Here is a 496,375-nt window from a genome sequence, read left to right on the forward strand (position 1 = left end):
TCAGAGAAGTGTTCACATGCCTGTGGCAGGGACAACTGGTAAGGTCACCCCAGGGGAAGGGTGGGAGTCCCTCAGAGACCTCCGGAAGGCAGAGACGTGTCTTGTTCACTACTGTATCCCCAAGTCCCCAAGACAAGGCCTCGCTTAGTAAACACTGGTTAAATGGGCACCGGCATGGAAGAGCGTAAACATAATGTTAACAGTCGTACTCTTTGGCGGAATTAAAATCCATATTTTCTCCTTTGTGATATTCTGTGCTTTCCACGATGACTGTATTGAGCAGTTACTAATTCTGTAATTAGTAAAAATAATAATAATAATAACCTTTTTTTTTTTTTTAAAGAGCCTACGGACACCAATGCTTGGCCAGCCCTGAGGGCCAGCCAGGGTGGGGTCGGGGGGTGTTCAGCTGGGGGAGGGGGTTACCTCTCTGCTTCCTGGGATAAGGACTCCACTTTGCGTGAGAGCAGCTGTTCACTCTGCATGAGCTGGTACACCCCAACATCTACGTCGTTGACAGGGGAGACCTTGGCATGCGGCCCGCGGGCAAACTTCACAATCTGAGGGACAGGGACAAATTACTGCTGCCCCTGCCACAAGTGCTGAGACATCCCCAGGCAGGCATGCTGGCAGGCACGTCAGGAAATGCTTAGTGAGTCATCAGGGAGTCGGGGAGTGAAGGGCTGGATGCGTGTACCTTCTCCCCATTCTGCTCGAGGACTGTGACTCTCTTCTCCTTCTGTAGCTGCAGCAACACCAAGTAGAAGGTCCTCTCGTCTGGACAGGAGCCCGCACAGAGGGTGCTCAGCTCCGACAGGGCCACCACAGGGTGGGAGGACAGAGGGGAGTTCTGATACAGACGATACACCTCCTCAGCCTTCTCCTGCAGGGAAGGCAAAACATGCTCACAGGCCCTGACTGCCGCACACGGATCCAGTGCCCTGACCCCGTGCTTCCAAACCATCGTCACACCCGGCAGGAACAGGGGGCACCGACCATGTTTTCCCTAAAGTGGCAGCTTTGGAAAAGAAAAAGGATTTGTGGTTTTGAAAGCTTGGAGGACAGCGTGATGAACGTGGATGAAAGGATGTGCCTGATATACTGGGAGCCAGCTCTGTGCCTGCACTTCCATCTGGGATTTTACTACGATGTTTACGGCTCTCCCTGGCCCAGGGCTCCCCAAGGGAAGAACGAGGCGGTGTGCTGTGTGGAATGGTCACGGACGAGAGCTGGAGCAGGTTTTCTGCCCAGCATGTGCGACCCTGGACCAGTCAGTCTTACTGGTGCTCAGCATCCCACAAACTGAAGGTGGATGAAATAACATCGAAATTCCCTTCCATTCCAGGTCTCTCCATTTTTTATGCCAAATGGCAATACTGCAAACGAGAACATTCCTAAGTCTATAAAGCATCTGAGGAGAAAAGTATGTGACGAACAGGTAGAATAGGGTTTTGTGAGAAGTCTAAGACGTAAAGGTTCCAAGGAACAAAGCCTCTGTGTTCCTCCTACATGGAAATTATTCTCTCAGTCTTCTGCAAATAAATACTTACAGAGGTCGGCACAGAACACTACGAAAATACAGGGAAGGGATACCCAGGAGGTCAGAGCTTGTCTGGAAAAAAACAGTTTCCAGAGCAGAATTCTGAAGAGTAAGTTTCTAGGTGAAGCAGGTGGGAAGGGCATCTCAGGAAGAGCGGCAATCGTGAGCCATGGCATGGAGTATGACGGATGCGGACGGAAGGGAGGGAGAAGCACTTCTCTCTTGTACCTAGTGGACTATCTTCTATGCTGGCCTTCATTCGGCAGATGGTGGGAAGTCACTGAAGGGAAACGGTTAGATGAACAGATATCTAGCTGACAACTGGGAAAGGATGGATTGTAGGTTAGGCTTAGAGGCAGGGAGACCATTTATGCAAGAGGATATGAGGGTGTGAACAGGGCAATGGTCATAGGGACGGCTTCACACAGCTAAGGGATGGATTCACATGCACTTAGAAGATAACGCTGGCAGTAACTGGGTTGGTGGTGGAAAGAGAACATAAATAGGCAATTCATAGAAGGAGACGTGTATGTGGCCAGTGGATGCTCTGAAAGCAAACAGGAAATATCATTTTTGTTCATCAAATTGTCAAAACTGAAAAGACTGATTTTATCCAGTGCTGACAAGGCTGGACTCCTCAATGTAGTCTTGACGAAAGCGTAAATTAGTATAAACTTCTGAAAAGTCATTTTGGTAATTTGGTAAAAGTCATTTGGTAATAGTCATTTGGCAAAATGAACATATGCGTTTCTAGAAATCAATTCCATAAAAATAAAAGTAGAAGTACATAGAAGTACACACAAGGCTATCAGAGAAGTATTTTTTTGTAACAAGAGTAATTGGAATGACTTATCTGTCCATCTGAGTGCTAACTATTGCATATACTGTGCTGTATCTATAGATTATTATGCAGCTATCCAAAAGAATGAAGTAGATAGACCTATATTGTGTAGGGACTTGGAAACATGCTCATGATATATTAAAGTAGAGTGTATATGTATACATATATATGTATACATGTATATTCCTTTATTTATTCAACAAATATTTATTGATCTACTCTGTACCAGGCACTGTTCCCAGGGTTCCAAGACCCGTGGGACTTCTCCCTTCTGGTAGAAGAGAGAGATAATAAATAAGTAAACAAGTAAATAAGATTTTAAAGAAGTACTGAATGTTAACAAGAAAATAAATAAATTGGAATAGTATAATAGTGTGGGACAGGGTCAAAAGAAATGTCTGTAAACACATACACACACACACACACACACACACACACGCACGCACGCACACAAATGGGAAGGGAAGATACCTGAAGAGATGAAAATGGGATGAACAGAAAGAAAACTTTCATTTTGTTGTATAATTGTTTTAAATAGCAAAATCTATGGGCAATTTTTCCTTTTCTGTATTTTTTCAAATAGAATATAAAGTTACTGGCTGCTTTCTGTGTCTAGACTTGGGAAAATCAATTTACCTTAGAAGTAGGCTTTCTCTGTTTTATAAGATATCCAGATAAGACCTGTTAGTCTCACACATGTAAACAAGTCTCTATCCCAGGAGAAAACAGTGAAGTCACCATATATTTGAAAGCAGATGTCACTGAATGAAATTAAGTGTTACATGTTCTGGTTAGTGATGTAAACTGAGTACGTATTTAACAGTACCATGCCCCTGCAAAGCTAGAAGATTTATCTTTCTACCTAAATAGGGTTAGACTACATTGCTGCCAAATATTACGTACTGTTGGTTCTTGGAAGATCTATGTAATTCCACTCCTACCCTCATCTCTGCCGTTGCTCTCAAAAGACTGTGAGTCCAAAACCACATCTGTGGAGATAAATATATCGGCCCCCCTTTTGCTCCAGGTTAGAGAACACATGAGGTAAAAGACGGCACAGAGAAATGAGGTTTGGCCCAGAACCACCCAGACTATCCTGTAGTTTCTGTGGAGACTTGGCTGAGCCCTAGAGGTCAGGGCACTGAGTGGGGGGATAACCATCTAGGTAGGGAGGAGGTGGAGAGGGGTGTTCCCCTGAAGCAAACATATACTCCTCAGTCAAAAATCCTGGGAGGCTGGAGAGGTGGGAGATTCTGGAGACCTCCTTCTCAGTCTGAGGCAGAGGGGGTTGGGGGTCTGTTGAGGTGAGGAGAAACTGGAGCCTCTCTTGGGGTGGGGGATGGGGATTCTGAGCTGGCTCTAGCTGTGTGGAAGCCTCCAGGGCCATGCAAGGGCCCTGAGGTTGGCTTTGGTCTGGAAATTTCAAAAACAACTACTGCCTGCAGTACACTTCCACTACCTCGTATTCAGTCAACTTCTCTCTCTCTCTCTCTCTCTCTCTCTCTCTCTCTCTCTCTCTCTCATTACTATAACCTTGACCACAGAAGTTTTGAAGCAGGTTTGAACTGAGTTAAAGAGAGGGTGGGAGATGAGAAAATGGTGACAACAAAGCTTGGTTGAGGACAGAGACAGAGCAGAAACTAGGCAAGAGCCCAAGGCCCACACAGGAGCTGAGTGGGTTTAGAAGTTGAAGCAGGAGAGCACCAAAAGAGGGAGATGGAAAATACAGATCAAGAAGCTAATTGATGGGACAAGGGGACAAGAAGGGTAAGGAACAGACTCAAGAGGACATGTGGAAGAGGAGAAAGACATTTCATCCTCTGAGCTTGGCAGGAAGAAGGGCTCAGAGGAGGTTTAACTGAGGGTAGAAAAACGGAAAACTGAAGGTGCTGACTCAGGAGATTTCCATCTTCTCCATGAAGTGTCTGCAGACAGTAGAGAGGGCAGCAAATGGAAGGGGTGTGTGGAGGGCTGGGAGACGACAGGAAAACGGGGCTGTGGAGTGGCTCTGAGGGCCCTCCTCCAGCTGGGGGCTGTGAAAGGGGCCCCAGTCTTGGTGATAGGGCAACTTTCTCCGGCAAGGATGGAGACAGTGGGGTTGACCTACGGTGGTATATTTGCTGGTGTCTCTGGTGTAGGGAGAGCTGAAAAGACGCTGAGAGTACTGAGGAGGGAAGCAGTCGGGCATCGGTTACACACTCTAGGCTGAGTGGGAAAGGCATGCCAGGAGGAAGCTGAGTGACCAGAAAAGCACGAAGGGATAAAGGGCCTGGTGGCTTTCTGATGGACGTAAGGCCGTCAGTAAGCTGGAATTGGAAAGGATGATAGCCAGAGAGGAGGAACTCTGATCCTAGTTTGCTGATATAGGGGACGGCAAAGCTGAAAGTCACAAGGTCCTCAGGAATCCCGAAAAATTCATGTCAGTGAACTACAGAAGGCAGAGCATTTTATAAACATTACCTTATCATGAATCCCTACAAATAAGGAAAATAAGCAACGGTCAATTCCTAGGCAAAAGATCACCTTTGAAATGTAAACGTCCAACTAATAAGTAAATACTGCTACAAAGTACAGAGTAAGGGAGGTCAGGTAAACTCAGGTATCATGTCACCATGTAAAAAGATACACCCTTTTACTAACAATACACAAGGAAGGTGGAGGAGCCTATCGTCACACCAGATGACACCAGACCTGTCTCTCTTCTGATCACCCACCTTTAGCAGCTCCACAGCCACAAGCACCTCCTCGGCCGGAACCTTATTATCCCCTAGCATGTTGGAAAGAGTCCACTTGAGAGGCTTCAGCAGGAAGACTCCGACCCCCCAGGAGATCCAGCTGCTGTCTACACTGGCCATGAAGTCTGACTCCCGCTGCAGCTCCCCTCGACTGCAAAGAAAGAAAAGGGCATACAGTAGGCATAATACAATGTCCCATTCGAGTCCCCACACCCCGTTACCCCAAAAGAGGATTCTGATCAGCAGCAGCAAAAACATTCATTAGGCACCTACTCTGTGCCGGTTATTATGAGCAGCACTGTTTACGCTCCAGCTGTATGCCTCACAACTCTGCAAGATAGATGGTGTTACTTGGCATTTTAGTTAATGAGAAAACTGAGGGACTGAGAAGGTAAAAGAGGCCAAATCTAAATTATAATTTGGCTCCAAAACACCAGGTCACCACTAGGACTTCAGAGGCACAGGGGGCTGCAGGGTCTATGATGAGACTTCCTTGACAAATGGACCTCAAAACGATAAAATGAAAAGAACAAGAACGGATCGTTGTCAAGTGCAAGGCATGAGGAAGACTACCAAGAATTCAGAGGAAGGATTTTCTGCTATGCCCAAGCCAGGGTGCAGAGAAGGAAGGCATTTCATGGCACTGGTAATAAGCAGCTACCTTTACATAGGCTAATCCCTACGTTACACGCTATGCGAGGAATAGCTCTTCAAATCCCCACCATAAACCTAGGCACAATTATCATCACCAGTTTATAATTGGTCAAACTGAGGCTAAAAGAGGGCACATAATTTGTCCACAGTCACAGAATTTAGCCAGTCACACAGGTAGCACCTACAGGACTTTCTCGGGGCACCAAGATACTCAGTAAAGCCCTCACCCTCCTTCATATCCTCTGCTTCCAACAGCCTGGCAGAGCCAGGATTTGAGCCCAGGCCATTTGGCCCTCAAGCAAAGATGTTCATTATTATGCTATGCTGCTTCCATGGACCATATCTTCCTCAGAAATTCTTCCGGTGCCAGATGCCATCAAACACCAGGCAGCGTCAGGAGAGTGCCAGCAAACAGGAGAGCAGAAATTGAGGTACAGGCGTACCTCCGAGATAGGGGTTTGGCTCCAGAACACCACACCAGAGTGAATATTATAATAAAGTGAGTCGCACAAATGTTGTAGTTTCCCAGTGCATATAAAAGTTATGTTTACACTACACTGTAGTCTGTTAAGCTTGCAATACTATTATGTCTAAAAAAACAATGTACGTTCCTTAATTACAAAATACTTCATTGCTAAAAAATGCTAATTGTCATCTGAACCTGTTGGGGAAATGGTGCTGATCAACTTGCTTGACACAAGGTTGTCACAAATCTTCAATTTGTAAAAAATGCAGTATCTGTGAAGCATGATAAAATGAGGTCGGTCTGTAATGGGAGGTCTCTGGATCAGGAGTCATAGAGGATGGGCCTGCTGCAATGAGGAAGCCCAGACTCTTCCTGTCCCTTACGGACCTCTTCAGCTACTGTCTCCCCTGAGTCCCACTTCACGCATGAACTAAAACTTTGTCCACAGGACACTTGCTCAGAAAAGAGAAGTTTCAGAAATGGGCCTGTCTCATCAATGTCAGCCAGTGGAAAGGTACTAGGGAGAAGGGAGAATTTCTAATCCAGAAGAGCAGCAAGCTAAAGCAATATATCCAAGTTGACGTTCTCTTTCATTCACTGAGGGAGGCACAGGCGAACTAGGCTGCTCTTGGTACGATACATACAATGCGAAGGGCAACTGACTTCGACTCAGAAGACCATGGTCCAGTCCCGGCATTACCTCTAACCAGCTGTGTCACACCAAGTAAGTCATTTCATCTCTCTGAGGCTCAGTTTCCTCTCCTGTCTGCTGAGGATAATTCTACATCTGGACTGCTGAGGGGATCAGATGAAATGGTGTGGGCAAAGTATCTGCACACAGTAAAGTTCTGTAAATCTATTAGCTATCCATGTGATTACTGCCTCAGGTACCCCCAAAACACTGCACCTGTCGCACAGGTAGCACCTACAGGACCTTCTCAAGGCATCAATATACTCAGGAAAGCCCTCACCCTCCTTCACATCCTGGGCTCCAAACAGTCTGTCAAGGACAAGCCAGATAGGCCAGACACATGACCTGTGCTGGGGGCTGTAGGCAAGAGTCAGGGGACTTGGCCTCTTCTCCATGACTGCCATCTTCTTAGCTCTGACTCTCCTTAGTTCAACAAATCTTATCTCGTACACCTTCTGTTCCAGGGTAATTCAAATGTGGAAGGCCCTATGAAATAGCACCGTAACAGGATTCCAGTCCATTCATACAAATGACTGTCACCTCTGCTAGGCTGGCTTCTCTTCCCATCTGGATCCCATCTGATCGGCCTGTTCTCGCCCTCCAGTTTCCCCCATACCCCGTCGCCTTCTCCCTCCACACACCCTTACCCCAGCCTCCTCCGTCGCCCACTGAACACACACAGAGGCCACTCGGGGCCAAACCCTGGGCTGGGCGCGGTGCGCAGTCAAAGAACCCAAGGGGTCCCTGCCCGCAGGGAGCCCCCCCGCCCCGGCCGGGCCCGCCCTCACCGCAGCAGGTCCTGCAGCACCGTGGCCAGCCCCAGCGGGACGCTGCCCTTGCGCTGAAAGGCCTCCTGCAAGTCCCGCAGACGAAGGCGCACCACCCCCTGCCGGCGGCTGTGGCTCAGCACCAACGGCGCCCAGAAGCCCATCTTGCTGTCCCAGTCGGTGCTGTTCACCTCGCGACTCCTTTTGAAGGCAGAGAACAGGAAGGACATGCGCTCCTCATCCTCCTCCCACTCGGGGGGCAGAAGGCCCGCCGAGTCTCCCCCGGCCGGGGCCTCGGCCTCCCGCTCTGGGGACCACATCAGAACCCCAGCCCCGCCAAGGATCCGAACACAAGCCTGGCCCTGGTCCCCCTTCCGCCCTAGTTCCTTCCCGGCTTCCGTTCCTTGACCACCGCCTCCTCTGTCCTTACGTCACCGCCACCCCTAGCGTGAAATAAGTCCCGCCCGTCCTCACGGCGTTTGCGCCGATCTCTCTCTTTCGCCGTCTTTGTGCGTAAAGAAGCGCTTCGCGCGTGCGCGCCGGCCCGCCGCGCCCTCCAGCGCCCTGTCAGGAATGACTGGCGAGAGCGAAGCAAAGGATTGTGTCTCCAACGTGTGGTTTCAGATCGTTCACGCTAGGGGGCGCCAGAGGCGCTAGGATCGCCCGCCTGGATCACCGTTTACCGCTGCTCGACAAGCCGTTCTGACTTCGGACATTTAAACTTCCTAGATAGCTTCCTTCTACGATTATGGTAACGGATAAATACAGCTGTCGGTCCCTCAAGCTCCCTGACAGTGTATACACTGATTTTTGAAAGTTACTACTCATACGCCCCTCCATCTGCCCTGGAATGTCCGTCTGTTCCTTCTCAGTATGACTTTGTGTCCTTTTCCCTAGTTCCCTGAGGGCAGGTGCAATGACTTAAATATCTTGCTATGATATAGTGATGCTAAAGAAATACTTCATAATCTGAAAGGTGCATAACTTGACCCTCGCCCTTCTAAATAGCTTAGAATCTTGTTAGAATGAGAGCTCATATATGATTCTCATTAAAATTTTTATGAACACGTCCAGTGTTTTACGGATAAATTGTTTTGTTTTTTTCTTCTTAAGTGTGTTTTTCCTGGAGCTCGGCGCCCTAACCAACTGAGCTAAGTCGCCACCCCTGGTATTCTTTTCAATTGATCGACTTACAAGATGAAAGGATTTTCTTGTTTATTGGAACCAGGTAACAGTCATCAGAGGTGAATATGAATCTGGCTTCTGCCACTCACTGGCTGTGCGACCTTAGCCAATAATTACCTATTGTTTCTGAGAAATGTTATGATGTCTGTAAAGTATCTAGTACATAGTATAGTAGGTGTTACCATTGAGTGGCAGAAGTGGGAACTCAGTGTAAGGAAGAATTTTAATAAGCATTTTAAAGGAGGGGAAGGGATATGATTGGTTTTATATGAATGACTGTTGTGGGGACAGAACCAGGAGTGCAGTTTCCAAGCTCTCACCCTCACGTGGAAAGGTGCTGGCTCAGGTAGTAAATGGCCATCAACTGTGATCAAATGGCCATCAGCTGTAACCAGTGAGCCATTGGCCACTAATATAACCGCCGCAGCTACCGAGGAGAGTTGAGGAGAGTCGGTAGGTTGGCAGCAAAGTGGACAGCAGGTCGCATGTCGTGTGAACCCAGCCTCCAGTGAGACCATAATGGTATGACTTCCCTGCCTATGGCTCCGTGGTGTTCCTTTTTGGCCTCATCATATCCTGCGTTCTTATGTGGGGAGCGGGAGCAGAGACCCCGCAGGCTGCCCTGCACCACACCTGTGTTCTTGTGCAGGGAGCGGGAGCAGAGACCCTGCAGGCCGCCCCGCACAACAGTAACATAGTTTCTAACAGCTCAAGGCCTCATCCCTAGTATTACCCTAGCACCCCTTAAAGCGCCTGTTCCAGCCAACATCTGAAGATAGGGCCCCTGTCTCTTATATTAATTTTTGCTCCAAAAGACGCATTAGAGTTGATTGCCGGGCTAGGTCTTATTTTCAGGGAAACAGGGTAGCATCTGTGGGAGGGTTGGAATCTAACTTAGATAAATGCCAGTTAGCAAACCTAGATGGGTTTCACAGGGACAAACCATCCCTTCCCGCTTTTTGTAATTTTTTCACTTCCCTGACTTTACTGAGACCTCCTCACCCTCTCTATTACCTTATTTTCCCTTTAAAAGTCCTAGTTACCTCTGCAGAAATGGAACTTGAGTTCAGTTCACCCTGAACTCTTTTCTATTGTGGTATTATATTACTGATTAAAATCTGTCTTTCCTTCTTTAACTAGTGTCCGGCTTTGTAAACAAAGATAAATCTTTGCCTATGAGATAAGTTTAGATATTTTCTCTATTTTACAGAAGAGGAAGTTGAACTACAACTCTATGTTAAGTATAGTGAACATTTTGGAGAATAATAGTATTTGAGCAATTAAGTTTTACCCTAAGAAGCACATTTCTGCCATGTCATCATGCCCAATAAAATGGCTGGTGGGTTTGTGTCATGACACAGAGCAGATTGCTTTCTCACCAAGGTCTCTGAATCTAAGTCAAAATAGTCCCACTCCTAAGTATTTTCAGGAGATCAAAGTTCCGTATATGGGGCCATTTGCACCTGAAAATGTCTCTGGGTTCCTGACACCTCTGGGAGAGGGTTCTCAGCTTTCGCCTTTTGGAGATTGGAAAAGCTCTGCTGATCCTGAAAGGGGCGATTGGGAATATGGCAAGCTCTTTCTCACCTCAGGGCTTCTACCTGCTGCGTTCTTCTTGTACTCTGCATGAGTGGCTCTTTTTCATCCTTTAGGCCACAGCTTGAAACTCACTTCCTCGGAAAGGCGTTGTCTGAACACCCTATCACACCTAGCATGCTTGGTGTTTCAAAATGGGTGGATGAGTCAGCTAGACAACACCTGCTGATTAATCTTAACGTCACAAAAAGAAAGACAACCAGACATTACGTGCTTCCTAAAGTAATGTGATAGGAAGTACACAGAGTCACCTGTGAAGTATTTTTGTCAAAAAATTGAACCTGAATCTGATCAAGCCCCTACTAGGTCTAAGTACTAGTTTTTGGAGGAAATCAATCAATCAATCAATCAATCAGAGGTAGGGGAATATGTTAAGTGAAACCTGAGATTGCAACCAGCAAAACCCAGACTGGGGAATTCTAGATAATTACCTTGTTTCCTCAACAAATAATGGCAACAAAGAGACTTTTTTTTGTTAGTTTCAGGTATACAAAACAACATAGTGATTAGATATTTATACCTCTCACAAATTGATAACCCTACCAAGTTACCCATCTGACACCGTACGTACCTATTACAATACCATCGACTATGTTTCCTATTCTGTACATTACATCCTGCAACTATATGTGTGTATGTATTTAATTATAGTTGACATTCAATATTATTTTATAATATCAGGTATACAGTGCAGTGGTTAGGCATTTATATAATCTATGACATGATCCCCGATAAGTCCAGTACCCATCTGACACCCTATATAGTCTTTACCACATTATTGATTATATTTCCCATACTGTATTTCACATCCCCGTAACAATTTTGTGACTACCAATTTGTACTTCCTAATCCCTTCATCTTTCTCACCTATCCCGCACCCCCCTCCCATCTAGCAATTATCAGTTTGTTCTCTGTATCTATGAGTCTATTTCTATTTTGTTTGCTCATTTATTCTTTTCTTTAGATTCCACATATAAGTGAGGTCATATGGTATTTGTCTTTCTCAGTCTGACTTATTTCACTTCGCATAATATCCTCTAGGTCCATCCATGTTATTGCAAATGGTAAGATTTCATTTTTTTTATGGCAGAATAATAGTCCATTGTACAAATGTACCACACTTTCTTTATTCAGTCTCTATTGATGGGCATTTTGGTTGTTTCCATATCTTGGCTGTTGTGAATAGTGCTGCAGTAAACATAGGGGTGCATCTATTTTTTCGAATTAGTGTTCTTGATTTCTTTGGATAAATACCCAGGAGTAGAATTGCTGGGTCATAAGGTAGTTCTATGTTCAGTTTTTTGAGGAACTTCCATACTGTTTTCCATAGTGGCTGCACCAATCTGCAATCCCACCAACAGTGCACGAGGGTTCCCTTTTCTCCACATCCGCGCCAGCACTTGTTCTTTGTTGATTTATTGATGATAGCCATTCTGACAGGAGTGAGGTGTTTTCTCATTGTGGTTTTTATTTGCATTTTTCTGATGATTAGTGATATTGAGCATTTTTTCATATGTCTATTGGCCATCTGTATGTCCTGAATAGAAATGTCTATTCAGGTCCTCTGCCCATTTTTTAATTGTATTGTTTGGTTTTTTTGGATGAGTTGTATGAGTTTTTTAATAAATTTTGGATACTAACCCCTTATCAGATGTATCATTGGCAAATACATTCTCCCATTCAGTAGGATGTCTTTTTGCAACAAAGAGACTTTTAATGGGCAATTGTTATTGCATCCAATTTGGATCTAATTTGCATAGTCATGAAAATTCATCTATGATAATTAAATATTTTCAATATCAACTAGCTATTTGATGATATTAGTAAATTATGTTGAGCACAATGATATGGTAGTTATGTTTTATTTTAGTATATTTTGAAGATGCATCTAGAGTGCTTTTTCATAAAACTGTATGATGTTTGTGGCCGGCAGTTGTGTGGGGGACAGTGAGGCATCAATGAGTACAAATTTCATACTCTGTAGCCAGAACATAGCCTCTCACTTAGATATCATTCAGTTTTTTTTAATGAGTAAGTAAATGATCTAGAACTGCATTCTGGTTTCACCTCGCTTGTTAAATAGTTGCATGACCTCAGGCAGGCAGATTTTCTCTCAGATTCCTCCTCTGTGAATTAAAAGTTTCCATGCTATGATCTTGAGGTTTTGTCCTAGCGCCCACATTCTGATTCTAAATGTAATCCCTACTGTAGATGTGTGATTGATTACAGAATCTCTTTAGTTCTGGAGAGTCTGAAGAACAAAATGTCACCTAAAATCATCTTGTGGCAGGGATATTTATTTGCTGACGCTCCAATATGTTTTTGTCAGACACCTAAGCAGCCTCACTCCAGCCATAATGCACAGACATCACAGAGGTTTCAAACACTGCAACACCTCTGTCATGCTGCACGATAGATACTCCATGTCATCTCTCCGACTTGCTGGGGACACCTCAGCATTTTTATAGAAATATGCATTCCCTGTGACATTACCCAGTTATTCCTAGTTCTTACCTCTGAGATTCACAGCCTTGAAGAGTTGGCTAAAAGAAGAAACAAACAACCAAAAACACATTCATTGTCTATGAGATTTATAGGGGAAGAAGCCAGACTTGTTAATATTCTGTTCAAGCGCCACTATGTTCTGGAAGCCTTTCCTGATCTCTGTCATTCCTCTTTCTGCTCCAGGTTGGATTGGGTGTCCCTCCTTATCTTTCTGTAGTCTTGTCTACCTCACGATCATTTTATGTGCCACCTTATTTTCTAAGTTTCCATTTACGTGCCTATCTCTCTGACTAACTTGCTGGCTTGAAAGAGTGTCCTTAATTTTGTTTCTAGCATCGCACCTGGCACATCCTAGGGACTCAGTTTGTTAAACGAATAAATGAATGAATTTAATCAATCAGACCATGAGTAAAGAAGCAATTCCATCAAGACCTATCCTGTCTCATAAGAATATTTATCCAAATATAGTGTACTAACACTAGAGTCAAACCTTTTATTTATTTGAATTTCTTGTTTCTTAGCCTCTACATTTTCCATTGTCTACTGAGTGGTTGAACTGAAATGACTCTAAATTTTCCTTTGTCTGCTGAGTGGTTAGAGCAATCATAGATGTGGTAAAACCTCTTGTTTCTTGCTAAAAAGTGTTTAAACCACAGTGTTGCAATCTATCCATTCATGACCATGATCTGTTTAGAATGCCTCAGAGGCTGTTTGTGAATTGTCTGATTCCACTCCCAAAGAATTGACCCCTTTTTAATCTCACTGTCTTCTCTTCTGTTCTTCCCTTTTCAATTGCTCAATATTTTCAGTCCAACATATAAGTAGCTTGGAAGTCATCACTCTGTCGTCACAGCAAGTAAAAAGTTGAGCAAACTAAAAATCAATAACACTTTTTAGATCCATCAGAGAATTGAGGTCAAAGTGCAGATTGCTTCCACAAACATCAGAGAGACAGACAGACAGGCAGAGTTGAGGTCAAAGGGCAGATTGCTTCCACAAACATTGGAGAGACAGACAGGCAGATTCAACTTAGTGGAGCAGGGCCCTACAAGCAGAAACCTCCTGGAGAACCAGTACCAAAATAGGACATTTGAGTACAGTTGCTCTTCTCTTCTATTGCTCTCTGAAGTACTTCTTTCTCAGCAAGCTGTTTCAAGACCTCAGCCTCAGAGGATTTGTGTCTTTCTACTGCAGTTTCTAAATTCTGAATTTCCTCCAGGTAAAGTTGCTTCTTCTTCAGAGGAAAAGGGAAATTCTGGGATAAATTATTTTGATTGAGGACTGAGAACCAGCTCAAAAGCCTGACCTGAGGCACACTTCTTCAATACTTTCACCTGGGTATCAGAAGTCATGGTGAATAGAAGAGCCTGGTAGTTAGTGTATTCTACACAATCCACTGGCAAGGAAATCCCCCTGCTTTGTCTTTGTCTACCATGGTAGAAAACAAAATGCCCAAGCAATAATGCTGAACTGCATGCAAGAAGAGAGTAGAGTAAAAAATTTAACATTTTAAGAGGAAAAAACCTACCAATTCTATATCTAACAAAATTATCCTGTAAAAGTGAAAGAGAATAAAGACTTTCTCAGATAAGCAAATATTGAGAGAATTTGTTGCTAGTAGACCTGCCTTGTAAGAAATGTTAAAAGAAGTTCTTCAGAAGGAAGGAAAATGACAGAGGTCAAAAACTCAGATCTACATAAAGAAAGGAAAATTATTAGAGAAGTAATAAGTGAAGGTAAAATAAAACTTCTATTTTTTTCTTATTTTTAACTGATCTAACAGGTAAAGATTTGTTCAAAATTTTTTTCAAAGAATGGGTCCAAAGAATTTATGGACATACGGTTTTTCATAGTAGTCACTTATTATGTAAATGGCACTGTGTTTTTCATTTCAAAATCCATTTGTTCATTACTGATATATATGAAAGCAATTGACTCATATTAACCTTTGTATCTTGCAAACTTGCTATAGTTGCTCATTAGTCTCAGGAGGTTTGGTTTGTTTTTGGGTTTTTTTTCCCCAAATCTTTTGGATTTTCTACACAATCGTGTATCTACAAACAAAGACTGCTTTATTTCTTTCTTTCCAAACTACATATCTTTTATCTCATGTTGCATTAGCTATGACTTCCAGCCTGATGTTGGAAAAGAGTGGCGAGAGGGGAGGTGCTTGTCTTGTTTCTGGTCTTAGGGCGAAAGCTTCTAGTTTCTCACCATTAAGTATGATGTCAACGGTAGGTTGTTGGTTGCTATTCTTTATCAAGTTGAGGACGTTCCTCTCTATTCTTAGTTTGCTGAGATTTTATCATGAATGTGTGCTGGATCCTGTCAAATGTTTTTTCTGAATCTTTTGATATGATTATATGATTTTTCTTCTTTAGTTTGCTGAGGTAGTAAATTACATTGAGTGATTTTAAAATACTGAACCAGGCTTGTATCCTGGGATAAATCCCATATGGTCTTAGTGTACAATTCTTTTTATGTATTGTTTGATTAGATTTGCCAACTTTATGTTAAGCATATTTGCATTTATGTTTGAGAGAGATTGGTCTGTAATTGTGTTCTTTCTTGTAATGTCTTTGTTTGGTTTTGATATTAAGGTAATGATAGCCTCATAGCATGTGTTAGGAAGTATTTTTTCTGCTTCTATCTTCTGAAGGCTATTGTAGAGAATTGGTGTAATTTCTTCCTTTAATGTTTCAGAACTCAGCAGTGAAGCTTTCTGTGCTTGGTGTTTTTTACTTTGGGAGGTTATTAATTACTAATAAAATTATTTAATAGATGTAGGCCTATTCAGATTGTCTATTTTATGTCTTTGGCACCACATATGTATGCGCGCGCACAAAGTGACAATTAAGTTTGCGAACTTATTGCAATGATGTTGCTAACTATTTTTGATATCAGAGGGATTATTCATTATGAATTTGTACCAACTGGACAAACAGTTAACCAAGTTTACTGTTTCAAAGTGCTGAAAAGGTTGCGTGAAAAAGTTAGACGACCTGAACTTTTCGCCAACAATTCATGGCTCTTGCATCACGACAATGCACCAGCTCACACGGCACTGTCTGTGAGGGAGTTTTTAGCCAGTAAACAAATAACTATATTGGAACACCCTCCATACTCACCTGATCTGGCCCCCAATGACTTCTTTCTTTACCCGAAGATAAAGGAAATATTGAAAGAAACACATTTTGATGACATTCAGGACATCAAGGGTAATATGACGATGGCTCTGATGGCCATTCCAGAAAACGAGTTCCAAAATTGCTTTGAAGGGTGGTCTAGGCACTGGTGTCAGTGCATAGCTTCTCAAGAGGAGTACTTTGAAGATGATATTCAGCAATGAGGTATGTAGCACTTTGTCTAGGATGAGTTCGCAAACTTAATTGTCCAACCTCATATAGCTGTTACAATACCATTGACTATATTTCCTATGCTAAAGTCCACATCATACACACACACACACACACACACACACACACACACACACACATATAATTATAGTTGACATTCAATATTATTCAACTTCAGCTTCAGGTGTATAGCACAGTGGTGAGGCATCTATACAGTCTATGACGTGATCTCCCTGATAAGTCCATTGCCCATCTGACACCCTACATAATCTTTACAACACTATTGATTATATTCCTCAAACTGTATTTCATACCCCCGTGACTATATTGTGACTACTAATTTGTACTTTCTAATCCTTTTGCCTTCTCCCCCATCCCCACCCCTCTCCCATCTAGCAACCATCAGGTTTCTTTCCCCCTGTATCTCTGAGTCCATTTCTGTTTTGTACGTTTGTTTCTTTAGAGTCCACATATAAGTGAGATCATAATTTAAGAGGATTGAAATTGGACCATGTTCTTTGGTTGCAACAGAATTTAATTAGAAACCAATAACACTAAGATATAAAGAAAAGATTTACATATTTGGAATTTAAAGAGCATACTTCTAAATAATGCATGGGCCAGAGAAGAAACTACATGGAACTTAGAAAATATTTCAAACTGAATGATAATGCAACATATCAAGTTTATGGGAAGCAGCTGGAGTAAAACTTATTAGTAATGAAGAAACAGTGAAAAATCAATGATCTAGTTTGCTACTTAAGAAGCTAGAAAAAGAAGAGCAAATAGACCCAAAATAACTAGAAGAAGAGTAATAATAAAGAAGAAATCTATGAAATAGATGACAGAATAAAACTGAAAAACAAAGAGATTTAACATAGCATAGCTATTTGAAAAGAGCAAAATTCACCAAGAAAAAGAGAGAAAACACAAAGTACCAAAACCAGAATAAAAGAGATCACTATGATCATTAAGGATAATAAGGGAATAGTGTGAGCAACTCTACACCAGTGTATTTTACAGCTTAGATAAAAGAGAAAAATGCCTTACCAAAACAAACACACAAAGAAATAGGAAATCTCAATAAGCACCATGTCTATTAAAGGGTTTGAATTTGTTACCAATAACCCTCACACACACCACCATCACCACCACCACCACCAACAACAACAACAACAACAAATAATAATACTATTTGGGTCCAGATGGTGTTATTAATGAATGCTATCAAATATTTGAGGAAGAAATAAGACCAATTTTATACAACTCTCAAGAAAATTGAGCTTATTTTACGAGGCCAGCATAACCCTCATCCCTAAGCCATACAAAGACATTACAGAAAGAGAAAAATCATAGACCAATATCCCTAATGAATACAGACACAAAAAATCCAGAAGAAAATGTTAGCAAACCAAATCTAGCAATATGTAAAAAAGATAATACAACATGACAAGTGAAATTCAGCCCAGGAATTCAAGGTTTAACATGGTAAAGTCCATCAATTTGACTCATTTTAATAAAGGAGAAAAGCCATATTATCATCTCAATAGACGCAGAAAAATGTTATTTGACAAAATTCAACACTCATCCCTGATAAAAAAAAAAAAATCATACCAAACTTGGAATAGAAAGAAACTTAATCTCATAAATCTAAGAAAAAAGTACAACTTCATATCTAATAGTGATATATTGGATACTTGCCCTCTAAGATTGAAAGTAACACAAACATGTCTGCTTTCACCATTTCTATTTAACACTGTACTGGAAATCCCAGCCAGGGTGATTAAGCAAAAAATAAATAAATAAATAAATAAAATAAAGAGTGGAAAAGAAGTAAGACTGCTTTTAGTTACAGACAATATGATTGCTTATGTAGAAAATTCTAAGTTATGTACAAAATAGCAACTAGAAATACATAAATTTAACAATATCATTGGATACAAGATCAATGCACAAAAATCAATTGTGTTTCCATATAGCAGCAACAAACAATTTGAAAATAAAATTATCTAAACCAATTCCACTGACAATAGCATCAAAAATATTTGGGAATGCATTTACAAAAGATGTGTACAACCTGTACACAGAAAGCTTACAAACTATTGTCAAGATGAAATAAGGAAGAGCTAAAATAAAACCATCTCATGTATTGGAAGACTCATTTTGTTATGATGTCAATTCTTCTCATTGATCTCTACATTCAATGCAATGCCAATTAAAATCCCAGCAGAATTTTTTAATTGAAAATTTTATTTTATAAAAAATTCATATGTAAATACAAACAGTTTTTTTAGGGAAGAAAAAAAGAACTGTTGAAGGACCTAAAATACCTGATTTCAAGACTGGCTATAAAGCTACAGTAATCAAAACAAGGTATGAGAGTAGACAAATAATAGATCAATGGAACAGAATATAGAGCCCAGAAGTGGACCATATATAGGGTCAATGGAATTTCACCAAAGGTATTAACACTATTCAAAGGGAAAAGAAAGTCTTTTCAATAAATGATGTTGGAACAACTGGATAAATGTATGGAGAAAAATGGAAAATTGCCAAACTGATACAAGTGTGGAGCTGGAAGCTCACTCAGGTGTCCTTCTCTCCTACCTACTCTCCAGCCCAGGGGTGTCCAAACTTTTTTCAACGGTTTTCACCAAGGGCCATATGTGGTAAAATATACAAACAGCCAGGCCACTCACTCGAGGTGAAGTACATATTGCCTCACCTGGTTTATTTAAGTAAACTGAATATATTTTTGGAATTTGCTGCGGGCCAATTAACAATGGATTGCGGGCCACAGTTGGCCCGTGGGCCGCAGTTTGGACACCCCTGCTCCAACCCTTAAAATCACCCTGTAAGCACTGCAAAAGCAGGCCATAGTTGTATGAGGCGAGCTGCTCCCAGCCTTGCTGTAAAACCTCAATAAGGCCCATGTCCGCAGGCTTTTAACATAATTTACATTTAAAAGGATTACAGTAAATAGACTTATTAGGGTGATCATTTTGCAGTATATACAAATATTGAACAGTTATGCTGTACACATGAAACTAATATAATGTTCTATGTCATTTATACTTCAATAAAAAAATGAAAGACTGAAAAGATTACATCAGATGTAAGCCGAATACTACCCTTCAACTGAAGGCTTTAGCTCAGGCTGCTAACTGTCCCTCTGGTGAGCACCTTGCACAGGTGCATTTGCAGATGGCTGGTCACCCCAGCCTCCCCCTGACCCCCGCCCCCAAGAAGGTCTCACTCCCTGTTCTCTGCACTACCTCATCTGCTGTTAATCCTATTCAGTGTATTTTTTATTTTCGCTATTGTATTTTGTGTGTTTTTTCCCAATTTCTAGAAGTTCTTTTTGGATCTCTAGTATCTTCCATCTCTTCACTCACATTCGTATTTTCTTTTACACCTCTGAGAATTTTTATAAGATGTGTAACAGTTGTTTAAGGTCTTTGTTTATTCATTTCATTCTTGGTCACTTCCTACCCTGTTTCCTTTGATTGGATTTCCTCCGGTGGTGGAGATATTTTTCTTCTTCTTTTCATGCCAAGTCATTTACTACTGTTGCAAGATAGACATTGTGAATTTTACTTTCATTGTCGTCATGGTCCCTCGCTAGTGGGTTGTGAAAGATTCATGAGGTGCAATGAAAAGAAGTTACAAAGTTTATTTAAGAAAAGACACAGGGCAGAGGTGTTCCCCTGGGGCAGGGAAAGGAAGGTGCCATTAAACTTGTTGTCACAGCCTTTGTATACGTTATGTAAATTTAAGTTGGAGCCATCCACCCCAGTCAAATGGTTTTCTCCCTCTGAGGCTCCTTTCTGTTTATCCATAGCTGTCATCATTTGGTACTGGATTATGTTGTGGTTTTCTAAAGAGTGTTGGCTATTGTTCCAGTCACATTTAAGAAAATTAATATTCAGTTTGCTCCTCTACGTCTAACTTTTAACTTTATGTATTATCTACATTCACCTTATTTGGGGGCTAAACCGATTAACTACCAAGAGTTTAGTAATTCACTTCTGATAACTAGCCAGCACCGCTTTTATGCAGTCAGCCCGCGAGGGTGAAAGGGAACATGAACGATTCCCAGCCCTGGAGGTCCTCCATCCTTGTCCAGCCTGCTGATTTCCCACGGTCTCTTCTCAGCCTGGGCTGGCCCCTCTCACGTACACAGACCAGCACTCATCCAGACACTGGATGGGGCCTCTGTACATCTCCAGAGTGCCCTCCAGTGTGTGCAGTGCCTTCTTCTCCAGTCCTCTGTCCTGCATTCGGCCTCTGGGAACTCCGATGTGTGTCTGCTCAACAAAGGCCAGCAGCCTCCCTGGGTCCCTTCCCAGAACTGCAGCCTGTAGCCGCCCTTAGGCATCTACTGAGGCCCTCCCTAGGCTCACCTCCTTTGGGTCCTGGGGAAGGGAGCCCTTAACCACTAAGCAGTTGATGAGCCCTTCATTCTGAGAAAGTCTGGGCCCTGGGGGGAGAGAAACAAATGGCCCCGAGTTTATCCTGCTCCTGGGAGCTCACAGTCTGGTGGAGATGAGACCAGGAACTCAAATAACAGAAAACTCCATGAGATCCCACCACTCTGGATTCAACCAGAGAGGCTGTGATGGCAGCAGTGAATGTCATTCTTGTCATTTTGTCTGACAAAGATGAGGCCATGCAGTTGTAAGACCCCAGGTTATGTTATTTTTGGCCTGGAGGATGTGGTTTTAAGTAAAATCAGCATTGTTGGTAAAGATTTTACTAACTACTGCTTTTGCTCAAATACAGTGCTAACCATTTACCAAGCTCTCTTCAAAGCACTGTATGTGCATATTAACTCATTTTATTTTCACAACAACCAGGCTGTGTGGGAACCTTTATTGTCCTTATTTCCGGATGAGCTGTTTGAAACCTGAAAAAATCACTTGGTAGAGGGGCTGGTCAGGGGTGACGAGCAGCCTCTCTGAGTCTTCTGCTGTTGAATTATCAGGTAAGAGCTCTACCAAGAGGCCTGCACCCACCTCACACAGGGTCACCGCTGGAGGGATTCCCCCTGTGAGATCATCTAATACAACCTCCTTATTGCAAGAATGAGAAACATGTTTAGAGAGGAAGAGCAGTGGCTTGCTCAGAATCACAAAGCTAGTTGACGGCTGGTCTGAACCAGAAGCCAGGTGGCTTAATGGTAACTAGCTATCTTTGTACACCTAAAAACAACAACAAACCACCCCCCAAATTCACAAACCTGGGCTGCCATGAGCTGCTGTGTGCTGCCGCGGGATATCATGTGCTGCCAGGAGCAACCGGTGGCCAGCATGAGTGGCCAGCAACCATCGTGAGCGGCTGGCAGCCAGAGAGAGGGGCTGTGAGTATAAGAGACTGTTAGCATGAGAACTGCTACTTTAAGGTTAAAGTAGGGTTAACAGCCCTGAGCTTAAAATAACCTAATGGCCTAATTGAGTTAAACTCAAAGATCATTACTTAACGTTTGATCCTGTATCCTACTTTTTTAAAAGTTTGCTCATTGTGCAATTCTTATTTGTAAAAGTGTGAGAGAGAGAGCGTGTGTGTATGTATGTGTATGAACATTCCACCCAATAGAAGAATACACATTTTACTCAGGGGCACATGAAACATTCTCTAGAATGTACCGTATGTTAGGTCACAAAACAAGTCTTAATAATTTTTAAAAGACCAAAATCACAGAAAGTATCCTTTCCAATCACAGTGAAATGAAACTAGAAATCAGTAACAGAAGGAAAACTGGAAAACGTGGAAATCAAACACTGCACCCTAGCATGTAGCTATCGGTCGCTGGTGCCCCAGGACAATTTGTTGAGAAGACTATTCTCTCCCATGGGATGGTCTCCGTACAATTGTTGAAAAATCAATTGAATATAAATGTATAAGTTTATTATCTGACTCTCAATTCTAATCCATTGATCGGTGTTTGTCCTTTTGCCAATGCCACACTGTCACAAATACCGTTTGTTGCTTGTAGCAAGGTTTGAAATCAAGAAGTCTGACTCTTCTTACTTTGTTTCTTATTCTAGGATTATTTGGGTTATACTTGGCCCCTTACAATTCCACATGAATTTTAGAATTAATTTGTTAATTTCTACAAAGAAGTCAGCTGGGATTCTGATAGGGATTGTATTGAATCTGAAGATCAGTTTGAGGAGTATTCTTCACAATGTTAAGACTTCTGATCCATGAACATGGAATGTTTTTCCTATTATTTAGATCATCTTTGATTTCTTTCAACAAAGTTTTGAGTTTAGAGATTAAGTTTTGCCCTTATTTTTGTAAAGTTTTTTCCTATATATTTAATAATTTTTTTAATGCTATTGTGAATGAAATTGTTTTCTTAATTTTATTTTTGGATTGTTCATTGCAAGTGTATAAAAATACAATTGATTTTTGTGTGTTGATCTTGTAGCCTACAGCCTTCCTATACTTGTTTATTATTTTTAATGCCTTTCAGCAAATTCCTTAGGATTTTCTATGTATAAGATCATGTCATTTGCAGATAGAGGTAGTTTTATTTTTTCCTTTCCAATATGGATTTTTTTTTTTTTTTTTTGGACTAATTGCCCTGGCTAGAACTTCCAGTACAATGTTGAATTGTTGGGAACAGACATCATTAAGTATGATGTTAGTTGTGGTTTTTGTAGATGCCCTTAATCAGGTAGAGTAAATTAATTTCTATTATTTGTTTGGTCAGTGACTTTATCATGAAAGGATGTTGGATTTGGTCAAATGTTTTCTCTGCATCATTTGAGATGATCATGTGACTTTTGGACATGATTTGTTATAGTAAGTTATTTTGGGAGTTATACCAACGATGAATTCCTAGGATAAAACTCACTTGGTCATGGTGTATAATTCTTTTTATATGTTGCTAAATTCTATTTTGTGGATTTTTGTACCGTATTTGTAAGAATTATTGGTCCGTAGTTTTCTTCTGATGTCCTTTTCTGGTTTTAAAATTAGATTAACACTGGCCTCATAAAATGAATTGGGAAATGTTCCCTTCTCTGCTATTTTTTAGAAGAATTTGTAAATAAGTAGTATTAATTCTTCTTGAAATGTTTGGTACAATTCAATGGTGAAGCCACTTGGGCCTAGTCTTTTCTCTGAGGATAGTTTTTTTTTTATTATTACTAGTTCAATCTGTTTACTTGTTTCAGGTTTATTCAGGTTGTCTATTTCATCTTGAGTCAGTTTCAGTAATTTGTGTCTTTTACGAATTTTTTCATTTCATCTAAGTTTTCTAATTTGTTGGCATACAGAAGTACATAGCATTCTTTTATAATCCTTTTTACTTCTGTGAAGTGGGTACTAATAATCCCCTCTCATTTCTGACTCTAATAATTGGAGTCTTCTCTTTTTCATAGTCAGTAAGCTGTTGTCAATTTTGCTGATCTTCTCAAAGAATCAGCTTTGGATTTCATTGATTTTCTCTGTTGTTTTTCTAGTTTTCATTTCTGCTCTAATCTCGTGTTTTCTAGGTCTAGTTGGTTTATAGTGTTGTTCAAGTCTACTATTTCCTTGATCATTTTTCTAGTTTATCATGAATTCTTATAGATTAAGGAAATTATACTTTTAAGTGTGATATGTGGTCCAAGTATTTTCTTCTTGTTTGTTTTTATCTTTGTCGTAATTTCTTCCATGCAGAGTTCTCTTTTTGATTTTTATATAGTTGATTTTATTCAAGATTTATAGGTTCTTGTCACACTGAAGAAGTCTACACTGGTAAGAAAATTTTCTCATATTTTCGTAGTACTTTTATGGTTTCATATATTACAATTAACTCATTGATCTACCTAGTCTTAATTTTCTATTAAGAGCATAAGGAAGAAACTATATTATTTTCCAGGGGTCATCTTAGTTGCTCCAGCACTGTTATTGAATAGTCATATTTTTATCACTGACAGGAGTCTCTATTGATCTTGACTCCCCCACAGTGCCATGGGTGTAGGTGAGACCCAGACAGGGGTGGCCCACTGCACTTTTGATTGGAAGCAGGTAAGGGCGCAGAGACACAGGTTACCAGCAGGGGGCGCTGGGTTCTAGGCCTGATTGAGGATCCTGTGCCCTTTCTAAAGAGTTTCCCACCTCGCCTGTCTCTGTGGCTTTCCCCCACCTAGGCCTGAGGCTGTTCTTTGATTACTTCACAAATATCGTGCCCTTCAATTCCTGGAACCCGCTCATGAGGCTGTAGGCCTCAAGACCATGATATCTGTGTGGCTAGAGCTCAGGTCACGAACCCCAGGGGCTTTGTATGAAATGCTAGTGACCTGGCTCAGCCACAAGGGGCAGGCTGCCTCAGTCAACACCCTGCTGGACGCCTTGGAAACACTTGTGGAAAGACATGCAAAGGAGTCGATTCAGGACCACCTGGTGGGCTCTGGGAAGTGTGTCTATGAAGAGGGTGGGGCAGGCTCTGCTCTGTCCTGAGTGAAAAGAATCTCTTTAGGAAACCAGAGCTTTCCTAGTTACCTTTTCTCCTGGAAGAAGAAGCACAATTGGACACCAGTCTGGAAGACGCAGCCGGTACTTGAAGATACCCTACCATCAAAAAGCCTACAACTCTTGGAATGTTCTAGAACTTTTTCAATGCACTTAAAGTAATTTTTATTCATAGAAATGTTTGTTGGTATAAAGAAACTCTGGAAATGTGTATAAGAATCAATGAGGAGTATAGTTTTATGTTGATGTGTGTACTGACAGTTGTTTTAGGATGTTATCTTTTCAGTTCATGGCAGTTTTTCATCTAATAGACTTGCACTGTTACCTGTATTTATTATATTGTAAGATCCATCCATGTTGCTAGATGTCCATTTACTTCTGTCTAACTTTGTGATCTGAATCTTTCTATTTTTATATTTTTGTGTTTATACGAGCATAGAAATTTTGTGGAAATGTATTTAGTTTTTACATGGATTATCATGGTAGAAATATGCAAAAATGTAAAAGTGGAAGATAGGAGGAAAAAGTCCCCCCTGTAGGCACTGGTGATTCCCAGTTCTCCTTCACATGTAGTTTGAGCTTGTCCAGGATTAGATGACCGGCACATTCCACGGGGCCCACTCTTTCCCACTTGATACTTGTATAGGTGCATGAATATAATATCTATAGACAAAAGTTTACAACTGACCAGAGACGTGGTATCCACGTGCAGCCCTGTGTCCCTGGGTGTCCCTGACACCCAGTTGTGCCTAAGCCTCATTCGCATCTATGGACATGGGTGAGGAGTGTGGGAATTGGGTGAGATCTAAGGTACTAAATGCATTCTATGTCCTGTGCCATTCGGGACATGTTAATGAATCTTCAGCCTCATTTGGGCTCAGAGGAGACAGGACAGGGATCTGGTCTCAGGGAGGAAGAGTGGACGGTGCTCATGATTTGTGTTAAATGTTTACTAACTCAGTATTAAATGGACCCTCTTTCTTCTGGTGGTTTGTGAATCTGAGCCCCAGAACTGCCTTTTTGGGTCCAGATTGGCTATTTAAGGATGTAAGCACCTGCCTTCTGCATACACAACTCAACACATAATACCAATTCTTAAATACTGTGAGTTATAGGCCTAGTTTGACTGAGATCTTAAGGTTTGCCCTTGTATCATTTTTTTTTTTTTTTAAATCCTCAGAAACTCTCTCAGTCCTTCTTTCCCAAAACCCTTCTCCATCGTATTCCAGACTCATGAGGATAATTTTATGGGGGAAGCAATTCTCAGGGCTTTTGTTCTTTTCCATCTCAAGACTGTGTGTGGTCTTATTCCAGGCCTGGTGTGACTGGGCCAAAACTGGAATTGGTTAAACGTTTGGGCGTGTTCAGGAAATGGTGTCCATGGAGGTTTCAGGAAAGGGTGACTTTGTGGCCTTGGTACTTATATTCCTATTACTTTCTGATGTCACTCCCTGGCCCCTCCCTTTCCTGAAAGACACAGGTATTTGCTGCTTTTGCTGTTCCTTCTGTGCAAGAGGCTCTGCCTTTGTACATTCAGATGGAGATGTGAAGGAATTTTTGTCAGTCAGGTTTCAGGCTCAGCTGTCCCTTTCTCAGAGAACTTGAGTGTGCCTCTAAAGTGTTACTCTTGTCAGTGTTTGTCAGCTTTATTCATTTGTTCACATGTCTATTGTGTGTCTTCACCAGAAAGAAGTTTCATGAGCCCATGAAATTGTCTTCTTTATAGCTGTATACCCAGTGCAAATATGATACTTTTAAAATTGTATTTAATGGTTGGGTATCCTTTTATGCTTCTCTCTAGTGGAAGGGCCCACTTTTGAAGAGTTTGTTGAAATATCACCATATATAAGGAAGGCCATTATGTATAAAATACTCCTGTACTTATGGATTCATGACCAAATTAATATGGATCCTTATATAAAAAGAGGTGTGGATTGTTTTTTCCTTCCCCATCATCTCCTTCTTCGATGAGTAAATGAAGAGTGCAAGGCTGTGTCTTGCTGTGAGGCTCCCTCCTTCCTTTCCCCCTTGTTGCCTTCAGCTTGCCCTGCGTGGATGGGTCTCCTGCCCTGACTCTGGATTTCTAGGTGCGGTTCTTGGGGAACTGGAATTTCAGCCCTTCCTCCCTCCCTTTCTTTCCCCCAGGGAGAGGGACCCCAGCAATGACTGGCTCCCCCACAGCCTCCCCAGCTGGTGTCTGGGTTGCACCTGGGCCTGTGGGGCTCCTGCATGGTGTGGACCAGCTCTGACAGAGCAGCTAGGAAGGGGCCTTGGGTCCATGAGGGGTGAGCTGGCCCTGGTTGCTGGGGTTGATTGGCCCCTCTCCTGTGGGCTTCCCGCACCTCCTGGCCCACCTTCACTCTCTCTCCCTACAGGCCTTTCTGCATGCTCATCAGTGGGCAGATGTCTCAGGCCTGCAAGCTCATGGACACACATTTCCCCTTCCTTGGACTTTAGGCCTCTGCTCTCCCTCTCAGCTAGAGTTCCTGAGAGACCCCATGGTCCCACCCGTGTCTCTGTCATTTTCCCGTGTCTCTACACACACACACACACACACACACACACACACACAGTTTCGGTTTGAACCAATAGTTCAATAGTTTTGATTTGACATCACCACTGTTTTTTCATTTTTACTAACTGGAAGAAAAATTACGTGGCCATTTCTCTGTTTTATTCTCATAATCATTTCTGTTTACTGACTTGTGTTTCACACGTTTTATTTGTTTGAATCTAGTCAAATGAACTTTTTATGATTTTTGTCTTGTTTGTGAAGACATGTCATTCATTTTCTCAAATGAGGACAACAGATTCCTAGTATGTTTCCATTTTTATTTCCATAAGTTTAAATTTTTAAGGAGTTAAATCTATACTTTTTTTTTTTCATTGATCATAAGCTTAGAAAGTCTTCCATCCAACATTAGAGAGATGAACTTCTCTAATTTCCTAGGAGGCCTCTAAAATGATTTGGTTTATGGCATATAGCTATATATCCACTTAGAAAATGTGTTTGTTGTGATATGAAGTGTGGATTTACTCTGATTGTGCTGAGTCAGCCTCCTTTAACTCCATGTAGCAACTGATTCTCCCACTTCCCTCTGCTTTTAGTCCCTTTGTCACGGTCAAATATTTGTGTGGACCTCGGTCTCTATCCACCCAGACTATTGTGTTTCCTTCCTTTCTTGCATCAACACCACATGTTTGTTTGTTTTTTTAAAGTAAAGAGAAGGTATAAAACCAAAAGGAAGTATCCAATAATTTCCCCCATCGGGGTTAACCACTGTTGATCTTTATAAAAGACATTAAAACATTAAATAAGAGAAAATTGAAACAATACAGAATGATTGCAGTGAGTAGTGAAAACTTCCTCGGGCTCCTCTCCCCTTCCTTCTGTCACAGCCCCCCCACCCACAACTGCCCACACAGAGTGAGGTGCTGCCTGCCATCTGTGGGGACTCTGCTTGGCAGTTCGTTCCAGACTAGGAGAGCCTGTGTGCTTTTCAGGGGCAGGAAAGTTTGCAGAGGCCACTTCTGCCATCAGGAATAAGAACGACAGATGAGAGCCCATATCACCCAGGCTCACCTACCGTGTTTCCCAGAAAATAAGACCTAACCAGACCATCAGCTTTAATGCATCTTTTGGAGCAAAAATTAATATAAGACCCCGTCTTATTTTACTGTAAGATCTGGTCTTATCTAACATAATATGAGACCAGGTCTTATATTAATTTTTGCTCCAAAAGACACATTAGAGTTGCTTGTCTGCTTCGGTCTTATTTTCGGGGAAACACGATAGTTAGAACATCAGCTGTCCCTCACTCGGCTCTCCTCCACGCTTCCCACTAGAGTCTTAACCCAGGGCTTGATAAGTCTCGGAATCGTCCACCCCTCAGACAGACAGAGGACACACACACGATAATGCAAGTCACACAGCGAGGTTTATTTCCGGCTAGCTGGGGTCCCTGTCTCTGCCCGACGCAGCGGGTTTTAACAAGGACCCCCAGCCCTTAAAGCTAAGGATTTTATATCGTTTCTAAGGCACTCAGTAATTTTCCATAGTTTTAGGGAGTACAAGTTAAACTACAATTTTCACATAGCTAAGGCATTTAGTAATTTTTTATAGTTTTAGGGAGTACAGGTTGAGCTATGTTTAGGGAGTACAAGTTGAGCTATGCTTCAGAGTTTACAGATAAGCTACAAAAACCTCCATAGCTTCAGAGAGCAGGAGATAAGCTACTAAACATCTGGTCTCTATGCCCACTTCCTGGAATTAACAATTAGGCCATTAGGTTATTTTAACCTCAGGGCTGTTAGCCCTATCTTAACCTTAAAGTAGCAGTTCTTATGCTAACAGTCTCTTACAGGCTAACGCAGGAAATCTGTGCAATTTGTTAAACATTGTGAGGGAGATTTCAAAGGACATGTATGGAAAAATATTCAAGATATATTGTTAAGTGAAAAAGCAAAGACTTAAAGAAAAGGTTGGAAGAGAGTTGAAGCCATTCTTTTTTGTATATTCCTTCCTGGAAGTTCACGTTCTCGCACATCCATGGAAGCTGGTTAGGGAGGACATGGTGGGGCAGCATCGGAGTTGGCACAAGGCTGTAGTCAGACGACAGGAGGGTATTTCAATGTTTAAGAACAGAATGGGCATCTGCCCGGGAAAGGGGACAGGACCTGGGAGCTTTCAAACGCCTCCCTTCCTATTGGTGCTGGCAGGCTCCTGCATGAATCACACCTCCAGGGTAGCCGCCTCCGGGAAGTTTGGGTCGCAGTCTTTCTGCCTTCCCGTGAAATCATGAAGTTCTTCTTCTGAGCCAGAAGTTGATTTCACTAGAGAAATAAATAATTACATAGACCTGAGAAAGTCTACCCTGCCTCACATTCGCCGCGGACTGAAGTTCAGCGGTGCCAGGGTGTAACAGTGGAGCAGGGCTGGGGGCGTATAGACGCCGGGCATCCGTGCATCCGCAGGCTGCGGGGTCTTCCGCGCCCCACGAAATACACAGACGACTCCTGATGAAGACTCTATCCGGACCAGGAGCGCCCCGCAACAGCACGGGGCAGCGGGGACACAGAGCACTGGCCGCCTCCGGAGCCCCGGCACCGCGGTCTCCAGCCCCCGTGCGGGCGCGGGGAGCAAGGCTTCCGCTTTGGGACCCCGGGACCCTGATTTTCGTCGTGTTCGCTCTCCTGTGGCCGGTAAGTCTCCCCGCCGGCGTTCCTGGCTCGGGGAGGCGCGCATGGTGACTGAGAGGGGACTGGGGAGTGGGGACGGTGGGTGCCTGCTCCGGAGACCGTGTGCCCGGGGCTCTCCGGGCAGAGTCAGAAGAGCGGGTTCCCATCGCCCCTCAGGACCCAGCCCGCCCGACCACTCCGGGTCCTTCGCGCACAAGCCTCAGAGAATGACAGACGGATTCATTTTTCTTTCTTTTCTCTCTCGCTCCCCTTCCTATCTCTCTCACTCTCTTTATTTGCCGCGTATTTAAATTCTAAAGCCTGTTACAAATGGGTTAAACCTGCCGTCATCGTTACGGTATATTCTATGGATGTTTAGCATGTGCTGAGAAAATACTCCGAAAGGGTTAAGTTGTGCTGGGAGTGAGATTATGGGCACTCAACAGCCGTGTTCTGTGTTATTAAAGAAGTTTATAGCAAACACGTACACATTTATGAACGGAATACTCTATGGTAAGAAAAACGGCTCAACCAGATCCCCGGCGTTATCCTCACCCTCCCAGGCACTGGCTCTTGGGGCCCGAAAGCGCGTCGCCCTGACCTAAGTGGGATGACCTGACCGTCGATCCCGCCATCGACACCGTGCCAGGCAGGGCTCGCTGGGCTTTGCAACCAAGTGTGATCTCATTCCCTGGGGTTCACGGTCTCTCACTTCCCTTCCGGTGCTTGGCCCTGGTCAGGAAGAAAGGGGTGGGACCGGAGCTGAGAGCTTGACCAAAGGAAGTAACCAGGAGGAACGGAAATCAGTGAACTAGAATACTCTGACAGTAACTACCCACAGGTTAAGGGTTCAGTCGGAAATCAGTGAACTAGAATACTCTGACAGTAACTACCCACAGGTTAAGGGTTCAGTCCCACAACACTGCCCCCACTTCAGACATAAGTCCCAAGCAGTGGGCTCCCACGTTGCCCACACTTTTGTCAGGCTTGCCTATAACTCAAGGGTTCCCACCACCCTGTCCTCATGTTTGATAACTTGCTGTAACAGCTCACAGAACTCAGGGAAACACGTTTATAGATTTATTATGAAAGATACAGATGAACAGCCACGTGAAGAGGTACATAGGGTGAGGTGTGAGAGGATCTCAAGTGCAGGAGCTTCTGTTTCTGTGGAGTTGGGGTACAGCACCCTCCTAGCACCAACATGTGTTCACCAACCTGGACTCTCTCTGAACCCCATAATTTAGGGATTTTCATGGAGGCTTTATCACATAGGCATCATCAATTATTAACTCAATCCCCACCTCCTTTCCCTTCTTGAAGGATGGGGGTGGGCTGAACAAGCCAAGCTTGGTCTTTCTGGTGACCAGTCCAGACCCTGAAACTGTTAAGGAGACCACCTGGAGCAGTCTCATTAGGACTAAAGATGCTCCTATCGCCTGCATGGATGAGGAATTAGAGGGATTTAGGAGCTGTTTCAAGAACTGGGGGCAGAGACTAAATATACATACATATATATGTCTTGTTATGTCACAAATACAAAAAATAAAAAGAGAATGGTTTTGTGAAAGGGTCAACAAAATTAATAAACCTCTAACTAGACTAACAAAGAAAAAAAGATAGAATGTAAAATCCCAGTGTCAGGAACTAATGATGGATGTCAGAACAAAGTCTGCATCCAATAAAAGCATATAAAGTGGATCTTATGAATAGCTTTATGACAATAAATTAAACAACTTGGGTGAAATGGACAGTTCCTTGAAAACTACTACCTACAAAATGGACACGAAATGAAAATATAACTCGATTACCCTGTACCTATTTATGAATTGGAATTCATTATCTAGAAGCTTACCACAAAGAAAACCGTAGGCCTGAGTTGTTTCAATGGTAAATTCTAGAAATATTTATGGAAGCAATAACACCAATCTTAGTCAAACTCTATCAGAAAACATAGTTCTTCAGTGGTTTATGAGGCTAGCGTAACTTAAACCCAAAACCTGACAAAAACATTTCAAAAGAAGGAAAATACTGATCAATGACCTTTTTAAAAATAGATGCAACAATCCTTAAAAAATAGTGAACCAAATTCAGCAATATTTAAATATGATAAATATCATGACATAGTGAGATTAATTTCCGGAATAAGTGTTGGATTAACATAAGAACATTAATCATTGTTTTTCACTATATTAACAGTGTTTAGGAGAAAAACTATGAACAGCCGAATAGATGCAGAAAAGGCATGTGAGAACACTTACCCCTCTTTCAAAATCAAAGCTCTGACTATATTAGGACAGAGAAGAACTTCCTGCATCTGTTAAAGGCCATTTCCCCTTGGGGGGCTGATGCAGACAAGAATTACCTGAGCAGGGGCATGATGGAAATCTCTGGGATAATGCTAATGTTCCATGATCTAGATGGAGGATTTGAGTTATACAAGTGTATGCAGTTTTCAAAACTCTTGAGTGGTACCCTTAAGAATTGTGCAGTTCATTCTTTGCATATTTTACCATTTTAAAAAAAACTGTAAACAATATTGAATGCTTGTTAATGAAATACATGCTGAAGTATTAAGAGAAATGTACCAAATCTGCAACAGAATTTCATCATTAAAATAAAACAGATGAATGGACAGAGGATGGATAGAGAAAGAAATAGGTGATAAAGCAAATATAGCAAAATATTAGTTATAGAGTTCAGGAGGTGAGTATATGGGAGTTCATTGTACAGGTCTTTAAACTTATTAAGTGCTTGAACATGGTGATAATTAAATGTTGAGGCAAAGAATCCATGAGAGGAGAACCAGGGACGACAGGAGGGAACAGCACTGTGCGAGCAGAGAAAAGAGACACAGACATTGCCTGACCACTGAGGCCCAGCCTGGAAAAGGGAGGACTCAGGGAAACGGAGCTTAGCTGCCACCAAATACTGGACAGGTTTTTATGTGGGAGAGGACTGCTTTTATCTTGTATCCATTCTCTCAGCTGGACTGGGCTCAGTGTAGACTGTTTTTGTTTTGACTTTTTCTTTTTCGCTTACTTTCACTTTCTACACTCTCTGTTAAAGTTGCAAAAGCTAAACAAAATACCAGTCACGCAGGTAGAGGAAATACCTTTTATTCTGAACCAGTTGAAAAATCAGTGCTGACATGATAAATAATATGCCTGAATACTTCAGTGTTTATTTTCTGCAAATGAGGACATTCACGCCCGTAAACAACAGTACCTTCAAAATCAGAACATAACCACATTAATGTCCTCAGACCCCACTCAATTTCATGTCATTTTTAACACAGAGATCCTGACCCAAATCCCTATGTAGCTATTCCCTCTACCTGTGTGACTGGTATTTTGTGGTATGTTGACAGCCTCATTTTGGAGACAGCGTGTCAGGTTAAAACCAGAGTTTATTTTGTAATGTGTGATATTGTATCCTGATTTTTTAAAAATGTGCACCTAGTATTAACCCTCATTACTAAAAATACTTGTGTGAGAGAGAGAAAATAAAAGAACTAAAAGACACAAAATAATGGATGCTATCTCTAAATGAAGGGGTGACACATAGTTTTTGTATTCTTATAAAAACTTCCCTTGCCCATATTTTCTGGAATAAATATATTGTTTTACTGTAAGAGAAATATATGTTTTTGTTTTAGTGTAAGAGAAAAGAATACCGAAAACTTTTTCAAGTGTAAGTTACTTGCTATCAAAGACCAAGGGACAAACATGAAAGCAAAAGAAGGAGAGTTTAGAGCTAGAGGAAAGGTGCCAGTTCTGTTTGCTTTTGGCAGGTGAACGTGAGAGGGAACCTGGGAGGGAGGAGAGTCTGGAAGCCACTCATGCCCATCCCTGCTTTGTCTGAACAGGTTCCCACTGCCTCAGCCATGACCACAGGGGAGGACAGAGTTCACCAGCAACGAGCTGCCCCACAGGAAGGGAAGCACAGCCTCTCGGACAGGGAGTGTTCTCCAGGTACATTCTAAGTGTGATCTCCAACGCTTGCCCCTCCCTTGTCTCCAGGTCCTCCAGCTCTCTGACTGCTCCAGTTCCTGGTTCTGTACCCATAGTTATTAGATGCCTTCTGTGTCCCAGGCACTGTGCTAGTGGAGGGCACGAGGCCCATGCCCTATTGGAGGTCTCCTTCTAGGATGGCATCCAGTGAGGCTGATGATTGTGACAGAGAGATGAGATTGGAACTGTGAAGATACTTCTGTGGTGGGAGGAACAGAGGCCAGGTTGGTGAGGCTTCTGGGGATGCTGACTTTGGTGCAGACAGCCACTGTCTTTGGTGCTGAGAGTCAGGTAGAATGGTCCTGAGAGAGCCTCCCAGCAACCATGGCCACAGGGGGCAAGGGGTAGGCTTGATTAGGCAAACCGATGGGGCAACTGGGGTGAGTGGGGGGGTGAAGGGGTGTCGTGCAGGGAGGCCTGTGGGGTCTCATCTCCTGCTCCCCACATAAGAACACAGGATACAGTGAGGCCAAAAAGGAACACCCACGGAGCCATAGGTAGGGGAGTCATACCACTATATTCTCCCTGGCGGCACTATAGTCTCACTGGAGGCTGAATCCACACCGTCCACAATCCACCATCCTAACTGCAATCCGCGCTTGCCAGCCCAGCCGCCATCTTCTTGCTAGCCCCCATTCTCTTCTCTCTCTGCTAGCATAGCCACAGCAGTTATATTAGTGGCCAATGGCTCACTGGTTACAGCTGACGGCCAACTAGCCACAGCTGATGGCCATGCAATCACAGCCGATGGCCAACTACTACCTGAGCCAGCACCTGTCTATGTGAGGCCGAGAGCCTGGAAACTACTTTCTGGGGCTCTGCCCCCACAAGGGGTCACAAGGACAGGTGGAAGCAAATCTCACACCCTCAATACTGTGGAGGGAGCATGGGTTTCATTTTTTGAGTAAGGTATTAAAGTAAAATATCTCAATGTTTTATATTAATTACATGTTGAAATTATATTATCTTAGGTATTTTAGGTTAAAAATACATAGTTCAAATTAATTGGACCTTTTTCATCTTACTCTTTTAACATGGCAACTATGAATATGTGTGGTAATACATTTCTGTTGGCAGTGCTGGTCTAAGGTATGTGGTAGATATACAAATGGAGAAAAAACTAAGGACAGGTAGAGTGGATTTTTCTGTTCTGATACCTTTGATGGCCGAAAATGGTTTCCACTAGCCACCACTGCCAGCCTCTGGTAGTCCTGTGGGGGTTCACTCACCAGCTTTCCTCTCTGTTCCCAGGATTCTATCTATCAGAATTCAGTGGAGACTGTACACCATGCACACATGGGATGGATTTCACCAGTTATTCAAACAAACTCCCTTCTTGCCAAGTCTGTTCCAGTTGCCGTCCAGGTAGAGACCCTGTCGACCCCATGGGTCCAGTTAGGGTGCCAGGTGATGTGATGGGAATTGTATCGAATGGGGAGTCAGCAACCTGATTTCCAGCCCTACTTGGTCTTCACCATCCCCATTTTCATGATATGTCTTAGGTCAAGAAAATCAAATGGAAACAGAAATTATTTTTATAACGCATGGCTCACAGTAGGGAACTCTTTTAGACCATCAGTTGGAAGCAGGATGATATTCTGTCCCTTGATGGGGGGACTCTAGTTACAGCATAGAAGGTGTGGCTGAGATGAAAAGTGCTGGTTAGAGCTGGCACATGGCTCTTAGCCCTGAGCTCCGTGCTCCAGGCCAGTGCTCCACCTCCCTCAGCCTTCCCGGCCCAAGGCTCCTCAGCCTCTCCAGCAGAGCTAGGTTTTGGGAAGTCGCCCACGGGTTCCTCTCCACCCAGAGTCTCTCAGATTATACCCCGCCCTGCTTAATGAAACATGAGCTAAATATATTTCTTCCCAATCTGGATGTAATAAATAATGAATCATGGTCCATGCCTCTATTGGTGACAGGCGGAGGGTGGCTATCCTTTGTGTGCAGGAAATGGCCCCCCACATTACTTGGTTAACAGTGAATGGGAATGTGGGTGGTGAAAAAGGATAGAGGGACATGTGAGGGAAACATATCCCCCAAATATTATCCTTTATCTCCAGGTGAAGAGGAGATAAGTTCATGCACCCTGACCAAAGACAGGGAGTGTCAATGCAAACCTGGCACATACCTCGAAGAAAATTCCCCTGAGTTATGCCAGCCGTGCAGCACTCGGTGAGACATGGGAGACAAAGGGTCCCCCAAGAACTCAAGGGAACCACCAGAGAGATGCCCCCACACCCCCTCATGGCTTCCCTGTTCCTTTGGTGTCTTCTGAGCCTATAGTGGCCCCTCTTCTGCCATCTGCACGTCCTCACACTGCCCCCTGCAGCGCTCCCTTCCCACACCTCCTCAGCACATTTCCCCTTTGCAGGTTGAGTTTTCCATTTGCACAGTAGGCTGCTTCTTAGGGCCCATGGTACTTTTAGGAGCCCTCAGAAATGATTGAATTGTTTGTTTTGGAAATCTGAAGGAAATAACATGGACCAACCTGGGTTATATCAACCTTTATTCCAATTAAGTCAGAAAATGTATTCTTAAATACTTCGTTATTCAGGGAAGGTCCATGCAGAGAAAAGTGCCCACAACCTACAAAGTCAGAACAAGACTGACCTTGTATGTCCTTCAAGATTCCCTAATCCTAGGCCCCTACGATCTCAATGAGATGCATCATTTCCCTAGTTTTTGGATTTAGGGGCCAGTAGTGATTCACTCTCCCCTGACCTCCAGTTTGGCTGTGATTGGTAGGGGCAGTCAACAGGTGGAGGACGAGAGGTTCCTTGTATTAAAGGCGGACTGGAGGGTGAGGCTCAGCTTGTGCCCACAGGGCTCCTGACTGTTGACCTAGAGTGAGGTATGTCCTCCTGGGGGCTCCCCCTGCAGCCCGGGCAGCTCAGTGCAGGCCTCACAGAGAAGGCCCAGCTCCTGTAGAAGGTGCAGCTCTGAACACTTAGCAGGAGCCCTACGGGCTAAAGGGCCATGCTCAGCTCGGTCTTCAACCCAGCAAGGGGGTGAGGGGACTCATAGTGCAGACAGAAGACTGTTCTTCCTCCACTCTCTGGTCAGGGGATACTGGGTGGGAGGCTGCTCCCTCTTTCTCTTTCTCTTTCCTCACAGAACCCCTGCACAACCTCCCTATGTCTGTGCCTAGGTGCCCTGATGGCATGGTTGAAGCTGAGCCCTGTACCCCCTGGAGCGACCTCAAGTGTGACAAACAAGAATCAGGTACCCAGGCCATTGGGGAGGCACCGATTCCTGGAGAGTCAGTGACCAGCCCGGGGCCGCCAACCACACCCTCTCCCTCCTCAGGCAGTTCAGAGCTGGTGCTTAGAATTGTACCGGGGACGGTGTGTGCCGTGCTGCTGCTGCTGAGTGCATGTGCATGTTATCACCGGAAATGCATCTTTCGAGGTGAGGTTGGCGGGATGACGGGGAGGCGCTGCCACTCTCTGCTGCCCCCCTCACTTCCCGCTGTTTCTCAGACAGAAAGACCCTCCCTCCATATGTCAAATCCCTGTTGTTCTCTGGCCTGGCTTTAGTCTCCTTCTCTGGGACCACCCTCCACCTCTCCCCTCACCTGCACCTCTTCAGGGTCGGGATCATCAGTCCCCCTGTTTCAGGGCTGACAGTCACTTCATCTCCCTGGCCACGTCTGGGAAGGCAGGACCCGTTCTTCAGGGCCCCCAGCAGGGCAGACAGGTGTCAATTGGATGACAAAAGTCAGGAGGAGAGAGTCAGGTGCGTTTATACAGCTTTGGTCAGAGCAGAACCCAGCAGATATTAGATTCATGTTTAATTTTACCTCTTTCCCCTCTCTCCCCCTCCTGAGAGTGTTCCAGAGTTGGACGGTCCCTTCCTTGTCACCAGGCCCCAGAGCTGCTCGTTCAGTGTCTGAGCCCCCAGCCCACGCCCTGTCCCCAGCACTGTCCTTATGGAGGGAGGTGCTGCTGAGAGGGCCCTCCCCACTGCTAACGCAGACACCCCTTCTCTTCCAGCTTGTGGAGTGGACCCCGAGTGCGTGAACACAGTGAGTTGGTTTCTCCAGGACCTGGTGGCATCAGCCCTCAGGAACTGCTTCCTGCCCACAGCAAGGCCCTGGGTGGGCATGGTCCCAGTTTGCCCTGTACTGCTGCCCCTGGCTGTCTCAAGTGACCGGGGGGCCTGGGCTGACTGTAAGAGGGCAACTGGTCCTTTGGGAGCGGCCCACGGGTCTGGGGCAAGCCAAGCGCTGTCCTTCCTGCTGCTTGTGACACCCTCACCCATAGCCCTGCACCCTGGGGTGTGAGGGTGTCAGGCAGAGGTGCTGAATCCTCTTAGCACAGCACCAGGGTTCTGGTGCCAGCAGCAGAGTTCTGGATGTGCTGAGCCTGTGCCATCCTGAGGGGACAGCCTTGGGAGGGCGTGGGGCAGCAGAACCCACGGTGTCCCCTGAGACCCTGCATGGAACCTGGGTGTAGACTCCTGAGTCAGCTCTTTGCCTTCCCAAGGTCATTTTCCGGCGCTCGTGTCCCCCAAGAGGGCCTGGGGCTGTGGACAATTCCCGCAACGAGATCATCAGCAACAGAAACTCACTGTCCACGCTGGCCTCTGAGCAGGAACTGGGACACCAGGAGCCTGCAGAGCTGGAAGGTGTCCTCATACAGTCCCCAGTGGAAGCCGAGCATCTGCTGGTGAGTGGGTGACAGCCATGAGGGGCCCTGGCCTTCTGCTTGTCCAGGACTGTGGTAGTAACAGGGGAAGGCCGATGCTGGTCTGGTCCCCTGTCTCCTGGGGACGTGGTGATGGAGGGAGACCAGGCCCTGCAGGGGGAGGGGCTGCATGCACAGGGAGCCCGCCACCCGATATGTGGACTGTCAGCTCTACAGATTGTTCTGTTTATTATCTGTAGTGTGTTACTCATATCCCTAGAGTATAGAACAGGCAGCCACAGAGTGAGCTATTCCCATGAAGGTTGAATGATGGCATTAGAGCTACATAACATTCCACTGTGTGATTGTCACATAATGTTAAGCCATTCCTTATAATGTTCAGAATTTCAAATTTATTTCAAAATTAAGTTGAATCAATTTAAAAATAAATATTTGTCCCTATTTCTGACCATGCTTGTAGATTCACTTCCTGAAAGAAGTAAAATTTCTTTGTCAGTAGCTTGAACTACTTTTTACTGTATACACACATAAACACACTCACACACACACACACACACACACACACACATAGACACACACAGTCTGGGATCATATCAGTTCAACAGGTTTAATATGACATTAGTTGTCATCTTTTTTGGTAACTAGAAAAAAATTGACTAATGCTTGCTTTTCTGTAAGTATTTTGCAAGTCATTGGTGTCTTGTCTGTGAAAGTTTTTCTACGACAAGCTCTCGTGAGCTTCCATTCATGAAGGTTTATTCTTTCATTTGGTCTAAAATTTTAATTTTAGTATGCAGTATTTTGTATGTTAAGTAATTAATCTATTGGTATATTTATGTTTTCATTGCTCACAAGCTTTGAAAGTTCTTCATGCAGCAAAAGATAAGATAAATTTCTCTGATCTTAGGTAGGCTTTTAAAAATGATTTGACTCGCAGTAGATAGCTATATAATATGAATGAAATTTATTTTGTGATACAACATGTCATGAGGTGTTCCCTGACTTGTTCTGAGTCCCTGTCTCATTCCAGATACTTCAGTTAAGGTCTGACTCTCCCATATTCATCTGCCTATCTCCTCCCTCCTTTATTGCCTGTGAATGGCTATCTGGCAGTTATCTCTTTTCACCTCCACATTTCTTTTCTGTTCTTTTCTTGTATTGATACACCTCACCTAAAAATCATAAAAAGAGCTATAAACAGGAAACCAACCAACAAAAATGGTCAATAATCTCTCCATCTAATTTAATCACTTTGACACATTTTCAAAGTAGTTAATACATATCCACGATAAGAAAATTTACTTAGTACAGAAAGGTTCTCAGTGAGTAGCGAAACTTGGCACACTCTTCTCCAGTCTCTGGCTTTTTTATTTCAGTTAACAACAAGAGACAATTTCTTGTGATTCTTTCCCAATATCTTTGTATATATGCCGTCTGAGTGTGTGTGTGTGTGTGTGTGTGTGTGTGTTCATACATATGTACACCAGCATATTTTATTTACACAAAAGGGATTCTATTATTTATAATATTCTGCCATGAAACTTTCTAATATGTTTTACTATCTGATAGAAAAAATTTCACGTCCCTGTTTTCAAAATTGATTCTTTTTACCCAAATGAAATTTAGAATTATACATCAGCTTTCCTCTTATTTCTAAACATTCATTGACATTATGTTATGTTACGTTAAATTCATAATCTACGAGGAATCTTTTCAATATTCTATATTTTTCTTACGAAGGGAGATAACCTGTCAAATCAAGTGTTTGCTAACAGCTCAACTAGGTATGTGTTTTTCTTTAGATGAAGTCCTTCTATTTCTTGTCGAGGCTGTGGCTTTGTATTTCCTCTGTTCTATAACCTTATGAGCTGGATAGTCTTGTGATTCTCTTTTCTCCTTTATTGTCGCCTGCAATTTTAACATTCATCCATATATATGTTCATATTTAAGTATTGTTGTTTAATCCTTAGAGTTTTATAAGAACACTATCATACAGAAACAATGACTATTTTCTCCACTCCCCTCAGAGCTCCCACCTCGTGCTTTTGTTCTGTTTCTTGCTGTAAGGGTCGGAATGCCCAGAACAATGTTCAGGGATGCTGACAGCAGGCAGGTGTTTTAGTCTCGATTGAACTTTGCTGGGGAGGCCTCCATTGTCACTGCTGAGAAGGACATTGGTCTTTGTTTAATACGGGAAATCTCATCATTGTGGATGCAGCCCTTATTTCTGAGGTCTTTTTTAAAACACAAAATTGGAGTTTAAATTTACCAAATGCTTTTTCAGTGTCCTGGAAAATATATAAGGCTTTCATTTCCCTTAGACTATTATTTTGGACCATTATTATTGATCAAGGCACATTCACTATCGTGGAATAAACACTTATTTAGATTTGCCCAAATGCCCCATTATGTATTCATTTGAGTCATATAAGTGCCTGTGAGGGAGTGACTGTCTCCTGCCCCTGTGAACTGGGGCACCTACCTCCCCTCCCGGTCTCTATGGAGACAGAGAGGAACCTCCTACCCTGCACCTCTGACAGGCTGTGGCTTGTGTGACTGATGGGGTGATGGGAATGGACCAGAAGGGGCAGAAGGGAGCGTGTGGGGTGGTGGGGATGTTTCATGTCTTGACTGGGTGATGGTTACTCAGCTGTGTACAGCTGTCGGAGCTTGAACAGACACTTAAGGAGTGAGCATTACCACGAAGAATGTGGGCCTCCATGGGCACACAAGCCACAGCCTGTCAGAGGTGCAGGGTAGGAGGTTCCTCTCCGTCTCCATAGAGACCAGGGAAGGGAGGTAGGTGCCCCAGTTCACACAGCTGGCTGATTGTCAGGCTCACTTCTGGAATCCAGGACTCCTTTCTGGGACCAATGGAACTCTCCGCTGTTTTTTACAGGAACCAGCAGGAGCTGAAGGGTCTCAGATGAGAAAGGAGCCGTCGGTTCCAGCAAACGATGCAGACCTCATTGAAGTGAGTGTTTTATTGGGTGGAATGGAGCAAGAGTGGAGGGAAGAGGGATATATCCTAACTGCCATCCCCATAGCTGTTAGAGCAGTACAGCTGCGGATGCTGGAAGCAGGGGGCCCTTGCTGATTGTCACTGGGACGCTGGGACCTAAATCCTCCCATCTCCCCACTTCTCCCTCACTACACCCCATCCCATCCCTTCATCACATCAGTGTTCTGTACCTCCCTGTCCTTCTCTCCTCCCTTGTGGTTCAGGGCCAGGTTTACCCACAATGAGGGCACCTAAGGGGCTGTGCTGTCCAGCAGGGCACCCACTGGCCCCGGGAGGCTACCGAGCACCTGACCTGTGATTAGACAAATCTGAAGAGTTGACAGTATACTAGATACAATATTTCAAAGAATTTTAGAAAAAAGAATGTAAAATGTCTCATTAATAACTTTGTGTATATTGATTACGTGTTGAATTGTTAATATTTAGGATACACTGAGTTAGTCCCATATAGTATTACAATTAATATCACCTGTTTCTTTTAATTTTCTTCAATGCAGCTATTGGAAAAATACGAATGAGTATTCCTGACTTTCCTTATATTTCTCTGGGTCAATAGTGTGCAGTGCATTCCACACACATCTCATGTAATCCCCAGTGAGATGAGTGGGGTTTGTACCATTGTAGCTTACATTCTTGCCCAGCGTTGTCCCCATCCAGCCCTGCCAGTTTGTGGGTGAGGCTGCACTGGGTGTGAAGCTAGAGATCTTGCCATGTCCAGGCCCTTGTTCTGTGCACAGGTACAGGTGTGGCAGCCCTGGGACCTTACTCTCAGGACAAGCTCAGGTTCCCTCCTCTGAGGGACCATTGCACCACAGTCTGTCCCAGCCTCTGTCTCCTATCTCACACTGCTCTCATTCTCCATGATATCCGTCTACCCTCCCAGGTGGGCTAATCACCCTCCATTAGGGCAGGAGTCTTTATTGATCTTGACTCCCCACAGTGCCATGGGTGTAGGTGAGACCCAGACAGGGGTGGCCCAATGCACTTTTGATTGGAAGCAGGTAAGGGGCGCAGAGACACAGGTTACCGGCAGGGGGCGCTCGGTTCTAGGCCTGATTGAGGAACCTGTGCCCTTTCTAAAGGGTGTCCCACCTCGCCTGACTGTCTCTGTGGTTTTCCCTCACCTAGGCCTGAGGCTGTTCTTTGATTACTTCACAAATATCGTGCCCTTCAATTCCTGGAACCCGCTCATGAGACTGTTGGGCCTCAAGACCATGATATCTGTGTGGCTAGAGCTCAGGTCACGAACCCCAAGGGCTTTGTATGAAACGCTAGTGACCTGGCTCAGCCACAAGGGGCAGGCTGCCTCAGTCAACACCCTGCTGGACGCCTTGGAAACACTTGTGGAAAGACAAGCAAAGGAGTTGATTCAGGACCACATGGTGGGCTCTGGGAAGTGTGTCTATGAAGAAGGTGGGGCAGGCTCTGCTCTGTCCTGAGTGAAAGGAATCTCTTTAGGAAACCAGAGCTTTCCTAGTTACCTTTTCTCCTGGAAGAAGAAGCACAATTGGACACCAGTCTGGAAGACGCAGCCGGTACTTGAAGATACACTACCATTGAAAAGCCTACAGCTCTTGGAATGTTCTAGAACTTTTTCAATGCACTTAAAGTAACTTTTATTCATAGAAATGTTTGTTGGTATAAAGAAACTCTGGAAATGTGTATAAGAATCAATGAGGAGTATAGTTTTATGTTGATGTGTGTACTGACAGTTGTTTTAGGATGTTATTCTTTTCAGTTCATGGCAGTTTTTCATCTAATAGACTTGCATTGCTACCTGTATTTAGTATATTGTAAGATCCATCAATGTTGCTAGATGTCCATTTACTTCTGTCTAACTTTGTGATCTGAATCTTTCTATTTTTATATTTTTGTGTTTATACGAGCATAGAAATTTTGTGGAAATGTATTTATTTTTTACATGGATTATCATGGTAGAAATATGCAAAAATATAAAAGTGGAAGATAGGAGGAAAAAGTCCCCCCTGTAGGCACTGGTGATTCCCAGTTCTCCTTCACATGTAGTTTGAGCTTGTCCAGGATTAGATGACCGGCACATTCCACGGGGACCACTCTTTCCCACTTGATGCTTGTATAGGTGCATGAATATAATATCTATAGACAAAAGTTTAAAACTGACCAGAGATGTGGTATCCACGTGCAGCCCTGTGTCCCTGGGTGTCTCTGACCTGGAAAGTTGTGCATAAGCCTCATTCGCATCTATGGACGTGGGTGAGGAGTGTGGGAATTGGGTGAGATCTAAGGTACTAAATGCATTCTATGTCCTGTGCCATTCGGGACATGTTAATGAATCTTCAGCCTCATTTGGGCTCAGAGGAGACAGGACAGGGATCTGGTCTCAGGGAGGAAGAGTGGACGGTGCTCATGATTTGTGTTAAATGTTTACTAACTCAGCATTAAATGGACCCTCTTTCTTCTGGTGGTTTGTGAATCTGAGCCCCAGAACTGCCTTTTTGGGTCCAGATTGGCTATTTAAGGATGTAAGCACCTGCCTTCTGCATACACAACTCAACGCATAATACCAATTCTTAAATACTGTGAGTTATAGGCCTAGTATGACTGAGATCTTAAGGTTTGCCCTTGTATCATTTTTTTTTTTTTAAATCCTCAGAAACTCTCTCAGCCTTTCTTTCCCAAAACCCTTCTCCATTGTATTCCAGACTCATGAGGATAATTTTAAGGAGGAAGCAATTCTCAGGGCTTTTGTTCTTTTCCATCTCAAGACTGTGCGTGGTCTTGTTCCAGGCCTGGTGTGACTGGGCCAAAACTGGAATTGGTTAAACATTTGGGCGTGTTCAGGAAATGGTGTCCATGGAGGTTTTAGGAAAGGGTGACTCTGTGGCCTTGGTACTTACATTCCTATTACTTTCTGATGTCACTCCCTGGCCCCTTCCTTTCCTGAAAGACACAGGTGTCTCCTGCTTTTGCTGTTCCTTCTGTGCAAGAGGCTCTGCCTTTGTACATTCAGATGGAGATGTGAAGGAATTTTTGTCAGTCAGGTTTCAGCTCAGCTGTCCCTTTCTCAGAGAACTTGAGTGTGCCTCTAAAGTGTTACTCTTGTCAGTGTTTGTCAGCTTTATTCATTTGTTCACATGTCTATTGTGTGTCTTCACCAGAAAGAAGTTTCATGAGCCCATGAAATTGTCTTCTTTATAGCTGTATACCCAGTGCAAATGTGATACTTTTAAAATTGTATTTAATGGTTGGGTATCCTTTTATGCTTCTCTCTAGTGGAGGGGCCCACTTTTGAAGAGTTTGTTGGAAATATTAAACCATATAAAGAAGGGCATTATGTATAAAACACTCATCATGTACTTATGGTTTCGTGACCAAATTAAATAAGGAACCTTATATAAAAAGAGGTGTGGAGTTTTTTTCCTTCCCCATCATCGCCTTCTCCGCTGAGTAAATGAAGAGTGCGAGGCTGTATCTTGCTGTGAGGCTCCCTCCTTCCTTTCCCCCTTGTTGCCTTCAGCTTGCCACGCGTTGGTGGGTCTCCTGCCCTGACTCTGGATTTCAGGGGAGGTTCATGGGGGACTGGTTTTTCAGCTCCTCCTCCCTCCCTCTCTTTCCCCCAGGGAGAGGGACCCCAGCCCTGGCTGGCTCCCCCACAGCCTCCTCAGCTGGTGTCTGGGTTGCACCTGGGCCTGTGGGGCTCCTGCATGGTGCGGACCAGCTCTGACAGAGCCGTTGGGAAGGGGCCTTGGGTCCATGAGGGGTGAGCTGGCCCTGGTTGCTGGGGTCGATCTGTGACCCCTCTGTCCCAATCCTCCACAACCCTGTTTGCCATCCTTCCTCATCTCAGGCCTAACCTTTCTTTGTTCCTGCTCACTTGTTCCCCTTTCTCCTCCCTTTTTCCTATACCAGCAGTAGGTGGGGTACATTGCAGAGGATTCCTCTTCTCCAGCTCCAAGTCTTTTATCTTGACCTTTGATCCCTATCTTATCCTTCCAACACACACACAAACCTTCTGTGGGTCCCTTGTGAACATGAGGAGGACAATCTGCATTTTCAGGACGGACCGAGTCAGCAGCCCAATGCCGTGTTGGAGCCCTGGGACCACCTTCCTGAGAAAGCTCAATACCAGCAGATTGATAACTATATAATCAAAATGGAATTTTTTTAAAAGGATTTTATTGGGGAAGGGGAACAGGACTTTATTGGGGAACAGTGTGTACTTCCAGGCCTTTTTTATCCAAGTCAAGTTGTTGTCCTTCAATCTTAGTTGTGGAGGATGCCGTTCAGCTTCAAGTTGTTGTCCTTTCAGTCTTAGTGGTAGAGGGTGCAGCTCAGCTCCAGGTCCAGTTGCCATTGCTAGTTGCAGGGGGCACAGCCCACCATCCCTTGGAGCCATCCGGGAGCTCAGCAGCAGCTCAGCTCAAGGTGCTGTGTTCAATCTTAGTTGCAGGGGGTGCTGCCCACCATCCCTTGCGGGACTCAAGGAATTGAACTGGCAGCCTTGTGGTTGAGAGCCCACTGGCCCATGTGGGAATCAAACCGGCAGCCTTTGGAGTTAGGAGCATGGAGCTTTAACCGCCTGAGCCACCGGGCCAGCCCCCAAAATGGAATTTTTTCGGGACATCATATGACATGGGGAGCTTCTGAATTGTTCTGAGTCGCTGTCTCATTCCTCCAACTCCACTTAGCAACTGAATCTCCCATTGCCCTCTACTCTTGGTCCCTCCTTTATCGCTTGATAATGTGTAACTGGAAGGTTCTTTCCTCTACCCTCAAGGTTCTTTTGACTGGTCTAATAATCAAATCAACATGAGACAGATTAAAAAGAGAGAATAACTAAATTTAGTTATATACATACATATGGGAACCCCGCATGAGGGAGGAAGGGGAGGGACCCCACATACATGAGAGGTTCAGAGACAGAAAGTGAAAATGAGGTATGTGTGTGGCATTCTGAGCTAAGGATCACCTTGGGGCTTCAAAGGTGAAGGCAGGAGTATAAGAAGAGCAGATGTTCAGTAATTAGTAGTTTGCCCTGTAGATAGGTCAAAAAGGTTATCTCTGGTCATCTCTTATGGACACAGCCCCAAATTTAAATTCTAGTCTGCAGGGTCTCAGTTGCCTTTGGCTCAAAATAATCCACATACCACAGAGGCACATATTGGGGTCACTTATTCTGAACCCCTACAGTGTTCACATAGGCAAAGATTTCTTTCCACCTAGATGATTCATTACCATTATATTTCTTGCATCATTCACACCATGGACTGAATTGTGTCCTCCCACCCCAAATTTATATGTTGAAGCTCTAACCACCAGTGTAATGGTATTTGGAAGTGGGACCTTAAATGTACATTCTTGAAAAGGCAAAACTGTGAAGACGGTAAAAAGATGGGTGGTCATCAGGGTTTAGGGGAGAAGTAAAAATGAATAAGTAACAATAGATGAAAATCACAGAGGATTTTTAGGGCAATGAAAGTATTGTGCAGTATAGTGTAATTAAATATGTATAAATAAGTATATAAATATATACTTGTAAGTATATAAGTATATAAATATAGTGTAATTAATAACATGTCATTTTACATTTGTCCAGACTCATACTAGGTATTACACCAAGAGTGAACTCTAATGTAATGTGTGGACTCTGGGCAATAAAAACATTCATTATTTTACAATAGTTTGTATAGTTTAACTTAGGTTAAACTATAATACTTAAAAGTGAATGTATGCTTGGATGAATGTTTTCAACAGAGCAAAAACAATAAATTAGAAAATGAAATTACAAGAGATCCAATGCATCATGATTACAAAACACATCAAATACAATGAAACACTCCTGACAAGAAACAGGAATAATTTATCTGAAGAAAAAACAACTTTTTACTGGGTTATAAAATATTTTTTTCTTTTAAATGAACTCTATAGAGCAATTTCAGTTTCACAGTAAAATGAACAGAAAGGACAGAGGTTTCCCATATACTCTCTGCCCCCACAAATGCACAGCCTCCCTCATTGTCAACATCCGTACCAGACCGGCACGTTTCTTACAATTGATGAGCCTACGTTGACTCATCATAATTACCCAGAGTCCATACATTACATTAGAGTTTGCTCTTGGTGTTGTACATAGTATGGGTTTTGGACAAATGTAGAATGACATTTATCTTTAATCACACTATACTACAGAATCGTTTCATTGCCCTAATAATCCTCTGTGATATTCATCTATTTTCACCTATTCATCTTTATCTCTCTCCTAAACCCTGGAGACCACTCATCTTTTTTTTTTTTTTTTTAATTTTTTTTTTTTTTTTTTTTTATGGGGTAAATGTGTTTTTTCCAGGATCCATCAGCTTCAAGTCAAGTCATTGTCCTGCAATCTAGTTGTGGAGGGTGCAGCTCAGCTCCAAGTCCAGTCCCCATTTTCAATCTTAGTTGCAGGGGGCGCAGCCCACTATCCCATGCTGGAATCGAACTGGCAACCTTGTTGTTAAGAGCTCATGCTCTAAACAACTGAGCTGTCTGGCCGCCCCCACTCATCTTTTTACTGTGTTTGTAGTTTGCCTTTCTAAGATTTTAATTTAAGTTTCCTCCATGTCTTTTCATGATTTGATAGCTCATTTCTTTTTACGGCTGAATAATATTCCATTGTCTGGATATACAACAGTTTATTAATCCATTCACCTACTGAAGGACAGGACATCTTGGTTGCAAGTTTTGTAATTGTAAATAAAGTTGCTATAAACATACACGTACAGGTTTTTATGTGGGCATAAGTTTTCAACTCATTTGGGTAAATACCAAGAAATGATTATAATATCTCTGATAATAATAGCTCCTCTTGAACTCTCTTTTGGCTACTAGTTACATAGAATATCTTTGTTCATTCTCTGATTTTACCTCCTTGAGTCTTTGTATCACTACAGGGGTTCAACTTCAGATGAGATGGGAGAAGAAAGAATTAGTAACATGAAGGTTAGGATATTGAAGTTAGCAAGTCTGAGGAACTGAAGAAAAAAGGGAATGAAGAAAAATAAACAGAACCTCAGGGAGCTGTGGGACACAAACATGTGTATTAAATACTGATGATGGGACTCCCAGAAGAAGAAAAGAGAAAGGGTCAGAAAACAATTATTTGAAGAAACTTCCCAAATTTGATAACAGCCATGTCTACACACTCAGGAAACTAAAAAAACTCAAGATAAACTCAAGATAAACTCAAGATAAACTCAAGAAGCTCCATACTGAGACAGATTATAGTAAAACTGACAGACAGAAAAGATTGAAAATAAGAAACAAGAAGATGGCCACAAATTTGCCGCCTCTTTACATGGTCACCCCTCTTTGCAAGTGTGCCACTGGTGTCTCTCTGTGTGTCCAAATTTCTTCCTGTTATAAAAACACCAATCGCATCGGAACAGGGCCTACTCTCATGGCCTTATTTTCGCTTAATCATCTCTTTTAAAGCCCTATATTCAAACACTGTCACATTCTAAGGAATTAGGTGTTAAGACTTCAACATATAGGCCGGCCCGGTGGCTCAGGCGGTTAGAGCTCCGTGCTCCTAACTCCGAAGGCTGTGGTTCGATTCCCACATGGGCCAGTGGGCTCTCAACCACAAGGTTGCCAGTTCAATTCTTCGAGTCCCCTGCAACTAAGATTGAACACGGCACCTTGAGTTGAGCTGCCGCTGAGCTCCCGGATGGCTCAGTTGGTTGGAGCGCGTCCTCTCAACCACAAGGTTGCCGGTTCGACCCCCGCAAGGGATGGTGGGCTGTGCCCCCTGCAGCTAGAAAACGGCAACTGGACCTGGAGCTGAGCTGCGCCCTCCACAACTAAGACTGAAAGGACAACAACTTGAAGCTGTACGGCACCCTCCACAACTAAGACTGAAAGAACAACAACTTGACTTGGAAAAAAGAAATCCTGGAAGTGCACACTGTTCCCCAATAAAGTCCTGTTCCCCTTCCCCAATAAAATCTTTAAAAAAAAAGACTTCAACATATAAAGTTAGAGTAAGGGGCAAAATTCAGTCCATAATAGTTCCTATCTCGTCTCTCTGGCTGTCGCGTTTATCTGTCTGTCTGGATACCATCTCCAAGATGACAGGGGCCTTGTGCCCTTCACTAGCATAATGCCTGGCACGCAGAAGGCATCAAATAAATACCTGTGGATAAAGAACCAGGAATTGTGGGAATCAGAGGACTGAAAGGACCTGGAGACACAGGAGAAGTAAGGGCTGGAAATCACTCTTAGAACGTACCTGCTGGATAGCACTTGTCCACGAGGCAGCAATTCCATCCCTGTGGGGCAGCTCTTTGCTGGTGAACTCTGTCCTGCCCTGTGGTCACGGCTGAGGCAGTGGGAACCCTTGCAGACAAAGCAGGGATGGGCATGAGTGGCTTCCAGATTCTTACCTTTCCTAGGATTTTTCCACTTCATCTAGGTTATCTAATTTGTTGCTATATAATATTTCATAGTATCCTCTTACTTTTATTTCTGTAAAATTGTTCATCATCTACTCTCTTTCATTTCAGATTTTAGTTATTTGAGTCCTTTTTAGTTTTTAAATTTTACCTAGGAGGTTTGCCAGTTTTGTTTCATCTTTTTGAGGAATGAATTCTTAGTTTCATTGATTTTCACTATTATTTTTCTATTCCTTTATTTGTTCATCTCTGCTCTAATCTCCATTATTTCCTTTCTTTTGCTAGATTTGGGTTTTGTTTATTGTTCTCGTTATAGTTCCGTTAGGTGTAAATTTAGGTTGTTGATTTGCAATCTTTCTTCTGTTCTAAAATAAGCATTGAAAGCTATAAATATCCCTCCTAGCACTGTGTTTACTACATTCCACAGGTTAATATGCTGTGTTTTCATGTTTCACTGTCTCAAGATATTATCTGATTTTCTGTGAAGTTTCTTCTCTGAACCATTTTCATGTTTCACTGTATCAAGATATTATCTGATTTTCTATGAGGTTTCTTCTTTGAACCATTTTCATGTTTCACTGTCTCAAGATATTATCTGATTTTCTGTGAGGTTTCTTCTTTGAACCATTGTTTGGAGTTGTTTATTTCCACACATTTGTGGATTTCTCAGTTTTCTTTCTGTTACATTTTCTAATCACCTCCCAAAGGCCCCACCTCCTAATACCATCTCCTTAGGTTTTAGGATTTCAACATATGAGTTTGGGGGGACACAAACATTCAGTCCATTGCATGATTAGTGTGTTGGAACTTTCAGCCCCACACAGGTACCTCCAGGGAGGAGAAAGGGGTAAGAGATTGAGTTTAGTCACCAATGGCCAGTGATTTAGTCAACCATGCGCATCATCCTCCTCATGGGTAGGATCTAGTAATTAAAGGGGATGATGCTTAGAAAGTAACCAAGCAGCCTGAGGCCTTGGTGGGGGGAAAGCCACAGAGACAGTCAGGTGAGGTGGGATACCCTTCAGAAAGGGCACAGGATCTTCAAGCAGGCCTAGACTCCAAGGTGGGACCTACTGAGCACTCCCCTGGTGACCTTTGGCTTTGTGTCCCTTAACTGCTTCCCATCCGCACAGCATCAGGCCACCCTTCCTGGGCCTGACCTGTGGGGAGTCAAGGTCAACAGAGAATCCTGCCCTAATGGAGGGCTGATAGCCCACCGGGGAGGGAAGACGGTCATCATGGAGAACGAGAACAGTGTGTGGTAGGAGACAGAGGCTGGGACAGACTGTGTACAATGGGCCCTCAGAGGAGGGAACCTGAGCTTGTCCTGAGAGTGAAATCCCAGGGCTGCCACATCTGTTCCTGTGCACAGAACAAGGGCCTGGAGGTGGCAAGATCTCTGGCTTTACACTCAGCTCGGCCTCACCCACCAAACTGGCCAAACTGGCAGAGCGAGATGTGGACAGACACTGAGTAAAATTTTACCCTATAAAATGGGGCAAACCCGACTCATCTCATGGGGCTGTACCGGAGATGAAATGAGACGTGTATGGAATGCACTGCACACCACTATTCATAAAAATATAAGGAGAGCCAGGAATACAAGTTTATATTTTCTAAAGGCCATATTGCTTTAAAAAGTAAAAGGAGACCAGTGACAATTTTAATTTATTCATTCTTCTCATCTGAGACGCTTCCCCTTTTGCCTGTTCCTGTAAAACATAGTGGAGGAGGTCTTTGGGTCTGAAGCACGTTTCTGGATTCCAATACGATTAATCATCAACTAGCTGTGTGAACCAAGGCAGCCAACTCCCTTCCTCTGTCGCTTTGGAACTGGGCAAAGGTTGCACTTGCTGCATAACTTATTGTCGTGTGGGGCGGCCTGCGGGGTCTCTGGTCCCACTCCCCACATAAGAATGCAGGATACGGCGAGGCCAAAAAGGAACACCCACGGAACCATAGGTAGGGGAGTCATACCACTGTGTGACAAATACTTGTGCACATACATAGTTACTTTACGTACAATAAAGAATAGGGGAGGAAAAATGAAATATACTGTAGTGGTCAGCATGTGGTGGTACCAAATGCAGTTTTCTACCGGAGAATGTCTTCTTGGTCTGGATGAACTTAGTTCTGGGTAAAGCGGCCCATTCCCCTATTTACTAGATACTTTCTGTCGGCTGGTGGAACACATCAATTGTATCTTCAGCCTCCGTTTCCAACTGTGCAGGTGCGTCTGTTTCATTGACTGGCTGCCTGTCAAGCTGGATTCTGATCTGCCTGATTGACAAACCCTGTCATTCACAACAGGCTTTTCCTAGTTTGATAAGTTTAATAACTAGTTTAATATATGCCTCTTAATCTTAAACTGCACCACAGAACCATGCTGCCCCACCATATTCAAATTCATATGTCTATTGTTCTCAGTCTTGACTCTTTCTTTGGGCTTTTTATGGGCCATAACGAGCACCACAGTCTCCTCAGCTGCAGCTTCACAAAAGAGGTAGCAGGTCCACATCCATTGAGCACACAAGCAGTACCAAGAGTGGCAGAAGAAGGAGGCGGCAGCCTCTGTTTTCATTCTTAAAACAGATCAGGATAGGAGGATGCACACATAATGATAAGAATTTCTATAGGAAAACAAGAGCCAAGGTCATTAGCAAAGGTGAAGTCCTTTGAAATCAAATCAAGACCAAAATGCCTATGTTCTCTAACCATCACTGAACATTGTACTGAAAGTTCTGGCCTATGCAATAAGTCAAGAGACGAAAATAAAAGGCAAGGCTCTTGGAAGGGGGAAGGAAAAATAATCACTATTTTAGACATGACTGTATAGGTTTAAAACCCTAAGGTTTAAATGACAATAGATAAAATAAATTTATATCCAGATGGATGTTTAAAAAAAAAAAACTTAGCAGAAACAGCCAGTTAAAAAATGTATTTACAAGAGGATCCAATTCATAAGGGTTAAAAAATATATAAAATACAAAGAAATAGCCTCAATAAGAAAAGGAATAATTTACCTGAAGACAATCACAATTTTTAATTGAATTATAATAAAATATTTGAAGCATCTTCTTTGATAAGAAAAATATTGAGGGACAACTGGATGGCGCAGGTGGTTAGAGCACGAGCTCTGAACAACAGGGTTGCCGGTTCGGTTCCCACATGGGCCAGTGAGCTGCGCCCTCCACAACTAGATAGAAGAGAATGACTTGGAGCTGATGGGCCCTAGAGAAACACACTGTTCCCCAATATTCCCCAATAAAAAATAAAATAATAATGATAATAATAATAGCAGGTGGAACTGGTCGCTGCCTATAAAGAAAAATATTGAAAAAAATCTCAATTCTTCCTATCTGTTTGATGGTAATGAAACTGTTCCTCATTAGTACGACAGTGCAAATGACCTTTGCTCTCATTAATTTGAATTTAAGATGATCTTTGAGATCCTCCTAGAACCATAGCAGGCAGAGCCTGGTGGGAGAGGGATCTTGCTAGGAGTGTGCAGGAAGTGGAGAATGGACAAAAGGGATGAACTTTTATTCTCTTGTCTGTTCTGAATGACAGAGCTCATCTGGTCCTTCTTTCATTCATTCACTTGTACAGCCAACGTTTACCAAACATCTGCTTTAAGCCAGGCACCGGGTGAGGTTATGTTGGCAAATAAGGCAATGAAACAAGATGGGGCACTTCCCACACAGAGGAGACAGTGCCTTATGTAAATGTGTGTAGTGTAAATCACATCCTCTGGGCAAACTTTTCAGAGAATCACCACAGTGGAGAAGAAAAGCAGAATTTGGAAGAAGACCTGAGAGGTTTACATTGCAGCTCCATTATTTAAAGGGAGGAACCTTGCCTGAGCAAGTGTCATTGTCTTTCAGAGCCTCAACTTTCCTCATCTGCAATAATGGGCCGCTAATACCTCCTCACAAGAACTGTTAGAAGAATCAAATAAGACAATGAATGTAAAGCATCTAAATCAGTGTCAGGTAAATATTAGGCACCCAACAAAAACTGGATTTCTTAAATTTATGGCAAGTATTGTTTGCTATCATACCTTTAGGCATGGGCATTTTGAACATGCTTAAGAAACACGTGCACAGTGCCACAGAGGGTCCTCGACACTCCGCACTGTCACTGAGACCACTGAGAACTCTCTTTGCCTATGAGCACAGAGCTGTCTTGCTTCATCCAGATGCCCTGACAGCAAGTCCTCAGGCTGTGGCCCTCCATGGAAGGTAGCTGATCAGGAAAGTGGCAATAACAAAGCCAACTCTAGATATTCCAAATCTCTCAATTCTTATCTGTGGCAATGCCATTGTCATTTCCATGTATAAGACAAAGGGGAATGGATTTCCACCAGATACATGTCAGATGTGCCACGAGGGCAAGGCTCTGGGCAACCAGGTTACCAGGAAAGAGGTGGAAAGAGGTAGCTCAACATCAGTCATAAAATGATCCAAGACTTAAACAGGTAGAGAAAAGTTGGGGGACTGAATATAAGAAATGTGAAATGTCTCACTTTGCTCATGGCTAATATTGAAATATAAATGGCCTAAAACGGGAAGCAGAGGAAGAAAGCAGATTGGAGAGTATGACAGATAGGAAGTTGACAGTTCTGGCAACCTAGCAGCTGCCTATCCCCTCCCTCCTATTTGCACCCCCTCACTCTGGCCACCTTCATCGAGGACCATAATAATTAGAAATAATGGCCACGTGGAAAGCTTAAATGGTTCCAGTAAAGAAAAAATGCATTGGGTCAAGCTTATGTCCCCATAAGATCCAGAGCTATACATTATTTAATAAACTCTGTGTTAGAAAACAAAAAGACATTTAAAGTAAAAAATAAGATGGGAGGGGATTAAGATATTATGTTAATAGAATGTCTAGTCAGAACATATGCAGGTTGCAAAAAGAAAAGTGAAAATACAAAGTAATACATACTTGTATCAAATGAGTAGTATACGTCTAAGAAAGGAGAAATCTCTTGGGATGAGATGGAACAAAGGATGAATTCTCAGGTAATTGCAAAAAGGATGGTTGAGAAAATAAAAGAGGACACACCCTTCAAGCATGAGGCCTGGGACACAAGGAATGCGCCCAAAACAGCAGCAACTGGCTTGATTAGAGATTGGGGAGAAAGTCTTCATGTAGAAAAAGTAAAAGATAAGGATGGAGAGGCTGGTAGAAGTCAGGCCATAGGCAGTGAAGACCAGGAAGTGAAGGCTTTACTCTGCCATAATATGAACAATAATGTGTTAGAAATGTGTAATGTGCTATATAGTTTTAAACTCTCTTTCCATATGTTGCCACTTTTTATCAGATAATCATTCCCGTGCTTCTCCTGAAACTTTTCTCCAACAGGTAGAGAAAAGTTGAGGGACTTTGCATATAAGAAATGTGAAATGTCTCACTTTGCTCATGGCTAATATTGAAATATAAATAGCCTAAAATAGGAAGCAGAGGAAGAAAGCAGATTGGAGAGTAAGACACAAACAGGAAGCTGGCAATTCTGGCAACCTGAATTGTCACAATCACTGGGGAAGAATTTGCTACAGAATGGTAAAGGTGATTGACAAGTTTTTGGAGGCCCTTGACTGTATTTATGATTATTCTATTTTATTTTTAAGGTGAAATTATGACGGCAATAAAGTCAACTGTATGATTTTCTGTAGTTTTTGGTATGTCTAAAAAAATTCCACAATTTAAAAAAGGACAGGAAAGAAGGGCGGGAGGGAGGAGGGAAACAAGGAAGGAAGGAAGGAAGGGAGAGGGTACACTTACCTTATCACTGCAGACAGTTGACAAGATGTCTCAGATTTCACCCTTCATACCAACAGGGATTTGGACCTGTGTGGTTACTGTCTTAGTGGGCTTCTTGGTACCCAGCAAGAAATCAGTCTGAAGGAAAAGGTGAGGCTCTGGGATGGCCATCAAGACTCCTTCTGGAAATGTGGGCATAGCACTCAGAGAAGACAGCTAGAACTGGTGACAGCCCAGTGTTCCATCTATGCCAGCACCTACGCCTACTCGAACACTGAAACAAAGTGCGCAGCTGAAAGTTGTGAACATGTCCATTCATAAAAGGAAAACAGAGTCAGAGAGACCAAAAATTAGTCCCTGGAAGAAAAAAACATAGGGTCCACACCACTTCCCAGCTTGGATGTAAAATGCCCACTATAAGGAATTTTATTAAACGGTTTACACATTTTTTTTTAGTTTTATTGACAACCCATAGTATCTTGAGATTGGACAAGTAATGGTATTTCTAGCACATTTTGTGAATTGATTACTACAATAGCAGTTATGATTTTCAACCGCCCCCTCCTTTCCTGAGGCCCAAGTTGTCTTTGTCCTTTGTCTCTGACTGGTCATATTCAGGTTTTACTGTCTCTTATAACTTGCCCGCTGTTTCTCACGGTTGCTCTTTCTTCTCCATCCTTGTGGGCACACCTCCTCCTCTCTCTGCTGAACTACTGTAAAATGGTCTGCCATCTGACAGCTGTCCCTCTCCTCCACATGTTGAACCCAGGACACTGGAACTGCCCATTTAGTGTGTGTCACAGCTGAGGACCACAACCAGAAAACAACCAACCCTCTGAACCAGGCTCCCCCACGGGCACATTTTTCCTTTCAAGGGAGGAGGGTTTTATAATAAGTGTCCTTTTCTTTTTCTTTTTCTTTTGTATCATCAAATTCGAAATGTACTGTAATAGACTTTCTTTTTTTTTCTCCCAGTTTTTTTGTTTTGTTTTGTTTATTTATTTATTTATTTATTTTTTATTTTTTATTAAATTTATTGGGGTGACAATTGTTAGTAAAATTACATAGATTTCAGGTGTACAATTCTGTATTACATCATCTATATATCCCATTGTGTGTTCATCACCCAGAGTCAGTTCTCCTTCCATCACCATATATTCGATCCCCCTTACCCTCATCTCCCACCCCCCACCCCCCGCCCCCGTTACCCTCTGGCAACCACTAAACTATTGTCTGTGTCTATGAGTTTCTGTTTCTCATTTGTTTGTCTTGTTCTTTTGTTGTTTTTGGTTTATATACCACATATCAGTGAAATCACATGGTTCTCTGCTTTTTCTCTCTGACTTGTTTTGCTCAGCATTACTCTCTCAAGATCCATCCATGTTGTCACAAATGTTCCTATATCATCTTTTCTTACTGCCGAATAGTATTCCACACTGTTGGTGGGAATGCAGACTGGTGCAGCCGTTATGGAAGGCAGTGTGGAGGTTCCTCAAAGAATTACGAATAGAATTGCCATATGACCCAGCAATCCCTCTCCTGGGTATCTACCCAAAAAATCTGAAAACATTTAGAGATAAAGACACATGTGCTCCAATGTTCATTGCCGCTTTGTTTACGGTGGCCAAGACATGTAATAGACTTTCAACAGTGTTTTTTTTCTTTCTGTACGTGCATCGTGTCACCAAATGCTCAGCCAGAGTGGAGTGATTCACCTGGAGCTGGAATGAGCCTAAGGTTGGGAGGGAATGCCTTTGCTGACCTTTGTCTTCCTTTCTGACAAAGGAAACAGCTTGGGAGGGCATGTCAGCCACTAACAAGTGGTTTTTAGTACATTCTTGGCTTTGCGGTGTCTAGTGCCTGATTTATGTTTTTTTTCTTCCCCTCTACCACTTCCCCCACTTTCCTTCTGTCCTTTTTTCTTCTTGCTCCTTGTTTCCTTCCAGCATACGACTCTCTCTAGAGAGGGCCAAAGGCAGCCGCCATACGGGAGCTCTTTGGATTGAGGTGTTGCTTCATCTTTTTCCTTTGCTTTCTCTTTTCACGTCAGACACGTCATTCCTTTGATTATCTCAGCGCTTCTCTTCTGACTTGCATGTTGAGTTCCTCACCTACTTCGGTGACTAACAGCGAAAAAGTACACGCCCAGATATCCGCTACGTAAGAGCAATTACTTCAGTCCCTCACCCCGCCGCCAGTGAGCAGCACCTTAGTCACATAAGCCCAGAGCGCAGCCCTCAGGAAGGACAGAAGCAAGAAGACCTCCGCGCCCCACGAAATCGCAAACGACTCCCCATGATGACTCTGCCGAGACCAGGAGCGCCCCCCAACAGCACGGGACAGCGGGGACACAGAGCACATGCCGCCTCCGGAGCCCCGGCACCGCGGTCTCCAGCCCCCGTGCGGGCGCGGGGAGCCAGGCTTCCGCTTTGGGACCCCGGGACCCTGATTTTCGTCGTCTTCGCTGTCCTGTGGCCGGTAAGTCTCCCCGCCGGCGTTCCTGGCTCGGGGAGGCGCGCATGGTGACTGAGAGGGGACTGGGGAGTGGAGACGGTGGGTGCCTGCTCCGGGGCTTTCCGGGCAGAGTCAGGAGAAGAGCGGGTTTCCAGGACCCAGCCCGCCCGAAAGGGAGGAGGAGCCCGCGCTCCCGCTTCCTCTCCCAGTCCTTGGATCACGTGACTATGAGCAATCCAAGGGGGAAATCCAGGATTAAGGGAATAAGCATCAAGTTGGAAACTCCCCCAGGAAGCGACAGAGACATTGGCATTCCATTCTTTCTTTTTATTTTTTACACTTGTGTTTAAGTTGTAATACATACCCATTGGAAAGTGGATTAGACAGCAGGCAGCTAAGTGTCACTTTCCCTTAGCTGCCTACCACGCGTCTTTCCTTGTCGCCCCGAGCGTCCATCTTCCTTCCATTCACTTTCCCCGCACAGCAACACTTAAAGGATTGTGTGCAAACGACCTTTAAGTCGCAGGGGCCGGGAGCTTCATAACAGGAAAGGGATGTAAAAACAGGAAAACAACACATGCTGAACAAACTACACGTGGGAAACTAGGGACTTCCAGTTCTCTTCCAAGCTGATGAGCTTCCTTCCACCCCTTGGCACTTTAAAGTTTTCTTATGTTTATAAAAAAAAAAAGTTAAATGCCAAACCAACATTACAGGTATCATGAAGCTTCAAATGTTTTCACTTCACAAATCAATTCAAAATTCAGAGAAGCAATATTTATAATCACAAAATAATTACAGAATTTATTGTTAAAATAGGAGTCAATATTAGGTGGGAACCATGTTTAACCCTGTTTCCTGAATGGCTCGCTTGAGTCATTTAGCCAGTGTGTTTCCAGGTGAATGTAAAGATACCTATGCAGATAAGGTAAAAAAATCTGAATTTGATGGTTTGGGGAATGTGAGACCTAGAGCTAGTAACAAATTCCATTAGATGTTTTATGTCTCTCCATGCAGACTTCTCTTATTCTTTTCAAGAGCATAGTATTCTATTGTGTGGGTAAAGCAGACATGAGTGTATTTTACTCTTGCCTCTTATGAATATCTTTTTAGATTACATCCTGGTTTTGATTTTGCTAATTCTAACAGCATTGCAGTATATACTTGTATGTGTCATGTGTCCATGTGCACCTTGCATTGCATAATTCCTTAAAGTGAAATTGCTGTGTCAGTTAATTTTATACTTATGTTTAGATAATGACAAATTATCCTCCAGAAGAAGGCTGTACCATTTTTCCACTCATCTGTTTCCTTACACCCTTCCTACACTGAACTTTAATTCTTTGTAGTCTAAGAGGTTGAAAATGGGGCACCATATTGTTGTGGTTTTGATTTCTCGGTGCTAGTAGAGATTTTCAAGGATCCAGGAGATTTCTGAGGCTGGGAATGAGGATCAGGAGACCCAGATTAGGCAGCAGGGGAGGCAGGGGGACTGGAATCCCAGCGTGGCACTTGAACTGTGTCACATGGAGCCAGTTACTCCCCAGCCCTACCTGAAGTGAGATGAGTTCATGTCCTGGGACTGTTGGAAGGATTACAGTAGTTGAGGCCCAGTGCTGAGTTCTTTCCTGAGTCCTGGTCCTTCCCCTGCATTGCTGGGATTGGCCCCAATTCTCTTCTAGTGCCTTCTGCCCAGCACCCTTTCTCTGTCAGGGCAGGAACTGTGAGGTTCAGAGGCTCAGAAGCTCATTCAGGCTGTGTGAGTCCTGATATTGGATCTGGGGACAGCGGCCCTGCTCCGCTCCTTTCCAGCTTTGGGACCCTGGAGTGGCCCTGCTTACTCATGTGTCAAATGAGAAGGAGATAAAAGTCTGTGGGGCCCTTTGTAAACCCTGAGAGCTGTCTGGGCACCTGTGGGAGGCTGTTTGGGAGGCCAAACCAAAACCTCAGGGCTGATGTGGCTCACTGTGGTGACAGGAGAGCCACAGGGCCTCATATGGTCGTATAGTTGAAACCCCTATTTCAAGAAAGGTTAACATGAGATTTAGAGCGACAGGGAAAGGACTTTCCCAGACTCCTGTGGCTTAGTGGCTGGCCCTGGACTAGAAGCCAGATGACTTGACTTTCAATTCAGAGTTTTACTACAATTAAAAAACAGAAACAAACAAACAAAACCCCCCAATAAACAATGTCAGCATGAAGACCTTGAGGCCAGATCTGACGCTATTAGCCTGTGAATTACTGCTCTGTTTAAGATAAACAGGGTAGGTTTTAGGGTTTGTTGCCCTAGAAGAGTAAAAAGGAGATTTCTTGTGTTATTTTTTATTAGGAAATAGTGTGAGGTTGACACTTGGCAGAGAATAAAACTCTTGCATCACATTGCATCATGTGCAGGGGAGGAACAAATGAAGAAAATCCCCCAGCTAATGATCTCTCTCTCTCTCTCTCTCTCTCTCTCTCTCTCTCTCTCTCACATCCATGGATTGACACAGCTTCTCAACTACACCCTAGGTCCCTCAAGCAGAGTCAACCAAACACTACAAAGCCTCCTTCCCCCATCCTCACTTGATTTTGCAGCACCCCCCCCCCACACACACACACACAGTTGCCTTCACTTCATACCTGACTGTGATCCTGTCCTTGTGGAATTTTCCTCTCTGTCCACCAGTGTCCTTGCCACCCATGACCTTGTCACCTCTGCCTGAGCAGCCCTTCCGGGCTCTTTGCACCTTCGTCTCTGCCTCAGTTCCCTGTGACCCACAAGTCTCCTAAGGAAAGGAAGGGCCATGTCAGGTCCCTGACACTTCCCAGGCCCTGTACAGTGTCACTCACCAGGCTCCAGACCTGCCTTCCTGAATGAGTGGATAATGTGGGTACTAAGATGCCTGCACTAACGCTGGCATGATTTCCTCTTCCTGTTCCTGGGTGTATTTAAGGTGGATGGTGGGAAATATGACAGGCAGCTTGAAAACAGAACAGAGGTGACTGAATATAATCCTGAGGAATTGCCCAGGTCCATAGGTTTCCAAAGCTAGGTCGACATTGATCAAACCAGCACTTTTAAAGATAATTGTTTGCCCAGGAGAAAGTGGACTAGACGAGTCAGACAGACATGGCCTGAGCAGCATTTGAACGTGTTAGGTTGAACGGTTAGGTTGCATCAGCCTAAACGGAAAGTGGAGGCAGATGTGGATCTGAGGGAGAGGATCATGGTAACACACGAGAGACGGGTGTGGTGGTCTGAGGAGGGAAAGGGATTCAAGGTGAAGTCTAGGTTTCCTAACCTGAGAGTTGGCATTAACAAAATCAAAGGGTAAATCGGGAGAAAAGGGCTTAAGATTTAGGAATATGAATGTGATTTTGGAAACAGTGTTGATACTGTATTGCCAGTAGACCTGAACTACTCAAAATGCTAAGTGAAGATTTCAGGATGAAGACAGATAAAATCAAATGGAAACATGAATCTTAAGGAAGAAAATATCATCAGAAACAAACAAACAAAAAAACCATGGCCAAATGTAAAGGATTATTTCCCCTTAATTTCATGAAATTATATACCATCAAAAATTATACATTGTTTATGAGGTTTATAAAGTATATAGCAAAAAGAATGGAGGCAGTATTGAATGGATTTATGTTGTTACAAGTCTCCAATATTTTATATTAATATTACACTATTAATTCAGTAACACAACTCAGTAACAAAAAAGAATGAAGTATGGATGCACATGACATGGATGAATTTCCAAATAATTATCTTGACTAAAAAAAGCCAGACAGAAAAGAGTACATACGATCTGATTCCATTTTGTGAAATTCTATAAAGCGCAAACTAATCTCTAGTGTCAGAAAGCAGATCAGTAGTTGCCTGGGGCCAGAAGGATCAGAGCAGGAGGGACAAAAGAAAGCGATTGCGGTGATGACGTGGTTTTTACGTATCTTGATGGTGGTGAAGTTTTCACTGGTGAATACATATGTCAAATTTTATCAATTTTATTCCTTAATTATATGATGTTTATTGTGTGTCAATTGTACCTCAATAAATCTGTTTTTTAAAACTTTAAATAGACTAAATAGTTAAAAGGATGTAATGTAATTCATATAGGAACCACTAAAAAGTAACGCAAACATGTATAGAAAAAAAGCCAACACACAATTAAATGGAATTGTAAAAAATATTTGGTTAATATTAGGGAAGGAGCAACAAGAAAAAAAAAATAGATTGGACAAACAGGAAATAAATGGTGAGATTCAACCTGGTTGGTAATCTGATTAACTCCAAATTAGTATAATTCAAAAGTATAAATAGTTAGAATTAATGAAAAAGCAAGAGCCAACTATATACTGTCTCTTAGAGATGCAATTTAAAAGCCAGACAGACGTACTGAAAATAAATGGATGGAAAAATATATAACATCTATATAACACCTAAGAAAACTTCTGCGGCTATCTTAGTATCAGATGAAATTGACTTAGGACAAAGGATATTGCCAGAGATAAACAGAGATCTTTTGTAGTGTTAAAGGATTAATTCATCAGGAAGTCACAACAATCGTCAATATGTACACGCCCAATAATACAACTTCCAAATACATGAAGCAACAATCTACAGGATTAGGTGGAGATTACAGCACACCTTTCTCAGTAATTGATAGAAACGATTAGATGAATACAGCTCAGTGAAGTCATAAGAGATCTGAACACTATCAACCACCTTGACTTAACTGATATTCATAGAGCAGACACAACATCTACTGAAGACTCGTTCCATATTGGAAAAAATAATTGCCTCTTTGGATGGTGTTGCAAATCAGGATTACCAAAGAAGAGGCACAGGGCATAATGTTTTGTGGTGATGCTGTTCCATGGTCTAGATAGAGGATTTGGGCTACACAGGTGTATGAATTGATAAGCTCATTCAATGCTACACGTAAGAAATACACATTTCATTGTTTCTGGGTGTTCATTGTACAAGTCTGTAAATTTTACTGAGTCTGTAAAAATTTTCATAATAAAATGTTGAGGGAAAGAATCAATGAGACAGAGAGTCAGTAAATAAAGGAGGGAAGAGCACTGTGAGAGCAAAGAAAGGAGAATGTACCTTGAAGGGACTCAGAGGAGGCCCAGCCTGGAAAAGGGAGGATGGAGGGATACACATGAACTTAGCTGTCACCAAATACTTACCAGGCTTTTATGTGGAAGGTGGCTGCATTTTATCTTATTTAGATACCAGTCAGTTGAACTGAGCTCAACAAAATGTTTTTATCCTGACTGTTTTTTCTTAATTTATCTTATTTTAAAACACTCTGAGAATTACAGAAAAGCCACAAAAACTATACAAAAACTTTTCCTGAGCCATCTGAAAACCAGATGCTGGCACGATGAACAGCATTCCTAAACACTTTAGTGTATTCTCCCTGCAAAGGAGAACTTTCTCCCCCATAACACAATAGAGCCCTCACATCAGAACATTAACATGAATACATTACTACTAATTCTCAAACCCCATTCAAATTTCTCCTGTTGTTCTTATGTCATTTATAGCTCAGAAGTCACCATGCAAATCACTGTAGTGTCACTTTTCTACGACTTTGGTATTTAGTGGGACATTGACAGGTTCCATTAGGGACAGCTTGGCAGGCACCTTTAAAAATTTGGGGTTTTTTAGATCTTTTTTTAATTTATTTTTTGCAATTTATTTTATTTTGTTTTGACATTCAATATTATTTTATATTAATTTCAGGTGTACAGCATAGTAGTTAGAAATTTATATAATTTACAAAGTGATCTTCCTGACTAGTATCCTCTTGGCACTATACATAGTTTTTACCATATTATTGATTATATTCTTTATACTTTACATCTTCATCACTGTTTTGTGACTATCAATTTGTATTTCTTAATGCCTTCACCTTTTCACCCTGTGCCCCAACCCCCCTCCCATCTATCACCATGTTACATCTAGTACCCATCTGACACCATACATAGTTATTACAATATTATCGACTATATTCCTAATGCTGGTACCCTATGTCCCCATGATTACTGTGTAACAACCAATTTGTACTTCTTAATCCTTTCCCCCTTTTCACCCACCCTCAACCCCCATCCATCTGGCAACCATCAAAATGTTCTCTGTATCTATGAGTTCATTTCTGTTTCATTTGTTTATTTTGTTCTTTAGATTCCACTTATAAGTGAAATCTTATGACATTTGTCTTTCATTATCTGACTTAACTACACTCAGCGCAATACTCTATAGGTCCATCCATGTTGTCGCATATGGAAAGATTTCATTCTTTTTTGTGGCTGAGTAATATTCCATTGTATACATGTACCACCTTTTCTTTATCCACTCATCCATTCAGGACACAAAGATTGCCTTCATATCTTGGCTATTGTAAATAATGTTGCATATGGATGAGCATGTCCCCTTGAAGTAGCATTTTGGGCATAAATACCCAGAAGTGGGATTACTGGGTCCTTCTTTGTCTCTTGTTGTAGTCTTTGTTTTAAAGTCTATTTTGTCTGGTATAAGTATTGCTATCCCAACTTTTTTGTTTGTTTGCTTGTTTCAATTTTCATGAAATATCTTTTTCCATCCCTTTACTTTCAGTCTGTGTGTGTCTTTTGATCTGAAGTGATTTTCTTGTAGGCAGCATATGTAGAGTCTTAATTTCTTACCATTCCTCCCCCCGCCATCTTTTTATTGAAACTTTGAATCCATTTACATTGAAAGTAACTGTTTATAGGTATGTGGTTATTGCATTTTATTATTCATATTTTTAATTTTTTTTTCCATCTTAAAGAAGTCCCTCTAAGATTCCTTGTAATACTGGTTTGGTGGTGATTAACTCCTTTAGCTTTTTCTTGTCTGGGAAGCTCTTTATCCATCCTTCGATTCTAAATGATAGCTTTGCTGGTAGAGTAATCTTGGCTGTAGATCATTGTTTTGCATCACTTTGAATATTTCCTGCCACTCCATTATGGGAGCTCCCTTTTAGGTAACTAACTACTTTTCTCTTGCTGCTTTTAAGATTTTCTCTTTTTCTTTAACCTTTGCCATTTTAATTATGATGTGTCTTGGTGTTGGCTTCTTTGGGTTCATCTTGTTTGGGACTTTGCCCTTCCTGGGCTTGTATGTCCATTTCCTTCTCCAGGTTATGGAAGTTTTCAGTCATTATTTCTTCAAATGGATTTTCAATTTCTTGTTCTCTCTTTTCTCTTAAAGGTATTCCTATAAAGTGAGTCTTGGTATGCTTGGTGTTGTCCCAGAGACCCCTTGAAGTCTCCTTATTTTTTTGGATTCTTTTTTCTCTTTGCTGTTCTGGTTGGGTATTTTCTGCTACCTTATCTTCTAAATCACTGATTTGATCCTCTGCTTGATCTAATCTATTGTTGATTCCCTGTAATGTATTCTTCATTTCCATTACTATAGTCTTTATTTCTGACTGGTTCTTTTTTATGTTTTCTATTTCCATTTTTATGTTTCCTGTCTCTTTGTTGATGTTCTCCCTGAGATCATTGAGCATCTTTATACAAGTGTTTGGAACTCTGCATCTGGTAGATTGCTGGTCTCCATTTTGTTTAGTTCTTTTGCTGGAGCTTTGTTCTGTTCTTTCATTTGGGACATATTTCTTTGTCTCCTCATTTTGACTGCTTCCCTGTACTTTTTTCTATGTATTACATAGGGCTACTATGTCTCCAATCTTAATAGAGTGGCCTAATGTAGTAGGTGTGCTGTGGAACTCGTTGGCACAATCTTCCTGGTCACCTGAGCTGTATGCACTCCAGGTGTGTCTTTTGTGTGGGTTGTATTCTCCTCCTGTATTTGAGCCTTGGTTGCTGTTTGCATGTCAGTGAGAGCGACTGACCATAGGGCTGATTGGTTGTGAGTACTGGCCATGACTACAGTGGAGCAGTTGGGCAGGGGCTGACTCTTCAGAGCAGGATTGCCTCAGCAGGGCTCTGGTGCCTACGCAATCCACCCCATGATTGTGTAGTCCTTGGAGGCATCTGGGTGATACTCCAGCTCATTTTGAAGCTGGCCACTGGGTGCCCCAGCCACAGGACCACCTGAGAGGGGACTCACTGAATTCAGTCTCAGGCTGTGCCCTACTTGGGGCCCCCTGGCAGGAGCCACAAAGCAATCCACAGATGGCTGCCACCTGCACTGTGCTTGGAAGTGTCTTGAGAGACCAAGCTGCGAACCAAGGCTGGCTGCCACTAGTGCCAGGCTTAGGGCTGCTCAGCCAGAGGAATGTGACATGTTCAAGCTAGATGCTGCATGTCTGGGTTCCACAAACCTTTGAGAGGCCCTAGGAAAGTCTGTAGCATGAACCAAGGCAGGAGGTTTATACAAAAAAGCCACTGGAAGAGTCTTTGGTATGCCTGAAAGTTGGGCGTGGTGGGGTCTCAGAATCACCAAGGCATTGCAAACGAATGGTGTCAGCCCACTTGATGGAGACTCAGATATGGCTCCCACCTGTGTCTGCGCACTGGGAAGGGGGTCACTCAACAAAGAAGCAATGACTTCCACCAGCTCCTCTGTCCAGGAGAAAGCTGCCCTTCCAGCCCTCGTCCTGAAGCCAGACAACTCAGTTCCCCTTTGTATATTCCTGTCATCTCTCCAGCTGCTGCCTGAGTGCTGGAGTTCAGAGCCAGAAATTCCAGCAGTGAGTAAGTCTGTGCATGGGCCCTATATAAGGAACACCTGGGACTTCAGCCACCCTCCATCTCACTCAGCCACAATCTCCACTGGTTTTCATAACGAGAAATTATGGGGCCTTCCTCCCTGGTACTGGAACCCTGGGCTGGGAAGCCTGCTGTGTCTCTGGGACCCCTTCCTTCTTTGGAGGAATCTCTGCAGCCAAGATATCCCTCCTGACTTTTAATGGTCACACACAGGTGTGGGACCAGCCAGTTCCATGTCTCTGCCCCTCCTACCAGTCTCAAGGTCGTTTCTTTTGTATATCCTTCATTGTAGGGCTTCAGTTCAGCAAGATTTCAGGTGATTTTCCATGATGGTTGTTTTGTAGTTCAGTTGTAATTTTGATGTGGTCATGAGAGAAGGTAAGCACAGCATTTACCTACGTGGCCATCTTGACTGGAACTCCCCTAAAAAATTTTTTTTTCAATTGTGGTAAAATATACAGCACATAAAGTTTACCATTTTAACCATTTTTATAGTACAATTAAGTAGTATTTACATTCACATTGTTGTACAACCGACCTCTAGAATTATTTTCATTTTGCAAAATTGAAACTCTATATCCTTTAAACAACAACTTCTAAGTGCCTCCTCTCAACCCAACCCAATCTCAACCCAACTACTTTCTGTCTGTATGAATTTGACTACTCCATGAACCTCTCATGTGTAGAATCATACAGTATTTGTCTTTTTAGTGATTGGCTTATTTTATTTAGCATAATGTCCTTGAGGTTCATCCATGTTGTAACATGTGTCAGAATTTCCTTCCTTTTTAATGTTGGTTAATAGTCCACTGTATGTGTATACCAGATTTTGTTTATTCATTCATCTATTCATGGATACTTCAGTCGCTTCCATCTTTTGGCTGTTGTGAATAATCCTGCTGTGAACAGGGATGTGCAGATATCTCTTTCAGTCCATGCTTTCAATTATTTTGTTTATATACCCAGACATGGAATCGCTGGATCATATGGTAATCCTATTTTTAATTTTTTGTGAAAACCATACTGTTTTCCGTAGCAGCTGCATCATTTTATATTTCCATCAACAGTGCACAAAACTTCTAATTTCTCCACATTCTTGCCAACACTTGTTTTCTTTCTTTACTTTTTTCTTTTTTGATAGTAGCCATCCTAATGTGTGTGAGATAGTATTTCTTGTGGTTTTAATTGCATTGGAGGTCTTTCTAGATCCTGTTATTAATTTCCAATTTAATACCATTGAGATCAGAGAATACACTTGATGTAACTTCACTCCTTTTAAATATATTTGGGCATGTTTCATAGCCCAGACCATAGTTGTTGGTCAGAAGAGGATGAGTCTTCAGTAGATGTTGCACATCTGTTCTATGAATGTCAATTAAGTTAAGGTGGTTAATAGTGTTCAAATCGATTGTGACTTTACTGATGTTTTCATCTAATCATTCTATTAATTACAGAGAAAAGGGTGTTATAATTTCATTTTAATTCTTCTAATTTTTGTTTCATGTGTTTTGAAGCTTTATTGTTTGGCACATATACATTTATAATTATTATAACTGATGAATTAACCCTTTTAACACAACAAAAGGTCCCTCTTTATCTGTGGTAATACTATTTATCTTAAACCAACTTCATCTAATATTAAGATAGTCACAGCAGTTTTCTTAGGCTTACTGTTTGCATGATATATCTTTTTCCATCCCTTTGCATTCAGTATATCTGTGTTTTGCTTTTAAATTGCATCTCTAATCGACAGTATGCAGTTGGGTCTTGTTCTCCATCCATTCTAAGCATTTCTACCATTGAATTAAAGTGTTTAGTGGATTTACATTTAATATAATTACTGATATGGTTGCAATGGTTCATACAATTTTATGATTTATTTTGTTTGTCCAGTCTATTTTTTCCTGATTCTCCTTCCCTACATACTTTAATGTTAATTGAGTACTTGTCTGAATTTCATTTAATTGTGTATTGGCTTTTTATTTGTAATATTTATATTATTTATATGCAGTTGCTACAGGGATTACAATAAACACTTAATTTTTTTTTAATTTCATAAAATTTAATTCTTTAAGTATAGAGTTCATTAGCATTAAGTACATTCACATTGCTGTGCAATCATAGCTACTACCTACCATCAGAAATTATTTCTTCTTAAACTAAAGCTCTGTACCCATTATACAATAACTCTCCATTTCTCTCTCCCCAACCCCACCTCTGCCCCTAGCAACCAACATTCTACTTTTTATTTTTATGAACTTGACTACTCTATGTATTTCATATAAGTGGAATCCTACATATTTGTCTTTTTATGACTGACTTATTTCACGGTATAATTGTCTTTAAAGTTCATCTATGTGTTGGAATTTTTTTCCTTTTTTAAGGTTGAATATTCCATTGTCCGTATTTATATTTTGTTTATTCATTCATCTACTGATGGATATTTGGGTCACTTCCAACTTTTGGCTATTGTAAATAATGCTGCAATGAATGTGGCTGTGGCTGTACAAATACGTCTTTGAGACCCTGCTTTCAATGCTTTTGGATATGTACTCAGATATGGAATTCCTAAATCATATGGTAACTCTATGTTTAATTTTTGGAGAAACCCCCGAATTTTATGGAAACTGTTCTTCCATAGGGGCTGCATCATTTAACATTATCACCAACAGTGCACAGCCTTCCAATTTCTCCACATCATCACCAACACTTGTATTTTCTGTTTTTTGTTTTTTTCTGAATCGTGGCCATCCTAATGGGTATGTGGTGTTATCTCATTGTGATTTTGATTTTCATTTCCCTAATGATTAGTGAAGTTGAGCATCTTTTCACGTGCTTGTTTGCCATTTGTATATCTTTTTTGGAAAAACTCTCTTCAAATCTTTTGCCCATTTAAAAATCAGCTTATTTATTGTTGTTGTTGTCACTGTTTTGTAGGAGTTCTTTATGTATTCTGGATATTAATCCCTTATTAGATATATAATCTGCAAATATTTCTCCCATTCTGTGGGTTGTTCTTTCACTCTGTTGATTGTGTTCTTTGATGCACAGAAGTGCTAAAATTTGATGTAGCCCAATTTACCTATTTTCTTTTTATGTTGCCTGCGCTTTGGGTTTCATATCCAAGAAATCATCACCGAATTCAAGATCATGAAGAACTGCCCCTATGTTTTCTTCTTAGAGTTTTTTAGTTTTCACTCTTATGTTTAGATCCTTGATCCATTTTGAGTTAATTTTTGTGTATGGTGTAAAGAAAGGGTCCAAGTTCTTCTTCTTCATTTTTTTTTTTTTGCATATGGAAATCCAGTTTTCCCAAGATTATTTGTTGAAAAATTTGTCCTTTCCCCATTAAATGGTTTTGGGACTCTTTGTCAAAAACCATTTGACCATATATGTATCAGTTTATTTTGGGGCTGTCTGTTCTATTCCATTTGTCTAGGTGTCTGAGGCACCTTTTTTAAATAAAAAATTCACTATTTAATGTTTGATCCTGTATCCCGATCTTCTCAAAGTTTGCATATTGTATAACACTTATTTGTAAAAATGTGGAGGATGGGGAGACAGAGAGTGAGAGAGAGAGAGAGAGAGAGAGAGAGAGAGAGAGAGTTCACACATAGGGTGAAATAGAAAAACTAAATGAAACAGTATTAATGGATGCTATTACTAATTGAGGGAGGGTCACTTGGTTTTTGCATTTTTATAAAAACTTTCCTTGCCCATGTGGAAAAAATATATTTTGTTTTAGTATAAGAGAAAAGAATGCTGGAAACTTTTTCAAGTGTAAGTTACTTGCTACCGTGTTTCCATGAAAATAAGACCTAGCTGGACCATCAGTTCTAATGCGTCTTTTGGAGCAAAAATTAATATAAGATCCGGTCTTATTTTAATATAATATAAGACCGAATCTTAAATAATATAATATAATGTAATATAATATAATACCAGTCTTATAAAATATAGTATAATGTAAGACCGGGTCTTATATTAATTTTTGCTCCAAAGCTGATTGTCCGGCTAGGTCTTATTTTTGGGGAAACACAGTAGCACCAAAGGCCAAGGGACAAACATGAATAAAAAGAATGAGAGTTTAGAGCTAGAGGGAAGGTCCCAGTTCTGTTTGCTTTTGGTAGCTGGGGTGCAGGGAATGGGAGAGGGATCCTGGGAGGGAGGAGAGTCTGGAAGCCACTTAAGCCCATCTCTGCTTTGTCTCCACAGGTCCTCAATGCCTCAGCCATGACCACAGGGCAGGACAGAGATCATGAGCAATTAGCTGCCCCACAGAAAAGGAAGCACAGCCTCTCGGACAGGGGGTGTCCTCCAGGTACGTTCTAAGACTGGTTTCCAACCCTTACCCCACCCTTGTCTCCAGCTCCTCCAGCTCTCTGATTCCCACAGTTCCTGGTTCTTTATTCACAGGTATTAGATGCCTTCTGTGTGCCAGACACTGTGCTAGTAGAGGGCGTGAAGCCCCTGCCCTCCTGGAACTCTCCTTCTGGGATGGTATCTAGTAAGGCAGATGAACAAGACAGTGAGAGAGATGAGATAGGAACTGTGAAGATACCTGACTGATGGGTGGGACAGAAACGGTGTTGGTGAGGCCTCTCAGGGATGGTGACTTTTGATGCAGACAGCCACTGTCTTTGGTGCTGAGAGCCAGGTAGAGTGGTCCTGAGAGAGCCCCCTGGGAACCATGGCCCCAGCGGGCACTGACAAGGCTTGTTTAAGCAAAGGTAAGGGGCCCCTGGGTGGGGGCTGAAGAGTCACAAAGACAGGTGGGAGCAGATCACACGGGACCTTGAATACCATGGAGGGAGCATGGGTTTTATTTTGTGAGTGAAGAGCAAGTTTTAGGCAGAAGACTGATAGGATCATATTTGTATTTTTAGTTCACACTCTTGGATTGAAAGGGGACAAGACTGGAGCAGGTGGAGGGCCCTCCAGGGCATGTCTGTGAAGCGTGGTCCTTGGTCTTCTACCTAATGAGGTGTTTGTGTTCTATATGGTTCTATGGGAAAGGCAGCAGGAACTACGCCTGGCTGGTAGCTGACTGGGGGTTTTGCCTTGCACATGTTTCCTTTTCTCCCCACTTGTGTGTGTTAGGAATCTATCTTCTCCTGCACAAGGGCGTTGAGAACTGGCAAGAGTAGCACCTAGGGGTGTTTAAAATCCCTTTAAGAATTTGCATTTCATCTTTACTCTGTGCATCTTCCATTAGGGCGAGCCCACATTGCACACATGGGCTTATCAAGGTGTCAGGATATGGAGAGGGAAGAACCTAGCCCCAACAAATACACAAATGCAACTGTAAACACAGGAGAGCTTCTGCCACTTATTGCTATGGTCCGGAGATGAGATGGATATTAATTTTGGATGGTAGTTTTGATAGAAGCATTGCATGTAAGGCAGGTTAATCCATATCCAGAGTGTCTATTCCAGTAGGAACAAAAGTATTGCTCTGTTCCATGATAGACGTGGTTCAGTGTAATCAACCTGCCACCAAGTAGCTAGCTGACTGATCACCATGGGGAATGATGCCATTTCACAATCTCAGTGTTTGTCTCTGCTGCTGGCTTATTGGGCACTTAGCAGTGGTTATAGACAGATGGACCTTTTTGTGTGGAAGTCTGTGTTGTTGGCGCATGAATAATCTCCATCCCAGCCACCATGGCCACTTTGTTCATGAGCCCATTGGGTGATGATGGGGTGACTTGAGAAAGGGGTTGACTGGTAGCAGCAGAACAAGGCATCCTATCCTCTTGTTTATCAAAATCCTTTTCTGCTGAGGTCACCCTTTGGTGAACATTTACGTGGGACACAAATATCTTCACAGTTTCCACCAGTTCAGAGAGATCCATCCATATATATCTTCCCCAGATTTCCTTGTAACCACCAGTCATTTTCCTTCCAAGTCTCCGACCATCCAGCCAAACCATTTTCCAATCATTTTCCTTCCAAGTCTCCGACCATCCAGCCAAACCATTGGTCACAGCCCATGAATAGGTATACAATTAAGTTCACGAACTTGTTGCAATGATGTTGCTAACCTTTTTTGATATCAGAGGGATTATTCATTATGAACTTATACCAACTGGACAAACAGTTAACCAAGTTTACTATTTAGAAGTGCTGAAAGGCTGCGTGAAAAAGACGGAAACGACCTGAACTTTTTGCCAACAATTCATGGCTCTTGCATCACGACAATGCACAAGCTCACACAGCACTGTCTGTGAGGGAGTTTTTAGCCAGTAAACAAATAACTGTATTGGAACACCCTCCCTACTCACCTGATCTGCCCTCAATGACTTCTTTCTTTACCCAAAGATAAAGGAAATATTGAAAGGAAGACATTTTGATGACATTCAGGACATCAAGGGTAATACGATGACAGCTCTGATGACCATTCCAGAAAAAGAGTTCCAAAATTGCTTTGAAGGGTGGACTAGGCAGTGGTGTCGGTGCATAGCTTCCCAAGGGGAGTACTTTGAAGGTGACTGTAGTGATATTCAGCAATGAGGTATGTAGCACTTTTTCTGGGATGAGTTCGCAAACTTAATTGTCTGACCTCGTACCCCCCGCAGTTAACAATAGAGTGCTGCTTTGCATGCCCAACTTTATGGTTTGGTGGGTCAGATAACAGTACATGACGGGAAGCTCAGGTCACATGGTAACTTGGTGGCCTATGATTAACGATTCAGTATCTGCTCAGGCCCAGTAGCAGGCCAAAATCTGTTTATGAAAAGGAGAGTAGTTATCCACAGAGGATGGCAAGGTTTTGTTGCAAAATCCTAGGAACCTGCACTGAAATTCACCTATAGGGGCTGCCAAAGTCTCCAACAGTATCCCTATCTGCCACTGACAGCCATCATTGGACCTGCTAAATCACTTGACCCAAATGGCAGAGTAGCTTATACAGCAGCCTGGACCTGTTGTGCAGCCTTCTCTTTTTCTGGGCACCGCTCAAATTTAGTAGCTTTTTGGGTCTCTTAGTAAATTGGCTGGAATAACACATTAAAATGAGGAATAGGTTACCTCTAAAACCCAAAGAGCCCCAATAGGTGTGGTGCCGCTTTCTAGGTGGTGAGTGGAACCAGATTCAACAACTTATCCTTTACCTTAGAAAGGCTATCTTGACATGGCCACACCATTAGTCACCTAGGCATTTCAATGAGAGAGAAGGCCTCTGAACTTTCATCACATTTATTTCCTTTCCTCTGACATGCAAATGTCTTTTTTTATTATTAGTTTCAGGTGTACAAAACAATGTAATAGTTAGACATTTACACCCCTCACAAAGTCATAACCCCTCTCCCCCAATCTACTACCCCTCTGACATCGTATATAGCTGTTACAATTCCATTGACTATTTATTATGCTGTACTCAACATCCCAGTGACTATATATACTGCGGGTACCAAAAAAAAAAAAATGTGTACACATGATTTGTATTCATCTTTTGTTATCGGTATATATTGTTACAATTTTCATACAGTTTTTACCTTTCTTAAAATAAGCAATACATTTTTTTGGCACCCTCTGTATTTATATTTAATTATAGTTGACATTCCATATTATTCAGCTTCAGCTTCAGGTGCTCAGCGCAGTGGTCAGACATCTACACAGTCCATGGAGTGGTCCCCTTAATAAGACAAGTGCCCATCTGACCCCTTACATAATCTTTACAACATTATTGATTATATTCCCCACACTGTATTTTATATCCTGATGGCTATATTGTGATTACTAATTTGTCCTTTCTAATCTCTTTATTTTCTCCCCATCCCCACTTCCCTCCCACCTAGCAATCCTCAGTTTTTTTCTCCCCTATATCTCTGAATCTATTTCTGTTTTGTTGTTCGTTTATTCTGTTCTTTAGATTTCACACATAAGTGAGATCATATGGTATTTGTCTTTCTCTGTCTGACTTATTTCACTTAGCACAATATTCTCTAGGTCTGTCCATGTCGTTGCAAATGGTAGTATTTCATTCTTCTTTATGGCTGAGTAATACTCCATTATATAAATGTACCACAGTTTCTTTATCTAATCATCTACCAATGGGCATTTCGATTGTTTCCATATCTTGGCTATTGTGAATAGTGCTGCAACAAACATAGGGGTGCATATGAGTATATTTTTTCAAATTAGTGTTTTGGATTTCTTTGGATAGATACCCAGGAGTGGAATTGCTGGGTCATAAGATAGTTCCATTTTCAATTTTTTGAGGTACCTCCATACAGTTTTCCATAGTAGCTGCACCAATCTGCAATCCTACCAACTGTGTACGACAATTCCCTTTTCTCCACATCCTCGTCAGCACTTGTTGTTTGTTGATTTATTGATGACAGCCATTCTGACCAGAGTGAGGTGGTTTCTCATTGTGGTTTTTATTTGCATTTCTCTAGTGATTAGTGATATTAAGCATTTTTGTTCATATGTCTGTTGGCCATCTGTATGTCCTCTTTAGAGAAACTCTCTTCATGTCCTCTGACCATTTTTTAATTGGGTTGTTTGTGTTTCTGGTGTTGAATTGTATGAGTTTTTCTTTATGAATTTTGGATATTAACCCCTATCAGATGTATCATCGATAAATATCTTCTCCCATTCAATAGGGTGCCTTTTTGTTTTATTGATGGTTTCCTTTGCTGTGAAAAAACTTTTTAGTTTGATGTAATCCCACATGTTTATTTTTTTCTTTTGCTTCCCTTGCCCAAGGGGATATTATCAGTAAAAATATTACTAAGGGTAATGTCTGCAAATTTGCTTCCTAGATTTTCTTCTAGGAGTTTTATGGTTTCAGATCTTATATTTAAGTCTTTGATCCATTTTGAATTTATTCTTATATATGGCATAAGAAGGTGGTCCAGATTCATTTTTTTGCATGTGTCTGTCCAATTTTGACATGCAAATGTCTTACCAATAAGTCTAAAGTACTTACTACTCAATACTCAGTAGATCCAGTCAACACAATGTCATCAATGCAATGGACCAGTGTGATCTCTTGTGAAAGGGAAAGGCAATCAAGGTTCCTGCAAACTAAATTATGACATGAAACTTGAAAGTTGATGTATTCCTGAGGTTAGGACAATGAAGGTGTATGGCTGGCCGTGTGGGCTGGTTGGCTTTACTAATAGATATGGAGGAAAAAAGCATTTACCAGATCAATACTAGGTACCAGAGGATGTGTTAATTTGCTCAAGCAATGAAACCACATCTGGTGTTGCAGCTGTAATGGTTAAGCTTATAATAATCCTGTCATTCTCCAGGATCCATCTGTCTTCTGCACAGGCCAGACAGGCAAGTTGAATGGGGATGTGGTGAGAATCTCCACCCCTGCATCCTTCAAATCCTTGATGGTGGCCCTATGTCTGCAGTCCCTCCAGGAATGCAGTATTGCTTTTGGGTCATGATTTTTCTAGATAGAGGTAGTTCTAGAAAAGAACTTGGTTTTTACCACCTAATAACCCTCATTCTATATCTCAGGGAACTAATGTGGGGATTTACTGTTCATCTGACCTTCATAAGCCCCTATTCTGACTCATGGACCATCGTGATATTGTGGGTCTCCTGGAATTAGTGTCAGTTTAGAGCCAGTGTCCAGTAATCTCTGAAAGGTCTTATTATTTCCTTTTCCCCAGTGCATAGTTTTGGTAAAAGGCTACACATTCCTTTGGTGAAGGTTGGGAGAATGATTAACAGTATAAACTTTAGGCAGTGTACCAGGGTTTTTCCTCAAGTGGACTCAGATTCCCCTTCATTCAGTGGGTTCTGGGTCTGTAAACTGGCTCAAGTATGGGAATTGGTTGAGAGGCTATGATTTTCTGTTTTTATGATTCAAGGTAGACTTTTGCTCACTTGACCTAGAACTTTTCTGCTTATCGTATCAAGTACGAATTTAGTAGACTTTCCATCTATTTCAGTTATAGGAACACCATGGTCGACTCACCAATGCCCTAGTTCTCTGTTAGTCAGACTATTGTGATTGCTATTTTGATTCTGCTGTCCATTCAATAATCACCTTGCCTTTGCCAAATAAGTACCGCCACTTGGCCCCTGCCACCTTGGGATCCCATTACATTTAGGTTTCCCAATTCAGTGGTAGCAGTTCCCATGGTATTTTCTGGCCTACAGAGAAGAGTGATCACAGAGCTCTTCAAGGATGCTGAGCATCCTTTACAAATTTGTTTCCACTCACAAATTTATTTCCTGGAGTCATAGTGAAAAGCGTGTCCTCTGGACTATCCCAGGGTGGGTAAGCAGGTCAAACTCACTCTAACATGCCAATCTCGCTAAGCCTTTGAATCCCTTCCTCTATAATATACTAAGACAGGCCTGGCATTCCACATTCATTTGTTGTGAGCCACCTTTTAGTTTCAGGCCATGTTTCAAGTTACCAACCAACCAAATAATTAGAGCCTTTTATAATTCCCCAAGCTGTAACTTTAAATCTAAATCCAGAATCTCTGCTTAGTGGACCCATATCAATGAATTTGACCTGATTCAATTTTATGTTCCTTTTACCATTATTCCACAACCTTAATTTCCATTTCCATACGTATCTCCAGATTCTGTTTAAAGTGGAAAAATCAAGTAGTTCTTTTGGAGTGTAGTATACAGTGTGCGTTATAATTCAGCCACTAAATATTGGCTTTGGTTTTCAGCAACCTCAGCTCTGCAGCTATAGGATATAAGGTTCTCTTTCAGGACAGCCATAAATGTTTTCACTTGTTTTATGCACTGTTGAGCTGTGGATTCGAATTACTGAGCTCATCATTTTCTATTCCCATTTTGTCCAGCAAAATTAGGAGCAGGCAGCCAATCTCATTTTGTTTATTTTGTTTTACAAAAATGTTCAAAGGTACTAGGCAACAAAAGGAAAAATAGACAAAAGGGACTACATCAAACTCTAAAATTGTGCATCAAAGGAAACACTCAACAGAGTGAAAATGAAAGAAAATATTTACAAATTACATATTTGATAAGAGGTTAACATCCAGAGTATATAAGAAACTTCTACAACTCAACAAGCATAAAAATAACCCAATTAAAAAAATGGCCAAAGGACTTGAATAGGCAATTCTGCAAAAAGATATGCAAGTGACCAAAACAAACATGAAAAGATGCTCAACATCACTAATCATTAAGAAAGTGCAAATCAAAACCACAATGAGATACCGAGATACAAACTCACACTGATTAAGATGGCTACTACCAAAAGTGTTGGCACGTATGTGGAAAGATTGGAATCCTTGTATACTGTTGGTGAGGATGTACAATGATGCAGCCATTATGGAAAAAAGTATGGAGGTTCTTCAAAAAAATTAAAATAGAATTTCCATATGATCCAACCATTCTTACTTCTGGATATATCTCAAAATAACTGAATGCAGGATCTCAAAGAGATAGTTGCACACTCATGTTCATAGCAGCATTATTCACAGTAGCCAAGAGGCGGGAACCACCCAAATGCTCATTGACATATGAATGGATAAAGGAAATGTGTTATATACACACAATGAATATTACGCAGCTTTAGCAAAGAAGGAAATCCTGTCACATCTGCAACATATAGCTGAATCTCAAAGACATTATGCTAAGTGAAATAGGCCAGTCACAAAAGGGCAAATACTATATGATTCGACTCATATAAAGTATTTAAAGCACTCAAAATCATAGAAACAGAAAAGTAGAAAGATGATTGCCAAGGGCTGGGGGTAATAGGGAAGGAGATTAGTCCTAATGGATAACGAGTTTTAGTTTTGTAAGATGAAAAGTTCTACAGATTCGTTGTACAATATGTGAATATACTTAGCACTGCTGAAATGTACACTTTAAAATGGTGAAGATGGCAAATTGAAAGTTATATATTTTTTGCCACATTTTTTTAAAAGTTCAAAAGTATCATATAAATAGTAGACTCAAATTGTGCTTCTTTTTTTATTTTTTTAATCTTTTTAAAAATTTATTGGGGTGACAATTGTTAGTAAAATTACATAGATTTCAGGTGTACAATTCTGTATTACATCATCTATAAATCCCATTGTGTGTTCACCCCCCAGAGTCAGTTCTCCTTCCATCACCATATTGATTCAAATAGTGCTTCTTATAAGTATCTGATAAGGTGTTTCCAGTGGTGGTTATTTGCACATCTCTATTGCCACATCAATCCAGGGACTACCTGTGCACTGTTTACTATAGTACATAGAGTCATTGGTGCCTTTAAGCCTAACCAGATTAAAGAACCAATTCCAGAAACCCCAGAAAAGTCATCCTTCAGATTCTTTTCCTCCAAAATCACTCTTAGTACCAAAACCTTTTTTAGTAAACATTCTCCAGAGAAATAGAAATTGTATCTATAGGGAGGCAGAGATTTATTTTCAAGAATTACTCATGCAGTTGTAGAAGCTGGCAAGTCCAAAATCCAGAAGTAGGCCTGCAGGCTGGAGACTCAGGGAAAAATTGATGTTTTAATCTATTTGGGCTACTATAACAAAATACCATGATTGGATGGCTTAAACAACAGACATTTATTTTTTACAGTCCTGGAGGCTGGGAAGTCCAACATCGAGGTGTTAGCAAGGTAAATTTTATTCTGAGACCTCTTCTTTTAGCTTGTAGGCTGCCACCATTTTGTTGTGTGCTCACATGACCTTTTCTTTGTGTGTGTGCAGTTTGAGTCCAAAGACAGTTTGCTAGTAGAATTCCCTCTTCCAGGAAGGTCAGTCTTTTCTGTTAAGGCCCTCAACTGATTGGATAAGTCCCACTTACATTATTTGGTATAAACTGACTTAGTCAAAGTCTACTGATTTAAATATTAATCTTATCTAAAAAACATCTTCACAGCAACGTCCAAATATGTTTGGCCAAATATCTGGGTACCATGGCCTAGCTGAATTGACACATAAAATGAAACATCATAGTTACCTTGGAGATTACAATTACCATCTTAAACGTAAATGGCCTAGTTTAAATAATGCTAACATAATTTTAATGGTATCCAAACACTACCCTCATACATATTTCCATCTCTCTTCCTTTATATTGTTATCATTGATCATGTCTTTGTACATTGTGTGCCCATTGAAATAGATCTATTATTATTGTTTTATGCCTTTTTCCACTAAATAATATATGAAAAAAGATGTGACAAAGCAAAAGTACTATAAAATTATGATATGGACTGAATTATGTTTCCCTTAAATGCATATATTGAAGCCCTAACCCGCACTGTGATGGTATTTGGAAATGGAGATTTAGGAAATAATTAGATTTAGATGAGGTATAAAGGTCGAGTGCTCATGATGGGATTAGTGCCCTTATAAGAAGAGGCCAGAGAACTTGCTTGTTCTCCCTCCCTCCCTCCCTCCCTCCCTCCCTCCCTTCCTCCCTTCCTCCACGCACACAAAGAAGAGGTTGTGTGAACGCACAGCAAGATGGTGGCCGCCTACAAGCTAAGAGAAGAGCTCTTAGAATAAAACCTACCTTGCTGACACCTTGATCTTGGACTTCCCAGCCTCCAGAGCTGTGAAACTGTGAAAAATAAATGTTTGTTGTTTACACCACACAGTCTATGGTATTTTGTTATAGCAGCCCAAATAGACTAAGACATACTGGCATTTTTATTTATCTATGTAGTTACCTCTTTCAGTATTTTATTTCTACTTTCCAGTATATTTGTTTCTTCATATGGCTTTGAACTATGGTATAATATCATCTTATATCAACCTGAAGGACTCCTTTTACTATTTCTTATAGGGATGCTCTACTAGTAATGTGCTCCATTAGCTTTTGTTTATCTGGGAATGTCTTAAATTCTTCTTCATTCTTAAGATAGTTTTACTGGATATAGAAATTCTTGATTGACAGGTTTGTCTCTCTCAGCACTTTAAATATATAATCCACTGCCTTTTGGCCTCCATGGTTTCTAAAGAGAAATTAACTAATAACTAATTGTCGCGTCCAATGCAACACGGGCAGTGAGGGTGCGAGAAGGGGCGGTTTGGGTTAAGTTTTTAAGAAAGAAACAAACAGAGACTTAATGCAGTTAAATCTCTCCGAAGGCCAGGGGTCTCTCAGTCTCAGAGGACTGGAGCCCAGATTTGAGCCAACTGGAGGTTTTTATTGATAAGTATACAAGGGAGTAGCAGTGTTTTTGGCACCTCTGTGACACTCACTTATCACGTTATAGAAACAACCCAAACCAATTATGTTGATCTTCAAACAGCCGAAGCAGAAAGTCCTTGAGGTGAGGTATGTAACTCTTTTAAGGGACATATATCACATGTTGAAATTGTTTCACAGAGCTGAGCAGAGAGAGTCCAATCTTATCACTCTCAAGACTTTTCTCACAATTAGGTGAGAGGGAAAAGTCAGAGCCAGCAGCCACTTTTCCCAGACGGGGAAGGAGAGGCAAGGCTCCTTCCCATATTCTTCTAAGGCAGCTCATTGGGGGTCCCCACTCGGTTCCGCCTGGCTGAGGTTGTATCTCCCGTGAGATATCTTACCCGTCTTTGGCTGCAAACCATCTTTTGGGAACCAGACAGAGAGACATAAGGTGTAAACACAAGGATGGAACAGAGTCCCAGAAAGGCACAGTCTCACAGACTCTTCTTTCCTTAAGGAAAGACATGGGGGAGACAGTTGGCTAGGCTGTTGTGTGACTATAACTAATAATAATAATAACTAATAATAATAACTAACTTATAAAGCTAATAACTTTATTAAGGATCCCATGTATGTGATGAGTTGTGTCTCACTTGCTGCTTTTAAGATTCTCTGTTTGTATATGGCTTTTGTCCATTTGACTATGTATCTCTGGGTAGATTTCTTTAAATTTATCCTGCTTGGAGTTCATTTAGCTTCTTGGAAATATAGATTAGTGTTTTATCAAATTTGGGTAACTTTTGTTCATTATTTCTTCATTATTCCCCCCCCTTCTCTCTTTTTCTTCCTCTGGGACTCTCATGATGTTGGTGCATTTGATAGTATCCCATAGGTCCCTCAGGTTCTGCTCATTTTTTAAATTTTTTTTTTGTTTCTCTTCCCCAGTATGAATAATTTCAATAGCTTATCTTCATGTTCACTGATTTTTTAAATTCTGCTGGTTCAAATTTGCCACTTAACCTTTCTAGTGATATAAAACACAAAGAGATTGAAAGTAAAAGGATGGAGAAAGATATTGTTTGCAAGTAGTAACTAAGAGAGAGCTCGAGTGGTTATATTATTAATAAACAAATAGATTTGAAGTCACAAGAGTTTTAAAAGGGACGTAAGAACATGCTTTGATAAAAGTTTTGAACCATCAAGATAATATAATAATTATAAACATACATGTTCCTAACAAGAAAGCCCCCCAAATATGAAGCAAAATGGACTGAACAATAATGGTAATGGGAGACTATAAAAGCCCTTTTCAGAAATGCCTAGAATATTCAGACAGAAAGATCAAAAGGAAATAGAAGACTTGAACAACACGATGAATCCATTAGACTTAAAAGATAACTACAGGACATTCTCACTAACAACATCACAATACACATTCTTCTTAGGTGAACATGGAACATTCTCCAAGATAGACCATATGTTAGGCCACAAAACAACCTTCAGTTCATTTTTAAAAATTAAAACCATACAAAGTTTCTTCATTGATAAAAATGGAATGAGGTTTGAAATCAATAACAGAAAGAACACTGGAAAACTCACAGTGTGTGGAAATGAAACAATACTCTTAAGCAAACAATAGGTCAAAGAAAATCACAAGGGAAATTATAAAAAAGAAAACAAGAATATAACATACATATGGGACACGGTGAAAGCAGTACTCAGGGAAATTTATAATTGTAAAGGCCTAAATTTTAAAAAGAGAAAAAGTCCCAAATAAATAACCTAAGCGTACACTTTAAGGAAATAGAAAAAGAAGAGAAAACTAAGAAGAAAGCTAGCAGAGGCATGAAAATAATAAAAATTAGGATAGAGACAAATGATAATAGCAAATAGAAAGACAATCGAGAAAATCAGCAAAACTAAAAGCTGATTCTTTCAAAAGACCAATAAAATTGACAAACTTGAACTATATTGACTAAAAATATTCAAATTAAAAAGGAAAGAGGGGACATTACTACTGACTATACAGAGATAAAAAGGGGTGTGTCTAGAATAGGCTAATCCATAAATACAGAAACTAGATGAGTGGTTACCAGGGGCTGAGGAGGAAGAGGAAATGAGGAGTTGCTGCTTAATGAACACAGAGTTTCTGTTTGGGGTGAAAAGTATTTTTGCAAATAGATGGTGGTGATGGTCGCACAACAGTGTGAATGTAATTAATGCCACTGAAGTATACATTTAAAAGTGGTAAAATGGCAAATTTTATGTTATACATGTTTTACTACAACAAAAATGAATGAAGAGAGTGGGAGAGGTTGATCCTGCAGGGGAGAGTAAGGTCACCTAACGGAGTAGTCCTAGAGGTGACAGCTGTCTAGCCTCAGACATGGGCTCCTGGCTAGTGAGAGCTCCTGCACAGTCTCAGCTCCGTGCCTGGAGAATGCCTCCATTCCAGGGCACAAAGGCGTTAATGTTTGACTCTATATACAGGATTCATTTTTCCTATCATTTTCCTGCCATGGCAGATGACGTGAACTTCAGCGGAAGGCTTGTCCCTGATTGTCTTATTATTTCTCATCCTGTTTATGTCCTCCACTGACCTGGAGCTCACTGAGGAGAGAGATTAGGATTTTCTTTTGTGACTTTCCAGGAACCTGGGTGGTGCTGTCCAGTATGGCAGTCAATAGGCCCTTGTGACTTATGAGCACTTGAAATATGGCTGATGTAAGGGGAAAATGTTCCCTGGATTCTAACTCATACTTTGAAAAAAATTTGGTAAAATATCTGAATTTTTTATATTTATTACATCTTTAAATGGTTTATTATTTTGAATATGTTGATTAAAATTAATTTGACCCATTTCCTTCTATCAATGTGGCTCCTATAATATTTGAATTTTATGTTGGCTTCTAATGTATTTCTTTTGCAGTGCTGGTCAAGGGTGTATAGTTGTATAGTAGGTGCAGAATTAATACACTGGCCAGCACCAGGTAGAGTGGAGTCCACTAATGACTGAAAGGAGTCCCCCGGCCACCAATGCCAGCTTCTAGTAATCCTGTGTGGATTCACTCACCAGATTTTCTCTCCCTTCCCAGGATCCCATGTCAGTGAAGATGGTGAAAAATGCATAACTTGTGTAAATGGAGTGGATTACACCATTGACTGGAATGAGCTCTTTTCCTGCTTACCGTGTACAATCTGTAAATCAGGTACTAAAATGGGGACCCCATGCCAAGTGTAGGAGTGATGAGGTGGAAATTGTATCCAGCATGGAATCAGGACACCTAGATTCTAGTTCTTGGTCTCTGTCAGACCCTTTTTCATGATTATGTCTTAGGTCAGTAAAATGAAAACAGAAATTATTTTTATAATGCATGCCTAACAGTAGGGAAATCTATTAGACCATCAGTTGGAAGGAGGGTGATAGTCTGTCCCTTGATGGGTGGACTCTAGTTACAGCATAGAAGGTGTGGCCGAGTACAAATTCAGTGCTGGTTCGAGCTGGGAGATGGGTCTGCTCCTGGGCCAGGTCCCGCTTAGCCCGGTGCTCTGTGCTCCGGGCCGGTGCTCTGTGCTCCGGGCCGGTGCTCTGTAATCCGGGCCGGTGCTCCACCTCCCTCAGCCTTTCCAGCCCAAGGCCCCTCCGCCTCTCCAGCAGAGCTAGGTTTTGGGAAGTCGCCCACGGGTTCCTGTCCACCCAGGGTCTCTCAGATTATGCCCCACCCTTCTTAATGGCCTTGTGAGCTAATAGGTATTTCCTCCCAATCCTGATGTAATAAATAATGAATCGTGGTCTTTTTTATACACCTCTGAGTAGGGGGGACAGGAGAACAGTGATTGTCTGTTATATGCCACACCCATGTTACTGCAGAAACTGACCCTCAAGTCTACGGTGAACTGAATGAAGCTGAGTGGGACAGGGGTTTGGGTGGTGAAAAAGGGTTGAGGGACACTTGAGGGAAACATATCCCCAAAACCTTATCCTTTGTGTTCAGGTCAGGAAGAAACAGTTCCATGCACCAGGACTAAAAATACACAGTGTCAGTGCAAACTTGGCACTTTTCTCGGAGAAGATTCTCCTGAGTTCTGCCAGAAGTGCAGCACTGGGTAAGACACTAGAGCCAAGGGGGCTCCCAAACACAGAAGACCCGTTTCCTGAATGCCTTTCTCTCTCCGGCTTCCATGCAGCCCGGCCACCCCATCAGGGCTTCCCTGTGCCTGTGGGAGCTTCGGAGCCTTCAGTGGCCCATCCCTGTCCACGTCCTCACACTGCCCCCTGCAGGGTCCCCTTCCCAAACCTCCTCAGCACAGTTTTCCTATGGCCAGGCTGATCGTTCCCTTGGGCACAGTAGACCACTCATTAGGGCCCAGAAGCCTGTCAGTGGCCCAAGAAAAGGTTTAATTTCTTTTGACATAATAAGGAACGAATCAAGTAAAATGCAGCCATATTTATATTCATCTTTATAACAATTCAATCATAAAATGTACTTTTTAATATTTTTTGTGTGCAGGCATGGGCCATGAACACAAAAGTGCCCATAGCCAACTCATAACAAGGCCGATCCTGTAGCTCCTTCAAGGTTCCCATAAAATGCTGGTCCAACTCAGCCTGCCTTCCCCCAGGCCCCTGTTCCCTCAATAGGATTCTGTTTGCCCTGTTATTGGGATTTAGGGGCCAGTAGTGATTCACTCTCCCCTGACCTCCAGTTTGGCTGTGATTGGTAGGGGAAGTCAACAGGTGGAGGACGAGAGGTTCCTTGTATTAAAGGCGGACTGGAGGGTGAGGCTCAGCTTTTGCCCACAAGGCTCCTGACTGTTGACCTAGAGTGAGGTACGTCCTCCTGGGGGCTCCCCCTGCAGCCCGGGCAGCTCAGTGCAGGCCTCACAGAGAAGGCCCAGCTCCTGTAGAAGGTGCAGCTCTGAACACTTAGCAGGAGCCCTACGGGCTAAAGTGCCATGCTCAGCTCGGTCTTCAACCCAGCAAGGGGGTGAGGGGACTCATAGTGCAGACAGAAGACTGTTCTTCCTCCACTCTCTGGTCAGGGGATACTGGGTGGGAGGTTGCTCCCTCTTTCTCTTTCTCTTTCCTCACAGAACCCCTTCACAACCTCCCTATGTCTGTGCCTAGGTGCCCTGATGGCATGGTTGAAGCTGAGCCCTGTACCCCCTGGAGTGACCTCAAGTGTGACAAACAAGAATCAGGTACCCAGGCCATTGGGGAGGCACCGATTCCTGGAGAGTCAGCGACCAGCCCGGGGCCGCCCACCACACCCTCTCCCTCCTCAGGCAGTTCAGAGCTGGTGCTTAGAATTGTACCGGGGACGGTGTGTGCCGTGCTGCTGCTGCTGAGTGCATGTGCATGTTATCACTGGAGACGCATCTGTCAAGGTGAGGTTGGCTGCCTCCCTCACTTCCGGCTGTTTCTCAAACAGAAACACTTTCCCCTCCGTCTCCCAAATTCTCTTGGTCTTTCTACCTGACTCTGATCTCTTTGCCTATGATCACCCCTCCATCTCCCACCTTACCTCCCAAGGGTCAGGATCATATCATTCCCTCCATCTTGGGGCTCACCATCACCTCATTTCCCTGGCCATGTCCAGGAGGGCAGGCCAGTGTTTCAGGGCCCCCAGCCAGGGCAGAAAGGTAGTCAGTGCTTCAACTGGGTGACAAGAGTCAGGAGAAGAGGGTCAGGGGTTTATACAGCTTTGGTCAAAGCAGAACCTAACAGAAACTGAATACACGTTTATTTTTACTTCTTTCCCCTTCTCTCCCCATCCTGAGAGTGTTCCAGAGTTGGATGGTCCCTTCCCTGTCACCAGGCCCCGGGGACTGTTTGTTCAGTGTCTGAGCCCCCAGCCCACGCCCTGTCCCCAGCACTGTCCTTATGGAGGGAGGTGCTGCTGAGAGGGCCCTCCCCACTGCTAAGGCAGACACCCCTTCTCTTCCAGCTTGTGGAGTGGACCCCGAGTGCGTGAACACAGTGAGTTGGTTTCTCCAGGACCTGGTGGCATCAGCCCTCAGGAACTGCTTCCTGCCCACAGCAAGGCCCTGGGTGGGCATGGTCCCAGTTTGCCCTGTACTTCTGCCCCTGGCTGTCTCAAGTGGCCGGGGGGCCTGGGCTGACTGTAAGAGGGCAACTGGTCCTTTGGGAGCGGCCCACGGGTCTGGGGGCAAGCCAAGCGCTGTCCTTCCTGCTGCTTGTGACACCCTCACCCATAGCCCTGCACCCTGGGGGATGAGGGTGTCAGGCAGAGGTGCTGAACCCTCTTAGCACAGCACCAGGGTTCTGGTGCCAGCAGCAGAGTTCTGGATGTGCTGAGCCTGTGCCATCCTGAGGGGACAGCCTTGGGAGGGCGTGGGGCAGCAGAACCCACGGTGTCCCCTGAGACCCTGCATGGAACCTGGGTGTGGACTCCTGAGTCAGCTCTTTGCCTTCCCAAGGTCATTTTCCGGCGCTCGTGTCCCCCAAGAGGGCCTGGGGCTGTGGACAATTCCCGCAACGAGATCATCAGCAACAGAAACTCACTGTCCACGCTGGCCTCTGAGCAGGAACTGGGACACCAGGAGCCTGCAGAGCTGGAAGGTGTCCTCATACAGTCCCCAGTGGAAACCGAGCATCTGCTGGTGAGTGGGTGACAGCCATGAGGGGCCCTGGCCTTCTGCTTCTCCAGGACTGTGGTAGTAACAGGGGAAGGCCGATGCTGGTCTGGTCCCCTGTCTCCTGGGGACGTGGTGATGGAGGGAGACCAGGCCCTGCAGGGGGAGGGGCTGCATGCACAGGGAGCCCGCCACCCGATATGTGGACTGTCAGCTCTACAGAATATGTGGGTCTTCCTGTCTGCCCAGTACTCACTATATCCCCAGAGCCTGGAACAGGCAGGCACAGAATGGGTGCTCCCATGTTTGTTGTAGGGTTGAATGAGGGCTGCATAATAGTTCATTGTGTGGTAGTAAAATATTGTAGTAACTCATGCCTCATAACAATAGGTATATCAAATTTATTACAAAATTATTATTACATTGAACCTATGTGAAAATAAATCTTAGTCTAGATATCTGATCATATTTATATGGTGGCTTTTAGAAGTAGAATTTCTAAGTAAATGTGTAGAAGTGCTTTTTAACTGTATGTGTGCACATACACACACAGTTTTGGTTCATATTAATTCATCAGTTTTAATATGACATTGAGTGGTAAATCTGTAGAAACATTTAATTGTTTTTCCTCATAAGCTTAGAAACTCAGTCCCCTTAACATAAGATGAAATTCTCTAATTTCTTAAGAGTTCTTTTAATGTAATGATGAGTTTTAGCATATAGCAATATTATCTAAACAGAATTGATTTTATGACATGATATGACATAAGGGGTCTCTGAATTGTTCTGAGTCACTGTCTCATTCCTCCAACCCCATTTAGCAACTGACTCTCCCACCTCCTTCTGTTTTTGGCCCCTCCTGTATCATATGTGAAATATTTACATAGACACTGATCTCTTTCCACCTCGCGTGACCTTTTCTGTTTTCTCCCTGCATCCATAGTACATTCTTTTTAAATAAAGAGAAAATGTAAAAGGAAACAAACCAAAAAGGCCAATAATCTTTCTCTCCGAATTAATCACTTTTCATATATTTTTAAGAGCAGTTAGTACCTATTCACAGTGAGAAAAAGTAAATATTACAGAAAGGTTCTCTGTGAGTGGCAAAAGCTTTCTGCATTATTTCTGCAGCCCACTCTTTTAATTTCAGGTAACTACGAGGATAATTTTTTCATGATTCTTCTGAAATCTTTATGCATATGCCATCTATATGCAGTACTCTACCAAGTGAAACTTTCTGATATGTTTTAATATTTGAGAAAGCACATACCTCTTTTTCACTTTTTCAAAATTTATTATTTTTACCCAGACAAAATTTAGAATTAGTTTATAATTTCCTCCACCCCCAAAAATCATCGGAATTTTGTTTTTTTATTACCTTAAATTAATCCAGGAAGAATTGAGATCTTTCAATATTCAATATTTTCTTATCAACGAAGACAGCATTTCAGGTGAGAGGTTTTATTATGACTCAATTAGGATTTGTGTTTTTCTTCAGATAAATGATTCCTATTTCTTGTCAAAGCTGTTTCTTTGTATTTGGTGTGTTTTATTACCCTTACCGGTTGGATCCTTTTGCAAATCTATTTTCTAATTTATTATTTCTGCTGTGTTTATTAACATTCATCAAGACATGCATTCATTTTTAAGTACTGTAGCTTATACCTTAGGGTTTTAAAAATATACAATTGTATCTAAAATAATGATTATCGTTTCTGCCCCCTTCCACTAGTCCTGCCTGCGTTTCGTTTCACGTCTTGCTGTGTAGTGCAGACCTTATAGAGCAATGTTCAAAGGTGCTTAGAGAAGGCACATGTTTTGGTCTTGATTTGATTTCCTTGGGGAGGCCTTCAATATTTCACCCAAAAGAATGATGTTGATTCTTGTTATCATTATGGATGCAGCCCCTAGTTTTTGTTGTGTTTTTTAAAAGTCAGAATTCATGTTTAAGTTCAAAATGCCTTTTCAAGTCTCTACAGAGATGATCTGATGCTTTCATTCCCTTATTTAGATTATTGATATGGTACATTCTTACTGACCAAGCACCTTCACATTCATGGAGAAAACCCTTCCTTAGATTTTCTGAAGTTCCATATATATATATATATATATATATATATATTCTTTTTTTTTTTTTTTTTTTTTTTCATTTAAATCACATAAGTGCCTGTGAGGGAGTGACTGTCTCCTGATGGGGTGATGGGAAAGGACCAGAAGGGGCAGAAGGGGGTTGTGTGGGGTGGTGGGTGTGTTTTATGTCTTGACTGGGTGATGGTTACTCAGGTGTATACAGTTGTCAGAGCTGGAACAGACACTTAAGGAGTGAGCATTACCACAAAGAACGTGGGCCTCCATGGGCACACAAGCACACAGCCAGTGAGGGGGGCAGGGTAGGAGGTTCCTCTCTATCTGTATAGAGACCTGGGAAGGGAGGTGGGTGCCTCAGGTCACACAGTTGGCTGGTTGTCAGGCTCACTTCTAGAATCCAGGACTCCTGACTGGGACCAACGGAACTCTCCACTGTTTTTTACAGGGACCAGGAGATGCTGAAGGGTCTCAGGCGAGAAGGAGGCTGCTGATTCCAGCAAATGACACAGACCCAAATGAAAGTGAGTGTTTTGTTGGGGGGTAATGGAGCAGGAGTAGAGGGAAGAGGGCTATATCCTAACTGCCATCCCTGTAAGCTGTTAGAGCAGTACAGAGCTGGGGATGCTGGAAAGAGGGGGGCCTATGCTAATTGTCACTGGAAAAATTGGGACCTAAATCTTTTCTCCCACCTCTTCTTCTCCCCCCACTGCACTCCTTTTCCCCCCACCAATGTCTCCTCACACCTGCTTTTCCTCCACCAATTTCCCTCCTCCTTTGTTCAAGGCCAGGTTCACCAATAATGAGGGCACCTAAGGGGCTGTGCTGTCCAGCAGGGCACTCACTGGCCCCAGGAGGCCGCCGAGCACATGACCTGTGATTAGGCCAAATTTGAAGAGCTGTTATTTTAAACTACAAACCAGATTTCAAATTTTAATACAAAAGAGAAAAATAAAAAATCCCTTTCATAATTTTTTGTTTATTGATTGCATGTAAAAATGACAATATTTTGTATGTATTGAGTTAGTACCATATACAGAGAGTGCCAAAAAAATGTATACACATTTTAAGAAAGGAAAACTATTAAAATTGTAATACTCATATGTAATACTCAATAACAAAAGATGAATACGAGTCATGTTTGACTTCTGCAATTACCAGAGGTGCTCAAAGTGGTTCCCATCAGTGTCCAGATACTTCTGATTACAGCGAAATACTGCTTGAGCAACGTTGACCAAAATCTCCACTTGTGTACATGTTTTTGGCAGCCCTGGTATTTATTGTTAACATTAGTATCAACTATTTTTTTTTATTTTCTTCAATGCAGCTATTAGAAAAATACAAGTATTCCTGACTCACCTTATATTTCTCTGGTGTGCAGTGCATTCCACACACATCTCATGTAATCCCCAGTGAGATAAAATGGGGCAAACTCCATTCATCTTATGACATCACCAGTAAGATGAGTGGAGTTTGCCCCATTTTATCTCAAATTCTTGCTCAGAGTGTGTCCCCATCCAGCCCTGCCACAGTTTGTGGGTGAGGCTGCACTGGGTGTGAAGCTAGAGATCTTGCCATGTCCAGGTCCTTGCTCTGTGCACAGGTACAGATGTGGCAGCCCTGGGACCTTACTCTCAGGACAAGCTCAGTTTCCCTCCTCTGAGGGCCCGTTGTACCACAATCTGTCCCAGCCTCTGTCTCCTGCCTCACACTCTTCACTCTCTCCATGGCGTCCGTCTGCCCTCCCATGTGGACTATCCATTAGGGCAGGATTCTCTGTTAACCTTGACTCTCTGTAGTGCCATAGGTACAGGTGAAACCTAGGCAGGGGTGGCCTGGTGCTGCTGACTGGAAGCAGGTAAGGGGCGCAGACACAGGTTACCAGCAGGGGGCGCTCGGTTATAGGCCTGATTGAGGATCCTGTGCCCTTTCTAAAGGATATCCAACCTCACCTGACTGTCTCTGTGGCTTTCCCCCACCTAGGCCTGAGGCTGTTCTTTGATTACTTCACAAAAGTCGTGCCCTACGTGTCCTGGAACCCGCTCATGAGGCTGTTGGGCCTCGACGACAATGATATCTGTGTGGCCAGAGCTCAGTTCTCGAACCCCAGGGAAGCCATGTACGAAATGCTAGTGACCTGGCTCAGCCACAAGGGGCGGGCTGCCTCAGTCAACACCCTGCTGGACGCCTTGGAAACACTTGAGGAAAGACGTGCAAAGGAGTCGATTCAGGACCACCTGGTGGACTCTGGGAAGTATGTCTATGAAGAAGATGGGGCAGGCTCTGCTCTGTCCTGAGTGAAAAGAATCTCTTTAGGAAACCAGAGCTTTCCTAGTTACCTTTTCTCCTGGAAGACGAAGCATGATTGGACACCAGACTGGAAGACGCAACGGGTACTTGAGCAATACTTGAAGAAACTCTACCATCCAAAAGCCTATATAGCTTTTGGAATGTGCTAATTTTTTTTTAACGTACTGAAAGTAATTTTTATAAAGTGTTTGTTGTTATCAACAATTGTGGGGCCGGCATGGTGGCTCAGTTGGTTGGAGCCCCGAGCACTTAACGCCGAGGGCGCCTGTTCGATTCCCACATGGGCCAGTAAGCTGTGCCCTCCACAGCTAAAATTGTGAATACTGGCTCAGGCTGGTGTGAGCTGCTGTGAGCGGCCGACCTACGACCAGCGACTGCCCCAGCCAGGGGGAGCACAAGCCTCATAACACCCACATGGGCCAGGGAGCTGTGTCCTACACAACTAGACTGAGAAACAACAATTTGAACTGGAGTTGGGGGGCGGGGGAATGGTGAGGCAGAAGAAGGGGGAAAAAAAAAAAAAACTCTGGAAGTGTGTATAATAACATCCTATGAGAAGTGCAGTTTTTGTTTTGTTTTTTAAAAGACTTTTTTTATTGGGGAATAGGAATAGGACTTTATTGAGGAACAGTGTGTACTTCCAGGCCTTTTTTTCCAAGTCAAGTTGTTGTCCTTTCAATCTTAGTTGTGGAGGGTGCTGTTCAGCTTCAAGTTGTTGTCCTTTCAGTCTTAGTGGTGGAGGGTGCAGCTCAGCTCCAGGTCCAGTTGCCATTTTTCTAGTTGCAGGGGGCGGAGCCCACCATCCCTTGGGGGACTCAAGGAATTGAACTGGCAACCTTGTGGTTGAGAGCCCACTGGCCCATGTGGGAATCGAACTGGCAGCCTTTGGAGTTAGGAGCATGGAGCTCTAACCGCCTGAGCCACGGGGCCAGCCCATTAGTGTAGTTTTATATGTTCATATGTGTAGTGAGAATTGTTTTAGAATGTCATTCTTTTCAATTCATGGTGTTTTTTCATCTAATAGATGTGAACTTCTTACTTGTATTTATTATACTGTAATGTATTACATGTTATACACCATGTTGGCAGGTGTCCATTTACTTATGTCTAACTGTGATACACATTTTTCTATTTTTGTGTTTATATGAGCCATGGAAATCTTGTGGAAATGTACTTATTAGGTTTTTAGATGGATTATCAAGGTGAGAATATGCCAAAAAAAAAAAAGGTAGAGGAAAGGAGGGAAAAACTACACCTCTGGGTAGGCACTGGTGAGCCCCAGTTCTCCCTCATATGTAGTTTGTGCTTGTCCAGGATTAGATGACTGGCAAATTCCACAGGGACCACTTTTTTCCACTTGGTAATTTTATACATGCATGTATATTTATGATATTTATAGACAAACGTTTACAAGTGACCAGAGACGTGGTATCCACGTGCAGCCCTGTGGCTGGGTGTCCCTGACCTGGGAAGTTGTGGGTGGGCCACGGACGTGGGTGGGGAGGGTGGGAGATTCGTTAGCTCTAAGATGCCAAGTACATTCCATGTCATGTGCCATTCGGGTCATGTTAATGAACCTTCAGCCCCATCTGGGCTCAGGGGAGACAGGACAGGGATCTGATCCCACTGTCTGCCATGGTCTCAGGGAGGAAGAGTGCTCATGGATTATGTCAAACATTTGCTAACTTAGCACTGAATAGGCCCTCTCACTTTTTTTTCCCTTTCATTTGCTTATTTATTTCAAGACTTTATTAGTTGTTGTCCTTTCAGTCTTAGTTATGGAGGGCACAGCTCAGCTCCAGGTCCAGTTGCCGTTGCTAGTTGCAGGGGGCGCAGCCCACCATCCCCTGCAGGATTTGAACTGGCAACCTTGTGGTTGAGAGGATGCGCTCCAACCAACTGAGCCACCCGAGAGCTAAGCAGCAGCTCAAGCTCAAGGTGCCGTGTTCAATTTTAGTTGCAGGGGGCGCTGCCCACCATCCCTTGCGGGACTGGAGGAATTGAACTGGCAACTTTGTGGTTGAGAGCCCACTGGCCCATGTGGGAACCGAACCGGCAGCCTTCGGAGTTAGGATCATGGAGCTCTAACCGCCTGAGCCACCGGGCCGGCCCCCCAGTATAACTTTTATAGTTTTGATTTTATATTGAAGGCAACGAGTGATTGTGAGTAAATGTATGTGTGAGGTGCTAAGTTTGTATCTGTGTTAATTTATTTCCTTATGGTCATCCATTTGTTCCTTCATCATTTGTTGATGATGACTAAAGACTAAAAGACTATCTTTTTTGTGTGGAAATGCCTTTATTCCTTTGACCATGGTGTCTCGATTTGCACAGGTCTATTCATGGGCTCTTTATTCTGCTCCATTTGTCTATGTGTCTATTTATTTTAAAATATCACTCTTTTTTTTCTGTTTCAATTTTTGTGCATGTTTTTATTTTTTAGAGATTTTTATTTAAAAAATATAGCTAACATACAACAATTACATCAGTTTTAGGAATACACCATAGGTGTTCAACATTTATATACCTAAAGAAGTGATCACCAGATAAGTCCAGCAACCATCTGACACCGTACCACGCTGTCACAATATTATTGACTATATTTTCCATGCTGTGTGTTACATCCCCATGACTTGTTTTATACCTGGAAATTTGGACCACTTATTGCCCTTCACCTTCTGCCCCCCCTTTTTTAAATTTTCAATTACTGTTGACATTCAATATTATTTTATATTAATTTCAGGTGTACAGCATAGTGGTTGGACATTTGGATAATTTAAGAAGTGATCCCCCTCTTTAGTCTCGTACTCACCTGGCACTACACATAGTTATTACCATATTATTGACTACATTCCCTGTGCTTTACTTAACATCCCCATGACTATTTTGTAACTACCAATCTGTACTTCTTAAGTTGGGTGAGGCAAGGTCTCAATGAATCAGCAGGGAGGAGTAGGCCAATCAGATTCAGATTTGGCCTCTGAGGGCGGGCTCAACACAGGAATGATGGCGCCTGCCTGCTGGCTGCATGGGAGAAGGGCCACACAGGGAAGATGGGGACTGTACCTCCAGTCCTTGCCTCAAATTTACACAACTCAGTCTCTCCCCATATGTCTCTGATGCCCCCAGAGTGACCGTCCCTCCACTGGAGCCCAGACCAGGGTGAGTACTTGCGCAGGCCGTTCAAAAGGACACCTGGGTTTCCGGCAGCCCTCTGTCCCACCCAGGCAGTCAAAATCCCCACTGCTTTTCATAGCCAGAAGTTGTGGGGGTTCTTCTTAGCTTCAGTGCTCCGGGCTGGGGAGCCTGGTGTGGGGGCTGGGGTCCCTCGTTACTTCGTGGGGAACTTGTGGCCAAGATGTGAGTATGGGAACAGCTCATTTCATGTGTCTGCCCCTCCTACCAGTCTTGATAAGGTTTCAAGACTTCTTTATACCTTAATTATAAAACTTAATTATAAAACTTCTGTTCAGCGAGACTTCAGATGGTTCTCCAGATTAATTTTTCTATAATTTAGTTGAAACTTTGACGTGTCCACGGGATGAGGCAAGAAATTTGTCTACTCCGCCATCTTGGAACTTAGGTGTGGTTTGTTTGTTTTTTACATAATAGCCATTCTAACAGATGTGAAGTGATATCTCATTGTGGTTTTGATGTGTATTTACCTGATTAGTAATTTTGAGCATGTACCTGTTGGCCATCTGTATGTCTTTTTTGGAAAAATGTTTATTCAGATTTCTGCCCGTTTCTTAATTAGAACATTTTTGTTTTTGTTTTTGCTATTGAGTTGTATGAGTTCTTGTTTATTTTGGATATTAGCGCCTTTCAGATATATAATATGCAATTATTTTCTTCCATTTAGTAAGTTTCCTTTACATTTTGTTGATGACTTTTTTTTTTTTCTCCCAAGACCTATGCAAGGAGCTTACTCCCTGTGTTTTCTTCTAGGAGTTTCATGATTTTAGATTCTTACGTTCAAGTCTTTAATCCATTTTGAGTTCATGTTTGTGTATGGTGTAAGATGATGGTACAATTTCATTTTTTTGCATGTGGTTGTCCAGTTTTCCATTTATCGAAGAGACAGTCTTTTCTCCATTATATATTCTTGGTTCCTTTGTCATAAATTAATTGACCATATATGTGTGGGTTATTTCTGGGCTTTCTACTCTGCTCCATTGATCTATGTATCTGTTTTATGCCAATACCTTGCTGTTTGAATTACTATAGCTTTGTAATATATTTTTAAATCAGGGAGCATGCTGCCTCCAGCTTTGTTCTTTCTTAAGAATGCTTTTGCTATCTGGGGTCTGTGGGGACAGAGCCAGGAGTGCAGTTTCCAGGCTCTCGCCCTCACGTGGAAAGGTGCTCACTCAGGTAGTAAATGGCCATCAACTGTGATTGGATGGCCATCAGCTGTGGCTAGTTGGCCATCAGCTTTAACCAGTGAGTCATTGGCCACTAACATAACTGCCATGGCTACACTAGCAGCAAATGGGGGCTAGCAAGAAGCTGGTGGCTGAGCTAGTATGCGCGGATTCCAGTTAGCACAGCTGATTCCAGTTAGCACAGCGGACATGGACGGTTCCCCAACCAGCATAGGCTGGAGAAAGCAAAGGTGGTTGCAGCCCTGTGGGCTGGGAAGTGCTTGCTGAGGCAGGCCAGATGCCGGACTTGTCCCAGGAAGAAAGGCTTGCTGAGTCCTCTGTGGGAGATGAGGGTGAGGTCAAGGTCATCCCTCACCCCCAGGACAGCCCTGGCGAATGACTATGGACTATGGGGAATGGGCTCCATCCCTAATTTAATGGACCGCTTGACTGTTTGCTTGGGAACACACCACCATGGAAGATGGGGACTGTACCTCCAGTCCTTGCCTCAAATTTACACAACTCAGTCTCTCCCCATATGTCTCTGATGCCCCCAGAGTGACCGTCCCTCCACTGGAGCCCAGACCAGGGTGAGTACTTGCGCAGGCCGTTTAAAAGGACACCTGGGTTTCCGGCAGCCCTCTGTCCCACCCAGGCAGTCAAAATCCCCACTGCTTTTCATAGCCAGAAGTTGTGGGGGTTCTTCTTAGCTTCAGTGCTCCGGGCTGGGGAGCCTGGTGTGGGGGCTGGGGTCCCTCGTTACTTCGTGGGGAACTTGTGGCCAAGATGTGAGTATGGGAACAGCTCATTTCATGTGTCTGCCCCTCCTACCAGTCTTGATAAGGTTTCAAGACTTCCTTATATCTTAATTATAAAACTTAATTATAAAACTTCTGTTCAGCGAGACTTCAGATGGTTCTCCAGATTAATTTTTCTATAATTTAGTTGAAACTTTGACGTGTCCACAGGATGAGGCAAGAAATTTGTCTACTCCGCCATCTTGGAACTTAGGTGTGGTTTGTTTGTTTTTTACATAATAGCCATTCTAACAGATGTGAAGTGATATCTCATTGTGGTTTTGATGTGTATTTACCTGATTAGTAATTTTGAGCATGTACCTGTTGGCCATCTGTATGTCTTTTTTGGAAAAATGTTTATTCAGATTTCTGCCCGTTTCTTAATTAGAACATTTTTGTTTTTGTTTTTGCTATTGAGTTGTATGAGTTCTTGTTTATTTTGGATATTAGCGCCTTTCAGATATATAATATGCAATTATTTTCTTCCATTTAGTAAGTTTCCTTTACATTTTGTTGATGACTTTTTTTTTTTCTCCCAAGACCTATGCAAGGAGCTTACTCCCTGTGTTTTCTTCTAGGAGTTTCATGATTTTAGATTCTTACGTTCAAGTCTTTAATCCATTTTGAGTTCATGTTTGTGTATGGTGTAAGATGATGGTAGAATTTCATTTTTTTGCATGTGGTTGTCCAGTTTTCCATTTATCGAAGAGACAGTCTTTTCTCCATTATATATTCTTGGTTCCTTTGTCATAAATTAATTGACCATATATGTGTGGGTTATTTCTGGGCTTTCTACTCTGCTCCATTGATCTATGTATCTGTTTTATGCCAATACCTTGCTGTTTGAATTACTATAGCTTTGTAATATATTTTTAAATCAGGGAGCATGCTGCCTCCAGCTTTGTTCTTTCTTAAGAATGCTTTTGCTATCTGGGGTCTGTGGGGACAGAGCCAGGAGTGCAGTTTCCAGGCTCTCGGCCTCACATAGACAGGTGCTGGCTCAGGTAGTAAGTGGCCATCAACTGTGATTGGATGGCCATCAGCTGTGGCTAGTTGGCCGTCAGCTGTAACCAGTGAGCCATTGGCCACTAAAATAACTGCTGTGGCTACGCTAGCAGGAAAATGGGGGCTAGCAAGAAGAGGGTGGCTGGCAAGTGCGGATTGCAGTTAGCATGGCAGAGTGCGGGTCGCAGATTGCAGAGAAGTGGATGGTAGGTTGCGGATCGTGTGGATCCTGTTTCCTGTGTCTCCAACCCAGCCACCAGCGAGAATATAGTGATATGACTCGCCTACCTATGGCTCCGTGGGTGTTCCTTTTTGGCCTCACCATGTCCTGCGTTCTTATGTGGGGAGCGGGACCAGAGACCACGTATGACACCCTGCATGACAGGGTCTTTTGTTGTTTCATACAGATTTTAGGATTATTTGTTCTATTTCTGTGGAAAATACTATTGGAATTTCAGTAGTGATTGCACTGAGTCTATATATTGTTTCGTGTAGTATGGACATTTTAACAATATTTTTCCAACCCATGGACATGGAATATCTTTTCATTTCTATGTGTCTTCTTCAATTTCTTCCATTAACATCTTGTCGTTTTCAATATACAGGTCTTTCACCTGCTTGGTTAGTGTGTTCCTAGCTATTTTATTCTTCCTGATGGCATTGAAAGTGGGATATTTTCTTACTGTCTTTATGCTAGTTCATTATTAATGTATTTTTGTATACTGATTTTGTGTCCTGCAGCTTTACTGAATTCATTTATTAGTTCTATTTGTTTTTTGATGGAGTCTTTAGTGTTTTCTGTATATAATATGTCTCCTGCAAATTGTGATTGTTTTATTTCTTCCTTTCCAGTTTGGATGTCTTTTCTTTCTTTTTCCCCCCTAATCACTCTGGGTAGGATTTCCAATATTATATTGAGTAAAAATGATGAGAGTTGGTATCCTTGTCTTGTTCTTGATCTTAAAGGAAAAGCTCTCACCTTTTCATGTTGAGTATGATGTTAGCTGTGGGCTTGTCACATATGGCGTTTTTTGTGTGGAGGTGTGTTCCCCTATATGCACTTGGTTGAGAGTTTTTATCATAAATGGATATTAAATTTTGCCAAGTGTTTTTCTGCACCTATTGAGATGATACATGATTGTTACCCTCCATTCTGTTAATGTGTCATCTCACATCTACTGCCTTGGATGTGTTGAGCCATCTTTGAAACCCTGGAATAAATCCCTTGTGATCATGGTGTATGATCCTTTAAATGTATTCTTGTTTTCTGTTTACTAATATTTTTTTTGGGGGGGGGTTGAATTTATGTTCATCAGAGATATTGGTCTGTAATTTTTGGCCCTCTCACTTCTGGTGGTCTGTGGATCTGAGCCACTGAACTTGCCTTTTGGAATATGTATTTCCTGTATGAGGAGCTAAGTGTCTGTAAGCATCTGATTTCTGCATGAAATACATACCAATTCTTAAATGCTGTGACAATTGAATGGCTGATAACTTTAGTTTGTTCTTGTATCACTTTGTTTTTTAAATACTTTGTAACCACTTTAGTCCTCCTTCCACCATAGCTATCTTAGTATTCCAGTCATGTCAGGATAATATCATGGAGGTAGTAATTCTCAGGGGTTTTGGTCTTTTCTATCTCAAAGCTTTATGTGTTGTCTTGTTCCAAGACTGGTGTGGCTGGGACCAAACTAGAATTGCCTGAACATTTAGGCATGTTCTGGGTATTGATCTTCTGGTAGAGTTTGATGGAGGGGTCACGACCTCCATGGCCTTGGTTACACCCCTTCCAACTTCCTTTTGAGGTCCCACCCAGGCCCCTCTCTTTCCTGACACAGGTGTTTCCTGCCTTTGTTGTGCCTTATGAGCAGGATTCTTTCCTCGTATCTTCAGATGGAGATGTGAATACATTTTACTCAATCAGGTTTCAGCTCAGTGGTCTCTTCCTCAGAGACTGTCAGTGTCCACCTAAAGTATTAGCCTTATCAGTATTTGTCATATTTATTAATTTAAAAGGTAAGCTTCATGAGAGCATCAAGTTGTCTTTTTGGTTTGTTTTATATCCAGTCCAAATAGCACCTGGCACACGATAGGCCCTTTAATGTTTCATTAGTGATTATCTTTTCATGCTTCTCTCCAGTGGAAGGTCCCACTTTTGAAGAGCTTGTTGGAAATTTCAAACACTACAAGGAAGGCCATTAGGTACAAAATACTCATGTATTTATGAATTCATGACCAAATTAAATATGAAACCTTATATAAAAAGAGGTGGTTTTTTTTTTGTTTTTTTTTTTATCCCCTCCCCATCCTCCCCGTCTCCTCTGGAGCAGCTCTGAGTGACATGAGTACAGGTCTGTGGGACTCCCTCCTTCCTTTCCCCCTGGTTGCCTTCAGCTTGCCACACATTGTGGGTCTCCCACCCTGACTCTGGATTTCCAGGTGAGGTTCTTGGGGAACTGGAATTTCAGCCCTTCCTCCCTCCCTTTCCTTCCCCAGGGAGAGGGACCCCAGCAATGACTGGCTCCCCCACAGCCTCCCCAGCTGGTGTCTGGGTTGCATCTGGGCCTGTGGGGCTCCTGCATGGTGCGGACCAGCTCTGACAGGGCAGCTGGGAAGGGGCTGTGGGTCCCTGAGGGGTGAGCTGGCCCTGGTTGCTGGGGTCGATCTGTGGCCCGTCTCCTGTGGGCTTCCCGCACCTCCTGGGTCACCTTCATTCTCTCTCCCCCATGAAATTTCTCCATCCTTATCTGTGGGCCAGATGGCTCAGCCCTGCAAGCTCATGGACACACATTTCCCCTCACTTTGGACGTTGGGCCCCTGCTCTCCCTTACATAGAGTTCCTGAGAGGCCCCATGGCTCCCCTGCCTCCTTCCCCAGAGCAAAGGTGCTGGCGACAGAGCTGCTCCCCGCTTTGGGGCTCCCCTCCTGCCCAGCCCATTGTTCCCTAGCCTCCCTCCCCTGAAGCCAGAGACTGAGCTCAGTACAGGGAGGCCGACCAGCCAGTAGAGGGCAGCACACATCTGACTCCTGAGTAGCCACGCAGAGGACTTGGGAGACAGCCACAGCCTTGGAGAAGTCTGGGCTCAGACAACGTAGGTCACAGCCACTCGACCTTCCACCTCCTGCTCCTTCTCTTGGTGAGGACTTCCTCTCAACTCTCTAGGTCTTGGCACCACTAAGTTGTTACAGAGGTTTCCTTTGTTTCTGGGTTTGTGCTCTCCCAGACCCAAAACCTGACTCGGTGGTGAAATCCACCCCAGGGACCTGGAACCTAAAGCATCTTTCTGGGTCAGGTGACTCCCCAGCTCTGAGCCCAGGTGCTCAGGATCTCCACCCTCATCAGAGGGACTCTGTCTTTTAAGTCTAAAAAGGGTACGGGGATAAAATATGATCCAGATTAGAAAATGGGGAGAGGGTCCAGTGTGGCCCAGCTTTTCCCCTTGGAGCTGCAAGCTGCTGTCCTCATCCTCGTCTCATCCCGCCTCTCCTCTGGACTGAGCTTAGCGCTGCTCCTGCTCAATTCTCTTTTCTCCCAAACCAGCACTAAGTAAGGTCCTCCCCTGTGATCCCTCATTACTGAGATTCCTATTCCCAAGTCAGCAAGCACACTTTTTCCTGACTCTTGACCCCTGCCCCACCCCTCCCTCTAAAACATTCACATCCTGGGGGGGTCACCTCTAAAGCTAAGGATAACCTGATTGTCATTATGGGCAAAAGCGTCTCATGTCATGTTTGAACCTTGAAGCCACCCCCCTCCTCCCCATGCAACCCCAAAACCTCAATCCCAGCATGCTGAAGGCATGGGACTTATGCTGCCCCCTCAGAGGCAGCCAGCAAGCCAAGGCATCCTCAGTCACAGCAGGTGACAACATCCTTTCCTGACAGGCACTGGAATCCATGTTACAACCTAAACTTTGGGGGCTTTCAACATGGGGGCCCCTGTTTTGTTTTATAGAAATGTAAGCCATACACAGTCTTTTTTCCGTTCTTTGAGGGGATAGAGGCTAGGGTGTTTTTGTTGGTGGTGATTTTGTTGCTCTTGTTTGTGTGTTTGTTTTTTTGCTAATTTTGTCCCACCCCATAAGAAGCTGTGCTAACTAGAGGCTGGGGGGAGCCCAGAGGAGCTCGGCATTGCTGCGCCCAGATCCCCATCACCCGCTTCCTTCTCTCCATCCCCCGCTTTCAGCTGTTTTCTCTAGTCTCCATCTCAGAGTGGTGAAGGAGGGCGGAGGGAGAAGCTTCTCACTGCACCAAGAGGCACTGCTTCTGGCCTGGAGCTCTGCACAAACTCCACCACCCTTTACCATGCCCTGGGAGGCACGCCAGCCCAGTGCAAGCCTCCACATGTGTGGCCTCTGGCGGCTGCACCCAGGATGTGGAAGCCTTGAGCTGGGCTCTGAAGGCTTAATGTCTACCCTGACTTCTCCAGTGAGGATGTGAGTAAGCTCTATATGGAAATGCCCACAACACATCTGCAACCCTCAAGTCCACTGGTGGAAAACACGGCCAGTAGAGGCAGGAACCTCCCTAAGTACTGCTACTCGCTGGGAGGGGGCTGCCTCCACAGACCACAACTCTCTCATCGCTGGAAGAGTTTTCCCTTTGATTCTACGGTTCTCCAACCCAGAGACAAGATGCCAGCACTCTCAGCTCCTTCCTGTTCCCCACCTCCCAGCACCTGTCCCCTGCCCTGCTTCAGAATGGGAGACCTCTCAAGGGGTCCCTGTTCTGATCCACAAGGCCCAGCGCCTCTCGCTGAGAGCTACACTGGCTGGTGAGAACAGCTCCGCCCTTACGGTCCTGGTTACGTGGGTCCCCTGGTCCCTGGAAGGTGGAGGGGGCGATGCAGAGAGCAGAGGGGCAAGGACAGGTGGGCACAATAGCAGCAGGGTCAGACGAGGGTGGCAGCATCTCAGACCACAGCCGAGGAGGAAGAGGGGGAAGACGAGGAGGCGGCGGGAGCGGCCGGCGAGGAGGGGCTGTTCCAGAACAGCCAGCGCCGCTTGGGCTGCCGCTTCAGGTGCAGGTAGTCCTCCTTCTCGCGCTCCTTCCGGGCCCGCTGGTAGTGATCTTCCTCCTTCAGGTACCACACAGGGGGCCACCGGTGCTTCTCAAAATAGTCCTGGTTTTCTGGAGCGGAACCCAGGAGGGCTGGATTAGAAGGCAGGCAGCAGGGGCGAGAGGAGCGCGGGGACCTGGCGGTGTCCAGGGACACCCCCCTCCCCCTACACACACGCCATGGGGACCTGGAGCGGGGCTCCCGGGTGTCCAGGGACATCCCCCCCCTCACACACACACACCACGGGGACCTGGGGCGGGCCTCCAGTCCCTGGGGCCAGAAGTGCAAGCCCCAGGGACCACAGAGACCACAGTCTAGCTACGGAGCTCCCTCAAGAAAGTTAAATGGGAAGGCCTCAATGGGGGCTGACTCTGTACTGGGCATAAAATAGGCTGAGATAAAGAGTGATGGAGGAGGAGGTGCGGCATGGCTGGGATGAGAGGTATCCGGCAGAACCGAGGTCCTGAGGGGAAGGGGCTGCGGAACAAGAGGCTCAGACAAGAGCAGGCTGGGCTGAAGGGTTTGGACTGATTTTGGAAGGTGTGGGGAGCCAAGGAAGGTTTGGAACCAGGTGATTGATGCCACTGGAGGTGTGCTTTAGAAAGAAAGCACTAGAAGAGTGAAAAGGAGAGAATGGGGTGGGAGAATTGGTAGGACAGAGCGACAACCTGGTAGCAGGAAGGTCTCCGCAGAGAGGAGGGTGACCTCAAGGACCCTGAGTGGCAGGAACTCAGGGAGGTCAGCACCCCTCTCCCTGGTGCCCCGGATCTGACACATTCATTCAGCAGAGCCACAGGGACCTCCGCGACTATCTGGACTTCTGTGGTCCAAGCTGTGACTTGTGCCCATTCCTAGGTTGTAAAACCTGTGTGGCATGTCATGAGCAGCATTAAAAACAATTTATGTATTTTTCTATATGTGTACTGGGTCACAATATAACATGTCGTTCTTATTGTGGAGTCCTGCCCAAAAAGTCTGAAACATACTAACTCTAGTCCAACCCCTTCTTTGTACCTGTGAGAGACAGAAGCCCAGACAGGCGGAGGGAGTTGCCAGAGGTCCCTAGCTGCCCTGCCCTCCAGGCCAGTGCTTTTCCTGGGCCTCCTCTGCCTGGCTGGACACACCTTTGCAGGCTACTTTCCACCTGCAAGGTCAAGTTAGGCAGCTTCCAGGTACCCTGGGGTCAGGTCAGAGATTTGGACCCATGTTGAGGCCCCTCCAGCATGAAGGGGGGAGCAGCAGGTCCTGCCGGGGATGCTCACCTGGGGACATGGCCTTCATGTCTCGGGGGAACTTGCGGCACACATTGTTGTAGTTGGTGCAGATGTGGTGGAGACACCAGTCCGCCAACTGGTACGCACAGTGGAACTGGGAAAACACAGAAGACCCCAGGGTGAGGTCAGCACAGGGAGCTACCGTTGCTGTCAGAGCTGAAGCATCAGCGCAGGTGGGCAAAGGCTCTGCAATGGGGCAGAGCCCCCCTCGAGAGGCACACCCACACAACACTGTGAGGACATCACGTTTGATTGGCTCTTGGTGGCACCATCACCTCGCCCCTGTCCTGTCCCAGCATCCATGGAAATCTCTAGTCCTATATGGTAGCTCCCTACTGTGTCCAGCCTCCTCAGATCTCACCCCAGAGGATGTCCTCCTCAGGGGCCAAAGCAGTCTGCACTGAGGTGTTCACAACTTGGCTGAGAGCTGACTTTCCCAGGTGTGTCTGCGAGCCTGAAATCCGCCGTGCTTTCACTTCATAAACTCATCTTTAGCAGTAGACTTTCTGACGTGCTCAGGGCCCGTGTGGGAGATTTTGCTGTTATAGTTTGTATGGGAATAAGGAGGTGGGCAGTGAATTTTCGAGGGAAAGTGCTCAAGGTCCCTTCAATGTCCTAAGGCAGGTAGCAGCCATGCGTCTACACATGAGACGGGGGTTCCCTCCCCTGCCCTATGGTTGCCTAAAGTCTCAGTCCCATCCCCCACAGCCAGCCTCTCTTCTTGGTGTGTCACGATGTATCCTCCGGCTTGGAGGATGAGATAGGCTCTGCCCAGTCAGGGAACTGACTCTGACAATGGGTTCCCATCCCATCCACCACCTCCACCTCTCAGCCTCGCCCCATTCGCTGTCAATGGGCAGACAGAGCCCAGAACTGAGGCTGTTGGAGAGATTCCGTCGCTGCCATCATACCTGAGCCAGTTCCAGGAACACAAGGACGTCCCCATCGATGTCCACCATCATCTGAGTTGCTTCCATCAGCCCGGTCACTGTGTACTGCTCTGTGACACACACAGCCGGAAATCAGCTAAAGAACCACATGAGGGAATATGCACTCACGTACACCCCCAAACAGGGGCCCACTGCAGGGCAAAGAGAGATCAAGGCCAAGGGCAAGTCTCAGCAGGCCAGGAAAGGCCACAGGCGATTTAAGTCCATTCCCACCAGTGAAGAAACTGGGATTAGGGCAAGACCTTCCCAGTGGAGTGGTGTGGGAAGTGAAGGAGGATATTAGAATCAGCTAAGAGGACTGGTCAAACTCCCTATGTTGCACCAAACAGTCTGACATACGTAAGGGGAAAGCCGCCCGTGGCCTCAGCCATTGACGCTGTTGAGAACTACAAGTTAGAACTACAGATAAACCTCATTGTTTGTATTAGTTTCAATTTTATAATAAATTGTGTACTAAACTTTCATTTTAAGTTAAAACATTTAAAGAAGTAAATGCTCTCCATCCTGAATTCTAACTGTAGCAGGTTAAAGTCCTGGTATTTAATCTTTAAAAATATAACTGTATTTCCCAGCTCAGTCCACAGGAAAGACCTAGCAACAACAGCCATCACAGTAGCAACAAGCATCCCTAGCGGACAGGCTGTAGCCTTGAAATACTGTGTCCAACTGTCAGAAACCAGGACTTCATAGGGAAATGGCTGGTTCCAGGTCTGGGGCAGGAAGCAAATGAGATAAACCTGGAACGTCCTGGCATTCCACATAACCAGCAGCTCAGAGACTCTGGAGCTAAGGTGAAGAGACTTCTACTGGCTAAGGGTTCAGTACAGTATTTGAGCTTCAATAAGGATCCTTGCAGTTATTTGAACACATTTGAGTACGTTCAAATCTAAGAGTTCATAATAATATTTAAAAATTAAAAAAACGAATCGTTCACCTCAAAGGATGATACGAAACCAATTTATCTTGAAAACTGGTAAATGAAAGAATCAAGCATTCACCTGCCTTTCCTATATGAACTGTACCTCTGGGTAACCAAAGAGTAGGTGTGGGAAGTTTCTCTCTTTTTAGACATATTCTAACAGATAAACAAAGAAGGAATGATTGAATTGGAATATTACCATTTCACAACACCTAATAAATTAATGGACCCAGGCAACAATACTCAACGGCTGACAACATCACAAGAGAGAAAAGTAGACAATCTATGCCATGAAGTAGTCTGACCAAAAGAAAATTGAATGTGAATCTGATGTAGCCTCTAGATTCAACGACCAGTTTACAGGAGGAAGTTTGGTGCACTAGAGAAATACAGTCAGTGAAAATCTAGATTTTCTAGAAGCGCAGAAGGGTTTTTCCAATAGGTAAATTGCAAGGGGAAAAAAATTTAATGAACAAAATACCTATAATTTAAAAGAAATGTCATAGGTACATAAAAAAATAAAGCCATGCTACAGTGTTTAAGGTTGCACGCTTGGATGATAAAACTAGGAAGAAGAGTAAGGAAGTGAGGCCATAAAAAATACCCCTCAAAAGAAGAACAGGTAGAGTGGTAACTCCTGGGAAGGAAGGAAGGTCTGTGACTGGGACAGACAGGTGGAGGGCTCCTGGGGTGGCCAGAAGGTTCTAGCTCCTAATATGGGTCATTTTGCTTTACAGTAATTCCTTAAGCTAAAATATCTTTCATGGATTTGTGTTATATTTAGCAAAAAAGTTTTAAGACTGAATTAATAACTTCAGAGAAAGCATGTCTCACAAAACATAAGGCATCACCTATTATATCATACACGGTATTTTCCACTGATGCTTGACAAGGTACATACACAACACGCTTTTGTTCATGTTTTCTAGCCTGGACTATTTCACGGGAAAAGTCACTCAATGTTATTTTGTATGAGCCTTTCTGTGCAGCAGTGCTATTTAACATGTTTAATGGCCACCTTGTGAAAATTACCCATGTGTGCTTAATCAGTGGTGCCTATTTGATTTGTCTCTGATTGCCCGCCATGATGAAACAAACTTATAGAAGCATCTATACACATTTATTTTTTCCCTTTCGGTCATTTCTTTGGCAATAGTCTTTCTAAAGAATTACTTGGTCTAAGAGTTTGAACAGTTTCATGTGCTTTGGAAAGACCACGCCACTTATGGACAGCGTGAATGACATACTATTACAGCTGTGATCTTCAGAAGCCTCTGTCTTGCTCCCTGCCCTAACACCCTCTGTGTCCCCAACTGTGGCTCTTGGACTCCCTCTGCAGGCTCAGCTCTTAACATTCGGTTCTGTTCAATGATTTCTGCCTTCTTCCTATGACCAAGCCCCATTTTATAACCATTTCTCATCATAAGGTTGATGTTTCCTTCATACCTGAGTCCCAAACTTGGGTACTATCTGCCCAGGGCCCCAGCAGCTCTGACACTGGATCCTTCCCTGACCTGAATATCAGAGGCCCTGTTCTCTGCCCCACAACCCGCCCGAGAATATAACCCTGATATCAACACCAGGACAGGTCCCAACCCCAGCAACCAACACCAGGCAAATGCCAATTCTCACATCAACAGGAGCTGTCTGCCTGCATCACGGGCCCCAGACACCCTTCATCTGGGCGGCACCATTTCTCTCTCCAGCCCCTTGAGCCCCACTGCCTGCCGCTTCACCTCCCTCCTGCCTCAGTCCCTGCTCTACCCCAAGGGCTTCTGGGTTTGGTTCCTTCTAAAAGCTGAGCTCCCGCTCTCACAATAGTGTCCAGGAATTAGGAGTGGCAGGTCAATATTTGTTGTCTGTTTCTGGGAGAAGAAAGAGAAAGTGAAGGTGGGTGATAAGGAGAAAGAAGAGAAAGAGGAGGAAAAGGAGGAAGAAAAAGGAAAGGAGGAAGGATGAGGAGAAGGAGAAGGGCCAAAGGATTGAAATGTGGAATTGCGTTATATTCTTTTGACTTGTGAGGCTTGCCTGAGGGAAGCCAAGCTGACAGGAACATCGGGCGCTACCATCCTATGGAGACCACTTTGTTGGGACAAAACCACTTTTGGAAACAGCCTACAGGTGACCCCTTTGGAGCATCTTTGTCACACATACTTCTTCACATCTGTGTCTTCACCCAACCCCCAGTACGCATCAACAGGCTTCACTTTATGTCCGTGGGTCCCTTGGTGCTGTCCCCAGCGGCCTGTCCCCAAGGAGGACACAGGTGAGAGAAGAAGTAACCACTCCTGAGGGGTTCCCTGACCTCTCCCCCTGGAAGGCCTGAGTGCTCGGGTGTGTTACCTGTGAGGGCAACCAGGTGCGGCAGGCAGAGGCGGTTGGCCAGGATGATGAGCTTCATGTCGTCCAGGTCAGGGCTGGAGGTGAACATGCCTGTGTACAGGTACTCCAGCACTGCCCGCATGCAGCTCTTACTAGTGTAAGGAAACACAACCTGCAAGGGGAGGAAAAGAGCAGCCCGCAGTGAGATCTGGCCGTAGGTAGGCGTCACTCAATTCTGAGCGACTCAAGGCCCTGGCCCTCACAGCCAGTCTTCCCCAGACAGGCAGCCATCCCTGTGCTGCCCTTGTGCCTGCTCAGAAGGCCCCCAAAGGCCTATCTCCCAGAGCTACAACTTTGCTGAGCCCATCTGGCAGCACCAATAAGCACAGCTCTAACAGCTTTTACAAGCACCTGGATTCTCACTGCCATCCTTCCAAAGCCGTTTTGGCCTGGAGGACGCTGGAAAGAGTCTTTCCCATCACCTAAACCTATACCCAGCCCCTCCTCGCCCTACAGTGCAAGTGGGATACAGAATCAGCAAGCAAACACCAACTGGCTTCTCTCTGGCTGCTCTAAGCGGTTGCTTTGGGCCTCCGGGATCTCCTTGGAGCAGCGCTGCTGCAAAAACTGCTTTCTCATCAGAGGCAAGTCTCTCAGGCTGCGTTGGGAACTGGCTAGAGCTTTGAAGCTGTTTCTATGGTACTGACAAGTGCCCAGGGCTGCTGGCCCCTAGGGCTTCAGAGAGTTCCTCATCTCTCACTTCACATATCCCAATCCTGTTCCGCTTCCAGGAGCAGAAACTGACTCAAATCTCAAGCCTCCCCTCAGCCTTCCTTCCATAGGACTTCCTTCCCAGATATCCTAGGAAATGCCTATCCTGTGTCCCTGGACATAGTCCTGCATTGTCTTAGTTCAGTTTTTCATTCAGGTACTTGGTGAGCACTTACTAAGGGGCCAGCGCTGGTGGAGGGAGTACTTGCACAAGTGAAGACCTAGTCACTGCACTCAAAAGACCTCACCGACCAAACTGCATGCGGACACTCAGCACTCGAAGCAGCTGCACAAAGTAGGACCTTGTTAAGTGCAAAGCTGAGTGCTGGACAGTTAATGCTACAGGAGTTCAGAGCAGATGAATAACACCAAGGGCCACGGCCTGGGTTACCCTGCGTGCTGGGAGAATGCAAAGGGGAGAAGAGATTTAAGAAAATATTGCTAAGGACACACTGAGAGGCCCCTTCTAGTTCTGTTCCTACTCTCTGTGCCTAAGAAAGTAGCAGTTATCAGTGAGAGAGCAGGTGAGAGTGGCCCTGATTAAAGGGAAAGGTGATTCTCTAAAGTGTTTCTTTTTAGTTTCTGTATTTTGATGCTTTGACATCTGGGGCCTTGCAGACCATGGAAGGACTGGCCCTCCCAGGGCAAGCAGACTCCTAGAGATAGTAACTGAGTCCCCTGCAAGCTGTGCACACCAAGCAATCCAGAACCCACACCCCCACCACCTTCTTTATCAGCTCTCACACTCCTGGCCACTGCCCACCTGCCCCCGTCACCTCAGGGCCAGGTACCGGATGACTAGACAGCCCCTGCGCCCCACAGCCCATGAAATTATTCAAACCAGCCAATCCTAAAACTTACCCTGCCTCGCCCTCCTGTTCCTTCCCATGGAAACCACAATAAAGGCTGTTGCCCACAGTTCTCCATGCTCCCTCTGTCTCCTGACCAACCTGGTGCCTCGCCCTATACCCCACCACCACTGTGCATGCCCCCTCTTATTAGATTGGAGTATAACAATCTATCTTTTCAATGGGAATTTTCTCCTGATCTTATGGCTTTGCGATGCCTCAGTCATAAAACCTACATTTTAAAACAGTGATAGATTTAGTCTGGGACATGCTGGATTTTTTTCCAGCTGTTTCACATGTGTCAGGAAGAAGCCGAGGTACAATACATAGAGCCAAGGAATCAGAGGTCTTGAGTTCAAGTCCTAGCCTCTCCTTTCTACTTACACAACTTTGCACAAGCCATTAACTTCTCGAGGCCTCACTTTCCTTCGGTATAAAGTGGGAACACTACATATATGAGTCATGTGAGAGACGATCTGTGATAAGGTATTGAAAGTGCTTTCTAAACTACAGCATTAAGATGTTACTAAAATTCCCTGTTCTGGTATACTGTAAAATCTTGGCTATGGGAACCATCTCACAAACTTTACTCACTGGTTAGCACATAGTTAACGCCAAAGAAAGCACCATTAAATGACAGATACCTCAGAGGCAAAGGGTGTAGGTCTCCCCTCTCCCCCACCATGCCAGCCTTACCTCCCTGGTGGAACTCTCCACAAACGGCCCCCCAAACATGGCAGCCATCCAGTCACAGCTGGAAATCAACAGGGGCTTGTGGGCACTGATGGTGCCATCATCCAGGATGAAGGTCACATCTGTCCGGGAGAAGAGGCATCACATGACGATGTGGTGAAAGAATGCAGGACAACCAACCCCAAGAGTTGACACTGTACCCAGACAACCCATTTCCTTCTGCAGCTGCAAGCTGGAGAGAGCTGTAAGACCATGCTCTAAGGCTCGGGGAACCGGCTGCAGGAGCACAGCCACCGTATCTCCAGGACATTAGCAGCTGAGATGACCAAAATGCTCATCGGACCAACCCGGACTCCTCAGAAGGCTGCTGGGAGAGCAGTCCCCTACCTTCCGGCTGTCAGTTCCTAAGCATGTTCCCTACCTGAGAAGGTGCCCTTTGCCAAGCACTCCTTAACCCGGTTGGTCCGGCGGACGTGGAAGGCCTTGGTGATCTCCTGGTTCATGAAGGCCTCGTTGTTGAGAATATTGGCTACCATCATGCGCAGATCAAAGACCTCGAGCAGCTCAGCAATGTGGGCAATGTGCATGAGGTCCCGCTCATTCTCGTCCAGCTCCCCTGTGTACAGGTACTTGAGAACAGCCCGGAAGGGCCCCGGCTGGATGGAGTTGTCCATTTTGACCACCACCATCAGTCTGGATTTGTAGGTCAGTGGATCTTCTGCCATCTCTTCCTGGATGCTCACAAAAGCTCGGCTCCAGGAAGACAGCACGCGACCCCGCCCAGGCAGGTACCCTGTTCCATTGCCCCGCAAGATCCCGTCGCTGGTTGAGGCCCGGAGCCCAGCGGGACCGGAGCCCCCGCCCTCCTCCACGCTCTCACACACGTCAAAGCTGGCGGCCCGAAGCAGGAAGTCCCGGCCGTGGTGGTGATGGTGGTGATGGTGGTGGTGATCAGGGTGAGCCCGGTGGTCCTCTGGGCGGGGGACCCCTGTCCCCGAGGGGCCCCCCAGCTCCCCCTCACTCAGGTCCATGAGGAACAGGTCGTAGAACTTGGAGGAGGAGGTGGAGAGGTAGATTTTGTGGGCAAAGATGCGCACCCGCTCCTGCAGCACCAGGATGACATCCGCGCACAGCGGGTCCTCCAGGAGGTGGGCGGGGCACTCCTCACTGCTAGAGGGGGGGTCGGGCACCACGATGATGGGGGGAGGGGGCTTGGGGGGCAGGAAGGGCGCCTGCAGCAGAGGCCGCTGCACGTTGCGGAGGTGGGACTTCCAGAACTGCAGGTGGCGGCGGGAGATGAGCGCTGCGCGGATGGCGTTGTCAAAGACGTCCTTGATGCCGAACTGGGCCACCACACTGGTCTCATAGTAGGGGATGCCCAGCTCCTTGGCCACCTCCCGACCCTTCTCCGGGGGAAGGATCTCATTGGGCTTAATGGGCCTGGTAGGTTCGAGAAGGGAAAGCAAAGTCATGGTGGTGGAGGATGGGGGTGGGAGAGGCAGCTCTCCAGAGCCTGACTGTTCTTCACCAGGCTGGGGGGGTCTCTGCTCAGGATCTGTATCCCTGCCCCACTCCTGCCTTGCTCACTTCCACTGATCTCTGCCCTTTCTCCTTTGTCTGACCAAATCCTGCCAGTCCTTCAAAGCCTACCTCCAATCCCCTCTTCTGCCAGGAAACGCCATATCTATCAGGCCCCGGTGAGCTCCCCAGCTCAGAGTCATGGTAACACTAACTTACCTCTCTGGCAATTAGCATGCAATTTGGTTTTTAGCCTGTTCACATATTAACTTCACCCCCCAGCAAGATTATAAACCCCTTTCACACAAAGACTGTCTGTCTCCTTCTCTCCTTATGGTGCTTAGCTCAGTATTGCCCACACTGTGTATAACAGATGAACAGATGGATGGATGGATGGATGGATGGATGGATGGATGGATTGAAGGAATGAGCACTCTTGTTGGCTCCCTATGTGAGCTTGTTTGAAATGGAGGGAGAGATATAAGGCTCAGTGGACTCCCTCAGGGCTAAGCAGGGAGTCATGGAGACATGCCCCTCACTCTGTCTCCCTCTTTACCCTTCCCTAGGCACCAGCACCCCTACCTAGCCAAGGGCCGCCTGGCCCTATTGACAGCCTCCAGGTCAGCATAGCGCAGGTCCAGCTGGCAGCCCACCAAGATGACAGGTGCTCGGGGGCAGAAGTGCTTGATCTCTGGGTACCACATGGTCTTGACATGGTGGAGGGAATTAGGGTTGGCAATGGAGAAGCACAGAACCACCACATCGGACCTGGGGTTGAAGAGTGAGGTTAGGGGCAGAGAAAGCTAGCGGTAGGTTATCTGCCCCTGGAACAAGGAAGAACATGCTTACCCGCCCCACTTGTACACAGTGGCCCCACATCTGTCATATCTGTTCATATGATCTCACACAAAACACAGAATAATAGTTCCTCTAGTTTATGTACCTCTTATTTAGCATTTTAGAGCTTTCAAAGATTCTTATTTTGTCCTAATGGCTATGTTGTTAGAATTTACCATTTTTACCACCTCGAGGCTAAGAGAAATCATCTCAGAATTAGGTTTCCCTAATTACCCCAAATCCCAGAGCTAGTCGTCAGCCAGGCTAGGACTCAGACCAGGCGTCCTGACTCCAAACCCGCTCCTCTCACTGCCCGGCTGCCTCTCCTGTGAGGACCCGCCAGTGCTGTCTGCTCCACTGCCTCCTCTCAGTTGTATGTCTCAGGGTTGCTCCATTCCTTGGGAAAGCAAGGAAAGCCCACTCCTTGGCTCCCTGCAGGCAGCAGAGGCTTCCCTACCTCCCATAAGCAAAGCGACGGTCTTTGTGGTGGTCTCCAAAAGTGTCCCAGAGGCGGAGGGAGACGCTGACATCATCTACCACATCCCTCGAGCGTTCCAACACCTGTAGGGGTGGACAGAGCAGGGTGGGGCCCAGGGGCAGCAGTTCTTGGGGTCCCTGAGTGTCAGCTCCGGATGGTGCCAGCTCACCCCTGATGATCCCAGGCATCATAGGGGGTGCAGTGACAGAGAGAGCACCTCCCGCTGTGTGCCCTGCACAGCACTTCTATCCAGGTGCCTCCTCTGTAGGCTCAATAACAAGGGCAGTATCCAAGCTGGCCAGGAGGGAAGAGACTCTACTCCCAGCTTTACCTGCAAATTGTCTGGCGTCTCTGACCTTTTGCTATCAGCCAGCAGCTTCTTTCCTTCTCTCAGTTCTCATCTCTCCAAGGGCCTCCCCCCCCACTCCCTAGTGCTCCCCATTACTAGGCTGTGATGGTACAAGATGCTGTAACCCAGGCACCGGCTCAGCCACGCAAAATACAAATGTGGGAGGAACCTCCCCACCTCCTTCCGGGGTGGGTTCCCCTCAGCCCTCTCTCCAGGGGCGCCTTCCTCTTCAGCTGCCCCACCCATCCCCACGGGACTTCCATGAGCCCAGCACAGTCCAGGGTTGGAGACCCCAAGTTATGGCTTGGGAAGAAGCCCAGATACATGGTGTAGGCCCCCTGCTGAGTGGCTTTGCAGCCTTACCTCCTGGCACACCCGATACTGGTCGATGGCCCAAACTGTGGGCACGTGAGTGGCGAGCAGCTGATATTGAGTGAGGGTGGCATTGCAGGCCCGGGCACAGATGAGCCTGGTCTTGCCCACGGCGTTGTCCCCCACCACAACGCACTTGATGGTCTCTACGTTTGGCCTTTCATAATCCATGTCAGAATCCATTAATTGGGACCTGAGGGAGAGGAGAGAAGCGGTCAGGATGGCTTCGCATACCAGCTTCTGGAGGGCCAGGGCCAGCAGCTCTCCTCGGCCAGAGCCGCCCCCTCTGCCAGCATTTGAGCCGAGAGGAGAAAGGAAAGGGCAGCTTTCTGAGCAGTCGCTCCACAGGGGCCCGAGAGCTGGGAGCCCATTCAGGCTGTGCGGAGGCTTTCCACTGGAGGGACCACTTGTCGCCTTCTTCTTGCCACCATCCTCCAATTGGGCTTCTGGATGGGGGATGCCTGTGAGAGAACCCCAGGCGGAGCCTGTCCAGGGCCTGTCCCCTCTCTCTCCAAAGGAGAGTCTGCCCGGGAAGCTCACTCATCATCTGCTCTCTGGCCAGCAGGGCTGTGGCAGCAGAACAACAAACAGCTGAGAGAAGCACAGTCGGGGCCAGGTCCCCACCCTTTCCCAGCATGCCTGAGGGCAGGACCACTTTAAAATTTAATGGACTTGTCAGAGCTGGGTGCGGCTCTCCTGGCCTATACCTTCCACCTCTCTCCTCCCATAGTGGATTTCCAAGCCCCCAGCCTCCTTTATGGAAACACCAGAGTTTTTCCTCCCAGCTTTTCTAGGCAGAGAGGCTTCTGGATGCACCTGAGCAGCCCCTGGGCCTCTCCTCTCTCCTCTGGGTCTGTCACATGGCCTGTGTGGCTCACTCAGCTGCAGGCCCTGTTTTGAGATGGAGGTAGGGGTAACCACAGGCCTGTAACAATATACTCCATGGCCAGTGGGCTTTGCCATCCACTACCCAGGAATGCCCTCCAAGCATCCTGCATCCAGCCTCAGGTGAGCTACGCCCCTTCTGCACCTAGGGAGGGGGATGCTCGAGCTGGAAGCCCCCAGACAGCTGACTTTCTTAGAAGGACACTTATAAATTGGTTGCACAGGTGATGGGGTTGCTGCGGGGAGCACAGTCAGGAACAAGCCTGAAATTCTGGACAAATGCTTGCCTCAGTTTCCTTCTGTGTTGGGCAGAGAGGAAGTGGTTTGTTCACCCTCAGAGAGGGATGGCTCAAATTAACAAACAGGACCTTCTGTAGTCAAAATGTCATGTCAGTGTTTAAAAAGCTGTCACCAGGGGAGGGCCCTTGCCTAGAGAAGGCTTTCACTGGTGGTCTCCCTGCTGGCATCCATCCTCTCGGAAGGTAGGGCAAGGTAGACATTAGTAGGAGGCATTATTATTAGGCCTTGGTTTGGCTGGGGTCATTGGCCTGCCCCTGCTCACATGTCCTGTGTGCATGAAGTCTGCTGGGGGCTGGAGCAACCTGGAGGAATCCTTCCTAGACTAAGGAAGGCTGAGCTCAGAGGAGTCCTGGAGGCTGCCCAGGTGCCCTCACTGCTGAGCCATCCAGCCTGAGAGCAAGGCCACCAGCAGCAACAGAGCAGCTCCATTCCTGCCAGGCTGTAACTGGATGCCAGCATGCAGGAATGCGGAGCTGAAATATCCAAGTAACGATGGCAACTGAGATTTGCGCAAGTGGATGCATCTTAGCAACCTAAGCAAAAAGTGCAGCAAGGACTTCTCAATGAGACAAGCACCTCCTACTTCTTGGAATTTTACAGGAGTGGGACCTCAACAAGGGTCTCCACAGCAGGCCCCTCCCCAGTTTCCAGGGTAACGGTCTACATCATCATTCCTCTCCCTCTTCTAGCCCTCCTCACCCTCCCCGGCAGACAACCGTTATTCTAACCACCATGCTGCCTCCTCGTCACTCTCTCTCCTGAGCTGAGGACTGGGAACCCCATCTTGACAGTTCCTGGTCTCAAGTCAGGCTGCTGGGAGGATGTATTGGCGCTGGGAGGAATCACCTGAGTTGTGGTTTCTGTTTTATTGACCGAAGAACAAAACAGATAGAACCCAGAATACGAACATGTACAGTTATAAGAGAAAAAGAAAAGCCCACTAGCTAACAGAACTCCTTCCTCAAATTTAGATTGCATGTAGGTGTGCAGGAAGGGGGGATGAGGAGCACAGAGAAGGAGCATCTTGATGGCGGGGAGGATGCCACAAGAGCAGAGCAGTGCTGGTCTAAGATCAGTGAGTTTATGACTAACACGCTCATGCACAAGTGCATAAGCAAGGGGATATGGTTCCGTAGGAGGTGGTGCTGATGCTGTGGTTCCCAGCACGCCTCCCAGCAGGTCCTCTACCGACTTTCTGTCCAAACTTTCTATCAATCCCCTAGAGCCTTGGTTTCCCTTTTCAGACCACCATGACCATAAAAAGCCTCACCACTTGTGACGGAAAGATAGTATACTCTTTACAGATTATGGAACTGAGAGTCAGAAACACTTGAATTCAAATTGCCTTATGCACCTCTAGCATTAAGGAGGGGACAGCCACCCAAGCAGAAGAGCAACACACACTGTGCTGTGAGTTTAGACACCAGAAGTGCTGCTGGGTGCTGCTCAGGCGGGACAGCCCCTCCCATCCTTCCCCTGCTCATCCTTCCACTTCCTCCCTATTTTCACCCCTCCACCCCTGTCCCAAATGCTTGACTGGTAAACTCCATTGTCATATGTAGGAAAGGGCAAATCACTTCACTTCTCTTGGCATCAGTCTGCCCTTCTGGAAAATGGGTGTGAGGGCTTTGGAAGAAAGTCTCCTGACTCTTGATGAATTCGTGCCAAGAGAGGCTGGGCTGAAAGGAGGTCCTTGCTTTCTTATGTAATGTGGAATTATATAATGCTAGATTACATATCTATATGTGTAATTATATCGCTCTTTAAGATACAGACTGGCCCAATTAAGCCAACAGAACTCTTAGTCTAATCAGGCCTGTCTTAAACAAGGATCCTATACTGGAGATAGTGTGCCAACCCAACAGTAATGTAATTTTTGCTCTAAAATATTGCTACTTTACTGTTTCATTGCTGATGTATAATGATACATCCCACTCACTGAGCTTCTCAACTTCCCCTTCTGGAACTCTCTCCTTCAATGACTCTAGATGTTTCTGCACAAGTGCCTCATCCCCATGCTTCTGTGACTCCTGAGGACTCTCCGTAAACTATTGCTTCCTTGCCACCCTGCCCTGGGCATCACAACCCCCAATTCATTCTGCTCCCTCGGTGATCCCAGAGTCACCTAGATGCTCCTTCCCCACACTGCCCCAGGATCCCTGTTCCCTCTCCAAAAACAAGCTCTTGCCCACTGCTCTCCCAGCTCTTTGTACTCAGGCCAGACCAAAAGGCAAGGTGTGCTCAGATTAGCTACAACCCTCACTGGCTCCCAGTCCCACCCCCACACCCCTACACACACTCTTTGCAGAGCCCAGAAAAGCCCCTTTCCCTCCCACAGCTGATACAAGCTTCTTCATCTGTGGCTGCCCTAGTCTGGTTGTCAAGGAAACGACAGAATCTCCCTCGTAGCCTGGCTTGTTTCCTAGCAACCAATATCCCACATCCCGCATCTTACAAAATGCGAAAGGGAGAAATATCCTGAAAATGAAGGTAAAAATCAAGGAGGATGGATAGGAAGGGAGAATCTGAAAGAGATGAACGGAGAAGGTGGCCTTCGAATTAAAGGAGGCTCCCACCAGAGTCGCTGACATTGTAATATGAAGGAAGATGGAGTGATGAATCCCCCCCACAGATCCAATGGATAGCAAGGCCCAAAGGGATCTTGAGTGGTCATATTAACAAAAATGCAAGCCTAACAAGAATAAGCCTTCTCAAACACCAACAAGCGATGCTAAGGATTTCTCCCAGTAGTTTGCCAGAACTCAGATACACAGACTGCAATGGAGTTGACTTGAAAGAAACATCTCTGGAACGAAGAGCAAAGCACCCAAATTCCATTTTTAACGGAAACATTTCCACCACTCTGGACCTGTTTCCTGACACGCTGCTCTACACACACACACACACACACACACACACACACACACACAATAAAAAATTTAAAAGGGGAAGGCCTCGACAAGCCAAGGTAATAAAGTCATCTTCCTTTCCCTAGAAAAACCCGGAAAAGGTTAGTACCCCGCCCCCTGAGACCCCAGCAGCCGAAGCTGTAGCCCAGGGAAGAGCAGGAGCGAGGGGACGTCGGGAGGGGCAGTTAGGAGGGGCGCAGACAGAGCCAGGAGAGCGCAGGAAGGTGAAGCGCCGCGTTTCCAGAGGCTGCTTGCAACCCAGCCATAATAGAAATTAATCATTTACTTACACCACTACATGTGACGGGGTGATTTCTAGTGTAAGGAACACATCTCTTCCTGCTAAGCACGCTCATTTTAGTGAAATGTCTGGGGTCACTCCGCGCGTGCAAGTTAGGACAATGCCGGCGCCGCCGTGCTGCTGCTACTGCTGCCGCCGCCGCTGCTGCTGCTGTTGCTGCCGCTATAGGCTCCCGGGTCGGGTGCGTTAGATCAGAAACTCCGACAGAGCAGCCCAGGCCGGACGGCGGGCCGGGAGCGGCCGCGCGCGCGCCACTGCAGCCATCGCCTCTTCCGGATCAGCATCTCCCCGTGCCCCGGGCGCCCAATGTCATGGAGGCGCGCCGGAGCCGGGCTGCGCGCGGCCGCCCCGACCTCAGGCGCCTGGGCCGCGCCGCCGCCGGGGGTCCTCTGCCTGCGCAGGCAGGAGCGGAGACGGGGGCGAGGCCGCTGCTGCTACGCGCGGCCCGCTTCGAGGACGCGGCCGCCAAGACGCCTAGTGCAGCAGTCCTGGGGACTGCACACGACCTCTTTCTTTCATTCACAAAAAAAATGAAAGGAGGAATCAAAAAAAAAAGAAAAGGGAGAAAAAAGAAGAGGGGTAGTCGCACACTGACGGCTGCCGTGGCAGGCACCGCCCACCGCGGCGCTCCGTTGGTGGAAAGGGGCCGGGGGGCGGGAAAGGGGCGGGGAAAGAAGGGGATTGGGCGCCCCTGCTGTCCCGCTCCCTGCCCCGCCCCGTGGGGGCAGCTCCCTCCCTCCTTTCCCTCCCTTCCTCTCCCTCCCGGAGGGATGCGGAGGGTACGTGGGGTCTCGGCTTGTCACCTGTGCGGGCTCGCGTCCCTCTACCTGGTGAAGCGCAAAACCTCGCTGGACTCCCACGGGGTTTGCCCCTTCCCTCCGGGAAGCAGAGAAAGAATTCCGAGAGGCACCCTAGTCAGCCCTAGAAAGGATGAGAATTAGGGGACGGGAACTGGACGTTTTTTCCTTGTCCCTTAAACCCGAGCCTCCACTGTTGCCCACGGGGAGAGAGAGACAGCGTTTCTATACACGCCCTCTGCCGGCGTGGGAGTTTTCCTGGCGCGGAGGGCCTTCCTCTCTCCATCAGCACCCCTGCAGCCGCAGCCTATGCTTCCGACTGCCATGGCCCTTCGTGAATTTTAGGTTGGGAACCTGTACCACCTGCATCTGGTTCCCATCTAAACCTTCTCTCCCTCCCTCGTCTCCAGCAGTTTCCACCTCCATCCCACCCCATCCTATTGCCACCTTGAGTTCACCAGTATCGTTTGGCCTCTGAAAGAAATACCATGAAGGCTCTAGTAGCCCTGGAGATACCTCTGGGTCTCTGTCTCAATTTACTCTTCTGTAAAATACAGAAGTCACATGAAATGACATCTGTAATATGAGTGGCTAGTTTGGTTATAATGATGTTGACTGCTAGTAACTACAGTAGTCAGTCTGGTTTTATCCATCTTGCCGATTACTTCTGGACAATTTTTAAAGCCCAGACTGAAATGCCTTTCACTTAAACCCCTCCATCACACCTCCAGCTGGTGCTCTAAGAATGCAAATCCACTCTAATACCAGTTTATGCAAAATATGATTAGGAAGAGAAATCTTTTGCCAAAAAAAGCCAAATAAAAAAATGACTTTTACATAGTCTGAAGCATGCGCCCCATCTATGAATGCATATGATTGGAAGTTGCCCATGAGGATGTTCATGTTAAGCATACTTTCGGGCCTGGTTCACATTCTATAAGTGTCTGAATGGTGGAGGATGCCTCCCCCACCTCCTCAATCTAGAGAAGAGCTGGAGAAGAGGTTGGGGATGAATAAGGGTGCTACTTCACCTTTCTAGCTAGGACTCCCTCTCTATAAAACAGAAAATACTGGTTTGAATACATAGTTAGGAAATAAGTTCAACCATGTGCAGATGTGTTCTCCCCACATGTTTGGCATTGAAGAGTCTCACTACATCCTCTGTGTGCCAGAAATCACTGCAGGTGCCACCAGGCCAGGGGTCCAGAGCCTCTTCCACGTGCACCTGTTCCCCCCACCCAGCTCCAGAGTGCCAGCTTGTTGGCTTCACTTTTCATACATCCAGGCAGCAGGCACAGCCCCAGTACAGCAGAGAGCAGGAAAACAGAAGGCCCTCTACCCAAACAAAGCCATGGGGCTACTGGGCCTGCAGCTATGGAGCCAAGGCCCTTTCTGTCTTTTAGGAAAGAGCCAGCTCAGCCTGGGAAACTCACTGCTCAACCAAGCTGGACTGTGAGTCATCAACGGTGTAAGGTTGGCCAAATAAAGTTGTACCTCCTGCTCACGTTCTGTACACTGTCTCAGGCAGAGCTAGATGTTCTGCTGGGGGTGGGAGGGGTGAGGGGAAGGGGAATCACCTTGATTCCCAGCCCTGCTTTCTGCCCACAATCCTCTTTCAGCTTTTCTTCAAACCAAAGTCCTTCCTGACTTTCTCACCCCTCAGACATTCCCAGTTACAGCCCCACTCAGCCTCTCCTGTTGTCATAGTTCCTCAAAGTCCCCTCCTCCTCTAAAACCAAATTTCTCCCCCCCCCCCCCACTTGGTCCATTATCACTGTTGAACAATCCCATCCACCTTGGGCTGGGGGCCTCCACAGATCTCTCCCTCAGGCCAGCCTACGAGGACCTCCCATGGTTTCTTCTTCCAGCTCAATGACCAGGATCTCCAGGCACCAGCTCCCAGCTTTTTCCCCACATCAGGGCAAAGATTCTTGATGTGAGAGGCAGATCACCACTAAGCTTCAGCTCTCAGCCTCTGCCTCAGTTGTGGCTGATGCCAGGCCTTCTCTTCACCCAGTCCTGGCCTTCAACTCACCCCTCCCAGTTACTCAAGACAGCCACAGAATCTTGACTCCTGGGCCAAAGATCTGGCTACCACATTTGCTTCATCTTTGCCCGGCCTTCCAATGCCAGAATCCTGGAAAACAGTCATTCCCGTAGGCTGGGTCCCTTGCCAGTAACCCAAGAGTTGTCAGCACCCACTCTGAGCCTTGTCCCTGTCCCCAGCTCTCAGCCTTCAGCAATGTCTCATAACACAAGCAGCTCCCTCACTCTCCCTCCCCTTGCCCCCCTCCCACCCCAGCCCTAGGGAGTCTATTTTCCTTGCTCCAGATTACTTCTCAAATCAGGCCTGGTGGGATATTTTTCCAGAAAGTCTTCTGGCCTCTTTCTTTCTCTGCCTCCTCCTTTCTTCTGTCACACACACACACACACACACACACACACACACACACACACCATTTTGTCCATTTCTTTGTAGCACTTCAGAATCAGCTATTTATTCTCCCACGGTTAGTTGGGCTTCCACACGGTCCTTCCACTGGTTGGCCTGGGAAATGCCCTGCCACAGCCTGGCTTACTCACCCCAGGAGAGGGTGGAGGGTGAGGGGGGCAATGCCTGGCTATGCCTGAGGGGCACCTGGCATCTTGAACTGGGATCCAGTCTCTGACTTCCCCTGATATCTCTTCCCTCACCAAAGCCCTCTTGTGACATCTACTTCCCAGTGACATAAACCCCTTGAACTGGACCCCAAAAGGCAATCCCTCTCCATAACCATCCTCCTCGAGGATGTTTCATACATGGTTGCTGTTTTCCCAAAGCCTGTGGCCAGGAGGCCTAGTCTGGGGAAAGAACTCTCCATCCTGGTTTTCAGGAAGGCACCCACACAGCAGGCTCTCAGCCAGTGCCAGCAAGCCCTCCTCTCCCTGTGGCTCTGCAGGTCCTTTCCCAGTGCCAGCCAAGCTTGTGGTGCCCTCCTCCAACCTGCCGGTCCCATTTGTTTCACAGGCAACTCCAGACTGTCAGCTATTCACGGGCTCCTTACCTCTTTTCTCTCCACCCCTTTCCTGGAAAACTGAGCCGCTGTGAAGCCCACCCCACCAACCTTGTGATGTGAGCTCTGCTCCCCAGCCCCGAGTGTGCAGGAGCACGTGGTACTGCCACCCTGTGCTTGGAACAAAGTTCAGAACGAACCAACCGAGAGCAAGCAGTTGCCCTCAGCCTGAACACTCTTCTTCTTCCCAACCCCTGCACCTGGGTAATGCTTACTCATCTTTCAAGTCTTAGCCTAGATGTCACTTCCTCCAGGAAGCCTTCCATGAATACCCCCCACAAAGTCTGGATTTCCTGCCCTTCCTCTGAGCTCCCCTAATAATACCAGTCACACTACTCTACACTGGGTCTCTCTCGCTCCCTCACAGTACTGAGAACTCTTTAGAGAAGGGATTACGCTTATTCAAAAGAGTATCCTTTGTGCTGGTCTGGCAACAAGCACTCAATAAATGCTTGATGGATGAATGAATGTTTGGGGTGGGGAACTTGATGGGAAAGAGGAGACAACACTCACTGGCTACTCACATGTTGTCCAGAGACATCTTGCACAGGCTGTACCGGCCTTTTCATCTGGTTGCCATTGCTCCCAGCTCCCTCTAATCTCCGGGTTGGGCTGGACTAAAGAGAATGGGGCAAGGCAGGGGAAGATAGTGGGAGAAAGAATGCGCACACTGTGATTACACAAAGAGGAAGCGCCAGGACGGCCAACCCAAATGGAGGGTCTTACTCGGGGCAAGACCTTGGTTGCCGTTGTCCAGGCTCAATAGGCTGAGATACCCTGCCTGGAGGCCAGGACAGAGGTCGCCCAGGGAGGCAAGGGGCTATGCAACGGCAAGAGCTGGGGTCATGGCCCATCCCATGCTGCGGACATCTGCACATTCTGAACTGGCTTGGAAATTTGGAAAGAGCAGTTCATTGTCTGTCCGGAGGCCTGGATTCTGTCCTTGCTGAGCTGTGTGATGTTGGACAATTCCATCTCCTCTCTGGGCCTCAACTTTCTCATGTACAAGGTCAGGTGACTTCCAAGGTTCATTCCAGCACTGACATCTAATATGAGTTCCTAGCACGGAAGGCCTGTATTTTCATTTGAGCAGCTCCTGACCCAAATTGGGACTCAGCAAAATATCAGCTGATGGCTGCCAGGGCCGAGAATGCAAGAAGGAAGTATTTTGGGGGAAGGGCGTAGTGTTAGACGTGTAGTAAGAGGCAGAGAGAGAATCTAATTTTGCATTTATCCCCACTTTCATTTTCCTTAAATGGTCAGTCACAACCTTGGGATGAGTTTGGCCAAAGAAAATTCTAGAATTTCAGGAGAGATAGGGAATGATCAAGGACAGGCTTGGAGAAGCCAGACACCTCTGGAAGCAGTTGGCACTGGGTGATTAAAGGGTAATGGAAGGGCATCTCTGTGACAACCCCCAAGGAGCAGGGTGGTGACAAGCCAGAAAGAAAACCAAGGGAAGGGGAAGCCCCCAAGCCTGGTGGTGTAGGCAGGGATGTGAGCAACAGCAGCCTTCCTCGTCTTCTCTCCACCAAGAACTGGCTGTGTGACTTTGGGAAAGAAACTTAACCTCTCTGGTCTTTCATTGAGGATAACAATATTACTTGCCCAAAGACAGGGCTTGGCTATATGATCTCATGGCTCCTCCCAGGGCTGAGATCAGGGATTGTGTGATCCCTCTAACTCTTCCTTCACTTCTGCCTACTCCCCTTCATAGACCTATGCTGAACACCCCTGTGTAAAGGGGGACCCAACTCTCATTTGAGTGTATGCCACCTGGGTTGCCTATGAAGACCAGATGGCACAGAGGGTATGGGCAAGACTGGGAAGGGGGGCGGAATTCTGACAGTCTGACCTACCAGGGTTGGAACATTTGATGCTCATTTTGGCCCTGGTGTCCAGTGGGTCTCCTGAGGAAATGAACAAACTGGATGAGGCTGTGAAAGGAACACAAGTTAGAATTCTGCTTGGGATCCTCAAAGCCCAGTTGGCCCCTTTCAGCCTTGCGTATAGCCACACTGTGTGCTGGCAGGGCTGCTGCTGGCAGGGCTGCTCCAGGCAGTAACTAGACCTGAAGAATCTACTCCCAGGTTGGTCTGACAAGGCTGCCACCAGCCCCTGCTGCCTGAGGTCTGCATGCAGACTCCTTTTGTCACTCTACCCTGGCCCTGCATCCTGGAATCCACAGCTGGCTGGGGCTTCCATATGCTGCATCTAGAGCAGCTTTGAAGCAGCTCTTCATTCAGCAAAAACAAAACAAACAAACAAAAAGCCCCCAAAACAAAAACGTGAGCCCTTGTTGGTTTACATCTTTAAAGAGCTGCAAGTTCCACCTCTAATGCCATGGAGGGAAATGCATCGTCCACCCCTAGTCTCTGGGGATATTAATTTCTTAGGACAGGCACCAGAAACCACCACCAGGCAAGCCTGCAGCACCAAGAAGCTAGACGGTGTTACTTCTGCCTTGTGTGATAGGCAGACAAGTTACAAGTGCACCCTCTAGCCAGTGCGTCCAGGCCTAAGATCCTCCATTTCAAGCAAGCTGCAGACCTGAGAGAGGGCAGGCTTGGTCCTGGAGCCCTGCGAAGCTGCAAGAGAGAAGCTCTGAGGAGGCTGAGCACCCCAAAATAGACTTGTATTTTTTCACATCTTTTTCATGAGGCATGGGCATCTCTTGCAGCACGGAAAAAAAATAGCTTTGAAGTGTTAACAAATAAAGATTATAAAAAGCCCCAACTGTTCCCCATGTGGCTGCAGTGCCATAGAGGGGGTAGGGAAGAGGCTGGGAGAGGGGGCAGGGGAGCTGTGTGGTTTAGGAGCGCCCAGTCTCCTCTCTTCTGGCCCATTTTCTCCCTCGGCAGCTGGTTCCATTACAGCGTGATGTTAAGGATGGGAGAGTTTTTTGTTGACCCTCAGAAGTGGTCTCTTGTGAGTGTGGATTACTTCCTGTTGACTGCTCCCAGGTAAAGGAATGCATGGCACAGAATGGGGAATCTTAAAAATAAATTGAGTTGCAATGAGGCTGCTTTAAATCAGGCAGCCCTACTGGGCGGAGAGTTTGTTTAGGAAATCCTCAGAGGGCTCATTGTTCTCGTCAAGGTCAGTTCAAGGTGGTCCTGAACTTGGACCACCCCCACCCCATGGACATTGCTGTGGGTCAGTAACCAAAGACGAGTTTAAGGTTGTAGCTGCTTTTGACGCAGGTTGAAGGATTGTGTGGAGGGTCATCCAGCAAGGGACCTGGTCCTCGTCTGTGCCCTGAACTCCCCTTGCCCGGCTCCAGGCGAGACCCATCCCTACACCCTTTGCCCTAGCCCTGGAGCCTTCTTGGTACTGGGACGCCAACAACCCAAGAAAGAGAATGGTGTAAGAGGTGCTGCAGGGGAGTCCAGAACTGGGGGTTCTCAGTAAAATCAGGAGGTTGACCTGGCTGGTATCTGAGGAGACTCTGGCCCTGACTTTTTATCACCAGGGGAGAATACCCCCAGTTCCCCAAAGCTCTGTGTTCCCCATGAAGTCTGGGATTGGTCCAGGACCCACTCCATCCGCTTTTACAGGCCTCCGTTCTTGTCTCCTATCAATCCTCCTTACTTCTCCTTCTCCCTTCGCTTTGTCTCCTCTATTCTTTCCTTTCCCTTCCTTCACCTCCTGGGCAGAAATTTCTATAAAAATATATGCACGTGGCTCTGGCTTGGTTAAAAAGAGGAAGATGGCAGGCAGGTGGACAGCCAGGATGCTAAGGACTCTTATTATGAATAATGGGCATGATTCAACCCTGGATGGGCAAGTGGTCAGGGAATGCTGGCCAGAAGTTTCCTGAAGTAGAGACAGTGGTGAGGGACCAACAGGGCAGCTGCATTGTCCCTGGCCTTCACTGACCGAAAAGTCCTCTCTCGGGCTCCAACCAGCCAGAGTGAGCAGACAGCTACCTTGGGAAATTGCAGCTACCTCCCAGGGTCATGGCTGAGAAGGGGGAGGGCTGTATGGAGGGTCCAACGCACCTTGTCCCAGCCAAAGCATTGTTCTGAGGGGTGTGGTCATTTCAGCTTACCAGACCCCGGGGCAAGGCATCAAATGAGATGGGGAGAAGCCAGGCAGACCAGACCCCTGGGGTGCTGACACAGGAGCAGAGGGCAAGGGAGCTGGTAACGATCATGATGCCATCCCAGTCATCCAGGAGCTTCAGATTATTATTATTATTATTATTAATTGAGAGTCTCTTACATGCTCAGCATTGGACTATATGTACTATTTAAACTTGCAAACAATCCTATGAGGGGGTACTATTACTATCCCCACTTGGTAGCTGAGGACATTAAAACGTCAAGAAGTGATGTGACTTGCCAGGGTCTCAAAGCCGGCGGCCACAGGGTGAGGTTTCTCATCTGGCAACCGGCTCAGAGCCTCTCAGAGGAGATGGCACAGCCTGAGCCCCTTCCAACCTCGTGCATTAACACGTTGCTCTTAATTCATATTAAAACAACCCTCTCTATCTTACTGGAGAGAGAACTGAGGCCCAGAGCAGAAAATAGCCCATGCAAAGTCACTTAGGGAGTTTGTAACTGCGTCAGACCCAGAGTGATAGCCCCACCCCCACCCAATGCCAAACTTTATCTTTGGGTTTCAGTTTCCTCATGCATGAAACTAGGGGGTTCTATGGTGATCTCCCCTGGTTTTGAAGTTCTGACTGTGTGATGTTATCATATAATGTCTTTTTTTTAAAAAACGTCAGATGGGTAATGTGCTGATGTTGTAACAAGGTTTGAGGGAGGCACATCTCACACAAGAGCGTGAACACCCAATCATCATACTTCCATATGATGTTTTACTCTGTCTTCAGGGAGGATCAACAAAGTGCTTCATGGCCTTAGGGAGATAGAAAGCAGAGAATCAGGAATGGACCAGCTGAGACTCGCCTCAAAGCCCCGCTCCAGCCCACACCCACCACAATCCTGGCCCCACAGGGAGTCAAGAATGTGGAAATGTTTTCATGCCTCAGGCATGGGCTTCTAACTCAGCTGATGGGATATGTAATATGCAAATAAATAAATCCCTATCTCCAACAGAGGAACTGACAAATCTTAAGAGCTGGAGATGAGAACATACCATATGCCCTAGAGATGGGAGTACAGGGAGAAGACCTAAAATGACTGTCACTTAGAGCCCAGGCAAAGGTTAACTGTAAACATGGTCAGCCTATCCTTAAATGGTCCCCTCACACAGCCCCTCTCAGCCAGGCTGACACTTAGGCAAGGGCTGTACCCTTCTCTTTCTTTGCTGAGGCCCATGGCTGCCCACCGCTCAGCGCGGCCCCTGGTCTGACTTATAGCAGCCTAGCAGGAATATGGTACCCTCAGGTCCCAAGAAGTCTTGGTCTAGATCTTGTCCCTTCCCAAAAGACAAAAAGAGCTGCCTCACTTAGCTACTCTTTCCAAGGCTAGGCGGGATCTCTGATGCCTTGGAAGGAATTCCTACAGCAAGCCTGATGGTATTTGACCAGGAGGAACAAAGAGGAATAAAGCTGAGCAGCTGGAGGCAAGAGAGGGTGAGAACTGGGTTAGAGATGCTACTCAGTGTCTTTTTGGAGGAATGGATCCAACGGCCTAAAGGAGCTGAGTGATCCTGGAGTGGGGAGGGGCTATCAAGGGACCCGCACAGGGCCCAGGGGTGAGCGGTAGGGAAAGTTCAGGTGCAGGGCAACTGGCAGAGAGGGGGCGTCCCTGTATTGGCAGCAGCACTTCAGGTTGTGGAGGGCCAGAAGGCAGCGTGGGCGTGAGGGTCAAGGTGGCCCCCGAATCACAGGCTGTTACTGTGCTCCATCCTGGACAGTGGCCGTTGGATGGATCGGGGTGAAACGGAGAGACTGGCTGCTTGCTCCCCTTTCTCCCGGCCAGGTTCAGAAGGAAAGAATGGAAGCCAGACCTGCCTGTGGTGCATGATGCCTTATCTCTTATCTCCCTTCCACTGCCCAGGGCTCAGGACTCACAGCCCACTTTGCCCCTATAGACAGACGCCCTTGATAGTCCCACTGCAGGTGGAACCTCCTCCCTGCCCTGGAACTGGCTCCTTCCCATTGCTGGGCCACGATTGAGGGGCCACTGCCCCTTAGTAGCTAAGACACCTGATTCCTTCACCTACCCACCCCATGTCCCGCGTTCACATCTCCCTCTTTCGGAGGAGATCACATTCTGAAAACTGCACATCGTATTGAGTGCTGAAGGGACCAGGTGAGGACCAGTGGAGCAGCCAGGGCTCGGTGCGCTCTCTTTACCTTGGGCACAGAAAAGGGCCCCGGGGTGATCTCAGGATTGGTGGGGAGTGAGTCCTTCATTTTCCTGCTGCCTGTCCTCTGGGACCAGCTGGCCTGTCACCATTCCCTGTCTAGAAGCAGTGTCCTGGGCCAGGTCAGTGGGAGTGAATGTGTAAGGAAACAATACATGACTTTTAGGGTCTGGGGTCCAAAACCCAGCCTATAGGGAGCCAGGTGAGGGACATGGTTACTACATCCAGGGGTGGGATCCGCAGGCCAGCCTCCTGGTCAGTTCCCTCCCTATCCAGGGCTGTGCAAAGCCCAGAGGTAAGCCACCTGGAGGCCATATTCCCATCTTTGGACAGATGAACATTCTTGGAATTGTCCAGCCTCTGATCGGCAGGGCCACGCTTTGGTCCGCACTTAGGCTAGCGTACTGACTCCTATCCTGGCCTCTCCTCCTGCCTCTGGTGACTCAGTGCTTTGGAATTTCACTCACGGCACTTCTGACACATAACCTGGGAACCTGGCCACGAGCCAAGGAATAGTACTGTTGCTTCAACCTCAGCAGTGATTAATTTTGGCCTCCTGAGCTAGGTAGGGGCTATATAGAGTTGTGGAGAGGGAAGGCAGGCTGAACAAGCAAGATTGGGGTGGTGGGGCTGCTGCTGGACAGAAAGGCTTTCTTCCTGCTTCTGCTCACCTGCACACAGGTAGAAAACAAAGTTGGGACGCTATTGGCTTGGAGTGGTCAGACATACCTGGCTGGCCAAGCAAATTGAGCGACTGAGTTCAAAACCTAGGCTGGCCACTATGCTTCTTGGAATGGCCTTCTGAACCTCAGTTTACCATTTTGTGAGTCTGAAAGGTTTGCTAGCCCCTCGTTTTGAATGTTAAGAATGACAGCCTCATTGCCGGATTGATGGACCTTCCATATCAATCCTAATGGCTTGAACTGTTATCTCCCCATTTTGAATTTTATGTGAGGGGCTGGCCCCAGGTGGGATTGTGGAGAAGGAAAGGGAGGGCTGTCATGACAGTGTACTGGGGAATTGAAGACCTGGATTCATTTCCAGGTCTGCCCTCACCCCAACTTCTCCCTATCAGGTACCTCAACAGTGAAAAGGCAGCAGATCCCCACGGCCCCAACAGCCCTCACTTCCCACAGGTGTCTCCTGTGCTTCACTAGCTTGAAGTGGCCCACTGTTCTGTGTGGCCCTCCTTCCTCCACTCCTCCTGAAGGCAATTGCTCTTCCCACCCCATCACCAGACTGTCCTTGATCTCTTATCTCCCCTCCACTGCCCAAGGCTCAGGACTCACAGCCCTCTTTGCCCCTATAGGCTGCCCTGCCAAGAAGTAAAGGGCTTTGTGCCAGTTGGCTAGGGTGACCCCTGGGAGTGCACAAATGGAGGCAGCGGAGATCCTCAGTGGATTCTGGAAACAAAGCCCTCCCACCATTGTCCAGCCCCAGACAGTGGCTTCAGTGAGAGGATCCATTGGCCAGGTCAGGGACTTGGCGTGTCAGTGAAGATGCCGCCCAGAGGTCTGGCCGCTATCCTACTCTCCGGGAGGGTAGATCTAGTCTGTAGGGGGCACTAGAGAAGCATGCTTTCAGCACTCACCTTCTCCCTCTTAGCAACACTCAGGGACCATGATCATTTGGGAAGATGGAGAGGAGTAAAGGGTGGGGGTAAGGAAATAAATCTGTGCCTGCATACCTGCACCAATGATTATACTCAGGATTTTTTTTGTTCAAATTAAATAAGACAACAGTACATCATGACCAGATAGGTTTAGGAGTTTGGAATCCTGAGTCAGACTGTCTGAGTTCAAGTCAAAGGAGTTCCAAGTACAGGTTGTGGATATGCTACGTTTCCTCCTGTTGTCATTTACATTTTCTAACGATATATATGGTACATTAAAATATCACATATATCTAAGTTATAAGACATAATAAGGACCCAAATAAATTACGAACCCCTTACTCAACTTAAAAGGTGCAATATGACGAATGTTGAAGCTATCACATGTGTGTAACTCTCCATCCCCACCTTCCACCTCTCCAACAGAGGGACCCCTATTCTGCATTCTGTGTTTGTCATTCCTTGATGATTTAATATATTTTTAAATCTCTATCTCTAATTGATTTGTATCAATTGATTTTGTAAGGAAAAACAGTATTTTATTTTTAAAATATTTTCCTGGTTCTATAATGAACAGATGCTCATTAATAAATATTATTAATAATTGCAGCAAAGTTGGAAACTATGAAAAAAAATTAAAACCACTACAGTTTTCACCACCAATAGATATGAATATCTAAAATACATAATTGGTATAACACTATGCATACAGCACTAGTATATAGTATTATATTCTTTTTTATATCTTTTGCTTATCATACAGGATCATTGTAGAACATTCAGACAGTAGAAAAAGAAACGGAGAAAAACTTGTGTGTGTTTCATGTTGCTCTGTCCGTGTTTGATGTGCTTCCCAACATTCTAACTGGTTATTCAGGAGCAAAGTTCTCCACAGGTGAGAAGATTCCAGATCATGGCGATCACCCTGGCTAGTGCAAAGGCTTTCTAGACATATCCTTGGTCAGGAAGAAACTTGGGTACACCCCCTGGGAAAAGCATATCATAGCGAGGAACTCAGATTCCAGAAAAAAAAATTATTGTACTATTGAATATTTAACCGAACCATCCAAGATATGTGAAATCAGTTATTTAAATGATAAATAAATCTTGCCTCTACCGAAAACCTTTTGTCCTTAAGGTAGAAAATAAAAATAGAGGTTATGATCACTATCACCAAACCAAATTGTTTTCCCCCCACATTTTACTCAAGTTTTTCTATGGCCTATCAACCTCAGAGTGTCAGCCCCTTTTAGCAAAACTATTTGATCTCTGTTTCACTGGATGGGTGTAAAAGTAGTCTACACATTGATGCAAACATGTCTACGAGGTCTGCCAATTAAGTTCGCGAACTCATCCTAGAAAAAGTGTTACATACCTCATTGCTGAATATCACTATGGTCACCTTTGAAGTACTCCCCTTTGGAAGCTATGCACCAATGCCAGCACCTAGTCCACATTTCAAAGCAATTTTGGAACTCTTTTTCTGGAATAGCCAGCCATCAGAGCTGTCATCGTATTACCCTTGATGTCCTGAATGTCATCAAAATGTCTTCCTTTCAATATTTCCTTTACTTTGGGTAAAGAAAGAAGTCATTGGGGATCAGATCAGGTGAGTACGGAAGGTATTCCCATACAGTTAGTTGTTTACTGGCTAAAAACTCCCTCACAGACAGTGCTGTGTGAGCTGGTGCACTGTTGTGATGCGAGAGACATGAATTGTTGGCAAAAAGTTTAGGCCGTCTAACTTTTTCACGCAGCCTTTTCAGCACTTCCAAATAGTAAACTTGGTTAACTGTTTGCCCAGTTGGTACAAATTCATAATGAATAATCCCTCTGATATAAAAAAGGGTTAGCAACATCATTGCAACAAAGTTTGCAAACTTAATCGTCTGACCTCATATGTGCTGTTTATATTCCCACCCATACATGTGGCAGGCAGAGCCAGTCAATCTATGATGGTACCCACTGTTTCTAAACTGAGACCAGAAGGCGCTTGCTTCACAGTCCACAAGACAGTGCCTGTGCCAATGGATCGGAGTTTGAACAAAATCTAAAGTCTAGTTTGTTAGGTGGTTCCACCTTGAAGAAAGACTTGGTAATGAGGGAGTGGCAGGAGAGGCAGTGGCCAGGAGATAGGGGAGAGGTTCCAAAACAGACACTGTCATCTTGCCCAGGGCTTCCCTTGGCCTGCAAGATGAAAGCAGAGATGATGGGCCCAAGCCAGTGGCCACTGAGTTTCTTGCACTTGGGTTAGATGGCATCGTGAGAGGACAGGGCCAGAGATCACTGGGAGCCATGGAAGGTTCTCTCTTCAGTTCTGCTGAAGAGATACCTGAGCAGGTCACTGCTTAGCCTCTCCAGAGACACACATCACCATTTGTAGATTGGAGCCTTTGATCCCAGTGGGGAGGCCTGGGGTTGGGGGAGTGAGGAGTTGGCAGAGGGGCCCACTGTACCTTGCAGAAAGTGGTTTAGCTATAGGCTGCTGGGGCTGAGCAGCATGGAGCCGCTGCAGCTGGAACTCAGCTGACTGGGCTTAGGGCCAAGCTTAGGCCCTAGACTCCTCTGGAGAAGCCAGCACTTTCCTGTAAGAGCATGCCAGCCGGAGTGGGCCTGCTGCTCATTCTGCAACCTCTGAAGAGCAGACAGAGTTGCTTCAGGGGCAGGTAGGAGGAGGAGGGAGCTGTCCCTTTATATCCTCACCCCCACCCCTCCAAACCCAGAAGGGGGAGCCTGCACCAGCTGCAGGTGTGAATTCTGGCAGGGGCAACATGGTGGCTTATTCAAGTGAATCTGGTTGACAGAAGACTCAGCTCTCAAAACCAACTTACTTGGAACAATCTCCAGGGTCCTGTCCTAGTGAGGAGAGCATCCCATGGTTCCATCAAAGCAGAGTGAGGGAAGGGGATGGGGAGGTCACTGCAACCTGGGAGGCTCCACCAATCTTGCCCAGAGCTGTCTTTCAGTCAGCTCAGTCAGCAATAAAACTCAGCACAGGTTTAAAAATAATTGTCACCACAACCAGAGTTAGAGAAGCATTTTACTTCCAGTAGTGGTTGAATCAACTCCAGTCAATAGACCTTTATTAAACTAGTTAGGACAGGCATTGTGCCAGAGACAGACAGTTTGCTTTTACAATAGGAAATGAGATTGCAAGGAAAAAATATATTCTGACAAGCAGCCCTCTTATATATCCTGCAGTGGAATTTTGGGAAATACATTTATAAATCTCAGAGGAAAATCAGTAGGAGGTTGAGAATTGGAAAAGTGAACAAATTATTTTGCTTTAGTCTCCACAAACAGGTAATGTATCATACTTGAAAGAAAGAGCAGCTTAAAGCAATTTAATGTTTTCTTTTGATTGGCTATGGCTAAAAGGGAAAGTTAACATATGGGAGATTTGAGCAAACTAAAAAATGTTGTTTTGGGGTCATTGCTATGGAGTGAGGTGCACTTAATGTAATCAAGTTGAAATATAAAATTGACATTTGGGATTTTCTAAAATATTTGGGATGTCACACAGAATTGTTAAAAGATTAGGTTTCTTGGAATTTAGAGCTCTAATTTTAAATATCCACAGAGTTTGTTTTTAAAGAAAACTTGGTGTTGGACATTAGTTGAAACTTTCACTTTGAAGATAGCTAGGATAACAATCAAAATTGTCCTGATTAAATGAACTGACCCTTCTGTTTTTCAGTATTAAGGAATTTGACGATTAAATGATTTCTTATTTCTCTTCTCACTGGTAAGATAAATACACATTTTTTTCACTGTCCTCATAAATATTCTAATGTAAGAATTGAGCATTTAAAATCTGAAAGATTTTAATTTACTAGTAATTTTTTTTACCAAATAAAAATAGGCAATGAACACGCAAATATAATTCACTTTCAAAAAGAAAATAAATAGGGAAACAAGCATTTTTAAAAATTTATTTTTTAATGACAGTTGACATATAATATTATGTTAGTTTCAGGTATACTAATAGTGATTACACATTTATATACATTATGAAGTGATCACCCCAATAAATCTAGTACCCGTCTGACACCACACATAGTTACAATATATTGACTATATTCCCTATGCTATACCCCACATCCCCATGACTATTTTTATTACTGGCAATTTGTACTTCTTAATCCCTTTCACCTTTTTTGCCCAGCCCGCCAATCTCCCTCCCATCTGATGACCATCAGTTTGTTTTCTGTATCTATGAGTTCATTTGTTTTGTTTATTTTGGTTTTTAGATTCCACATATAAGTGAGATCATATGGTATTTGTCTTTCTCTGACTTATTTCACTTAGCATAATAACCTCCAGGTCCATCCATATTGTTGCAAATGGCAAGATTTCATTCTTTTTTATGACTGAGTAATATTCCATTGTATAAATGTATCATTTCTTTATTCATTCATCTACTCATGGACCCTTACTATGTTGCTTCCATATTTTGGCTTTTGTGAATAGCACTGCAGTAAACATAGGGGTGTATATATCCTTTCGAATGAATGTTTTGGATTTTTTTGGATAAATACCTAGAAGTGGAATTGCTGGGTCATATGGTAGTTCTGTTTTTAATGTTTTGAGGAACCTCCAGTTTTCCATAGTGGCTGCATTAATTTACATTCCCACCAACAGTGCATGAAGGTTCCCTTTTCTCTGCATCCTCACTAACACTTGTTTGTTGATTTATTGATGATGGCCATTCCGACAGGTGTGAGGTGATGTCTCACTGTGGTTTTAATTTGCATTTCCCTGATAATTACTGATGTTGAGCATCTTTTCATGTCTATTGTCCATCTGTATGTCTTCTCTGGAGAAATATATATTCATGTCCTTTGCCCATTTTAAATTGGATTTTTAAAAATTTTAAGTTGTATGTGTTTCTTATATATTTTAGATATTAACCCCTTATTGGACATATCATTGACAAATTTCTTCTCCCATTTAGTAGATTGTCTTTTCATTTTGTTGTACAAATACTTTTTAGTTTGATGTAATCCCATTTGTTTATTTTTTCTTTTTTTCCCTTGTCTGAGAAGATATATATATATATATATATATATATATATATATACACACACACACACACAAATATTACTAAGAGCAATGTCAGAGAGTTTACTGCCTATGTTGTCTTCTAGAAGCTTTATGGTTTCAGATCTTACACATAAGTTTTTAATCATTTTGAGTTTTTGGGTTTTTAGAAGGGCAAGAAAGTGGTCTAGTGTCTTTTTTTTTTTTTTGCATGTAACTGTCCAGTTTTCCCAACACTATTTATTGAAGAGACTGTCTTTACTCCATTGTGTATTCATGCTTCCTTTGTCATAGATTAGTTGACCATATAGGTGTGGGTTTTTCCTGGTTCTCTATTCTGTTCCGTTGATCTGTGTGTCTGCTTTTATGCCAGTATCATGCTGTTTTGATTACTCTAAAGACATGTCTATCATAATTAAACTAACAAACTAGCTTTTATTTATTAAAGATTATCTTAGATCATGTGAACTTGAAAAAATATTTGTTTAGTCTCTATCTTTCTGATAGTTTAGAATGTCTAATCCTTACAAGTGCTTTCCTTCAAACTAATTAATTTTAATTTACTAAATTAATTTTTACAATACCAACTGGAGGTAGAAAAATATCTCACATTTACAACACATAGACACACACAAAGACAGATGCAGAGATCTTTTAGCCATGAGACAGGTACAACAGTGCAAAACTCACTAGTTGAAAAAAGAACAGTTGGATCCAAACTGTGTTTCTGGCAGATGGAATAAATTAAGATTACCAGCTTCGATAGCTAAAGCTTTTTTATTCATATTTACAGAGAAGACAATCTTATAGAAACTATAGATAGATTTTGGGTAAGGATGCTTCTATAGCCATTTTTACTTTTTTGGAAAAAAAAAACTTCTCTCTCTTTTTTTTTCCTTCAGTCTAGGAGTTAAGGATGGTAAAGACAGGTGGGCTTTGAATTGCTTCTAGAGCTGCATTTCTGGTTTCACAAAGATTTGTAAGAAAAGGACAATTGCTCTCAATTTCTTAAATGATATCAAAGGTTAATCTACCAGTCCAACTATTTCATCCCTAATTTACTTTCTTCCCCTCTGGGTACATAGTTTTATTTTAGCTTAGGGGAGGAGGCCTTAAAAAAATCCTCTCAGGCTCTTGAATCTTCAGCTTCTAATTATGCCAAATTTTTGAACAAAATTTTTTTAAATCCTTTAAATATTTTGTCAGGTTTCAGCTGGGACAAACAGTGAAACATTCAGGTAAAGATAACATAACTTTTTCAACATAAACCCTGTTTAAATATTCAAATTTTCATAACATTATCAGTCCTTACATTTCCATGTTGTTGTAATCTAATTACAGCCTGACTCAGGGATGGCCAGGACTTGTTAGGCTGCAGAGAGTGGGAAGAGACAAGAGATAAGAGGAAGGAAAGGGGCCCCCCGGCTGGAAACACATGTTTGAATTCAAGCCTCCTCACCTTCTTCTCCTAACCTGCCCTTTGCTATGTTCTCAGAACATCCCACATACACTGTGTGATGGACAGGTGGCGCCTACCCACCTCTGCTCCTTCTCAGGGCTGTGTCCCTGCCTAGAATGTGCTACCCACTCTCTTCTCCATCCTCGGTTTTGCCACCTCTTGAGGCCAGACTCAAGTTTTTAAATTTCCTCTTACTTCTCCACTTTGCTCGCATCCCTTGTCCAGCACTCCTCAGCGTCTGCAGCCCCCACCTCTGTGTTCCTCCTTCTCCTCACCAACACCAGCCACCAACTCTCCTAGGGATGTCACCTCCCCACTTCTTCAGGTGCTTCCAGCCAGCTTTGGTGGGAGTCACATGGTCACTGTGGTGTGCATGACAAGGTCAGCATCTTGAGGAGAACCTTCCATCAACTCGATTACAGGGGTGGCAGCAGAAACCCTGCTATCTGTTGCACAGCACAAAGCCAGGACTCTCCCAGCAATGCTAAGGAGATGCGACATCAGCATCTCCCCAGCGGGCTAGAGAAGTCCTCGCCAGGGTCCATTCTGCCCTAAGGTAGAAATAGTGTGGGGTGCGTGGAAGGGCTGGCTGACAGCAGCATCCCAGGGGAGGAGCTAATTTGAGTGTAAAGGAGGTAAGCAGCTCTGATTTGAAATTTTTGCAGGTGCTGTATCAGTGGGACAGTTGTTTGGAGACAGAGGCTTGACACTCGGGAGAGAAGAGACACTGGAGATGTAGGTTTTGGGGTCAGCAGCTTGAGGCAGAGGTTTAGACCTCTACTTCCTGGGAGACAATAGGAAGAGGCTCAAAGGAGAAAACGGTACTCCAGGAGACACCCCCACTGAAGAAGGGCAAGTGGGGTGCTTAGTAGAGTGACTCATTTCTGCTTTCATTTTACCCACGGGCCCTCAAAGTGGTGGGAACTCTGAGTAGTATCTGTCTGTGCCCAGATGGCTCCCAGCAGCCCTCTCTCCTCCTGCTGGTCATGTGATTTAATTATTAACTCAGGCAGGAGAATTCCCTGTGGAGGGGCTGATGGCCAATTACAACTCAACTGTCTTTCACAGGACTCATCCCCACCTGTCCTAGTAGACTCTAGGCCTACAGGGAACCTAAATTTCTCCCAGACCAGTGCTGCAGCGACCTCAGGCAGAGGCAAATCAGAATTTGAAATAGGAAGGCGGCAGGGGGCTGCACTAGCACAGGTAGACCATCTAAGCCTAGTGCTTTCTGTAGCTTAAAGCCCTGGTGAGGTCCCTGGGCCACTTGAGTCTCAGTTCTCAAGCTGTGGGCGCCAACTTGTCTGGTTTTCTCACCCGTGACACTAGAAAAGCATAAAGAGCAAGCAGGCCACCCTGCACCCTGCGACTTGCCTCTGCCTTGTGACTGCTTAATATAGGTCAAATGAAAACAGCTCCCAAAATAGACCTTCTCTCAGAAGCAGCTGCGCTTGCGAAATGCTCCACAGAAGAGGGAAAAGGTGTGGGTGACAGGGGAGTGCAGCTCTCCTCGGGTGTTACGTAACGTGAGCTTGTAAATTGGGGCCAAATGTCTGCAGAGAAAACGTGAGTCTGCCCTTGCCCTGCCTCCTCACCTCCACCCGCACCCCATGCCTGGGAAGCAGCCCAACCACACACATCGCAAACTTGCAAAGAGCCGGTTCTGTCCTGGGAAGCAAGGTCACCCCTCCAAGCATCACTCCGACGAGCTTGTCATACACAGCAAAGGGATCACATGACTCCCCCTAGAGATGGCTGGAAGCCCCAGAGTGGGGAGGTGGCTCTCCTGGGAGAGCTAGTGCATGGCGTGGGTTTCATCTGACCCCAGTGGTAGTGTGTGGAAGGAATGGTGGAGAGAAGGGGTGGGCTGAGGGGCTAAGGAGAGCAGGACAGTCAGATACTGTCAGCCGGAAGAGGCCACCACTGTTGTCTGTCTGGGCATCATGCAGCAGAAGGGAGCAGGAAAAAACCTGCCATGTGCCCCTCCTCCTGCAGATGTGGCCTCTCCCCACTGTCCTCCCAGGAGCCACCAGTGGGCTGGCACTCCCCACAGTGGCCTCTTCTTTTGCCTTTTCCAGCTTTGCCTCAGCCAGGAGGAGGGGGAGTTTCTATAACTAAAAAGAGTTGCCTCCCCCAATATTCATTTGTCCACTCACTCTGTGATAACTTAGTAGGGCTGCCCGTGAAAGGAGGCAGGTAGAGAGGATCAAGGCTTCCCTGAAGAAGTGATTTGAGAAGAGACAGGAAACTGAGAAAGGGCTTGCCAGGCAGGGGAAAGAAGATAGGGGTGTTGAGGAAGTACAGACAGAGTGAACAAAATATGCCCAAAGGCCCAGAGGTGAGAGGGAGAGCTTATCCCAATGAGAAACCACAGCCACTGCGGAGGGACTCACCAGACTCAGAAAGGCACGAGAGAGACAAGACGGATAGGGTCAACAGGGAAGGGCCTTGTGAGGAGGTGTGGACCTCATCCTGACAGAATAGGGTGGTGGGGGGCTGCTGAAGCAGGGGGTTCTCTGCCATGGGAGCGTGTTTGGAAAAGCAGACTGTTGTGCTCAACTCTGATCTACTGACTCGGACTCTGGAGGTGAGTCCTTCTGTCTGCGTTTTCACAAGCCCTCCACATGCTTCTCTTCACACTGAAGTTTGAGAACAGCTGATCAAAGGGTGTGGCTTCAACCTGCAGAAGTGAGGTTGTGAGTAGCGGTTGCTGTTCCAAGAAGTTTCGCTGTGAAGGAAAGAAGAGAGATGCATGGTGGTTAGTGTGGTGGTGAGGAGAGAGTCTTAAGTCCATTCTCCGGGAAACAGACACTTGGTGGAGGTTTGCAGGCAGGAAGTTTTTGGGGGGCATGCTCCCAAGAGTGGGGCAGCATGATGGAGGAGAGGGAGAAGTTGGACTGTTGATGTAGAATATTTTCTTTGTGCTGGGATCGTGTCTCGTGAAACTGAAGAATGGAAGCATGAACCAAGGAGAGGTGAGGAGTTGTAAAAGAGGATAGTTTATTAAACGTAAAGAGTAAAGAGTCGCAGCTCTCAGAAAGAGAGGGGGTCCTGACCGGGTTGCCCAGTGACTGAGGCAAAAGCTCTTACTTTTATACCTTCCCTTGCCTGCTTGGGGAAGGGGGCTGGCGCCTTCTAATGGAATTTGTCTATCAGGTGTGTCCTGTTTGCCCACCCTAAAGGGATTAACGAACCCATCCCTATCTACCAGATCTGCTCCTTTGTAGGTCTAAAGGGATTTATGGAGATAATTTATTAACCTCAAGGCGCGTTGTCATATCTCTGTCCCGGAGTGAAGGAGACATTTCAGAACCTGGAGTTTCAGGATATGGCTGCCTTTTGTTTATTCCACCAGGAACCTCCCTATTAACCTAACAACATGCTAACTAACCTGTGTCACTGTGACATGGTGATACACAGGCCTCCACAGCACTCTGGGAGCTATGGAGCTAGGAAGGCCCTTGTTGATCCTAGAGAGACTGCCCTCCCAGGCCTAGACAGTTCCTAGAGACAGAAAATGACTCCCCCTGCGCGCACAACTTGCATATGCAAACCAACCAGTCCAGAGTGCGTACCCCCCACACTTAAGGGACTCTTACGCTCAGAGCCACTGTCCACCTGCCCTAATCACCCCAAGGTCAGGCACCAGACAACTAAGGACAGTCCCTATACCCTGGAGCCCATCAAATTATTTAAACTAGCCGCTCCTAAACCTGCTTACTCTGTCTTGCCTTGCCCTGCCCATGGAAACCATAATAATGCCTCTTGCCCACATTTCCCCGTTTTCCCCTCCCCTGCCTCCTGACGGAATCACCTCGTCTCTGTGTCTGCGTATCTTACTTTATCTGTTTAAAACAAATCTTGAGTCCTCTTAAAACACTCAAGCACCAGCCAGTCACAGGATGTGGCCTGCCTTAGAGAATGGGTGTCACTGATATAGGAATCCGGTGTGTGGTGTGTTCCCGGGATCGTGATCTCACAGTCACCGAAGAATGGGAACACAGATCGGAGAGTCAAGGTTTAAACAGTACAGTTTTATTGTAAAGCGCAAGAGAACAGCTCTCCAAAGAGAGGGGTATCCGGAAGTGGAATGCCCCATGAGCGGGCTACACCGGGAACTATTAATGCCTCTGAGTCAGAGCTGATTGGTCTCCGGTACCTGGACAGTTCATCTTGGCGGGCTCTGCAGTTTGGAATAGTTTGTTACGAGCTGATTGGCCCCCTGCACCTGGGCTGATTATTCTGGTGAGCCCTGCAGTTTGAAATTATTAGCTATTTTAAAGTCATTTCCTTTGGCGTTTGTTATGCTCTCGGCCTTAATCCCCTCCACCTTGGCCATGACCCTGACTGCCTATGGTTTTGCTATCTCATCACCTTGGGCAAGGCAGCTCCCTTTGGCAATTCCCAGAGCAGGACTGAGCTGTGAGCTGAGAGCACCTGACACTCCTAGCAGCTGGGAGAACGAATGCCTTAGTTTAGAAGGGGGCATGAGGTTAGGCATCAGCATCCATTAAGAGGGATATTTTAAAGATGGAAGAGATTTAAGTATGTTTAAGTGCTGGTAGAAAGAATCAATTTGGGAGGGAGAGATTAAAGACACAGAAAAGGATAAAAACAACTGATGGGGTGAGTGAGGGTGAGAGGGAGAGGATTAAAGTAGAGTCATGCACTAAACGATGGGGATACATTCTGAGACATGCATCCTTAGGCAATTTCGTGGGAACATCAGAGTGTACTTTATACAAACCTGAATGGTATTACCTACTCACACCTCCGCTATATGAGTATGACCTCAGTCATCGTAATATCTGCTTTCTTGTTATCTTTGCAAACAGTTTTTTGGGAAACAAGGTTGCCGAGAGCCAGTCCAAAGGCTATTTTGTTCTGTTTTAACATTTCGAGGTCTGAGGTATACGACGTGCAAGGCCGTTCCTCTGGCGTGGTAGCTCCAGCTCCATTTCAAAGTGGTTCCATTTGTATTATTGTTCACAAGCCTATTGCTTTTAGGCTACAAGCCTGTGCAGTGTGTTATTGTACAAAACAACACGAGATTAAATTAAGCACAAGAGGAAAGGATGCAATCATGAGATTGTAGACGTTGGTTTAGAACCTGCTGCTTTTGCTTCACTTTTTGTTTTCTACTGGATGTCTCTCGGAGACAGCTCTACCTTTCTTTGCCCTGCTGTCTGCCTGCCCTGGAGGGGAGGGTGGCTCTGGCTTCCAGATGGGTCTGGTGAGAAGCCCTGCAGGAGATAAGAGAATAGAGCAGTGAGAACACGGTGTTTATGTCAGGCAGCCTCCCTGTGGGGTCACCTTGAGCTACCTGTGGTCCCCCATTAAAGATCATTCTCTAGGCAGACTTCTCTGCAGGATTCTTCTTTTTTTTATTTTTTTATTGGGGGAATATTGGAGAACATTATGTTTTTCCAGGACCCATCAGCTCCATGACAAGTCATTGTTTTCAATCTAGTTGTGTGGGGCGCTGCACAGCTCAGCTCCAGGGAGAGCTGTTGTTCACAATCTTAGCTGTAGAGGGCGCAGCTCACTGGCCCATGTGGAAATCAAACTGGAGAGCTCGGCATTAGAAGCACTGCGCTCCAACCACCTGAGCCACCGGTCCGGCCCAAGCGTCCTAATTTAAGTTGACTTAGATGTGATTTTTTTTTTAATTAAAAAATTATTTATTTAAATTGTGATAAAATATGTAATCATAAAATTGATCATTTTCACCATTTTTAGGTGTACAGTTCAGTGGTGTTAAACACACTCACATTGTTGGGCAACCATCACCACCATTCACCTGCAGAACATTTTTCATCTTGCAAAACTGAAACTCTGTACCCATTAAACACTAAGTCCCCATCCTCCCTCCTCCTCAATCCCTGATACCAACCGTTCTACTTTCCTGTCTCGTTGTATTTAACTGCTTACTCTAAGTACCTCTATATGAGTGGAATCATACAGTTTTTGTCCTTTTGTGACTGGCTTATTTCACTTAGCATCATGTCTTTAAGGTTCATCCTCTTTGTATCATGTGTCAGAATTTCTTTCCTTTTTAAGGCTCAATGTGTGATAGATTATATATACAAATTTGGACAATTAAGTTCACGAACTCATCCTAGAAAAAGTGCTACATACCTCATTGCTGAATATCACTATGGTCACCTTCTAAGTACTTCCCTTGGGAAGCTGTGCACTGATGCCAGCACCTAGTCTACCCTTCAAAGCAATTTTGGAACTTTGAAGGGGCAGCCAATTCCTTTTTCTGGAATGGCCATCAGAGCTATCCTCGTATTGCCCTTGATGTCCTGAATGTCATCAAAATGTCTTCCTTTCAATATTTCCTTTATCTTCGGGTAAAGAAAGAAGTCACTGAGGGGCCAGATCAGGTGAGTAGGGAGGGTGTTCCAGTACAGTTATTTGTTTACTGGCTAAAAACTCCCTCACAGACAGTGCCATGTGAGCTGGTGCATTGTCGTGATGCAAGAGCCATAAATTGTTGGCGGAAAGTTCAGGTCATCTAACTTTGTCATGCAACCTTTTCAGCACTTCCAAATAGTAAATTGGTTAACTGTTTGTCCAGTTGGTACAAATTCATAATGAATAGTTCCTCTGATATCAAAAAGGTTAGCAACATAATTGCAACAATTTTGCGAACTTAATTGACCTTCTATATGAAAGAATAATATTTGTATGTGTGTGTGTATGTAGTATACATATAAAATATTTTGTCCATCCATCCATCTATTGATGGACACTTGGGTTGTTTCTACCTTTTGACTATTGTGAATAATGCAGTTATGAACATAGATATGCAAACATCTCTTCAAAATCTGCTTTCAATGTTTTTGGGTATATACCCAGAAGTGGCATTGTTGGATCATATAATAATTAATTTTTTGAAGAACCCTCATACTGTTTTCCATAGGGCTGCACCATTTTACATTCCTACCTCATTGTGCTAGAGTTCCAGTTTCTTCTCATCCTCACCAACACTTGTTATTTTCTGTTTTGTTTTTGTTTTTTTATAGTAGCCATCTTAATTGGTATCTATCTCATTGTAGTCTTGATTTTCATTTCTCTAGTGAATTAGTGATGTTGAACATCTTTTCATGTGTTTATTGACCATTTATGAGTGTATATCTTCTTTGGAGAAATGTCTATTCAAGTCCTTTGCTCATTTTTGGGTTCTTTGTTGTTTTGTTTCTATTTGTTTCAGCAGTTTTTTATATTTTCTGGATTTTAATCCCTTATCAGATATGTAATTTGCAAATATTTTCTCCTATTCTGTGAGTTGTATTTTTATTCTGTTGATAGTGTTTCTTGATGCACAAAAGTTTCTTTAGTCTTCAGGAAGTCTAATGTGTCTATTTTTTCTTTAGGTGCTTGTGTCTTTGGTGTCATATCTAAGAAATCATTAACAAATCCAATGTCAGGAAGAGTTGCCCCAATGTTATCTTCTAAGAGTTTTATAGTTTTAGCTCTTACATTTAGGTCTTTGATCCATTTTGAGTTAATTTTTGTTTCTGGTGTTAGGTAAGAGTCCAATTTCATTCTTTTGCTCACTCTTGTGTATATTCAGATTTCCCAGCACCATTTCTTGAAAAAAATTTTCCTTCCCCCATTCATTGGTCTTAGCACCACCCTTGTTGAAAATTATTTGACCATATTTGCAAGAGTTTCTTTCTGGGCTCTATATTCCATTCCTTTGATCTATATATATATCTGACTTTATACCGTACCACACTGTTCTGGTTACCATAGCTTTGTAGTAACTTTTGAAATCAGGAAGCATGAGTACTCCAACTTCATTCTTCTTTTTCAAGATTGTTTTAGCTATTTGGGATCCCTTGAAATTCCGTATGAATTTATGATAGATTTTTCTATTTTTGCAAAAATCATTATTGGGATTTTGATAGCAATTGGATTGAAGCTATAGATCGCTTTGGGGGGTGTTGACACCTTAGCAATATTGTCTTCCAATCCATGAACAAGGGATGTTTTTCCATTATGATGTGTTTTCGATATTAAGAATGTATACTGGAAATTATCAAATAATTTTTTGGCATTGGGATGATCATTTTTGAAGGGATAATTACATTAATAGATATATTAATATTCAACCATCCCTACATTCCTTGGATAAAGCCAGTTTGATCATGATCACCTACTCATTTGTCATGTTGCTGGATTTGACTTGCTGGGATATTTAAGATTTTTCTTTGGTATTCCTAAGAAAGGTTGGTAATTACACTCTTTTGGACTTCATTAGGTTTTGCTATCACACTTGTGTTAGCTTTGTAAAATGTGTTGGGAAAATTCCTATATCTCTAATGGTGAATTTTTTTATAGCATGGGAAATATCTACACCCATTAAGTTTCATAGCAGGTCTGAATTTCACACAGGTTCAGAGATACAAATATGTAATTGTCTTCATTTCTCTGTAACACACTTAGTTCAAGAAGTCTATTTCTGCTAATGAAAGAAAACTTACTCTTACAGATTTCGCCACTTTTGTACTAAAATGTGTCAATTCAGAGTACAAACTGAAATCAATTACACCTTCTCCCCTTCTTCCTCTTTCTTCTCCATGGTGATCTGAATTCTGGGAGGTTTACTCACCTTTCTAGCATGAGGTGAGTTTTTGGTCTTTTTGCCACGTCCTGCTTCTGATTCCTGTTGCCATGTGCTGGCAGCCGCTGCTGATGTGCCCAGCCCAGTTCTAGCCCATGAACACTGTAGACCTGTGTCCCAGTTGATGACAGGACTCTACAGGTTTGTCTGCCTGCCTACTCACTACTTCTCTCTGCCCCTAGGACTTGGCTGCTTTCCCTCAACTGCCCAGAGTGTAGGAACAATTAAGGCTACATTCACCCAGATGATCCACTCGATCATTTTGATTTCACCATCCTTGTTCCACGTCCTTGAAGGCTTGCTGGGCCATAGAGAGCCAGTCTATGCATCTTGCTGCTCTGGGACTCCTTTAAAATGACATACCCAGGGTTTCTCTCACCCTGGCCCTTGGTGTCCACTGGGAGAGCCAGGGTGCCCAGCACTCTTCAGAGACTCTTCATTTGATTTCTGTTAATATCACCTTCAAGTCTCCTTCCTTTCTGTCAGTTGGTTATGCTCATTCATTTTGGGGTGAGAAAACTGTTCTTTTGTGATCATAAACTATGTTTTCATCAGTTTTATCAATAGCCATTGATTTGTAAAGTCAAGTCTTTTAAAATACAAAACAAAATAAAAACTTCTTTCTCCAAAATCTGACTCTTGAATATCAAATGGGTTGTTTTTTTTGTTTTTGTTTTTTTTGGGGGGGGGGTATTTAGGCTCTGTTTCCCCAACAAGGTAAAATCTGCTTTGAAATTCAAAGCTGAGCAATGACTTTCTTGTTCTACTCTCCATATCCATAAAGCTGTGAATGCCTTTGAGTTAAGTGTGGATGATGAGCTGCTGGGCAAATAGAAGAAACCAGGAGTTACTTTTAATGAAAAAAATGCGTCAGTTAATGTTCAATGAAATATCCTGCTATTTTAGGAATCATTTTCTTGTAAAATCACCTGGGTCTAGTACATATCCGGAGGGTAATTCTTCAATAACGTTTTCAAAGTTTCCATTGTTATTTGTCTCTTTGTGTTTTTTATTTTTTGTAAATTTGAATACCTTATGTATTCTGAAAAGCCATCTTTTTTATCAATATTTTCAAATTGATTAGCATAGTGTTATATATGTTATACATAATTTTAAAAAGTACTTTTGTATCTGTAATTATCTCCCGTTTCTTACATTCCTGGTCATTTCTCTCTTTGACCCGCATCTGTCAGTGATTAGCTGCAGAAAATAATATCCTTCTAAATGGGGTAAGCAGAAAGGAAACCATGTCAGTGTGGAAAATAACTTACAGAATTGCTGAGAAGACTGAAGAAACAGATTTAAGCTTGAGCTCGCAAAGACAGCTTCCCAAGGCACATGTGGACACTCAGAGAGTCCTGTTACAGACCCACTCCCCCCCACCCCCCAAGACAGGGCAAAAACAAAGACCATTGAGTCCATGGTCTCCATGGCCACAAACAGGCCAAAAGGACCAGGACCTGACATTATTTTTTAAGTGCAAGGTAACCATGAGTCAAAGTAGAGTTGGTATGAGCCATTAGGTTTTGATGACCATTATAGGTAAGTACCTAAGACCCTCTTCCAAGAAACTGCAATTGTTAACATCTTTGGGTCAGTCTGGTGTCCTGAGGAATCTGTGCATGGAGCCAGATTGGGACACAACTGGTTTTGAGGGAATGTCTGGGCTCTACTCTCTCTGGCTCCTTTGAATGGTTGAGGTGTTGGTGCTCATCTGAAAGACACTGGAGGGGCAGCTGGAGTTAACTCCTGAGAAACTTGTACTCCAAGTCTTTTCCTGTAGTTTTCCCTTCCTTTCTCATAGCTTGTTGGTCTTTTACTGATTTGATTTGCAAGAGCTCCTTATGGGTTCTGGATGTGGTGACATTATTGGCAATATACAATGCAGTATTTTACATCTCTGGTCTCTCTCTTTTTTTTTTCCCCCCACACATAGTATATAGGTCATTTATTTCCCTTCTAGCCCTGGGTTCAGTACATAGATGGCTTCTCTTCACCTTTTGGGTTGACAGTTTTCTCTGGGTTGCTGCTGCTGATATGATAAAGCTCAGCATGAAGGCCCTCAGGTCCAGCACCATGGCTCTGAGCTCCCCATAGGCCGCCTCATCTTGCTCATGCACTAGGACCCAGTCATTCATTACATGGGTCTCCTTGCAGGACTTGGCCACAGCATCCCGGTGTTCTGAGAAGTTGTCTGCAAGGCTTTTACTTTGCAGTAAAAGTTGTCTGCAAGGCTTTTACTTTGCAGGTCTTGACTGCATTCAGCCTCTTCAGTCCCTTCTCTGGACTGCCACCCCAAAGTCATTTCCATTCTCAATCTTGGGGATCAGGTGCTCGCTCCATGTGATCACCGGAATGCATTTTCCTTTGAGAGTCCAGACTTCTGGCTTACCCAGGGCAAGCAGGGCCAGGACCTTCTCATTCCCAGGGAGAAAGGGGGTCTAGAATAGGGAAGTCCAGTGGGGCCTGGAGAGAGGTCAGGTCAGCCACGTTGAGGGAGTCCTCTTGCAAGTGCTGATTCAGATGTATGATTCTCTGTGGCAGGAATCTGTAGAGGAATTCTTCAGCTTCCTGGAAAAGGTTTTGCTGGAAGACATCCACCTGTTTGTGGGTTTCCCTGCTTAGGCGCACCCACAAGGCTTGGCTGCTCCAATTGTTGGACCTTTGGTCTCCTATATCTGTGGGCTCGTGATGAGAAAAAGACTTTTTGTTTTAAATATAGTCAGATCTATAAATCTGTTTTTGTACAGTTTGTGTCTTTTCTGTCATATTTCCTTCCCTACCCTAACATCATAAAGCTACTCTCCTGTATTTTCTTCTAAAGGTTTAAAATTTTCTATTTTAATATTTTTTAATTCACCTAAAATTTATTCTGTGTAACATATGGAGTTATAACCTAATTTTATTTTTACATATGGAAATTCAGTTGTCCCAGCACCATTTAGTGGATAGTCTGTCCCTTCTCCATTGACTTTAAATGTCACTGCTGTCACATAAGGAAGTTTGTAACAAGCAAACAAGATTAGCACACATCTTGTTGTGCTCTGCAATGAAAAACTGCTTAGCACACATTCTTCCAACTTCCCTGATTCTGTGTCTGTCATTGACTTGAGCAATTTTTCCAACTCCATAAAGTGTAGATAACTAAAAGCAATACAGAATAATTCTTGTCTCTAGACATGTACGATAAATTCTGTCTTGTTCAACTGACTTCCCTTTCCCACTGTGGAGGAAGCCAGTTTTGCCCATTCCTTTCAGTATTCCTGACCTATTAGTGTGTCCATGTTTTGGATTGCCTTTTGAACTTGTAAGATCTTACCAGTTCTCTCATTGATAATGCGTTGAATGAAAATTTTAACATGTGTTCACTTCATAGCCGTAGGAGCATTGATGAGTTTACCTCTTTTGAATATCATACTTTAGCAGTCACATATCAATGACATAGAGCTTTAAGCAACACAAAAGGAAACAATTGTTAGGTAGTGGTTATTCACTTATAGAAGCTCTCCGCACATGAGCAGTTATAACAGGATCCAATTCACAGGTGTCTAGACTTTTTTCAGGAGCACAGCCCTGAGTACAGAGCGTACTTGTACCTATGATGGTGCTCTGACTGGCTGGGGGGGCGGGCAATAAACAGGATACATAGTCTGATATGTGTCATCAGTATTACAAGGGACCTTTCCAACATTGTGATGATGGTATCGTCAACACTGAGCATATAGAATGAAGGCGCCTGACTCAACAGAGTAAACAACATGAGATTTCCAGAAGCTCCCATTCGTCCATTCATTCCTCAACAAATATTTAATGAGCACCAGCAAAGTGCAGCACCAAGTGCTGAAACACAGTGGAGACATAAAAAGTGAAAGTCTCTTTGGTCTAGTTGAAACTAACTTCCTACATGCACACATGGAGTTAACCCCATGGTCCCTGCATAGAGAGATCGGATAGGATAGGATATCACGAAATGATATAGTATGAGAGATGTGATATGCTCATTAGATATGAGCAGGTCAAAAAGCAAGTTTTAAAACCAGGTCGGGAGAAGGGAGGAGTCCAGCCTGGAGGAGAGTGAGAAGTTCCACTTCTCTCCATCACAGGCAGGGACACATTGTCACTGCTGGCAGAGAGGGGCTGGCATCTGTCCTGCCACTCCATGCTCTCGAGGTGGTCATCTGTGAGGGCTCCAGTGGGTGCGGTGAGTAGATGTCCTGCAGAGAAGAATCTCCTTCAAGGGATGCTGGGGGAAGCCATGGCGACACCTGCTTATAATTCAAGGTCTGTAGAATCTACTAATTTGGTAGAAAATTTAATGGCTAAAGAAAGAGTCTCATTATCAAGTGGCATTTGCCTGGGAATCCCAAGCCCCTCAAAGGAAGGATTTCCCAAGAACCCCTGCCAATACAAAAACAGTAGCTGCTGTCAAGGAATTTACCATTTACTGGAGAAGGCAAAACTTATGTAGGTAGAAAGTCCAATGATGACCTGTCAGCTTAAGTGTTGTAGGTCCAGAATACCCCTTGAGGAAAGCTTGAAGAAGGAAATGGGCATGAGGTGGGCATTGGAGAGAGGTCAGCTTTGGAAGCAGAGTAAAGGAGCGTGGAGAGCATCCCAGGGCAGGGGAGAGTGGAGTGTCCGGGACAGAGTGGGGAGTTAACCAGAGGGGTCCCAGAGGCAGTGCAGTGGGGGGAACTTGATTGTGGAGGAATGTTATTTCTCAGCCATGAGAATGGCACTGGATGGTTGTTCCCACAGTGATACTTGCTCTGAGAAGGGGTAGTCAGGGTTAGCCCCCACGTGAGCAGTGCTCCTTCATAGCCGACCAGTACAGGAATTCCCCCTAAAGCCTCCTCCTCTCACCTCTGTTAAAAAATACCCAGATTGTACATGCAGATGGGCTGGGCCCCTGCTGGCCTTTCAGGAAGGCCCTGTTCCTCCCATCAGATTGCTTTCCTCTCCCACAGGATCAACTGGCGAGGTCCCTGGTGGCCTGGAGGGAACCCTGAAAGTGGGACACAGGGCTTGTCAGAGGGAAGGTAGTCAGTGAAGTCCAATTCAGCTGTATTCATGATGCTGGCTAGGGTCATCTGAGAAACACTGAAATACCAAGTCCCTGTCCTCCGAGGATGGGTCAGGAGCACATGGAGAGAAAGAGCAAAGGCCTAGAGTCTCTGCCTTCAGATCCAGCCTGCCATTTAGGAGTGGTGTGTCTTGGGCAAGATTCTCATACTCTCTGTGCCTCAGTTTCCTCATCTGAAAATGGAGCTATAACTCCATACTTCATGAAGTATTTGTGAGGATAAAGAGAGGTAACACGTGTAGAGAACATAGAAGAGCAGATAGCAAAGACTCAAAAGAGGTAAGGTAATGCCAATTCATCCAGTGGGTTTTTGAATATTTACTAGCAGAATCGTTTAATATATATAAAATAATTTAATATATATAATCATTTAATACACACAAATTACACACACACACACACACACACACACACACACACACACACATCTCCTAAGCAGAACGCTAATGTAGAAAACAGAGCGAGGCTCCTGGTTGGAGCTTTCCCTCCCACACCCCCAAAAGTTGTTGAAGCAACTCCATAGAGTACAGATTGAAGACACTGCTTCAAATCCACCCCTGACCCGAAAGTGGAATTCCTTCTGCCATGGCCTTGGCACAGCACCACAGGACCTGTGCCTAAACATTTTGCTGATGAACCTGTATGGTTCCCCAGGTGGCCCAGCAGGGGACGAGCCATCCCATCCCTGGGAGCCACCCTGACGCTGGGCAGAAAGCTGTGTCTGGGGCACTTAGTCCATCTCCCCGCCAGAGCCACAGAGGGTGTGGCTCCCCCAGCCCCTCCACCCGCAGCCACCTGGGGTTGCTCTGGGAAATAATTACACCTGTAGATGCCTCATATAAAATAAGACAGTCTACCTGAGTTCCCAAGAGGATCCACCTTGTTCCTAGCAGGTGCTTTCCTTACAAAGCCCCCTGCCCAGGTAGGTGTCCCAGACAAGACCCAGAAAAGAGGAAGGAGAGAAGACCCAGGAAGACCACCCTCACATTTTTCCTCTTATGCCTCAAATGCCTTTCCCTGTGATGAGCAAGAACCTGGCCTCGTCCCAGGCTGGCTCTGCATTCCTTGCCTGAAGTCTGCAAATGCTCTGAAACATGGGCCAGGCGTCTGGCAGCTCCCAGCCTGCACTTGCTATCAGTGGTTTTGGGCCTAATGACTTGGCTGCCTTCATTCCTCCACGGGGCAGCACTGAGCAATCAGCCCTCAAACCAAACGATGCTCAGAGGGATTGATCGGGCAAGGACTTGTTGGAGAGGCGCTTTGCAGGCCCAGCCATGAGCACGGAGCCAGGGGCAGGTATGAGGTGTGGGGCGGTGGAGAGGAAGGCTGATCTAATGAGACTCTGCAGGGACACAATCAGATGTCAGAGCTGGGGGCTCAGGCCGGCTGGAGGATTTGATGCATGAGTTCCAGACCCGGATGAGCTCATAGTAAGCAGCCTCAGAGACACATTGCAAATCCCTCCTCCCTGTGAAATCTTCCTCAATTCTGGTCTCATTTCCCTCCAGTGTCCCCACTATTGGGTCTATTTTATTATAGCTTTTATCACAGGCTGCCTGATTTCACTGTTGGTTAAGTAAACATCCATTTTTCCCATTAAACTGTGGAGGCAAACATTGTGTTGTATTTATCCTGGAGGAAATCCCTAGACCTTAGAATACTTTGCACGTGGTTGGGCCCAGTGGGTGTCTAAATTGAATTGGCACCTATTCAAATCACCTTTCCCAAAAAGGACCAGCTAAAGCCGTCCCCAGGCCCATGTTAGACCCCTTGTTTTTTTCTAATTGCACACTGACATAGTGGCAAAGGGTGATGCATCCTCAGAGGTACACAGTACCTGGCCCAATGACTGTCTGAGGACCGCAGTGACTGTCTGTCAGCTGAATGAATTAAGGACTAGGATGAGACATGGAGAAAAGTGTCGAAAAGGAAGGATGCAAAATGTCCTGTGGACATTGCAGTTTGGGTGAATTTTGAATCACCCAAAGATTCAAAGAGATAGAGCTTGTTGCAACAAAAGAAGTACGTGTTGACAGGCCTTCGGATTGAAGCTGGGAAAGGTAGGTGGCCCAGAATATTCTAGTGAGAGAGTAAGAACACAGGCTTTAGCTTCAGGGAGATTTGGGTTGGGATCTAGCTAACTATGTGACTTCTAACTTCAGCTGCAAAATGGGGATAATTGTGCCCACATCATAGGGCTATGGGGAGGATTAAACGAGATAATGCTGGTTACATGCCCTCACACTGCTTGGCACATGATCAGTGCTCAGTCACTGGAAGCTGTCATTGTCACCTGGACAGCTGAGGTGGCCCAAGGAAGCCAAGAGGAGCAGAGCACCCAGAGGCAGAGAACACAGGTGGAAAAGACTGTCCTTCTCCAGTCTTTCTTCAGAGAGCTTAGGAGATAGTATGAGCATCTGAACCCCTATAACCTGGTACAATGTCTGTTGGCCCTGTAGCCTCCTCTTGAGGCTCTCCTGGGATGAGGGTCCAGGAAAGTTCCAAAGCCTCGATTTAGTGCAGCAAGATGATGGCAGCTGACACTGGCTAAGCCAAGCAGACCTCATGGCCCCTCTGCAGACCTACAGCCCAAGGACCCGCATATGGGGATTATCTGGAAGAGACAATCTTACTAAACTGTCTGTCACCTGTTGGCATCTCATGAGCTGCTGCCTTGCAGTTTTGATGGAACATGTCTCTTTTTATTCTCATCAGATTCAGAATGTTTCCTGGTTGAAGGATGAATAGATAGAACAAATACACCATGTGTCAAGCGCTGTGCTCTACCTTCCCTCCTCCTTTAGATGACAACCCCATGACCTGTGTGTTAGTATGCCCACACTAAACATGCGGAAATAGCCTAGAGAGAGGAAGGAGCTTGGCCAAGATGGCAGGTCCATGATTCAGACCCAAAGCACATGCTCTACCTCAGAAGGAGGCTCCTCTCTGCCTGACTCTGCAGTCTGTTCTCTCTTCCCATAGGCCTCTTGGACCAGGAGGGTTGGTGCCAGTGTAAAGGGTCTCACCATGACCTTAACCACACAGAAGGCCAAACTGAGAAATGGGTTAGCTATGAGGGCTTGTTGGAGAGAAGGTAAGTGCATATGTCACCTCTTTTTTCTTTTTTTTTTTAAAGCGAGGCATGGCTTTTTAAAAAAGAAATAATTTTTTGTGTGGTAACATTGGTTAATAACATTAAATAAATTTCAGGTGTACAACATTATAATTCTACATCTGTATACTCCAGTGTGTGTTCACTACTCAAAGTCTACTCTTCTGTTACCATATATTTTACCCCCTTTTCCCTCCATCCTTCCCCTACCTTCCATCCCCTCTGGTAACCACCATTCTGTTGTCTCTGAGTTTGTTTTGTTTTGTCCATTTTTTACTTTTTGTTTGAAATTCCATATATGAGTGAAATCATATGGTTTTTGTCCCTTTCCATCAGACTTATTTCACTTAGCAATAATACTCTCAAGGTTCATTCATGTTGTCCCAAACGGCAATATTTCATTGTCTTTTTATGGCTGACTAGTATTCTATTGTATATATACACTACATCTTCTTTATCCATTCATCAGTGGACTCTTATATTGTTTCCATGTCTTGGCTATTGTGAATAATGCTGAAATGAACATAGGAGTACATATATCTTTATGAATTATTGTTTTCATATTTTTCAGGTAAATACCCAAAAGAGGAATTGCTAGGTCATATGATAGTTCTATTCTTAACTTTTTAAGGACTCTCTTATTTAAGGAACAACCAACTCCACACCATGTCATAGTTTCTCTACCTGTAGAATATTCTCTGACCTTCTGTCCAGTGCTTGAAGATGTAAAGCTGTGTAACAGAGCCAAAGGCGGCATCCCATGCTGCTCCTGAGATTCTCTGATCCAACCAAAGACCCGCATGCTGTCCGCACCCTTACTCTACTTGGTCACTTGTGCTCAGTGCTCCAGCAATTCCATTGTGCTTTTGTCCACCAGCCCCTGGGGCCCTTCTAGACCTCAGGGCCTCTGCGCATGGGATAGCCTTCTCCTGTTCCTCCCTCAAAGACTTCCCTGTTCATCACTCCTGTAAGATAACCATAGCCTCTGTCTTGATTGTACCCACAGGATTTTAATTTATAAAGGTGACCGAGTGATGACAGAGAGGTCAATGCCATTGACAGAAGAATTTATTACTTACAGTTTCCAAGAGAAAGGAGCATATCATACCAGGTGGGGAAGCACGGGGGTCTATCAGGAGGCAGAGGAACGAGGGATGCATGTCCCAGAGCCTTTTTTGTGTTTTCCATGGGAAGGAAGGGGTGAGGCAGGTTAAGCAGCTGAGCATGCTTAGGATTGGGTAGTCTGAATAATATTAGCAAGTTGTGGGCTATAGGGTTGGCCTCTAGTTATTTGGTACCTGGCCCTGGGGTAACTAGGGAAGAGGGTGGCTTGGTGGGTGAGAGTTAGGTAGAGGAGGTGGTAGAGGGAACAGACTCAAGACTGATTGGTTTGTATATGAAAGGTGTGTCCCAAGGCAGCTTGTTCAGTATCTCTAGGAATCAGCTAATCTTGGAGGAGCAGTCGCTCCTCAGCCAGCAAAGCCCCAAGACTCAAACCAAGACAAAATATATAAAATAAAACACAGGATTAATACACCTTCCTCTTTACCCTAGGGCTGCTTCTGTGGGTGAACTCAGCAGACTTGTTGGCAGTTCTGTTGTAGTTATTGGTTTTGGTGCTAATCTTCCTTGCTCAGCTGTGAGCGCAAGAGGAGGGGCTGAATCTTTTTTGTCTTTGTACCTTGAGCATCTGGGATGTGTCTGCCATCGATCTATGTTAAATACAGTGATTCTCAGGCCTGGCTGCTCCTTAGAATCCCATGAGAAGCACTTAAAAAATACTAATCATTTTGTGAGGGGTGTAAATGTCTAACTATTACATCGTTTTGTACACCTGACACTAATAAAGATTCTCAGTCAATTCATCCAGAGTGTACGAATTTCCACTGGCTCCTTGAATTTCCTGGGAGGAATTTTCCAGAAGGAAACCAAAGTTGTGGTCCCAGATGTGGTCATTAAAAACACAGCAGGAAACCCAGGTCCTGAAAGCCAGAGACTTGCCCTGGGCTTGGTCACCTGTTACAGGAGTATTGACAGCCCATTCTGGTAGAACATTACCTGCTGAGTCTTGGCAGGCCTGGCAGGCCCTGAGCTTGAACCAGGGCTGTCCTGAGCTCTCCTGAGACTCCAGGTCACACTCAGTAGGGAAGGAGCTCTTGAGCTACTCCGAGTCTGGTTCCTAATCCCATCCTCCTGCTGGTGTCCATGTGCCTTTTGCTCTACATGGCCAAACGCTGTACGTCTTTCTCCTGGATTCTGGTCTAAATGGTTTCTCTCTCTAGCCCTCTGCAGCATTCTCTCTGTGTCTCTCTAGTACCCCTTCTGACTGCCTCACAGTGTATCTTGAAAGGTGGGAGAAAAGGTAAGAGAATCATCTCTGTGGTTTCTACTCTTTTCCTTAGAATCTTTGAAAGAAGGAATGCCGAAAACCCACCCATTTTTCTTTTCCTGTTTTCTCCCACCCTACATATTAGCTCCTCCCTAGAACTTTCTGGAACTTTCTCCAACTGCCTCCCCCAACGACCAACTGCTACAACCTCCTCTCCTGCCACTCCAGGAACTTTCCCCGACACTCTCGCACCCTTAATACTGCCAGACCCTGATTGCTGTACTGGCCCAAATTGCTGGGGCAAACTGGAGAAACTTGATCCCCTCACTTTCTCCAGCCCAGAAACGTGCCAAGATTTCTCACTCCCCTGCTGTCTCCACCCAACAGCTCCCACACTGCTCCGGGTAAGTGACAGGGGCTCTTTCCCATTGCTGTGAGGCAAGGACTTTCCATAAGGACCAGCCAGAGTGCCAGAGAAACAGAGAAAATGGACCCATCTTGGGGATGGAACTGTGGCCTAGAGAATAAGGGAGTTAGTGTTTAGGGTGGCATTTTGGGTTCCTTCACCCTGATGATTCGAGGCTCCTTGTGGCCTTTCTATACACTTGTCTCTGAGCATCTACCTTTCCCAGAAAGGGCGCTTTGGCACATTTCTTTCTGCTAGAACTCTGGATTGGGGTGAGCATTACTGATTTCAGTTCAGACAGGCCTTACTTCCAATAGACTTAGGAAGTTTCCATCTGTTCTGGGGTCCTGATGTCCCCTTCCATGGGAGAAGAATCCCTATTTCCTCCCATCCTTAGACCTGTGGGGAGAACCAGAGATTGGATCTGTTCATGAAAGGAGAGGGTAAATACACAGCTCTGGTAGGCTCTAAGTTCAATTCTTACCTCCATGAGGACAGACAAAATGATCAGTCTTCTGAGGATGACATGTCAGACAATGAACCTGAAAACTGCCACCATTTCATAGTGTATCTGGGGCCTTCCATTCTGTGGATGGAGTGATTTCAGTAACACATACCATTTGTGGCTGAAGAAATGGGCTTATTAGTCAATGGTTGGTTGCTGAAAACAACAAGCGAAGGCTCCCAGAAAGGAAAATGTATGTCCCTGGAGAGAAGGGGCCAGGCCCCGAGCTTCCTGCCAGAGTCCAGCAGAACCCTTGGATAATACAGTGGTTGAGACAGGGATCGGGGCTGGGCTGATCTCATAGACACTCACCCAGTCTCCTTACTCTTGGGGAAGGTAAGTGCTGGAAAACGGGGCTCTGAAGCTCTCTCGGCCACTGTTCCCACACCCCACCCCCGATCACCACCACCAATTCCTGTATCTTCTGTTTGGTAAGTTAAAGATCTACAATTCAAAATGTGACAGAAGGAAAGCAAGCATTTCTTAAAATAACAAAAAAAAAAAAATTAAATTTTGATACTTTTACATTCCCAGACAATGTCCATTTTAGTCATCTGATATACAAGGTACACAAAAGGCAACAAATAGTAGTTGGTAACAAAAGGATGGCCCAAAGTGCGTTTTGGGAGATTTGGGGGATTCTTTCCTGTTCTTTAAATATGAAGGACAACAAAAGGTCATAATACGAGGTCGGACAATTAAGTTCACGAACTCATCCTAGAAAAACTGCCACATACCTCTTTGCTGAATATCACTATGGTCACCTTCGAAGTACCTCCCTTTGGGAAGCTATGCACTGACACCAGCCCTTCAAAGCAATTTTGGAACTCTTTTTCTGGAATGGCCATCAGAGCTGTCATCGCATTACCTTGATGTCCTGAATATCATAAAAATGTCTACCTTTCAATATTTCCTTCATCTTTGGGTAGAGAAAGAAGTCATTGGGGGCCAGATCAGGTGAGTAGGGAGGGTGTTCCAATATCGTTATTTGTTTACTGCCTAAAAACTCCCTCACAGACAGTGCCATGTGAGCTGGTGCATTGTCGTGATGCAAGAGCCGTCAATTGTCGGCAAAAAGTCTGGGTCATCTAACTTTTTCATGCAGCTTTTTCACTACTTGCAATTAGTAAACTTGGTAAACTGTTTGTCCAGTTGGTAATGAATAATCCTTCTGATATCAAAAAAATGTTAGCAACATCGTTGCAACAAGTTCGTGAACTTAATGGTCAGACCTCATGTGAGGGTTCCGATTTCTTCACATCCACTACACTTGTTATTTTCTGTGTGTGTGTGTGTGTGTGTGTGTGTGTGTGTGTTTAGTAATAGCCATCCTAATGGATGTGAAGTTGTATCTCACTGGTTTTGATTTACATTTCCCTAATGACCAGTGATGTTGAGTATTTTCTCATGTGCTTGTTAGCCATTTGTATACCTTCTTTGGAGAAATGTCTGGTCAAGTATTGTGCACAATTTTTATTGGTTTGTGTGTTTTGTTGTTTAGTTGTAAGAGTTATTTATATATTCCAGATATTAATCCTTCTCAGACATATGATTTGCAAACATTTATCTCATTCTGCAGTTGTCTTTTCAATGTCTTGATAGATTTCTTTGATGTTAAAAGTCTAATTTTGATGAAGTTCAACTTATCTTTTATTTTGTTGTCTCTGTTTTTGGTGTCATATCCAAGAAATCATGGACAAATCCAATGTTATGAAGCTTTTCCCTTAATTTTCTTCTAAGAATTTTATATTTTTAGCTCTTACATTTAGGTCTTTGATCCATTTTGAGTTAATTTTTATAGATGGTGTAAGGTAAGGTTTTAATGTGATTCTTTTGCATTCAATTATCCCAGTATCATTTGTCGAAAAGACTGTCCTTTCCCCATTCAATGGTCTTGGCACCCTGATTGAAAATCATTTAACTATGATTTTAATGATGCAAGGATTTATTTCTGGGCCCTCTGTTCTACGGATCCATATATCTATCTTTATGCCAGTGCCACACTGTTCTGATTACCACAGCTTTGTAGTAATTTTGAAATCAGGAAGTGTGTTGCCTCCAACTTCATTCTTCTTTTCAAAATTATTTTAATTATTTGGGGGTCCCTTGAGATTCCAGATGAATTTTAGGATGGATTTTTCTATTCCTGTGAAAACCATCACTGGTATTTTGACAGAGATTGCATTGAATCTATAGATTGCTTTGGGTAGTATTGATATCTTAACAATATTAAGTCTTCCAATCCATGAATGCAGGATTTCTTTCCATTTATATGTATCTTCTTTAATTTCTTTCAGTAATGTTTTGTAGTTTTCAGTGTACAAGTTTTTATCTTCCTTAGTTAATTCCTAAGTATTTTATTCTCTTTGATGCAATTGTAAATGGAATTGTTTTCCTATTTTCTGTTCAAATTCTTTGTTGTTAATGTATGAAAATGCAACTGGTTTTTGTGCATTGAGTTTGTATTCTGCAACTTTGCTGAATTGACTTCTTAGCTCTGTTTGAATTATTAGAGTTTTCTACATATAAAATCATGTCCTCTGCAAACAGAGATAATTGTACTTCTTCTTTCCCAATTTGCTTTTTCTTTGTTTTTCTTGTCTAATTGCTCTGGCTAGAACTTCCAAAAGTGTGTTGAATGGGAGTAGTGAAAGTGGGTACCCTTTCTGCCATGGGCAGAGTTGTGTCCTCCCAAAATTCATATGTTGAAGCCCTAACTCTAGTATCTTGTGACAATATTTGGAGATAGAGCCTTTAAAAAAGTAATTAAGTTAGAATGAGACCACTAGGATAGGCCCTAATTCAATCTGACTGGCATCCTTATAAGAAGTGGAAATTTGGACACACAAAGAGACAGCAGATATACATGTGCACAGAGGAAAGGCTCTGTGAGGACACAGTGAGAAGGCAGCCCTTTGCGCGCCAAAAAGTGAGGACTCAGGAGACACCAATCCTGTTGACAACATATATGAAATACACATAGTTAACACCATCCTCAATGGTGAAAGACTGAACAATTTTTCCTGAAGCTCAGGAACAAGCCAAGTGTATTCATTTGCCAGGGCTTCCATAGAAAAATACCAGACTGGATGGCTTAAACAACAGAAATTTATTTTCCCATAGTTCTTGGAACAACTGGATAGCTACATGCAAAAGAATGAAATTGAACCTTCTGACAATATTTACCTGGAAATAGCATCAGATCCCACAAGACTGCCCCCCTTTCAGATGCCAATCTCAAATTCACATTGTCACCTGGGCTTCTGACGTACTGGCTGTAGGTTAGAGCTTCCAAGAGCCCCCTCCTTGGGTTTAATTAATTTGCTAGGCCAGCTCACAGCACTTAGAGAAACCTTTTACTTACTAGATCACCAGTTTATTACAAAAGGATATAGCTCAGGAAGAGCCCGATGGATGAGATGCATAGGGCAAGGTATGGGGAAGGGGCACGGACCTTTCATGCTGAGTGTGCCAGAGAGCGTGTCTCCATGTGTTCACCAACCTAGAAGCTCTCCAAACCCCATCATTTTGTGTTTTTATGGAGGTTTTAATACATAGGTATGATTGATTAAATCATTGGCCACTGGTTATTGATTTGACTTCCAGCCCATCCCCACTCCATGGACGTGGTTGGGGTGAGAGGGACTGAAAGTCCCAACCCTCCAATCACATGGTTGGTTCCGCTGGCATCCAGGGGAATTTGGTCACTGCAGTTCAGAAATTCCAGAGGGCATACGTGGGAAGGTTTAGGAGGAAGAAAAAGCGTGGTCTGTGTCCGGAGAGAGAATGGAGGTGACACCTGAGCAGTGATAGATGGGGGGTGTCAGTCACAGGAGGCCTGCAGTGATGAGAGGGATGTCAAAAGTTCCAGGAGCACTGGCTCAGCAGGTCCCAGGGGTCTGCAGGGTCTGAGGCACCTCAGGAAGACAATAGCTTTTGCCTGGTTGATAGCGTTGGGAGTTGGTCGCAGCCCAGGTAACTGAAGGAAGAGGAGGCGGCTTCAGGGGAGGCCACCAAGGGATCTGTTGGTGGGAGTTTCCAGAAGTGAAGCAATTGAGCAAAACAGGCTGGTGATGGGAAGGGGCAGCTGTGCCTCCCCCAGCTGGAATGTGGCTTCTAGATCTGGGACTCTGAGTATGAAGCAAAGGCCTATGAATCCCCCAGAGAAAGATGATTAGAAAATACCAAGAACCACTGCATCCTGTCAGATCTCTCTGTACAAAAACAAGCCAGAGAAGCTTAGATAAATAAGCAAAAGGGATCCAGGGCCAGACGCCAACCTGAATGGTTCGTTTCCTACTGATGTTTATAGAGAGCTAGGAGCTATTAAGTGAAAATAAGGACTATCAGAAACATAAGTGGCAAGTTTGTCAGGCATTCAATCAAGAATTTATTCAGCATCGAGACACACAAGGGACTATACTTAGAATGCTAGTGGCAGACTTGGCTCTGTCTGGGACTATAAGTAAATCACGAAGCCAATAATTACAAAAGAATTTGTAGAAGAACATGAGAAAAGGAGTAAAGTGCTCTGATCCTGATAACTGGAATCTGACGGAGCCTGGGGATGAGAGTAAATATCTCGGAGAAAGTGACACGTAAGCTGTCCACCAGAAGGGAGTGGAAAGTGGGATGGGGCACAGGAAGGCCCTGGGGCAGGAAGCAGCTTGAGAGACTAACTGGAGTTAACACTTGAATAGCAGAGAGTAGAGAGACATGGCTAGAGAGGCAGGAAGGGCCAGATAGATCATGCAGAGCATTGTGGGCTACATGGAAGATTCTGGGCCTTATTCCAAGAGCAAAGGGAATAGGGTGGGGAGCAAATGTAGGGACAGCAGAGCCACAGAGGGAGCAGAGTGGTTAAGGAACATGGAGACCGGAACTAGACAGTGTGCGCTCAAATCCCAGGTCAGCCACTTACTACCCATGTGACCAAGGTCCAGGTGAGCTAACCTCTCCGTGCCTCAGTCTCCCGTACTTTAGAGGGTCATCATGAGGATTCAACAATAAAAGCCTAGCACATACTGCGTGAGGAAGAATTGCTCAGGTGGGTGGGCTCACTAGAGGCAACGCTGTGCTAAGGACACTCCCCCACCCTCAGACAGCCATTCATTGCTGGTGCTAAGGGCTCTTGGAACCCAGGAAAGTTTTGGCTTCTCTAATGGCCACCACTTTGAAGACAAGGTTCTCTTGGCCTTGGAAAACCGTTCTGGAGGCATTGTCCTCCGGTTCTGGCTGTCCTGTGAGCTCCATGAGGACAGGGGCCCTATACCCCAGAAGGAGAGGGGAGTAGGGCCCAGCACATGAGAGGTACTCGGTACCTGTTGGTGAAATGGATGGCTAACAAAGGAACGAATGAATGGGTGAATGAATGAGTGACTGTATGGAAGAATACTTACACCATCCATACATTATTGAGCATCCCCTTGGTGCCAGGGACCGGACTAAGTGCCTTGTATAATTCATGTCACTTCACTCTTGCAACCATCTTGTGAGGAGGCTACCAGGAGACCTTTCTAGTTGGAGAGATCTTGAGGATGAGTTCTCTGTGGGGGAGCCCTCATCATACGCCAGGGAGTCTCATTGTTGAGAAACGTGTTTAATTTGTAGCCCCAAGGAAGGGCTTTTTGCGAGAAGTTGGAATTCTGGAAACAGGAATTCAATTGGAAAGATCTAGTCGCATGTGCTTTATAACTCTGATCTCATGTTCCTTGGTAAGGCACAGGGGCCACAGAATCATATTACTTATTTTTGAAAGGGAGAAGTAGTACATAGTGCCTCCCTCCCCCCCGCTCCCCCCCCCACACACACACACACACCAGCAGCCTGAAGGATCTCAGAGCAGACCCCAGGAGTCCTCAGTTCCCTGCTGGTGGACCTTCCCCCTGCACTCCCCCACACCCCTGACTCAGAGAGGACAGAGATGAGATCATTTGGGAAGGCTGTGGGAGAACCGCCTTTGATCTTCCCCTGCCCACTCTGGGTCCAGTCCGAGCCCCACACTCCTTCCACAGGCCCGTTTCCCTGAGGAGTTCAGTATGGCTCAGCCCCAGGCCCCGCCTTCATCCCAGCGTGGCACTGGTGCAAGCTTCCCCCTTCCCTGGCAGCTCTGCTGGCCTTCTTCTCCAGAGACTGATTTCGGGAGAGTGCTGAGTTCAGCACTGCTGCAAGGTGCAGTCGGACGTGCCCTTCTGTCCTCAGCTGGCCCTTCAGAGCTGGCCTCAGGGCTGGGGAGGCCCTACCCCACATGCAGCAGCCCCTCCTGCACAAGATCGCTGTGTCCAAGCACATCTACCATCAGACCGCCTAGAGGCTGTCAAGACAGGTGGCAGAGGAGCTGTGGGCAGCAGAAACAGAGCTGTCCAAGGGGCACGGCCCAGCCAAACCTCTGCTCCTGGAAAAACAACCAAGGTCAGGCTCTTGCAAGCACCCCAGAACCTGCCCCCAGCCTGAAGCCTGGGGTCACCAGCTTTCCAGGGTTTGCCTTAAAGACAAAAGAGCAAGCTGGCCCTTGGCCAACCAACCACACACGGGGCGAGTGGTGGGGGCAGGATGAGAGGCTGTGCTGACAGGCTTATATAAGCACGTCTGCTTTGCAAACCGCTCTTAGTTCTGGCAGCCAGGACTAGAGTGACAGCAGAGCCTTGCTCTGACAGAGGTGGGGCCTCAACTGGAACTGCAAATTGAGTCCAACTTGAAGTAGGCCCAGGTCCTCCTAAGGCACTTGTGTCCGGGTGGCAGATTAGCTGCTGGCACCCAGGCAGCTGCTTGCTCCTCTCCCTGCGCTCATCAGAAGTCTCTGTCATACCAGGTGGGCTCCTAGAGTGGGGGTGTGCAGGGTGGAAAGGACGCCCCCCACAGAGGGCCTGGCAGCTCTAACGTCTCCTTCTGTTCCAGGTGCGCATGGGCTGGACCATGAGGCTGGCCACGGCTGCCCTGATTCTGAGCCTTACAGTGATGGTCACCACCGACGAGGAGGAAAATGACCGGTGTGTGTACGAGGCCCTGACTGACACTGACGCTGTTATCTGCAAGTAAGGCTGGTGGGACCTCAGAAAGCCGTTGGGCAGAGGTCTCAGGGAAGGGTGTTTCCAGAACCAAGAAGCACATGTCCTAAGGCAGTCTTTGCAGACAAGCAGAGAATGAGGAGCCGTGCAGTGTGGGGGACAGGGCAGATGAGCCCGCTGTAGTCATTCTCTATTGCTGCACAACAAAGTACCCTGAAACTTACAGCTGCACATTCCCATTGTCTCACATTTTCTCTGGGCTCATATGAGCATCTCTGGCTGCAGGTCCCTCAGGAGGTTGCAGTGAAGCTATTGGCTGGGGCTGCGGTCTCATCTGAAGGATGGACTGGTCAGGGTGGGGTCTTCTGCTTCCGAGCTTGCTCATGTGACTGTGACAGGCCTCAGTCACAGGGCATGTGGCCTCTCCATGGGGCTGTTTACAACACAGCAGCCAGCTTCCCCCCAGAGCAAGGATTGGAGAAGGAGAGCGGATGAGAGAGGGTAGATGCCACCATCTTCTCTTGGGAGAGACATCCCATCACTTCTGTTTTATTCTCTCTGTTAAAGTAAGTCACTAAATCCAGCCCCCACTCAAGGGGAGGGGATAACACAAGGGAAACAGGGACCAATAGAAGTATATTGGACCCTGCCGGCCACATCCAGGTCCATTTCCCCCATCTCAGTTCAGCAACCAGACTCTGCTAGTTCCTTAGCTTTCTCTGGGCCTCAGTTTACTCATCTGGGAGATGAGAAAAATGATAATGGCTGCTTCAAGGTATTGTTGTATGAAATGGAATAATATCTGGTGCACCTGATCTATTGGGGTGACCCCGTAGATGCCATTTCCTCCCCACTCTAGCCCCTTATGTAATGTCACATAACCCCGAAGCTGGGACTAGGGTCCACTTCCCACACTCTCTCCGATGCCTCCTTGTCTCGTCAGGAGATCAAGAGATGCCCCAAATCTGGGGATGGAGATCAGAACATGTCCCACGTAAGGCACACCATGAACAAGAAGGGCACTCACTGCAGAAAGATGGCACCTTTGAGGTTTTTGAACTTGAATGCAAGTTTTAAAATGTATTCTTACTAAATTTAATTTTTTATTCAGTTCATCTTGGGCTTGTCCAGACCTGTTAAGCCAATTTGATCATCGGAATTGGAAATTATCAACTTGGTGCCGTTTGCAAATCTAATAAATTTTCTTTCTTTGCCCTGATCCCAGCCTTTGGCAAAACTGTTAGACAGCACAGAGGCCCATTCATGCTTCTTGGCCCATCCTGATCCTGCTATACGGAGCAACCTGAGGACTTCCCAGGCTGGGCTGGCAGCACCCATGGGTGTGACGGGCTGGCGAGCACAGCCCTAACCTCTATCCCCCGGTATAGACCCTGCCAGGTCACTCTCTGTGGCTTTAGGACCACTCACCAAATTTCAACTTGCTGATTTTGCTTAATGATTTTAGCATTTGCAGCTAAAATTTGTCCCCCAAGGAAGGTCCCTCTGGTCCTCAGTTTCCCTCCTTCCTGCCCCTTGGCCTTTTCCAGTCCCATGCCATGTGCTAAATCTCCATCTTTTTGCCAGTGAGGGTACCCTCACTAGCTTCAGTGCAGGGAGTTGTGGCAGAAACAAACCACATGGTCCTTGAAAGGCTGATGTGAAGATAAGTGAAAACCTATCCTCTAAAAGTTCTTCAAAAGCTATTAAAACCATGACATCCAAGAGGAATGACTATAAACTTGGGAAGAAACAAGTTTGCTCAGCAAGCAGTGAATTGTCCTGCCTCAGTCAGCCTGAATCTGGGTTTTGGGGTGCTGGCCCAAGGAAGAATCTTGCATTTGCCGGGCATTGTGGGCTCCGGCTACCTTTTCCTAAGGTGGGACTTCAGAAGCCTCTGGAAGGGTGAGGGTGGGAGAGGAAATGTGGGGCTCCCCCATCAGGAAGCTGTCCTTGCCTTTTTCTCAGGTTCAGACCTTGGGAGGTCCCCCTTCAGACCTACTCCCCCAAATTACATTCTCACTGGGTCCCCTTTAGGCATCACCCCCAGCAGGGAACTGTGGCGAGCTCTGGGTGACCACTGGTGGGTTGTGGAAATGCTCAGCCATGCTGGGCTATTTAGAAAGGCTCAGGACCTACCCCTTCTCTCTCAGTGAATCATCTTAAGCAAATGAACCTGTTGACCTCAAGAATGAATGTACCTGTTGGGAAGGGCTCCTGGTGGCTAACTGGGCTCGAATTTATAAACAGAGCCTAGCAGCTGTTGGTAAACAGGGGCCTCTCACACAAGCCTGAAAGCTGCACTTCAGGAAGAAGTCTGCACTGAATTGCCTGCCTCCACTGACATGCCTTATAAAGGAGTTCCTGGCATCGTATTTCAACCAATAGGACTGTGACTTTACCCTTCAACAGGAGACGCACAGCTATAGCTTTATTAGCATCTGTACTGACCAATCAGAGCAGCACCATTCTGACCAGCCAGAACAGTGCTGTTTGGACCAAACTGTGAGGATTTGGAGTCCTAATATGCATGAGAACAAACCAATCAGGGACCAGGGGTGGGGATTTCCCTCCATATAAGTCAGCTTTCCTGTGGCTTGGAGAGTATCTTTTCCCTTTCCACTGAAGGCTGTGTTCTCCTTGCTGGAGCTGAAGATATGGCTTACTTGGGCAGAGCAGTCTAGCTGGAGAGGGGCCATGCCACCCCACACCGACCCAGGACCTCCTCAGAGCCATGCTGTTTTTTAATTGAGCTGTGACACTATTAAGCTGTTCCACAGCCGTGCTGTATCACAATTGAGCTGGTTGTACTAAGTAAAGTCTCCTCTTTCACCGGAGCCCAAACCGGGGATTCCTGTTGGCGTTGAATTGGCACCGACAACCATCGGTTGACAAACCCTACAGAGACCCTGGGTCTTCATGATAAAAAGTGACGGAAGAGCAGGGAGGAAAGAGAAGTAAAGAAAAAAAGTTGACACAAGATATTTTTAAGCACCTGTTTGAAAGCTTGGCTTACATCCCTGAGTTTCAAATACAGGTGAGCCCTCAAGGCTAAGGCTGCTGGCATTGTGGGATCAGCCGTCCCACGAAGCCGGATTCTCTGAGCACTTACGCTGTTCAGGCCCTTCTTCTCAAGAAGGAAGTAGACAAATAGGTTCCTACTATAGTCTTAGTGACTAGGTTTTACCCCCTGAGAGATATTTGCAGTTTGAAAGTGTAATAGTAGGTCAAGAGCCTAGGATCTGGGCCATACTTAACCCAAAGAAGTGGATTATTTTAAACATTGAGAGGATCTTAATTGTGTAGGGCAGAGAACATTCTGTGCCCAGGATGAAGGCTGTGTTAACTTGCTAAACCCTTCTTTACGTAATACGAACATTTCTGAAAAGGAATGTGTAAATGTTATTCTTATAAACCCAATCCTATTTTAAAGACACTGATCAAGTTTGCCTATGGATGTATGTTCTTTTTGAGAAGTAAACACTCACAATAGTTAACACTTCCTCGCTGCTGACAACAGGCCAGGCTCTGCTATAAACATTGATCACTTATCTAACTCCTCACACCAACCCTGTAAGTAGGTACGATTAGTGTTCCCATTTTACAGCTGAATAAACTGAGACACCAAGAGGTCAAGTCCTCTTAGGCCACACAACTAGTTAGTGGGCAGGTCTAGGATTCAATCCCACTTGACTTTACATTCCCAACAGTGCGAGACTGAAGCCTTGTGAATCCCAGGCTCCCCTAAAACCCTGACATGGGCCAACAACTTTCTTCTTTCCACAGGGGCCTTGAAGTTTTCTACCCAGAGTTGGGGAATATCGGCTGCATGTTTGTTCCTGACTGCAATAACTACAGGCTAAAGATTACCCACTGGCCCGCGCCAACAGTCAAGTTCCCTCGGGCCTTAGAGGTGAGTGAGCAGGTCTGGGCTGGGGTGGACAGGGAGAGTTGTGGGTCTCAGTTTGCCTCTGAGTTTGTTCATCTGAGTAACTAGAAGCTCGGTGCACAGCCATCTGGGTTGGGTCTGGTGGTACCAGATGGCTGTTGACATAAGCATGTGCCTTCCTTCGAGCAGCCCCATGGCCTTGGAGGAGGTTGGGGTGAGTGGGAGGGTTGCAGACTGGGGGTTTTTTCAAGGCGCAGGGGCCACTCTGCATGGGCCTTTCCCTGCTCCTGCAGCCCCTGAGCCCCTGAGCCTGGCCCCTCAGTAATTGTGGAGACCAGCTTATGCGTGCTTTGGAATCTAAAGAGAAAAGGAAGAGAGACGGGGTTCTGGGGACTCCTTGCTGAAGGTGCAAGGTGGCTGGGCTTTAAGAATGACCTTCTGAAAGGGGAGGAGCTGGATTGTAATGGGCAGTACTTCTCACGTAGGCTAAATAAGCAGAGGTCAGTGCGTTTTGAGTCTTGGTCATTGCAATATGAAATATGCTCAAAAGTTTGCCCAAAGTTGTCTGAAATAGAAGATTGAAGCACTACAGGTATTGGAAATTGATAGGTTGACCAATAAAGGAACGCACACCATCAGGCAAGAAAGTTTATTAAGAGAAGGTCTATTTTATTAAGAGAAAGTCTATGGGGCTGAGCAAAGATGGCTACAGCCCGGGCTGTACGTCTAAATGAGACTTGCAGCCCCAAGGGAAGGGGTGAGGAGGGTTTGATAGGGGCTGTGCTGACAGGGTAGCATTGTTTGAACAGAAAATGCTGACTGCCTGTAAGCCAGTAGCTGCTTTGTGGCGTTTTCTGTTACCTCAAGTTTGGCTCTGTCTGCAGGTGCAGGCCAACAGACATTTTGTTGTTTTCTTGCAGACATGGCTCTGTCTGGAAGTCAAGGTCTCAGAGACCTAACATTCAGAGACCTAACAGAAAGAACTATTCCTTTTACTGGGAAATGATTCATACCGTCTTGTTCTGGAAGCTTCCCTTGGTTTGGGGATGCAGTAAACCTGGGGAAGGGCCATGGATGTGGGAAGTAGGGCTGCGGCTGCTGTTCCCAGCAGCCATGCCATGTCCTGGGGGAGCTGCTGCAGTGTTCTGGTCGCTGCTTCTTTCTTGCTTGACTCCCAGGCCAGACTGAGCTCCCAAAGCGTCATGGGTGGAAGACGATCCTCACTTTCTGCTTTGTCTTAGTTGGAGGTGCCAGTATCAACCCAGGATGTGTCCAAGACTCAGGCTGAGTGGGTAGAGACAGAGGGTGATGGTCAGAATATGACCACAGGCACACCGAAGCCAGCCTTCTGGTCCCCTCTGTGCAGGGGGGCAGGGGCAGCCACAGCTGGCTCTTCCCCTCTGTTGGTCCAGCCCAGTGGCAGTCAGCGCAGACAGAGCAAGACAGTCAGTTCAGGGGCAGGGGGTCGTAAAGATTACTTGGAGGTAGAGGGATAGATTTTCCTTTCTTTCGTGAACTGTTTTTCATTCTCAGGGAACAAAGAGATTGTGATATGTCTCACAATTTATGAGGCTGAAAACAAAAAGCTTTGACAGGCTATGTGTTTGTAACCATGACAAGCATCCTTTCTTTTGGGAGACCGAGCAAGCAAGTAATGAGGACATCTTCTGGGTCTCCTTTCCCTCCACCCTCCCCAGCTTCCCACGCAGGCACACACATGCACGCGCATGCACAGATGCCAGCCCTCCTCCCTGGAGACCCTTGGCCTGAGTCACACATGGATGGGTGGGATAAGCCGAGGAAATGAAGGCCTCATTGATTCTAACTCGTGGGACGGGAGGTGGAAGGCTGCAGAAGCAGGGCAGGAGCCCAGTGGGACAGGACCCTTAACTCACCATTAGTTCACTTGTCCTCGGTTTGTCACTTAAGGAGTGAGGAGGTTGGACCAGATGGTTTCACGGCCCTAGTTACTGTCTCAAGAGGAAATTCTCATCCGAGGGCTCCGTTCTGCGCTGCGTGGTATTGCGGCAGATGTCCACTAGATGGCAGTGTAGACTTTTCTGATTACCTGGTGCCCGTGGGACGCACAAGTTTGAAGCAAGTTTGGATTTGGTTTAGTTGATATTTTGCAATTCATTCTGTTTAGTTGATACCGATTGTCCTGGGGGTATGGGCATGTAATGCAGAGAAGACATCGCCTTCTCCAGATCCTGAAATCGCCCACCCTGTCTCAGCCCTGAGGTGGGGTGGGGGAGAAAAACAGAAATTTAGGAAGGACACAGAGTTGTGGTTAAGAAAGCCAAAGAGGGCAGATTTCACAACAGATGGTTTGGTCAAAGTGGTGGTAGAAAGACAGAAAGAAAAAGTAGTATTTCTACTACTAGAACTATACTTTATGGAAATCTGGCCTTTGAGAAGGCAGATTCACTTAGTTATCAAAAGCCACCATTCATTCGGTGGTACCCCACTTTATGCTGGGTACTAGTCATGCCATTTCATTGAATGCTCTCATCACATCTGCAAGTTAAGTTTTTCTTTAGTCTAGGCTGTTTAGGGGCAAGTGACAAAAGCCAACTCAAACTGTCTTGTGCCAAAAAAGAGGGACGGCATTACTGGTTCACAAACTGAAACTTCCTGGGATGCCTTCAGGCATGACTGGATCCAGGTGCTCAAACAACGTCACCAGGAATCTATATCTCTCCCTTTTCTCTACTGGTTTATAGTGTAAACAGACTCTTGGCATATGATGACAAAAAACATTGGCTTCAGATTTGTTTGGCTAGTTTATCAATCCCAGTGGGAATAGATTGATCCTTTCTAACCATTGAAAGTCCCAAGATTCATCCTGCTTGGATAACAGGCCTATCCCTGAGCCCAACAGTGACCCTGAGCCACCCCACTTAATCTATAAGAGCTGAGGGCAGCAGAGGATGGCTGCCCTGAAGCAGAAGCAAGGTGCTGGTTATCAGAAGGGGAAAGGTGTAGGAAAAACAAGAGAAATTCCTACAGACAGATAGACGGAAAGACAGGAGGGAGGGGGAGAGGAAGGGAGGGAGGAAGGAAGGAAAGAAGGAAGGAAGGAAGGAAGGAAGGAAGGAAGGAAGGAAGGAAGGATGGATGGAAGGAATCGGGCCAAGTGCAGAGCTGGAAAGTGGCAGAGCCAGGGTTTAAATCCAGGTCTGCCCCACTGCAGAGGCTTGACCCCTGGACCACTGGCAAGGGCTCTCAGGGAGACACTGAGGTGCTGGCAGAGTAGGGGAGGGCTTGCTGAGAGGATGCTTTCCTAGGACAGGAAGAGCAGTGGTTGCTAAGAAAGGTAGTGGCAAGGAGGTAGAGACAGGCCAGGGACAGTGAGAAGTGAGCTGGTGGCTGGAGCTTCCTTGAGGGGTAGAGGGAATATGCACCTCTAGAGAGAGTGGCTAGGAAAGTTGGAGGGGAAGTCGCTGCTATCATGAACCGGGTCCCTCAAAAGTGGGGGTGGGGGAGCCTCAGTCCTAGTGACAGAGAAGAGGATGAAGGCATTTCCTAAGCTCAGGGCCTGATGGAAAAGGGCAAGAGGTTGGTGACTGCCTGTATGGGGACAATGCCGTCTTTCAAAGGTGATTAAGGCAATGCCACCAAAGCAGTGGACATGCCCAGAGAGCCCCAAGGCCCTGGAAGGAGGGGAGCAGTGAGCATAGGACAGAGAACTTCCTTTATCCACACCTTTGCTCAAGCTACTTCCCCATATTTGGGCCCTGAACTCTAGGGTACCCTGCCCCCACCAAAATGCTTTCTCCTCCAAGAAGCCTTACCCGACTGCCTCCCTTTTGGACCCAACCCCATCCCTAGCTAATTGCTTCTTTTTCTGAAACTTTTTAATGTCTCCCACCCTCCATACCCAAAGTTTACTTCCTTCTGTTTTACATTGTGGTTGGGTATTCATAGCTTCAGCCAGTTTATAAGACCATGAGTTGTATTTCTTTGAACAACCCACAGCCCCTCCCAGCATCACAGACCCATGTTGGTGGACAGGGTGAACAAGTGGGTGTTTGACTGGCTGAATGAATAAATGAGTGAATGAATGAATGAATGAATGAATGACAGGTGGAAGGACACCTCATGGAGTGTGAGCTATGAGATATGGGAGTCCAGTGGTTTGCCCTTTAAGCAGCTGGGTGTCCTGAAGGAAAGCCTCGTGGGCCCTGGGCGAGCTCTAGTGTCTCCTCCATTCAGGCTGGGTGTGGGCTGGGGCTGGGTTGGGTGGGAAGGGGGAAGCAGGGAGAGAGCAAGGAAGTCAGTTGGGTTCCTGAGAAGGCAAAGTAATGCAGGAAAATATGTAGCGTCCCTGTGCCAACAGCCGCTGAGCGCTGAGAGAGGTGTTGAAGTAAGAGGAAGCTTTCTCCCCTGGCATTCTGACAGACATTAAGAGGCAAAAACATCTTAAAATGCATCCCTTCTCAAGCCAATGAAAATTGAAAGGCCCCTGAGAAACTTCTTGACTGGGCTGATTCTTCACCTTGAATTTAAGCAGCTGGAATCCTTTTGAAGTGAAGAAATTGCCTTTAAGTGGGGAATGTGCATTGCATTTGAGGAAAGGAACAAAGACCACAGCAGACGGTCCTGTGGTCCCTCAGCTTTCCAATCAGGCTCAGCTGGCCTTATGTCTCCTCCCCGCAAAGCAGGTGACTCAGTGTGCCCTTTTACCCGGCTGGACAGGCACCTCCTTATGTCACCCTGGACCTGTGGCATCTGTGTCGCTGTCTCCTGGGGGCCACTTCCTTGCCCTGTGGGCCCCAGGTAGAGACACAAGTTTCGACACAAATTGTATGAGACTTGGAAATCTGGAGACAAGTGCATGTGGTGGAGTCACAAACTCTCCTCAAAGACAGAAAGAGCCCGCGGTGCTCATCAGCCACCCACACCCTTCTCACACACAGAGAAAAATCGGGGTGCTGTGGTCACAGATGCTAATGCTGGTTAGAGCAGCCCCAGTGCATGTGCAGAGTCGCTCATTCAGGAAAGATGGGGCCAGAAGCGACACTGAGGCTGGGAGGGGGGTGCGTGCTTGTGGGGGCGGCCAGTGCAGGCCCATTTGTTCCAGGGACAGTGCAGCTTTGGTATCTGGGATGTGAAATGATTCACTTAACAGATGTTTACTGAACACACAAGCACCATGTTAAGGCTAGAAATTCAAAGATAAAAGGCACCATCACAGAGCTCCCAGGCTAAGTGGGGAGACAGACAGGTAGATGGCAAAGTTCCCCGCTGGTATCAGTGGTGCAGTAGAGGAACCATGGGTACCACCAGGGCAGCCAAGCCGAGCTGGAATCAGGAGAGGCCTCCAGGAGGAGGTGAGCCCAAGCCTAATTGTGGACAATGAATGGGTAGGGCATAGACGGGGAGTCTGCATGGCCTGGTGAGGACTGAGGCTCTGGAGGGGCAGGGCCACACTGGGAGGGGCCATGGAAGCTTGTGGTCCCTGGAGTGGAGTCTGCATTTTATCCAGAAGCCAAGCTGGGAAGGACAGTGTCACCATTTGAGTTTTAGATTGGTGAATGTGATCAATCTAAAGGTTACAATTCAGGAAGGTTACCCTGGCTGCACAGGTGGAGAATGAAAGAAAGGTGAGACTGAAAACAGGAGAGCACCCTGCTGACGCCATATAGGTGAGGGCGTGAACCGTGGCTTGGGTGTGAGAGATATAAAGGAGATTGAATCCACAGGGCTTAGTGACTGTAGAGGAACGGAGAGCACAGGGGAGGGAAAATGCCATATGACCTTCAGGCTTCTGTGATGGGCAGATGGGTAGGTAAGAATAAAGCTGAGCCTATAGTTTATCCTAAAACACAGGACGCTTTGGAGCGTGCAGGGGGTGCTGTTAATAATTATCAGGATGACAGGTGTGATTGGGCCCTGTCTCTAATAATGACGCTTTCACCAAGTAAGGGACACAAGAGAAGTACTAGGTCTACAGGGAAGACAGACAGGGGCCATGACTTCTGCATACACTGAATTTAAGGACCCTGCATGCAACCAGAGGCAGCTGCCCAATAAGCAGGTCTAGGGGCTGATGCTGAGAAGTCAGGACTAGAGGCCTAGATTTGGGTCCTCAGTGACCAGGGGTGGGAGTTGGAGTCTTCCAGATGGCCAGGCTTGCTGGGGTGAGGATATGGGATGGTCAAGAGCAGCCAGCCTGCAGGGGTCAGGTCAGACAGGCAATGGGGAGGCTGCTCCTGAGCGATGGGGACAGGACTTCCGGGACAGTGAGCTGTGGGCAGAAAGTAAAGTCAGATCAGGGTGAGGCATCTAGTGGGGGGTCCACCAATGCATCAGTGATTGTTTAAGGAAGAAGTAATGAGATGCGACTGTAACCAAGTGTCTAGCATGGGATAGGAACGCAATAAATGGCATCAGTGGTCATTATGACAAGAGATTGGCTTGCAGTCTGAAGAGTAGAAGGTGCAGGAAAAGGGTTTGGGCTGCAGGAAACTCTGGGAGGCCTGTGTGAGTCTCTGACCCAGACGCAGGAGCCTGCGAGGTTGTAACAGGAGGGGTGACAGGTGGAGCCAAGACTGGTAAGGCGGTGTCCAGCATCCCGACGAGGGTGCACGCGTGCATGGATAACCTGCTCACATGTCATTTGATCCTTTGTCCCAGGCCAGTCTGCTGAAATCACCCAGCTGCGTCCCACCCCAGCCCAGGCCACTCAGCCTTCTGTTATAGGGGTGCTTCTGGCCACAATGCGACCAGGTGAAAGAGAAGCTCATCACTTCTAACCCTGCCAGTCCTATGTTTAGGTTGTGAAGAAACTTGCTGTGCAGGATTTCACAGGATCCTTCCAGCAGTGTTGGGAGCTGTGCAGAGCAGGGATGATCCCCACAATTGCAGACGGAGCGCTGTCCAAGGTCACACTCGCCAAAGCTGGGAAGTGGAGGAACCAGCCTGAGATGGCAGGTTTCTCTCCTTCCTGTTTCCTGCTCTTTCCACCTATGTCATTTTGCCTCTTGTACCCACCCTGATTACTGGAAAATAGCCCCCAAGGTCCATGCTGGACTTTGGGGTGTCATTCATGCATCCATTCGCTAGAGGAGATCCTGTTGGAGCTTTCCTCTCTGCCCCTCTGCTGGACATGTACCAGGGACACAAAGAGAAACAAGCCCCCGCCCTGCCCACCTTGCGCATCTCGGAATGGTGAGAATGAGAACTCTTGTCGCTGTGAACAGAACGGGCTCGGAAGCACTTGCGTGACTGATGCATTGCTCCCCCCGGTGGCTTCGCTAGGAGCTGCTTGGCCTTGATCGTTGCGCCTTCCTCTTTATCCCTCATCGCCGCTCCTGTCGTGACACTGACTGCTCCAGGGTTTGCAGAACCTCTGGCCAGGCCTGGTCCCAGCCCTCCAGGAACTTTTCCCAGTCCACAGAGATGCTTTTGCAAGTTGCAGGCACACAGGATGTTTTGTTCCGTAAGTGAGCATCTGATGTCGGCCGAAAGTTTCTAGGCAGTGCTGGGGAAGTGGGTTCCAGATGTTTTTCAGGTCAAATCATGTTTCTTTGGAAAAAAAAACCCCACAAAACTGTGTGGGCTTCTCCACCGAGGGGGCAGATGGGACTTGAAAGCAGAGTTCCGTGCGTTTGCATCCTGGCTTAAAAAAAAAAAAGTTTACTCAGCAAGCGTCTGTGTGGGACTCGTCACACGTTTGGGATCTATTTACAGCGGTCAATTAGGAGTGTGAGCAGAGGCTTCGTGGATTTTAAAATAGCTGCCCGGCCTTTGTTGGAGCCATGTAGAGGGACAAACGCAAATGTTGAGGGCTACAGTGACTTGTTTCCTGCTTTCACTGGGGAGAGAAGGTGGCCGCCTACAGAGGAGTTCAGAGAAAGTTTTTCAGGACTTTTTAAATGAGTAATAATGTCCTTTATTATTTGTTCAAGCTTGTAGACTTGGAGGTCCTCTGCTGGGCGGAGTAGCTGCTAGGTGCTCACTGTAGTCTGACAGCCTCCTGGGGGGCAAGGACCTGAGAACAGGGTGGGGGGCTGTTGAGGGCTGGGAGCTGGGGGCGGTTGCCGTGCCATCTGGACATTGAGGATACCTGTCTCTCACGAGGGCACCCCCGACACCTGCCAGCACGGTGTTCTATTTTAGAGGGCTTCTGGCCCTACCCACAGCTGGGTCGGGCAGGCAGAGCGGGTATTGGTGTCCCTTTTACAGATGAGGAAATAGCAACAATAGCGAGGGAAGTGATGTATTTATTTCATTTGTCATAGATTTTATTTTTAAGGGCAGTTTTAGATTCACAGCAAAATTGAGCAGAAAGTATAGAAATTTCCATATGCGCTTTGCCCCCCACAAAGCCTGCCTCCCTATCAGCATCCCCAGCAGAGTGGGACATTTGTTACCATCCATGAGCCGCAGTATCGCCCAGAGTCCATAGTTTACCTGTCACTCTTGGTGTTGGACAGTCTGTGAGTTTGGATGGATGTATGACACATACCTGCCATTAGAGTATTATACAGAGTAGTTTCGCTGCCCTAAAAATCCTCTGAGCTCCACCGTCTCACCTTTCCCTCCCTGCTAACCCCTGGCAACTACAGATCTGTTTACTGTCTACCTAGGTTTGCCTTTCCAGAGCGTCATATCATTGTAAGCCTTTTCAGGTGAATAGCATAGACTCCCAGCCGGGTCTCCTGACTCCAGTTCCAGCACCTTCTTCACCGTAGGGTTTGGTAATGCTGACCATGTTTGACTAAGCCAGTGGCCAGTTGTCCTGTGGCTTCGCTTCCCTTCTGGAAACTGGACTTTTAGCAAGACTTTGGAGCACACAGGATCCACCCACTCCTGCCCCTGGTGTCAACACCGGTGTTGAAGGCAGAGACCTTGGCATGCTGGGGAGAGGGTCAAGAAAGTAGGCGGTTCTCACGCAGGAAGATTCCTGTTACCCTACGGAGCTAAGTGCAGGATGCTGGGGGAGGGGGAGGGGTTGTCTCTTGGTAAGAAGAGTGTAAGCGTTGCAATGTTCAAACCGTTTTCCCTGTCAGGACAGTCCTTATCTCCCGTCAATCCTGAGAGGCGGGCCAGGCGGGTGTCTCTTCCCCACGGTGATGGGGAATCTGAGGCCCAATGTCAGCAGAGGAAGATGGATGCTCGGCCTCAGAGCCCACGCCTGTCCGCTTGTTGCCTTAACACATCCTTTCCGTCTCCTCAAAACCTTGTGGACGTCAGTTTGCTCAGACGCACAGATACGTTAAGTGAGGTGATGAGACTAGCATTTGCACCTGTACCCTTGCTCTTTTCCGCGCCCCATCGCCCCTGAGTGTTTAGTCCATGGTGACATTTACTGACTGTTTTCCACGTGGCCAGGCTCTACAAACATTGTTGTGCTTAAGCCTTACGGCCACCTAGCACAGTAGTGGGATTGCCTCCGTTTTACAGATCAGGAAACTGAGGCACAGAAAGTTTCCAGAGCTCAGAAGCCCCTATCAGGATTTAAACCGAGATCTGTGTGGGCTCCAGAGCTCGTACCCCTAACCGCACCGCAGCACTGCCACAGGCAGAGGGCACCCCGTGCTGTATGCCAGACGGCCCAAGCTTGCTCCGGACTGCAACTTCCGCCACCAGCTGCAGGTCCAGGGAGGAAGCCAGCTCCTAAGCCAACACTGGGAAAGAGTGGGGTTCCCCTTGTTCCGTCATCTCCCTTAATAACGGGCCTGGCAAAAATAAATAAATAAATAAGTAAATAAATGGGCCTGGCAATAGCAAATGATTTAGCAAAGGGAAATATGGGGGAGAGGGCTGGGAGGGGGAGCTGCGTGCAGGGGTGGGGTGCAGGGCCTGCAGGGGTGTACACAGATCAAAGACCCTTGGTTTCTTCTGCTCCACTAAGATGAGGTAGAGTCAGGGTAAGTCACTAGACGTTCTAATTCCCAGGCCTGAGTTCTTCGTAGGAATGCAGAGGGCCAGTGCCCATGGGTAGAGAGCCAGACCAGCCTGTGTGGAGACAGCCTGTCTGGCCCAGAGGGGCCAGAAGGGAGGAGTGTCAGGCGGGCCCTAGGAGCGGCTCTGCAGGCCCTCCCTGCTTGTAGATGGCCTCTTGCTATCTCCTGGGGCTGCAATTGGAAGAGCTGACACCAGGGGGCGATAGGTGACCGTCATCCTGCCCTGAGTGATACCAGCAGTGCAGGCGGCAGGGCCTCCAGTGCGAGAAGGCATTGCCCAGGGAAGTCGGGGAGAGACCTACCTGGTAATGGAAAAATGGAGGTCCCTGATTTGGGTTGAGTGTGCACACCTCTGCACCCCTCACCCCATTGCTCCCTTTTGCCAGTCGGTTGCGAAAATGCCCCTCTATTCAAATACTACAAATATCCCTAGACTGGAATTCCTTAAGCCAGGGGCCACTAAATCGAAATGCCCTCAGGCACCAGGCCCTGAATGTGTTGGAGGACGCGGCCTGGTAGGAAGGAAAGAAGTGCTCCGCAGACCCCTTGCACTGGGAATGTCCCTCGCATCCTACCCGGTATTAAAAAGAGTTTTTAAATTGTGCAGGTGGTTCTCTGTTCCTCCCCATTTTCCCTGACCTGCAGACTACCTGAGTATGAATAGCCTCGCAGGAATGAGAAGTGCGGTAGCAGAGCTGACTGCCTTGGTTTAACAGAGCGCTCAAAGCCTAAGGGGTTGGTATGAGACACAGCGGGGACCCGGTTTTGCACAGCCCTTGTTTTACATCCTAGCTCTGTTGCTCATAAATCTGTGTCCGAGGGCAAGTTACTTCTCCATAAGAGTCCTTTTCCTCACCTTAAAATGGGTATACTATCCATTTCTGGGTAAGATTCAGTGGTCAGTTCTCAATCCTAATCTTTTCTGCCCCATCAGCAGCATGTGACCCAGTTGGTCACTTCTGCCTCCTAGATGCATTTTCTTTGCCTAGCTTCCGGGACCCACACTCTCTGGATTTTCCTGCTTCACTTCCCTGTCTCCTTTGCTGTTTTCTCCTCCTCTTCACAACCTCTTCACCTAGGATGTCCCAGGCTTCAGTGCTCAGTGTTCTTCTCATCTTTATCTGCACTTTCTCCCTTGGTGGTCTCATCCAGTGTCTTGACTTTAAATGTCATCTACATGACGTCCTACTCAGAGGGCCACTGGGGTGTCTGATAGACACCCCCTCAGAGGCAACATGTCCAACCCAAAGTATCCAGTCTCCACGCTCCCTCCAAACCTGTTCCATCTACCGTCTCCCCATCGCGGCAAAGAGCAGCTCGAGCCTTCCAGCTGTGCCGACTCAACATCCTGGAGTCATCAACTGCTCTTTGCCTCCTACCATCCATCCAAGCCACCAGGAAACGCTCTTGACTTCACTTTCAAAACGTCTCCAGAAGCTGACTACTTCTCTTCTCCTCCACTATTAACACTCTGGCCAGGGCCACCCCACTCTCCACCGGGATTATTGCAGCAACCTCCTTAGCTGGTCTCCCGGCTACCAGACCTGCCCCAGAATGTCCGGTGTATTCTCACTTCAGCAGCCAGAGTGAGCCTTTATATCTGCAGGTCAGATCAGTTCACTCCTCTGCTCAGCAGCCTTTCATTTCTCCCCAGTTCACCAGAATAAGAGCCAAAGTACTCACAATTGCTCACCAGGACCCTGTATAACCTGGTCCACCGTCACCTCTCTGACCTCACCTCCTACCATGTTTTGCCTTGCTCACCTGGCTCCAGGCCTCCTGGCATTCTTCCTGTTTCTTGACCACACCCGCCATGCTTTCAGATCCTGGCACTAGCGGTTCCTCTGCCTGAATCACTCTTCCCCCTCCTATCTTCATGGCATACATCTACACCTCCTTCAAATCTCTGCTTAAATGTCATCTTCTCAAGGAGGCCTTCCCATCGCCCTGCCCTGGCTCTCCTAAATCCCTGTATCCTCTCTACGTCTTTCCATTGTATTTATCACCTTCTAACCTACATATAATTTTTTCACTTGCTTGCTTTGTCTTTTTCCACCTGGACCCCACAGCTAGGATATGAGCTCCCTGAGGGCAGGGATCTCTGGTTTATGCACCCAAGCCCTAGAACAGTCTCTGCCGCATACTGGGCACTCAATAAATATTTGTTGGATGAAGATTATGAGAGCTCATGTATGTGAAGTGCTGACATAGGGAGCACTCAGGAAATGAACATGGTGGTGGTGGCGGGCTCATCTCAGGTGACCAGTGCAGCCTGCAACATGACAGCCGAGGCAAGGCAAAGGCTAGAGGACATGGGATTCAAGACAGAGGGTTGTGGAGGGTTTTTTCTAGGAGTTTAAGGAGAGATCATGGAGACAGGGAGATGGAAGGGAAGTATTTTATCCCTGGTTGAAAAGGAATAATAAATTGACAAGACAGGACACAGGGCTATGCAGATAGCAGACACTCGGTTAACCTGCAGAAAGACGAACAAATCCATTGCCTTGTCAATATAGGCAGAGCTGACTTTGGAAACTGGGCAAGCAGCCTTGGCAAAAGGTTTTGCGGGTCTGGATTGAAAAAAGGACAACGAAAGGCAGTACTCTCCTGAGGCAGGACAGTGGAGGCAGTCTGCAGGGGCGGCGTGTCCCCAGACGGTGGCTGGAGGTAACCACCCTCCGCTCAGGGTCACACCATTTCACCCGGTACTTACGGACTGTTGGGGGCCCCTTGGGGGGTTGGACTGGAGAGAAGATGGATATCCCTGAGGAGCTGAAGTCCCAGTTTTCCTGTTGCCCCAGTGCCTCTTGAAAAATGGGTTATTTGGTGACATGCAATGCCAGCAAAACTGCCTCTGGCTCTTCATCTTGTCCATAGAGTGACGGTTAATTTCGGGTTTGGAATCCAATCCCTTGATTTCGAATGTGCTAAGACGGAAGCTGCTCATCAACTCTCCGTACATCTGGCACTCCCCAGTCTCCACCTTCCCCATCTCAGGTGGGAAACACAGCCACGTGTGGTGCACCTTTTCCAGTGTGCAATTGTGGAACAGCTATTTCTTCCTCCCTGTTCATTTCTTCGTTTAAGTAGCAAAAACCCAGGGTCCCATAGAAAGGTAACTGCCAGGTTGAGATTAGCATCAGGCTAATTCCTTAATCTCCCAGGTGACCACCTCTGGACCTGGCCCAGTGCACTCCAGCCTCAGGACTATTAGACAAGCCAACGCAGGACCCACCTCTACATGAAATGCAGACAGTTAGTTTAAAGCAGCCAGCATAAAACCAAAACCACAAAGCCATAAAATGACTAGAAAAGCCACACACAGGTAACTGTTTATCTGGTCTCAGGGTGGAGAAGGTCTGCCTAGGCATAAAAATCAAAGGACAAAGTCATAAAGTAAAAGAAGGATGGATGTGAGTTACAATAATATTTGAAACTTCTGCACTTTAAAAAATGCCATAAAGAAAATAAAAATCCAGCGACAAACTGAAAGAACATATGTGCCACAAATATGGCAAAGGATGATTATCTTTATGCATAAAGAGCTCTTATAAATCAATAAAGAAAACAGGACAAAGAATGGAAATAGGTGATTATAGACAGAAGGAAGTTCATTAAAAATGTGGGGGGAAAGCTCAATTCCAATTATAACTCAAAAAATGTAATTTTAAAAACAGTATATTGGGGGCCGGCCGGGTGGCTTAGGTGGTTGGAGCTCCGTGCTCCTAACTCCGAAGGCTGCCGGTTGGATTCCCACATGGTCCAGTGGGCTCTCAACCACAAGGTTGCCAGTTCAATTCCTCGAGTCCCACAAGGGATGGTGGGCAGCGCCCCCTGCAACTAAGATTGAACACGGCACCTTGAGCTGAGCTGCCTCCTGGATGGCTCAGTTGGTTGGAGCGCGTGCTCTCAACCACAAGGTTGCCGGTTCGACTCCCTCAAGGGATAGTGGGCTGCACCCCCTGCAACTAGCAACGGCAACTGGACCTGGAGGTGAGCTGCGCCCTCCACAACTAAGATTGAAAGGACAACATTTTGACTTGGAAAAAAGTCCTGGAAGTACACACTGTTCCCCAGTAAAAGTCCTGTTACCCTTCCCCCCCCCGAAAAAAAACAAAAACAGTATTGACTATTTAAAACCAATCAAATTTGCATTTTGGGTTTTTTGTTTTGTTTTGTGTTTTAAGAAGTATACATTACCAGTAGAAGTACAAATTGCTTCAACCGTTCCAGAGGGCAGTTTGATAATGTGTATTAAAATCATTAGCATGCTCATTGTGTTTGAATAGTAATTTTAGTTTCTATGAATTTATTCTAATCTGATTACTTCATCAGAGATATACATGCAAATTTATGTAAAAGGATGTTCATTGTAGTGTTATTTAAAATAGCGAAAGAAAAAAGAAAACTCATCTGAACACTCAACAATAGGTTAGTTAAATAAAATATGTTCTATCCATACGAAAAAGTACTGTGTAGCCATTAAAAATCATGTTCTCAAGGAATGTGTAAGGCTACTGGAAAGCCTTATAATATATTTTTAAGTGAAAGAAACCAAGTGATAAAACAGTAATTTCAATATAGTCCCAATTTTCAAAAATTGCATCTTTTTATGCATGCAGGAAAAAAAAAAACGCTAGACGGATAGAGAATAAATACATCAAAACGTTAACATTGGATCTCCTCGAGTAGTGGGATTAAGGGTGATTTTTATTTTCTCCTTTACACTTGTCTGTAATTTCCATATGTTCTCCAATGAATGTGTATTACTTTAATAACAAGGAAAAAAAATGCTATTTGGGGAGGAAAAAATAGTGAATGCTAAGAGGAAAAGGCTTCAGCTACCCAAATGGTCTGAGTGCTGGTTGCTGTGGAAACTACCTATAACTTTGAATTGTCCAACTTTTTGTGAATTACCTCCCTGCTCTGCTGGGTCAGTGCTGGGCTGGTTTCAGGATTATCTGGGCGTGGCCAGTGACTGGGGGGTGGTAAAAACTGAGGGGCCCTGCCTCAGGCAAAGGTCCACAGGAGGGCCCTGGGTTTCCTGTTGCAGGTACAGACAGGCCTGGTGTCCCGCAGGGGATCCTGGGGCACAAGCTTCCCTGTACCCTGATCAACCAGCAGGGAGGCCGGGAAGAAACCCACTACTGCTCTGAATAGGGGTCCCCCAGAGCCTGGGTGGAGTGTTTCATGGTTCCTATTAATCAATCTTGCCCCACTCCTAGCCTGGCATCTAAAGAAGAGGTCCCAGCAGTGGTGTGGGGAGGAAGGGCAAGCAGCTTTATTTCGCTTTTTGAGTCAATGATAAAGATGGGGACACAACTGAGTCACAGGGACACTCTTAAGTGAGGCGTCTAAACAAAGTCCCAATCCCAGCTTGAGCCTTGACTGTTTGCTCTGTCTTGCTCCCTTCTCTTTGCCACCTAGGGAACAATCACAGCCCTGAAGTCGTGATGCAGCCCCAGCCCCGGGCCCTTAGGGAAGCTGGGGGCTGGGCACCCTGAGTGCAAAGGCACTTCCACAGGCCTATTCTCGGCAGGCGAATGTCTTGCTGCCATTTGTGAATCCTGCTCGAGCTCTGGGTGTGGAGAACTGGTTGATTTATAGATCGAGGCAGCCACAAGTTGGAATTTTAAAAAGCAATGTGTCCTTTGAGCAGGAGCCCGGGCTGGGGGCTTTGCAGGCTGTCGCTTTGTCCCAGGGACCAGATGGAACTTGTTTTTCTGCTCACTTGGGGGTTTAACCCTTCGTGCACTCCCTCCCCTGCAGCCCCATTCAGGAATCGCTGCCTTTGGGGTGAGGAGTCAGCCCTGACAGGGAATCCATGCATTTAAGCCTCAATGACATTTACAGGAAATGCCTCATTTTTTCAATCCCCTGCGTTTGCTGGATTATTTTGTTTTATTTAGCACATGTTGACATGTGCCAGGCACTCTTTCTAAGCGCTTTAGAAATATTAACCCATTTTCTCTTTGCGATTATTATTATCCCCGTTTTACAGATGAGTATACTGAGGCAAGGTCAGTTAAGCAAATTACCTAAGGTAACACAGCTGGTGAGTGATGAAGCTGGGATTTGAAGCCCAGTTGTCTTGTTCCCAAATTTGAATGTTTAATCACAAAATCATGGCTGCTTCTCAGAAAGCAGGTAAATGAATCCTGCTCTTAACAATTCAGAGCTCCTTGCCTTATTCTTCCCACCATCAGAGTGAGATAGAACCCACATTCCAGGCATTTGCACCTGAAACATCACTGCCATCCTGGGCTGGTCTCACCTGAGACCCCAGTGTCTCCTTCAGGCCCATCAGGCTGCGAAAGCCCTATTTATAAGGTTTGTGCAATGGAATGGAAAAGGTTCAGGGTTCAGTACTTCATCACAGCACCTGTGAGCCCAGGCCCACCCAGTGGGATCCAAAGTCCCTGAGTTTGGAACTTCTGTTGTACTGGAAAACTTTGTGTCACATATAGCTTCCCTCCAGCAGGGTCCTAGGGTCTGCCTTTTGCAAACTCTCTTGCCTATTTATGCAGCAGAAACCACAGGGCTCTCTGTATCTTTGTGAAATATTGGAACCCTACACTTCCCAGGCAGAAGGAGCTGCTGCTTATCCTAGGGAAGTCAGCGTGGTTCTTTGTCCCCCTTCTATAGAGGTAGGAGCTGGGCAGAGACCTGAGCTCGGCACTCACAGGGCCCAGGGCTGGCGCAGAGCTTTGGTTAGGTTCCGCTGTCCAGGGCCCTATGTATATCCAGGCTATACAGGAGGAGGCCATTGCCTAGAGGGAAACTAATAAGGCACCAGACCCTAAAGGAAGCAGCGTGGGATTTGTCACATCCCCACCAGGGTCACAAGTGCAAAAGGGAACACGCTGTGGCCTCGTGCCTGAGGTCACGGGAACTTAAGGTCGTCTATTAAGGAAGTAACATAGGGCTTGGAGTCAGGAAATAGGTTTTTGATTAAAATGGCAATAGAGTAGTACCACGCTTGAGTGTGAGCTGTTCTTTGTAAGCTCAGCGTCTGGATAATTGAACCTGGCTCATTCACATACTCAAACTTCTTGTTTTAACCATGTTTTGTAGGGCAGTTTTTCTCTCTGTGGTGTTTTCTCCCACAACACATCTGACACCAAATGTGTGAGATTTTTCCACATCAACACCAGCTCTCTAACTCTTGGTCCACCAACGTGGAGTCCTACAATTCAGTTCAGTTGTCACACTAACGACCCGGGCTTACTATCAGACCCCACAAGTGAAGCGCTCAGTCCCACAAGACCATCTCCCACTTCAGATGCCGGCCACAAGTACTGGGTACCCAGGGTAGCCACACTTCTCTCTGACTTGGCTAAAACATCAGGGGTCCCCACTACTCCCCGCCACTTCAGGTTCAATAATTGGCTAGGACAGCTCACAAAACTGAGGAAAACAATTGACTTATGATTACGAGTTTATGATTAAGGCTACATCTCAAGGAACAGCCAAATGGAAGAGATGTGTAGGACGAGGTATGAGGGGGGTTGCACGGAGCTTCCATGCCCTGTCTGGGCACGCCACCCTCCCAGCACCAGGTTTTATTCACCAACCTGGAAGCTCTCTGAGCCCCGCCCATTGTTTAGGGGTTTTGATGGCAGTTTTATTACGAAGGCACAGTTGATTAAATCATAGGCCACTGGCGATTGACTCATAATCTCCAGCCCCTCTCTCCGCTCTGGAGTCCTGGAGGTGGGGCTGAAAGTACCAACTCTCTAATTATGCCATGGACCAATTCCCATCCTGACAGGATGAGGGGATCCCCAGCCACCAGTCATCTCATTAGCATACAAAAGACACTCTTACCACTCTGGAGATTCCCAGGGTTTTAGGAGCTGTGTGCCAGAAACCAGGGACCAAATATATATTCCGTATTAAGCCACGGTGTAGAGAGTGGGTTGGTGGTATAGCAGAAGACTTTAGCTACATGAAAGCAGGCAGAACCATGACAGATGCCTGACAAGGACGTAGGTAGCTCCCACAGGGCCGAGAGGGCTGGTGGATTTCACAACTGAAAGCCCTGGGCCTGGGACTGTGCTGGCACGTGGCAGGCGCTTAATCAATATTTACTGATTATGTAATTAAGGGTTATTTGCTTCCACACAAAACCTTCCAACACGGCTAAAATTACTTAAAAATTTTGTTTTCCTCCTGTCATGTCTTGCTAGTGTCAAAGATGATTAGTATCTTTATGTCCCTTCTAATCTGTGGCAGAATGGGAAAGCTGATCACCGAGTATGTCAGAATTATTTTTAAACTAAGAGTCAATAGGCTTGAAATGAGGATGTAAGTCAAGTGCTTGAGTTTCTGCCTGTGAGCCCTATGACATATATATGATGCCTGTGTGTGCCTGTTTCAGAGGTGGGGGACCGGAAAAGCAGCAAAGTTAGAGCATGAGCTATCAGAGGTCTAGAAAGACAGGTCTGAGTTTAGATTCCAGGTCTGTAACCAGCTTAGCTAGTTTCTCAACCTCTTAGCCTCACTTCCCTCATCTCTGAAAGCAGATAATATCTACCTTGAGAGAATTAAAGAGAAAACGTACTCAAAGGAACCTACCTTTTCTGACGCTCAGCTGTGTTCAGGACAGTTGCGGTTGTGGGAGAAGTGACCTCCAGACAGCTCATGTGTATTATGTCTTATATTTAGAGAGCCTGTTATGTTTCGTATCACTTATCCTTGTTTTATAATGGTCCCGTGGGGTTGGTGCAATGGGTTTCATGATCTGCAATTTGCAAACGAGAAAGCTGAAACAAAGAGAAGTTAAAAGCCCAAACTAGAAGCCAGGTCTCCTTCTCAGGCTTTCTCTGTGCCCTGCTCCTCCCATTGTCACTCACCTGACAGCCACAGGTGAGGTTAACCTTTTCATGTTCTTGATTTCTTCATGCGTCACCCCTGCTGTCCCAGGGTCATTAGGTAGTTCAGGAGATGTGAAAGCCCTTCGAAAAATTAAAAGCAGTACACGTGTGAATTCTGCCATTTCTCTGCGATATTTTAATCCCTTTCTAAAAACACTGCGTAGATGGGATACCTGACAACCCTCCTCCCTCCATCCCGACCCCTGCTAGAGAAAAAGCAACCGGGATCAGAGCAGCTTTTCCCAGACAGGAGGCGCCATCACCCCAGGTGCTGTTCAGCAGATATCAAGTAATGGGGTGAACTGCAGGTGCCAGGAGCTCAGCATCAGGCCTTAACCAGCAGGGCACCCAAAAAACCTTCCAGATAGAAAGCTCATAAACATGTGTTGCCACCTGCAAAAGCGAGTTCCTCGTCATGCTTGGGCTTTTCAGAATTAATGATTTTGAAGGTCCAGCTAGCCACCTCATGTAAGCACTTCAGGCCCGTCAGACAGAGAAACGGGCTCCCCACTCTCTTTGCCATTCCAGGGCCAAGGCTCCACAGAGGACAGCTGGCACTTGCCCGAAGGACCTTGGGTTGGGAAGGGTCAGGAAGGAGTGATGGTGGCTGGATGCCCAGTCTCTCAGTCTGTGTCCAGCTTGCTTAGGGCAGCTTTTCCACTTCCAGAGAGCAGGTTGTGATAAGAGCTAACAACGTGTGGGGTGCCGTCCTAAGTTCTTTATGCATTGTCATCCTTTAATCTTTCCAATAGTGCTATGAGGTGTTAGCTTGCTCTAGCTAGTGAATTCAGAGGTAGACTTCAAACCCAGGTGATCTGGCTTTAGAGACTATGTATTAACGACCATGCTATCTTCTTGTCCAGGACAATGGACTTTAATTTACCAAGCCACATTTCCTTGGAAACATCCTTAGTAGGGACCAGCCAAGGGAGCTAGGAGCTCACTTTCCCTGTCTAGTCTAGTTTCCATGGTGAGGCCCTTCGCTCTCTGCCTTCCTGAGTGCTTCCCCTCTGGGGTGCATGGGAACCTTCTCAGGATCGGCCCCTCAAAATTCAACACTTCATATTCTATAGGGCTCTCTAGCCTCTGTCCTGCCCTCCTTCCTGGCAGGCATCTTTCAACCACAAATTTTCTCTTAAGAGCAGTGTCTCTTATACCCTAGACTCATGAGAAAGACTAAGAAACTAACATCCCGGGGGCCGCTCTAGCTTCCTCCTGGGAGGCACAGAGCATGAGGGAATATACCTAGTGACCCTGAGTAAGGACAACTATGACTGTCTTTCAAAACTTACCCTAAACCAGAGGGTGGAGCATGTTGGTTGAGATCCTTCATATTAGATTGGGTTGTTCGACTGGGAAGGATAGAGTTACTATTTTATGAAATGGAATCTGTGTCAGCTCAGGCTGCCATAACAAAATATCACAGACTGGGTGGCTTAAACAACAGAAATTTATTCTCACAGCTCTGGAGGCTGAGAAGTCCAAGATCAAGGTGCAAGCCAATTCAGTTTCTGGTGAGAGCTCTCTTCTTGCCTTCTCTTGCCGACAGCTGACTTTTCTGTGTCCTCACGCGGAAGAGAGAGAAAGAGCACAGTCTCTGGTGTCTCTTCTTATAAGGGCGCTAATCCCATCATGAGAGCCTCACCCTCATGACCTTGTCTAACCCTGGTTATCTCCCAAAGGCCCCACTTCCTAATACCACCATATTAGGGGTCAGGACTTCAATATATGAATTTAAAGTAGATGCAAACATTTAGTCCAAACAAATGGGAAAGACTGAAGGGAAGAGAAGTTTAGGGGATAGGTGCAAGAACTTGGGTGATCTGATCTGGACATGGTGAGTTTGCACTGTTATCAAATGTTGCCCGTCGGGGGCAAAATTCCAGGAAGAAATGTTGAATGAGTTTTTGTATATGAGTTTGATGTTCAAAGGAGAAGTCCAGTCTGGAGATAGAAATGGAATTGAAACTTAACCTCTCAAAGTGATAGTTTCCTCAACTATAAAATAGGTTCATAATACCCATCCCATAGGATTGTTATAAGGTTTGAATAAGAAAAATTAAATGCTTGGTGGTATTTTTATGCATACTAAAATTAGAGTGCTAATTCTTGAGAGTTTAATGGCTGAGACAAGCCTGGCTAAAAACGTGACATGGACAGCTTCCCTTTGGTACCTCGACCCTCCACATATCCTGTCCTCTCCCACATCTCTTTCTCCCTAGACATGGCAGCATCCTCTTTCTTTCCCATCTCCCACCCCCCATGTATGTCTGTTCTTTTCAAACACATCAAATCACAGTGTGGTGACTGATAGCAGCTTAAAATGTTATCTGCCTCAAGGGACGTTGCATGCTAAGAGACTGAATAGTCTTAAATTAAAAGAAGGAGAAGGAAAACGGGAGGGGGAGGAGCAGGAGGAGAAAGAGGAGGAGGAGGGAAAAGGGCCGTATTTTTTCAATTAGCAGAAAAAATATAGAATTTACTCAATTTTAAGTTTTCTTCCCATACTTTTCTTAAGTTTCCTTTCCATATCAATGTCTACATTAAGCTTTATATATTTATTTGGTATATATTAGTACATTTAGTATATTTAGATATTTAGATATACATATGCATTATATATGTATATGTGTGTGTACATATACATATATGTGTGTGTGTGTATATATATATATATATATATATGAGAGAGAGAGAGAAAAAGAGGGAGAGAGCGTGAACCATCATATACTATGCGTAAATATAAGTATAGAAATACTGTGCTAAAGAAAACAGACACTAATTGTGGATTCTGAGGCATCATATATCAGATGGTGAGATGATTGAGGCATCTTACACCTCTGAAATCCTACCCCATTATAAATTGTCACCTCCTAACCTCTGTGTAATGCTGGTTCAACCAATAAGCAAATTAGTTGCTGAGTCTCAGCTCGGACAATCGGAGAGGCCAAGGACAGGTGGGGGGAATGAGAAACGAAATAGGTGGTGTAATTTTCTAGGTATCCAGAACTAGACAAATCTTACTGGACAGATGTCAGGAAAGCTGGTGTAGGAGCATACCTGAGCCAGACCCAAGAACCCACGGGGAGAGTGGGAAAGAATGAGGTACTCTCAGCAAGGAGGATGGAACTCTAATAAATCCCCACTGAACTTGCAGCCATCAGGTAAATAAACCAGTGGGGTGAGAAATGATAAGCAAGCAGGAGCAGAACTCCAAAAGCAGGGGCAAAATTTCTGATAATTAATGGGTGTCACCCCTGACACACAAATTGCTCTAGTTCGGACCTCCATGAAACCACACTTGGGCTGTTACAATGGTTTTCTAAAATCAACTCCCTGTCTCTTCTCCCAGATTATTATATCTTCCTCCTCTGGGCACCTGTATGACTCTACATTCTAAGGACATTCATCTTTCCAACTACATTATTAAGCAACTTTAAGACGGTATCTTACTCCACACATCCGTTACAATGGTTTTCTAAAATCAACTCCCTGTCTCTTCTCCCAGATTATTATATCTTCCTCCTCTGGGCACCTGTATTACTCTACATTCTAAGGACATTCATCTTTCCAACTACATTATTAAGCAACTTTAAGGCGGTATCTTACTCCACACATCCGACGTACCCCAAGGCAAAGGGAGAACTAGGTAGGCAGTAATTGGAAACTTAGGCAAGCTGGATGGCATGAAGAAATCTGCCTATGGGAAGAAGGGCCCATGCCACTAGGCTGGGCTCAGGGTTAGGTCTCATCCCCTCAAAAGCAATCCCATTAAAAAAACACAGAACCTCCATCAAAGAAAATTAGACAGTTACTGAATTGAAACTAAAGATGAGCTTGTCTGCAAATTAGACGTTGCAGAAGAAAAAATCCATGAACTTGAAGTAGATCAATAGAAATTATATAAACACACATAAAGAGAGAAAAGAAGGATATAGGGGACAGGACAGAGTATAAAATGGTTTAACATACATATAGTTGGGGTCCCAAAAAGAGAAAAAAAGAGAACAGGCAGATGAATTATTTGAAGAGATAATGGCCAAGAAAGCCAACAAACCATAGATCCAAGAAGCTCGGAGAGCCATAATCAGAATTTAAAAAAATAAAACTTAGACATATCATGATAGAACTGTTGAAAACCAAAAATGAAAGAGAAACTCTGAAGACAACCAAAGGAAAAAAAAAAAAGCAAGCATTCTCCTCACCAAACTATTTCTAAATAGTCGTGAAGAAAATACATTCTCAGGGCACAGAGCTAGGCAATATACGAGTGGGCCAAATGTGTTAACCTACCCAAACATTTCTACAGTTCTCCAGCTATTTAGATTCTTTCTTTTATATTATATCAAGGAATTTCTGTCACCTGTTTCATTTAGTATAGGAGAGTGTTGAGTTCAGATGTCATCAGATAACCCACTGAGCAAACAGAACCACACCCAGATGGTCTAGCTTGCACTTGGGATCTAGAATCCATTTTGATCAATTGGACCCAATCTAAGATTATCTTCTTTCCTCTATGATCTATTATAGCACCTTACTCTATATTCCCACATACATTTCTCAGCTTTCTGCCAATAAATATAAGAAAATAAATTGAAGTTACTTTGGTGTGGAAGCCCACCGTTTCAGGATCAGATTTTGTACTTGTCTCCATGGGGCATGCTGAAATTTGACTCTAGAATAGGCCAAGCGCAATGAGGGGTAGTCAATGTGGGCATCAAGAGCAGGAGATACTCTCTTGCAGGGCAAGATCAGCCTTACCAGACAGGGAGAAGGGGCAGCTTCTGCTGGAAAGGGAGGCTCAGTAGGGTCTGAGTTTCAACCATTAGAATCATGCATCCCAATTCACAGGGTCCTAATCTTTCCCAGTTAATGTTCTTTCCCATAAGAGGCCTGAGAAATCTGTAAACTTAATTTAGGTCATAATTCAGCAACCTGCAGAATCAGGTTTCATTTCTGATTTCAGTTTTATTGCCCCTGAAGCTATAGTCTACTCGAAGATATCCACAGCTCACTGATATACCATATTCTATTCTTTTTCTCCCCAGAGGTTTTCTTCAGGATAGTCATGTTCCCTGGTTTTCTGATTGTGCCTTGCATCAAGAATTTAAACCCCAAGTTTGTAATGTTTTTCTTTAATCTTTTCACTTCAGGCAGAAGAAGTCATCCTATTCCACTGTCTTTGCATTCACCAGCCCAACATAATCAGCTATCATGCAACTCTGTCAATCCAACGCTTATATTTAATAGGCACTTCATTCTAGTCTGGGCTACCGCTGTCAGATTTTATAACGTAACCTGTTCCCCCATCTTCATCACTGATTTTAAGCAATTTGATGTGATGTGCTTTGGTGTCATTTTCTTCATGTTTCTTTCGCTTGGTACTTCTCTTGTTGGGCTTCTTGGATCTGTGGGTTTATAGTTTACATCAAATTTGGACATTTTTCAACCGTTATTTCTTCTAATATATTATCTGCCTCCCCCTTTCTGGGACTCCAATAACATCTATATTTAGCTACTTGAAGATATAAGAGACTTGAGTGTTCTTAGATTTTGGTTTCCTTGGGTGGGGGTGTCCTGGGATCGGCCCACTGATGTGTCATTCCGGGTGTTTCCCTGTCTTTTTTCTCTCTGTGTTTCATTTTAGATAGTGTCTATTGCTGTGTCTTCAAGTTCACTAATATGTTATTCTGTGTGGCTAATCTGTTAATCTCAGCCAGTATATTTTTCATCTCAGGCATTTAATTTTGGGAGGAGCTCTTCAAATTCACTTCGGAGTTTCAAAGTATATGTTCTATCTCTCTTGGGATATTTAAGCATCTCTACCTTCTTGAACATATGAATTATAGTTATAATTACTGTTTTACTGTCTTTTTCTACTACATACTTGCATCATCTGTTTGATTTCTGGATCTGTTTCTACTGATTGATTTTTGTCTTCATTATGGTTTCTATTTCTTTGCTTCTTTGCATACCTGGTAATTTTTTTGGGTGCCAGACATTGTGAATTTTTACTGTGTCGGGTGTGAGATATGTTTATATTCTTGAGCTTGGTTCTGGGATGTAGTTAGGTTCATTAAAAATGGTCCGATCCTTTCGAAGCTTGCTTCTAAACTTTGTTAGGTGGGACCAAAGTGGCCTTTTTATAAGGTTACTTTTGCTCCACTGCTGAATACAGCCATCCATCAGTATCTGCAGGGGATTGGTTCAAGGACCCCCACCCCCCGCAAGGATACCAAAATCTGAGAGTCAAGTCTTTTATATAAAATGGTTTAATATTTTCATATAACCTATGCACATCCTCCTATATACTTGAAATCATCTTTAGGTTATTTATAATATGTAATGCAATGTACATGCTATATAAATAGTTGTTATTCTGTATTGTTCAGAGAATAATGACAAGAAAAAAGGTTTGTACATGTTCAGTACAGATACAACCATTGTAGACCAAACTGCTTAGTACACGTCAGCAACAACATAATTTATTTTCTCTCAAACATTTTCAATACGCAGTTGGTTGAGTCCTTGGACATGGAACTCGCTGATATGGAGGGATGACTGTATTTTACAAGCTGCCCCATGAATTAGGAGGTGTTTTTGTTTGTTTGTTTGTTTGTTTGTGTGTTTGTTTACTATAGCTGATGGGAACACAACCTGCTCTTAGCTCTGTGTGAGCCTTGAAGATGTTTCCCTGTGTTTCTTTCAGAAGTTCTTTTGAAAGGAACAGAGGGAACTATCTGGACTCAGATAATTTCCTCATAGGCATGTGCTGAACAGTCCTCAACTGATGACTCAAGAAGGGCGCTCTGCAGTTTCCAGAGGTCTCTCTCTGCACAGTGCTCTCTCTCTGCCCTGTGAACTCTGGGCCCCTTGATCCCCTTGGATCTCCAGCTAGACCTCAGCGAAGAATGACTGTCAGGCCCCACCCGGGTTCCCTCGCTCTGCACTCTGTCCAGGCAGAAGCTGTGGTAATTAAGAGTCTCCTCATTTTCTCCCTTCACTTGCTGGTCAATGTCCTGCACTGCCTGCTCTTCAAAGTCTGAAAACCATTATTTCCCCTATTTGTTCAGTTTTTAAGTTGTCTCAGGTGGTGGGGTAAATCTGGTCCCTGTTACTGCATCTTGGCTGGAAGAAGAAGACTTTTACCTGTCTTCAAACTGGACCAGGCAGATAACCCACCCCAAATATGAGCGTCTACTGCCTGTAAACTCTTCTAGTTTCAAAACACTGTGTCAGTCAGTGTTTAGTCGCAAAAAAACGGAAATCATACACTTGCTATTTTAAGCAGAAAATTACTGCGTACAGAAAATTGGGTGCTTACAAAATTGTTAGATGGGCTGAGGAGCAGTCTCTAGCTTCAACCTCTAGGAATGACTCCACTGGGAATAAAACCACCAAACTGTCCTACAAGAGGAGCTGATTTTCTGCCCATGAGGAAGCCGGGGAACAATAAACTGTCCCTGGAACCATTGACTTCCAAAACACACCACAGCCACTACATCCAGGGATAAGGCAGCTGCCACCACCTCTCAAGAGCCTCCTGGTTCCCATGAAGTCAGTGGCTAGATGAAAACAGTGATTCTGGATTTATCTATTGCTGCATCTCTCTCCCAACTCCCATGAAACTGCCACCCAACACGAGTTTTGCTGCAGAGAAACCCAACCATCGCTATAGCTGCATCAGCTCAGGAAGTAGGAGGTGGGCTCTGCCTCACCTTGTTGAGTGAGTGCCATCTCATTGGTGAAATCAAATTTGCATCCATCCAGAACCCTAACTGCAAGGGAGTCTGGGAAATGTAGTTTTTAGCTTCCAGCCTCTTCAGTTCAGGATGGTACCCTTACAGGAGATTGAAGAGGATTCCTAGTGACAATCACCATGTAGTAAAGAGACTGATTCAGGAATGGGATGCATGTGGGAGGTTGGACCAACATGCACAAAACCATGATTTACTGGGACAAAGCTGGATTCCATTTTTTTTTTTTTTAACCTTGTATCCATTAATAGTTTCCTTGTATGGAGTTAATAATCTGATACATCCTCACTGTGGTGGTGAGGAAGTAGGAGTAGGACTCCTGGCTAGAGAGAGTAGGAGTCTCCATGAATGTGAGGAGATGACATATAGAGGAGCCTGTGGGCCCTGGGCCTTCACCATGGGGTGGTTCCCAAGTCCTCAGCTGGCAATAGCACAGACAGGGGCTACCGTATACAGCCACATCCATCAGCAAAAGGAATTAGGGTGACAGTTTTATTGATAATTTCTTTGTCTCATTTCCAAGCAGTGACATTGGGAGTCAGCAACCTGATATAAATACTGTACCAAGCTTGACTAAATAGGGCTTGGAAAGGAAGAAAAGCAACCCCTGAGGCAGGAGGAACATACAGCAGGTGTTTTATTGCTGATATGCTCAGTTGTACAGAGGTTCTTGAGTAGTTTGAAGACTCAGGATAGGCTTTGGGGAAGCCACAAACCCTCAAAATTATTTGTAAATTGACTTCTCTAAAGTGTATTCTGCAGTCCATACCTGATTTTTAAAATTCTCTTTAGGGCTCTATGATTTTTCAAAAGCTAAGAATCCCTGAGGAGATCACCATTTAGAATTCTTTCTCTATTTCTCATTTTCTTTTCTTTTGCCTTTGCAAAGCATATTCTCCCAGTGGTTTGTTTGTTTGTTTGTTTGTTTGTTTGTATTTGTTTTAAATTTTATTGGGTAACAGTGCGTTTTTCCCAGGACCCATCAGCTCCAAGTCAAGTCATTGTCCTTCAATCTAGTTGTGGAGGGCGCAGCTCAGCTCCAAGTCCAGTCACCGTTTTCAATCTAGTTGCAGGGGGCGCAGCCCACCATCCCACATGGGAATCGAACTGGCAACCTTGTTGTTAAGAGCACACGCTCTAACCAACTGAGCCATCTGGCTGCCCCTGTCACAGTGGTTTTTGAAACTATCATTTTTATTAATGTCACAATGGTGTATTATCATGCCCATTTTCAAGCTATGAAAAGCGAAGCTCAAGAAATTTGAATTTGTTCTAATTCCAAATTAAATTGGCACTTGAGCCATCACTTAACCCGGAATTTTCTGGGTTCCTCAGCCTTCACTTAATCCGCCGAATCATGCTACCTATCAGCGTGCAATCTCTAATTTGATCGCTGCCTGTCAAGACTAATTTTAGAAGTGGAACACAGGCTTCCTCTTCCAATTCTGCTTGCCACAAATCAGGGAACACAGAAGGGACACCTTTATGTGTCAAGGTCATACAAAGGAAGGAAAGACTAGAATGATTAGCCTGAGTCAAGGAAGTCTTCTTGGTAGAAATGATGAGCCTTTAAGCCACTTGATGTGTACTTGGTACTGTCATGAAACAGAAAGAGCAGAATGTTCAAGGTGAAGATGTGGAGCAGAGCTCAGAGGCTGAAGAGACAGAAGGAAACTAACGTTACTTGAGCCACATACTCTACACCTGAATCTCATGTAATCGTCACAGTCTTAGGAGGCTGACATATTATCTCCAGTTCATTTATCAGGAAAATGAGGTTCAGAGTAGTAAGTAGCTTGTCCAAGATGATACATTTGTGGATCATGATTAAAAACAAACAAAAAAACCTGCCTGAAATGGAGGGGAAAAAACATACAAAGCCAGAAATGTAATCCATGGAATGTAAACCTGTTTCCACATACCTATTTTATTCTTGTTTATGTTCTTGTCACTCTTTGGCAAAAATGTTACCTCCCAAATTTTGAAATTTAAGATTGATATTTTGTTGCTATAGTCATAATGATCTTAAAGACAATGTGAAAAAAATCTGCATTAAAATATAACCTAGGACCCTTACCTCATGTCATATATAAAAATTAACTCAAAATGGATCAGAGACCTAAACATAAAAGCTAAAACTACAAAACTGAAGAAAACATATGGGAAACACTTCATGACATTGGATTTGGCAATGATGTCTTGTATATGACACCAATAGCACAGGCAACAAAAGAAAAAAATAGATAGACTATATCAAAATGTTTAAATTGCGTCAAACAATACAATCAACAGGGTAAAAAGACAACCTGTAGAATGAGAAAATATTTTCAATCATATATCTGATAAGAATTTAATATTCAGAATATATAAAGAATTCCTACAACTCAACAACAACAAAAAACACAATTTAAACAAATGGATAAAGGACTTGAATAGACATTTCTCCAAGGATATACAAATGGTCAACAAGCACATGAAAAGATGTTCAATATCACTAATCATTAGGTAAAAGCAAATCAAAACCACAATGAGATATCACCACATACCCAATAGGGGGCAACTATAGAAGAAGGAGGAGGGGAAGGGAGAGGGGGAGGAAGAGAAGGAGGAAGAGGAGAAGGAGAAGAGGAAGAAGAAGAGGAAGAAGAACAAAAGTGTTGGCAAAGATGTAGAAAAACTGGAACTTTTGAGCACTGTTGGTGGGCATGAGAAATGGTGCAGCCACTATGGAAAACAGCATGGTGGTTCCTCAAAAAATTAAACATAGAGATACCGTATGATCTAGCAATTCCACTTCTGGGTATATATCCAAAATAATTGAAAGCAGGGTATTGAAGAGATATTTGTTCACCCATGTGAGCAGTATTATTCACAATAGCCAAAAGGTAGAAATGACCCAAGTATCCACTGACAGCTGAATGGATAAACAAAATGTGATATAGATATAGATATAGATATATAGATATAATGGAATATTTCTCAGCCTTAAAAAGGAAGGAAACTCTGACACATGCTACAACATGGATGAACCTTGAGAACATTATCCTAAGTGAAATAAGCCAGTCACAAAAAGACAAATACTGTATAATTCCACTTACATAAGGTACCTAGAGTAGTCAGATTCACAGAGACAGAAAATAGAATGGTGGTTTCCAGGAGCTAGGTGATGGGAGAACTCATTGTTTAAAGAGTATGGTGTTTCAGTTTTGCAAAATGAGAAGAGTTCTGGAAACTGGTTGCACAACAATGTGAATGTACCAACACTACTGAATTGTACACTTAAAAATGGTTAGAATGGTACATTTTATGACAGATGATTTTACTACAATTTAAAAACCCATAACCTATACATGTCACTTAAAAATAATTCATAAAAGATGTTACTCAGAAAATTATTTCAAATATTTTGTCACGAAATAGGCTGACTACTAAATTTTCATTTCTCATAAGTTGGTTTAATTAAGTATGACTCTTAGTCCCTCTACTTTCTCTTTTCTTGGTTTCTTAACATATGAAAGAGGCTGTGAGGTATGGTGGAAAGACAGTGGATCAGAGTCAAAAGACCCAGTTATAATACTAGCCTCCCTCTCCTCAGATGTGTGAGACAGGTCCCCCTCACTGAACTTTACTAAAGGACCTTAGTTATCTCTCTGAGACTGCTCTCTAAATACCTCTAACATTTGCTTTTGTAACTCTGAACTCGACATAAGGAACATCCCACCGTACACTAGGGCAATGCCACACCTACCCATGTTATCATCCCCACACCCAGACTCATTGTCCCCCAAACAGCTTTGGGTGGTAAATGATTTGTGACAGACCAAGAGGCCAAAATGGGCACTTCATGCATTTATCACCTGGGTTTCATTAGAGGGAGGTAAAGATGTGGGAGAAAGCAGATGGGGTGTCATGGAAAGCAGGAGAAGCCAGGCTCCATTCCTCTCACCCAGCTTTCCTCTTTGGTTCTTTTCTACTTTATGAGCTAGTATGGGCCACTTATACTTTGTCTCAGCTGCCTCACAAGTATTCATTCATTCATTTATTTGGCAAATGCACATGGAATAAATCCAAAAGGGAGCTGACCCTTTTTGGATGTCTGGTTGTGTCAAGCTCTCTCTATATGTTATCCCATTAAATAAGATGGGTAGATTTTGAGGGAAGAACTTTATTCCCCAGTCACCAGCGACGAGGCTGGAGGTCAAAGAGGTAGAGTAACTTGCCTAAGATGAAGCATGCTTGTCAGCCAGTGGAATCGTAATTCAAACCTATATTCTCTTAATTCCAAACTGCGCCCTTTCCACCGCACAGCACTGCTTCCTGTCGCCTGCCAGGCAGTCTCCAAACATGAGTGGTCTCTAGGCAATCACCGCCCAGTGGATGGTGCACTGTGAGGTGTGAGTGGAACCAAAGAGGTGTGCCCATAGTGTGCGGAAGTACAAAGGAGGGAAGCAGGGCGTTGGAAAGGGAGAGCCTAGTGATACCTTCCCTGTGTGAACGTGGGGGAATGGACCAGATTAGTTCTTGGGTTTGGTTTTTGTCTTCTTTTAACCCATCTGTGAGACTTATGACTCTTTCTCAAGGATGTTCATGGTCTGGAATATTGCTACCCAAAGAGTGGCCCGTGCACGAGCAGCATCGGCACCTCTGGGAGCTTATGAGAAAGGCACGGTCTCAGGCTTCACCAGACCTATGGAATCAGTATCTACGTCTTAGCAAACTTCCCGGGCTCTAGAGAGCTCCTGGCTGCAGCTTCTCTGCTGGATGTTCTCTCACCCTACCCTTTAGCCCCTGGATGCTCTAGAGCACAATCATTGCTGGGTACCCAGGCCAGCAGCTACCTCTTCTCCAACATCATGTACTTCCAGGGCCTTCTGGCTCCCTGCCTGCTGATGGTGTGTGCCAGCTTCCCTCCTCCCGAGGGGCGTGAGGTCTTCAGGTAACATCTGGTAGTGCTCACGGCTGGCTCAGAGACCTCAATATTGCTTGGCTCAACCAAAAATAAATTGGAAAAGAAAATTGAACATTGCATCAATTTGGAGCAAGTTTATAAATTCTGCAGCTAAGCAATACCAATAGAAAATGATAGATCACTGCGGAGCAGGGCGTCCCTGCAGTGATGTATAGTCACATTAGCTGAAATACCGTATTACATGATTCTGCTTTATTACCAGTGTTGGTGGCAGACAGAAAAACAGATTACACTTGAGTTCAAATCGATAGGAACTTTATTTACTGGCCTTTTAAAAACATATTTCTGCACTTTATAAAAACATACGGTAGATGCTATTGATAGAGCTTGTCTGCTTGTTAAAAAGCAATTTGCCCAAAACGAGGCTTTTAAGCTGTAATTTACGGCATTACCTTTTACCTCCTTTTTTCCAGGTTCTGTTCGCCTAGCTGTGCTTTGACGACTTCCTTAGATTTCTCTTGCCTTTAATTTTCTCTCCCACTTATCATCTCCCTGAACTCTGAGCTCCCCAGGGCCTTAGAGCAGGAAGTAGGAAGGAGGAGCATCTTCTCTCAATGGAGGCTGGCATGTCTCCCCAAAGCCCACCCTTTTATCCTCAGCCCCTTTCTGTTCTGGTTTTGCAGGGAGCTCCTGTGGGTTCAGGTGGCTCAGATGCTCCCTTCTGCCGTTTCTCCCTGCCGTGGATCTCTTTTGCTCTCCCTCCACCCACTGAGGGAGGCACTTCTCTCCTCCAAGTCCTGATTTCAACCATCCTGTGAGGCAGGAATACTACCCCCACTTTATAGCTGTGCAAACTCAGGCTCAAAGAGGTCAAACCCAGATCTTCTGACTCCAAGTCAAATCAAGTCATTTTTGAGACTGGAAGTTGTGTGGGACAATAAGTGGTTGCTGTGGGAGTACCAAAGGCTAACTCAAGAGCTGGGCTGTGCAGGAGACGGTGATCCAGTTGGGAAGACAAAGCAAAGGAACTTTTCAATGACCTATGGGAGGCACTTATCAATGGTGAAATTGCAGAGTGACTGACACTGGTGGGAGTCTGAGGAAGAGCACTGCAGGTGGGCAGAAGTCGGGAAGCTTCCTGGAGCAGTGCTCTTGGCCCTGAGGGATGGCTGGGGTCGGCCCAGGTCAGCCAGGAGAGGGGACAGTCCTCTTGGCAGGGTGAAGGGATATATGCCATCAAGGCTGAGCCCCGCACATTCCTGACAGGGAGAATGGTAGGTGGGGCTGTGTGCTGGAGGGAAGTGAGAAATTAGCCAGCCGGGCACGAAGGGCGTGGTGGTGGAGGTCTCTGACACCTGGCAGAGAGTTGAGAGTAGATGGGAATAGCATGGACATCACGGTTTAGAAAGATGTATTCCTGATTGGAAGTATGGAGGTGCAGAGAAAGTGGCTGCCGCTGTGCCAGAGACCCTATGCAAGCCAGCATGGCCCCGGTGGGGAGGGCTCCCGGGGGCCGGCTGGAGGGGGGCAGCCCTGGGCAGCCGCCTCTGTTGCAAGCCCCAGCCTCAGAGCAGGGAGCCAAGCCTGTCAGTTCTTCATAGCTCGTCCTGTTAGAAGTGCTGGTTGAAGACATACTACATGAGAAAGACAAGTAAATGTAAACAAGTAGAAAGCAATTAAGCTCAGAGCACTAACTCTCTTTTTATTGTTGTCATTGTCCCTATTGCATTTGTTGTGTACAAAGGTCATAGTGAAAAGTTCATCTCACACTCGTTTCACCTCTGAAGCAACCACTGTTAGCAGTCTGTGTGTGTGTGCGTCCTCCCGAGATATTTTAGAGTTTTCTTTTAAAGAAAATGAGACATAAAGTGTTTTAGTCAGAGAACATCATAAAACTTCATTTTGTAAAATATTATAAAAATATATTAGAAGTTTTCTTATGGCCCAGCAACTTGGGAGGACTAAAACCATAAAGAAATGTAAGTCACACGAAGTAAAATGAGGAAAGATGAGTCACAGACTGACAATCTCCTTCCCAACTTTGCTCTCCTTGACTTGAGCAGCACCCGCTTTGGGGGCATCCCTGTCCCTCCACCCCCTCTACTGGTCCCACAAGACCGCTGCCCCTGCTGCTGACAGCTCTGCTAATGGCATCCTTCACCTCTGACCTCTGCGTGTGCTTGAGGGGATCCAATCTGCTTCTGTGTGACCAGTGCTGTGGCTGAGGCCCCGAGCACCCCCTCCCCCAGGGTCTCAGCCAGGTGGCCCCCCATCTCAGATGCTGTCACTCTCCCTGTTGCTGCCAGGTGAGGAGCTGGGTATTTGGGCCACTACACAGAGTGGCCAGTGGCCCCACCCACTGCTCTGGGGCCAGCAGGCTGGTTGGGGGCTATAGCCTTACCATAGGGCTGCCAAATGGCAGGGCCCTGCATGGCTCGGGATACAAAGTGCTCCTGCCTCTCTCTGCCCCTGCGACTTGGCCTTGACCTGAAATCCCAGACTTCAGAAGCGCTGAATGCTTTGTACACATGATTCCTTCTAACCCTTACCGCTCCATAAAGCAGGCATTCTTTCCAGCTGCATTTTAAAGAGGAGAAGAAATTTTAAGAAACATTCAAGGTCCCCCATCTGACCCATCAGGGTGATCAGATGCTACGAAACCGAGGGTCAGATTCAAATAGCTACAGGCTGCGTTAAGTGGCTTCCTGATAACCCGCCTGGATTTAGGAGTGTCTTCCGTAATCCAGAAATGTGGCAACGTGCAGGCAGGAAAGGGGGAACTGTAGCCAGATTGTTAACCAGGAACCCCTGAGGAGTCACACCCTGGCAGCCGGGCGCCGAGTTGAAGCCCACTGAGGGTGGCTGCTGCTGGTCATCTCTGTCTGGTCTACCTGTAAAGTGCAGCAGTACACAGTGTGGGCACCTGACCAAGGGCTAATCAGCAGAGTATTTGTCTAGTAAGGGTTTTATTATTGAAGAAATTATTGATAAATGCATGAGTGGGCGAGTGAGTGGGCGAGTGAGTTGACAAATAAATGTGACTGCCCTCCTTGACCTGTAATTCCATGTGAATGATGCTCAAAGATAACAGGAGAGAAGCGAGGCTGACTCCTAAGGCGGGATGGATGGATCAAGTCTTTACACAGTATGTGTCTAGGAAGTCATGAGGCAGATTTCTGGAGGGACCTATAAGCGGACAACAGAGGCGATTTCTAGACACCGGTGCCCCTGTGCCTGGGACTCAGGCTGGCTTCCCCAGAGGACCCCGGTGAACACCACTGAGGAGTGTTCATTTGGATGCATGAGTCCTGGCTTCATTCAGAAACTCACTGGCGGCCTTTGCCAGAGTAGCTTCAATAGCAGCAATATGGTAGAGGCCATAAACTGGAGCTAATGCCTGTGGACGGCCCTTCTATGTCCTTCTAACCCGGGCATCTTGAGAACACTTTTTTTTTTTAACCCTGAATGACATTAGAGAGTTCATTCAGCTCCTTTGCTTCATCAAAAAAGCAAGTGTCAGCTTCCTGGAAGAATAGAGAGGGATCACAGTTGGGCTGTGTTCTTGGGGCTGGTGGGGCAGGCGTGGACAAATGGGGACTGGCTGTTGGCATAACTGAGCTAAGTGCTCAGCTCATGGAAAAGACCAACGCAGGCCCCATTTTGTGTTTGATCTCAGAGGAAAAGGGAGGATACTGGAGTCAGCAAGACCTGGGTGGGAATTCTGATTCAGCCCTGTCCTGTGTGGTGACCTGAGCAAGACACCTAAATTCACTAGCCTCAATTTTCTTGTCTGTAAAAGTGAGAAAGAAGAGAAATGGCCTTATGGGATTGTTGAAAAGATTAAATTAGATGACTCATGTAAAGTACTCAGCATTCATAAACTCTTGATCAGTAAAAGCTATCTTGTTGACTAGCATCAAGCAAGAATGGTACGCACATCCTAGGGCCAGGTAGTATCTGCTTTCACTATTATCTCAATCTTGAATTCACCACTATATACAAAGGGATATAATATTCTATTCTCACTTTCAAGAGTGTATACTTCATTTGGGAGAGTGCATTGGACTCCGTTAGATGTAACCTAACAGTAAATTTCTAACAGTAAATGCCATTGTGACTCCGGAGACAGTAGCGCTGCAGGGTGGGGGCTTCCTGGAAAAAGTAAGCCCGGCTACACCTTGAAGGGTAGATAGGACTTCCATGAGCAGAGAGAAAAAAGAAAAAGGGGAAGGCTTTTCAGGCAGGACAGGGGAATAGGATGAGCCAAAACATGGAGGCACAAATTCACATTGGAGGGTACAGCAAAATTAAAGAGAGGACACTGGGTAAATATGGCAGTGGTATGAGATTGAACTGGCCATGTGAAGGCGGGGGGCAAATGAGAAACATGCTCAGAGGAGAAAAAAGGAAGTCAGAAGTCACCCGGAGCTTGGGGGGACGTCCAAGCCAAGAGGATGGAACGCATGCTGACCTCCTCCCTTTTCCCTCTTCTGGCATCCTCAATTGTCCTGAATTTAGTGAATCTTATCAACTGGCTCTTCTCTGATTAACCTCCCTCCTGGAGCCTTCGTCATGATCTGTACTTTCTTTTACCTAATAGCCAGTGTGCTCCCCCGTCCCACTGGGATCGGAGAATGTGCGTCCTGACATTATAATAGGCTCAGGAGAGAAGGAAATGCTATCATTCGTGGTGGTGACAGCGGGCTCCAAGCCCTGCCAGGTAGCTTTAGCAACTTTCTAGTCTTCCTTGTCTTATTAATTAGGAGGAGAGCCTATCTCACAGATTTGGGCTACGAGTCTCTGATAGCAGCTCTTCAACCTTCATAACTGCTTCTAACTAGGTGGTAGAACCAAGGTGCATTTCACCGTCAGTGTAAGGAGGCCCTGGCATTTGAAATCTGCGTGTGAGCCCTCTCAGCAGTGTGGGAGCAAGAGGGCTGCCAGTGATGGGAAACAGAGGGACAGTTTCTACATGCCTTTTTAACTGCCTCCACCCTTACCAGCTCCTCAGCCCTTGAGCCGAGATATGTCCACTCAATCCCCATCCCCAGCTCCCTTCTCAGAACCAAGGACATGTGCCCAGGCGTCGGGGAGCCCTTTGCACTTCAACACAAGTATTTGTGAACACCAGAGCTGAGAACTGGTGAAATCAGCTGATGGTGGAGTGTTCCCCTCCTCTTTCTGTATTCCCCATAAATAGTATACAGTAATCAGAGTTTAAGCTGCCTGAGATGAAATAATTGCTTAACAATCATATAAGACGAAATGATTCAACAAATGACAATGAGGCTCCGTGATATACACAGAACAGATGCATTCAGTGTACCATATTATAATGTGCTAATACAAGATTGACAGCACAATAATAGGAGTGAGCAGCAATTCAGCCTATAATTCCAAACCAAATGTGAGGCTGTCCACAGAACTCAAATCCTAGCAGGCTGCAAAATTAGAGGTAACACCGTGCAAGGTTCAAGACGACTCATTAGCAAGTTGGCAGAGTGTTTCAGGAGCAAATTTGTCTGTCGAAGGAACTAATTTTGTGCCATCTTCAGCTCAACATTTTTTTTTTTAAAGTGTGCAGCTCAACCTTCCCTGGAGAGGAAGGCAGGGGTGGGAGTTTGAGATCTGGTCATAGTCCCTTGGGACATCGTGTGGTCACTGGTGTCAGCTTTTGAGTGGTCAGTGTTGGGCGAGTGATCTGTGTGTGTTAAGGGGTGTGTCACGGAACAGACTGTGGTGACGGTGAAAAACTATTCAAGACAAATCTCAACGTGAAAGAGTGAAGAATCTCCCCTCTGGCTCTTAGGGCTGTTCCCACATCAGAAAGAGTTTGAATCAAGGTTATAATTAAGGGTGCGATAAAGATCATTCCAGGGCCTGAATTTCTGAACCTCTAAATGTGCGTCATAATCCCTACTTTGTACAGGTGCTCCCATTATTTTAAGGGTGCCTGAGATTCGTTGGAATCAGGTCTGATAAGACACACAGACATGAAAATGACTGTCATGAAGGAAGAAGTTTATACTCACAGGTCCATAGAAAGAGTAAGCACAAAGCCTCCCCATGCCCACACAGGGAAGCACCAGGGTTAGTCAGGAGGCAGAGGGAGCAAGGGGAAAACAGGGCAAGAGTCTTCATTGTGGTTTCCTTAGGAAAGAATGAGCAAGGCAGGGTGGATAGGCTGAGGATTGGATGGTTTGAATAATTTCAGTAGGCTTTGGGTCATAGGGGCTTCCCCTAGCTGTCTGGTACCTGATCCTGGGGTGGTTAGGGCAGGTGATAGTAGCCGAGAGTGTGAGAGCTGGATAAAGGAGATGCTTGAGTGGTAAGGCCTCTGGATTGGTTGGTTTACTTAGGAAGGATATGCTGTGCTTGCAGGAATTAACTAGCCCTGAAAGGGACAGACCCTAGTGTCAGTGAGACCCCAAGATGTCAAAGTATACAAAATACAAAATAAAAAGACATGATTAACACACTTTCCTAGCCCTACACCATCAGCTGCCTTCGCTTTCCTGCCAGTTGGAGCATCCCCAGTCCAGAACCCCGATGAAAACAGGGCATGGTGACATCACCATCTGCACACATGATGAAAAGCTACCCCAATCCTGAATCTGTGGGGTCAGGAAGGGAAGACTTCTATCACACTTCAACCAGCAGAGCTGTGGCAAAGCTTTTCCCCATCTCTTTTCCTCAGGGCTGCCTGGGTGTGGACAGCAGCAGCCATGTCCCTGAGGCTGTCTTGGAGTGTGACTCAGAAATCCTACGCCTCTCAATTCCACCACTAACAGGCCACGTGACCGTGGCAAGGCTGCTTCACATTTTTGGGTTTCAGTTTCTTCTCTTTCAAAGAAATAAGATTGATCCCAGTTCTAAATGCTTTGTTTCTCTGAAAAATTAGGGAAAAGGATGGGGAGAGAAGCCGTAGAAAAGCTAAGGAGATTTGGGGGGGAGGTCTCTAATCCTCACATAAAACCAGTGATGGTCACAAAACAAGAAAAGCCACCCATGTCCCCTCAACCCATCTCTTGGGTCCATCCTGTGGAGCTGAGACCTTCCCAGTGGTGGTGATGATGATGGTGGTGGTGGTGGTGGTGATGGTGGTGGTGGTGGTGATGGTGGTGGTGGTGTTGTTGTTGGTGGTGGTGGTGATGGTGGTGGTGGTGGTGATGGTGGTGGTGGTGGTGGTGGTGGTGGTGGTGGTGGTGGTGGTGGTGGTGATGGTGGTGGTGGTGGTGGTGATGGTGGTGGTGGTGATGGTGGTGGTGGTGATGGTGGTGGTGGTGGTGGTGGTGGAGGTGATGATCAGAATAACAGGAATTCAGCACCAGGGGGTGGCCAGGCTTTTACATATATTACCTTGCTTAATTCTTACAACAACTCTAGATGGAGCAGCCACTCTTAGCACCATTTTATAGCAGATCCAGGTCTGAAGCCCAAAGACTCATCCTTACTCGTTATGCTCTGCTGCCTCCTCTGTCACGGGCAGGATTGCCAAAAACCGATTTGATGGACTTTATCCCAAGGAGCAATAGATATTAATTCCAGGATGGGTAACCCCAAAGAGGGAGAATGAACTCATGAGGAGAACTCTAGAACTTAGGGGTTTCACTATTCCTTCTTTTAACAAATATTTTGTGACCTTTAGATGCCTGGCATGGCTCTGGGCACTGAGGATGCACAACCTTGAATGAGACAATCAAAGCCCCTGCACTCAGAGTGCTGAGCCAGGTGGAGGGGGACAGACAGGAGAACAGTGAATGAGTAATTGCAATAGCTCTATGAGCGCCAGTCTAATGGGCTGGGGCCGTCCCTGTGTCAGGGTCTGCAGGTTGGAAAACTCTGGACACCGGAGAAGTCCTCCCTCCGTCAGAGGCCAGAGGGCTGCCACAGCCCTTGGTGACCAGGTCGGCCTCCCTCAGAACGCAGGGGGCCACCAACAGGGTCTAAACAGGTAAACCGAAAACCACTGTTAGTACTGAAAACAGAGGGGATTTAACGCAAGGAGTTGGTTATGCAGGTGATAGGAGGTCTGAAAAGCCAGAGAAAAGACGGGAGGCAACCCCCAAATTAGCAACAGGAGGAGGCCACTACCACCCCCAGGATAGGGGGCAAAGGGAGGATGTAGAGTTACCAGACTCCAGGATTGGCTTGTCCTTGGGGATGCTGGAGCCCCCAGAGGCCTAGGAGACACAGCCAAGGCCATAGCCACTGTCCAGGGCCAAGAAGGAGAGGTAGAAATATCCTGGCTTCTCCCTCCCTTTTGCCCTCTAATCTCCTGCCAATGCCTCTTCATAACCCAACCCAGACTAAATCCAACTGATAGGGCAAGTCTGAGAAACTCAGACACCAGCCTGCAGTAGCACTGGAGACCCCAAGAGTTTCCTTCCTCAGGGGCACGTGGGAGGAGATTGGGGGGGCTGGGGACAGAGATCAAACATGAGGCCCTTTGATTATATTGCTGTCTTCCCTGCCTCTCAGTTACTGCTGAGCCGGTGACAGATCCTGTGCGTGCACACAATGCATGCATGGATGGATGGATGGATGGATGGATGGATGGATGGATGGATGGATGGATGGGTGGATGGGTGGATGGGTGGATGGATGGGTGAATAAACATTCAGCCTAGCCTCTGTAGTGTGCTGAGGGAGCTGTGTCTTTCTGCCTTCCCCCACTCTGTGTGTCCCACATTGCAGGTGTCTCTGAGACAGCGTTTACATAAGTAAACTCATATTCTGAGGAGCTACATCAAGAAGCTATTGTCAATTGCAGGAAAGCCCCTGGGGCTGCCCACATGTGTAATTGTCCCTGCCAGGTTTCCTAACAGGACTGGGGGTGGGTGGCTCCCCCGACTTCAGCGTGCTGAGCTGCACTGGGCTGTGCCGGGCTGAGGAGCCTCCGGCTGCCACCCACCCACTGCGTGTCTGCAGGCATCCACCTCAGTTTCAGGGGCACCCCTCTTAGAGCCTGTGCTTCTCCTTTCTTCCCAGTCCCGCCGTGGGGCAGTTTGGCCGTGGGGACTGTCATAAAGGCAAAGAAAGCTCATCTCTCGAGAGCCTGAAATCCCCAAGGATCACCAATCAGGGGCTCAGATGACCTTGAAATTGTCTCTGGGGTTTGATTCTTAGGAAAAGCAGGTCTTTAATTTTATGCTCGCGTACTCTAATAGCTCCTTTATTCCAAAGTCCCCTGACCTCATCCATATATCCAAAGATAAGGAGGGAGTGAAAAAGGTTTGGGAACCACCAAAACTGTTGAAATGGCTCAGAGACCGTATCCCTGAGGCTGAGGGGCTCAGACTAAGGAAACTGCCCAGCATGGAGATATCCCAGAGACTTGTCACTGCTAGGCTGTCATTCTTATTGGTAAGAGAGCCTGGTTCAGGGAGGAAAAAAGTCTAAAACATGATATCCATTTGAGAAATATATACATATATAGAGAGAATAAAATACCTGAAACCCAAACCATAATTAAAATAGCTAATGTTTATGGAGGGCTTCTCTGTTTCAGATACATGCTACCAGTATGGGATTAACAGATCCTCACAAGGGCTGTATGAAGGAGGTACTATTATTATCCCCGTTTTTAAAATAAGAGAGGGTAAGTGACTAGCACAGGGTCACATGGCAGCTGAAGGAGAGAACCCATCAAAAGTCGTGGTCTTCCTTTCTACCCTTAATGTCACAGAAGTTTGCTTATATTTTCTTACTGACGGAACCAGGTTTTGGCTTTGCTCCATAAACGCTAATGTCCCACCAAGAAGTAGCTGTATTTAAATAGTGGAGCAAACAGTTCCTAGCTTATTCATTCATTTCTCATTTATATACTGCAGTACTGCTTACTGACACAATTCAGCCCTGCAAACATACACTGTTATCAGTAAAGTGTGTTTGTGGAGTTGTGCCTGGGCTGTGAGCTGAGCTAGAGATGCGACTGGTCACCACGGCATGGACACCTCATCCCTCATCCCCGGACAGTGACCTCCTTCCTGAGTTTCTACTGGCTCTTTAAGTGCTCCTAAGTAATCTCATGCAAATCCTTTCCTGGAAGGGGTCCAAAAGACAAATCCTCTGAGAAGCTAGAGAATGAGCTGGATACCTCTGTTCCAGCTAATTCATTCGTTCAATCTTTCAACAAACACTGGCTGAACTTCACAGTGGATACTATGTACCAGTGATGCAGAATGTCATCAGATACACCTCTGCCCTAGAGGCACTTGACAGTTAGTAGACACATCATACAGTACATATAGAATGCATAAGCAGCTGCTTAATAATCAGAGAAGTGGTTACAGAAGACAAGGCATTTGAGCTGAATCTTCAAAGCCAAGTCTAGAAAGGTTGGAAGGAGTGTTCCAGGTGGAGGAGAGAGTAAAGGCCGTGACAAGAAGATCTGGGAAGCCGGGATGTGTTTTGAAGCACAGCAGGAGACTTTGCCTGGTCTCAGGACCTTGTAAACTGAAGATGAGCAGGAAAGGTAGGCGGGACTGGCCTGCCAGGGCCTTAGGGGCTGGAGCTGGACAACCCAGCCCCTCATCCTCGCCAGCTTCCGCCCTCTCAGACACCAAGGAGCAAGTCAAGACTGTGAGCAGAGCTCCAAGTATTGTGGTACAGACAAGAAAGTGCCAAAGTTAGTAAACCATTTCCTCTTCTAGAATGAATGAATGAATGAAAATAAATGAACGAATGAATGAATGCCTCATATTTAAGATTATTACCAAAATAATATCCTATGTAATTTCCTGACTAGGGAGAGAAAAAGGGGTGGAGTTACCATTTGGGGGCAGGGAATTATCCATAACACCCAGGGCACTCGCCCATGGCTTGAGAATCATCTCGTGCATGAGTCTCATTGGTGAGAAGGCTGGCACAGCTGCTCCCATGGATAAATTCATTATTTCGCTAACAAGGTTGACATCGTGGGTATATACTATATATGGCCTGAATGGGGAAGCAGGGAAGCAGCCAGAGGCCCCACCGAGAAAACGAAATGGGGAGGTGGACCACCACAAACCTCCATTTCTTCAAGCCCTGATGAACAGCTGAAAATGACTTGCCCCTGGAAAAAAATAATAATAAATTCCGCATTATCATTTCAATGGCTCCTCACATAAATACCAAAGAATCAGAAAAGCTGGTGCCTCATGTTGCTCCCAGAACCCAAGAAATGGTATCTTTCAGTTATCGGATTTTATTTCTCTGCAGTGTTACATTTTATACATATTTATTCATGCAGAACAGAAGCGCAGCGTTATTGAGGCTGCCATGGGAGCGGAAGGAAAAGCTGTTATACATAAGAATACACTGCATTTACATTGTCGCACTTTGCAACAATTGAACTATATGCAACTGTGTTTTTTTTTTAATAATAAAAAACTCTGGTTTGCATTGAATTTGCTGATTTTTTTTTCTTTCTCACTCTTGAATTTTCATATGCCATAGAAATGTGAAAGGGGGATGGGTCAAGATCCTTGAAGATACAGAGGGTTGGGGGCTAGCACGAGGCAGCTTTTCATGGGGAGGGGTCGTGGATCCAGAGCAAATTTATAACTAGTATTTTTTTTTTATAACGGATACAGTTAACTGAACTGCAAAACATTCATCTTCCGATTTAATACCTCATTCTCCCTGCCTGGAGACAGGGGTATTATAGTGCTGGATATTGCTTTTCAGGCTTTTGAGTGTCAATGATGAATCCCCATCTTCTAATAAAATACATTTTCATAGTAATTGAAATAATAATTTTTTGCCTCTTCATTTTCCCAGGTACTTAAAAAGGGGCTTTTGACTTCTTTCCCTTTCCCCTGTCCTGACTTTATTTTCTTTTCATTGAAATTCTTTCAGTTCCTGAAATGCACAGAGTCTGCTTCTGGCATCTGTGTTCCAGTGGCCCGCACACTTTCCCCACAGTTGCAGCAGCCACAGGACGGGCTCCAAATGCACACAGCTACTCAGGGGGACTGAGACATCAAGACCTGGAATTGTTGGCTGGGTTTGGCTTTTCACCTCCATTTGCTCAGCAAGCTGAGCTGTTTCTAGGGAGGGACAAATGTCATAACCAGGCAGCTGCGGGGAGCCCAGACAGGAGTAGGCAAGGACCCCAACCCCACAAATCCTGAAGCTGGCCCCTAAGTCTCCCCTAACAGTCCCAAGGTCAAGATAGGGACTGCCTTTCCCCATTCCACATGCAACCCTCAGGCTGCAGGTGACCTACTCCCTGGGAATTAAAATAAATATCGGTGTATGAAGGACAGTATTACTTTCTCAGGATTAAAACTTGGGAGGGGGTGACGTGGGCAATGCTGTGTTGTTGCTCTGAGTGTAGTGTATTTAGTCTGCAGCTCTGTTAATGAGCAGGATTACTTTAAATGCTATATGGTGAACTTGAACAGAAAAATGTAATAGTTGTCTCCTAAGATACCTTTTCCTCTCATCCATATATATATATATATATATATATATATATATATATATATATATATATGATGAAGATTATAATGGCCTTAAAAAGAACAATTGAGGTGCGGCCTCTCTGGTAACTGTACCAGCTTTGGAAGAATTTCCTGGCCCTTTCTCTTCCCACCCACCCAGGGAAGGGTGATTTTGGTGAAATCTTGGTGTTTAAGCTGTAATTTAACTTTGTCTACAGGGACCCTCCCCTTCCTGTATCTAATCTTTCCTAATCTAGCAGAAAGCACTTGCAAGTCAGGAGTCAGGATTTGGAAACAGTCCTGTCGGGGAAAACAAAGTAGCTGCTCCAGCAAACGTTCGGGGAGACTGAAAGCTTTTGCAGGCCGTGTCTTCCTTCATAGTAATGGAAATGATACTTGTCTGCCTCTTCATTTTCCAAGGTGCTTACAGAAAGGCTTTTGACTTCTTTCCTTTTCCCCTGTCCTACCGGAAAACTCACTCGTGGCCCTGGCTTCACCTGCTCCCTGCACTTATGCAGGTTGCAGCCAGCAGACTCAGCACCTTTGTGCAAACTACAGAGGAGAATCTTGGCTATCGGCCTGATAATGTCCCTCGGCCAGGAGGTATGGTTTGGCAAGGGGAGTAGGGCAGGTTTGAGACCCCAGTCATGCCTTTGCCTGGGGGCCTTTGTGCAGTTGCATGCATTGCTTAACCTACTAGCAGTAGCTAGTAGCTTTCGAGTTAGAAAGACCCAGGTTGGAATCCTGACTGAACCATGTTCTTTCTGGTTATGTTACCTTGGGCAAGTGGCTTTATTTCATACATAATAGTACCTGTGCTGTAAGGACTAATTGAGATAATATATATAAATCTCTTAGTGCTAAATCTGTAGTGACCATTATTATTCCAGAGAGGCCTTTTGGGGTCTTTAAGTGCCCATGAGAGAGGCAGGAGTGAAAATATGCTTCCTACAACAGGGATTGGGAAGATGTGGGCCCAAGCCTGGATGTGAATTGCCTTTAGGACAGAAGTGAATTGTCTTTAGGACAGAAGTGTTGGGCTAGGAGGTCTGATCTGCTAAATACCAGAGCGGGCAAGAAAGGAGAGAAAACCAGTGACCTGTTTGACCTTGGCTTCTAAATAGAGAGGCTAGACTCCTGCTCCTGCTTCTGGGATCATCTATCCCAGCTGTTCTGCTTCTCTATTTCTCCACCCCTCACCCCCAGGGTCCATGTCAGTAGATTAAAGGGTCCTGCTTTGCCTTGGACTTTGGAATTGGGGTGGGGTGGGGGGGGTGGGCAGCAACAGGAAGTCTTTCTTTTATGTCCCTGCCCTCATTCTCTAGTTGAGGACCAGTTCAGGGCATCTACAGAGCATCCACTGGGATGTTCCCCCTACATCCCCACCTGGGGCCATCCTTGATGCTGAGATTTTTGACATGAGGCTTGTTCCAGAACAAAGCCCCTTCTCTGACAGAGGCCAGGGGCTTCTTTGGATAGGTGAGAAGTAGCTAATCAGAGCCTGCAAATCTACTGCTGAGAAAGACCTGTGGCCCATTCTTTTTTCTTTCTTTCTTTTTTTCCTTTTTAGTAGACTGTTTTTCAGAGTTTTAGGTTCACAGGAAAATTGAGTGGAAAGTACAGAAAGTTCCCATGTACGCCCCTCAGCCCCCGCACATGCAGAGTTTCCCCCACTCTCAGCACCAGAATGTTGCATTAATTACAATCAGTGAATTTTCAGAGGGGTCATTGCCACCCAGAGTCCATAGTTTACATTGGGGTTTATTCTTGGTGTTGTGCATTCTATGAGTTTGGACAGATGCACAATGACAAATATCCATCATCATAGTCATACAGAGTATTTTCAACTGGCCTACAAATCCTCTGTGTTCCACCTATTCGTCTCTCCTCCCTCCAGTCACTGGCAATCACTCATCTTTCTACTGTCTCCTTAGTTCTGCCTTTTCCTAAATGTCATGTAGATGGAATTATACAGTAAGCAGCCTTTTCAGATTGGCTTCTTTCACTTAGAAATACACATTTAAGGTTTCTCCACGTCTTTTCATGGTTTAATCGCTTGTTTCTTTTTAGCCCTGAATAATATTCCAGTATCTGGGTGTACCTCAGTTTATTTATCTATTCACCTACTGAAGGGCATCTTGGTTGCTTCCAAGTTTTGACAGTTATGGATAAAGCCGCTATAAACATCTGTGCGCAGGTTTTTGTGTGGATATAAGTTTTCAACTTCTTTGGGTAAATACCAAGGAGCACGATTGTTGGAGTGTGTGGTAAGAGCATGTTTAGTTTCATAAGAAACCCCAAAACTGTCTTCCAAAGTGGCTGGACCATTTTGCACTCCCACCTGCAATGAGTGAGAGTTCCTGTTGCTCCACTTCCTCACCAGCATTTGGTGGTGTCGGTGCTCTGGATTTTGGCCGTTCTAACATGTATGTGGTAGTAGCTCACGGTTATTTTAATTTGCAGTTCCGTAATGATATGATGTTGAACATCTTTTAATATGCTTACTCGCTGTGTGCATATCTTCTTTGGTGAGGTGTTTTTTCAGGTCTTTTGTCAATTTTTTAATCGGGCTGTTTGTTTTCCTATGGTTGAATTTTAAGAGTTCTTTGTATATTTTGGACACCAGTCATTCATCAGCTATGTCTTTTGCAAAGATTTTTCTCCCAGTCTTTGACTTGTCTTATTCTCTTGACCCCATTCAATTTTGTTCCCTCTTCCTGTATGTCCAGCAGACCCATAGCTCCTTATCTCCAGATTAGCTGTGGCGGGGGCATGGCTTCCCAGGGAAATGTGTGGGTTTGTGACCACCACTCATTTCAAACCCATGTTTATTCATTCCTTAAACACTTATATTGTGCCCGGCACTAAGTCCTGGAGATGCATGGGTGAACAAAACAGGCAAAGCTCTGAGTCTTGTGGAGTTCACTTTCTGGTAGGAATGACATATACTAAAAAATAAGCATAGAGACATATGCTGAAAACCATACATAAGCACATTATACTGCTTTCTAGAAGTAAGTCCAATGTAAAAAAAAAAAAAAAAAAAAAAAAGAGCAGAACAAAGGAGATTGGAGGTGCTGTCATGGGAGAGATTTGCCAACTAAGTAGGGTTGCAGGGTGGGCTTCATTGAGAAAGGGACATTTAAGCAAAGAGGATGCCAAGAAGACAGACAGACCAAGCAGTGCAAAGGCCATGTGGGCAGGAGTGTTCGAGGAATTGCAAGGAGGCCGATAGGGCTGGAATGCAGTAGAGGGGTGATCAGGAGAGGATTTTCCAATGGACTCAATGGGGGGGGGGGGTGAAAGGAAGGAGAATCACCCATGACACCAAGATTTTTGACCTAAGCCATTGAAAGGGTATCATTAACTGTGATGGGAAAGAGGAGCAGCTTTCCCGGTGGTGATAGGTGCATGCAGAGGTCAGTTCTGTTTTTGACACGCTAAGTTGGCGCTCTTAGACATGTTTGTGGAGACACCAGGTAGGCTGTGGGATAAGTGGGTTTGGAGTTCAGTGGAATTTGTGTCTAAGGCTGAGTGTCGTGGGGAATAGAATGAAGAGTGAAACCCAATTCCTCCACCCCTACCTCTGTCCAGAAATCACTGGGCAGTTGGAGGGAGTGCAGGAGGGCAACACATAAAACAGGCACAGCCGCCAGTAGGTAGGTGAACAAATCCAAGCTACAACAGATTACGCCAAAGAGACAATCAGGCGAAAGACAAACCCCAGACACCTTGACTGCTCATTACTAAGAAGTCAGCAAGAGGGGGAAACCAGGGTAGCATTTTCCTTCTTCAGCCTCAAATAGACACCTCAGATTTTTGAAGATTATCACAAAGGCTCCTCATGGTCTGTCTGCCTTCCCATTCACCTATGAGGCAGGATGAGAGGAAGGTTGAGAGGGGACAGTCACTTCAGCTCTCCGTGCAGCCTTGGTTCTGCTCCCAGCCACCCATCAAGCAGCCAGGTCAACCCCAAATTGAGTCAGGCTGGGCTGGGTCCTGCTGTCTGTGGTCACTGCATGCAGAGCTAGCTGTTTAAAGGGAGGAGAGCTATGAAGATGAGGTCACCACTTATTAGACCAGCATTAGGCCAAATTCCTAAACTTGGTAACCCAGGTCCCAGGGTTAATATGCCAGCTGTGGTCTTTACCCTGAAACACAGTCAATTGCCCAAAGCAAGAGCCGTGTTTTCACATACAACGTTTCTGAGTCTCTCTTGCTCAAGTGGCAGATGGTGAATTTCATGCAATGACGTGAGCAAAGGCCCCTCTATTTCCATCCTGGAACTCGGAATCTGTGGAGAAATTGCATCTCTGCCTCCTGTGCACTGAGCACTGCAGCTCTTGGAGGGCGTGGGGGGTGAGGTGGGGTCAGAAAGTCAGGAATGTGTCTGCAAGGGCTGGGGCCAGGAGTGGGGAGAGCAGTGAACTGGCCTTTGTCCTGGGTTCTCCAGCAGGGAAAGGGGGAGCCAGGCCACTTTGGGACACCTATGCTGGATGTGGAGGATAAGACCTGCCATCCACAACCTGAAAATCTAGTGCTTTAATAAGCTGAGGCTGATATTAGAACAGGTGCGCCCAGGGAACTCAGAGAGATGGGCAGCATGGCGCCAGTGATGGACTGTCTTTGCAGGCTCAGTTCTGAGTGAAAGCAAAACTGAGTTATGAAACAGGGCCAGATTAATGAAAATGTGCATGGTCACAGCCCTTCCTCAGTGATTTCCACCCAGCACTCTGGCACCTTCTGACCCAAATCTATCGACGGCATATTGTGTCCTACACTCGGTCTTTACACCTCCAAAGAGAGAAAAAGATTTATAACACAATAATGACCTTCAAGAATCCCAGCCCACTCCTGGACTGCTCTGTCTTATAGCCCTAAGGAAACTAACCCCTCAGGGAAGGTTTTAGTATAATACTGGGGGTTTGGAATTCTCTACTTGACTATTGGCCGGGCTTCCCAAGAAACGTCATTGAGGCTTCATGCCTTATACACTTTCCCCTCTTCACTCCTGTCACACAGACAAGATTTCATTGCACTTTCTTCAACTGGCCTCTGTCCTGCTATGACTTTCCAGCCCTGGGGTACCCAGTTCTGGGGCTTGGGGGAGCCTTTCCCAGCCTTCCCACTTGACTAACTCCAGGAAAAACTCAAACTTCACCATGTTGTGGAGGCTTTGCATTCAAGCTGTACTTTAATAACATTTGTTGTCTTTTATTCTTATTATCAAATTCACGTTCAGTGCAGAAAATGTGGAGTTTATAAAAAAAGAAGAAAAACAAAAATCACCCATCATTTGACACGTATTCTTCTGGTCTTTTCTCCTGTGCTTATATGTATTCTAATTGGGAGCATACTGTACATATTGTTTTGTGATCAACTTTTTTCCCTCCCACTTAAGGCTATTATAGAGTGAAACAAAAAAAGGGTGGGGGGAGGATGGTCACTGTAGTGTAGTGGTCGTGTGTGGGTGGGCTCTGGAGTCAGACTGTCTGGGTTCAAATCCTGACAGCCCCACTGAGGTCCTGAGACCAGAGCAAGTTACTGAATCCGTTTCTATGTTTAGAACAGTGTGGTTTATGCCGAATTTTAATCTACAATTTTGTTTTCTCTCTTTCTCACTCAACTGTGAGTTCCTTGAGGTCAGAGAGTGACTCTTTGTTCACCTGTCTGTCCTCAGCATCTCACTGGTACATAACAGACATCCCAAGATGTTAAATGCGGTAAAGATCCCAAAGAATAAGGCCTGGGAATCAGACAAAAGTTCCTGAAATAGAGGACAAAGATTTGTGCTCACGGCCTCGTTTCTTAGTTGTTAGTTAAAACGGGCCCATAAACTGAGTTGTCTGCGGCTCTCATTTCAACCTCTGTGAAATGGAGATGCCCGGGTGATTGTGAGAGGAGCGAGACGACTTCGCGTGGGCCTGCTCTGTAGAACTTTGTAAGCAAACTTGTTCTTTCCGAAATTCTCGTGGCTCCGCCCGGCTCGGAATGGGGACAGGCTGGGGACGGCGCCCTCATTTCCGGAGAGGAGTGAGTGGGCCTACCCCGCAGACGTCGGGACAGCCCGGGGTGCCTGTGCCGAAGCGGAGGGGTAGGCGTTGGGGCGCCCGAGACTGGAAAGCCAGGGTGCCCCCTCCATGTCCCGGCCTGGGTGCCAGCCCAGAAGCCCCTCAGCGCGCTGCCGCCGCCGTTCGTGCCCCCTGATCAGACGCCCCTCCCCTTCCCCGGGGCCATCCTTCTGCCCACCAGATCCGGCGGGGGATCCTGTCCCCTCTTCTCTGATGCCGGCGGGGCACGGGGGGTGGTGTTGGGGGTGGGGGGGGCTCTCGAACTTAGTCTTCCTTTGCCTCCCACTCTCCGGCAAAAGCTGCTGCTCCTCTGCGCAGGACAGGGAGAGGGTGGGGGCCGTGCCTGGCGGAGGGGATTCCTTCCCTTCGCGCCCGCGGCAGCGCCGGCCTATTTTAGCTTTTCCCGGAGGCTCCTAGCCGCGGCGCTGCCGGGGGTGGCGGCGCGCTCCCCCTCGCGGTGGGGACCGTCGCCTGGTGCTGCCGTGCGCGAGGACGCGGGAGGTATAAAAGACAGCGAGGCTAGGGTCCCTCGCCGCCGCCGCCCCGGGTGGGGGGTGGCAGCCGGGAGACTGGCTGGAGGGAGACCCAGGGTGCTTCCCACCCGGCCGAAGCTCTGCCAGGGCTGCCCTGAGCAAGGAGTGGTTTTGTCATTTTGAACCCAGCCGCCCACCCACCCCACCCCCCTTCCCGGCTGTTTCAGAAGTGGCATTGAGTCAGACCTGAGTCACAGGAGAACCTGGCCCCCCCTCCCCGCCCCCTGCGGTTCTTCCTCGTCCGGATCGCAGCCCAGTTCTCGACTCCCACCCCCTGCGGGGCCGCTGCCTTACGACCCACTCCCAGTAACTTGTCCTCAGACACCGCCGAACCCTGGCCGCCTCCTCTGTCTCTGTGATACCTGCCCATCCGCCCGTAGCGCGACCCCCCCCCCCCCGCGGGCTGTAAAGACAGCTCATTTGGGGACAGCCATCCTGTCCTTAGACCCTGAAAAGGCCACAGTCTGTCCCCTGCCTACGGGCACGACAGGCCACCTGCCCCTGACCTTCCCAAACAGATGGTGCGTGCTGGGGGCCTGGTTGAGCAGGGCGCTCAGTGGAGGCCACAGCGTCTCCGGTGGTGGTTTACTGTAGTGCGTACTACCCTCGAGGACTTGGTCAGCTTCTTCCACCTCTGGCTACCTCTTTTCTCACCCCTTCTACCCTTTCCTGAGCTCTCTGTCGAGAAGGTGCTACACAACTCTATTTTTAGTCCTAACAAGCTGCCTGCCGGAGCAGCTTCCATCTGCAGCTCGCGGAGCCCTTTACAAATGCTAATGAATGGAAGCTGCTGCCTCCATTGTAACTCAGATTCATCTTTCCCTCCTCCCCATCCCTCATGCTTTCCCCGTGGGGAAACTGAGGCATGGAGTTAGGGCATGGAGATGTGATCAAGTCCGGGTCAAGTTCCCTAGTTTTCTATGGCCTGTCGGTGGTTCTGCCTTCTCCAGCTCCTTCTGACCGTCTCCTCCTAAGCAGTGAGTACCAGGTCCTAGATTAAGTGCAGAGGACAGACAGCCTCTTTTCCTCGGTAGGCTGAGGTCCAGTGGGAGAGGTGAGCATAGAAACCCATCACTGCGATACCAATAGGTGGCCCCACAGACATGTTTCTGCACAGCAGGCTCCCCTAGGATGGCATGGATGGAGGGGCAGAGTTAGTGCTGTTACTGTCCTATTTTATAATCAGGTAAGGCTTCCTGAAGGAGATGACATCTGAACTGAATCTAATTGAGAATTGTAGTTAATCAAGAGAGAGGCAGGGGCATTCTGTGAACAAAACACAGGGTTGAGAAAGAAGAAGTCTGGGGTTGCTAGAGGTAAAAACGTTCCCCATGCTGAGGTGGGAGGTGAGGTGGAATGAAAGCAGGGAAAGGACCTGCTCAGATTGGAGATTTAAATATCTCATTCTGGTGGTAGGGAGGAGCGTGAGTTTCATAGCGTAAGAGTGGAAGCCGGGAGACCAATTAGAGATGATAAAGGCCTCATTCAGGTGCCATGGAGAAGTGCCATGGAGAGCACAGAGTGCATCTGAGAAAAACGTTTGACAGTTACTTAACTGGAAATCCAGGGTGACACAATCTTTTTTTTCCTGTGGCCCACTGTTAGGCTGGCAGGGCAAACATCACCCAGGTGGCACACTTCCCTTTAGCCTGGATGCCCGGAACTTCTGGAGGGCAGGCCCTGCCTGCTGTCTCTGCCATGGCAACTAGTAGCAATGCAGGCAGTCTGCATTTAGGAATGCTGGTTGAATAAATGAATGGAAATACTCTCAGCAACTGCAGGTAGAAGGACGTAGACACGCAGGGCCCTAACCACTCTTCATCCTCAAAGTTAAAGCACCATTCAGTAGGAAGCCAACCCTCCTTCCTTAGCCTTCACCGTGAACCAGAAAATGCTGCCAACTGCAATGAATGCAGCTTCAGGAGCTGTAGGAAGCCTCCTTAGCAGTTTCAGGGCCCTGCTTTCCAACCAAAAAATCACAAAATCGTTCGTAGAATACCTGAAATGTGTTCCAATTGGAGCAAGCTGTGCAAAACACGGGCGTGAATAATGGGCTTTGGGATGCCCAGAGAGGAGGGTAGCACAGAGGGACTCACCCACATTTGGCAGTTTTGTATATTGGGTGGCAGGAATGCCGGGAATTTGTTCATTTAATTTTCTGTGTTGTACCAGGAGATCCCCACTGCTGCCTTTCACTGCAAATTGCTTCCTCTGGTCATCTTCCCAATATTAAATTCCAGTAGGTCTGTGTGGCAATAAAAAGTCAGCATAATAGTTATAAGAGGGTGGGCTCTAGTCTAGGCTCAAACGCCATCTCCTCCACTCCTACTAGCTGTATGACTGTAGAAAAGCTAAATGACTCATTCAGCCTTCAGTTTCCTCATCTGTAGATTGGGTATACATGAGAGTCATTGTGAAGTTTGAATTAGTGCCGGTTTAAACACTTAGAACAGTCATTGTCTGGTACGTAGTAAGCCCCCAATAAATATTAGTTATCAATAATATTGCCAGAGTCCTCTAGCCTATATTTAGTATGGCTGCATTTCCAGCTCCTCTACCAGCTGATCAACCTACACTGCTGTTTTGGGATCCCATAAAGTCGTCCCTTGGTCCTTTCCTTTACGTCGTGGATACTTAGGAAGAGAACCATTGACCCTGTGTAATCACTGAATCGCTCTTCTGGGGGTAAGAAAATATTCTTCATTTAGAAGAAAAGTACCATTTTTTATTGAAGATGAGATACTTTTATAGAGAATTGACTAGGATAGAGAATTATAGAGGGTGGGAGCTGGAAGACATCATGGAGGTACTAATTCAAGCTGGCATTTTTCAGAGACCCAGAGAGACTGAGTTACCTGTGTAGTTAAGTAGAAGATGGAGGGCCGGAGCCCAGGTCTCCTGATTATCCCTGCTTGGCTTCCTGGGCAATGCTCTCCTCCCACATCTTCAGGCCATCCCAAGCCCTTTGGTCTTTGCTCTCCCTTCTCCCATCTCTACCTCTGGTCAAGCCTCCTTTTGCCTAGCCCCACACCATGCTAGTGGTCTGTCCTTGTATCAGTCGGGATTCAACCAGAGAGAACCAGTAGGGGATTTACTGCAAGGAATTGACTTATGAGATTGTGGAGGGCCGGCAAGGCAAACCCACAATTCGTAATGCAGGCCATCAAGAAGGGCCTGCCGGAAACGCGTGGGCAGGAGCTGACACTGCAGTCCACAGGTGGAACTTCTTCCAGGAAAATCCAACTGATTGAATTAGGCCCACTCAGATTATCGCCTTTACTTGAGGTCAACTGATTATGGACATTAATCAAAACTATAAAATACCTTCTGAGCAGCACCAATGTTTGATTGAATAACTGGATTCTGTAGCCTAGCCAAGTTGACACAAAACCATCCACCACAGTCCCCTGACGGTCTCGCTGTCTGTCCTTCCAGCCTGTCTGACATACCACATTAATCTTCCAAAAACTCTGTTTCGCCCTTCTTTCCAGTTTGCCACCGTGGTCTATGGGTTAGAAGAGAAAGCTCAGCTTGCCTTCCCGTGTCTCCTACTTCTCTCCCACTCCAACCCTCCATTCGAGTCAAACCAGTCTGCTTGCTCTCTGAACAGTCACAAACTCTATAGATTTTCCTCATCCTGTCACTTTCCACTGCCCAAGCCCCACCTTGCCTTTCAAGGCCATTCCGTTTGGATCCTGCCTCAAAGTCCCCACCCCAGCCAAGCCCCTCATAACCACTACAGTTCCCTGAGTTCCATCCCTCCTTCCTGCTCCCCTGGCATCCACTATCTGCCCTCCTAACTTGCTGCTTAGCCAAATAAGCAGAAGAATTACTTCAGAATTGGGGGGGTGGGGGTGGGGTGAGAAGCACTATTAGTGCCCCTCCTTCCTCCCAAACCCTAACAAATTGCTCCTAAGATCTTATTACGAAAGTAAAAGATTGGGTCTAGGTTATTACAAATGGCAACTGAAACAATTTTCTCTCCTTTCTTTTCATTTCCACTGCCCACCACTTCCACCCCACACTTTTCTCTCAGGAGAAGTTTTTAGTTCTTGTTATCTCTTTTAAATCAACTTGACATCCCTTGGACCTAAGGACATTTGGCATCCAGATGGGATGCAAGACACAAAGGAGCCAAAACAGAAAACAGATCTCTGACATCAGACAGTTCCCCTTTTAATGTTTTAAAGAGATCTTCCAGTGGGTTCTGCTGAATGGAATCTACATCAGATATGGCCAAAGCGAGATGTGTGCACCAGACCAGCATAATATGAAGAGTCTGCCTGCCTGGGTTTGCAGGCAAATTTCTGGCAAATCTGGTATCACTGAATTTACTTTATAGACGTAGGGTAAGGTACTTAGCCTCTCTGTGCCTCTACTTCACCATTTGTAAAATGGGGATAATAGTAGATATTTATTTATCCTAGATAAAACCTACCTATCTCTTAGGTTTGTTGTAAGGATTTAATTAATCTATGGAAAGCACTTAGAACGCCTGGCAGAGAGAGCCCACTATGTCTTCGCTACTATTATTATTAGCGACAACAGGGCAAATTGAACCTCCACACCTCCCTCTGCGCATGCTGACAGCAGTAGGCTAAGGTCAGACACTTTTGTAAAGGTGCCTGCCCCACCTTTGGGGGCTCTGCCCCTGGAGCAGGAAACAGCTCTGGCCGTGAGGAAACAGCTCTAGCTTGTGGGGGTCACTGGTCAGTCCCTTAGAAATCAAGAAGCCCACGGTCTAACGGTTGCATATTTAACTCTATTGGAAGAAACAGTTATGGATCGTTTCTCATGTTCACTATATTGTGCTGGGTACTGGGGAGACTGAGGTAAGACGTGGCCCAGGTCCTTGGGAGCTTACGAGGGAGACAACTAATGTGGAAGTCGCCAAGTGGACCTCAAGGCAGCATGGTGCGTCATGACCATGGACATTCAGGGCTGTCGTGGAGTCATTCCCTGAGTAATATGCCGGGAAGCTGGGCTTGGACGGACCATGAGGCAGAGAGGTGTCTGCTCACCTCTGTGTCCTGTGGCCTGGTACAGAACACACGCTCAAAGGATCTATGTGAATAGCTGGCTATAACTGAGGGTCTGAGGAAAGCTTCATGAAGTAGGTACCCTGGGTTTTAAGATTTGAGGACAGAGTCAGATTTTGAGAGGGCAGAAAGATAGGAATGGATAACCAACATGTGCTATAGACACACAATGGAATATTCCTCCATGGTGTAATATTAAAACGGAATTCAAAAGGAAGTGCTGACCTGTGCTATGACATTAAGGACATTATGCCAGTCTCACACACACACACACACACACACACACAGAAAGACAAATAGTGCATGATTCCACTGAGAAGAGCTACCCAGAGTTATCAAAGTCTTAGAGACAGAAAGCACAATGGTGATTGCCAGGGGCCTGGAGAGGGAAGGAGGGAACGAGGTGTTGTTGTTTAATGGGTACAGAGTTTCAGTTTTGCAAGATGAAAAAGTTCTGGAGATCAGTTACACATTGATGTGAATGCACTTTTAATACTACCGAACTGTGCAGGGAAACGGTTACGACGGCACTTTTTATGTTATGAGTATGCTAGCATAATTTAAAAAAAAAAAAAAAAGATGGAGAAGGAACCTGCAAGAACAAAAGTTTCAGGGGAGGTAAAGAGGCAGAGTGTGTAGGATGTGTGCAAGGAAAGGATGACTGACTGATGAGGTCAGAACTTAAAGGACAAAAGGAGGGAGGTACATCGTGGGAGACGAGGCCAGATGGAGGCTGAATGGGCTTGGAGTGCCGTGCCCAGGATATGCAGTATAAAATTTTGGCTTTGAGTTCATGCGTGGCTGAAGTGGGCCTTCTAGTAATGTCTTCAACCTCGGCTGCCCTCCAGTCATCGTAGGTACTCCGAGGGCCAGTATGCCAAGCTCTCATCCCAGGCCTATTCCCGCCCAACCTCTTGGGCTAAACAGACCTCAAGGCTCACCTCTCCGGGCCAGAGAGGTCCCACTGCACCTGGGTGCCTCTGGGGGCTTCCTCTGCTGCCTTTGATTGGAACTGATTCCCCCCTGGGGTGTTCAAGCTCCGGCTGCACTAATGGAAACTAATGAGATCTCAGCCTGAGTAGCATGACTTCTTTCTTATTGAATACTCCTAAGCAACCTGGGTCTGCAAGCTCATACTTGACAAATTACTGCTTTGACTCCCCCACCCCCATCAGGCCCCACGGGGGGTGTGATGGCCACGTGATAGGGTCCCTGGAAGGTGCTGCCTTCGTAGGTGTTGCTTCATAGGCTGGGCTCTCCTCAGTGTAAGACACAAGGCTTACTTGTTGAAAGTAGAAATGAATTGGCCTGTGACATTTTGAGGTTTCTTTTTTAGGGGTTTAGGTGTCATGAGGACACCCATGCAAGGCTGACTTCTAGATGGAGCTCTGAACTAGGGGACCACAAGACAGACTTTTCCATGCAGCTCTGTTATTTATTTAACACGAAATTTTAAAGCTTTAGTTATCATCTGTAAGTCTCAGTTTTCTCATTTCTACAATGAGTATAATAATCCCTTTCTTGCTTTCTAAGGATATCAAAAAGATGAACGGAGTAGAGAAGATGACATACTTTGAAATCTAATTAACAGGAAGTATACAAAATACTATGCATTCTCCAAGGATTCTGGAACTAAACATTTGCCGAGGAGGGTATATTTTGTATGCCCCTATCTCTACATTTATCAAAATGAAAACAGAATTCTTGTGAGATTGACAATAAGACCTAACCTGAATGTTCATTCATGAAAGCCAGGCTAGTTTCCTTCTCGGGCCACAGTGCTAAAAGCAGTTAAACGCCTTTGATGCCCTAACTCTTCTGCTGCCCACCGCTGAGAAGGGAACTTGATAAGAAGAAATGCAGGAATCTGGGCTATTCCTTTCACCATTTCCACACCCACATCCTGCTTTGACGAGCTATGTCTGTCAGTACAGCTGAAGCTGTGCCTTCTCACTGGGACATGGAGAGGACCTCCCCCCCCCCCGCTTAATTATAAGAGCAGCAAGAACAAAATGCCTCAACCTGTTCACCTCAAAGACTTCTACCACATGAAATCTATAAAATGGTGGAGGAGATGGTTGGGATAACAACAAAGAGTTTGCGTCATCTGTGGTCCATTAAACATGGACTCTGCACCATGTACCATTCACCAGGGGTGTCTAAAAGTCAGGGCATGGACAACCCCTACTCCAGGTTGTTCTCACGGATAGCTCTCCTCTTGCACCCTACCCCTCACTTCCTGTTTATCTCCATGGCTCACTGGCCCCTGAATCAATACCCTGCCTTAACCGTGTATAAAATGAGACAAATGGAAAGAGAAGCTCACTAGGAATACTTCAGTGTTTGATATCAGTTACTGGCTTTTCCGTTTAGTAACCCACTTTCACCTCCCTCTTTGGTTTTGGACTCTGCATCCCACTAAAGTAACTCTACAAGCTCCCCAACTTAGCGTTCTCCTGTGGCTTCAGATGAAAGACTGATCCCATCAGTCCTGGGGTCACCGACCCTACCGAACAGGCCAGCTCCTGGCCCACCATCTTGGCTTCTAATTCTGGTTCTGCTGTCTACTTGCTGTGAATCTTACTCACTGCCTGGAGGCCAGAATACAGTAGGCATCTGCCCTTCCACTCCTGGTGGTCCTTCAAGAACTTGGCCCTGGCCATGAATGTTTCTGGGATGAGTGATTGAGAGTAAGAGGCAGAGAGAAGGGTGTGGTATGCTGTGGGAGCCCCACGTGGTATGGCGGCTTTGTCTATAAATTGGGAATTCTTTCTGGCCGCATCAGGAAGTGAAACCAAAGTGTGTGTGTGTGTGTGTGTGTGTGTGTGTGTGTGTGTGTGTACATGCATGCATGCATGCATACATACACCACTCAGTGTACTCTAAAAGTAGCCAAAATGTTTAATATAAGATTTTGGATGACTCAGATTTTTTAAAAAAGAAGGAAGGAAGGAAGGAAGGAAGGAAGGAAGGAAGGAAGGAAGGAAGGAAGGAAGGAAGGACCCTTACTCCCACACTAAAAGATGACTAGTAGTAAAAATATCTTAGTGTAAATTCCTCCAAACTTTTGTATCTATAAATTGCATCTTTATATACTGGTTTATAATTTTTTCACATAATTGTTCATCCACTCATGTCACCAAAAACTTACCTATCATTTCTAATGGCTGAATGATATTCCATGGGATTATGATTCTACAGCTTTCTTTCACCAACCCCCCTTTGGTGGATATTGGGTTGTTTCTGGGGATTGTTATCTTCCTTCACTATTATAAATAAATTGGTGTCAGGGAAACTTAGAACTAAATCTTTAACTATAAGTTTAATTCCTTAGGATAAAATCCTAGAAGAGGAATTAATGGGTCAAAGGGTATGCATGCACCCTTTCAAGGTTTTTATATTCATTGCCAGATCAGCCTCTAACAAAGTTAAACTAATGTCTACTCTCATACCTTCAACCTTTTACCAACACTGGGTATTATATTATAATTTGTTAAAATAATAACCAATTTGATAGGCAAAAAACAGTATCTCCCTCTTTGATTACAAATTAGGTTGGATTTTTTTTCCTATGTATTTCGGTCATTTGCATTTATTTTGTGATTTTTCTGTCCCTTGTTGCCCAGTTTTTCTATTCAGATTTTTTTCTTATAGATTCTCAGAGCTTTTTACTACATTAAGGATATGATCCCCTCTGTCATCCCTGTTGCAGATATTTCCTTGGTCTTTGGCTGCTTTTTATGGTGGGTTTTTGTTTTTTGGTTTTGTTTTTTGAGGGAGGCGTTGATATAGAGGAAGTGTGCATTTTTGCATGGTCTAATCTATCACTCTTTTTCTTTTATGATTTCTATTTTGATATCATGATTCGGAAGGCTTTCCCCTCTCGTTAGAGCATTCTTTCTCATTTAATTTAACTCTGAATTCTAGGAACATAATACTTCAAGCTATTTTATCTCCAGAATCCTGGACGTTAGGGGAAGCACTGCCTCCAAAAACCCACAGGGCAAAAGAGAAGGATATGGAAAATATAGATCTGAGCCTAGACCCGCACATCCCAGAGACTCTCTGAGGTCTGGGAAAGGAGTTAAAACCTGTCCTAGGCTCCCAGGGACTGTCGGACGAGTCTGTGCTCTGCTTGAACATCCCTAATTATCTCACCCGGGATTTTCCTTTTTGTTAGAATCTTTAGAAAAGTCCCCTTGGTTCAGAATAATGTCAACATCTTACCAAGCATCAGTCTCCCAGGAGCTCTCCGTGCTACCAAACCATGTCCATCCTGCAGGGCCAGAGGTCACCCCAGGCAATTACAGGTGGGAGAAGTGCAGAGAGAGGAGAGGGGCTGACCTCTCCTCCACGATGAGAGCCGTGCTCCACCATCGACAAGGGAACACTGACTTCTGGCTCTGTGCTCTCCACACCTGGGCCCTGGCACTTCTGCTGGGGTTTGAAAATGCATTTCTTTCCTGTGCATGCGTGCATGTGTGTGTGTGTAAGCACACATGTACACACTGACTTGCACATACACTTTCTAACCTCACTCTTCTGATACTTAATCCTAAATGGGAGAAAATGTCTCTGTAATTTTGAAGAAGGGGAGAGGGAGGGGGAGTCGAGCAAAGAAAACCTTCAGTAGTAATAGTAAGAAAAAGATGAGTATTGAGAATGTGTAGCGTAATTTTCCTTCTGCATGCTTTATTAAAGAATTATATGACATAATTACACGTTATAATGTCTTTACACATATTTATGGTAATTACGTCAATGCACATTTGATGTTCTGTAATTACAGTAAATACACAACAGTCCCGACAAATCACTTGATCAAGAATTCAAATTCCCTAAGCGAAGATGGGAGAAAAGACGTTAACTCTTCTGCTTCCTGATTGCCCAATGCGTGATTATTCCTCTGCCTTTTCCTGGCAGTTTTGGAGATGACTTTATGTCGGTGTCATCGAGGCACAATGACATTCATTTACACCAGGGGTTGTTCCTGAGACTGGTCCCGAGAGCAACACCCCTTTTTTTTTTTTTTTTTTTTATGATGGTTTCCCCTGTGATGCTGTTGTGTGTGTGCTGATTGTGTTAGGGGCAGTAGGTGCAGGGTCCTGATAGAGTCCCCAAGGCAGGTAAGTAGTGAACATGCATTTGATGCCCTCAGTGAATACCACTGTCCTGGGAGATGTGGGGAAATACAAAGAAAGTGGAAATCGGAGCCTCATGGAGGGAAAGTGCAGGGAGAGTGGATCCCTCAGAAGCCGTTTCCTTACTTGTAGGCTGCTGTGCCTCTCCAAGCCACTTTGTAATGCAGTAAATTCCTAAAGGCAGGACCACATCCAATTTTCTAGCCCCTGGATTCACGCCCTGGGTTTTGTCACAGGGAGGCTCTGATACCACCTGTCTGTGGTTGGCACTTCATGCATTAGTTATGCTAGATGGGTCATTTTCTGTGTTTGTATGAATATGTTTCATCTTCTTGTTGTCTCTGGATTCTGATGTTGGGGGTGGGAGGCGGTTGTTCTTGCCCAGTAGGACCCTGGCCAGTTTATCAGAAACAATCCGCAATCGGTGTAATTGTTATCCCAACCAAGATGCCTCTCCTGTGATCTGTTCATCTGTGGGACCCCAGCCCTCCTGAGGTCCAGAGGGACTGTTTCTCTATTTTCTCCCTGACAAGATAAGAACCATCGCGATAAGAACCATCCATGGATCCAGGCCGGCACTCATTTAGCCCAGAGGGTGGCTGAGCCTCCAGGGGCAAATAGAGGAACCGAGCCCAGAGGCATATTGGGTCTCCTCCTATGGAAGGAATTTATTGTGAGGCAAGTTGTACAATTGAAAGAACACAGGACTGGAGGTGGGCAGCCCTCTCTCTGGGGAGAAGGGTACCTGCCTACCTATGTCAAGGACCTTGAGCTAATAGAAGTTAAGGGACTTGAAAAGTTAAAAGCTGTAAATAAATGTAAGGAATTTGCAATCGACCCCATGTCTAGCACCGACCCCCTTTAGGGTGGTAGCAGGAATAACACTCCCTCTTAGCACCCACCGGTTTCATCCCAGATTTCATCTCTGTGACCCAGAGAGACTAATTAGCCCTGAACAGGTGGTCTGGAAGGGGCAGTTCACTGATCCCCATAGGTGCAAAGAAGAAATCTGTTGCACTGGCTCAGACCAGTGTGAGACAGGACTGAAATGAGAGCTGACTGGTGATTCATCAAAGTAGCAAACCTATTGACTAATATAATTCTTAGTCATGAAGTCCCTCCATGTTCCACACATACCGAAATCAAAGCAATTACAGACTTAAATGAAGCTGGAATCCTGACTGTGGAAAATGCTTGTTTTAGTCCAAGATGGGGGCTAGAGGTGAGCAACCCGTTACTCCACGCTATTCCCCTGGTAATGAAAGCACCTCGCAGCCTACAGGCTTCTCAGGATGTAATTGCTGTGGGCTGAGACAGGGATCTCACTGCACTAATGATGCCCTGTGCCTTCTTCTGAGGCCTCACTCCACTATTCACCTAAGCGTAAGCGTAAGCGATTGCCAAGGAAGGCAGCACAGTAGAAATTAACACATTAACTGGCACATCTTAGCCTTTTGCATTTTTCAAAAACGTTGCCATCATCTCTTAGTCTCTTTAGTTTTTTTTTTTTAATTGTTAATTGCTTAGGACCTGGTAAATTTAGACGGATGCCTCATCGATGTATTTAAACATGTGAGCAAGTGAAATGGAAACAGATGTAGCATTTTCTTTCTTTCTTTCTTCTTCCTTTTTTTTTTTCTTTTTAGTGAGGACTTTGCATGGCCAGGAACCATAATTCATATTTTCTTCACACTCACAAAAGACTCTGCTGGAACCAAGTTTGTGTTGGGAAACAGATTTTTCTAGGCTCTTTCTGGTTGGGCGTTGTTGTGCTGTGTTTTTAACTGCTGTTCATTTACCAACTACTAGAAAGTGTGGGCTCGGACAGAAAGTAGCCCACCACTTGCTCCTTTTTACATGGGTTCCGAGAAGAAATTGGGAGGTTTGTGCTCCTTTGAAGGAGGGAACCCACAAGATCCGTTCCTTTAATCAGAGCAGGTCATTTCACAAAAGCAATTTCTTGCCTCAGAGCAACAGGTAGGGGGAAAAAAGAAGAAAGAAACGACTCTTTTACTTTCTAAGGGTTGCTGCTTTGGAGGTGGAGGGCAGGAGTTTGAAATTAAACATGTGGAAGAGAAATCAGTAAGTGGCAAAACCTCCAGCCAGAGATGTCCATTACGTGTCAGTGATGGGATTGTCAGTAAGGTCTGTTGCAGCACCTCCTGTCCCCCCCCCCCCCGCCCACCCCCCGCCTCTTCTCATCTCCACCAGTGGCTTTTGGGAGTTCAATAACTCGCCCAGTGGGACTGTGCTCTATTGTCTCCAAATCTGTGTAATCCTTGGCTGCTGAGCTACCAACTGTGGTCCCTGGGGAGTGAACATTAATTTCTTTCCCTGCCCCACACGGCTGATCCCAGCTGACCTGTGGCCCAGCTGGGAGCTGGGGTCAGATGCACGGGACCACCAGGCTCTTGGAGTAAATGACCAGAGCCTTGGATCGAGAAGGCTTCTAACAACACGGAAATGGCATTTTCCACTTAACTCAATTGCGGTGTGCCCAGCTGTCTCTCTGCACCAAGATTCAATTATCAGAGATGATGTGTGTTGTACCTTCCCCCCAACCCTCGCTTGTGCTTTCTGGGGAGCTGTGTAGTATCCTCTTTTTCTGACAGCTATGACTGATGAAATTCCACCAAGCGAGAAAGAGAGGAGTTTTCAAGAAAAGAGAGGATGTTTCAGCTTGTTGTCGGCTTCGGAACTAAGTCTGATGTGCAGTGGGTGACGCCTGGGGAGAGCATTGGAGTGTCCTAGCTGTGTGGCCTTGGGCAAGTCATTTAACCTTCCTGAGCCTGTTTTCTCTTCTGGACAGTATACCAGCTGATTTTCGGTCTCAGCATCTACTTCTAAACTCCCCGGGAGTCTATCTTAGTGCATTTCACTAAGGATCCCAAAGCACTTCCTTGAAGAGAATGTTCAGTCTAAAAAGTTAATTCAGAAGAAACTAGAAAACAAAGTCATGAATAAAGGGCATTTGTTAACCCAGTAACCAGTGTGGCTGGAACTCAGGCCAGATGCTCGGGCTCCCAGCCTGGGCGCTACTGCATCAGAAAGCCCAGTGCTCTTGGTGGATGGAGTCCCTCATGTTAAACTTAGAGGCACCTTGCAGACCAGATGGGGATGGCAGGGAGGAAGTAGAGACTGTGACACAGGGCAAGATGCATTTGGCATTGTCCCCCCAGAGTTGCCTTCCCAGGCCTCCAGCCTCTCGCTCTTCCGCTTGTGAAGCTATCAGTGGAAACCGGGTCCAAGTGTTGCTGATTCAGTGATGCTTGCCCAAATGCCGTTTCCTAAGAACTGTTGGATGCCCAAGATGCCTTCTGAGTCTGTTTTCTTTTTCCAACACACCCGTTTCTTTTCCTGGAAGTGGGACATGGCATGAAGCCGGTGGAATCTGAACCCGAGTCTATTCCAACTCCTTTTTAAACTTGGATCCCCATTACAAGGAGAGGAACCCCACAGAGGCCCCTTCCTGTTACCCCTCCCCAGAGGTCCCTGTGGCTGTTAGTAGGCACTGAATGCGTGCAGCAATTTTGTGCCTATGCGCTTGGCATTGCTCCATACATCCCTGTTTCATGTCATCTTCAAAACACATGGGGAGGAAGGTATTAGTACCTCTATTATACACATGAAGAGCTTGTAAGACTACATGTCATCAATGTCAGACTCCACATTCAGATCTGGGCCCATAGCCCTTGCTCTTTCTAACGTCACACACACACACACACACACACACACACACACACTTGCAATGAAAATGTGCTCTTTTTCAGACCAAGGAGAGCCCCTCCTAAGTGGCATACCTTTGAGTCACTTTGTTAGAAAGGCAGCCCCAAGCCCACGGCCAAATCATAGCTTTTGACTCACCTTGCGCATCTTCCTGGCTATTTGAACACAACTTTCTTCCCCGTCTTCATAGTTCTCCCAGCAGACAGGCTCACTCCAATCAGGAGGCCCTGGCTTGGTTCCTGTCCCAATTCCGGCTTCAGCCCCTTCCCACTGCGGGGCAGTCTCTTCTGTCTTGTTTGTCTCATTGGGAATGCTGGCCAGTACGTACTAGCCCCTTCGCTCCCACCTGTCTACAACCGCTGTCTATAGCTCCTGGAGTAAGAAGCTTTCTATAGCTTTGGAGTAAGAAGAGCAATAACCCCAGCTCACTGGCCCATGTCCTTGCAGTCACCACTTATCCTTTCTGAGCCATAGATCTCTCTTTCTTAAAAAGGGGGTCATAATAATAATACCTTCTTCTCTCATAGGGTTTCTGGGGGATCCAATGAGTCAATACCTGTGGATGTACTTGGTGAAATGCAAAGCACCAGGTCAGACCAAGTGCCTCTGTGCCCACTACCCCCACCCTAATCCACTCGCTATTGCTTTCCATCCAGCATTTATCAGTTGGCCACATGTTCCATCTCCTTCTCAGAGGATGCTCAGGTTCCCTTTCCCAGCCCCACCCACAAACTGGTTACATCCCATGGCAACAGAAGACAGACTAAAGCCACGGACACAAGGCTCCATGTGAAAGGAACCAGAAGCACTAGATTTTGACATCTTTAAAAAGTGTATTTTTTTGCATAAAAAGTCGATGTGAAGAGTGAAGACTTGTAGTAACACCTCAGGCCAAGTAGTACGTTCCAGACAGCATGGCAGGTGACACACAGGATGTCAGAGAGCATGACAGCAGCACCGGGGACATGAATAGCATAATGCCACATATCAGTGTTGCTGACAGAGCCAGTATAACTTGGCAGTGGGCATGGAAACACCGTCTGGGTCAGAAGACGCCAAGCAGAGCTGGTGTGTTACCGTCAGCACGAGCACCACCCACGTGTCACCACGGCTGCGGATGGCAAGAGGCACGTCTCCCACCCCATCTCGCTGCCCTCTGATCGACCTCAGGTTGGTAGCTTGTCTTCCTCCTGCCCACACAGTGGCATTTCCACCTTCACATCTACACGGTAAAGGGCCTTAAGAGCAAGGACCATGTCTTCAATGCCTGTGGTCTCCACAGGGCCAGAAATATACCTTAAAGGTACAAGACCATATCTATTAACCAACCAATAGCTATACCTGTTTTTACTCAGTGTCTCAGCTTCTCCAAGTGCAACATGGGAGAATAATTCCAATCTTCTTCTAAACGATGGACAAGAAACAATGTAATATATATGTAGAGAATGTTGAAGCCACCGGTTAGCACTGCCTTGTGTGCCCCTCTTTATTTCTGATGCTAATCTTCCCCATCCATTCTTGCCTGAAGTCCATCTGGTCCTAAGCCCTGGCCGGGAATTAAGGTACTTTCCAGATCTCTGGCAGTGGATTCTATGAAGATGAAGGGGCGGTGAAATGTTTCTGACAGCTTCTAAAAGAGATCAGAGACCAGACAGAGCACTTTTGCCTTCCAAAGGGAAGCTATTCCACTCCCCCACCAGTCCCACCTTTTCAGCCAAACCCCTTTGCTTCTTGGTGACGCTCATCTTTTCTTCCCTGAATGCACAGCTGAGGAAAAGACACTGCACCTTCCTTTCTCCCTGCCATGACTACTACCAAACATTCAGTGTCACTGTGTTTGGGACCCCATCTCCTCCTTTCCATTTGCCTCTTTTTCTCTGGCTACCAGGCGTTCAAGATTGATCTGTTTCTCATGGCTCCACGTGGAATTTGACTACATGCATAGAAACAGCCAGGCAGAGCTGACAGCGCTGTCAGACAGTAAGCACAGCTCCTGACATACGTGCATGGGAGTGAGTGCACAGACACACACACACACACACAGACACACACACACGCACACACACGCACAGTTCCCCTTCTCTGAGTCCCCACAGGATTCCCTCTCCATTCCCCAGGCTGATCCCACCTGCTCACCCTCTCCTGGTCCAGCCCCCGCCACCATCCCTCGGCCCATTCTCTACTGCAGGCAGGCAGACAGCCCGCCCCTGCCTTCCCACTCCTCACAGACCCAGGACGGGGTGGGGGCCGGGAAAGCTGTACTTCGTTGGATAATGAGTTGAGAACTTACTGCCTCTCGTCTCTCTCTAGCTGGTGACTGACACAAATGGAATTCATCTTTAATCATCTGTTAACTCGTTGTCTATTATAGCTCTTTAATAGCACCATAGATATTCTTAATGAAGCATGATTTAAGGTATTTACAGCACATGGACCGACAGACATCACTCACAGTGTGCAGGTAATGAGGCATAAAACGGCTTTTGAATTCCCCCCAAAAGAGAAAGCAACAGAGAGAGAGAGAGAGAGAGAGAGAGAGAGAGAGAGAGAGAGAGAGAGCTTTGCTTTAGCACTGGGGAAAAAAAAATTCAAAGCCTGTGTTGTACAGTTTGTTTTAAAATGTTTAGGCATTTAAAGTTATTTTAGCTCTTTTGAGGTGTTTGGATCAGAGTTCAGCAATTACTCCTGTGAGAGTGGCAGTGTCAGGTCCCCGTGTTCTCTACAGCCACCTCCGACCCCGGCATCTCTCCTGGTGCATTTTCGGGGTCTGGGGTTGGTACAGAGCAGGGTGCTCGGGGCCCCTGAGTGTTCTTCCACGTAGAATGCAGGCCTTCATCTGGTTTCCTTCTCTCTCACAGTGTTCCCGGGTGGTGTTCTGGGGGGTGTCTCCATGTCGGAAGGACAGTGGTGGAGGTAGCCTTCCCCACGAGGAAAGGGCCAGGGGCGGGGAGTTGCCTTCCCTCAGACATGCTTTCTGGGGCTGGTGCCTCTGCTCTTGCACCCACTTAAAGGGGAAGCCTGAGAGAAGCAGAGAGGTCCTGGCCTATCGCCTTATCCGATCCCTCCTTTCTCCAGTGAGGAGACCAAAAGTTATCCAGCTAGTTAGTGACCAAACCAGAGCTAGAACTGGGTCCCATCTCCCTCAGGGAAGGAGGCTTCTCTTACCACACAGCAGTTTTCTGTTGCTCCTGCCAGACAGGCCCTGTAAAACCTCTAGAACAATGAGGATTTAGAGGGACCAGAGAGGTGGGGAAGGAAGGACTCTTTTCCAAAGATATGCTTAAAATGTAGAGATCTCCAAAGCAGAAGAACTGCCGCCACCCCTCCACCCCCCCCCCATACCCTAGCTCTGAGCCTTGTTTCCCTAGGGTAGGCCTTTGAACAGACTTTCTTTCTCTCTGCCTCACAGGGATGGGCCCAACCTGCCTTTCCCGTAGTCAAGGAATGTTGTAAAGAAAATTCCATGACTTGAGTCATAGGGAATGGAGATGGCCACCACTCGTGGGGATAAAAACCATGCTGCTTAGATCTTGAGGCTGAGTTCACCGAGACACCCTTCTATATGTTGCCTCTGCTACTTTCCATCGCAGCCCACTGGCACGGTCTGTACTCGGCCTGAGCCCAAAGCTAAAGCTGAGTAAACACTCTGTATGTTAATGGGTCCTTTCCTTCAAATCTCCTTTCTGCAACTACCTGGTGTAGACCACTCACAAGTCTCGGTCGAGATGGGCAGGGAACAGGAACCCCCCAGGAGCAGAGTTGGGATGTTTTAGGACTGGTGCCATGCCCCTTGTCTGGCCTTGGTGGCTGTAGACCTGGGCACTCTGCCATTCCAGGCTCTCCTGTCCCAGAGAAAGAGGGCTGTGAGAATGGCACCGAGGTGACTTCAGGTACCACTGCTTTAATGGTCAAATCAGGTGGGCTTGGGTGGGGTGGAGGGCAAGACAGGATTTCTCAGGATGGGGTGATGAGGACACTCATGTTTGTGTGACTAAGGTGACCAGATTCACCTCCTGCTAAACCCATCTGCTTCTACGTATGCTGCCTCTTCCTGTGCTTCTGAGGGGCTAGTGGCTGTGGGAGGGAGCCAGACACCTTGATCTGTGAGTGTGTGCGTGTGCAGGGATTGGGGGGATGACATTCTGAGGACACGGAGAGGAAAACGGTGTCCCTAGTACCCACCCAAGGGTGGAGGTCTGTGTAGGAGAAGGCCATCGAACTCAACTCAAAGGACATTCCTCCCGGTGTTTTTACCCTTTTCTACGTGCTCCTCCCTCTTCCAACCTCTGTGGCCCAAGTCATCCCCCAGGGAAAGCCCAACCCAGACAAGCAGGAAGAGAGGCTCAGGGAGCCCATACGTCCCAGGCCTTGCTGACCACATCACTCATTCATGTGTCTATTCATGCGTTCATTCCATGCCTGACCAGACATTGCGCTAGGTCCAGAGGATAACTGAGCAGCTTGCCCAGAGGAGCCCGTGGGCTGGTCAGAAGACAGACTCCTAAAGAAATGATGCCTGATGAGGGGTTAGGGTGGGGTCGGGGGAGTGAGAGGTGCCTTACGGGGCATGAGGGCAGGATGAATATGGTGGGAATAACTGTAATAATTAGCATGGATTCTTAAACTTAAGGATGGCAAAGCATTTTCCCCAATAGACCACAGAGCCAGATACAGAAGAGACCAACCTTCCAATACACATAGACTTGTAGGATAGCAGGATGTTGGGGGCCCATTGTCTCCCTCACAACACCCCCACCATGTGGTGGTGAACTTACTCTCCTCCTCCACCCCACCCCCACCCCCACTCCCAAGCAGCTCGTTCTGTGTCTGCCCAGTGCTGACTCTTAGAAAGTCCTCCTTCAGGCCACGTCCCTTCCACCGAAGAGCCTTTTTCTACCCTTCAAGAAAAAGAAGGCTTATGGGGGACATTTGTGAGGACCAGACAAGGATTGGAAGGCCGACAGGTCCCAGGTTGTGCTGGGGACAGAATTCCCTCTGTGCTGCTGTCCTCACCCTTGGACTCTGGTCATTCTGGCTCCTATGAGGGAAGAGAAAATTTGCCCTTTCTCTTCTTAGTTCTCTGGCTGGTAGAATAATTCAAATGACAGAAGACAGGTTAACAGGAGAAAAATAATCAAATTCAATTACATACAGGAGTTCCATACAAACATGGGGCCCCAGGACAACTCTGGGCAGTTGAGACTTACATGCCACCTTGAGCTAGTGGTTTGGACTTCAGAGAGCAGGAAGGCAATGCACATGGAGATGGAAAAATAAAGGTTTGGTAAACAAATGTTTGCTGGGCCATCTTTAACAATGGGACACAAAGAGGACTTTGACCAAATGGATCTTGCCAGGTTCCTCCCTATCTATCACACCTAGTTCATATTAAACTATAGTTATCTATGATAATACCTCTCTTGCTGGAGCAGGTCTTCCATGTAAATTCTTTTAGGCATTTAGGGGGAAGATCAAAGTTTCTTCCTGGGTCTTTGGTTTCTTAAAATAACTAGCTCAAAATAATAACTATCCCAAAGAGACATATTTTGGGGTGGCAAACTCTGCTCCCCCTCATTCCTCATGAGTCTCACCCACACATGACTTTGACTAGCTGGAACCCTGACTTCGACCACCCCCTACTAATGGGCCTGGTTCAAAGTGCTGAGGGCGAAAGAGGATGGGTCCAGCCCAGCTTTTCTTGTGCCAGGGCATACACTGGCTTGTTTGTGGATGGCCTGCCCTACGTCAAGTATCTACCACGGTCCAATCAACTAAGGACCCAAGTTGAGAGCAGAGATGGAATCAGGGTCTGGTTTCAGATACACTGGCCTCCTGCTGAGGGCAAGGCAGCTCCCCTGTGAGTGGGTTGGGGGCCTACCTTTAAAACCCTTTGGCTAGAAAGGACTCTCTCTCTCTCTCTCTCTCTCTCTCTCTCTCAACACCCAGATGCCCCATTATCCCCATCAGTGTTAATTTTCTAAATGGAAAAGAAAAAAGAAAGTAGAATAAGTTACATGAAAATGGAGGGGGAAGTATGTGAAACTTTATTTGGGATACTTGACATTTTCTAACCAGGAAAAGCCTTATGATTTGGGATTTCCTTGTGGCATGACCTCATCATAATTTACAGCACCTTCCTTTTCTCTCAGCTGAAAAATGTCAGTCTTTAGATGCATAAATGTCTGTGGAGAATCTGGGACCTTGTCATGGTTTTTCTTCTCTTATTATTTCTGAGACAACATGAACACAAAAGTTAACGATTTCTGTAGTATATTTTTTCTTGCTCAACCACATTTCTGCCAAGAATCAGCACCTTTGTACTTTCTAAGGAGGATTTGAGGTTACTTGTTCTTACGATGGAGAAGCCAGGGCTCCCGGGAGTGAAGTGATTGTTGGAAATATCGTTTCAATCTGGCGATGGGAGAAATGAGAGGAGTGGAGAGGCACAGCCTAGCCTAGGGCACACACGAGTGTCTCTTTCTTTTCTTTCATAATAGCATCCTCACCTCTGATTCAGAATCTAGGCTCTTCCAGCTCCCCAGAGAGCTCAGGACCCTTATTATAAGCTAAAGTCATTACTTAAGAATGTTTCTAAAAAACATGTATGTCTGGGGGTGAGGCCAGGAAAATGAGAAGGCTGACATTCAATCCCAAAACACTCACTTGAGACCAGGCCCATGAAGACCTATGTTTTTCTCTTTTCTGGATGATTCTGTTCATGGATTGGTCATACAGCAAGTCATTGAACAACATCAGGTATGCCCCCAGGTTCTCCTGGACCTAATTGCTCTTGTTTTATTCCCTGCCAGTAAGAAATGCTTTTAGCAAAGCATTTGTGTGACACTTAGATCGAGCAACTAGTTGCCTAGGAAACTGTCCATTCTACACATGTTCCACTTCCTGGTATCATTTGGATCCAGCTGCCTCGATTGTTCTTCTTTGGCCTTCTTTTGATACCTCCCCCATTATTATGTAAGCCAAGTAGCTCCCAACGAGGTCCAGCTTCATAATTCATGGGGCCCAGTCAAAAATAAAAATGCAGAACCCCTGGTTGAAACATTATCAAGAATGTCAAGATGGAAACAGCAGAGCATTACACCAAGCATTGCCCTTCTAAGTGCCACACAGGTCACATGCCCATGAAGCCGGCCCTGCTCCTCATGGCAATAGGAATGACCCTGCACACACTTCCTGTGGCTCTGGAGGGCTATTGGGGTCCTGGCCTGGTGATAGACCCATGCTCCTTCCACTTTGTTATAATAGTTTCAAAGGCTCCACATAATGAACCCTCAGATTTTTCAGCTTCTCCCTCTTGACCCCGAAAGGCAGAGCTCATATAATTACAGGAACCAGGAATTCCTTTTTATAAACCATATTCACTCTCAGAATATATGTGTAGTATTTTTTACCTCCTTCAGCCCAAGAAGAATATCAGAACTGGCATCCTGAGTCAAAACGGACCTTAGTTTGGCTCAAAACCAACCAGTGCTGCCTCTGGCCACTGCACCCAGGGACTTTTAATGGCCTCAATTCTCCTTACTGCTACGTATCAGGCCTTCAGGGTCACCTCCTAAAAGTCACAGTCTAGCGCAGAAGCCATTGTGCAATCAATACCCCACAGGTTTCTCAAAAACTTTTAAAGAGCAATTTGTATTTTCAACCTGGCTCACCTCTTGGGTAATGAAGTAGACGTGTTAACCACCCACTGTGTATGTTAGCACTTCCTTTTGTCTGTACTAACTGCTTCCTTTTCAAGTGCCAAGAGCTCCCTCTAGTTCCACCTTCCAGGATTTGATGACTAACACTGTGTTTGAACATCTGGACTCAGGGATTTGAAAGACTTTGATAATTCTTTATGTCCTCCTCCCGTCCTCATCTGGCCTCTCCCTCGCTTTCTCCCTTTCCTTGTATTTGACCATTTTAGCGGCCCCTCTACAGCTCTCTAAACTGAGAACAGTGCCTCCATGTAAGCATATGACGGTTGTACGCAAGTGCAGCACGCTCATTCATGGGTGTTTCCTTCCAGTTAGGCCCAACCTCTGTTGTCCTTCTGGGTCACAGGGACCCCTGGGACAGGTATCCTTAGGGGACATTCTGTAGAGACCGTGATATCCTTGCCCGAGTTGTCCTCTCAGAAGTACTCAGGATTCTTTCTGCCAGGGCCTGGCCTGGCACAGGCCTGCCCAGGAGCTCATGTGCCCACCTCTGTGCTCTCACACAGCCTCTCAGAGTCAGCCTGGATTTCTCCCCGTCAGGGAACATTTCCACCTGCCAAAGGATCTCTCCATCATCTGATTACCTGGGGTTTCCTTGTACACTTCCTCTCCCATATAATCTATATAAAGGGCTAGAATGAAAGACCTAAAATGGAGCCCCAAAAGAATTTGATTTAGAAGTGAACAGAGAAAGAGATCCTTTTGTGGCTTTGTTTGTTGCTATCTCTAATCTGTTCCCTATCAATGACAAAATATTTGGCACCGAAAGTCCTTAATTTTGAAAGTAACCTTGTCAAAAGCTTTTGAAAGCCTAAATACAATTTTCCTTCCAACTAATTTATTTACCCCCTCAAAGAACTGTCACAGATTAAGGAGGCATGATTGCACTTTACAGAAATCCTACTTCCTCCCCCTCAAAGGGCAACAGAACAGAGGGCCTAAGAGCTCCGGCTTCAGAAGTGTCTTCTTCCTTGACCATTCCTCTGTGTGTGTGTGTGGGGGGGGCAAAGCCACCATTTTCAGTTTCATAGGATGAGATGTGACACTCAGAATTGGGCCCCTCACATGGACAAGCTGGGTAACGGGAAGGAAGGCCCCAAAACAAAGACCCATCAGGTCATTATAATTATGCCTTGTTCAGCACCCCATGAAAAGATGGAAACCACACACCCTATGCTTACAGATCAGAGCGCGTCAGATCCACAGGCATTTGTATTGTGCTTTTAATAGTTATTGTATTTCACATACCAAGTCTTAATTGTCCTTATCATTCTCTTCACCCTCCATCAGAAGAATTGTTAATATTTTGTTGGAACCCATTCGTTTTCCTAATAGCCTTTCAAGACAGAAGGTCACTGAGGTGATCCCCTCCCATCCTGTGTGTGTGGAGAATCAGAAGCCCAGACAGAACCAGTCATTTAGCTCAAAGCTCCACCTACCCCCAGGCCTTCTCGCTTCCCCAGCGTTTCCTCCAGGCCTTGTTACCATCTAGCTCCTTCCAGCAGGATGTACCATGCCACGTAAAATGCCTCTGTCTCTTCCGAAGGGCCCCATCCTTCTCAGCATCTCTGTGTTGGATAGCTCGATCATGGGTCCACCCAACTCATCTGGGGCCAAAAACCTCGGTGACCAACACCAGCTCCATAGGCTGAGCCACCGCCCAACCATTCACCCCCATCTGGCTGAGCTTGGTCACCCCAAACAAGTGTGAAAACGCCACCTTTACAGGCCGGAATCCGAAAGAAATTGGAAACCTGCTGTTAGCTTCATTCCCACTCTCTTCTCATGTTTGCTGTTATTTTTTAACACTTTTTTTTTTCTCATAAAAGCACTATCCTCTTCCCCAGAGCTTGCCTGTAGCGAAGGCATGGTCTGTACAACTGCAATTATTTCAGAGAACAGATGGAGTGAGGAGCAGAAAGTCTGTTAATAGTAATAGAAATGCTACATGTTAACCTGGACAGCACATGATGACGGTCCCATGACTACCCGTTCTGTTCCCACCAGCTGGGCAACCAAAGTAGGAATGAGATATTCACAAACACAGCCATCAGCCACGTAGCCACCTAAAGTTAGAACTCAAATTCCTTCACACTAGGGGCCTTGGCGACTGCTGCGGCTCAGGCCAAGAGCAGAGGAGGCCAAGCCACAGGCCTAGCAGAATTGCCTGAGCTCTGGTTCAAACGCCAAGCTTCCTGGGCTGGCTGAGGCCCAGATTTAGCTTCCAGGCAAACGCTGGCCCTAGACAGCAGCCAACCCAACAGTGCTTTACATCCGTGCTCTGGGGAGGAAGCCTGAGGTCCAGCTGGGCTGGTTTTGACTTCCTGGGAGGCAGTGGAGAGTGAGAGGCCTGGCTCAGAAGCCAGAGGCTTCAGTTCCCCAAAGGACAAAGGCAAGGCTCCATGGCAAGTGACAGCACTGGGGGCCAGCAATACACAGGGCCAGTCCAGCTCTGGGACCAGAAGTCTCTTCCGCCTTCCAGAACACAAAATGAAAACCATGTCTTATCCTGACAGAGGTGATGGGTACATTTACTTCAACAAATATTTCTTAAGCACCTACTGTGTGCAAGAAAATATGCCAGGCACTTCAGGAACAACAAAGAAATAATAGTCCCCACCTTCCAGAAAATTATTGTCTAATAAGAAGGAACAAGAGAAGCCCATGTCTAACCAGATACATGGCAGACCATGATAAGTAGCCCAGCGAAGGTACAAATGAAACGCTACTGGGGTTCCAAAAGCAAGGACAGCTGATCTGGTTCAAGGAGCTCAGCAAAAGCCTTCGTAGAGGAGGTGGGTGGCATTTGAGATGTGTCTTGAAGAATGGGATGGATTTGCCAGTGGGCACAAAGGTGGGGAAACAAGAATCACACTGGAGGTCGTCGGAGTTGTCCCCAGTCTGCATGGATGCATGTGGGGCTGTGGGGGGATCCGCGGGTGGGCTGACTGACAGTGAGCGACACAAGGCCTCCAACGCCAGGGTACGAAGCTTATGTTAAGTCCTAAGTCTGCGGCGGGCTGTTCCCTGGGAAGATTATTGGGCAGTCGTGTGCTTGCTAGAGCCAATTCTGTGCTTCTCTTTTCAGCTCCAATTCTGTGACCTCGTGTTGGTAGCTTGGCTGTGAAATTCACCCATGGAAATGAGCAAGTGCTGTAGATCAGGGCTTCTGTCCTTCCTTCCTTGCTTCCTTCCTTCCTTCCTCCCTCCCTTCCTTCCCTCTCCTTTCTTTGTTTTCTGAAGAATTGGTTTACCAAGACCCCACTAGGTGACTCTAACAGAAGCCAGCAAAATGAATAGGGAGGTTGTTGAGAGGTCAGAAGGCAAGTTGGGAGGCTGTTGAAATAGTAGAGGCAAGAACCAGTTGAGACCTCACCCAAGGGAGTCAGAGAGAATGAGGAAAGGTGAGGATGGATTCTAGAGAGACCCTACCCTTGGAAATCATCTTTTGACTGATTTCGTGTTTTGAAGTTGATAGCTGACAAAACGTTCATGCCGTTCACAGAAACGGATGAGTCAAAGAAAGAACTGGCGAGTGAAGTGGACACGAACGTAGCTTTTAGAGCGAGTTAGTTATTTGTCTGATAACTAATTGGGTTAAAGAAAAGATCCACACGCTATGTTGCTATGAGCTCTCCTTTTCCTTTCCCTCCCTCCACGTTCCTCTTCTCCCCACTCCCATGCAGAACGGATAATATCTCCATGTCTCCCCTGACATGCAATGATTTCTGCTGCCTGCTTGGTTGTGTACGAGGCTTTGAAATTTAGACAAGTCCCTCAGCTTTATTAAGACAGAAAAGTTGCCGTGGGCCAGAGGGGCGGGATGTGGGCTTTGGGACGTGGATAGAGTATAAAGAACTCAGCAGGATTTGAACTCACCGCTCATTGCCCACCTGCGTCCGCTTGGCGCACAGCCAGAGCCCGCTGAGCCAGGCAAGAGCATTCCTTCCCCCAGGCATCTTGAGCGGGCAGATGCTGTGGAGGGACTATCATCCCCAGAGGACTGGGCAGCACAGTGGCAGAAGGCACTTTGGACTCAGAGATGCTGGAACATGTTGCCAATAAGTGCATCTTTGTAGTATGTATGTTTTAAATTACACAAGTGTCCAGAGACCTAGGTGTGGAGGAATTTGCAACACGAAACCAATACCACCCTACTGCTGTAAAGGAAAGTCAAGCCCAGGTCTGTCCCTCTGCCTCCTGACCTGTGTCTGACCTTCTGTGCAGGGAGAAGAGGGTGGAATTGGAAGACAAAGGATGTGGTTTTAAATCCCAGAGAAGCCTTTCACTTGCTCACCATGACTGGCATTTATTGATCACTTATCATGTGCCGGGCACTATTCTGAGCCATGTATTAACTCACGTAGGCGGCACAGCAATCTAAGAGAAAAGCCTGGTGACGATTATAATCTCTGTTTTCATAGATAATGAATCTGAGGCCCAGAGAGCTCAGGCAACTTGCCCAAGGCTGCACAGTGATTGGGTAGTGTATTGCCTCAGACAGATTCTCTGATCCTTCAGAGCCATGATTTTTCCATCAGAATAATCTCTGTTTAGAGGATGTTCCCCTACAGTGGCCCCTTGTTCCCAGCAATGTGATTCTGGCCCCATCAAATTATGGCCTTAACTGACTCAGACCCATATCACCTGCCCCCTCCGACAACCACATCTGGCTCTTGCCGAATCATCCTTTATTTTTCCTCATTGACTACCGCCTTCCCTCTGAGGACCTAACCCTCCCACCGCCACCCCCACTCTGCGCAGACGTATTTTGTTCTTCACCTGTGACCCTATAGCCCTTTGTGTGTCACACTGTACTGGCGCCGTTTATGTATTTGTCTTCCTCACTGGTTTGGGAACCACGCAAGGACATCTGTGTATAGGCAAGAGTGTAAGATGTTGCCCCACGTAGCTGAACTAGTCGACGAAATGGGGACCTTTAGCCTGAACAAATGGTAACTGTGAGGCTATGATAACTGCTTCCCAGTGTCTGAGAGACTGTCACGTGCAAGAAGAACAGGACTTGTTCTATGCAGTTCTCGAAGAAAGAACAGGAACAAGTGTAAGTCTCCAGGGGCAGTTTCTGGTTCCCAGGAGACATCGCCCTTTCGAACTGAGCTGTGCTTGAAGGCATTGCATCTCGAGGAAGGGAGGGACGCTTTGCTGTCTTGTTTCATGCAACCGCAAGTCTAGGGGCTGGCCATCCTGGGCAGATTCAGCAGCTCGAGGACCCGGGTTCTTTCCATCTTTCTACTTCATTATACTTAGCTCACAGGCCTTCAACCTCATGCTTGTCCCCTCTTGGCCCCAAGATGGCTGCTACACATCCAACATCACAGCCATATTCCAGGCAGGAAGAAGGAGAATGGGTGAAGAGACAAAAGGCAGCAAGTGTTTTCTCCTAGCAAGCCTTTGTCTTTAATTCAGGAGGAGATCCCTTCCTAGGGACTTTCTCCGGTATCTTCTTGGCCAGAACATGGCCTCCCCTTGGTTCAGGAGAGGCTGGTACATCCAGTCTTGTAGCTTTCCAGCCTCTATAGTAGAGGAAGGCGAGAAGGAAGGATACCAGACCCACAGTGTCTACACAACACCTCTTCCCAAATGTGTCAAAGTGGGACCTGAGCCCCAGACCCCGGGTCGAGGGGCCTCTGTCCACACAGCCCAGGAAGTGTCTTGTTCAGCAGCTACGGAGAGAAAGGCTGTCCTGGATGCCAGCCTGAAATATGAGTTGGTCCTCGGGGAGGAAAGGCTTTAGGCTCAAGGGGCAACACCAGACTGCATCCTGGCGGGACCATCAGCCCTGGTGAGGAACAGCTGTTATACTCAACCTCCCCCAGGAAGAAAGCTCTTAACTAGATTTCCCATGCAGAACTTTGTGGGGGAGGTTCAAACACAACCAACCCACTATAGACTAAATTTGTATTCCAACCAATATCATAATGAATAGTGGGAACAGAGGGCGACTTGTGTTTGTGACTTCAGCTTCTTGATTTGGTGCCTGAGCCCCTTAATCTTCAGGGCCCCAGGCATAAGAGGTGAGGGGAAGCCTGTCCCTTGTGTGTAGAGGACACACATTATTTCCTAAGAGTGCATTAAGCAGGACGAAAGAAACCTGGGTGTCAATCAGTGGTGGATTTGTCAAGGACTTCGGGGAACCAGACTTTAGGACTATAGTTCTGACCCACAGATCTACACTAGTGTCAGCTGGGAAACTTCCAAATCAGACCAATGCCTGGGCCCCACTCCAGACCCTTTAGGTCAAGGGTCCAGCCTTGGTAGCTCTGAAAACCTCCCCTGGTGATTCCAATATTGAGGCAGGGGTGAGAACTACTGCCTGGACGATGGCTCTCCACTCAACTTGACCATGAACCTCAACCTTGTCAGGTCATCTCAATCTCCCATTCCAGGACAAGTGCGTGTGGTCGGCAGCAAGCCTTTCTCATAATCGTATCAGAAAATGAGAGAGATGCAATGCCAGACCCTCTCCGGCTTCCTGTGGTCTTCAAATGGGCTGCATGGATATCTGAGTTATAAGAAGTCGAGGGCCCAGTTCTGAAATGTACCTCGGGTTGGTTTTCATTGGATATGGTAAGACACGCAGAAGGAAATGATAGTCATGAAGGAAGAAGTGTCTACTCACAGGTCCCTAGGAACAGGAGTCACAGCAGGCCCTGTAGGCTACACGGGGAAGCACTGGGGTTGGTCAGGAGGCAGAGGGAGGGAGGGGAAAGCCTAGGTGATGGTCTTTATTGTGATTTTTTGTGGGAAGTCATGGGCAAGGCAGGATCAACTGGGTAGACAGGTTTAGGATTGGCTGGTTTGAATAATTCTGGTGGCTCTGGGGCATAGGGGCTGCCCCTAGTTGTCTGGTACCGGGCCCTGGGATGATTGTGTCAGGGGGATACTGGCTCAGCCTGATACCAGGGGTGGTATAGGGTGTAGGCTCCAGATTGGTAGGTTTGAATTTGAAGAGTGCACTCTTGGGTGAGTGTTAGGTATCTCTAGGAATTGGCAGTCTCTCCAAGAGTCAGCAAGTCCCAAATGTCAAAAAGCATCAAAAAACAAAAGACCCGATTAACACAGGTCTCACCTTCTCATGACACTATGCTCAGTACTACTGAGGACTCGAGACGGTCCACTGACATCCTGTCATATTCTATCCAAGGAATACTTCCAATCCTCCTCTCTGGTAAAGGCAGGCACACACAGATGCCTCAAGAAAATATTGACAAGACCTACAAAAAAGGGTTAATATCCTTAGTATATAAAGTACTTTTTAAATCAATAAGACAAAGACTAATAACCCGATGGAAAAATAGACAAGTAACATGTGGAGGGAGAGGGTCTCAGAGCATCTAGAGTTCATCTTTACGTCACGAAAGTCCCTCTGCCCGGCACCTCTGAGTTACAGTGGGGGTGGATGCTGGTCTGCCTCTGGGAACGAGCCTCTGTGCCATGCTGACCCAGCCCTTGCACAAATTGGCTGCATGATGCACATTTTTGGTCTTCTCGTCTAGTTAGCAAAGACAGTAAGATTGTATGTTATGCAAGATTTGGTAACGTACCCATTGTTTCTACATACCTTAAAAACTCCAGGGATAAACATAAAAAATATCTCTGTCAGTTTTATAGCCCAAAATGAGATTTTATTTTATAATTTGCATATCTTTCATTACTAAGGAAACTGGACATTTGTTCATACGTTTATTGATCATTTTGTATTTCTTATTTTATGAACTGTCTGTTCATGATACTTGCCTATTTTTCCATCGGGTTATTAGTCGTTTTCTTATTGATTTAAAAAGTACTTTATATATTAAGAATATTAACCCTTTTTCGTAGGTCTTGTCAATATTTTCTCCCAGCTCGTCGTTTTGAATCTTATTTTGCTTTTTTTGTCATAGACAAGTTACACAATTATATCTAGTTAAATATATCAATCTTTTCCTTCATGCCATTTACTGTTAACAGTTTGGTGTGTACTTTTCCAGACATTTTCTATACATATGCAAATGAATCTGTAGATATATATGTATATACAGTTAGATATATAAAGTTTTCCTGCACATTTAAGATAATATCATACAAACTATTCTACAACTTACTTCACTTACTAGTATATTGTGGGTATTTTTCCATATTAAAATATAAAGATCTAACTCTGACAGAGTATTCTATTATATTAATCTACTATAATTTTATTAAATCAGTTTTTAAAAATTTTTTCATTTTCATATGTAAATATGGAAGTTTTTTGGTGTATGAGAGAAATAGAGACTAAAATTTATTTCACATGGTGAGTCAATTGTCTCAATAGCACCTATATTATTGTATTTAAAATAATCCATCCTTTCCTCACTGATTTGAAATAACTGTATATTAAATATCATACCTTTAATGATCATTTGATCACATACTAAATACACCTGAGAGTATATTAAGAACGTGGGTTTCTCTCTAGATTTTCTATTTTGCTTCCTTTACTTATTTATGCCTTAGTTAATACCACATTGTTATAATAATTATAGTTTTATAATATGTTTTAATATCTACAAAAATCAATATTATCCCCCATTTCATCTTCTTTAATATTGCCTTGGCTAATTTTTTTTTTAATTTTTTATATTCTGAGCTTTAGAATAATTCCAGGAAGTTCCCAAACCAAATCTATTTAGAGTTTTGATTGGAATTGTTTTAAATAAACTAATTAATTAAAGGATTATTGACATATTTGCAAATGATTTTTTCAGTTTAAAAGCATAGTATGTCTTTCTTCATCTATTCAAGTTTTCTTTTTATGTACATCAGTAATGTTTTTATTTTCTTTGTACAAGTCTTGTATGTTTCATCAAGTTTATTTCTATATATTTTATATAATTTTATTACAATTTTAAATGGTATTTTTAAAGTATATATTTTAACCGACCATTATTAGTTTGTAGGAAAGTACTCGGTTTGTGTGCATTTTGTAACAACTCACTTTACTGAATATTAGTCTAATTGTTTCTAGCTGCTTCTTTAGAATTTCTCACAAGCAATCATGTCATTTGCAAAAAAATTAATTAAAAGACAGAAGGTAGATGGTCTTATTTCATCTTTTACAGTATTTACACTTAGTTTCTTTTTACTTTCTTATTGCTTTGGCTAGAATCAATTCCTGGATGTATCAATTAGATAATTTTTTTCTCTCTGGGATTGCAAACACACACACACACACACACACACACACTCACACGCTCACACACACACCCACAGATGGGCATTTTATGATTTAATCCTACTTTCCCCCTAATATTTTCATCTCTTTATCCTTTTCTTCTGAGTTCTTGGAGATTTTCTTGGGCTTATCTTCATATTCTCTGATTTAATTTCCCATAGCACCTAATATGTGGTTCACTGCTTCTTTTGGATTTCAACATCAACATTCAACAATCAGTATCTTCCTCTAAAATACTCTTCTCTGGAGAGTTGCCAGTGACGCCCCAGTTGCTAAAGCCAATGGTCCTTATTCTTTGATGGCTCTGTTATACTGACCCCATCCACGCTCCTTCCTGGAACCTTTTTTTCACTTGGTGTCCAGGACACTACACTCCCTGGTTCTCCCACTAACTCTCTTCTCCTCAGTGTCTCCCCTTCCTTCTGCTCTGAGTTCCTGAGTTCCACCCAAGTCGTTCTTCTGGTCTCACTATAAGTTCTCCCTGACAATCTCATTAAGCCTCATGCCCAGGACTCTTCTCTATTTTTCTCATTCACTTCTTACTCTCACGCCCTTCTCCTCCATCATACTCAGCAGTCTAAGTCCCTATTCAACTTAAGCCCAACTGCCACTCATTCCATGCCTGCACCTGAGCAGTTAAAAAATGCAAAACTGTGGAATGCAATACTACCCAGTAACCTTTCTACATACCTATGGCTTATTCAGTTTCTCACTTTCCAAAATGACTGTTTCACACCTTCTTCTCTGTCCCCAAACATCCTATAATCCCTGTTCCACTGATAACCTTGCTTCTAATTCACTGAGAACATAGAAGCAACCAGAAGACAATCTCCTCATTCCTCACCACCACATCTTCCAATTCCCTTGCATCTGAGCCTGTACCCTCTGTGCCTACCAAAGTCCGGGCCATCAACTTTTGCTCTGCATCCTGTCCCCTCCCACTTCTTAGAGTCTTGGCTCTTGCAATGATCCCTCTTTTCCTCTCTTCCATTTATATCTCCTTTTCTACTAGATCATTTCCATTGGCTATGAACATCCATCTCTTAAAAAATAAGAATAAAAATAAAAATTGACTCTTCCTTCCCCTCTAGTAACAACCACTCCATGTCTTAGCTGTCCTTCACACCAAAACTTTTAAAAACTCATCTGTAATAACTATCTCCAATTCCTCATCTCTACCTGTTTCAATCAAACCTCAGTCCTTTTTACTCCATGGAAACTGGTCTTGCCAAGATAACAGTGATCTCCAAGTTGTCAGATGACATTGCCACATATATGTCTACCTTATGGCTGCATTCAACACGGCTGACCACTTCCTCCTCCTTGAGACTCTTCCTGTCCTGGCTTTCATGATACCTACTCTTCAGGTGTTCCCCTTACCTTCCTGGCTTCACAGTCTCCATTGCTAGATTCTCCTCTTTTCTCAATGTCAGCATGTTCTAGAGTTCAGTCATGAGAACGCTTTTATTCTCCATGTCTAACCTCTCCATGAATAATCTCATTATTCTATGGATGTAGGGCCAACTATATGTAAATTAGTCTCAAATTTATATAATCAGTCATATAGTAGGTGTCCAGTAAATTCTTATTGAAAAGATGAGTGAATGCTAGCATTCCTTGCAATTGGTACCGTTCCTGACCCAGAGCAGGCTCTCCTGTATTTGCTGAATTAATGGCTAAGTCACTCCAACTATACTGTGATGCTCTTTAGAGCAGAAGCCCTGTTTTAGGTTTCTTTGTTTCTTCCACAGAACCTCGCATGGTGCTGGGACTTCCAGTGCTTAGCAAATATGCTTGTTTGATTTATTCCTCTTCATAAAGAGAAAGCCAAATGATTTAGCTGTCTTTTCAATAGCCTACATTTCTCTGAGAATAAACATGTGACACAAGAAGAATGTCATGAGAACCAGGATGAACTGGGTAGGAAGCTATAGGGGTTGGTCAGCCATTCTCCGCTGAAATACAGGTAACAGGAGGGTCTGCACCCGGTAGTTTTCCTATCGGAAGTCTAGCCGTGATGCTACATTTCTTTTTGGTGAATGTGTTACAGGATGCAACCTACATCCTGGTGATGGTGGACCCAGACGCCCCTAGCAGATCTAATCCCCAAGCTCAGTTCTGGAGACATTGGCTGGTGACAGATATCAAGGTAAGCATGCCAGGAGGCACTTTCTGATGAATTTGGGCTTACAGCTGGAAGGTGATCTTTCTGTGTGGTTCTCAGCTCTCATTCACAAGGGCTGAGGACTCTGACGAGCAAGGACTTCTGTGCCAGGTGGCCCTCAGCACCCGGCTGTCACAGCCCCTCCCAAGTTTTCTAACAATTTCAAAAAATGTCCCCGGATCAGTGGTGCACAGATAAATGGGCTCTCAGGATAACAGGGAGAGGAGTCCTCATTTGTAGTGTTTTCTGGGTTCTGCAGTATAAATACTCCCACTATGGCCAATTTCAAGCTACTGATGATTTAACGACTGACTCACAGGATTTCTGAAAATTTAACAATTGGCTCCGGAACACCACTGCCAGGGGGGTTCTGTGCAGTCCAGGAGGCACCAGGGTGATTCTGCGCTGTTCAAGTGGCAGAACTGGCTGATGTGGCCGGAGGGGGGGGGGGGGACGGGCAGGGGGGGGGCAGATCCTGCAGGAGTTCGTCCTCCTGATGGGCGAAGGGGCATGGAGTAGACATGGCCATTTCCTTTCTTTGTGTGGAAATAAATGGCCTCCCCTCCTCTTTGTCCCTTTATAGTCATATTTGTGAAGGAGCCTGGCTCACACTTTCTGGAGTAAGTTCGAGGCACACAAATCTGGCAGAGTGTCACTGGGTGTTATGTGGGGGTATAGGGGCGTGGAAAGGTAGGTTCTTTTGCTAGTCAAGTTATGGGTTAAATTGACTTAACCCCATTCCTCACGGAAGGGTGTTTTAGAGCTTTCAATGTCCTAATATGCACTGTATAATATGCATTTATTTTCCAATCTCATTTGACTGTGGAATCTTTTGTTCACGAGCACCTGGCAGTGCACTTTGGGAAAATCCACACTAGCTTCCAGCATTTGCTCATCTCTGCCTGGAAAGCCCACGGATGACCTTTGCGTAGTGTGCAAAGGCATCAACCCCGCAAGACAGTGGGAACCCAGAACTAGAAACAGGAAGTTTGGACTCAGGCTTGGCTGGTTCCCAACTCAGTCACCTCCCTCAAGTCACCGGGAGCCTCTCTGGACATTTCATCTTTGTAAGATGAGAACCATGTAACCCCCTCTAGGTGACTGTCCGGGTGACCTCATGAGCGAGCACGCTGAGAGCACTTTAGAAAACATGGAGGATGTTTTCTAGAGATGAGGTGCTTGTGTTCCTCCTAAAACTATGGGGCAGAGGAGGGGGGATCATCTGAACTAGCTATCGATGCCCCCCAAGAAAGGCAGGCGCTCTCATGGCCACTGGGGTGGGGGCGTAAGGGAGTTACCCTGGCAGCCAACCCTGCCCAGTGACCACAGGCCCTTCACAGGATGCGCAAGTGGACAGCCTGTCCTGAGGCAGCCCTGGCCCCGGCCTTGGACACAGCCTGAACAGGCTCCTGGGGGAAGGCAGGGGCACTGCTCCCCACACTGCCTGGGCCTGGAGAAGAGCCTTGGAAACGCCATACTAATGTGAAGGGGCAGAGCTGGGGGAGGCTTGTGCCATCAGGGCCAGGAGGGGAGCTGAGGGCACAAAAGGGAAAGATGCTGGATCCTGTCCCAATCCAGAGTGTTGCCATTTTCTGTGCTTGGGGCTCCCTGGCAGTCACAAGGGGCAGAAACTCAAGAAAAGAATGTTGCTTTGGACGTCACATTTACAGTTCACCCCCCCCACCCCCCCACCCCCCCGCCCCATACCAGGCTGTCTGCAAGAGGGTTCTACTGGGCAGTTCTGAGGCCGGAGATCAGAAGCTGTTGTGGATGAAATAATGTCAGCATTGAGGGGGCCCTGGGGGCCATGAGGCTTCCTCTCTTCCAATCCCGAAGTCCCCCACCCACTCCCCTCACCCCAATACTCAGTCAAGACAGTTCTCTCACACAAGCCTTGTGGTGCAGACATAGGTTATGCTGCAGGAGCCCAGCTCAGAAGCAGAGCAGGTGGCAGGTGACAGGTGGCAGCTGTCCGGCAGGGCTACTAAGCTGAAGAGCTTACCAGGGCCACCTGCCCGGGTACAGCCCTTGGCCTTAACGCTCAGGCCGGAGGAGGCTTGGGTTTCAGTCGCATTTTCACCCACTTTCCCTGATCTGAGGGGCCAGCAGGAAGCAGCAGCTCTCAGCTATAACCACTTGGCCTGCCCACCAGCCCCCAAATTCCGCCAGCCATAAAGCCCATATAAACCAGGCCCATTTGGTTCTCAGGCTATGGACCTCAGTCAAAGGAAGACAGGACTCTAATCACACCCAGAAGCATTTCCTTTGTGTTGGTGTTAGCTGCTGCTGAATGGTCTCAAATATTAGAGCATATTTGAATCAGCTTGTTAAAATGCAGACTCCTGGGCACCGCTTTAGTCAGTCTGGAGAAAACGCAGCATCTGAGTTTAACAAGCATCCAGGAGTAGTTTAGCAGCTTGCAGAAAGTCTGAAGAGTTCTGTGTTGGAATGCCTTGGTCGTTGTTAATATCACCCATTTGTGGAGCAATTTTCAACTAAAAAGCACTTTGAAATCTTTTGATCCTCACAATGACTTTGTGAGTTGGGCATTATCCCCATTTTACAGATGGATAAAGCGAAGCCTGGACAGATTGAATGATGCAGTCTCTCAGCTAGTTGGTTGTAGAGGTGGGTCTTTAATCCCAACTCCAAACTGCACACCCCTCCTGCCATAGTATGTGGTCTGGGTTCACAGTACACCTCTCCCAACAGCTCTACTGTGGCAGGGGTGTGCCACTGTGTCCTCTTTGTAAGATAGGAAACATGAATTCTGTGCTTCCCCCTCCATCCTAGGGCCCTATCTCTGGTTACCTCTTATGGGTAGATGTGTCTAGGCAACCTCTCCAGGAGACACAATCTTGATAAATAAAATACACCTGACAAGCATTTTGAACTCCTAACAGTAAACCCCACATATTATCATTACCCTCAGCAGCAAGTGGACTCAGCAATAAGGCGTGCCATAAAATCACTGCAGACATGCAGTAACCAATGGCCCTGTGATTTACAATGGCAACAGAGGCAAACCTGGTGGAACCTCAGCTGGCCTAGATACGAGCATTAGGGGCCCAGGCCTAATCTGGTGATGGACTGGGCCATGGCTGGGGGAGCCTCTCATTAGGGACAATTTTTGGATTGTCCAGGTTACAACAGGACAGCAACCAGTTCTTAGGCATCCAGGAAGCATCTGCAGCCCCCCACAGAGAGGCTGGTGGGGTGTAGGACAGAGTAGTCCTTAAATAAAAGTAGGAACTACAGAGAAGTGCATCAGTTGGAACCAGACGTTTGTGGTACCCTTGGTTCCTTTAACTCCCCAAACACAGGTTGACCATTATTTGCTATGGTGTAAGTGTGTAAGAGCAAGCGGATATCGCTGAGAGCTGGAGCCAGACTGCTGCGGCTCCAATCCTAATCCGCCAGTATTACCTATGTGATTTCAGGGGGCAAGATGCTCAACCTGTGTCTCAATATGCTGACTTGTGAAGTAGGGGTACAGGTAGTCCCTACCCAGCGCTGTTGTTAGGCAGCGTCAATGAATTACTTTAAGTCAAGCACTAAAAACAGTACCCAGAACACATAATAAGGTCTCCATAAGTGTTTGCTGTGATGTTATCATTGTTGCTTGAAATCGGATGCGGTGCTATAGCACTGGCGTTACAGACGCAAACCAACGTAGGGGATGTGTCTGCCCTTTAAGGGCTTCTGTTCCCCTTCTGAGGCAGAGAAAGGCGGCTGCCGCGCGGGGTGGGGTTGCTCAGGGCAGAACTTCTTCCACCAGTGGGTGTTCAGCCATTAGCTCAGTGATAGGACGAGGCTTCAATCCCCAAACCTGGCCAGACTGGGGCAGCAGGGACAGATACGTAAAGTGTGTGTCTTTCTCGGCCCCCTTTTTGAAAATCTCTCCTGATCAACAGAGCACTGACGCCGGTAATGTCTTTCTGGCCCCCCACCCCCAAGTGCCACATCCTCAGCCTTTCCTTTAAGATGCTTTTCAGTTCTGATTCAATCTAACTAGTAATCTTCATGTGGAAAGCCTAATTAAGACATCAATTAATTTGCATCATTCATTTCAGAAGAGACGCTTATTGGTTCATCTTCTATTTGTCCCTGAAATTAGTGCTCCGAGCTTTTCCTGCAGATATTTTCATTAGACTTTTTATTGTTAATGGGAATATTGAACACAGGAAGATGGTATATTAATACTTTCCACAAAGAATATCATAATTGGTGACAAAGAACACTAAGAACAATTAAGGAGACAAGAGTACCTTTTTTTCTTCCAAAAAAAGAAAATCTTCCTAGAAACCGTCAATGATTCTAAAATTCGTCCTGAATATCTTTTTTGCTTTAAAAAAGGAAAGGAAATGGCAAGTTCACGTTTCCCTTTCATTCAGTGCCCTCCACCTTTGGCAGCTGTAAGTGCAACCAATTCTGGGTTGAATTAAAAGGACCTCTAAGGCTTCATTATTCTGTCTACAATTTTCTGTAGGGTTGGATTTTTCCATAATGAGAGGGTTTTCTGTGGGTTTTTTTTTTTTTAAAGGACTTCTAAGTATGAATGAGATAAGTGGGAAATCCAATAAACAGGGCTAGGATCATAGCCTCGTGCTTTCCAGTTATGTGATTCGCACGTGTCAGGACTCTTGTGTTTGAATTACAACCCCCACTACTGAGCGATCTCAGGCAAATTACTTGACCTCTCTGAGACTGTGACTTCTTTGTAAAACTGACACACATCCTGACTCTTCAAGACTGAGACAAGGGAAAATGGAAATTACAAATGCAAAGGGAAGAAGCCTCCCTAGAGAGAGGCACTATAGAAAGTGGCAAAATTAAAAAAAAAAAAAAAAGAAAGAATGTGGCAAATTATCCTCTCCCTAATCAATCGAGTAGCAGATCTATAGAAATTTAAATATATGTATTTACATAATCCGATGTTCTACATGCTCAGAAGCAAGCTATATGATAATAAACAGAAGAAGAAGAAACCGTCTTTATCAGGACCACAAGTTCAGACAAAGAAGTCAAGCCAAGGACTAGAATTAATTCATTAATTTCTTTATTTAAACCTATATTTTTAGTTTTGCTGCTAATATTTGTGCACTTGTCTATGCATGATTTGCCCTGTACTGTGAGGGTCCATTTTAAGTAACAACCTCCTGCAAGGCATGGCTTATGTTCCCGAAGGACAGATAAATTTAGATCTATGGGCCCTAATGAGCATTTAATGATGGGGAGGGACAATGCAGAGGGGCCCGTTATAAACCAGACTTGTGCTGGCCACCTGAAGGGGAGGGGAAAGAGCCTTCCTTTGGGGTCAGGTGAACCAGGAGAGGCTCCAGGCTCCACTACTTCCAGATGGGAATCTCTGAGACTCAGTGTCTTCATCATTAAAATGGGTATGATAAGAATATCTCTTTCCCAGGGTTCAATGAGATTAAAGCTCCTGAAGCAGAATGGAATACTAGTAGGACCTCATTAAATGAGATTCTCCCTCCCACCACCCCAACTTTGAGATCTGACCCCAGTAGCTCCTTATGATTTAGAGACTTCCCTTTGGCTATTGGACTCATATTTTGCCAAGTAAGAATTCTAGACAATGCCCCAACATACAAACCCTGCGGGTTAAAATAAATAAATAAATAAATAAATAAATAAATAAATAAGCTTCTTCTTTTGACTTTTGAGGCTAGATGGATTCAGACCCAGCCTGGAGAATCTGATCTGACCCAGACTTATTCTGGTGGAAGTAGTAGTTGGGAGAGTGGGGCTCTGTCCCCCCATGCAGCCTCTGGGAATTGCCCTGGGACTCCCTAGACCGGACCAGGGTCCCCTGGAGGCATCCCAGATCACAGCCAGGGCAAGGGGCTGGGCTGCAAGTGATGGTCAGGCCTACGGTGTGCTCCCCATGACCAGGGCTGCACTTAGTCCCCAACATGTTCCACTGTTATTTCTAATCCAACCCCGCCCCCTCGCCATCCCTTCATCACGCACAGTCCCCACAAAGCTGTTACCGTCCCACCCAGAGATGCCTTCACTCCCATTCAAATTAATTTAAATAAAATGTTGCTCCAAAGTGGAATATTATCTTTTGATGAATGTTTCTAAAGCCCTTTAGGTTTTCATGGTAATTTGTGGTGTAAAATTATTTGGAGATAAGAGCCAAATTAGCTGTCGTATGCTGAGGTCGCCGTGTCCTGTTATACATGTGAGCAGTGTTTAAATATAATCAGCCCTTAGACTAATGCAGCATAATTGTTCATTTGAAATAGCTTTTTTCTACTCCATTCAATGAGTCATTAAAATATTCAAAGGATAATGCAGTGAATTGGAAATGAATTTATCATATTATCCCATACATACTATAGTGCTTCAGGTAACTAAGGAGAAAGGGTGGAGGGGGTGGGGGGAGAGAGAGAGAGAGAGAGAGAGAGAGAGAGAGAGAGAGAATAGGAATATAATTGGTACAGGCAGAAAGGGGCCAGTATATACAGGAATATGGTAAACAAAGCTTTTTAGTTGATTTATGGAAAGTATGTATAGAGAGGCTGACTGGGAGGGGTGGAAAAGAAAAAAGGAAAATGCTGTTCTTCGAAGAGCTCAATCTCTCTCTCTCTCTCTCTCTCTCTCTCTCTGTCAGCACTCTGAGATTCTGCGCTCTCCGCTGTTAACTTATTTTTATCAAATATGTTTATATCAGAAAGTCGTTATGGAAACCAATTCTGCCATCCAGGAGAATTCCTGGATCAGGCAGAAAACTCTCTCTCTCTCTCTCTCTCTCTCTCTCTCACACACACACACACACACACACACACACACACACACACACACACGCGCGCGCGCGCACACACCCATAGACACCCCAAAGGGAACAGCACAGTCTTGCTCACCTAAGTCTAAGCTCAGCTCTGCCTGGGACAGAGGGTGACACCCTGGCTCCCCTCCGTGGGCAAAGCTGTGAAATGGATAAGACCGAGACCAGCAGTCCAAGCCCCCTTGCCCTAACGTAAGGACCTGGGCCCATCACTGTCCATGAGCCTCCACCCGAAGCACATGCACTTAGGAAGAGACAAAGGGGGTCCAGGCAGCACATTCGAAACAGTGATTCTTCCTTGATCCCAGGAAAGTTCTATTAGTGTGCATTGTTTATGCCACCCTGGGAATAACATCTTCTGTTCTGGCCACCCTATTGTAAGAAAAATAGTGAGCAGCATGAGAAAAGCGACCACAACGGTGGCGCTCTGAGAAATCATATCAGGTAAGCAGGAACAGAAAGAGGGAGGGAGGACATGAGAACTGCCTTTAGAGATTCTTTACAGATTTCCCGAAAAATCTGAAGAAATCAAATCGGAAAACAGCGGCAATCCTGCTGTACTCCACTGGGCAAACTGAGATCCAATGGATGGCATTTACATAGAAGTGAATTTTGGCTCCACATAACAAAGGACTTTCTAAGAATTTGAACTGCCTGAGCCCTGAGCACATACTGTGCTGGGGAGGGAACTTGTTATCACTGAAAGGACTTGTTCCTGGGTGACCCAGGAATGTCCCCTCTGCGTAGCAGGCTAGGTCAGTGACCTGTAGGAGGGGCCCCTTGCATCTACAAGCAATGTTTCCACCTGCTCCATTTCCTCTCCTGGCTAGAGACACTCTTCTTACAGCTTATCGCCATATGACATCTTAACAACCATAATAATCAAAGAAGAATAAAAAGGAGAAAAGGGGAAGGGAAAAGGAAGAAAGGGGAAGCATGTGGTGCTGAGTTCTGCGCTTTCATGAATATCTCATTTAATCCTCATAAAAGCCTGAAGAGGAAGGTAATATAGACGAGGAAATTCAGGGCCTAGAAGGACTAAACCACTTGCCCAAGATGTCACAACTAGCGAGTGGCTGATTGGGATTTGACTCCAGAGTCTACACGCGTAATCAGGACACCATATCACCTCTCCAGAGTTCAGGTAGATTTCACCACCACTTCCCCAGGCCCGGCCCACAAGATAGCTTGTGTCAGGGCCAGGAGTGGCTGCTGGCAGCAGTGGTGCTGGTGTGAGTGGTGCAGTGTGAGGTACCTGGCCCTCTGCCCTTGGCCTCTGTTCTTGGCTACACCCTCATTAGCCATAGTGTAGCCCTGACCTTGGGCCTTGGGGTGCAGCATGGACCCAGGGAGGGAGATTCTCTGTCTTACTCCAAGCAAATTATTTACCTCCCTGAGTATGTTCCCTTATCTGTAAAAGGAACACTAGCATCGACCTCACAGAATGTTGTGAGGGCTCAATGAGTGAAATGTGTAAAACACCCAGCATCCAGCACTCCATAAGTGCTATGTATTTGCTAGTTCCCTACTCCTTCCATCTGCTGTTGTCCTACATCCCCCCTAGGTAGCTTAGGAAGGTGAGTCTTTGAGGGTGAGGAGGGTGTGTCGCCCCCCAGAGGTAGAACAGGGCCTGGCAGGGAGAATGAGCTGCCCACGCGGTTACAAAAAGACCTTGAGGGGAAAAGCATGGTGGGCTTAGGACTTAACAGGCAGGAGTTGGGATCCACTATTTAACCCGCATTGTGCTCAGCACTGTGGCTATTAAAAAATAGTGATAGATAGATAGACAGACAGATAGGTGATAGATAGAAAGGAGGTAATTTGATACATAAATGTTAGATGAATTTAAAGTGTGTTTTTTCTGCTCCCCAGTTGGAAAGATAAGGCCAACGTATAGGAAATAGAGAGAGAGGAGCTCACGAAGCGTAGAGTCAACCCAAACTGGACTCTAGATTCAAATGGCTGTGAGAGTTCAGAGCACTCTCCCCTGTCTAGTGACACAACTAGTCTTCTTTCCTTGCTCAGTTCAAATGTCACCTCCACTAAAAGACTCCTTCTGATGCCCCCAGACTGAGTTAATCAGCTCCTCTCCCCCCCCCCGCCCCGTGCTCCTACTACATTAGTCAAACCTCTGTTAGTACCCCCATCGCATGGGTTTGTTATTAGTTATGAGTGTCTTTTCCTGATTAGACCATGAATTCCTGGAAAGCAGAATTATGTCTTATTCTTACTATATCCCCAGCACTTAGCATGGTGCCCAGAACATAGAAAGCCCTCGGTAAATGTCGAGGGCATCAGTGAATGAAGGCATGAAAGAAAGAATGGATAAAAAAAATGAAGGAACTTCGAATGGAAAGATGGGCGATGGATGGACAGATGGGGTGACATTACTCTGTGATGACTTCACAGTGGAGATAGGAGCTGAGCTGGGGCTTGAAATCAGAGCAGACTTGGAAAAGTCCAAAGAAACAAGAGACTGCATTCCAGGAAGGGAACAGAATAACTAAAAGCTTAAACATTTGATTGGGGTAGAAAAAAGAAACATAAACATAGAATTAAAAGCCAGGATCACTGAGTTAATCAAGAGGCCCTTACCACCTCTCTCTAGATTGTTATTGCAAAAGGCCACTAACTGGTCCCTCTCCTGTAATCTCACCAACCTGTAAAAGTATCTATCTTTCCTTCAAGTGGTGATTTTCTTCTCAAATTGAAATACGATCAGGTTACTTCCGTAGTCGAAGGCCCTCAGCAACTTCTCGGTGTTTCAGGACAGAATCCTCTCTGGTCAGCATATTATTCAAGACCTTTGTGGCTCTGGCCCCCGCCTGCCCCACCAGTCCCCACGGTTCTCCTGCTGAACTGCTCGTGGTGTCTCAAACATCTGTGTGTCTCCGGCCTCTGTGGACCATTATTTGCTCTGTTCCTTTCCCTGGGAAGCCCTTCTGTAATCTGCAAACATTTAGTGGCTTTACATGAGTTAAAATCTCTAGATGAATTACACCTTCAAAGTCCAGCAAGAGCTTAGATTTACAACGACAAAGTCACTTCCAGAAACAGTTGCAGAAAATGTGGATTCCCAAATTTAGGTTGGTGAGTGTACTATCAATCCACATCAAAATTCAATTAAATGTAATGATCTGAGACAATATAGAAAACAGTGAACACTGGGAGTTAGCAAGAATTCACTAAAAACAAGTCATACCCGACCACTTAGATGGCTTTGTTGATAAATGATCCAGTGGACCAGCAAAGTATTATATAAGTAAGCAGAGCACAACTCGACTGGCCAAGGCATTAGACCAAGTTAGTCATGGTAACCTTGTGTGCAAGGGGGAGAAATATGGCTTCAGTGACTCTTGTGTAAGGTGGGCTTTATGGCTTGTTAACAAATCCTTCCTAAAGAGTGTTGGTTAGTTAATGAATCAGTGTCAGCCTTAAGGGTGGCCCCAAGTGACATGCCACAGAATTCTGTCATAGGCCCCACCTCGTTCAGTATCTTTAGAGACAGCATGCTCACCAACTTTGCAGGGCACACGAAGTTTCAAGGAACTGCTAATATGATGGGTGACACAAAACAGTTACTTTTGGCAAATTGGACGGATGGACGCATACTGAAAAAATTACATATAGCGGGGATTAATCTAAAGTTCTATATTGAGGTTCCAAATCAATTGCACAAGTGCAGAATGAGAAAGATCAGGCATGGCAAGAGTTCATGAAATATCACAGGGGAACATATCACAGGAGTTTCAGTTAATTTTTAAGCTTAATTTTAAGCTAATAATAGAATGTCAAATCATAATGCAGGAGTTAAGGAAGTTAATATAGTCTTAGATCACATCAATAGATGTAGAGGCTTTTAGATCATTGAAGACGATAATTCCCCTTTTTCTGCATCAGTCAGATGTCTGTGGTCATTCATTCATTCAGCATGTGTTCAGCACATCTTTGGCAATAGTTTCATCCACGCAGTGTAGATTGAAAGTTTTTAAAGTCAAATCCCTTCCATTGTCTGGTGAGGGGAGCAGAGAAGTAAATCAATGACTATAGTACAGTACAGAGTGGGGATTGTTAGGATGGCGTTAATTCCCAAAAGAGAAGAGGAGAAGGTGGGCAAGGTGGAAGGCTCCACAGAGAAGGTGACCCTTGAGCAGGTAGAAATTCACCAGGTGAACAAGTGAGGAAAGGGTATCTAGGCAGAGGAAACAGCAGGAGCAAAGGCCCTGTGGTAGGAACAGGCTGGGCTGGGTGTGTTCTAGGGACAGAAAGAAAGCCGGTGCAGTTGGAACAGAGTGTTCGATAGGAAATGAAATGTACAGAAGACGAGCTCAGTGAGGGCAGCGGGGGAGCTTGAGAAGCACAGAGGCTCCGAACCCTCACTGCACGCTCGGCAGAATCACCTGGGAGGCCACACCCAGACCAGCTCAATTGGAATCTCTGGGAGCAGAGCCCAGACATGGTTATTTTTAAGACTCCCTCGGGGATACAAATGTGCATCTGGATGGAGGGAAGGGAAATGAGAGTTGCTCTTCAGTGAGCATAAAGTTTCGGTTATGCAAGATGATTGCATCCTAGAGATCTACTGTACAGCATCAATAATGTATTGTACACTTAAAAATGTGTTAAGAGGGTTAAGTCTCATGTTAAGTTTTGTTCTTGCCACAATTAAAAAGAAAGAAAGGAAAAGAAAAACAATGCACATCTGGGATTGAGAATTGCTGTGGTTGGGCCTTGTACCCAAACCTGGGCAAGGAGTTTGGCACGTGGGCTATTGGAGGGTGCTAAACAGTAAAGAGGGGGATGTAAACTGCTTCGTGTTTTTAAAAGACCACTCTGTGTAGGGTGGCAGCAGGCGGCCACAAGAGGCCATTTTCCTCCTTCGGGGAGGGTTGAGGGCAGCTTGCACCAAGGTGAGAGCAATAGACGTGGAGAGGACGGCTTTGGGGTCTATTCGGAGGTTAAGAGACAACCAGGACCTGCCAATGGATTAGATGTGGAGGGTAAAAGGTGATCCAAGGATGGCTTCTAGATTTGGGGCCTGAGTGAACAGCAATGCCATTTCCTGAGATGGGGCACACTGGAGGACGGGCAGGTTTGGGTTCAAAGGGGGAAATCTAAAATTCCGTCTTAGACATATTGATGCTGAGATGCTCTTCTGATCTCCACTGAGGATTTCAAGTAGGAGATTGGAATGAGTCTGGAAGTCAGGAGAGACGCTGAGAGAGAAGGCCTGACACTGGGCTACACTGGGGGTACTTACCGCCGTGGGCTGAGCAGTAGCTGTTTAAGGCTGTCTCTTGAGGAGGGGGGCGCGTAAGTTGTTGTGAGGGCAGATCCCGAGAGAGCAGTTTCCAGGCTCTCAGCCTCATGTGGAAAGGTGCTGGCTCGGGTAGTAGATGGCCGTCAGCTGTGGCTAGTTGGCCATCAGCTGTGGCCCTTGAGCCATTGGCCACTAATACAACTGCCGCGGCTGCGTTAGGGAGGGAAGTTGAGGAGAGAGTCGGTCGGTTGGCAGAAAGCGGACAGCAGGTCACACATCGTGTGAATCCAGCCTCCAGTGAGACTATAGTAGTATGACTCCCCTACCTATGGCTCCGTGGGTGTTTCTTTTTGGCCTAGACACATCCTGCGTTCTTGTGTGGGGAGCGGGACCAGAGGCCCCGCAGGCCGCCTCGCACGGCAGTTGTCTTTGGAGATGTTTGAGAAGAAGCCATCTGCCAGGGTCTGGGCAAAAGGTTGGGCGCGATTGGCTCTAAGCAGCTCCCTCCAGCTCCCAGCTGCTGTGTTTTATAAACCAGCCTGACACAGCCTGCCATGCCAGAGCACCATACTGGGAGAAGAGTGGAGTCCATTCCGTTTAGTGGGAGACTGGGTGATCCTCTGGAAAGAGCTTGGGACCCGGAGGCGGACGACTGGTGTGCTAGGCCACTTGCTCAAGGGATGGCACTGCTCTAGAGGCTGCCCTCTCTGGGTCTCCGCTATGTTGCCGGCACAAGGAGACAGTTAGGTAGATTTGGGTGATAACGACCAGCTCTGAGGGTCTATGATTCTAAACTTGATCCTCTGATCATCAGTCCCCAATCTCTCTTTCTCCCCAACTGTCATTCACATGCACACCACACTCCCCTGGGTCCCTGCACATGTAGCACCAGCTCCACAGTCTGGGAGGTTCCCTGAGTGCTTGAACTCCCAGCCAACAAAGGGTTTCGGAGCTCCAGAGAGAGCGGCATTATGAGAGGGAGAACATGGAAGCTGTTCCCATGTATCTTAAAAGGTAAATCACTTGCTGGAGCTTTATTATGAGCAACACCCACCTTTGAACCTATTTCCCCAGTGATTTGCGACCCATGATTGAGACTAGTGTCGGGTGGGTGTTGCAAACCTCATCTACAGCCCTTAGCAGACTAGACTGGGCCATTGAGCAGGTCAAGGCCCGAAGAGCTCTGGTTTAGGAGAGTCAGCCGGCAGCCTGCTGCATCAAACGGAGGACAGCACCATGGCAGGGGGCGTCTTGGGGGCGGCTGGGTTCCTGCAGCCATGCCAGGGTGAGTGACAGGCCTTGAGTGAAGATGGGGTGCAGGATGGGGAGGAGGGCTCGGGTGCTTCCCAGCCAGCCTCAGCCCAAGCAGACAAGGCAGTCGGTGTGGAGACATCAGAGGCCGCCTAGGGGCAGGAGAAAGCAGCCCCTGTCCCGGAAGTGGGCCATGCTGTGTACTTCCCAGCGGGGAGGAGGAGGAAGCCACAGTCCAGCAGAGGCTCAGGAAGAATCTAGGACTCTGCCTGGGTGTGGCAGAGGGGCCGTGGAGAGGGGCTTAAATAAGGTGGAAGGACAGCTGCCCAGAGCTCCTTGGGCTGCTGGCCTGTCGAGCCCTTGGCTAAGAATTAGCTTTTTCCTTTCAAAGAGGGTGGAAGTCACTGTTTTCTTGTCTCCGTTGATGAACAGATTCTGGGTGGCAGGAGTCACCATAGAAACAGGTGCTATCTTAAGCAAATGAGCCTTATTAACCTTAAGAGTGGTGGAGTTTTCACAAGATTGCACATATAGGGTAGGAGGGAGAGCTGGGTTTGGCGGGGGGGAGGGCCACAGTGGCTAGGAGCTATGCTCCCCAGGGTTCTTGGGGGTGCATGGGGGTGCATATATGTGTGTGTGCATACATGTGTGTGGATGGATGTCTGTGTGTGCTTTTTTGTAAAAGCATTCCCCAGGGAGTAAACTCATCTACTGCCTTTTTTCCCTAAGAAATTCACACGTTCTCCCCCAAAAAACCTCCATCTCCTTAGAAACAGGCCTCCAGGTGGCAGAGGTCAACAGCCCTGCCTCCACCCCTAACTCTTTGTCTCACTGCTGTTTCCAGTCCCAGCATCTACTGTACATCAGAATCAGGTGCCTCCCTGAGGACCCGGCCACCAGTTATCGGGGCCCTTTGCTCCAGGAGGCAGTGCGGTGCCTTGGTAGAAGTAAGAATGCTGATACCAGATGGGCCTGGGTCCATACGGTTGCTCTGGGATTCTAAACCAATAACCTGCCTCCGTGAGCCCCAACCTGTAAAAGATACCCCTCCCAGGACTGACACAAAGCTCAAATGAAATGATGTATGTTGATGTGGAGTGTGTTCCCCCGCCCTCCCCCTGGGACCAGCCTCCTTTCTGGCGTGAGGAAGTGGGATCTTTCCTCTCAGGTACAGCTGTGACCTCACAAAGATTTTCCCAAACCCGCGGTTAATCTTTCCCCAGCATTATCTCTTCAGGTTTCCACTGGTACCTGCTGTGCAAGGTTCTGGGGGATGTTAGAACACAGAGCCTACCCTCAGGGAGGTTACGGTCATTGGGTGGGGCGTGAGGGGGCAGGAGGAAGACTTTAAAACTAAGGAATTCCACCAGGAAGAACTGAAATAGAAAGAGAGGAGAGCCACAGCAGCTCAAAGGGAGTGGGCAGGCAGGGAGGGAAGGGGAGGAAGGGAGGGGGGCGGTGGGGGCTTTGAAGGCAAGGTAGGACTGGGGTAGGCAGGGAGGAGATCTCCAAGAAAAGGGGCGTATATTCATTTCTTGAATCAAAATGAGCGAACTGTTTCTATGTTTTGAAAGGTAAATAAGAAATTGGCACTCTCCCACAGGATCTGGGAGTTGTGCATATTGGCTCCAAGAAGCAAGTCTGCTGCCCTCTGCAGCCCCACCTTGGGCAGGACACTCAACCCTCCCCAGTCCAGCTCCGATTCCAGAGAATAGAGCACAGCTGTCATCCCAGGGGCTCTGAGAAAGAGTCCCATGGGTCCTGCTGGGTATACCCTGTAGCCTGAGGTGCCATTTGCCCCAGGGAGACAAAATGGAGCCAGTCTAGCCAGAGACTATGCCCTGAGAAGGCACAGCATGATGGGAGACCTTTATTTACCTTTGCTGTGAGGAGGAAAAGGTCCCCACATATGCCGGAAGGTGGGATGGCGTTGGCAGCATGGCTAAGGGACTGTTCCCTGCTTCATAGATTTCTAGATCTCCAGAGCTAGAAGGGCCCTCAGATTTGTCTGATCCTACTCCCCCATTTTACAGATGAAGAAACAGAGGTCCAAGGTCATCTAAACTTATCAGTGTAGAGTGTGGACCAGAATTGAGGTGTCCCAACTCTCAGTTCTACAGCTCTCTTCTGTCACTGCCCCAAGCTTGTTGAGTGAGAGAAGCCACCAACTGGCATGTACCTGCAGGCTTGGATCAATCACTGGGTGATTAACCCTGTCCCCAGTGAAGAGAGAAAGGACCATTCACCCTGGGTCGCTCAGCTGTCACTTCCCCTCCCTTTCAAAATCAAAATTTGGCACTGTGTGAGTTTCACCTGGCCTCAGCCAAAGACTGCAATTTCAGTAGTTCTAGTAAAGTTCTCCCAATCCACCCATCCCTGCCTCCCACATTCTCTTCCCCATTGGCTTTAGAGAGGCCTAAAATTTCTTCACAGCGGATAAAGCATCATGGCACAATTGAAGGTGAGACTAAGAGGTCTGCTTACTGGGGGCAGGTCACAGACTGACTGAAGCCCCAAATTCAAAGGAGCAGTAAGCAATATTGGAATTTTTGCTGGGCCACTCAGAGGAAAACAGAGCAGGAGGCCACTGAGTGAAGGAAAGTGAGAGATGGGGGAGACAGAGCAGGAGGGGAGAGTCAAAGGAAAGGAGGGGGATCTGAACCTAGCTGTGTCTCCCTACAAAGTGTATGCTCTTTCCTCAAAATACCATGGCTCTTACACCAAAATACCGTGGCTGTTCCCTTCCTCGTGTTTTGGTTGTACCCAGAATTTAATTTATAGAAGTGACTCAGTGACAACACAGAGAGATCAATGTCACTGAAAAAAGTTTTATTACTCACAGTTCCCAAGAGAAGGGGCCATGCCATGACTTGAGCCATGCCACCCCACTCAAGGCCACAGGGGAAGCACCGGGGTTGGTTCAGAGGCAGAAGGAGGAAGAGGAGAGCATGGCCCAGGGGCCTTTCCTGTGGTTTCTGCAGGAAGGCAAGGACAGGCAGGGCAGGCAAGCTTAGGACTGGAGAGTTTGAATAATGTCAGCAGGCTCTGGGTTACACGGGTGCTCTCTAGTTGCCTGGTACCTGGCCCTGGGGTGGTTAGGGCAGGGGGATACTGGTTTGGTGGGTGAGAGATACAGGAGGTGGTCAGGGATATGGGCTTTGCATTGGTTGTTTTGTATATGAAAGGTGTGCTCCCCATTGAGTTGTTTGCTATCTCTAGGAAGTAGGTAAGCCAGGGCAGTCTCTCCAGGGTTAGCCAGCCGGCTCGGGATGTCACAGCATCTTAAAATACGGAACGTAAAAAACATGATTGATACACCTGGAATCCCCTTCCCTCTGAAAGCTGGTCTTTTTGAAAAGTTGTGCTCAAAATCCACCTGGTTCAGCATGCTTGCCTATGACTCCAGGACCCCTCCCCTTCCCTGGCCTCCCACTTAGCACTTAGTCTGTGCCGCACAATTGAGCACTGGATTCCACGCTGTCTTGTTTCCTAGTTGTCCCAGGGCACTTGCCCTAGTTTCCCAGCCCCTTGGGAAGACTCTGCTCACCTTCTTCCTGTCCAGGTGCAAATCCAGCCCTCTAACCACAGGGTGACCATTCTTCTCGGCCAGCATCAGCCCTTGCCAGCCATTACCCCAGCCAGGCTTGTCACCCTGACCACCTCGCCTTTTACGCTTTCATCTCCTGGCCATGCTGTCACAGTATAACTACAGCATTTCACCCACAGAAAGCAGCGAGGCTGTCTCCCCCACTTCTGACTGCATGGACCCCTCAGCAGTCCGCCGACGGTCTCCTCTAGCAAACATACCCCCTCCACCGACCACGCACCCACCACGGACCGTCCCTTCTGCTCACAACCCATAACATACATACTCCCACCTCCAAACTCCTCCTCTTGTCATACCCCTAACCTGCAGTGTCCTCTCTCTTCTTCTCTCCCACATCAAGGTTGGGATTGCTTTGGGGGGAGCAAGGTTAAGATTGAGGAGACAAGCTCTACCACCTTTTATCACCTATCTTCAGAAGTCTGTGCAGTGTCACTTCTGCCACATTCTATTTGGTAAGGCAGTCACAACGTCCTGCTCAGATGCAAGTAGAAGACAATAATCTTTAGTTCTTGATGGGGAGGGGCGATGTACTAGAAGCATGTAAAATATTGGCCTGGAAATTCCATTGTGGCCATCCATGTTTTTGAAAAATTCAGGCTGCCACAGACCTGGACGGGGACATTAGAGATCAGCTGGTCCAGTTCCCTCATTTTACAGATGAGGATACTAGGCTGAGAAGAGGTAGGTAACGTGGACAGAGTCATGTTCTGTGGTTGGGGTCCGACTGGGGCTGGAATTTAGCTCTCTGACTCTAGGCGAGGGTCTTTCCTACTCCCCCACTTCATCCCCCTTTCCAAATCCATATATATGATAATTCACTCAAGACACATGTGTTCCCCCCCCACCCCTCAGAGTTTGCAATTTCCAAACACTGCTTAGAGCCCATCACATGCCTTTAGAATCACACTGAACTCCTGTCAGCTAAGTCACTGACTGTGAGTTGAATCTCCCTGGGCCTCGGTGCCTCCCAGGTAAAGTGTTGGCCTGCAGGGTCCCTTAGGCTCCTTTCAGCTCTAACCATTTGGGGAGCTGACATTCTCTAGAGAGCTGCTCCTTGGTGTGGGGCAAGTGTTTCTTCTTAGGCAGCATGTGGGCAAAGAATAGGGCTCTTATGCCTGGTGTGTCCTCTCCACAGAGCCAGTGCACCATGCGGCCCAGAAGCAGCCCCCTCAGCTGCTTAGTATTGACTAAACTGTCGCGATTTATGATAGCAAGAGAGAATTCCATTCAACCCAACCAATTCTGGGTTCTGCTCTCTGCTGGGCATTTAGGGGCTCTAAAAGGAGAGGATTAAATTCCTGCCCTTAAGGAATGCAAAACTCAATGGGAAAAAAGGTTACACATGCACACACATGTAGTTGTCCCTCCGTGTCCACTGGGGATTGGTTCCAGGACCCCAAGGATACCCAAATCTGAGGATGCTCAACTCCCTTATATAAAATGGCACATTATTTGCGTATAACCTATGTACATTCCCCATATAATTTAAATCATCTCTAGATCACTCATAATAGCTAATGCTATGTAAATTCTATGCAAATAGTTGTTGTATTGTCGAGGAAATAATGACAAGGAAAAAAAGTCTGTACATGTTCAGTGCACACCCAACCGTGGTCGGCCTCAACACATAGCACATGTCAGCAACAGCGTAACATTTGTTTTTAGAATATTTTCAGTCTGCAGTTGGTTGAGTCCTTGGATGCAGAGCCCATGGGTACAGAGGGCTGACTGTATATATGTACCATTTGAGAACTGCCAAGGGAACAGGGTGAATCTATAGGTTGAAGAGCCAACTAGAGTCTCTGCTTTTAATCCTTACTTTGGATTTGCCAACGCTCAACTCTATGTATCTGACACCGTGCCATTGGGCAGCCCCCCAGAAATACCGATGTCCACAATGGTGCCGGCACTGCACTGGGCGCGCTGGGCTTGGAGAGCAGACCTTCGGGATGTGGCCAGGACTCTTCCAATTTTAAATATCCCCACTTAAGAGTTTAAATTTAAAATTCCCAATTTTAAATATTGTCCTCTTAACCATAGAAATGCTCAGAAATTAACACATTCCAACATACAAACTGCATCTCCTAACATGTACTTAGAAGCACACAAAAAACATCAATGGGTGTACTGATTTGGGGTTCAGAAGATATGATACATCCATGTATATTTTATACTAATAAACAATATAAAATATCGATAAACGACCCAATAAATGTGAAGAGTTTCAATAAAAATAATTCTCATGGAGAGTATGAAAGATTTTCATATATAGCCTTATTTAATATATATGAGTATATATCATATATTTACATTTAGCGTATTAAATACATCAATATATTTAATATGTAAATATATAATATATAAAGTCTTTATTTTATATATGTATATATATATATATATATATATCAATAGTTCCAAAATTAATTTTCACATGTGCTCCTTGTTAATAAGAAAGGGATTTTTATTGGAACATGACAAAATGATTTTTATTGCAATTTAAGGTAACTTCTAGATATTAATACATGTTCTAAAACTACAATTATTAAAAAGTGTGGTACTAGTAAGAGGATGCACACACATATCATTGAAACCGAAGAGAAAGATCTCAAACAGATTAAAACACCCAGCATCTGAAAAAGTCATTTCAAAACCGAAGAGAAAGGATTGATTATTCCATAAGTGCAAACGATTGGCTAATCATTTGGGGAGAAAAATAATGTTGAGGCTCTTTCTCATTCCATAATCAAAATAAATTCTAAATGGACTAAATAATTAAATGTTAAAAATTAGACCGTAAAAGAACCAAAAGAAAATATGCATTAATATTTCTCTGATCTCAAGATAGGAAAAGACCTTTAACATATATTTACAAAGTCAGAAGTGAAATGATTGATGATTTGACCTCATAAAACCTTCAAGCTTCCATGGATCGGAAGCTCCTACGACAAAATTAAAGACAATCAACACATTGAAAAAAATGTGATATATAGGAGAAAGAGTTAGTCTCCTTAACATATAAGGCACGTACAAATCAATAAGGCAATAATTGTATGTAAAGGTTGGTGCAAATGTAATTGCAGTTTTTGCAATTCTTTTTAGGCTTTTAAACCACAATCACTTTTGCACCAACCTAATAACTCATGGGGTTGTCGGAAGGGATAAAGGAAAGAAAGCAGTATATAAAGTGCTTAGGGCAATGCCTGACATAGAGTAGGCGCTCAATGTTAGCTGTTATTTATTTATTTTTTAATAAATAGAAAAATTGGCAAAAGACATAAATAGGAAATTCTTTAAAAGGAAATAGAACATAAACATATAAAAAATAAAAAGCGACATAGTCAGAAATGCAGATGAAGACAGAAATCATCACTACTCCCTCCCCACACCAACTGTAGCCATTAAATTGGCAGTGTCTGAGTTTTGTTTCTTAAAATAACAAGAATAATAATAATAACATCCTCTCAGTGTCCTCTTATATAGTGCTAATGGGAGTATAAATAGTTAAAAACCCTTGTGCAGGGTTATTTGGCAGCATGTATCAAATATCAAATGCCTTTAAAATGTATATAGCTCTTGACCCAACAATCTCCTTCTAGAAATTTATACTAAGGAAATTGTAATAGATTTGAGCAGCAATTTATCCACAACATCACACTGTTACTTATAATAGTGAAAAATTAGAAACAGCCTATTTGTCCAACAAGAGATGATTGGCAAATAAATTATGGTCTATGGAATATTATGCAGCTATTAAAATGACTGAAGATGACTATTTAAGGATATCAATACAACATTTGTGCCATATCATTACGAGAAAAGAAAAACAAATTTAAAACAGTTGTATAGAACACAACCCATATTTGTTGCACGAGAAAATACGCACGGGGAAAAGAAACTGGAAAGTGTGTCCACCAAAATATTCGTAATACTACTTAGGTCTGGGTTGTAGGTGATTTTTATATACTTTTTAGGGCTTAGCTATTTTTCCAAGTTTTCTATAATATGTATTGTTTTATAATCAGACTTTAAAATGCTATTTAAAAATTAAACTGCAGGGAAAGAAAATATAATCGTCACACCATGGGGAATATAAAGAGAATTAGGTAAGGTCCCTGTTCTCAGGAGTCTGTGGTTTCTTTTGGGAGCATTTAAGCATCTCCTTGGCTGCGGAGCCCTGAGAGCTGCGCCACCCCTCTGCCCTGCCCCCAGAGCACCCGATGCACATCTGGCTCTCGTCATTACAGTTTGGCTTGCTTGTCCCCTGACTGGGCTGGGAGTTCCTTATGGACAGAGCCAGGGTCTTTATCTGTTTGTCCCCTGAGCACAGGGCTAGACACTGAGTAGAAACCCCTCACCTTCTAAAGTGTCCTTTGAAAGAGCAACATAAGCTCAGAACAAAAAACGGTGCCTATCAACATAAGGCAAACGTGTTAAGTGTTTGAGGAGTTACACAGAGTAGGTAGGATAAGCTCGTAGGAGGGAGAGTTGGTTATGACTAGGATAAGCAAGGAAGGCTTTAAGGAGGAGGAAGATGTTGCAAAGCACCTGGAAGCATGGATAGGACAATGCCACTCCCACCCCGCCCCCCACCTCCGGCTCTTTCATCTCCCTTAAAACTTAAAAGCACCCGGAAGTAGTCTACAGGGCATGGTCCTGCAGCCCTGAGATGTCGTCTATGCAGGGAACCCCAGTGCCACCCTTTTTTGCTGCTGTTTCACCCAAATAGGCCATCTCTCCTGTATTAAGGGAATGCTGGTCTATTAACATATCCTACTAGCTCACTGGATGACTGTCAATACAGATTTCTGCACATGAGTTGGAAACCTTGTGTTAAGACTCCAGTGGAATTCAATGTCAGCCTCCTAAGGCAGGGTCTTTCTCTCACTTGTTCACACCTTTATCCCCAGGACCAAGGACAGTGTTTATGGAATAGGAAGTGCCAATTAAATGTTTGTTGAATAAATTAAATATGATAACTTAAGTATTGGTTTCCAGGAGTCTGTGCTATATTACACATATATGTGATGGATTTGATATATATGTGATATATATATATATATATATATATATATATATATATATATATATATACATACACTTCTGTAGCTGCCTTGTGAATATGCATTATATGTTTCTACATAAGTAGAGATCCCTAAAACTAATGTGCATGCATGAGCCACATGCATGCACACACACACACACACACACACACACACACACACACACACACACAGAGTTTGGGAAGATATCAAAAGGAGAAGCCCGCAGCTTTTTCAGCAGTCAGTTGCATTCTTTGAGAATAGGATTCCAATAAAATAGAATTTGGATGGTGTCACAGATAAATTTGCCTTTCTAAAAGCTCCCAAATTAAAATTTGAGCAAAGTCTGAGCATGAAAACAGGATGGCAATGACTAGATATGAGTTTGCTTTATTTGTGTGGCTCAGAAATCCTCTCCATACCATATGGGTTGAGGAAAGGAGACAAGATATGAAGTGCAGAGGCTCACCTGTACATGACAGCCTCCAGCCTCCTTGTCTGCCCCACAGCCGCAGGTTCTCCAAGAGCCCATGGGTGGTGCAGCTTCTTTCCCTTCTACCTGCCAACACCCCCCACCCCAGAGGCCCATGGAATTCAGCTTTTTCCCAGGGCAGGAGAGAGGGGAGGAGGTTGTCTGCATGAAGGCAGCACTTTAGGTTAATGGTGCCTGTGAAATTACCCAGCTTAGCTGTCGATTCTTCTGGGCCTCTGACCAATCAAAGGGCACTGGCTGCACCCTTCTCCACCTCCCCCCAGTAAAAAAAGTTACTGCTATCATATCGTTCCAGCATCTTAAGCCCTGGGGGCTCATTGCATGTCTCAGTCCTAGAACCTCATGCTCAAGACTGTACTTAAGGATAATATAAACAGTTTGATCTTTAAAGTACCCTGGATGCATAATATCTATACATAGTTCTTGAATTTTTATTCTAAAAACAATTAGTCAAAAAGCCCTTTTTATATGATATTTGCAACTACACTGACAGTAACAGCAATTAAACCCCGTCTGTTTGCTGAGAAAGGAGCCAAGTCTCTGTTTCTCCAGAAGCCTGTAAAATGTACAAATTCAGAACAAGAAAACTAAGCCTTCAAAGTTAGCCACCTGACCTTTCAAGGTCAGGCCCCAGCCCAGCTTTTATATCCGCCCCCACCCCCAACTCCACATGAGCCCATCTTTCCAACCAGCCACAACAACCCCGAAATATTCTTAGTGTTTTTCTCATGGCTAAGCATCTGCCAGGTGTGCTTGTCCGGACATCTTCTTTCCTCTTCCCTCTCTTACCTGCCCATACTTCAAGGACCGGTCACACTCCATTGACTGAGGAAGGCTCCCTGTCTACTGTCCCTTACAAGGTGCTTCCATGTGCCTTGTAGGGCAGTCAGTTCTGTAGGTCTCTACTCCCCTACAGACTGTGATGGCCTAAGGGCAAAACTGCAGCTGGCTCTGTGCCTTCATATATGATGAATAAATGAGTGAGTGAGTGAGTGAGTGAGTGAGTGAGTGAGTGAGTGAGTGAATCATCAAACAGCCCACACCATTGAAGGCTGGTTTGCAGGCTAACAGAAGGAGGCTTCCAGGTATGTGGAATGAAGACTGTGGTTCCTGGGCAAAGAGTTAGAGCTGGGAGTGTAGGGCAGGCAAACTTTAATGTAGACTTAAACCACAGTTCTTACCCCTAAAAGTCAAGCTCATTGAGAGCTCTCTTAAATTCCCTCTGCATGCTTTCCTGATAGGGGAAATGTTTCTGAAATTCTCAACTTTTACCCATGTTTTGCTTTCATTCAACAAATACGTTTTGAGTGGCTACTCTGTGCCTTTCTATCCCAGGCACTTTGGATGCATGAGTGCACAAAGCAAAGATCCCTCCCCTCATGGAACTTATTTTCTAGAGGAAGGAAACAAACAGGCCATAATGAGTAAATAATCTGGTGGCCTGAAGGAGTTAAGTACCATGGAGGGAAATGCAGAACAGGACAGCGGGTTTAAGGGGTTATGTGCAGTTTGCAGGATTAAAAGTGTGCTCAGGGTGGGACTCACCGAGAAGGTGGGATTCAAATGAAGACTTGGAGGAGATGAGGGAGCAAGGTGCAGAAATCTGGGAGGATCGCCCTCCTCGGGGAGGGACCAATCAGTGCAAATCCCCCGGGGCAGGTGCACGCTTGCTGCATCCAAGGAAGAGCTGGGAGAGCAGTGTGGCTGTGGGGAGGGTGGGGGGGATTGAGGAAGTCTAGGAGAGCAGGTCTGGGAGGTGAGGGCACCAGATGATGCTGGGCTCAGGCTTGCTCTGTGTGTATCAGGAGATCCTAGGGCATGTGAGCAGAGGAGGGGCGTGTTTCACTTGGGTTCTAGTAGGATCCCTTTGGCTGCTCCAGGCGAGAGAGGTAGGAGCAGGGAGGCCTGTCAGAAGGCTGCTGCAGCTGTCCAGACAAGAGATGATGGAGTGGCCGTGGTGATTAGCAGGCCATGGGGCCAGAGAAGAGGCTAGGCCCAACACCCTGTCTCCTGCATTAGGAAAAGGGCTGCCAGATTACTGTGCCAGCATGATAGCGGGACATTGTGTCTCCCTCCCCAAAGTTCAGCTGGGTGAAAATGAAGTGTGCAGTAGGCCCGGGAACGGTCCTGCAGCCTAGAGCAGCCCTGAACTCTACAGGCCCCCAGGGCTTGAAGAGAAGGGAGGAGCCCGCTACCCAACTTCACTGCTTAGTGTGCAGTCGCCTTGTAAATATCAGAGGGTCTCGGCCGGTGTGTTGGCGTTAACTGGAGGTTGTTCTAGGCCTGACGTCCCAACCCCATCCCCGACTAGTAATTGTCCCAGACTTCCCCCTTAAGCTTGAATTTCTTCATCTGAAAAGTGAGGAGTTTGGGCCTCATGATCTCTAGGGTGAATTCCACTTCTAAAGTTCTATCATTTCAGAATTTCTCCACTTCCTTGACTCAATGACAGCCTACTTTCCATCCTAATGACTTGAGAAGTCACATGAACACACTTAGTGTAAAACTCTGTCTTTCTGTCTAGGTTTTTAGTTACATTATTCCAGATAATACTGTACTTGCTCGCCAAGAGAAGGGAAAAAATGACATTAATTAAAGATTTGGTCTGTGTCCTAATCAAAAAATTTTAAAATGCATGTATCATACTGTACATTCTGTAATGTAGCCTGCTTTTTTTCCTTAGCAATATATCATTAACATTTTCCATGTCAACACATATTCTTCTAAACTATGATTTTTAGTGCAGAAGTAGTTTACCATATGGATGTACTATAATTTACTCAGCAGATCCCTTCCTATTGGACATTAGGTTGTATCTATTTTTTCATATTATTACCAATGCTACAATGAACAAAGTTGTGAATACCCACTCTTCATTCACTTCTGTAGTGCCATTCTTAGGACAAATTTTCAGAGGTCAAAGGTTTCATGCCTTTGCAGTCTTTTTGTAGGATAGTACTGAAATGCCATCCAGAATTTAGAATTCTGTCAACTTAGAATCCTACCAATAGCATACAAAGAACCATCAGGACAATTCAATTTTAGAGGTGCAAGAGGACCTAGAAATGCTGTGATCCAGTCCCTTCTTCTTCTAGATGAGGAAACTGAGGCACAGGGAGGTGTGGGACTAGAAATGTGTGATGGGTACTCCCCACAAGCATGTGTAAGACTTTGACCACAGCCAGGAAGCACCCAGCACTGTTTGTGCCCCCACCCGGCCCTGCCAACCTCAGTCTCCACTGACAGAATGCAGAGGCTCCCAGAGCCCCCCAACTCCAGCCATGGCCACCCCCCTTCACACCTGCCTGCCCCAGTGAAGCTGCTTCTCAGAGCAGACTGCACGTGCAACTTCTCCTCCTTCACGTCCCGTTCTTCTCCCCCACGCTGAGGCTGTTCCTCCTTTGACCCTCTTCGTGCCACAACTGATAGAGACTTGTCAGTTCTCATCCCAGTGGCATCTCTGTGACTCTTAGATGACATCTCCCATTTTGAAACACGCTTCTCCTGGGCTACCCTGATCTTCCTCCCAGCTTCCTTCCACCTGAATTCCAGTGGCTGTTGCGCCAGGTCCTCCCAGCATCCCTTTCCTGTTAAGTCTTTCCCAGGATGAGCTCATCCATCCCCACAGCTTCCAGCTCACCCTATTTCCCCTTCCTGAGCTCCAGACCTGGGTGCCTATTGCCCGTGTGTCTCTCTGGATGCTCTCCGAACCCATTCTCAGTGCATCCAAGATGAAAGGGATTATCTCCCCCTCCGTTAGGCTACCCGGTCCCCACACCTCCTCCTCTACAGCATCGCAGCCACCCCGAGAGGAAACCTGCCACTCACCCTGGAGCCTCCCTTCTCCCCTGCTTCTCCCATTCTCCCATCCAGCCTCTGCCTCGTGCCTCCTGCAGCTCTTGGCCAACCCTCTCCTTTGCAGACCCTCACCCAACTCTGGTCTGGAACAAGGCAACTGCTTACTAACTGGTCACCTGCTGCTTGTCTCCGTGCTCCCCAGCCTGTTCTCCACCCCATCACTGGAGACTCTTCCTAAGAGCAGCTGCTCTCATCAGACCCTCCCCTGCTTAACCCCTCAACAGCTCCCCACGCTGAGTTAAACCCACACACCTTGGTGTGGCATGTAGGACCCTCCCTGACCTACCTGGCCTCCTCACCAGCTTCATTAGGTCCCCCCCCAGTTGCCTCCCATTCCCACCCCAGCAATAACAGACTTCCTGGGCTCCTCCTTAGCATATCATCAGTGAAGCTCTTCCCTTCCCAGCCCTCACCTCAACTGATCTTCCCTGGTGGACATTCTCCCGGTCTGGGAGTTGGCAGAGTGGAAGAAGAAGGGATGCCGGTACTTTGTCAGGTCATTTTATTTCCAAAGTACTGATACCCTCTTCTTTCAGTCAAAGATTACTCTTTGAACAGATTCCCAGTTGGCCAATGATGGCAAAGAGAAAAGAGGCATTAACTAGTAACAACAATATCACTTTTTTCTATCACTGCTAGTCAGTCAACAAACACACATTGGGGATACCATGATTCCCTGAAAATAAGACCTAGCCGGACAATCAGCTCCAATGTGTCCTGTCTTTTAAGTACGAGCTGAGACATCACACCCTTCATAAGGCCTTCTTGTGGCCTACCTTCTTTTAGGCAGCATTGAGCCCCTCTCCTCTAGCAAATCACTGAGGTTCATACTTCCTCCATCATGGACCTTATTAGCCAGGAGTGTGAATAGTAGTCCCAATAGTAGTAGCAGCAGAGTAGAGCCATGTTTAATCCTTCTTACCGTGATTCCCCAAAAATAAGACCTAGGCAGACAATCAGCTCCAATGCATCTCCAAAAGACTAGGTCTTATTTTTGGGGAATCACGGTATCCCCAATGTGTGTTTGTTGACTGACTAGCAGTGATAGAAAAAAGTGATGTTGTTGTTACTAGTTAATGCCTCTTTTCTCTTTGCCATCACCGGCCAACTGGGAATCTGTTCAAAGAGCAATCTTTGACTGAAAGAAGAGGGTATCAGTACTATGGAAATAAAATGACCTGACAAAGTACTGGCATCCCTTCTTCTTCCACTCTGCCAACTCCCAGACCCAGAGAATGTCCACCAGGCAAGATCAGTTTGAGGTTTTTAAGACCCTGTGTAATTCTTACCCTACCGACCGCATCTCCAGTACAAATCCTTCACGTTAACTTAACTGACGTGTAAAGACAGACCCCAGCTCTTCATCTCCACTCACTGTATTCCATTCTTCTAGAATGCTGCCCCTCTCCCCACCTGTGCAAATCCTCCTACCACCCAGCCAAGATAGGTGTCTGGGGGGTGTTCCTGGAGGAACCCACCCTGAATTAGAGGGGACTAGCCCTCTTCCCTTTGTATGGTTCCTGGGCAGTAATCATCCACCTCCCCCATCAGCTCTCTTTCCCACGACCACAGAGCTTTATAAGGAGTGAGTTCTCTGGTGAATAACCTTTGCTCAGTTGGTTGAAGATCCAACTATTAGAGGGACTGAGAAGAAAGAGACTGTTTCCTCTCTGTACCCTCACACTGCTGTGGCAACTTTTAAAAGGCCATGAATGGTGGGTTTTCAAGTGCAGAGGTATAGCTAATCTCTTCCTCTAGGTCCCATCCTAATTCTAGGGACAGCATGCCCCAGAATACTATCAAGTATTAGAGTATGCTTTCCCAAATATCGCTAATCCAGCACCCTCCAGAATGGATGGTCTGGCAGTTCTCCTGTCGGAGACAAAAAGATAGATGAAGGGGGTAGTAAGGAGAAAGGGATCAAAAGCCGGGCTTTATTCAGCTACTGCTCTGTGCTAGGCACTTTCTAAACATACATGATCCCATTTCATCCTCACCACAGCCCTGTGAGGTCAGCAGGGACACTGGCTGCCAGATGAGGAGACTGGGGTGCAGAGAGGTTAATTACCGCATCCGGGGTCACGTGGCTAGTGAGGAGCAGAGGCAAAATTTGAACTCAGCCCCAGGACCGACTTTGGGCAGCAGCGAGTCCAGGAAACTCGGCTCCACATTTGCCTGTCTGTCCTGTCACTGCATCCTCTGCTAGCACTCAGTAATGACTTACTCCATGCCAGAGAGAATTTGTGCACATTACTCATTGGCTCTTCACAGGACCCTGTACAGTAGCTATTGTTCCCATTTCAAATGAGAAAGCAGGCTCAGAGAGGATCCATACCTTGCCCAGGTTACACCGCTAACAAGTGACAGAGCTGGGTCCATCTGAGTCTTGAGCTCTGCTGATCAGCCCTGCCTCCCTAACAGCTTTCCTCTCAATTCCCCTGCCCACCTCAAGTCAGAGGAGCAGCATACGGGGGGCGGAGGTGGAGGGGTGCATCAGACTTGTCCCAACCACAGCAGACTTGTCCCAAACCAGCCTGCACCTTGACATTCCTGAGCGCATGTCTTTGTGCTTTATAGTGTTACCCCACCCCAGAGACACGGCCTTCTCCCAAACGCCACGTTGGAGGATGCTCAGGGTTTGATAAGGACATGGTCTGTCCCGGGTGCTGGGCAGGAGGTGCCAAGGAGAGGTCTGGGCAGGTTCCCTCAAGTGCCCCAGAAGGACAGGGAGGGTAACGTGACAATGCGGCAGGTCCCAATTCTATTGCCTCAGGCCTTGTGTCCTGAAGGACACTTGAGAACCAATGGCTTTGTTCTCAAAACAGGAGGGTTGACAAGATATGACTGAATGGGGCCTTGGGTCGTATCTTCCCACAGTGTGGAGGAAATGAGGAGAGACACTCCCTGGGTAAAGCCAACACCACGGGGAAGCCAGGCTCCGTGGGTCTATGCTAAGCTGTTCTGTGGTTCAAAAGCACAGCCAAGCAGGGTGACAAAGTGTTCTGGGCACACTGGGGTCCTGAGAAAGTAGGTCTAGCCACAGCTCGCAAGCCTGCAGGGCCTGTTTGTGTCATGGCCCACCTCTGACTCCTTGCCCAGGCTGTGTCTCCAGCACCCCAAAAGGTGGCAGAGCCCCAGATGGAGCTCAGAGTATGTCTGGTGGTCCTCCCCTCCTGCTCCCTGCCTTTCTACTGGTGTCATCGCTGTTGACAGATTATGTAACCTCCAAGGAAGGGAGGCTTGGAGTTCTCCCCAAAGCTGCGAGTGGATGGGTTCTGGTTGCTGTCATTTTCTCAGCAGGAATCCGCTTTATGCTGACTGGATTTAGGGCTTTCTCCTGGATGCTTCTGTTTCATTTAACATGCAAAGGCTAATAACTTGTCACAATTCAATAAGGCGGTGGTTACAAACACCCAGGCGGCTGCTTATTTAAATGCAGGTTTGTTAATTAGCTTCTCTTAACAAGGCATGCACTAAATCAGGCACCCGGCTGGCAGCACCCAAGCCTGGCATGTCTCCCAGGACCGGAGGTTGGCTCTGGGGTCACTGTCCAGTGGCTGGCAGCAGGGCCGGAATTCAAGGCTAGGAGGCCTGTCCCATCCACCCCATTGCCTCAGTTTCTTTAAAAACAGGCATTGATGAGAAATCTTAGGCATACTGCAAGATAGCCACAGTCTATCTCTTCCTGCCTGTCCTGGTCCTTTCTTCTGCCTTTGTGTATTTGTGTTTATTGTGGTTGCTGCTCTGCCTGGTCCCCACCTTTTCCACTGAGCCTTCCTTCATATGTTCCTTTAGCCCTCTCTGGCACCGTCTCCCTTACATGTCGCCATGTACTCAGTTTGGGTAGTAGGGGGTCCAGTGATGAGGGCAGAAGAAAACTAACAAAGATGGAGCACGCGCTGCAGGCAGGACACTAACATGAGTGATCTCTGTGAGCCTCACAGCAGCCTAGAGCTGTGGTGTCTTTGGCCCCCTGGGGCCCAGAGCGCTTACAGAGCCTTCCCTAGGTCACTAGACAGTGAGAGTGGCTCTAGCCTCGCCCTCCGGGCCTAGCTCTGAGACCTGGGCCTTCCCCACTGCTGGTATACAAGAAGCGCTTGAACAACAGGCACGTTAAGTGGTGCTATTCATTCCTGTCATCGTAATGATTGCTGCTCTGAGATCTCATGGAGCACAATAACGCTGGGTGAATCCTAGTGGAATCCTAGAATCTGATTTCACCCAGAGCTCGCAGGCCTCTCCCGGGCACGTGAGCACCGACCACAGGAAAGCCACTGAGACCCCAAGGGAGCAGCCAGGCAGCTGCTCTTGGAGGGCCTGGCCCCTCGCGAGTCCCTCCAGTCTAGCAAGGAAGCGGGGCTAAGCCCAGAGGGAAAGGGCCATGCTGAACCCCTTGGAGGCGAGCTTCTGCAGACTCCTGCCCCTCCCGATTGGATGGCCACGCCCGTCTCTCCTTATAGGAAAGAGGATTGGAAACACAAAGAGAATTGCTGGGCATCATTCGCTTATGCTCAAGGAAAAAAAACTGAGAAGAGGTCTAAATATAGCAAGGAAATCAAAGTGAGGTTGGAATAGAGGAGACAGGCCTGACAAGCCCCACGTTGCCCAGCCCTATCCCAGAGAAACAAGAAACCCACCCCTGGACCCACACCTCCACGAGCCCTGCTCAGCAAGCGGGGAGGCCAGGTGCGCCTGTCCCAGTGGCTATGACTGAGGTGGGACCTGGGGCCTGAGCCAGGAAGGCTGAGGGAGCCGGAAACTCTTCCTGCGACCCTGGCAGAGGTGAGCACTAGGGTCCTGGGAAGTGGATCACTGGGTCACTGCAACGCTGACCCCACAGCGTGCTGCATGTGTGGACTCTCACTCAGGAGCGCCCTAAGACAGCTGCTCCCCAAGCCGGCCAGCCTCTGATATCAGGAAGGGTCCTTATCCCTCAAAGGATCACAGACCCCAATCGGATGAAAATAATGGACCTCTCCCTAGAGAAATGCACATGCAAGCATACCCCAATATATACAGTTTTGCGATTTCTGGTCATTTACAGACCCCCTTGAAGCTTGTTCATGAATCCTTGGGCTAAGAACTCCAAGTTGAAGACGCAATATGAGACTTTTCTCTTAATTAGAACTCCTGTGTGTCCGGATACAATTTTTGATACGTGGTCCATGGACCCTGCCTAAAAATTGAAGTTCTCTAAAAGCTGGTGGATGATTTGGGCATTTTCATGCCCTGAAGGCAGAGGTCTGGACCTCCTAGTTTTTCAAGGACTTGCACAATCCTTAGCACATAGTGGGGTCTCTACAGGTTCGTACTGAATGAATGAATGAAAGGTTCCCACATGCTCTGTGATTTTATGCCACGCTGTTTCCATAGCTCACATGATAGCCTTTAATTAGTGGTATTACACCTACTGGTCAGCACTTTGTAGCATCACGATCGATGTTAGGGTCTCTGAAACAAAGAACACGTCATCCCAAATCACACACCCCACCAGAAGACATTGAGAGAATAAGTAGGGGACACAGGCCCACAGGCCCTGTTTTTAGGGTGTGGTGGCAGCAGGGACAGCTCCAGACCCAGGTTTCCTGGGCACCTTGTTGAGATAGGTCCAGCTCTACCACTGCCCCCAAAAGAGCAGTGAGGAGAGCCTGCTATGTCTAAAGTCCAACATGGGCACCTCCAGACATGAGCTGGGAGCCCTGAGCCTGAGCCACACCACTCCAGGCCCCAAAATATGAGGGTCTAGAATGGGGGCTAATGCTAGGGAGGGCATTAGCCCAGTATCCCAGATTTCTCCGGGTGGCTGAGCCACATGACATTGCCCACTGAGGCGGGGAGGGGCTGTGTGGGAGGCTGGGTACAGGGGGAGGGAACTCCTACCCCCGCCCAGGCCTTGGATCATTTGGAAGGCAAATGTGCTGGGTTGCCTAGGGAACGGAAGGAAAGGGACTTCCCTAGCACCGGTGACTAGTAAGGGATGGAGACAGGAGCTGTGATGCTGAGAAAATTGTTTCCAAAAAAAAAGTAAAAAGCGGTGACTAAGCAGCCCTGGTTATGTAAAGCAATCCCTAAGGAAGTGTGGGGAAAAGCCTAGAACCCACCCCCGTGTCCCTCCTCCCCACTCCCAGCCCAGTTCCTGCTGCCTCGGGGAGTTTCCACCAGCTCTCCCCACCCTTCTCCCCGGAACTCCCTTCTCCTCCATGGGACTGGCCCTCGCCCCAGGGGGCTCTCACTGCCAAGGGCACCTAAAGGTAGTGGGCGGGGTAGGGAAGAGGGGATGCCTTCCCTGTCCCAAAGGGGACCCCTTATGACAGTTCTGGGACCTCTGCTCTAAACAGGACACCCACGGTCAGCCCAACAAGGGTCAAATGGTCATTTGCCACCCCAGAACCCAGGGCTGTGCTACTCCCAGGACAAAGAGTTCCAGATTCAAACCCTGACACAACCGATCCCTAATGGTGAGCTTGGGCAAGTTACCAAACCTCTTTGAGCTAGTTTCCTGAGCTGTAGATGGGAGATAGTGTCTACCCCACAAGGCTGTGGGGGTAATGAACTAAGACAACGTGTGCAGTTCCAGGCACAGTGCTGACACTTGGCAGACATTTGACACCTGTTAGTTTCCTTCCCTCGTAGCCAGAGGAACGCTAGAGACCCCCCCATCCTTTCATGGAAGGGAAAGCATGAGGCTGATCATGAGAGTCACTCGGGATGCAAGGAGTCTAACGATCACTTCAGTGCTTCTGTCCCCGTACTTCCAGCTGACAACGGGCCGCTAATCCAGGCACCTTATCAGTCTGGAGGGTACGTGGCAGGGTGAGCCAGTGCCTTCAGGCCTCATATTCCCCACCTCAGGTATTTTCCCTGTTCCCAGGACCTAAAGGGCATCCTCTCGCAGGCAGCCCAGGAGAGCAGCATCAACAAGATGTTGTCACCCCCAAACTCCCATTTACGGTTTAGGCAGAAATACAAATGCCTCTGGCTCCTCCCTTCGCCAGACGGTGCCACCTCAGGGAGGGAGGAAGACCTGGTTACTCTGAACAAATGGATTTCGAGGCATCAGCTACGCTGGACCTCACAAAGCTAGAGAAAGGGTCTGGGAAATGAGGGCCTCTGTCACCAATGAAAGTGACCAGGCCCTGAGTGAGGGGGAAACTGATCCGTCACCTGCCACAGGATACCTGGGAAGCGACCCCACTGGTACTACCTGCAGCAGACCACTCGGCCCCGATGTCCTCTCTCTCAGAAGGTTTGCCCTCGCAATTGAAATCCCCCAGGGTATTGCTTAAGCCCTGTATCCTCTCATTTGTCTTCCTTGGAAAGTATAAATAGCTAATCACCTTCTGTATGCTTATATTTCATAAGCCCAACATACAAAGAAAAACATCATGTAAAGATAGAGGCCTGAAACCTAACATTTCCTGGAAGTCCAAGGGGTTGGGAAAGTTCTTTGTTCTTTTTCAAGCACTGTCCCCAGCACTTCTCCTGGGTTGACCGTTCAAAGGGCTTCCTGGGTCACGGGGACAGACTTGCCATGCCCCTGGAGCAGCTGGGCTGACTCCGCAACAGAGGCATTGGGAGAAGAGGGGAGACCCCCCATCCCACCCCCACCTCCCGCACAGGCATGGCCACCTCGAACCCCTTGCCATCCTCCCTCCGCACTGCCCCCTAACAGATCCTGTTTCACGCTGTGCTCATACCCTCGACTTGGGTTCAAATCCACCTTCTCCCAGGCCCAGCGAGGCAGACTTAGGTTTTTCTGAGTTCTTCTGTAGCTCTTCCTATTGCTGTTGAATTTGAGCTGGACCTCTCCTCTAGGAGACGGGCCTTCCTCGCCCTTTCCAGTGCTAACCGAGCACAGTGCTGGGCCTGCAGAAAATGATCAGTAAGTGTCCGCTGGGCCAATGGCCGTTCCCAGTGGAGACACTGCCCAGCCTCCAGAAGAAGAACTCTTCCTCTGGCTGGAGACCGTGCGGGGGCCAGGGTGTAGCCTCAGCCCCAGGGATTTTCAGCCCCCTCATATAATGAGCGGGGGGCACTCGTGACTGGTGCCCTCGATGATCTGCTAAGACCCTTCGAGCTCTTCACCCAGCACCTCTGAGACACCGTGAAAAACACATGAGCCTTGAAATCAGGGACATATATGCATCCAGCCTGGTCACCTCTTAGCTGGGTGACCTCTGGCAAGACACTTACCTCTCTGTGTCTCAGATTCTTCATCTGTATATAGAGGCCAGTCCCAGCGACCTCGGGGTTGTAGGGAGAGCAAGTGCCTGGGACATCCCAGGTTCCCCGAAAAACAGTAGGCAACTCCAAATGGGGGGCACCTTAGACCCCCATGGGGTGTGGAGTTCTCCTGTGAGGTGTCTGGGTCCACAGAGATTTCCTTTCTTGGGATCTCAGACTCTTCTCTGGCCCAAGCAGCCTGCACAGGGAGCCAGGCAGCTGACTAGGTGAGGAAACCCCGGCTCCCGCCTCCCCTACCTCCCACCACCTTCCCACCATCTCCTCCCTGGAGTCCCATCACTGGAGCTGCGAGGATTAGTCACCGTGCCAGCACAGGCCTGCCTCCCCCACATCCCGGGCCCCCCACACAGGCAGGCAGACTGAATGGTTCATTGGAGCTCCTCACACCTCCCCGGACAGCCTCTGACAAGACGATAAGCAACTTAAGCCCCCAAGCTGCAGGGGTGCTAACCATGGGCCAGGTGCTTGGCTTTCTCCAAAAAAAGCACCCTCCAGGCGGCCTCAGCAGAGCAGGGAGGGAAGGCTGGGAACCTGTCTCAGTGCCCAGCACTCCAACAAGACGGGACTTCCAGACCTTCTCCTAAGAGGCTTACTGGAAAGATCTCCACTCAGTCCTGAGTGGAGGGGAAAGGGTGGCCCCAGCCTAGCTTCGTTGGCAGAGACCTCTTTCCCCACCCAGGAAATGGGGACAGCCAGAAAGCCAGGGAGAAGTCACTTGGGTAGAGCAGCTCCTACTATGTGCGGGGCACTGGGTGAGGGCTAGAGGACGCCATGGACGTGTGTGGGCTGTGCCCACCCTCCAATACACATGTGCCCATGTGCCCCATGACTGCCTCTAAAGAAGACTGAGACAGACATCTTAGAGGCAACAGGACCCTTGGCTCCCTGATTTGGCGGCCTGGGGCTGTTGGGTGTCATGAGGTCACTTGTCACCTTACCAATCAATGCTGAGCTGGGTGAGATGGACACTCAATACAGAGCTCAAATGAACTCAAAACAAGCGGGAGAAACCAGGCTCAAAGGGACACTCAGCTCGGGATGCAGGAAGCAGCCCTCCCACCCCCACCCCCCATTCCAGAACCAGAAAGAGGAGGAGAACATGGGGGCTGCTGCCCTAGGAGCACTGCTGTCGGGGGGGGGGGGTCTGCCACTATGGGACTCTGCCCCCCCATGGGAGGACAGTTCCCCCCACCCCCCACGTTAGAGGGAGATGAGTGATGGGAGGAATCAGATAGTGAAGATGACCTTGGGAAGGGCAGTTAGGGCTAGAATGAGGGAGCCAGGCTATAACTTCTCATTTAGGGCCCTGGGAAGCCAGAAAGCAAACGGAAACTTTCTCCCACTCCAGCTTGCCCTAACTGGATCCCTCAGCCTCCTGCATGGTCCTCTTTAGCTCCAGGATGCCTCATGGTTGCATTCTCTTCCCTCCCAAACTCAGAGCAGCTCTGCCACTGACAACATTTCCCTGTCACCTCCCCGAGCTCTGGGAGTGACAGGAGTGTCATGCAGGGTGAGCGGGAGAGGAGCCTGGCCACCCAGGGCAGGACAGAGCAGGGCAGGGCAGGCCAGTTGCCAGGGGCTGAGCTATTACCCAGAGACCGTGACAAACAGTTCCCGCTGAAGCCTGCCTAGTCCTTTAGGGGCTTGCCTCTCCCCTGAGGGTCCAAGGGCTGCATCCCCACTCTCCTTGCTGCCCCTCTTACATCTCAAGCCAAGCCCACCCAGGCTCAGGTAGCTCTCACAGCCTAGAGGGGGGAATCCTCATCCTCCCCAATCCAATATACATCCCACCCGTCCCTCAGAGCTCCCTCCTTCCACAATCCACGAAGCCATGACCACAGCTGTCTGGATTGAGTTTCCTGCAGCAACTTAGCACCCAGCTATTCTCTAACTGCTGCGTGTGGCCCTCCAGCTGGAGCGTTCCTCCTGAGGACAGGGCCACATCTGTTCTCCACTTCCCTCGGATCCCTTATGAGGCTGGGCTCAGGGAGACACATTAGTGATTGGTTGCACAAACTATTCTGGACCCAAGGCCCAGACTTCTGCCCAAAGGGCCTGCTCAACCCCTGTCTCAGGGAGCAGCAGCAGAGAAGCATTTTCTCTCATCTGTGATGCTATGTGGGAGCCACAGAACATCTGACTTCACGTGTACCACAGGGACTCAGCAAACGGAAGTGAGGCCTTCAGAAAGTGCGATAGCACTGCCCCTCCACCCCATGGTCTGTACAGTGTCACTGATGTCACTGAGGACAGCCAACTTCAGCCAAGCCTCTGCCACACGTGCCTGTCCTGGATATAGCCCAGTGCTCTGTCTCCACTAACCCCAGATGACCTAGTGGGCTCAGCAAGGAGCAGACCCGAATGTTTTCTGAAAACATGATTTGCAGTCCCAGGTCCTGAGAAAAAAAGGGTCGGGAGGAGGTGCCGGCCACTCCCCAAGCCATGCCACACTCCCCTGTCCCAGCACTGCCACCACCTGGCTGTGTGACTTGGGCGATGCACTCACACGTCTGAGCCTCCGGTGCTTTCAAGATTCCATCAGCATCAAAAGATTGTATTTATCCCATGGAAACTGACAAATGCCCTGTGGGCAAAGTTCCCACATACTTTGGTCTTGTCTCTCCTTGCCCTACACCCACTTTAAGGACACACACACACACACACACACACAAATGGCCGGATTTTAACACTCCCAGTGCAAACATTCCCTCCCCTTATTCTCTCTTCTTTTTCCTCCTCCTCTGCCCCCTCACCTCTCTGCCTCCCCCTCTGCCTCTAGTCCTTTCCTCTAAGCCACTCTGTCTGTCCCACTGTCTGTCCAGGGAGGTGAGGCAGAGGAGGTGGGTGAGGGACTGCAGCGGCTAGTGCAGGAGCCCACCTGTCATCCTCAGCAAACCCAAGTCCTCTTCTTTTCGGAGCGGGATAGGGAAAGAGCATCGTCGTCGGAACGTAGGGCAGCAGGTCTTGTCCCCTCCATCCCCAGAAGTGATGTGTGTCCTCGAGTGGTCAAACCCCTTTTTCAGTTCTGAAAGTGAGAGATGATACAGCCAGGAGAAGTGGGAGAGGAAGGAGGGTGAACCAAGGGGAAGGGAAGGAATGAAGAAAATCAGGGAGACTAAGGAAGGAGGGGTGCCTGCCCACAGAACTTCTTTCTCAGCTTTTCCCTAATTTTCTCTGGTCCACGCTGCTTGTCTGCACAGTTGCCTCCTTTGCAATCCCCTCCCCTCCAGACCTTAGCGGGTGCTGCCCACTCCCCTTCCCCTGTGTCCACCCAAGCCTGTCCTCTCTGGGACCCATCACAAGCCATCCCAGTGTCCCCCACCCTACCCTCCTATGAGTTAAAAGAGGGATGAAGGAACGGCAAAAGGTTTGCAAGGACTTCTGGAGACCCACGTACCCCCAAAACTCTTTAGCATGACCCTCCCATCCAAAGTGTGAGCCCCCACCACCAGCCTTTCAGGATCCTGTTCTTCAGAGAAACTGCTCCCCTAACTGAGGTTTTCTAAGTACCACTCTGGCATGGGGTGGAAGGTGAGGAGGAGAGGGTCCAAGTGGTCCCCGGGCCCTGCAGAAGTGATGGTGTCTGCCCTGGGAAGCCTCAGCTACAGACCCCACATGTCACCCCAGTTGGAGATGCCCCTGCACAGTGCATACAGACCCCTGTTGTTTCAGGGGTGAGCCCAGATGACCCTGGCGGTCGCTGGTGGGGACAGATGGGCTAGGGACGCTTGCTGCCAGCGCCTCCAGAATGGGAAACCCCCCAAGAGCCAAGGAGTCAGGCAATCCTTCCTGCCCACTCAGAGATTCCGGAAGCCCTTCGAGTCTGGAGAACCCGCCTCCCCAACCTCTCTCTTGCTTCCTCTGTCTGTCTCCTTCTCGAGACTCCTGTGAGTGCACAGGAGGGCTGAGGGAAGCCCCGTGTTCCTGTGATGAACAGAGCTAATTTCTGGTTTGCTGGTATGCCGCAGAGACGCTGCCTCCGTTCCCCTCCTTCCCAGCAAACCCTCTCCCACACACAGACAAATAGGCTGCATATTTAATTGGAATTCCTCACACCTACAGGGTAAAGCCTTGTCAGTAGAAATAGAGCCCACAGCCAGCTGGCTTCCCCCATTCCACCCACCTTGTCTCTTAAAAAGAAATCCCCCCCCCAATACGTGAACACCCACCCACGGGCCCTCGCACGTCCCTCCCAGTATGGTTGTAAAGGAGAGATTCATTGGCAGTGACGTTCCTTTCCTGGGCTGCTACAGCTGGGCCCACCCAGCAGAGACCACCCAGCAGCTTTTCCCTGGCAGATGGGCCCTGATTGCCTCCTCATCGCCTATCTCAGGAACCCCCACCCCCACCCCGCCGGGCATCAGATGTCAGGTGATGTGGAGATGGAAGGAGAGACAGTCGTAGTCTAGGAGATCTCTGGAAGCCCAACTCTCACGGTGCAGGTGAGGAACATGTCACACAGAGCTGGGCCCAACCTGGTTCACCGTTCCTCTTACCCTGTGGCATCTCTCCCCACACTGGCAGGGGGAGGCCTGCAGAGGCTGCAGGACCCAGGAAGGGGGTTGCTGCTGGGGTGGGGAGCAGGTGAGAGACTGGAGAGCACAGAGGGCAGGGATCAAAAAGACAGGTGAAGTACACAGAGGAGTTCTTATGGAGGGAAGCCCACTTGGTTTATTTCCCGTGTGACAACAGAGAAGGAGGTCTGGGCCAACAGCCTGGGGCAACAAAAGGTCAAGGCGGTGGCTGGCCTGGAGAGGCTACACTCCTTAGGACTGCCTCAGGGATGCCCACTGGAGCTGTGCCCAGGAACCACGTCCTGGTGAGGACAGAAGGGCCAGAGAAGCTCACTGCCAGCACCTCCAGAACGGGAAACCCCCCAAGCCTCATGTCATGACCTCGGCATTCAGGGTCAGCAGCCTCAGCTAGTCCCCCCATGGATGATTTTTTTCTGGCCACCCTCTCCTATGGTAGGGGGAGCGGCTCCTCTGCCTAGCGCTTTCGTCACATTGAGCCTGGTGCCACACCAAACCTGTGTGTCAGGGAGTAGACAGCTGCCTGTGGGACTCCGAGGGCTGCTGTGACATCCTCGTTCTCCCCCACAAAATATCATCTCAGTTTGCCTGAAAGTTCACCATTAGTGACTCATTTCTTTGGGTTAAACATAGCCCTCCCTTTTTCAACTGCAACTGCTCTAGGAAAGGGTAACTCATTGAGTTCTTAACACCCTGGCGTGAATGGGGATAGAGATGAGATCTAGGAGGCCGAGAGGGAAGGAGGAAGTGGAAGTGGAGAAGGAGACAAAGAGGAGGAAAGGAAGCTACTGAAAGAGAAGAGACCAAAGAAAGGAACAGGTAGCAGCAGCTCTGTCCTGCCTCCAGTGCTGCCTTGCACAAGTCATCACTGTTCCACGGTGAATCAAAGAAAAACCCTTCATTTGGTACAGCTCTCTATGATTTACAAAACACTTTCACATCCATCCTCATAGCTCTGTGAAGCCAGAACAAGGGAGGTTCATGTGCCCATTTTATAGCTGAAGAGATTGAGGCTCTTGGAATTTGGAGGACTTGCCAGCGAGCTGTTGAGCAGGAGAGCCAGGACATTCTACCTCTTTTGTACAGAACCTCACCGAGTTCACCTTCTCCCCAACTCATCCACAACTTCTGGTCAGATCAGGAAAAGTCCCACTAGAGGAACAAGAATGAAACAGTGCCAGGAAGGGTGCAGGAGGATAGAGGGGAGAAATGCAAGGCCTTCCACAGTGGGGGCAGCAAACACACTCCATGTCCTAAGCCCCCAGCTGAGACTGACATGGACAGGAGATGCAGATGGAGGGCGGGCCCCCACCACTCACTGGTAACAAGTCTGATGCCAACAGCTGGAACATCCCAGGGGTCCTTCTGTGGCAGCCACAGTCCTGCAACACCCACAAAGGAGCCAGGAAGGCCTGCAGAGGGCTTTGCTGGCCTTGGGTATGAGGAGGAGGCCAGTTCTGGACAGAATGGGGCAGACTAGACTCAGGGAGGTTCCCAGGGAGACAGTAAGCATAGCAGGAGGGGACCCCAGGACCCCTGCTAAGAAATCCCTCAGGCTTCCAAACCCAACTTTTCCCACTTCCTTCCTATCCCTTTTTCTGTTCTTCCTTCTTTCTTCCCTCGAGTCACAGTTCTGTCTTCAAGCTTTCCACCCTGCAGGAAGTGGTCTGTCCACCATATTGAAACTGTCCCCTGTGTCTTCCTCTTAACGAGCCAGGTTAAATATGCTATAATCAGAGTAATAATACACCTGGGCTGGTTCTCGAGCGCACTGCCTTTTGTACTGCAATAGGACATTAATAGTAATTATTCTGCTTTGTAATTGGAGCTTTAAATACTAATTCAAACAGCCAGAGGAAAACCAATTAGTGCTAATTTATCTCTATGTGTTTTCCAGAGCTGGTGTCTGTCACACTGTGAAGAAATAGGTCGGTAATTAGTACAGTTGGGAGGTAGATAGAAGTAATTATCAGATTCTTTCATTTTTCTTTGGAAAAAAAAAATGGGTAAGGGGTGGGAAAGGCCAAGATAGGTTCTGTAAGTCTTTGTTCTCTTGAAGTTTAAAGGAAGGGTCCACATTAGCTTTGAGATCCCAGCCCTCAGCACCTGAACGGTACAGATATTTCTGAGAGACAGGTGGGCTTAGGTGGAGGCTGCCTTGAAAGCCTTAACGAGGACTCTCTAGCTGACAGGCTCACAGAACCACAGCCAGCAACGTTACAGTAAGCAGAGTATTCCAATTCATCTGGGGAAAGGTTTGTGAGCCCCAAATAAATGAGCACAGGGTGAAGGGACACTGGGGCCGGGTTCCCAGGCCAGCCTCTCAGCCTCCAGCTCTGTCAGGCCAGGTGGAGGCTGTACATGTCTCTGAACATCAGTTTCCCCATTTGTAAGGTGGACAGAATGATACCTAAGGTTGTTATAAGGATTGAACCAAATAAAATCATGTTTATAATGGGTCTAGGACCTATGAACAAAAGGTATGGGTTGCTGAGTGCTTACAATGTGCCTACGACTCTTCTAGATGATTTTGTATTATTATTTCTAACTCTCCAAAGCCACAACTGATTCACTGTGTTAGTTTAATGTCCGTGTTTTCTCTCCTGTCTACGCCTTTCACCAGCTGTACAACTCGGGAGGCGTTATTAATTTCACTATGCCTCAGTTTCCTCACCTATGTCATGAGGGTAATAACAGCACCTTCCTTAAAGAGTTATTGTGACGATTGAAGGAGACAATGGTCATAAAAGCTCATAGAACAGGGGCAAGTATGGAGCAGAGGTTCTGTCATCATTATCAATATTATTGCAGTATGATTTCATTGCACATAGTTTTCTTGTAATCTATACAAATCCTCTATGGAAACAGGTATATGTGCCGCTGTAAATACAGTGTATTAACTAATCCACAGGATTTATTGAATGCCCAAGTTGTCTGCACTATTGTAGGGAGGCTGCGTTCACCGTTCAGAGACATGAGGCTAGCACACCCAAAACAAGAGAAGATGGGCTGACAATGGCATTTCACGGAGCTTCTCAGTTTACAAAACGCTTTCACGTGTATGGTTTCAGTGCCTGTTCACAAGTGAGTGGGTTGACAATTCTTTAAATCCCCATTTTGCAGGTGGGAAAATGAGGCTTGGAGAATTTAAGTGACTTGCTCAAGGGAGTGGTGGAATCGGAACCCAAACCCAGGCTTTTTGCCTGCAAAACCTGCATGGGGCACTCACTAAACGCTTGTTGAATGGATGAGTAAGTGCGCTTTCCACGAAACCATATCACCTAAGCTGCCGATGGGCATGTGGTACTCCTGGGTGAGGAGCAGGACGGATGAAGGACAGGCAGGATGCAGGCATGGAAATCTTCAGAGGAGTAGTAACGGGCGGTGGCAGGGCTGGACAGCTCTGCTCAGCCCCGGCAAGGTCTAGTAATGTGTTGAATTAGTAAGCAACACTGAGAATTGGGAGACTGCATTTAATAATCTGGGTGAAAATCTGGCAACCCAGGCCATCTCCTGTTCTCGCAGACCCACCCACATAGGGGACCTGACTGGACCCTGTAGGCACGTGAGGTGTGACCCCCTGGGCCAGGCCTTCAAGGAAGAGCAGTATGAAAATAGGGAAGGGGATGAGGGTGTAGAGGGTGTGGCTTCATCAAAGACCCAGTGGAAGGGCCTGAACACATGGTGTTTGCCAAGCAAGAAATAGGCGGCTCTGGAGGGTAAGTGCTGGGGAAGGGAGGGATCCCATGTAATTAAGTGGCTTTGGCAACCACACGGCACAGGGCAGGCTTGACCAGGGCCACCTCCTACAGTTACTTACTGGGCCCCACAGAAGGGGCGGCCTGCCCTCTGCCCACCAGCCACTCACCCAGTCCAGGAGCTGCCTCCACCTTGGGGAAGGGGAGCCTTCTTTCTAATCACACAGAGATACCTGCCATATGCTTGCTAAGCTGTGGGCTTCTACCCAGAAGGACACCTATTTCCTGTGGGCTAGTGGCTAACCGTTATTCAACATGTTTCAAAGCAGTGTTTGAGAAGGTCAGACTGGCCAAGGTGGCAAGGTGGACAGAGGGGAGTCTGAAAGACTGAGGGGAGGAGAGTGTAGACAAGGTGTACTGACAAGAATGGGGAGCCATGGAAAGAAAGAAAAGGGTGTAGGTGTGAATCATGGACAAGGGACTAACTGGCCATGTATCAAAATAATGATAATAATAGTTAGCTATGGCAGGAGGAATTATGGGTAATTTTAGTTTTTTGTTTTTTTCTCTTTGGTATTTTCTAAATTTTCTACACTGAGCGTATTTTTTTCTTATACTAAGAAAAACAATGAAACTTAGTTTTAAAAACGGAAGGGACATATGCTAGCGACATTTTGAAGGAAGAACTGACAGAATTTGATAAGTGACTAGATAAGGGTGATAAAGGAGAAAGATGCATCAAAAATAACTCCGAGGTTTCAAGACTGGGTGATAGGGGAACTGACAGAGAAAAGGAAGTTAGGTGGGGGAGTCAGAGAGCGGGGGGAATGATCCATTCGGCTTCAGACTGTGAAGCCCAAGCTGCCAGCAAGATGTTGGAGGTTGGAGGGTATTCACAGAGCAGGAGAGGAAGGAGAACTGAGGCACAGAAGGAGAGGAACCGTGCTCACCAGGCTGTAGAACAGCCTGGGGCCAAGCACAGAGCTCCGGATAGCCTCACTGAAGAGCTCAGTCCAGAGCTGCACACTTGCCTGTCTCAGTGGGGCCTTTAAAAGTAAGGCCCCAACACCAGGCCCTGAGGTCGCCCCGGCTGGCAGATCAGCCAGCCTTCCAGGCTTTGGAAGTGGCTGCTGGGCTGTGCAAGGAGCATGGGCCTGAGGAGGCCAGGCCAGGAGGACAGGATGGGCTTTAATGCTGACGGAGAGCCAGGTCAGGAGTGGAGGTTGTTAGGCCTGAGGCCCTGTAGGCCGAGGCTGCAGAGGATAGAACACACTGGCTGGGAGGTCCTAGGGGGTCCCCGTATCATTAGTGATGGCAAGGTAGAGATAGAAAGCTAGGGAATTCATCTCTGGAGGGTGCAGTAGCCATTTCTCACACTGAGAAGGATTCCCCTGAATCCTAGTGCCCAGCCAACCCCCTAATGCCCAATTGCCCACAAATGCACTGTCAGTGCCCAGGAATACATTATGCCTACTCCTGACTTGATGGTCTGCAGAGGCTTTGGACCTGCTGGAACCTTGGAGACCAAGTCACACAAATACCCTCTGACCTCTGGAACCATCGTCTTGTCTCTGCTGGGGCATGGCCAACGGTGGGTTTCCTGAGGCTCTGAGAGAAAAGTTCCATCCTGACTAGGATGACACCTCTCCCCAGGTCACCACTCTCTAGGTCTCCATGGCTCTGCCGTACCACCACCACCCCTCCCCCCGCCCGCCAGCCCTCGGGCACCTCACTGAACCACCATTGCCTTAGAAGACTCCGCATAGACTGAGCCTGAGGCCCCACCCGAGGCTGCGTCACTGTTTCCTTGGCAACTGAAGGGGTGGGTGAAAAGTAACTCACAAAGCAAACAACATGAGCTCCTCATGGGTGACTGGGAAAGTCACCTCAGCATTGTGGGGGGCCACAGGTTGGCAGGGGTCTGCCCAGCTCCTCTCATTGAGGCTGCTCTGGGGGGGCTCCCGTGAGCCCCCCAAACCCCAGGCAAGGAGCACTTCACAACACGTGGCAGTAGCATGCATCCTCTCACTCTGCTAGGAGCTATCTTGCCAGGAGAAATGAGATTATCACCATTATCTCCTCGTGAGGGTCCCGCCTCTGCAGGCACTGGGCGCTAATGAGGCTGAGATGTCAGCCCCAAAAAGTTGTCAGCCAGAAAGAGCAGAGCCACCAAGGAGAGCTCGTGACCAGTCACTGCCGGTCACTGCCTGCGAGAAATGGCCTGATGCGACCCCAGCTACCAGGGCTCCTACACTAACTGCCCCCCCAAGGCCCTAGCACATTTGGGGGATTGCCAGTGGGTGCTATAGTAAAACCCTGACAAGTGTGCCTGTGATTCCAAAGTGCTTTTCAAAAAAAATTTTTTTTTATTATGTTATGAATAGATACATCAAGTACACAGATCTCAAGTGTAAAAACTTCATGGTTTTTACCCATTATCTTACTCAGTTCTGGCTGCTGTAACAGATACCATAAACTGGGTGGCTTATAAACAACTGACGTTTATGTCCAGCCTCCAGGAATTCTGGTTGGATGTCTGGGACCGGGGTTTTGCGTGGCCAGGCTGTATATTGTGGACAGCCGACTTCTTGCTGAGCGTTCACGTGGAGGAGAGCAGGGAAGAAGGAAGCAAGCTCTCTCGTGATTCCCACAGGGACGCTATCCCAGTCACGAGGGTATCACCCTTATAATCTAATCCTAATTATCACCCAAAGGCCCCACTTCCTAATACATTGAAGGATTAGGGTTTTCACATATTTTGTGGGGACACAAACATTCAATCCCTAATACATATACCCACCACCAACATCAAAACATGGGGTATGTCCAATGCCCCGAAAGGCTCCCACATGCCTCGTCCAGTCAACACTCCCCCTCCCCGGCAAGGTGACACTATCTTGACGGCTGTCACATCAATTAGCCTGTTGTTGAGCTCATGTAAATGGAACCACAGAGGGGCTGCTCCTTGCACAGTCTGCTGTCGTGAGGGTCAGCCACGGGGTTGCAGAAGCCAGTGGTTGGTTCTTCGTTTCCAACATGCGGTGTATCTGGTGCTTCTAAATTTCTCAAGGGCTTTTCCATTTGTGTCTTCTCCAAATCAGTGACTTGCCACGGGTAACCTCCCGCAGGCCGTGTGTGACGCGGCCCTCCATGTTCAGGTTGTGGGCCGTTCCAGGACGCACCCTTTTCTATCCCACTCAAGAAACCGCACAGGAATGCCAGTGGGTATGATACTATCACCAGGATAACCTTGAATTCCCTCTAATTTAAAAAAAAAAAAAAAAATGGGGGGAGATTATTCGAAAACTGTGGCACTTTATTATTAGCAACATGTTTGTTTGTGATACATCTCACACTTGCTGGTACCATACTGCTAGTCTAAGAGGTGTGACTTCAGGTAAAGGAGGGCCATTTCCTGCCCCCAAAATATCTCTTTTCTCTACCCCACTGCTTCCCCTGAAGTTTCTCTCCAGTGGATGTATTGTGCTTTGTCAAACAGCCCCAGGGTCCTCTTTTAAAATGCAAGAACTCCTGAGGGAAGCAAATCCACGAAACCCCTGAGACCTTAGTGTGAATTAAAGGGGAACTGGAAACTCCTAGTACCGTGCAGGACACTTTTCCCACACTTCCTCTCTCCATCCCCATAATTAGGTCATGAGGATGGTATTATTTTCCCCATCTTACAAATGAGGACACTGAGACTTGGAGAGATGAACAAAGGCTACACAACTATTTGGTTGCAGGAGAAATCATTCAAACCCAGTACAGTCTCCTCTGGAGCCATCAGGAGGCCCTCAGAACAGAGCCTGGCACAGAGAGGCCATACGTGAGCCGGAAGCAGATGCGGCATCTTGCGGAAGGGAACACCTTCTGCAGGAGAGCAAGGAAGTCGAGTTTATTTTCTATTGTGTTAACTCTGGCAGCGTCAGTGATGGGAGGGATGGACTTACAGGGTGGGCAGTGGGACCATCAGCTAACTTAGTGTGTTCTAGAGGATTCACATATCATTAGCCAGCAGCCTAGCCTATCAAGTAATACCTCCTCAGAGAATCACCTGGGCTTGAGGCGAGACCACGGTAGAAGGTGGGAGTCAGCACTGGAGCAGAAGGTGTGTCCTGTAGAAGTAGACGGGTAGGAAGGCAGGGTGGAGGGGCTGTGGGTGTGCAATTTGTGTGTGTGTGTGTCTGTGTGTGAACATGCACACACAGAGATGCAGCCACAGGCAAACACATATATTAGATTCAAGAATGAGGAGCTTTTAAAAAAAGAAAACCCATATGTGGGCCCCCAGCACCCAGTAGAATCCCAATCTCGTGTAAGGAGCACAGTAGGCTATGTTTGGGTAACGGACACAAGGTGTGCCCTGGACTGAAGCACAGATTTGCTGCCATTTTTCTGTCATCCCTGGTATATTTCTTTGAATGATTTCACATAAGGAAAATGGGCCAGAAAAAGTCAAGTGAGGAGCATGCAAAGAAACTGATGAGCCCTTCCCCCAGGGAAGAGAAGCTCTGAAGACAAACTGTAAGTTCTTCTGGAGTGTTAGTTAACTCCTTGAGACCAGGGAGCAGGTCTTTTTCACGTCTCTCTCCTCTCCTAGTACTCTGTACCCGGCACGCAGTGGTCATCTAGTGAAAGCTGAGCAATGAATGAACGAAACAGTTGAAAGTAGTCATGTAGGAGAAAAATTAATCTTGTTCTGTGGGGTCCCAGGCAGGACTACAACGATGGTAGTTATTCTGGAGAAATAGATGGACTTCCTAAGAATAATAATAGCTAACCCTAGCTTCGTAGGTTGGGTGCTGTTTGACATGTGTCACCTCCTCTGATCTGTAAGGCAGGCACAAATGATTCCCATTTTACAGACGAGAAGGAAATAAATGGAAACAAAGAACTATGAAGCCACCAATCCAAGATCATATAACTGGGACATGGCAGGCAGGATTTGAACCCAGGCACTCTGGATCCAACGTGCACTGCTCTGAAACACTTACTTCTAACTATGAGAGCCCCATGATGGTCTGACTGCTATGGGAGGGGTCACCAACCTATCCGTCCCCAGAGGACCCAGAGCCAAAAATGGATAAGTCTTGGTTAGAAATATGGTGAAGAGTATTTAAGCAGCCACCAGAGGGCTGGACTATATGACTTCCCAGACTTCTCCCAGCTCTCAGAAAAGATAACTCCTTGCCTCGTTCCATTCTAGCTGCTATAATACCGGCCAGACTGTGTGGCTTAAAAAACAAACGTTCGTTTCTCATAGTTTGGGAGGCTGGGAAGTCCAGGATCAAGGCGTGGGCAGATCCAGTGTCCGGTGACAGCCGCCTTCTCCGTGTATCCTCACAGCGGCTGAGAGAGCAGGGGAAACAAGCTCTCGTTTTGCTTCTAGAAGGGCACTAATCCCATCAGGAGGGCTACACCCTTGTGACCTCATCACCTCCCAAAGGTCCCACCTCCAAATCCCATCAAACCAGAGGTTAGGGTTGTAGGGAGGGACACACGCATTCAATCCATCGCACTCTGTCCTTTTATTCCATCGCCCTTGGTCATTTTAACAAGGGAAGAGTTGCTCTTAGTTACTCTGAAGTGGAAAGAATTGTGGCCTTAGTTACTCTGAAGTGGAAAGAAATGGAAGGACTCCAGGTTCCAGCCTGAACTGCAGGCAGCTCTATGATATTAGGTGAATTAAAAGCCCCCTTGGCCGAGGTTCCTCAGCATAAAACAAAGAGGATAGGAAATCTCAAATCCCTTTAACTCCAAGATCCCACAGTTGTTTGATTTGGTGTGGGGGAGGAAAAGGAAGATTATAACAGGGAGACGGGGCCTCACTTTATTACACACAAGTAACTCTAAATCTCTGGGACCCTGCAGTCCCTTATATCTTTAGAGGCACAATAATTGGAGGTCTGAAGGAGAAAAAAAACAGTCGGGTCAATATCAGGCCATCCATCCCCATGGAACCTGGCCTTTTCCTCCCTTCAGGGCTAAGAACCTGACATTCTAGGGCATCTCAAAATTGATCGTGCTTTTTCTCAACCACGGGCAATGGCTGATGTCAGGAATACCCAGAAAAACCGATGGAACAGAATCCTGGCTACCTCTGTAGATAGGCATTCTGAAGGAGCACCCAGCATTTTTGCTGGAACACTCCCTGCCACATGGTTTTCCACCCCTCTGTTGCTTTTATAGATATATATTTATATACATATAAATATCTCTTTCCCTGAGGGACAATGCAGCTCAGCCAAGTGGGAATTCAGTGTGATCCAGAGGAATTGGTTACGAAGGAATTTCACTGGGGTGGGGAGCAGAGATTATGTATTCAGGACATCATCTGGTTAATAAAAAATTGCACAGCTCCCAAGAACACATAAGATTCCCTTTCTTTTTTCTTTTTTTTTTTTTTAATTTTTCCTTTAAATAAGGAAGGAAGTATTGTTTCTCCCATTTTTGTCAATTTAAATTGAGATTTTTTTTTTTGAGACAATAAGCAAACTCATAGTAGAGGTGAAATAATTTGTCAAAGGGTGGAAGCTGGAGAAAAGTTGGGGTTGGAAAAGGGGGCTAGGGGGACTGGAGTCTGCCAGTAGCAGGAATAAATGCAGAGTTATGCCTCAGGCATAATATATCAAAGAAAATATAATGCATCCAGCTTAAAACTAATGATTGCCATATAATTAGATGAGAAGCATTGTGCTATAAATGTGTATTCTTTAGCGTGCTGTGATTTTACTGTAAAAAAAATAGAGCGAGAAAGAAGGAGACAGAAAAACACAGAGCCCAGCAACATACTATAAAAAGAACCTTCTGTTGACTTCTCTACTGTTTAGTATTCCTTGGCTGTTCTCCCTTGGGAGTGTGTAATTAGTACTTTATGAAGAGTACATTTAAAGCAGTTTAATATTCACCTCATTCAATCTGAAACAATGTGATCCATGCTTAGACAAATCAGTGCTCCTTGCTGACATAATCTGTCAGAACATTACCTCTGAAAAGACCTTTCAAGAGGTTTGGATGTTAATTAGTTGTCTATCATGTATAAACAGAGCAGTGAGCAGAAGGGGCTCCGACAGGCCAGAGGGATACGTTGGGAAATGCATTTTGTATGCACACGGCTTGCAGGGGGGTCTCCTTGCTCTTCCCGCCTCCCCCACCCCTGCCTCTCCTGTGCCAGCAGCCACATGCGCTTTGGACCTCTTCCGGGCCAGAAAAGAGCTTTCCGGTTGGCTACAGGGGGCACCACCAGCTCCCAAAGGGGACTGTAAACAGTAACAGTAACGGGATTTCCCCACACACCACACCATCTACCCCTGCCCCAAAGCCTGGCACCTCCCCAGGACAGGGCCACCTGCAAGGTGTGACGGGAAGTATGACCTCACAGGCCCAGCTGGGCTCACTGGGAGGCTCCAGGCTTTGGGGCCCACCTGGGTCCCACCTCCTGCGGGTGGAGAGGGCCCTGAGGAGATGGAGAAGACAGGCGTCCTGAGGTACATCTTCACGCTCACCTGAGAGCTGTCCTCCTCCAGTCCACTGAAAACAGAACTGCATAGGGCGAGAGAGAGAGAGACTCCTCGTACACAAGGACCTTCTCACACATGCAACATACTTTTTGCCCCGGACACACAGAATGCATGCCAAGTTTCGAATCTGTGGGCACATAGTCCAGACCCTGCCTCCAGGGTGAACCTTTGCCAAAGCGCATCCTGCAAGGCCCGGGGTTCAGGCTCTGCCCATGTGAGCTGTCTAGGGATTTAAACTGGCCCTCCTTCACTCTGGACTTAGAATGGCTGCGTATGAAGCACTTCCTAGCATATTAGACATGCTTACTAAGAAGTGGGTCACCACATATTTTGTTGTTCTTCCTACGCTTGTGATTCCAAGATGGCGTGGCAAGAACTTCCTTCCCCCACAAGGGTCAAGTGCCTCCCCCACTGGCCCCACAGCTGTCTCCCCCACTGTCTCCTCTTTTCCCCACTCCCAGACACCCCAACTTCCTTTAGTGGTCTCAACCCCCCACAATCTCTTTATTCAACGTTCATTCCGTAGGCATCCACTAAGCACCTACTGTGTGCATTGCATTGTGTTACCTTCTAGGGCACCAAAGATGAGTAAGTCGTGGTCTCAGCTCATGAGGCATTTACAGACCCATAAACCAATCATTACCGTTTGGGCTAATTATAAGCAGTGTAAGGGAGGCAATGTAATTTAGTGGTTAGAAGGGAGGGCACTGGAGTCAAACCGCCTGAATTCAGATCCCAGCCTTACCACTTAACAGCCAGGTGACCTTGGGCAGGTTATTTAGCTGCTCTGAGCCTCAGTTTCCTTGTCTGCAAAATGGGAGTAAGACTATCTACCTCATAGTTTTGTTTGTTTGTTTGTTTTCATGGACAATCACATAGCCCATAATTTCTTCAGTTTTTGAATGTTAAATGAGATAATTCAGAAAAGCATCTAGTGCAAGGCTTGAAGTATAGTAACTGCTCAACTAATGTTTGCCCCCAAAAAAAGTATTGCAACAATAAGAGCTCAATCAAAATGCCTGAAGGTAGAGGACAGAGATACTTACTATGCCTAGGTAGTCTTGGAAGGCTTCCTAGAGGAGGTTACATTTGAGCTGTGTTTTAAAAGGACTAAGTAAGTTTACTAGGTAAAGAAGTGACCAAGAGCTTTCAAGACAGGAACAGTACAGGTGGAAGGGGTGCAGAAATGAGCAGGATGTTTGGGATATGAAGATATAGGCCCTCTGCTCCGTGTCACACTGCTGGGAGTCACTGTCACAGCCTGGGAGGCTAGACCCAGGTGAGCCCTTCAGAAACAGCCATGAGATGGCACAGGTGTACAGAAAGGAGGGATCCAGGTTTCATGGCTTAGTGACAATGGGGTTCTTCTAACAGCCAGTCACTTGACCCTGTATTTCCCAAATAGAAGAGTTAAGATCTCAAACACCCCTGGCCTGGGTATCCACCCAAAGTTGAAGCTGCGGGCAGAGCTTGTCTCACAGCAAGGCAGGGGGACATCAGAGACGGCAGGACGACTGGCTCTGGTCCATTCTCACCTCGCTCCAGCCCCTGCAGCCCTGAGCCCTAACCCCTCTGCATTGCCCAGGCCTGATGAGGACGGCATGCAGCCTCCAGCACAGCCCTGGGATGCAAAAGGCGCTCAGTACTTGGTCACTTTTATTATTATTAAAAAGATCTGGCTCTGGTCCACACCTTTTTTTAGAACTGCTGTACTTCTCTGGTTTTTCACTTGACAAGAAGCCAGAACTCAAGAGCACCGAGTTGTCCCCAGTGTCCTCTTGACAAAGCCCTGGGCCTCCCTGGCCCTCGGTCTACTCAGGGTCTCTTCTAGCCCTGCAGATCCCCACGCCTCACTCTTGCCCAAGACAGAGCTGATGGGGGGCCCAGGTCTCCACCCTCTACAACCTCCACACAACCTCAGCTCTTCCTTTCCTCGTGAAACCCCAGGCCTTGCCCCTCTGAGATAAGGCTTTGGTCTCTATAAAATATCCCAGAAACTGGGAGGGTGCCATCCACCCTACCACACCAAGAACGAGATGGGCCAGCCCTGGGTCCTGCTTTCCCTCCCTCTCTCATCAAACAGTAACGATGATATCGGCTCCCATCTATCGGGGAGGTACTTTATATGTAGTACTCTTGCGACAGCCCTCTAAAGTGGGCATTATTACAGTCATACGGCAGACAATTAAACTAAGTCCAAGAGAGGTTAAAGGAGTGGTCCAAAGGCAAACAGCCAGGCTAGTGGCAAACTGGGCTTCTAGGTCTTTTCTATTTCCAACTTCTACCCACCTTTACACTAGACCAGCGGCAGCCAACTATAACCCGCAGGCCAAAGCAGCCTGTTTTGGTAGGACCTGTGAGCTAAGAATGGTTTTTGCATTTTTAAAGAATTGTAAGAAGAGAAACAAAGAGCATGTGACCAAAATCGTATGTGGTCCACAAGCCTCAAATGTTTACTGCCTGGGCCTTTGCAGGAAGTTTGCCAACATTCAATTTGGTGCCAGACATTGGGGACTAGAGACACCAGTGAAAAGGCCACAGCAGACTGACATTTGACCAGGACAATCCCACTGTGTGACCCTTAGCGCCAAAACCATTTTTAAAAAGATCTTTAGTAGAGATGAAATTGGGCTAAAGGGCACACCCGTAGTTTCTCTCTGTGCAGGCTTTCTAGTTTATGATGGCATATTTCACACACCATGTCTATTTCATGTAGTTAGTCTCCCCACTTTTTGAGTGAAAAATGGAAAAGCTGAGAGGTTTCGGAATGACTAATTTAGGGGTCCCTGGTGGATATCCTCCCCAGGTCCCATGACCCCAAGGCCAATGTTCTTTCCATCGCACCAGGGCTGCCTCTGAGCCCCAGGGCGTCTGGGAGGGGAAGCTGGGATGCAGCGAGAAATGCGGGAGACTGGCCATGAGGGGAGCAATTGTGGTGACTGTTAGTCCCAGCTGCCTCCCTCTTTTCATACAGATTGAATTTATACGCATTTCAGATTTCCTTTTTCAACACAAGCCCAAGTGTCTTGGAGCTGTTTCAGCCACTGAGTCACCCCTCAAGAAGAGCACCCCAATTTGCTGTATCACGGGGGTGATTCTAGTTCATATCCATCAAGCTAAATAACAGTCCCACCTCTCCCACCAGCTGGCTGTGTGACCTAGGGCAGGCCACTGTCCCTCTCTGTGCCTCCCTTTCCTCCCCAGGAAATGGTCAATGGTCCCCCCGCCCCCTTAGCCCACATGGACTCTGTGAGAGTGAATGACATCATGTCTGTGTTCTGCTTGGCAGAAGGAAGCCGCAAGAGGAGTCCAAGGTATTATTTTCTGGGCCTTGTTGGGCAGCTGCCATGAAGTTGCTGAGATGTATAAGCATTTCAAAGGCCCTGGGAACCAGTCTCAGGAATGCCATGGGCAGGCAGTGTGTCTGAACCAGCGTGGGCTTCCTAGTCTCAGAGGTGTGAGTTCAGAGCCCAGCTCAGCCACTTCCCAGCTTCCACAAACCACCCAATCGCTTTTAGGCTCAGTTTCCTCACTGGTAAATGGGAATCATCCCAGCCCCAGAGGACTGTTTGGCTAAGGATTAAATAAATAATCCCTGGTGCTCATAATGATGAGTGCTGAGTGCTATGGGCCCTGTCGGCACTCCTCTTTGGGGTTCTCTATGAACAATCTCCACCTCTGTGCAAACGCCCTCCCCCCCATGACTCCCTCAGGCAGTCCTCTGCGGTAGGGATGGGCTGCCTTACCAAGCACCTCCTTCTGGAAAAGAAAAGTGAGAGCTGAGGCAGTGAGCACAGCCCTCTGCCAGCATTGCCCAGGTGGCCTGCAAGCCACGGGGCCAGGGCTCCGAGGCCAGGGATCTGGGTGAGGCCAGATGTTCCCGGGAGCCCTTTCCCCTCGGGGAGTGGTGGAGAGAGGCCCCTGAGTTCTGAAGCCAACAGCCCCCAACTTCAGCAAGCTGAAACGCCCAGCCTGGTCGTTGTCCAAGGGCAGCAGGTCATAGCTCTCTTCTCCCTCATCCGGTGCAAAATGAAGGACCCTGGGCAGATGGCTCTTGGGGACAGACATAAATGAACCCTCTCCCTGGCCTCTTTTTGTAGGACAGGAAGTGATAGAAAGGTGGGGACTGGATGTACATGGAAAAAGTCTAAGTGGGGCGGGGTGGTGATGGAGCTGTGCTTGAGGTTGACGGAGGCGAGGCCAGCGAGGAAGCTGAGAGATCCATCCAGCAGAGGGGGTGAGAAGCAGCCACAAACTGGCCCAGGCCTCGTGCAGCTCACAGCAAAGCTGCGGAGCCAATCTGGCCCAGGCGGTCCGAATTAGTCACCAGTTTTGACAAGGAGTTAAATGAGTTACATAACAGCCTCCCTCGCTCTCCATTTGCTCTCCTGAGCTGGGCTCTCAGGGTGAAGGGTCTGGGATAAGGAGGGTCATGATCTGGGAGCCCAGGGGCTAAGGTGCCTGCACAAGCCCTCCCCAGGCCTGCTCCAGCCCTACAGGGCCAGAAGGAGGCGCCAGCTGTTCACCTCCTGTCTGAGTCTGTGCTACCCAGCCATCCAAACAATCCCACGCTAGTCTTACAACTGAGGACGCTAGGTGTTAGCAGGGGAAATGCCCCAGACAAGGAGTTAATATGTTTCTCAGCTCATGGCAGCTTAGTAACACTCTGAGCACTCCTGGCCCACTTTTTCTACTGAATTTATTATATGGTATCATTGTAATAATTATTAGTAGTAAGCGTTTAGTGAGCACCTTTGGTTGTGCTGCTGTTCAAGGCACTGTCAGGGCTACAGAGATGAATAAGACACAGATGTACAGCAGAAGAAGGGGCTTGGGATTCGAATGCCTTTCCTCCAGAGAGGAGAGCACTGTCTCACAGAGGAACTCTACGCCACTGGGCCCACTCCCTCCTGAGGGTCAAACTCAAATCCCTCTGTGAGGGTTGGAGTAACTAGCCTTGACCTGAGGTATGCCCCACAGTGCAGGCTTCTTGTGACCAGATTTTCTTGCTGGTTTACTCATCCACTGCACGTGACTAAATGAAGCACAATAATGTTTAACGATATTAATAATTGGTGACAGTGATGATGAGGATAATGATGGTGATGACAATGAAAAAAATAATGTTTGAGATGAGAATAAGTGTCCCATTTTGGCCCTTGGGACTTCAGTCCTTCCTTCCTCCCCACTGGCACTTCTCACTAGATAATAGAAAACAGGAGTAGAAGCTTGAAAAACATTTAAGAATCATTTATACAGACCTTCAGACTCCAAGCAGGACTCAACTGACTCATGCAGGAAGAGTCACCATTGTAGCGAGAGGGTGAGCAGAGGAGTCAGTGAGGAAGGAAAGGGGCTTCTTTGGCCCCTCCTTCCTTTAAAGTCCCCAGCCCAGGCTCTCAGGGAACAATGACAATATCAAGGGCCACATTCCCTACTCATCATCCTACCAGATTTGTGACAATTAAGATCTGAAAGAGCTCTCAAAGGTTATCTATTCCAGCCTTCCCATTGTACAGATGAGAACAATGAGGCCCAGAGAGGAGAAATGACTCATCCAGAGCTGGGACTCAAACTCCCATTTCCTTTCATTACACTGTGAAACACAGACAGAGAGAGGTGAAAGGGGCATGGATACGGGGGAAATACCGGCCCTCCATTCTTCCCGAGGTCCACATGATCCATAATTCCTGCCTCTCTGGCTTTATACCAGGCAGGTAATAGCTTTGCACAGAGGGAGGAACAACTGTCCCAACAAGGTCATGCAAATGGCCATGATGCCAAGTCAGTGTGTACAATTTCTAAAACAATGAGCCTTCCCTCTCTGCTCAGCTCCCTAGAAAAGAGCTAACAGGAATTTGCCCTCAGGCTGGCAGGCAAATTCCTGAGGAGAAGTCCATCCAGCTTCTATCTCCCAAAGATCTCTCTGGGTGTCTTCTTGGGATAAACTTTCCCAGCAATATTGAAAGCCAGTCAGAGGAAATTAAGGGATTAAATAGAAAACCTTGGGTCCATTTAGGCCACAAAAATCATTCACTCGTTCAACAAACTTCTACAGAGTGTCTTCTCTGTGAGGATTGGATGATGAAGGAGATACAGCCTCTGACCTTAGGACGCCTGCAGTCTAGTAGGTGAGACAGAAAAAGGAGGCGTTACCTCAGGGAGTTGGAGCATTACCTTCCGGAGCCCCAGAAGGGAAGACTATGCATTTACTGGGGAGCAAGTGGTGGGCAGCTTCACAGAGGAGGAGACACCAGACCGTGAGCATTCTGGAGCCATGACAAGCCAGAAGCCCATCCTGAGCAGATGCAATGCGATCCATTTGCTTCTATTTTTCACTTTTGCCCTTTGTCCCTCTGCTCCCCCCAGAGCTCAGCAACATTCTTTTTTTTTTTTTTTTTTCATGTGAATATACCCCCTCAGCAACCCCTCATCCCATCATTTTCCCCATTTGGGACCCAAACCCAGTCCACACCCCATCCATGAGCAGGTACACTAGGCTTGGAGATTGTGGGGAAGGACCCACCAGAGTCACTGTTCCCTGCACAGCTGTCCTTACAGCCCATCTGGGCTCACTTCCTGCCTCCCTGTTCCAGCCCCTCACACCTCCCACGCAGGGCCGGGGAAGTCTGGCCCAAAAGCCAATGTTGAGAGGCCAGCAGAGCACAGCAATGCCAGGACCCTGGGTGCTGCCCTCCACAAGGAGCAGTGGCCTGGGCAGGACTGCAGCAAGGTGGCCTCTCCAGAGGGCTCTGCCTCGGAGTTCACCCTCAGCCTCCTGGCAGCGGAGGGAGCTGCCCAGCTCTCACGTTCTCCCAACACTCTTTGCCCACGTGAGATACACGAGCAATATCACCAATCTGGTGTCATTATTTTGTCAAGACTAAGAAGTTTGCTTTGCTCTGGTTAGGTGTCTCCCAGGGAAGAAATAAATATTTTCCAAAAAAAGTTGGATACAAAACGATGTCCCCGCTAACAGTCCATCCAGAAGCCCTTAAATCGTTGACTCCTTGTCGAAATGCACGTGGCTTCCCCAGTTTCAATGCTGGGAGGTGGGAGGAAATGGGAAATCACCTGAGGAGGTGATTTCTCTAGAAACCTGCACGTGTCTGGGATGCTCACAGCTTTTTCCTGGCTCCTGAGCAGGGCGTCTGTTCCCTGGGTCTGTAGGGATGGTGCGGGCAGCTCATGGGCTGCACACTCCTTAAGGGCAGAAACTGTAGCCCCCAGCTCCGGCTCTGTACATAGTAGGCAGCTCAGTAAGAGAGTGGTGAACTAGGCTGCCAGGCTACTCCCAGCGACAGGCCTGTCTCAAGACAAGTTTGCTCTCGGGACACTCAAACTTGGGCAATCAGGAAAAGGAGAGACCTAACAGTGATACGTCTCCATGATGGAGAATAGGATGGCAAGTGTTGGAGGAATGGGAAATTTAAGTGTAAAATTAACAGGTATGCCCTCCTCAACCCAGAACTTGTTTTTCAATAATGTGTCCTAATGTGTTGGGAGTTAGGCAGAGAGTTGATCAATTGTTCCCTTTTGCTGGAAATAGAAATGTCTTAGGAGTGAGCGTGTGCAAACCCCAGAATCCTACATCCTCTGAGCAGTGGGATGGCAGGGTGGGAGCAGGCTTCTCCGGGCAGAAATGAGCCCCCAGAACAAGGGCTAGTGCCCAGAACAAGAGCAAGGAGCTCACCCAAATTTTCCAGGTACAAGAAGGGCTTACCTTCCTTGACCACCCTTTTTAAATGAGGGGAAATTCCAATTCACTTTGCTCTTCCCCCCACATCCACAGGCACACACAGCCTTTAGATATGACTTTAGGTGAGTGGGGGGCAGTGTTGGTCTTTCTGTCGGGCTGCAAACCCATTAACCATGGACATTGATTCGGGTGTTTTTAAATTGCTGTCTCCGAGGAAACATACAACCATAGACTTAGGTTACTTTATTTTCAAAGTGTTTTGCTAAGTATCTAAGACAGAAAATTTCTTTCACAAAGACAGTCGTGTCACCATTTTTCCACTTTACAAATCTGGCCACTGTAACTGTGACGGAATCCCTGAGATTCAGGTCCCAACCTGAAAACTCTGATTGCCCGATAAGTCTGAGCCTAATGTAACAGAAAAAGAAGACGGGGTGAGTAGATGGCTGATGACGAGAGGAAAGGATGACAGCTGGGCAGGAAGGCAGGCTGATCCGCCAGTAGCAGGCAAAGGGTCTTTGTGGCAGGTTGCTTGGCAAAAGGAGGTGTTCCTTTATTTTAAGAATAGTAATTTATGCTCAGTGTATAACCTGTGTTTCAAACAAGTGCAACCCCAAGTTTTCTTTAAATATAAATACACACACACACACCCTCCTCCTCCTCTTCCAAGGCAAGGCTCCTTTCCACCAGCCCACCAATGATTGGGGGGCCCTATCTTCCTATTACAGATTTAAGAGAAAGGAAAAATCTGTATTCACATACTCATCTGGATTCTTCCAGGAGTTCCTCGTGACAGGGAAGCCCTAGGCTCGCACACATGTTCCTGAGTATCAGACCCAAGTTCCCCAAGGCAACGGAGCCTCAGAGGGAAGGGGCAGGGCTTCATTCTGGATTATCCCCCAAGAGTCACAAATTGTCTGGTGACCTCCTTGGGCCCTCAGAGATCCCCAGCCGTGCCTCTCCTAATCTTCGGATCCCAGTCGGGGTTGGCCACCCTCGCCCACCTCAACCCTATCTGGAAGCAAGAGGCTTGACTTTGGAACCCCTGCAGCATGGATCCCCTGGAATACATTTCACAACCCAGTGCTGAGTTTTACTACAAGTTTCAGACAAAGAAGGTGTGTCGGAGCCGAGAGCATGCTTCTGCCCGCTGTGTGGGCGTCAAGTTCAATACCTTCTTGTCAACACTTGACTGTGTTGAACATCACTCACAAGGGCATTCTTTAAGAAACCTATTAACTTAATTACCCAGGCACTTTTTTTCTCTCTCTCCCCTGTCCATGCATCTCACATAAAAATTTGGCTTTCTTCCTTTCTGAGATACTTTTGATGTTAACTCCTCTCCCCTGGCACAATACCATCTTGTTTATTTCTCTACAGTTAGTCAGGGTGGCTGCCCCTGTATAGACTGACTCCTTTGCTCAGGTCTCAGCCCTGAAGGAAGCGATGAGAGAGCAAAGTGGGACCCTCGGGATGGGGGACTGTGTGGTCTGGCATCCTCCTCCCTAACTACCCAGCAGGAGTGGAAATCTAGAGGAAGAGAGCAGTGAAGGGGCAAACCAAGCTCCTACAGAAGGTGAGAGAGGAGTCACCAGAGATGCAGATCAATCAACGAGCATTTATTCAACACCAGCCATGTGCCCAGAGCCAGTCACCTGGAGTTTGGAAGAAGAGAAACTTCTGCCCAGATGAGTTTTTCCAAATTCCAGCCCCACTGCACATCCGAGCTCCTGAAAAAAGAGAAAGAGTTAATTTGCTATAAATTATCTCATACTGGGAATTAGGAGAATGAGGTTCTAGACCTATAAATGGTCCTTGATGCTGGGACCCTGAATTGGTTCCTCAGTAAAATAAGAGGGTAGACCTCAGCAAGGGATTTCGAAACCCCCTTTAGATCTCAACATCCTTGGCTCACCTGTGCTTCCACAGCTGTCTGCAGCTACCCACCTATATGGGAAATCTGATCAAAGGAAGGGAAGGCGTGGCCATCTTCAGACAGAGGCAAATGGGGACCATCTCAGAGAGTTGATCCATGTGCTGTATTTGGTGGCCATGCCCTGGATGGTGACACCCCGGTCCAAGGAGAGAGCAGACAGGTAGAGGAAGGGTCTGGTGAAGGCCTGGCTTCCAGCTCTAACAGGGTAGAGGCAAATCGTGAGCCCAGGAAGGTGGCTGTGCTCCTAGGGCTGACATTACACAGAGGGGACTTTTACCCACATATTTAAGCAAAAAGAGCTACACAGAGGCCTCCAGAGACATATGGGGGAGTACCAACCAGCCAGACCTCAGGCTCCCGTTCACTGTACTGTGGGCAATCCGGGTGACCAGCTATGATAAAGGAGGAACACACCCCACGGCTTTCTTGCCAAGACCATGCGTAACCAAAGAGCAACTTGCAGATCTTTCCATCTATCTCCACTCTCTTTCCTACTTCTGGGGAAGTGAAAACATGGGAGCAAATTCAGAAACTCCAACAGAGTTCTGTGGGGTACACCCTTCTGTACACACATCCGACAGTGAGATCCCCCAAACTCTCAGTGGACCAGTGTGGGTCTGCCAAGCTGAGAGGCGCGATGTGGTGAGTGCTATGTGTGGACTTACAGAGTTAGAAGGGACCCAACGGGTCCTCTGGTCCAACTCCCCGCCTCCAGGCTAGTCTGCTTCTACATTATTGGTTTGTAGTGTCCTCTCTGTTCTCCTGCAGAGTACAGTGATGGCAGAGAAAGACCTAGTGTGCAGTCAGAGCCGCATAGCTTCCAGTCAGACTTTTCCCGGGAAGCTCTTGCTTGTGGGGAACCCCAAGACTACCTGAAGTTGTTCCCACTCACCTCTCTGACTCAGAGCTGACTAGAGCCTGGTGACCTCAGATTAATACCCCCCCCCCTCATTCTTCACTCACCCCTGCGACCACCTACATCTGTGTACATTCTAGTCCAGAAGAACGGTGGGGAAGGGCAGAGCTGCTGGAGGCCTGGGATTTGGCCCTCAGCACCTAAGGATGGAAACTTAAGACCACATGCCCTCAGTGCCCTCTCCCCCAAGGCATCTAGCATGCAGTTTCGCTCTGACGCAACTCTCCGCCGGGCGGGTTCTGTGACCCAGGATCCCCGAGGCTTGGGCACTTTCTGGGGCAGAAGAAAAGGCAGCCTCTTCTTTCCACACTGTGGTTGTGTCCCATTACAGACTGGCTGGTGGGCTTCTCTCCCCTCCCCCAGAGGGCTCCTCTCAGGGCCCCTTGGACACCAGCCACAGGCTTGGAGCCACATCATGCCAAGGAGACTAAGAAAAGCCCACTCTCAGGGGACCCCCCTTTCTTTCCAGAAGTGGGGGTAGAGCTGCTACAGCAGACGCTTCGGTAGGGGCAAAGCAGTGCAAGGCTAATTTATATCCCTTCCATACACCTCCCTATAGTGCACACACGTGTGTGTCTGTGTGTGTGCACGCAGCATGTGCGTGCATGTCCACGTTAAGTTGACTAAGAGTCGAAGCATTGCATAAGCCAGGGCCCAGGTCCAGGCAACACCCCTCCTCCTCCCTCCGCCCAAGCCGGGACAGACATCCCTCCAATGCCAGGGCCCACAGCTCCACGGGGAGCGTGCACGGCCTGGGCTCCTGTCCCACAGTGTGCGCACTCACACACAAACACACATTCCCTGAGAAAGCCCCCAGGGCCTCTGTGGGAAGGCTTTCCGGGAGACTTTTATGGCAAAAGAGGAAGTCTGGGGCATCGCTGGAACAGCTCTGGGCAGGGAACAGCCAACACTGCCTGCGGTGCCATCAGGCTGCAACCTTCCCCTAGTCACAGACCCTTTAACCTCTTTCCTAGTCCCAGGACAATCAGTCAGGCAGGTCAGACTGGTAAGTAGGATCCCCTAGGGTCTCATTGCTGCCCTTCATAATCCCCTCCCCACATGTACACACACATACATGCATGCATGCACACACGTGCGTGCGCACACACACACACACACACACACACACACACACCACCTGCCCTGCTGCTCACACTGACTCACCCAAATATGATCAGAGCAGGCTTCAGCCCAAAGAAGCACGCCACTTAGAGCTGGAAGGAAACCTGAGGCTTGCAAGAAATTATCCTCATTATTTTACAGAAGAGGCCACTGAGGCTCGCAGATCCACTGCCCAAGGTCACCCAGCTCCAAGCCCAGGATGCAGGCTTCTGGGGCCTCTCATGGGTCAAAGATCTGGACGCTGAGCATAAAGGAACTTAGGGGAGGGGTCAGCGCCCGGACAGGGATAGGGGTGCCTCCAGGGACCTCCTGGGAGTCCAGCACTTGGTGTCACTTAGGGCTCTGGCGTCCAGTTCAATAGTCACTAGCCACATGTGCCTACTTAAATTAAAACCACTTAACACGTAATGAAATGTTTGAAAACGCAGTTTCTCAGTGGCTCTAGCTACACTGAAGCGTTTGATAGCAGCTGCTGTACAGGACAGCCCAGAGCTAGAACATTTCCATCGTCGCAGAACGTTGTGTGGGACAGGAAGAGGCAGGGGTCAGATGGTCTGAAGGAACTGTTTCCTGATGGAGGGTTGGGGTCCCCTGTGAGGGAGGGAGAGAAGAAAGGAGAGGAGGAGAGAGGAGTGAAGGGAAAGGCCCTGGAGAGAGGACAGAGGAGGAGGAGGCTGGAATAAGACAGAAGGGGAAGGAAGGGAAGGGATATCCTGTGGCTTTCCCCTGTGGCGGGCTTGGACCAACTGCTCCTAGTCCTGGGGGTCTGACACTGTCTCCCCACCCTACTCCAGAAGGGCCAGAAAACAGAATCACAGACCCACAGCCAGGGGCCACGATATACAGCATCTGGTCGTTTTCCGGACCTAAAGAGCTGAACCTGTCCCCAAACAGAGCAGCCCTTGTGCCCAGGGCTTCTCCATCGCCCTGGGCAGCTCCACAGCTGAGCTTCTGGATTCACAGAGAGGGGGCCCTGCTCTCTCCACTGGGAGGGCATAGCTAACAGGGATGGCCCTGCAGCCCCTTCACAGTTCACTGCAGCAAAAATGTTTCTTGGGAAAGAAGGAAGGAAGGGAGGCAGGGAGGGAGGGTGGGAGCTGACTCTAGTGAAATGAGAATGCTTCTCCTGCCACAAGTGGGGTGCATTTTTCAAGCCAGGGGACAACACCTTCAATTCCACAGGAGCAGAACCCATTTTGTCACTTTCTCCCACATTCTTCTAAGTGAACATTTGACAGACAGCATTGAGCTGGGCAAAGGGCATCATGTCTGAAATCAGAATGCCTGGGTTTACTTCCAGTTCTGCCACCCAATGACCTGGGCGAGTCACTGCCCCCACCCCAGCCTCAGTTTCCTGCCTTGCGGGGCATTGTGATGACCAAGGGGACTGATGGATGTGGGTCCATCCCAGGCACCGGGTGTGTGGCAGTCCCTCCCCTCTGCCCCAGGCACTTACAGCGTGTCTTCCCCCTGCCGCAGGAGCAGGAGATGCAGAAATATGGGGACAAGATGCCGCGGGGGGTGCTGCCAGACAGAGGAGAGAAGAACCAGCGGCTGCAGGTCTAGGCTCAGTGGGGTCCACACCACGATAGTGCCCAGCAGAGTCTGAGGGAGGAAGCAGTGGGAGAAGGGTAATTGAGGAAGGCGGCATACATAGCGGAAGAGATGTGTGAACTGGACCGGAAAGATAGAGAATCAGAGGAGGGCATTTGAGACCGAGAAAATACACAGCCGAGCTTATAAGGAACCTCAGCTCTTATTGGTCATGCTGACGAGGGCCCTGAGAGAGCCCTCAGTCTCAGACAGCAAAACTTCTAGCCAGAGGGCCCCAGGACTTCCCGTGTCACCTGGCCACTCCAGGTCCCTCCAGGTCCCACTTCCCTGGTCAGGTTGCCCGTGCCTCTGCGGGACCCCAGGCTGGGGAAGTGTTGACCCATCACAGCCTACACCTCTCTCAGTCCCCACCACAGTGGCACGCAGGTTCCCCTCCGTCAGGAGGGCGTGGGAGAAAGTGGCCTGTCCCTGTCAGAAAATCTTCCTGCCCACAGGCCTGGCACGATCCAGGAGAGAACTTAGGAAGATGTAGGATGGTCTTTTAGCCCCATTTGAACACATCCAGGGACACCCGAGAAATTCCACCAAAGGGGAAAGAAGTCACCTTTTCTTTTCAGAACACATTTCCTTAACACAGCCCCCTTTGTTTACGAGGTGTAGGCCAAAGAACATTGCGCTGTGAGTCAGGGCGCTTAGATCGTGGGCCAGGACACCTGCATTCCATTCCCAGATCTGCCGTCTTCGGTTGGGACTACAATCTCCAACGAGTCACTTAACCTCTCCAGGGCTGTGTCCCCACCTGCAAATTGGGGTGATCGTCTCTGCTCTTCCTGCCTCCTTGTAAAGGAGGATTGACTGACATAGTGGCACTAATGTGCCTGAAACACCTCAAGAGTGGAGAGTGTCTGACACGCATCGAGGACGGTGGTTGTCACTCTCTAACATCCAAGACACCACCGCAGAGTGACTCACCTTACCTGTTGCTTCCCACTCTCCCAAACGGAGGATTTGAACCTGTGCCTCTCTGAGTGTTGCCCACTGTGGTGCCCCAGTGGAGAGGCTATGTGGGACCAGTGCTTTTTCTGCCCTACATTATAAGGGGCTACTTGTCTCCCAGGGGAAGAAGCAGGGAGATTGGTTAGGGGCACAGGAACCTGCCTTCTTGGGATCCTCTGCCCTCCACGGACCCCAGTTATCTACTGATGGCCTGGAGACAGGGCTGGGCCAGTGCCCACACGAGAACACTGAGGCTACCGACAGACTCTGTCATGGGGGCCCATGGCTCCTGCCTAGGCTCTAACCGGAAGACCACAGTTAGGCCGTTCCAGAACTCTGGGGAAAGCAGATCAGGCTGTCTCTCCATCCTCAGCGGGGATTGGGGACTCTAATTCTGCCCATCCCACCTCCCTTGGATGCTACTGATCACCATGACCCCTTTCCAACCCCCTCCACCCCCTCCCGGGTCTTATCCATGTACGTGGATTGTTTATTTCCACTATATATTTTTATCCCAAGTGATTTCATGTTCCCCTGACCAATTTCTACATTCAAATGTAAGAGAAAAGGGGGTGCTCAAAGAACAACTTGAGTCTCTCACTGAACTAATCCTGGGAACACAAGGGCAAGTATCTCTTTAAAAATCCTCCCTTCGTACTAGCAGGTCACCCTGGCCTGCAGCCACAACACCCCCGGGCTGTGATCTCACCAGGTTCCAAGAAGCCAAACAGGGTCAGGCTTGGCTAGTCCCTGCGCGGGAGACCTCCCAAGCAAAACACAGGTGCTGCTGGTGATTCAGTAGGAGAGCCCCTCCCTCCTTGAGTCCAGGGCTTCTCAGGTGTTGGAGTCTAGGCTGGGATGATTCTGTGGGCTCCTATCAGTACCTGGGCAGAGGAAGGGGGCGTGGTACCTCCAGCGGTGCTAAATGCTCTTTCTCTGCCACAGCCACCACCTGTTACAAGTGTCGACACAGTTATTCAGAATCAGGCTGAGTGTGCTTCCTTCCTCCCTATCCTTTGCCTACTTCTAAGGCTGGTCAGCCATCGACCCAAATTCCTTGGGCTGATTCAAACAGATAAATGATGGAGGAGGAAAAGGCAGCCTCCAGGGGGGCCTCAGGCTCGGGAACCAACTGGCCCCCACCCCGAATAGCTGGGGTGTGTGGCTGCCACCAGGCTGTGGGCCTCAGCCCCCAGAAGGGTCCCTTCTGATTTGGGAACGGGTGAGGATGAAAGGGGTCTAGTAAATGAGGGCAGTCATTAGCCTGTTTTATGAGTACATAGATATTCATTACACCCAACCCAGTCATTAGAGGCTGCAGGGAGAGCTCGGGCCCCTTCTTTATTGCAGTAGAAACTGAGGGGTTTCTCCCCCAAAGGGAGTTCTGCTTCTCTTCCCGGTAGGGGGCCCTGCCCAGGAAAAGGTCAGCAGACTCCACTCTAGGCCAGATTCTCACCCCCTTTCCTGCTTCTCCACTGACCCCCCCCCCCCCAATCCTCCCTTCCCCAGCAGCCAGTCAGGCCAAGGGGAGGGTCAGGCAGCTCAAGGAGGAGTCTTGATAATGGCCTGGGGCTTCTTGGGGATGCGAAGACCCTGAAAGCCCAGGCCTGGTAGATGGAGTCTGGAAATAGGGGCCTTCTCATCCCAGCACAAAGCTTTTCATCCCCTTGTTCCATCAAACACCACTCTCAGGTAGAGAGCCTATTCATGCCTCCTCCAGGAAGTCCTCCCTGCCCTCCAGACTAGGCCCTCTGTAAATCTGCTTCTTAACATTCATCACACCTGTAATTACCTCTTTACTCTCGTGTCCCCACAGACTTTAAGCCACCCCGACACAGTACAGTGCTTGGTACTTAGCAGGAGCTCAATAAAAGTGGGTTGTGTTGACAGTAGCCAGGAGCCAGGGCAGGTGAATTAGGATAGAAAGAGGCACAATCTCCTAGTCCCAGTTCTCTCTCTGCCTTTTCCCATGGTGTGAATGATCTGATGGTCTGGCTGCTTTATCAAGGCCACCGTTAGTGAGTTAACTAGAAAACAAAGCATCTGCCATTGTCTAGACAGTGCCCCCACTTACCTCCAAAATATAATCCCTTCACACAAATCTTATTGAGCAGCTAGTTGGATCTCTCCTTGCAATCGGCCCCTTCCTGTAGGGAAACACCCAGTGACATTGTGGTGGGGTGAGGGGCAAGTCTACTCCTCCATGGCCAGCCCCTCATGCATGACAGGACCAAAGGCTCAGGGGGCAGAGGAGGGGCGGGGGCTTGCCCTCTTCCCCATTAGAGCTAGAATCTAAGTAGCAATAGGCTAGAGCCCACCCCGCTGGTGCAGGCCATTGAGGCTGAATGGAGCGTGGCCAGACCCCACAGAGAGGAACAGGGCTCCCGAGCTGGCAGATTAATCAGCTGTCGTTTGCATTCATTAAAGGCCCCTTGCCTGTGCACTGCAGCCCAGGACATCAGGGACATTCACTGCTCACAACAAAAAGTTCTGGGGAGAAGTTTATGTCAGCTCCCTAGGGCATAGGCTAGGGATGGACTTGCAGCCTAGAATCCCAGACCCCTTGGGCGGAAGGCCTCGGAGGGCCAGCCACCTGGGTGGGGACTGAAGGAGGCAGGCTGAACCCCAGACCTGGAAGCCTGGGGAGCCAGCAGCTGTGGAGCCCAAAGCCACGGGCCCTTGACATCTTTGGGCTTCTTCCCTTGCTGTCACCCCATCCCCTTTCCTCCCATCTCCTTGTGGCCCTGGGCGCTGTCACCTGGAACTGCAGGGCCCTCCTCATGGTTGTGCAAAAGCTCATTTCAACACACTCTGAGATGATGCACCCCGTAGGGCTGGAAGCCAAGCACTGCTACAGTCTCCAGCCCGGCCCTCACCTGCCAGGAGGAAGGCGGGAGCTGGCTCCAGGGGCAGCCAGGGTCCTTGGCACACAATCCTTCCCATTGGCCTATGGGGCTCAGCTGAGTGGCCCTGAACAGATGACCGCTCACTAAAGGGGCAGTGTAGTGACCCTGCTTCAGCTGGCCTTGCCAGAGAAGGCTGTAGATCTCCCTTCCTCTCCTTGGGGTTATGTCAGTCCCCAAGCATTCCGGAGATGGATGGGACCAACTGTGAGGTCAGGGTGGAGTTTATTGAGCGCAGTCTCGGTTGTTTTTTCATTGTAATTGCCAAGCTCCCCAGATTGGCATTTGCCTGCCAGGCACTGTAAAAGGTGACACAACAGAATGAGAGCACGCCCTAGTTCCGGCTGACGTCTATGTGGCCCTGGACCCCAGCAGGCCACTGGTGGGCCACGTCCACTTTTCTCTTGGCCCAGACAAATAAGCCTGGCTTGACACAGGCAGGCAGGGGCACGAAGGCCCACCACACAGGCCCTGGCATGGCCAAGGACCCTGAGGGCAGACTGGCAGCTGGTCAGGAAGGCAGCTTTACTGGGGCATCTCCGAGGAGAGAACACTGTGGGAGTCCCTGGGCTGCAGGCCTCCGAGCCCTAGAGCAGACCCTGACCCGCAAACCTAGGCCACCTCACACACCCTCCTCCGGCCTGCAGGCTACAAGGGGGAGCCATGCTCTCTTGCTTCCTCCTTCCCCGAGGTCCCAGAACACCTGGGGAATAATCATTCCCTTCCTCAAATATGATTGGGAGCGGGGAGTGTGATGGGGGAAGGTAGCACCAGTGGATGTCAGACACCCCTGGGAGCTCCTATCAACAGTGTACCCAGCTATAGCCACACAGCCACCACCCCCTGCCCAGCAGGAAGGGCTGCCTTACCCAACTCCAGAAACTCAGAGGCTCAGATGCCGAGAGTCACTGACCTGAGAGTGCTATTCCCAGCTCCAAGAGGGGGTGCAGGAAAGAAGAGGTGCACCCCAGGCCTAGTGTCTCCCAGTCCTGGCTGAGACCCAACCTCTCTAGTCTACCCACGTCCTCGGCTCACCCAGGTGCCTGACCAGTCCAAATACTCCGACTTGAGAGCTGGGGCCACCTGAGGCCCTAAAGGTCAGCCAGGTCCTGCCCTGGGAAGGGTGATACCAAGGGCACCCCAGAGCCTGGAAGAGGCTTAAAAGGGGAAATGGTCAGGGACAGCTTAGATGGTCCCACCACTGCTGCCACCACAGGTCTGACAAGGAGCCTTCTGTCCAGTCCCGAGACCCCAGGGACTAGGGAGCAGGGCCCAGGACTCTGGGACAGTGCTTCTCAGACTTAAATGTGCAGACAAATCACCTCAGGTTCTGATTAAAAGGAAGATTCCGATTCACCAGGTCTGGGGTGGAGCTCGCGATTCTGAATTTCTAAAGAGCTCCTACTAGCTGCTGCTGCTGCTCTGAGTAGCAAGGGGCTAGGAGACTAGGGCCCAGGTCACGCTCCGTCCCTCGGAAAAGAGCAAGATGTGATTTGAATGAGACTTAGACTGTTTCTCCTTACTGTCATATTTTCTAATGAGCACGGGGCCTCACGGAGCCTACACATCTTGCCACCACCATCTTTTCTAGCTCAAAATTCTTGATCCCCAAGCTTTCTCCCAGAAATTCTCTCTCCTTCCTTCTTTCCTCCCTCCATCCCTCCCTCCCATCCTCCTTTCCTTCTTTTTTCCTTTTCACATGACCTGGGCTCTTTGGTGAAGAAAGAGAGAGGAGGCCCCAAAGTATGGATTATGCTTTATTTTCCCACTGGAGCAGAGTATAGGAACCTAAAATAGGGCAGAGGAGGGAAACAAAGCAGAGAACGGGGCCCAGGAGCTTGGCTCCCACCACTACTCCCAGCTTCCCCCAAGGAGGCCAGAGGGGCTCACAATTGCTGGGCTCCCCTCCCTGCTCCATCCTCCTCCCAGCTCCATCCCCCTCCCACCCTTACCCCTCCCCCAGCCTTTGTGACCTGGGTCCTCCAGGACTCCCCGCATCTCATAGATGGTTCACAGGAGGGCAGAGTAGCCCAGAGATGGTTGACTATTTCCTGGTTGGCAGTAAACAGCAGGGTGGGACAGGGTAGGGGACTGAGGGGCACCTCTTAAGCAAAAAGAGAGAAGATGAAGGACTAGTAGGGCAGGAACCAAGAGAGATTGCTGAGCCAGGTGCTCTGAGAAGCAGTCGGTGAAGCTTGTCCCTACTCCATATAATCGGGGGGGGGGGGGGTATGGGGGTATGTGCCCATGTAGCTGTCACTTCTACCTCAGCAAACAGTCCAGACATCAGTGTTCCCGGACTCTTCACAAGCCCTGGGATACAAATCCCTAGGCAAGGTAGATGCTAGGGGTTGCTGGGCCCCTCTGTCCAGCTGGAGTTGGGAAGCCAAGGTCTGGTCAGGTTGTCTCCTCCCAGCGTATGGGTCCTCCCCTCCTGGGGTTGCAGCCACCCAGCCAGAAAGACTGGATGCTGGAGATGAGAGATGGCGGTGATAAGAGCCAGGCCTGAGGAGGCAACCCTGTAGCTCCCTCCCCTCCACTGGGTTGTTTGGATCGAAGTTTCTCAAGCCCTGTTTGTTTGGGGTACCAGCTGCACCCACTTCCTAATTGTTCTGCTGCAGCACTGAGAGGGGAGCAGGCCAACCCGCAGCCTCCTGCTATGGCACAGGAAGGAGGGTGACAGGAGGGCATGGTCTGGCTGCTCCTGGATGACTCCAGCTCCCACGGAGGCTCCCCCTTTCTCCTACCTCCCTGCTGTTGGCGCTCAGACTCCAGGAGGGTAACAGACCAGCTCAGTTCTTACTCACAGACCTCAGCCCTAATCAGTCATCTCCGTCCTGGTCTCCTGCCAGGGGCCCGGAGATTCCTTCCCACACCCGCTCTTCCTAATCCCGTGGTCCAAGCTTTAGCCTTGCCAAAGGCTCTTTCCCAAATGTCCCCTCACCCTGGTTCTCCCCTCATGTTCAGCCCCTGACATACCCAACAGTGAAAGGTGCCTGGCAGAGGGAGTGTATTTCACTATGTGTGTGTGTATATATATGTGAGTGTGTGTGGTTGTGTGTGACTATGTGCATGTGTGTGTGTGACTGCATGTGAGTGTGTGTGGGAGCATGTGCATGTAGATGAGTGTCTGTGAGTGTGCATATGTGAGGGTCTGTGTGAGTGTTGCGAATGTGTGTAAGTGTATATATGTGAGGGTGTGTGTATGTGAGGATGTGTATGTGAGTGCATATGGTGTGAGTATGTATGTGAGTGTCTATGTGTGTATATGTGTGTGACAGCATGTGTGCGTGTGAGTATTGTGGGAGCTGTGTATGTGTGTGAATGTGTGTGAGTGTGTATGTGAGTAAGCTTGTTATAAGTGTGTATGAGCACGTGTGTGCGGCTATGTGGACATGGGGACATGTGAGCATGTATGAGTGTGCAGGAGCATGTGTGTGTACGTGTGTGAGCGTGGGGGCGGTGTGTAAGTGTGTATTTGTGAACACATGTGAGTACACGTGTTATAAGTGTGTACAGGTGACCATGAGTGTGAACATGATTGAATGTTGTGTGAGTGTGTGAACGTGTGTCTAGATGAGCGTGTGTGAGTGGAATGAGTGTGACTCACTGCTCTCCCCTTCTCTGCCTCTCATCCCTGCTGCCCCGGCCTCTCAGACCCAGAGGCCAGGGAGCTGCCGGCCTCTGTCTCCTTCCTGTCCTCTCCCTACAAGGAGCCCAGCTGGTCCTATCTCACCCCCTGCCACTCCCCAGCCTTCCCCCAAGTTTTGGAAAAGTCTTGCCACTGTTTTGCTTCTCTTGCTCCCATCACCAGGCAGTTTCTAGCCAAGTTTCCACGTGACTGCAGAACCAGCAACTTCCTACCTCCTCCCTCTCCCAGGACCCTCAGTCTGACCTTTCTGGCTGGACCCCACCCAATCCCCCCCTCCTCAGACAGCTCTCTCTCCTGACCCTCCTCTGGGCCACCAGCGTCTGTCAATCTCAGCTGGGAGAGTATCTCCGTGGGGTGGGAGGTGGAGAAAGGAGCAAGGAGCGAGAGGAGGAAGGAGGCCAGGCTCAGATGGTGTCATTAGGAGATATTAATGCCCCTCATCAAAGCATATTAATATACATTATGTGCCACACTCCACACACGCCGGGTGAGTGCAGACCCAGCGGGACGGGCCCCACATTCACAGCTGAGTAACCTCTGAGCCCACGGCACAGCCATTAGCCTCATGAGGTTGACCCTGCCAGGAGATTCCTTAGGCCCATCACAGCAACAGAGAGCTCACAGGATGAGTCCTGGCTGCTGTGCCCCTCCTTCCTCTGCTGAGCCCAGGGAAGGGGAGCCATCGTGACCTGTATGCTTGGACGGCACTGCGGGACTTTAGAATATTTCATTTCCTAATTTCATCTTCCCAACAACTGTGTGAGGAAACCAGGGCAGGTATCATTATCATTGCTGCTTGATAGGTATGGAAACTGAGACACTGGGAAATTGTCTTGCTCAAGGTCATGTAGCTAATCGGTAATGACACTGGACTGGAGCCCAGGTGGCCCTTAAGGATGGCTGTGTCAACAACTTAGTCCCTAATCAAGTGGGGCTGCTTTTAACGGGATTTCCCTAGCTCTCGCAGCTGCCAGAAATCAGACCAAAGCACAACTCCTTCCTCAGGGCAGGCCTCTGCCCTCCCCGGGTGGGGGGCTCTTGAGGGCCACTCAGCATAGTAGCAAAGGTTCTGGAAGGCGGGGTATCAGAGTGAACTACTTGTGTGAAGAGGCTGGCGGAATGCCCGCCGCATTTTAGGCAACCACAAGAGGTGGATCCCCTTTCTTGGTATACTGACCACTACTACATAAATCTTAAATTATTGGCTCCTAAGGAAGTTGAGCAGGCGGAAGGCTGAATGACCTGTTTGTCAGCCTTCAGCCTGGTGCTACAGCAGGGTGCAAAATGGGTTCTCCACTGTGTTTAAAATTACATAAGGTTTGCTCCGTTGTGTGTTTAAGAAGACAAGAACTAGTGTTTTAATAAGATCGTTATCCAAAATTGTTGAGATAAAAGGAGTTGGGGGAGCTAAAAATATAAGATTCGAGAGATCAGGGAAGTGTGCTTATGAAGAATACCCAATTCTCTGCAGGATTCCAGATAAATGAGGCATTCCAGCAAACTGTAGTTGATTCCAACTTTGGCTTTTGTTCTGTGTATCCAGAAATGGCAGTCTTTAGTCTAAACTGACATTGAAGCATAATAATTATACTTAGCTATCAACTCATGATACTTGCTCTCAACCTACCTTAACATTTCTTGTCCAGTTCTAAGTGGGACAGATTTAATAAGACCATACACTGTGTTCTTTATCCCTCTTTTCCTGCCCACCCTCCTCCTAAACCTACTTTGGAACCACAATCAGAGAATGGGTGACCTGTGACGGGAAAGGGTGAAAGAGGCGTGGGTCCACCATCTCCCGAGGTCCGAATCAGTCTCTGAGCTTCAGACACTGAAAGTAACTTGGGCAAGTTTCCCCAGGCAGGAGGTGAGATGGGAGTCCAGCCAGCGCAGGCCCCAGAGGGCACCAGGGGCTTGAAGCTGGCACCTGTGTGATGAGAAACTTTGGGACCCAAATGCAAAGAAGGGAGTCATGTGTTCTCAAGACAGTTATCTGTACGTGGACTGGCCCAGGGGATTCTTTTTCTTGATAGTTTTTTTTTCTTCTGTATTTTAATTTTGTTGTTGTTGTTGTTTACAATGAACACATGGTACTTTAATGACCTATAACAAAAAGTTATAGTTTGTAAAAGGGAGGCATTTGGGATCCCAGATTGACCTGCTCTGAGTGAGGCTATGGTGATGGGGTTCAGCTCCATCCAGCTCTGACTTCCCAAAGCCTAGCCCCACCCAGAACCTTTCCTGACCAGAGAGGCAGCTTCACCAGCCCCCTCTGATAACCCTCCTGGGACACAGTTGCTGAGAATTTGGAAAACAGAAAAAGTTCTTACCCAGGGTCTATAAGACCCTCAGTTTAGGTTGCTGATAGCTTTGATTCTCAGATATCAGAAGCATCGCCTACCGTTCAAGCCTAACCCCAGCCCTCATTTCCAACCTTATCTTGAGTTTCTTCCAAACCCACCTGTTCCTTTCAGATCTTGTTTACATATCTATATATTGTTTATTCCGTTTCCTCAACATAAGCTGCCCTTCCTCTCCCCTATCTTGTCCACTGGAAAACTGAAAAGCTCCAACGCATCCTTTCAAGCCCCAGAGAGAGTAGATAGCCTCCTTTCACAGCTTTCCCTGACCAGTCTCCCGAAGCAGTTACAACTTCCTACGCGCCTCTACATTTCCTATAGTCTTCAATGATTTAGGCCTATGGTAGAGTTATTTCTTTGTTGACTTATCTGTCCCACTAGACCATGAGCTCCTCAATACCATAAAGTATGTCTCATTCATATTTCTTTCTCCAACACAAGGCTTCTCATTCATTGGTTCATTTATCTATCCATCTCTTCAGCCGCCGTTCCTCGGGGCCAAGTCTCTGCTAGATGCTATCACATACACACAGGTGCAAGACAGCGTGACTTACTTGGGAACTGCATGCACTTCCATATGGCCTGCACAAAGGGCCTGGACAGCTTGTACTTTTAAAGCCACAGACAACCTTGGCCTTGGGGCATCTTGCCTCTTAACCCAGTGTCATGGAGAGCGGTGAAGCCCTGACTGAAGCCCCTCCCATCTGGGTAAGGATTATACTTACTCCAGGAAGCAGATCATTCCTCCTCAGCCACGCCCCACCCCACCCCATTTTGACATCTGGAGACCCAGGGAAGTAACTGACTCTAAATCTGAAGCCAAACTGGGAATCACAACCCATGGGTCTTACAGCCAGGCGGTGCCAAGATACCAGAATCTGCCAATCATCGACGGTGTATTCTAAACACAATATTCACATGCAGCCCCCAACGAAGGTGCCAGGAAGAGGCTTATCAGGTCTTTGATGTTGACACTTCTTGAGGGAAACTGGCACACGAATTAATTGACCATCCTACATCCTGGAGTCTAGAAGCTCCCAGGAGGGCTCAGGTCTGTGCCTCCTTCTCAGCACTTCCCACGACTCCATTCCACCCACCACAGTGGCCAGCCCTCCTTTCCCTGGCCCTCGGGCAAAAAAGCAGGCCATAGGATTAATTGATCACAGCCTTTTCCCATGGAGCAGGCACCAGTCTGGGGGCTGGGTCCTCTCCAGGCTGCTGTTAGGCCCCTGGGGCTCTCCAAGCCCAGGAGCTGTCAGTGCCTTCCATTCACCTAGCCCTTGTTAATTGCAGAACACACAGACTGCTGGGTAGCACTTTCCAATCTTGTGCCTTTTCCTGGCTCCTTTGCCACTTGGCAGCTTGCAGGCAGCTGTGCAAAACAGCAAGGAGCTTTCTCATTTTGGTGCCAGTGTCACAGAGCCTGGAACTGTTTCTATTTTTCCCTGTTTTTCCGTTCCTCCCCCCACCCCCACCCAAGTGCTCTGTTTTGCTCACTTCTCCCGCCTCTCTCCCGTATTTCCATGACATCTTTCTGTACCTCATCTTTCAAGTTCAGGATTCTTCTGATGCCCCCCACCCCAGAGATCAAAAAGTAAAACTGCTCACTCTGGGATTTGCAGCCAGGCAGGAGAAATGATTGAATCCTCCTGTCCAGATGGGAAGAGGTGGGTGAAGGGATTAAATCATCTCCCGCACGCTCCAGGAAATGTGCCGCTGACCCTCTACTTCAGGGGTCAGCAAGCCTGAGTACCTGGGGCCTTCAGGTGGGCGGCCAGTTGCCTGTGGGTAATTGAAGGGGGATGAGGAAACTGGGCCGGCCTCCCTGCTGGGACCAGCACTGAACCAGGCCCCTTCCCTACCCACCAGACCTCACATATCTGGCCCCTATGTCTCAAAGAGCCCTTACGTAAAGTAGTCCCCAGGTTTGGGGAGAGCAGAGGAGGGGTGTCTCTGGACCCTCTATTCCAGGGGTGTCCAAACTGCGGCCCGCGGGCCAACTGCGGCCCGCAATCCATTTTTTATTGGCCCGCAGCAAATTCCAAAAATATATTTAGTTTACTTAAATAAACCAGGTGAGGCAATAGGTACTTCACCTCGAGTGAGTGGCCCGGCTATTTGTGTATTTTACCGCATATGGCCCTTGGTGGAAAAGCGTTGAAAAAAGTTTGGACACCCCTGCTCTATTCTCAGATAACGTAGCTTTCTGGTTGTTCCCAAGGGGACAAGAAACAAAGGATAGAGGTGACTTCTATCTAGTTGGTTCATGTTTGTGGTTCTCCCAGGGCTTAATATATCAGGGACCAATTCTGTCAGGGAACTCGGGGACCTGGTCCTGGAGGACGGAAGAATCCAGATCTAGATGGCAGTAGTTTGGTCCTATCAGATGAGATCAGGAAACAGAGTCAGGAGGACAGACTTCTCCCCGTGGCGCTGAGGCCGGCTACCCATGACATTTTAGACATTTAGATGAGCTTCACTCATCTCCCCATTCATTCCATAAATGTCTATTGGACCCTCACTGTCTTAGCTTGGATTTCCCTAGAAGCAGAGCCTGAGACCTGAATTCCCACGCAAGTAGTTTATTTTCAAGGGGACACAAGGGAACACCAGTAAAGGAGTGGGTAAGACAGGATAAGGAAGGCATCCAGTCAAGGTTCATGTACAAATAAGTGCCACCCTGGGTACCTGGAGCCGGCGTGACATATACGGCTCAGTCATTCCCCTCAAAAGGCAAGGAGCTGAAGTAGTGATGCACCAGTTCTTAATCAGCCATTGGTTCAGAGCTGTTGCCAAGGGCTGTTAACACCTAGCACACGTGCCCTACTGCACAGGTGGTGGAGAGGCCAAGAGAAACAGGAAGTGGAGCCGGGGAGCACTGACGTGGCAAGGGTCAGAGGATAGGCTCGGGCACCGACCATGCCTACTTCCCCTTCTGTGTGCAAGGTATCTTATGGGCTACAGAGATAGGCAGGATGCAGTCACTGTCCTTGAGAAGCTTCTCTGGGTTTCTTTCAGTCAAATGGGGAGACCGATCTCTGCCCTTCCCATGCATGGGCTGCTGTGACATCCACCGGTTGAATAGTGCCCTGGAGAATAAACACTGAAAGCTCATTACCAGTGTAAGCTAATGATGGCAGGGCAGGTGCCCAGCTTCTAGCACTGTGCTCTTTACTTGACCTAAGACAAGTCAGTCAGAACAAGTCTGGTAAGACTGTCTGCATCGCCCTGGTCCAAGAATGGAGTTGCTTGACTGTCAGTCGAGCCCCAACCTTTCCTAAGCATCTCACGTGCCAGTTCCAAACTAGCTTGACAGAGAAGCAGGGGGTTCTGGGGTGAGAGAGAGCTGGAGAAGAAATCTCATGTTCTATAAACCCAGAAATTCCTCCAAAGTGTCCATCGAGTCGAGATCCTTCTCCGCAGTTGGAATAATTTGTGCCCATTCCTATGCCAGGCACTCATGCACATACCCCACATGCACACACACACACATTGGGGACCAACTTCTAAGGAAAAAAGAAGAGACTATTCTTATTAATCCTGGGCATTTAAGAGTCCTACTGATGAATGTTCTATGCGCTCTTCCCCTCTCCTGCTAGGAGGGTGATGGGTATCAGGCTCCCCATTTCCAAAGGATCCTGATAAGAAAAAAAGCTACCTTCCCAAGGTCCTCCAATCCCTGACACTTAGAAGGGCCGAGGATGTCGTCCCAAGCCCAGACACCTGGGGTGCTCCTGTCCTGATAGCCTGAAAAACCCACGCCGGTCTTCTCAATGTTCTTGAGGATCAGAAAGCAGACTATTTCTGTGCTGTTTGTAATTTCTATAATTATGTCCTTTTTTTAACGTTAGCATTTAGACAAGTTCCTTTTGAAAATGTCAATCTGTTTTACCTGTAGTAAGGGAAAGGAGGATATTTCTGTGCCCTGGGCCCATCTTAAAGTGGAGCCGCCTACCTGGGGGCTGGGGACAGGGGCTCCAGGTGAGACAGCAAGGTTTGGGGGTGCTCCCCGCAGCCCTTCCCCTCCTGCAGGCTCCCTTTCCAAAGCTCCTCTCTGCTCAGACTTGATAGGTGTGGGGTCTGTCCCTCAAATGTTGGGTTCATCACCTACCATCAGGGCACTTCCCTCAGTCCAGTCTCCATGGGAAGTACTAGAATGATAGATTCCCCCCCCTCCCCTCTAGAAACATCCCTGAATCTCATCCAGCCCCAGAGATGTCCAGCTTTCTAAGGTGATCTCAGGCTAAATGTGATACTGCAGCCCACAAAGATTCTTTAGGAGAGCTCATGTTTTCATACAGGGGGATGGGTGCTAACCATTTCCACCATGGCCCCAGCCCTCCAGGTAGTATCTGTGTATTTTAATAATGGTTTTTGAAAGAGAGAGAGAGAGAGAGAGAGAGAGAGAGAGAGAGAGGAAGGAAGGAAGGAAGGAAGGAAGGAAGGAAGGAAGGAAGGAAGGAAGGAAGGAAGGAAGGAAGAGAAAGAAGCCTCCTAGAGAAGTGAAGGGATTGTTACAATGTCATAGAAAAAGCACAGGACAGCTCTGAGAGTCCAAAGCCATAGTGGGTCTCAGAGGTCAAAGGGTCTGAGGCCTGTTTCTCCTAGAAGATTCTGGGTTTCTCCCTCTTGCTCCTGTGGCTCTGGACGAGTAGTATGACCTCTTTGGGGGCTCAACTTTCTCACCCTTTGAATTTGGTTTCCTAAGGCCCCTCCCAAGTATTGATTCTATGGTAGAAATTTTAGGCTCCCTAGGACAGACCAATGAGGGGAGGTTTATGGCCAAAGGGAGCTTAGCCAATGCTCAACCCGATGAGAGTAAATACCAGCCACCCTGACCACATGCCAGTGGGGGCCCCTTTACCCCCGGTCCTTCCTCCGAAGCCTTCCTTCCCTGCTCTTCCAGCAAAGACCAGTGCCTGTCCATATGACAAGCTCCAGAGAGATCCAAAAGCCTCTGAAGGCCAGGGATGCCCTCTGCTCACAGCCCCCCAGCAGCTGCCTGGGCGGAGCTCAGGGGCAGCGGGCCCAGGGAAGGCCACAGGAAAGGCCATTGGCTTCACACAATGAATCCCAGGGTCTGCCTGTGTCTTTGCCAAGCTGGCCCCAGCTGATGAGAAAAGACTCCCCAGAGGGAAAGGGAGGGGAAGAGAGCCTTCCCACCCTGATCAAGGCTACAGATCAGACTTTCCACACTGCTCTGCACACACCAACTCCCTGACCTTAGGGGCCCAGCCTCCACCCTCACCCCCTCCCACACCACACAGAGGAGGGAGGCCTGTTTATCACTCTGGGTGGGACCCAAGCCTGTGGGGAATTGAAAAGAAACAGCCAGTTTAGGTTGCTATTGTTTTGTTTAAACAAACCGCTGGCTGGGCTGACTGGGAAAGGAATGAGGGGGAGGCTGGGAGTTCAGAGCTGGCTGGGCCGGGCCAGGCTTCCCTGGGCTCAACCACCTTCTCTCAATCTTGTTAGGGTGGCCAGAGAGCTACTTTGGGAGAGTGGCAGCTAGTCCTTCAGGCTCTCAGCAACTCTCCTTGGGGAGATGGGGATCGAGGAGCCCCAACCCCTTCCCTTCATCCTGGCATCCCAGCATCTCAGCCCCTGGCCACACCTAAGCACCTATGCCTCATGCCAGCACTTGATAAGGCAAAGCTGCTAATGGGGGAGTGGGGGCCCTGAGCTGAGAGAGGGCCAAAGCAGAGCCGGAGTGTGTTCTGCTGTGTCTGAGGGATTGAATTTGAAGGCTGCCTGAATGCCCCTGAGCAGACAGGACCCAGTGAGAGAGGGTGGAAGGATGTCAAAAGACAGAGATCTCACTTGTGTGGGGTAAAGAAAGCAAAGTAGGAAGGGGCCCAAGGTGGAAGGGTCCCTCCCTCTATAGTCTCGGCTCCTTACCCTAACCAGACCCAAAGGAGGCCCAAAGTGAGAGTAGTTGGTGGGCAAGTTGCAGCCTTAAAGGGGAGGAGGTGGCAGGGAGGGATTTCTAGAATGGGAGGTGGGGCTTTAGTTTTGTTAAAAAGTAAACCGTAGGAGGGGTTGGGTTACCCAACTGACTTTGAGATTTTTCCAGAGAACTGAGATGAAATCTCACGCTTCCCCTCAATACCCCTACCACTCTACCCTGTTCCCTCATCACCACCCCAGCACCCCCACCCCCCACCATCCTGAGCACCCCCATACTCCCCACCACCCTGAGCACCCCCATTCCCCCACCACCTCCTGGAGTACCTCTGCGAGGGGACGAGCAAGGGCTGTACCAGGAAGGGCCTGGTGGAAAGGTGGCCAGGGCACAGTTAGGTGTTGGCAGAATCAATGAAGAGCCACTCTAATCACCATCATTAAGGCTATAAAACCCCACTCCTAGGGGCCACAGGGCTAACTAGCATGGCCTGGGGCCCCAAGCTGTGGCACGGACTCAGGGGCCCAGCTCCAGTCCCTTTCATCTAAGCATCTCCCAGTCCTGCGCAAACATTAATTAGCACCCGCCCCCACGATCGCCTCATTATCCCCCAGACACTGAGTGGAGGGGAGAAGGGAGGGGAAGGAAGAGAAGGAGGAAAACTGAGGCTGTCCCAGCAGCCAAAGAATCTTCCCCAGTGGGTGGGGCAGGGGGTCGGGGGCTGAGGCTGGGGAAGAAGCTGCCTCAGAATCAGGCTTCCTTCTCCCTTTCCTGGCCTTTCTGGCTGTTCAGACGGCCATTGGCCTAATGTTCCGAAGGCCCCAATGAGCCTGAGAGGAAGGGCTGGCTGAGCAATCCTCTGAGGATTGTCAGCCCCTGCCTCAGATCTGACCGGACCCCACAGGCTGAGAGTTGTGCCCTGTGCCTAGTCTGGGGGCTTGGATGGCGGAAGTGGGGCAGCCTCTCAGGAAGAGTCCTCTCAGGCCTCTCCAGAGTTCAGGAGTCTACCCCTTGCCACCAGGCCACTCTCAGCAATGTCTGTGTCCTCTCTCCCTGGGTCCCGAGGCACCATTCCAAACCCCAAGGCCCGTTCTGGGAGCATCTGCCAGGAGCAGCCATGCATCTTCCTCCCTCCCCAATACCCCTCACTCAGAGAGAGTTAGAACTCAGCAGAGCCCGCGGGTGATGGTGTGGCCTTCTGCTGCTGACCCAGCAGTGACCCTCTCCCGTCTCTTGTTTCAGGGCATTGACTTGAAGAAAGGGAAGATACTGGGCCGGGAGTTATCAGGTGAGTAAGACCCTGCAGCGCCCCCCAGCCAGAATGATAACAATACAATTTCATGTTGCCGTTTCACAGTATGCAAAGCACTGATCCAAGAGTTTACGGTCTGCTCTGATTTAATCTTCTCAACTGCCTTTTAAGATCGCTGCCATCAATATCTCTATTTTAAAGAGAATGAAATGGAGGTGCAGACCCCCCTGCCCTGTGTCACACAGCTCGTAAGGGACGGAGCCAGCATGAATGCAGGAGTCTGCAGGAGAGAACCCGTGTCCCCTCTCCTGGCGGGGATGGGTGGTGTCATTCCCTTCCCCCTGCCCACCTCTCTCCATTTCCGCTCCCAGTTCCAGGATGTGGTTGCATGTGGCTACATAGACCTCCCTCTTCTCTGATGCTCTCTTCTTCCCACCTCATCCTTGCCACCAGCACCCCCTCTCTCCCTCCCGGATCCCAGCAGCAGAGCAGGCTTTCCACTCAACTTACAGGGGATGTTCAGGGGGTGAGCTGGCCTCTGGCACAGGGCTGAGCAAAATCGCCAACCTAACCTCATGGTTCCATAAATCACCGCAGGTGAGGCACCTGATAGGCCTGGATTCAAACCCCAGCTGTACCATCTACTGTCCGCCTGGCTTAATCTCTCAGAGCCACAGTTTCCTCATCCAAAAAGTGGCAATAGCCCCACCTTATTGCCAAGTTGTGAAGACGATTAAGATGTCACAAGGGAAGCAGTCCGCCGGGGCCTGGCCCCAAGCAGTGGCCCAACCTGTGTCTCCTCTTTTCCTCCTTACGCCTGTGGTCCCTACTTTCCGAGGGGGGATTCTTCAGGAAAGCTTGCTAGTGAAAGGGATTCAGCCTCCATCTCCCCTGAGGATAATTCCCAGCTGCACAAAACCAGTGATTTCCAACTCCAGCCTTATCCACATAGAACCACGGTCACCAGTGTCTGGCAGCACAGGATACACCCACCCGCAAGTGCACTCGCCACCTCCACACCCACCAACCTTGCTGAAAGCTGGCCCGGCCATATATGCCCTCTACACACCACGCACACAAAGAGACCCTCCGGCGCACACCTATGGTCAGAAGGCTTTCTCAGTGCTGGCCGTGTTTGTGGAAAAAAAACGCTGATTTACACACATACTGACAGAGAACCTCCAAGAAAGCCTCCGAGCACATGCATACCAACGCTTCCAACACCTGTGCCTGCCCCCTTGGAGACCCCAAGTCACACAAACTCACGTGGCTCTTGGCACCCCCTGTGCTGTTCTCACTCTGAACATACGCACACACGCACACACACACACACACACACACACACACACATATCTGGATGCAATCCAAACACTCGGGGAGAGAATCGTCAGGAATCCCCTGGCTGTAGGCACACTGGAGGCCCCGGGGCCGGAAGTGCACCATGAGGCACACGCCCAAAGCTCCAGGCAGCAAGTGGCTCTTGTCTAGTGATCAGAAGAGGAAGGCGACTATAAAGTACCAATACTCCCTCCCACTAGCATCCTCATTGCACACATTCCGTCCACCCCCAGGAAGGTTCTTGGCTCCCTGGAGAGGGAGATGAAGAGAGGGAGGCGAGGTGAGAGAGGCAGAGCACTCCTGGAGGGAGGCCCAGCTGGAATGGCCCAGACTGGCCTGCAAAACCCCAGGGCCCTGCATAGACTGGGGGAAGAATAGGGAGGTCTCCACCCCGCTTTTCCCCCAGTAAAGATCTGCCTCCTGCGCAGACAGCACAAGGGAGGGAGATGGGCCTTCTCCTCCGGAAGAGCCTGAGTTGGATCCCGTTGCCCCAAGCACCCAGGTCCTGCCGCTTCCATGATCAAACCTTTGAACCGAGTCCCACCCACCCCCGTAACCACTTCCAGATCCTCCGGATTCAGCCAAGAAATTGGCTTCTTTGGGAATTGAGTTCATAAGGAAATGCTGAAAAAATAAATAAAAATCCACTGCCAAACGCACTCAGAGGAAGATGGGTTTCTCTTGAGGCAGGAAATCCATCAGGATAGACTAATGCAAAAGGACGACAACACCCACTGGCCCAGAAAGGCCCGGGTGCCTGCCAGCACCCGAGAGCTTCAACCAGACCACATCTCTTCCTCCTCTCTATCCCCAAAATGTGCTCCTTAAATGAGGTTACTGAGGATGAGATCCTGCCAAAGACACATCCTAATGGTTTGCAATGGATGAGCCCCCACCTGGGACCCCAGCAGGGTTAGCAGGGACCATGAAAGGCACAAATGATTCTTTTTCCCTTCTGCCCAGAGCAGCAAAGAGCTCCTGGGTCATGTGGCATGTGGAGCTCACCCTCTCTCCCTTTTCTTCCCATAGCCTACCAGCCTCCCAAACCTCCATCACAAACTGGCTTCCATCGCTACCAGTTCTTCGTCTATCTTCAGGGAGGGAAGAGCATCTCTCTCCTTCCGGAAGAAAACAGAACTCGAGGTAAGGCTTTCCCATGCTTCAAAGCCAGGGTGAATTCTGGATGGATCCGATGCTTCATGCACTCATGAGGAAGTCAGGACCTCTTACCCATGAGCCTTGAAGGCGAAGGTCAAAGAGTGGTGTTTCTTTAGGACACTCATTCCAGTTTACTCTGGAGTAAACTGGAATGAGTGTCCTAAAGGAGATGTTGGCATAAGATATGGTCTCTCCACAGAAGACCAAGATGCTGATTTAGCTGGGTGGGGGGTCTACACCTTAGGGTCCCAAAAGGAGAACCTGGAGCCAAGGAGAGAAGCCTGTCCCCCTGCAGCCTCGAATGGCATGTGCGGGCAGCTACCTCACAGCACTTCTGCAGATAATTGTACCCTGTAATTGAGTATGATCTGGGCAAGAGGGCCCTGGAATGCCACCCTGCCGGTCTGTCTTCATTGGTCGTTAATTGGTCTGTTTGCCCGGTGCCATCTCAGTGGTGGGGCAAAGACTTCCCCAGCCGTAGCCCCTCCACCAGCTTCTCTGAGCAGCCCTCCTGGCACTCTGGAGAGGGCCCACCCCTCCATAGCTTCCTAATGGGTAACTCAGCCTGTTTGTCCTCAGCCCTCCTCCTGCTAGAGCTGGGGGTGCGGGAAGAGCCATGGGCACCTGACCACTGCAATGCCACCTGACCCTGTGTGAGCCACAGCCCCTCTCTGACCCTTCCGTTTCTCTTCAGGGAAATGGGAAATAAAATCATTCCTGTACACTCTACCACCACCCCCATTTTAGGGAACAGCACATAATGTGGAACACACAAATGCCAACTTGAGAGCACAAAGAGTACATCCCCCAGGCTGGCAGGAGAGTGAGTGGGTGGGTGAGTGTCGTCAGCCGTTTTCTCTCACCCAGTGACCCTGACTAACCTCCACCCACTGGGAAGCCAGCAAAGGCATTGTTACAATCCTGCCGCCCAAGGCTCCAGAGGAGAGGAGCGAGGAGCCCAGAAAGGCCCGTGGTTGAGTGATGGAGCCTTTCAGATGTGCTGAGCAGAGGCCACCAATCAGAGACGGCTCCAGCTGCCCTGGGAGCAGAGTTGGTGCAACCTTTCCACTGGTGAACCTTCCCCAGGTACCTTTAGCACCTTGCCAATCTGTAAATCTGTTTCAAGGGCTTTGCCAAAGACACACTTTCAAGTTTGGATGCAAAGACAGAAGAGAAAGAAACAGGCACCTTGCCCAGGCCAAGATCAATTTCTCCAGGTCCCCGCATCCCTGTCTCACTGAAGACGTCATGAAGCCCCTTCCACCAGTGTAAGCACAGCGATTTCTGGGGCTGGAAACTAGCACCTGAGCATACCATGCTCCCCACACACATGGGAGTCTCATGAAGTAAAGCAGTGCCTCTGAGTCCCACCTTAGACATGAAGAGCCCAGTGCCGTGCCCTGGGCAGGATAAGGCTCAGACAGTTCCCTGAGGGCACCTCTGGCGGTTCGAGTGCTTTCTGAGAGCAGGACGGAGGGAAAAGGAGAGAACATCAGGTGATGACAGGAGGAGCAATGAAGAGGGCCAAAGAGGAAGGGGGAGGCATGTGTACCAATGATACCCCCACCCCTGCCATGGCTGGGGCCTGAGGTTTGATCCCTGCCCACCCTCCAGAAAACACAGTGGCCTGTGTGCCCTTCTGATGATACTGGCAGCAAGCAAGGAAGCTGGAACCCTATCGTGCCTGAAACCCATTATTAGTCCCTTTGGATCTTTGTCAAAACCAGGGTTTCTTGTTGGACCTCCAGTGCCACCCACCTTTCATCTGTATGAACACTTAGGAACTGGAGTTGCATCTGGGAAGAGTCCCTTTCTCTTCTGTGCCATTTCGTTTGCCTCCAGAAATGGAGGCAGGAAAATTATCCTCCCAAATATAGCCCTGTGCAGGGTACTGGTCCCACTGTGCGATGCCTTCCATGAGCCTGGCACTGTACGAGAGGCTTTGGAGAGGACATGAGAGGGCACTGGGAATGTTCCCTGCCCTCAAGGGGCTTACAATCTACTTTGGAAACACTTAAATAACAATGCAGAGCAGCTTATAATTAAGCACTTAATTATGTGTTTCTGGCTGTAAGGATACCTGGAGCTCATTGGGATTTAGGGATAGTCCCAACTCTTCCTAGGATCCCCTTCCCTGCAGGACACATACCCTCAGCCAAGAAAGGTACAAAGGTAACTTACCGCAAGGTGGGGAAATCTGTATTCCAGTCTCTAGGTAGTGATTTGACTTTTGGGCTTATCAACTAACCTCTCTGAGCCTCAGTTGCCTCATCTAGAAAATAAGGGGTTGGACCTAGATAATCTACGAATCTATATATATGGCCAGGCCTGAGGCTACGACAAGCAGGTGGGGGATGGGCTGGGCCCTGGAGAAGGAGGAGATTTGAATCCTTGGGTGAAGGAGAGAGGGAGCTCTGGGCTGGGAAACCACAGATGCAAAGATGTAAAAGGAAAAAAAAAAGTGAGAAGCACCCCTTGCGAAGTGATAGTGATGAAAGGAGAAAACAGTGGAAGGCTGTGGCGGTGACCTTGATGCGTACCATGGACAGCTGTTAACTATTGCCCATGGAAGAAGTAATGCACAAAAGCACTCCTGAGAGCTGACTAACCTGCAGCCATGGGCAGAACTGACCAAAGTAAGAGGACGGAGGCACCAGAGGCATGGAGACCTGTGGCGTGGATAAGCCCAGGGGCGACTGCAAAAGCAGAAGCGGCCCCTGCACAACGTCGCAACTCCAAAGGCCTGGTGCTCTCTAAGCACCTGCATGGAGCTTGGGGGACTTGTGGGGCCCTGGGCTGGACCAGCCCTCAGGAGGCAGGGCCAGGATGCCCTACCAATGAGCACAGGCCCTGGGGCTTGCCTTGCTTTAGTTTTCTTTCCATGGGAAGGTATCTGTGGAGAGAGTGGGATGTCCTGGGGTATGAGTGGTACAACCAGCCACTGTGTCCTCTGGATGAGCAGGCAGGAACAGCTTCTAGAGATTGGAGGGGAAAGGTCAGTATGCAGCGGCCAGGAAGAGAGGATATCCCCTGGAGGATGGTTAACTGGACCGAGTCCTGTTGGGTTGCCTCCCTCCCTGGGACTGAGGTGTGAATGACAGGTTTAGGATGAGAAGGGAGTGTGAGATTATTCTAGTTGAACTTGTATGACTGGGGGGATGGCGGCATTGCTCAGATGCTGGGGCTGACACGCTCTGTAGGATTCCTCTTTGTTCTGTGACCCTAGGACAACATACATGGGGTCAGCAAATGAGAGATGTTGAGATGTTGACACCCACACTCTCGTGTGAACTTGGACAAGCCACCTCTCATCACTGGGCCTCAATTTCCACATCAAGATAAGGGGTTGGATGAATTGGTCTACCACTGAGTGACCCTGAACACATTTGCTCCCAGCTTACCGAGCTCTCTCCCCATCCAAGTTCTGCCAGACGGATGCAGAGAGCAGGTGGTCAGGCTTGACTCGCCCAGCCACCCCCACACGCTTCTGAGTGGAGGACTTCGATCAGATACTGGGCCTCCAGGACCACAGCAAGGGCCCTGGAAGGGGATTCGGAATAACCTTGCTTCCGGTTGCTGACATCCTGCCTTCCCACCCCACTCCTCCTGCCTGTACACAACTCCTGCCTGTCCCCACCATTTTCCCCACCGGGCTTGGCACGAATGTCCTCCGTGTTCATCCCAACAACGCTAGGAGCTGTGTGTTCAAGGCACTGTGGTTGGAGCTGTGGGCACAGAAGTGAGACACATGGACCGAGTCCCTGCTCCTACAGATGTGTGTCACCTGGGATAGCTCACAAAGAGAGAAGAGGGGGATATTCATGCAGCTCAAGCATGACCACATCCCAAATGGAGGAGAACGCTGACGCTAACAAAGCCTGAACTGGTGCCCTCTGACAAGCGCTGGACCCGTTTCACGGATGTTTGTCCCAAAAGCCACAGTTCACCTTCCCACATTTGGAGCTGGCATTACCTCGGGCCTGGAATGTACTGGAGTTGCCCCCTCTGCTTCTAAGTTAACTTCCCTCCCCCAGCTCTAATCTCCACCCTCCCATCGCCCCACCCAAAGCCCTGAATCTGCTCTCTGGCCTCCTCCAGGAGTCACGTCGGTTTCTGGTTTCTGAACGCATCTTCCTCACAGCAGCCTTGGATCTGGAATCTGTACTTCTAGATTCTAGGGGAGCCAACTGGATGCACGGAAGGGGATATGTCTGAAGAGGGTCCATACACACAGCTTTCCTTCGAACCTCACACGGCGCATACTCCCGTACCACATGCTGCAAGAACGTCCATTAACTCCTGCTTTTTTTTTTATTGCCAACAAACTGCCCATCACTCTCACCCAACAACTGATTTGCCTCCACCTGCCAACCTGGGCGTACCATTTCTCCCCCTCCCCAAACCTGGAGCCCCTCGTCCAACTTCAGGACATCAATCCTGCTTATCACCTCCATGACGCCCCTCCCAATGACCCCAGCAGGCCACCTTCTCTCAGTCTACAGCTCTCAGACGCTCACACAACATTGTGTTGTACTTCTTTAGTCATCGGCTTTTATCGCTTTTGTGTTACTCCATCATTTTTCACTTGGATGGGCCCCGCTTTCACCTCAAGACTGTAAATTCCTCAAGGAAAGAGATCACCTCTGTCTTATGTTTCCTTTCTACTGCCTGTCCCTGTGCTCAGCCCACTTTGGACGTTCAGTCAATGAGTGTGTTTGTGTATGGGACACACCCACGTAGGCACATTCACGAGGCCCCACACACGGCTCATTCTCACACCCCCACGTTCACAAACACACCTCACCGTCAACTTCCTTTAACACCCAAAAAGACAGCCACCTCTGTGAGTACCATGCCCACAAAGGACAATTTCAGCATCCACGTCCTCCCTGTTCCAATGGTGGGCAGGCAGGGCCACTTACACACCCAGCCTCCCGACCCCGGACTGCATGGGGTGGTCATCCTCGCCCTTGGGTGAATGAGGAAACTGAAACCCAGGACGGTGCGTGGCTTGGTTGATCAAGGATCCTCCGTTAACCGCAAATGAATTTTCTTCATGTGACAGGCTCTCTGAACCTGTCACCAACTCGCTCACATCCCCTCTTCCCCCACCCAGACCACCAGACTTCTGAGCCCTGGTGTGGAGACAGAGTGGGGGCAAGTCCATCCCGCTTCCCCGGGCACCCTTGACAAGCAGCAGCAACCACCCAAGGCAGTGCACCCACACGTCCCTTCCCCATGGCCTGAGTGCTGTGTGGAACTGTGGTCTGCACTGTGCCACACCTCAGCCACCTCGCCCAGAGGTGTCACGAGCCGGCCTCACGCTGCTCTGACGAGTAAGCCAGGGAAATCCCCTCTCTGCCGGGACAGATGACATGCCACAGCTTGCTCCAGAAGCCTGTCCAAGGCAATGAGCCCAGGACAGTGCCAGTGCCAGGGGACCTAACGGGCCATGCCAGGCGCGGGTCACAGGGGTGGCCTCAGAGGCCCGCGGAGAGACTGCTCCTTGCAAAATGGGATAGGAGGGGCAGAGAAGAGTCCTGAGGCTCTCGACTAGGCAGCCCATAACCTGCAGCCCATCACCATAGGAAGCTGAATTGAGCAACTCCTGGGAGCCACCCACCCACCAGGGTCAGAGAGAAGGGGTGGACAGAGACTTGCCTCCCAGTGGGGTTTAAGTCTTGCTTGTGGCGTCTGAAGGCCTGCAGGGCACTGCGACTGATTGAGACAAGGGGCTCTATGTGGAAATGTTTGAAAGTGCAGGCCAACGGGCATGAAGGCAACAGAGCTCCAAACAACACCAGCAGGAGAAGGCCTTGGTCTGGAGGGACGAGGGCTGGGAAGAAATCCACCCAGCCTGGTGGCAGTGAGGGAAAAGCAGGAGGGGTAGGCAAAGGTGTAGGGAAGGGAACGCTGACTGGAGACCAGCCCCAAACACACACACATAGACAGACACAAACACCACAGCCCACTGCAAAACAGCCCCTACTCCCCGCCATGACCTCCCATGGTGGTTCACCTGGCCAAGCCCCAGGACCCCCCAGAGCCCAGCCCCTGAGTCACCGTGTGGACTTGTGTCAGGCAGCCCTCTTCTGCCTCTGAAGGGCCCCACCCACCTGGCAGAGCGGGTAGAACTGGGGGCTTGGCAGCCGTCCAGAAGGGGCCGTCCTGGGCAACTCTCAGGCAGGTGCCCAAGCTGGGAACTGCCTGCACCCTCCACAGGCCCCAGGCATCCCTCTTCAGGAAGCAGGCCCCAGTCAAGCCAAACATCCACCGTCCAACGCAATATGGAACACCACATTGGGAAACCACAGATATTCCCCAAATTTCACCCCAACCTCCAGCCAGCCCACACCGCCACCAAATACTGGAATTGATCACTGGGAGATCAACTGACAGCTTCGAGCCTCCCCTCCTCTCACTCCCTTCCCCACCCCCACCCCAGCCACAGGACTGAGGGAGGAGGGTGATCCACTTACTGGGTCATTAGGAACGACACTTCTACTCTCCACTTCTCCTAGGGTCTCCTCTCCTCACCTCGAGAACCCTCCAGAATCCCCACCCTCTCATTCCCCCAAAATCAAAGTGGTCCCCTCTGTCCCCAGCCTCTCAAGCCTGCGGGATCAGACATTCAGCAAATATTCTTCGGGAGTAATTGGAAGAGAAGGAACAAGGGCTTTTCAGCTCCTGAGTGGAAGTCTCTGGATGTCATTTAATGGCACACAAAAATGAAAGGCTCCGGCCTCCCGCCCACCAGCACCAGGAGATCATTAATCTCAGGAGAAAGGCATCAGCGCTTCTATCACTGCAGCCAGCCCCGCAAAGAGCCAGACAAATTACAGACCCGAGCTGGCGCTCATGGGAGGGGGGGGTCACTTATTAGACTGGCGTTCAATTTTTGTTTGCTATTCAGGGCCACTGTCCCCTGACAAGCAGCAGTGGTGCCCCTGCCTAGGGGGAGAGTCAGGGCAGGCCAGGGAAGAGGGTGACCACTTTGGTTAGACACAGCTCACCTTCCTGGGGTGACAGGGCGGCTCCAAGCCAGGTACCCCTGGGTCCCAGCAGAGGCTCAGGCAGCTCACATGGCCGCACGAAGGAGGTCACCCCAAAGCTCAGCATCCCACCCTGTTTTCTAGACCACCAGACTAGGGGGCTGACTCCCAGTGGAGGCTTCGGACCCCCACTTCCTGGGCTGAGAGGGGAACACGTTAAAGCCTACTGAGGACGAAATGACAGATCAGGTGGGGAATGTCCCTTGGCTAGAGCAAAGACTCAGGGAACACTCTCCTGTGCTATCAGGAAGTCTTAAAAGTGGGCCTGCTGGAGAGACTCTGGGGGTGCTGCCAGGGGAGGACCTCATCTGTGGCGTTCGGAGGGTACGCTGTGCTGCTGGCCAAGGCCACCCTGCGAAGGCCTAGCTCCTAATTAGTCCAGTGTTAACTGTCTTATTACATATTCATTGAGGTCTGGAGTGGGGCCTGGATAAAGTAGCTCCCCCCGAGGAGGCAGCTGTCAGTGCTGGGGAGCCTGGACCCCAGGGTCTGAGATTCTCTTCAGCTCAGAGCTTCCATATGCTAGCCCAGGAGCTGTCTACACCATTCTCCCAAGTCCTACAATGGAGGGGGCTGCCAGACTAGGTGTAGCATCACTTTCAGTGTCTCTTGGGTACCTGTGTAACGCTAATAGGCCCAGCAGGGCTGTCCACCCCACGTGACGAACCACTCCCACACAGAGGTAAGCCCGGCAGATCTGGGAAGCTGGGAGTGGAGAGAGTGACTGTCAAGACCTGCCCCAGGGCCATTCCCAAACATTCCAGCCATTGGAGGCCCTGGAACTCAAACTCAAACCATGAGTCTCTGAAAGTTTGGAGCCCCTCTCCCAGCTCTTGAAGACAGGGCTCAGTCACCTCTCCACCCCCAGGGTCTAGTAGAGATCAGGCACACAGTGGTGCCTCAGAAGCCCGATGCCTTTAGATAAGGTTCCCTAACTCTCCCCTTGGCCCACTTCTGAAACACCTCTGACATCTAACATCTCTCACTGCTAACATCTTCCTTATCAGCCGGACCAGTAGGTGAGAGGGTGCCTCTCGGCACAGCCTGAAGCTGGTTTTGCGGGATGGGACCGGTGCCCCCTAGAGTGGTGTAGGGACAGACCTGCGCGTCACATGCAGCACGCCACCCTGAGGAGACCAGACCTCTAGGTTCCCATCACTGGGTGCCTCGGGGGATAGGCCTCAGACACCCTGCTCCTTTCTCCCTCCAGCTGGAGCTCTTTGAAGTGCACTCACCACCCTGCCCTGTCCCAGGAAGGGCCCATCCTGGGTGGGCCCAAGGTACAAGGGGAGTGGCCAGAGCTCAGACAGCAGCACTGCCTTTTTCCTGCATGGCAGTGGCCTCCCCACAGCTTAGGGAACGAGCAGTGTCATACAGGATGGGGCTTTCCTCCACGTGGTGACCACGAAAGCCACAGCCTCCAAGCTCCCCATCTCTCCCCACACACCCCTGAGGGCCTGAGTCACACCCCCCCTTCCTTCTAGAACATACACAGGGTCAGTTCCTCTTGCCCTGTGTGGCAGGAAACGGGGGTGTAAGGAGACTCAGCCAAGCCAGGGGAGGAGGCCGCGGGAGGCGAGGGGCTGGCGGCATTGTCCCTGCTCTCCTGAGGGACACAGAGGCTGGTCGAGGAGCTGCCCAAGAAGCCCAAGAACCACAGGGTTGTCGGAAATGGGACCAGGAAGGAGCTGTGAGGGCCCCAAGGCCCTCCAAGCTTCATCAAGAGAAGTCATCTGAGCTCGGGGAAGGCACACCGCTGGAGAGGGGAGCGAGGTCTCCCTCAGGGCGCAGGGGATTTCTTTCCACCACTTGCTCTGATCTTGTGATGAGTTTCAATTCCTTCCTTGCCACCGGGTTCCTTCCTGCCCCCCTCAGTGGGGAAGGCCCCCTTGTCCCCATGCCTGCCACACACCAGTTCACTCAGAGCCCTTCCTCTGGTGTGTACATGCACACACACGCGCGTGCACACGTACAAGCACCCACACATGCACACACGTGTGCATGCATATCCACCCACTTTCCCAGAGTCGTGAAAGCACAATTCTTTGCCCACCAGCCAGCCTCCCTGAGTGCAGAGGACAAGGCCAGGCCTCCTAGTGGGAGACCCCACAGCATCAATCACATACCTGTCAGCCCAGCAGCCACCTAGCAGACAGGAGAGGCTTTCTCAGCCCAGCTACTCTTCCTCCAAGAGAATGCCTGAAACCCCTGTTTTCCATCCCAATCTGAGCGTGCAGTCACCGAGCCAGTTAGGATTTGAGGGAACCTGCAGAGGCCTTTTCCCCAGCACTTAACCTAAGAAGCAAACTCACCAGAGCCCCATCTGTGCACTGGGGATAAAAATAGTCTCACTCTGTGAAGACGAACTGAATGTATATGTGTGGAGTTCCTAGAACTATGCCTGGCACACAGGAAGCATTATATTAGTGTGTTACTGCTATTATTATTTTTTGCGTTGTCATTATTATTTTGTTTCTTTGGATTAAAAATTGTCCTCCCTTTGAGAACATCTTTGGCATGCAGACAGCCCCTGGGAGGAGGGGTGGTAAGTGGAGAAGAAGGCACTCAATGGACCTGCTTTCTTCCTTGTTAAAAGGGTGGTGGGTGTAGACAGAGGACCATAGGTGGGTAAATTGGCAGCTCTGAGAAGACTTCCAGGCTGCCAGCCACTCACCCTGTTTTCTCTGTAGATTACTGTCCTCCATCGGTCCATGCCGTAGGGCCACTGCCTATCTCTGCTCCAGGCAAGGTCTTCCTGGAGCACTCCCTCCAGCCAAGGACAGTTAGATTTAGCTAAAAAAAAGAGAAAGGGGAGAGGGAGTGGGGGAGAGAGAGAGAGAGAGAGAGAGAGAGAGAGAGAGAGAGAGAGAGAGAACAGGATGCCCAGTTAAATTTGAATTTCAGATAAACAAGGAATCATTTTTTAGTATAAGTATGCTCCATGAAATATGTAGAACATGCTTACACTAACAAATTATTTGTTGTTTATATGAAATTCCTATTGAACTGAGCGTCCTGTGTTTTATCTGGCAACCATCCACCAAGGGTGCCTGAAGCCCAAGGTTTGGGAAACAAGAGCGTGGGAATACGCCTCTGACCACTTCCCTCAGCTTCTCCCCAGTGCCTGGGGCTGTGCCCTCCTTGCCCTGCTAACTGGGCCTGTCCACACTTGCCCCAGAAGATGCAACTCCCTCGATGCCCCGGTGTTTTCTCCCCTTAAGGAGGCTCCTTTGACCTGGACACCAGCTGGAATTCTCCACGCCCCAGCCTGGGGATATCTTACCCACAACTGGCTCCCTTTTAGGATTCAGGTGCTCAAGGGCGGGGGAAGGGGCCCTGGCCATATGCCTTGCCCCATGACCTCTGCCACCAGGGTCTCTCAGGTGTTGGTTGGAGTTCTGGGAAGGAGATTGAATGAATGGCACAGACACTTCTGCCAATCTCAGCCCCAGCAGCTGGGGTGACCAGGTGTGAAGAAAGGAAACGTTCAGGCCTCAGTCATGGGGTCAGGAGAGCCTGCAGGAAAAGAGGGGTGGGTGGAGGAAGTGGGCAGACCACCTGATTGGGCATTTCCTTTCTGCATGTGAATGAGAAGGGAGAGTTATGCTCAATATGGGCACTGGAGAAGCAGACCAAAGGCCAATCTTGACTCAGTCCGGACTCTTAGTCGCCATTGTCTTCTGGGGAGCAGCCCCTTCCCAGGTGCTCGGCTGACATCTAGGGGTGTCCCTGCAGCTAGGAGCCAGAGGCACCCCCAGGGACTCTGTCCCCTTCAGCCCAATGGTGAAGGTCATCACCTGCTGCCCTCACTTCCCCAGAGCTGGCAGCTTTCATCCCTGCCAGCTCTCAAGTCCATGGTTCTCTCTCACTGCCTCCCTGTGGTCTGTTTATCCTTCCAGCTTCTTGGAAAATGGACAGATTTCTGAACCGCTATGACCTGAATGAACCTGAAGCAAGCACCCAGTTCATGACCGAAAATTACCAGGACTCTCCAAATTTCCAGGCTCCGGGAGGAAGAAGCAGTGAGCCCAAGGAGAGACCCAAGCAAAAATAACTGCCTGCCCGACCTCAGGCTTGGCCTTGCAGGTTGTGTGCCCTGTTGACAGTCTGAGTATGGAACCCCCTCTGCGTATGGAATCCCTTTTCTTCCAAATTAAAAAAGAAAAAATCATCCAGCACTCGCTAGTTGAATGTTTTACTTCCTTGCCTGTCCTCCTTCAAATACCAATGAGAGTTAATCAATCGACGTCTAGAACTGCGGACTGTAAATGCAACTTGGGAGGGAGGGTTTGCGGAATGGGATAGATGGACAGGCAGGAGGTGGAGATCCCTGGTCATGAACTTTAAGTGAGGCGCTGTGTGACCTTGAGCAAATCACTCACACTCTAAAGTTCTGCTTCCCCAGTTGTGAAATTGAAGTAGGAAGAAAAGGTGTAGAGGCAGCTGGTTTATCACCGTGGGGCTTTCCAGCTGTGCCATTCAATGCCATTCATTCAATTATTGTCATCACCTACTATGTGCCTGACCTGCTGCTCGGTGCTGGTCATCCATGTATGAACAGGGAGGACAAAACAGGAGGCTTGCTTCACGGAGCTTCCAGTCCAGTAGAGGAGGGGAAGATTCATCAGATGACCACAAGCAAATTACAGCAAATGTGACAAGTGCTCTAAGGGTGCAAAGAAGACCTGCTTTATGATGGATTGTGGTAAGGGGGTGGGGGGTGGGGGTTCGGGGGGGCGGTTGGCCGGTAGGCTAGACCTGTCAGAGGAAGTGATGCTTAACTTCAGGGCTGCAAAGCACTGTGAATGGGACCAGGGGTGGAGAGCATGCCAAAAACAGGGAACACGTCCAAGCTCCCGTGGCTAGCAGAGGCATGAGTGGCATTTTCCAGGAAATGAAAGGCCAGACGTAGGGCTACCTGGACAGGGGTGCAAAGACCAGAACATGCCAGGCTTTGCAACTGTACTAAAGTTTTGGATTACACCCTGAAAGCAATGAGAAATCAGGAAATGGTAAGCAGATTGAAGGGAGAGAAGGAGCATAATCTGATCGATGCTTGCAGAAAGCTATAAAGAAATTCCTTGGTGTCTGCAAGGAAAGGAGTTTCGGTGTCTACCTCCCCCTGAATATCCTCTGAATGTCTCTTGGCTTTCCCACCAAGGACTCCTTGGAGGCACCTCTTTGCTACGGTCTCATGCACAGCCTAAACCCTGGTTCCTTAATTCCCCCACCCCCAACTCCAGTCCTCTCAGCACCCCCCAACCTCCACTCAGTTTCCCTCCAAGAGTTAATGACCCCTCTCTCCTTGGCTAGAATACAGCAATGCTTGGTGACTCATGTGTGCAAAGTGCCTTGAGATCCCCAGATGAAAGGGGCAGGCTGCAGCCGGGCACCACGTTATTACCTCCTTAGAGCCAGGCCCCACATTAGCTGGAAGCCAGAGGGGCCCTGGCCAACCCCTCAGCCCAGCTGTGCACACTCTTAACCAGTTGGAAGATTTTCGTGGGGGGATCTCAAGAGCGCACTGAGCTGGGAGACTGTCCGTTGGAATAGGGAGGAAATTGGACGATGCTTCCCCTGTCCACTGATAGATTTGGCTCCCCGCCTACGTGATAGACTCCAAGTTCTTGTTCCGGAGAAGGGCCTTTGACGCCAGCCCAGGTAGTAGTAGGAACTCCCCACTCCCTTCTACCCCACCAGACAAGCTTGCCAACAGCACTAAAAGAAGAAACAAAAGGAAGTAAGTGTCCATGTGCAGTGTCATGCAAGGCAGCCTCGGAAGGGACTTTCTGGGTGTATGTGAACCTCACAGTCCCCACAGCCCCCACCCCACCAGGCCCAGAGTGTAATTGGCAGCTCCGGTTGGAGCCCAAGGCTGGGATAAATAGCAGGTCAGCTTCCTAGAGCAGCCCCAGATCGAGACACATCCTCCCCTCTTCTGCTTTTAATTCCTTGTGGCTAGCATGTTTATTTTGGGTGAGGAAAAAAAAAATCGGATGTTTATCCTTCGAGGAAATTATCGGCTTGCTTTCCTTCCTTTTTTTCCCCCCTCCTTTCTTTTCCCGTGGTGTTTTGGGCTTTTAGTTCAGCTACAGGAGAGACCCCCACCCTCCTGGCCCCAAAATGTGAAAAAAGAACAAAGCTGGCCCAGGCTCTAGGCTAAAGCTAGCCCTGCCAGACAGCCCCTGAAAGCCACAGAGAAGGAGGTCCCAATGGCAGGGAGGGGAAACCTGGAGGCCCAGAGACCTTGGGAAACCCACCCGTGACTCAGCTGTCTGTCTGCACAACACTTTGGGGGCTATTGTCCTTTTTCTTTTCACTGCCTCCTCCAAGAAGACACAAAATGAGCATTTAGATCTCTAGTGAAGCAGCTAAGAAATATAAGAGACCATTAGTGACCCCTCTGCAAGGATGAGAAATAATTCTATCATCATCATCATCATCATCATCATCATTGGATACCATTTGTTGAGCACCTTTTGCAGACCAGGCACTTTGCCAAAGGCCTAACATGTGGCATCTCCTGTGATGCATTCCTGCATGGTTTCACAGCCCACCGGAGCCTTCATACATATTCTCTCACTCAATTGTCGCAATCTAATAATGTAGGTGTTGTTATTCTCATTTTATAGATGAGGAAACTGACATTCCGATAAGTTAAGGAACCTACTCCCTGTTCTGCAACTAGTAATGATGGCATCTGGTATTGACTCAAGCTTTGTCACTCAGGAGTCCGAAGCCAACAGTACTCTAATTTTACACTCTGGGCTACATAAAATAAAGGCCAGATCTTCCATTATTCAGAAGCTGTGTGGGCCAAAAGGGGAGGCTGGCAATTCCAGGAGAATTTAAGGGGGGTCTCCCCAAGTGTCTTCCCTTCCCCCAGCTTCAGCTATTCTCAACCAAGTATGACTTGTGGGGAGGGCCAGCACCTGGACACTCACCACAATGGCCTGGCCCAGTGCAAGGTTATTACCAACCCCCCACCCCACCTGCCCAGGGCAACTAACCCAACAGCTTACTACCCTCAATGCACTGAATCACCCCCTCCCTCCTGAAACTGCCTGTGTGATAACTGCTCTTAGGGAAGGAAGAGAGGTGGAAAAGGAAGGGAGCCATATAAGAAGACTTCCTGATGGTGGCGATGAAGATGATGGTGATGATGGAGGTGGTGGGTCCAGGTGACGGGCTGAGCAGCCCTGGCATAGGAAGAAAGCCTGGTATATGTATTAGGTGGTGTAGTTTTAAAAGTACAACTTTTCTTAGCTAGAAGACCTAAATTCACATAGTCTCCATCACTTGATAGCCCTGACACCTCGAGCAACCTACTCACCAGTTCTGGACCTGTGTTTCAACTGCAAAGATACCGTGTTGCTCCAAAAATAAGACGTAGCCAGACCATCAGCTCTAATGTGTCTTTTGGAGCAAAAATTAATATAAGACCTGGTCTTATTTTACTGTAATATAAAACCAGGTCTTTATAATATAATATAATATAATATAATATAATATAATATAATATAATATAATATAATATAATGTAATATAGTATATACCAGGTTTCATATTAATTTTTGCTCCAAAAGACGCATTAGAGCTGATGGTCCGGCTATGTTTTATTTTCGGGGAAACACAGTAGTAAAACAAAAAACAATGGAAGTCAGTGCCTTCCTTAAAGATCTGTTGCAATGGTTAAATGAGATAGCACAGAAGGCACCCAGGCACAATTGTGCCTGGCGTGCAGGCAGCTCAGTAAATGCAGGTTTTCCTCTCCTTTCCTGCCTCTATCTCATCTGCTCTGCTCCCCAGCTCCGTAATGGGAAAGAGTCACTTTCCCCAGATGAGAGTCCTTCCCAGGAGATCCATCAAACAACCAACTTGGAGGAGCCTCAAGCCCCAGCCCAGCATCCCCCTCCCAAGCTGAGCAAAACATTGGGTGGCTTGGATCAGGAGAGACAACCCAGTTCCTTAGCAACTAACAAGCATTTCCCTGTAAAGACAAAGAACCCTTCACTCAGAATGTTTCCTCCCCCACCCCCCCTTGCCTCTCCAGGTGTCTGATCACTGTGCTGGAGTGGGGCTAGAGGCTGCCCACCCCCCAGAGATCTAGGGGCCTCTTGCCCCACCCTCCCAGAAGTCCTGATATTACCTGTAATTATCCCACAGCACCTTTCATCCTGGTGCTAATTACCTTTCCCATTTACCCCCAGGGGCTGCTGGGACACGTGAGGTATACATACACACTCACACAATTGCCCATATTTCCCCTTCTGAGACCCCCCCCCCCCGCTCCATTTTACAGATCAGGAAACTAAGGTTAAACACAGGAGCAATTCTTTGAGGGTTCACACTGAGAAATAGGAGCTGAAGAGGCTGGTTTAGGGAGAGGGGAGGACAAGGCCCCTGAGTATCCTGGGGGGTGAGAGACCAGGAAGGAAAAGAACCTTTTGTGGAAAGCCTTGCCAGGACGTGTGTCTTGGCTCTGAACGCTGCCTTGGTGCCACCAGATAGATAGATGCAAGCCATCCTGCTTAACACAGAGAGGACATTTCAAAGGGAAAAGGGGAAATATTCTAATAGAAAAGGAAAGGAAGAGAAAGAGTCTGAAAGAGGAGGAAATAGAAAAGAGGGACATGGCCATCTCTTCTGATGTAGCTGAAAGAACCACTGACCAGGAGTCGAGATCTGATTTACTACCAATGCTACCATTCACTGCTGTGTGAGCCTGAGCAAGTCAGCTGCCCTCTCTGGGCCTCAATTTCCTCGTCTATAAATAGTTTGTTATGGGTATTCTCTGAGGCCCCATTCTAGCTGAATGTCCTGCAATTCTGTGTGGTTATTTGGGGGAAGGGTAGAGAAAGCCACTATCATTGTCCCTTTGGCTGTGAGGTGAATGGAAGCCACCAGAACAGGGTAGAATGAGCATTCTTGGGATTAAGAATGAAAAAGAGTCAAGTGCATTTGGCTGCAAGAGCCAGAAGACCCTAGTAGGAGGCCCAAGTTAAAGAGGAGTTTACAGATGTGGGAGCTGGCGAACCTGGGATTTCAGAGGGACATCTTCCCAGAAGCAGCAGCCAGAGAGAGAGAGAGCTCATCCTCCCCAGATCCAGGAAACCCATTCACGGAACCCAGGGGAGGGAGATTGTAGGAGCACACTCAGCCCTGGGTCTGCACTCAGGGACAGAGGGTAGAAATGCGACTCAGAAGCGGGCAGAGCACAGAAGTGCCCCCTTTTTCCCTCATGAGCTGGAATCCACCCCACTGGCATTAGTCAGCCAGGCAGCGAGCAGAGGGTTCAAAGGAAAGAGGCTGAGCCTTTCAGAAAGGCAGACGCAGCAGGCCCTACGTTCCAACTTTCATTTCCATTTTCGTGAAGAAAGCAGACAACGGGCTGAGTGGGTTTCCCTTAGGGCCTGGGCCGAAGGGTGAGCATGGGAGGTGTCCTAAAGGAGTCCAGATACCCTCCACCCGCCCCCACCCGCCAACACACACACACACACACACACACACTCACACTCACACACAGCCACATGCCCGCATATACACACACAGAGAGAAACAAATGGATATGCACAGCCAAGACACTACAATGCAACGGATCCCTTATACACGTGCTGTGTGACGCCAGCGTGCAGTCAGCCATTCTCCAATATTGGTGGAGGCTCGGCTGTGTGCTAAGAACTGAAGGGACTACAAGAGAAACCTAGAAGGTCTCTGCTCACCAAAAGCTCTTCCTGTGTGGTGGGAGAGAATATGGACAGACACACAGACTATCAAGAATAGTGGGATTGTGAGGCCTGTAAGAGTCCAGCACCAGAAGAAAACGGTAGGAGGACAGGTTAACAAGTAAGAGGAGGGAGGCATTCCAGCCAGAGGGATGGAGCAGCCTGTGGAGGGGAAGGGGCTGGAGGAGAGCAGCTTGACTGGGGTGGTGAGGGTCCTGAAGGAACTGGGGCGGCGGGATGGCTCAGCTGGTTAGTGTGCAAGCTCTTAACAACAGGGTTGCTGGGTCGATTCCCACATGGGCCAGTGGCCTGCGCCCTCCACAACTAGATTGAAAACAATGGCTTGAGCTTGGAGCTGAGCCTCCAATGGGAGGCCGGTTTGCCCAGTGGTTAGAGCGAGGTGCTCATAACACCAAGGTCGCCAGTTCGAGTCCCACACCAGTGAGCTGCATCCTCCACAATTAGATTGAAAACAAAGACTTGACTTGGAGCTGAGCTGCACCCCCCACAACTAGCTTGAAAATGACTTGACGTGGAGCTGATGGGTCCTGGAAAAACACACTATTTCCTAATATTCCACAATTAAAGAAGAAAAAACTGGCTGGTCCTAGTCAGTGCTCCCGCAGGTCCACACTCATGCTTTCAGTTCACTAGCCTGCCCTCAAACCCTGACCCACAGATGGCACCTGGATCTGCCCACAAGGACACTGGTCAACACTGTCCGGAGTTCACCTGTCTTCCTCTCACCATGCCCTGAAGACCAGGCCCTGCCCATCAACACATATACAAACGTGCATGCACACACTTACACACACCTCTACTATATGCATCCTGCACACACACACACACACACACACACACACACACACTGTAAATACACCAGCCCACACAAAATCACATGGTATACGCACCCGCTAGACACTCCAAGGTTTCAACTCTGCCAAACTCTTTCTAGACATCCATGCAAGCTGTGTGTATGTGCATTGTTCAGCCTGGGCAGTCGCCAACGTAGGATTTGCACGCACATGCAGTCTACATATATGCATGCCACTTCATTCACAACCTGCATACACACCAGCCCACTACTGACACAGACACACCATCGGTTGGACTGCACAGAGGACCAGACAAGGCCTTGCCCCAACTCTCACTTTGAAGTCTCCCAATGCAGCAAGTGGAGGACTTGAGTGTGTGAGTGGTTTGGGGTGTTTGGGAGGGCAAGGGGAGGTTCTGGCAGAGGAGAGGAACCGGGCCCTCCCCCTGAGGTCCACAAGGAAGGCACCCAGACACACGCCCAGCACCCGACCTCTGGGCCCCTGCCGGCTGCCAAGCCAGGGAAAGGAGAAGCTAAAAGTGGCCAGTCTGAATTGCTAAATTGGTCCTCAGTGGAGAAGGGGAAACGCGTCAGTTCCCTGGGGAAGTGGCCGAGCCCAGGGTGGCCACAGGCCCCTGGGCTTCTACTCCGATGGAAAAAAAAGTTGCTCAAATAGATCTGACGCTTTGTTTTCGAACCCAAAATACCCTGTGGTGGCAGCCGGAAGTATGACCGCGGGAGGGAAGTGGGGCAAGAGGGGAGGGTTAGTTCGAGTTTCCATTGTGGCAACTTTTTCTTTCGTTTGGGGTCTAGAAGAAGCTCCCCTGCCGATCCGAGAAAAGCATTTGTGTGAGAGGGGAGTGTGTCTCTGAGATTGGGGCAGGGGTACCCACAGCCACAGTTACCCTTGGTCTGCTGCCCGCCCTTCCCTGAGGCCTTGGAAAACGACCCTGTCCTTCAATACTGTCAGAACTTTCTCTCAGGCCACCTGGTGGCAGGTGGGAAAGCCTATGGGGAAGAGCGGCTGATGCCAGTGACAAAGGGCCAAGTCTCAGGTAACTTTACCTTCAGAGACCTGACTCTCCTTAATGAATTTTGATGTAATTTTTAAACAAAGATCTTATTCACACAAAATTTCCCAAAGACCATCCAATATATTAGCTGGACTACATACAGCACAGACCCACATATTCCGATTCAGGATTTTAAATGTCAGTGGCACTCACACTAGCTCCAAAATACAAGATTTGGGGAAGCGTCACTACAGTGGGGAGGCAGGATCTCAAAGTGCACTCCCCTCACTCTCTCTCCTTGTGCTGACTTATTTTTCCTCATATCACTTAGCTCCACCTTATATTGTTTACTTATTGCCCATCTCCACCTTGAACACTCATCAGACCTTGAGTCTCCACAGAAGGACTCAGGCTGTTTTCCTCACTGCTGTGGTCCCAATGCCTGACACACAGTAGGCACACAACAAGTAAGTGTCCACTGTTGACAACAACCAGGAGGGCAAAGAAGGTTGTTAAGCAAGTGTGTGGCCTCATGGGGTCTTGTTAATTTAAAAATCCTGAGGCTGCTACACACCACAAACTCTGGGCTACGTGGAGGTGGACTGGGCTAAGAGGTACAATGGGAATAAAACACAAAATCGGAAGTGGTTCCAGACCTTCTGGAAGGTTCAGGGCAGGAGGATGGCAGGCAAACATTTATCAAAGCATTACACAAATAAATGTAAAAAACGTCAGTAGGATTAAAGCTACCTAGGAGTAGTGTTTGGTGTGTCACTGGGAATGATGTATCAGAGGAAAGGCTTTTCTGAGTAAGTGGGGACTGAACTGCAGGATGAACGCCCTCACAGACATCACAGTCCAAGAGAAAACACCCCCGGGGTGCAGGCATGGGGCTCCTGGGTCCTGGCACTCTGGCATCGGATTCGAACTGGTGGCCCAGGATCTGTGAACCCGGCTGCAGTTCAGAGGCAGCCGCGCGCCCTGGGTCCCTGGGTGATATTTACCGGCTTTTAATGATGGCAAGCTAATCACCCTAATGAAGAACTCCCTCCGGGCTCGGGGCAGCCAGACTGCGATGAGGAAAGCCGCCTGTGACTCACGCTGACTGCGCCTGGAGCCGGCTGCCACATGGCGCGAAGGGCGCCGGGGCCCCTTCCCTGCTCCGTGTGCCCCTCCAGCGCAGCCCAGGAGTGCAGGGCCAAGGCCTGCAAACCCGCCCCTCCACACCCTCCTGGGCTGGGCTGGCAAACCCGATGGCACCTACTGCCACCCTTGGCCAGGCCTAAACTGAGACTTCTTGCTCTGCCCCGGCGGGGGGTGGGGAGGGGTCTCCGACATCCCCTCCCCCACGCAGGACCTCAGCTCCGCAGCTGGCTGCATTTGAGAGGGGGCCTGTTCTGCTGTGCCCAGGCACCGCTGAAGATCCCGGGCTCTGCTGGGCTTTGCATCCACTCTCCCAACCACACTTTCTCCGCCGGTGCCTCAGTTTCCCTGAGCAGTAACTCAAGATTCTCCACACCACCCCCCACCCTGCCCCCGGGTGGCAGGAGCATTAATTACAGTTTGTTCCCGGCTTTGAAGATGAAAAATGCCAAGGATCATTACCACTCAATTAACGGGGCTATTACGACTTGAGTTTATGTCTGATTAATCCTGCCCCACCCCCACCCTGGGAGCCATGTTGCCTTGAACTCCTCTAGCTCCATCTTTCTCCTGGATTTCACACCCAGAGTGACCCTCCTTCCTGTTCCTGCTAATAACATCAGGAATGGGGCCTGGTGTAATGTCTGGCACATTCATTCTTCAACAAGTACTTATGGAGCATTCGCATAAGCCGGGTTCTAGCTGGGGATACAACAGTAAAGGGCACAGATCCAAGCCCCTGCCTTCCTGGAACTCACATTCTAGTAGATGCCCAGATGTCTGATGGGATCTAGCACATCCCTTCTACCCCTCTAGAATTTCTCACTCATCCACACAACAAACCATAGACAGGCCTAGGCCAGGCACCAAGGGAGAGGTCCTGAAAGGACAATGCTAATGGGCTCTAGTTTCAGAGATGAAAAAAATAAACATGAAAATGCGGGGGGGGGGGGGGGGGGGAAGCAAATCTCCTTGCACAGAATACCCCCTGCCCTTCTCTCCTCTCCCCTCCCCTTCTCACTCCTCACTTGTGGTTCTTAGTCCCTCCCTCTTAAGGCCTTGATCAAGCCCCCCCACACCCCGAAGTCAGGCCTTCCCCTGTCCTGAGTAAGTCCCTCCTGCCAGTCTAAAGTGGTCCTTCCCCTTCTGAGCTCCCTGTCTGTACCTCCTTTATGACATGATGTCCTGTGTATGATCGCTTCCACCAAAGCCTCATTCCTCACTTCCCTTTAAACTGTCTGCTCCTGCTGGGACAGGCAGCAGGCTCCTAGTCTCATGTCTGTTCCTTCCACAAAGAGTGCACAAGAAGTGCTCCCTACCTGTTTGTCTCATTGATATGAGAGAGCTGAGTCCCAGACCTAGGTGCCCACCCCCATGAAATGGAATTTGGGTGGACAAATTCCTGTGGGGGGGGGGTAGTCAGTGCTGGGGCAATAAAAAACGAAAGGGCCAAGTGGGAAGGGCCAAGTGGATATAGCTGCTCCTGAAATTGACCGTGTTTCAGAATTACCAACGTGGACACTCGAATTGGGTCAACAGACTCTGATGGAGGACCTGCCGGGGAAAGGCACAGGGTTGGGGGGTCATGCTGGGGAGACAAAGAAGAATAAGGCTCAGTCCCTGCCCTTGGGGAGCTTGATACCATCTCGTCTTCCAGTAACTTCCTGGCTGATCTTGGACCAAATAATTCTGCAGTATCAGAGGGGGTGGGGGGAGATCATGCCCCTTCTCCTGTGCCCACCTGCCCTGAGCTCTGGCAGGGAAGCTCATGCTGACTGGCAGACTTAACTGCTTTGTTCCCCCAGCCCTCAAGGTGACGGGGTGGGGCCGGGGGCAGTATCAGCCTTTACCCTGGTGGCTATAAAAATGTTTCATTTTCTAGGAGAGCTATGGCATGACAAAGGTGGGAAAGCCCTGCCTAAGCCATCTGGTGAAAGAGGATGCTAATATAACTAAGGAGCTCAAATTCTGGGCCCCAAAGAGTCATTAGCTGCTTTTCCCTGGATCCCAGACTTCTAACTGCGCAGCACGACATAGAACCCTAAAGTCCGCCCGACTCCTCAACCTGATGGATGAGGCAAAGGGCTTGCTTGTTTGAGGCTGAAGAGGGTCTGGAGGCTGAGCGATGATAAGAGACAAGGGTCCAAAGACCACAGCTCCCTCTGGTTCCCCAAAGATTTTTCTTACAGGGAGAGGAGGAGAGGAACCTGCCAGCCTCTTGGATCCAGCCCCTGTCCTATGGGTGAAGCCTGTCCCCAGCAAGAGGCTGGTTATGGGACGGCACCTTCTCTTATAATTTTTCTCTCATCTCTCTCCCTCCTTTTCTCTCTCACTCCCTCTTTGCTTCCCCCTGACTGCCTCCCCCTCTGTCCCCCCATATTCACACTGTTTCTGATTCATTTCAGATGATAAAGTTCCTCTTTGCAAAAAGCCCCATCCCCCAAGCATCCTTTCTACAGAGACACCATCCTTTCCCAGCTGAGTAGGGGGCTGTCCCACAGTGGCCCCCAGGGGCAATGACAGGCCCTCTGAGCACATGACTCCACTTACTCTCTGTGAACCCCTGAGCTAAGACAGAAAAGTTCCCTTATAAGCCTTCATCCCCTGACCCATTCCTCCCTCCCCCCAGGTTCCCAACCCAAGCCCTACATAACCCCAAACTTGGTTAGGAACACTAAGACATGTCTCCTTCCAACCTTCTCTGCAATAGAATCCAAAACGCATGGGTTAACAGAGCTGGGAGGAATTTAGAGGGAGATTATCCAGTCTTGCCCTTACCAGAAGCTGGGGAACAAGAGGGCCTGGGCTCAAGGTCACATAGATAATTTATGGCAGAATCCAGAACTCCTGATTCCCAGATCAGGGCTTATACTTTTATTAGTTTTTCCAAGTCTCACCTTCTGCCTGAGACCTCTCTTCCCTCCCTGCCCCAGCCCAGCCTGGCCCTGAACTCTCATCCTCTAGACAACCACCCCCACCCTCCCACGCGATGGCCCGTTACTCACTGCCTTGGACTTATGTCTGAGGAGGCATCTCCAGGACCACTCCAACCCCAGCAAATGTACTTTGTAACAAGACTTTCTCCCTTTAGTCACCAGACTCTCCTGAAATTGCTTAAAGTGTGGTCAAAAACACCCCAATTCAATATTATTATAATGAGTTAGCTTGAATTTAGGCACAAGACGGACATTTAAAGTAAAAGCATGTGATTGGCTGGGAGAGGGTCCTCTGGCCCCTGACACAACCTAGGACAGTGGGACCAGAGCTCAAAGTGGCGCGGTTATCATCCCACTTACTGGGAGCCCTGGCAGAAGCACTGCTCCCGCTGACCTCCCTGAGTGCTGTACCTCTTTACTCTCCCGGGGACAGGGGCTCCTTCCCTACCCCGTGCTGGGTCCCAGGAGTGCTGGGAGGCAGCCCTGCAGCTAGCCCTTCTTCTGCTCATTGCCTTCACAGATTTTATACCTAGCCCTCCTCTGAGCCACATCTGCCATTTCATTTCTTTCCCCTGACAGCCATTATGGGGAGAAAGCGCCGGATTAAGAACAGCAGCTTTGGGGGTGGCCGGATGGCTCAGTTGGTTGGAGAGAAAGCTCTGAACAACAGGGTTGCCGGTTCGATTCCCACATGGGCCACTGAGCTGCGCCCTCCACAACTATATTGAAGACAATGAGCTGCCGCTGAGCCTCTGAAGGGGCAGACGGATGGCTCAGTGGTTATAGTGGGAGCTCTCAATAACAAGGTTGCCAGTCCAATTCCGGCATGGGATGGTGGGCTGCGCCCCCTGCAACTAAAGATTGAAAGCGGCCACTGGACTTGGGGCTCCACAACTAAATTAACAGCCAGCTACTTGGAGCTTATAGGCCCAGGGGAGACACGCTGTCCCCCAGTATTCCCCAATAAAGATTTATTTAAATTAAAAAAAACAGTAGCTTGGGAGTCACAAGGCCCTGAGTTCAAATCTCAGCTCAGCCAGGTATCCTCCAACTAACTACTCAGACTCTTTCCAATGCTTTACATCCTTCATTAAAAAAAAAAAAAATGTTGAGGGTGCAGCCTTAAAAGCTTTCTCATCAGATTGTTGTAAAGAATGAAGAAAATGTCCCCAAGGCCTCCATCATCCCATCTCACGCTTCTCCAAGTGTGAAGCCTCCCAAAGCCCCCACATGACACTCAGCTCCAGCTCTGAGCCAGGAGCCCCACCCTCAAAAGTCACCAGGGCTGCCAACAATGTCCCTTTCACAAGCTTCTAGGCAAAACCCACCTAGCCTCAGAGTTGTCATTACCAAAAAAAAAAAAAAAAAAAAAAATTGGCAGTGACCTCTAGAGCTCTAGGGAGGGCTGGACAGGGAGATTCCACTAATGACCTCCCCATCTCCTCTATGGCACCCCAAAATGGAAAGCAACTGAAGACCCTTGGGAGAACTGTCAGGAGCAATCCCCCCAGGTATCTGGTGTGAGGAACCCCAGACACTCTCTGTGCTCCAAACCTCTCATTCATTGTCACTGGGCCTGATAGCCCACAACCAGACCTCATTGCACCAGCACTTGTGATCACCTACCATTTTCCAGACATCCTGCTAAGTATTGGGCTTAATTCCTTTGGATTACATATTACCCTCTCTAAGCATTTTCTTTTAAAATGCCTGTGAGAAGGGCAATGCATTAATTAAACCACTAATACCCCTGAATTAATTGGTGGTTTCTTTCCTGTAAGACAGCAGAGAAGGCCTGGACATCTTTAGCTAAAACGGGAGCTGAAGTTCAGAGGACAGAAGTATGTGCAGAATTAAGGAGCAAGACAGATGGGCAAGCTGGCCTTTTTCTGTGGTGCATGTCTGGGGCCACATCTCCTCCTTCCTTTATCCTTTTGCCAAGACAAACACACCCACTGCCCCCACAAGCAGTCGCAGTGGTCATAAGTACAGCTGGATTCAAGCGAGAGAGCAACCAGTGGGGCTGGGTAGCCTTGGCCCTGTTACAGAGTTGCTGGTCCTCCCCTTCACTGTCTCCAGGATGAGGACACCCTGAATCAGTGCCTACTCACTCCCCAACAAGTCCGGAGCTTGGAGTTTAAGTAATTAGGCCCTTGGCAATCTCACCTGAGCTGGCCAATAAAACAGACAATCACCCTCAGTCCCTGTCCAAGGAAGGAGAGAGGAAAGAAGGAGGGAGGGAAGGAGAGGAACTTTTTTTCTATGCTGAATTCAAAACTAGGCAATGAGAAGGGAGAACGCTATTAGTCTAAAGCAGCTACTTCAAACACCCCACCCCCACTCCATATTCAGGGTTGTCCCCTCCTGCCACAGAACCCTGGCCCCCATCTGCCACCATCATCCAGGATGCCAGGGGAAACCTGTGTGGGCTGCAACCTGAACAGAGCCAGGCAGTGAGGACCTATGCTTGCAGAGGCAGGCTTTCCCCCGCTCGGCTCCTTCTGTGGCAGAGGACGGAAGGAAGGACTCCAGAATGCCCTGTCCCACCCCAAAAACCACAGCTACCCTCCAAAAAACTCCGGAAGGATGCTCCAGAGTGTTGGAGAGCAACTCAATGACTCCTTTGTACCCTGCCTTATGTCACCACCAGCTATTGAGGGTTCAGTCCTCGCCTGGGCTCTTGCAGAATGAAGACCATTCCTTAATCACCTCTATGTCGGTGCAGGTGCTGGGTAAATTGGACTTTCATTTGCCCCCTAAATAACAAACATTAGTACTTCTAGTATATGATCACACTGATATGAGATGGAGTTCCATACCTGGCCCTTTTTACTCCCTATGTCACTTGCACTCGCTCCTAAGACATGTAAGGGGAAAGAGCTTTTCTGGTACATGGTAGGGTGGGGGAGAATACAGTTTAACAGTAATAATTGCCTTTTATTGAGCGCTTGCTAGGGGTCTAACTTAAGGACTCTACGGGGATTACCTGAGTTAATTCTTCCTAAGGGATAGGTACTATTATTAGCCCAATTTACAGACAGGGAAACAGCAGCTAAAAAAGAAATGTGTCCCAGTTCATATTGAAGTTTTAATGAATACTAATTTAATTGCATTGAAGGCTCCCATTTTATGTCAAGAACTAGTAGGAAGGAGGGGGAAGGCATTTGCCCTTCAAAAAAAACCCCATCCAATCTCACCAATATGTAAGCAGGCAGTGGAACAAGACCAAGACGGCAAGCCCTACTTGGAGCTTCGCCTCGCGTGCAACAAGTCCAGCTAGCCTAAAAGTGTTTGGGGACCCTTTCTAGAGGGGCTACACCCCTCCACCGTCTCTGGGGCCCTGAAAGCTCTCAAGGATCCCGAACGCTCCCACTGCCTCCGCCTTTCCTAACACCGGCCCCTATCGAACAAAACTGGGGGTTCTAACTTCTCACTCTCCTCCTCTCCTGGGGAGCGGTCTCAACAGGTGGGGACTGAGTGCATCCTGGTAGAGTCCTCCGGAGTTGAACTGGTCGGTTTGGAAGTCTTGCTTCCTTCCCGCCACCCCCGCAGGCTGAGCTGTGTGCCTCACGCGGGGAAACATAGGCACTGCAGTCAATATGGGGGCCTGCCGCTTGCCCAAGGCTGCGGACCTCATGGCGTCTCGCCGGCCTGGTCAAGAACCTGTGGAGACCCTCTTCACCTCCGGGTGCACGCGCAGCAGGGGGCGACGCAGAGGGGGCAGAACGGAGACTGGCGGGGCCGAACCTGGCTGGTCACCGCCGCTCTGCGCCTCTCTCCTACTGCCATGCTCAAGGGCCAGCGGCCAGAGCCGCTGGCTATTTCACGCCCCCCAAGACCGCCTCCCTAGGTGACGATACAGCCTGTGCGGTTCCTTTAAAGGCTGTGGGTTCCGTTCTTCTTTCCTTTTCCACTGGATGCCAAAATATGCAAATCCGGGGACCGGAATCTGCAGCCAAATCGAGAAGGAGAAGGGGCGCGGCCGGCGCGTCACCGGATCCGCTCCTTGTATGGCTCTTCCCGGCTTGGCCCGCCGCCCCGCGACCCTCCCAGCAGCCGCTAGGGCCCCTCCCGCGCCCAGCCGGGCTCACACTGCCGCCCACGCCCCCGGGCCGGCCACTCGCCCCCCCTCAGGGAGGGAGCCGGGGGCGGGAGACGCTGCTCGCCCTGATTCCGGCCGGAGCTGGGACCGCTGCAGAGCTCTCGCTCTCCGCGCCGCGCAGGCGGAGGAGAGCCCGGGGTCGCAGTGCCTCCCCGGTATAGGTGTGGGGAGCCAGGCGGGAGAGGCGGCAGGGGCGGGGGAGAAGGGGCTCGCGGGCGGCGGGAATCCCTCCTTTGCTGAGCACCAGAGAAGATCCGGGGGAGACTGGGCCCTCCCACCCCCAGTTCAACACCGAGTGGAGAGGAGGAGAGTGAGGTTGTCATCCACCCCCACCGCGATGTGCAGCTCGGGAGTTCCTCCCACGCCTCCCCGGCCCGCGTGGCCCTCCCACGGCTTGAGGCCCGGGGATCCTCTTTTCCTCCTTGTCAACACTCTCACTCCCCCTGAAAAATACACGTTCCCCCAACCCGATTCCCCAGCGGGGGACGCGGGATTCACCGCGCCCACACGGCCACTGAGGAGGGAATCCTCCCACGCCAAGCCAGTGTGATTCGGGGTCGCTCCCCCGCGCTCCCTTCCTCTCCTCCCCCTCTCCCGGGCCCAGCCGCGCGAGCTCCAGGAGCAGGCCTCGGGGAACATATCAGCCGCCCCCAGAATCTGCTGCTGCTCCGGGAGGTGACAGCGCCCCGGGTCGGCAAACAGGCGGCCGTTGACTGCAGGGTGCCGGCAGGCAGCGATGGGGACAGCCCTGTAGAAGGCGAGGGGGAGGGTAGAAACTAGGGGAGGCCGCCGTGGTGTCAGAGACTGTGGGTTCGACATGCTCCTGCTGCAACTTAGTGGCGGGCCCTTCGCAGGCAGCAATAGACCGCGGCTGCGATTGGGCCTGCTGGGCCCTCCTGCCATCCCGGGGCCAAAAGAGGTGCTTTGCAACCGTTAGGGGATTTATCGGGGATTTGGTGCACGTGTTTCCTATCTGCTCAACTTCATGCTTTCTTCTTTACCAACAAAACCATCCAGAACACCAAATGTGCGGGGTTCTCGCCTCCCGCGCAGCGGTTCTGCAGCTGCGAATTTCCCCGCCACTGCGCTCAACCTGGAGTCAGCACAGGGTCAGGGGCCCAGGGAGCCGCACCGGTGTGGGCGGCGAGTCAGAGTGAGGGAAGAACAAAAGTTCTCGAGATACTGGACCAGGGATCCCTGACACGCAGAATCCTCCTCGAAGGGACGCGTTCCCTTTCTCCCAGTCTCAGGCAGGGTCCAGGACACTAGAAGAGCGGCGGGAGCAGGGTCGGAGCTCGCGCCTTCCGGGTTCCCCCGAAGTTCCCAGGCTGCAAAAGGACGTCGCCCGGTGTTTTAATTTCTTTCTTCCTGCTAGGGGTGTTGGAGGCCACTTGCAAACAACTCTACTCACCCACCCACCCCCGCTAGCCCCATGCTCTCCCAGAGCGTCCTCCTAGTGCACGACCCAAAATAAACACAGCGGCGGTTACGGCTTTTTCAAACTCGCGCTGCGCGCTTTACGCTTTGCGTTTAGTTGCATCCCTCTTTCCACTCTCCTCTCGAATTGTTCGTCTTTCTTCTCTTCTATTTCTCTTTCTCTTTTTTCGAGATTCGCGAGCGGTGCGGACGTCGCTCGCTGGCTGCGGCCCGCTTCCTGCTTTCTAATGTTCCATTGTGAGGAGCTTCCATTGTGACGTCGCGCCCCTTCGGCTAGGCTTTGTCTGTCCATATATGGGCAGCTACGTCACGGAGCTTTCCCGGGGCTCAGATAAATAGGCTGGTGGAGTTCCCTGGCTGGGAGCTTTTGGGCAGCAGTGAGCTTGCTAGGAAGCAGCGGGGCTGGCGGTTGTTGTAGCAGCGGCAGCAGCAGCGGCTGAGGCAGCGGCGGCAGTGGCGGCGGTGGCGGTGGCGGTGGCGGATCGGGGGGCGGGGGGGCCGCCGGCGCGCGTCTGTTTGTGAGATCAATACTGAGGCCGCGTCCGACCCCCTCGGGCCGCGACCCCCCAGCCCAGCCCCCAGCCCACCCCCAGCACACGCCCCCCCCCCCGACCCAGCCTCTTACGGAACCGGCGGAGGCAACCAAGAGGATTACCCCCTTTACCCTCTCTCCCACCCACCCCTCAAAAAGAGAAGATCCCCTCCCCTAACCCACCCCTTCCCCTCTTTCCTCCCTCCTCCCCCCGAACTTTCCCTCTCGCATGCTTTTCCCCTGCACCACGGATCGCCTCTCTGATGCCGCTCGCCTGGAAGCTGCGTTAGGAGCCAGCGGCGGCGGCGGCGGCGGCAGCTCGGGAGTGCTATGACCGGCAAACTCGCCGAGAAGCTGCCGGTGACCATGAGCAGTTTGCTAAACCAACTGCCTGACAATCTGTATCCCGAGGAGATTCCCAGCGCGCTCAACCTCTTCTCCGGCAGCAGCGATTCCGTAGCCCATTACAATCAGATGGCTACAGGTAAGGGCGGCCGGGAGGCGGCGAGGCGGCGACGAAGGAAAGAGAGGAAGAGGAGGAGGGAACGAGCTAGCGATCGATGGATGGATGGATGGATGGATGGATGGATGGATGGATGGATGGATGGGGACGCGTTGGGAATTTTCCGGGGGGCGAGTTGCTTTTCCCACCCACTCCCCCCGCCCTTCCCGATCGGGAAGGCTCGGTTGGCGACGCCACGGTTGAGGCTTCTGTTCTCCCGGGTGGGGGCAGCCGCCAACCGGAGGGAGGTAGGTGCCAGCGGCTCTGGGGTTCTCCACTCAGGGGGCGCGATCGCCGGGCTGCGCGCAAGGCGTGGTGCCGTCGCCCCCTTTCCCGGGAGGAGCCGAGCTTTCCTTTCACCCGCGCTCTCCCCCTTACTCCCTCAGCCCCCCACCCGGGATGGAGCCGTGTGCGGCGTGGAGTCCCCGCGGTGGGAGAGGTACTGCGACGCTGCCTTTCCGGGGCGTTCAGCAAACCCGTGGGGGTGTGGGGACGGCGGGGAGCGGGAGGGAGTCCACCCGCGCGGGGGCTGACATGGGGGGCGATCCCTGGGCCAAGGAGCTTGGGAAGAGCGGCCACTCCCGCCGTGGAGACACGGGCCGGTTTTCCGCCGCCCTCCACCCTTGCTAGCAGAGGCTGAGCTTTCCCCCTCCAGCAAAAGCCGAAAGCTTCTTCAGGCCGGGAGGAGGCTGGGCCGGGGGGAGGCAGCGGGAGAGCTCCCTTTGCGGGCAGCACCCCTCTACACGCCGAGGACAAAGCGTCGGAGCGCTAGGGGTCATCGACCCGGGCGCAGTGCACAAGGAGGGCTTCGTCGCGGCAGGAAAGGCGCGGCGTCCCGGCGCGGACAGGGCTAGGGGAAGAGGCCGAGTTACGTGCGCTAGAGAGCGAGAGCCCGGCGCGCTCCGGGTCTAAAACTACCTGTAGCTGCAGCTACCTGCCCGCCCCACCTCGGAAACAACAATGCTTCTCACGCGCGCGCGCGCGCGTGTGTGTGTGTGGTACGTGAGTGTGTGCGCGGCGTGTGCGGTGTGTGTGCAGCAGCCACTCCACACCCCGATCCGTAGTATTTTGCTGTATCCAGGTTGCGCCCGGGAGCTCGGCACCGCCCGCTTTGCGCCGCGCGCAGCTTTCCTTTTACCCCATGCGCTGTGCACTCCAGCAGGCCTCACCCTTCACACCTGGGCCAGGACCTGGGCGCCCCGTCCCTGGAGCCCTCTTGGCTTCACTCACCCCTCCCCTCTCTCCCCCGCTCTCCGCAGAGAATGTGATGGACATCGGTCTGACCAACGAGAAGCCCAACCCGGAACTCTCTTATTCCGGCTCCTTCCAGCCAGCCCCCGGCAACAAGACTGTGACCTACTTGGGAAAGTTCGCCTTCGATTCCCCTTCCAACTGGTGCCAGGACAACATCATTAGCCTCATGAGCGCCGGTATCTTGGGGGTGCCCCCGGCCTCAGGGGCACTCAGCACCCAGACCTCTACGGCCAGCATGGTGCAGCCGCCACAGGGCGACGTCGAGGCCATGTATCCGGCGCTGCCTCCCTATTCTAACTGCAGTGATCTCTACTCGGAGCCTGTGTCTTTCCACGACCCCCAGGGCAACCCCGGGCTCGCCTATTCCCCCCAGGATTATCAATCGGCCAAACCGGCTTTGGACAGCAATCTCTTCCCCATGATTCCTGACTACAACTTATACCACCACCCCAACGACATGGGCTCAATTCCGGAGCACAAGCCCTTCCAGGCCATGGACCCCATCCGGGTCAACCCGCCCCCTATTACGCCCCTGGAGACCATCAAGGCATTCAAAGACAAGCAGATCCACCCAGGCTTCAGTAGCCTGCCCCAGCCGCCGCTCACGCTAAAGCCCATCCGGCCCCGCAAGTACCCCAACCGACCCAGCAAGACCCCGCTCCATGAGCGGCCCCACGCGTGCCCAGCGGAGGGCTGCGACCGCCGTTTCAGCCGTTCGGACGAGCTGACCCGGCACCTGCGCATCCACACGGGCCACAAGCCCTTCCAGTGCCGGATCTGCATGCGGAGCTTCAGCCGTAGCGACCACCTTACCACTCACATCCGCACGCATACGGGCGAGAAGCCCTTTGCCTGCGAGTTCTGCGGGCGCAAGTTTGCGCGCAGCGACGAGCGCAAGCGCCACGCCAAGATCCACCTCAAGCAAAAGGAGAAGAAAGCGGAGAAGGGGAGTGCGCCTTCTGCGTCCTCAGCGCCCCCAGTGTCCCTGGCCCCTGTGGTCACTACCTGTGCCTGAGGCTTGTGCCCCAGATCACCACTTTTCCCCTCCAGTGTCTCCCTGCTGCTTAGCCTGAAAGCAGCGGGAAAGCTAGCCACGGAGGCGCAGGGGCCGCACCCTGGTCTCTCCATGGACGTAAGGTCCCTTATTCCCCTTCGATGCCCCCTGTTTCCACCCTTTCACACCGGCCAACGGTCGGGGGCCAGGGCAGAAGGCGCCTTCCCCTCACTGCCCCCCCACACTCCTTTAGCCAAGGTGTGGGGGCGGAAAAGGTGGCGTCTAGCCCACTTTGTTCAGTTCGGATCGTCTTGATCCAGGGGCCTCTGGGCCGCGCCAAGGACCTGCGGGGGACTGAACGCGGGGCCCGCCCAAGCCTTGCCCAACCCAAGCACCTCACGGGTCCCCCCACGTTTCCCTTTGTCCCCCCTCCAAGATTCGAAAGGGGGAGAGGGTAAGGAGCGCACCAAAGCGCAGAGCTTGCTGCCCGCCGCACGCACGCGCCTGCGTGCGGGGTTGCGCGCGAGTGTGCGTGCTCGCGTGTGTGTGTGTGTGTGTGTGTGTGTGTGTGTGTGCGCGCGCTCACACACACACGCGCGCGGGCACACGAGTGTGTGTGTGAGACTCGAGCTGAACTGGGCTGTGTCCACCCCAAACTCTTCCCCACATCGGGTCTCCAGGCCGCTAGGGGACTGTCCTAGGCTGGGGGTCTGCACGTGGCCAGACGAGACGGGTCTTCCATCTGCTCGGAAATAATGTTTCTTACAGAAATGCTTCGGATGCCACTGCGGCGGTGCAGATACCGCCGCTTAGGGTTTAGCCCCTCAGAACCCCTCCTTTTCCGAGCGCTTCCCTGTTAGGCCTCAGGGCAGTTTGATTTGCTGGGAGAAGGAGCAGCCATCACTGAACTTGCCTTTTAAAAAATATATTTCCCACTTTCTAAAATCTATGTCCTGAGTTTGCCCTTTGCCCTACCCCTACCCCGCTCTTCTCCCTTCTCCGTTCTAAGCCTTCTCCCATCTGTTTCAAAATCTTTTCCCAGAAAGGCAGGCCTCAACCAGCCACCCCATTTCACCATCTTTTTGTTTTTTCATTCACATACCCATTTCTCCTTCCCACCATTGGTGGAAAAGCAGGCTCTTTTTTTGCCTTTGGTCATTAAGAATTTAAATCTATGTATATGGTGTATGTGTATGTGTGTGTGTGTGTATGTGTACACACACATACATATATATGTATAACATATACACACTATGTATTCCTAGCAAAATAAAATCTGTAAGGTACTTGGCTATCCAGTGCAGTGCACAGGAATAAAGATAATTTGTTAGCATTTACAGCTTTAAATGGTTTATTTTTTATGAAAATTTGAACTGATGAGATTATTATCTACATATATGTGTATGTATATGAGTGTATATAGCTCTATATATGTATATATACATACATACATACACATATACCCATCCCTGTCCAAATTTTCCTCAATGATATGGGGATTTTTTTTTCTTTAATCCATGTTAATGAATGAGGCATCTTCTCCACACCCCAGTCCAACCCACCCTACCTCACCTCTTCTCAGGCACCCCCTCCTCCCCAGCCCTTCTCCACACAGGGGTAACTCTTGAAATGGAGTAGTAGGGAAGGTTGCTCTCTGACACAGCTTCCAGCACAGTCCTGACTGAATGTATTGCTTCCTATTCGAGTAATTTCTCCTGTGGTCAGTAAGCTGCCCAGAGAGAAGGAACAAAGATCTGGAGTTTACAGAATGTCTGTTTTTAGTCACTTTATGCGTTTCCCACTTTTTTTTTTTTTAAGAGAAAAAGCACTGTTTTTGTTTTTGTTTCTTTGGTGGTGGATAAATAATACTAAAAGGAGTCTAGTGAAAGGGAAAAAAATCAAAGAGCAGGGGGATTGTGGATTTCCAGGTACTTGGACTTTTTGTAGAAGGAGAGAGAAAAGCATGAAGTTTGCCAGGAAGGCCCATATTTTTTCAGCTGAAGGGTAAAATCTTTCTTTGCAGAGACAGTATTTTGCTGAATACTTTTTATAATGTGATGATTATTAAAAACAAAAATTTTGGTCACTTCAAAGCTGGAAGGAGGAATCAGATATCCTTTAATATTTTTTCCTTGCTCCTTCTGGCTTATGCATGTCACTGCATGATAACTCTGAGTTTTCCTTTGTTTTAATAAAACTGTTCTCAGACATTTAAGCTAAACTAAGAGAAAAATAACTTTGTTGCCAAAAGGTTGTGCTCTCCAGATTTTTTTATATGTCTGCATGTTTGAAAAAAAACAACAAAAGAAAATGCACTCTAACTTATGTGAACTGAGAGAAAAAAAAATCAGGTTTTAAACAGGAAAACCTATGGGGAATGATATTTTTTGAAAGACTTTTGTATAAAGTTGAGTACTCAGAAAAAGACAAACCAGATGTAATATATTTTGTGGATGTTTTTATTTCTTGGATTTATAGTACCTTATACTAAGGTTAAAAAAATATGCTTGATATTGTGAAAAGGTGAAATTCTTCACCAACATTTCATCTGCTCCTTTGTCACATTGTTATGCCAATATAATATAGTTAATGAAAACAGCATTTTTAAAAACCGAAATATTGAACTGGTGTAATGTTGTACCATTTGCACTGTGAGCAAATGCTAATACAGTAAATATATTGTGTTTGCTGACAATCAGCTGGCCTATAAATCTCATTATTTTATTTCTTGTTTTCATAGCATAAAGTTTTGGTTTGGCCTGTTCTTTGTCTTGCTGTGTTTTTGACTGGTGGTCTGTTTGATAGGTTCTCATGCCTGGTTTTGCCGTTATTGCTCTGAAAACTGTGTGGAAACCTGGAATTTGTTGTTATTGGAAGTTGGTCAGAATTTTGTGTGGGTTCTGGTGTTTCCAATCCAGTATTGAGTGTTCGCTGTGGTTCTAAGAGCATAAGATTTTCCTCCCCCCTTTTGGGTGCCTCAAACTGCTGGAGAGGTTAGGTGAACAGATTAGGTAAACTCACAGAATTCAGGGCTAGTGACTGGCACCTTCTAGATCCCTTCTCTCTGGTTTGCAATGGGTATCTGAGGGTAGGAAGGAGGGGATCTACTGGTTTATGAGCTATTTCTCTGACAGTTGCAGGGAGCACCGGAACAGGACTCTCGTGGGTTTCTGTGAGTGGTGTTCTTGCTAAAGCTTTTGAAGCTTGAAAAACAGGTGGAGACTTGAGAGGGGTTCTTCAGGGTTGGCGAGATAACCAGAGAGATTGGAAGCTCTTTTGTGGTCAGATAATTGGGGAAAATCAGGTTTAAATTTCTATAACTGCAATCGCACTTGGACAGGATTCTCCAGGGCTCACTATCTGTAGCTGCCTGGGAAAGGTGGTTCTGGTTGAAAAACTGCTTTTATGAACTACCCAGGGATCTGATGCTTTTAAGAGAAGAAAGACCATTTGGGTTGGGAGAACATTCAAGGAATGTTTTATACAACATTAACCCCTCGTATTGAACAACTTTTGTCTCCTGTGAAAGTAATGCTTCCCCTCCCTGAGCTTTCTTCCCCAGAACCTCCCCTGTCCCTAACTGAGTTTTATTTGCCAGTCCTAGAGCTTTCTCTTGAAGAGATATATACCTTCCATGTCCTTCCTGTCTCCATCTTATCCCCTCACCTTATTTCCTGTAGTCTTTAGAATCCTTTATCCCTGTGAGGCTTGTCCTAGAGCAATCTTTGGACAAGTCAGCCCTGCCCCTCTCCCTTTCTACCTGTCTCCCCTCTAAAACACTTATCTGGGTTTCTCTTCCATGCGTTTCTGCATATTATCTGCCTTAGCAAAGTTGAGGGACTCGGTGTATGATACTGAGTTACGTAAACGTAGTGCCATACATGACTGGGGGATGTTGGCTCCATGCCTGTGATGCTGACCAGGCCATACGGGGACAGAAATGTCTAGCATCCCTATTCAGAGACTGCTCTTGCTGCCCCAATCAATGCAAGCCTATCATTGAAAAATGTGGGCAGTATTTCTGGTTGGCTGTAGTTATCAAGAAGTTGAGGGCAGACTTGGGTGGAGGAGGTGGGCTGTGGCCTTAGGAAAGAATGTTTTTGAAGTGAGAGGTCAATACGGAGAATGCAGTATGGAATCTTAAAGTTTCTCACCCACACAATTCTAGGTCACAGGCTGCCATCTTGAATTCTCTTCTCTCACCTCAGGAAACTTGAAAAATTCCAAACTACAACTTCATGTACAACCACAAGGAGGTAGCTTTCTTTTTAACAAAGGGACTCGAAAGATGGCTGGAAAGTCCTAATGACTGAGCATATAATCCATCTCGTTGCTAAACTAGATGGTTCTTTCCAAATCTCTCTGTGTTTTCAAGTGAATATTATCAGCGGAAAATAGTGTCACTGGGTGTCTTCTTAGTTAGCATCCAGCCCCACCTGCACCTTCTCCAATCAAACCAGGCCTTCAGAATTGCACTTTCGTCAACAGTGTACTATGCTGCATGATTAATAAACTCACTTCCCATTGGTGCATATTACTCAACCCAACCTGGTTCAACCACTGGGTTACTTGGCAATATGGCAGCCCGCCTAGCTGGCACCAGCCCTGTGTGGTGTAATCTCTGATTCACACTTTGTAGTTAGATAAGGTTGTCTCAGATAGCATCATACCAGCAACCCAACCTGCCTGGGTTTGTAAATATGGGGAGAGGAAACTCAACCCTGAAACTTAGGGATGAAGTGAGGAGATGGTGGAGGAAAGGCCTAGCTAGGACTATCATGAGAAGGAATCTATGGAGGCTTTGCAAGGAAAGGCCCAGGAGCAAAATCAGGTATAAAAATGTGAAAGAGGTAGAGGCCTCGCTCCTTCCAAGCAATCCCTAAGGTGTTTGGGGATGAATGAAAGGGTGCCTTCCACCTACCCACCAACCCCCCCCCAACCTCCCCCCACACACACACACACCTCGGGAGTGGCATACTGAAAGGTATGACTCTTTGCAAAATTGTACTCAGTGAACCGTGGTTAGGTACAAATGAGGAGATACTTTGTGAGAACTGGGGGGCAAAAAAGTGACATATGTTTTTATGTGGTGGTGGTGAGTGTGTTTAAGTGTGTATCTCTGTATTATTCACAAACACATGAAAAGGAATAGCAAGGTGGATTCTGGTGAATGAAGCCAGTAGCTTATGACCAGTCACTCCTGATCCCCTTTTGCTAGTCCAGAATTTGCCTGCTATAGAAGAGGGGGTTGTAAGCTGCCTTTTCCTGGCTTTGATTGGATCCCCTGGTGTCCTGGAATAATAAACATAGGGAATGTAGGAGGCCTCTGTGTGTACCAAAGACTAGAAATCATACTGGCAAAATCTTAACAACTAGGAGAAAATGACTTTCTAAAAGGTGCCATGGGGTTTTAAAAATAGGTCGTAATCCTAAATCTATTCCAAGAGGTTCCTTTTAGAAAACCTACTCTGTGTGCAGAGAGGAGTGAGGTCTCCAGAGGAAGAGGAACGATCCAAGTGAATCTCAGAGCCCCTCGGTCACACCAATTCCTGGGACAGCCCTGAGGACATAATTAATCACTCCCCCGTCAGTCATTCAGAGACCAGGAATAGGTCTGGCCTCATCAGCTTCTCCCTACATCCCAGCTCTTGAAACTTCACCACTCTCTTTTCGTCAAGGTTCCCATCTACTCCATCTTTACTATTTTCAACGACTGGTCATTTTCACAGCCCTCCACAAGAAGAGAGGTGGGCCAGGGTTGGGGGCAGTGTGATGAGGCTTTCTCTGACCTGCACTTAAGTCTCTGACATGGCCATGCCCAAGCACAAAGAGGCCAGCCTCTAGTCTTTGGCCTGGAATCCTCATTCCCTATCTTGATCAGGGCTGCTTGGGTATCTGGAATGGGGGCAATCCCTGTCACCACCCCTGCTGGCCACCAGGGGCACAGTGCTCCTGTGCCCTCGACCTCCGTGTGAAAATACTCCTTATTCCCTTCCGGGGAAACATGCAGATGGCTAGAAGAAGGGCTTTTGAGCAATCTTACTAAGGAGCGAATGGAAACAGTACATGACCACAAAGCTGCAAACAAGAAGAATTAGAGAATATGAGGTTTTAGATGGTGGTGGCTACTCAACAAAAATCTAGGTTGGGTGGGAGTTGGACGACCATGGGTTACCCACTGAGTTCCTAGTTATGTTCTCAGGAACGCTTCTGCCTCTCAGCTCCTTGGAGGAAAAGAAAAATCTGATGCCTTCAAGGCTAGGGACATGCCACCTTTCCATTGGGAAAATTACCCTTGTCCATGGACTTGTATTCTCTGGGGTGGCTCACCCCAGGGGGTGGCCCTTACCCAGAATGCATCAGGCCCCTGTCTCGAGCAAAGGGAGAGAGATTAATGACCAAAACAGAACTGGGCCTCTAGGACCATTGCCTTCTTCTCAAAGACAGGTTGCAAAAGCTCTGGCACTTTCTACTAGTTAGCGTTTTGCCTCTCCAGGTTGTCCAGGTGCCTAAAGGTCTTTCGTTCCTCCTTGTTGTCTTCTCCCCACTGCTTATGAAGGTTAGGCCATCCGAGCAGGAAGGCAGAAATCTTCCGGTGTCTGTGCGACCCCAGGGTACTAAAGAAAGCCTCCTTTAGGGCACTTATTACTTACTCAGGTCTCTGTCCTGGAAATCGAGAGGCAGTTTGATAACCCAGCAGCTACTCCGGCTTTTCCCTTGGGGGTCCTTAACTAGCTTTGAAAGCGTCCCCTCCATCCTAGATCTGAATCTCAACTCGGCCACTTTCTTGCAGTGTGCCCGTCAACAAGTTTCTTAGTCTCTCTGAACCTCAGTTTCCTCCTGTCTTATTGCTGTTGTGGGGTTCCAATGTGGTCATATATATGGTGCCTGGCTTATTGTGGGTGCTCCATAAATGTGACTTATCTTCCTTCTCCCTTGGCTCTGTCCCCTTTCTCCATCCTCCAAGCTAAGGTGAGAAAGAGGGCTCTGCTTCTACCAGGGCTCAGGACGCTGATGGCAACACAGCCAGAGGATCTTGAGTCCTCACCACCACTCCCAACTCCAGCCATCCACTGGACATCTGTATTCTGAAAGGGGATCTTCTCCGCCCCACCTCCCAATCCATCCAGACAGACATGAGTCCTTACCCGGCTTGGCTATAGCTCCTGTCATTGTTGCCATTTCCTGGCCTAGTTCCTGACCCCTTCCCAGGTCCTTTTGTCTCTTTCACTTAGATGGGTGGATGTAACACCTTCCTGATCCAGTATCATCTGCAAAGTTAATTAATGTGTCATTGGGCTGTTGCCTGCTTCCTGATCCTTATCTGGGATTTAAATAAAACGCAGCAACCCCAGTTCCTCCCCCATCCATCCCTCTCCGTGAGTCTAAGGCTGCTTCTTAGTCATCAGTTCTTGACCTCAGCCTTCTGGCCAGTTCTCGGTTTGTAACCTCAAGCCTGGTGGCCCTGCCCCTGCCCAGACCTAGGTTGGGGACAGAAGCGCCATTCAGGGTTTAATGAAAGTGATGTTCTGTGAGAGAATCATGGACGTCAGGGTCCTTACCTCATCCTACCCCCATGGGTGGGTTCCCCTAAATTTGTAGTCACAAGGGACCTCAAGAGGCCATTTAGCACTCTTTTTCAGGTAAGGAAATTGAGACCTCCAGAGATCCCGTGACCTGTCCAAGGTCACACATCCAGTAAAGGCAGAGCCAACATTTCAGATCCAAACTGGAGGATCTCATGGAAAGGTGCTGATGGCAGCATTTCTTTAATAAATATTGATTGAGGGCCTGCTGTGTACAACATAGTCTTCTAAGCACTGAGGTAGCAGTGAACAAAAAAGTCCTCCATTCTCAAAGCTTCCTGTCTCCAGGGCAGAAACAGATAAAAAAATAAATACATATTGTGTCAGATTATGATATGTGTTATGGAGAAAAACACAGCAGAGTGAGAACGGGCAGTGCTGGGGGAGGGGTTACAATTATATATGGGGTGGCCCCGGATGGCCTCACGGGAAGGGGTCTTTGTGCACAGACACAGGAAGTGATGGAGCGAGCCATGTGGCCATCTGGCCAAGAGCACTCCCAGCAGAGGGGACAGCGAGTGTTAAGGCTCTGGTGACGGGGTTCTTGGACTGTTCAAGAAACCACGTGGAGTCAGAGTGGCTGGAAAGAAGTGAGGAAGGGGGTCAGCCATAAGAAGAAGTCAAAGAGGCATGTGGGGTCAGATCCAGGAGAAAGCAAAAAATCCCTGAAGGCTGACAGTCAGGAAGAGGCCCCCAACCCTAGGGAGAGCCATGACCTGTGCCTGGGCTGCCAGGCCATGAGATGGGTACCCTCTCCCTCTGCCCAGGCTGCCTCTTCTTTCATCCTTTCATCCCTCGAAGCCTCCCTTCCTCTGCTTGGCTTCCTAATCCCCCTGATGCAGTCTTCTTAACCTTTTTTCATGTCCTCCCAGAGGCCACTAATGATTCCTAAACTCCAGCTTGGTCTACGAGAGGCAGAACAGCCTCCTTCAAGAACCACAGCCTGAGAACCCTTTGTCTTCCTGTTGACATTCACCTTGGTGCCAAGTTCCTAATAAGATGGATGACTCTTCCTGCTGCCCAGCCTGAGTGGGAATCTCCCTTGGCCTCATCTCTCAAAAATTGCTCCTGCAAAGCCAACACCCTCCAGTCTATGGCTGGATTGGCCATATTTCCTGCCTTAGCAAAAAGCTGGTGGATAGCCAGGTCCTCCAATATGGTCATATTCTCACCCCTACACCAGGCCCTGAATATGCAAGATGGGACATTCCTAAAACCACTTGATCCATAATATCTCTGCCACAAGCTCCATTTCCCTGGATTCTTGCAAATCTTAGTCTTATAGCATCATTTCTGTAGACTTATCTAAGTAGTTTCATGCTAGAGAAGAAACATTTCTTCCCGCTGCCTTTTCTTTGATCTGCCACTTCATGTCTTTCCAAAAGCTCCCCTCAGTCTCTGCCTTTCCCTGGCAACTTGGCATCATCCAGAGCTTCTTCCCATTTCATTCATTCATCTATTAATTTAGCAAAACTGTATTAAACCAGGCACAGTGCCTCCTTGGGGGGGGGGGGCCGGCGGGGGCATGGCCAGCGTACCAAGATAAACATGAACAAGACAGTCCCAGGATCTTCCGTTAAGTCAGGGAGACACACAAATAGATGATTTTAATACATTAGACTTGGTGTCATATGGTGGTGGTCCCCGATAGAAAGAACCTAAATCAGAGTCTGGTGGGAGGTGGGGAGGTGGAGGAGGTAAGGGAGATGGGGGTGAGGGTGAGGGAAACTTCCTGGAGGGTCTCAGAAAAGTCCTCTCCTAGGTCCTGCAATAATAATGAAACCACTAAGGAACTGAGAACTTACTATGCGTCAAGTGCTGTGCTATGGTCTCTTTGTGAATTATCCCATCAGACCCCAGGTAGAATGGATCTACCTCAAGATGCTCACCTGGTAGCCTGTGGAGCTGCTCATTCTCACATCCTTCCCCCCAAGGAGGAAAAGAAAATCCCAGTGGCCCACAGGCCCCGGGAAACAACATAGCAGCTTGGCATCTCCGGAGCCTGCCCAGCTGGCATGGTGGAGGTTGTCCAACCCAGATGACATTTCCCTGTGTTACATTCTGGTTGCTTCTTCTTGCTACAGGGCAGGCTTTTCCGTGGCTGGGGAAGGGGTTAGGATGGAAATTCTATCTTCTGATTCTCCATGGTCCTTGCAGAATATCCCTCCGGCTGACCTCCCTGCCTTCTCCTCAGCCCAGACCAGAGATGGTGAGCTAAGAAGAAAGGCCACCCCATCTCCTCTTCCCTTTGGACACTTAGAGTTCTGCTTCTATAATTCCAAACATGGACAAACCTCTCCCTTTCCCCCCTCAGCCCACCCACCTGCTTCTCTTTTGCTACTGGTTGAAGAGCTCAGGCCTCTCAGCCAAAAGACCAATGCTGTAGCTTCAGTCCCAACATTGCCTTTCTCTTTGTGTTAGACCTAAGTCAGTCTCGTAATTTGGCTGAGCCTCTGTTTTCCCATCTGTACAATGGGGTTAATACCCTACTCCACAGGGCTGTCAAGAGGATCTGTTGCAATATAAAATTATGAAAAAGAGCTCTCCTGTCCCAAAAGCCTGAAAAAGACTATTGGGGGATGCTTTTTTCCTTCTATGGGTGAATCTTCTGGACAGATGTTTTAGGCAGATCTAGGCGCCAGGTCTGAACTCTTCTTACTAGGTCAGGTGAGAAAACCAGGACCAGATGGCTCAGTGGTGACAAGCCCAGGAATGATCCCTGCTTCACTGTTGGAAACTGTACTTTCTGGGTACTGCATCCTGTGATAATACATGTTGTCAAACAGCGAGCTGTACACCTCTGGGCTTCACTACATCAGCAGTTAGGAGACCTGGCTTCTGGTCTTGCCTCTGACATGAGGACAAAGCTGTTATGTTTGCAAAGTCACAGTCCCCACTCTGGGTCTTAAAGCTCCTATCAGAGAAGTGAGTGGTGCTAGTGGTTGATACACACAGCACCTCCGGCTCCAATGGGCTGAGGTTTCAGGACCATCATCCTGTGCGCACAATATCCACCCTCCACCTCCCAGTTCCAGGGCTAAGCCAGGGCCCAGCAGGGGCAGGATGAGGAAGAGGTCTCTGGTCTTGTCCTCCTGGGCCCAAACTGAAAGATCCTGCTTCCTGCTGCTCAGAGGGCCGGCCTCTCTCCATCCCCACTGGCTCCCTGGGGCCTCTGTTCCCTGACTCTTCTGACCTGAGTCCTTGGGGGGAATGTTCTGTGGCTGGGTTTGTTTCTCAGAGGGTATTTTTTAACCCCTTTTTCTTTCATATTTGCATGAAAAGTACATAGAAACTGACATTTAGTGAGGTCCCCTGGTTTGGGGTCCCATTCAACCCAGATGTTCTCAAAAGCAGCCTGAGGTGCACAGATAGCTCAGCCTGACACCCACGGACTGGAAAGCCCCAGAGGGTAGCTGACTCCTGGAGGGCTCAGAAGCTCTGCCTTTGGGTCTCCACCCTGAGAATTCCTACTGCTAGGAGTCCTCCATTTTGGGATTGAACCCCAAACCCACCACCTGAGTCTCTGCCTCTCCTTCCGGGCCTTTGTCTCCGGAGAGGCCTCTCAGGAGGTCTTGGAACCTCATTCCTCCTTCCCAACCCAAAGCCCAAGCGTGCTCCTCCCCACCTCCTCCCAACAGGCTGCCAGGAACCAGCAGCCCCTCCCTGCCGGCACACCCTCTCTTTCTTATCGCCAACCAACATCACCCATTTATTCCACCCCTCACTCCACCGGAGCGTCTGCTGGGTTACCCAACCCCCCCTGGGTCAAGTCTGTGTCGGATGGCTTGAGTCATTACCCTCACCTCCTCCCAACCCTCCCAGGTCCCCAGGCTCGGTCTGGTTTAGCAGGCTGGGAGGGAGGGCTCCTTCCCTTCCATGTACCTAGCCTTGAAGACCCCACAGGCCTCCTGGACCAGGATTTTCCTGATAGTCAGCCTGACTCTGTCTTCCCTGGAATAATACATGGGGGCCCTCCTCTCTCCTCAGCACTATAGACCCCACAATCACCAACCAGACCACCCAGCAGGTCATGTGAGTGTGCTCGCTGCCCATCTCTCCACCCCGGCTCCCGCTCTGACTACTCATGGAAGCTGGCATGCAGCAGCTAACCTCACTGGGCCTCAGATGACACATCTGTAAAATGGGGATAATAATACCTCTCCTGCCTCCGGCAGGACACTGAGCCAGCTGATTTCCCAAGGTCCCTTCCAGTTCTCTGGTATCTGCCCATTCTCAGCTCCTGCTCGCCCTTCCTTATAGAATACCTCCTCTGCCACCACTGCAGATTCTTAGTTCACTGTGTCCCTCTTCTACACGCACCAGCTCTCTCCCATCCTTGTCCTCCTACCCCTGGGTCTCTGCAGGCTTTCCTGGAACAGTCTCCAAACAAGTCCAGTAAAATCCCTGAAACCAGGCCTCCAGACAACAGCCACCACCACCACCACCGAGGTTCAGCTCACCATTTCCCTCCACACTCCCCCACATTGTCCAGGGAAACCCAGGGGTTAGACAGCAAAGCCCAGTTTCCCCCTAGGGACAGAAGACAGGCCCTGTCCTCTGTTCACACAGCCTTCTGGAGCCAGCAATGGGCCCTCAGCAGTCCCTTCTGCATGCAGCCAAGGTTGCTTGGCTCCTGTCTTTGTGTGCCCTACACACACATGCACACAGCAGCCCTACTCAGTTCTCCCACAAGCACAGTCTCTCCTGCCTTCCCTCCCCCTCTCCAGTTCTTTCTGCACCATGCTTCTAGAACACACCCTCCCAACCCACCAATCCTACACATACCACTGCGCTTTACAAGCATCAGCTCCAGAATTTCCCAGTTCTCCACTTGCTTCTCCACCCCACCCCTCCAACTCCTCCACCCCCAAAGGGTGGGACCCTGTCTGCACACAAGACAAAGATGCCTCAGCTTCTCCCATCCTGCCTTGGTAGGTAGGGTCTTCGAGGCTCCTCCCTAAGGCCTTTACCTCCCTTTCCCTGTGAGGAAAAGCAGCCCAGGCCCCCACCAGCGCAGGCACCCTTCACCAGCATCTGGTGAGAAGACAAGAAGAAGCAAGAACTGTAGGTTCTTTTCCCCAAAGACTCCTAGATTTTGTACCAAAATGCAGGGTGTGCTCCTGTTTGCATTTTTTTTTTTTTGTTTCCTTTCTGAAAATAACCATGAAACTATCATTTCCTCCCACTGCCTTTTCCCTATCTTATTTGGATTAGCAGAGTTGCTGGAGAGGTGGTTTGGAGCCACTGACAGCCTCCTTCTCTGGCCTGGGTCCGGAGAACTCCGGTGGCTTTCAAACAGGCGCTGCCACATGAGTACTGGGTCCCACGGGGTGGAAGAGAGGAACACAGATGCTGGCCACGGTGTGTCCAGGTGACACCCCCCCCCCCAACCAGAGACTTCTGGGACACCAGATTTCTGCACAGCCTTGTCCTAAAGTGGGCAAATATTGGTAACAACTCTGCCTTGGTTGTCCCTCAGCTGTAGCATCTGGGTGTTGGTGAGAGACCAGCAGCTCAGCCCCCTCCCATGGCTGACAGGAGGGGAAGCGGCACTGGTTGCAGACTCTCCAAGTGAGGTGGGGGATCCACACAGAGGAATCTGTACTTAACACAAGAAGGAAAATGGGGTGCCTGCGGAGGGGTATATTTCTCTTTTTCCATTTTGTGTTCATCTAATACCTCCTCCCATTCTGGGCACTAGTGCTGGACCACCCAAAAGCACTTCTCTACAGATGCCAGATCCAGCATTTGGGGTGGTGGATCAGAGAGGTCCCCCGAGGGAACCTGCTGCTCACTTCACCCAAGTGCCTTCAGGGTCTAGCCCACTGAACCCCATGACTTGCTTGACAAACTGGGTTCTCCCCACGTCTCCTGGCCCTCGCTGTGGAGGTGCTGGCCAGTAGTTCTCAAGCCTTCTCAGAGAGGTCCAGAGGCAGCACACTTTGGCAGAGGGGAGGGCAGTTAGAAATGGAGGGGCAAGAAGCTGTGCCTCCTTGTCCTGACCATGCTTTCATAAGGCACTCACCCCAAGTCTGTGGCCCCAGCTATAGACTTGTCTCTGAAGCCTGCAGCTGCCTGCAATGGTCTGGTGGAAAAGACCCTGAGGGAGGTCACTGGGGCCCAGGAAGTTGAAGCCCTGAGCAAAGTGAGGGGTAGCTGAGGCCTGGATGGTGTCCAGACCCTGCCCTGGCAAATCCCTCTGGGGCAGGGGGATTTGTGCCCTACTTCATGCTTGCTTGGCCTCTCCCCTACTCCAATCCCTCCAATGTGTACTTTCTTTGGGGATTCTTTCCTGATCAGGCCAGAGGTACAGCGGGCCATGACTGGATGGGGACAGCTGTCCTGGCCTCAGTGGCATCAGTGGTTCCTCCTATACAGCAGGGAGACCCTTTCTACATGCCCCTCCTGCTGGGTGCCACCTTCTCAAGGTGACCAGGTTTACCCTCAGGGTGGCTGGAGCCTTGACATGAATTCCTCCCCCACCTCCACTGTCCTTCCAAGCATATCCACCCCACGCACTCCCTCACTCCAGCCCCTTCCTCCCCAGCAGGACCCTTCTCCTCCGCTACTCCCTGTGCCAGGCTGAGCTCCTGGGCTATTTGGGGCTCTGGCCAGCCCTGTGGTGTAATCAGTGCCCAGGGATAATTGCCACCTGCCCTGCCGGTGTCTGAGGGCTGTCTCGGCCACAGCAGCAGGGGGCGGACACCGAGCAGCCAGGCCTGGAACGAGGTCAGGCTAGGGCAGTCCTCCCACTCCCCAGATTCGCTTCTCACCACGCGTGGGACCTGCAAGGATTCCCTAGGAAAGCCACGCTCTGCTTGAGGCTGTGTTCACCTGGGTGACCCTATGGCTTCAGCTGAGGGCAGATGGCTATCCCAGCCAGGACAAAAGTCCTGAGGCTACTCTATCACCCATGATCAGCTCAAAACCTGACCTCCCTTATAGCTCTCTGATAGTAGTAGGTACCCTCCTGGCTGCAAGTTGACCTCTGGGGAGCGCCATGCCTGGGGCATGGGCTTTGCAGCTAGAAGGACTTTCATCACAGGCTTTCCTGGGGTCAAGACCACCAAGCCTCATTGTCGTCCTTCAGGGAAGCAGCAAGTGTTAGTGAGATGCCATGTGAGAGTGAATCTTCCATGAACGCTAGCTCCCTCTAGCATGTATGCCCCCTTTTGCTACTTTCTTTTCTACTCCAAGGTAGTTTAGACAGCCTGGGTTTAAACGCCTGTCGTTCTCACTTGGCCAACTCTATGACCTTGGGCAATAGGTTCAGCCTCGGTTTCCCCATCTATAAAAAGGAAATGATCAGAGGAGCTACTTCATAATGTTACTGTGAAGAATATATCATCTAATACATGTAAAATGCCGGTAAGACTCTGCAGGCGTAGTTACTATAGGGAACTGCAAAGGGCAGAGAAGGCGGGGTGGGGAGCCCCCAAGACCTGCCGCAGGACGCTCAGGAGAGCGAAGTCTGAAGAGACACACCAGGACTGATGGGACAAACCACACAGCAACCTCAGCACCTGGATATCCTCTATGGCAGCTATGGCCATGGGTACTAAGGGTGACTTCTCCCAGGCTGCTCCCTCTGGGAGCATTCATTCCAACCTCTTTCAACCCCATTTGCTCTAAACTTTTTTTAACCCCATTTGCCATGTAAACTTTTTGAAGTCAGAGAACAGAATACACACCTGTAAATATTTTATTTTTAAAAGAGGCCCAGCAACAACAAAATCAAGATGAAGTATTTTGATCTTGGGAGATATAGAAATAACATTGTTTCTTTTTCTTTCCTGTTATAGTCCAAAGGTAATTTGTCCTAATCCTTGGGATTCTTCAGACACTTATCCACCAGTGACCTACCAGTTGAAGGCCGGGGTGGAGCAACACTGTGGGGGGAATGGACTGAAGGGCTGGGCCCAAAGAACAGGATTCACAGGGTTGGCCTGTCCCTGAGGCAGCCCAGCTCCATCCCTCCCTGTTAGTGCCGCCTTCCCCAAAAAGGCACAGAGCTCCCACCTCTGGCACCCTGGCCAACAGGCCAGACCGGGAGAGTGCCCTAGCTCTCCTGCCCCACCAACACCATGCATGGCAGGAGGAAAGGTCACTTTGGGTAGACAGGTATGCCCGAAGTACCAGATACTGCCCCCTTGGGGATGGAGAGGAAGGAGAACGCTGCAGTGTGGGGCATGGAAAGTGGGTGCATCCCCACCTGCAGAAACTTCTCAACCCCAGTCCACCCTGAGGCCCCAGCCCAAGGCAGCAGTTCTTAGCCACCACTACCACCCCCCCACGGCCTGGGCACCAGCCCCACATGACAGCTATCATGGCTTCCGTGTGCTCCCCCTCATCCTTTTCAGCCACCAATGCCCCACCTCAGGAGTCACATCTTCAGTGACTTCCTCTGATTTCTCCTTTCCCAGGTGTACCCTGAAGGAACAGTCCCCGTAGAATCAACTCCGAGCCCAGGAGCAGTGGGCTCAGTGCTTCTACTGCCAGTTCTCTTTCCAGTGGATGTCTCCTCCTGGGAGTCGAGCTGTCAGGAGGCTGTCCAGCCTTGACTGAGCAGCTCCGATGGATGCCTGGGACACATGTCCTCCAGAGAGGATTGTTTTCCCTCCTGACTGCACTCTCTGTCACTCGCATCCCCTCCCTGGCTTCTGTGAGCTAATCAGGGAGAAGGAGGGGGAGGAGGAGGGTGCTGCTCGCCTTCCCCGTTATCTGCAGCAATCCACGGTGACTAATGCTCCCAGTTGGTAAAAAGGCAGTGTAATCAAAACATTTTTTTTTTAGTCCTTAAAGTTAGTCATTCTCCCAGAGTGGAGGAAAAAAAAGCCCACAGCAGACACCATGAAATGCAAGCTGAGAGGTTCATGCTGCCGGTGGAAGTAAAGCATTGGCCAGGGCAGCTCCCTATGGGTCTGAGGCTCAAGCCCTCCTCCTTGAACCCTTGGCTGCCCTTTTTACACACCTTCATTGGTTCTTGCTTTCCTCCACACCTGGGCTGTCTGATCCCCGAAGGACTTGGCATGTCAAGTGGGGATCTGCCCTTTCCTTTCACCCTGCCAGGTGCTGCCACCTGCTGGTTCTGGGTTCTCCAAACTGGAGGAAGCATATAAAAGTTCTCAGGATGAGGCCAACCATCAGATTCCTTGTTGGGTGCCTGGTCATGTGCTGGCCTGCCCTCCACCCCCAACCTGGCCATTCAGTGCTGTGCTTCCCCTGGCTCCATCTGTCGGCTGGCTTCTGACCCCGCTTGGCCCTCACATAACTATAAATTGTCAGGAACCTCAGGTACATCAACGAGAGGTGGTATACCACAGTGGTGAAAAGCAAGAGGATCAGGGCCAGGTTGCACAGATTGGAATCTCCATTCCACCACTTAGTGGCTGTGCTTCAGTTCCTCCATGCTGATAATAAGAGTATCTGCCTCATAGGGCTGTTGTAAAGATTAAATGTGAACTGCTTAGAATAGTGCCTGGCACATTGTGAGTGCTCAGTTATTAACTCGTAATAAAAATAACAACAAAATACTAAAGTAAAATGTATACCATCACAGCCCCATTACTCATCCAAGGCAGACATGGCTAATCAATCATAGAACTTTCCCACCAATGGCAGATTCCTCAGAATCCTCAACTCAGCATTCCAGGCAGCCAGTAACAAGCAATCTGAGTGGGCACATGGGACTCTTAATATTACAGTGAAGGAAGATGAGGCGCCGAGGAAGGAAGAGATTCCCTCGAGCTACTTGGAGGCACAACCAGAGTCCAGACAGCTATTCCTGGCCCTGACTGCTGCTTGCCAGCCCAGCTTCTGATTTGCTGCTTTACCCTGACCTTTGAGCCATCCATGTGGGCTTCCTACCACTGGAAAATCTAATGCTGATATCTTCCATCTTCTCCCACCCTTGCTCCTTTCCCATGTCCTTGGCCTGTGGCTGCCCAGGAAACTGTTGTTCTGAATCTTGCCAAGCAGGTGCAGGGCAGAGAGAAGTGCAGAATGAAAACACATTGGAACCTGAGAGTCTAGGTCTTCATTTATGTTGCAGGAGCCTCCCTGAGGCACAGGCCTTCAGGGCTGCAAGGGAGCTCAGCCCATCGATTTGGCCCCTTCACATGCAGTCCCTTCAGTCTCAGCCCTCATGCTCTAATGAAGCCCCTCATGGCTCAGGTCCAGTCCTGGAATCCTTACTCTAAGGCGATTAGAACTGGCATAGAAAGAATTGGAGGGTAAGCCTCTGTGTGGGGATGGCTGCAGGAAGGCCCATATGATGAGCCCAGAGATGAGGACAGTGGGGAGCAGCTGCTTACCAAACTCGGAGTGGAAAGCTCCAAGGAGAAGTCAGGGATCTGGTGGCAGAGCTGGTTCTTTGACTGCTTTCCCTGTGGTCAACAGCTTTGTGCCCTGAAGTTGCTCTCAGCCGCCTGAAAACTCTTTAATTGAGGATCAAACTTTTGGGGAGGAAGCAGTATTCACCAGGCCCGAAGCCAGGAGCATCCACCTCTACCCAAAGCTCTTCCACTCTCAGCTTCCACTTAGGAACTGCATTTGCTCCTTTTCCCCCCTACCCTGAAGGGGCAGGATCAAACTGTACGGTGCCATCCTCTGGTTCTAAAAAAAGAAAGACATAGCTTCCAGCCCTGGGTCTGCAGACCCTGCAGTTGAGTTTTCCACGACAGTGGGAGGTGGGTTGTGCTTCCTTGTGTTCAGCATCAATGCTACATGGGATGTTGTGCTCATGGAGGGAAAATATGGGTCCACAGGACAACAGGATACCTGACCATCATCCATCCTCAACCCAGTACACCTTAAGCAAGCAAATGAGTCTCAGATAAGGAGACAGAGCTCAGCTCAGAGCAGGCACTTTCCAGACACACTCTTGGGAGGCCAGCACTCTTCCCAGTACCTCAAAGGTCCTGCTGGCTACATTAAAGATTCAGGGTTGGAGGTAAGCAGCACAGCTGCAGTGGGCCTCAGGCTAAATCCTTCCCTCCCAGAAGGTTTATGTTTGGCTTCATCCCCAGACATCACTGACCTCAAATCGGCTCTCTCAGCTTGCCTCTCTTTTCAGGCCCCACCCTACATGCTTCCCCATTCCCCTGTTTCTCAAAAGCCTCTGGAGTCAACAAGACTGTCAACTTAGAACATCAAAATGTTGGCAACTTTGGCGACGTTATCCAACAACTCATCCTCTAGATAATGGGACCAAGACCGAGAGAGGGATGTGACTTGTCTTGGGTCAGTTGTAGGATCAAAGATGGAACTAGAGCCCAGGACCCCTCTAGACTCTTAGTCTAGAATTCATCATTCTTACCTTGTGGGATATGTCTACCAAATCCTGAAACAGACTTCCTCTGGGATGTGGCGGCTGCCTAGGCTAATACTTTTGGAAATGCTTTAGTACTGTGGGTAACCAAGGGAGACAGAGTATGGAAAAAGGAAGACGCAGGTGGGGAAGCCCTCCACAAATGCTAAAGAGCCAGGAGGTTCATAAAAACTCAGCACCCACCCCTTTTCCATCCATCACACTGTGTGCAATGGACTGTCCTCCCCTTTGCTCAAAATCTCGGCCCCGGCTGCCCTTCACCCTCTTTATCTTTACTCTTCAAGGTTGCTCTAGTGCTCATTTTGGCCTGTTTACTGAAGATTAACATGGTGATGAGCTGATCTGTGTGATATGTTTGGAGGCCCACCCTCTATTGGAAAAACTTTAGTGAGTCAAACTCTATAGAAAACACAAATGAGAGACTACCTCCTGTGGATGGTCCTCGGAGCTCCCCTAATCCTCTTGGCCAAGCCCTCTCCCCTGCCCTGGGAGGTCAGAACAAATTATAACCATCCTCTGCTCTAGTTCATTGGCTTAGCTCCTCTCCAAGCAGCCCCTAAAACGCTACAGTCCACCTGAAGGAGGAGAATTCCTAGAGAGAAGACCCCTGGAGGCCCAGCAGTTACCCACACAAACCTCATTGTCTGCTCCTCTCTCTTCTAAGGCAGGGAGTTTCGTGGAGGTGAGGAGGCCAACATGAACCAGAACCCTAGGAAGCTTTTGATGGACCAAGGCTCTGAATTCTGACTTTGTAAGACCTGAGGCAAGTGAGCTGCTTGCCTGGAACTCAGTCCTCTTCTCAGCCAAGATAAGTTCCCTCTGCCTGGACCCTCCCCAGCTCTCACCTCAGGTTCACCTGGCTAGCATGATTCACCTTCAAAACTTGGTTTACACAGTGTCCTCCTGGACGCCCTCAATAAAACCCCATGTGCAGCTTACAGGGGCCCCTTACAGGCTGCCACAGCCCCTGTTCTTTCCCATCATCTATTATTACTTAGTTACCTGTTTACCTCGCCCTCCAGGTAAGTAAGTCTGGGAGGGCATAAGGGCAGGATCCGTACTTCTTTTTTCCAGTTGTATCCTTGAGGTTGGCACAGTGCCTGGCACATTAGAGGAGCTCAAATAGTGTTTGAAAATGAATGAGTAGAAAGAATGGGACCATTCACATCACTTGGGCTCTGTAGAGGTGGGCGTTTTGTCCTCTTGTGTTGAGTAAATCCACAGAACAATCCAACCTGAAAAGCACCTATTCTATTTATATTCAGAGCCAGCCCTGTGCCATCTTGGAGGGGAAAGATCCATGTATTTGTAACAGGTCACGCGTGTACAGGGTACAAAATGTAAAAGAGACAAAAGAGCATACAGGGAATATAAGTATCCCTCAGACTCCCTCCCCATTGTCTCCTTCCCCCCTAGACAATTACTGCTACTTGTCTCTGGCTTAAAAACCTCTTTCCAGACAGAAAAACCAGGCAATCACCCGGTTAAGCGACACGTGTCGTCAGCGGAAGAGAATTTACAAGTTAGTCCTGAAAGGTGAAAACGCGCCCAGGGGTCCTCATGCCCCGCCACAGGCTGAGTCCCCAAGGCTGAGTCCGGAGTCCCCAAGCCAGCGCCTGACGGTCGCGGGCCAGGGCACCTCCGCGGGAAGCCCGCGGCGGCGGAAGGGTTAACACGCCGGGCCGCACCTTTCCAGCCGCCTCTTCCGGGCAGAGGGGGCGGGGTCCACGTCACTTCCTGGAGACTGGCTGAATCCGGAAGTGATCCCCGAGGACCGAGTTGCGGTGGAGGACCCCAGCGACGGGGCCAGGTTCGGGACCATGAGCTGGTGAGTGAGGCCCCGGCGGCAGGACCGCTGGAGCCGCAGGCCCGCGATGCGCCTCGCCCTGCGTCCCTCTGAGTCCCCTCGCCCGCGCTGCCCGCACAGACCCTCCGCGCAGGGCCGGGCCCGGCTGGCCCCGGTTCGAGGGGCCTTCCCCGGTGCTCTGCCGGAGTCTCCATCCCTCGGCAAGGCTCACCGGGAGGTAGGCCCGGGGGTCCCGCGTCTGTCTCGTTTCCTGACTCTTAATGTTTCAAGGAGCCGGTCCCGTTTTCTCCCAGTTGCTTGAAGTGAGGGACTTCCTTGTTTCCTTCTCTTTGAAATACCCGTTGAGGTGCAGTGTCTTCTCTCTTTTCTGTGGACATCACTCCACCGCTCCCGCCAGCCCCAGCGCTGTGGCCCTCCCTCTGCCAGGCTGGGCCCCCGTTCACTGATCAAAACCCACTTGCTTTCAGATGACTAACCTTTGCACCATTTAACAGTCTTCAAAAGGCAAACCATGCTTCTCGTTTGGAAGGGGCCAGAATTAAACACCCACACCCACACTCCCACAATGGGATTGGATTAGTTTTAATTATTTCCAGGGCCATTACCCCACTCGCTGCTCTACAGCTGAAATAGACATAAGTAAGCTTAAACCTCATGGGAACTGTCAGGCTTGGAGAAAAGAAGCCAGGGAGGCTTTGTTTCTAACAGAATCACAATTCCAGAGCTACAGAACTCTGATACTTGCTTGGCTCTAGTAGACACTTCATAATGTTTAATGGTTGATCTATTTTGTAAGACTCTGTTTGCCCAAAGGACCTTCCCGTCAGGCCCCAGCACCTATATATCCACACACCCAAACCTAGGGGGACCCTGACTGTGCTTGTATGACCCCGGAGGCGTACAAGATGAATCAACTCTTGGAATCCAGGTTCCATTGGCATAGGGAACATGTTTGTCATGCTGTCCTCAGAGTGTAGCCTGTCTCTTTACAGAAATTAAGTGCGCAATAACTAGTTATGGTGAATGAAGATAGTAGACTATTCTTTGGGAAATCTTTTACAGGCTCACATTTGGCCATCAGTGGAGACTAAGTTCTGGCCACAAGCCACTGATGTCCGTCAGTGTCATGGACAGCTCTCTAATGTAAAATTTAAACCATGTCTGTCCCCTTCCCCCCTGCTTCTTAGAGGAAGATTGATGGACAAATGTCAGACATTGGGCGCCCACACGTGGAGGGAAGCCCCAAGCAATGCCCTAATAAGCCCCAGCAGGAGCTGCTCCTTTCCCTCCACCTTTGCTTCAGGAGGCCAATAGGGGGCTGGAGCCTTAAAAAGCTAACTTTCCCATCTTGTTATAACCTAGTTAGTGATGGGCAAAGTGGCAGTCCTTCCATTCCCTTCCCTAGAGGAATTACTTCGTTAAAGTGTCAGCCTGGGTCCCCGACCTTGTGATGTACATGTCCTCTTGCCTGCAGTGTCTTGAGGATGCAGTTTTCTCCCCTAGTTTTCAAGGTAAAAAGCAGAACGAAAGCACAGGTGCTTCATATTGCTTACATTGGCATTTACAATCTGAAAAAATAAATCGATATTTTCTTCACAAATCAGGAGAAGAGTAGAGCAGAGACCACTAAAGGGAAAGGCTTCTCTGGGTGATCTGAGACATGCTGTTTCCACCTGTCTTGCAGAAAGTTTTGGGATTTTTTCCTGAAAAACTAGTAGTAGCCTATTTCCTAAAGACTGTCAGGTTGGAGAGAATTGAAACCGACAACTAGCTGTAGAGCAAAAGCTGAGATTTTTTTTATCCAGTAGAATTAGTTTTCCAGTACATGCACATCTTGGCACCTCCTCGGACTAAGGGTCACAACCAAAAGGGCAGCTTTGTCCCTCAAAGCTGAGATTCCTTTCTCTTCTTCCTTAGAGGGCTTCTACATCATCTCGTGCGTGGACGCTGACCCCCTCTCCATGAGAGGGGAACAGCACCGGCGCCTGGGCACACAATTACACTCAGTTTCTGCCTCAATGGCTGGCAAAGGGACTGGGGCGGGGCCCTTCTGATTCACTCCTGGAGTGGTTTTTCTGCTCCCAGAATGAATCCGGCCATTCATCCTAGACTGGAATTCTCAGTGGGGAAAGAGACCAGAGTGACGTAGAGCTATGATGGGAGGCTGATGCCCAAGGTCAAGTTCACCAAGCATATGGGATATGCCAGCCATCATTGAATAAGGCCTAGGGGCACACAGCCCATAGTTCCAGAGGGTAACCATTGTTCTGGGCTTTCAAAATGTCATAGTGAGAAATGTCCAATATTGATGCCCTTTGTACACTGTGGATTTTGCATGAAGAGTGAGAGGTCTTTGTTCTCTGCTTCCTCTGTGCATGCAGCCCGCCCACCCCCTGTTTGTTTAGTGGGTACCAACCCCCTTCCTGTACCATCTACCCATCCACTCATCCACCCATCCGCCTATCTGCCTTTCAGCAAGGTGGCCCAGTGGTGTGTCTGCCAGGAAGACAGCATTTGAGGTTCACATCTCAGGTTACTGATCCACCTGTGGGCTCCAAGCCAAGTGCTTCTCGCTCTCCCTTCCACCTCCCTGTTTTCCCTCTGTCTTTGTGTGTGTGTGTGTGTCTGTCTGTCTGTGTTTATTATGGTATGAAAGGAGAATTAAGTAGAATTAAGAATAGTGATATTGAAAAAAAAAAAAATAGTGATATTAGTCTGGCTTACCTATCTCCAGGGATTGTAGCCTTCCCTGGAACCACACACCTTGATGCTTTTAGGTTTCAATGACAAGGAAAAGGAGTCCTGGAGGAAATCTTCCTATACTTAGAGGTCTAGGAGTTTGACTCAGAATGAAGAAATTAGAGTCAGTGCAGACAAGTATAGGTACTGAGTTCAGGTTCTGTTTCCCTCATTCACAGTGTGGCCTGATCAAGCATTTAACCTTTCGCAGTCCTGTTTTCTCCAACTATAACAGGGAATGGATAATCCCAGCTGACACTTATCATCCAATTCTGTTGTGAAAAGAATGGAGACTGTGTAGATATGACTCTTTTCCGACTCTTCTGGGCTCTTCTATCTCTGTCTGCTAAATATGGGTATTTCTCGGGTCCGTCCTTTTTTTCTTCTTCCTGTTCTCACCCTGTATATCCATCCTCCCCAATATCTTCAGGATAAAGGCCTAACTTTGGGTCATGGCTTATAAGTCCCTTCTGGATGTGGCTGTCCCTCTTTGCTCCTTTGTCCAAGCCTTTTCTGGTTTCTCATGCCCCTGCTCCTCTGTGTGTGCAGTTCCCTCTGCCTGAAATGGCTTTACTCCCCACCTCCACTGTCCACCGCCCACCAGGTCAGTGTCCACTCATCCTTCAAGAGTCACAGCAGGCCTCACCTCCTTTCGCTGAGGGTCTTCCCTGAATGGCCCCCCACACCCTCCCAAGCTGAGTTGGTTTCCTAGTGTTGGAACCCACTAGTCTATCTATGAGCTGTTGAAAACAGGGACTATCTCTTGGTCACCACTGTCTTCGTAGCACTCTTCCCGACAGTCGGTAAATGTGTATTGAATGTATGAATGAGGACTTTTTCCCAATTTACTGACTTGCCTTAGCTCAGGAAAAATTGTAAGGTAAAAACCTATAAGCTACAAGCCACTTGCTGAAATGAAGAGCCTCTAAGAGTGCTATTGTTAAACTGACTGATGGAAGACGTGGCTCCTGAGACTCTCTAAGGCTGTCTGTGATGGTTCTCTTCCCTCCTCGCTCCCCAGCTCCTTTCTCCTCTGCTTCTCCTGTAGGACTTCCCCAGTCTCCCGCACATCGCAAATGTGCACCCTCTCCCACGTAAACTCCACGAGAGCAGGGTCTACAACTTTTTCATCTTTGTGTGCACATACTATCTTGCACATAGTAGGTACCTAACTAGTATTGTGAAATGAAATGAATGGAACATCAAGAAAGGACGACAAATTGCCGGGTCAGACAGAACCATCCATTCCGCTTCAAACATTTTCTCAGTGGAGTCTCTTTTCCCTCTAGCAGTGCCATTGATATCTGACATTTGTATAGTGCTTCTAACTTTTCAAATTGCTTTCCCAGCCATTATCTGATTCCAGCTTCACATTTACCCTTGGAAGTATGCATTCCAGGTCTCGTTATCTCCCTTTGACAACTTCTCAGAATTCACTCAGACAGTACCTGGCAGAACTGGAACCAAAACCTGCGTCTCCTGAGTGTTCTCCCCGGTTGAGCAGGAACAGTAGCAAACTGGAAGACTAGTCTCAAGCTGATAGGATCCTAGAGGAAGGTATTTGACTTTGCTAGCATGTATGGACACTGTCAGGTTGGTAGTGAATCACAGGAAGTTACCAGTTGTCACACAGGTGATAGAGGAAGTCCTGTGTCCTGCAGACCTGCAGGTATCCTGGACCATCTCAGCTGCTTCCTACTCTGGGGCCTCCCCGCCTGGGGCTGCCTCTCTACTCACTCCTTCTGTGGCTTTGGACAGGCCAAGCTCTTCCTCCGCTAGAGCGCGTGGTAATGCCCAGAAGATGGGGACCCCAGAGGAGGCTCTGAGATTCTGTTTTCCACATTGCTTTGGTCACAAATGTAAAACACCTCTCTCTTATTTCAGCTGCTTGTAATGAGGAGGGAAGGGAGTTTTTCCAGATTTTGGAGTAGAGTTAAGTATCTTGAGTTCCACAGCATCTTAGACAAGGGTGTTTTCTTATGTATCACACTCTTTAAGTAAATCTGTTGAGGTAGCTTTCGAGTTGGCCATTAAGCTATTAGAAGTGTTTTCCCAAACCCATTATGTTGATGGCTCATCCACTAACTACGGCCCAGTCTAGTGTGTTGCTCACAGATAATGCTTAGTAAATACTTGGTTTAATGAACATTGAACATTTTTATAATACTAGGGCCTGTGCTAAATGTTGGGGGACATTCAAAAGCTTATAAAAATCGATCCCTGTCTTTGGCCAGTGTGTGGAAAGTGTCAGGGGTTCACAGGGGTGAAAGTGGCTCGCTAAATGTCCATGTGGCATCGTCAAGAGAGACTTCGAGTAGAGGATGGGATTGTAACTGAACCTTGACCTCCCAAGTGTGTACTGTTTCAGTGGTGAATGAGAAGAATAGCTTGAAAAAGGTGTGTGGAGACAATGCATCAAGAGTATTTGGGGCAAACAGTCAGGAGGCCAGTTTTTGGGTAGAGGCTTCGTTGATTCGAGTCGACGCTCTAGGTGGGGCCACATCGTAAGTCCTTTTTCAGTGCTACGCTGAGGAGTTGAAATTGAACCTAAGTTTTTGAAAATTGAAGGTTTTTGAGCAGGGAAGTGGAATGCCAAAAGCAATGCTTTGGTCAGGTTAATTTGCAGTGGTCTATAGGGGAACTCAGAAAAGAGAATGGAGCCAGGGAAATAAACCTGGACAATGGCTTCCAAAATAGTTTGACCACAACTTGCAGTCAGAAATACATTTGATATCACAACACATACACACACATTTATACTTGAAATAAGTTTCACTCAATATATGTGTGATGCACTCTGATATTTTCTATTATGTTCTATTTCATTTTTTATAGAATGACCCACTTCAGTTGACTTCATGACTGATTTTGATATGTTTACAGTGGACTAATGTGTAACAGTTTACATGATTGAGGAGTAGGTATTCTACGTAGACCCCAGTTTGAAAAACACTTATCTAGAAGTCTGTTACAAATATTCAGACTATAAGCTAACACCTGTAACTTCAGCAAGGTAGAGGTAGTATTGTTTGTTTATTTGGTTGTTTCTCATGGGTGATAATAAGAAATACAGAGGGGACAACTGTAGAGAACACTGGCCATGTTCTTTGTAAGAACTTAAACCATAGATTTGAAAACTGTCAATCACTTTGTAGAAAAGAAAACCCAAGTAGACAAAAAGCCTACACTAAGATGTTTGGTTTGTTAGTCATCAGGGAAGAGCACATTAAACCAACAACAAGATGCCATTTCACAGCCATCAGACTGGCAAAAATGTTAAGAACTGGCAATGCCAAGTATCTGAGGATGAGGAGCGATGGGACCCTGCATCCACTTCTGGGGGCAGGGGCGTGGGGGGTATAAAATGATACGACCACTGGAGATTTTGCACTACCTCCCACAGTTAGAGACAGACCTACCTCTCCCCCAGAGAAACTCCGGCACCTGTGCAGCAGGAGACACGCACAGGATGTCAGATGCTTCACTGTTTGTAGCTGTCCAGCCGCTGAAGCGAAAGAGCTGGGCTGCTGCCTCTCAGAGTCTGTCTGCACCTAAGCCACTGTCAGCTCCTCAGAGTGGCAATCAGAGGCATCTCTCTGGCGTGTTGAGTAAGCAGGACACACCTTTCACCTTGGAATGCCTTGTGTTTCCCTTTTATAAAACGGGGAAACCCACTTTCTACCCCTCCCTGTCTTAACGGTGTGAAAATAGGTGATAACTTGACTGTCAAATATTAGGAGTTTCTTAAAGAGCTGCCAGAAAAAGGAAATCCAGACTCCCTCTCTGAATTGCTTGCCTTCCTCTCTTTTCTTGACTTTTAGATGCTTCGTCAGCCTCCAGACTTCTTTCACAAATCCTTGTACTTCTCAAGACAAAGTCACCACTTAATTTTAAGCAAATATGTGGGGTGTGATCGAAAAATATGGTGAATGTTTAAATTTTTAAAAAATTTATTCCAGTAAAAGACACATTGCCATTAATCCCCCTCAGAATACTCCCCCTCACTTCGAACACACTTATCCCATCATTCTTGCCAGTTTCTGAAGCAGTTCTGGACATCCTCTTTCGTGAGTGTCTTTACTTCATCCTCCATCATGACAACACTCCATGTCACACATCGCTTCTGGTACAGCAATTTCTGTCAAATACAAACATTACAGTGTGTCCTCATCCACCTTATTCGCTGGATCTTGCACCGTGCGACTTCTGGCTCTTCCCCAAAGTCAAAATGACCATGAAAAGAAAACGTTTTGAATCAATTCAGGACATCGAGGCAGGCACGACAGCGCAATTAAAAACACTCACAAAGGAGGACTTCCAGAACTGCTTCAGAAAGTGGCAAGAACAATGGGATAAGTGTATTCAAAATGACAGGAAGTATTTTGAGGGGGATTAATGGCAGTGTGTCTTTTACTGTAATAAATTTTTTTTAATTTAAATGTTCACTGTATGTTTCGATCAGACCTCGTATTAACTTGGGGCTGGTAGTGGTGCATTATGGTATGGGACTACGGCTTGCCCCAACAGTGAAAAAATCATTCCAGGTTTCCTAACCGTACTTACCGCTATGGAACTTTGGGCAGGTCACCCCCTCTGGGCCTCAGTTCGACCATCATCATCAAAATATCCCCACCACCATCTTTACAATAAATACTTACAGAGGCTACTTACTATGTCTTAGGAACAGTTTTATCGTTAAACTCATTAAGCTCATTTAGCCTTCACAGTGACCCGAGAAGATAGGTATTGTTATCCTGTTTTATAGACAAGGAAACTGAGACCCAGGAAAGTCAGATAACTTGTCCAAAGTCTCTCAGCTGGCAATTGGCAGAGCCAGGACTTGAACCCAAGTGGTCTGGCCCCAGGGTCCCTCCCCGTATCCAGTGCGCCGTCTCTTGTGTGAGGTGCAGGAGTGCACCACTTGCAATGAACTGACGGATCAGAAGCACCGAGCACAGAAACCCGCACTAGCATATACTCAATACGTGGTCACTTTGGCTAGATGATCTCATTCAACATTCTGTAATTCATTCTGGCTTTACTATTTAGAGGTCAGCCTGGGGAGCACTGGGGCAGGAGGGATCTTAGCTGAGCTAGGCGACTGTTCTGGTCCAAGTCACAGAGGCGTGCCTTTTATTTTTAAACACGCACATACTTCCTCGGCCTGGTGGCAAGGCAGGATAGCGTTCTGTGTGCTTTTGTTTCAGATCCAGCTAAATTAAGGGAAGGACTGAGGTGGGCTGGACGACAGACTGTGGACATAGGCACCAGAAATGGATCCTTGACAACTCAGTTCGTTTCCCCTTAGATGGGGTCCCTCATGTCCTTGCTTCGGCTGAACTTTCTTTGGCCCGTTGGCACTGTGGCCAGCTGGCCCTTCAGAGAGGATGGCATCCAACAGCAGCTGCTCTGCCGGAGCCAGCTGACTCTCTGTAAGCCCTGCCCTGGCCCTAGCCCTGCGTTTTCTCTCATTGTCAAGGTGGTGGTAGCCGTGGTGGGGCCTCGGACCAGAGATGGCAATGGCCCAGGGATCAAGTAACAGAAGGATGGGGGGAGGAGGGCTTGTCCTTCCAGCCTGCAGAAGCTGCTCCCTTTCGCCCACCTTCCTGCTCTTGCCGAGACGGTGACTCAGGCCCAGACCACTCCCCCAGGAGCCAGGATTTCAGCCACTATCAACTGCCGCCTACTCTTTGCACAGCCCTCCCTTCATTCTCACCTCCCTCACCGCCCTTCGGCCCCCAAAACGGAGATGTTTGCCCAGCTAAAGATATCAGAAAGATATAGGTGGGGTAGACTGAATCATTTCCAGGCTCTTTCCAACCCCAAGCCAGGCCTGGGCTCATTCACATTCAGTAGAAACAAATTCAGGAGGCTAAGTGAAGACCAGGGAACAATGTGTGGGTTTTAGCGTCTTGACACTTTTCTTTGTAATGGAAGTGGAGGACTCTCCAAAGTAGGCAGGGCTGGAGGGATCTGCTGGGGTGACCCCCAACTGCCATCTGGGCTTGCCTCTTGTCTCTGCCTCTGCAGTAGAAGGGGGTGGGGAAACAAAAGATTGAGAAACCTAGCACATTGAAAATGCAAAAGAGCTGTTTTTGTAAGTAGACATTACACAAGAGCAGGAGTTTTTTGGGAAAGGTTTCACTGAGACAGACAGAATTAGCCAACTGGCATCATGCTGCTAATAGAGATATTTACTGTTTGAAAAAGTATATTTGTAGCTTTGGAGAACATCCTGTTGACTTTTGTGTATTGTGAAGGAAAATAGAACCTTTTCCCCTCTTTTCCCTCTGTACACACACAACTTTTTTTTCTTTTCTGAGGTGGGGCATGTTGGGGGTTGGAGAAGGGTAGTGTTGAGAAAAATGTTTTCTTCATTTTGCTGCTGAGACCAAAATATCCCTTCTTCTGCCCTCTGGTGCTCATATTTATGGAATGGGAAGTAGAACCAAGGAAGGACTCCTGCTTCAGAGGCTGGGAGCTCAGAGTCCTCTTGATTTCTTCTGGAACATAGAGATTCTCTGGGGAGCAAGCCCTGTCTTCTCCCTAGACCTCTGCTGACCCACCCAATTCTGAAGGGAGAGCGAGGAAAGCTGGAAGGAGGGGGAACCAAACTCCTGAAGCCCTGGGAGCCTGTCCGTGGCCTGGAGGACTGCCAGCCTCGGCCCCATAACCCCAGCTATGCCAGGACAGCGCTGCTCTGGCAGATGCTGTGATGCTGTCAGTCTGCCACATGCTTTCCAAAGCAGCTGTTTCTCCTGCGGAAGTCCCCGCGTTCCAGCAGGGGACTGGGACCCCAGGGATGGAATCGGGACCTCCGTGAGAAGAAGAGGCAGAAATGTGGGCTGAAGTGCAGTTGTTGCTCTTTCCTCTCACTTTCCCCTCACCACCACTTCAGAGCAGAGAATTGGATCCTTCCTTCAGGGCGCCTGGCCTAATGTTCTGGCTGTTTCTCTGGCAGAGTGGAGCATATCTGCCATTTGGCAGCCTTGGAATAAACCCAGGAGACGCTTCTCCCTTTGTATTTCCCCTTAGGCTTTTTAAAATGTTTTCCCTTGACCCATACTCTGATAACTTCACCAGGCTTTCCTGCCAGTGCCAAAGACGGGCTCCGTTTCCTGGATCTCCACTGAATGTACTTTCCCTTGACCCCAGCTGGTACTTGTGGCTGGTGTTACCCTTTTTAGTCTTTGTCGTAGTAAGCTAGGATAGGGAGACCGAAGCCCATGATATTACCCTTCTTTGTTCTTTATGGCCTTATCTGAGAGTAGCTTTTCTCAGGACCCTTAGCGTGTGGTATGTTACAGGGCCCTGGGGGCAATGTACTTATTTTACTCATTCATTTGATCATTCATTCAGTTCTTACTATGTGCATAAAACTAGACTATAAGCTCCATGAGATCATAGAATGAGTCTTTCTTGTTCATCCTGATGGCCATAGAACCCAGGCATAAAGGAGGTCCCTGTTTACTGAATATTCATTCAGTGGAAGGTTCAAAATAGCACTGTGCGTAGTGCAGTAGGTACAGGAGTTACAAAGAAGCGTAATATCCCATCCCTGCCTTTGAGGTGCTTAATGTGTCATAATCAGAAAGCCAGATGTATACACATCAAAGTTAATCAACCTGTACCCTTTACCAAGCGGAGTTTACTTCAGTAACAAAAGGATGGCTCTGTCTTAGGAAATGTATTTGATAGTTCTTCACAATACTAGTTCGTAGGAGAACAAACTGGTCATCTAAAGGCATGCTGAAAAGGCATTGATATAATTCAAAATTCCAATCTTTGTATCTTTTCATAAACTAGGAACAGGAAGATATTTGAAAAATCATTTTATTTTTTAAATCATGTCAAAACAACTGGCTAGCTATACACTCAAACTCTAAATGGAGTAAAGATTTAAATATAAAAAATAAACCACTAAAATTCACATGGAATTGCAAGGGATGCAGGATAGCCAGAACAATCTCAATAAAGAACAAAGTTGGAGGACTCATACTTCCCAATCTCAAAACTTACTGTAGATCTACAGTAATTAAGACAGTACCGGCATGAAGATAGACCTGTAGATCAATGGAGTAGAATTGAGAGTCCAGAAATAATTTTTTATTTTTATGGTCAGTTGATTTTTAACAAGGATGCCAGGACAGTTCAACAGAGAAGAAATAGTCTTTTCAACAAACAGTTCTGGGACAACTGGATGTCCACATGCAAAAGAATTGAAGGTGGACCCTTACCTCACACCATAACAAAAATTAACTCAAAATGGACCGAAGATCTAAATGTAAGAGCTGAAATTATAGAACTCTAAGAAGAAAACATAGAGATGAATCTTCATGACCTTGGATTTGGCAAAGAATTCTTAGATATGATACCAAAAGCATAAACAACAAAAGAAAAAAATAGATTATAGACTTATTCAAAATCTAAAGTTCTTGTGCTTCAAAGGACATCATTAAGAAAGTGAGAAACTCACAAAAGGGAAAAAATATTTGCAAATGATATATCTGATTAGGGACTGGTACCCAGAAATATAAAGAACTTTTTATAAGTTAACAATAAAAAATAAAACACCCATTTTAAAAATAGGCAAAGGACTTGAATAAATGTTTCTCCAAAGAAGATATACACATGACCAATAGGTACATAAAAAGATGCTCAGCATCATTAGTTATTAGAGAAATGCAAATCAAAGCCACAGTACAATAGCCCTCATACCAATAGAATGGATAAAATTGTAAAAGACAGACAATGACCAGTGTTGGTGAGGAGATGGAGAGATTGGAATCCTCATACGCTGCTGGTAGGAATGTAAAATGGTGCAACCACTTTAGAAAACAGTGTGGCAGTTCCTCAGAATGTTAGACATAGACTTACCATGTGGCCCAGCAATTCATTCCTACAAACATACCCAAGCGAAATGAAAATATGTCTACACAAAAATCTGTAAACGAATGTCCATAGCAGCATTATTCATAATAGCCCCAAAGCGGAAACAACCCAGATGTCCATCACCTTATGAATGGATAAACAAAATGTGGTGTAGCCATACAATAGAATATTATTCAGTGATAAAAAAGGAATGAAGTACTAACACATGCTACAACAGGCATAATCCTTAAAAACATTTGCTAAGTGAAAGAAGTCAACACAAAAGGCTACATATTATATAATTCCATTTATACGAAGTGTCCAGAAGGGGCAAATCCACAGAGACAGAAAGTAGATTAATGGTAGCCTCGGGGGCTGTGGGGATAGGGGAAATGAGGGGTGATAGCTACTAGAAACCAGATTCTTTTTGGGGTGATGAAAATTTCCTGAAATTCGATAGTGGTGATTAGTTGCACAACTCTCCAAATATACTTTAAAAGGATGAATGTAATGGTATGTGAATTATATCTCAATAAAGCTGCTATTTAAAAATTAATTACTCAGGTTCTGAGTAAAGGTGACAGATCAAATACATACATCTAATTTATCTCCCTCACAAATCCCACACAAAGCACAGTAAAGCAATTTTTTAAAGGCATAAATCTACAAATTCAGGGAGAACAGAAGCGACATGAACAACATTTGGTAACTGGAATACAATTACATGAGGTGACTGACTTAGCAGTTCCACAAAAGCCTAAACTGACATTTAGGAAAATCAAGAGCCATCCAATTTACATCACAGAATCCTCAAAGGTTCAGGAATTGGTGGCACTAGGTACTTCTAGAAGTGGAGTGAAGCTGAGCCCTGAGATCAGGAGGTTGGTTGAAAACTGTTCATGATTAAGTTGAGAGCCCTACCATCTCCTCGACTCACTAAGACTGTCCCTGCCTCACCAAGACTGTCCCTGCCTCACCCTACCAAAAGAATGAAGGGACCCCACTCCTGGAGAGTGTGAAGCGGAGTTTCTATCCTAGGGCACACAAAGTGGATTTACTGTGACACTAATAAAGCTTAACCTTCAGGGCCCTTTGCTTGCATGGACCAAGGCCCTTAGAAGGAGCCCTAGGCATGTGTTCATATGATCCTGTGTTTTATAAACTTTGGAATGTATTTATGCTGCTCTCAGTTAAGAAAACCTCTGCCTTCCTCCTTTTTCTTCTTAGGCAGCTTTGGAGTAGCCTACGCCTTTTGGGGGATAGGACAGGGGGTAGAGGTTGAATTGGGAATATGCTGTTTTAGCTGCAGTTTGTAAAGACATTTTTGGAAACCGTTAATAAAACAAGTGAGAAATTACAGCTTCCTGAGTTGGAAATATACAAAGTATTGTGGGGTTTTTTGTTCTTTTTTTTTTTTGCTTGTTTTTTGTTTTTGGTCATTTTAAAATTTATTTTAAAACTAAGGAGAAAATTGAATAAAAAATAGAACACAAAAGTGACAAAGGTGAGCAATTAAATCAGTATATTCTGAAATCAAGTAAAGTGTAACAAAATATTTTAAAATTGTACCAAAAGGTAGTGATTAAGAGAACGAGATCAATTTTAAATAGGAGTGATGATTGTTTGATAATCCAAAATGAAGAGGAAAAGCAAATCATAGAACACATTGATAAAACATGTCAATTCCTGGTGGACATAACATGAAAGGCATAAGGAAGATAGCATAGAACTCATGATACGCCCTCCAACAAGGATACCAGTGACAAATCAGTTAATCTCATTAACGCAGACAGCGTTAAAATTAGTCACCGTACAAGAAAGCTTGAAATGTGCCCTGAAATCATAGTTTATTTATGAAAGAAACATGAAATTTTCCTAAATTTTACAACAATCCTAAAATTTATATATTACAAGTAAGTTGGGAAAAAAGCTTTTCTGAACTGTCAGTAATAGAAAACAAATTTCAATCAACCATACTAGAGGAAAGGCTGAATTATCTTTCTTTTTTCTCAAACAGTGTTACCAAATCTGTGTCACATGAAGAGTCAATCATAGACTATGCAGCCAAAAAGTGCAGGCAAATAAATATAGAGGTGTATCAGACAGATGATTGATAAAAACAGTAGGTTATTCTTGATTTTCTGGTGTTCATGTTATTTGTAAGCTTTTATAACTTGTTATTTATTATGCTCTTTTCTCCGTCTCAATAAATACTCACTTTCACGCCTATTTTTATATGTGTAATTTTTGTATTCTTTTTCTTTAAGAGGCCATGCAAAATTGTGTAAGCTTCAGGCCCACAAAACCCAGACCCACTTCAAGCAGAGTTGAGGGCAGGCCTACCATACTGAAGGCAGGAGGATGAAGTGAATGAATGCATGCAGAGTGCACACACACACACACACACACACACACACGCCTCTTCTACTGACTGAGCTCCCAGAATGCCAAGCTGGACCTTTATTCCCAAGGCAAGAGAGTGGAAGAGTCTTCTTTAGGGAATTTTACCTGCTTAGAAGAAAAGACTAGATACTGACATCGGGGTTCCCCACAAAACTGCTCAGCCAGACCACCGTACACAATAGACCAGGGGTGTCCAAACTTTTTTCAACGGTTTTCACCAAGGGCCATATGCAGTAAAATACACAAACAGCCGGGCCACTCACTCGAAGTGAAGTACGTATTGCCTCACCTGGTTTATTTAAGTAAACAAAGTATATTTTTGGAATTTGCTGCAGATCAATTAAAAATGGATTGCGGGGCACAGTTGGCCCACGGGCCACAGTTTGGACACCCCTGCAATAGACAGACATTATCCATATACTTACATCTTCCAGTCAGCTTTTTTTTTTTGTCCCTAGTCATATATATGAGTAGATAACTAAGAATTACCACACATCCAAGGGAAGTATCTAGTATGAAAAAAGGAGACTAAAACAAACAAACAAACAAAAAAAGCAAGTCGAAGGGAAACAGAGTGTAAAAGAAACTTTTCTAAAGTTATTAAGATCTTCAGATAAGGCATCCATGAAATAAAAACAGAATACAATGAAATAGGACATCCTGAAAATTAAAATGAGCTGTTGGAAATTAAAAATATGATAGCAGACCTGAAAAACTCTTTAGAAGTATTAGAAGATAAGGAAATATTGAAAAATAGAGGACAAATCAAGGAAGGTCAGCATCAGAATTATAAAAATTTCAAAATAAGAAACAGAAAATGGGGGGGGGGGTTAAATCAACAACAAGAACATTTTTTAAAATCCCAGAACTGAAGATTATAAATCGCTAAATTGAAAGAGTCCTGTTGAGTACCCCAGCAAAATGGATGAAATTAACCCTCAGGGTACATCGTGAAATTTTATACGAACATATGAATCGACAAGCTTGCATAAAGAAAAAAAGCAGGTCACATACAAAGGATGGAAATCAGAGTGGCTTTAGACTTCACCACCACAGCAGTACTGGGAAATGAGATACCAATGAAGCAGTGCCTTTGAGATTCTGAAAGAAATTATGTCCAGTCTGTAATTCTATACCCAGTCAAACTAACTAATGTGACAGTAGAATAAAAAGCGTTTTGGATGCAAAGTCTCAAAGATTACCTCCCACACACTTTCTCCACCAAAATGAGTTGTAAAGCAAGAAAGAGGAAGACACAGAATCCAGGTGTCAAAATTCTTGGGAGAAAGGTGAAAGAAATTCTTGAGAAGAAGGTGAAAGGGAGCCCAGAATGCCCTCTGTACACCCAGGTGGAGGTGACCCATACAGACTGGAGCAGGCCAAAGTGGAAATGATAGAATACCTGATGGGGATGAATGTATTGAGAGTAGATTAGACAACTGAAAAAGAATTAGGAATAAACAGATAGAAAATTAAGCATGTGAAAGAAAAGTGACAGTTATTAATTGTAGGAAAAGCAAAAACTTAGGCATTGTCATTAGTTACGCATTGCTGTATAACAAATTATCCCACAACTTAGTGTCTCAAAAGAACAATGCCAGTTTCCATTGGTGAGGAATTGGGGAGTGGTTTAGCTGGAGAGTCTGGCTTGGGAACTCTGAAGATTACGAGTCAGTGCATCTGCCAGAACTGCAGTTTTCTGAAAGCTTGGCTGAGGCTGAACAATCTGCTGGCTGCCCTGTGTAAGAAGGAGAATACATCCCATTATGCTCCTAATAGTTTACTTAATATTGACCTAACCAAATCACAATATAACTCTGTTGAGAAGGGGAGTTGCAGTTGTACCTTTGTGCTATAGGGGTGGAGACCCAAAAGAGGTTTGTTTTTTTAGTTAAATCTTCCCCTTCCAAAATAAAAAGTCAACAGCTAGTGCCTAAAACCTAACACTCAAGAAGTAACAAATACAAGCATTTATGCGGAGATGCAAAGGTGCAGACCAGATACCCAGCGGAGTTAAAGTACTTGTGTTGGCAAATGAGAGGGTGCCTAGAGCCTAATATTAATATTTTATTCAACAAACCTTGGTGTCTTATTCAACTATGCACATGTATAACTTTGATAAAAATAAACCTTAGGTTAATACAAGGAAATCAGAAAAGTAATACAGTAAATATAGGTGAAGTTTTATATTAGGGTGAGGGTCTTTCTCTCAGTGTGATGACACCAAAAAAAGAAATCATAAAGGAAGAAGAGACATTTGCTAGATTTGACTTCAGACTAATCAGAATTTCTGTACCTTACACACACACATTCAAAAGGGAAAGGCAAACCGCAAGCCAGGAAAAAATCCTGATAAACAGGCCAAAGGGCTGCTGGTAAGATGTAAACTATTCCAGTCTTTAAAAAAACATTAATTGTTTTCAATCTGTCTCTAGGGCAATTGGCAAATGTTTCAAAGCATTGAACATGTATATGTCCTTTGACCCAGCAATTCCAATTCTAAGAATTTATCCTATGTGACTAATCCTTGATGTGCACAAAGATTTAGCTATTAGAATTTTTGTTTATAATAGAAGAAAAATTTGAAATAGTTGAAGTGACCACCAATAAGTGATGTGGGTTACAAAAATAAAACTAGTAGTACAGGTATATGAATACTAGGTAGCTCTTAAAAGTCAGGCCGATGAAAAGTATATATTGACATATAAAAACATTCATGATGGGGGCTGGCCGGTTAGCTCAGTTGGTTAGTGTATGATGCTCGTAACATCGGGATTGCTGGTTCGATCCCCGCATGAGCCAGTGTGAGCTGCGCCCTCCACAACGAGGTTGAAACAACTACCTGACTTGGAGCTGATGGGTCCTCGAAAAACACACTTAAAGTTTAAAAAAAAAAACATGATGTTCCCTCTATTTTAAAATTTTATGTAAATTTGCACATATACACACATGTATGTACACACTTGAAATTCAGGGTATTAGTGTTTATTTTTCTTTGGGATGGTGTGTGTGTTTGTCCTTCGTGTTTTCCAAGTTTTTGACACTAATCAGGTGTTATTTTTGTAGTCAAGAAAACAAACAAGGGATTTTTTCAGTTTATTTCAAAAATATGAAAAGTGCAAAGAAAAAAACAGTAATCATATTCTCACCTCCTAGAATTAACCACTACTAACCTTTCACATGTTTGCTTCAGTTTTTCTTTTCTTTCTGTAACTTTTTAAAATTAACACTAAAACAATAACCTTGGTTATGTTTTAGATAGGAGACTGTGGGGTGCTTTGGATTTTTTTCCTTCTTTTCGCTCCCCTCCCCCCCGCCCCATTCTGTCTTTTATACTTTTCTGTATTTCTCAAGTTTTCTCTGATGATCATGTTTTTACTTTTTAAAGGGATTAGCTGTTCTTTAAAATACATACAGTTCTTTAAAATATATACAGTCGGCCCTGTCTAGCCTCAGGTTTCGCATCCCAGGATTCAGTCAACTGCGTGTTGAAAACTGTATCCACGGATGCGGAGGGCCGACTGTCCGTTGTTCCCTGCCATTTGTACGAGGGACTTGAGCATCAGCAGGTTTGGGTATCTGCAGGGTTCGTTCCTGGTGCTGCTGTGGACAGAATGACCCTGGGTCAGTCACTGAAGCTCTCCAGATCTGCTTTCTCGTCTGAAATGAGGGGGTTGAACTGGAAACATTTCTATGGTAACTTACAGTTCTAAAAATACTGTGATTCTAAATTAAGATTTTGAGAGAAGCTGTGGCACCACAAATAATGGACTCTTAAGTTTCTAATTTCTTGGTACCTAGTCTATAGCACTAGATTCCAAGTTAGAATCATTTTGAAGACCACTCAGAATCCTTGAGCATTCTCATCCTACTCCCCATATTCTTGGAACAGAGATTCCATTTAGAACTGAAGTTTTAGATAAACTGAAGGGACCGTCTATTCTAACTCCTTTGTTGTTGTTTTTGTTATTATGAAATTTATTGCAGTGACGTTGGTTAGTAAAATTATGTAAGTTTCAAGTGTACATTTCTATACTACATCATCTGTATATCACAGTGTGTGCTCACCACCCAGAGTCAGTTCTGTCACCATATATTTGACCCCCTTTTCCCCCTTCAACCATCCCCAACTCCTTTATTTTGTAGTGTAAGAAACTGAGCTCCAGAGAGATGGTAATTTGTCCAAATCACAAAAGTAGTCAGAGGCAGAGACCAGGTTCCCTGATTCCTGATCTGGAGCTTTTTATACCACAACGTGCTTCGTGCAGAACAGGATCGATCTTTTCACAATGCCACCAGGACCTCATTTGCACTGTCACCAAAATGGTCCTTGCGGGCAATTGTTCACATCCAAAACCATTGTGTCAGTCAACTGCAGTCCGATTTGGGGGAAAGTAACTGGGGGCCCAGGGAGGGGACTGAGGAGCTCATCTCCCCTTAACCTTTCCTCTTTAGGTCCAAGAAAGGGAAATGGCAATTTCATTTTTTCTTGCCTTTTCAGTTCGATAGCTTACCTTTCCCCCTGGTAATTATATAGCCAGAGATTATTTGTTTACAGAAGCCATGTGAAATCAGCCATCTCCCAAAGGGTTAACGCTCCCAAATTACGGGGTGGGTTAACAATAAACAGGATGTCCTCCAGAAATTAAATTTAAACCACTGTGACTCAGGCTGGCCCATCCTCTAACCAGATCACTGTCTGGGGTTATTATCGGTGGTTAATTATACCGTTGGGTTTAGCAACAGCGTTGGTCAGTTTGGGCCAAGAGAAGCCAGGCTCTGGGAGAAGGGGGTGTGGAGGGAAGGGGTCTGGTGGAGGGGGTGGGTGCAGAGTGGAAGCGGGAAGTTTGAATGAAAGAGAGAAAGTAGTGGAGTGGTGGTCTAACCTGTGCCCCCAGGGCTCCTGCTGTGGCCCTCTTCCCTGAGCTGGTGCCCAGCCTGCTTGCCTCACTCCTCCCTGGGGGGCTGAAGCCGAGCTGTCTGTAACTGCTGGGGTGCACTGTGTGCTTTCTAGCCTGGCCGCACTGCTTTTCTCAGAATTGTAGAATCACAATTTTCAGTGCCTTAAGGAAGCTCCTAGATTATCTAGTTTAACCCTCTTGCTTCACGGATTAGGAAATGAAGGCACAGGCCAGTGGTTACCTGCTGAAAGAGCAGCGTGTGCAGGGGAGGTGGAGGCAGGGCTGGTGCTCAAGCTGAGATACCTAAGCAGTGACTATCCTCCCGTTAAGCCAAGCTGTCTTCCATTTCCAAGTGGGGAATGTGAGGTGCAGAGCTTCCTAGCAAGTTCAAGGCAGGCTTGGGCTGGGTTTTAGATTCTTCCCGGAGTTAGCTGCACTTAGATTTTGTCAGTTCTCATGGGAAATAACCCAGCCTGGCTGGTCCTTGATGCTCCTACAAGTTAAGTCGTCATCGCTCCCCAGCCATAGAAGCTCTTCAGATGCAGTTTGTCCCTCTGTAGAGAAGGAGTGAAGCACCTAATATAGATGATACGTGGCTTTTATGGTGTTTTTAATGTTATGTTTTCAAGGATGATAGCGATCCAAGTGAGCCTGTAATTTCTGACTTTGCAGCTCCTCAAGACACAAGGTTTATGGTGACTGTTACTTGTCCAGTATCTCCCCTTTCCTGCCTTGACCTTGGCAGGGGATTTAAACAATGGCCTGTTAGTAGGAAAGATGCCGTGGGGCAAAAGGCGGTGCCCAGGACATCTGTGTGACACAGTCCGCCGGAGGCTGACTGTCCCAGAGCCCTCCGGGCTGCTCCACATCCTAGACCCACAGGGACGTGGTTCGAGCGGCGGGGAGCAAGCCGCGGCCACTGGTCTTTACCCTCCTGGAGGGCAAGTGGCCTGTACTTCATCAGTTCTTTGCAGCTACATCCTTCCCCGTTTCTCCTAATATCCCCCTGTGTCTCTTTCTCTTACAGGATTCCTTTCAAGATTGGGCAGCCCAAGAAACAGATTGTCCCCAAAACAGTGAGTAACCCGATTCTTTTATTCTGAGAGTCCCTTCTGTCTCACGCGGCCTTCGCATAGAAGCAGGGCATTGACTCAACAATCCTGGGGCTCAGAAGAAGGCAGAACCTAGGTCTTACCATTGGAGCTCCACAACCTCGCATAGACCGGGGCTTGCAGGGACCTCTGGTCCTGGGACATTCTGCCCATCTCTGGGATTGGTTGCACAGTTGGCGCGTTCCTAAGAGGGCACCTGAAACAGACCGCTGCCAAGGACACATCCCAGGAGGCCTTTATCCCGGGCCTCTTCAGGCCGTGTGAAAGACCAGGAAGCTTCTCCCGGGCCCCAGGCCCCGGGTCCCTTTCTCTGCACTGTTAACTGCATTCCTAGCCAGGACCCAGAGTCACTCAGTCACTCAGCATGGGGGGGAATAATTGAATCCAACCCCCCTTGTAAGCCCACAGTTTCTATCCCTATTTTCTCTCTAGAAAGGGATGGGGAAAAAATCATAGCTTCTTAGAAAGTTGCAGCTGGAAGCCCTTAAGAGATCATTTAGTCCAACCTCCTGATTTTTCCTGATGAGGAAACCAAGACTATGGCATTTCAGTGACTTGTTAAGGTTAGAGAAAGCTAATGCTGACAGAGCTGGAATTAGAACTCACGTCTGAGCCTCCGTTCAATATCCCTTCCATTGCTTTGTGCTGCCTCCCTCAGGCAGCATAGGTTTGGGGGTTCTAGTAAAGAATGGCCGCTTCAGCCCCCTCACCCACACCTCTGAGCGAGGCTCTTGGTGTTAACGTGGGAGATTGTAACTATAGGGCATCTCCCGTGACCGCTCCAGGAAGCCTGTCATCCCAGCCCCAGGCGGTTCTCCTTGTCTGAATAACCTCATCCCTCCTTGGCTCAGGACTCAGAACTACAGGAAAGATGTTGCTTCCATTGGCGGGAAGGGGAACTCAGCACACATCTGACCAATGGCTCTATCTTTGGGGAGTCCAAAGTGAGGTCACTTAAAAGGAAATGGGCCCGTGTTAAAAGCGCCCTCCTGTTTGCAAGCAAAGGCAGGCCGAGGACAGACTGAGAGTTGACCTCCCATGCAGAGGCTGACCATCTGTGGAGGCTCTCGGCTGAAGCACAGAGGATCTGGGCGTACAAAACGCTGAGCTCTGGCCGGCTCCAGGAAGTGGGAAGGTGTGGCTTTGAGTCTCCAGAGTTTAATCCAGGGCAGATCTGAAAGGGAAGTGGTTTGGAGAAGGGTCTTCTTTTCCCAACACTCACTACCAAAAAACAATAAAGCAAAACAAACAAACAAAAAAAGCAACTCCCCAACCTTGATCAAGGTGGCCTGTCCTCCACAGAAAAGTAGGAGCTACAATGCAGTGTCTAGCTTCTTTGCCAGAGTTTGTTGATGGAAAGATCTGTGGGTGTTTTAGTCTGAGGAGTGGCAGGGACTCCCCAGGGGGAGGGCAGATGCACAGCCTGAGAAAACCCTCGCCTGTGTGGCCCTCCATGGGCTGTGGCTCCCTCTCCCCTTCCTAGCATCAGTCTCTCTCGCTCGCTCGGGATGGAACTGTGGTCCTTAACTGTGGCATCACCCCGCCCCTCGCCCCCCAGCACACTGGGCCTCAAGTATTGGGTGAGAAACGGAAGGCTCCCTGCTTAGATTCCCATCCTGGCTCTGGTGTTTTCTGTGTGACCTTAGGCAAGTTCCTCACCCTCTCTGAGCCTCACTTTTCTTCTTTATGAAGGGAGGGGATGCTGGGACCTGTGGCCTTGATGTCTGATGAGTCTCACGTGAGGTGACGTATAGGCAGCAGTTCACACAGTGCCTGGCACTAGTAAGACCTCAATAAATCCTGACTACATCGCAGAAAGACAGTCAGTTTGACTCTTTATAAACCACCAAGGACTCTGCTGGTCCCAGCAGCTAGATTCCCCAGTGCGTGAATTGCAGGCTGGGACAGAGTTATTGGCTTCCTCAACTCCCAGGCGGCACGGAAGTATCTGCAGCAAGACCTGCCTCTTCAGCGTCTTGCCCTCCACCCACAGGCGCCCCCCCACCCCCACCCCCAACCAGTCTGGGGCTGTCTCAGCATCTCCACAGCTGTCCCCAACAGTGGTGACACACTCTGTTGTTCGTATCCAGGCACTTCCAGGGAGGGGAGCAGATGGGGCTGACTGGGTTATTGGAAGTCACGGCTCCCCTGTCATGGGAAGAAATGCTCATGTTATCTTCAGGGAGTTTCGGGAGGTTTTTGGCTCAAGGCACCTAACTGTCAGACACAAAGAAAGCATTGTGTGTCTGCCCTCACCGTTCTCCTGTGCCCAGGTTATTAACGCAGATTCCATTATCGTCACGGCCGTGGCTGGAATGGCAGGTTCTCTGCAGGCGCTGACCAGTGGCACTGAAATGGACGAACAGAAGCCCCCCACCTCCCCACCTCATTCCCCTCTGCCCCCCTCCCCGCCCCGGTCCCATAAAGTAGCTGGAGCAGCTTAGTGTGGCTAAAAGAAGTTGTGCTTCCCTCTGTAGCCTGGGAGGCTGGGAGAGCCCTCTGAAGTGAGGGTTGCCCTGGGTCTTGCACACAAAGGAAAGCGCACACCTAGACTCCTAGCTAGGTGTGTGCTGGGAAGTCAGGCAGAAGAGAGCCCCACCACATGGAGCCTTCACTTGAGAAAGATTTCCAGGTGCAAAGTGGAGGGGCCCTCAGCCCCACTCCTGTCCTATTGTAACGTGCCAGAGGGAGGCTGCTTTCTTCCCCCCACCAGCAACCTTACAGAAGGGCGCCTCAGCTGGCCTCGTTTTCCGCTTCACCGGGAGTGTAGGTTTGGGTGGGAACTCAGCCCATTCATTCAGTGAACAAGTCCTGAGCTCCTGTCACATGCCGGCCTGGCTCGAAACTGGGGAGAGCGGTGCGCTGTCCATTCCCTCCCTTCCACCCTGAGCTTTCTAGATTGCAGGCAGTGGGGAGCTGCTGAGGCGGTTGTCCTGTGCTTGATTCTCCCTGCGCTAACCCCATCCCCCCCAGCCCCCCCCACCCGCCCGCTGTGACCTGCTGACAGCCCCGCACATGTGTTTACGCTTGCATTGTTGACTGGGGTCCAGCTGCTTTTTTGGCAGAGGCATCAAGCATTCAAAGATGTTCAGATCTTTTGTGTTTGGCTCTTTCCCTCAGGATGGATAGACCTTGGAATGAGACCCCGGTGTGTCCCTGTTTTCCCCTCTGAGGGGCTAGAATCCTGGTGGTATCCCTCGGGATCTTTCCCCAGTGAAGGAGAGAGATCTCAGGACTGTGAGCCATAGAAACAGCCCACACCTGCCTACCAGAAGCAGAGGAGGTGAAACGTTCATGACCTTCTCTTAGGCCGTTGGGTGGCCTTGAGCGGCATGAAGTCCAAGGACCAAGCTCCCACCCCGACACGTCCTAGCTTCTAGTGTGAGAACTCAAGTTTCTCATCAACCAGAATGATCCAAGCCCTTAGGAAACCTGCAGTCCTTCTCTGTGCAAGTCCAAGCAGTCCCAGCCAGGGAGACCAGGTGTGCTCTGACATCCCACACACATCAGCACACTCAGGGATTGCAACAGAGCGCCGGGAGCCAGGGCTGCAGTTCGGGCGGGCTGGCAGGCGCCCGCCTCCCCTCTCGGAGCACCTAGTCTGTGTTCTTAATCTTCAGGAGAGCTGCATTCTAGCCAACACATCTTTCATTTTAATTTTTAATTTCATCTTTTTTGGGGTGAAAAAACCACTTTTACTATGTAAAGACTATGCTCAGCTGTCACATCCTACGAAGCAGGAAAGGAGAAGCGTTCCGGAAGGGAGGCCCCAGCACAGCCCCCAGGCACAGGACTTCAGGCTTAGCCCAAATCGGGGGTATCCTCACTATCCGTGGGCCACGTGCTTTGTGCTGCTTCTCCTCTCCACCAGAGGGTCGCAGACCAGTCTGCACCCACACTGCAATGGTCCTCTCACCGCCCCAGTGTGGAGGAGGAGCAAGGCAGCGCCATCCATCGTGGGCCGGGCTCCCTGCTCTGCGCCCCACACCGACTGCTGCAATCCCCCCATCAGGCCTGGGAGGCTGATGCTGTTACCCCGTTTCCTTGTCAGCCCCTGAAATTTATGTGGGGTGAGGCCAGATGCAATATCCCGTTTTATTAGACAAGAAGCTGAGACTCAGAAATGTTAGGAAATGTTTTTAATGCTGCACAGTTATTAGGTTGGTGCAGAAGTAATTGCGGTTTAAAAGGTTAAGAATAGTTGCAAAAGCCACAATTAACTTTCGCACCAACCTAATAGTCTCAGTTCATGTCTTATCTGTCTCTGTCTGTTCCTCTCCCCACCTTCCTCCCAGCGCTGTTGGAAAAAGGACTTGACTTGACCAACCTCAGTGTAGACACTGAAGGGCCCCAGGAGGCCCCTTTGCTCCAGAACAAATCTCCCACCTGAAGTCGCACCAGAGACATTTAGCTATGACTGAATCCTGTCCAATTATAAATCCCTTGCAGTAGGCAACACTTTCAACTCTTAGCGGGCATATATACAGAGGGTGCCAGAAAAAATGTATACACATGTTAAGAAAGGAAAAAAGTGTATGAAAATTGTAATAACATATACCGATAACAAAAGATGAATACAGGTCGTGTGTATACAATTTTTTGGCAGCCCCAGTATATGCTTTCAGTAGGAGTGAATTGTGACCTTTTTGTTAAGAGCAGCTTTTGATGGGTCATCAGGAAGGCGATGATGAAAATGTTGGGTTCCTGGATAGAGAAAGAGTGGGTCTGCTGAAAAGAGGGGGAAAGACTGTAGGGTAGGAGGCTGGGGCACCATGCGAGGTTTTTTGGGTTTTTTTTATTTGTTTTGGTATTACAGTCTTGCTTTAATTTTTCAGTTGCAGTTGACATTCAATATTATTTTTATACTAGTTTCAGGTATACAGCATAGTGGTTAAGACATTTATATGATTTATGCAGTGATCTTCCCAATAAGTCTAGTACCCACCTGGCACCGTACATAGTTATTACAAGGTGAAAGCATTAAGAACTACAAGTTGGTAGTTACAAGATAGTCACGGGGATGTAAAGAACAGCATGGGGAATATAGTCAATAGTATTGTAATAACCAATGGCGAGTTCTACCTCACAGCTTGGTGTAAGGATCTAGACGCTAGGATCATAAAGTAAGGAAAAGACCATGGGTTCCTGCTTCTAAATTTTCCAGTTCAGAAGGTGACACGTTGTCGTGCCATGAGGACCTCAGCTGAGTCGGCTCCGTGTCATTCTCTCCCTGCACCCGCCTACGCCCTCCACAGGGCTTCCCACCGCTGCAGTTGTGTGTGTGTGTGTGTGTCAGAGAGAGAGAGAGAGAGAGGTCTCCTCCACCAGGGCCTATGTCTGTGTTAGACACCAGGGTATCCCTAGCACCTGGCAGAATGCATTGCGTTTAATAGGTGCTCATTAAATGTTTGTGGGATGAATGGATGTAGTTTTTTTAAAAAAGACCTTAACTAGGAGTCTGAATTCTAGCCTTGCTTTGCCACTCAGTAGCCCTGCGTCCTTATATATCAGTCACATCCTCTCTCTGGGCTTCATTCTCCTCACGTGTAACATGAAATAGTTGGCCTGAATAATGTCCTGCTCTTCTGTGACTTCATCAAGTTTACCGAGATCCAAACGTGGAGTGTGACGTTGATAGGATTTAGAGTACTCTTTCCCTGGGGCACCGTTGATGGAAGGGCCTGCTGGTGAAGAGCAGCGGGGCTTTGACAGTTTCTGGAAATTTGTACTCCCTGACCTTCAACCTGGAACGAGAGTGAAAGTCAGGATGTGGGACTCTCACTGGCAGGGGTCTCAGGGGAGCAGCCAAGAAACCATCTTTCTTAGGTCATGGCTTTAATTCCTCAGCAAACGCCTTTCTCCCTTTTGGTGGCATGACGGTTAAGAGCACAGGCCTGGGAGCTCGGCCCCTCATAGTGGCTGACCCTGCACAGGTAACTTCACCTCTGCCCCCGTGGCCACCTCAGCGCAGGGAGGGCCGTAAGTACCCCTGCCTCCTGGCTGACTTGTGGAGGAGAAGGCCTGGCTCGTGGAAGCTCGCAGGGAGCACTCGGTGAATGCAGCTGGTTTTACTTCTCCAGCAGCCTCAGCCCAGAGGCTCCACAGGCGGCCAGGGAGTGGTACTGCCTCTGCGGAAGAGAAGGAAGGAGAAACATCTCCTCGTCCCCTCCTTTAGGCTCTAAGATGTCACTTACTTCACAGCCCACCCCCCTGAGAGCCATTGCCGAGGCCCGTCTTACAGAGGGGGAAATTCAGGCAGGGACGTACAAGTCACTTTCTTGACTTCACCTGATATGTAGGTGGCAGAATTGGGTCCAGGACTCACACCCATTTGGTTTAAATATTGCTGGCATTGGGCAAATCCGATAACTAATGAGGAACGTAGAGAGCCTTGCAGGAGCCAGGAGTAATAGTATTTGTGTTTGGTCCATCCCAGTGCCCAGAGAGCAGGTATATGATCGTTCTGGGTCTACCCTGATCCTAGCAGGTGGAAGGACCTGTGAGGAAACCGGTGACAGGGAGGTGACCTTCTGGGGCCTCAGACCTGCCCGTTTCCTCTGTGCCCTGGGGCCTCCCTGGCTGAGGGTCTGTCACATTCGGAGCAGCTCACCTGCCACAGGAGGGGAGGGTGAGAAGAGGGACCACAGCTTCGCACCTCACTGCCTGTGGTGGAAGAACGGAGCCACAAACCGCTGATACGTGCCTGGCTGGCGCATCTAGGAGGGGAGTCTCTCGCCCTAAATCAAGCACTTAATTAATTTGGGAACACAGGCGTACTGTGTCATTACTGCCCTGTTGCTGCCTGTATGAACTGGACGGTATTGTTTCCACAGAAGGGGGAGGGCGTGGAGGGAGTGTCGGGAGGCTGGCAGATTTTTTCCAGCGTGTTGTCATTTCTCCAGTGATTGAGTTATCTATCTCGTTACAGGTGGAGAGAGACTTTGAAAGGGAGTATGGAAAACTCCAGCAGTGAGTGTCAAACCCCAGAAGGCTGGGGTGGGGGAGGGTCAGAGAAGGGCAGGCGCCTTCTGCCAGGTCTCACTTCCAGAACGGTTTTGTCTGCTCACCACCCGTTAGTGGGCTGGTCCCTGGCAGCCCCGGGCAGCTCAGTTCACCACCTGCCAGAAATCCCCCCCAAGTGATGGCTGTATGACCGTCGTTAATTCGTCGCCTGTGGGCGCTTGGCCTCATGCAGAGCTTGTAGTGGCCCTTCAGTTGATGGGGGGAAAGCCCCACAGAGAAGGGGCTGTTCTCCCCCTGACAGACATTCCAGAGTGTCAGGTTGGGCTTCCCTCAGGTAGATGGGAAGGGGGCCAAGAGCCAGTTGGCAATGCCAGGTGCCAGGCCTGTGCCCCTGCCTTGCAGGCTGGAAGAGCAGACCAGGAGGCTGCAAAAGGACATGAAGAAGAGCACCGATGCTGACCTGGGTAGGTGGCACATCCCCCGATTCTGGCCAGGACAGGGTGGGACCCAGGTGGACGCCCTCCTCCCTCAGTCACCTTAGGGCTGGCTTTGAAATAAGTGCACTTACTAGATACCCAACAGATGTCCTGTGGCTTGAAGTCACTCTTCACTTGCAGACCCGACTCACCCCTCTTCCCGGGCACAGCAGCAGCCACCACAGCTGGGTGGAGTGCTGGCTTCTGTGGTCTGTGCCACAGAGCCTCAGGCCAGGCCCGTCCAGAGGACATGGGCACGTCTGGACATGACCGCCCTCGCTCCTGGCCCGCAGTATCTCTGAACTATGTGTGTCGCAAGCCAAGGGTCTGCTTGTGGAGTCTGTCTTGCTGTTTTGAAGTCAGTTCTGAGTTAGCTGAATGGCATCTTTCTTTATCATTCCCCACTGCCTTTCCAGTAAGGGCGATGCTCTGACCTAGTGCTTCTTTTCCTTCTCATTACTGTGTGTCATTGAAACCAGGGCTTGCGTCGCTATACCAAATCTGGCTTTGTTTTGTCAATAAAGTTTTATTGGGACACAGCCACACCTACTCTTTAGGTATTGTTTGTGGCAGAGTTGAAGGGTGGCAACAGCCACCATGTGACCCGCCAAGCCTCAAATCTGGACTGTCTAGCTCTTTACAGTAGGTTTGCCACTCTGGGGTAGCGTACTGTGTTCCTCTGTCCCCCAAACAGTGCTGCCCTCCCAACCACCTGGAGAGGTGTTTTGTTTTTTTTAGTGCCTCCAGACTTACTGAATTAGAATGTTTGGAGCTACAAGTCTGCATTTCTTGCAGCTTCCCACCCAGACAACTCTGTTATAACCCAGAGTTTGGCACAATGTCATTGCAACAGATAAAGCTGCCCCAAAGAGCTACCCAGAACAGTGTCAGATGGTCAGGAATGAACGTTGTGCAATAAGGACTAGTGTCTTGCGGCTCTGTAGTACTTGGTGGTTTGGATGGCCTGCGGCCATGGGTGGAGGTCACCTGGGGGCAGGCCTCTGGACTGAGGGAGGACAGGGAGTCCTGAGGACAAAGCCTGGAAGCCTGTCTCTTCACAAGTTCACCGAGCTTTGACTTCTTACAGCCATGTCCAAATCTGCTGTAAAGATATCCTTGGACTTGCTATCCAATCCCCTCTGCGAGCAAGACCAGGATTTTCTGAACATGGTGACAGCGCTGGACACGGCCATGAAACGGATGGACGCCTTCAACCAAGAAAAGGTGACTGGGGTCTGAACCTCCCTCCCCCTTCTCGTGGCTTCTGTCTGGAGGAGCTCCTGCATGGAGTCCTCCTCTCTGGACGCCTTGTGCCCAAGCCCTGTGAGCTCTTTCCCAGCCCTGTGACCTGCTTCCCCGGGTTCCCATGAGCTCACATCACACACTGAGGCCACGCGGGAGACGCAGGTCAGCTCTGCCCACCCGGTCTCCTTCCTGAGCCAGGCCAGTCTCGGCCTCGGCAGACAGCTGGTAGGACAAGAACTGACCAAGGGCAAGGACCAGGTGCTGCTATGGCCCTTCAGGCTTCCCGGCTGCCATCTCTGCCCCACTCCAGCTGTAGTCAGGGCTGCCCGCCTCGCGTGTCCTGCTCTGGCCCCCTCCCTGCAGCGCTCTCCATGTACCCCTGACAGGAGCCTCTTCTCAGGAATGAGGAGCCTCTCCCTTTAGGAAAAATCTGGCTTCCCCCCAGTTTTGATGTCATTGGGCTTTTCTTTTGACAGGTGAACCAGATTCAAAAGACTGTGATTGAACCCTTAAAAAAGTGAGTAAAGGTCATCTGGGGACCATGGGCCTCAGGGGACTAGGCTCAGGGCGCTTATTAGGGAGGCAGGTCAACAGGTCACTTGGGGACGGAACATCGTTTCTAGTAGCCTGTCTCCAGCCTCATGTGGGGATGACAAGCTCAACAGAAACCCTGGCTCCGTGCTCGGTGGCCCGCCATCACCCCGACGCGCTCAGGGACGGATGGCAGGGCACTTGTGGTCCCCTCAGCAGCCGGCCGTTGCTCCAGGGGTCATTTTGCCATTTCCCCTTTGTTCCTCGTGAGGACCAGTGGGAGCAGAGCTTGCTGAATTAAGCTAGCAGAGATCTTGGCCAGCCCTCCGCGGAGATGAGCAAGGTCTTTCATCTCTCTCTGGCGGATTGGGAGAGCAGCTGCCTGCAGCACTCGGCTTTTGAAATGTGGGGGTGGCCGCCCCTGGGGAAGGGCGCAGCAGCGAGGTCCCGCCTGGGAAGGTCCCCTGATTCATGACCTGTGAGGGTCAGAATTCTTCTGTGAGACTCCTGTTCTGTCAGGCAGGCTCTGGTCAGTGATCAGACAGGCCTATTCCCCGGGTCCCCTAAGGGGCTGGGCCTTGCCTTGAAGCTCCCGAATCACTTCATCTTCTTCCCTGGCCTCTCCCAGGCAGCCTCTGACCTAGAAGGGCTCCGCTCCAGCCCGGCAGCTGCACTTTATTACCTCTCTGTGGTGGTCCCTGGCAGTTGCCTCACCAGGGCCGGGGTAATGAGGCTCCGCTAATTACCATTAGCCTGGATCAGAGCCCAGAGGGAGATGACAGAGCAGGTTTTGATCCTCCGGCCTCTAGTGCTGAGGTTGTTGAGCTCCTCAGTCCCTGTTCAGGGGTTAAGGGCTGGGGCTGGGGAAAGCTCTTTCTAAGCCAGGGGCTGTCTGGAAGCTCCGCCGCTGGGGGGATGCTGAGCCTGGTGCAAGAAGGGCTTTCTCCCCTCACCCCTGCACCACTGCTCCTTCCCCGGGCCACTGGCCTGTAACCTTTGCTCATCCCCAGGTCACAGGGTCATGTGAGCAACTGGGTGGGAAGGACCATAGGCAGAGTAGAACTTGCCCACGGGAGTCCAGGGGCTGCCACACAGGCTGCCATGGGCACCCACGGCTGGCAGAGCTCGGCAGGGGACACCAGCTCAGAGAACTGGGGGACTGACTCCTGTCTCGATTTCACAACCAACGAGGCGGCCTTGAAATCTGATGCCTGGCTTCTGGAGCCAAGTGGAGAGAAATCCCGGCTGCTTCCCACCACCCTAGCAGCCCACCACCTGCCAGGAAGGTGGGTGAGTGGCAGAGGGGGCGGGCACCATCTCCGCAGCAGATCCGCTGACCTCTGTGTGAGCCCCGGGCCTGCCTGGCTGCCCTGGCTGGCTTCTGTGCATCCCAGAGCCGACATGCGATCTCCCCCGACCACATAAAACCGGCACTGCCTGTTGCCTCCTCTTGCCAGGAGAGCAGCTCCCAGGGACCCCAGCACCGGAAACAGGAAACTGCAGCTTTCCTGTCCTCTGATGAAGAACATTGCCACATGGCCACCCCACCGCCCCCAGCCTCCCCCCAGGGGGCTCGGCCTCTAATCCCAAAGTCTCTGGGCCATGTTCACATGGTCGGATGGGGATGCTTTCAATTTCCCTTTCCTGGTGGGTGGAAGATCCCGGCTGTGTGGGCACAGATTGAAGAATGGCAGGCATTCCCCACCAGGGCCGGCTGCTCCCAGCCCACCTCCCAGCCGGCCTCTTTCTGCCTCCCCCTTCCCCTCCTCCCTCTCTCACTGCCTCTTCACCCCACGCTTACCCAGGGGAGGCAGTTTGCTGTTGAACCTGAACACAGGCGAGAAACGGGCAGTCACCGACTCCCTAGTGTAGGCCTGGCCCCATTCTCCCATCTTTGAGGATAGACAGAGCTTAGGAACGTATGGTGTGGTGTAGAAGCCATGCCGGCATTGTCAAGGAAATGGACCTGGTATAATACCTGCCAGGGTGGTGGTGTGCCATAGATCCGGGAAAGTGCTAGACAGGCAGTGCCAGCCTGCCCCGACCGGGCCTGTGGCCATGGCCAGGTCCCTGCTTCTCTGAGCCTGTTTCCCCACCTGGCGCAAGGGAGCGCTACACCCAAGTCTTGGAATGGTGGTGTCAGTACTCAGGAGGGAGCAGGAGTGTCAGTGGCTGAAGTGGTGAGTTGAGCTGTGTGTGGAAGGCAGAGAATCTGTTGGGGCCCTGGCCCGAGGCCTTCCTATTCCACCTGCCTACTGATGGGTGGGGAGCTGGGCACAGAGGGTCTGACTGCCTAGCCTTGGTTCTTTGTGGCAGCCCGGTACAAGTGCAGACTTCATAGCTCAGGGAGAGCAGGGTCCCCCCATCCTTGCCAAGTAAAGTCATCGGTACCTCTGTAGGGCCGCAGGGGCATGTCTGGGAGGGTCCAGGCACGGGACCAGCCTGTGCTCAACTTCACCTCCCTGCAGCTTCCCTCCCCGACCTCAAAGTGGAGGAAAGCAGTAAAGCACCCACATGGGGGGTCGGGAGGAACCCTGCTGCGGGATGAGTTCCTCTCCTCGCGCACAGCGCCCTGCTATTTATTTATATGTCCGACACATGGAGCTGGCAGTTTTTTCTGTTGCTTCTAAGTAATAAATGAGCGGTGCGGCCTCAGCAGGCAGTAAGCTGAGGCCAGGGATTACCGAGCCCTGGTCCCCCAGGCTCTCGTCAACCACTCACAGTTCACTCGGATCTCCCCTGCCCAACCTTAGTTTCCCCACCTTAACGTCAGAAGGGCATGGCCCCTGCCCTTATCCCACGGGAGTCCCGAAGCCAGGGCCCAAAGCCCCTGGGTGCTAAGTGATTGGTGATCCATGTACAGTGAACTAAGCCAGCTGAGCCTTCCATGGCCTCCAGGTCTGACTGACGGGTGCCACTGTGGGAGGCAGGAGTCATGGTGAAGAAAGGGTTTTCCTAGAGGGTCCAACAGGAACGGGGGCCCGTTCCCACTGCAGCCACTTCCTCCTCACAGAGGGCAGGTGCTCTTGCTTCTAGAAGGCTGAAGGGAGCATCCTGCAGACACAGCTGCTCTTACACCACCCATCCCCTGAGGGTTGCCTGGCACTGCATGGAATTCAGGAACCCGGGATCCATGCCTCACGCACCCCTCTGGGCTCAGGACTCGGCCCTGAGGTTCGGTGTCTGTTTCCTGTGTGGACTGATCCAGTCCCTGCCTTTAGTCAGCTTTCCTGGTATAGCAGACCCTGGCCCTGGAAGTTACCCCTGGCTGACACCTGAGGGAAGTGGGTTATGAGGACGGGCCAACACACAAGTGCTCAGGGGTCAGAGGGTTCGAGAGCTGCTTGACCAGCCAGCATGGTGATAATCCCGCCTTGCATCTAGGGGTGCTCCACACGCACAGGGCTTCCTTCGGGGTGGTGCCCTTTCTCCTGAGGACATGCACTCACAGGGCTGGGCTTGTGGCAGGGCCGGGGACCGCTCCTGCGGCTTCCTGCCTGCCTTATTCTTCTCCCGTCTCTGTGCTCATACCTGCCCTGCATCCGACAGCCCGCAGGTGGACGGCAGAAGCCCAGGCACTGGGGCCACCCAGGCAGCGGTTGCTTCTAATGAGAGACTCAAGCTAGCTGCTGGTGGCCCCTTGTCCAGTTGGGGTAGACGGGGTGGTGGCGTCTCAGGCCCAACTGCACCTGCACCCTTGAGCCCCGTGCCTCTCAGCTGCTGGTAACACTCCTCCCAGGAGGGGTAGGGGCTCTCCTAGCAACTGAGACCCTGTCCTAGCAGCTGCTCCTCCCTGTGGTCTCAGCTGTTCGGACCTACGAGGGGGAGGGGGAGGTTCGTCCTGGAGCTGCTGGTCCCCACAGCCAGTTTGCTCAGCGCCGAGTAGGCCTACATCTTCTGCCTGGCAAATCAGTCATTAAAAAATATTGACTTGGTTACTGGATGAAGGGGCATGTGACTGAGGCTTCGGAGACGTTTGCATGGTCTTGCCCACTTTTGCATTTCCAGTTAGGGCATGAGCCCATTACAGAGACACCTATTAAGTTAGAATTCATTTTAAGTTGCCTTTCTCGGATAAGCCCTTGGTTTCATCAAAATCTGCCTGGACCTAAAGCTTTGTTTGGGCATTTAATGCCTTGGTGAAGTTTCTATTCTGTATTATTTGGCGAAAGTATTCATTATTCTTTTTTTTTTTTTTTCAATTGTGGAATATTGGGGAACAGTGTGTTTCTCCAGAGCCCATCAGTTCCAAGTCATTGTCCTTCAATCTAGATGTGGGGGGCGCAGCTCAGCTCCAAGTCCAGTCACCGTTTTCAATCTTTAGTTGCAGGGGGCACAGCCCACCATCCCATGCGGGAATTGAACCGGCAATCTTGTTGTTGAGAGCTCGCGCTCTAACCGACTGAGCCATCCGGCAGCCCCAAAAGTATTCATTACTCTTACATCATGTGTACCCTTGACTTGTTGAGGCTTTTAAAAACCAAATTCATGGTCATGTCTCTCTGAGAGCCAGACTCGGAAATCACTACATGGTGTCTGAACAACCCACAGGTGACCCATGAGCTCAGACGCACTCCTGGCTCTGAGCTCGGTGCAAAGCTGAAATCAGCAATGCCCCATCCCCATCTTTCATCTTCTCTGGGGTGCTCCTGGAGGAACTGACTTTTCTGGTCCTGGGTCGCCCACTCCGGGCTTCGCAACCCCAGATAACCACTGCACTGTCATTTTCCTCCGTTGTGGGGCCGGGTCTCCACCAGCTGCATGGTAGACACATGGTAGACCCCCGTGGCCTCCAGCAGCTGACAGCACTGTCTGCCCCATCTCCTCCTGTCCTGTTCCAGAAAACCTGCGTGCAGGCTTTTGTTTGTTTGGGTTTGGTTTCTTTGTTTGTTTTTTTAGGGGTTTTTTTTTTTTGCTTGTTAGAAACCTCTATTAGAAGTGTTGTTTTTTATTATTAAAGGATACTTGATACAATATTATACTAGTTTCAAGTGTATAACATAGTGATACGACATTTATATACCTTACAAAGTGATCACCACCGGAGTAGGTTTTGATTGCAGTTCTGTCATCTGCTGGTGGTGTCTGAGGTGTTGGGGAGGTACCAGGCAGAACAGGACACTTGAGTTCTCTGCTGAGCCATCACTACCTCATTGTGACCTTAGACATGTCATCGCTCTGGCCTCAGTTTCTTTCATCCTTTAAAGGAAGGGAGTCTTCAGCTCTGCCGTGCTCCACTGCAGGTCTCTGTAGTGTGGGGCGGGTCCTATGAGGTGGCCGGGGAGGGACAGTGGCAGCATAAGTGGCATCATGCATTCCTGACCCACTGTGTCTTACTCGGGCCAGTGGCATGACCCTTAGCCCTGTGTTCTTTCCCTGGCCTGACCCCAAGACAGCATGAGCTCCATGGGGGCCAGGGCCCCACCTTTCTTGTTCACAGTGAAACCCCAAGACCTAGAACAGGGTCTGGCACTTAGTAGGCGCTCAGCATGTACTTTTGAGTGAACGATGAGCTGCCAGCCCATCACCCAACCCGGCCGTGTCGGCAGGTTCGGCAGTGTGTTCCCGAGTCTCAACATGGCGGTGAAGCGGCGGGAGCAGGCCTTGCAGGACTACAGGCGGCTACAGGCCAAGGTGGAGAAGTACGAGGAGAAGGAGAAGACGGGGCCAGTGCTGGCCAAACTCCACCAGGTACTGAGGAGGGTGGGGCATGGCAGTGGGCCACGTGTCCTGCGTGGCAAGTGCCTCCTCCACCGGGGACCAGGACACCAGCTGCCCTGATACTCCCCCTCAATCCACACACCCAGTGCCCTCACCAGGGATACCAGGTCAGCCAGTGACAGTTGTGACAGCCAGGGTCTTGCTCCCCAGGCCCGAGAAGAGCTCCGGCCGGTACGGGAAGACTTCGAGGCCAAGAACAAGCAGCTCCTGGATGAGATGCCGCGGTTCCACAACAGCCGCCTCGACTACTTCCAGCCCAGCTTTGAGTCCCTGATCCGTGCGCAGGTAAAGCCGCTCCCACCTGCCCGGACACTGGCCCAGCAGCACTTTCCCTCAGGACACAGTCATGGGCATCTCTCATGCCAGCCCCCACTTCCCACACTGGAAGGGGACTTAGCCGTTCTCTGCCAAGACAGCCAGACCCCACCCCTGCCCTGCCCGGGCACCACCCCAGTGGAAGCCAGGGGCCTCTGGTCGTTCGCTGGGATTTCTGTCTTTGGTTCCTACATGGCTCTTTGGTTAATGCCAGCCTAGGACAGAGTTCTTTGTTGTTGAACAGTTCTTCTCTCAAATTCTCTCTCTCTCATATTTTACCATGAGCAGCAAGAAGGAACCACCTCACCTCACTGTGATTGGCTGATTCTATGCTTGGTGTGCTCAGGCAGTCAGGACAGAGGCTACGGGGTGAAGGCCCTTTTCTGAGCACCCTGCACCCACCCCACATCCCCACCCTCGTTCCTCCTCTTCCTTTGGCGGGAGACCACGAGGTGTCTTGACTTTCAGCAACCCTTGGACCCTGGGGAGAGCCTTGCTCAGGGCCCCTTCAGGTGCCTGGTGCACCTCCCTTCCATTGGGAAAGGCAGGCCGGGCGTGGGTGGGCATGCACAGCGGTAACACTGGGACCAGGCAGCTGGAGGGTCAGACAGGCCAGCCGTGTGTCTCCCGCTACTCAAGGGTGTAAGGACACAGAGTGTGACGGGTGTAGCCTTTGCCCGTCTCATCCCCAGCACCCTGCTGTCTTTCAGGCATTAGCAGGGATTAGTCCCCATTTGTAAAAGAGAAAAGGTTGAGGTGCCAAAGCCAAGAGGTGTCCTCCACGTGGGACCCGCCAGCTGAGTGCAGGTGCTCCGCTCCCACCAGGTCACAAAGCTACAGGCTCAGGGCCTCCCGGTGCCCCTCCAGCCCACGTCTGCTCTTGGCCTTGGCCTGGGTATTTGGCGCCCTCCAGTGGACACTGTCAGTCCTTGTAGCGTCCACAATCACAGGCGCCCAAGGAAAAGCCTGATTCCTTCCTCCCCACCTACCATGTATGGAGAGCACCCAAATCCATGGGGCCGCGTATTTGGAATCAGAAACCCTGAGCAGGATTGATGTTGGAGCTGGGACTCATTAATGCCTATATCCTTGGTCGCTAGGGGAGAATGAGGCAGAGAGCTAGCGTCTAGCACAGGGAGGTAGATATTCCCACAGCAGCCCCAGAGGATTGCCCCTGGAGGTGAGGGGTTCCTTCCAGCATCTTCACCCCGCTGGGCCTGGACTGTGTTTCAGGAGCCTGTACCTTCCCTTCTGCGCAGTCACTGCTCACTGCCAGACCCCAGGCCCCTGAAGGCTGTCCTGCCCCCTCCATCCTGTTGCTCGGGGAGGAAGCTCCAGAGTATGAGGCTTTGGAGTGCCCAGGGTGAAGCAGTTTGGGGGCTCGGGATGCCCTGTCACCAGGCAGGGGTGGCACAGGGCGTTGCTGTCTCGTCAGCACCAGCCGCCCATTCCCACAGCTGCACTGCCATTAGTCACTGGAGAAGTGAGCATTCGTGACTCAGCCACGCAGCGCGGCTCTTGGCAGGGAGTGGGGGATGGGGAGGCCCTCCCCCAACACTAGGCCAGGCCCCTGTCCACTGAGGTGACAGCAGGATGTGAAGGCCTTGATTTAGCTCCCCCTCAAACCCAGCTGTGGGAGCCACTTTCCCAGAAGCAGCTCAGCTGCAGCCCTGCCACCACACTTACTGCTAGGCCTGGCCCTACCAGTAATGGCACTCCGAGTTTCTAGAGGAGGAGAGTTCCTTCTCCCCAAAGGCAACTTGATAAGGTTTAGGGCTGTTGAATAGTGTGGAACACATTCCTAGAAACACTTTCATTTGTTCATGAGATGGAGACTGAGGCAAAAATGGCCCGTCCTCCGGCCCTGGGCCTGCTCAGGCCCTGGGTCTAAGCAGCCCTCCGTCATCTGAGAGTTGCTGATGGGCCCCTGGTTCCTTACATGCCCCCACCTCATTCCTGTCGGCCTCTCCCATCCCGCTCTGGGGCCCACATAGAAGGAAGCGTAGAACTAGTGCTGTGGGAGCTTGGTGTCCGGGAACCCAGCCCCTGCTGACCACTTGCCTCCCACCCAGGTCGTCTACTACTCTGAAATGCATAAGATCTTCGGAGACCTGACCCAACAGCTTGACCAGCCCGGCCACTCCGATGAGCAGCGGGAGCGGGAGAATGAAGCCAAACTGAGCGAGCTCAGAGCCCTCTCTATTGTGGCTGATGACTGAGTCCCACCACGTGGGAAGACTCCTGGGATACAAGTCAGCCTCTCTAGTCTTTGCCCTTTTGAAGCTTAGGCTCAGGCATCTGCAAAGGCCCTGCCCAGAAGTGTGGGGCTAGTGGCTCTCACCCTACCTCACCAGCCCTATGGAAGGAGCCCAGCACCCAGAGCCCCAGGCAGGCTGCTATCTCCCCACCCATGAGCAGGAGCCTGCACACAAGCAAGCAGCCTAGAAAAACCCAGGCAGCGGGTTATTTCCAGAACCGTCCAGTGCCTCCTGGCCCAGGGAGGCTCCGTCAGCTCACCTGCGGTCTCAGCCTTACCTTTGTGGTTGGGATGACACCTACCTCCAAGACCCATCCTGGGGAGTCCACCCACCCTGCTTTCCCACTTCACTGCTTTTCTGAGAGGGCCACGCCTGCCCTGGGAAATGTGAGTGCTGTGGTCCTCCAGCCATGACCAACCCCACTCTAGCCTCCCAGGACAACAAAGGCTGGCTTAGCCTATTTCTATCCTTCAGGTCAAGTGCAGGGGCAGACCCAAGTCTTACAGTTTCCCTAGGAATGGGCTACAGTGGACTCAATCCATGTAAATAACCTACCACAAAAAAATGTCAGACCAATTCACAGGCCTCAAAGCAAGAACAATGGGTTTGTCTCACCTGAATATTTGGAATTTTATTTTTTCAAGTAAACTTTTCAATAAAATTGTCATGTATTATTGTGCTATAACTAAGGCAAGGAGGGGAGAGGCACGCCAGGTTTTTTCCCAGGTAATGCTGCCCTGCTGAGCTGGCAGGACCCCAACTACCTCCTCTCCTGATCAGCCACCATGGCGTCCAGTGCAAGGGGCTGCTCTTCTCCTACCGCCCCGCTCACCTTCTGGAAGTGACTACTTCTATCCTGTGGAGGCTGCGTGAGGGCCAGGAGGGAGGGTGGGAGCACAGGCAAACCTAGAAGAAGGGGAAAGCTATGGAGGACACTTGGTTTGTTTTTGACTTTGGTTTATTTAAAAAACAAAAAGCCAAAAAAAAAAAAAAAAAAACCAACTTTATATACAAAGTCAAACTGAAACCACGGATTATGGAAAGAGGCGAGACTTACGGGGAACAGGGAAAAAGGCTGGGCCATAGCCAATACCACATTCTGAACACGGGGAGCCAGGGGGCAGAGGTGCTGGTTTCTTCTGGCAAGTCTGGGGTGGCTGGAACAGTCTTCACTGGCAAACAGCCCACAAGGAGAGCTCGCTAGCACTCACTCCATTCCTGCAAAGGCCCCTGGAGACCCTTCCCCCAAGAACCTGCTCCTGTAACCTAGCAGGATTTGTGCCATCCAGAGGAAGGGGCTCTCACCCCAGCCAGATTCCGTGTGTTTCTTCAGTTTATTGGCATCAGACCGTATGACATAGTCGAAGAGCCTTTTCCTCCCGTCTTACTCTAAACTGGAAGAGGACAGGAGAAAGCACAAGACTAAAGGGCCCCAGGAGAAACCCCAAGGTAGAGGGCAAAATGACATTCGAGGGGTGCAGATGTTAGATTTAGTTGTAAGTGGAACCAGTTCCTCGTCCGTCCCACACAGCACAGGCAGACGTCACCCTGACGGCCTGAACGCCCCTACACAGGCTGAGCACGGGTCAGCCACCCGGCCTATGGCTCCCAGGTCCTGCTCCAGCTTCTTTCTGGACCCAAAGGGCTCTAACTCCAGCAGGCTCCATCGCTGACCTCGCAGGACGGTAGCTCCTGCACCAGGCCCTCAGTTGCTAGGTGCTGGCTCCTCCTTCTCTACCCAGCTGTCAGCCTGTTTGAAGCAGATGGAACAGGAATCAGGACCCAACGGGGAAGGACTACTACCCACTTGCTCCTGGGAGACGAGCTTGCAAGCTGCTGACTGACGGATTCCAGTGGATGGAGAAGGTGAGGGGACCTGGGCACGGGCGCAAGGGGCTGCCATACGGGCGTCACCCTGACCGAGCCCCCGACGCACCAGCTCTCACAGGGGCTCACCTTTTCCACCATCCGCTGCATCTCCAGCTGCAGGGGCGTCAGGCGCCTCCGGAAGTCCTGCAGCAGCCGCTGGAGCTGGTTCCTCTGCCGCTCGGCCGTCCGGGCCGTGTCCTCGGCCTCGGCGAGCCGGGTGCGCAGCTCCTGCATGTCGGCTGCCAGCGTCTTGTTGGTGACTTCCGTGGCTGAGAAACGGTGGTGGCTCTCCTCTAGGGGGGACACACCAGGAAGACTGCTGCTCAGTTACAGATCAGAGCAAGAGGCCCGAAGCCTAAGGAGCAGGTTCCCCCTTGGTCTCCAGGACACACATCTGCCTGGCCCGACAGGTCCCCGCTGATCAGCCCACTCACCCAGCTTCAGTTCCAGTGTGTGAATCTTGTTCTCCAGGTAGAGCCGCCCACTGTCCTGCTGCTCTGCACGTTGCAACAGGTTCCCGACATCGATAAGGCTGCCATTGTGGGACACCAGGCCCTTGTGCTCCACAGGGGCAGCTCCGGGCTTTGCGCTTTGCCCAGGAGGAGGCAGCAGGTCCAGGTTTCCTGGTGGGGCCGCGAGAAGGAGTTCAGGGTCGGGTGAGGAGGAGGAAGCGGCCTGCCCCCGTCCCAGCAGGCTGCAGAGCACGGGTACGCACCACAGAGCACCTCCTCGGGAAGACCCCCGTCCGCGCTCTCCGGGCGGATGTACTGAAGGCTGCGGTACTGGCAAATGTTCTGCGTCACCACCCTGCTGACCAGCTGTTTGGCCTACAGAAAACACACACCCAAGGTCCCATCCGATGAGAAGGCACAGGCCCTCGCCCCTGGGACATGCAAGAACCTAGCACTCAGGCCTCCTGGTTCCCCATGGGAGCTGTGTGTGCCTATGCACACCTTAGGCCACCTCAGAAAGGACCAAGGGGACGCAAAAGAAAGCACCTGCTCTGCGCTGAGCCGGAGCCCCAGGGTAAGCAGAATCCTTTCCAAGTCTCGCCGGTGCAAGTAGCCACACCAGTTGGCGTCAAAGAAGACAAACGCGAGAAGACAGTCCAAAGGGAGCACAGCAGAGGGGTCCAGCTCCTTGGGCTGCAAGAAAAACAAGGATGAACAGAATTTACATCTAGTTCTCTCGGCTAAATCACCAAGGATGTAACCCTTTTAAACTCAGGCAGATTGGCTGACACAGTCACACGCAGGCGCACCTTCCAGATGGAGACCTGACCCTGGGCCTATAACCAAAGGCCTATCAGGCACTTTCACCCAGGGGCTGTCACACACAGGAACCTAGGGTGCTCCTTGACTGCATAACCTCGCTCAGATTCACCCTGACGGAGATACTGGATCCTATGAAGTGCCATTCCATGAGCCAAGAGCGACATTGTGTCTTTTGCCAAATTGACAGATGCCAGAAGTCATCTGGCAGAAGGATCCCTCTGCAAAGACACTGGCCAGCCTTGCTGAGCAGCACGGTCAGAGGCCGGAGAGGTAGAACAGGTCTCACCATGTCCTGAAGGGACGAGAATTCCAGCTCCGACTGGTTCGAGGCAACTGACCGGACCTCGGGATCTTCCAGCTTGGCCCCTGCTACAAAAGCCCGAGGTGAGCTTGGCGCGGGGACCGCAAGGCCACACTGGCTAGTGCTCACAGCACGTCGCTGGAGCCAGTCAGGGAGCCGCCACCCACACGCGTCTCCCCACCACACACCGAACTCCTCCTCTCCGTCGTCCCTCAGCAGCAGCAACTCTGGGTCGAGGGCCATCTCACACAGGTCCTCGGACGCCTCAGCCCGGGGTTTCTCCTCTTCCTCTCCCCCAGAAGACGGGGGTTTGGGCAAAAGCCCATCTTCCTTCTAGGGGAAGCAGACAGATGAGGAGAACTGTCACCTGTAATTACTAACAACAACAATGGCTAATCCTGAGTATCAACCACGTCCAGGCACCGCACCAAGGGCTCTATGTACCGTCTCAGGTGACGTATTTCTTTACACATGAGACACGTACGAGGCTTCAGAGCAGGGCGATTCCCAGACACCTGGGATTCTCCTCAGGAGTCCATCTCAGTCCATAAGAAATTGTTTGCTTGAGAGTATGTAGGCAAGAAGCCCCATGTGCTTTTGAAAGCGCTAAACACACGCTGCTTTCTGGTCAGCCAGTGGGTAAGATACCTTACTCCAGAGTGTTCTCATTCGCTGAGATCCGGTGCTGCCGGCGCACCAACCCCGCTCCCCTTCCCCCCTCCGGGTCGCTCCCCTTCCCCTGGACACACCACTCACTAGCTGCGCGGCCCCACGCGAGGGCCACGCGCCCTGAACCTGCGTACACACGGCGGTCTCGGGGCGCATGCAGAGAGAGCAGTACTGAAAGCAAGCCGGGCAGCACTGAGCAGCGCCACCTCGTGTAGCCCAGTGCCCATCGGGGCAGAGGTACTCACCGGCGGGGCGTCGGGCTCGGCAGCGGCGCCCTCACTGTGTGCCTCATCCTTGGGCTCCTTGGCCGCCTCCTCCTTGACCACTTCTTCCTCCTTGGCCACCTCCTCCTTTTCAGGTTCAGGTGGGGCCACCACCTTTTCAGGAAGGCTCAGCAGCATCTTATAAACCCTATAGCCAAAATCCCTCTGCAGCATCTCCAGAAACAGCTCAGCCAACACCATCACCTGGTGGAGGGGGCGGCAGTGGCCGTGAGCATCAGAAAGGCCTCACCGCACAGCCAGCCACACACCCCACCGCACAGCCTCCCGACGCCTACACCTACCTCAAAAGAGATCCTTTCTTTTGGCCTCCGGTCCTCCACAATACCATGGAGGGACAAGTTTACACAGCCAGGGCGTGCCACGACAGCAGGTTCTAGAGGGGGTGGGGGAGCCTCTGGGAGATCGGTGTCCATTTCCTGCTGTGCAGTGACCTCCGGGTTCTCTGCATTCTGTTTAGAGGTGTCTGCTGCTTGCTCCGATGCATCAGCTGCCTGTTCTGTAGGCTCTGTTTCCTGTGACAAAAGCCAAGTGACTACCTGGGCCCAGGGGCCAGGGCACTGACTTTCCCCACTTGTTCTTAGGGCTCAGCCTTACCACTGGCACCTCCTGGGTTGGGGGAGCTGCTGCCTCTGCAGCTTTCTGCTGGCACAGGGCCTCCCACTCTTCCAAAGTAGGCATGATGGTCCAGACATCGGGCAGGTATACCACCACGGTCTGGAGCCGCCTTGGGGGTCCCGGCTGCAGGTACTGAAACTCGGCAAAGCGCCACCTGCTCACAGCAAAGGGAAAAATGAGATATTGACCTGTGACATTCACAAGCAACTGTTTCAGTTTCCAGTCAACATTTACTGAGCACATACTGCAAGCCAAGCTTTGGAAGTTCAAAAATAAAAGATACAGAGCAAGTCCTCAAGAAACCGTCAGTCCATGGGAGACACCAGGAAGCAGACACTTACTATCCGAGATGCTAAGACAACAAAAAGGAGCGCTGAGTGTGGCTGGGCGGGGGCTGGAGGGGATCAGCTGGCCTTCAACATACACCTCCCTTGTCATGCTCATGATCAGGTGACCATTAGGGAGGGCGGGAGGGAGGGAGGGGCTAGGCCTGGGGAACAGAAGCGAGCTAGCAGGTCAGAAGGGTGCGAAGCGTGGCCCGAATGGTCTCGCCGACAGCCGGCCCCCGGACCAGAGCTGGGGCAGCCACTCACCACTTTGTACAGGCGCTCAAGTCAATGCCGGTCTGGGCTTGTGCACAGCGGATGGCAGTGCGGACGAGCACCTGCGGGTCACCCTTGGGGTCAAGGCCGTCCAGGGAAGGAGACCACTCACCCCCAACCAGAACCGCCTCTTCTTCTTTCCGGCCCAGCAAAAACTACAAGAAGAAATCAGGGATAAGAAACGAAACACCAATCACCTGGGTCTCCCCCTAGGAGGCAGCCTGCCACCACTAGAGCACACAGGCAGCCGGGTGTGGTGAAGAGTCCACATGGCAGTGTGTGTGGGGGAGGGGTCGCCACCCATGAACAGGAACCAGCCACGTAACCTTCTGACAAGTAAGAACATCTCTGAGCCATGCTGTGCTCCTGGTAAAAGGAGAGGTAATTTCAGCTCTGAAACTGTGTTTCAATGAGTTCGTGAACAGGAACTGAGCTGCTGACAATGTGACAGGACCTGGACATTATCAATGCATCTTGCCTCCTGGACTGCAGCTCTCACCTTCATCTGCTTCAAAGGGTGTTCTGGCGTCTCCCTTGGCTCAGTCATGTCATCTACAAAGAGCATGCAACAACGATACAATTCCTCCAGTCCCGGGGAAGAGAGCAGCAGTACCTGTGCAGGAGTGGCAGGAAGAGATACTCAGAGCTTTCTCAGCCTCCATCAATGGGAGAAAGGGGCAGGACCCGAACACACTTACCTTGGAACTGTAAGCAGGGTCACTGTCTGCAGGGACGGGCTCAGCACCAGTGTCTAGAGCTGGCTCCTTCTCAGAAGATACCTGGATACGGCTCGGGTGATGGAGGGAAAAGGGCTGACTCAGCGGGAAGGCTGACAGCCAGCTCAGATGCACAGCCAGGAAGTCGGAGGGAACCAGGAGACTGCGGTAACGGCGCTGGAGTTCTAGGAAGTCACAGGTGGGGCTGTAGGAAGGAAGCAGGGGAATTCAGAATGATCAGAGACGAAATTATGTTTAAAACGGAACCATAAGAGACTTGGGGGGAGGGAAAATTATTTTATAATCTGGGAAAGAATTTTCTAAGTAAGACACCTCTGGAAGGGAAAAGATGAATCAGATTTGACCACCAAAATGTTAACAACCTCTAATAGCAAAATAAAGTCAAAGTGGGGAAGAAAAAAAACAGAAAACATTTGCAATACGTGACAAACAAAAAGGTTCACTGTCAATGTTAAAAGAACCCACAAATCACTAATAAAAAATTTCACAAGTCTTAAGAAAAAACTGGGAAAAATGACATCAACAGGCACTTTAACAGAAAAAGAAATGAGACTTAAAAACCCATAAAAATATGCTCAATCTCACTTATAATTAAAGAAATGCAAATCGGAATATCACTTTCCAGCTATCAGACTGACAAAGATCAAAAAGTCTGATAATGCAGTATTGGCAGAGGCCTGGGGAAACTAGTACTTCATGCCCCAGTGGTGAGAACGTAAAGTGATACGGCTTCTTTGAGAGAATGGGCAATATCCATCAAAGTTTAAAATCAGACCATTTGAGCCAGCTACTCCATTTCTAGGAACTGATCTCAATAAAATGCTTGCACCTGTCCACATACATGTATGTAGAACAGTGTTTATTACAACAATATTTAGGATAAGTAAAGACTGAAAATGAAGAGACAGCTGGTGAAATAAATGATGGTCCATCCATTCAGTGGAATACCGTGTAGTTGCTAAAAAGAAACAAGATCTAGTCAACATTAATATGGAATAAATTCTAGTATATTAAGTGAAAACGCCAACTACCAAACAGTATGTATAATAGGCTTCTATTTGTGTTTTTAAAAAACACAGCTGTGTGTGCGCTATTAGCAGTCATGTTCTGACCTGATGTGAGGAGGGTCCACCCTCTACATGACTCGAGAACCAGTGTCTTGTGAGGAAGATTAACCTTGGGAGCCAGGTGGGTCAGCACTGAGAACAAGAGAAGCCCTACCTGGGCCAGGGGGAGGAGCCAGTAATGGCGGGAAGAGCAGTGGGAGCCTTCCTTCCCTTCCCTCTTGAGATGCCAGGAGGCTACCACCTCAGCTCAGGCTTACACGGACTTTGCTTTGGGGGCCGATCTAACACAGCACCGGGAGCTCTGCCTCTCCACTGCTAGATGGCATCTGGAATCGCCCATCTACGTCTTAGTCAATCGTTGCTGCATGTGAGAAGTAAGCTGATGGACCTGTGTCCTCAGACATGCTGTGACACTTTAAAAATAATGCAGAGGGTCCCTAGAAAACCAGTCCCAGGGTGCCTACGAGCCTTAGTTTCTACCTGAATGAAAACTGCTGTTGGGTACCCGGATTTTGATTGGCAAGCCTCAATTATAGCCTGGCATAATAATTTCTGGTCATCAAACCATAAAGTTCTACCAGAGCATCCATGTCAGTGGTTGCTCTGCTGGTTAAAATCTGAGATTTTGAAATAAAAAATTTGTCACATTAAAAAGCGAAAACAACAACAAAAGATCATAAGAAAACACACGAACTCTCACATAGACTTTGTCTCATTTACACAAGAAACTGTTACCAGCTGCGAGCCTCACCCCCCACCCCAGCCTTGCCACTCACCTTTCCACAGTATAGGGGGTGAGATGGACCCGGTAAGGAGGCAGGTCATGCCTTGGTTTCTTAGCGCCCCAAGGCTCTCCACCGGCCCGCTGTTTGCGTTTCTTGGGGTCATAGTCATCGCTGGAGGTTGATCCATCACCAGAGAAGAAATTACAGTTATTTACAGACTCAAAATATACTGGCCTAAAAAGAACTGAAAATGATCTGAATCTCCAACATTAAAGAAATGGATAAAGAAGCCACAAGAACAGCCATATAACAGATTGTTATCAAGATATTAAAATGGATATTTAAATGCTTTTAATAAAAACCACTCATGTTAAACAAAAAGAATAGTGTGGGGGAGCATTTGAGATCTTGCTCTTCAGCATGTCATCAGTTGGGCGCAAATAAACTCATAAAAATTTTTAAAAAAAGTATACAATACTATATGTACAGTAGTGACTCAACTGTGCAAAAAAAATTTTTTTTAACTGAAAATAAAATGTTAATGGTGGTTGCCTCTGACTTATAAAACTCATGAATAATTTAGTATTTTCTAAACTTTATAAGTTATAGTTAACATAATTTTTTTGAAATGAGCAAAAAAAAAAATTTAACTGATTTTTTTTAAATGAGACACATATATGGTACCACGCTAAGGGTTCTATACAGGAAGTTTTATTAAAAGAGATAGTTTTTGTAACAAACTCTTAGCAGTAGACATTAAAGTCATAAAAATACTCAAACCCTTTCATCCAACAATTCCACTATGGAAAATTTATCCCAAGGAAGTCAGTTCAAAAGAAGAAAAAAGGTTATATATAGTGGGAAAAATTCAAGCTGAAAGAAAACCACATTCACATACAACAATATCCAAATTTTTATAGTAAATAATCATGCAGCATTAAAACAATTATGAGGATTACACGGCCATATGGAAAAAATGTTTAACAAGAATGTATAAGAATAATTTAAGATTAAAACTATGAAAAGTATGGATATAGCGGGGGTGCCAAAAAAATGTATACAAATGGACACTTTGGTCAATACTGCTCAAGCAGTAGTTTGCCGTAATCATAAGTGTCTGGACGCTGATAGTAACCTCTTTGAGCAATTCTTGTAATTGCAGAAGTCAAACGTGACTTCTTTCATCATTAGTTATTGGTATATATTGAGTATTACAATTTTAATAGTTTTTCCCTTTCTTAAAATGTGTATACATTTTTTTGCACCCTCTGTATATAAAGACTAGAAAAGAACATGGGAAAAGTAGCAATAAGTAATTTTTCTCTTCAAAATTATTTTCTAAAGGTCTTTAAGAATGGTTACCTTTAAAGGGAAGGAGGGGACATACATTTTTCATTTTTAATTTTACATAATAGCATGCACTACTCTATACATTTATGTAATAAATTAATTATGGTATCACTACATTATAGACTCAATAAATAAAAACCGTATTTAGACAATTATAAAATGCCAGAGTGACAAGGGGGAAACCTCCCATGTCTCATAAGGCAAATAAAATCAACTCTCACTTCTTCATGCTGAGGTAACTGAGTGGATTAAATTTTCCAGAAAGTTGCTGATCTTTTCTTTTAGACCCACATGGATTGTTTCCCTAGTCATTACACCCAAGTAACTAAGTATTTCTTTCCTCTTATTTCTGCCTGGGTAATTTCCTCATTCATTAGCATATCTATCCAAAAGCTGCCTTCTGATCTGGCTTTTGTGGGATATCAGTGCTTCATGTTTCTATAGAAGAACCATTCCCAAGACATTTTGACAACTCTTTTCAGCTCGCCCATAACTGAAGTGACCTGACCTCTTCAGTAAATCCTGTCACCCTCTAGTTACACTGGATGCTCCACTGATTCCTGTGACTTCAACGGCCAGTTGTCTCTCTGTATTGGGACTGGTCAGGAACAGGCAGTACCAGGGGAAGGCACCTCAGTCACCTCAGCAGGAAGAAATATTGATCCCTGCATCCCAAAGCCTGAAATTCACAATAAAACTTGGCTTCCAGCCAAAACGCTACTGTGGCTGACTCCTTTATAAACGCTTGTTCCCCCCAGTGACCTAATTTCTACTACCCCCCCCTTTCCTATTCTGCAAATTCTCTCTACTGACTGATGGTAAATTCTCCTTCCTAATGGTAATGTCTCCTTTCTCTAGAAGCCGTGACAATGAAGCATTAGTCAAAGTAATGTAACATGGGCCTTGCACAGGGCTTGACATATCCAGGACAAGCAAACGCAACTGACTATATAGAAAGGCTGAACTTGAACCCGAAGCAGAAAGTTCATTAATTTCCATCCAGGCTACACCATCCCTGAGGGCACTTGCTGTGCTTTTGCTGTGATTTTGTAATGAGGCCTTTAATAAACTCGCAGAACGTGAGAGGTGGAAAGTCGTTGGAAACTGAAGACCAGGAAGATGCGCTGGACAAGAGGGGTGAGTGTGTGCAAACTACGTACCAATGATTTGAAAATGGGACAATGTGTTTCAAAGTAGTGGAGACACTGTGGGAAATAACCCTAGACAATCAAAGCATCCCCCTAGTTAGAATTCACAATGACCTATCCAGAGGGAACAAACACCAGCTTCAGCACAGAGACTAGCTGCATCACTTTGCCTAAACTTTCTCTCTGAGTTACTCTATGAACCTTTTAAGAGTTCACCTTGGATTGCAGTAACTTACTAGCATCTGGGATCAGGGGTTGTGTCCTTCTCAGTACAGTTCTCATTTCAGAAGAAAACTAGAACATGAAAGAACGTACTGGAGTGAAGGAAATGTTCTACATCTTAATAGGAGTGAGGATTACATGGGATTTTCCATTTGTCAAAATGGTCCAGCTAAGATTTGTGCATTTTGACATATATAAATTTTGCTTTAAAACATCAAGTACAATGCAGGGAGTAGACAAAAAGTAGAGATGAAAAAGAATGGCACATGCTGATACTTGAAGCTAAGTGATGGGTATACAGAAGCACACCATCCTTTTCTCTTTTTTTCACGTCAGACAGGTAATGTGCCGATGTCATAACAAGGTTTGAGGGGGCACATCTCACACAAGAGAGTGAACACCCAAGCATCACACTTATCAAGTACAAAAGGATCGCACATCATCCTTTTCTGTTTACTTTGCTTACAGTTGAAATCTTCCATAATAAAAAGTTAAAATAAGACCAACAGATAGAACTAGAACAAGTCTTAAGCAGACGAGTCTAGAGCTTAACTCCCAGGGATATAGCAAAACCCTTCAGAGAGAGGGTAAGGCCGGATAAGGAACATGTAAGCCAGAGAGAACAGGCAGCAAGCTCCCGGCAGTGCCCGCCACTCACAGATGACACAGGAGTCCAAAACCACCATGCTTGCGCCACACAAAGCCACGAAGCTATCTGCATGCCCAAAGCACAGGCCTGGCCTGGGCAGAGTGCAACATATACATTGTAACCCCACGCTGATATAGACAACATATAAAGAAAGAAACATTTTTACACTAGCCATTAAAACATATACTACAAAATTACTATTTTGGGACAATTACTATTTTCTTAATAGTTTTGATTCTTAGTTTCTCCATTTTAAGGGACTAGAAATAAAAGGGAAAATTATATATTAAGAAAAAATTCAATATATTTTGAAAGATGAACTACATCAAATCCCTGCTTGCTGAACCAGTTTATACAGTCCCAATATTTGCATAGCCCTCACACTGTGTCTGCCTATTCCAGGGTAAAGAGACCAGGATCTAGCTGCAGGAAGAAACTGTTAGTGTCAACAGGTGACAAAGAAAGGGACACTGCTCCTACAGGGAAATAAAGAAATTAAAACATTTTTCCTGGTTAAACAACTTCTTACCTTCGTCCCTGATCCAATCGGCCATGAGGGCCCCGAGCAGGAAATCTGTTCAGGTGGCTCAGATGAAGTGTGTGGGATGTCTGGAAGAGACTCAGAGCTGCAGAGAGGAAATGGCTGGTGACTCAAAAACCCTAAACATCTGTCCAACTTCCCTGTTCCTTTTTTCCAGTGCACAAAAGTACTCACTTCTACTCACAGAGGAGCAACCTGACAGTTATAAGTCCATTCATCCATAAAGCCACACCCCAACATCCATGCCACTGGTACTCACGCTTCTGAGGAAAGAGTGGGGGAATCCGGTGAGGCTGGAAGATCAACTGGGGCTGAGCTCCCAAAATCCCTTGCTTCTGGCCCAGGGCTGCCACGTGTAGGAGGGGAGGTGCTGGGGACTTCAGGAGGGGCTGCAGGACAGTAACCAGGAAATTCAGGGCATCCCATAGTCGATGTGCTGACTACCTCAGACAGATGCAGTCCCATACCCTCTACAAAAGTAAGGTTCTTGCCCAGCTTTCAGGACACGGGCTTCCCTCCCTCCCCCTCCAATGCACATTCCAAGGAGGGACGAGTACCTGGTTGGAGAGCGTTTGCACCTTGACAGCATTCCAAGGCACTGCCTGGCCGGGGTTGTATGCAGCCTTCACCAGCACCTTCTCACCCAGTTGGGGCAGCCGGCCCTTCACCACACTGCCAGCACACAAGCCAGGAGGCCCAGTCAGGACAGAGACCCTAGCCAAGCCACCCTGACTGCCCTGAGGCCCTCCCCATCAAGATTTCTCACACCCCACATTAAACACAGCAAAGCAATGGCTTCTGGGGGCGGGGGGGGGGGATGCCACAAGCGTGGTGACAGAACTAAATCCAAAAGGAACACTTGCCTCAAACCTACCTGAGCTGAAAAAAGACCTCTTCGTCTACCACTCCGAAGTAGTCATGCAAACTGGTGACGATGCCAGTGAAGACCCGCTGCTTCTCCCCACCCTACGGGGGAAGAGTACAGTGTGAAATGGGGGACATCTGTCTAAGTTCTGCCATTGGAATGTCATCTCTATGCACCGCCTCAGCTCCATCAGAACATTGCACTGAAAGTCACATGGGAGGAAGCGTACTTGTATAATGGACATAATCTAGCTGCATGGGGCGGGGGGTCATGCTGGTTCCTGCATCCCAAGCTTCTCCAGGATTTCCAGTTCTTTTATTCCAAGAAGCACCCTAAAGATTTCCCTAGAGCCAGAGCTTAGGACTCCCCAGTCAGAGGTATCTAGTCACCTCTCTACTGGCCCAGGACAGGAGTACCAGGAAGGATGAACCCTGTGATGTAAGAACGAAAGCAGCAGGCATCCATGCATGCTGGGGCAGTCCCAACGGCGGAAACTCACTAGAAAGGATGCTCAACCTACCTGAAGGTGCCTGGCATTTTGGGACAGGTCTGTGGCCACAGGAGGAGTGAGCAAACCAGGAGGAGGACCCAGAAGAGATGTTGAAGCTGCGCCTATGGGGACAGAGAAGCAATCTCCAGGAACCGCACCTACCCTCTCAAACACTAGAGTCAACTAGAGGATATGGCAAACCCAAAGGGCAAAGTGGCTCCAAGCAACTCCTCCACCACAGAGACCCCAAAAGCCATCTTTTAAAAGACTAGCTCCAAAGCACATACTTCCCAGTATGAGCGCAGGTAGGGATAAAGGTGATCACCTGAGAAGTTGCGTCCCCCTGGAAGTGGGTTGATACGCTGGCGCTTAAACTGGGACATTGGAAATGCTGTCCTCTTTCAGAGTCGTGGGAAAAAACCTTCGATCAGAAGAGAAATAAGTTAACAGCTCATAGGGGAATTTTCCATCAACCCCAAAAAAAGGAACTAAGGATCTTAAGGAAATGGGGAGGAGGGCACTGAGAGTGAATGGAGGCGATGGATGAAGGGAATCTAGAGTATCAGAAAATGAAGAAATTACACTGTTGCAGTTTGCTCTCATAATAACCTAGTGGCAGGTGCTACTATCATGCTATTGTAAAGAAAAGTAAACTGAAGCTCAGAGAGATTAAAAAAGAGACTTGCCTGAGACCGCATAACCAGTTAGTGACAAGACTGCGACTCACACCCAGGTGTCCCGACAACTTAGCGCTCCTCTCACTATGCCACGCCACCCCAGACGGTTGGGGGGTTAGAGAAAGAGCCCCGGAGACATTCATTCATTCAAATACATTAGCCAAAATGTCCACGCAAGGCCCGGAAAAATGGAGGAGGGTGCTGCGGGAGAGATCATTTGGGCCCTCTCCCCGGAAGCTCGGCCCGTTGTCCCCCGGCCGGGCTGGTGGAAAGGTAGCGGTGTGGCCCCGCCGACAGCGAATCGGGCTGCGCGCCCGCTCCCGCGCTCCCCGACCTTTCGCACCCGCCTCAGCGGCCGCCACAGCTGAATCTCCCAGGCCTGGACGCAGCCAGGCCACCGTGGGAGGACAGAGGCGCGCGGTTTCTCCTCCTCCCGCCCGCCCCCAGGGCCGAGGCCGTTGCCAGGGAGACGGGACTTGCAGGCCGAGGGGGCTCGGCTCCTTCCGTGCACCATGCATCTCTGCTGCCCGGCGCTCGCAGCCCCTCAGTCGGGGGAGGAGCAAAGGGGCAGAGGGACGGCGGAGAGCCTCCTACCTACCTGCGGGCCAGGGCCGCAACACCGGGGGGACAAAGACACCCGGAACCACCACAGTCGCTGCTGCCGCCGCCACCGGAAGCGCCTCTCCGGAAGCGCGACCACTGGTCGGAAGCTGCCACTATCCCGGATACGGTCCCTCCCTCCGCTCCACCGACCTCTCCCTTCCCCCACGCCGGCCTGCCATCCGGCTCCTAAGTGGGGAGCGGAAGTGCGCCTTCCCCGATCGTGTGCGCCTTAGAAAGCTGAGCCTCGGTGGTGTCCTCGTTTAAGTGTCCCATTAGAAAAATAGACTTCAGAGACATGGTTCCTTGTCCAAAGACAGCTGGAGATGGACCCCAAACATAAGGAAGCACTTCCCGCCCCCACCTTGCCTCATTCTGGCAGACTCTAAGACTGCAGGCGCAAGAGAACCAAACCCTCCTGACCAAAGGAAGAGAATGCCTGCTCAGTGGCCATTTTTAGGAGACATTCCGGTGTCTGACTCAAGGCCAATGGCCCCATCCCCAGCCCCGCCCTTCCATTGACCACACACACACACACACACACACACACACACACACACACACACCCTCCCTCCCTCCCTCCCTCCCTCCCTCCGGTCCTCTGGGTACCTGCAGAATAAGTTTTTCCCCTTTCTCAATTAACAGAGCCAGGAATCTCATAGGCTATAGTAAAGTAAACCACCACAATATTTAAGTGGACATTTACTAATAGTTCTCACAGACTTTTCCTTTAGTCCTCACAACAATGCTAGCCGGTAAGCAGGTCAGGAATAGCTGCCCTAATTTTCAGACATGAAACCTGAAAGACTTCAATGAAATGACTTGCTCAAAATCTTGCAGTTAATCACAGGCCACTTTAGTCCCCTTTAGCAATCCCAGTCCCCCCTCATTCACTTTATCCCTCCAATTTAAGCCTCACTCCAACACCCCTACCCTCCCCTTCCCTATTCATTTAATATTCACAAAGCACTTTGACAGTTTAATATCATTTTATCTTCATAACAAGCCTGTGAGGTAGATAGGGCAGGCACCATTACACCATTTGGGAGATTAAGTGAGAAGCTATGGCTCAGACAAGTTAAGGGATTTTGTCGATGTCTAAAAGCTAGTTTGGGCCTCTGGTTTCAGCTCTGACTTGTAAAGGCTAGCAGGGAGCAAAGCAGCCAGGAATAGGCCTTGAAGGTTACTCCACTGTTCCCCATGTTTTCCCTAACTCTCCCATTCCTGGTGCAGTCTTCTGGGGCAAGACTCAATGTGGAAGCAGCCAAGGTAGTGCCCTTTCCCTATCCTGGGGCTGTCCATGCAGGCATGAGGAGGCAAGCAAGACTCCAGATCAGTAAATGTTCACTGAGGAATTAAGGTCAGTTCCATCCTTCTGAAATTACCTCTCCCAGAAGACCAACCCTTTTTGAGTGTGTGATTCAGAAGAGAGGGTTGGATCCAGCCAGCTCACAACAGTGACAGTCTCACAGAGATATACATGAGTATATCATTTTGCATATATGCACATCTGCAACACGCTGGGCCCCAACAGATGACCATGCCGCACATGCTCCATGGAGGCCTGATAAATAAGCTAGTTCACATTGTCTAAGCCCAGGGATTTCTGGCAGCCAGGGAGGCACCTGGGAGCTGTCACACCGTGGGGCTTCTCAGGGAACCAGTGTCCCTCTGCCAGGCTGCTCCGGGAAGAGAAAGATTCAGCCCTCACCTCTGAGAGCAGGGCAAGTGTCAGCAGTTTTTCCTGGCCGTGCCCAGAAAAAGCAACAGGGCAAAGGGCAAGGAAGCAGATGTCACTTCACACCCCTCGACACAGGGTCAGGTCCCTGCACCAGGAGGTCTCAGCAGACAGAAAGGTTTTTTGCTCGTTGCTTCTTCACCACTAATGATGGCATAAAGGTCTTCCGGAGGGGGCGACATGGAGACCTTTCAGGGAGGTCCCTTGACTCAGTCCTATGGAAAAGGAAAGGTGGCCTTAGACTAGGAGGAGGAAACAAAGGTAGCAATGGTCCCAGAGTGGATCAGGCATAGATAGCTTCTCTGCTGTGGGGAGCCAAGGGGTAGTAACTTACATGGTGCTTCTTCCCCCTGGTGAATTATTCGGTATAACCCCCAACATCCACCGTGGAATCTTTCATCTGTGCCCCTACCTTGCTTGGCTAGCAAACCCAGGAAGATGGCCTAGGTTGCAGCTTTAAGGGATGAGGGTCTGCTCGGCTGGCATAAGGAAATTTCCCATATTCTGGTCCTGGTTCTGCTGCTGACTCATGTGTGGCCTCAGGAAAGTTGCTTCCCTCCCCAGCCCAGTCCCCAGCTTCCTCCTCTGAAATGGGGAGCTTTAGCTACTTTCTGTTTCTTCCAGCACCCTCTCCAAGACTGTCTGCATCACGTGGATTCCATAGGGACAAAGTACAACTGGCAGTACTATCCTGGCCCATCAGGCTCCTCCCTCTGCCCTAACCTAGGCTGGGCTGCAGGACTTACCTAGGGGCAGGGCCATCAGGAGGGACAGGGGGCTCAGGGTGTCTAGGGCTCTTCCAGCGGATCCGGTTAAGCAGGACCTTGACCTTGTTCCAGTGGGAGAGATCCTGCTGAGCAGAGGGTGAGGCGGTCACCACAGAGCCCCACCCCACAACAAACCACTGACCAAACTCCCAGAGACAGCTGTCACCACAGCCAAGAGAAGTCACCTGCTCCAAACAGGAATCCTCTCATTTTCCCAGTCTCTGGTCTTCAGGGTATCCACACATGCCAACCTCGTCCCACCCCACCACATCCTTTCACCTGCCCCACACATATCCATCACCTACCTTGTGACCCTGGGAGGACTGAAAGTCATGAGCTGGCTCTGCTGGGGCCTCTGACAGCCTGGAAAGGTTGGCACTGGGCACCCCTACCTTTGGGAATGAAGTTCTCTTTGCCCCTTCAGAGAGAGAACCAGGTTACCCAGGGCCAGGAGCAGGAACACACCCACCAAGTCCCAGGGCTCAGGGGGTGTGCTTATGTGGCCCTGGGCAGGCAAGACCCAGAAGGAGACACAACGGCCCCTCACCTGTCTCCGTTGTCTGGCTGAGCAGCTCCCAAGGCCCATGCACTTCACTGCCTGGGGCATGAGAGGGTGGAGGTGAAGGGGCCAGGACCTCCTCCTCCTCTGTAGGATTCTGATCACAAAAGAAAAGGGCGCTCAGTGCCTGATTACAGGCCTAGACCGTTCTGAAGGAAGCCCGGGTGCCAGGGGACCCACCCCTCCTCTGCCTTCCCCACTCACCGGCCCAACCGCTGGCCTGACCACCCCACAGCTCACTCCCCCAGGGGCCTTCTGGGTCTGCAGCTGCAGGTGGAGCTGCTGGAGCTTTGCCATCTGCTCCAACACAAGGCACAAGTGTTCCAGGTAGCGAAGACCCTGCCCTGGGAGGCACGCCCAGGCTTCAGACCCCAAGCCCTCCACCTGTGGGACAGAGAGAGGTAGGGGAAACTTGAACTCAACCAGATTCCCACCCCAGGTGACCAGCAGGTGGGTGCAGAATGGGCAGGGAGAGGAGGACCACGAACCCAGCTAGCCTCCCAATGCCCAGCCAGCCATGGTGCCAGGCAGACCCCGTACCTGCCCACGTCCACACAGCTGGGAGTGGAGTGAGGCAAGAAGCTGTGACACAACCCATCAATTAGGGACAGGAAAGCCCCACCCTGAGAGAGCTCCAGGGAGAACAAGTGGGGGGGCCCACTAGTCCCCGTGTGAAAGGGCCGTCTCTATCCCACTCTTCATCCAGCCTGAGAGTTGGCACTCACCACCTCTGTTTTTTCCAGGCCTGCTTCTTCCACCTCTGCCTTGGTGGCCTTCTGGTCCCCTGCTCTAAAAAGGGGCATTTCACACTCAGGGTTACTTGGCAGCTTCGGGGAGTGGTGGTGTTGTGACAAGCTGGCAGGAGAAGTTGGGAGCTGGCGGGACCTCTCCAGCACCTGCTCCAGCTTACGGCTGGCCATGAACCGGCCTAGGTGGGCAGCAGGCTCCGTGGGCAGGGCCAGGGGCTGAGGGCTCACCACGGCCTCAAAGTCCAGAGAATCCTGAGAAACGCCCAGCGAGGTGGCCAGGGGGCTGTCCCCAACCACCATCTCCACTCCTGAGTCCCGGGATGCCAGTTTGAGAAGTGGCACCTGCCTCCGGAGACCTCTCTGCTCACCATCCCCCTTCCAGGAGTCCAGCGAGCTCCCCTGAACGGTGTCCGGGATCCGTCTGTAGACGCTGGTGACTCCAGGTACTACACAACTGCGTGCCAGGTCCTCACCAGCCCCATCTACAAGGAGAGTCGGTATCAGGCTGGGCAGGCTGCCCCCACCGCCCCCAGCATTCCTGGCAGCTGAAAGCATTCCCTGGGGAGGAGTGTCCTGGGCCAGAGGTGAAGGGAGGAGCCTGGACAGCCACAGCCCCTCCCAGATCTCTCTGCAGCCCCGCCTGAGAGATGCTGGATGGGGTTCTTTTTACAACAGTATTTGTTAGTAATCACAACCTATATGGGCTGTGTAGTAGGCAAAGCCTTGCAGGGCTTATTCATCAGCTCCTGCGATGGCCTATCTTCCTTCCTCTGAGGGGTTAGGCGCTTTCTTCCTGGGAGCTCTTGCGCTCCTGCCCCTAGGATCTGCCTCAGACCTCCAAGTCCTAAGCAGGGAGCCACAGGCTCTTCCATCACTCCACAAGGGAGAGTATGACTGTGCGCCCCGCCTCAGGGAGAGGGCGCATGGCACAAAGAGGGAAGCCGGGGTCCAAACTGTCATCAGGATGCTTGATGAAGTCTCTCCGGGAGTTCCTGGGGGGAGGATGATGAAAAATAACAATAGCTATAACCATTTGCGGCTTTTGGGCTTTAAACTGAGAAACAGTGACAATTTGGTGGCGAGTTGAAAAGAAAAAAACTTAAACGGAAGAAAAGGAACCAGTGGGAAGGAGAAGATGCAGCGTTGTTGCCCATTAACTGTCACCTCCGTGCCAAGTCCTCCTACTCTCTGGGTACCCCAGCTACAATGATGCAGACATTGAGGCCGGAGAGGGTGGAGAGCTGCCGACGTCTCCGAAGCCAGGCCCCCTGGGCAAGGAAGAGGGCCAGGAAATAGACCCCTTGCGCGGTGCCTTTGGGAAGCGGTCTGCTGCCGCCGAGGGGCAACGGCCGGCTGGGACAGGAGCCGGCGGAGAAGAATCCAGATCGGGAATTTGAAGGAAGTGGACCCGGGGGAAGAGGGATGGAGGTGGTGGCCAATTTAACGCCCAAACCCAGAGGGTCTCCTGTGCAAGGCGCAGTTCACTCGACCCTTCTAAAGAGAGGCCGCGAGGCGGGCGCGGCTAGGTCGGGCGCCCCGGATCGGTGTGCAGGGTGGGGCGGGACGCAGACGGGGGCCCCCGGCCCCAGAGTCGGCTCTAAGGCGGGAGGCCCTGCCGGACTGAGGGTGGGCGACTCACCCCGGCTGCCGAGCGGCTCCATGGCGAAGATGCGCCGCCGGCCCAGCATGGCCCCGCTCCGCCCCGACCGCAGCAGCCGGACCCAGCGCTCCCAGCCCGCTTCCCCCCGCCGCGGTCGCGTGCGTCCGGACCCCCTGGGTGCGGCCCCCGGACACTCCCAGCCGGGGGAGGGATGAGGCTGGACGGGGGAGGGGAGGGGCGCAGGTGTAAGGGGGCGGGGCTGCACGCGGGGCCACGCGGGGCTGGGCTAGGATAAGGGCCCCGGTCCGCTGTCCTGGCCCCGGTCCGCTGTCCTGACTCCGGTCCGCTGTCCTTCCGCGAGTGACAGACCCGCGCTCCCGCCGCGGCCCAGGAGCGGAGCCCCCCGCCTCGGGTCACCCCGCCCCCAGTTCACACGCTGGGTCTGCCTTCCTGCCGCCAAGATGAAGCTGGCGGGCGGGGAGTGGATCGGGGCGCGGAAGGAAATGGAGCCCCACGTGCTGGCGGTGGGAAGGGCACTGACCGAGACGCAGCCGTCACTGCGCTCCCAGCTGTGAGCCTGGGGCAAGTCACTCCGCCACTCAGAAACCTGGCGCGATAAAAGGGGGAAATGATTTCCGCCCAGAGGGAAATCTTTTCCAACAGCGGCAGAACGCTTTGTGTCCTGGGGTAGCTCTGAATCTCCTCCTCGTCCCACACCTCTTCCTCACTCGGGTACCCTGAAACTGGGGGGCTGAGTGGGATTTCAGGATTGGGGAAGAAGTGAGCCTGGGGGACAGGGGAGGAGCCTGGAAGCGATGCAAGTATAAAACCTTCCCGATCCCCATCCCAGCCCTCTTTGGGCCCCTGAGATTTCGCCGCATCACCGCCACCATCCCCCCCCCCTCCCCAGCTCCCCGCTCTGAAAGTCGGCTGGGAGCCCAGACAGCGGCTGAAGGAGAGACAGCTTGGTGACCAGACGGGCGAGTAGCTTCTAAGGAAACCTCCTTCTCCGGCGGAAGGTGACCAGCAGGACCCAAATCCCCTGGAGGCAGATGAGGGAGCTGGCGGACGTGCAAACCTGCACCTGAGCCTCTGGGGGAGGGGCTGGAGCCTAAGCTATTGCAAGCGGCTGTTACCTGGGAGGGAGAAGAGGTCTGCCCATCCTTTCTGCTCCGTGCTCCTTCCTGCCCTTCCTCAAACACCCTACGCAGGAGTCTTCATCAACTTGTAGCCAATCTTGTAGCCACAAATTACAAGATTCCAACTTTAGAAGATGAAATTGAGGCCCACAGCCACACCCCAGGAAAGAAGAATGCCTGAATTACCAGACATCTCTTAACACCTTGATCTTCAGGCCAAGCCCTTCCCCACTAGCCATGGGTCCTCTGAGTTGCCCCCTCCCGGCCCTACCCTTCTGGACAACAGCCCCTCCCCATTCCTCTTTTCCAGATACAAAAAGGGAAACAGAATGCTGGGCCTGGCAGGAACTGTTTTATGCAAGTCGGACAGGATGTCTGGTACCAACCCCCCCACCCCACCCAGGCCATGCCAGACACCACTCCAGCCCTCCCAAGGTAGGAGGAGAGTAAGAGGGCTGGTGAGTCAGGTGGCTTCCTCTCTGCAAAGTGAGAGTGTGGGGAGGGGAAGGGAGGAAACCTTTGCCAGATCTTGCCCTGAATTTGGAGAATGTAGGGCCAGATTCCAAGCAGCAGTCTCCTTGGTGACTCTGGGGCAGGAATGCATCTGGAACAGGAAGCCAGCCAGCAGGAATGCAGTGTCTCAGCACAAGGCTTTGTGTGGCCTCAAAAGAACCCCCCAACACACATCACATACGACCCACCACACTCCCCTCCAGGCCATGTGTCCCCCCATGCAGATACGCCAGAGCCCTCATGGTGATCAGGATACCTCCTGGGGGTTGGGGGGCACACACTTCCCTGTCATCTGCCTTTGCTGCCCTAACTGGCAGCCCTGTGTGCAGAGCTGGGACAGGCCTTTACCACCCAGAGGGCTCTGTGGCCCCATGTGATTACCTCTGCACTGTCCTTCACCCTGACTCTGTGAGAGGAGAATCATCTCCCTTTCAGTGATGCTTGAATGAATGGGAGGGGCAGCACAGCCACCCCCTCACTGCCCACCTAAGGGGTGGGCAGCTATAGTGAGTTCCTGAGACTGTGGTGGCCTGAGCAGAGTCATTGATCAGACTGAGGCCAGGGGTGGCCAGCTGCCCCTCCCTTCCATGGGGGAAGTCACAGCTTCAGGAAGTGCATTTCCTGCAAGCTCAGCACTGAACTAGGCCCTGTGGGACCACAGGCAAAGCCAAGAGCCTGGGAGCAGCTTCTGCCAGACTAGAGATGGCAGCTGGGTGCCATAGTGACCTCCTTAGTGGCCTAAAAGGCTGTCTCTGGTGATGGAGGGGCAAGAGTACCCCCACCTCTAGGCAAGCCAGAAACTCAGGAGTCAGGCTTTAGGTACCTACCATCCCTGGCCCCTCCCCTTACCAGCTAGCAGTCCTTGGACCAGTTACTCATCTTCCCTGTCCTTGGTTTCTTCATCTATAGACAAGGATGATAACAGTACCTACCAAATTGTAAGGATTAGAGTTAAAAAGCACGTAAAACGTCCCTGGCATTTGAGAATTATCAAGCCATGGAACTTTGGGAAAGTCACTTTCTCATCTCTAACTGAAGGGGACTGTATTAGATGCGCTCTCGGACCACTTCTAACTCAATTCTATCATGGTTTCTGAAGTTATTCCCCAAAATGCAGGAAAAAAATAAAAAATAAAAAGAGCACTGCAGGGGACAAATTGCAATTGCATAATTGTGTGGTCTCCCCCACCCCATGTCTGAGTCAGAGGGCAGGGGGTTGAAGTCAACAATGGCCCCAGCCTTCTCTGCTGACAAATGGGTTTGGCTGATAACTCCATCTTCCAAAGAAGTTTGCTCCCAAGCTCAGGCTGGCTGTGTGGCTGCAGAGGCCCTAGAGCTGAAACCCTCCCTGGGAGGAGAGCTGGTTGCCACAACTGAAAAAGTGAATTTTAGCTTGAACCCATCTAGCTTTCAAAAGGCATTCAATTCTCTCACGGGGATACCCATTTTATAAGGGTCTCTAGTCCCCATGTGTTCTCTATTCCTGAGAAGACAGCTGGCCCAGCAAGGTTTGTTACAGGCAGGGATCTCACCATATTAATATTCCAACCCACCCTGTCCAACTTGTTACTTCCCTGCTTAAAATTTTCAGTGTCCCCAGAGCCTCAAGGTGAAGTTCAAACCATTTCTCCTGGCATTCAAGGTCCTCATCTCTCCTTATCTCAGTATCCCCTTCAGCCACTGCCCTAAACTGAGCATTCCACTTGCACTCACCCTCATTACTCAACATTTCTCTCCTCCTATCCTGAGTCCTGTTCCTCCTTTCACACAGATGGTCCCTGCACTGAACTCAGGACATCCCTGTGTATTCCATATTAGCTCTTAAGCACTCACTGCCATGTAGCATTATTTCATTCAGGCGGGCTTAGTCGCTACTACTTGACCATTATCTTCAGGAAAGCAAGAAAAATGCTAGATCTTTCTGCATTCCCACTGTGCCAAAGTCCAAGTGTTTCCAGAGGGGTGAATTCCCCTTTTGTGAGCATTCTCCCCTGCGATGGGCTACACCTGACACTAGGTGGCGCCAAGGAGGCCTTCCCATTTCAGACCAGACATTGTGGCCTGACTGGCTCCTGAGCCACAGAAAGCCTTGATCTTTTCTGATGGAAATAAAGGCAGCCATCCAAGCAAAAGGTGAGACAATTATATCAAGGTGTAAATTGTATCAACAGGTGCCTGAGGAGGCAACACAGTCTTCGCCAAGATTCCTTCCAAAAAAGCACAAAGCACCCTCTGAAGCCCAGCTTTGATCTTTCCTGTGAAAATAAAGCTGAGGCTGCCACCATCCCTCAGGCTGACTGGGGGGCAGGGTGAGTCTGGAGCACCCAGCAGCACCCATGCACTTTTCTGAAATGTCCTCTGGAATTAGGATGGGCCGGGGCAGTGAGTCAAGCCAAAAATCTGGCAGGGAAGCCCTGCCCCAACTCATACATACTCTCAAGGCAGGCGTACCTAGCACTGGCCATGCATTGTGTTGTTTTGTTTGGTTTGTTTTGTTTTAATTCAAGCAACCACCAATGAAGCCAGCAGGGTCTCTCAGGGGAAGTTGTGGGCAGACCAACCCCCTGACTCACTGTGGTGAGGCCCTGGGTGGGTGGTAGTCCCTCAGGGTGGGGTTTCTGCTGGGTTGTCCCCCACCAGCAAGGCTAACCTGCAGCCCTGTCCCAAGTGATTATCTTTCTCAAGTGGGAACAGACAGCTTCGTTGAGCGAAGGAGGTACTCTGGATGTTACCCTGGTCTGCCCATCCTCTGGGTAAGTCACAGGGCTGGCAGCAATCACATCAAGTACAGCACGGGGCATAGAGAGCTGTAGCCCAACCAGTGCTGGCAGACCAGGAGATGGTCACCTAGGTGGGTCTGGTGCCACCTCCTGTGTTTCTGGCTGCCTTCCCTCCAGCATCCCTTCCCCTCCCCAGGCTCCCAGTGAGAAATATTCCTCTAAAGTACCAGGGACCATCCCAATAAAACAGACATCTTTACAAGAGGGTCCAGGCTAAAAGAAGCAGTCTCTTCAGAAGGGGTGTCACATAGTAAATCACCCAGTGGGGTGAGGGTTTGAGCGGGGTGGGGGGGGGGGGCGAATAAGAAGGAGAAAAAATATGTAAATAAAGCCTCTCCACCTAGTGGTAGAGAGAAGCTCATCCCCAGGGCCCGGGGCAGGAAAGGACAGAAAAGAGGGGCAGCTACTTTATTTTGTTCACGTATATATATATTTATCGAGCTCACACGTCGGAAATTTTACACACTGAATGCCTTTAGTCTCGGGGCCACCCCTCTCCTTCTAGAAACTAATCTCCATGACCCAACCTGCTTAACCCCTGTTGCACAAAGATGTCTGATGCAGAGCCCACCTCAGACATTGGTGCACAGCCTGTCCTGCAGGGGGGAAGCGAGAGTATCTGGCAAAGGCCTGGGAAGGTGAGCCTGCTTTCACCCACAGCCCAAGATGGGCCCCAACCTCTGGCCTCACCCAGTGAGGAGGAAGGGGCCCCACCACCCACCATCACCCTTCCATGCCAGCTTGCTATTGGCATGGCCCCGGGTGCAGAGGTGCCCACAGAGTCAAGGGCGGGCTGAGAGCACAGCTGGCGCTCAGGCTTGAGAGTTGAAGGTGGGAGGTGCTGAGTAGCGCTGGCGGGCGTGCTTCTCACAGTACAGCTCATCCCCCACCCAAAAGTGCCCACGCATCTTCAGATTCAGACTGCAGTCAGCACAGGTATAGCAGCCGGGGTGGCGGTACCGCCCCTCCTGGATACGCACAGCCTGGTTCCTGCAGACAGAGGTGCGAGAGCCATTAGCCTGGGGGTGGGGAACCGCAGCACCAGGCATGATGCCCCCCCCAGTCCCATTCCCCCAGGGGCGGCACCTGGGAAGACCCCAAATCTCAGACCTTGACTCCCAAAGCCTGCCCTTCGGAATTTCACTTCAACAACCCTCCAGCCCCCACCCCCATGCCCCTTAATCCCCTAAAAAAGTTGTTCCTGCCCCAGCAAAAGGCAGATAAACTCCTTCTGGGTTGTGAATGCGGCAGTGGTTCTCCCAGTGTGGTCTCAGGTGTCAGGATCAGCAGTAGCACAAGCTAGGAGTGTAAAACCTGGGCCCAGGGACCTCCTGAAGAGGCCCCGGGATGCTCTCCCACGCCCAGGGCTCTGCTGCTGCTCTTTGAGAAGCACCATGTAAGACCCTTTCCTTGTGTCACTGAGGCAGGCTGGGGACTGTCCCATTCTGCAGATGAACCACCAAGGCCCAGGGAGGTTAAGGGATTTGCCTAGAGTGAGTCAACTGACCCTCCCCACTGTGCACGGGAAGAAGTTTGGGGGGGGGCTTTCAGCAATTTCCCAGAGAATGTGGCTGCTTTGTAATGCCACCCACTGAGAAAAAATGAACCTACCTCTGGAAAATTCGTCCTGTTCCAAAGGGGGTGTGGGAAGGGTAAGAGCAAGATTTTCCAGGAGAAGGCACCTCCTCTAGAGGCAGAGCTCCAGAGGTTGGGAGATGATTGGAGAGAAATGAAAAGCACTAGCATGTCTTACTCCTTTGGGGCCGGGGGCCGGGGGGGAGGCAGAGGGGAAGAAATCAGGGAGTAGATGCAGCAGGAAGAAGCCAGCAGCTCAGGCATTCTAAGAAGACTGACAATGACCTATAGAACCCCTCACAGATCCACTGTGGCAATGGGCCCTCCCCCTGACTGGTTGTGAGATACAGGCCCCTTTGAAGAGCACCCCGGGCCCTGTCCCCAACCCTGCCTCCCAGGCCACCAACACTCACGCAATGCTGGTGCTGCACTTCTCACACGTGTGGAGCTTGGGTGGGGTGGCCAGTGCTCTGGAGGTAGGCAGGGAGGCCTGGGGGCTCAGTGAGCTGGGCAGGAAGGCAGGTGTGCCATCTGGGAGGGGTGGGAGCAGACAGAACACATCAGAGCTGGTCTACCGCAGCAGCAGCATCTAGGCTGTATTTATTTACACACACTCCACCTGCTCCAACATGCTCTGAGGACACTCACAGGCGCAGCTACAGGTGGGCCTCTGAAGGAACACTGGGCATGTGAGTGGGGAATGGAGGGAGGAAGTGATCACGCCAGATCTTTGGCTGAGTCTGCGCAAGTACAGGAAGCACGTTCAAGGCTCAGGTATAGGCTGAGCTAAGGCAGCAAAAGGGAGCGTGTGCACCGTCTGACACGGCAGGCCAAGCAGCTGTTTCCTCTCGCGTGGCCGAGTCGTGATGATATTCAGAGACGATAATAATAGGTAATAACAGCACCATGATACACCTTTGTATGGTTTTCAAAGGGCTCTTACCGTGTTTCCCCGAAAATAAGACCTAGCTGGACAATCAGCTCTAATGCATCTTTTGGAGCAAAAATTAACATAAGACCCAGTCTTAATATAATATAATATAATATAATATAATATAATATAATATAACATAACATAACATAACATAATATATACCGGGTCTTATATTAATTTTTGCTCCAAAAGACGCATTAGAGCTGATTGTCTGGCTAGGGCTTATTTTTGGGGAAACACAGTATGTGCATTATTGCAATGGGCCACGCTCAGATGTTATGGAGCAGGTAAGCTCACCATTTGCAGCTGACACCGAGACTCCAGGGGTGATGTCACCAGCCATCAGTGCTCCCCTCACCCCACCGCCTCCCCGTGGCCCCTCTAGGGGCCCTCCCATACCTCAGGGTCTTGGTGGACAGGACCAGCTCTAAACCTTTCCCCCCTACCGCCTGCCTCTGTGAACACCCCCAAGGAGATAAACAGACATCAGAGTTGAAACCAACCACCAGGTTCTGCTGATTCTGCCACTCACATATTTCTCCTGACCATCATCACCCTCTTGTACCCTGATGCCACCGCCCAGGCCGGCCAGGCCCTCCCCATCTCTCCCCTGGACTAGGGAAGTGACAAACACACACACACACACACACACACACACACACACACACACACACTCCTACAGCAGCACTGTCCACGTCCTTGGGAGCTGGGCAGGCCTGTGAGCCTTAATAAATAGAGGTCCTGAGCACCTTCCATCTCCACACTGCACATGGCTGGTCCATCCACGGGCACAGCAAATGTCTGCCAAGAGCCCGTCTCATTTGGTATCGTCTGTACTCTCACTTTGGCCCTGCCTGGCATTATTTAACCAGCCCTCCTGGGTTAGGCCACTCCTAAGCCTGGCATGTGAGGCCTCACAGCCAGGATGTAACCTCCACGGCCACCCTCCCTGCTGCCAGGCCCGCTATTCTCTGATCCCACACCCAAAAGCCCTCAGGCAGGCGGCCAGCCTCCACATTCCAGAGTCTCCCGTGCCACCATCTGAAGGCCGTTTTTAAAGCCTTCATCTTTGTTCAAGGGCCACGTCAAATCCCTCTTCCTCCATGAAGAAGACTCCTGATCCCAGCCAGCACCTGGGGCACCTCTGGTAACCCCACCAGATGGTAAATAAGCTCCGTCAGTGCAGGGCCTGTGGCTTCTAGAAGTCAGGGCCCCTCGGTGCCTGCTCCCATGATGAGCACTTAAGAAATACCAGCTCAATAACATGTCCATTCAGGGTCCCGGGGTTTCCTGGGGAACCTCCTTCCCCTACCTGAGCCCCTCAGGGCCTCACCTCTCTCCTCAGCCTCCAGGACTTCCTGCAAGAGCCGAAAGGAGCTGGACTGCCGGGGAGCCGCCCGCCCCTCACGATTTTCCTGCAGCATCTTGAAGACTTCCGAGTCCTCTCCCAAGTGGAGGCGTCCCCCTTCTGAGTCCACACTGCAGGGATGGGAGGCAGCCAAGAGTGAGGGTCCATTCTGGGTGTTAGGAAGATTATGGGGGCAGCGAATGGGTGTCCCAGGGGAAAGGATTCTGGGGGTCAGAGGAAAGCCACCTGGGTTTAGACAGGCGAGGGCCCCGCATCCCTCCCTGGGAAGCCAGTCTGTCTCCTGCCCCTGCCAGCTCTTCAAGGTCCCACCCCACCCTCCAGGGCCCACGGGTACCTGAATCTAGGGCTGGAGGATCTGGGCCCCGGGGAGGGCGGCAGCACCCGTACGGCCGAGTCGCCAGCGCGGCCGAGACCCGCCTGTGGGAAGGAGAGGCACCAGGGGAGGAGTCAGCGCCAGGGCCGTGGCCAGCACACCCATCGCTCTGCCAAGGCCAGCTGTTCCCAGGCCCGACACCAGAGGGCTCCCGGCCCTTGCTGACCAGCAGGTCCCCTACGGGACCATCACCTTGACCCTGCCCTCAGTGCCAGGGCACTTGGGACTGCTCCTGCTGGGTCCCAGAGGGAAGGGAGGCAGCACCCAGCCGTGACGGTGTGAGGGTTCTGCAAGGGGGCTGGGTGAGGGGCAGAATGAAGACCAGCGGGCACTACCAGCTAAGTTCGGACACAATGCAAATTCCTCTGTTATCTCAGGCCATGTGTTTGGAAAGACGTTGCATGTTGGGGCCTGGCTCCTCCGACAGAACAAGCAGAGAAGCCAATCCTTTTGCCGTGAGGAAAAGGCTGGGGCTGCACAAATGACTTCCCCTCCACACATGCTGGTTTCCCTTCTAAGAGGGCTGGGATCTGGGCTGACCAGCCTCTCCCGGCCACCCTGGGAGGTGTGGTCATGCCTCATGCAGCCTTGGGGAGTCAGGCCAGGCCAGTTCTGGGCCCACACCCCAGCAGCAATGCCCCCTCCTCGTGTGCACCGTCCATCTTGGGCTCTTTCAGTGGCTCTCCACCTGAATATCTCGCCTTCCACCTCCTGGTGCCCTGCTTCCTGGCCTCAGCACCCTCCCCCACTCTGCTCCCTCTCTGACCCAACCCTATGCAAAGGACAGCCTCAGAGGTCACCAGGCGGTGTGGTGCTGAGAGCAGTTTCCTAGAAAGCCACATTCCCTTGACCTTAAAATTCAAAGACAGGAACAAATTATGGGGTCAAATGAAAAAAATTGCATGAGCTCTTTAGGCTAAAAGTAGAAATGTCAGAGTCTGGTGAAGACAGCCCTAGCCTCTCACCAGCCTGCATTCCTCTGCTCTTTGCTCTTTGGGAAAACGTTCTACAGGTGAGGAGACTGAGGGTGAGAAGGGCAAAGTAGCTGGTCTAAGCCACCCAGAGAGTTGGAGGCAGGGCTGTGAGGCCACACCAGGGCTTCTGGGTGCCCAGCTGGTGCTGTATGGTCAAATAACAGACGGTGAAAATTTCCTCAGGAATGACAGCCAGCACCAGCTCCCTCCTCAAGAATGATGTTCCTTGGCCGTCCTAGTATGTGCCCTGCACCGGGACACTGGGCAATGGGGAGAGAGCACTGAAATCTGACTCAGTCCCTTTGAAAGCCAAGTCCTCACGCCAGTCAGAGGGAGTGGCCCTGTTCTCATTTCCCATCTGCTCACTAAGGCTTTTGCCACCCTGGAGGGGGCAACCTCCAGTTTCCAGAAGGGCACCATAAGGGCTGATGACATCCTGAGCTTGGTGCAGCCTCAGCGTGCTCAGGAGCCAGCAGCAAGGCCATAGCCACAGCTGACTGGGGCGGGGGCATCTCATCTACCGTGACCGCTTTCCCCTTCCTCCCACCAGGCCACCACACCTTGGTGGAGAGGCCCCAAGTCCCTCACTTGGAGCAGCTCTGCCTTTCTCCTCTTTCCCTCCCCCTCCACTCGCCTTCTGAGAGGGGACCTTTCATCTCTGAGTCCAGAAAACCTTCTCCCCTGCCCATTAAGAGCTGTCTGTGGCCAGCACCTCTCCAAATGTGTTCTGGGGGAACACGGGATGTTAATGAGTGAGTGGCAAGGGAGGGAGGATGCCGGGAGAAATTCTGCCGTTAAACGAGTATAGGAAATGAAGAAAATTAAATGTGTTTCTTTCTCTTAAGACTTCTTAGAGCCTTTAAGGGGCTAAGGTGAGTGCCCCGCGGGATCTGTGGGACCCTGTGACTCCCACACTATCTGACCCCAGCCTCACTTGGAGGTCAGAATGTAAGCGTCATTGGGTTGGGATTTCTCTCTGTTTTTCCACCACTGCATCACCATAGCCTAGAAGGGTGCCTGACACAAAGCAGCTGCTCAATAAATATTTGTTGAAGGAATGACCAGGGGCCTCGGGTCAAAGATGGGGCCTCAGAGAGCGAGGGGCCTGAGTCGGAGGCATAGACAGAGGAAGAGGGCTTGTTCCAGGTTACATAGTGGAAGTGGGACTAACCCTCTCCTGCCACCTCTCCCTGCCACCCAGCCCAGGGCTCAGGTGACCTTTGCAGGCATCTGATCCCTGAGGGCTCCTTAAAACAGATTGGTGCCCCCACACCACTCCTCACTCCAGTGTGTGATTCAGTAGGTCTGGGCTGGAGCCTGAGAATTTGCATCCCTATCAAGGGCCAAGGTACTGCTGGTGGTTTGAGAACCACTCCCTATACCACCTTCATGCCCAGAAGGACAAGGAAGGGGGCCAGGATGGACGGACGGCCCCTCTCCAGCCATGCCCTAGGACAAGCTTGCTCCTGGCTGGGCTCTGCCAAAATCTCTCCAGGAGGAGGCCCCCAGGCCCAAACACACAGGTCTTGCTTGTACCACTGCTTCCCCTCCCTCCCCTCATCAGACTCGAGTTTAAACCCTGCCCAAACTCTGCCCGGTCCTACCTCCTGACCTTCCAGCAAAATTCCTGACAAAGCTTTCTCAGGCCACCGCAGCCCACAATCATCTCTCTCCTCCCAGAAGGCCTCCTGCTTTTATAATTAAGACCACACTGTTTAGTGCTTAATTGTTCCAAAATTGTTTTGCATATTTGTCTTATCTCCACAGCTACATTTTAAATTGTTTAAAGGCCATGGAACACATCTCCATGCCCTCATTGCCTGGCAGGCCACTAGGCAGGCCTACAGAGGGTCACCAGGGAGCCCCTTCTGTGCAGTCTCCAGAGGACCCCCCTCCTTCCTTCTCCAGAGCCCCCAGTTTCTAGTCCCCTCCCCCAGCCATCTCCAAAGGCTCTGCTCTCTGGAATGCAGAATTATCCAGAGGTAGGATTCCAGCAGCTGGGCTTCATCCCCTTCACCCCAAAGGCTGGACATGCCCTCCCAACTCTGCCCCTAGCAGCTGTGGCCCAGAGCTGTCGGCTGCCTCACTCTCTCACCTCCCCACCCCTGTCCTGAGAGAGGAAAAATACCATAAGGGGGATTGGACTGTCACTAGTGGACAGTGAGACCTGGTGGGGAGGGCCCAAGGGAGAAGGGCAGGGGTGGGGGTCAGACACAGAGTAGGCCAAGTGCAACTTGAGGCAGAACCACAGTCCCGCTGGTGGTTCCCTGAGCTGCGCCAGAGGAGGAAGAAGGGGGATGGGGTGGTGGAGTTGGGGCACGCATGGGGCTGGAATGGGGAGGAATGTGTTCAAGAGATGCAGCCAGAGCCAAAGGGAACCATCCCAACAACAGCAGCAAAACTATGTCAGCGCTGACCCAAAAGAAACACTGGAGAAGGGAGGACGCCAGCAGGAAGCGGGGAGGTGGCAGTGAGTGGGCGTGAGGAGGCGGAAGGCCACCTGGGACCAGCCGGGCAGGACCCGGTCGCCAGTGTGACCCACCAGCAGACAAGATGGCCTCCTCACTCAGGAGAGAGGAGTGCCTGCTGCTAGGAGATGGAGGGGCTGGCTGCCAAGGTAGGACCAGCCACCTGCAGCCCCATGGCACCACCGGCAACCAGTGGGCATGGGAGCCTCTCTCTTTCCCCCAATATCCTCACCTGTTGGCTTCTGGGGTGGCCCCCATAGGACAGGCGGTCAGCAGCAATGGGTCCCGGGGTGTGTGCCAGGCTCTGGAAACTGAATGGGGGAAATGCACGGTGTGTGTGCCAAGGTCCCCACCCAGCCTACCCCAGGGAAACAGAGGGTGCCCCAGGGCCCCCTAAACACAGCTACTGAGATTTCGAGAGACCTGATGGTCAGGGTGTCCACCCCCTACACTCACCTGCGGCTGATCACCGCCTCTCCAGGGAGGGGGTGCTGGCTGGTGGGAGACTGGGTAGAGAAGGGGCTGCTTGCCCGGGGGCTGAGGGAGGCCGGGCTGGAGCAGGAGGACCGGAGGGAGAACTGGCTGTCAGAGTGCGTCCTCACGGAGCCCTGTGGACACAGGGCCAGGAAGAGTGGGCTTCCCATCCCACTGGGCCTTGCCCCTCAGGCCTCCCCCATACTTCAGGGCGCTGGGGCTCCCAGCTGAGGGCACCATCCTACCTGGAAACGTGTGGCCAGTACCTCCACAGAACTTTCCCCATTGGTCTGCCCAGGAGAGGCAGCCCGGGACCTGAGGAGAGGGCAGAGAGGCAAATGTTCACAGGGCTCCTGCAACCCTACTTAGCTGGTAGGGGGTAGAGATGTCAGCTGTCCCACACCAGGTTCTCAAGAGCAGTGAAGTATCCAAAATGTTCAGACAGCAGGTTGTAAACTTCAGCAAAAAAGTTACATAAATTCAATTTTATTAAAAACTCCTCACACTATCCCCACTACCACCGCCTTTCTTTTTCCTTTTTCTTTTCTTCTTCTTCTTCTTTTTTTTTTTTTTTTTTTTTTCGGCATTTCAGCCAGATTTTGTCACTGGCCAGCATCAATTTGTAGATCAATTTTGGGGGAGACAGCAGATTTCATCCAATAATCCTTTATCTTTCAGCCATGGAGAAACTAAGCTCAGAGTGGGAAAGTGAGTTGCCCAAGCTCCTAAAGCCCAACCAGAGGCTGTTCCCCACCAGCTCCGCCGCTGACGGCCAGAATGGCTTTGAGAGGGTCACTCCTGGTTCTTTCCTCAGACTTCTCCCCCGTAAAACAACGGTGGGTAAAACAACGGTGGAGCTGGCCCTCTTCCCACCAGGCAGGCAGCTGTAGGACCTCAGGTCTCCCACCAATCACCAAGGCAGCCAACAAGAGGGCTCTCCCACCCCAACTCCCCAGGACTCTACTTCAAAGCCCTTCCCAGTGGAGCCCAACTGGACCCTTGAAGAGGCCATTGGAGGGGCAGGACCTGGCTGAGGGTGGGAAAAGCGCCTGCGATGTACCATCCCCACACCATTCCTGGATGTCTGGCCACTTCTAGAGAGGTTAGCAAGAACCTCAGGCACCACACACCACACCAGACTCAGCCTCCCTGGGGAGGGGAGTGGAATCAGAGTGGGGGAAGCGTGGGCTGTGGCTCTAGCTCTGAGCACTGCTTCCTGCCATAGGGCTCTGAGCGCCTGAAAGGTCATGGTGAGGGTGTTGTTTAGCGGGGATTAGGTGAGAGCTGGGCAAAAGAAAGAAGAGACATGGAGTCTTGACCTGCCCAACATGGAGCTGGAGGCCTGGGGGGTACTTAGCCAGACGGGGCTGAGTCCCTTTAAGAGGGACCTGAGAGGAAGTGATGGCGTCAGCAGCTCCCTGCCCCTCTAGGCAGCCTCTTGTAGATTTTGGTCCCCTTCCCAGATGCCATGAGGTACTGCCCACCCTCCTCCTCTGAGTCCCACTCTTGCAAACACTCTTGAGCCAGAGTGGCATGAAGTCGTCACTGAAGGGGCCAGGGACCACAGAGCATCATGGGAGCCAGCTTTTACAGCACTGTGGGAGAGCCGGGGCCAGGAAAGGGCATGGAGTCAAGGCTCAGGGAGAGCCTGGTGGTGGGGGTGGTGGCAGAGAGGCAGGAGGTACCTGACTCAAGTTCAAGGCCCACCCAAAGGGCTCTCCTGGCTGAGGGAATCTCCCAGCATTCCTGCTCTGTGACTCACCGAGATGCCCCACCCTGGGGAGCCACCTGTTCCCCCTCCCCCAAGCCTCCAGGCTGCAAACCCCACTAGCCAGGAATCTTCCTTCACCAGCAGGGCCCAGAGAGGCACTGGAGGGAGGGACAGGGACTCTCTGGGAAGGAGCCCTCAAATTCCTCACCTTCATCCTCAACCCCGCCCCCAATCATCTGAACAAAGGCCATGCCCTCTTTGAGGCACACGGGCCCTGGAGACCCAGCCTAAGGCACACCTTTCCCCTCTTCAACCCACTTGATGCCCACACCCAGTGCCCCACACACTTGGGAACCAGTCAAACCCGGGCGTCCAGGTGGCTGATGCCAGCCTGCCCTACCTGTAGCTGCATGCCCAGCTGAGCACAGGGTCACCCTCAGCCCACCCTGCTGCAGGCCTGGAGCCCCAGACCTTCTCACAGATGAGCCAAAAGGGCCTGGGAAGACCAGGCAGGGCTGAGGACAGGGGAAGGGGCCACCAGTGCAGTGGGCTAGCAGAGGGGAGAAGAACGCTAGCAGACCTGGCAGAGGTGGTGGATAGAGGGCCTACCGGTCCAGCTGCAGCCGCAGTGGGGAGGGGCTCTGCCGGATCTTGCTCTGGGCCTCAGCATGAAGCATACCCTCTGCACTCTCCCCGTTGATGGCCACGATAATGTCGCCAGGCCGAAGGTCAGCAGCCTCAGCCTTGCCCCGCTCCGTTACCTGTTAGGGGATGAGGAGTGGGTACTCTGAAGTACCCCCACTCAGACAGTGGTGACACTCAGGGAGGCAGGGAGGAGAGGGAATTACCCTCTGTCCCACCCAAGAAACACAGAAGCTGGTTTGAACCAGACTGACCTGTGTCCCCCTTCAGCATCTCTCTACATGCCCATCAGTGTCTGCCCAGCTAATCAGCTAATGCCCTCCAAAACTGGAGGGGCTTCCCCCCTCCCTCCTCGGTCAGCACTGGCATTCTAACCGGGGCCTCTCAAAGAATGTGTAATGACAGAATTTCAGGAACTGTACTTGGAAATACTTTTGGATAGAGAGCCCTGCCCATGCAATCACACGGGGCTGGTGGCTGCCTGCGCACAGGGGGTCTGCAGGACCACCCAGGCCTGGCTCAAGGGGAAACTGCCAACAACACTGGGGCTCCTGTTCTGGTAACCACCCAAAGTGGCTGCCAGGAGGTATGGGATTGGTGACCAAGGAGAAAAGAGCAGGCCCTGTACTTGGCCCAGCTCCTTTTCACTCCCCAGGAGCCTGTTCCCGATGTGGCCCCCACATCCCCAGGACAAGAGGGCCCCAGCCCTACCTAGGGCTGCACTCCCAGAAGTAGGCGTCTGGCTCCAGAACACAGAAAGGTATCTGTGGGGACCAGGTGGATAGGACAGACCCTATGGGGTACTTTCTCATCTCATGGAACTAGCCCTTACCTTGGTCACCATGATGGGCGTGTGGAAATCCCTGCCCCCGGTGATACGAAAGCCCCAGGGCGCCGGCCCCACCACATCCACGGTCAGCGCCATACCTGAGGAAGAGAAGATGAGAGGTGGAGCCTGCCACCCAGAGATGCTCTAAGGGGGCAGGAGGAAGGCAAAAGGGAGGAGATGGGGTGACAGGTCCGCGCAGTAGCCAGTCAGGGGCTGGAGGTGGGTGGGTAGAGGAAGTGACTAACTCCCTCCCTCACCCCCCAGTTTCACTTCCCCCCAACCCTGGGAAGCCAGGACTCTGAGTTCCCCTTCTCTGTGTTCAGCAGAGCAGCTCCCTGGAGGTAGGCTGTCAGGGTGCCAGACAGGGGCTTGCTGGAGACCTGGCAGGCAGGGGCTGGCAGGTGGTAGGAGATGGCAGCATTTCCTCCTCTCCCCCTCCTCCACCATCAGGGCTAAGTCCCGCTAGTGCTTGTTTCCTGTCCCCAAAACCGACAGCACAAGTTACTTCCTCCCCACTCTGGGGGAGGGCAGCGCTGTGAGAGCAGTGACAGAAGGAAGAGAGTGGTGACACCACAGAGTGTTCAAGTAGTTTTCTGGGTTGGGGATGGCCAAGGTGAGGCGAGGGTCTTCACAGGGGCCTCCTGCTGCCTGCTCAGGCCCTGGCAACAGAGTCCAGCTAGGCAAGCCTGGGCTTCCCACCTCCCCCAGGGGCCTGCGGCCCTCCAAACAGCCCAAAAGAAGGACAGGTTCATCTGCCAAGCTGGGCACACCCACACCCTTGGCACTGGCCGTCAGGGTGAGCTGACTGATGCTGCCTGTGAGCTGGGGCCACAGGCCTCCCATCCACTGCCCCCTCCCTGGGCAAGGGAGTGTCCTTGCAGACTGGCCCTTGTAGGGTTCCTGGAGCCTCTAGTTCTGGAGCCAGGAGCCAACCCAGGCAGAAAGCTGCAGTGTCAGGCTGGGACACCACCCTGCCCAGCACCCACCCTGGAGCTGGCTCTGGGGAGGCCCAGAGGTTGCAAGTGTTGTTCAAATCTATCCAAGGGCACTGGGGCCACCTCCCCACGTTTAGAAGCCTGAGGAGGGGGTGCACAGGCCAGTGGGGCTGTTTGCCCTCTTCCAGGCTCTGTGGCTTCCCCTATGCCCAAGCCCCAGCTTCTGTCCTTCCCTAGGCCCCCGGCCGGCGCTAGCGGCTCACACCCTTGGATTCCCGGACCTTTGAGCCGGACAGTGGACTCCGCGCCGGGCGCAGCTGGGACGTGCCCAGCCTGTCTCCCCGGCTCTCCCAGTTCCGGCGCCCTCTCCGCTTCGAGGCTAAAGTGCCCGCAGGCCAGGGGCTTGGAGGAGTAGAGCCCGGGATGGGGAAGTCCAGTCGGCGCAGAGCGCTATCCCCGAAGCGAGGCTGCGGAGAGAGGGGCTGGGGGCGTGGGAAGGTCCCAGAGCCAAGGGGCGCCCAGGGGGAGCGGGCGCTCAGAGCCGCGGGCGAGCCGGGACGCCGCCTGCTGCGTGGACCGTGCGCAGGTGGGCGCGTTCAGCTGGCCCCCGCTCACCTGTCGGGCTGGGCGGCTGGGTCCAGGAGGGAAGGGAGGGTGAGGAGACGCCGGCGCTCCCGCTGCCGCCGCCGCTGCCGCCTGCCCAACTCTTGGGAGAGCCGCCCGGGGCTCCGGGACTTGCCTCCGCCCATGTGATCCCGGAGCCGCCCCTGCCGCCGCCCCGGCGGGGAAAGCCACCTCCTCCGTGCAGCCCGGCCCCGGCGCTGCCTTCTGGTCCACGCCACGCTGTGGGGCGGGTGACTCTCTCTCTAGAGCCCCCTAGAGGCCGCGACCGTCCTCCCCGAGGTGCCGGGTCCTTTCGACTAACCCCCCGAGTGCAGGGGAGGCGTTCTCGTGGCGTTCCCGAGCCCCACTTCGCAGACGGCTGAGGCTGCGGTCCCCAGAAACTCTCCCCCTGCCCCGCCCCACCAAGGGCCTGGTCTGTCTGCGGTGCGCCCGGCTGGTCCGCCTGCTCCAGGCTCCCACGCTGGCTCAGATGAAGCCCGACACCCACAGAACCCGAACTAGAGCCGCCCCGCCGCCTTCCCGAGGACACCGCGCTAAACGGGCGGTGGCGCAGAGCTTCCCGGCTAGAGATGTCCCGCAAGCCAGCTCCACTCTGGGCGGCTTGTCAGATCCAGGAGGAGATAAAGAGAGGAGATGAAGAGCGTACATGGAGGTCCTGGGGCAGCCTCCTGGGCTACACAGGTCCCTCCCTCTTCTGGGCTGATTCGTTTTCCATTCCTGGCTGCCCTCACCTCTTGCTGCCGTGCCTGGGGCCGGCCAGCCCCAACAACCCCCACTGGCTCCTCGTCCCCCAGGCCCCACCTGGAACCCAAGCTCCAGGGATCAGGAGAGGACAGCCAAGGAGAGGCCCCAGGGGCCAATTCAGAACCATCTGGCAAATGGTTCCCTGAGTCATACCTAGCAACCCTCCTTCTGGGGACCTCATGGCCCACCAGAGCTGGCTCCACCTCCTACTGGTCTTCACTTTGTACTCTCTCTGACAGGCTGGTCTGTTTTCAGGGGGCACACCTGTGGGCACAGCTGTAACTTGCTTGCCTCAAGTCGTCATTCCCTCCTAGTTCCCTTTGCAAAGAGTGCCCTCACCCCCCTCATGCCTACCTATGCCCTGGGCCTCCTCCTCCCTGTACATAGTCCAGCACGCCTCCAGCCTGCTACCTCCCCTGTTCCCAGCCTCCCAGAGCCTCTATTCCCAGTGTGTGTAAGCCACTCGCCTACTAACTGGCCCTGTGTCTGATGGTTGGCCACTTGGCCTGATGCACCCACCCTCCCCCCTAGACTGGAAGCCCTGAGGGAGCAGGAAGCCCCAGGTAGGGTGCCGGCACAGCCTTGGGGTCGCACAGACCTCGCCTCAAATGCCAGGTCTGCCTCTACTAGCCATGTGACCTTGGGCAATTTCCTCAGCTCCTCTGGGTCTCAGTTTCCCCATGTGTAAATGGGGATGACACATAGTTGTGCCGATTGCCCTCCCATGTAAAGCTGTCTGCACACAGGTTCCTCGGAGGGCGAGGGGTTTGGTTTGATTCACTGCTCCATTCCCAGAGCCTAGCACAGTCTGAGCACACAGTAGGCATTCAGTAAATATTTATTGAATGAATATTGTTTAATGATTGAATGTATTAGTCTCTCTTCCATTGCCACCCCACCCCCCATTTGTGGCAGGGACTCTGTTATACGCCTTTTTGTGCCCCTGACTTTGACTTGGACAGTCTCTAGAAACATCTATAGGTTCATCTGCAGGATTTCTGCTCTGTGTGTCCTGCATTTGCAAAGCTCAGGACAAAGTTGCAGTCGGCAGGGCAAGAACCCCTGGAACAGAAAGGGTCCTACTCTGCTCTAAGCCACTCTGTGCCCCTGGGCACCTCACCTCTCTAATGGGAGGAGCAGTGCCAGTGGCCTAAGGTCTTTTCTGGCTCTGACCCCTCAGGTCCCCCTCAGCCCTCAGGCCTCTGCCCCTCCCTCCCCCGCCCCCCTTGTGCCAGTCAAGGCACAGAAGTGGTCATTGTAAGTCAGGGCTATCATGGCAGGCAGCCCAGGGGCCTAGGGTTGGTTTGCTGCTGAGGTTTCAAGGCCTCATCAAAGAGAGGGTGTGGATTTGGTTTCTGCCCCAGGGAAAGGAAGGCTCAATCCTGATATCTTTTATGAGGGCATCAGGGAACATGAAGAAGCTGGAACAGGGGAGTCTGGAAGAATGGTCATTTTCACAGGACAGGCTGGACCTGACCACTGAGAAGCAGACCATGGTGAGGACCGCAATGTCTGCAGGGGGCATCCAGGTCTGTTCTTCCAGCTGCTGTTTAACCACTGCTGGGGCCCGGCCACACCCAGGCTCAAGGACCGGCCAGGGCCAGGCCACCACCTGTCATTCACAGGCTCCACCTACCTGTCTTGACAGAACTGGGCCCCACCCCCTTTCCACACACCTGGGGCCGGGAAGCCTTCAGTGACAGGCCTGGAAAACAGGATTGCCCAGAAGAATGTAAAAGAGGCCCAACCTGGGGCCACCCCAGAGAAGTCTTTGACCTCATGCATGAACTTTCTTCTTTGGAGGTCTCTGGGACAAGGAATGGCCTGGTAGACTTTGTGCAGACAGGTGACAAGAGTCATGGACCTGACTTCAGCATTTTATAACGATGTGACTCAGGCGACTGGCTCTCAGCCCTCTCTCCTCTTGTGAAGTCGACTCAAACCTGCCCGTAGCGATGCTTATAGCAGATGGCGCGTGTAGCACCTATGCCCCACTCAGCTCCCAGCCCTGCCAAGGAATGGCACTCTCCTTCTTTGGTAGAGCACTCCAGCCCAGACTGTGTCACCACTGTCGCCCCACAGCAACCACCAAGGCCTGGCCTCTGAAACCTTGGGCGAGAAGTTGCTTTGGCTAGCTGTGGCCCACCACTCCCAGCTTCCCGCAACTGATTGCTCAAAAACCCGGACCTAAAGAAGAAAGTAAACAAACACACAGCGCTTCGGTGTGGAAATGCAGCACACAGAAGGAAACCATTAGGCGCAGAGCAGCTAGACATGTCATCCAGTCCAGCAACCCCACGGCGGCTCCAGAATCAAAACAGCCTGCACACAAGGCCACATTCAGCTCCCATCTCTGGTTTCTCCCTACAATCAGGCCTCGCCCTCATCCCTGTGATGTTAGTTCTTCACTTGGCACTGCCTGTCACACAGCTGCCTGATCCTGAGGGCTGCCCAATGCTGCCTGAGACCTGCGATCTTTAGAGATAATAATGGTGCTTTACCAGCCTCCCCTTACACATGAGCAGATGCACGTGCATGAGCATACACACACACACACACACACACACACACACACACACACACGTCCCACCTGATTCCCAGCACAGCCCATTGCACAAAGAATTCCTGTAATCCTAAGCAGGAAGAGGAACCCTCTACCAAATCCCAAGAAAAGAGTGCAAGGCAAGGTCCCTGGTATCCAGATTTATTTTACATTCTCTTCCAGAGGGGTTAGGGGGTTGGGGGGAGCTGGAGAGGCGGGGGGTGGGGGGCAGCACACATCAGTCTCCCTGGAAAACATGTGGGATAGTCCGAGGCTCTTGAGACCCACCCTCCCTGGGCACTACAGCAGCAGGACAGAGGCACAGCCCAGGCCCAGGGCTTGGCAGCCTTTGGGAAGAGGGGGGCTTTTCGGTAAGACCTCTCGCCAGGTCTTGAATGCTAAGGAGGTGCTGCATCCATCCCCCATCTCACTCCCAAGCCCAGCTGGAAGCAGGAAGGCAAAGGGGGCAGCAGGCAAGCTGGAGTGAAAGGGGAGGAGTCCCCTCCCAGACAGCGGCCTTTGGTCTCTATTAGGTTAGGAAGCTGGTCCTTGTTAGAGGAACCCCATGGGGGTGAAGCTGGGAGCCAGTCCCTGTTAGAGGAAACGCCACAGCAGGGTGGGGGTGGGAGACTTGGGGGGGGGGTCTGATCTCAATAAGGCCTGGAAACAGTCTCCACTTCAAAGCAGACCTCTATATTTGGGGAGTGGGGTAAGGGAGGAAACAAAAGGGCCATGAGAGGAATGCGTGTGAGCTGTGGGTGGGAATCAGTCCAGGGGGCTTCGAGGTGGCTCCAGGGGAAGGGCTGCTGGGTTGTCTGCAGATGCCAGCAGCCAGGTCCTGGGGAGGAAGACATAGGAGGGGAGGGTCCTCTCTTCCTCCGGGAAGTGCTACGGCTCCCCACCCCATCCTGGCTGGGCTCTGAGTTGCCAATGAGACCACTCACACCGGGGCTACATAATTTCCAGGGAACGTCCCAAATTTCTGGGTCCTCCGGGAGACACCTGAAAGAGGAAAGACAGAAAGATCATTCCCCACACTTGTTTTTAAAATAGGAATGGGGGTGAGGGCCCTGCCCCCTGCTGGCAGTACTAAGAACTGCAGGGAAGTCCCTGTCCCAGTAAGGGAGGACTCCTTTTCCTCATTCCTGCCCCCTAGTGGCAGAAGCTTAGATAAGCAAAGCTACACTCACTAAATTCAAGAATGAGAGACTAATCTGAGCACTCAACCACTGTTTAACTTCACACACAGCAATGAATAACCCCATCCCAGCAGGCTGGCATTCTGATTTCCTTATGAGCAGCTCACATGCACCCTGTCCCCGGGCCTTGCTGATACCGTTTCTCTGACTGGAGGGCTTCCTTTTTCTGTTCCACCATCCTTCAAAGCTCTTCCACTTCCTCCAGGAAGCCTTCCCTGACCTACACTGCCCCCAATGATAACCACCAGCCACGTGTGTGGTTACTGGGCATTTGAAATGCACTCATCTGACAGGCAAACTGGACTTTCTAAACCTTTCCTTTCAAAGCACTCGTGGCTTATACCACCAAAGTGGTGCTTTTTCTTCTTGTCTATATAAATTTGTAAACCTTTATTAGGAATTGTAAAAAAATTCAAAAGCAGAAGTGTACAGAGTAAAATAAGAATGTGCCCTCAGCCAGCCCCTCTGAGGTAAGGACTGTTAACAAGTTAGTGCTTCATAATTACTGGTGTGTCCAAAGTTTGGTCAGCAGTGAGGTGCTGGGATTCAGGTGAGAAAGGGTAGGCTGCCAGGTCAAGGGACTGCCCTTGTAGCCCCCCCTGCCTAAGCAGCCCCCCGACCCTTCAGGCCCTATAGTCTGCTGCAGGGGGAACTTCTGGCTGTTCACTAGTCTCCGAGGACTGGACCAGCCTCAAAGTTGAGGCCTGGACAGGGCCCTCCCACCTAGGGGAAACAAGCCATGTGGAGCCTGCTGAGTTGGTAACCTTGAAACAGGCCAAGGCCAGCCTGAGGCTTCCGGCTTTAGTCCACTGCCTGAGCTGCCCTTGGGTCAGCTATAAGGGCTGGGATCTTTCTCTCCTTTTGGTGGAGCGGGGTTAGGAGGAGCTAGCTGCTAGCTGGGGTGGGGGTAGGGGATACAAAGGTATGAGACTTGGTCCAAGTCTGCACTGACTTCATCAATGACCCTGGGCCTCACCCCTCTTGGAGGTGTGAAGTCAACAACATTAAGGTCTGGCTCTGGGGAAGCATCCAAGGCCAGGCCTTCCCAGCAGCCAGACGGGAAGTAGGCGTGGGGTGGGTGTTAGGCCATGAATCTGTGCTGAACCACTACCACTGGCAGGCAGTAGCACCCACCCAAACCCCCACCCGGACCTTGAGATAGCCTCTTCCGGCCTGCCCCCCAGCCCATCCCCTTAGAACCCTGAGATACCCCTTCCGGCCTGCCCCCAGCCCAACCCCCCTCGACCCTGAGATACCCCCTTCCAGCCTGTCCCCCCAGCCCACCTGCCAGGCCCACATACCCACAAACCAGCCATCATCACACTGCTGCATGACATCCACCCGATCCCCCTCTTGCAGCTCCAGCTCGTCCTCATTCTGGGGCCTGTACTGGTACATCGCCCGGTATCTGGGGGAGACATTGCCATGGCAACCACCGGAGCCCTGGTCCCTTCCCCAGACCAGGTCCAAAAAGTCCAAACCCAAGGGTTGCCACTTCCCTGTGAATTTCCCAGGGTCCCTCCATCCTCCCATTAGCCCCCCAGCTCCTGGAAAGGCAACTTGGTCTGGCTCCAGTGCATTCTTTCCCAGGCCTGCTCCCTGCCCTTCAAGCCCCAACCACCTAAATCCTGCCTTCTCAGAGCTCCCAGTGCCTTCAGGTCTGTTTTACCAGTTCCTACACTTACACGTCCGTCCTGCATCCATGTGCTAACCTCAGGGCAGGAAACCCAGTGAGGAGACTCTGGGGGCCAAGTGTGGGAGGCTTGTTCTAAGGCCACAGGACTGGCAGCGACAGGTCAGAAACACCACTGACAACTTGGCCCCCTGCCAATAAACTGCCCATAAGCACTGCAAGCACTAGCGCCACCAGCAGGAATTTCCCAAATCCACCTTGCAGGGAAGGGATGGGCTACAGAGGTCAGTGTGCTCAGCTCTGTCCACCGGCAGCACCACACCTCTAACCAAGCAACTGCAGACAGTACTCACGGGGTCCAGTGTATCTGAGTGGTGTTGGGGGAGGTGGTCCTCAGGTCTAGCGGACGGCTGGAGCCTCCAGGATGGGACACAGCTGACCCAGGGGTGCCGAGACTCTGGGGATCCACAGGAGGAAAGGTGGGAACATGCAAGCATGAGGGAGGAGAAGTAAAATGGCTTCCCCTGGGGCAGCGCTTCCCACACTGCTCGTCTGATTCTCTCAGTCCCCTCTGCACACGGGGTCTGTGACCATTTCACTTCACAGGTGCAGGGAAGCTGAGGCCCAGGTAGGGTAAGTGGCTGGTGTCTGAATGCTGCACGGACAAAGCATGGAAAGGAGGAGGTCCGTGCACTGGCTCTGCCTGTTCCTAATGGTTTGCTGAGCGGAGGGATGGCTGCAGGAGCCAATGGGCTTGTTTGTGCGCTGGCAGGGTGGGGACCAATGACTGTCCTCAACTATATAAACTTTTAGTTCAAACCCACCCAACTATCCTCTGCAGGGGGAATTACCATCCCCATTTTACAGGCGAGGAACATGCTACAAGTGAGAAAACCCACATCCAGCGAGGGCAGGTCATCTGCCCAAGGTCACACCACTGGTGAAGGGCAGACCCCTGACTCCTGGCCCGATTTTGTCCAAGAGGCTGACACAGGCAAATCACAAAAGTGGAGTCTGGAGGGTTAGGAGACCTGGGCTGGCTTTGGGGTCGCACCTGGAGCTGGCTAGCTGCCCCATCCTTCCGGGACTGTTGCTCAAGGGCCCAAATCACCTGGAGGGCTTTGAGGTCCACAAGGCCCAGGTGGGGCTGCAGAGCCAAGTTCTGCCCAGTCACCCCACCAGTTGGGGGTGGGGGGGGCGGGTCTGGGAATGATTCTGAGGTGTGGCCTTATCCAGGAATAGGGGATGTGGTGTGGGGAGTGGGGGTCAGCTCTCTATCTGAGGTAGGTCACCTTACCTGGGTCTGGGGTCTGGGCTCCTGGGTAGGGAAGGAGAAGCCAGTGCGGCGGGGGGAGGTCCGGCCCCCCCAATCGGTGGAGTCAGCTGGGCTGCGTGGCGTTAACGGGGAACTGGGGTGACGGGTGGCCAGACGGGCAGCGGTCAGGCGAGGAGACGCAGGGAGCTGGGGGCCATCGTCACAGACCCGGAGCCGGGGCTCACGGCACACCTGCACGTAGCTGGCCGGAAAGATGCCTTGGCGCCCGGTGCCTGAGATGCGTCCCTCATACCAGTTCTCATTCACCTTGCGGATCAGGCAGATACGCTCTCCCTGGTGAAAGAAAGGAGTCAGTATCTGAAGGGCCCTCCTGGGCACTGTGCACCCAAGGCTGCCGACGCAGGGCATCCCGTTAAACCGAACACCTTGCCAGAGGGATCGCACTGAGAGGGTCAGTGGGTTATGCAGAAGTCACACAGGTAGGAAGTAGCATCGTCAGGAGCCAAACCCAAGCTGCCTGGGGGAGCAAGCAGAAGTCTAAGCTCTTCTCACAACACGTGGCGCTGGTTTGGATCAAGTCCTGCCTCTTTGGGAAGGCTACATGCATTTCCCCTGCGTTCCTAGCTCTCTCTCTCTGCAGAGTTCCAGGCATAAGGGAGCTTAGAGGCTAATAACACAGATCCAAACCAGGCTCTGCCTATTTCAAGCTGTGTGGCCTTGGGCAAGTTACTTTGCCTCTCTGAGCCTTCGTTTCCTCACATGTGAAGTGGGGATAACAATACTGTTACTGTGAGAAGCAAAGGGGGAGCCATGGCAGACGGGTAAGAAGCACAGTGATGGCATCAGCCAACACTGCGATGCCTGGATCCAGTCCCTGCCTCCAAACTGGGTGATCCTGTCACCACTGCATCAAAAAACAACACCCCCCCAAAAAAAAAAAAAAACCAACTCCCCGAGGGCAGCTAGTATATCCACAGGTCCACATGCTGACTCATGTCAGGTAGGGTTGCCCTGGGGGGATGGTCTCCAGCCTTCTCCTGCCCTCACCTCTCTCCGTCCAGCCACCCTCCCCCACCCCCAGGCCAGCTCTTCCAGGAGACACTCACTGGGGGCATTCATGGCCTCTGCCCCCAAAATCAACCAAAGAGAGAGACCAGTTCCCTGCTTTCTAGGGCATTTTTCAAGGTTTCTTGACTACGATCTGTAGTGAAAAATGTGTTTTAATAACAACCCAGCACACACACACACACCAGCCTAAAAGTTTGATAGAATACCCTTTCTACACGTGAGGCAGTCTAATATTTCCATTTTACTCTTTTAAACATGACTGTGATCCACACAGCCTACCAACTTGGAACTGAAAACAGCACAAATCTTCTAGAAGAGTTGGACTTTAAAAAATTTTGACTAAATTAAGGGAAACATATCCAAAGAGACTGAGAAAAAACTGGAAATACTGGATAAAGATGGGTACATCTTTTAAAAATGTTTTCCTGCACATATTTCCTTATGTCTTCACCAGCCCCCTCTCCCTCTGGCCCCCCACTTCCTGCCTGGCCTGGCCGCACCTTTCGGAAGGACAGCTCCACGTCCAGGTCCCCCTTGAAATTGTACTGAGCCACAGCTTCTCCATACTCCAGCACCTGGTAGGTCGGGGGCTTGAGGGGCTTGGGGATCTCATCTGCAGGCAACACCTGCAGGAAGAAAGGTCATGAAAAAGTTTTGGCCTGGGCATCAACTGAGCACAGACCTGGGGCTCCTGGGACAGGGAGGCAACAAAGAGAAGGTGGTATGGGCAAGATCTGTCTCCAGGCCAGAGCGGAGACAGACATCAGACACAAGCCTGGGGTGGTTAGGGTCAAGCACAGCCAAAAGAGTGGTGAGTCCCAGGAGAATCCTGGAAGTGAATTTCCACTAGAGATACGTGGAGTGGGCATTACTGGAGTGGGCAGTGGCAGTGCAAAGATGGGAGCTAGTCCAATGAGAGAGTTGAACTTGGAGGGCAGAAGGAAATGAGGAGTTCCAAGGAGCAGGGAACACCTGGTGACCTATTCTAAAAGAGAGGATCTAACATTTTACCATTGCTGAGAACTGAGTGTCCTCCTTCCTCCTCCCCTTCTACCCCAACAGGCTCCCAGAATCCCCATGCTCTCTTCACTTCCTATTCATAGGAATCAAGAACCTACTAAACTATTTTATACTAAGATGTAAATGACTAATGACATGGAATACTGTATATTTTGTGGAATTTTAGGATCAGAGAGATTGTTCTGAGGATAGAGGCGGCCTACTGATGCCTGTCAAACCAAGAGCCTAAATTAAACAACAACCCAACCCATGGGCCAAAGTCACAAAGGAAGTGAGAAAATAGTTTGAGTTAAATGAAAAAAACAAAATATCAAAATCTGTGGGATGCAGTTAAAGCAGTGCTTAGAGGAAAATTTATAGCATTAAATGCTTATATTAGGGGAAAATGTTTCAAATCAATAATCTAAACTACCACACTAACAAACTAGAAAAAGAAGAGCAAACTGGACCTAACACAAGCAGAAGAAAGGAAATAATAAAAAGGCAGACATCAATGATATGAAAAACAAAAATAGAGAAAAATCAATGAAATCAAAAGTTGGTTCTTTGAAAAGATAAAACTAACAAATCTCTAGTCAGAATAAGAGAAGACACAAGTTACCAATATCAGGAATGAAAGAAAGGACATCACTGTAGATCTCACTGACATTAAAAAGACAATAAGAAAACATTATAAACAACTTTAAGCTAATAAATTAGGTAACTTAAGTTCCTTAAAAGACACAAATTCCTTATAAGACACAAATACCAAAGATAACCTAAATCCCAATAACAATTCAGAGCCTGTCTCTGGATTCAGATTCTGGATCCTCTAAACAACTTATCTCTGAACCTTAGCAAGCCCATCTGTGATGTAAAATGGGGCTGATCTATCATTTTCCCAGGTTAATGAGAGGAACGAGGGAGGTAATACAGTTGACTCTGAACACAGGTTTGAACTGCGGGGGCTCTACTTATGCATGGATTTTTTAAAATAAATACAGAGGGTGCCAAAAAGTGTATATATATTTTAAGTAAGGAAAAAAACTATCAATTGTAATACTCAACATATACTGATAACAAAAGATGAATACAAGTCACGTTTGACTTCAGCAATTACAAGAGGTGCTCAAAGTGGTTACCATCAGCGTCCAGACACTTCTGATTACAGCAAACTACTGCTTGAGCATAGATAACATCTCCTAAAAGGTGTATACACTTTTTTGGCAGCCCTGTATATTGGAATTTTTGGAGATTTGCAACAACTTGAAAAAACTCACAGATGAACCATGTAGCTTATAAATATTGAAAAAATTAAGAAAAAGGTTATGTCACGAATAAAACATATGTACCTATTTTCTCTTCCTTATTTTTTTAAATAATGTTTTCTTTCTCCAGCTTACTTTAAGAATACAGTATATAATACTTAGAACACCAAATATGTGTTAACTGACTGTTTACGTCATTGGTAAGGCTTCAGTTAACAGTAAGCCTATTAGTAGTTATGTTTTGGGGAGTCAATGTTATACGCAAATTTTCGACTTCAGTGGCGTTAGCCACTGTGTTGTTCAAGGGTCAACTGTGCACGTGAAGGAAATGATGCATGTACACAAGATTTGTAAACCGTCACATACTTCGTACTCTTGCCAGTTGCAATTAGGATTCATCCCAAAGACAACTTGAGAGAGATGGATTCTGCATGGTGAGAATCTGGGACACTGACAGGGCTGGTGGCCCCTGGTTCTCCCCTGGGCTGGGTTCCACCTTTAGCCCTCATTTAACAAACATTTCCTGAGTACAGGCCAAATGCCAGGCCAGCCACTGCAGGGGCCAAGGGTACATACGAATGGGGCTGAGATATGGCCCTTGCCCTGGAGCTCACAGTTTCGCATCTGAGGAACCAGTGAGATGTGGCAGCCAGCGCAGGAGCTAAGCCATGGATGCATAAGGGCTCTGCACACCCACCAGACCTCCCGGGCTCCTGCTCACCTCCACGTAATTGGCAGGGAAGATGCCCAGCCTGCCGTGATGTTCCCCCTCCAGCCAGTTCTTGTCCACCTCCTTGTGGATATAGACAATGTCACCCTTCTTCAGAGTCAGCTCCCTGCAGGCCAGAGCAAGGACCTCAGCCAGAGCTGAGATCCTCCTGGATCCTCCTTCCCTTCAGACCCTGTTCAGCAAACCCAGAGTCCCCTCCGCCCTCTGGGGTTGCCCACTGCAGCCCTGCCCTCCGCAGAGCCAGCCCCAGGGGACAGGGGAGGGGAGAGAAGGGCACTTACTTGGGGGACTGTGCCTGGAAGTCAAACTTGAGCCTGGCAGCCTTCCTCTATGCAGGGGGAGAGGACAGAAGGGGTGACCCCGGTCAAGCAGTCGTCAGGACCTACCCCAGCCCTTCCTGCACCCTGACCTTACTGCTCCCACCCCCTTACCTTCTTCTCTTCCTTCCTGGCAGGGCTGACCCCTCGTTCAGAGGCACTAAGGTCTGTGAAGAAGCACGAGCTCAGCTTGGGAAGGCCACTCTGGGGGTTGGGGACGAGGCTGGGATATGGTTAGCTCCCCCTACGGGCACCAGTGGAAGCAGGGGGCTCTATGATCTTTCTGCAACCCCCCACCCCACCCCCCAGGGGTACCAGCGTATCTGGTGCATAGCGGCAGGCATCTGGTAAGAAAAAGGGCAGGATCTGGTCCTTACCTCGGGTTGAGGAAGGGTAGACAAAGTCCCTACGACCTAAGAAGGGGCTTCCTCCATCCGCCATTCTGTGTGGGCTCAGGGGCCGGGAGGAACCCCGGTAAGGTGCATTCGGGGAGCTGGGACTCCAAGCGGAGGCCGGGCTGCGGAGACACAGGGAGTGAGCCACCTGTCTGGATTCACACCCTACCCGGCTCACCCTCTCCCTCCAGTTACAGCCGCCTCCTCCCCAGCCATCTCCCAGGTCCTGGGCTCGCCACAGGACGTTCTACTTCCGAGCTGTGGGCCGGGAAAGGGTGCGGCCGGGCCAGGGAGGAGAGCGCTGGGAGGCGCCTGCCCCTCGGTCCTCGGCTGGGGATCGTTTCCCTCTGGGGATCGTTTCCCTCTGGGGACCGGGGAGTGCCCCCAGCGCCGAGCGGTGCCCCGCACCCTGCCGGCCACTTGCCCCCCTCCGAGGGGCTCCCCCAGCCCACGCCACGTCCCCTCCCCTGGCCACGTCCCCGGCCGCCACCCCACCGCCCTCCGCGCGCGCCTGCCACTCACCGCGCGGGGAGCCGCGGCTCCCGGGACCGTCGGGGCGTCTGAGATCCCTGTGGGGGAGACGGCGGTCAGGGCCGGGACCCGGTCCCGCGGCAGCCAAGGCCGCCGCCTCCGGAAAAGTTGGCCGCTCCGAGGGAGGGAGGGTGGGCGGGGCGGAGGGACGCGGGTCTGGAGTCGCCGCGGGCGGGCGGGCGGGCCGGGAACCAGGAGTGGCCAAGGAGCTGGGGGAGGGAGTGCGGAAGAGGGAGAGAGGCCCTGGAAAGCGGGCCGGGTAGGGGTGGGGGTCCCCACGGACTGAGGCCCGGGGGCGGGGCGGGGAGTCCCGGCACCCCGACGTCAGGCTGACGCGTAGTCGGCCTGGAAGGGTTCTTAGGGGTCACTTGGAAAAGTCCACGCCCAGTCTTTTACAGAGGAGAGCGCAAACAGGCATGAAGTCTGCCCAAGGTCGCGCGGAGTGCGCCAGAGGGACACCGCCTGCTTCCCACCCAAGCCGGGCCGCTGCAGACTCCGGGGCCCAGCGTCCCCCACGAGGGGACGCGAGGCCGGTACCTGGGGGGATGGCTGCCGGGTCTCAATAGCCCGCAGGTCCTTGTCCAGTTCCGCGCTCAGCTTGGCCAGCTCTCTCTCCAGCAGGACCTGGGGCGGATGATGGGGAAAGACTTGGGCAGTGGGAAAGGAGAGGGGAGGGGGTAGGGACGGAAAGCAGTGCGCAGTGTGTGTGGGGGCGCTGGTCAAAGGTCAGCTATGAGAAGGCCAGTGGGCAGCAGGACAAAGCACACAGCGCTGGCGCAAGGGCAGGCTCCTGGCCTGTGGGCCTGCCTGGAGGTCTCAGGGTATCGGGAGGGCCCTGCCACAGCCTCTCACTGGCCCTCCCTCCTGACCCAGCTCACCCGTCTGGTACTCCCGTGAGAGTCCGTAGGACTTCCTGATAGGGCCTTAGTACCACTTTTCTTTGTCGTGTTACATCTTTGTTCAACAGTTTGCAGGGCTCCCGGTTTCCTGGCCCATCATGTCTTCTCTGGTCTTCCCCAACCTGGCTTCACTGTCCCCAACCTGCTTCCCCTGCCCTTCCAGCAGTCCAGCCTTTGCCTCTGCGCCTCCCCCACCCTCAGTGCCCACTCTCTGCCTGGCCAAGCTTTTGGAACTCTTGAGAGCCCAGCTCCACCTCCAACAACATTTCTTGATAATTCCAGTCCACACCGACCACTCCCTTCTTTGCTCCTCCTTCGGTCAACACACGTTTGAGTGCCTACTTATGCCAGGCACTGTCCTGGGTGCTGGAGACACAGAGGTAAGCTGTATGGGACTGGAGAGGACCACAGCTTTGGGTCCATGGCCTTTGCCCATAGTCACTGGGGCCAACCAACACCACCCAGAATCTCCCTCATTTGTCCCCCAACATTGCTGCCCCCCCCTTCCATGCTGCACTCACTTCAATAGGCTGGGAGGGCTTCTCAACAGGGTCATCCACCAGTGGTTTCTTAGGCTGAGGGTGGGAAGGGTGAGTCAGATTGGGTGAACTCGCTTTCCAAAATGCACTAGCTGAGGGAGGTGTCCACTCCCAGAGGGCCAGGCCCACACTCACCTTCTGCCCAGACTCTAGTTCTTGCAGAAACTGGTTCCAAGATTCTTCCGTCCAGACATTGTCTGCTTTCTCTCGGCATCTGGGCACCTGCATGGATGTGGGTGGGCATCAGCTTGAGTAGTGGGGTACTGTGACACTGGGCAGGCTCAAAGAGCAGGCTTTCAGGGCCCTGCCCCACCCCTATGCCCACCTGCTCCCTCCTAAGGATTCTGGCTTTCCTGGCTGCCCAGGCCCCAACTGAAAGGGCATTATCTGTGCTCTTTCCGTAGGGGGGCCTGGCCGAAGAGCACCGGCTGCTGGGGGCAATGTGACAAGGACGCTGGGCAGGCTACCTGATTTGGGGCCTGGGGCAGAGAAGAGGACGCTCCAGGTTTGAAGGTCCTTCTAGAAAACTCTTCAGAAAGGTCCCAGCTTCTTCTAAAGAAAGGGAAGGGCATCTCTTTAGTTTCCTTTTAGGGAAACTGGCATAAGTGAGAACACAGCCCTGGTAGAGGCAGCTGCACCCCCACCCCACCCTCACCCTGTCCCCACCTGCTCTGGGCTGTGGAGCAGTGTTAAACAGTGGAAAGTTATGACGTCCAACTTCAAATCCAAATTCCACCACTTAGCTGTGCTACCTTTTGGCAAGTTACTGAACTCTCAGAGCCTCAGATTCAATACCTACAATGTGAGAAGGAGTCCTACCTGCACAGGGTGTGGTGAGGCTTAGGTGAGGGGCCCTCCCCTAAGGGCCCCTGACCCTACTGCTCCCACCCCCTTGTATGTGAGATGCCCAGGAGAAGGCCTGACACACACACATGTGCTCCATGAGTGGCCAGTCCCTTTCCTGCTGGCTTTGGTGACTAGCCTGCATGTGTGTTCAGTCTGGCTCCAAGACTATGGCTATGTATGTTTGTGCTTATTTAATGAAGACTTACTGGTCTTTCTGGCTGCCACGCCGAGTGGTCTTGCTCCCATGCCCAAGGGTGTGGAACTAATCCTCGTCCAAGTAAAACCCAGAGCAGAAAAGGAGCCAGCAGCCCTGACCCAGGAGCACTGCACAAGTTATTCCTGCTCCCTGGGCGTCAGTTCCCTCGGGGCACTGGGTTCAGTGATGTCATTTGGGGACCACTCCAGCCACATTCCAGGCACTACATTTGCCTTAGTGCCGTTCCAGGGCTCCCTTCATGGGCCGGCTTAAATGTTCCAGCTTCTGCTGAGTTTGAATATTGCCACTAAGTGGAATCACTGTACCAAGCTTATCAAATGTTGGAATGAATGTCTGACCGGAGGGTCAGGGTTTATTGGCTGTACTTATGACTCTATTCTCTTACTTTAAAAATAATATTGGTAACAATAGTGATAATGAGAAGGAAATACATCATTCCTAATTTAAGGAAGCTCTAGTTATCATTAAGCCTGTATATTAATAAGGTTCGTGGAGACTTGCCATGTGCCTTAATCCTCAGAACCACCCTACGATCCCCACTTAACAGACGGGGAAACTGAAGCTTTGATTGGTTAAGTTGCCCAAGGTCACATGGCTGGTGGTAGCACGTTGGCTTGAATCCAGAACTCTGGGTCCAAATCTTGAGCTGTTAGCTTCCATTTTATTGGTGCTACCTAGAGTCCCAGGTCGGTTATGGCTATGCTGATGAGGTTAATCTAATCCCCCCCACCCCTGAAAAGGAATAAGAACCTCACTGATTTCACTGAGAGCAAAGCTTCTGATTCCCAAGGTGGGCTTGAACCCTCCAGACACTGGCAGCTTGGGCTGGGCCTGTGTGGTTTGCACAGAGAAAAGCAGCTGCACCTTCACTTCTCTGGAGGGTTCCTCTCTCAGCAGCACCTGGGAGGAAGCTAGGGAATCCTCCACCCCCTTTTGTGTTCTTTCAGGCTTCAGAGTGGATGGCCATAGGTCCACACCTAGCCGTGGGAGCCCCCTCCCTGTGCCCCATATGACCTATGGTGCTTTGGGGTGATGAGTTCTTGCTGCCAACCACAAAAGCATCATGGAGGGGTCCTGACCAAGAATGGGTGCAAAGCCCACCCCTGCCCGTCCTTCCTTTGGGCCCTGACAGGGAGGTGTGTATCTGGAGCAATGGGGACCCTGAGAAGGGGCTGAGGTCCACCTGCCTGCTCCAAGGCTATGCTGGCTGTGGCCACCAGGGGGTGCCAGTGCCATAAGGAAGCCCACGACCCTCTGCAGCCCTCCCACCCTTCCCCACCTTGGCTCACCCACTCAGAGAGGAGGCCTGGCCTGGCCTGGAGGCAGGTGTTTGCTGGGGCCCTGGATGCCTTGAGTCTGCAGAGGTGGCACAGGAGGAAGCCACTGAAGGTGGGAGAAGACAGGGGTGGGGGGAGGTGAGAGCAGGGTTTGGGGGGGGGGGGTGCCTGGCTGACCATTTCAGGTTCTGGCACCCATGCCCACCCACTCTCCTGGGCAGCTCATGTGAACAGGGGTGGTGTTCCAGACCACTAAGTGTGAGCTTGGCACTAAGAGCTTTACACTCTACTAAACCTTCAAAACAGCTCTCGGGTAGGTGGTGTCTTCATTTTGCCGATGAGGCAAGAGGCCCAGAGAAATCCCAGCCAGGGCTGGGCATTCACTGAACAGTGACGCTGAGGCTCTTAATTACCACCTACCAGGGGATCTGGAGCTCACCAGAAATGGGCTAGACAAACTTCTCAAGTTGAACTAAGCCAACTGGGGAGCCCAGAGCTAGGTGGGGCTGCAGGGAGGGGCAAAGGCAGGGCCAGGCTGGGGAGGGCCACCGCACCACCTCACCTTTGGACGCTTCCTCAAAGGGCCACTCCAGCTGCAGGTCTGCGGGAGCAGAAAGGACGGGTCAGGGATGGGGCAGCAGGAGGACGGGGCACCCTGCGAGGCTGCTTCCGCGGCTCCCAGCCTCCCTCCTGCCTAGAGCAGGGGCCGAGGGGCTGAGTCAGAGCCTGAAGAATGTCCCGAGGGAGGGAAGGAATTAGGAGGGCAGTTCTGGGGAGGGCTTGAAATGCCTTTGGCGGACTTAGGGCCTGAGTGAGCCAACCTGGCCAGTGGATGTGCCCAAATCCTCCTCGTCCTCCCTCCCTAGTTCCCACACACACCCTTTCGCTGACCTTTGCAGACCTGCGCTCAGCATGTCGGGTCGGGGAAACTGCACTTCCTCTCCCCCCTCTTTCCCCTTCTGCACTCTTCTAAATGCTTGTCCCTCCTCCTTTGCCCAGACCCACTCCTCACGGTGCTCATAACTTTCCAGGGCCTCCTAGGGAAAGCTGCTGACCAGCCCACCCACTCGATCCCCTTGGCAGGCAGACGTGCCCCAACAGCTCCTCAAATGCCAACTGAAACGCTCTCGAGATCCCAACACCTTCCTCCTGCTCCTGGAGTTTTCTGCTTTCCTTTGCAGCAAATGGCTGGCCATAACTCACTCACTGTCTCCAGTTCCCCTTCTTGTTAAGCAGGCTTCAGCCTTCCCACTCTTACTCCCACCGCTCTTCTCAGGGATCCAGTGACCTCCACATTGCCAAGTCAAATGGCCAGTGGTATGGGCCCAGCAGCAGCATTTGTCACAGTGGATCCTTCCTCCTTTTGAAATTCCTCTTCCACTTGGCCTCAAGGGAACCATTCTTCCTCCCGCTCAGGAACCACTAACCATCCCAGTGCCCAGGGCTCAGTCCTTGGGCCTCTCTGTCTCTCTGTCTCCCTAGGGTATCTTGTCTAGTCTTCAGGTTTAAAAAATAACACCTATTCCAGGGATTCGGAAGTCTGCACATTAGAATTACTTGGGAAGCTTTCCATCAAAATCTCTGAGTGAGTCCCAGGTATTTCCATCTGCAGCCCAGGCCTGGCCCCTGACCGGCAGCCTTGTGTATTCACTGCCGACAACATCTCCACTTGGATTCACCACAGGCAGAACTGCAGGCCTCTTACACCTACACCTCCCACAGTCTTCCCTGCATTTCTAAACAGCAACTCCATCCTTTGACCTGCTCAGGTTTAAAGTCATCTGTGACTCCTCTCTTTCACGCTCCATCTAATCCATCAGCAAGTTCCCATCATGTGGTCTTCGCATCTCACCAGGCCCACTGCTACCGCATCATGTCTCTAGCCTGGATTGAAGCCAGGCCCCCTAACTGGTCCCCTGCCTCCACCCCTGCCCCATCTCTTCCTGACCTGGCAGCCAGAGCAAGCCTTTCCCCGCCATCACTTATCAGAGCACGCCACGCCTGTGGCTCAGAACCTCCTGGGGGCTCCTCAGCTCTTGCAGAGTTCTTCTAATGTCCCCAAAGGCCCTCTGTGCCTAGATCCCATCTCCACCACATGCCCCCTCTCACTCCAGTCCAGCCTCTCCTTGATGCTCCAGGATATGCCAGACCTGCTTCTGCCTCTGGGTCTGCATTGCCCCCTCTGGTGCAGCACTCCCCACCCCCACCCCCCCACCCTACAGGGCTAACTCCACTCCCTGAGTCCTCTGCTCCGCTGCCACTTAGCAGGGGCCTTCCTTGGCCAGCCTTCCTCCCTGGGCTCTCCCTGGCCCTTTGCTCCCTAGCACTGACCACCATCTGCCATATTGAGTATTTATCTGTTTATTCTCTGCGTCCCTCTGTCTTAAGCTTCACTGGGAGAAGCACACTCTTGTTCCCTGTTTTATCTTCGGAACCTAGAATAGTACACTGGCCAAAGGACTGACTGAATGCACGAGTGACCTCGTGGCTTCCCCATACGCACACGGGAAACAGGGGGCAGTGTATGGTCATTGTCTCCCCACCCCCCAAGGACAGGGTGGCTCCTTCCTTTGGCCCGTTTTAGGAACCAGTCACCATGGAACCTGGGGTGGAGAAGACCTCCCTGAGCAGGCAAGGTCCTTCTTCCGTTCTTCCCTCCAAAAACCCCAGGGGCCAGAACCCACTCAGGCAGAGAGAGGGCCCTGGAAGTGTGCTTCACCTGGCATTTTGCAGTGAATCTGCTGGAACATTCTCCGGTACCAGTCTCTGGGGCTGTCAACACTCTGGGATCAGAAAAGGCAAGGTCAGGCCACGCACCCAATATCAAACCACAGAAGTTTTTTCTTACTGAGTCCTTTCTCTGGCCACCCTGGGAGCCCGAGTGGGTGGGCCGTCGTGGTGTCTTTAATGACAGTAACTTCACGTAGCATGTGATATAGGAATAAGATATATAGAAGGATCTCCATCAGTGATGGCCCCTGAGATTTGGGATGGTTTACACTTTTTCTCTTTGCTTTTCTACAGCTCTGATGTTTCTACAGAGAACATGTGCCTCTATGTAATGAAAACTAAAAGCAATAATAATATAGGGGAAATGGTATTTCGTATCCCCTGCCTCACCTGAGACTCAAGACAGCCCTGGGAGGCACGAAGGGTATGTTACTGACTTCAGATTCAGGTGACGAGGTGCAGAACTAGAGGCGGGTGGCTGGTTCAAGACAGGCATGGGGTAGGAAGGAGGGCAGGGCCCCTCGGAGCCTGGACCCAGGATCCATCCATGCCTGCCACAGCATGAGGCCTTCTCACTCAGGACTCTTGCTCACTCATTCAGCCAATCATTCACTCAGCAAGCGTTTCACGAGAGCGCTGGGTCAGGCCCTGGGGCTATAAAACCAAGAGGGGTCCCTGGCAGGGTCAGCCCCTACAGCAGTCACCTTCCACTTTTGGGAGCCTGGGGCGCATTCTAGATCCTCCCTTAACCCACAAACCACTTGTGCAATTCAGACACATGAGTGCCATAATTTTATGGGGCCAACCATTCCCTGAAACCCATCACAGGTGAACCCCCGTTTTAGTCTGGAATGTTTGGGTACAGTCTTGATCGCCCCCACTTTACTTCATAGAAGCGGGGCTCAGTGTGGGTCCCTGGGCCCCATCCATCCGTGGTACCCAGCCCTGGACTCACAGATCTGGGGGCAATAGGCATGCCGCTCTCATCCACGGGCCCGATTCCCTCGTACTTGACCCAGCGCTTGTCCCGGCGTTTGCTGTCCTTGGTCCATGTGGCTGACCAGTTCTGAGGATGCTGGGAAGCTGGCGTCTTCTGGGTCCCCGAGGGCCGGCTCCCAGGGCCTGGCCAGGTCTGATACCAAGCAGGGTCTGCGGGCATGTGCATGACAGCATTAGCAACGGGCAGGGGGCCCACCTGACCCTGCTTGTCCCTTGGCTCCTCAGTATATTGATCCCTGTGGGTTTGCATGTGTCAACATCTCCTTGTCTGTCTGAGTTGATGACGCAGACTCTACAAACCTCCCCATTCCCAGCAGTATCACAGGCCTGTTTGTTTATTTTTTAGTTAAAGTGAATAAAAATGGATGTCGTCTTGAGAAATCTGTGCCCAACCCACCCTGTTTTCCTGGGGCTGTCCTAAACGCTTCCATCCGGAATCAAGGCTGGGAAGCCTCACTTGCAGAGAATGCTGGGGACGTCCCAGCTGGGGAGGCAGCAGGGTGGAGCAGAAAAGATGCTAGGCTTGGAGGGGACAACAAAACTAACTCAGACCCCGGCTTTGCCACCTACTGGCTGTGTGACCTTGGGCACAGCAATCAACCCCCCCGCCCCGTGCCTCAGTTTCTACTTCTGTAGAATGAGGGTCATCGTGGCAAGGGTTCAGGGAGATGTAGTGGGTGTGAGCACAGCGCCTCAGGAATAGCCAAGAAGCTCTCGATGAGGGTCAGAAACTCATTCCCCAGACACGGCTCCCATGTCCTCAATTTCCCCAAAGCCTTCAGCCCCTCAGATCATGGCATAGGAGCATAAAGGCTTCAGGGTGTGCCTCTCAGCTCAGTCTCTGTGAATAAACATCTCTGAGACTCACTTCCTCACGTTGACACTTTGCCAGGACATCAAGGGACTACATGACATAAGGTTTGTAAAGTGTCTTTCCAGTGTCCAGCATTTGTTAAATGTATAAACTACTTGACACAGTACCTGCCTCAAGAGAATACTCAATAAAGGATGCCAGCCTCCTCAGGAGAGGAGTGGGCCTCCCCACGGTGGGCCTGCACAAAGAATGTTCCAGGATCTCCAGGATCCTGTGTCCCAGGCTGGGGTGACTCCTAGGACACCAGGAGCTGACAAACTCTCAGAGCTGCCTGCCCACCTTGCGCTGGGCTGGTGAGTACAGAGTGCAGCCGTCCTTAGGGCCTGTCGTGGGTTGGTCCCCCACACCCTCCTACAGCCAACATACACTCACATTCCTCCGCCAGTCCATCCCCAATCTGAGCTACTCCCTGTCCTGCTGGGGGGGGGGGGGGCGCAGCCCCTATGGCAATGTCCTCTGCACACTTCCTTCCCCTGGCACTGGGGGGTAGAAGCGGGGAAGAGATGTGTCAGCCTGTTCTCTCCCACAGCTTTCACTCTCACGGTCAGCATGCTCACACAGGACGGGGCAGTTAGCTGAGCTCAGAGGCCCCCTACCCTCGCATGCCCAACACGGGGTGGTGCCAGATGGCAGGGCCCAGGGAGCTCTGATCCCCCACCCCCACCTGGAGCAGGTTTTCCTGAGCAGACCCACCTGGGTGCCGGGATGCGTCCCTCCTTGGTGGGAAGTACCCATTGCACACGGTCCTGGGAGCAGGGTCATGGAACTGGAAATTAAGGGTGTTGGAGCCACCATTCCGAATCACTGGCACCTGTGGGGAGGGGCCAGGAGCGGCAGCTCAGGCCCAGAAGGTTCCGCAGCAGGGAGGGAGGCATGGCTGCCAGGGCACAGTCATACCCCATGCTGAGGGCTTGCAATCCAGCTGGACCCTTTTGCAGGAAGCCAGCGAGAGCAATCTTCCAACCCCCTTCCCGCCCTCCCGTCCTTTCATTTTTCTGCTCCACACCTGTCCTGCAAGGTCCACCAACTAGGGGCCCACAGTCACCCTCTCTCTTGTTCACTCACCCGTGTCCCCCGGGAGGATGACCCTACGTGGGCTCGGAGGTGGCCAGGGATGAAGTCATCCAGGCTGAGCCCAGCTGGGAGGCTGCAGGGTGGGGCCTGCATGCTTGGGTCAAGGTCGGAGGACTCCGGGTGTGCCAGCTCCTCTGCGGGTCCTCTGTGGGGAAATAGGCAGGAAGGGAAAGCCCAGCTGGGCCTGGGTTGCCTGTACCCCCAGGGTGGGGGAGGAGGGGACAGCTGTGGGAGAGGGTCAGGGCCAGCTGAGTGGGAGCTCCAGGACCCAGGAAACAGGCCACTGCGGGCACCCGCCTGCAGGCTGCCAGTGCCGGCTCCCAGAGGTACAATGGGCTGCTTGTTAGGCCCTGGGCAGGAGCTCCGGGTGGGAGTGGGGGAGGGGAGACCGGGTGAGGAGGAGGGGAGGCTGGCCAGGAGCAGACCTGCTGGACAAAGCCTCAGGCGGGCCTGCTGGCCAGCCCCTCTGGGGCTCTCACTGCACAGTCAGCCTGCTCCCCCAGAGGGAAGGCAGAGGGAACTGGGGCAGCTGGCAGAGGAGGCCTGGGCACTCGGGACTTTGTTTCACTTCCCTCTGCCTCCCGCCCGTCCCTGTGTGAACATCCCCTCACCAGCAGGCACAGGGGTTCCTCAGGCCCAGGAAGAGGCCCTGGGCAACAGCAAGGCTGCCCACCCACTGCCCAGAAGGTCTAAGGATCCAGGGAGAGGGAGAGCGTGGGGGCATTTCCAGGCAGCAGGAACCACTCCTTCTGAGCTCAGAGGAGTATTGGCTCCCTTTTTGGGCCTCTTTGGCTCAAACTGATGCCTCAGAGGGCTCAAGGTGCCAGTGAGGGGTCGGGGTAGAGAGCAGAGCAATGGTTAAGAGCAATGGATTCGTGTATGGAGGGGTGGTACTGACACACACACACACCCCACTTTTTCCTACACCTCCAGGCTGTTGTTTCAACAGAGGGTCTTCCTGAAAGCAGCAAATCTGACTGGTCAGCTGCGTTCTTTTGCCCCATGCAAGTCAGGCAGCCAGGAGATGGAGGCAGTGGGGCTGCCAACCAGGGCTTTGCCTCCCAGAGAGCGGTGGTAAGAAACTGGTTGCTCCTCTCCTCTGCTGCTGGACTGAGCCAGAAGCAGAGTCAACCTTCGCCGCCTTCTGGGGCTCTATCAATTCTGGCATTTTTGTTTCCTTAGACTTGTGTGTGCCTGTGGGGTCTGGGGGCTCACGGGAATGCAGCAAGGGCCTTGTGAAGTGCCATGTGTGTGTGGTGGAATGTAAGGGCAGTGCCGTGAATGGGACTTGAGGGGGTACCATGGTGTGGGGGCATGTGAACATCATGGGGGTTGTGGGGCCAGAGGGGTGTCAGCTATCAGTGTGGGGAGGTGCAGTCATACAAGCAGCACAAGAGTTATAGTGACCAGAGGGGATGCAGGTACAATAGGGGCTGTGGTTACCCAGCCCCTGAGCAGGCTGGAGGGTATAGACAAGGCCATGGCAATTCCCTGTCTCTGGTCTGAATGGGGATTCCTTCTAACCCTTGAAAGGTCTATTGGGGACATAGCTTTCCTGTGCCCACCCCTGGCTGTGGGGGGGAGTAGAAGGCTGAGGCTAGAGGAGGGACAATGAATCAGCTGGATTGAATTAGGACTCTTACCAAAAGCAAAACATGCAGACACACCCCAGGTCCTGAGGCTCTCTCTCCCCTTGCAGGGGAAACCGAGGCAGAGGAGAGTGGGAGGCCAGAGGGCCATGGCCAGGGGCAGGCTGGTTCCTAGCACCACGCCCCTCCCTGCCCAGCTGACTGCTTAAGGCCAAGTTTCGAGGTCAGCACCAGCCTTCTCTACCCGTCAGCTGACCCAGTCTCCTTCCCTGCCTCTGTCTGTCCTACCCTGCTGTGCTCAGCCCACTAGCAGTAAGGGGAGGGCAGGAGGTCCCCTTACACCACTTGAGTTTTTGGGGGTGGCTGATCCTTGGGGGCCCAGCCTGGCCCTCCCAAACCTGCTCCCTGTGGCACACCCCCAAGAGACATGCAAGGGGGTGGTGGGGAAGGGCGGGCTACGTTTTTCTCCTGACAGCCCCGCCAGAGGAAATTGGTCCTGCACCTGGCAGAGGGGGTCCTCCCAGAATTCACTCTGGCTGTCCTTCACCCCAGCAGCCAACTCTAAAAGGCTGGAAGAGGTGAAGTGGCTCTGCTGTGGTCAGGGACTCCTTCCCACCTGCAAGTACCGCCCTGGCCTTGGGGGCTCAGACCTAGGTGTCTTCTCGGGTATTTTCCAGCTATGAGTCCACGTGGACAGGACAGGTTTTCTCGAATTTCACTTTTTTGTTTTGAGGGAGACTTCTCACCTCTTTCCACCCCCCGAGTTTGGGGCGAGGACCCCAGGGGGCGGGCTCTGTGCCTTCCCTTCAGGCTGGGCGCAGGCAGGTGACTCCCTGACTGCGCCCCCGCCTCCTCTCCGCCCCCTCTCCTCCAGACACCTACCTTCCACGGCAAGCAGGTGGAGGGGACTGAGGACGCCCGGGAGGGCAGGAGCATCTCGGCCGGGCTCCTAGCTGGTGCAGCCGCGGCGGGCCCTCGGGGAGGGAGGGCAGGGAGCGGTCCGGGCTGTGCCGTCCACCCTCGTGACCGGGTCAGGACGGTCTCCGCGAGGCCGGGGGCCCGAGGAGGAAGAGGGATGGACGGGGCCGAGCGCGCGCAGGGAGGAAGGACTAGAGAGGCGGGCGGGCGGCGGTCAGCCTCCCTCCAATCTGGACTGTGAGCCGGGGGGCGGGGGGGCGGGGGCGAAGGGGCCTGCGGGGCGGGGGCTCAGGTCCGCAGCCCCAGCGTGCGAGTGGCCTCCGTCGGGGCGCGCGGCGAGGACGCTGTGGCCCCGGCCGAGGGGGCCGGGCCGGCCGCGCGGAGGCGCCGGGAGGGGCCGCCAAGGTCCCTGGGGAGCACGCTCTGGTTTCCCAGCTGCCTCCCGGCCCCCACCGCCCGGCTGGCGTCGGGGCGGGCGCGGGGGGCGGGGAACGCCACTCAGAGTTTCCATCGACATTTCCAGCGGGTGGGAAGGGAGCCGCTGCACGGCGGAGCCAGGACCGAGGGCACGAAGCATTAAAGAGCCGGGTCCAGCCAGCAACTGATACGGAGCCGGCAGCCCGGAGACGGGACCGCTCTGCAGACGGGCTGGTGCCGAGATAGGGCGCCCCAAAAGCGGAGGGGCCTAGCGGGCCAAGGGAGGGGCCCGCCACCTCCCCCCGCACTTGGGAGAGAGATTTGGGGCCTGCGTCAGCGCCCGTCCGGGCGTGTGCAAACACACACACGCGCGCGGGCGCTGCCAAACCGGGCGATGCTCACACACGAGCAAGCCCCGCGGAGGACAGCCCCGGGAGGAAACCGGCCGAATGGAGCGGTCCCCCGGGCGTGGCGCGCCCCTGAAGAGGATGAGGGCGGCTCCCTTTGGCGGGGATGGGGTGACGGGGTCTTGGTGTTCCCACACACCGCGTTTGTTTTGATCTCGCTGCTTTTCCGCTGTTCCCGCTGCTCTGACACCCGTCCCAGGAGCCCGCGCCCATTGGCTGCCGACCCCTCTGGCCACCCAACCCTTCCCTGCTCACCCCCAGGCCTCTGTGTACGCACCGCGCCTGTGATAGGAAGTGAGGGTGCTCAGTGAATGTTCACTGCTAACGGAAAGGCTCGGGAGGGCAGTACTTTTAGTCCCTGGCTCGGTTCGGGGACGCCAAGCCCCCGAACAAACCAATAGCAAAGAGGTATTAGGCAATATCCGATCTATTTTGGGAGTGTTCACTTATAAATTACGAACATATGAAAACATTAATTGCATAGGTACTGGGTGTAAGATTGGTGCCCTGAGGCCACTGTGCACGTTAGAGTGTTTTCCAAGTACATTATTCAACTGAAAAGTTGAGAAGGAAGGGAATGGAGAAAAGATGACACGTTTGTTTTTTTTAAAAGTCCCTGCCATCACTGATGCTATTAGCTTTATCTTTTCTCAATTCAGTGAAAAGGGCTACCTGGGTTGTGGTGAACCAACGTGAAGTCATATCACCAGTGAACAGCGGAAGGAGGGGACGTTAAGGCTGAGGAGAAGCTGGAGAGAGAGAGGCTGCTGGCTGGCCTCCACGGTCTGCAGGGCTGCGTGTGGAAACAGACCAGCTGAGCGAGCACAAGTGGGGCCATTGGGTGCACACGTGGAAGCAGATGCGAGGTTTCCAAGGAAGAGCTTGTAAACGATTACGGGGTCCGAGTCTGGCTGTTGTGGGGCATCTTTGTAAAGGCACTTAGTGTGCTGAGCAGGGAGCTGAATGAGATCCCCTCTAAGGCCCCTTCCCAGAATCTGTGATTCTCCCAGAACACTGAAGGCATGGGGAGGGGACGGTCGCGCCGCCCAGAGAAGACAGCTGCAGAACGGAGGGCTGGTGGCAGCACATTTTCCCTCCTCCAAAGCTTGGACACTTACTTCCCCAGCCCTTGTCACCATCCTCTTCCCTCCCACAGAGACAAAAGATGTGCCCATTTCCCTTGTCACCAGTTTTGCTCCCCACCTGTCACGGTCCTCACGGCTAAGAAGGGACACATCGCGTTCATGTTCTTCCTTGTTCTCCAAAGATGGTGACGCTGAAGTTCTTCCAACTCCAGGAATTCTGGTCATGCCCACTCTTGCCAGCAGCAAGCTTCTCTTATTCTCTAGGGCTCTGACCTGGACTCCAAGATAAATATTTAATGTAGAGGGTGCAGCTGAGCTGACCGAGGTCCCTACTTCCTGTTTCTCAAAGGGAGGTGGCATCCATGGGCAAGGAGCTGGGGACTGGCTACCAGTGTCATCTCTATGGGAATAGGGAATCCAGTAAACAGCTTTGCAGGAGCCACAGTAGGCCCCACTGGAGACCTGAGCTTTTCTCCAGAGCAGTTTTGAACTTCTGCCTGTCTACTGAGGTCTGGGCTCTGCTGGGCTCGTCACCTCTGTCAGCTCAGAGCCTGCTTTGCCCTGGCACCGGTGGGACTGGTTCTCCTTCCTAGTCTTTGGCTGTGGGCTTGGCCTGAGGAGCGGCAATCACAGGGTCCCTCCACCATGTTCCCTTGGTGTCCCCCCAGCCTCATAGTATAGAGGATGAGAGATTGGTGGGCGCAGAGAGCATAAGGCACCTTGATGGACATCTCCCTTTCTGCCCATAGTTAGGGAGCAGAGTCCCTCCTCTTTCAAAAGTGGGAGATTAAAGGGGAAACGTAGCAAAATCCAGAGATTTAGCCAAGAACCAGGTGTCTGATTTCTCAACTCCTTCCTCCAGCCTCAGCTCTACTTGCTGCTGGCCCAGACTGCTGGCTGGTGTGGTTAGGGAGAGCCTGTGGCTAGGGAAGGAGGTTCTAGGTGACCGCTGTTGTTAACAACAGAGCAGACTCCTTTCATCCCGATGCACTGTCTTCCTACTCCCTTATCTTCTAACAGGGCCCTCCCTCCCTGTGACTTCCCCATCTCTGGCATTGCATTTTGCCAGGGGCCACCTCTGCCTTCTCAGAGCCACCTGAGCCATAGTAAACACAGTTACATAACTGCTCTATTTTCCTGGTTATCTGATCCTGGTTGGCAGTACGCCCCACCCCCACCCCCTTTTGATGTGAGGACTACACCCCAAGGCACCCATGTCAACAGAGAGGTCTGTCTACAACCACCACCCTAAGGCGGGATTAGCCAAGAGACTACCAATAAACGTGGCTCTTCCCCAGGACGGGGAGGAGAGGGTGGCTGTTCCTACAGGAATGCAGGTCACTCTGAAAACCAACCTCTGTCCCCCAGAGGAACGGTGAATGGAAATAGCACTTAAGTAGCTTTATATGGTGAGCAGGGTGAACAGAGAATTCAGTTTTATTTCTCAAGTGGGAAAAGGGAAGCAAGGCATCCCAGAAGACATACAGCTGAACTCGCCTGTCTTGGGGAGTGTCTTTATCTGTCGTGGGGAGCCTCACATTCCAATGTCATTCTCAGATCTACCTTGAGCAGCCAAGGGGTACCCTGGCTCTGTGCCTCAGCCCCCCCCACATTAGACAAAGGAGGGGCATATGCTATTCCTTCTCTCCTCCTCCACAGGGATAGACTCTGTATACTCTATAGGTAGGCTTTGAGCAGGTTTCTATTTTATTCCTGCCAGTGGAACTGAGTGAACGGAGCAGAATGGATTAGCAAAGAAAGCACTGTCCCTTTAGAGGAGTTCAGACTTCTCTAGAGGGGAAGACCACAGGGAGCTGACAGAGAGCAAGTGAAACAACAGTACAAATCTGGACCATGTTTTATCCCCTGGGTTCCATCCTCCTGGGTTTTCTCCTGATTCGAGCTCCTGCTAATGCCAAATTCTTCTGATGGCTGTCTATGCCAAACCCTCATGGGGACAGAAGCAACAGAAGAGGAACACAAAAGATCCACTATGAGACTTAGCAGACCCTCCCAAGCTGACAACAGCATGGCCTGGGACATCTGGAAACCCAGATTTTCGGTATAGTCACTGTAAAAGTAAGGGGTCTTTGTGGTGAAAAAATACCCAGTCCAGGTGGAGTAGGGCCCGGGCAGCCAGGCTGAGGAAGCGGATCCCCACGGGAAGAGAGAATGCGGCTTGCAGGCCTGCCTCGCACTGATGTTTCCACAGCATACACAGGGCGTAACTGGGACCTATCGGTTCGGGCTTCTCAGCGTCAATCACCTGGAAATCCCAAAGGCGTGAGAGAACTTGGCCTTTTGTCCAATTATCTAGTCTACCTTCAAGGAAGCCTTTTCATTAACGTCACAGCCACTCTTCGTTGGCTCTTTCCCTCCCTGTAGAGACGAGCAAACTAGCACAAGGCACAGATGGCGTGTCTTTGAGAAGAACTGAGCTGGATGAACCTCTTCTAGTTCTCAGGAAAGAAAGAGAGAGCAAGTGCTTGTCAGCTCTTTAGAAAGCAGATTTTTATAAGGCAAAGATAAATAAGCGATGACCTCAGAGGGAAAACTCCGCCAAGTTAACTCAGCCACAAAAGGCACACAGACCAGGAGCTGGAAAAGTAGGTCTGCATCTTCCCTGGTGCAGATAACTGAGACGAGAATGACAAGAGGGTGGAGTCGTTGGCCAGTGGACACCGCGAGGTCGTGCTCTGGCCTCCGAACAAAGAAGAACCTTGTCTTCCCACCTCCTTGATTCTCTGATGAGCCTCTGAGCGCAGCAACATGAAAGAGACCGCGACCTCGTGCACCATTCAGGTATTAATGCACTGCATCCAAATGAAACAGACTTTCTTTCTAACGCCTAAAAGTCATGATACAAAAAGACCATGCAATTACATATAGCAGCCAAGAAAGGAGGGATTAAATGTAGGTGGAGTGAGAGGTAAATGTGAATTTGCATTCGAGTTCCTAATTTCCAGGCTTCAAACAAAACTTTTTTCCCACAACGCTGAAAATAAAGAGTAAATATCACCCCATTTTACTGAAGGTTTAACTGAGGTGTAAGGACATAGTTAAGTTGGGACGCTATTTATCGGGAAAGGTCCTAAAACGCACACTCAGCTTATTTGAAATTAGAAATCTGGGCTCGCTTTCCAGCCTATAAATTGGCCCGTGATGTCACTGCCCTCAGAGCCAAACTGCCTTACTCAGGCCTGGCAGGCCCTGGATTTAGACTTTCTACCTCTGCGGCCATAACCGATAGAATTCCCTCACTGACACATTTGCCGCTCCAAGGGCCCTGGGCACTTGCCCAGTGGAAGTTATTTTTCCTTGTGAATCCACGGCACCTCACGATTTTTCTACTTTTCAGAGGAAATCAAGAGGCTGGCCTGACACTTCCTGTTCTTAAGAGTCCAACCCCACATGCAACGCCTCTCTGGCTTCTCCAGCTTCTTCTAAGATGGACTCCGTCCATGTCTATTATTAGGGTCGCATGCAGAGTCATTAAATTACTATGGTAGTTATTTTTATCTTTTGTGAGGATGACTTTCTTCCTTTCCTTCCAGTAGCGGCCTCTGCCGGAAAAGTCACAGGAGGGGCTGGCACTGAAGTGTGAGTTAGTGGTGGTGGGCAGGGTGCCAGGAGAGGCCGGGGCAAGGCAGTGGGTTCTGAGTGGGAGGAACAGAAATACCACTGTAGCCACGAGGCTGGTTTCAAATGAAAAGGAGGAACAGGTGAAGGAAAGAGGTCCTTGTGGGGGATTCCTTTCCTTGAGAGGGGAATTCCTTGGCATTATCAGACACCAGACATCGAACGTCAAGCTTTCCCTTGACTTGTAGAATTATGGAATGGCTAAGAGCCAAATATAAGTGCCTCCACCAAGAAATAAAGAAAATAAAGACACAGGGAGTCAATACAGTTATCATTTGATTTTAAGAGTGTTCTGCTTTTTTCAAAAGATGATTTCCAGTTTACAAGAAAGTTTTAGCAAATCAATTTCTTGTTCACAAAATACTTATTGAATGATTTCTAGCCAACAAATAACATTCCCACCATTTTAAGATAACTGAAAACAAGAAAAAGCAAGTAATGGCTAAGCACGAGGAAATAACCATCATCCAGAAAAGCATTAAAAAAAAAAGCACACCACGAGCTAGTCTCATATATCTGACCACCTCATTTAGGCAGCGAAACCAGATTCTTCCTGCTAACACTTCTATTAGGAAAAATAATAAGGCCTCCTCCTTATTAATGCTCTTCATTTTAACATGGAAAAAAATAGATATCTGGAGACAGCTATGCCAAGGGCGTGAAGGGAGGCTGGGCAGTAACTCACAGGCAGGCAGCATGCATGGCCCCACTTCAGAGCTGCTCAGAGGGATGGTCCACGTCCATGTCTTCGATCCTTGATCTTAAGCCACCTAGACTTGTCATGAGGATGTAGGAGAGAAGATGCATAACGTGGTCTCACACAATGGTGGTATTTAACAAGTCTTGCCAAGGTTGCTGGGGCTGAGGCCACGGCCTCCTGGGAGGGAATATACTCTCCGGTATCACCTTGACCTTTGTGACTGCATAGATGAAGCAGCTGACTCTGACCTCACTCCCTCTCGCTGGCTAGACATAGGCAGGGCAGGTCACAAGTGTCAAAGTAATATAGGCTCCCTCTTTCACACTCTGTCAATGGCACAAAGCTCTATTTTTAATGCAGTTCTCTGCTCAACTCAAGAGTAACAACCGTATTTTCTGACTACGCAACCTTCTTCCTCTATACATACCTGCTTTTTCTTACGGCTTTCCTACAAGTGTTAGGTCTCAGCAGTGCTGAGGTGGGACTGTGGTAATACAGTGCTTCAGAACTGTCCTCCAGGTAACCCAGGCCCTCAGCTAGTGCGGGGGCTCCCCAGGCTGCCCTTTACTCCCTCTGATAGCAGCTTTCAGAAAAGATGTGGACCGAGGGCCAGACAAGGGGGTATCTATGGTTACAACCACAAATAATTTAGAAAGCTGGAGCCTCATTCCCATAACTGGGGGAGATTCACCCCTCTCTAAAATCTTTTCTGCCTGGGTAGGGAATGCTGAATAATGCCTTGGGAAAAAGTGGGTTCCATTGTTACTATAACAACTACAATAAAATTGGGGATTCTAGGATATCTCAACAAGTCTTTCTGGGTTTGGAAATAATTTTTAATAACCAAAACTGGAGGGAAAAATCTGATAACTAACACAAAGAAAAACCTAAATCAGTCAACCTGGAGCAAGCTCTTCCTAAACACCATTTTAAACAACTGGTCACCCAGACTGGTCAAGATGAACTTAATTCTCAAGACCTTGAGTTTTCCATCTATAGATAAGGTAGTCAAAAATTCTGGAGATCGGCTACAATATTTACATAAAACAAGGGAGGGCAGAAGGAACGGATTTCAGTCTTAGTCAGAGAGGCTGGAACGACTCCCAAGTAAGGATCGTGAGCCGTAAGCCGGGCTGTACCTCATGTAGTCACGTTTTATAATATTTTTCTTAAAGAGTGCAGCTGCCTCCAACTTTGTTTTAAAATTAGAAGAGGATCTAAAGGACAACACCAAGGCTGAAAGTTCCGTAACTGATGCAATTTTAAGAAATCGCCACCCTTGCTTCTTAATGTCATTAAACGATAATATTCTGTAGACAAAACAATAAGGGTTTTTCTTTACATATTTTGAACAGTGTCAGGAAATCATACTCAAGTTAACAGGGTAATGAACTGTGTAGGAACAGAAAAGACAATAGATAAAAGGATATGAAAAATACTGATATTCATGGAGAGTCTGGTTCTTCCATGCCTAAGCTGGGAGTCATATCAGGCCTATCAGAGGGTGATAAGCAATTTTCACTTCACTGGTAAATATCTAGTTGCAAAAGGCCAGAGAATCAGCATGTCTGTACCCAAACCCAGTGTTACCTTGAGGTAACACAGGCTCCTTTTGTTTTAGCATTCCATCTCACACACACACACACACACACACACACACACACACACACACACCTTGGCTTGTTGGTTTTTTGGGATTTTTTTTGCTCCAAATGTTCAGAACACAGAAATTCCCCACCCCCCCAGAACACAGAGATTTTAAAAGGATATATGTTTTGAACTTGTGTTAGATGAGTTTTTAAATATTTATTTAAAAAATAGTCATCTGATCAATTCAAAATTTCCTATGATGTGGATGTAGACAAAACTGGGAAAACTGGTCTTTGGGAAGTGTCATTTTTAAAATGATATTTCACAAAAGTTTACAAAGGAGCCCTCCGACATGTCTAGGGAACTGATGTAAGAAGTGGTCCATTTTTTCCCCCTAGATGAGAGAAGTTGGAGAAAATAAGGTTCCTGTGGACTTTAAAGTGAAGGAGAACAAGAGAGAAGTATTTTTAGTGTCTTTAGAACATGCAGGGGGAAGATTTAATAGAAGAGGCTTTGAAACCAGAAATACTCAGCTCTGACAGCTGTTAGAAAGTTTGTTTGATATGCTGGCACTGAGCAGGAATAGTAGTTCTAAGGCAAATCCAGGGCAGACGACCAGCCATCTTGGGAGCTACTTTTAGATTAAAACATTAAAAACCCTCCAGTGAAGTCTAGGGTGAAGAACAAGTGCTGTGATAACAATATATTCCTAAGGTTTATGCCTTCTAAACTGCCTTGCGTCATAGGTGCCAGTGTATACGCAGGTACACTGAGTGAAGGTCTCACTTGAAGAAGCTATCTGGGTGGCCAAGTGGCTCAGTTGGTTAGAGGGCGGTGCTCATAACACCAAGGTCGCTGGTTCGAGTCCCACATGGGCCAGTGAGCTGTGCCCTCCACAACTAGACTGAAAACGACGACTTGACTTGGAGCTGATGGGTCCTGGAAAAACACACTGTTCTCCCAATACTCCCCCCCCCAAAAAAAAAAAGATTAAAAAAAAAAAAAGCTATCTATATCATACAGATACACTTAACACATAGCTTTCTAAAGTGTTGAAATACCCCAACTTTCCACAGAACATACGAAATACCTTTTCCTTTAGAATTCAGCAGAATTTTCAAACCTAACTTCCTTCAAGAGCTATTGCTGCTCTATTTTAAACTCACTCTGATTTTCTTGAACAATGACCTCTCACCTCTCTGCTCCGGCCTATCCTTCAACAGCTCAAAGGGGACCTGTAAGGTACATCCCTTGGCGATGCCTCTGTCAAGGAAACTTGCTTCTTTGTGAGAAGATAAAAGACATTTGTAAATAATCCTCTATTTTACTAGTGCAATGTTAGTTTTTACTTACAAGGATGTGTAATGACTATTTCACGACTTGCGTGCTGATTGAAGCCCGTAAGAGTGGTTTCTACCTGTGGGTTGCATGTGTAAAACAACAGCCTCAATGAAAAGGCGAAAGGGATAAGAGACAGCCATCTATCAAATGTGTCATGTGGACTGACTTTCATTTTAGGTGAGATTTCCAAAACAGCGGTCTCTTCCATCCTGGGACTGGGGAGGACGGGGTCTCAGCCCAGCCCGGTGATGAAGTCCTTCTTTAAACAAATGACGACCAGAAAAGATTTTTCTCCCTTCTTGCACAGGTTTTACTCACAACCCACAGGTTTTATCTCCTTCCCAGTATCCTTCCTTTTTTAACAGAGCAACCCATGCCACCAGATTCCAGTCCGCAAAATGCTTTGATCTCTGTCATCGACACACTGGGAACTGTTAGCAAAAGGTTTCTGTTGTCCTTGAAGCTCCGAACATAAGGTAGTACCATCTGAGATACTTGCTACATC

General features: G+C 48.5%; 11 protein-coding genes, 1 non-coding gene and 3 pseudogenes across 40 annotated transcripts in view; 5 read left to right on the forward strand and 10 right to left on the reverse strand.

The window, feature by feature from the left end:
- Positions 1-8,217, reverse strand: part of CHMP7 (charged multivesicular body protein 7) — a 12,389-nt gene extending 4,172 nt beyond the window's left edge. Inside the window, exons 1-4 of one of the 2 annotated variants that reach the window (XM_019714707.2) lie at positions 7,716-8,217; positions 5,096-5,267; positions 698-883; positions 427-560 (exon numbers count right to left, since the gene is read on the reverse strand). In XM_019714707.2, coding sequence (XP_019570266.1) covers positions 427-560; positions 698-883; positions 5,096-5,267; positions 7,716-8,014 — 791 coding nt within the window. In that variant the 5' untranslated portion in view covers positions 8,015-8,217. The remainder of the gene's footprint in view (positions 1-426; positions 561-697; positions 884-5,095; positions 5,268-7,715) is intronic. The other variant, XM_074338227.1, reaches the window with a different exon arrangement.
- Positions 8,218-29,544: 21,327 nt separating this feature from the next.
- On the forward strand, positions 29,545-45,041 carry TNFRSF10D (TNF receptor superfamily member 10d). 4 transcript variants are annotated; one of them, XM_074338229.1, is made up of 10 exons: positions 29,545-30,004; positions 33,849-33,954; positions 35,245-35,358; positions 36,054-36,165; positions 37,142-37,215; positions 37,300-37,401; positions 37,986-38,017; positions 38,478-38,660; positions 41,539-41,613; positions 42,790-45,041. In XM_074338229.1, the coding sequence occupies exons 1-10, from the start codon at positions 29,822-29,824 to the stop codon at positions 42,793-42,795; spliced, it is 987 nt and encodes a 328-aa protein (XP_074194330.1). In that variant the 5' UTR covers positions 29,545-29,821; the 3' UTR covers positions 42,796-45,041. The 4 variants fall into 4 exon arrangements, with proteins under 4 accessions (XP_074194330.1, XP_074194329.1, XP_074194332.1 ...); XM_074338228.1 differs by having other exon boundaries at positions 37,142-37,401; XM_074338231.1 differs by lacking the exons at positions 37,986-38,017; positions 38,478-38,660; positions 41,539-41,613; positions 42,790-45,041 and adding an exon at positions 37,611-37,907.
- A 7,190-nt stretch (positions 45,042-52,231) lies between these two features.
- Positions 52,232-52,530, reverse strand: LOC109435889 (small ubiquitin-related modifier 2; annotated as a pseudogene).
- A 5,600-nt stretch (positions 52,531-58,130) lies between these two features.
- On the forward strand, positions 58,131-93,157 carry TNFRSF10B (TNF receptor superfamily member 10b). 2 transcript variants are annotated; one of them, XM_019714658.2, is made up of 10 exons: positions 58,131-58,313; positions 71,199-71,304; positions 84,179-84,292; positions 85,079-85,190; positions 86,212-86,285; positions 86,370-86,471; positions 87,032-87,063; positions 87,525-87,707; positions 90,214-90,289; positions 91,749-93,157. In XM_019714658.2, exons 1-10 carry the CDS (start codon positions 58,131-58,133, stop codon positions 92,060-92,062), a joined length of 1,296 nt encoding a protein of 431 aa, XP_019570217.2. In that variant the 3' UTR covers positions 92,063-93,157. The 2 variants fall into 2 exon arrangements, with proteins under 2 accessions (XP_019570217.2, XP_019570210.2); XM_019714651.2 differs by having other exon boundaries at positions 86,212-86,471.
- A 7,282-nt stretch (positions 93,158-100,439) lies between these two features.
- Positions 100,440-119,640, reverse strand: RHOBTB2 (Rho related BTB domain containing 2). Its single transcript, XM_019714641.2, has 10 exons — positions 119,016-119,640; positions 114,623-114,824; positions 113,890-113,993; positions 113,178-113,363; positions 111,499-112,517; positions 111,081-111,199; positions 108,787-108,937; positions 105,486-105,574; positions 104,563-104,668; positions 100,440-103,371 (listed from the first exon to the last, which is right to left on the reverse strand). The coding sequence occupies exons 2-10, from the start codon at positions 114,812-114,814 to the stop codon at positions 103,154-103,156; spliced, it is 2,184 nt and encodes a 727-aa protein (XP_019570200.2). The 5' UTR covers positions 114,815-114,824; positions 119,016-119,640; the 3' UTR covers positions 100,440-103,153.
- Positions 119,641-127,602: 7,962 nt separating this feature from the next.
- LOC141572989 (small nucleolar RNA U13) lies at positions 127,603-127,698 on the reverse strand (annotated as a pseudogene).
- An 11,018-nt stretch (positions 127,699-138,716) lies between these two features.
- PEBP4 (phosphatidylethanolamine binding protein 4) lies at positions 138,717-346,051 on the forward strand. 3 transcript variants are annotated; one of them, XM_019714030.2, is made up of 8 exons: positions 156,439-156,461; positions 156,574-156,832; positions 164,237-164,373; positions 168,130-168,256; positions 251,611-251,709; positions 332,323-332,368; positions 334,700-334,813; positions 345,780-346,051. In XM_019714030.2, exons 3-8 carry the CDS (start codon positions 164,243-164,245, stop codon positions 345,932-345,934), a joined length of 672 nt encoding a protein of 223 aa, XP_019569589.2. In that variant the 5' UTR covers positions 156,439-156,461; positions 156,574-156,832; positions 164,237-164,242; the 3' UTR covers positions 345,935-346,051. The 3 variants fall into 3 exon arrangements, with proteins under 3 accessions (XP_074194334.1, XP_019569589.2, XP_074194333.1); XM_074338233.1 differs by lacking the exons at positions 156,439-156,461; positions 156,574-156,832 and adding an exon at positions 138,717-138,835; XM_074338232.1 differs by lacking the exons at positions 156,439-156,461; positions 156,574-156,832 and adding an exon at positions 163,939-164,150.
- Positions 147,876-150,723, reverse strand: LOC109435885 (proteasome activator complex subunit 2; annotated as a pseudogene).
- A 17,356-nt stretch (positions 346,052-363,407) lies between the features above and the next one.
- Positions 363,408-369,101, forward strand: EGR3 (early growth response 3). 3 transcript variants are annotated; one of them, XM_074338235.1, is made up of 3 exons: positions 363,929-364,066; positions 364,471-364,523; positions 365,344-369,101. In XM_074338235.1, exons 2-3 carry the CDS (start codon positions 364,484-364,486, stop codon positions 366,351-366,353), a joined length of 1,050 nt encoding a protein of 349 aa, XP_074194336.1. In that variant the 5' UTR covers positions 363,929-364,066; positions 364,471-364,483; the 3' UTR covers positions 366,354-369,101. The 3 variants fall into 3 exon arrangements, with proteins under 3 accessions (XP_019570179.1, XP_074194336.1, XP_074194335.1); XM_019714620.2 differs by lacking the exon at positions 364,471-364,523 and having other exon boundaries at positions 363,408-364,066; XM_074338234.1 differs by lacking the exons at positions 363,929-364,066; positions 364,471-364,523 and adding an exon at positions 364,177-364,332.
- Positions 369,102-386,936: 17,835 nt separating this feature from the next.
- On the forward strand, positions 386,937-425,250 carry BIN3 (bridging integrator 3). 2 transcript variants are annotated; one of them, XM_019714606.2, is made up of 9 exons: positions 386,937-387,075; positions 406,996-407,044; positions 414,009-414,049; positions 414,446-414,507; positions 415,607-415,743; positions 416,241-416,281; positions 421,845-421,986; positions 422,167-422,301; positions 424,404-425,250. In XM_019714606.2, the coding sequence occupies exons 1-9, from the start codon at positions 387,068-387,070 to the stop codon at positions 424,548-424,550; spliced, it is 762 nt and encodes a 253-aa protein (XP_019570165.1). In that variant the 5' UTR covers positions 386,937-387,067; the 3' UTR covers positions 424,551-425,250. The 2 variants fall into 2 exon arrangements, with proteins under 2 accessions (XP_019570165.1, XP_074194337.1); XM_074338236.1 differs by lacking the exon at positions 386,937-387,075 and adding an exon at positions 387,230-387,271.
- A 279-nt stretch (positions 425,251-425,529) lies between these two features.
- Positions 425,530-439,408, reverse strand: CCAR2 (cell cycle and apoptosis regulator 2). 3 transcript variants are annotated; one of them, XM_019714592.2, is made up of 21 exons: positions 439,273-439,408; positions 438,323-438,418; positions 438,028-438,119; positions 437,517-437,608; positions 437,200-437,314; positions 436,902-437,031; positions 436,631-436,727; positions 432,784-432,903; positions 430,902-431,124; positions 430,703-430,816; positions 430,195-430,358; positions 429,581-429,755; positions 429,268-429,498; positions 428,948-429,169; positions 428,222-428,366; positions 428,019-428,098; positions 427,457-427,603; positions 427,174-427,285; positions 426,893-427,081; positions 426,546-426,751; positions 425,530-426,339 (listed from the first exon to the last, which is right to left on the reverse strand). In XM_019714592.2, exons 2-21 carry the CDS (start codon positions 438,378-438,380, stop codon positions 426,295-426,297), a joined length of 2,757 nt encoding a protein of 918 aa, XP_019570151.2. In that variant the 5' UTR covers positions 438,381-438,418; positions 439,273-439,408; the 3' UTR covers positions 425,530-426,294. The 3 variants fall into 3 exon arrangements, with proteins under 3 accessions (XP_019570151.2, XP_019570143.2, XP_019570136.2); XM_019714584.2 differs by having other exon boundaries at positions 428,019-428,101; positions 438,323-438,417; positions 439,271-439,406; XM_019714577.2 differs by lacking the exon at positions 439,273-439,408 and adding an exon at positions 438,684-439,093 and having other exon boundaries at positions 428,019-428,101.
- On the reverse strand, positions 435,783-435,885 carry LOC141572987 (small nucleolar RNA U13). Its single transcript, XR_012498575.1, has one exon. It is a non-coding gene; the product is annotated as a small nucleolar RNA U13 (small nucleolar RNA).
- An 832-nt stretch (positions 439,409-440,240) lies between the features above and the next one.
- LG07H8orf58 (linkage group 07 C8orf58 homolog) lies at positions 440,241-446,073 on the reverse strand. 9 transcript variants are annotated; one of them, XM_074338241.1, is made up of 8 exons: positions 445,824-446,073; positions 445,229-445,294; positions 443,064-443,569; positions 442,543-442,722; positions 442,327-442,435; positions 442,085-442,197; positions 441,759-441,865; positions 440,241-441,227 (listed from the first exon to the last, which is right to left on the reverse strand). In XM_074338241.1, exons 3-8 carry the CDS (start codon positions 443,385-443,387, stop codon positions 441,116-441,118), a joined length of 945 nt encoding a protein of 314 aa, XP_074194342.1. In that variant the 5' UTR covers positions 443,388-443,569; positions 445,229-445,294; positions 445,824-446,073; the 3' UTR covers positions 440,241-441,115. The 9 variants fall into 9 exon arrangements, with proteins under 9 accessions (XP_074194342.1, XP_074194341.1, XP_074194343.1 ...); XM_074338240.1 differs by lacking the exons at positions 445,229-445,294; positions 445,824-446,073 and adding exons at positions 444,252-444,355; positions 444,727-445,210; XM_074338242.1 differs by lacking the exon at positions 445,229-445,294.
- A 3,440-nt stretch (positions 446,074-449,513) lies between these two features.
- On the reverse strand, positions 449,514-462,248 carry PDLIM2 (PDZ and LIM domain 2). Of its 3 annotated transcripts, none has more exons than XM_019714528.2 (10): positions 462,019-462,248; positions 460,472-460,566; positions 459,607-459,758; positions 457,532-457,601; positions 457,269-457,420; positions 457,045-457,123; positions 453,332-453,414; positions 452,962-453,107; positions 451,108-451,225; positions 449,514-450,109 (listed from the first exon to the last, which is right to left on the reverse strand). In XM_019714528.2, the coding sequence occupies exons 2-10, from the start codon at positions 460,562-460,564 to the stop codon at positions 449,932-449,934; spliced, it is 1,071 nt and encodes a 356-aa protein (XP_019570087.2). In that variant the 5' UTR covers positions 460,565-460,566; positions 462,019-462,248; the 3' UTR covers positions 449,514-449,931. The 3 variants fall into 3 exon arrangements, with proteins under 3 accessions (XP_019570087.2, XP_019570093.2, XP_074194344.1); XM_019714534.2 differs by having other exon boundaries at positions 461,685-462,110; XM_074338243.1 differs by lacking the exons at positions 451,108-451,225; positions 462,019-462,248.
- A 3,211-nt stretch (positions 462,249-465,459) lies between these two features.
- Positions 465,460-488,868, reverse strand: SORBS3 (sorbin and SH3 domain containing 3). Of its 7 annotated transcripts, none has more exons than XM_074338245.1 (21): positions 488,719-488,868; positions 484,176-484,329; positions 483,804-483,921; positions 482,193-482,386; positions 481,227-481,290; positions 479,070-479,108; positions 478,520-478,613; positions 476,635-476,719; positions 476,303-476,389; positions 476,150-476,203; positions 475,267-475,353; positions 474,721-474,767; positions 474,181-474,320; positions 473,918-473,970; positions 473,768-473,814; positions 473,478-473,592; positions 470,990-471,115; positions 469,443-469,754; positions 468,499-468,602; positions 467,814-467,920; positions 465,460-466,315 (listed from the first exon to the last, which is right to left on the reverse strand). In XM_074338245.1, exons 1-21 carry the CDS (start codon positions 488,823-488,825, stop codon positions 466,254-466,256), a joined length of 2,196 nt encoding a protein of 731 aa, XP_074194346.1. In that variant the 5' UTR covers positions 488,826-488,868; the 3' UTR covers positions 465,460-466,253. The 7 variants fall into 7 exon arrangements, with proteins under 7 accessions (XP_074194346.1, XP_074194348.1, XP_074194347.1 ...); XM_074338247.1 differs by having other exon boundaries at positions 483,804-483,876; positions 488,719-488,742; XM_074338246.1 differs by having other exon boundaries at positions 478,520-478,586; positions 488,719-488,742.
- Positions 488,869-496,375: the final 7,507 nt, after the last annotated feature.

This window comes from Rhinolophus sinicus, linkage group LG07 (genome assembly GCF_036562045.2).
Source record: "Rhinolophus sinicus isolate RSC01 linkage group LG07, ASM3656204v1, whole genome shotgun sequence".
NCBI lineage: Eukaryota > Metazoa > Chordata > Mammalia > Chiroptera > Rhinolophidae > Rhinolophus > Rhinolophus sinicus.

Excerpts from the sequence above, each read along its gene's own strand:
- TNFRSF10B (XM_019714651.2), top strand. The coding sequence starts at position 58,131 with ATGATGACTCTGCCGAGACCAGGAGCGCCCCCCAACAGCACGGGACAG. Across the intron at positions 84,293-85,078 it reads GTGTACAATCTGTAAATCAG|GTCAGGAAGAAACAGTTCCA; the intron begins GTACTAAAATGG and ends CTTTGTGTTCAG. Across the intron at positions 87,064-87,524 it reads ACCCCGAGTGCGTGAACACA|GTCATTTTCCGGCGCTCGTG; the intron begins GTGAGTTGGTTT and ends TGCCTTCCCAAG.
- LG07H8orf58 (XM_019714547.2), bottom strand. The coding sequence starts at position 443,642 with ATGCTTTCAGCTGCCAGGAATGCTGGGGGCGGTGGGGGCAGCCTGCCC. Across the intron at positions 442,198-442,326 it reads CAGCCAGACAACGGAGACAG|GGGCAAAGAGAACTTCATTC; the intron begins GTGAGGGGCCGT and ends CTCTCTCTGAAG. Across the intron at positions 441,866-442,084 it reads AGTCCTCCCAGGGTCACAAG|CAGGATCTCTCCCACTGGAA; the intron begins GTAGGTGATGGA and ends CCCTCTGCTCAG.
- BIN3 (XM_019714606.2), top strand. Across the intron at positions 414,508-415,606 it reads GAGCACCGATGCTGACCTGG|CCATGTCCAAATCTGCTGTA; the intron begins GTAGGTGGCACA and ends GACTTCTTACAG. Across the intron at positions 416,282-421,844 it reads GTGATTGAACCCTTAAAAAA|GTTCGGCAGTGTGTTCCCGA; the intron begins GTGAGTAAAGGT and ends CCGTGTCGGCAG.
- CCAR2 (XM_019714584.2), bottom strand. The coding sequence starts at position 438,380 with ATGTCCCAGTTTAAGCGCCAGCGTATCAACCCACTTCCAGGGGGACGC. Across the intron at positions 438,120-438,322 it reads AGGGGGACGCAACTTCTCAG|GCGCAGCTTCAACATCTCTT; the intron begins GTGATCACCTTT and ends CTGTCCCCATAG. Across the intron at positions 437,032-437,199 it reads TGCAAACGCTCTCCAACCAG|CCCCTCCTGAAGTCCCCAGC; the intron begins GTACTCGTCCCT and ends ACTGTCCTGCAG.
- PEBP4 (XM_074338233.1), top strand. The coding sequence starts at position 164,243 with ATGGGCTGGACCATGAGGCTGGCCACGGCTGCCCTGATTCTGAGCCTT. Across the intron at positions 332,369-334,699 it reads ACTGGGCCGGGAGTTATCAG|CCTACCAGCCTCCCAAACCT; the intron begins GTGAGTAAGACC and ends TTCTTCCCATAG. Across the intron at positions 334,814-345,779 it reads GGAAGAAAACAGAACTCGAG|CTTCTTGGAAAATGGACAGA; the intron begins GTAAGGCTTTCC and ends TTATCCTTCCAG.
- TNFRSF10D (XM_074338228.1), top strand. The coding sequence starts at position 29,822 with ATGAAGACTCTATCCGGACCAGGAGCGCCCCGCAACAGCACGGGGCAG. Across the intron at positions 38,018-38,477 it reads ACCCCGAGTGCGTGAACACA|GTCATTTTCCGGCGCTCGTG; the intron begins GTGAGTTGGTTT and ends TGCCTTCCCAAG. Across the intron at positions 38,661-41,538 it reads TGGAAGCCGAGCATCTGCTG|GAACCAGCAGGAGCTGAAGG; the intron begins GTGAGTGGGTGA and ends TGTTTTTTACAG.
- SORBS3 (XM_074338245.1), bottom strand. The coding sequence starts at position 488,825 with ATGACCAGAATTCCTGGAGTTGGAAGAACTTCAGCGTCACCATCTTTG. Across the intron at positions 476,720-478,519 it reads CAGGCCTCCTCTCTGAGTGG|AAGAAGCTGGGACCTTTCTG; the intron begins GTGAGCCAAGGT and ends CCCTTTCTTTAG. Across the intron at positions 468,603-469,442 it reads AGCCCAGACCCCAGACCCAG|AGTCTCGGCACCCCTGGGTC; the intron begins GTAAGGTGACCT and ends GTGGATCCCCAG.
- PDLIM2 (XM_019714528.2), bottom strand. The coding sequence starts at position 460,564 with ATGGCGCTGACCGTGGATGTGGTGGGGCCGGCGCCCTGGGGCTTTCGT. Across the intron at positions 459,759-460,471 it reads CGCCCATCATGGTGACCAAG|GTAACGGAGCGGGGCAAGGC; the intron begins GTAAGGGCTAGT and ends ATCCCCTAACAG. Across the intron at positions 453,415-457,044 it reads GCCACCCCAGAAGCCAACAG|GCGGGTCTCGGCCGCGCTGG; the intron begins GTGAGGATATTG and ends TCCTTCCCACAG.
- RHOBTB2 (XM_019714641.2), bottom strand. The coding sequence starts at position 114,814 with ATGGATTCTGACATGGATTATGAAAGGCCAAACGTAGAGACCATCAAG. Across the intron at positions 111,200-111,498 it reads GGCAAAGGGCACCTTCTCAG|ATGTGACCTTCATCCTGGAT; the intron begins GTAGGGAACATG and ends TCTCCCGGACAG. Across the intron at positions 108,938-111,080 it reads TGGAGAGTTCCACCAGGGAG|GTTGTGTTTCCTTACACTAG; the intron begins GTAAGGCTGGCA and ends CTCCCCTTGCAG.
- EGR3 (XM_019714620.2), top strand. The coding sequence starts at position 363,913 with ATGACCGGCAAACTCGCCGAGAAGCTGCCGGTGACCATGAGCAGTTTG. Across the intron at positions 364,067-365,343 it reads TTACAATCAGATGGCTACAG|AGAATGTGATGGACATCGGT; the intron begins GTAAGGGCGGCC and ends CGCTCTCCGCAG.